This window comes from Gymnogyps californianus, chromosome 5, assembly GCF_018139145.2.
Source record: "Gymnogyps californianus isolate 813 chromosome 5, ASM1813914v2, whole genome shotgun sequence".
Taxonomy (NCBI): Eukaryota; Metazoa; Chordata; class Aves; order Accipitriformes; family Cathartidae; genus Gymnogyps; species Gymnogyps californianus.
Window position 1 is genome coordinate 2801739 of NC_059475.1, and position 526577 is coordinate 3328315.

The 526577-nt window shown below is 38.7% G+C and overlaps 4 protein-coding genes and 2 long non-coding RNA genes across 11 annotated transcripts; 3 read left to right on the forward strand and 3 right to left on the reverse strand.

The window, feature by feature from the left end:
- Positions 1–19188: 19188 nt before the first annotated feature.
- Positions 19189–21273, forward strand: LOC127017189 (uncharacterized). Its single transcript, XR_007766547.1, has 3 exons — positions 19189–19525; positions 20649–20781; positions 20910–21273. It is a non-coding gene; the product is annotated as an uncharacterized LOC127017189 (long non-coding RNA).
- Positions 21274–67162: 45889 nt separating this feature from the next.
- SHANK2 (SH3 and multiple ankyrin repeat domains 2) lies at positions 67163–386187 on the forward strand. Of its 2 annotated transcripts, XM_050897450.1 has the most exons (23): positions 67163–67366; positions 76798–77001; positions 78764–78835; positions 79434–79542; positions 79810–79961; positions 80761–80928; positions 82825–82941; positions 87866–87943; positions 108897–108963; positions 157257–157566; positions 162079–162248; positions 175383–175496; positions 224461–224536; positions 245101–245183; positions 246803–246927; positions 346189–346324; positions 348940–349020; positions 349374–349382; positions 352165–352185; positions 369462–369592; positions 370936–371068; positions 372174–374586; positions 385614–386187. In XM_050897450.1, exons 1-23 carry the CDS (start codon positions 67163–67165, stop codon positions 386185–386187), a joined length of 5547 nt encoding a protein of 1848 aa, XP_050753407.1. The 2 variants fall into 2 exon arrangements, with proteins under 2 accessions (XP_050753407.1, XP_050753408.1); XM_050897451.1 differs by lacking the exons at positions 67163–67366; positions 76798–77001; positions 78764–78835; ... (4 more) ...; positions 87866–87943; positions 108897–108963 and adding an exon at positions 153167–153203.
- Positions 386188–395572: 9385 nt separating this feature from the next.
- On the forward strand, positions 395573–405495 carry LOC127016587 (uncharacterized). Of its 2 annotated transcripts, none has more exons than XR_007766502.1 (3): positions 395573–395624; positions 404125–404232; positions 405261–405495. It is a non-coding gene; the product is annotated as an uncharacterized LOC127016587 (long non-coding RNA). The 2 variants fall into 2 exon arrangements; XR_007766501.1 differs by having other exon boundaries at positions 395579–395624; positions 404138–404232.
- Positions 405496–405497: 2 nt separating this feature from the next.
- On the reverse strand, positions 405498–433510 carry CTTN (cortactin). Of its 4 annotated transcripts, XM_050897183.1 has the most exons (17): positions 433455–433510; positions 430080–430163; positions 429569–429642; positions 428075–428204; positions 424635–424745; positions 423887–423941; positions 423263–423373; positions 422285–422395; positions 421563–421673; positions 420187–420297; positions 418390–418445; positions 417209–417278; positions 416509–416657; positions 409130–409219; positions 408847–409036; positions 407846–407917; positions 405498–407272 (listed from the first exon to the last, which is right to left on the reverse strand). In XM_050897183.1, exons 2-17 carry the CDS (start codon positions 430161–430163, stop codon positions 407136–407138), a joined length of 1662 nt encoding a protein of 553 aa, XP_050753140.1. In that variant the 5' UTR covers positions 433455–433510; the 3' UTR covers positions 405498–407135. The 4 variants fall into 4 exon arrangements, with proteins under 4 accessions (XP_050753140.1, XP_050753142.1, XP_050753141.1 ...); XM_050897185.1 differs by lacking the exon at positions 424635–424745; XM_050897184.1 differs by lacking the exon at positions 420187–420297.
- Positions 433511–436371: 2861 nt separating this feature from the next.
- PPFIA1 (PTPRF interacting protein alpha 1) lies at positions 436372–496166 on the reverse strand. The gene is made up of 32 exons (XM_050896951.1): positions 495466–496166; positions 494084–494347; positions 474573–474674; positions 473158–473322; positions 472193–472267; positions 471641–471742; positions 471166–471387; positions 470224–470370; positions 469121–469255; positions 468471–468545; positions 467957–468040; positions 467232–467363; positions 464790–464852; positions 463409–463503; positions 463042–463174; positions 462161–462384; positions 461528–461762; positions 458552–458581; positions 457588–457739; positions 456643–456815; positions 455751–455844; positions 449299–449380; positions 448971–449171; positions 448077–448139; positions 447515–447541; positions 445563–445738; positions 445369–445466; positions 443377–443552; positions 442729–442797; positions 440601–440766; positions 439276–439346; positions 436372–437874 (listed from the first exon to the last, which is right to left on the reverse strand). Exons 2-31 carry the CDS (start codon positions 494345–494347, stop codon positions 439288–439290), a joined length of 3819 nt encoding a protein of 1272 aa, XP_050752908.1. The 5' UTR covers positions 495466–496166; the 3' UTR covers positions 436372–437874; positions 439276–439287.
- A 19106-nt stretch (positions 496167–515272) lies between these two features.
- FADD (Fas associated via death domain) lies at positions 515273–519048 on the reverse strand. Its single transcript, XM_050898343.1, has 2 exons — positions 518638–519048; positions 515273–518175 (listed from the first exon to the last, which is right to left on the reverse strand). The coding sequence occupies exons 1-2, from the start codon at positions 518936–518938 to the stop codon at positions 517889–517891; spliced, it is 588 nt and encodes a 195-aa protein (XP_050754300.1). The 5' UTR covers positions 518939–519048; the 3' UTR covers positions 515273–517888.
- Positions 519049–526577: the final 7529 nt, after the last annotated feature.

Below are 526577 nucleotides of genomic sequence, written 5' to 3' on the forward strand. Positions count from 1 at the left end.
AATCCCTAACCTTTTCAACTGCAATTTTTTTAACAGAAAAAAGGCACTTTATCGCCATCTTTAACAGTAAATCAGCTCTTTCAGAAAATAAATTGAAAAAAGGTATTCTGAGCCTTCTAGCAATAAAACCATATGATTGCATTTCTCTCACCAGTATAATTTACTGCAAAGACAATGCTGATGAAATTTAGATAAGACTTTAAATTGTATATAGTGATAACAGGAATTGAGTGTCTGTTTTAATGGTAACGCATATCCCAGCTTTCTAACACAAATTTAACTATAGAACTTGAAATCGCTGTTGCTGGATCTAACACATTTGTAAAACTTTATGAACAAATACAATTCAGCTTGACTTGATAAATGACCTGATGTCCTGTGCATCAAATTTTGAATTATAGAAACAAACAATGCTCTCTGGTATTTTTATTCCGCTGCTTTTGGATTTAATCCACTTCTCTGTTGTTAACTTTTACCAAATGTAAAACGTTATAAGCAGCATGCAAACAAAATATTCTGTGCAGACCTAAGTTGTCTTTAAAGTACATTTTAAAAAATAAAACATTGCTTAAAAATGTCCAGAAAACTGGATTCACTGAAAACACGTTAAGATAACAATTGTACTGTAATTACTTCAGAGGCGTGGACCGAGCATCCTCTGCCTGGGAAAGCTCATGAAACAGTGTCCCTAAATTCAGGCTTACACTGGGGTGCAGGTTCAAATGGTGTTTACCTTATTGACATAGAAGTTAGGAGTAAATGGTTGCTTCATGCTGTCTAGTTTATTAAGACAAGTGCCACATGGAAACCAAACCTCTTTTGTTTGTTCCTATGCTGTAGTATGAGTTTGGTGTTCAATTTATTAGACAAACACTCAGTAAATGAGTGGCATGGATGCTGCCTACTGTGAAATGTGGAGTATGCTGTGGTGATGATGAAGGAAAACTCTGAGACAGAGATTATAACAAAGATGAGGGTTTATAACTGAAAGTTAAGTAACCTCGGTGATGAAGGAGGATAGATGCGTGTCCCGTTCTTATCAGGCTAGTAACACTGACTCTAAAAACCACAGCTGGTACGAACCAGACTCTTCTGGACCCTTAAAGGACCTGTCACCTGTACAAAATGCATGCCATAGCAAATAAAAAATAAATTATACTACATTTACCTTTCTTACCATGAACAATTGCACCCTTTTTTCCCTGGGATTTTGTGTAAAGACCTCCGCAGAAAAACTCATCTGCCTTTTGCTATGGGATTAACATAAAAATGACATACTTTACTGCTGCCTTATTATTTGAGACCCAGCGTTGACCATCCCCATAAATTTTCTCAATTAAGAGAGATATCTGCCACTATATCTGCCAGTTGGGATAAAATAAGTTTTCAAGATGTTACCAACCGGATTTATAAAGGAATATGTATAACTAGGGAAAATTTTCAAGAAAGCTAGAGTAACCTGGCTAAAATGAGCCATGGAATATTTTTACATGTCTGAACATTGTCATATTTTACTTGGGCAAGTACAGCAGATAAACATCTGACAAGATACAGAAATACTCATTGTTGGATTTTCAGAATGTTTTTCAGTTTGTTATCTATAGCATGATTTTTAATGTCAACTGCAAGTTGTCTTTAAAATCTGATTTTAGACAGACCCTTAAAAGAGTGCAAGCAAGAAACTTCATTGGCTTTAACAGAGCACTATATGGTTGATTTAGCTCCCTATTGATGCAGAGATATTTGCTTGGTCACAAATTCAAGCAGGGAAATAGTATGGCAGTTGAATAGCGAGAAGGCAATGAATGCAGCACGACATTAAATACCCTGAGCGTGTCACAGTGGGCTCAGCATAGTTTCTTCATAGTGTATGAATGTCTCGGATTTTGCAAATCAAGACAGACTCTCTAACAGTGTGTGCGGGCTTAGCGTTACCTTGTTCTCTACTCCGCAGGTGTGCATCACGCTTTGCAGAAAATTCACAAAGACAATCATCTTAAAATAGCACAGAAAAGCAAAGATGGAAGTGGTGAGAAGGAACTCTTTTTTGTTCTTGTGCTCCTTGGAAATTTATGGGCCCACAGGGGTGAATGCCGTGCACCATCCGGATGAATTTGGTGCCTCTTCTTGACTAAGACTCATGAGTAAAGTTGGGTCCAGATTTCCTTTCTTCACTACCTCCCTTACAGATTTCAACTGGAGATTTCAAGGGTAAGCCAGTCAGTTAAAATCCTTAGACTCAATCTCAAAAGCAACAGTGGATTATTATTATTTTTTTTAAATGGCTAAATTACTTTTATCTTCTATATCCCTGGAATAAGTTAAAGCACATTTTCACATGTTCGCAACAATCTGCAATGGGTAACAATACAAAAAACAATTAAGAAAAGAGTAAAAAACCACAATCAAACCAAAAAAAGAACGTTTCTAGTCTGAAACTCAGAAAATTAAAGTAGGTACCTATTTTTTAGGTTAGTTAAGTGATGAGCAAAATCACGTACTTTCAAAGAACGGTCTTTTCTGAGCCTATTGAAATCAGAGCCTCTAACGCAGAGACACCTGACATCTACGTTTGTCTCTCTAAATGATGCTTGTCAGGAGATTTCATTCTCTCCCCTGTGACCCACTCGCTGTTCAAATAGATGTACTCCCCAAGGACGCCGTCTTACAAAGTATCTTTGATATAGCTCCTAGATCCCTTCTGGTTGTGCTGCGTTGGTTTTGTTAAAATAGGATGTTTCTTTGTAAATGCCCTCCACTCCCAATCTTCTGATTTCATATCCAGTATATGCTTCCTTGGCTCCATGAGGTGATAGACTCTGTTCTAGTTTCAGAGTATATATTGTTTGTATAATTGTCCTTCCTAGAGTAGGTAACTACCCAGTTTTGTCTTTAAATAGAAAGGCAGTATTTTCTCATAGCTCCATCTTAATTTTATTCAATCCCGTATGAAATACTGACAAATTTGTGCTGGTCTACCATAGAGATACAACAGTTGATTCTGAAGGAAGCATACTGGAAAGACTGTCATAAAGGAAAGCCATGAAAATACAGAAGACAGTATTTTTAAATTCTTGTTTATAATTTTGTAATGAAAAATGGAATCCCTGTGAATCAGCACTCAATTTTAGGCAATCCCTAAAGAGTGGAAAGCTTTTAAAAGCTGTGTATAGGGTACTTACAGTATAAGTGTGTACTTTTATATACTTACATATAAGTATCCTTATACTATAAAGATACTGTAAGTTAGTTTTAATTAAGGTAGTGATCCCTAAGGGAGGGGACAGGGAAAGAGGGAAGTTTTACTTGCTTGGAAACCTGAAGTAAAGAAAAGGGCAGTTAGTTGTTAAATTATATTGCAAATACCAAATCAGACTAATGCTACAGTATAGAAAACTGTAACTCTGGAATTTCTGACAGTGTGATAGTTACAGCAGGGCACATAATTTCTCCCCGGTGAATTTTCTTGCTCTTTTAATTTACAGAACTGCTCTGAAGTAGATTCTCTCATTTTTTTCAACATGAGGATTATCCATGTTATGACTAGCCATGAATATTCAAAATTTGAGCTATGATTTGAATGCATTTGGCCAGATACATTGTATGTAATGCCTGCTGCTTGATTGGAGAAAAACGGAGGAATCCTTTGTTCAAATATTTGCATCGAGACATATTCCATTTGGTTTTAAACAGTATTCATACATTTGACTTTTAAATTATTTTTTTCATGAACATTGGTTTATGAAAAGTTGATTGCTCAGATCTTTCCGCAAAACACACTCAATAATGACACGACTGTGGCCAGCCTGTCTTAATTTGAAAACAAGTCAGAATATTTTTCTACACTTTATGCCTAACTTTTATGAAATGTGTTGTTTTATGCACACATGGCTGTGAACCACTCGACTGTAAAAGCTGCTCAGCAAAATGGTTGTGCTGGTATCTCGGTCCTATTGCTTCTGAAGGCAGCTCGTTGCAGTGCTTACTGGTAATGGCATGACTCTTACTATTAAATATTCAGGAAATTCTTACTGAAGCACTGCTTTTCAGCTGTGATCATGACATAGTTTGATACCCAGTTAGAAATAAAATTCCCTTGAAGGATAACTGAGTGTTGAACTTAGCAGATTTGTAAATCACACAAATATGGTTGATAAGTTTGCAGTATCTTATTTGCCTTTAAGCTCATAATACATAGAATCATTTAGGTTGGAAAAGACCCTTAAGATCATCGAGTCCAACCGTAGACCTAACACTGCCAAGTCCACCACTAAACCATGTCCATAAGCACCATGTCTACACGTCTTTTAGATACCTCCAGGGATGGTGACTCAACCGCTTCCCCGGGCAGCCTGTTCCAATGCCTGACAACCCTTTCAGTGAAGAAATTCATAGCGTCATGCAAGAAGGTAGCTGATGCATGCCTAGGTGAAAGGGAAAAACAGAAGTAAGAAGATCAGTGTCCTACAGAGAATCTGGCAGAGAATTTCTGCCCACTTTAGGACTCCCAAGGCAAGGTAAGAAAAACCGTAAGAAATGAAGCTTGGGCTCCGTATGTCTATGTATATGTGTCTAGTGCTGGCTTTGCAGAGGTGGCAGCTACTCTTCTTTTTTTTTTTTTTTTTCCCCTTTAATATTGAGGATTCATGGCAACTTTTTATTTTAGCAGCTGTTTTGGAGCTTCATTTTGGTTTTCCCAGCTACCAAGCTGCTCCTTGTAATACATGCCTTACTACCACTATGTTGGGTTTCATGCCGAAGGAGGGAAAACCCGATGAGGGTGACAGCCTATTTGTTGCTCCCCAGTTAGCGACAAGGCTGAGTTTCAGCTTGGATGAGCCAATAAAGAGAAATGTGTGGACTCAAAAGGTGAAATGGCACTGGAAATCACCTGTCATTTCATTAGTCACACTTGGATTAATTCATACCAGTGCCATCTGAATTTCCCATCCTCTCTTCAGGCAGGTGCTTGTTTTCCTTCCCTTAACGGCCATTGCCTTCAGCAGCAGGGGAGGCCTTTTCTGCTGTTCCCCAAAATCTCTTTGGGAGCTGACTTACCTCTGCGTCTCCTGACACTGACAGAGAAGAATTCGTACCTCAGCACAATTTGCTGGTGACCGCCTCTCTGTCTGCCTCCTGCATTCGTACCAGTGAGTGCTGGGAAAATCAAGTCCCGTTTTCCCTATCCCATCAGCAAATAATAAGGCACCCAAATATTATGCAGACAGAATGACCTCAGAGCACCAGCAATTTAGATGAAGAGTTCACAGCAGAAGGCAATTTATAAAATGCATATGGTTTTAGGTACCGTAGGTTGCTCTGCATTGTACTGATCCACCCGTGTCTCCTCGGTCCCCGGAGAGCAGAGTAGGGGTGGTGTACAGCCACTCTGGCTGGTGTTTCTCCAGTCCTGTGCTCGGCACACACCAGGGAGATCCAGATATGGGGTTCGTGGTCTTCTCTGCACTCAAGGGAAGCTGTCCTTACAGCATTCCCCTTGGCTGTCTTGCTACAACAGGTCTAGCAGGGGGCTGAGGCACCCCAAAATTTAACTGAGCTATTGGAGTTGCAGGGGAAAAAAGACAGAATATTACTACGATCACCGGTGAAATTCAAAGGGCCAAGAGGATAGCAAAGTTGTTACAAGCTGAAGAACACCCAACACTGACATGGCTTATGCAATTTGTGACAAGCCAAGTAAAGACATTGATCTCAAGCAGCACAATGTAAAATGATCCCATGCCCAAGTCAGGACAGTTTTCTTCCTTAGCTGGGGTTTCTTAGGTGACCAAGTGCATTACTAAAGGGAAAGAAACCAGTCTGCTCCATCCATTGTCAGTTCTAGTATAGCAAATATGTATAACGGAATGATTTTTTTTTTTGAGAGCGATAAAAACTGTATGAGATTGCAAGAGGTTTATGTATGTTTTATAGCAGGAGCAACCATTAGAGTAAAACTACATTGTTTTCCTCTTTCATGCTTCCTTTCTGCTTTCAGACCACATTCCCTGTGAAGTCAAGCAGGAGGTTCTTTAGTTTCGGCAAATGTCTCGGTGAAAAAAATTAGCCGTACAATTATGTATTTATGCAACGGCATTAAGCAGATCGTAAATGTTATAAATCAAACAGTATTGCCAAACAGGAGGTTATGTTTCCCATTCATATCCCCTAATCAAGCAGGAAACTCAAGGTACAATATTTTTGATGTAATTCACTGAAGTCAAAGGCTGGAGTTTCCCAGGTCTAACTCCACTGGGTGTGTTCTGCCACTGATTCGCTCCATCTTATTTCCAGGACGATGGGATTTTCAGCAATGTAGAATTATGTTCTGAAAATGCTCAGTGACAAGCCCATAGATGGTATAAAATGATTTAAATGAAGTTCTGCTAGTTACATGTCATTGCCGTTGTGTATGAGTGGTAGAAAAGCAAAAAGTTTAATCCCTGTGAACATGTTGGTTGTGTGTGTGTTTGGTTTTGTTTTTTATTAGAAGCATTGCTAGGGAGAACTGACTTTTTTTTTTTTTTTTTTAAAGGAATAGTAAAATGATTTGCAAAATGTTGGGGCCTGCCTATCCTTTGTGCATGTTTTTTCTGTAAGTAGATGTTGGACCAAAATGGACCTCTCCGATTAGAAAATTCAGTATGTTGCTATTAAGTGTAGACATATTTGGACAGAGGGTAATTTTCCAGTCCCCAATACTTCTGGAAGACTGGTAGGCTTTTGGTGCCTAGAAATCTTCCAACTGACATTGCTCTGTTTCCTGAAGCACAGAGTGACTCCTGTCCTCCCTGAAGTTAGGGTCAATTTAATGCCTTTGAAAGTAATAGGGAAAAGGTAACCGTTTTGAATTAAGGAAGAGTCAGAAGTGGAGGAATGTGTGATCATGTAAAACGTATACAAGTTAAGAGCAAGGCGCCTTCTGACTCAAAAAAAAAAAAAAAGAAAAAAAGGAAAAAAAAGAGATTTTTTGGTAAAAGAGGCAAACAAAAAAACGCAAAGAATTGGCTGCACCATTGACTCAAAGGATTTATGTTATGTAAATCAATTCCCATAGGAGGCTATAAATGTTACATTGCTCTAAATTAGCTGAGGATGACGATGTCCTCTAAATTAGGTAAGGATCAGTTTGTCCTCAGACAGCCTTCTGACTGAAGGAATGTATTTCCTATCATTACAGTAATCTGCCACGGAAAATTAAAAACTAAACTAAACTTGAGGCCTTTCCCTATCCCTGAAACAAACACTGTAATCATTTACCTTGTCTCTAACATCCTAGTAGTTATGATTCAGTTTAAATACTAATTAGCATTTAAGTACTAATTAATATTAGCATTTTCCATCAAAGATTTAAAACGAAAAATCTGGAACTAAAAATATCAGAATGGAAAAATGTTTTTATGAAGGAAGAGCGTTTTGCATCAAATGAAGAATACAATTTCCACCACTTTTAACTAAGGAAAAACCATCTTTTTCCACTCAGAAATACTGTTTTCACCAGAGTCTAGGTAGAAAAATGCACACTGAAAAAAATTCTTGACAAGCTTATTATAATTTTACTTTCAACATCTGAAAATACTTTAAAAGCAAGATCCCAGTCCAGTTGGTTATTTTAGACACAGCTTAGATTTCTCCTCTGTTGAGTAAAGCATTTAAAGACATGTTTATCTTCAAGAATTTGCTTAGATGCAGTTGTTATTAGGTATTTGCATAAATTCTTTGCTGAATAGGGATAGATTACTGCAGCAGGCTCTAAATGAACTAAGACCTTATAGCGGCCTATAGTCCCCCTTCAAGGGGGACTACAAGAAAGCCGGAGAGGGACTCTTTATCAGGGAGTGAAGTGATAGGACGAGGGGTAATGGTTTTAAACTGAAAGAGGGTAGATTTAGAGTGGATATTAGGAAGATGTTCTTCACTGTGAGGGTGGTGAGGCACTGGCACAGGTTGCCCAGAGAAGCTGTGGATGCCCTGTCCCTGGAAGTGTTCAAGGCCAGGTTGGATGGGGCTTTGAGCAACCTGGTCTAGTGGAAGGTGTCCCTGCCCATGGCAGGGGGGTTGGAACTAGATGGTCTTTAAGGTCCCTTCCAACCCACACCGTTCTATGATTCTGTGATTCTAAGAATCAAGCTGATAAAGGGATGCTTTAGGTAAACTGTGCTAAATTTTAGAGAAGCTGAGATCCCCACTACAGTGAGCACCATGCATCCATCTTAATCATGGGAGCTAAAATTATAATCTCAGTTTTTCTTATCTGGAAATTATAATGCGGGAGGAGGCAGCAATTTGCTCATGGCTTATATGGTAAGTGGGATGGGATTTTCAGACCACAGCCAAACACGGATAAGCTGGGCTTTTCAGTAATAATGTCTATTCCATTCTCAGAAGGGGAATATTTTCTTTTTGATTTGAGATTTCCATGTGATATTAATGAGCGCGATGTATGGGCCTCGAGGAAGGAGCATGAGCCAAGATAGTCTGGTTCTGCAAAGTGGTTACTCCATAACAAAACTTCCTATATTTCTGAGTTAATGGGCCAAATGCCCTCCCACTGACTTCAGTGATGAACCTGGCCCATTATTCCTAAGTGTTACTGACTGCACATGTTCTTACTTGACTGTTATATGACCGAAATAGGCTGGTGAGCACGATTATATGGAGCCTGTGCACAGAGGACCATGACAGAGACCAGTGTGGCTCATTATGACTGACTGAGGGTGAAAATGAAAAAGTCTTGCTGTGTAATGGGCTGTTCTAATTGAGATGTTAAAATATATGTCAAAAAGGACAACTTCTTCAAATTAGCTTTCCAAAGCCATGTTTTGGTTTGGTTTTTTTTTTTATTTAACTTCAGCTGAGATGTAGAATGAATCATTTTCTATAATCGACGAGTAATCCTGAGAAGGCAGGGGAATACTCTACAAACGTGTTCCAAAAACATTTATAGCTTTCACATTTCCATAATATTAAACTGAAGAGTTGCAAAGGGAAACTGCTAAAACATAATGTTTTTCTGCAAGTCAGTGCTGAATTCTGTGAAAAACTCAGACTTTGCAGTGGCTGATCGTGATCATCTTCTCCTGTGACAAAACTGCATAAAAAAGCAATCCGTAAAATAATAGCATGCCAATTTTTCTTATACTAATTCCAAGGAGCTGGATGATACTTTGAATATGTGTAGTACTGAATTGGTGTTCTGATGTTTTGGTAATTTCAGGTTCATCTTACACTGGCCAATTCATAGATGGAAAATACTTACAATTTTTTTTTCTCGATAACTTCTCGCTCTTCAAAACATTCTCTCCTTTTATGGGCATTTTCTGGTAGCTCTAATGGAGTCCAGGACTCCAGGAACTACCCCTAATTCATTCTTATCAAGCAATAATGAAGTGTGATACAGAAAATGCGGTCACTGACAGCCTGCCTTGTTATCTTCTATCAGACAGGATCCAAGGAAAAGACCCTGTTCGAAGCACATCGTCTACTAAAATGGGTTGTGAGCCATGATTTTGAAGTTTTTTGCATGTTTTTGTTATTTATTTTTATAAGCTTTATGACCATCAGCAAGGTTGTTAAAACATCCTGGATCATGCTGGAAGAGTATATACCCAAGAAATATCTAAGTATATCCAAACGTGTCCAGTTGTCTGTCATCATTGAAAAAGTTTTGAGAAAGTTAGGACCAAACAGCTGTTTATTGTTTTTTTAATAAAGTTCTGATAGTAGTAAATCACTCTTTAGAACTGTAAAATAAACATTAAGAGGTCAGATGATTTATATTTTGCCCTTCTGTAAATATTTTTATACAGTTCCATTAATTCACTATATTATGGAATGAGAGCTACAGCAGTCCCCATCGTAACCTTAGTTTTAGCATCGTCTGTCCTTCCAGCCTCCTCTATGACTTTTTTTCCCCTGAAAACAAGTACCTAGTGTTGGCATTTTGCATACCATAATTTATCTTAGTAAAATTTCATTTTTGTTTACAACTGTACAAAGGTGAAGTACTTTTCTTAATGAGTTTGGTTTTAATTTTAATTTTTGAAGAGATGAACAATAATATAATTTTATTGAAATCTGGCAAAACTTTCACGGACTTCACAGGAACCGATATACTATCCAATGCATGTGTGTATAGACATATAAGACTGCCTGAATTGATCACCTGCTGGGCTGTGTTTCAGATAACAGCTCGGACTTGGAAATATGGATGGGGAAGAGAAAAGAGCTGTAAGAGGTGAGAAATCTAGCAGAAAATAATCCATTCCCTGTTTTGGAAATGTTACTTTTAACAAGTCCTACGGAAACTATGACTTCTTTCAGGCTTCTGCCTTCTCTTTACCAAAATCCAGCTCTTTCTATAAACAGTGAATAGATTTAGGACCTAGTGTTGCATTCAAAACTGTTGCTGTGAATCATTATACTCAAAAACACTAGAACTTTGTGCTGGCTCCAAGGACTCATTCACATATAACAAGCTGCAGAATAAACTGCAGCCAAAGTTATCCTAGGAAGAGCCTTGGGAGGATGCCTCCGTAAATATTGTGATCAGTTTTTAAAATATATTTGGTTAGAATCCTTGTTATTGCTTTACAGTACATGGACTTTGAAGTGAAAAAGAGAAATATTCTACATAGAGAACTAAACAAAACCATTGGGTCCGTGGAGGAGTCACTGAACTTGATACAAAGCCACACTACAGCCGGTTGTGGCATCAAACTTTTGCCCACTATGACCGATGCCTTCAACTTCTGTTAAACTCCAAGTTGATTTGTCACATTCACAGACGCTGGAGCCTGTGATGTCTGGGTTTCTGTTTCATGGCTCTGAAACCCAGCTGATATTACCAGAAGCAGCAGAAGCAGCACGTTGTACGGGGCCTGAAAATTTCTGCTTGAACTTTGCTTGTTCCAGGTGAAACTCACTTGTAAATAATAAAATAATTCATTCCACTTCGGTATTTCTACTGTCGAATCTATAGAAATCATTGACAAAGTTGGCCTTGCATGTATTTCAGAAGATTTCTCATTGTAATCCATTTGGGATGGTCCTAGGAGTCTAAGTGTCATGAAAAAGAAAGTTATTAGCAGTTTCTTGTTTTGACTTCTTGAATTCCTAAATCTTTTAGTTTCTCACTGTCTACAATTTGGGTTTTGTTTTTCTACTGCATTGTCTCGGGTGGTTTCCTGGAAACATGAACAAAGACGAAATTGTGTAGCTGTTGCACACACTCCCGGAGTTTTTCAATATAGACTTCTGGTTCTCTTCTGACACCTCCATATGATCTGCCAGTATTTATATGACGGTTCATGTTATGTACAAGTAACTGTATTTGCAGGAAATGCATAAAACACCAGTGAAATAGTAATGTTTTTGTTTTCAGTTTTTTCATACACAGAGCTTTTTTTCGACGCCAAGTGTTTTTTCTCTTTCTTTACATTACCTTGGAAAAAAAGTTAGCACACGTTCAGTTGTCTTAAACTGTTGCTCGAGTCAAGCGCTGGAAGAGGTTGTCAGGGTGTCTCCAGGAGATGGTTAGTGACATTTTGAAGCTGGCAGATGCGGGAGCTGAATTTCGGAGAGCAGTGAGCTTTGTGAAAGAGCTGCAGCTTTGCTCTTTTTCACTGCCTTTTACTTGCTTGAATAACTACTTTCTATGAAACTACGTAAAGCAACGGTGAAGGAAATTAGATGTAATGACTATAAAAATAAGTGAAGGAGAAAGAGGACGTACATGACTTTAGTGTAACTTATCTTTGACATGCTGATCTGTTATTTTTCACTGATGTAAAGGTTAAATCCATTAACTGGTGGTCTTCCAGTGAGGACAGAGAGCTGACAAGGCATGAAGGGCTCGGGCCAGCAAAACCACAAAGTACTTGATCTTTGAATGTATGACTTTTATTGTCAGCAGCAAAAATGACTTGACTTTCATATGTTCCCTCTACGTGTGAGGAAATGAACATAAATTAATAGCTACAGTGATTTCCTCTGGGTAAGTCTATCTAAACGATCTTAAATATTAGAATGCTGAAAGGCTAATGGCTTGAATATCTGACATGATGAACATCTACAGCTGTTTGTGAAGCCAAAGGGAGATCTGGGTGCTCACTGTCTTTGAAAATCAGGTCACAACACCAACGATGTCTTTATACAGAGAATCCCCTTGATTTCAGTAGAGTTTACGTAAACTTGCAGCAGGATGACAGCCTGATGTACCAATGCTATATCTGAGTTTCTAAAAATTACAAGGCTTGGAAATGATTGCCTTGTTTGCCTTCCAAGAGATGTTAGACTATGGGCGGAGTGTTTTTATCCCCAGCTGTTGAATGCATCAGTGTTTTGCATTTATTCTTAAGAGTGAAACAGTATGTAGACCTGAAGAGTAAATCGTAGGAAATTAACAGCTGATTTGGGTTTTTCAATTCACGTGTATGAACTCCCCTTGCTAGAATTACCGTTCAGTGATAAAACAAACTAAAATGTTCATGTCAAAGTGACTATAATTTTTCTGTGTCGCAAGGTATTTGTAAATCTGTTACACAGGATGGCTATGGGTTTTTTTTGTATTTATTGTATTTTTTGTCTGCGAGCAAAATGATTTCTTGTCAATATTGTCATGTTATTAAGGGAAATAATTTTTTTTTTTAAAGACAAGATTTGCCTACACTGTATTCGTCCATTAGGACTCTGTGCTCGTGTGTTGTAAGGGTCCAGACCTGACTCAAAATACAGCTCTCGTGTAGTTTCTCAGCTTCTCATAGGTTAACTGTACCAATGATTCACTCAAGATAGAGTCAGATAATTGAAGTGACCAAGTTAGCAAATTTTAGGAAACTGCTGCCCAGTAATGGTTATGTACATGCATCCAGTCTTTCCTAACAACAAATAAAATAGATTAGCCATAAAGATCCAATTCGCTTATTTTAATACATGGCTATTTAAATTTGAGTTTACCTGCCCCCTCAGCTGAGATGTGTAACCATGTGCAAATTCCTCCAGCATTGCAATGAGAAGTAAAACAGGTTCATTTGAACTACTAACTCTTGTACTCAGCAGACAGCACTCTTGCTCAGTGACTTGCTACCATCTACTGTGGTCTGCGTTGTTGATTCAAAGGAAGGAGTGATTGCGCCTAGCCAGCAAAGCAACAAAAAAAACCAAAAGAGAAAAAAAATATGTGTGTTTTCTTTCCTTTGTGTTTGCCCTGGGTGTCTGTAATGTGGCAGCCATCAGACAGTATTCATATATATTTCAGTTTTTAAAATTGATTTACAGTTTGCAAGAGGCTGAGAAGCAATAAAATCTAAGCTTACCTAACACCTGGTAGCATTAACTACAGTTCAGAAACTTCAGACTAATATAAGAGGGAACATAATTTGGATTTAGCAAGAAGCAGGATTCATGAATTCTCCATCCACTGTGACTAACTCATGCCTTTGGGAAAGTTTCTTAATCTCCATTTTTACCTTAACAGATCCACATGGAAAATGAACTTTCACGGGAATGCATTGAAGGTATTTATGAACTTTGAAAATTCTATGTAAATAAAAACAAGTAGTCAATGACTGGTAAAGACATTTAAATGTTAACCCTAAAGAAAATAATTTATCTGCTTTTCTTTATAAAAGGTTGCTTAGTTCTCCCTGAGGTGCTGGTGAGCGAATGCTGAATAAAAGAGAGTAGCGCTTTGCTTTGTTTACAAATTGGAGATTATATAGCCGCATAATAAAGGACTGCTTTACCAGCGAGCATCTCTTCCCCTTGCTGAGCAACCACCTCATTTGGCTGAGATGAGCTGGATAAAGATAGAGCGCACGTTTAGCTTGACAGCGGAAAGCCTTCCTGGTTTTGATGAACTCTGCCTTTTAGCAACAAACTTCAATGCACTCTTATCTTTAAAGACATGGGGTCTATGTAATCCCTAGTTTGAATGATTAAACTCTGTAAAAATCTTCCTGTGTAACTTTCAAGCAAGCACGAACCTTAGTAAATGGATATTTATGGCTCTAAGTGGTTAAATGTGGCTTATTCCTGATCCTGAGGAAGAAGTTTTGAGACAGAAAACGATAACATGAAAAAATGTTAGTAAATATTCCTGTTGGCATGAAAAGGAGAACATCTGCTAAAGTCACGAGTGGTTTGTTGCCTGACTTAGCAGCAGGACAGTCTACAGCTGATTAGCTATGGCTTGATAAGAGAACAGGAGTGCAGTGGATAGAAATGTTTGTCATGTGAAGTTGCCTGAAATCACTCTAAAAAAGTTAAAACCATGGTAGTTCACTTTTCTTTTTAATTCTTTCCTTGATATCTTCAGAAACTGCTGTAATGACTGCTTAACTTAGTACCTATCCAAACTGAAATATACGTACATGAAATGTCCTGATTTGATCTTGTCTTCACTAAAATATTTAAGTAAGCTTTTGTACATTCCTACCCAGAAATGCACATAAGCACATGCAAAACACCGAGCACGTCTTCCAAAATCAAGTTTAAACACATATTTAGGGTTTCCCACATATGCTGAGGCAACACCGAGATTAGCCAGAATATAGAATTTGCATTCTTTTAAGCCTGTGTTGTGGGTCTGGTCTTGAGAGCTGCGATGCCAGTCTGAACTTTGGATCACAGGCTCCAAACAGGTCTTGCCTGCTTTTTCCCTAAACTCACTTTGTGCACGGATATCTGCGATTTAAAATGGATCTAGCAATTCAAACACCTTTGAATCTCAAATATCCTACAGTTAGGTTTGGTGTAAGAGTGAGGTAATTATGGATGCCAACATAACTAACCTTGGATGTCTGTTATATTAATTCTTAAAGATAGATGTGTTAACACATGGAAATAGGAATAACCCCCTGTCCTGGTTTTGGCTGGGACAGAGTTAACTTTCTTTTTAGTAGCTGGTACAGCGCTGTGTTTTGGACTTAGTGTGAGAATGACATTGATAACACGCTGATGTTTTAGTTGTTGCTAAGTAGCGCTTATCTTAAGCCAAGGACTTTTCAGTTTCCCATGCTCTGCCAGCAAGCAGGTGTGCAAAAAGCTGGGAGGGAGCAGAGCCGGGGCAGCTGACCCGAACTAGCCCAAGGGATATTCCATACCATGGAACGTCATGCCCAGTATATAAACTGGGGGGAGTTGGCCGGGAGGCGCGGATCGCGGCTCGGGAACTAACCAGGCATTGGTCAGCGGGTGGTGAGCAATTGCATTGTGCATCACTGGGTTTTTTTTTCTCCCCCCCCCCCCCCCCCCCCCCCCCTTCTTTTTTTTGTTATATTTGTTCTTCTTGATTCCCTGCAGTCTAATCCGGAGGAGGAGTTTCGCCTGTGAGAGCTACTGTGATAAATTGACCATTGACTTAAGGAAGAAATTTTCTACAATGAGGGTGGTGAAACACTGGCACAGGTTGCCCAGAGAGGCGGTAGATGCCCCATCCCTGGAAACATTCAAGGTCAGGTTGGATGGGTCTCTGGGCAACCTGATCTAGTTGAAGATGTCCCTGCTCATTGCAGGGGGGTTGGAGTAGATGAGCTTTAAAGGTCCCTTCCAACCCAAACCATTCTATGATTCTGTGACTTCAGGTGTTGTTCCTGTGAGGTCTGTATGAAAGATTTCTCTCCTCTCTGAAAAGAAATCAAGTTTGGGCAATCCATAATGTCTATATACAGGTATGTTTAGTAAATACTCATACAGCAGTTTAAGCATTTGGCCACTGATACAGCATATTGTTTTAAGGCGACATATGTTATCGTCCCAAATGGCACGTCCCCTGACACTGCCTGTCTGAACATGTCTCGGATGGGGAAAGGAGAGGACCTTCTGTCACGACGGGGTGACGTGACAAGCATCACATCGTGTGGGCTGGGATGATGACTCAGGGCACAACGGGAGGACCCTTCCTGGCTTTGCTGAAATTGCGTGGGGAGAGGATCTACCTGGATCTATCCAGCTGGAGGACGGGAGCCTGAAGCCACTTTCCGTCTCTGCATCCAGGATCCTGGCCTTAACAGGCCATGAAGATTCAATTGCCTGATATTCTACAAATGAGCCTATCAAAGGTAATTCTATACTGGCTAGATAGTAAAAAGAAAGTTTGTTAGCCCTGCCTTGTTCAGTTTTGCAGGTGAATAAGGGCAGGCTTTTTTACTCTGATATCGTAATTTATACTTTGTGTAAGATGCTTCATTTTGGCATAGTTCTTATGAGAGTTAAATACTAAATTCCTCTGAGAGGTATATAATTTTTTTAAAATGATACCTATTTTTATATATAGAGAAAATCTATGCAAACAGCACACGCATTTGAACAAGGTAAGTAACACTTGCTTTTCCATAGTATTTGTGACTGACACACACCTCTGAATCTTCTTAGGTCGTCTGCACTTACCCAGCTTTGTCCTTAGCAAAAAGCGTGGTAACTGATCTACTTCTCTGATTATTTCTGAATGTTTATGGATGACTTCTGATTTTCAGTTTTATTACTACCTAGATACAGTAAAGAACAACGGTAAGTCTTACCTTATCTGTACTACATTTGATAGTGGATAATGGATCTGTTGTCCAAAAAGCCAAACAGGACTGGAAGAGGAGATGCAGAAGAGGATGCCGATCCATCCAGTCTGTAAGAAAAGGACTGTTAACGTACAATCTACTGAACACAATAGTGTGACTTCATTTCTTTATTCTACACTAAGATCTGGTGGCTCCAACTTAAAAAAAAAACCATAAAAGTAGCAAGAATCCAGATATAGATGGCAATTACAGAAAGCATGGAGAGACTTTATACAAGAAAAAACGTTAAGAGACTGGAATTACTTAGTTTAAAAAATAGATGTGTGCACAAAATAACAAATTCTGTAAAACAACGTAGTTGGTCGCAAGAGTTGGGGAATGTTCAGCGAAAGCCAGTGGTACTATATTTAAATTCCAGTTTTTCTTTCTTGTGTTCTATTTTATTATTCTCATTCATTTAAATTAGTTCAGACAGTAAATCTGATTGATTGAAGGCTTTCAGTGAATGAGGGCTCAAGGTGAAGCAGAGGCGCATAAGTACAATGTCTGCTCACACCCAACAATAAAAATGAGGAGATTCATTATTTAAAAATGACATTTGTAGCTGGAAGAAGCTGTGGTGATGTGGAGGGACGGCTGTGCGGTGGTGCAGCCATTTTGACGCGCGCTCAGGAGCGAGCACAGCTCTGGGGAGGAGGAGGAGGAGGGCGACCACCCGTACCTCGGCTCTGGACTAAAACGTAGCCTTCCTTCAGGGCTTCAGAGCAGATTAAGCAAGATGTCTTTGATACTAATCTGCAAAAATTCTTGGGCCGCTTTACACACATCACGAAGCCAATTCTATTTCTGTTGCTTGTTGTGTCTGGTAAATGAGTGCCAGTGGAGCAATATAACCAACCAGTGTGATAACTGTAGAGGTACCAGTGGAAGATGTGATCTGGAAGGTCATGATTATGCATAATACTCATGACAGGCCAAGTACAGCCAAGTTCTTAAAATAAACTATTGCGTAACTGTGTCATTATGCATGTAACCTGAGGAGGAAATTAATTAACCATTGAAATCAGAACATGCATATCACAAATCACAAGTTTATCAGAAGAAAAAAGAAAGACATTCCAACTTCTGATAGAGGAAAATTAGAGTTTATTGTTTAAAGTTTGCGATATAATAATTTTTGCTTGTATACTAATTTATAGAAGAATTCTTTTCTTCAACATGAACAAGGTAAGGAGGGGAAGTTAAGGAAGACTTTTTTTCTCTCTCTTTTTTTTTTTTAATAGCAAGAAACTTGCAACAAATGACTCCATGGTAATTCACCTATAATGGAAAAGGAACAGCTTTATTTCCTTATCAGTCATTAATTTAAAAAAGTATTTTATCTGGGAGTGCAGGGAACCTAATAAAAATTGACACAAAGTATTTATATTTAAATGGCTTATTATTTTAAAGGGCACAATAATCTTACATCAGGAGATATTAATGTATTTTACACCTCTTCCAGATCTGTGTCTGACTGGTGCTTTTAATGACTTTTATTATTCTTGAAGGATGTAAAGAATGGCTGGAGAAATCTATTCACAGTCACAGGAAAAAAATTTCTGCATTAATTTAACTTTGTGTTGGTTTAAGCTTAATAAGCTGGCTTCTTAAGGCCAGCTGATAACCCATTTCTGAATAGAAGGGGGAAAATAGTTACTGAAGTATGGAAGCGAAGTACAAAAATGGGATAAAGATGTTAAAACATCCCCCCCCCAAAAGAGCTTAGGAAGTCAGACTTTGAGAGTATTGAACAGAGCATAGAGAAGGATTGGAAATTCAGTGATGAAGATCTTATGGGCAGGACCATTTAAGAGAGCGAGGTGTTTGAGATCTTATCTGTAAGCAAACACATTCTTCAAGATTATTTAAAAGATTTAATTTGGCCATGAAAGTGCTTTTTATGGGTTTTAGTAAATGTGCAAAAAAATTCTAGATAAGATTCCTAGCTAATTTATACAACTTGATCTTTTTGGAAACTTACAAAAATGCCAAGGAATATGTAGGGTTTTTTTAACAAAATATTTCACTTTTTACCTCTTGTACAAGAAATCTGAGTTTGGAGTCTGCCACATTATCGCTTTAGTCCTACCTTGATTTCTGTAATTCAGCTACATGCAGGTTCTGTTTGATCGCAGTTTTAAAAATCTTGTAATAAGTCTAATAATGAAGTCTAATGCTGAACTTGCATTCAAAATTACCAGAATGCACGGAAACCAGGTCATTAATCTAAAACAATGAGAGGTTAAAAAGTCCTTGAAACTTCCTTTGCTGTGAATAAGAAACATGGGTTTCATGCTACCTACTCCTCTCAGCCTACAAAGGGTTAGTTCTCCAGTCTAATATAATTAATAGTCAAACATACCCATGAAAGAAAGTTCCTCAAAGCTGCAAAGTTGTGTCATTTCTATGAAACACAGAGATTTGCTCTTGCTGTACTTACTTTCATATGCTTTTGGAAGGATAAAATGTTACAGACAATATTTCCTAGTATCACATCCCAACTTACCACGTTTTTCAGGCAACTGGTTATAGTTGGGAGTAGGTTCTTTGTCCCAGTTTTCTTAGCTCTTACTCAGCTGAAGCTCCTGAAGGTCATCGTAATTTTTTTTTAAAGGAAGAAGCCTAAAGATCTAGAAACTGGAAATGTATGTAATTATAGATAAAGCTTTGGTAGGACTTAATTCATCAAGCTGAAGTTTTAGACATCACAGTTAAAAAATTGGGGGACTTAGAAATTCATTTGTGCTTTCCTGTTGCCTCCATCAGTATTTATAAAATACTTGAAGGATGCCAAATTTCTCTTGCATCTTAGGCTTGACAAAGAAATATATATGATTCAATTTGATTGTACTTTGAGACACTTCATTTGAAATTTGATGAAGATAGTATGTGTTAATTAGACGCCAGTAAAAATATGGATGCAGAATTACGCACTTCATGCAGAGCAACTGTGGGCTACTGCCACTGACGTAAGTAATCTTCATTTGCACTTTTTGTACGCTGGTCATTGGATTCAATATTGAGTTTTGAATTACAGCAAAAAAGGAATGAAATACTTTTCACTGTTTTTTTTTGCTGCTGTTGTTCACTCTTTGCAAGTTTTTAATTGTAAAAGATGCTGTAGATGGAGTTTTTCTTCTTAGCACTGCTGTCCTATTTTCCCCATGATATCCCCCGGGGATCTAACATGAGTTTAAGTAAGTCCATTTTTTCTCGACTGACAGAACAAATGTTCAGATGCTTTAAAATTTAAGGAGCAAAATGTAGGGATGGGTAAATCAGTTTAGAAGAGGTAGGAAATTCCCATTCAAATCAAATAGCCTTCTTTTTGTTTGTTTGCTTGCTTGCTTGCTTCTGGGTTGTTTTTGTTTGCTTTTAATTTCCTATAATGATGTTACATTTTGAGAGTTCCCAACACCCTTCATTACATCTAAAAGGAAAGACCTCCATGTATCACCAAGGACTTGCAAGTAGTAGGGAGAATTACGTGTGAACTTTGCCAGTGAATGCACTTATGTGCCTAAGACCTTTTGCATGAAAATTATTTTCATGGCACGCAGTTTAATGTTCATTAATATTTATGAGGTAATAGAGTTGCTTTGTGTATATTAAAGAATATTCTCCTTTCCAAGGACGTTTCTTGTTTAAAAAGAGCCATTTTGAGAGCTACCATAGTAAAAAGTTTTGTAACTATACAAAGCAGTTCAGAAAGTCCAAAAGTGAGTTGCTAAAGACATTTACGTGTATGTTCTGTTCTATTTACTTTGAAATGGCTTATATAGAAAAACATATAGTGAGACTCATTGTTTTTAAAGTTCAGCATGTGCCTAAAGGTCATTTTCAGTCATTGTGCCTAAAGGTTGACTCCTTCAAGTGGTCTAGAATCTGTATTCTTGTGTGGAGTAACTTGAAATTTGCACTGAGTGGCATTATTGATTCAAAATTGGTGGTTGATTCAAAATTTGGGTTTGGGGATAAAAAGGGTCAAAGATATGGCATTTTTAGAATGACATTTTACCGAGTACTGGTCCTAACTTTGTTGCATCCATCAAGGACTCAAACGATGGTTCTCGTGTCTCCCAATCCTTTCAGTGGCTTGGCAGTGATCCTAGTTGGAAATGAGAGTTTACCAAAGCGAGCTGTCGGAGATTCAGCCCGGTGCCATGACAAACTGGGGTGCGTTTGGGATTACCTGTCGAGCCGTCGCTGCCCCCCCCGGATGCAGGTGCGTGATGCCTGAGAAGATGTGGAGAAAGGGCAGCAGCACACGCATGCTTGGAGTGCGTGAGATCAGCAAGTCCCATGCATTGCCTGTGTGCTCCCCACTGCATCTGTGTCCCCATCTCCATCCAGGATTTCCCCTCAGCTTGAGATTTGCGGTCCCTGCGCCCACCCAACGCTTGGATCTCCTCATGGGTCGAGCCTGACACCTTCCGTTCCTCGAGGAGAGCAATGTGTCAGTAGAAGTTTCTGACTTCTGGCGTCGGCCGTGATATTCATCCCTACTAGCTGCGGAGTTGGCTGTTGTGTGGTTCTTGCCAGCCAGAGCCCCTCAGCCGGCAGCTGCCCCGTGCCTGTGCCCCTGCCGGCAAGGCGGGCAGCGCCTCGTTGCTCCGAGGAGGACGGTGTGCCGGAGGCAGCCATCGGGTTGACGGTGTTTGGAGCCGTCAGTGCATCCCCTCAGCGCACGCTGTGCGCTGTCAGGGTCAGATGCGGAGGAGGGTGGGGTGGCCAAGATTAAAAATTAAAAGAAAAACCCAAGAAATTTGAGTATGCCAGGACCGGCGCTGGCTGAGGTGGCTGAGCTGCCGGACAGCCCTCCGCGCCACGGGGACTGACCCAGCCCAGCCGAAAATGCAAGTATCCCGGCGGCTCGCCCCTCACCCTGTTGCTTCCGCGGGGCTGTAGCGGCAACCGGGGGCGGGCAGAGGGCAGCGCCGGTGCCGCGGGGGCCGCCTCGGCCGCGGCACGGCGGGACCCGCCCGGCGGTGGCAGCGGCTCCCTCGGCGGGAGCAGCCGGTAAGCGCGGCGGCGGCGGGCACCGACAGCGCGGGGGGGGGGGGGTGGAGGGAGGGGGCAGCGAGGCGGGCGCTGCCTGTCTGAGCACGGGGGGCGGCTCCCCGGCCCGGCCCCCCCCGGGAAACGCAGCCCTGCCGAGCCCGGGCGGTAGTGGCGGCGGCGGCAGGCAGGCGTGAGGGGAGCGCTGTCCCCGCCGCCCCCTCACAGCTTCCCGCCCCGTCCCGCGACAGGTAGGCACGGCCCGCGGCGGGGGGGGGGGGGGGGGGGGGTCGCTGAGGCGGCGGCCGCCGGTCTCGCCCCGCGGAGTGTGGGGGGGGTATCGCCCTGCCGGCGGCGGTTCGAGGGACCGGCTCTGCCCCGTCCGGGGGGGGTCGGTGGCTGGCCCTTCTTGCACGGAGGCAGGTGAAACGGGGAGTCGGGGTGGGGGCTTCGGCAAGGGAACCCCCTGGAAACCCGTGAAGCTGAGCTGCCTGCGGGCGGGCTCCCCATCAGCCCCTTGACTTGGGCGGCGGAGTTTCGCGAGCTCGGCGGGGCGGGCAGCGTAGTCCGACACCCGGGGACGGCGGCGGGCAGGGGCGAGGAGATGCCGCTTGACGGGAAGGCTTCTTCCTGCCCTCGCTGCCAGCTAGTGAAGCCGCATGTTTGGGGCTGCCGAGGGTGGGGACGAGGCGGGTGTGTGGCTGCGAGGAGGCGGCGAAGGGGAGGGCGCGGTGTGGGCTCGACAGGCCAGGTACAGGCAGGTACCCGGGTGGACCCGGCTTTCAAATAGCGGGGGTGCTGGTAGACGGTGGGGGGTACGAGTGCATCCTGACTTTTTGCACAGAAGGAAGAGGGAAGGAAGGCAGAAGTAAGCAAAGAAGTAGGGAACGCTAAATCCTTGCTCGAAGCAGCGCAACCTTCCCTTGCGCTGTGTGACTCTGCGAGCGGCAGGATGAGGTAGGAGAGGGGAAAAGGGATCAGAGTATGAGTAGCGGGAAAGTGCTTCCTGAGGGCCCCATGGAGTAGTAAAAGCAGTGGGAAATTCAGTTAGCTGCTGGTGAGCTGTTGGCACGCTTCGTCCAAAACACCTGTGTAAGTAGGCCTCGCTCTTTGACGGAGGAGAAGTCACAAAACCTCCCTGCAAGTAACTGAACGCACCAGTGAATTTATTCTTCTCCTGAAAGTTTTTGCATCCTTTGCTTTTTCAGATCTTCCTTTTCTCCTTTCCTGTGGTCTTGGCTCTGTTTAACTCCTCTCAGAATAACCTGCCTTGTTGAAGGGAGTCTCTGTCGGGGCGGGGGGGAAGTTCTCAAAAACAAATGCTATCTTTGTTTAAAGCTATTTGTGGATCAAGGTTGTGACTTAACTGTGAAATAGCATGGCTTTTCTTTGCTTATATTAAAACCACAATAACACATTAAAATAATCAAAGTCTTGGGAGGTAACTAGGCTGAAATGCAATTCAGCGGTGTGAGACTTTAATGTAGGTTTTACAGTACCTCATCTCTCTTGTGAATAAATATATAATTAGTGGTAGGCCTTTTTGCAGCTTTTCTTTTTGTGTTTTATTTGAAGAACTACTTCAGGGTAGAGATCATAATTGATAATACTTTTAATCTTTCCCACTTCCTTCCTGAGGTCTGTAGCTATGTCTTTAGTTGTTTATGTTTGTTATGGTATGCTATGTTATTTTATTGGTACAGAATGTTATTTTAAAACCTGTTGTGTGTTGGTGAGCGGATTAGATTTCCTGTGGACCTGTCTGAATTAGACTTGTGATTGCCTAATTGCCCATGATTGTGAAGAATGAGAATCAATAAACAACATCGTCCTTCTAGTCTCGTGTTCCTCTTGTAATACATTTGTATCACCTAGCACAGCATGGCCTTAATCTGCTTGTCATTGTGGAATAAATAATAGAGAATAGCACATAGCACTGTTACACCTGAGGGAGTATGTAGACGAAGCAGCAGTGGCTACGGCCTGGTCTGCTTAGAGCATGGTCTTCGGGCTCAGTAAGGTGCTGATGAACACCCCACCTCCTGTCTGCAGTGGGAAACTGGGAGCGCTTCCACATCCACCGGCTTAGATGTAATAGGAGACAGCAAGAAAATGGGTTAAAGTATGGATCCACCCTTTCCAGGTTTCAAAGTTGCAGCTACAATTAGTGAACTGGAGTACCTGCTGTTAAATTTTTGGATCCGTTGCTGGTTACCGCCGTAAGAGTTTTCAGGCCTGGGTATGGATGTAAGTGGAAGCTAGCAGGTCCTCAGCATCTCTGAAATGTAGTGAGTTTTAAACAGACACCTATATGCATTTCATAGCTTCAAGACAGTGAAGTCCCAGCTGTCCTCCTGGATGTCGTAGGACATTAACTTTGCCCGTATCTTCTATATTAAAAATCCAAGGACTCCACTTAGGCCAAATATGTTAATCCCCCAGAAATCAAATGAGAGCACAAACCACAAACAGAACATAGGGAAACAGAGATGTCATCAGTGCTCAGTTCCTTGCAGTGGCAGGAGCGGGTGAGCAGGTTAGCCAGATCCCAGTTAGGAGAAGCACTCCTGGTCTTGCAGAAGGAGGCAAAATGGCCTCAAAAGGCCCTTGCTGAATAGAGGCGACACTTTTCCCAGTCCCAGATTTGGTGGCCCATATGATCTTACATATATTAGGTATAAGCACCACCCAGGCATTTACAGTGATTTTCTGCAGCACCTCCAAACTACAGTGCAGCTTTGGTATTTCTTCTCTAGCCACAGTTGGTCTGATGGTTGAGAAGAATTAAGTTGAAAAAAGTAGCAGCTGAATTTAGGTAGCCAGGCTTGAAGACTGGCCAAATGCAGCATTATTCCTGCACACCTTTTCCAGGTGTTTTGCTGTAAACTAGAATTAAAAGCCCACGAAGATACGGCTGAGAGTCAGGGCCATCTGTCAAATTCTTTGCATTGATTCTGACTAGGTCTTTTGACAGCCCTTGTTTTATCTCACAGCACTCATGCTTTCCCCTGCTATTAGGTCCGGAATAAATAATTTTTAATTTCTTCAGGTTGATTATCCCCTGTCTCCGTCCCAGCTTTTCTCTTTTTCCCACACTTGCGCTTCTCCGTCTCTCAGCTGAGGTTATACAAGCTTTCTGTTTTCCTTTAGCTTCAAATTTCTCAGATGCTGTAACCCCTGGGTTACTTCTCAGATCCCCCACTCAGAAACAGCCCTGGCTCTTTCCCACTGCGGGCTGCTTGCAGCTGGTGGCCACAGCACTTTCTGAGTAGTTTGCATCTCAGAAATAGTACTTCTCCTCCTTGCACTGTGTTCCTGGAGTGGGTGGTCCTGCGGCTTTAGCCCTTTAGGATGTGCCTCAGGTAAGGTGTCTGTAGGGTATCTGGGGTGGGAGGAAGGTGGAGGGCTGGGAGGCGTGGTGTTCCTTCTCCAGATCAGCCAAGAGCGGTCCAGAGAAGCGAAAGTGAATTATGCAAGAGACTCCAATGGCTTGATCAGATTTCTTTCTTAAGTTTCATTGGCCACCTTCAATTTCACTGCTTCTGAGGTCAGACTATTATGTTGGGGAGTTTGATGAGCGTTTGCTGTGTAACAGAACTGCGAGTTTCTAGAGAAGCCCCTCAGAGCCCCAGCGTGACGTAGGTCTTCGCATCAAACTAGTTTTCCATTAGTTAAAAAAGCATGTACCCTAGATAGTGTGAACTCTTTGATAAGGATAGCAGAGACAAGTTATTTATCTTCAGCCTTTTAATACTTTTTTTTGACCTTTGCTTATTTCTTCTGTGTTAGTTATTCATGTCTCTTGCATATCTGAAACATCTTTGCTGAAACCTACAGGAGGATCATTGCTCTATTTTCTAACGTCTCAATCTTGTCCTAATCAAAAATGTAAATACATGCATAATGATTTGCATGTCATTAACTTCAGAAAAACACTGTCATGCTAAAATCAATGTTTTTTGGAATCTAATTTTCCTGCCTGCCTGAGAAGTAGCACCTGGAATTCACAAACCAAGAATTCTGAAAATATAAACTACTTTCAGCACTGCTGTTTACTTTCTGCATTTTTCAGTTCAGCCAGGGAAGAACAGTAATTTAAAAATATGGTGATGGTGATTTTTCTAACCAGTTTCTCTCTTCAGTTTCCCTAGCACAGAGCTTTGTGTATGAACTGAAAGATCAGGCTGTGAGTCTCTTCTGTATGGAGCAATCAGTAGACAAGGATATGACACAGGCGCTTTGCCAGCAGTTCACACAAGTGTTTTTGCTTGATGTCAGAGATGCTGAGAATAAAAATTCTTGGGTTCTCACTTGGTTGTGGAGATGATTGTCACTGACATCTCAGAGATGCTGAATATGTGTATTTGACACAGTTGTTCCATCTTTAAGAATAAGCAGATGAGATTTAATTCATGTTAAAAACCTAGGGTCTGAAATGAGCCCTTGATATGCATTATTTGCCCAGAACTCCGGTCTTGTTTGAACAGGCTGCCTTCAAGTCAGTAGTCTGTAAGCCAGCACAGGGTTACTTTGGATCAGATGCCATAGCGTATAAGGGCTATCCCTATCTGAAAGCGCTCACAGTCTTTGAAAACAGGATTATCAGCAGTTCTGCAAATACTGTGAGCTGCTGGAGTGCATTATACTGTTGGTTAGAAAGGCACATTCTGGACCCCTTAGAAGCAAACAGAAAGTGCCACTGTTATTGATGATTCCATATAACAGCTTTAACATGTCTTTTCTTTCAGGAAGGAGGGGAAAACAGGGTACAACATTTCTGTTGATACAAATAAAAACCTACTTCTAAATGGTGAGATAAAACATAAGGCAAACTGTGGATCAGGTTTAAGTTCAAATTATATTTGAAAAAGCATTTTGATTTTCTTTGCTGTGACACATTTAGCGCATGGTTCTGTCTGATGTCTGAGATATGGTAGCTGTATTTCATGCTCAACATTGTTTCTGGTAAATTTCTGTGTTAGAAGTAAACAGTATATGATCTCTCACTTAAAAAAACCCAAACCAACCCTTTTTCTGGAAACCAGCTAAGTTTTTAGAAACCAGCTAGGCTACTGTGTCTTTTTGATGGAAAGAAGCACGGGAGAGAAATGCACCCATGTTCACTCTTGAGCATTTATTCTTCTTGTGTGTAGGGGTCTGTTGTAGCATATGGGGAAATGTGCATTGTGCTCAGCAGTGTGAGCGTGCTGCGAGGATCTTGATAGCTATGCACGGTTGAGCAATAGGATGCTTAATGAGAGGATGCTGAACAATACAATAAATGTTGTGCCAACACCTTCTTAGAGGCACCAGAGACCATGCCTTTACAATTAAATAAAATAGGCCAGTGGCTGTTCTCCGTCCCTGAGGCCAAACGGCAAGGCACAGCTCCCTCCCGCATACCCGAGCTCGCTTCCTTTCCAGAACCGAGTGGCAGTGACCAGACTGTCTGTCGGGGATGGAGCCTGGGGTGTCTGAGCGCCCGAGTTGTGCCCGTTCACTCGCTCTCTGGGATCCTGGGGTGAGCAGGCAAAACACATGCTGGTGAGAGCTCAGGCAATTAAGCTGCGTAAACAATCTCTGGCCTATTTTGTTTACTAGTAAAGCTGTAGCCATAACGTTCAGGACCTATGGCATCATTGTTCTGAAATTGTTATTGCACTTTCATGTAGAAGGTGTTGTCGTATATGTTTGATTTAAACCATTTCATTCCTACGTTTGGATTCTAAATGTCTCTGATTTAGGTTTTGGTAACACCGTTCGTTATACTTAGCCATGTATACCAGTTCATCATTGCAATTTCAGATTCATCGTGCATGCGTGCTTTTTGTTTAATTAAACTTTACTGACAAAATATCAGCAGAGCGAGTACTTGACAAAATTTGAGAATTGTAATGAGGATGCAGTCGTTATGGAAATACAGTTCTGGGACTAACATCCTTTCAATTACAAACAGAGGACATTTACTCTGTCTGAGTAAATTTTGAAAGTGAACCTCAGAAAAACAGTTAGTTAAACGGTATTTTTGTGTTCGACACTGAGACTGTGAAGCTATGAAACCAGCAGTTTAAGCTTTAAATTTAAAGTTTAATCACCAGAGTATAACAGAGAATATGTTCAGCAGTCCTTATGCTGATTATCAAGATACTTCTCCTTTAATTTGTGTTAACACTGCAATATAAATACTTTGAATCATCCAACCATTCCACTGTCATGACTTTTACCTGGGGATGCAAGAAGAGGCTGTGTATCTTGAATAGTTTGTGACTTCTGCAGATCATGCTTTCACATTGTTAGGTTTCAGGCAGGGAGATCTGTTTCTGGGTCATTTACAACAACCACTGATGGGTGTACTGGCTGGAATGAAGCCCAACTGGAGTACTGAGGGGAAAAAGGGTGGGTGAGAAAAAGGAACAAAGACAACGGATATTAAAGGAGGAGAGAAGTAGAGATGGAGAGAAACGATGAAGAGTGAAGCCTATCACAGTTAAGGTGTTGCATTGTGTTAATCATAAGCAGGGAGAAAGTGTTTGCTGACCTTAATGTGGGACATAGGGGTAAAAATAATCAATGGAAAAGGCAACAAGGAAAGTGTTAGAAAAAGTCCTTAAAATGCCACATGTTTAATACTGCTGGTAAAAGAATCTCTGTTGCTGGTGAAAACTAATGTCTCTGTTTCCCACCCCGTAAGAAATGTAAAATTCTTTCCCAAATTTAGCTTTACTTCTTATACACCCTTTGGCTTTCTGCATTTCTGGTTGAACTGGTGTTCAGTTTCTTCATTAAGCTGTAAAAGTCACAGTTAGTCAATTTTGCAGCTGAAAGTCTGTGATGGTGACTTGGGTGTAAAAGACTCAAAGTTACTTGCCCCTTCTTGGGAAACATTTTAAGTGTCTCCTCTCAGAATTTTTTTAATAAGAAATCTGGACCAGTCATCTTGGTAGCTTAAGGTGTCACTGACAGTGCATTATACACTGGCTCCAATCTAATTTTTAACCAAAATGTAGGCTATAATTAAAATAGGCATATAATTAAAGAATTTGAGATAAGACTTTTCTGGGTACAAAAAGATGCTTTTGTAATGAGAAAAGCCTGCGCTCAGATCCCATCAACCTATTTTAAAAGGAGGGCTGATTGCAGAAACTGTGATGTGCCTTAGGCTGTTAGTGAATTACGTTGACATTCCTCATACGTATATTTTCAAAGCAGCTTTTCCAGTGAAAGAGGGTGATGTGAATAGGGTGTGTCACTGGAAACCATGTTGCATTTTGATTAACAGTCACATTTTGGTTAAAATTGTTGTGTATTAACGTTTTCCCATTTCCCCGCTATTTTCAAATGTTTTACTGACCGCTGTAACATATGGAGATTTTTTTCAATTAATCAAAAAGAGTGCACTGGGTTCCTTCACCATATAACGCCCCTTATGAAGTTATGAAACCGGAGGGATTCCCACCGGAGTCATGCCCCACTGCCACGCCGCGGATGGGGAGGAGGAATCGGACGCCTGCCGCTACCGCTCACCTCCTCTCCGGAGAGGGACTTTCAAAAGACCTGATCTGATGAAAAATGGAGTGTAATAAAACTTGTGCCACTTGCCAGCCTTCGGGTTACTCCCAGGACATGTCCTTACAGCTTCAGTGTTAGCGGGAAGAGTAAATTTTAAACTGGCAGGTAACTGACCTGTGGAAATCTTCCACTAGCTCTTTTAGACCAGCTGCTTTCCAATTAGGTTCCCCTTACAGCATGTCATCACTGTAGCAAGCTCAGTAATTTGGCCTATTAATTTAGTGTAGCGTGTATACAGATCTGTAGCCATTGTTTCTGAAAATAGATTTTTAAGTACACTATAAATGATTGTAGCTGTATGAAACATTATGTCTCTCTTAAATGATGTCTATCTAATTAGACGATATTCTCATAGGACATGACTTTGGTGTAGTATACCGTTATTAGTTTTGTTATTATACATTAATAAGACTGCAGAATGATCCTACCATCAGTGCAGTGGACTGTACAATTTCTGTCTTCTCCAGGAAATATTAAGATAGGATTTTCTGAAGCATATTATAGCCTGAAAAACATAAGCAAGAAGATGATACCCTTTCCTGCTACTGATAGTCCCATATCCTTTGTTACTCATTGTCTCTTCCTAGGAATAATAAAAAGAAATGTGACTGCTGGCCAATTTTTTTTTTTAACTTTATCCTTTGTTGTTTTATATATTTTTGAGTAAGAATGTCTTGTATTAACTCCCAGAAGCTGGAATTGCTGTGGGAGCAACAAAAGTTGATGTGTACCCAAAGACCTAGTTCAGCTTAGTCATTGCCCCTCTCCTGTCACGTACTGATACGCTGTTCAGATTAGACCTGAAAAAGTTGAAAAGTTTAGAATGAAATGGCAACATTTTTTGGCAGACAAGGCTTGTCTACCTGTCTACTGCAGGCAATTGCAGTTTATAAGCATGTAATTCATATTAGGATCAGCAAGATGTGTCAGCTGTGGGCTCCTGAGAGGAGGGAGCTAGATGAGGACTCAAGCAGATACACACCTTTTTGGTTTTTTCACTGCCTGCTATCATAATGAAGCAGGGCCGGGAACCAAAGCAAAACTGTGGCCTGCACTGAATGGCTTACAGGGCTTTACTGCTTTAAAATACATTTAATTAAAGGGTGGTTTCATTTCACCTAACTTTAGTGGTTTAAGTGCCTTCAGTGGTGAATAGGAAATCGTCCTTCTGGAGGGCCCTTCTCTCCATGTGGCTCAGCATCTCTGCAAGGGTGAGTTTCTCTCTCCTGCCTGAGCTCGCAGTGGTGGCTGCTTGGCAGGGATGGCAGGCCTGGCTGCTGTATCTCATAAAAGTCTGCGTTTGTGCTCCAATGACTCTCTGGCTTGAGAGGGGAGGATCTGAGGAGCTTCCAGGTGGAAGGCTGGCCGCTCCACTCGCCGTCGTCTTCTCTCTAAAATGGGACTGAAATCTGCTTGGGAAGTCAACAGCCCACAGAAATTTAACACTTTTCCCGTTTCTCACTTTCAGCCCTGTTGCATCTGCTTTGATCCATCCGCTCCCCATTGGAAAGCACAAACCCAGCAGGAGGGAGAAGCGGTCTGCAGGCTTGCCTTCGTGGGTACCAGCCGCCGTACGAACGACTCCGCTCTCGGACGCAAGGTAAGGTCATACAGGGGGGAGAGGCTTCTCACGTGAGGGAAGAGCGATCTCAAGGTCAGTACTAAATATCCCTCCTGGCCTTTCACCCCACAGAAGTTGTCTTGCACCTGTGGACACTGTTTTTTCTCTGTTTTCTTTCCGTTGGCTGTAAGTCTGAGATCCCCCCAGTGCTGTCCTCTGTGTAGTTACAACTGTGTGAGGGATGAGAGCTGGTGATAGAGAGGCAGCCATCCCTTTCCTCCTGCAGTCTGACCTTAGTTTCAAGGTTTCCTATGACTACCACTGCTGCTGATAGTTGCTGCATACTGTCTTTACAGTTTGTCCTCTGATGTCTGCCAGCTTACCAGCCTGTAGTTGAGGTGTTATCTATGCTTTGCAAATACCATAAGCACCACCTGCAAAACTGAACTGAACCTACCATTTTTCTATCAGATGAAAAAGCATTACAGAAGAAAAACATGCTTTTTTTTTTTTACATGCTCCTGCTGTGTGAACCAGAAAAGTGTGCTTCACCTTGCCATCAGCATAGTGTTTACCTGATAGCGAAGATTACCTCTAAACAAATATTTGAAAATGTTATCGTGAAAGAACTTAGCTTTTGACAAATTCTGCTTTTTACTCTGGCCTTTGCACTTTTACAGTCAGGTTTGAAAAGTTATGTTTTTGTATCTCTGTGAGTGCCACTTAGCTTGTCAGTCATCTGTAAAATGAATGTGCAGAATAAAGCAAAGTGAAATTTTTAGACTTCAAAACCTGTGAAAAACATTTGAGGAACAAAAGTGTTTATTTTACGTACTTTGAGATCCTCAGCTGTTGTCAGCAGCTCTGCTGAAGTCAGTTATTTATGCCACCTCAGAGCCGACTTCAAAATCGCAAGCGTTAATGCAAAGAGCAGGCACTGTGAAGCAGCCTTTAAATGCCACATGGAAGAAAATATGTCAAGGTCCCTAAAAGATCCATACTACAAACAATAGTCCAAAGTAGTATTTTGGTTTTTTACACTTCTCCTTTCTCCTGTTCCCTTTCCTATGATATCCCAATAACACCGTATTCTTTGGTTCTTCTCCCGAGGAGAGTGATACCTCCCACACAGCTGTGCGATGGCAGTGCAGTGACTTATATCCCATGGAGCTGGATCATAGTGCGTCACTGTTTCTTTGGTTTCCAGTGGATTATATTTCTAATCCCAAATGTCTACATACAACAGTGTTCTTGTGTCTGATGGCTTTTCTGCCTTCCCTTCTATTGAGGACATGATCTTCATTTTTAATGAGTTCCTGAAATAAAAACATTCCATATGTTTTGAAGGCAGAAAAGAGAAAGAGGATCCTTTTTTAAAGTCCAACTGAAAACTTAAACATTTCCTTGAAATCTTCTCCCCTGTGGTAATCCACCTATTTGGTATAACTTTCTCTTCTGTCAACAAAGCTGGACTAAAACTTTGAGGATTACTATGAAACTTTCCTCACATGAGACTTCAGGTTCACAAAGAAGGTGTATAAACTCCATGAAAGAATATTGTGTAGTGAAAAATGACATGTGTAGTAGTATTATTATATTCATATTTATTGATACCTAAGATTCTATAATTTTTAACCTAAACTGAAAATGATATCATGCTGAGGTCCTCAGATATCAACATTTCCTTAGTGGTCATGTAGAAGTGTAAAATGGTCCCATGAAGTACAGTCTAATTAATGGCCTTTTCGTAATTTATATTGCATATCAGTGTAATCATTCACCCAAGCCTTGCTCCACAATGTTAGTGCAAAATATTTCGTTCTTATTTTTTTCCCCTCTTAGCTCTCTTAGCATTTGGCTACAGCTGAATTGTTTATACCATTCAGTATTTCAGCTTCTCTCTAGTTCTGTCAGCTCTCACTTTGAAAACTACTTTTTAATATCTTTTTTTTTTTTTTAACTGTTTGAACTAGATGGTAGCTTTAGCTTTTCAGTTCGGAAATTTGGGAATTTTTTTCTTTTTTTTTTTTTAAACAGTTTATTCTATTGTAATCTCTCAGTAAGTAACTATAAATTATAATATTTTGAAAAGTTTGTAGAGTGAGAAGCATCATATATACAAACCTTTAAATATGTCATCTCTGAAAGGCATCTATTCAACTGGTGACCAGAAGAGTGAACAAGGTTACTTGTTTTCTAGACCTTTATTTATATGCGAGTTGGTCAAGAGATAAGGACTTCAGATTTCCATATAAATATTACATCTTTCCCTGAGTAATAAAGAAATTCTGTGACTGTAAAATCAGATTCACAGATGCAAAACAACAAGAAAATAAAGCTCAATATGAAAATGAACAACAATGAATTTAATTCCTGCTTTAGACTCACTTTCCACTGAGTCTGTGGAATAATCAGTGGGAGAGCTTGGATCCCTTTGGGCACTTCTGGCTGATGCGCAAGTTCCTGATTTCCTAAACATCTTACATTTCAGCGTGCTCAGTCCCTGTGCTTCACCCACAGATTAATTTTATCAGTTTCTCACAAACTGTATACAAATGTTGCATTGATAGTTGCACATACATACAAAAGTGTTTGCGCTCCAGTAGAACCTAGAGGTGTTAAACAGGTGGCATTTCATCCCGCTACATACTGTAGAGGACATTGGTTTTGCCTTGAAAGCTGTCTGGCTTAAATGTAATGTAACAACGGAATATAAAAAAAATCCCCAGCAATAGAGCTGGAGAAAGTAATCAGTATATACAATCCTGCTGTAACAAAATATGTGCATAATTTTGTTGGTTCAAACCATGCTAATGTTCTTTCAAGGTGAATTAATAAATTCGTATGAAATACTTGAATACTATCACGCATTTAGAAAAGCAGTCATGTAACCATTGAAGCGAGTTTATTAGGTAACCATAAATATTGGCTGCAGGAAAAAAAAAACCATTTTGTACATTTTTGCTTCATGGCTATCTTGTATACTTGATATTTCTGCCATTTGAAAGTCTGAGAGGCTGGTAGAGTGGATGCCACTCCTTGTACTCTACCTGTGTGTGTAAGGGTTATTTGGTTAATGCTTATTTTCTTTTCAGACTTCTTAGGGAGCTTGTAGAGTCTCTGTCACTGAACACTTGTAAGAACAAGTAAGAGATACCTGTTGGCATATACCTAGGTCTATTTTATCTTGCTTAGGGGCAGAGAATGCACTAAAAACCTTCTTGATGTCCGTTTGGCCCCAATTTGCCTGGTATTCGATCTGCCTGAAGTGGTCAGCTAAAAGCTTGCTGGTAAATAGTTTATGAAGCTGAGAAAGTGTAATTGAATTTATTTTTCCTGAAGAAATTTATTCAGTGAATGTTACATACTCGTTTTTTCTACTGATGATAATCAGTTAATCGTTTCTCCAAAATTTCTTCGTTAATTCACCTGTGTGTGAAGAAGACCAAAATCACTTGTTTATTAGTGTAAAGCTTTTTGCAAAAAGAACATGTAGCCCCGTCCAGGGCGCGGTGTAAATTCCTGCTCTAGTTTCTGGATGTGGATCATTTAATTAATGGACTGGCTGATAATGGGGACACGCCTTTAATTCAGGCCTTCTTAAAAAGGACAGTGTGGCAAATTCCTGGCAGCCTCACTGAATTATAATGCTTTCAGAAGAGTCACTAAACTAGTTAAGAAATATTCTAGGTGCACCGATCAGTTGTTTAGTCGGATGAATGCCAACTGAATGTCTGCATTCCCTGGCCGTAGCTGCTCAGAGGTAGATGGAGAGACTGTTGGTATTGTCACTATCTGGCAATAACTCACTGGAATGCTTGAAATTACCTTTCCATGTAATTCTCTTCCATTGCAAAGGTCGTCATGATTTCTTAGGTCACGATGGAATGTGTTGCCCCGAGGACTGTTCAGTGAGGTCTCCTAAACAATGTCATTAAGGTGATCCATCCTTTGTAAAATGCTTAGGGTTTCTGTAAAGAGAAAAGAGTGCAGTGGCCTAAGAACAGTTGTTTTCAATTTCTTGAAAAGGTTGAAAAGAAATGTGTTTCAAAACCAGTGCAAATAAAATTGTGTGTAAGCAGTTGACAGTTATGTGCATTGGGAACCTTTTTTTTTCTTTAACTATTGCATCCCAAGCCACAGTAATAACAACAATCCCAAAATCAGGCATTAGTAAGGTACAAGGTTTTTGTGTAGTACGTTTAAACTCAACATCAGAGAATCATGCAGAAGAGCTTCTGCTGACTTTCAGTTCTACCAAAGTAAATGTTGTTTTATTTCTATTGGCATACTCCTGAAAAGAAGCTGCAAACAAAGTTAGGTTGATTCAATAGGCTTTTAGAAATTTTATTATGGCAAAAGTAATACGTAAGTTAGATTTTAGTTTGTCTTACCCAGAGCATTCACATCCACTTTATCCCTTGCCAGGAAAAAAAATCTTTAACTGCTCTGTGTTTCATTTCTTATTTACTGGATTGCCTTCCAGAGTTGCTGTGGAGATTGCTGTTGTAGATGTCATTGGTGGCCATGTGATAAGGGAGGTGTAACCTACCAGAGCCTTTGGTAAAAGTTTTCTCCCTTTCTCAACAGAAATTTAACAGGCAGTTAAAGGCAGAAACTGTAAAAACCTTCAGGCCAGGCAAGTATGGGAAAGAGAAAGACAGGAAAGCTGTTACTCAGGGCTGGGTGTGGGTGGAAGGAGTAGGACTGGTCTCCTTGCAGAATAGTTTTAGAGCTAGAGGAGCCAAAGAGCGATGAAGCTGAAAGTCAAACATTATCATCCGTTGAACTTTCGGGGCTTATTCTGACTTAAGCCGTGCAAGGAGAAAGGGTAGTTTGTAGCTATAGGACACTTGCATTAGACCTGGTTATAGGGATTGTCACAAATGCTGGCTGTCCTTTAATAGGCAACAATTCAAATATGTTGTAACTGTATCCTTTATTTTAATGTTGAACAGAGGTGATCAGTGTTGTAATAGAGACCTCTTGGTAAAGGAGATTAGGTTATATAGGTTTGAGATGATAAGGAAAATAATATACTTGAGGTTTGAGAGAAGTATGGACAAAACCTTGAAAGTCTCATCTGATTCATCGAATTACATCATTCATGTACAACTGTGTGGTCCTTCAACAGCAAAAGGCCTCACAGGGATGTCGATAACATTGTTTAAAGCAGTTTATATAGTGCAGTCAATATGAGTAAAAGTTGGCTTTTTTTAAAAAAGTCTATGTTGCATGAGTATCTGATGCTTAGGGAAAGACTTTAAGAATAGGGCAAATATACTGCAATATCTCCCATTCTGGCCTCTGAGCGTTTGTGTTTCAGGGGGTTTATTTAAAGCTCAATCATGTAGCCTGCGCACAGAACAGTTACCCGGTGAACTCAAGTTGGTACGTGATTTGTTTTCTCAGAGTCTCAGAGGTCTGCGTGTCAGCTATGCCGTGAAGGGCTGGATTGCACACCGATATCTGCTGTATGATGATATGCAAATTCTAATTTTAAAGAATGCTGTTTTTAATTTTCAGAGATCTACATTGTGTTAGGCAGGAACAAGAAGGTCCTGAGAAGAGGACTGAGAGCATCATTTTTCTGCTATGTAAACACTCAATAATGTGTGACGTAATTCTTTAATACTATATATCTCTGCATCTCATGAAGGATGCAGTGGAGTTGGACGAGATACAAAGGGAGAATAAAGAAGCTGTGCCTTCAGTTTGGAGAGGAGAAGGCTGAGTGTGAAAGAACTGAGGTTTTCAGAATCATGAAGGTGGTGGATTAAGTGTACGCGGAACTGTTGGTCATTGAGTTCTGCAACATGAGAGCTAAAAATTGAAATTTCTAGTTGGTAGATTGGTTTAAAACAGATAAAGTACATTTTTGCACAGTGGATACTATACTGTATGGGCTTTGTAGCACGTGACTTCCAAGACGAAGTTTCTAATAAGGGTAAGAGACTTGGAACAATGCAAAAAGGTTTCCACTAATGCTCTCTGAGTAGGACTGGGTTAAACCCAGACCACGACATCTGAATACTGTTGAACTGGGGAATGTATCGACCTCAGCCTTGCAGTTCTCTGCTCAGTGTAGTAAGGAAACCTGGTCAACGCTGGCAACAAAGCATTGCCAGCGTGACGGTTGTTGCAAGACACTTAGGAATTGCGCTTCATTTGGGGAGAAGAGAATCTGATTTTGTTTTTCTTCTCTCTCTATGAAACAATGTCTCGATGGATAGCAAGTTTTCAAAGCATCTAGGAGCTCCAAGAGTAAACCTTAGTGCATTATGGGGAAACTCAGTAACCTCTTAATTGAAAATGTTACATTTCAGGTGGGACTTTTACTGATAATGTTGTGTTTTAAGCTATTCAAAATATTGTTTGCAAATTGAACGATAGATAATGAGCATAAATATCCACTTTGCTAATTATGATGCTAATAGGTCATTAACAACTGATTCTGTTTGCACTTAGTGATGATACTTAATTTGGGTTGCTTACTATTGTGTTTGCATTTATTGGTACTAACGAGGCACGCAAGATACTCATGTGATTTGTCCTCTGAAGATTTATCTGAAAAATACTGCTATAAACATAGTCTTTACTGTTTTCCCCTCAATACCGTTTATTCACTTTTCTGTTTCCTACTAATAATCAAGTCGTTGTAATTTCCATGCCCATAATTTCCATGCAAGTGTCCTGCGAAATTTATGTTCAGAGAATGTTCTCTGTACTCCTTTTCAGTGCCATATTAATTTCTTCCGACTTGTCTGTGATTGGTAATGTTATAATGTTCATAATACCAATGAGAAAGTATAACGATATCGCTCGTTGGAGTTGAGATGCTGTGTAGACAGCATCCACTCACATCACACTGCTGTCGAGGAAGGTGAAGTGGAGGTGGGAGGTAGATAGGGAGAAACAGAGAAGACTTGCAATGCGAGGTACGGCCAAACTGGACCATGGCAGGTGGGCTTGTTAATATGGTGCCAAAACAGATTTTGACTAGGTGGCATTAGATAGGTTAGATTCATGGTTTTGCCACAACGCTCATGGTATCTCTCCCAGGTGAAGCTGTGGCCCATAATCTCATTGAGGCAGTGATGCGGTATCTTCAGAGCCCTTGATGGGTTTTTCTCCAGGAACGTGTTCAGTTGCGCTTTGAACTTGTGCTGAGCTTCGGTGACCGATGGCATCCTGTGGCAGTGAGTTCCTCAGTTTCACGGTGTGTTTTGAGCTTGTGAGATTCACTTGCTGTTTCTTAATCCTTTTATTAGAGGAGGTAGGAAGTACTCTGCTCCTTTTCTCCAGGCATTCATAATGGTACAGACCTCTCAGTAAACCTTCCCTAGGCTTAAAAAGTTGTAGTACATTTTTTTCTTCTGTGCATGCTAGTTGTTTTATATGTTTATTTTCTTGGCCAACTTTCTGTATCTTTTCTAGTTCCACCCTAGCCCTTTCAAGACTGGGAGGAATCCTCTGCTTCCTCCCAGGAAAGACAGGGAAAGAATAGGGCCAGGACTTGCATTTCACGTATTTATAACGTGACTTAATATCTTTTATTTTGTTCTTTATTTCTTTCCTAATATTCTAGTTATTCTTGTGAATTTCAGCACATAAAACTGACATTTGCAAAATACTGTCTGTCTTGAATGGCAGTGATCAGCTCAATTTCCATCGCTATACGTGTAGAGCTGTTTTTGCCTGTGTCACTTCATATTTATCAACTTCATATTCAATCTGCCATTTTCTTACCCAGTCATCACTTTCTCCTGCTGCTGCCTGCTGCCAGCTTCTTTCCTCCCTTCAGATTTCTCCTAGACCTTGTTGAACGTTAAGCTGGAAACACTCCGAGAGCAATGTAAGTTTTGCTATTTGATGTGGCTCCGCGGACAACTAGTGATTCCTTCCCTGTAGGAAAAAGGACCCAGAGCTGTTCTTTGGAGGAAGAGCTTTCTTGGAAATCCCCCAGGATAGCTCAGAGAGGTCATGCTGCTCAAATCTTTACTCTGTGGATTATTGCCAATAGTGGCTTTTACAGCTATTTTGCGCTCCCTGCTTTTATTTCTTTCTTCCGCGTATCCAGAAAAGCATACTTGGTCACCTAGAGATTAAAGAATTGCATAATGATTGCATACATCTTTCAGCAAATGAGTATTTTTATATCTCACATACACAAATGTGCTCTTCACAGTTCCAGATACTTTTTTTTCTTTCTTTTTAAGTCTGTGGTACACCTTGGAATTGTAGCTTAGGTCAGGGTGATGCCGTGCAGTGTTAGCTTTGCTTAATTCCTGACAAGACATATACCTTGTATTTTCAGGAGGAGGAAGGGAAGGGTTGTTTCTGTCTGAGATTGCATTTGAATCAAAATACTCTGTTTCTCAGGGTAAAGATCACTCAAACAGAGGTTACAACTACCCTGTGTATATGAATATTTGAATTCACTTAACAGACTACATGGCCGTATACTGCTTTGGGGCATATTAACATTTATTTTTTTGGCATGGAAGGTCAGTTCTCTGTATGCCAATCTACACATTTGTAGAGCTGGTATAGTGATCTGTAGTAGCTGAGTGTCTTTTTATAGGTATATATGACTTTTTCAATACCTTATTTTTGAGGGATAAATTTTCTTAGTATTATATTATTTCATAGTATTTATGGGGTTAAACAAACAAATTTCTGCATAACAAAACTAGGTCACATGGACAAGACTAATTAACCTGTATATAGGCAGATAAAACCAGTGAAGGGAACAAGCTGTGAATAGAAGAAACACATGACAAAAGGCAGCGTGACCCGTATTTGAAAGTTAGGGAAAAATGTATGTGCTTTCTTTAATTGTATTTACACTTTATGTACTCTAGACAGATCCAAGTTTGTAAAAACTGAAGACCCTAAATTACATTCATACTATGTGTAGGGATACAGTGCTGAATAAATCCCCTGTGGAAATAATAGCTGACGTTCTGTGCAGTAGATCCTTACTGGAAAATCCAAACAAATAAACAAATCGATGCCTGCTGTAACTCCATTTACTGCAATATGTTACATGAGCAAGGATTTTATATCTGTGGCTCAGATGCTTTGTTTGTATTAATAAATGAAGTTCCACTAATGTGCTAAATATCTCTGTGGTGATTCAGAGAAGGGACAATTTTTTTTACTTCTCCATAGAACCCAAGTCAGCAGACCTTAAAGTCAATACTTCCATAATAAATGGGCCAAGTCATCATATGTGGTATACACAGCCATGTCTATCTAGGCACGTAACTAGCAAAAAGCCAAACAAGGCTCCTTGGGATAGGGATCGCACTATCCACATGAAGGAGGTGCAACTGTGCAGCGGGGAGACGGAGGGGTGCAAAGCTGCCCGACAGAACTCAGCGCCAGTGCAACAGCAACTGCAGAGAGTAAAACCAGTGCCTCACTGATACACCAGTCCAAAGCTCATGTCTTAGGAGCGGTAATGGCATGCAAACACAGGTAACAGTATCACAGAGATGATGTGTTTTGTGAGGGGGAGTCAGCACGGCGCAGCTGTGTCTCACAGGCGCTCGACTGGAGGCAGCTGGGGTCAAGTGTCCTTTACATAAAATGTCCGAGGCTGCCTTCTTAGGGGTTTCTTTTCCTGCTGTAATTCTTTTGTCATGAAAATTTCAGTGTATTTTCAGCAAAAGTAAATAAGCGTTGCATAATTTGGTTGATTGGCATGGGTTTTATTCGTCTAACTTGAGATCTCCACTGAGATTTGTGTACATCTGTCAATTTTATTCTCCTTTCTCCCATCCCTTTATCAGAGAAGATGTGTTTGCCTGGGAACAGTGTTTTTCCTGGGGATGATGGGTTGTTAATGAGACTCAAAATTGATACCTGGTTGTCTTGAACTGTGATTGTGATCTTAATGCGTTGCTTGCATGTGGCTATCCAAAATGTGCAAAGACTTATGAATTTGTAAGTTGTGGAAAGCTTTTGTATTCTTCCATTTGTTGTGCTTCCAGTTTCATTGAACCTTGTTTGTTTGCTATCTGTATTCATAAGGGAAAGAAGAGAATCCTATCCTAGAGTAAAACTACTCATTTAAAAGACGATGTATTGTTGGTACAGATGCCTAAGATCTGCTTCCGCTCTACATATCTGCTGTGTTAAAGCACATAAACATGTGTTACAATATAAATGAGTCTAATCTTGTTGAATACTCTCCAACATATATGGAGATAATCCCGTTTAGGCAGCTAAAAATATTCACGGGAATGTTTTGTTACTTGCTATACCTACTTACTCTGTTAAGTCTCATTCATTGTAAACTGTGCTCAGAGCACATTATGAGGCTCGTGTTTTCTTGTGGTTTTATTTCCTCATCTGGTTCCCTTCCAGCTCATCACATTTCACAAGTAAATCCAAGGCTGGATTAGGAAGCTACGTCCCAGATCCTGTTGAATGGAGCAACTGCATTTGGGGAGGCAAACTCTCTCCAGGAGTCCACCTGAAATCTGCTACAAGGAAAGGCTCACACGCTGCTCATTCAAAGGGCATCTTTCCCTGTACCATCTCGATGGAACGAGAGCAATGTATCCCTGGTGATCTGGGATACGCTGAACAACTTGTATTTTGCGTGGTTTTCACTTTTTCTTGTTTGTTTTGCTTGTGATTTTCTCAACGAAGAGGCTGTGCACCGTCAGATTAATTAGGCCTGATGAATTTTCTTGAGATCATGTGGCAACAGCTCTTAACCTTTGTAGCTTGTTATATGCATGGTGATTTACTTGCTAAACCTTAACAAAATTCTAAATTAGCACAAATGTTTTCTTTATTATTGACGGGGCTATCATAGTATTTTTAGTAAGAACAGTTTAATCTTCCATGACAGGTTGATCAAATTATTTGAAATATATTGCTGCACTTTATCTTGCATTTCTATTTCCTTTAAATACTGCTAGCATGATATAAACTAGTTTATTTCTTCTGATAATGGCAAATGTTTTTCTTAACCAAATTTTTAACCCAACCCCCCAAATACTAACAATCCTGTCCTCTTACACCAACCTAAATGTGTTGCCAGTAAACTGAACCGAATGGGAATGGATTGACCTGTGTGTTCACACCACTGGAGTCGCAGGCAAGACCTGGCAGTTGAATAATATACTTCTGAGCAGGTTGGCTCTCCTTGCACAGGTCAGCCACAACTCCGGTTTCTCTCCCTTTCATTACTCCATCTTTCATCTCTCTTCACTTACCATAGCTCAGCCAGGAAAGCTAATAAATTCCTGTCTTTCACTAAAATCCCTGTCTTTAAGAGAATGATAAAGAAACAGAGGCTGCAGCTGCCCTCAGTGATTTGTGATTTAGAACTGGGGGGAATAATCTCCCTCCTGTTGTCAAAACGGTAACAAGTGTTTCCACAACGCAGCAATGATTGTTTAGATGGTACATGTAAATAAAATGGAGCCATCTGGACCGCTGACAGCATGGCAAATACAGTACTACGCTAGTTTGAGTAGATTAAGGCTGTTTCTTCCTTTTAGGTAATCGTAATCTGTGGATTTCATTCACTTCTTGAAAATATTTTTTTCTTTTTGGTCAACAGCTGGTAACATTCACAACCCTTTGAATGTGCTGAAGTCTAAAAAACAAGCAGCCCGCTTCTGTTTGGTAAATACAATTTATAGGTTTTCCTTTGAGTTTAGGCTCAAAATCCAGTTACAGGTATAGGTAGAAAATGGGTACAAGTCTTTCTGTGAATCTAAGTTTCAAAGTTGTCCACCTTCTCATAGAACAAAAGAGTATAAATTTTGCAGTGCAAAATTTAGGATTGACTTTATTGAGTTGGACAGATTTGATGACTTACATGAAAAATTACATCCAAGGTGAGCAACTTCTGGCTTTTTGAAAAGCTTTTATTATTTATTAGTTATCATGGATTTTGCAGTATTTGGGAAATGAAATAATTATGAGCCATGAGCGGAGGATGACACATTTTTCTTTCATCACTGATTGCTTATAATTTGCAGTAATACTTATTACTTTAATTATATTGCCATTTTATGTTTAGATAAGCATAGGAAGGAGGTATTTTTCTTTCCATAACTGAACATTTTTTTTAACCTACTACGAGCAAGCAACAAAAATGCAGGATCTCATGCTAGTCTGTTTCATTGTCATAAACTCAGAATTTAGGCTATTTGGAATTATAATATTCTTTGTACGTCGTGGCTTTCCTAGTAATATGAGTCTCCATAAGCTTATGTTTTGGAGTGCAAATGTTTCATTTTAGAAATATTGAACATAGGCATTGAATAGGTTGCATGTAAACTATTAACAAGACATGCAGATATTTTTTGGGGATGGAAAAGGATTGTTGGCAGTGTACATTTTATTCTTGAGCTTGACTTTAATGTTTAGCCAGAGTATTGCATATACTGCAGTTGTTTTAGTGGCTAAGGACCATCACTTAATGAAGTGCCAGGCAAACAAATTGGTTCATGTGGTCTCTTCCTATTTGAATTCTCCTTAGTTGATGACATGCTCAGAGGTCTCAAGAATCCTCATCATGTAAGTTAAACCATGCTCTGCTTCAGGTGATTGTCAGTCCAACTGTTTGTAATACAACTGCTATTTAAATATCTTGCAAGCTCTTTTGATCCTGACTCTTCAGTGTTTTCCCTAAGGGGACCTTTTTAATGAAGGTTATACTACACTAAGTAATCTGTTAGAGAAGCCAGCAGCCATGAGGGGTATGCTCTGCATTTGTGGCTGTCCCACTTTATGAGAGGAGGAGGGAAATCTAGAAAGCTGTTGCCTTAAGGGTTCCTACTGTAGCTCCTACACTTGGGAAATCTCTGGGGTAAAGCAGCACAATGACACGTTGGATTAAAAGTTCTGCAAGACTGTTTGGGCAGCAGTACTGCCCAGTAGCATTTTGAGTCTGGGAAGGATTTTTGCCTGTTACTGTGCTTGTCCCATTTAAAGCCCCTGACTGTTTGTTTTCTACTTAAAAGCGGGGAACGTTTGTATGACAGACCTGAATTCTGCATAAATCGCATCAGCTAGTTACAGTCAGCTTATTTTGAGATAGCGAAGTATGGATCTTCTCAGATCCTGATAGATTCGTATTTATATCAACTCATTTACTTATGAGTTTACTTATGGGTTACTATATTCCACATTTATTCAGGCCGATCAAGCTTCATATATCAAATATGTAGATTCCTGGCTCTTGCTGTCACAAGAAGGTTTTGCTTCATATGCTCATGCTATAGCACCATGCACCCCTTTTGGCTTCCAAAGGCAAGCGGTCATAATCTTCTGGCCAGCGGTGCTCAATTTGTGTGGCCGTGGAGCAGAGATACAGTGTGTCTCTGAGCTTCAGCAAGGGAGTTGCATAGACTCTTGACCTCACCCTTGCACTATTCCTGCTGCATCATGCATGGCCAGGGTGTTAAGAGATCTGCAGTTTGCATGCAGGTCAAAACTACTAAGTGAGGTCTAACAACTGTTTAATTTGCTAAGTATTTTGGAAACAGGTTTAATAAGGGCCAGTAAAATCAAGTCAGCTGTAACACAGGTCCAAGTAGGGTCATGAACATTGCACAAAACCAGGAAAAGTGAAAACAGCCCTTGTTTGGTCCTCTGCTGTTACACGGTCCAGGCAGAGTCTGTCATGGAAACAATCTGGGTCTGCTGAACTGGCCAGTGAGGGGACCCTGAGCACAGCTCAGATAGGTGGGATAATGTCCTGCTCACGACTTTGCACCTTGTCTTCCCTTCTCCTCCAAGTCCAGGGAATTGGAAGAAGCCATCTGGTGCCTGGGTGGGAAGGGGTGGCTGAGGGATCTCTTCTGTACGTCTGCTTTGCACTTACATGGAACATCCCTGGTTTTGTGCTAACTTGTCTCATTTTAGCGTATTCTGTTGCCCAAATTCTTGATGCTGCCTTTTTCCTGTGTCTGTTAAATGTCTTTGAAGACGCAATGTGTGGGACTCCGGAGGTTCTCTGTGTCTTTAGTGTATATGAAATTAACAGTACGTATTTCTATTATCTGTATTTGAACAGGAGTTAGATTTTGTTTTTTGCTGCTAGCATGAACTTGCTGCCATAAGTAGTGAATAATCTGAAGCTGCAAAGCATCTGGCCTTTTTGAAGACCATTTCTGCTACCACACAATATACAACCATTTAAGCCGTTATGTTTAGACTGCTGAGGAAAAAAAGATTAGAGTAGTCGAGCATAGCAAAAAACCAAGAGAGTCACAAATATGTGAATTCATTTCAGTAAGTGTTCAAGCAGCTGTAGACTTCATATTTAGTTCTAAAAAGGTCCATGTGGAGTTCTTTCCGTTCTGAATTTTAAATATATACCCAAATATGGTCTCTCCTGGTGAAAAAAATAACTATTTTTCTACTGCCTCAAACTGTTTTCCTGATTCTGTTCACATTTCAACCTTGTGAACAGACTTTCTTTGTTTGCTCTGGCTTTATATAATGGCAGAATTAGATGATAGTAGTCTCTCAAAATCTCAGATAGCTTTTCCCTTGCTAAATTCATTTCTTAGCTCGTTGCTTTGTTCTTTGCTGAGCTGGAATCAACTCAGGTTTGCTTATTAAGTCTCTCAAGCAGCATTTGAATCCATCATGTATATATGTGCTAGAGACGCAAGCCTTGGTCCTAGTACTTACCTCAGTATTTGAGCTCTCACTTTAACATGGGAAAAAAGTGCAGAATTCAGTGTGCGCGTTTGGGGTCTATTAGTATTAAAGATGTCTGGGAGTCTCTGAGTATTACTAAACTAATGGACTGCCTGGAGCCTTACAATGCAAAGTGCCTTCAGCTCTCTATAAATTATATGAGTGTACTGTTAAAGCAGCAGTTAGTACTTTCATGTAGTGTAACTGAACTGCTTGAGCAGTTTTTTACTAAACTGTGTCGTGTAAAGCATTCTATAGTCACGTGAACTTCTTCTGGTATTCACGTTCTGTAGCCATCACATATAAATTATCTTTGATTTCAGAAGCTGCTAGTAATGTAAGCTTATGTGCAAATAAGAGGGTCTTCAAGGTTGATGACATTTTTGTGTACATGAAAACAGAGAAGGAACACTTAGGATGTTATGATAGCATTAAGATTGTAAAGGGCTGTTTGTGTTCAGAAAAGTTAGGGATAAATTAATGAAATGTGTCGTTTTAAATTGTATTAATTAAAACATGCTAATCCTGTAGTTGAATGCTCCCAAATGCTTAATTCTTGAGTATTTCAGTATGTCCATTTTCTGTGCCATCCTCATAAATTTACAGAGATGGGTATTTCTCTATGGCTGTGCAGACATCTGTGCAGATAAGCTGGCTGGTCAGCTGGGAGCTAGTTCAGAAATAGAAACTGGGGCTGCTCTGGCATTGAAATAGTGCTACGAAGTTATGCAGAAATGGTCACTCGAGTTTGCCAGTATGGTTGTATGATTTTTGTTGACTTGTGTTTGTGTGAGGCAGAATACTGGCAGAACAAATGCATGTTTGTCTGCCAAGGAGCTTATAGACATGCCTTATCTACTCAGTAGTTGAATTTACTTGAGCTTTGCTCTTATTAGTTAGTAACTTCTACTTTCCTAGGTGTGCACCTAGGCGTAGTGAAATGCCCACAAACAAGGTTATCTTCCTGTATAGAAGGTTCATTAAACGTACATATTACCATGAAAGAAAGGAATGCGAAAATTTTGACTTTTTCATTCCACTTGTTAAAATTCATACCAATATTGGAACTTTTCTAATTTTGAAACTTGCCAAATCTGGGGGAAGATCTGACCTGTGTCCTTTTGGGAATGTTTATTCTGCAGCACGCTGGTACAGCGAAGGCTTTCCTCCAGCAGTGGAAGCAGCTGCAGCGCACTGTGGTTGGGAGGCAGCGTCCCGGCTAATTCGCCGGGGGGAAAGGAGCAGCAATAAGAAGCTGAGGAGAGAGGACTATAAATACTGCATGGCTGCAGCTATACTGCTCCCCGAACCAAGTTACTGTTGCTACATTGCACACTGCAAAAATGTCAGATCTCTTCACTGTACAGCACTGAATCACGTGGAAATAACTAACTATACCGTTCGTCTCTGTTTTGGCTTGGAGTTATGGTTTGGTGTTTTTTGGATTGATATGATAAGGAAAATGGCTTATGTGACCATGCTGTCAGTCTTTTCTCCCCTCCTTGTTGTTCTTCTACTTTCCAATGGCTTTTGAATTTATTGCTCAACCTCAGCTAAGTTTTTTTAAAGGAACAGAAATCTCTGAAGGTTTTATGTTCCTACAAATGTGTTAAAAATGGGTGATTAGGTGTAGGAGAGACCCACACTAGAGCTCCCATGGAGGGAAAAGCATGAGGTCAGCAGTTGCCTGTCATGTTTGGTGTGTCGCCTGAGGGATGGATGAGCCTTGCACAGCTCTTGCCCAGCCACATATAAAAGCAACGTCTGGAAGAGAAAGCTGATGAGGTAGGAAGTGCTAGGGATGTGTGAGTAACTTGGGATTTCATAGCACAGAGATTTATTTAGGGATGCATCGGAGGCTCTGAGGTGAATAGGGGCTTCTGCTCTACTGATCCTGTGCTTGAGGAGAAGGAAAAACAGGATCAGGGGGCGGGAGGGGGGCTCTGTAATTTTTGTCTGCATATGGGTGTTGACAGAATCCTTTTGCAGAAACAGAAGATGGGACAGTTGCTCATTTTTCCAACGAAGGTGTCTTTCTCCACTGTGTAACCTCACCGAGCCTCATTAAGAAACCAGTATTGGCGCCATTTAGTTTGTTTTCTCTGAATGTGCAATATACAAATACTCTCATTTAAAGAGCTTTTCCTAGCTCCTGGCAAACCACTGTTTTTCACGTTGATTTTCTTATCCTTAGGGTTAGCTCTGGAGGGTACTGTGAAAAATAAGTTAACATCCAAAATACAAAGTGGAGTCATGCCAGTGGGTAATTTTTGTAAATAGAAGAATTTGGCCTCCATGCAGAACAAACTGCTGGCATTCTCCTCTCTTCCACAATGAAGTGCAAAAATTCCCTGCAATGAATTTCTGCAGCCTTTATTTGTGTGGCGTATTTAGTAGCGGAATGCCTAACATTTATGTTGCTTTTGTTATTTGTGTTGTTTACCAAAAAGGTCCCCAAATACTTGCTTAAGATTCAGGCTATTGCTGCAGATATACCTTTAGTAAATCTTAGCAATATCTATCCAAAACTGACCAAGTTATAAATCTTGCCTAAAACCAACAAAGCTTGTTTTTGGAATATGTTGAGCAGATGTGTCAGCATTTGAGAGCAATTTTGGAAAATTTCAGCTGTGATGGATATTTCCAGTCCCAGGTAATTCTTCCTCCTCTGTCTCTGGATCCATTTAGAAACTGAAAGCTGGTGCATGTAAAAGAGATAGTTCAAAAGTGGAAGCAGTTTATCCCGTCTCTTGGAGATTAAGAACCCTGGTAGTTTAGTTAGTTGATTTTGCTTTGCTTTAATCTTCTGACTGCTTTCCTTGTATGGATTCTGGTTTTTGCCTTGTGCGAGACAGCTGATGATCTGTCCTTACCTACCTTTCCTGTGACCTTCGTGCTCGTGGAGATCACATTTATATCTCCCGCTCTAAAAATGCAAAACCTACTAGGTTTAATCTCAAATGCACCTTACTTCTATGTGGTACAAAATGCAGTAGTTCAGTGTGGGAAATGTCCTTCAATAGCTTTTTTTGTTGCTGCTGTAAGATAGTTGTGCAGAATTATGCAGATGCTGGAGACAGATTTGTAAGTATTTTCTTCCTACTCAAAACTTTTTGGATAGGTTTGTTTATTTTTAGTAAAATATGTCAAAGTCTATTTAAAATAAAGAATAGGCTTAAATACACTGAAAGTATATTTAAATGTTTGAGTATATGTGTACATATTGGCATTAACTATTACTTGAATGTGCACAGTAGGAGGGATCTAATAAAGCATAGAATAAGGAGGGGTGAATTTGAGGTGAAGTCAGTTTTTATTTATATTGGAGTAAATGGTGCGGTGCCAATGGTGTTCACAGAATTAGCCTTGAGTAATTTCAGTTTCACTTATGGTCATGTTCTGTATTTTTTCTGGAGCTGCATGACTGCTTTACACTTCTCTTGTATCTAATAGAGAGTGCCTGTTTAGACCTCTTAATGTGTAACTCTTGGAAGTAACAGATGTAACATAATCTAGTGTTATTTTTTGATGGAGTACTGTGCACCACAGTAGACCAAAAAGTAAAAAAGTTTGTCAGACTTGCTTTTGCAGCGGAAATCTCTGGATTTTCCCTTCCATTTGTACCTGTAAAAGGAGGAAATACATGATAGGCAAGACTTTTTTCAGCATGAGCTTCTACCCATCAATGAAGGCGATAAAATTTGAATCTAGTCATGCACACTTCAGAGCTTATCAGTTAGCTAGCTATAGGCTATCGCTTACTGTGCCGAGGGCTGGACTGTGACACTCAGCACGTCTGCTGATTTGGGGAATCTCTTTGCAGGGCTAGAAACAGCAGACCCTAATTTCTGGATCTCAGCTGGACTTGGGGAAAAAACCAAGCATCTTGCTGCTCAAATTTGGGTTGTTCACCAAATGCACGTGCTTGGGATGCTCAGTGCTTTGGCAAGACTTGAATCGAGGAAGATGTCCGTGGGAAACAGCAGAGCAGCATCTTTCACCTTCTGTCAGATCTGGCCTGAAACGATGTCTTTCTTGATAACCAAAAGAGCCTATTTTTACCTTATGACTGACTTCATGCTGCCAGAAGCACTCTGAAGTCAGTGAAGTTACATCAGGCTCTGCCCTTGCAAAGCTATGCATAATATTTATGTTAAAGCATGATGAATATGTTGGAAATTTGCAATGTGATAAAATTCCTCTCTCTCTTGCAGACTAACATATCAAAATCCCCTTTGTGAGTGTTTCTGCTTTATAGATTTTAAATAGGGTGGCCATTAGGTCACTGAATTTCTTTTTCCACGTGTCAATCTTCTTTACATCTTTCTGTATTTTTTACAGGAATCTGAGATGAGAGAGCGCTAGATTCTGATGATCATCTTGACACCGTTGCTCTCATCTGTATATTGACAGGTAAGTGTGCCAAACTAATTTTGTAAACAAATCATTTAAGTTACTTGTGTCAGGCGGGCAAACCTACAGTTACAGCCCAGGACTTCAACCGTGTGTCTTGCTGGATTCTGCTAAGGTGTATTTCGATAAACAGGTGGTCAAAACTTCTTGAAAAACCTTCTTGATCCCCAGCAAGGAAAATGTTCCTCATCCTGCTTTACAGTGTTGGGTGGATTACAAGAATGATCTCAGAGCAGAGGAATTTGCAGCTTAGCTGTAGCCTGTAGTGAAGACGGCTGGCAAATCTTGTTAACTTTTATCCTCACATGTAATAGCTCTCTTCCTCCTACCGAATATACTTTAAATATGAACTAGTAGGTAGATTAACATTATGATACTTCTTGTATTAGACATGTTAAAAACCCTCAGTTTTTTCTAGGAGCAATTTATTAATGAGTTCACTGTAAATTTGCAACTGATGTTAGACTTGGATAAAGAATTTCTGGGGTTTTGTACTGTAATGCCCTTGTCATACAATTAGGTGAGAATTGATGGACTAGTGAGTCAGTGTAGAGCCTCTTGTGATACAGCATAAACGTGTTCCTAATATCTTTCTTTTTTTACCTTATCTGAATGCTGCATTTTCAGTGTTTTCTATTCAAAAAGGCTTCTAGTCTCTACACATTTCTTCTTCTTATTTTTTTTTTTTAATCTTATCTATTCTATGATTCTCTTAAAACACAATTTAAAAAGTTTTGGTAGTACTCTGGCGACAACTTACAACTTTTTATGCAAAACAATTTCTTAAAACTAGAATTATTTTATTGGCTTCCCATTCAATCATTGCAAAATAAATAGAAACTTTAAACTCAGAAATCAGAAAACTAGAACAAAAAGGACAGTGATTTAAAATTAGGTTTCCTTTGGTAAAGCTTGATACTTCTGTATGATCTGAAAACTAAAAAACTCATTTTCTCTGTGATAAGAGAAACTGAAGGTGCCTTTTCTTGCATTGGCTGCTGCAGGTGTCTGTCTTAATGCACATTATGGACACAGATCAAAGATAAGATAGCGAGTCCTAACAGTATCTTTGGATGAGCATTGGAAGGAGAGTGAAAATACAAAAATTATGTAAAATGTGTGAGATGGATTGCTGTAAAGTGTGTGGTGACACGAAGTAGTATAATTTGGAGCAGTAGTCTGTAGAAATGGAAAAAGGCGAGAAAGATTAAAAAAATATGTGTTCCTCAAAGACCAGTACAACAAAAATTTCTAGCTTATCAGGCATTTAATAATTGACTTTGCTTCTGTGGTAGTGCCACTATCAAAGATAAATACTTATGCCAATCAAAAGAGAAAGGTAATGGCACAGAAACAAGTGCACAAATTTGGATTTTAAGTATTGTATTTGACAGTGTGTTGAGTTGATGTGAATAATTACGTTTTATTGGCTGAAACGTTTAAGTGAGTTTGCAGTTGTGGTTAGGAGCTTTTCAAGAGTCAGGTTGGTCTTTAGTCTATGTCATGACCAAAATAATCCATCAGAGCCCACGCTATCACTCCCTGATAAGGGATGTATATATTTGAATTGGATATAGAAGTGAGAAAGTGTGGTTTGTGTAGGAAATATGTGAAATAATTCTAAGAACAGGAAAATAAACTTAAGTTGCTCAATTTTTAAATTTTTTGCTCAGTGCTACTAAACTGTTTGTGGGAAACAGAAAGACCTCATCAGCGTATGGCTGAACTACCTTTCAAATAAGTCTGAAGCATAAGGAACAACAGTTACTCATAACTAGCTTTGATAATGTATGAACACTGAAATATAGTTTAAAATATAGATGTGATTGTGTAAGGCCTTTGCCTACCTTTTCAGTCTTTTTTTTTTTTTCTTTTTAATGTTGTTCTTTCCCATTTACATTCATAGCAGTCACAGTCCCTGCAGATGTGAAAAGCAGACATTCATGACTGAGCATGCTGTGCTGTTTCATAGTGAGCGCCAGCAGTGACAGTGATGTTTGATATAGGCTGTAAACACTCCTCTGCGCTTTACGTGCTTTGAGTAGTTAGTGAAATGGAACTTTCAGCCCAGTTCTGTGGTTTTCTTAAAAATATTATTATAGGTCTTTGTTGCACATATCAGTCTGGTTTTGAGCCTTTAGGTTAGGGTGGGTTTTTTTATATACCTATATATATTTAATAGCCTTTATTACAATATACAAAATATTGTAATTTTATATATATATATTTGGTTCTTTTTAATACAGCAAAACATTATTTTGTATGTAGTCTTTCTGACTTGCTATGATCTAATGAGTCTTCCTCAGGCTAGAAGACAGGGGATCCAGTCCTGCACCCTGGGTACCTGCATGGATCTGGGCAGGCAAGTCAGCAGCCTGGGTGCTACTGCAAGAAGACATGGTCTGAGGGCCGTCCTGCCTTGCCTGGTCCTCCTGCCAAGGCAGTGGTGGTGCAGCTCTGGTGCCTAACGTGCCTCGTGTAGATGCCGGGGGAGACCTGCATGGCAAGAAAAAGCAAGCTGTAATAGTGGGAAATGCAGCTGTCAGGCGTATTGATAGCTGCAGGTTTGCGGTGGGAGAGAGCAGCCCCTGGTGACCTATTCTGTTGGGTGGAAAGTTAGGAGACAACCCGAAATCTTGTACAAAAACCTGGGGAGGAGCTGGTGGCTCCCTGTGACCTAAGGGAGAGACAGGAGAAGTGTCAAAATTATGAAGTAAAAATGAAAGCGTATAAGAAAATTAAACTCTGATACGCTTCCAGTACCATGAAAGGGGCAGAAATGGTCACTCTCCATGTGTGGCTGAAAAACCATGTGGAGAAGAGGAGTTTAGATTTATTAAAGCCTGGGTAAAACTTTTGAGGTGAGGTAGCTAGTGATGGCAAGTGTAAAAAAACCAAAAAAAAACCAAACCAAAAAAAACCCCCAAAACTGTGAGGCAGACTAAATAAAATCTGTGGGAGAACATTAAGCAGACATAAAACCTAATGGCAAATCTCTTTTTAATGCTTCTTTCCTTTAAAAGTGTGAATTGAACAAAATATATTTCTAGTTTTATATTAATGCTGAAAAGGAGGGCTTTTCTTGCTCTGGCTCTGCCTCCTTTGTTCCTGCAAGCAGCAAAGCAGAGAGTGGGTTCAGTAAATCTCATTAATGGGTGTGTCCTGAAGGATTTGGTTCACATGATGGGCTTAATTATTTCCTTCCCTGCACAGCTGCATTACACGGTAAGCAGAGCTGCCTAGACGTTGTTCTTCTCTTATAATGAGGTGCAGGGATAGGTAGCTCTGACAGCATCAACAGCAGCGTTAGGAAATGAGCTTTGCGGAGAAATCTTTCAGATTAGCAATACACGTAGAAGTATTTGAGCAGCAAAATAGAAAGAAGTTCAGCAAAGCGAAGGGTGCGTATCATAGCGTCACCCCAGCCCTCAGTTTTACAGAAAACTAGGAGTCCTTTCAAGCATGGTATTCCTGGACATCACTGCTCTTCATTCCTAGGGAAACGCGGTCCCACGTGGGTGGCCATCACAAAGGCTTCTGACTGTGAAATCCTGTATCAGCAGCTGCTCGATACCTGTGGAGCATTTAGTAAGAACTTTTACTAAATACTTTCTTAACGGAAGAAACTGATAGTAGTATGCCTGGAGTTCAAGAGACGCTGTTTTTTATTAGGAGTATTTTATATCATGATTCAATCAAGATTTTTTTTTTTTAAGTGCTTTTATATTCAGTTTGCATATCTTGATTAGACTGTGATAATTTCCATGGCTGGAATCTCCAAAGTATGCTGTCATAAAATTATAAATGGTAATGAATTCACTTAATCAGAACTTACAGGAGTACAATCAACATGAAATCTAGTCAATTAGAAATAAATCGGTTTAAAGTATTTCTGATTCTCCAACAGCCTCATTTTAGGACTTATATTACCTGTGACTGAATTAGAGACCTACAGAAACAGGTAGAAATTACACTTTGTAAAGAAATCACTGTAAGTGTTATAAACAAATCCAGAACTTTTGGTGATGCTGAAATTTGTCTAAATCTCTGTTGTAAACTATAGATTGGACTGTTCAGTCAATGACAATTTTAAATGTGATGTCCCCTTGAAAAGCACAAGAAAGGAATATATCATCGATGATAGGTTTAACAGCCAGCATGCATTTGTATGGTTGAAAAAGCTTTATACATATGAGTATATTTTGCAGCATGTAAATATGTGAGACCGTATTGATTGCAAAATGTATGTTTGCTTATATGCTAACTTTCAGGAAGCTGTGGGGTTATAGAACTAAGCCGTAGTTGTAGGTTAATCTTTTGGTTTTATCTTAACCCTTACAGCTTTATCTAAAGACAAAATACAGATACAAGTGCTGCATTTTGCTGTTGGCCTCAGTAAGACCTAGCTGTCCATACATTCAGAGTGGTTGCCAGTGTTGTTTCTAAACTTAGTCCTCGCCTTGCCCTTCTTCGTAGGGTCAAGTTTTTGTAAATGGTTTGGTCATGGCTTTGTTACATGCATCAATACGAGGGCAAAATGACCTTATCTCTCTCTCTGACCTGGAGGAGGCGATGGAGTGTGCTTTTGTCAAGCTTGCAGATGGCACCAAACTGGAGGAACAGGGCTGCCATCCCCAGGGACCAAGTCAGGCTGGAGAAATGGGCTGGCAGGAGCTATGGGAAATTCAACGGGGACAAACGTGAAGTCCTGCACCTGTGAAGGCAGAGCCCCTGCAGCAGTGCAAGTGGGGACTGGCGGGCAGGGCAGCACCTCTGAGGAGAGGGACTGGGGTGGCCAGGCGGGCAGCGAGCTGGGCATGGGCCAGCAGTGTGCCTGGCAGCAACAGCAGCTAACAGCAACCTGGGCTGTCCTGGCAAGCTACACAGCCACCAGGTCAAGAAAAGTGATTATACCACTTGACCTGGCACTTGGTAGACCACATCTTGAGTACTGTGACCAGTTTTTGGACCCCCCCAATACAGGAAAGATGTTGACAAACTGGAGCAGGTTCTGTGAAGGGCCACTGAGAGGGTGGACGCTGGAGTACTTGTCCTGTTAGGAGAGGCTGAGGGACAGGGGCTTGCTCAGCCTGGAGAAGAGACGGCTTCAGGGAGCATCAGCTGGCCCAGACCTGCAGGAGGATACTGAGACGACAGAGCCAGCCTCTCTGCAGCAGTGCATGGCAGAAGGATGACAGACAGCAGTCATAAGTTGAAACAAGAGAAGTTCAGACTGGGTATGAGGAAAATCTTTTTCCCCATGAGGACAATCGGGCAGAGGTTGCTCAGAGAGGTTATGTAGTCTCCGCCCTTGGAGGTTTTCAAGACAGACCTGGATAAAGGCATGAGCAGCCCAAGCAGATCTCATCGCCGGACCTGCTCTGAGCAGGAGGTTGAACTAAAGACCTCCGGAGACCCTTCTGACGCAAATGACTTGATTCTCTTACTCTAAGGCACAACAAAGAATCCATGTCATTGTGTTCATGAAAGCTGGTATTTGTCTTGATTCTGGATTGAGAGGGATACTTCAGAAAAACAGTACTGTTGGTACTCTAAACTCCATCTCTAAATTAAAAGTACTGTAAGCAGTTATCCCAGGGTGATTTAGCATGCTATTTATTTTTACTATTAAATTCCAAACTACACCTGGCATTTAAGTAATGAAAGCTCGAAAAGTTTGTTATGAATCTTTCTGTATTTTCAAACATTAGTATTCTTTATATTTTTTTTCCCCTACTTCGCGTAGTAGTCATAAACATGTATCTCATTCTGTTTTCTTCTTGCCTCAGAAGTGATCTTTTATTTCTCGAGCTGTTTACTGAAGGTAATAATTAAGTGTTGGTAGTCAGTGAGGAAAACTGATTATTTTAATCAGTTTTATTGTGTCTTGATTGCCTAAATTTTGGCTAGATATAATTTGGTAAAAATTAGTTTCTTATCTTTACAATGAGTTGAATCAAAATCTCAAAGGTCAAGAGAATAATTTATTTCTCAGTTCTTCTACAGAATCACTGTGCTGCCTGGGTCATCTTGGCAGATCGCTTAACCTTTCTGAGCCTGCAGATATTTTTCCCCAGTCTGCCGTCACCGTCGCCGTTCACGTACACAATCCTAAAGAATGTCCTCAGTTGCGCCATGAGCACAGGCTTGCTTGCACAGGCTGGAGTATAAGTTAAAGCCCAAGGTATGCTTACCTTGGTGTCGTGGTTCGACCCCAGCCAGCAGCTAAGAACCATGGGGTGCTGAGATAAGAACAGTTTAATAACTAAAGTAAAATAAAATATAATACTAACTAATAATAATAAAAATATAATAATTGTAATGAAAAGGAACATAACCAAAAAAAAGAGAAATAAGACCCAAGAAAAGACAAGTGATGCACAATGCAATTGCTCACCACCCGCTGACCGATGCCCGAGCCGCTATCTGCCCCTCCCGGCCAACTCCCCCGTTTATATACTGGGCGTGACGTTCCATGGTATGGAATACCCCTTTGGCTAGTTCAGGTCAGCTGCCCCGGCTCTGCTCCCTCCCAGCTCCTTGCCACTGGCTTGCTGGCAGAGCATGGGAACTGAAAAGTCCTTAACTTAAGATAAGCGCTACTTAGCAACAACTAAAACATCAGCATGTTATCAACATTATTCTCACATTAAATCCAAAAGACAGCGCTGTACCAGCTACTAAGAAGAAGATTAACTCTATCCCAGCCAAAACCAGGACACTTGGGTTGGAAAATAAGCAGGCAAGATGCAGATAAGATCAACAGAGTTCCTTTTTCAAAATTTCCTCTGAAAAAAATCAGGTAAGTTTTTCTGCAGTTAGGATAAGAGAAGTCTGGAGACCATCTGTCACTGGGAAGCAGAGATATTTGCTGCAGACATACACAGATGGGCGCAGAGATAGCGAGGACACGGCATGTGGCTTTGCTTACACTGAAGTTTGGCTAAACCAAGGGCTGGTCACCTGCCCTAGTTCTTCTACAGTGTGCGCATCCTTTCTGGGTCACCATTTGTTTGTTGCTTCCCTCTTGATTAAGAAAAGAAATTAAGTATATGAAGACCAGGTAGTTCTTTCTCCCTTTCTTCCCTCCTCTCTACGTCAGTTGGCTTAGCAGTCCTAACTGAGGGCAGGGCTTGTTCCTGCTCAGCTACTCAGAAATTAAGGCAGCAACTGCACTAGATGTTTATTCGCTTACTATATTGCCTCGTGTATTGCCAATATACTTACAGACGTGAAAAATAATGATTACAACTTGACCTATGTTTGTACAACTGCTCCTGATCTGAGATTTCTGGACCCTCATATCAGTAATTCAAATGAAACCTAACTACAAATGAAGCTGATCAATGAAACTGGTCTCTGCATTTGACAGCTTGCAAACTGCTCTAGTTTCTAGAGAAAAAAAATTCTATTTTGTGGAGGATTTCTGTATTTCAAAACTTGATTTCTTTGGGCTTTGGAACAAAACTCCCGTATTCGGTGTCCTCCCTAGAGCACTGGACTGGAGTGGCGTAACTTGGAAATCTCCAACTACAGGGCACTTTGGCAGGGGACTGCCCCAGATTTGCAGACCTGGAGAGTCTGAGATCTGTGCCCCCAAATCCCACATAGCAGGCTGCTGAAGACATTGGGTACCTGGTGTCCTCTACAAACTTCAAGGGTACTTCCCACTGAGTTGGAATAAAAATGAATTTGTTGAAACTAAGCAAGAAAAAACCCAACACACACAACAAGAAAGGGTAATTGAATTTTTTTCAACCAGCTCTCGGACAAAGATAACTCATCGTATTATAAGAAAAATAGAGCATCTGTTTGAAACTTTGCTTTTTTAACTGGCATATTATTTCTTCGATTAAAATAATGCAAATAATGAGACTGTTTTTGGCAATGCAGCAAATAAATTAAAATAACATAGTAGCCCCCATCAGGATTGCATCTGAAGAAAATTCAGGTTAAACTTTATAGCAAACTCTAAATGTTAACCCATACGTAAGGAGAAGAGGGAATCTGCTTTATCTACTCTCAGGACCTGATCTAATCTACGTAACAAGACAGCAACAGTGCTTCTCTGTTAACATTTAATCAGGTTTGAATTATCACAAAAATATTTTCTTTATGGATAAAGAGGAAAAAGGTTGATAAGCATAAAATGCAAATTAACAAGCAACTAAGCTGCTTTGCCTGCCAGGGAGATGAACCTGAGGTAAATATGTTCAACAAGCTTTGAAATTTTTTCAAATTCCTGTTGTAAGGCTTTCTAAATTCTCTTATGTCCTTTTCCTTCCAACATATTATAATCTTTTTGATATTTACATAGTCAAGTGCAAGCAGAGGCTGGAAACAGAAAGGCTAGAAGATAACATTGCTTGCCCTACGTGCTTCTGGTTTGTAAGGAAGATTTCTGGGGAAACCAAAATGACCATTATATCCATCTTTTATAAATAGATAATGACTTTTAAAAATTGAACTGGTGTAATACTTCCACATTACTTAGAGAACAATTCATAGCTAGTTACTCACATTGTATCATTCTCATTTTAGAGAACTGGAGGGGAATTTTTTTTTTTTGTTTGCATTGCTGAAGTTTGCAACTTTGAAATCTCCAGTTACTATATGCAAGCACGCTTCATGACAGTAAATATTTCTAAGTTGTACTTTGGACTGGGGACAGAGTCAGTGTAACAACAGCTGAATCTGTAGCATGTTTTCCTGGTTTGAGAACTGAAAAGCTGTCATATTATGAAGAAATGCCTTATTGGATCCGGAACTGGATAAACTTTTCAATGTTTCATGTCGGCTTTTCATAGCTTACCCGGGCTGTTGTTTTACACATGAATACAACATGCAGGGGTCAAGTCTTGGAGCTATTCCTAAAGTAATTCTGTTGACTGCAGTGGGATTACATACATGATTGATTCCCCATGCAAGATATGAAATTGCTTAAAAAGGATCTCAGAAGGTTACTCTATATGTTTTTTGCTCCTAGCAAGATCAGCAATATAAAGATTGTATGTCAGATCCAACCCTACTTGCTTAGAAAGGGGCATTTATTTGAATTTATGAGTCCAAGAAGACACATCTCAGATTTGGGATGCTGGTGAACTTTGGTATGTGGGATAATATGCATGGCGCATTATCTTAAAAAGTTTTGTTGCTTTTCATCATATTTCAATTAGTTATTTAGTTGCTACTTATTTAGCTTCTTTTGCTTAACATCTGTTTGAAGTGTTTTAGAATTCTGGATTTAATACATCCTGAACAGATCAATTTTCAAATTGAAAGTTGTTTTTACAAGTAAGTGTATGCAATTGCTTTGGGATGCAGTCTCTTATTTAATAAGAGCCTAGAAGCTACCTGCCCTGGGGCTCGCGGGGCTGGCTGTAATTCCTTGTCTGGAAGAATGACCTTTAAGTAAAGGTCAGACAGAATTGCGCTGGAAACCTTGCAGGTGCTTAAAAGAAGGCACTTAAGATATTATATTGCCAGTGGGAGTTGGCCTTTACTGTAAACTTCACTGTGGTTAACATTTATAAATACTTGCTATGTTTCCCCTAGTAATAGGTTTCAATCTTTTTTTTTTTTTTAAAAGACTTTTTAACCATTTTAACCAACCTGACTGTGCCGCTCTGTGCTAAATCTTTACACCTGGTTCCTCTTTCTTCTAGCAGATTCTGTTTTCTCATGTCGAACTCCTACTTCAAACATTTTTCTGTTTTCTCATGTTGAACTTCTACTTCAAATGTTGTTAAGCTTTTTATACATCTGCTTCTCTGCCTGTCTTCCAGCCTTGCTGATTCAGTACAGTAAGTTGCTTGTCTCCTGTATTCTTTGTATCTGTCCTTCCCCAAAATCTCTCTTTGCATCTGCTTGATTGAACTTCAGCCTTTCTGTGAAGATACCATGACCTGACTGAATAGTTTACAAGGAAAATAAATACTAAGTAGAACAGACAGAGGACAAAGGAGAATTTCAGCATCCAAAGCTACTTGGAAACTGAAGAAACTTTTAGAAAACTACCCTGTATTTGCAGAAATAGGTTGCATGTGTAGATTTTGTATGTGCACAGGAGTGCTAATGGTGAAATACATCTGTTTAAAAAAAATAAAATAAAAAAATTACATTCTTACAGTCTGATCTTAAGACCCACTTTAATCATATGATGTTGGTATTTAAGACTCTAAATACCAGAAGTTAATAGGGCTTAGCCTCTTCTTGGCAAGTCTGTGCTGTGCAAATATACATGAACAAGGGATAACAAGCTGCCTCAGAAATAAGGAGCCAGTTCAACAATTACTTCACTCGATTTTCTTCTTTTTTTTCCTTAAGAAAAAAAAAGGGGGGAGGAAAGTGTCACTCTTGAGCCTTTTGCAAAACGATTTGTCACCTGTGCACATCACCTAGCAAAGAAATCAAGGACTGCGTAAATCTGCCCTTAAACAGGACGGTAAGAAGGATCTTCTGGTGGTGCTGGTGAGAACAAATGGATTTGACCATTGATTTTCAATACTGATTTCAAATCAATATTTAAGCTTTGAAGTAAGAGATGCCACACTGAGAAACAACAGCTTCAGAGAAAAGTAAAGGAGGAATTTTGCTTGGCATTCTGGTATGTTAATACTTACGCCTCAGCACACGTCTTCTAAAATATTTATTTGGGTGTTTCAGTTATTTAACAGAGAGATCAAAAATGCATTACCAGACAGTGTAACCAAAGTGAATTTAAGTGAAGGACTGGTGTATAGGGAATAAACCCGTAATTATGGAGGTTGTGAACAGGAAAATAGTGTATGGTTTAATTTGTTTAGGTAATTACCATGGAGGGGGATTTTTTCAAATAATGTGCAAGTGATTTCGTTTTCTAGCATTTTCTTCCACAGAGTGGGAGTGCTTTAGAGAAGACTCAAGAATCAGTTGCCCCATTTTACAGAGGCAGATTAAGGGAACTGCAGGATAACAGATTAACTTTCTTAGAGCCTTCATACACGTCATCATTCTTTATTTTTCAGTCTCTGAAACTACATCTATACTTCTAAATAAAATCGGACCAGGAGGTGTTCCCTGGCCTTGAGGCCATGTGGCATGAAGTGGACCTTGCTGACCCTTGGATATCTTCTGAGCTCCTGAGCCCCAAGAAAGTATTTTTTGTGATTTAGCCTTTCGAAGTCAGTGTCTGCAATAGCACACGGGCTGCGTTGCAGTGCAGAGGGGAGGCATTTCAGTAGCATGAAAGCCTGCAGAGATCGGAAAATGCTGAGCCTGGTAGCACCTCATCCATGTGTCCCATGTGCGAGGGGCATTGCCTGGCACTGGCCAAGGGAGCAGTGCTTCGTTTTGCTGCCTGGCCGCTGTTTTTCCTAGCAGGATAAAGATAGCATTGGAGACTGCGCTGGCCCTTTTGCAGAAGGCTCCCAGGACTGGGGCCTGAGCAGCACAGCTTCATGTGGTGTTGCATCAACACCAAAGCTGTCTCCTCATCTGGTGGGCCTGGGAGAAGAGGGGAGCTCCAAGTGCCTCGTCTCCCCTGAGATTTTGCTATGGGCTGGTTAGCACTGCTTGTGCATGTTCTGTTTTTCTTCTTGTAGATGTATTCTTTTAGGTTTTGCATTTGCCTGGATTAATTTTGTATCAGTGGGTTTCAGTAAGCTGTTCTGTTCGGAGCTATGGTATTTCGGTACTAATAATCAACAGATTTTCATCAGAGTTAATCAGATGGCCGTATTTATGTAGATTTCTTTCCTGTCACTTAGGCAGTGGTGTCTCAGATTCACTTTACGCTGGCAAGCATTAATACTGCCTTTGGAAAAAGTGGTTCTGCCCTTTTCATGCCCTGGCTGTTTGCTTCTGGCCCTCTGCCATCTTCCTCCTGCTGCTTATGCAAACATTTGCATAGCGATCCAGTTCAGAGACGTGATGGATGCTGAAACTAACCTCCCAAACCAAAAAAAGCTGGTGTTTAACCTGGATCGATGCTTTGTTCTGCTTCACTGTTCATGTTAGTGCAGAGATTAAAGCAGTCCGGGGGCAAGAGTGGAGTGGTCTGGGGTGCGAGGGAGGGTGGGATTGCTTCTTCGGGAGGCAATGCCGGTTATTGCCAGCGTTAAAGTAAGAGTGCAAAGTGGAGATTGAACCCATCAAATTGCAAATTGCCCATCGGACTCGGTCTTCAATTCAGATTTTCTTCTACGTGACCTTTTCTGCAGAACTGTGGAGAGGTGTGAAATGCACGGTGTGTTGGGATTGTACCCCCCATCTTCAGTTCTGTCTGAAATGCATTTTTGTTTTAATATTAATATAATTAGAAAAGGCAATGCTTGGTCTTCTCCAGCATTTTCATTTAGTAACTTGGCAAGCTGGTTCTTGAGCTGATATATATAATCCGGAATAAAGCCACAGAATCCAAGTGTTAGGAGCTCTGGCAGGTTTTGCACAGACGGAAATCCCTTTCCTGAATAGTTTTTCTTCAGAGTTAATTATTAAATACCTCTTTCTAGCAGTTGCTGTTATTCTAACAGCAAACTTTTCTCACAGTCTGGTTAATGGCATTACTCAACCCGTAACAATGCTGACTCTGTATCTGAGACATTCCCACAGGTACATTTTTAACTCGTCTGACAATAGCAGTCTAGAGGACTTCTCCCTGCAGGCAACAGGACTGTTACTGTGCAAATGAATGTTTATATAAAAATAGATTGTTCTTATCGTGACTAGGAGCCAGTGACCCTTGAATTTGAAACCTTGCTCTGAGATCTAGACTTGTTGGCCTTGGACAAGACATTTGATGCATGTGCCTCAGCTGTATTTTAGAGAGAGGAGAACTAATAACTATTGTGATTAGTCTGAAATGGCCACTCGTGTGAGACCCTAGCCTCGGTAACAAAAACACGATAACAAAACCCAAATCTCACAGGTCGGGGAAGGAAGGATTGCATCCTTTGATGTCCTTTCTTGTGATTTCCCTACCAAAAGTTAGTCTTGGTGTAAGGGGTGCATTTCCTTCTGTCTCACCATACGTTAGTCTTGCCCGCTGCAGGAACCCAGGGGGAGCCTTGGCTGGAGCTGCAGCGTCATTCTGCTCCCGCCGGAGAAACTCTTGCAGTGGTGATAGCCAGAGAAGCGCCACAGAGGAGCGGGATCTCTGTGCACGTAGCTGTTCGCTTTTGGTGGTTGTCAGGGATATATTGGCTATTGGTTTTGCTCCAGGCAAACTGGACAAACACACCTGCACTCGCCATATTTGCTGGTGCTGGCATAGGATACAATAGGGAGGGGATTTTATGGGACAGATCTTTGAAAATAGGGTTTTGTGTGTGTATATATCATTATGTTCCATATTTACCAATATGAAACTAGATAGGAGGGTTTGTTACTTTGCAGGATCAACAAAATTACACATAGCAATAATTAAGTTGAAGATTTTAGAAAGTGATTTTTGTAGCGGGCAGGTGCGTTGTGTATCTTATAATACATCTATGTTTAATGAAGATACCCTGTCCAATGTGTGTCCATATCAATGATATTTTAAACCCTTTAGTAAATATCAAGTTTATAATATTTAAGGTAGTTAAAAGTAAATTTAAACATATATATTTAATAAATTCTTTTTATATGATGTTTAACAACCATAAGGCTCTAAAAAATGGATCAGTCTGTCGCTGCTCTTGCTTTTTTCCCCTGCCGTGTCAGTTTGCGCTCACTGGAGCACACCGTTTGGATAGAGAGCGAGCGAGCTCTGGGAGTTGAATTTCTTGCCTTTTGATAACCTGTGCACTGTTTTAATTCCAGTCTTTTATAATGCGCTCTTAGTCTTTCTTTTCCTTTTTTTTTTTTAAAGAAAAAGGCAGTTAGATGGTCACGCTACTTGCCCATGGGTTTTTTTAATTTATTCATAGGCTGTTTTAAACGCTCCTTTATGGTGGGGTGATAACAAATAGCAGGATAAGAAATTCCTGCAGATTGTGAAAATTGCTGGCTGGATAGAGAAAAAAAAAAATATCTAAAAATAGCATCTGTGAGGGGAAGGCAGCAATGTGAGCTCAACTTATTTCATCTGGCCTGTCGGCCTGAGAAACATAACCCAGCAACAGCCACAGAAGCAGAGTAAAAATCCCGGTGCTCCTGCAGAGCTAAAGGGCAAGGTGCTGAGGGAAAAGTACAATAATAAGGGTAAGCATATAGCCATCCTTTTATTGTTTCATCTTCCAGCTGTTTTGCGGCCTTCCTGTGTCAGAAGTGGTGTTTAACCAGCCGGAGCTCGTGCTTGCTTTGTTCCGCCAGTGGTTAGGGGATGCGCAGGGGCCAGGGAAGGAGAGCGCCCGGGGCTGGGACACGCGGGGAGCTCAAGGTACAGGAGTCCAAAATGCAGACAGAGGACGTGAGGTGGAGCAAAGACTGTTGTGGTGGTAGTTTCCATTGTGAGTTTACTTCCAAGATCATTGGAAATCTGTTTTTATTCGTTTGCAGAGAAACTTTTCTTCACTCAGCGCTTCCCTATACCGAAAGCAGCTGCTGGTGTATCACATTGCTATAAAATAGTCAGCTTAACTATAGGAAGTGTACTATCTGTTGCCTTTTTAAGAAAATGAAAGAAGGCATCCCAGACAATCATGTCAGCAAAAACTAATCTATATTTTAGATGTATAACATCCTTTTGAACCAGTGAATTGCCAGCTGGGAATTAGGAACCTGGGGTGCTGTATTTTCTTCTGCTGTACAAGCCTAGGTAAGCCAGGCAACCTGCCTTACTTTTCCTGAGATAATAGTTTTGATTGTGGAAAAGTCTTTGGAATATCACTGGGGCAAAACTGAAACGGTTCCTAAAAGGTAACAACTTCCCTGTGGGAGCTATGATAGCGAGCATCTCTGGTTAACAAATGGTGATATCTTGCATTTCCACACAACTTAAGGGCCAAACAACCAAATTGCCCTAAGATGTCTGTAGATTTAGGGAGACATGCTTGACCTCTGCTCCCTGGCAGGATCTGTCCTACACTGGGACCTGTACTGATTTAGTTTCTCCAGTGGTTAGAGTGTCTTGTTTAAAAAAGGCATTTAAATGATCTGCTTCTCCGTAGCGCTGGTGGAGCATAGGTTCTGTTCTTTTTGCCACTGTAGATACAGTCTTTCATTATCCTTTCCATGGTTACTTGTGCATTTTTTTTTTTTTAAATCTGTATTCCAGAAAATTAGGTGACTTGTGCCTTGTTGATGAGTCTCCAAGGAGTTATTTGTCCCACTATTTATTAAACTTCAGTGCTTGGTACCTGGGAGTTGGTTCTTCAGCTAGTGATTTCCCTTTGTTATTCCATAATGAGATATTTCTGGGTAGTTTTTGCATGAAAATCCACTTGCCAAAACCTTGGGAAGTTTTCTTCCTAATTCAACTCTTTATTTGTATGCTGTATAATTGCAGTTTACTGCTCTCTGTCAGAGGAGTTGAATCCGTTGCCCTGGAATATATTGTGCTCTCAAATGGCTTTAGCGAGAGACAAACCATGTGATGGTCTTAATGTCTTTTTCCTCGCGCTCACTGGCCTATACCTCTTACGCTCTTAAATACTGTGTATCGACCTACTCTATGTTGGCTTCATGTGATTTTGCATTGGTAGATAAATAAGGAAGCCATTGAAATGTTTATGCTTTTTATTGACTTAAGGTGCTTTGGAAAGCAGCATTAATCTACAGTTCAGTGAAGCAGTAAGAAAATTAAATACTCCCTCAAGAGTTTTCTTTTGTAAATAGAGCCTTGCATTAAGCTGCTGTGAACTGGCATGCTTTCAGATTTTTGAGTGCACTGGTTTTGTCTTCATTAGTAATTATAGCTGAGGGTAATAACACTGGAATTGTCCTTCATCAGAAATAACAATAAGACTTGATGATGTGGGTATGTGATGTGCTTTGGAAATGCTTGCCCTTGACCTAAAGCTTTAGGCCTGCCTTGCCACTGCCTGTCCTCTGGTGTAAACGCTGGCTACAACACAGGGTCACCTTAAAATGCTAAATGAGAGCGGTAGCTTTTTATACCTGCTTTGTAATCATTGCGGTATAAATGGCCGGACGGCAAAGAGGAATGAGTAATCTGGTTGTGATATTTAGTTGGCTCAAACTAAATTGTGAAACACAGTGGTAAAAAATGTTCTCTTAGTCCCTGCTATTGTTTGACTGTGTTTACTTCGGAGGATCCGACTGTGAGACCGTCATAGAAAACATGTATTTGGATATCTCAGTACAGGCACCTGGTATATGAGTGACCTTGGTAAAGTCAGTTCACCCTTCTGTGCTTTACTTTTGCTTTAATGTCTTTTTTTTTAATGTGGGCTGTCAGTGGAATCAGTTGGGTTATTTTTTCTTTTAACTGAGGATTTTTTTTATGAAAAAGCAGAGAAGTTGTCTTGGGAGGTTTCTAATGGAAAATATGAAAAATAATGTTTATGTTTTTCTGGCCTCCAAAAACTGAAAAAGTATATGGTTACAAAGCACTGCAAAGTTTATAGTAGCATTTTCATTTTTTCCAGTATAAATTTTTTCCCCATTTTTCCCTAGAATAATAATTTTCATTTCCTGGAGAAGCTTTTAGTTGGTGGGACAAAAAAAAGTCTTTTGCTGCTGTAGTTGGAAAAACCCAGGAGAATGTTCTGCTGTTCTTACTGTGAGACCTCTGAATACAAATGTCTTTACTTTGGAATAAACATTACTTTCGTTTCAGCCTAATCTATACCACAGATTAAAAATGTTTCTAAAATCTGTATTTGAGGATGTACAATAGAAAGATTTTGGTAGTGTTGATATTAAAGGGTGTTGTATGAGCCACAAACCACAAAGCAGCGTCTGCGTCTGTCTGGCTCCCTGTAGTATTTCATTTTTTGGTTGATTCTGCTATTTGAAAATACTGTCTTTTATTGAACCTTTACCTGTACAGTTTCTTGATGTACAGGATGATGTTAGTTTAGCACCTGTATTAATTTCCAGAAATGTCTTTTTGCACTGGGAGAAGTAGGCTTCAAAGCCAGATCTAGTTTTAAGTACAGTTTACAACAGTGCTATTTAGCAGAGAACCTGGTAATTACGCTGGGTTTTTCTGGATCCTTTGGGAGGTTGGGTGTGCCTGGGAAGAAAGGTCGTCTTCCCTTTTATTACTCTTTTTTCCTTCCTCCTGTCCTTCTTCCTCTTCTGTAGTAAATTGGTAGCCAGATTTATTTCCATTACACTCTGCCTACCCACATAAATTACAGAAGGAAATAAAAGGAGAATAAAACATAAAACTTTGTTGTTAAATGCATGTTATTTCCAAGAAAACAAAACTTGTAGCTGATTCATTTTTAAGACTTTAACTATAACTTATCTTTTTCTCTTTCTCCTTTGTCTTAGCAGGATAAAAAACTTGAACATGCCTCGTAGCCCAACATCAAGTGAAGATGAAATGGCACAAAGCTTTTCCGACTATTCTGTTGAATCTGAATCAGACAGCTCCAAAGAAGAAACTATTTATGACACAATTAGAGCAACTGCAGAAAAGCCAAGCAGCAGAATGGAAGACAGTCAGAGCAACACATTAGTGATTCGAATTATGATACCCGATCTGCAGCAAACGGTAAGGCATAGTGTATTACAATTTAAAAAAAAAAAAGTAAAATTAAATTATTAGCTTTGCTGGCTTCAATCTGCAGTAGACCTGTTCTATTTTCTTACATTTTTTTGACATATTACAGGCAAAATTTATGTCGTGTTTTCTTTTAACGTTTACATTTTGTACCCCAATGGTATATCTGACTGATTGCCTAAACTAAAGGCACCATCCCATCGAAGAGAGCATATTTAGTATGTTAACTTGATGAAAGCTGTGATCATAAAGCAAAATACCCATCTGATCTGCATTCAGAGGCATTTGGGTAGAAGAAAGAGAATTAGGAATCTAAAATCTCATCAGAAGATGAGGGTTGAACCCAAAAATCACGTTATCTCTACGAAAGCCTCATACATATATAACCCCACTGTCTTCTCTAGTTTCTCTTTTCACGAGAGTGTGTTAGACACTAGACTGGGATCTAGCAGGAGGTCATAAATTTCTCTCTCTTTTTACCATATTTGTTGCCTTTCTCTGTCATCCTCCCACAAAAAGATATCCTTGTTAGATAGCTGGTGGCTTTTAGAGCATAAAGATGAGGAAAGAGAAGCACAAATAAATCTTTCCTTCCTCCTTTGCTGCTATGCCTTTACTACAAGGTGTTGTTTCTCAGACTTCTACCCAGAGAAATCAACACACTCAGTTTGGAGGAAGAATAAAGAGTGGCATCGAACTGTTCCACAGTTTTTACAATGACATGAAATCGCTGTTTTGTTCTCTCCCACCTCCTCACCGCTTAGACTGGAAACATATCAGAGTGGATAAAATGAACCTTTTCTGATTTTCCTAGAGGAGTCATTTGCAAGCTAACTCGGGGACCTATGGCTGTGTCTTGCATCCCTAAGTCTATGGGATGAAAATAGGGACTTTTCAACAAAAGATTTAGTCTCTGACATCTTACAGAAAGAATTGAACAGACTTTTCATTTGTTAAAAAATGATTAATTGAGTACATGAGAATAAAAGTTATTTTTTTAATTAAAAAAAAATCTTGGATGTTCCTTATGTGTTAGAAGTCTACAGTCCCAATTCCTCAGTCTTCCTCACAAGGAACTATTAAGCTGTTTTCTTTTATGTTTGAATGTGTAAAATTCAATGTCTGGAATGTTAGGAGCATAAAGTTGGAAAAGTTTGCTGTTGTAACTTTGTAAGTAAACGAATCATTGTCCTCCACAACTGCTATGATAGGAATAACAATCTCATCCTGGAGAAGGTCTTGGGAGTTACTTACTGATTCTGGCTAGAACCACAACTTGTCCAAGTTTGTGATTAATTATCTAAATTACCCTGGGCCTCCTTGAATGCTGTTGTTGGGATTTTCAATTGATGGTACGCATCAGACTTTTTTCATTTCAAAGACGATTATAACAACACATTCTTTTTATGGATGTGTGCTACATACATCGCTCTGTGCTGACATTTAAGATCTACATCATACTGTGCTGCCATTGAAGATCTATCTCAGATGAAATTATTCCTTTCTTTTTAATTAAGTTCATTTTTAGAATGATAGAGATTGCCTGTCTGCAGTCTGACAGGGAAGAGCTTTTTGACAGTGTGGCCTCAGGTGTGGTTGTAGAGCTCTTTTCTAAAGTCCAGTCTACACAGTGCTGCAGAAACTCAGAGAAATCTGTGTTGGAGTTAGGAGCATTATCTCTTATATTCTTGTACTTAAAGAAGTCTTTTAGATGAGGATTGCTGCTGAAATTACAGTACCACTCCATTAGTTTATATGGTGTGAGATTAACCTCTATGAAGAGGCAGCGGTGTGGGACCCAAGCTGGACAGGAAGGCTTCAGAGGGCAGAGCAGGACTGAGGCTGCCGTGAGCCACACACGGGATTTTTATTAAATCTTGGCTGAAGCAGTCATCACCTTGGGTCTTTCATTTCAGTGTTGGTTGAAATACTGATAGCCACTGTTGTACATCTGAAACTTAAAAGGATTTTGCCTGTAGTGCAGTCCTCTGTCAAGACAAACTCTGACTGGACATGGTTAGGATTTTATTGATGATCCTACCAGCTTGCTATATCTTTGACTGTGTTCAGTGCTTAATGAATAGACCCAGTAAAATGGAAAGATTAGCTTTACTTCCTAGGTATACTCTGTTGTTAAAAACAGAGAGATGTTAGCCTCCTGAAGCCCTCTTATTTCATTACTTTATTTTTTAGACCAATAATAAGTTATTTATTGACACTATTGAAACAATTATTTTTTTAAAATTCATTTTGTGCAGGAAATGAAATAAACCAAAAAGTATTTTCGGTTTTGTGTTTTGTTTGTTCATTTTTACTGCTTTACTTTTTGTATTTTTTTCCTTTTCAATAAACTCTTAATAAAAAGTAACTCAATTGTTTTAAACAGTTCTATAGCAGATGATCTATTTCTGATTTAACTTATCAGCCCACAAGCTCTTGTACAGAAAAGTGAAATCTGGATTCAGGTTTGCAAACAGGAAGACTGATAGCTTAAACGTAGTGTAGCAAAGTTTGGAGAAGATCATAGTTCACGAGCTCTGTTAGCATAGTTCACGAGCTACAAGCCAAATCCAACATACACCCCATTTGCTGTATAATTGTAGTTAATTTAACATACGAGGTGTTTAAAATTAGTCTGTTTAATCAAAGGAGCATGAAATGACATAATTTAGTTTTATGTTTTTATTCTTTATTGGTTTTTAGAAAGTATGATCAAGAATATATTTGTTTAAAAGAAGGCAATTTTAGGATTTTAGATAAAACTCAACCCACTGGGAAGCTTTAAACCCCTAGCTAAACTCACTAGGAATAAAAGTTTGCTCATCTGCAGTGACTGTGGTGTAAATTGCCTTTATTTCATTGCACATATGAGATAAGCACCAAGCATCATAAGTAGGATGTGCTGCTATAGAAAACTTTATACATTGTCACCCATTGTAGGAAATCTGTCTTGTTGCCTTTTTATTCTCATTTGAAACTTTAAAGATAATGTAAACCTTGACAAGTTCATATGAAGCTCTTATGAAGACTTACTTTTCAGTTCTTATATCAATTATTTTTGTCTCCTTTTCAGTTCAGATGATAATCTGATGTATTGAAACAATACTTTGTAGAAAGGGTAATTTCTTATAGCTTTTGTGCATCGTCTGTATTCAAGTGTCATCCCTAGCAGAGGAGGGTGGAGAATATTTAAATGAGTGACTGAAAGATTTCCTGAACTCAGTAAAATTACTGAGGGAATGGAGAGCATAGAAAGCCCTCTATATTCACAAACATGTGCATAGGAGAGGGGGTAAAAAAGCTATATTTTCTGGCATTTGATTTCCTGATTTAATAAGCCAGGAGGCTCAGCTTCAATAGATCCTTTATGGAGGCAGGACACAGGTGTAATTTCTTTTGACCAGAAGCTTATTTGCAGTGCATCCAGCCCAGAGGGCTCTGGCTTGACGATGACCCCTACTACTTGCTATTGAGATGGAAATGACAGTAACTGACTAGTTCCTCCTCTCTTTGCAATAGTGGTGCAAGGTTTCTTGGCAGCTTGGGCAATATTCAATTGTGTTTGCCTTTAACGTGAGGATGCTTCATCCCCAGGGCAGTGAATTTCAGTGTCACGCTGTCAGCGGCACTGATTGATGACAGATCTACATCTTTCCTCCTTGGTAAGCAAAGTTGGCAGTCAACAGCCCACAGCAGTTTGCTGCCCAAGGCGACTGCCTTCCTTGGGCCTAAAGGCAACTGTGCCTGTGCGTGGCGTCGAATGTCTTTTGGACATGGAAAACTGGGTGAACTAACGTGTCTGCGCTTTCCTCTGTGGTGCCTGGCATATCTGACGTCTCCCTGGACCTTTTTGATCTGAATCCAGGGTAAGTCTTCTTGTATCCATTTCCTTTATCAGCCCATGTAGGAACATATCACAAGTGATTGTGCCTATAACTGGAAGCGGTCTGGTTCTTCCCCAGTAGCTGTCGTCAAGAAAATCTTCTTTGCGTGGTATTCTGACAGTGATATCCAATGTTTTGTGCTCAGAATTGCTCTTTTTTCCCAGACTTCAAGAACAGATCTGTCAGCCAATTGTTTTAAGGAATGTTTTCATCATTTTATTATTATCAACACATGGTGGTTGTTCTGCTCTTTTGTTTTATCCTATACTTACGTGCTCCCTCTGAGTTATGTTTAAAATCAAAATGCTCAGATTCTTATGTTTTATTAAATTCTGATGCTGAGATGGGATTGGGTCTGCTGAAGACTTCTTTGAAATGCTTTCTGCCCATCTGTTTTGCTGCTCCACTTCAGTAACGAGCATTTACTGACTCCCCCCTCCCCTGGCTTTTTTATATTCGACTTTCCATGCAAAATGTTGTTTAGTAAGTGGCAGTTTGGTAAAGCAACAGCTTAAGTTGTAGCTACTTTTTGGTTTTCCGCTTCTGCATTGCCTTTTATACTTTTGAATCCTTTCTTTACTTTTTCCAGTATTCATTGGCCTTTAGGATTAAGAATCTTTTCCTTTAGTGCTTTTCTTTCTTAGATAAAACCCTTGTTTAGTTTGTGCAATTTTTATCTTGTGAAGGTAGGAACCCAGTTGTCACAACTACAGCTTGAGTCACGTTTTTGCTTAAGATGCCTACATTTTTACTTGTTTCCAGTCTGTACTGCCATCCGCTGCCTCAAATCTATTCCGGGTTTTCCTTTGCAACTTTCCACAGGTATTCTTCCGTATCCCGTTTTGTGACTGATTGTTCATTCCTGCTTTCTGTTTGTAGCTGATCTTCCTTCTTTTTATCTTCAGTTTGACAATGGAAACATTGTGGGTGCTGCTGACATCTGTTCTTATGCCCTTGATCTGGACGGGTGATCTGACTTGCCAGCTGATGACAGGGTGGCAAGACTGGTTTTTTTGACCTTTCGTCTCATGAATTCTGTGTTTTCTGAATGCATTTTGATGAAGGAAAGCAGTGCCTCCAAGGATTAAGTTGAACACCAAGCACAAATCAGAATGAGCGACTTGCTCCATTTTTTTCATGATACCCAACTCTCATTTGCATTTTCCACTTTTTGGTTGTCACATCTTTAATATTGATGTCTTCTATTGAAAGGAATAACTCATATTTTGATATTCTGACAATCACATTTTGGAGGCAGCTGTACAAACCGTTTGTCATGGTTCCTCTGTCGAAGCACAGTTCTGTGTGATTGACACCTTCATGAGTCTGAGGAAAAAGATGAGTTGGTTGATAGCTTTTTGAACGGATAAATGTTGTTCCTCGGAGATTCTGTATCATGAACATTATTCCCATTGAGTTAATATCTTCCCTTTAGCTGGAGTGGGTGAGCTATATTTTTCCCTTGCTTCCAGTCCTTCTTTTGCGCTTAGTGACTTACTCTCACCAGTGTGCAGGAATGCAAGATTATAATTGACCGTGTCTGTCATGATCCAAAGAGCTTTAATATCAAAAACACGGGTCTCACATTTCAGTAACCAACGTTGACGTGCTGTCTTGCTACTGGACTTGGATTTTGAGTGGCCTAGTGTGGTTTTTACAGTGTTTTTGAGCCACTCAGGGCTTCTTTTTTGGCTCTCATTTGAAAGAACTGTTGCAATTTTTACAGTGTATGTAGCTAGCCTTCAAGACAAACTATCACCTTTTTTCTGGTCTTGGGATGCAACAAAAAAGGTGGAAAAAATAGATCCCACAACTGTCAATGCAAAATATCTTTATGTTTCATATTGTGTTTCTGTAGTTCTTTGCCGCTAAACTATCCGGATTTTTTGATTTTTTTTTGATAATAAGTCATTGAAGATTAGAAAAAGTAGTCTAGCTTTTTTGACTCAGCTACTGCCCCTTTTCCTTGTGGTCACCATGCCATGTGAATCTAATGAATTCTTACATATGTCATAACTAAAGCAATCCGTGTATAGATTCTGCTGTGATTCAGCTGACGTTTTCTCAGGGCAGAAAGCGTGGCCATAGGTAACAACTTGTCTACATGATGGAGATGATGACTGTGGTGGACTCTGTCCTGGGAGGGCTGCCAGACAGACAGAGAAGCGGCACAGGGGAGGTGTTCCAGGGGCAGGCTGATCTAAAATACACCTTACGCAGCATTTGAGTGGTCCTTCTTATCCTCTTGTTCAGCAGCTGCCTCCGAGAGAGTGGTAACAGCCTTCATCTCTATCCTGCCTGGCTTCATGGGAAGCATAAATAATCACTTTTCTCACTAGTTTCACTCATCCAAGTCTGAGAAATTTTGGTAGGAAACAGTTGTTCGGTTATTGATTTTGCTTTTTACATCATTGATCTTAATTCATTATAAATTACTCATGGAATCAACCTTTATTAAGATAAGCGCATTTTTGTTTCCTGTGAATCACTAGAAAAGCTAGGGCTGTGAATAAATTAGTTTGTGAAATTACTAGTTTCAAAGTGTTTCCATATTTATGCTGCCATTCAGGTCTCTATAAAATATTGTAGCTAGTCTCGTAGAAATACAATAGTGGTATAGTTATCAGATAACTCATTTTAAAACAAGCCTTCGAGCTACCGCACACAAAGAATTCCTCACTGCCATTTCAGTCCAGTGAAGGTGGTCAAACTGTTATGTCCTGTCCTCATGCATTATATGAATGTTCCAATGTCAGACCTGTGGAAAGCAAAGTATTTCAGAAGATAAATATTGTGCATTACTGATGCAATGTGCATAAACACTGTAGAAAGACTTATTTTCCATTGAAATCTATTCTGAAGAAATTTGAAATTATTTATAATTTCGCCAATTTAGCAAATCTTTGAGAATTAAAAATACACACCATTTTCTGCAATATTCGCATGCAGTCAAGAACAGATAGAACACAAGAATAGACTGAACAAATTGAACATGTTGAATCCTCAAGGTGCATTAAAAAAAAGCAGACTTAATTAAACTGCGATCAGAAGTTAGTGTTTTGTATTGTTAAAATCAAAGCAGTGTCGTACAAATCCAAAAATAATTTGTTTCATGTAAGAATTTAATGTAAGAAAGACTTTCCGGGGAAAAAAGAATACATGTAATTTCAAAATTATCTCTGCTTCTTTCCATTTTAATAGCATTTCTCATAGTCTTTCAGGGTGTGTGGATAATGACAAGTCACTGCATAGTGATGCAGCATGTAGAAGTTAAGCTCATCGCATACATTGTGACTGGCAGTTTTTAGAGTTGCTGAAAACTGCTGCTATTTGAAGCTGAACTTTGTCTTGAAGTTTGAATCCATGTAAGAGTCATGGGGCAAGTGAGGTTCAGAGCTGAAGGAACACAGGGATTTAAAATGGATTGCCCTTGCTGCTAAGTCAGTGCCTTAACTACCGGGCTGTTTGGGAATGAAAATATTGTTTATAATGTTCTTTCTGTCTCCCTCTCTCCTTCCCTCCACCATTTAAAATCCCCCAACTTTTCACGAAACACCTTGAAATCTAAAATATGTAAGGGGAATGAAAACCGCTTCCTATCCAACTTTATTTTTGACAAAATCTAATGTCTCATTTGATTACATTTTTATATTTAAGACTGTAAAGGATTAAAGCTATCTGTTATTTCCTAGGCCAAGGCATCACCTGAGCACGTTGCAATGAAAGTTTTATCCCTCTGCCCTTACTTACCCCGAAATGTCTTAACATCAGTACTCGAGCTGTATCTGAAAAAGTGCAGTTTGTGCAGGAACCGATGAAAGACAAACCAAGTGGTAATTTTTAATAATTCATGCCCAGGCACAGTGGAGCTGGACAGAGCCCAACGTTCATGAGCCTGCCTTGCTTCCTCGGACAAACCCCTGTGAGATGCTATCACAGCAGCCTCAGTGGCATGGCTAGCCAGCGACGATGAGTAGAGGACATCTCAGTATCAGTGTCTATTGATAGTCCTCATATCTGAGGATTAATTCACAGAAACAGAGCCAAACTCCTCAACTTCTGTATGTCATGATATTTAAAACCAGCTAGTCATCTCTGCTCTGATAAAGTGAATATATACGGAGGACTGGTTGACTGTAGTGTTTGCTCAGTTAAAAACAGTTGTAAATTGAAAGTTCTTCATGTCCTGGTTGTACTTTTTACTGTTGAAAATTTTTGCAACGTAATATTGAAACAGTCAAGAAGACGCTGTGAACATATAAAATATTGTGACTTCTGCCTTTGAATTTGCACTTCAAAATTCAGAATTGAAATATTGAAATGAATTTGTTATTTGATTGGTGTATATGGGATCAGACATTACTTTCAGATGTGTGCAGAGCTTGCCAGGATAAATATGTTTAGTTCTAAAGGACAAACTCCAACCGTTTTCTTATGGATGGCCTCAGGACTTTAAAAAGATGCCAAGAGATACTGCAGAGGTGAGCACTGCAGAAGCAGCTGTGGGTAAAGTTAAAGGAAACAATTCACTCTCTTCATAAAACATCAGTCTTATTTCTACTTGCTCTTCTGTTCTCTTATCGTTATGTACAATGATAGTATGAAGAGTAGCAGAGGTCTTCAGAAAAGGCCTGAAGAGCGGTTACTGACATTATTACTGTAGCCAGAATTACAGCTACATTCATGGAAATGTACTGATAAAAAAGATATATCAGCTAACATTTTTCTTTGCCCCACGTGCAATCCCTGCATCCTGTGATGAATCATGAGGGGACGGAGCTGTCCTCTGAGTGGGCAAAGCAGGGACGCCTGTGCTGTCGCTCTGCCGTGGCAGCTCGGTGCGAGCCCTTCTCGTGGCCCAGTATGGGGTGAGTTGGCAGCACCGTACGTTCATAATGCACATCAGAGGCAAGAAATTAGTTTCTAGCTATTGCCGTCTGTTGGTAGCTCGTAACCAATGACTGCAATGTAAGCTACGACTGCAAAATTCCGAAATTTCTTAAATTCCTAAATTCCAGCTTGGTGAGAAGCAGAGAACTGGAAAGGATTTTCAAGGTTTTCAAGTTTGCTGCTGCTTCACATCATATAGTTCCTCCCATAAACTTACCCTAAGATAAATGTAGCTTAAAGTGAATTAGAATTCTTGCCTGAATACCGTTTTTTTGTGAAATTGTTGCGGATCAGAGTGATCGTCAGAACAGCCTAGAGTCAAGTGGATGGTTAAACATCTTGTAACATCCCTTTCACTCGGCTTTTCAAACAGGTTTGCCATGAAGGTGTTCTTTCTCTGAAGAAGTATATGATCTCTGATGTTTGTGGAAGGACTTGAGACGTCCTGTGTTTTCACAGTACTTGTGCATTAGTTGTTATAGAGGAATGCACATCTGAAATGTAATTCTGTTGATGTATGTTTTGTCATGGAATTTGTAGGTTTGTTGTGTATGTGTGTATACATTTATGACGTGTAAATTTTAGAATGTAAGATACTATTTAAATGTTTTTTCATTAATTAGATTTTTTAATAATTTCTCTTTGCAGAAATGCATTAGATTTAACCCAGAAGCTTCAGTGTGGGTTGCAAAGCAACGAATCTTGTGCACTTTGAATCAGAGTTTGAAAGATGTCCTGAATTATGGACTGTTCCAGCCTGCAAGCAATGGTAGAGATGGGAAGTTTTTGGATGAGGAAAGACTTCTGAGGGAATACCCGCAGCCAGTGAATAAAGGAGTTCCTTCACTTGAGGTATTTTTAGATCTAATATCCGAAACATTTGTATTCTGATACAAACTATGCAATAAGCTGTATTTGAGGTTTCTGCGTGCACCTGCATTGCATTTGGGAAATAGTGATCAGCAAGTCTGACCTTGAACCCTTGCTCACAGAAATGCTGGCGTTCACTTGCTCGGTGGAGCTGTTCCATGTGTTATCCCCAAAAGGCTGCCAAGAATCAACCCCTCTGGGAAATTTGATTTTGGAGTTTTCCTCTGCTGAGGACACAGGAGATGTATCTTATTCTGTGATTTAATAAAGAAATGTAAGGTTCTAGATTAAGCTTCTGCATCTGATTAGGTTTGCAATAGTCACATAGCAGCTGCTGAATAACCAGCCGTTGCTTTCTCCCAAAGAGAGGGTCTGTCTTTCTTAGGGAAGCCTTTTTTTTTTTCTCCCCATCTAGCTCCCTCTGTGCCCTCCTTCAGAGTGCACAGATTTCCTCTGGCTGTCTCCTGGGAAAGCAGTAAGGGAAGAGAGGGTGTGTATGTGTGAAGCAGTGACACATAGACACTGGAATTTCCCCTCTCTCTGTTGCTCATGCAGAGGCTGTGCAGCTGGGGGATAAACTGGGCAGAACTATTATGGCACTGGGCGAACATGGAGCAGAGCCAGATCACACTGAAACACAGTAGAGCAGGAAACTGGGGCATGAAACTAGTATTTAATTAATTTTGGTATTGCTTGTATGGTGGTACATCAACCGCTAATGATCTGCAGTTAATAGACTTACTCCACTGTAACGCGAATCCAAGAAAAAAGAACCAGGCTCCAGAGAAGCTTTCAAGTTCTAGCTTTTCTAGCAGTTTATTTCAGAGATTCAATCACTGATGTCCACATTATAGCCATAAGCAGATTAAATAACCAGTTTATTTTTTTCTGTCATGTTCCGTTTCATGAGTGTTCACTGTTCGCAGAATTCTTCTCACTGCAGCTAAAGGATTGCAATTCAGGGGTTAAAAGTGGTCCTGTGAAAAGCTGGTATTAAAGCCTCATTCAGTACAGTCTCCTTGTCCAACAGATGTGCTGCATTCTTTGAATTCTGCGTAGTATGATTAGATAATAGTAAATTATAACTATGTAAACCCCATGATTTTTGCCATCGGTCTTGCTACTCTGGCCATAGAGTAGCAAACTGTTCAGGGTAAAGTATGAGTGAGTTTCAGCCAAAAAAAAGAGGCAATCCTCTGAACCTCATTCACAGGACCAGCCCTGTTAAACATCAGGAGAATTATTCCCATGTGTAAGTTCTGCCTCTGTTGATTAAGGGATTTTTCAGGAATCCTTTTTTTGTTTTAAATTTCAGAAATGCTAAGCTGATATAGTGAAATATGTATTTTTTTTATTTAACATGCCTTCCCAGTTCTTCTTTCTGCCTGAGACTATAAATGAAAGTGCACAGATACGCTTAGGGAAAAGCTCTTTCCACTGTAATTCTTGCTTATTTATGTAGATTCTAGAGGCCGATCTCATTTCCCATACACCTCCACTGATTTCAGTATATTTATACAAGATATGAATTTTGCTTACATGAACTGTAAAACTACGATGCCACTATGTTAAGCAGAGTGCTGATTATTGGTGAATATTCCAAATGAAATACTAAGCCTTTTTTTGAATTTTACCTAAATCTACATCATCGTGGATGATACTTTCTGGTAAGGTCAGAAAATTATATGACGAGTTTTTAAGCAAAATAGGACATTTAAAATTTATTCTTTTTTTCCTCCCTCAGTTTCGATACAAGAAAAGAGTGTACAAACAGTTCAATCTTGATGAAAAACAACTGGCCAAGCTCCATACGAAGGTATGCCCAATTTACTGGAGAAGTTAGCAGTTGCCAACTTAGCAAAGCAATGTGTTTGAGAAACTGGAAATAAGTAGGAGTTCATTACCACCTGGGCCAATTGCTGAACCACAAACAGTATGTGCTTCCAGCACCACCAGCAATGTGTGAATTGTGATCTGGGAATTTCTCTCATAGAAAAATTCCCATGATTGGCTCTTCCATATGTATACAAGTAATTTTAAATGAACCTTACTTTGTAAATACAACGCGCTTTCAGCATGCTGCAAAAATGCTGATCCATGTCTTTAGACTCATTTGCAAGTCAGAATAATAATGATCACCATACACCATCCTAATTTCTTACTGAATGAATCTTTCACTCGTTTTTTTCCTTAAAACTATAAAACCCAGAATCTTCTTACTGTGTTTGACTTTTGAACACTATAAACCATAGGGTTTATACTCTCAGTATAAAGTCAGATTTTCCAGGAATGTGACTTAGCTACTGTTCAATGATGTCAATGGATATTGACATCAATTGACAGAATATTTCACTTTTAGTCAAAATTTTCTTTTTAAAATTAGAGGATGATTCATATGTCGCTCTTTGTTTCAGGCTAATTTGAGAAAATTTATGGATCATGTCCACCATCTCTCAGTGGAAAAAATCACAAAGATGTTGGACCGAGGACTGGACCCAAACTATCATGACCTAGAAAGTGGAGGTCAGAACAATAAAACTAGCAGCATAAAGTAGTACCTTCGGTTTGTTCAACCTAAATCGATGAACAGGCTGATTCTCACACATTCTTTCTGTTGCCTTCATAACTCTAGGCTAATGCAGTCTGTATGGTTTTGCTGTCCAAAGGAGAAAATTGATAATTTATGATTTTCTTTGAGCAGCATTTTTAACTTACCATTTTTAAAGCAAATGTTCTTTATTTTATAAATTTGCTTACCTTTTTTCAAGTACATGCTATTCTCTTCTTTAGAAACACCCCTAACTTTGGCAGTTCAGCTTGACAATACAGTAGAAGTGATAAAAGCTCTGAAAAATGGAGGAGCACATTTGGACTTCAGAGCCAAAGATGGAATGACAGCTCTGCACAAAGCAGCCAGAGCCAAGAACCAAGTAACTCTCAAGGTAAATGCTTTCAGTAGCAAATTATACATCATTTTATAGAAAAAAATATATAAAGGAGAAAGTTTTCAGTTAATTACTGTATTGTCTTCAATGGATCCTTCAATATGTGCTTGTTCGAGTGCTTTCTTGTGGCTTTCAAATCTTAAGGTTTGCTTTCAATAAAGGGCCTTTTCATTTCTGCTTTTCTTTGGTAGGAAGAAAAAGTGGTGAAATTTAACCTTAGTCATTGATAGATTGGGAAAGATCTGTCTGAAGAAATAGGAACAGCGTTATTGTTGCTTATCTCTTTGAAAGCAATGCCAGTGGCATGAATTACACATTATATCTTAACACAGTCTCTTCTGTTTTCTTTTGTATTTTAACAGGTATTCTTAAATCACCTTGATATTCTAGATTAAGTCTTATGTTTATGGCTTTTGCTTATTTCCTTTTGACAGATATTCAAATTGCATGACATTTTTGATAAAGCATCTTGTAACTGAAGAGGCGAATATGTTGCAGAGGCGATGCGGCATTTTCAGAACTGAGATTTCTGAACTTAATGAGAGGATGGAAATTGGACTTTGCCACTCATCCTTTCCTTGCTATCCCCATAGATTCCTTTAGATCCTAATTCTTCTGAGGTCATTCCTTGCTTAACTTTGTGCCGCAGCCCATTCTATCAGCTTATAAAGAAGTGAGCAAAAAATAGACGTTATGGCAAATATCAACCTTGTAAATACTTTTTCAGGTAGCAAAGTCCCTTTATAGTTAGAAGTCCCTCCAAAGTATATTTTTCACAGTTTGTGATTGCTTTCAGACCCTTTTAGAGCTTGGAGCATCTCCTAACTACAAAGACAGCTGTGGCCTGACACCACTGTACCACACTGCTATTGTGGGAGGGGACCCTTACTGCTGTGAACTGTTACTTCACGAGCACGCTACAGTCAGTTGCAAAGATGAAAATGGATGGCAAGAAATTCATCAGGTAGGAAAGATTACTTTTTGTTTGGAGTTGAAGTTGCATGAGGAAATGTGCCATGTACGTTCTATGGTTAAACGCTGTTTTGAAGGCCGTTTGGTACGTTTAGTCCATGCACATACAAGTGTGGAATTTCTTCCTTTTTCTGTTTGCGTATTACGTTGCATCCTGCTGTGGTGAATTAGAAGTGGAAACTGTTCCAGTGGAGTTCTGTAACTTTGAAATCCTATGGTTACTGTGGATTTTGCTGCAGAAATTGCACTAGTCATATTTATGTAATGGACTCTTGGAAGTTTAGCATCCTATTAGTGGCACTTCAGTAAAAAAGTGTAACTCGATCTTTTTGTTAGATGCCAATTTTAGTATCCTTGGTAATGCTTCTTGGGTGTTTGTCAGAGGTACTTTCTCCTTTCTCTCTGGTGAACTTTACGGGAAGCTTTGGGTTCAGCATCGTGTTGCTAGGGTCCTTCACTATGTTGCACTGAAGGATGTTAAACTCTTACAAACTCAGAGTTAGAGTCAGTTTTCATTCCCTGCGTGTGTGGAAACTGGGATTCTAATGAGTTTTCTTTTGCTGTTTGTACATGAGTTTTCCTTTCCTCTTACATATTCAGTGTGTGGATTCATACCTAGATGTTGAGTGACTTTTAGAGACTAGGCAGAATTGGTAATTTATAGCTAATTGTGCATTTGCTCTAATCACCCTCACAGTCAGAAACACAGTTACGATTTGGTACTGTTTCTCCCTTTGTTGTTGGATGCTTGCTTTCTGTTGCCTAGCGTTAAAATGTTCCTGTTCTAATAACAGCTAGCATAATGCCTCCATTATTTTGGCAAATAATTTGTAAATGAATAAACTATTTAATAAACACTGTTTTTTCTCCTTTCTGTGTGTTGAAAATGGAAAACGGAGGAAGAAAAGATGTAATGGTTCAGATACTAGACTGGGATTTGGGATGTGTCACAGATTTGTGTATTGAGCAGTACACTTAATTTTTCTGGTCCAAATTGCAAGATGTGTAGGTTTGTAACTCCCACTGAAGTCAGTAGTAATTAGGTACCTAAGACAGAGTGAATGGCTTTGTATACCTGTATCTCTCAGCTTAAATTCCATGTTATTATACAGGAATGATACTGATCTGAGATGATACGAAGTTAAAAACATTACAAATTGGGAGGTGCTCAGTTGGTGTGCTATAGAGAAGAAGGTAGTCAAGTAAGTCAGACTGATGAATGGAAATACTGTGCTTTTTCTCAAACTTATTTGCTAATCAGGAAAGTTTCAAATTTCACTGGGGTCTCATTCATAGAGATTTATTTCCAAGTATTCAGGGTCTAACATTTTATTTGTGTGACTGATGAAGTAACTCTTGAAGATTTTCCCTCTTTTGGATCAGTGCCCTGTGTATACTGTGCGTCTACTTGACATCATAGAATCAAGAAGATTATTACTTGAATTTTGGCCAGATTTCCCCAAACTGTTTTCACACCTTAAAAGCAAGCTTTGGAAATCTGATCATCTTCAGTGCCATCTAGTGGGCAACTTTCCGAAGCTTAGCAGGACAAAAAAACTTAATTTCTGTCAGTCTGCTTGTCACGTTTGACAGCTATGAATATTAGCAGATAAAAAGTGCCAAACTTTGTATTTTCTCGTTCCCTTAAACTGCCATTCTTCAAATAAGCAGATGCTTGAACTTAAGCACAGACTTGCTGTACCTGAAGTGCACACATTGGCATTTACAGACAGGTACGCGCATCTCGGTGTTAGTCCTCCCATTCAGTCCAGGGGTGGTTCTGAAAATTAGACCCTAAGTAAAACAGCATCTTCTCTGCTAAAAATCTTTACCTGGAACGCTTGCCTAGATTGTATAATAACCAAAATATGAACGCATCTCTTTACAGGCTTGCCGATACGGACACGTCCAACATCTGGAGCACCTCCTCTTCTACGGCGCTGATATGTGTGCGCAGAATGCCTCAGGAAACACAGCGCTGCACATCTGTGCCCTGTACAACCAGGTGAGCTGGCTCACGCCTCCTCTGCCAGCAGACCCAGCGCCGCGGAGTCGTATCGTCCTCCTTCAGTGACATAAAGGTCCCCGGCGGGAGCTGAGGGGTGCCTGGGGTCCCCTCTGCGTGGCTAAGTGGAGAGGGATGTCTTGCTTCAAGGGAAAGTGGATCCGGGGAGTCCAGTCCCGTGGAGACTGGAAACCAGTGCTGTAAGAGAATGACATGTAGCCAGGAAAAAAAGGCATAATTGAGGTACATATGCTAAATCTTTTATGCCCATCCACAGAAACAGAGGCTTGTTGAGTATTCTGTTGAAGAAGTTTACTGGTTTGGTGTTAGGTTTTCCTGAGGTGCAGTTTCCTCACTTTTAATAAATACATTTGGGATAAATTTCCCATTATTATTGATCTATAGAGGCAAGTTACACTGAAGAAGAACATAGCTCATTATTTTTCGTTTGATTTATTTAATATGCAATGAAGTGTTACAGGTTTTAAACAGTGGTCTTAGAAACTAGAAAGAACATAATTAAAAACTATTTTATTAGTGTTTAATTCACTGATTACAAATAAGGCTGCTCATTGTAGGTAGCAAGAATATACATATTAATTAGAAAATAAACCAACATCATGTTCAACGAGCTTGTACATTTTTTTTGTATCATATCTAAATATTCGTTTCCTATTCAGAATTTATTGCTGTTTTGGTAGAATTTAAATTGGAATTAATTAAGAAATACTTGGAAAATACTGTGGAAATATCTCTATAGATTATACAGAAGATACCGGATTCTCTGCTGTTTACAGCTTGTGTAGTCATTTACAAATAATAGACTCATTTGATTTGATAGCATTTTATACTCTCTTTGCATGGATGGGATGGGGAGGGAATGAGTTTTACGACTATGTTAAAACACAGTGCATATAATGTTACATTGAATTAGGAAAACACCCGTCATGAGATGTGACTGTAACTAGTGAAACATCTGTTAAAGCATCTGCTTCTTAATTAATTAGTATCTTAGTTTTTTTCAAAAGTCTTGTCAAGACAGGTTCCTCAATTAGGTCTAAAATGCCCTCAACTTTTTAAAAAATAGGATTTTGGGGATAATCTGACATTTTCCAAGACTATTGACTTGATGTGTGTGTCCTAATTAATATCAGTTCATAAAGAGTCTAGCTGTACAAATCTTCCCTGTGAATTCTGATTGTTTGAAGTACACAGCATATCAGTGGGAGCAGTACCTCTATGAACTGATTCTTGCTCGCTGTCTACCAACCACCTTCAACAGGCTGTTAAGTACCTACATCAACTAGTTTAAGGTTAGCAATGGTTTCTTTGCTCAGCTTGGATGACTTCTGCGACTGTAGGCATACAAAGCTTTTGCAAGTTGGCACTTGCTAAAATTCCTAGAAAATTTTGCAGAGAAATGAAACTGGCCTTCATCTCAACAAAAATTTTGCATTTAGGCTTCACGTCAAGAGCTTAACGTGTAAGTATAAGCACTTCTGTTGAAAAAAAAAATTAAAAATACTCACTTCAACCTCGTTTACTTCACTTTTCCTGAGTAAGAATTTTGAAGCCTGGACCGTAATGCACATATAAACTCAAAAACCTGAACTCATCTCTGTTTTTTTCTAACCATTTTATTGCAGTGCTTTCATGGCTATAGTTGTTTACAAGGTCATACACTTTTAGCAAAGATTATACAGTATGATGCTGAAATTAGAATAATCCTGTAGAATGACGGTATTTTTCATGTAGAGGTGTGTATTCCTCCCAACCTGAGTGGAAAAAAATCATTCTGTAGAAGGCTTAGAGACTCTACTTGAAATTACATCTACAAATTTGCAAATATTTTCATAGTCATTAAGCTTGGCTTTGTGAATGGAAGTTTAACATCTTGTGACTACACTGTCATGCTTCTGTTTTCCTTAATCAAGTGTATGTGAAAATAAAAAGTTTTTCTCAGGGTGCTGTGAACCGTAACGTATGCTGATTTTTTTCAGTGTTCCTTTTATTGAAAGTTGTTATTAGCTAATGTGGAAGGAACGGTGTTGGCCTTTTCTGGATGGAGAGGATGGGAAGGACAGCAGTATCCTTTTTACCTCTCGATTCCTGTAGATGGAGTCATTACCCATTTGATTTTCCCTTCCAGTCTTCCCTGGGGAATTTTCTTGGGATACTTTCTGAAGCTGGTAATTCTGTTTTCCCGAGTGTCAGCTAAGTGCTGATCTGAATGAACTCTTGTTTTTAAAAGTTATTTCGTGGCTGTCCAGTAACTCAGTGAAATCTAGACAGATCTTATGCCTCTGTATTTCACAAATAAGAACGCTGGGATGAAGTGTGCCTTCCTTCAGTCAGTGGATTGGATTCTATATGAAAACTGTTGTTTTACTAAATCAGGTAATTAGCTCTCAGACAACAAATTGAATCTAATCTGCTGACAAGCCCACACTTCTCTGTGAAATTCTTTTTAATCTTATGAAGTGTAAAAAGCTACTGCATATTCTGTTTATGTAATATATAATGAGTGAACAATACTTAGCTCTCAATATCAGAAGTTATTAGGTTGTCAGAGCTAAAATATATGCAAACAGGAGTTACGGCATTTGTAGGCAGCACCTTAACAATGGAGAGCTCTAAAATGTGGGATTTCCATTAAATTAACAAAGGAAAAGTAATCCGAACCATTTCTGGTGGTGACTTTTTTTGCTTATTCTCCCTGGTTTGTTCCCCTTAACACTGGAAGGACAGGGAGGAGACAAAAGGGAGAGAGGGTGAAGCCAAGAATGCTTCTCTTTGTTTTAAAAGAATAAACAAACAAACAAATGCAGTACTTCATCCAAAACAAGTTTTCTTGAAAATTCTTATGTTGAACAACTCTAACCACTTTCGTCAAAACTTTTCTTATCAAAACCATTTAATAAATAAATCACTTTGCATGTTTTTTGTTACACTGCAGACAGCTTAGCGGAATTTGTAAATCACGTAGAGAGTTTTTAAATGTGTAATTCTTTTGATTTTGTATTGTTGAATTATTTATTCTGATAACTGAATAATCAGCCAATAAATACAGTATGTTTCTTAATATCATTATTTATATCCTCAAGTTCTCGATCAAAATTGGGCATTTTAATGCTAAAGGGTTCTACTCACATTTCCAGTACATTTACTAAACAGTACCTGGTGGAATAGTTGTTATTATGGGAATATAATATAGTGTGCAAACCTAGAATCATTTAGGAGTCAGTCAAAAAGGAATTCTTGGAAAAATAAACCTGAAAAAAACTTCTTTTTTAACCTGGAGGTCTTAACCTAGATTGCAGCACATTTACTTCTTTTGGATGATTGCTAATACAGAACACAGAAAAAGGAGAAAAACATTTTGACATTTTACACATTGCTCTTCGTCTTCCTATGTTTAGAGATTCAGAGAACACACCTAATGTGCAGATTTCAGTGCAAGCAAATGAGACTATTTCAATTAATTATATATCATTAAAAAATTACCATCTATGAGATGGTTGTTAATATACCATCTTGAGATATGATCCATTCTGTTGTTTCAGTCTGTTATGCAGAATAGCAAGTGTGGGAACAAAAGGATATCTTTTTGGAGTATTGAATCTTGGGGAAAGGGTAGGATAGCCTCCTCCCCAGATATATTTAGGACAACCCTGTGACGGAGGGGACTTAATGGGATCAAGAATCCAGTGTGATGTTAGAAAACACAATGATGAAAATTATTTTCAATAATTTCTGCACGTTTGCTTATGACTCAGAATCTCGTAAATATGCTTCATTTCTAGTCACTAAAATAGCTAAATTATATGATTGTTTTCTCTGGCTGCAAATTTACTGTTAAAAGTGAAAGGTAGCACGTTGAAATACCTCATTAGGTAGAACTCCATAATGCAACATGACAAGAAATCTGGAAAGCATCCCAAAATTAACAGAAATATGTATGATGAAGAAACATAAAAACATTTTGAAATGTGAACTGGTTTGCATAAGGTCCTAAGATGAACATTAAAGATGACAAGTAGGAAATATAGTCTATGGATCATCAATATGGATCATCAAAAAGTCTAGTATTCTGAGAACCATGCCAGAACTGCAGAGGATTTCTAGCAGGTTATGGTCAGTCATATTTTACAACAGTATAGAGTAGCAACTTCAGCAATACACTGTATCGGTCCAAAAAAATTGTTTTTAAGGGATTTTGTTTGCAGATTTCCTCAGTTCAGAGGGCCTGAAGCCATACTTTTCTTTTGTTAGAAGGACTGTATTGGGTTTGTGCTCTAACTGTTAGCATTTTTTGGGTGAAAAGAGAGAAGGTAAGACTGGTCAGTGCAGTATGTGTAGCCAGATCAAATAATTTCAGGTATATTGAAAAAAGAATAATCATACATTAGATGTTTAAAAATGAAGATAGGTTTAAACCCCCCCCCCCCCCCAAATAAGTGCATGCAAGTAGTAAAACTGCTTTGGTTTTATTTTTTAGCAGTAGGGGAGGATATCATTCATCCCAGGTACTGTTTACTGTACTGTGAACATGACTGTTTTCCCTACAAAATAGGCAAAAACCATATAAGAGTCAAATTTCATTTTGAACTAACATGTTTTCTGATTTGTCAAGTATGGCATTTCCACAGTACAGTTTCTTAAAAATTCAATAAGATGTTTACCTCTCGCATTCCTGTACGTGTTTTTACACTTGCATATTGTTTCTACTCTAACACATTGCAAAGCACCTAAAGCCCTGTCATATTTAAAGTACTATTTTAGTAACTTAATTTCTCACATTATTTATTTAGTTTACTTCTTATCTAAGAAAATATATACCAAACAGCAACACATCTCATAGCCACAATATCTATTTAGTAACTAAATACCCTTATTAACAAGCTTGCTCTTCTGCAATTTTCAGGAGAGCTGTGCAAGAGTGCTGCTGTTCCGAGGAGCCAACAAGGAGATTAAGAATTACAACAGCCAGTCTCCATTTCAGGTAAAAAAGAAATACCCGTTCCCCCTGCCCCCAAGAAATATTTGCAAGAAAATCTCACGTGCTTGGTTTTCTGGAGAAGTTACACTGCACAAGGCTGAAAACAGCTGTGGAGTAAGATAACTATCATTTTGGGTAATGCAGTAAGTGAAGATGTCCTGGAATAGTCAGGAATGAGAGTAAAACACACTCGCTCTTAGTTGTTCCGGTGACGCTGTCAATGAGTTTGAGAATTATATGAGCTGTTGATGACAAAACATGAAATCACTGGTGTCCTGTGATCAGATGTGCCTCGCTTTGTGACTATCTCCAGTCCCATGTAAGAGAGATCCAAGGAGTGACTGGGCAGCTAAGCTTGCTTGGCCCCGATTGAATTAGCCAGAAAGAAGCTTTTCCTTCTTTGGATGTGAGGCCAAAGAGCTGGGCTAAGTTTCAGGGGTGCAGTTGATTTAATGCACTCTGAATGGTAAAAGTTGAAGCTGTCATCTATATCTCCAAAAGAAAATGAAGTCTTCCTTGGGATTAGTCAAAATTGACTAGCTGTTTTTTCACCATTTTCTTATATTAAAGTACTTTCAGAAAGCTTAATTAAAAATCCAAATGGAAGGAAATTGTTTGTCCAAAGGGTTGTCAGGTATGGCTGACAACCTTAAGCCCTTATTTCTGAAGCAGTCGTAATTAGCCTGGATTTCAGAGAAACATTCATAATGCAAACTGACATGTGAGAAATAGGGATGAAAGCTGTAATGTTTTAAGTGAACAGAAAGAATTTTTTTCAAGTTACAGAAAATAGTGCTTCTGGCAGAATGATGGCACAGTACCATCAAAAGGAACTGTCCTCTTGTGAAACGTGAGGGGGCTATTTCCCAAAACCAAGTAGTCTTTCAACCAAAAGAAATCCTGATTTACCTTTGCTTGTTGTATCTTTCCCGTTACATCCTCGACCCACTTTGGATAACGCTGGCATGGAATTCAAGAAAGACCGCATTTTCTCTCATGCTTGGACGAGTGAAATACTTGGAATATTAACCATGTCCGTGTGGGTCTCTGAGTTTGCTCCTCTGAGTTTACGTGTAGATAATGCCTCTGAGTTTCAGGCTTTTAAAAAAAAGCTCAGCCAAATATTTCTATATCAGTTTAATTATCTCCATATTTTGAAGGTTTTCTGGACCTAAGTTGTGTATCTCAAGAGCTTAAGCCTGCAAATCCCAGCCAGATCATTGTTTACTTGTGGGACCATTTTCCCAAAATTGGGGAAACAGTGCATTAATAATTTAATTTTAGGCACCATTTTTGGACTGTTAATAGTTTGCCATCTAAATATATGCTAAGCACAAATTCTCTAAGTACTAGATCATACTTATCACTGCACCTTAGAATTACCAAGTGATTAAAAAACGGAATAAGAGAAAACCCTAATTATTGGAGGGATGGGTTCCAGTGTCATCCCTTCACTTTCAGAGATTAGATTATTTTGTTGCTTTATGTCTTTGAGATTAACTTTTCTTTTTGTTTTAGGATTTTATGTGGGGAGGGTAAATGGCAAGTAGAATAGTTTCCATTTGTCTTCCTCTTTGTGCTGACTGCTGCAACATTCTTGTTCTTCCTCTTACAATGGAAAAATACAGGGGAAAAAGGCAGAAAAGAAAATATTTGTAAAAGCTAGTGCTGATGGTTGTCTTCACTTCAAGAAGTGAAGGCTGATTAGCCAAAACTAAATAAAAGCAAGTGAGCACAGGAGACAGAAGAAATAATTTTAAAAGAAGGGTATAGCTATGGAAGTGCACTTACTGACCAGTGAACTATCTCCCGTCCCTATGGAATAAAATCCTATTTGTTATCATTTATTATATGTTACACTTCTGATGCTTGGGCTTTTGACTGGTCACTCTTCCCCCAGCACGGAAAGAAGGACTGACAGTTAGGTTGGCTTTGTTTTATCCTTTCTAGATCCACATGCTTAAAAAAAGGAAATTACTTTCCATCTCTTTACTCTGTGGTGGCTTACTTTTAGGTGTAGGGAATGTAGGAAAAGTTCTAGTTTTTCCAAATGGAGTGAGCAGAGGAAACCCTGACGCCAGCACTGCAATAAAGCAGCATTAGAATGAATTCTTTGCCATCTGTCTGTTGCTGACCCAGTCGATCAAACACCACAAGTGGAGCTGTTACAAAATTATGCAGAATCCCCTTGAGTTAATAGGATTTTGCATACTAAAAATGTTTACTCGTGCAATCAGGAGCAAGGAACATCGAAGCATCTCATATGTACATAACGAGAACGGTTGTAGTTGCAGCATCTATTCCTTTGAGTAACCTCCAGTATGTTCTTTTCTCAGAAATCTAAAAGGATGATTCTTTTGAATTGCTGCTTAGCAAATTGATGATATGGAAACTGTGCTATCCTGTAAAACAAAAGTATCCAGACATCGAGAAATTTGTGTGTAGCTTTCAAGGCCTGCCAAAGTTTTATTTATTTTGATGAAAATGAGCAGCAGAGTTTGTATCTAGCATTAGTGTCCAATGAATGTAGTGTAATTTTACTACCAAAAAAAAAAGATGTGCATGTGTTCACTTCTTACCAAATCACAGTGCTTATTAAAACAAGCATGGGTTTCCTGCATCATATGGAAGGAAAACTCGTCTGGGCTGAACTCTGTGCCACTGAATTCAGGTATCCCACACGCTGTACATATCTCTGCCTGGGATCTGGCTGTCCTTTTTGCCTTTTCAGTGTCTAGCAGAGTCAGTGTTGGAATGGCATTGCCAGGTGTCGAGGCCATGAAAAAGCTTGTCTATATTGCCCAGTTAAGCACCTAAGCTTTTATTAGCTACCTTTGACGGAACGTGTTTCATCCTGACTGATTACTGGGGTCCATTAAGTTAGTAATCAGTGTTGAGTACGGTTGATGTCACCTATAGCCGAAAGTCTGTCTGTGACTGTCAACCGTAATAGATTGTGCTGCTGGTAGGATGTACTCTGCGATAACAGAATATGAGTCAGCAGAAATTTCTCTGTATGGTTTTTGTGGGATCTCCCACCTCTAATAAGTATTAACACTTGTATGGAGGTAGGGTGAATCTCCTCCCTCTGTCCTCCCGGTGTATGTTCCAAGTAGATTAGGGCAATTCCTGCATCACCGTCCTCGGTCTCAGTGTGAGAATTTTTTGTGTACTGTGTATTTCAGTATAAAAACTGACTAGCAATTAGAGGTAAGATGAAACCTGTGCCGCATCATTATACTATATTGCCAGTTCTATTTATTAATCACTTATCCATCGCATCTTGGCTGGGTAATCTAAAGACCTTACATGCTAATTATTCTGTGCTAACAGATGGAAAAAAACCATCGGCATTACAGAGCTGCAAGTGCTAGCTAATAATACACTGTTATATACCTTGTGCTTGGCCATTTTTCTTTCGAAGTAACTCAAATCGGAGCAGGTCTGTGCTTTCATTCGTAGCACTGAACTTGGACGTGCCCTCAGCCATGCCTGCTGTAAGTACTGCTGATGCCTCCACAACCATTCCTACCTTCTGACAGAGCTTGTCGAAACATGATGTTTGCCACCAACATACAGTACCTCGAGTTACAGCTCTCATAAACTGGCTTCTGAAATGCTGAACTGTAACTTCTGTTCCAGCTATAGGTTAGCTTTAAAGTTTCCAGTGGTTTTAGGGTTTTTTTGCTGTTACAGTTTCTATTTTATTAGTAAAACCTCCCAAAATATCCTTTCAGAAAAGCCATGATATGCTATCAATGTCCATAGCTACTTGGTTTTCCACACATTTTATATGCTCCTAGATTAATGTAAAATAATTTCTTACCTGTCTGGCAAATATTAATCCAGTAACTCAGAAATGTCAGAGTTTTGCAGTGTTTACAAGCTGTTAAAATGAACATACACCTTGTTTATCATGTTTTTCCTTTTTCTTTTACTGAGCAGAAGCTCTATATGAATTCAATATAATTCATATGTTTTCATACGGGCTATAAAGCACTTTCAAGCTTAGCGCTAATAGCGCTAATAATTAGTGTTTTTAAAGCATATGTGTTCAAATATACAGAAGAACTATTCTGAGATGGCATTTAGTGACACCTTTTAATGGCAGAGTTGAACTTGAGAATGATTCATCTCTCAGATGTACCTTATTATTGATCATTGCTGTCCCAAATCAGCATGGGTTATTAATGCGCTTATGTTAACATAGATGGCAAGAGGAGCAGCAATCTTCCAGGTCCACTGCAGGTAGAATTGTTCCTTTCAGGGTGTTGGCTGTACGTCTATTTTCAATTGCTCATTTTTTTGCCAGATTTGAATCATTTGAAATGAAATTTTCCATGCCTGGTATCTCAGGCGGCATTGTTCGGAAAAACAAAATGATTCAGCTATTTCGGCGTATGGGTGAGGGAAAACATGTTGTTTTGCTCATACTAAAAAACTCTGTTGACCCACCTCTCCTTGTCCCATCTCCCCTGTTGTGTTCTGTTGTTTTGTTTTGTTTTCTTTCATTTCCCTGCATGCTGTCGATGATCTCCGTGTTAATAATGTGGCAGTGTAAACCAGTTTGCAGTCTGACTCAAATATAGGGGCTCCAAAACCAGACTGCATATTTGGAAGCTAAGCTGGCTGGGGGGAATAGAGACTGGCACAACTGGGCGTGGGTGAGTAAACATTGAGCTTGGAGATGGGTGAGAAAGTACAAGATCGGCTGGGAGCCGGAGCCCAAGCCTGAAAGAGGAGAGTGAATGGAGCAAGACCAAGATTGATAGGGGTCTTGGGGAGATTTTTAATCATCAAGGACAGAAGAGAAAGGAAATTGGATTAGAGGGGAAATTGGGACTGACTGTATAAAAAGGGAGTCGTGCTTGGGTAGTGATGCTGGGGAGGAAGCCTCGAACTGGGGAGACGGAGCTGGGAGGCCAGGGAGGGGAGGGGGCTGTCACAAGGTGGACGTGCATGCAATGCTCCCAGCCCTGCTAGTGGTCTGTAAAAAATTAATCTCATTTATTATCCAGCATATCACTAGAATGGCTCCCCAAAACCCAATTTTGATTTAGGTTATTATAATTTTTAATTTCCATCTTTTTGATTAAATTTACAGGCAAAGGACAAGAAGTTATTCTCAGGTATTTTTTGTCTCTGACTTATTTTTGAAAGGGTGAAACTCTGAGAAAGCTAATTTTAAAACTGAAAATCTCTGTCCGGTGACTCAAAAAGGCATCTTTACAAATATAAAGTAATGTTTTCTCTCTTGATGTTAAAATATGTAACCGTTGTGTTAATGGAGCATCTGAATTACACAAGGACTTTGTTTTTGCCAAGTATTTATTTTCATCCTAATTCCTTTCCTGAAGCACCTGTGTGAAGAATGCATCATTGAATATTGTGTATTATTGGCGAAAAATATAGCTTTCTTCTCATGATGCATTCTGCCTTTAGTCAGACTTCCAGCTTTTTCCAGCTTTTCTCCTGATTTCAGTCAAATAATGGAATTTATTCATACTTGCTTTGGTTGTTTTTTTTTTATGTTAGGTCCCTGCTTGTGTTGATCAGTTACATTGTGTTTTGCAGTACAGAAATAATAGGTAAAGGATGATCTGTCATGGAAGAGCGCACAGTCTAATTTGCACTTACTAGTTATTTGTCATATTTAGATATTGATAGGAAAAGATTTAAGGTTTTAATCGTGTAAAAACCTCAAAAGTACTAGAATAAGTATAATAAAAAATTCTGCAGAATGGCTTTTTAAGACTCAGACATAGAGGTATTAGTAAGAGTTGCATTTAGCATTTTTAAATCTACACAAGTGACCATACCAGAAAAAACTATGGATTTTTCCTTTAAAAATAAAAAAGTGTGTGAGTATGTATATATGTAGGCATACTCAACACAATTTCTTAAAAAGACATGATTAAAATTAAAAAAAAAAAGAAAAAAAGGAGGGGTCTCATGGTGATATATCCAGATGCGAACAATGATTAGTTATAATATGTTTTCTCATCACTTACCCTGAAGTGATTTATACCGAGGAACACATTTTCTCATTTGAGAAAGAGGCTTTAGGGGAATTTTACACATCACCTGGGGCATATTTATGCCTTTGTGGTGCTGATATGGTATCCGTTAGGGTATTAGGGGAAATGTTGGCAAATGAAAATATTCCTGAGAATAGTAGGGATACAAGATATTGTTCCAAGTAACACTTCCAACAGGAAAGTGCTTGATGGCAAGTTAGAGGTGACCTCAAGTGTCAGCAGATTTCCTGCTATTGTCAATTTTGAAGTATTGAGAAACTGTTAGGCAGATGCTTCTCCTTACTGACACACGAAGTACAATTGCCAAAGGTCAATATTTGGTTCTTTATACAGCTGGTGACAAAAAGATAACAAAGCAGAACGTAATACTTGTGCTGAAAACATGAGACAGCAAAGATGCTTCTGCCTCAACTACTTCTGAAGATATTGCAGCTACTTTTGAAAAGGCGGACCTCAACCTAAGGGGCTTTCACTACTACTCTCGCTTAGCTTGGTAAGGGCTGGATATAGTAAGATATACAGGAGCAGAAAAACACATATGGCTACAGAATGGGATTAAAATCCATTCACCTTGACCCAGTGAAGGTTTGCATAGTGCTGGCTGATCACTCCTAACCTTTGTCTTAACCCCCGTCATTTTTCAGAAAAGCAGACAAATGGAAGTAATACAGTAAAACATAAAGAAATGAAATGATATGATTCTCTTTTATTGAGAAAGGCAAAATATTGTCATACTTGGAGATGCTAAAAATACTTACTGCAGAATGTGTCTTTTTTTAAAAAAAGCAGTTGTTGCTGCACAGTTGTTATGTGACTGTAAACTTATGGAGGAGGGTCCATGGCACCATCTTTTGTATTGTGCTCCCTGGAAATGATCCGAGACCCTTTTTTCTTCCCCTTTGTGCTTTCTCTCCCCGCTCAGACAGAGGTGTCCAGCTGGAATGTCTCAGGTGTTCTCACATGCAGCAGAATTTCCCTGGGAAAACAGAGTGTCTCTGAGGTACCTAGGAGCCAGTCTGTTTTTCCACCAAATGGATAAACTTCCAAAAGCTCAAAAGCAACTGAAACTAGGTTGTAAAAGGGAACAAATTAAGCAAACTAAATTGTAAGGATCACTACCAGTTCTTGCCTCAAAGAAAGGCTCGTGTATGATTCAGACGCGATTAGTTGTCATGGGTGAAGTTGCAAGAGGCAATGGAGATTTGTATAATCTTAATTTAATTATAGGATTTCGATAGCAAGATTGAATATTGCTTCTGTGATTTTATTTATACAATATCCTAGAAGAGACGGCAGCAAGGGTAAGTTCTTAAATAGCCTGATCATAACAGCAGTCACACATAGCGTGTCTTATCCTTGTAAAAAGGTCAGCTGTGACAACTGTGCATGTTTTTTTCTGTAGCTATAAAGAGCCCAGTAAATCTTGTCATTGGAAATACTTTATTTTGTTGTTGTGTCTATCAGAAGACATTTTTGTATTTTTATTGGTTTAGAGCAAATTTGGGGTGAATAAATGTTGTGTCTCTAAGACACCAAAAAACCCCATTAGTCCTAAGACGGGAGCTCTTTGAACAAGATTAATATAAAATGTCCATTTATTTGTATTGCATTGTTGCCAGGGTTTTACATGTATTGAAATGGAAATGATAGGCACTGTATAAACATCTAGAGAGTGACAGATATCCAGTATTTTTTTTCTCAGTGTTCTTGCAGAGAAGTATATTATATCAGACTCTGCTCCAGATTTAACTGCGGGAGAGATGAGAGATGTTGTTCTTTTATGAATTCTTGATTCCTGTACCTGTAAGTGTGGTATAAGAAGGTTAAACCTTATGAGAAATTTGTTTCACAAACCATAGATAAGCATACTTGCGGTAGTCTGCTACATTTATATTTTTCTTATTGTTAAACTGTGTTATTTTGAGATATTCATACCATTCAGTTTCGCTGTAAAATGTAATACCTTATTACATTTTGTATGCCGCTATTATGTGTGTGTAATAGCTTTAGTGACACTGATAGAATTAGTCAATACTAATGAACCAGAAATATCAGAGAAACTGAAATCCACCTTTTGTGCTGAGGCTGCTTCTGCCATGATGCCCAGGATGCCAACGGTGTCCTGCTGTTCTCCTGTGTTCCTCTGTCTGCTTGTATCCAAACGGATTGTCGCACCCGCGGACTAGATAGAAGGAAGAAATTTTTTTACAATGAGGGTGGTGAAATACTGGCACAGGTTGCCCGGAGAGGTGGTAGATGCCCCATCCCTGGAAACATCCAAGGCCAGGTTGGACGGGGCTCTGGGCAACCTGATCTGGTTGAAGATGTCCCTCCTCATTGTAGGGAGGTTGGACTAGATGACCTCTAAAGATCCCTTCCAACCCAAACCATTCTATGATTCTATGAACTTACACTTGCATTTCTGGGCAACAATGATATTTTTATTTTGTGTCCATGTGCTGAGCACAACCTGTGAGTGGGACTCATGGGCACTTCAGGCCTGCAAGTACGGATTAATGATCATAGTTATAATGGTCGGGTGATATGGTAGCATGGTCTCTTGCTTTTGCATGACTATGCAGGCTGTTCAGTCTTAATTTCTGGCAATATCCGAGTGAGTTCTTGTTGCCTGTAAAAATGGAGGATCTATGCCTGTAGGACAGACTTAGCATCTTCTTGCATTGCCATTTGGAGAGAACATTCGTGACGAGCAGTTGGCATACGCTGCCGTCCCGTGTCCGTCTTCGTCAGAGTATGTTATTGGCATTGACTTTTACTGGACTGCTGTTTCCAAAGGTTTTATTATAGTTAACCCACAGAATTTGGAATGAATCCACCAAATGTATTAGGTAAAATAATCATGGTATTTTATTAACCCGATGCATTTTATCCTGAGGGCTTTCAAAAAGCATTTTCAGCCATTTGGGATTAGCAGTTTAAGCAACACTGTATTATTAAGTGTTTGCAGAATTGAATCCCATAAACAGTTTTTACTGTGAAATAGTGGGCAGTATCTACTGCCTACTGTGAGTAGGAAGACATTTTTCTGAAAGTGTTTGGGGAAGAAGCTGCTAATATAGCACACTTTGGCTTTTCCATGAGGTAGGACTGCCTTCAGAGGGGAAAGTTTTTACCCTACAGCAGCACAGATCTACACACTTGAGCTGAATTTTCTGTGTAACCTGACATGTACTGTAATTTCAAGGAAAGCAAAATCTAGCAAAGAGCACACTTTCTCAATCTTTTTCTAAAAGAGTTCAGCTGAAGAAGATTGCATTTCATGGCTTTTTGATTTAACATATTATTGGAGGGGAGGAAGAAAATTAAGTCAATTTTATTACTGGCTGTGTCTTATCTGATTCATCTGATGCTGCAACCTGGCTTTATCTGCGTTTAGTAAATACTCCTTTGAAATCGCTGCTCGCCCATGTAGCAGTAATAAGGATTATGTAATAACTGGCTTTTGATGGCTCTTTCCAGCTTGAGCTGGATTTTCCCATGGAATGAGTCTGTAATTGTAACTGTGTGTGTATCACACTGTTTGCTTTTTCTTTTCCATATTAATTATTAAAACATAAGTGTAGAAAAACGCATCTTACTTGAGAATGACTTGCTAGGTGGCATTTTAGCAGAGAAGCAGAAAGATGTAATTTTTTTTTCTCTACTTTTAAAATAGATATAAACATTAAATTTCCCAGTACATGCAGTGACCATGGAGGAGGCTTAATACAATCTAGACAAAGTAGGGTAACCTAAAAATCTTAGTTATTTCTCATCTAAAGAAACGGGAGGAAATAAAAGAATGCCATGAAGCAGCAAAGCTGTGCCTGGGATGAATTTGCCTGCATGTGCCTTTTTTGCTTTCTGACATGTTTCGTGGTAACTTTAATCGAGTTGCCGGTGTATTCAGTTCAACACTTTCTGGCAAGCTGGTTCTTGCATAACAACGGATCCTTTTGTCATAGGAGTTAAGTTTGCATTTCAAAGCCGAGAGAGTGAGATGATTTAGAAGTGATTTGCTCGCATGTTGTGAGGAAAGGACTTAGGTGTCCATGCAGGCTTAGTTTAATCTGAAGGTATTCAGTCATGGCTTATTCATGAATAAGAGTAGTTAAGTTTTAAGAATGCAGTTGTGTATGTTCATGAAAAGACAGTGTAAAATAAAAACCAGGTTCTACTTTTTAAATCATAGTAAGGTTGCTCGAAAATGAACAAGGCTGCCTAAAGGCATTTTAGGTGTCAGTCCAGTGTAGAGTCCTGCTAAGACAGTGCTGCAGGACATAAAGAGACTAAAAGGAGGTCACTCAGTGTGATAGCCTTCTCTTAATTTTGACTTGAATTCACTAAGCTAGTCAGCTCTGGCACTGTTTCATGGCTACTCAGTGTATTTCAGAGGACCCATAGAGGCTGTAAAATCTCTTGCAAGCAAACCCAGTGTTTTAGCAATGAAAGTGTGTTAGCACTGCAAGGCTTGGAGTGTACTTTTTTGATACCCAGCTAAATACATATCGTGTATTTGGATGCACATTGTTGTATATTTGCTTATTTTTAAAATATTAATTGCTCAAAAATATTTAGGGTAAAATCCTAGTTCCTTTGAAGTGGATAAAATTCTGTTTGATTTCACTGGGGTGGAAGTGTGTTCCTCACACCTAAGATTGTTTCAAAGCCATGCTACCGAATCTTTCTCTATAATCTATTCTTCTAAATATAATTATTTTTAATTACCATTTCCTGATTTTAGTACCATGCTATTTTTTTAAGTTATACAAAATTGCACACTGCATCCCAACAAATAACTTGCCTTACGCAAAGTCTTTAGCTACTAGGAGGTAATTCATGCAGTTTGCTGTAGCTGAAAACAAGATGGTTTCTCTTCTGAGCGAAAACTTCGTAAGAGTTTTGGAAGGCAAAAGCAGTGCTTGGGAGGCTATGATTGTAATTTTTTTCCACTCCCTGAACAGAGTGTGGGACATTGTTGCATTCCCTGCAGTAGCCGCTGCTGCAGAAGTCTCTTTGTCATTGCCCAGCTGAGACACTGACCTTGTCCCACCCATTGTAGGGTACTTTCCATGAGGCTTAGGCTCCAAGGGTGTGAAGAATGCTTAGATCTTGGTGCTGCATGTAGCAAGACTTGAAGTTTAAAATCCTAGTCTTCGATTACTATTAAAAAATAGCCGGGGTACCGGCGTGAGGTGGTCCTCACCAGGGAAGCCGTTGAGATTGCTTGGAGGGCTTATGTAAGGGACTGCAGCCAGCACAGCGGAGCTGCCTGCTTGCGCTCTGGAAAGCATGAATACTTTGACCTTAATACTAAGGTGAAGTGATCGTGGCAAGCCTTTGTTTAAACAGTGCTAAAATGATCAAGAGAATGATGAAGAGCCTCAAAGAAATATTGGCCCTTTCCCATAATTTATATTTTCAGATGCTAAAACTAGTTGTTGAGCAAATGTAAGGTATCTATTTTAAGATATTGCATGTCAATATCTGACTACAGATGGCTCCATGAATCATAGTTGGAAGAAGGAAAATGTTAGACACTAAGATATTGTTGCTAAGAGATTTTTGTACACAGTATGCTAACATGTGCTGGCAAATTTGGGAACAGTAGCAGCAGCATGCTTTTGGAGAAAAAAATTTCAGTGGTGAAGAAACTGTCTTCAAAGGACTATTTAAAGGATAGTAACATTATTGTGCTTTGTTGTATCAAGACCTGATGAAGATGAAATTGTCTTTCAAGCAGATAACGTACAGAAAACATCCAAAAGGTAAAGCTAATCCTGCTATCCGATGAAATAGAAAGTGGAACTAGGAAGAAAAAGGAAAAAAAAAATATACTTTGGGGTTTAAATTAAGCAAGTTTCAAGAAGATTAAAGGTGATGGTTGCTGATATTTTGCCATCTACTGGACATCAGATATATTAATAGACAAAGTTAGTTCCTTTCCAAATGCATAATACTAAGCTTGTATTACATTATATAATTAAAATTGTTAAGAGTTATTTTCTGTCCAGGAAAGAAGCATGTATGAAATGCTGAGTACGATTTTTTACTTATATTCTTTCATAACATTACTATGGAGTAATTTAGGAAAATTGCCAGCATTTTATTGTCCTGGTAGAGAACGGGGGTTATTTCTGCACTTAATGTAAATCTTTACTGACTATTATTTAAAGAAAAAAGAAATATTAAATTTTACTGCTTTTCTTTAGTCTATGTATATCTTATTCATCTTATTTCAGTGAGTTTTACTGAAACTTGAAACTGTTACACCTGAAATAAAGCTTCAAATTGATAAAGTTAATTTTATCAATTAATTTTATTTTATCAAATAAAACCTTTCAGTTCCGATATATTTTCAACAAAAACATTATTATCTTATGTACAAAATATTACACAACTATAAACTTCTCAAAATAGTAATTTGCTTCTGACATATTTCTAATTAGACATATTACATCTCAACTTCAAAACTGATTACTTTTTCATAAAGTTTTGGAGTGTAAATGTAAATGTGTGTCTCCATAATGTAAACATATGCATTTTCTTGAGGTCGTGTTTCATGTCATCCATATTATATGTATTCAGGAGCGCTGTTAGAAAAAGAGAATGATATTAATAGTATATTAATCAAGCATTTGCTTTTATTTTATGAGGTGAACTAAGAAGCTTCTGCTAGTTTTATTTTACAATGTTGCAGCCTCAAAGTAAAAAATCAACTGTAATGAATACAACTACAAAATGTGGGATGATTTTGATTTTGGAAAGTAAAATACAGAATTCATGATTATTCAGCATTTCTATTTTAGATTATATAGTTAATGTAACTGTATAGAATTTTCCAAGTGGTTCAGAAAAAAACCCATTTTGTTGTATTTATTGAATGCTTAATGTCTTCTCTAATTGAAAATACCTAAAGTCTATGTTGTGATTTGAGCTCAGAACAATGCTTGCCAAATTGTCACATTTTGTTAAGGTATTAAAAAGAATGTATTTCCAAAGGAAACTGAATTCTACATATGTTCTTGTATTTATTGAATAAACAAACATACTTCGTGCACAAGCTCTCTGAAACTGCTTAAGAAACCAATAGTGTTTGATCAGTACATTTTTCTCCCACACCTATGGAAAAGAAATTTGGAACGCAGATTGCTTCTTGCTTTTCCAAACCGAACTCCATCTGTACCACTGAAGAGAGTTTTAAAATCTACATGCTGCTCATATATGAGAGCAACTAATGCATATCGATTTAAGATTTTTTTTCGGAGTCTGCAGCGCATGCTGCATGATTTTGTGTCACTATTTATCAGGGATGGAACCTCATGGTGCTGTGTGCTTGCACGGGCATGCACAGGCATACCTGAGAGCAGGGTCTTTGCACTTCACCTAAATTTAACTTTCTAATGTCCTTGCGGATGACTGCTGCATACTTGATGGTGCACTGTGACAAACTTCAAAGTGGCTTTAAACTCCAAAAAGCCTTTACCTCTTCGTTTTATTAGGGAGAGCTTTTCTTTCGAGAGGACACAATAGAAATACACTGAAGTTGAACTACATTGCCTTTTCATTGCCCCACGGTAAGCACCATTAGATTTCCATGAGGAGCCTGTCTCCAAAGGTTGTGATTATAACGGAATGGTTTAGAGACTGCCTTGCTGTTGGATTATGACCTCTTGATATCGCAGCTATTGGGTGAATTGTTGATGTGATTTTTGTCTGGCAACTTCTGCTTCTTAAAAATGATAACAATTCTTATATATTTAATATTAAGAAAACACATCCTAGTTATGACATCTGGAAGAGCTTTTCCGATGGTCTTTTCATTAAGGAAGTGATCCCAACCATTCCTTCTAAATTCACTCGTGTTAATTTCTCACGAGTCTCTGCTGATTGTGAATCCTGTTGCATAATGGCTGTGACTGCTTGAATGGTGTTTCTTCATTTGTTAAAATAACGTAGTCCTCAGTGGTGCAATAAATAATTTATGATTTTGTAAGTCTGTGATGTAAGTGGAAGGTAATTTCTGGAGAGTCTTATGGTTACAGTCTCATTCGCAGGGTTGTATCACCTCTTCCTTCCAGTTCCACCTGAAGACGGGAACACGTAGGGTAGATGTACCTCAGAGTATCCTCTATGTCCATTTGCGTTTCCGCTGCTTGGCTGAGACTGAGCAAAGTCGAGACTCAAGTCGCATTTTGTCTTGGGATAGAGCTGTCTCCTTTCATGTACGGTGCGATATCTGAACTCATTGCCATTTCAAGCCTTCTTGAAAGACCATCATTTAGTGAGCGCTGCTGGGTAGCAGAGACAATGGAAGGGTGAAACATCAGCCCTGAAGGAAAGAATAATGAAATGTACTTTCATCAGGAAAGTGAAATTGTCTGGAAGAGAAGAGAAGGGGGAGAAGAAGCAGGCGGGGAGCGCTGACTGTTTTATCATGAACTGCTTATTGTGAGTTGCGGCTACAACTATGCAGCCCAAACAGCTTCCTCCGCTCTCCATTTAGGCAGAGCATTTTAAAGCTTTATGTCTCGCCTGGTCTAAAATTTAAGCATGTGCAGAAGGAAGTGCAGCAGCCTTGACTGAGAGTGAAACATAAATGAACTGAGAGATGCTCTCCTCACTCCCGTGTAGACAGTTTGCCAAAGTTCATTGGCTGGATTTAAGAGGGGACGACTTCAATTTCTGTCTTTTTTTGTATTGTTTCTTATTGGGTGGAGCAGTTTGTTCCAAAGAGCGATAATGTAATTTAGTTTTGGCCTTTCAGGGACTAACCTATAAAGATCTAAAATTGTATTTGCTAACAGGCTACAAAGATCTTGCTCTAACTTAATATAACCTCTACCTGTGATACATTTCAAGAGCGGAAAAAATCAATTGTGAAAGGTTAGTGACAGGTAAAGTGTGTATATAATTTCCAGTTTCCTGAAAGGAACAAAATGCTGCATTAATCACAATCCAAAAAATCTAAATACTTGAATGTAAGTAATTGATACATTGAGAACTGCATTTATGAGGCTGAACAGAGAGACGGTGGTGAGTCAGTGCTGCTACTTATATCTGGTCCAGAGTCTGAAAACATTATGAAACTCTGTCGCACTGAAATCTGTAACTGGACATCTGTCAGGTTTCACTGTTTACACGAAGTAGTCTTATTTGCCATTATTTAAACTCAGTTGCTTTGGGGAACAAGATTCAGGAAAGCAGAACTAACCAGATGCGTCAAATGTTTAATTTCTGAATTGACTTCTAAAAGCCAACTTAAAAACTGCCTGTATCCAGAGTGAACAGTTCTGACTGTAAATATCAGAAAACCAGAGGATGAGAATAATGCTATGCCAGGAGACAGAAATACCCTTCTAAAGGTGCCTCACCAGTTATGAGGGCTTCACTCCTCGTCCAGTGCCCTATGCTGGACTAGCAATCATGGGGTGGCCCCGTCTCCTGCCTGCTCCCCCGCCAGTCTCTGCGTCACAGCTACTTCATTCATTCAAGTTTCTACTTCACTGAGCTGTCACTTAGTAACCATGCATAGCAACTAGCCAAGTGTCAATTAAACTCCTTCCCTTCTTCACTAAATTGGTGGCAGAGCATCTGGCATTGCCTGGCATGGCAAAGAGTGAGGCACTGTAACCAGTGGCACCATTTGAAAGAAACATCTGTCTGTGAGACAGTAAGTGAGATGATGGGGTGACTGTAACAAGCTTTGCTTCTACCGAGGCAGAGCAAATATCCGTACAAACGCACAGCTTCTGGTCACGCTCTGCATTATGTACCCTGACAGTGACACCCAGCTCCCGTCTCCGCTCTGCTGCCTTGCCCAGTGAGTCGTTGACCCCACGGCTTGGTGCTTCACAGCCCTCTGAGCGGGTCTCGGCTGTGACCTGTTTCAGTGACCCCATTAACTTTTTGTTACGATGACATTATGAAGACAGAGTATCGTGGCAATAGGAGGTGATACTGCCAGTCTAGCTGCATGGGTTTACCCTACTTTCTTTTTATTTTGTATGAGTTACTTCCTACTAAGATACGTCTTCCTGCTTAGCTTTACTTTCTGCTCACTTCCCTGTTGTAAGCGTATGTACTTGTTCAGGCCAGTCATGTATGTTATCAAATGTAATTTGAAAATAATTAGGTGCCTGTGTTAACACCCTTAGTGGGGTCAGTTAAACTTGGACGGGAGTGAGCTGATAAATGATTCACTTTGGTTACTATCATTCATATAAAATTGCCTCTAATGATGATAAAAAAACCCACAACCCAAGAGAGTTTCTGTTCCCTGTATTGTGCAGTAGAATATATGGCAGAGATCCCAACCAAATGTCAGTGCAGCAGATAAAGATCCTGGTTTGGGTCTGAAAGCACTGTGCTTGAACTACTTAGTCATGCTTTTCAGCTGGACTTTGTTTGACACCGTGCTGTGACACCGGAGGTGCAGTCTTTCTGATTCTGGAGCTGATGCAAAGTAAATACGCCCTTTAAAAACAGGGCAAAAAAAAATGCAGGTTTTAGTGGAAATTGTAGATGAGTGATTTTTTTTTTTTTAGAAGGTGCATGAGCAGATTTTATCAGGTTTACAGAATGATGTGACTAAGGACATGCAGATTTTTGATGTAAGATAAGTGTCTTGTCTGTGGCAAAAGGACGAAATGAAAGGACATTTGCTGCAGGAATGAAAGAACCTGAATTATAGTAAGACTGCCATATATGCAGGTTTTAAAAAGGTGCAGTTTTTGAAGCTTCAGCATAACGAGTCTGTAGATAGCCTCTAGTTGTAAAGTGCTACCTCCAGCCTTTCATGGTAATATATCATGTCTGTAAATATGCATGTGATGCATTTTGATGACTGGAATCCAGTTCCTACTGGAACTGGAAAAAACTTTCACTGTAGTTTTGCTGGCTGTGCTGCTTTTTCACTGCCACGAAGAGATGTCTTGTGATTGGAAAAAAAAACCCCAAACAAAACCTTCTTTCCTGCCATAACCTCTCAATTAGAAATCTAGCCCTTGACTACAGAACGTCCTGAAAAGCAAAATATGGCTATTCAAAAACATGTAAACTATGAAGTGTGTAGAGAATCAAACTCTAGTATTTTCTGCAAAGATACTACATTAGTATTTTTTTTCTAAAGTACAATGAAATTTAGTATGAATATAGAACTTCAGTTAGGTTCTGATTTAGTTTTCATCTTGATCGAGGTGAGAATGTACTCCACCTTTATTTGGTTCAAGCCCTGCATCTTGTGAAGACCATTCACTTGTCCTAATGTATTCATGCTTATAGTTTTATTTGAACACACGGTAACTTTGGTTCAAGATACATTTTGACGGAAAAGAGGCTGTGGTTGCTGTGCTTTGTAGTTTGCAACTGTAAAAATTGAATGAGTATAATTTTGTATCTTTCCAATTTTTCTCTGACTTCACTTCCTCCCACACTCTTTACCCATCAAATTCAAGTGAGGTACATTGATGTTATGCCAGGAAATATTTGTACTTTTTAACTTTTTCTTGCTTTCTTTAGATCTTAACATATTTTTCCTTCATTTTTGCTGTTAGAATTTTACATACTGTTTTTGGCGAATTGAAGTAAATTAAATTGAGAGAAATGGTACCTTGAGCTTGCTGAATCTAGTGCTTGACTCAGAAGCAAGTACAGGAACAATTCTCTGTCAAGCTGTCTCTTAGCTATCTGGCAATATCTTTTTTTCAAGTAATAAAATGTGTTTATCACTTGAACAGCATGTTTACACTTGAATTTTAAAATCTACTCTGTATTAAAAATTCTTTCATTTGAGTAACATGGCTGCTGTCTAGCAAGCTGCCTGTCACTGGTGAATTCCCTGTTTGAATTTCACGTGCTAATTAGGGGTAGTGTTGAAGAGAGACATTATTGCTTGCTTATAATGTTGAGAAAAGCCCTGATCTACACACAAATTTATGAACCTGAACCAAGCCAGGTTGCAGAATGTGAAGTTAAAGAGCTAGCATTTGTACAGCTCTGGTGTTCCTTTCATAGAGCCGTTTGCCAGGGAGAATCCTGAGTTACACGTTAGAGGCTGTACAGAGGAGGCTGGGGGCCAGATTCTGATACGTTATCCATGCTGAGAAGCAGTTTCTTTCAGGAGTGGTTCCTGGAATAAAGGTTATCTTACTAGTGGTTAAAATAGTAATTTTCAGATAGCTAATTGCCTCTGTTGGTGATGAGGTGGCAGTGCACCAATCTACCTCTGTCTCTGACCTCCCCGATCTTTGCAGATATTATGGCATGCAGAAGTCTTATGACATATCTGAAAAGAAACACTATTTTTTCAAGTGTGGTCTAAAAGCAGAAGTGGTATTAAGTTGAACCAGTGTTATTGCTTTATAGTAATGCATTTTGCTCCCAAGAATCCATCAACGTTTGATGTAACACAACTGAGAAGTGCCCAAAGCAAAGCATTTCCTTACCGTTAATATTGTAATGAGAAAATAATTACATGATTTTCACTCGTAAGTGTGGTGATATTATATGCGGGTTAATTATTTACAGGAAAAGAATGATTATACTGCACATGCCATGCTCATGGCCGCCTGCTGAGGATTATTTTAAAACACAAGTATATACATATTGAGTATAACTGCTAGGTGCTATACAAATGTGGAATAGAATTTCTGCCATGAAATAGATACACTTGAAAGGAAAAGAAAACATAATTACTGTCTTTAGCCTTTACGTTGGATAGAAATTTTTAATGAAACAAGAAACAATTTGCCAAGGAAAAAAAGACAGAACCTGAAAAGCATTAAAAAAAATAATTGGGGGAAAATCTGGATTCAGGGTGTAAACATGATAAATGGTATGCTCAGTTGTTTGTTTTAAACTTTGCTTGGTAATCTAAAAAAGTTATTCTGATACGGTATTATACTTAACGTGGTAATTTCTTTAAAGTCTTCCTTGTACTTTACTAGCCAGTAGACTTTATAACCTAAACTAAATCAGTCTGTCTCTCTTTAGACCAACTATTGGTTGCTTAAGACCAAAAGATAAATTGGAGATTACTTCACTGTGTTTGAAACCATTTGTTTAAATCTGGGTCCTTCCACAAGGATTTCCAGGGCTGCATACAGAAAGGATTCATGAATAATGGCTTGAAGCATAAGGACTAATACAATGGGAGTCTCGGGTCTAAAGAAAGGCCTTAAGTGAAGTCACCAGGAGGACTGTAGAGGGGAGAAGAGAGTGTGATAATCTGACTTTCAACAATCCCATCTAGTTTTATTTAGGAGTATTGCAGTGAGTTCTTTTTTCTAAGACAGCACACCCATGCCTGTAGCAAATAGTCTTCCTAGTACTGCGTTTCAATGAGACTTCTTCCAGTGTTGCGGTAGGATGTATGGTAAATCCACTCGGAGCCCTACGTGAGATGTGCTAATGGCAGAAGGAGGCATCGTGTAAATAAGCGATGCTGAATGAAAAGTGCAGGAAATGTGTAATTATTTTATTTTTAGGTGAAATGGATGTAATGGTCATGACTCATGATTTAAGCCTGCTGTGAGTATTTGGAAACTCTTAAATACATAATAGTCAAGATTTTCTGTCTGTAGCTCGTTGCTTGTGTGTAAAGTCTTCGTTTTTTGAGGATTTCCCTATTAGTTTGTTTTGGTTAATAGGAAATAAAATTGTCCATTCAGTTTCCTGTGGTGAGTGCAGACATAAGGTCTTATGCTTGATATGTTAAAAGATATTACTCACATTAACTGTACTTCATACACATCCTAAGACCATTTCAGCACTTCAGTCTTCCTTTACATTATTCTTCACCCCTGAGATTAGTGGACAAACCAGCAGATAATCTTTCTTGGTCATCAGCGCAGATGTTTCCCTGAATTTTCAATCATTTCTTGTGACAAACTGTAGCCCTATATCCGGGGGAGTCCTAAAATAAGATTTTTTTAATTTTTTTTTTTTTTTTTTGGCCCGCACCCTGTATACGCAGAAGTCTCTGTGAGAAAGGTGAGCCCAGCTTAACCCTTTTACCTGCATCGGGAAAGCCACAGTGCCGTTAGGGAAACAGTATCTGTCATAATATAAAGCTGCAGAATGGAGCCAGAAAAGGCAATTGCTCAATATTCAGGGCAAAAATAGGAGAAGAAGAAAAAGGGAGGAGACAGCAATGGCATAACCAAATCACTTTCCTCATGTCCAGTAGAGATATTTCTCTTTTTAAGTGCATTTAGGTGAGAATTCAGAACAGACAGTTACACATCTGTGTTCGACAACCAGGAAATAAATGAAAAAGATAATTATTATTTTAGAACTATATTTATTAAAACACTTTAAATTCTATACATATGCAGAAACTTTAGCAGTTTCTCTTTTTTAGTCTTTGTTGGTGCCTTAGTGGTACCTGACTACTTGTAGTTCTTGGTACTTCTTCCCTGGTTATCCCATGCACGTTGCGTTGTAGCTCCTGTTTTCATTGTTCAGGTAAGTAGCGAGGCAGGAGCAATTAAAAGGAAATAATATCTTCCATGTGCCTCTCCGAGCCTCCTCCTGTAGCATTCTCCACACATCTGTATAGCTCCCAGAGCTTTGGGGATGGCGTGTTTAATGTTCACTGCTGGTTTTGACTGCCACAACATGAAAAGCCACAGCTCTTCCAGCAGTCTCCTGAGACATCCACGATCACAGCGTTCTTAGTAAATGAGGCACTGGGGGCCTGGCAGTGCTGCTTACAAATAGATTGAGATACCATTTCTCAGCGTTGTTTCAGAAATGTATTGCCTGTAGTAGTTGCAGAATGGAAGTAATAAACAGTTACTCTGCTGTGTGAAATGAAAATATATTTGTATCATGTTTGTCAGTAACGTAACATGCATATGTTCCTACTTAATAAGTGATGACAATATATTAATTGTAACTATTTTACAATCCTTTAGGTGGCTATAATAGCGGGAAATTTTGAGCTTGCTGAATATATCAAGAATCACAGGGAAGCTGATATTGGTAAGCAAAATATTTACAGACACTGCAAATAAGTTATATGTGTTTAAACCAGGATTTTGCAAAGATGTTGAAGCTGATTCTATGTGAGATATGGCTACAGGGCTGATGACAGTATTGTTTCAGGGAGATTTTAGAAGTAACTTTTCTATAAAAAACGAAGATGGGGAAAAAGCTGAAATGTTTTCAAAATATCATCTGAAAATGAATATTTGATAAGTAATGCAAAAGAGTGGTAGGTGCTTTATAAGTATAAATTAGACAGTTTGTAACAGATTAAATACACATCCACGTACCTGGAAGAGCCAAACTGGCTCTTGCAGGCTGTTTTGGCGTCAGCCTAAAGCAGCTCTCAAGTAGGAATAATTGGTCGGAAGAAGACAAAGAAAGATGCTTCTCTGCAATTAAATGAATATATGGCAGAAACTGTCTATCCATACCCATAAAACCATTTCCTCTCACTCAGTTTGGTGTGTGGCACTGGATGAAGGCTAGTGACAGGCGTTAAGGGCCCTTCCCATAAAACCTTAAGGCTCTTTAAAGATCTTTTTACATAGAGTTTTGCCATTAAAATAAAAACCAGTTTGATAAAAGTGATTTCTCATACAGTTTAATTAAAATGAGTTAAAATGCTTTAATTCAAGTTAATTAAAGTTCCACAGAAACATCCTGAAGTTGAATGAAAAAAGGCATTCCTTTTGAAGCAGGAGGGTCTGTATAGTCGTCTGCACTGATTTAACTCAGTGATGCAAATCTATGACTTGATAGTATTTAATTTATGTGGAAAACTAGGCCAGCTCACATGAAACTTAAGACTGTGAAAGAACTGCTCTGGATTAAGGTCTCCTTCCCGTTTCCCTTCCTGGTTGCATATGATCTGCAGGGATATAGTTAAAAATTCTGCGCGGTAATGTGAATTCTCGTAGCACTGTGATACTTCCAACTCTTTGCGGTATGCATTGAGAAAGCTGAGGACACATTGCAGAAAAGTTTTGCATAAAAGTCATAACTTCTACATAAAAGTTCGTAGCAAGTTTGGAAGGTTTTTACCTGAGATAGTGGGATAGTTCCTTTCCGTCTAAGAAGTCTTCATCCTTCTATGTTTATAAACAGTCTGATGTAAATATTGACTAAAAATGATCCAGTTATTCCTAATGGGGTAGGCATCTTATTGTTGTTTATATTTCCGTATGGCTAATGGTTTTATAACTTCATGAAGATGTGGAAATGAAAGGAGGTGGTTGTTTAGATTCAAATGTTCCCTTTTTTTCTGCCATGTTAGTGCTTGATATTTTGGCTTGCGTCTAGAGTTGGTGCGGAACGAGTACTGCACATAGACAATACACAGTATTATGTTTTATGCTTCTCTAAATGGATTTTGTTCTCTTAAAAACAGTTGTGTACAAGAAAAGAAAAAAACTAGTAAAAGAATGACTTGCTAGTATGAATTATGCATACACTTACAGTATGAGTAACTGTAAAGTAAAAGTAACACAGTACACTTACAAACAGTAGCCTCTAAACTGGTTTGCGTGAAGCCACATTGATGTTAATGTCATCATTTTTTGGACTGACCAGTTCTGCACTACTTTTCCTTTCCCCCGACCAGTGCAGGTTCCAAGTTATGTCAATGTGTGGGAGAAATTGGAATGTAGTTATGATGTAGCTGGATGAGACTCAGTCCAGGAGATGAGTGATAACCACGTGGCTGAGGCTTTAGGCAGAATTTATTATTGGTGACCGTAAAAACTTTCTGTAGGATTTGGTGATTTCTAGAAAAATGCTTAGAAAATATCTTCTATGGGAAGATTCTCCAAATTTTCCTGATGCCTTCCCTTTTCCACTGAAAAATAGAAATATTGGTGCTTCCATGATTCATTTGCACTTTTTGCAAGATGGTGGTGGATTGCGCATAACTATTTAAATTAGTAGATTTGCCTTAAAGAGTAAGCATTACGTTATGTTGTTTCCTCCCATCTAATTTAATTTAGCCAGACATTAGTCCCTTAAGATTTATTACTTAAAAAAAAAAAAAAGTGAGGTCATCGAAATGTCTATTTCTGGAATGTCTCCCAGTTTAAAAAAATAAATAAATCAAACAACAATATCCTGAGCAGAAAACCTGAGAGCTAGTATGATGATGAATGAGCAGAATAATGTCAGCATTTAAACTTCAACAAGTTGGCTTTTATTTATCTTACTTGTCTGGTTATCTGCTATATTCATGTAGTTTTGGATGTATTCCAACATATGTCATTTGAGTAATGTACCTTCTCAGAGCCCAGAGGCAACAGAGTGGGAAGGAATAGCAAAGAGCTTGAGAAGTATCCTCATGGAGATAAGAAGGACAGATCATACTATGAAGTCTCTTGAGAAACATTTCATCTTTCATCCCTCAGTGTATTTTTGGTTAGATATTGAATTTTGATATTGAACCGGTTCATTAAACCTTGTTGTTATTATTTTAGGCTCATTTAATAATTGTAATTACTTTGTATTTTGTAATTATTTTAGACTCATTTAATAATTAATAAGTTACAACTGTGGGAAATTCTGTGGAATATGTGCAGCTCCGGGTGGGTCTCTTTTTTTCCATGGAGGTTTAAGCTGGTAGATGATGAGCTGTTCAATCATTTAACAGTAAGCTGGTCAATGATATTCATGATTATTCGCAATAGCATTCATTGGAAGGAGGGGTTGGTGATGCATTGGGAAAAACTCCACATTGCTCTTGATTCACTGGAAAAAACTTCACAGTTCTTGGAAGATTTCTGACCTAATTTTTTAACTTTTAGTGATCTTCATACACAGTATCTTTAGCTATAGATACTTTTTAAATGCAAGCCTAATATACAGCTAAGTAATATAAGTGGCAATAATATTTTTTCAGAAAGAATCTACCTACTTTCCTGGGTACGTCGTCCTAAGGATGGGAAAATTTTAATTGGTGGTAGCGATTGGAGGCTGGACCTAACTTAGTAGCTTCAAGAGCTGGTTTTATCTGGTGACAGAAACAATTTTTTACATTTCTCAAACTGAAGTATGTGAAATATGAAAAATAATATTTGCTTGAAATCTCTAATCTTACATAGTGAGGAACTACACTATCCGTGTCCATCTGTTTTGACACGTGCTAATTAACATTATTCTTAGATAATTTTGTTGTCCCAAACTATTGCAGTAGGAAGTCACTTGTACTTTCAATGCAGAAGGTATTATGTGGGTGTCTTCCAGTTTGTCAGTAGTCACAAAGCTGTTTCAAGTAATATTGCCAAAACTGTAATTATAAGGATCTAACAGCAGTAATGTAATGCTTATGATTCATGGTCCTGTGCCATGCATTGCGGTGAATGAACTGCTTTGTTCGGTGGCAGAGATCATAGCTCAACCTTGCCGCCGAAGGAGGGTATCACTGCCTGTGGAGTAAAGGCATGAGTCCGCAGCGTGCCGACAGCAAAAGCGCTGCATCTCAATGCGCTGGTCCACAAGAGCTCCGCATAAATAAATACATATGCTTAAGCGCTGGGTATATCACTTATTATCTATTCCACCTTTGCCTGCCAATTGTATTTTGTTGGCGTTTAGAGTAGAATACCATTTTAAGCCGTACGCGAAGGCTGGGATTGTTCAGTTAAGAAGAGGCTGAATTGCATGTCTCAAAGGGAGTCTTTTTTTTTTTTCCCCTTGGCCTGGATCTGTGCCAGACTGTAGTGCTAAGACTGTCCCTATTGATGAAGGTGATGGAGAAGCAGCTCAGGTGGAAAATGACCAGGGTATCTTCTAGCAGTAGAAAATTCTAATTTACAGCAGAACCACTAAATCTTTGTTCTACAGATCAAATCCCGCAGAGATTGTTCTTCCTTTTTATTTAATTATAAAGCACTCATATTATACAAATGTGTTGAAATGCTGAAAAGCTAGGCATATATAAAATAAGCTTCTTTGCAATAATCATAAGACTTCACACTTCTGTAAACAGAAAAAAATGTAAAAATATCTATTTTAGAGCCAAAAAAGGCAAAAATAATGACCCATGGAGTAATGTGACATCTGACTGTAAGAGACAAATGTTCCAAGGTGTGTAGTGTCTGGTTATCTCACTCAGATCTTGCCAGATAGAAGTGTCTACTTAGGGCCAACGTGAGCATACATGTTTAGTCAGAGAGATGAAGTCTATCTGCTTCCCTTTTATAGAAGCAAAATGAATTAAAGTTTGTATCCAAAACAGAAGTTGTAGGTGCCATTGGCAACCTGATTAATCCAAGGAGTCCCTACCTAGTCATCTGAAAAAAAGAAAGAGGAGATTTTGCCAGTAGAGTTTCTCAGCTACGTAAAATTGTGCGATAGAGGCCACTCAGTTGGCTAAGCTGAGTGTGTTTCAGGACAGATAAAGTCATTTAGGGTTTCAAAACCATTAGGAGGGGTCAGAGCTGGTAGATGTACTCTGAGACAGCTCTGAGCAGTAGCACTTTGGTTGAAGAGCATGTACCACAACGGTCCTCCCTCCCTCCCTCCACGTTGTTTCTTCAGTCTGGAGAAAGCCTGATTTCTCTCACATCCTCATTCTGGACGAGTGCAGCTCTCTGTCTCTTGGATAATTTCACAGAGGAAGCTCGTGATGAAATGAGGGGCAATCTGTGGAAGGGGGAGACCTGGAATCCAAACCGCTGACTGTTCTCATGACTCTGATCTACAGTGCGTAAGCGTTGAGGCAAGGTTCCGCTAAGCAGTTATATTCCTTCTTGGCTGTAAGCCCTTGTGTCTCCCAGCAAACTGGAGTTTTGTAGAACCTGCTTCCGCTTAGCTGCGATACCAGCATAAAAATCTGTTAGTTATTCTGTCCTATTAAAAAATTTGACCTTTTCCTCTGAAAGTTCAAAACTGTGTGGGTTCTCTCACACATGCTCTCCCTTCATCTATCAGCAAGTCGCTTCTTCCTTACCCTGCTCCTTTTCCCACCATCAATTGCCAATTAATCTTTCCATCTCAGGTAGTACGTTAGGTGACTGGGTGACCAGTTTATTGAAGCTGTGGCATAAAAAGTATTTAGCACAGATAACTATTTTTTTTGACTTGGTGCTGCCATTTTCAGAAACAAACTGAGAAAAAAAAGCCTTGCAAGTGATTCCTGTGGCTTAGTACAATAAAAGACACCTTGCTGTCATTAACAGAGACAGTTCACATTAGTCGTATTTCAGACAGGGATGATGCAGTCTTGTAAGACCAAATCAAACATAAAAGATGAAGGATTCAGAGACCAAAAAAGAGTATCAGTAAAGGCTTAAAAACAAGATCCAGATTTCATTGTATTTATTTCTTTTATGAGGTTCTAAACATCAGGGAATCCCTTTTGTTTTCTTGACAGATGTTTGAAAGGTGAATGAAAATTGCTGTATCATTTAAAAAGTAATCCTATTTGAAACAAATTCAAATAGTATTTTTTCATAAAGCAAGAAAACCTATTACCATAAGGTACTTAGAAACTTGTTTTAAAAGCAATATGAAATACTTTGTGTAGCTTCTCAGATTATTTCAATTCATCATGCCCCCAAATTAGTTTTTTGAGGAATAATAACAACGTTGAACTAGCTTACTTTAATTATCCCTTATTTTGAAAGTCTTTGGAACCCAGTAGTATGTTGGAGCTCAGTGACTATTGTTCCATCTTCTTTTCTGCTTTGAGGAAGACATTACATATACTCCTGATGTACAGCACAGCAGTTACACATCGTTAAAAAACAATAATAATGTCCCTTTTTAAACGTCTTTTTTTTTTAACTAGCTATAGCACATTTATAATTTATTTAACTTTATGCATTTATTTATTGCAAACTAAGAGAAAATAATGGATTAAAAGATGTGATGAACAGAAAAGTTAATCCCTGATTGTTTTCATCCAGCCTGCAGCTGTCTGTGAGTAAATGAGCACAGCAGATTTAGGAAGCATTTGCTATACAGAATTTACTATGGCTTCTATAGGATGGAGGTACAAACCCCAATCATATATGTAAGAATATTGAAGCTTTCATTAGATACAGATATGCAGATATTAAGTATGTTGCAAGCTGATGATCCTTTGACTTGGATAACCTATTTTTAAATCTCTCTTTTGCCTTGGTTTTTTGTGATGAGATGAATTTTCAGATGGATTAAATGACATGGGTTGTTCTTCTTCAAGTGAACAAGGTTTGTTTTATATTGTGCATCTTGTCCTTCAGCAGCTCTGAAGCTAGAAGCAATAGGAGTCTTTTGTTTTATTTTTGTTTGCTTTTTGCTTTAGAAAAATGAAACACATTGAGCTGGTGTGCGAGTTTTTGTTAGTTGATTAGCAGACTAACTAATACTTGGATACTGTTGCTAGGCTTCAAGTCAGAGTTCCTGTATTCCTCTATAATTATGCAGAGATACGTGTATGTGATGGTTTGTCTGTGCTTTCACTTGGATATTTTTTTTTTTAAATATTGAAAATCTGCTAATATGGTAGGCTTATCCTTTAAAATATACATATTCCACACTGGGCAATTGCTTTTAAATGAAACATTTTTCAAGTATCAGTAAAAGTATTTATTTTTAATCGAATTGTGACTGTAAACATCTTAAGAAACATGCATTTTATTGTAGAATAAGCAGAACAGGTCTTTCAAAACACAAGGATATTAGTTGGTTTGTGGTAAAATTGCTTTTCTAACCCATTTGCTTTAATTAGATCAGAGTGATTGAGGTCAGCACTCTTGTTTTTTCAGCTGCAAGTGTTTCTATTAAATGCTAGCTGGCCCAATGAATATTCTGTTTGTTTACTTACTTTGGTTTGGGGAACCATTTAGGAATTTTGATTTGCATAAATCAAATGCCTGCAGAATACTTCTCAAGTTAGGGGAAGTCATATTTAGAAAGATAAAAGCAGAAACAAGAAAAAGACTTAAAAATCTACAAAACTGTCAGCAGCATGCAATGACTTGTTCTATTTTTATCGCATGTTACTTAATAGAAGCAAAAGGGACACAAACATGTATTATAGCCCTGTGTATCTGTCATTTGAATGTGAATAACATTAACCTGTTTCATACGCTAGCAGGCATTTTAGCATGGAAAAAGGATGATATTAGTGTAATCAGGATGGCAAAGACACTGAGATCTTCATTTTAAATGCATCTTGTTTGGTAGATTGTCATAATCCTATGTTCCCTTTTGCAGTTTCTTTCAAATACCTCTGCTAAGTTAATAATTATTTCTCATGTCCATAGAAAAAAACCCTTTACATTAATGACTTTTAAGCTGGGTTACAACCAAATGAATATTGATTGGTATGAAATAAATTTGTTGCTATTATTCATCTGTTTGAAGGGTTGCAAGGAATAGAATGTCGTATGCTCAGTCTTGCTATGAGGTAGCAAACAAATTGGAAAACTGGGAATTGTGATCTGTTAATGGAATTACATACCAAAACGTAGGACAGAGCTTGAAAAACTTACAGTGCTTTTCTTTTTCCCTTTGATCACAAGTAATTTTTTTCTCTGTGTGTATTAGTACAAAATTGTGCAGTAACTAGTTTTATTTCAAAGTTTAAACTTTATTTTCAGAAGTTGATTATTCTTGTTTGCCTTTGAACTTTGGTGTATTCTGTGCATATAACGTGGAACTGCATGCAGAGTAGCGCAAATTATGTAGTGCATGGTCATTGCCTGTGATTTCTTAGGCCTACTCAAAATTTTGAGCAGGAAAGTAAGGAGAGAACTGATGACATACATAACTGTTGGTATAAGTGCAGTAGACTTCAGAATGATTTGGCCTGGTTTTGTAAACCAGTCTGTAGTGTGTCCTTGTCACCCACCGGGTAGGCAACGATTGCCACAGCTACTCCTGTTAGAGTTTGTTTTACAGACTGAACAACAACCTTGTAATTGAGCTGAAAATAAACTATCGGAGGAATCCCAGGCCACCTTCAGTGCCCTTGCGCTAGTTTTGGTCTCGGGCAAGAACTCTGTGGTCTGAGCAGTGGGTGCAGGTCACGCAGGGCTCGCTGGCTTATCCATGTCGTCTTCCTAGAGATGTTTGAGATGTTTGGGAGGGTGGCAGAGGAATGGAGGAAAGGACGGGGGAGAATTGGTAGGTGTTTGGGTATTGCCTGAATCTTTGTGCTTAGACCCAGATGATCGGAAGTGTCTCCAGGGCCCCCAGCTCCCGCTTCCCCCAAACGTGGCTTCTAGCAAGCTCCTAGTCCGCTAGCTCCTCATAAGGAGAAATGCTTCTCACCTCCTCTGCTCCTTCTAGGCTGGGACCATTATATCCAGCGGGTGGGAACTGTGCTTTTTTTTGGTAATGTTCCTATCATCAGTGCGCTATTTCATCAAGGAGTAGGGGCAAGTTACTTTTCCCAAGTCCTTAAAGGATATGCATGCCATAAGGCATGGTCCTTTCACCCGTATTGGCTTTTTTTGCTTTTGTTTTTTTTAATAGCTTACACTGGCTTGACACCACTGAGGTAGTGTACAGGGGAGTAAAATCAGAGGCCATGTACAGAACTAGTGCAAGTCGCTGAATTAAAAAAAGAAAGCAAGCCATAAAGCATAATCAGTAGAAAAAAATGATGTGAGTATACCAGGGATAGTTGCTCTGACTGGGGACAAAAATGGAATGTATTTTTGTGTATCAAACAGGTTATCAAATGAATAAGATTAATTTCTTGCTTTACAAAAAATAAAGTAATTGAGTGGATTGTACGATCCTCAAAAATTCTGGTGAAATACACAAAAGGATAATGCCGTTGAGCTAAATAGGCAGATCAAGGGTCATGTTATGAGCAGACAGCAATGCAAGTACCCCAGAACTCTCTCATGCTGAAATTTTGAACTAGTATTTCAGCCAAACTGGAACTTACAATAATGATTTTCGGTTACTCCCTGCAAGTGAAATTCCCAGTGTTGTTCAACTTGGTGGCCATATCCTTCTAACCCCCGTAGTTCCCCTCGGAGTCACTGGAAATGGTCAACAGATGACCCATCCCTTGGGAATCCGCTTTCCAATTCAGCCTTCCAGGCAAGGTGCCTGATCCTGCACCAAGGTGTCTTCAGGGGGCAAGAGCAGGTACAAGAATATGTTAAGGAGTTGAATTAGGCTGAAGGGATGTAAAAAGAAAGTACTACTTTTGAGTTTATATGGGACCTGAAATTTGTTCAGTCATCTCCGATTCAATTTTATAGGCCATAGATCATAAAACTGGAAGAGGTTTATGTGATCATGCTGTCTGACCTTCTCCATACTGCAGATTACAGAATTTATATTAACTAATTCCAGCTTGAACTGGATTATAACTAGAAAAAACATTTTGTCTTGTTAAAGACCTGCAATAATGTAAATGGGATTTGCAAAATTGTATCCTAATCTTGTGATCTGATGTTTTTGGATTCGTTTGTTTTAGTTGTTCTAGAGTTGATTACCCCTTCATTAAAGAGACGTATCTTGTTTCTGATATCAGTTTGTCTGGCTGTAGCAACTGGACCCTGAGTATAGCTGAGTCTTCTCAGCGGTGCTGCGTCTGTGCCCACATTTCTCTTCTGAAGCCACTCCCTCCTTAGCGACAAGGAGCTCATCTCAACTATTAGACAGGAAAAACCTCTGAGGAGGAGATGTAAAACTTGAATGGAGGTCTAAATTGAATATAAGAAACTACCAGGGACTTTGTGGGTTTTATTTCTATTGCCATTTATCAGTATTATTTTAAGCGCCTTTCTGCTAACTTTTCTCAGGGTCCACTAAAATCTGTATCCCTAGACTTTCTATAACTGTGCTTTTTTTAAGAGAGTATGCCCTTTGGAAGTATGTGATCAGTGCATTTCAATCACGATATATATATAGGTCTCTATGTAACAAAACAGGAGGGTTTGGATGGCAATACCAATATTAGGATATTAGAGGGCCCACACCTAGTAAGATAAGGCAGGGAGCCTTCAATGCAGCTGTAAGAGATGAGGCAGCTCAACAAGGGATACTACAGAAGAAAAATTGTTTGAAGTGTCTCACAGAGAATTCTAGTATTCCTGAAAAGTTAATGTGTTTTCTTTAAATCATTTTTCAACAGGAGCCTCAAGAGATCTCTAAGATTGTGTCAAACGCTATGCGGGAATTCAAACAGTGAAACAGTGAAGCCAGGTTAAAAATAGAGGTAGGACAAACGGAGAAATAGATGTGTGCAGAATCCCATGGCTTTCTATTGCTCCCATTTACAATGGTGAGAACACAGGAAAAAGGGATGAAAGAACATGAAATAAATGCTAGAGTTAAAAAAAAAAAAAGGGCAAAATAGAGATTGATAAGAATAGTCAGGAATGCTTCCTGAAGAAAATTCCTGTGTTTCTCAAAGTAAATACAGAGATGGACTGAAAAAAAAAACGGGGGGGACAAAATGGAGGGGAAGAAAAAAAAAGACACTCTCAGTGTAATGTAGGTCCTTATGCTGAGCGCTTCATCACAAGCCTTTTTATGCACCCAATAATTTCCTTTATATAACGAGGCTACCAGTAGACTACAAAGTTAAGACTAATGGCACAAGAGTGGATTTGTAACTTCTGAATATGTGGACTTTCGTGTGCCAGTGTATATCTTAATTGTTGCATTATTGAAAATAATTAGGTTCGATATAACTCCCATTTAGGGAAAGGACCGTCTTCCATGGACTAATTGGATTTGGATGAGGATAGCCTTCCAAATACAGAAGCAACTTGGTTACATTGCCAATCATATAAAACAAGTATTTGTATAAATAAAAACCTGTGTATGAATATAAACCGAAGCATTTGTATGAGCTTAGTGATTGCAAGGATAATATTTTTCTTTTAGATCGGTTCAAATAACCTTTTTAAGTTGGGCTTTTCAGTAATTGCTAATATCCTCCGGTTTGAACAGACTTATTACACTTCAGTGACTCCCTTACTTGGAACTCCTCTTTCTATTATGCTAAATTTATATTTATGTAATTTTTAACAGCTAAACATTCTGGTTTTCTTCCAACGTAGATTATTTATCCAAATTAAGTTGATGTTATGTTTTCCATTCAATATACAATGGTTTGGCAATTTACTTTAAGAACTGAGACTTCACTGAAGAAATTTGTTTTGAATATCTTATGAATAATCTGATTTTCATAACAAGGTATTAATGTCAGAATTTTAGTGAAAATTGATCTTGTAATATACAGTCTCTTTAAGAGGAAATAGTATCCTCATAGAAGACCATTTGTTGTCAAATTATAGATGGGGCTTGATAAAGGGATAGGCTTTGGAGCATACTGCTTTGTAATGAGTGTAATATTTCACACTGTATTTCACACTGTTCACAATATTTCACGCTGTTGCTGTTACTCCATTTATATCTCAATCTCCTGGGCTATGTCTGAGTTGACAGTCTTTTCCTTGGAGTTCAGGATAAGCTGTATCTTTTTTCAGTCGAGTTTTTGTCACACTGTGGAAGATCTCTTCAGAGTAAACACTTTCCGAGTATTTAAATCAGATCTCCTTAGGATCTTGGACAGAGCTCCCAGGGAGTCCAAGGCCATTGAAACTACCTGAACCTTTTCTGTCATTCCCTCTCTATTTTAATGAGCTGGTGTTTGGAGATTTTTTTTTTTTCTTTTCTCTTTTGTTTCATTGCCATGTGTCCACTTCATTGACAAAAAAATGTTTTAGATGATTTTTCTGTATTTTCCAGTTCTAAGGGCAGGTGAATCAGAAGGATGTCTTCTTTACCGGTTTCCATGGTTCTCTCCAGTTGCAAGTGGCGGTCCTAAAGGATGTACATGTTGTTTGTTACAGTAACTGTTTTTTAAGGATATCGGAGAAATAATTATTTTGGAGTTATCTGGCTTTGTGTGTTTCCAGGAATAGCTGAAAAGGTACATTATTTCTAAACATAGTAATATAAGACAGAATTTATGGAAGGCACATGTTAAGGGATGACAATTTTAATTTCTTCAATTTCCAAGTTAACCAATTAGGCAAAGTTTTGTTTACTAGCCTATCTAAACCTATTTTTGTATTTGGGTGTAACTATAGGTATAAATACAAATACATACAGTGGTTATGGAATGAACTTATTGTTTTGCACCTCTTTCTCTGGAGCATCTCTCTCTGCTCACTCCCTGATACATGGACGGACATCTTCCATCTGGACAGTTGCAAGTACCAGACCGGGCCGTGCACTCCAGCCTCCTCCAGTCTGTCCAGGGCAGTGTAGTTTACGTGCCCTGCGTAGCCCGGGAATCCTACTGGTGTGCAACAAGATTGTTTTCTCAGAGAATCTCTATTCTGTTTTGATTTTTTTTTTTTTTTTCCTTATCCTTTCTGTGTGTGTCTTGATAATTTCACTTGCAGGCTTTGAAGTCGAAAGACTATTTTCTGCTCCATTTTCTATGTAATGTTGCTGAAATAATTGTTCAGAATTTTTCATAAAAGACAGAATTATGATACCATCTTGATTCAGAAGAGGTTGCAGAGTAAATATTATCCAGCAGAGTGGCTATAACTGGGTGAAACCCATGCTGAATGAAAACAACAAAAGATTTATTGAATTGAAGAGGCAGGAAGATTTACAGCATTAAGATTGTATTATTTGTGTGTGGGTAGGAGTATCTTTGGTTTTCTGTTAATTATATATTTCTACTAAATCCAGTTGACTAGGACTTCAGTACCCTAGTAAAGATACCATTTTAAAACTCTCATCCCAGCTGTTTGGCTTTCAGAAATAAGGAAACTATGAAAATAAAATGCCTAGATTTTATTCCTCTTCCTAAAGTAGTCTCTTACCAAAAAAACCATTACTTGATAAATTTCTGTTCTCTATATATAATCTTTTGTATTATAACATTTCCTACTTGGGAAACTGCCTCTTACATCTCTTTGGAACATCTGAGATAGCAAAATTTAACGTAAGTTCTGTGATGTGTTTTCAGTTTTAAATGTGCCTTATCAAATCTATAATTTAACACAAATCATTTATTTATCCTGAAGAAATTATTTGTTGCTCCTGGAAAAAGCCTTCCAAGTGCAGACTGTCAGCTTGCTGGTTTGTCCTTTGAGTCTCTCTTTCCTTTTTTTTTTGGGTCCAACACCCAGCCACTAGTACTTCTAGCATTTCTGGGATTGCAGGCACCAAGGTACATGTGTATTTTAACCTCAGGGATTTTAGCAGACTAAAATTAAAGTTTTCACGTGTGTTACTTGTCCTCTTCCTGCATGTCCCGCCTATGTGAGTGGTCGTGCAGAGACGAGAGTCCCCCTAGCCCCCATCCCACAGAGACGTGCTGTATCTCGTGCTGTACAGCCTGATCATGGCTCGCCGTCTTTGCCTTCAAAAGGAAACCCAACCCCTCCTGCTTGTCCACGTAGCACTTGTCCAGATGTCTGGGGTCACACCTTGCAAGAAATCAAAAGAAGCTGTGAGTCCACAGAAATTTTTGTGTTCAAATTTATCTTTACCCTTCTTTTGAGGGCTAAGCTTTTTATTTTGGGTCAAAACATGGCTTATCTTGCCGGCTTCATTAACACTTTTGCGAATGCCAGGTGCTAAAGAGCTCTATTTTTGCTGCGCAGATCAAGTGTGTCTAGTTTCTTGTGGCCTATTTTTACATATTTCTTCATTCTATGACTAGGAAAAGCTGTGAAGGGAACAAAGAGATTGCGAATAGCCAGAGAAAACTGCTATGATATTATTACAGGAAAATGAAGGGGAGGATATATCTGTGAGATTCCATTTCTGAGAGGGCATGGAATTAAAATTAAAAGCAGGAAATGATGCATATAAAAACAAATAAAATAAAAAGTGGAACACTACATTCTGTTAGCTATATTTCATCAGTCAATTGACTATTTCCAGATAATTCTATGAAAAATGCTGTTAGGTCTTTGAATAAAGGATTCTCAAGTACCAGTGGCTCAGAAATTTTCTCCCTTATCCACAGGTATTCCAGGGCATTCTTATTTAGCATTCAGTGTTAAGCAGTTACGTGCAGAAAGTGAGGAGAAGTTGAGGAACCTGACGGCTCTTTCTCCCCAGAGGAGGCATACGATCTACTGGGGGGGTGTGCTTAAACCCGGTGGTCCCCTGTCTTAAAAGTGGACAATTGACTAGGCTGTAGGGAACTTGGAGGGAGGAAAGGAGATGATGCTCTTTCCTTTGTGCAGAAGCCACCAGCCAACACAGGGACTCTGACGCTGACCTGGCCGCAAAGAGCAAGGACTGGGATCTTGCTCTGCGGTAGTTGATGTACGGTTGATATTCATGGGGTGGAAACCCAGAAAAATAGCAGAGAACCACTTACGATGACTTGCAGTGTAGCAGTAAGGCAAGAAAAAGTTCCTAAGACGAAGCTAACCAAACCGTTTCAATCCTCCCTGTAGATCCTTTGGACTTTTGGACACTCTTCTTGTCCCCTAAACTCTCTCTGATTGATCCATATGCAATACTGTGGTTGAGTACCAGGAACTGAGTGCCTAAGACAGTGCTCTCTATGCATCTTAGCGTTGTGTTTGCTTTTCTTCCACAGCGCCGTGTCTCCAGGTATATCTATATCTTTTGAACGCAATCCCAGAAGTTTTCTGCATGTGCTCAGAGGCAGCAACTGGGAGACCATAAACTGAAAGGCATAGGGCTAAGCTTTGTTTTGAACTGTGTTTAACATCAGCAAGCCTCCAAGCGAGGAGGTTGTTCGTGTAGCTTGGTGCTGTACTAACATGCTGATACAGCGTCAGTCTGGCTTGAGGAATGGTTAGAATGAGCTCATTTGTCTGCCCAGCAATACACGATCAGTTTGTGATCTGCTGTAACATCCAGAGCCTTTTCTTCAGCACCGCTACCAAGTGCTCGTGTCCTGTATTGGATTTGTCTAACTGCTAATTCCACCCCAAATAAGGATTTTATAATTTTTCAGCTGATTGCTTCTTGCCTGTGTCAGGTCACTTTTCTGTTTAATCATGATTGCTTTCCTGTTTCTTTCCTTCATTGTCACCTTTCCTCATTTTTCTTCCGCTTTTGTCAGTGCCAGCTATTCCGTTCTGTGTTGTACCTCTGTGCTCTCCCAGTTCTTTGCCTTGATTTTTCAACTTCTATTCCCTTGTAAGATACAACCCTTTCCTGTGTCTGAGGGAGCTGCGAAGATTTCTGCATGTTGACTTTTCCTTTCCCTCAGCAATTTTGTATGAAACGGTAAGATTATTGGGATAAGGAAAATACTTTCTTTGCCCCTTGTCCTAAAAGAGAGCAAGGCTGAATTTCAGCCCTGTGCAGGGTAATCTCCTGCACCTTTTCAGAGCCTGACTGGCACAAAGCTAAAACTCTCTTTGTTTATCATGCCACTGCATGTGCAGCAGTTGCACTGAATGGCAGTAAATTCTGAAAGTGGTATGTGAGATACTTGAGCTTCGAGTATAGGGAGTACTGTGGTATCTTACGTACTGCTGTGTCACAACTACTGGCAGATCTGGCCTTGGTTTGTGATAGCATTGGGCTGCTAGCAATGGAATAATAGTTCAACCTGCCTCCCAGAAAAGATTACATTAGGACAAATAAGAAATTACAAGCACTTGTAAAATATGTTGTTGGTCTTAGATTGGATCCATGAACTTCCGTGTTTTAGAAGTTCTGTGATATTCGGTTTGGAGTTTAGGAATTAAAGATAGCTAAAAGCGATCCCAAGAGTCTGCTGGCATTCTTCCTTTCTAATCTGTAGTTAGGACAGAGTATTTTTTTTCTTTTGACCCATTAGCATAACAGTGTCTGTTCAGACATCTTTGTAAGCAACAGATGCACGTTCTCATGTGTGAAGTTAACCAAGAGAGACAAAAAATCTAAGAACTAATCTGACATTGTTTATTTCAACTAAGGGAAAGCAAATTTACATTAGCTAGGTTCCTAATATAGAAAATGCTTTGGATTTTTAACACAGGACTGTGCTTTCCTCCTTGTGGTAAATAATGCAGTCATCTTTTGGGTTTTTTTTGTTTGTTTTTATTTTCATTGCTAGCTTGGTTGTGCATAGTGGGAGAACATACGTTTTCTGATGGTGGTTGGATGGAGAAGGGTTTCCTTTTCATCATCTTTATTGACAAAAGCTAAAGCTTAGAGCCAGTCTACCTCCAAAGCTGGTGGAGATTTCTCTCCACATGCCTGCACTGAAGGATTTTTTGTTTTTGTTTTTTTTTTAAGTAAGAGAAGTTCTAGTTGAGTCAAAATCCCTGTGGGTTAACAGTGCTTCTCATCCTTCTGTGGAGTACAGGTTATTATCTTAGAAAGTCCATTTCAAAAGTTATTTACTGGCAGAAATTTTATGCAATTAAGCATAGTTTTTGGCATGTCCAGAGATTTGGAGGGAGTCGTACTTACCAAGAACTTTTTGATTGTATGGTGGACTTAATTATATGACATTCCCAAACAGAATGTGGGATTCGTTTGTTGATTTACTTTCATTTTCTTATTTCTCAAAAAACAATTGTGAAATTATCCAGAAGATAGTTTCGGGTTCCCCCTTTTTGAGGGATCTGCCTCTTTGCGGCAAATAATTGGAAGTTAAAAGAACGGAGCGCCTGTTATTAAGTCTGGGGTGTTGCCAGTGGTTCAGAGAAGAGGGTCCCTGCGCGAGGTGATGCTCTGGTCGCTATGGTGACGGCGCTTTGCTTTGAACACCGTGGCACAGCATCCTGCGGGCTGGAAATGACCACCGCGCCTGCCGTAGGTACCCAGGACTTACTGCGCCCTGCGTACTTTCCTCTTTGCAACACAGTTAGGGTTTCTGGTTTCCACCCATGGCTACGTCTAAATAATCAGTTGCAGTGCATTCTGTGCCAGCTGATGAGGGAAGTAGTTCAATTGATGGGGGAAGTTTTTCTGGTGTCTAACTCTGTTATGCAAGTGACAAATCGTGTTCTGCATTAAAGAAGTGTAAATCTGGATAAAATCCACATAAATTATTACGGATTTAGGCTAGTGCCTTATCTTAGGGTGTGTTTGGGTTTCCTCTTGGAGAAGAAAAAAGACAAAATCTATTAAGTCTTTTTCTGGCAGCTGGTGGACTCTGTGCTATGCAATCTGAAAAAATATCTATGCAGATTAAAAAAAACTGCTTCTCTTGTGATTTGCATCTTCTGTCTGAGGGAAAAAATGGAGTAAGTTGCGAGTAAGGAGTTGTTTAAAACCAAAGATTCTCCATTTAGTTATATTTAGTATTTGGTAACGGCATGTTCTTGACATATGAAGATAAAACTGTAATGTACTTCTGATATCCAAATGTTTGTACTGATCCAGTGCTATATGCAAATTAAAATCTAAAATTATTTGATTAATACTGGGTTCATGTACAATAGCAGTTAAGCTGGTTTCTGAAACAGTAAGTTACAATGACATAAGCTTTGTATCTAGCTCTTATAGATTACACCAGCATATGGCTTAGACACTTTGTTACAGTCCCTAACACAACAGGCTCTAATTTTAGAATGTCCTTTACTGGTTACAGCTGAATTGTTTTTGTCATATACTACTTTTTTTTTTTTTTTTTTTGAGAAAAGTAGAGGATTTTTTTGTTTGCAGTGTTTTAATAATCATGCTCAAGTCCATTAAGCTCTGTGGAGACCAGAAAGAAATAGGAAAACAATGAGTCATTAAAATACATGTTGTGGAGGATTAAATTCTTTATTCTGGTTGAATTGCTTCCAGGCAATAAGAAAGAGTCAGCCAAGTATCATATCATGTTAAAGAAGTCTGAGAATTTTGGCAAGTTTTTTCTGTTTTTTTTTTTTTTTTGGTAAATACTCCTAAAATTTCACTTTGGGAATACAAAATCATCTCTGCTATATGAGAGGTGCCCGTAAGGCTTGGTAAGCAGGGCATGATGATATCGGGTGGCACTGGTGTAGTATCGAGTCCTTTGACCATCGGCGAACACCAGTGGTAAAATAAGGTATGTTTCTTAACTCATCTGTGCGTCCTTGTCACCCAAGATCAGCATTTTACTAAGCTGTTACAGTGAGCGGAGCTGTTTAAAGAGGGGAAATATTCAAGTCCGGAATTTGTTTCATGGGATGTCAGGCTAGTACACAGATAGACTCATTAGAGATCATTACCAAATAAATAGCAGTCTATGATTTAACTTCCTTATACAGATCTGTAGATGTAGAATTACAAGAAATGGGTTTTAGTCATGACAATTAATGTATATACTCTGACCATTTTTGTTTCATGATAGAGCCAGTACATTTATATTAGTTTCCTAAAAGCTACAGGACGTCCTTTTCAAATAACTTTCATAGTTCTGTGTTAAATAACATTTTATAGGTTGCTTACTTCTGATGTGGCAAGATGTGAATAGATGGTTTTAAAATGATAAAATCCACATCAGTAGTTAAACTTCTTTTATCAGCAGATAAAGAATATTTTCTGCAAACCTGAACATCTTTTAGTTGCATAAAACTGAACACACGGTCAAGATTTACACATGTATAAAATAAAGCCATTAGGGACTACCTTTTTTTTTTCTTCCTGCAGACATGTAGAAAAATCAGTGCAATTAGCACTGACCCCAAAGAAGCTTGAAATCAAAATCAGATCTCTATGTTTAATGGTACTCAAGATTTTCTCTTTTAACACATACGGATTTGGGATAAGGTCAGTATAGTTTATATGTGAAGAGAGATGCCAGTTCTGAAGTATATGGCAAAATATTTGGCTGCATATTTCATCTCCTTTTTCTAGAATGCTGCTGCTTTGTATATTGGATCAGCAATAGAAGCATAGGAGATCTCAATTATTCAACCTAAATGAATAATCGGTTTAATTAAGGATCTTGAGTATGTGTGTACAATGTGCTAGTGGTATAAAATAACTTCTTGTAAAGGATTTTTTTAAATTTCAGTTGATCTTAAGTTTAGGGGTTATTTTTGGCAAAGAAATGCCTCCAAACAGTCTGTGGAACATTTAATATAGCTTTATAGTGAAAGCATCGTGTTTAAAGTACCTAGGATCCCGAGAATCAAGGTTAACATTCTTTGAGGATGTGTTTGTGCTTGGTCTTCCTAGGGAAAAGTATAGACAGATCTCTCTGGAAATCTTCAAGAAGGCACCATGAAAGTGGAGGTTTTGTCTGGATTATATGAACACTGAAAATGTCTTGGTAATTTCCACAAAGTGAGAGCCTAACCCTATTCTCTCTGACTTGGGGTCTTGTTTCCCTTGACTAAGCGGTGTGTTGTCACTACACAGTCACTACAATACAGTGTAGTTGTCACACTCCAGATATTACTCCAGCAGATCTAAAAGAGCAAATTTAACTGAAAATCCATGAAGGGAAATACAAATGAACTAGAGGAAAATGAGCTGCTAGTATAGTGTTTTATGTCAGTAGTGTTTCCAAGCACTTAAAAAGTGTCTGAATATCCTGAGATACTAGCCAAATTCTTACTGAAACAATATTTCATCTTGAATTCTAGGTGGAGGTTGTTATTGGCCTGATTTTTCTTCCGTGTCAACAGCATAGTTTTCTCATTGTACCTGGAATATCTGACACTTAGGATTTCTTTTTTGTCTTAGGCTTTCTGACAGTCAAATATGTATCTGAAAGGACTGCAAAATTATATGACCTTAATGGAATTTTTTTGCCACCTAGAGCAAGGCATATTTGATTTTTTTCTTCATTATTTTACACTTTCTAATTTTACTGTTATGACAAGAACGCTTTCTGTTGTAATTTGTCGTTCTGTAATTTCATGAAATCAGGCCTAGGGTTGCCAACAGAATTTTTGGGTTCAACCAGTTGTTGAAATAATTAACTGGTTGATTAAATCTAGCTTTTTTTTCTTGCATGTGTCTTATCTGAAAAATAAACATCAGTTTCCGTTGAATTGAAAACTCTTTTGCTGTGTACAATACGTGGGGAAAAACTGCACTGCCTAAATACAAACAGTATAATCATTGTCCTTAAAACCAGCAGAGTTAAAGCTATTCACTTCTGATAAAGAACATTAATGCATGGAGTTTACAACCGCCTGAGTATGCATCAATGATAATCAATTCAGATGCATAGAAACACGTCATAATATAAGGTTTACGTAGATTTCATGGAAAATTTGTCCAGGGTAATTTGTATAAACTTGCAAAACTTGTGCATGCCTCTACTGTTCACATTAGCTTGTAAGTGATGGTGTATAACTTCTTAATGGCTAACTGGGCTTCTAGTTTCTCACTGTGATTTAAAAATTAATTTATTGTTTCTGATCTTAATGTTTACTGTTGTATACTCCTAAAGATAATAAAATAATTGTTATAAAACTTGGTCTAAGGTAATTCCCTTTGAAACTTACTATTGAAAATGAAGATGGTGACAGCAATAACTTCTTCCCTCATTGGAAAAATTTTTTACATAACTTTAGATCTGTTTTTAAGCTTGACTCTTGTATGTCTGAAGTTTCATAGTCAGCTAAAGAATGAATATAATTGTAGTCAGTGCTACAGTAAACACAGGCTTTTAATAATTAAAAAAAAAGTCAGATTTTCTCAGGTGTGTGCCAAAGAACTCACCTTTATTGGCAGGGAGTGAGAATCTACTTGACTACAGATAAAGCAAGTTCCTTTTCAAAGCATGGGCACAGGTCAGTGCTTTTCCATCGCTACAGAAACGGGCCAATTTGCAGGCTAAGTTGCACCAAACGCCTGCAGCTGCCGGGACTGGGGTTGCAATGCTTTGCGCGGCTCCTGCAGGAGCCTCCAGGCTTGTGGTGTGGAGGAGCGTCAGGAGTTGTGAATGATCCTCGTTCTTAACTGCTTTCCCTTGATCTGCATTTGATTCTGAGCTGCTTAACCAGTGGTAGATTATTTCCATTTTCCTGGTGAATAATGCATGAGGGTATATAAGTGGATGTTCCTTGGCTGAGTGGGCTGCAGATGAAAAGTGTCAGCTCCTTTGCAGCATTAATGTGCATTTTTTTTCTCAGGTTAAAGCTGTAGAGAACCTAGATATGCTTTTTTTGGATAACTCCTACAAATGCCAAAATATTGGCGATGTTTGCTTTTTCTCTTCTTTTCCGTTTGAATACCTGTTATTACAATGAAAAAGTCAGTTGCCAATTTTCCCTTACAAGCTTGTTTTCCTTGGGACTCCCCTTCAAGATTTCAATATTACATTGTTGTACCTGCTGCTTAAGCTTCCTGAAAGCTATCAGGAACAGGGTTTTTTTTTTTGTTTTTCTGCCACTAAGGTTAATTTGTTTTACCGACTCAGCACACTGATTCCTTCTTGCACCTCCTCCTTACTCTTTAGTATGTCCTAAAGGGATAATTGGAGTATCCCTCCCTGCACAAGCAACCTTGAGGCACAGATACATGCAGTTCTTGTGTATAATATGTGCAATGTTTCATATAGGTAGAGCTAAACACATTGAATTCTGTAATAATTGAAGCAATACTTAAAACCACCAATGATCCACTTAGTAGGAAAACCTTCAAATTTTTTCGTTGTTAATTTACTAAGGGGTATTTGGGTATCTTACTGTACGCTTGCTTCAGTCCCTGAGGTAGGTAGATCTTTTCTCCATTTTCAGCTTATTAGAAAATCTCCTTTTATATTCCAGAATGCTGGAAAATTAAAGCACAACCATTGTCCTTATGTGCTTGTGGTTAGGCTTATAATTATCTATTCAAGTTCATAATTTGATCCCTAAAACATCAAAACTCTGAAACTTATGTCATGGGCCATTCTAAACAAAATATTTAATTGGAGTGGTCAAATGTGAAATGTGAAAACTTCCAGGGATGTATCTGACATATCAAATACTTTGGAAAATGGTGTTTGATATGAGAGTCCTGTGGGAGTGTGGTTAGAAAGAACTTCCTAAAATATGGAATCATGCTACTGAACAAAACAGTCTTATAAAATACAACTCTTCCAAACTCCCCAAATATAACACTATCCTTTGAATTTACAGACATTCAGACATGACCTGTAGATAAGTATATTGTAAAATAATGCTTTTAAACTAAACTTAGTCAGACATTTCATAAGATAAAAGGCTGAAAGTGTGTGAAATTGTATAGATTGTATAGTAAACAAGGCATAGAGTTGTGCAAATATTTAAAAACCACATATAGTTTAATAGCTATGATAACAGAATTCCATAAATATTCAAAAATAGTCCTATGAATATTTTGTGGACTTTTTATAGTATTTGATGTAGACACGCTGAAAATTGCAGAGAAAATATTTGGCAGAAATGCACATTCTTAGAAGGGTTAGTTTTTACTAGTATCAGGTTGTACGATATGAATTGTACATAAACATTGTACAAAACATGCTCTGAAAGCCATTTTCCAGAAAGAAGAGTGATCTTTTTGTGATGGTGAATCTGTGATTCCGGTGCTACTGAGGCAGGGAGGGGGGTGTTGTTGGTGCCTTGTCCACCACTACAGAAAGTGGTCCCTGACTTTCACATGTGTCATTCAAAACACTGCAGTTAAAGCAGTCTTTCTCATCGTTCCAGTTGTATCGCTAAGATATTCCAGTCCTCCAAACCCTGTGTCACCTTCCTCTGCCATCCTTAATCACGTTTAACATTCTTCGTTACCTTCCATTACTTTTATCATTACCTCATTTTCATTTCCTCATTTCAGGTGCAAAGTGACAGGGACAGCAGAATAGGAGAAACTAAGAGAAACTAGAGTTTGCTTCCTCATCTCCTCTAAATGTTTCTTTTGTCTACTTTTCCATTTTCAAATCATGCCATCAGAAGAGCTTCGCTTACATAAACTTCTGCTTTCAAATTTTCCCCTTAAAATCAAATTCTGACACCTAACTTCTTTTTGATGTTGCCTTCGTTCCTTGCCCTTCTTAAAGGTTCCTGCTTCCCATATCCAAGTAGAAGTCCCTGGAATCTGTTGCTGGCAGGTAAGGGTTAATCCATGGTAATTTTTCTGTTTGGGGGCAATAGTAGAAAGGTCTGATTTTGGTGCTCTTATTCCCAGTGAAGGAAAATTAATGAAACACAGAGGTATTTTAAAAGCATAGCTTTCCCATACCGAAAGGCTTCACAGACCCATATTCTGTTGTCTTGAGCTTGTTTAAGTTGGCGGTAGACAAAGAGGGTCTCTATGAAAGATTTTGGGCTCTGAATGACTCCGAAATCTGCATTTGGGCCTCAGAACATTGAAAAGATGGATGGAATAGAGAAAGTGTTTTTAGTGTAAGATGCTATCCATTCTGACTAATAGAATAATCTCTTTTTAATATGTTTTATACTATGTCCATATGTATGAAATCATGTGTCTAAACTAGTGATTAAATGCTGTGTTATCCCAGTCAGTATGTCAAACAGAAGGCTAGGGGGCTGTATTTTCTTAAGATGTTTGACTTGCCATGGAAAGGGACTGCACTTAAACTGTGTTCATAGAATCATAGAATGGTTTGAGTTGGAAGGGACCTTAAAGATCATCTAGTTCCAACCCCCCTGCCATGGGCAGGGACACCTTCCACTAGACCAGGTTGCTCAAAGCCCCATCCAACCTGGCCTTGAACACTTCCAGGGATGGGACATCCACAACCTCTCTGGGCAACCTGTTCCAGTGCCTCACCACCCTCGCAGTGAAGAACTTCTTCCTTACATCTGATCTAAATCTACCCTCCTCCAGTTTAAAGCCATTACCCCTTGTCCTATCACTACATGCCCTTCTAAAAGGTCCCCCTCCAGCTTTCTTGTAGGCCCCCTTTAGGTGACTGTCTTGGCACTTCTCAACTCCGTGTCCCAGGGAGACACAGGCACGCACCAGTCCCTTTCTTCCCTTTGCTCCTCTGCTGGGTTTCCCATGGCTGGGAGGCTTGGCTGCACGGGCCAGGAAGGAACTGCAGTGTGCTCAGATGCATCCCAGTCCGAGCATCCCAACCGGAGCCGTTCAGGGAGGCGGGCTGCAGGATGCGCCGTAGAGGACGCCTACCACAAGGGCTAGAGCTGGGCTAAATCTTTCAAGAGTCTGATGTACTCTGATGGCAACAAAGTGATTTAACGGGCCAATGCAGACATCGCCAAGCAGCCCTGCAGGGCTTAATTTCTTCTGCCTTTGTTCGCAGGAGAGCGAGTACCATAATGAACAGAGACAGTGATTAACAGCAAGGCAGACATAGCACAGCCTTTGCGTGGAGATGCTATTGACACTAGTATTTACATCAGTTATATATCTGTGCCACAGAAATGTTGTACTTGGTTAACAAAGCCTAACTCATTCTGGAACTGATGTAAAAGGCTTTACTTAATTTTGGGCGACCTTCTATCTGAAGCCAAGTGAAAACTTGATCAAATTTAGACAATTGTAAATGTGGAAAAATGTTTAGAATAATTAATTTAAGAGTGGTGTTACTCTAAGGAGTACTGGATATTTATATTGTCAAGGAAAAATAATGCAGTTCTGCGCCTCGTCTCGCAGTTTTCTTGCGCATGACATTTCAGCAGGGATTCTCTATACAGGTAGCCTACTCTGCGTGGTCCTACCTACCTTTTTCCTGGGAAAGCCAGTAAATGGGCAGCAGAAAAAGGACAGCTTTGGTTAGAAAACTTCTGCATAAAAAAATACATATTTTATGGTATGGACCAAATTAGGAATTTAAAAATGTAAGCTGTCAGAACAATAGTTCGAAAGAGAGACTAATATGCATTAAGATTTTTTTTTTTTAAACTATGTAACTACAGATTAAGATGTAGGTTGCAATAAACGGGGTAGTCCCGATGAATAGTTCTCAGTGTACCTGTCTTCCATCCACTATAGTGTCATCAATTTAATTTTGATGCACTCTGTTTTTTGTGAAAACCTTAAAACACATTGATTTTAATATTTTTCATGTGGAATAAATGGGCTACTAATTCGGTATAAATATTACTATGAATACAGATAGATTTTTTTTTTTTTACAGGTTATTTTAAGAGAATGGTTATTACTTAATGTATACTGATATGTTACTTTGTGTTAGTATTTTGGTATTTTAACGTGGTTTACAATTCAGTTGCTAATAGGAAGACACCAAATTCCATCAAACAATGTAGGCTGGAATTTTTTTAAGTATTAAAAAAATAGCTGCTTAATTTTTACTCAAAGCCAACAGAATTTGGACATAGAGGTCCTTTTGGACATCCTAACTTTGGAATTTAATTGAGACAATGACCTTGATGCTGCCCTGAGATTTGCAAGGTGTCTGCATGAACCATGCGGAATTCCAGGGACTCTGCAAAGTAGGAGAATGGCTGTAGAATATGCGAGCTCAAATTTACCATATTTATTCATGTAAAATGTTTATCAAGAACAGTTTAGACAAGGAAAGCTTACATGAAGAGTTCTTGTAGTATGCCTACAGCAAGCCCACTTGTCTGTGGACGTGTGTACATACATCTGGGTATATGCATATCCTTTTTTTATGGTGCAGTGAGTGACACCAGCCATTTCAGAGTAATTAAGTTCTCAAAACTTGAAATAAAAAGTTTCAAATACTTTAACAAAAGAACAACAAATCTTAGATTTTTCAGTGTCCTTAATATTATCAGAAGTATAAAGGAAATGTTAAACATACTTTATTGTTGGTTTAGGTGTATTTGCTTGTACTCTTCTGTCACTTTAACTGCAGTTTATCTCTTTGTGGATCTGAGTTCCAGAAATGAGTGTGACTAATAGTTTGATGCTGGATCAAAGGAAGTGTTTTCAGAACTGAAATTCATGTTGGAGCAACAAAAGCCACGTTCACGGTTCACTAAAACCCAAATAAACTTCTTTTAAAATCAGTAGGGGTGAATTAACTAATACTTTTTCCATCATGAGTGTAAGACATAATTCAGATCACTTGTTTTCTTAAATGCTTGCACAGTACGTTTTGGAAGAATAAATCATATGGGATAGCCTTTGTATTATAGTAGAATTTGCCTCTCTGTTGTGGAGAAAGTTTGAAGATAAGTCAGTTAAACTCCTGGCGAGAGACATTCAGTTAGAATAAATTTCATTACTATCAGTTATCACTGTTATGTCTCAAAGGAAAAAAAAAATTACTCAGTGTGTAGTTACACATCACTATAAGAAAATGTCGGGACGTAGATTCTGTTAGATTGGCATTTATGAAGAGCAACAGTGCCTGGTAACTGCAATATTGATAAGGTTGACAGCTTTTAAGTTTGTCTATGCAGTGTTGACCCACTTAGAGCTGTTTAGAAATTTCCAATAACACTTTTTTGATTTTGGAGAAGAGTTCAATATCAGTGAAGTCAATATTTTTATGAAAATGTTCCGATTTGGTGAACCTCTGAAATGTTGTGCAGTGGCTACTCTGCTCTTTGTCCAATGTAGGAAGTTGTTATCTGTGCCTGGAGACCTGACAGTGAATCTCCAATCTCCTGCCCTCATTTACTCATAGTTCCCCTTAGTACTCTCTTCTCCAGGGAGGTATCTTTTCAAGTGCATTTTATGTTAGTTCAGCCAAAGTGGTGGTGTGCTGTGCGGTAATACGAATGTTTGAAGCCTTTCCCCCTTAGCCCTAGCTAAAATATAGGAAGTTTTCAATGCAGTTTCATTAGGTTTTGTTTTTCTTGGTTTAAAGTTATAATGTAGTGGCTTTGGAGATTTTTTAAAGTTTTTATTCAAACTGTGGTATAACTAGGATTACAGGTTGTCAGAATCAAATCGTGCTGCATTTTCTACCATGGTTACAGCCTTTGTAATGAAATGTATAGATGTACCGTGTTCTGTTTTTATTAGAAGTTGGAAATTATCTTGAGGACTGCTTAGTTCTGCTTAGTTTTATGACATTTTCTGTTCTTGTCAGAATCTGCCATGACAATTGCTTAACAAGGAATTAAAATCTCATGGGTTCCTAATTGTGCTCCATCTTTACTCGATAAAATGTTCATAAACACACAGTATGGGGCATCACCTTATATCTATAAAAAAGGCACTGAGAGCTGACCTAATTCTTGAAACTATGAACGTGCAACTGAAGAGGAGTTTATACAAAGTATTTTTGGAATTTATACAAAGTATTGAAAACCAAAATGCCCAAATGGGTTACAAAACCAATAAGCAAAACTACTAGTCCTGCTTCCGCTAATTTATATCTCTTTAGCAGCTTTGAGCTGATCCAGGCTCGACTTAACTGATGGTTTAGCAGTTCCCTAAGCCCAGCAAGCTCTTATGTCAGTCCTCCCTGTTTCAGGAGGCGCAGCAAGAGCAAAAGCGTGACTGAACTGTCCCTGTCACCCAGGCGTCCCTGACTGAAGGAATGAGAAGCCCTGTTGAGGAGCTCTGGGTTAATTAGTGCGGCTTTGAGTCAGCCCTCAAACGAAGGAGCGCAAAACTTGCCTTAAGTCGATTTTGTACAGTTCTTTTCAGAGCTCGTATGACAAAGATCTTAATAAATTAAAGAAGAAAGATGAGCCTTTCAGAAGCTAATGAAGGCATGCTTTCATAACTAAGGATTTGAGCAACTTGGACCAGTAAGGCTAGATAGCCACAAATCCCATTCAGTTATTGAAAGCAAGTGACAACTTCCCAGTAACGGCTTCAAAGCTGTTAGCTGCCTTCTGTATTTTCAGAGGCTCCTCACTATGTGTAAGGGAGGTTACACTGGGACACATCTTCTGATATCATATGACATTATGCAGTGCACCCATCACATTGCATCATCATTGAAATAAACACTGTTCAGATCATGTCTTTTCCTTACATTAAAGCTTAATGACAAAAAATTGAAATTGTACGATGAGAACAAATGGATTCCTACCAGAATCTTTCTGTATTTGGTTTCAAAAGCTAGGGTAAATAGAGACAGAAACATTTCATCTTTGCTGAAATCAGCAGTCCTGATGAACAGTTAAGAAAATTCAAAGCTTCACCCTTTGTAACCTCCTTGATGTTTTATTTTTGAAAATTTAGCTGGAGAAATTGGATTTGCTAAAGATCTGGTGTAGTACAACAGCTAGTTGAATCTTGTTTTTCCAGCTTACTCTCTTCCTGCAGCATTTTGTGTGGATGTTTGCATCCTGTTTAGCCTTCCATATCTCAAGCATTTCCAGTTTCCCCTGGGAGAGTTTTGCACATTCCAGTGTCCCTCATTGTTCAAAATTTAAATCAGTAACGTTCTGATGTCATGAAAAGACACGATAGGATTGCCAAATTAAAAAAAAAAAATAAATAAATTGGAATTCTTCTTTCATGATAGTCCTTTTATGCTTGAATGCAGACATTCAGGTCTGCACCCAAACTCTCACACGATTACAGTAAGTCCCAGTGTAGTACGAGGTCTGCTTCTATGGCTTTTTTTGCCATTATTTTGGTGGCATGCTACTACGCTGTGTACTTCTCTCTTCACGTTAGCTTCTGTTTAATGCCTGTAGGGAATTTCAGCAGTGACTTGCACAGTAAAATAGCATCAGTAAATTATTTAAAATAGATAGAGTCACTTTAGTGTGATTTAATAATTAAAAAACCCTTTTAAGAAAAAGCCAGCTCCACAGAGACCTTTGGTAAAGAACTGAGAACCCTCGTTTGAGAGCTGGTGGCTCTGGCCAGCAGCCCTGAAGTTTTTGGATTACCATGAAGTTGTCAGTTGGGACAGTTTCAGGAAGATCCTCTCAAGCAGCTTATAGTCTCTGATGTCGTATTTACTTTCTTATCACTTAGCAAATTCAGACCTAAATTATCATTGCACATTCAGATCTTTAAAACATTACCTCTCTCTTCTTTCCATTTATCTCTTTTAGATAATTGTTTAATAATGTAAATGCATCTAATAACTTGAATCTGTTACTTTAAATAAGCAATATTTTATTAACAAATCCAGGCTTTTCACATAACATGTGAAATGCTCGCTCTCGCTGTGTACATGCACATGCACACATATATACAGTTAGACAAGCCTATGGCCAGCGTTTTATTTTCCATATATATAGCTATAAACCTCTGTGAAGCCCAGTGTAAATTGTGATGTTAGCTTTAGATTACAAATGGCTTCATTTAGGAAACCACACAGAGAAAGGTATTGCCTAAGGATGTAAAAATATTTTATTTCCCTGAGAAAACAAAGTGGTTGCTATGGGACAGAAAATTATCTAATGATGGCTTTTCATAGATACATGCTACTGGACAAAATTAGAATATTCAAACTACAGTGGGCAAAAATGTTGATTTTTCTAGGATGTATTTTTGAAAGATTTTTCTTAGTAGATCTAGATACTTTCAAGAAAAATAAAGAAGCAGGTATTTTTCCATAGGGTACAATTTAATTGTTTTTTCTTTCCAGTCCTCCTAGAATATTGTGCAAATGAAACATATTTGTTTAGTCAAGCTAGCTTTTAAATACCTATGAAGAAAGGTGCAGTCCTTTTGAATGCTGAATGATGATTTCTTAGGGTATCGGCTAGTACACATAATGATTTTTTGTGTAGCAATATAATTAAAAATCTAAGCAATAAGTGAAAGTTATTCCATCAATTTAATAATAACCCTCTTAAATGGTATTTTTAAATGAGGAAAACATTTAAATACTGATGTTTGAAATGCTGCTGTGCCAGTTCTAAAAGCGCCCTCAGCATCGTCCTTTAACTAACCAAAGAGAATTATTGACTCAAATGTGGTTGGGCTGGCTGGGGGTTGTTTGGCCGTGTGAAACGCATTATGATCCATCGCAAACCTTCTCATTAACTCTCTTACCCCATCCTGCATGTGTAAGAGCTATGGTTCTGTCTTTTCTCTTTCTCTTTTCCCATGAGATTTCCTATGAGACAGCAGTTTTTAACAGCCCTTGATCTTCCCCATATGGAAGGGCTACAGTGCCACTCCAAGTGTACCTGCGTGGAGACTGGTAAAACGAATTACTTTAACTACAATTAAATACCATCTGACTAGGGGCATAAAAACACTTGATCTCTACAGGTAGTTGATGCCTAATGGTGTAGAAAGGTACATTTTAGGATATTTTTTTGAACTGGTTGTATGTCTGTGCCCCATTGAAGAGTATCTTTCAGAATTCAATTAAATGGACCAAGAAAACATGCTTAGTGGTAAATCCACCGTCCCTTAGCAGCATTTGTGGTAACCTTTCACTATCCGGAGCAATGACAACCTGGCATACCCAGAAACTGTGTAGAGACTTCTCAGGTGGATCTGCATGGAGTACTCTGAGTAAAGGTTGGCTTGTTAGCTCTAGCATCATGCTTGCCTTGCCAGACCCTCCTGACTCTTCAAAAATCACGCATGAACCATGTTCCCTTTTGCTCTTTGGTCTGGGAATATGCTGCAGAAATGCCCAAGTCCAACAGTGCTTGCTGGATTTTGCTCTGTGCTTGCTACACTCAAGTGCTTGTTACTTACATGAATTACTTAGCACTTTTACTCTTTTTAAAAAATTATTTTAATGTCCTTCCTGCCTTATTATGAACACTAATTTTAATACCCGCAGATTAGTAATGAGTAAGCTCCTTCCTAATTCTTGAGAAAAATTGGTCTGTTCTTGAATGAAACAAAAATTAAAGTTGTTTTATAATATTTGTTTCCATTCCTTTCATAACTTTATTCCCCTAACAAGCTTGAGGACCTTAGAGGTCTTGGTTCTCCGAAGAAATTTCTGCTGTGATCATGCTTGAAATTCCCGCTAGCTGTGTGTGGCTTGCATGAATGCATGCAAAGATTGCTGCTTCAGATCATCTGGCTTTTGGCATGAATAGCTAAGAATATGATCTTGCAATATGATTAGCATTCTTGTATCCTCCCAAATTCCCTGAGAGTTTCTAGCACGTAGTATCAAGCTAGGTAAGTCTTACTTGTGCTATTTAAAGACTTTTTCTGAATGTGCTGTATTTTGAGAAGTTACTAAAATCAACAGACCATTGAGAGAGACCATTTGCCATTGAGAGCAGTCATGATTTCTGTCCTTAGTGTGTGCTTGTACCTCTCTCTACTCAGAAATATCCATCTGTGATTATTGCCATTAGTATTAAATTTCTGCTTGTTTCGATTTCCTATCTCCTTTTCCATATTTTTTCATACTGTTTGAAACTATTCCCTAAATTTCGTCTCATAGTAATCCTTAGACTCCTGTTTAACAACTTCAGCCATCTTTGACAGTCTCCTTACTCCAGTTTATTCATTGCAGGCATTTCTGGAGCTGCGAAGTTGCTTTCTGTCAGCCAGTTTCCTGAGCCGCCCATTCTTACACCACCTTTATGTGCTGTTATGTGCTTATGGAGTCTGTTCATCACTGCTAATCCAGTCTCTAGGCTTTGGGGTTTTTTCTCTCCTCTTTTTTCTTTATGTGTTTGCAAGTCTTTTCTTTACAGTGCTCCCTGTTAGTGAAGACGTGTTTCTTACCTGGCATTAACAGTTGTGTGTTGGGGGGTTTGTTCTGTCACTGACTCTAGGCACCACCTGCGCTAGGTAGGTATTGAAAATGCAGAATGTTGATAGATGTAAAGTAGTAATGTTGTAAAAGCCAAGAAAATGTTCATTGGCCACAGAACTTTAGTTAGGAGATAGCTGCTTTCCCCCTCCTCACTGCCTTTTTCCTGTAAAGGAGAGTGGCAGAATAGAGTGGCAGAATAGATAAGAAAGATCAATTGAATTTATGGACAAAGGTTTTCCCAGCCATAATAGTGCACAGTAACAATAGCCCTGACAGTTCAGCCCTTTAAGGAACACAGGTTAAGGTTAAAATCGGTCGATAAGGCTTAATTAGTGAGATTCTAAAATAAAATCCACACTGAGACAGAGTAAAGGTGATGATAAGGAGAGAGAATCTGTATTTTGTTTATGATGTTATTTACCACTAGCAATACATACTTTCAGAAAAGGCTATCATTCCTGTTAGTTAATGATCAGAAATTCTCATATAGTCTCTTCTAAAAAACGTAACAAACTTTAAATGCTAAGCTTCTTGATCATGTAAGCTGAAAAAAGCTGAAAGTCAAAGAAAACCCTGCCTATTCTTTTAGATAATGGACCAGTGGAGCACTAGTTAAAAATGAGTTTCCTAGTTAAGATTTGGAACCTCGTCTATTGAAATATTGATGATGTTTGAATAATGAAATGGAAATGGAAGGCTTACTGGGTTGTTCTTCTCTTGGAGTTGTACTCTGGAGAGTACGATTCACAGCGATTTCTGTCTACAGTTGTGAAATTTTTCGCTTTTGCTCCACAGATTATTCCACTCCCTTGATGGATCAAAGCAGCAAATTGGTTTTCTTAATTGATTTTGCTAAGTCTAGGTTGCACTAGAATACAGGGCAACAGTAGCGGTAGGGATAACCTGCACTGTTCTGTACAGCTTTCAGATTGAAATGTGACTTGTGATCATGACGGGCTGGGGAGAGCTACCTACCTTCCAGCTTATCTGACTGTTGCGCACCAGGGCTGCACCCTGTTTGCTCTTCCCAGTTAGGTGCTTGGAAAAATCCATGAACTATGATGTTCAAAGGAATGATAGGGGGAGAGGAGAAATACTTTTGAATGCCTCCTGTGCTTTTATACTGTTCTATTCTTCTAGTTATCCTACATAGGTCCATTTCTATTGTTCTGTAGTAGTCCTCTGTCTTGCATCATTCAAATGTTCCTTTATCTCTTGACTGAAATTCTGGTCCCATAGAGTCCATAGCAGAAGATATACCACCTTTACTGGGACTAGGATTTAAACAGCTGTGTCTTTCCGTTTATTCATTACTTAACAATCTGTAGCATAAGAGGTGTATCTCTTCCAATGTCAAAACTCTGTGACTCTGTGAATGGTATAGGAGCTTGCTCAGAGCGTTTACTTTTTGTAGCCTTTCCTACCTAAATTTAAATCACTAATTAGTCACTCCTGCATCTTCATTATTTACTGTATTGCTTTTGGTTCCTATATGGTTTGATAAATCTTTATGTTAAACTGGTGTCTGGTATTCAGACACTGAATAAGATTTGAGAAGAGGCTGTAGGAATTGCACCTTACTCCTTCGTGCAATGTGCAGCATCCAAACGTACGCTGCTCTCTTGTTTATATACTACACAACATACACCTTCCTGAGTCATTGAGTGCTGCGATTCCTAAGCATCTTAAAGCAGTAATCCGTTTTCATTTGCTCCATTGAAAATCTCTTTCAGATTATATCTCCCATATTCACTGGGACTCACTGGAATTTCACTGTATTTTCTTCCTATCTTCCAGTCCTTCCACTTCCATTTATACTTTATTTCTTGACCTCATATGTGTCCTGTGAGTCCCATTTATTTCTCCTCCTTCTTTTCTGCTGATAATTCCTTTGATGTTCCTTGCAGCTTCCCAACATAAAGGAAAGCATGGTCCTAGCCAGGGGGACTTAGGGTGAGTCATTTCTAAATTTCTTGCCAAATTCTTGACCAGGAAAAATATATTAAGACTTTATGGAAAATTTACTCTTGCAGCGATTCTATAAAAGTTTGCCCTGACTTCATAAATGTACGTTTATTCTTGTTCTGTTTCACCACCCTTCCACCAGTCATCGGCCAGCTGAGGGAGCGGTCTTAGGCTTTCCTGACCTCCACTGGGAACACGGCATGGCGGGTGCGAATAATCTTTGACTGTGTTTCTGTCCCCCATTGCAACAGAGGTGTCCTGGGGACTGTGGTCACCTCTGTGTTGTCTAGAAGCAGTGGTTCCTCAGAAGCCAAAGCTGCTGGGGGCTGCTTGCAGGATTGCTGCACCACAAGTTCCCGGGGAAACGATGGCTGGTGTCCACTGGTGGAGCCGAGGGCTGGATCTTTCCTTCATTTTAGGTCTCTATTACAAATGTTGGTAAACAAAAAAATATCGCAAGTAATTTGAATTTGCTTCTCAACTGAAGCTTCCTTGTGTAATATCTGAAATACCCTGTTTTATCTGTTCTGCCTTACGTACTTTTTTCTTTTGATACATAGTGTATTCTTCCTGCGCTTTTTTTGCTTATAAAGATGTACTGTTTATTACTTAAAATTCTCATACCTGCAATTGTGCCCCTGAATATATGAGTACAATCATCATAACTTAGTTTAGGTGTGCTTCTGTAGATGACGACAGGCTAGATCCTAGGTGGTTAATGCCAAATGATCCTTTCTCTAATGAAAGTGCTGGTGGACACATATAGTAGTTACACGCGTACAGGTAATACCAACATGAGAATGATTTCTCTCCTAAACACACAGTCTGCAGTTATTCTGAAACATCAAGAATCTGCACCTGAAATGCCATGACTTAGTAGAGAACATAGGCAATTTGCTTATTTATACAATTACTCTCCTTTCTCGGATCCCATTCTTTTTTAGGGATGTGCATTGCCATTTTCTACTAGCTTTATTTGCATCATTTCTTGTCCGGAAGAAAACAGAGTTATTTTGAAACTTGGAACACGGAAGTCAAATTTTATTGTAGTACTCATGATGTCCGGGGGTGTGACTGCCAAATAATATCCAGAACACTTCTATTTTCATAGTAATGTCTTGGATGTCAGCCATGCATTTTCCACTGAATTAATGAATATCATGTAGCTATATCTACCACTGCTGCCAGAAACATAAGAATAAATGGCAATATTTCTGAAATAGTATGTACATAAGATTACTTTTTGATAATGGGTTTTAAGCTTGCACCTTCTGTATTCTTTCAGTTGATCTTATTTACCTGCTCTGACTTACTAACCTATATAAACAAGAGAGTCCTTTTTCATATTCTTGTTACATAAAATCTAAACTCAGCTGTCAGTGCACCATCTCAAAATTTAATCTGAAGGCAACATCGAGAAGCAGGCTACACTGGGGGGGAAAAGAAGTCTTCCCTCAACATTTTCAAACATTGTAAAATGCAAGTGATAACGTCTTGAACCAAAAGTAGGCATAGTGTTGCTAATGTTACTTTAATTGTTAATCCACCTCAAAAACTCTTCAGTGAGCAAGCCTTCCTTTCTCAATGGGATTAACCACTGAGAACATTACAAATGCTGCAAACACCTACATGTTTGTACAAAGATAACCCCCTGTTACAGCGGATACATTCTTTTTTTATCCTTTCTTATTTATACCAGCATGATTCATTAACAGTTATTTTTGAGATGAAGAAATGTAGGCTACTAATATAATTTTAAATGCTGTTATTTTAATGAATAAGTCAGCAATGTTTTAGTTTCTTTTTAATACCAAATGTCTAAATGGAACTAAGGATAGTGAGACAATTATCAGCTTAAATTATTGGGTTTTATCTTTTAAAGATCCTGCTGGATAACATGACTTTAGATAAGGCTTGCTCTCCTCTATTTAGAAGAGAAGATATTTTGAGGGTTGAATGGTTGCATTGCATATCTACTATCTGTAGCATAGAAGACAATTGGAAATTTGCAGTGAGACTCTCTACTCAGGTAACCCAAATGTACATCGTCTCAAACGTGTAGGTATAACTTGGTTACTCGCAGCGCATAGGTGCGCTTTGGAATTGAGATGATAAGAATAATAGCAAATCAGGAATTCTTGAAGATCACTTATACTAGATAAGAGGAAAAAAAAAGGGTGCAGAGGATAACGTGGGGTGCCTTAATGATGGTTCTCACTAACTCCACATTTGAGAAGCTACATCTACAATCATGTAAATGCTTTTTGCTTTCTAGATTGTTATGCAAGTCTATGGGATATGGAGGTCTTAGCTGCTTCTACACTCACGACCCCCAACAGTATTCTCTCCTTAAATTCTCCTCTCACTGCTTGCAGATTCGTGGGCTTCAGGGAGGCTGCAGAGCCAACAATATAGTTCTCTTGGCACTTAGTTTATGGTTTTGTTGATAATACCTCTGCCAGAATAAAAATGGGCTCCTTTTGCTGCTCTACTCTAAAATAAGAATGAAAGTGGTAATGCAAGTTTTTGTCATTAAATACATCATAAAGTAGCGTGCACCTGTGGGAAGCCAACCAGTAGAGTGAAAAGCTTTTATGGTTCTGTAGTTCCTTTGCTGACAGTTCAAGCCCAGCTATGTCTCCTCAGTAAAATACTGTATTCTTTTCTCAATGAAAATATTACCCTCAAAGTGTAATAAGGTATTAAAAAGATATAGCAATGTCATATTAACTGCTTGATTGTTCCCTCCTCTCTTCATAATTAAACTTCGGCGTATGAAGATTGGGTGATTTTTTCCACTATTGTTAGGCATTTATGTGTTGCGACCTCCTATAAATCTTCCTCTTCTAGATGAGCTACCTCATATGCTGTTTTCTTGCTCCGCCCCCCCTTCTATCCCTATCCATTTGTCTTCGTTGCTGATTTTATGTAACTTTGCCATGACATGGTATCTTCTAGAAATTATCTCTCCTGACGCACTCTTATGTGCTATTTATTTCCCGTTGGCTCTGGGTAGCAGGAGGATTAGCCTTAGAGAACTGGTGATGGAAGCAGTGAAAGGCAACTGTAGCCAGGAGAAGAAGGGAAAACGAGATTGAAAAATTGCAGTGAAGCACACCAAGATTTAAGAGTTGAAGGAGGAGGAGCTGGAGCTAAAAGAAGATACTGTGGGTTTGTTTCTTTGCTGTTTTCTTATAATTCCTGCCTTGGGCTAACTCACACTCGTTCATGAACTTTAACATCACGGCTTGGTTTCTTCTGTCGTTTGCCCTGCAGTAAATCAGGAGTAGCTGTATGTTTGAGAGACACTTGAGCCGGAGACAGGCTATAAAGCTGGCACTCATAGTAGGTGTACTTCCCCATCCTTACTCACCTTGTGTTATCATTTAGACTTCTGCACAGGTACCGTAAAATGTTGTCAGAGCAGAGTGGCTGCATTTCATATCTGATGTGCTGGGGGAATAGTGCTGAAAGATAAGAAGCCTGGAGAATTGGATCCAACCTAAAATAGTACAAATAAATGTACCCAACGCCCCCCACCCTCCCAGTAATTACAGTTGTCTATATAAATGGTACTAGCATAATGCATGTGCCTCTGGCACACCATTTGACCACTTTGGCTAGTTATATATTTTGTAACTTCTACGAGTCCAATCTTCTTTTTTTTTTTTTCCCCCCATTGAGAGCGATATACACTTTTCAGTTATGAGAATGGTGTTATTCTAAATAAAACTGACATGATCCACCAACACTTTTGGAAGCACAGATGCTTTGTCCCACTATTTACTAAAGAGGTTCACACTTAGATTAAAGCAGTGAAATCAAATCACTGAATAAAGCCTGGAACAACATAATGATTTAAGGAATTCGTTGAGAGCTTTTGGTAGGAGGAAAGTTACACAAAGGCAAAATTAGATTGTTTTCTGTACAACACCAGAACACAGAAACAGCATGCAATCCAATATTGGTACATTTGTTTTTCTAAGCATCTTGTGTAGTTTCATTTGTCTTTGTTCTCCTCTGCAACATCAGACTGCAACCCACAAATTTGAATACTGCATCCAAGGCCCATCAGCATCAGCCATTAAAAGAAGAATCGGGCATCTTTGTTTGCAGGAGCTACCAGCCATGAAATTCTCCTCTCTCTGAATGACACTGCTTTTTTATTATTTTTTTTTCAGCATAAACTATGTGGGTTGGGATACATACGCACAGCCCCCTGATGTTAAATGATATTTTTCCCAACTCAATGTATACATAATGCAAAGAACGAAATTAATTTATTGTGTAATTCAGTGCTTCTGGGTGGTGCTGCATCAGGACTAGATTTCCCAGTGTACTATTAGCGGAGAAAATTGCACCATCCTTTCACCAGCTTGTTTAAAGAGCATAAGAATTTGTAGTGGGATATAAGTATATCTGATTTGTATTTTCTGTCTTATTGTTGGAGGTGAAAGAATGCAGCTTCAGGGGTTCACACTTGAATGCTTTCAGTTCAAGCTGATAGTCTGAGCTAAATAGATCTTTCTGTCCAGATACCATACAAGTTGTTAATCTCTTGCTTCGACAACACCTCTAAGCAGCTGGTTACTAATAGTCCATTGCTGTATAAAGATGAACAATTTTGGTTGAGTTCTACTTGCTGATGAAAACAGACCTTGAAATCAGTCCAGTCCATATTTAAAGAAATCAATTAAAACAAGTAGTTTCATGTTTTATCTACTGCAAATCACCCATTGCCTTTTTTGAAAGGGTTCACGATAACTATTTACTTTTTAAAAGATTTTCTTTTTCCTTGTCTTTACAGCCAGCAGAGAAGACGTTTGTTATCTGGGTGCACAAATGTATAGAAGATAGATACAAATATTTATTGTAGTTATCTGTATTATTCAAAGTAAGATTGGATGTTACTTTCAACCCAAACATGCGTAATAGAAATGAGAGGCTATGGGTGCTCCGGGAATATAAAACCTTGAGAAACCCTTGTCAGAGCTGGCCTCCCCATTCCCCACCTCTGGCTGAGGGAGAATACTCTGCAGAAACAGAGCTACATAAAATACAGCTTTTTATTTGGATAAGTTGCTTTTTCGTTATAGCAGTATACCTGTTAGAATGAAAGTGAGCCATACATATTTTATTCAAATAGGCTGCTTTCTTCGACATTGCTGATAGATTTCAATCATGTTTTAAAATTCTCCTTCAGCTTTTGTAGCTTTCTCTCATTGCATTTGCTTTTCTCTCTCTTCAAGCTGCTACTTGCAAGACATCTCCCTCGTTATTGGCCATTGTTTCCTCCCCACTTCCAGCCTTTCACTCGAAATCAGAGGGTTTCATTTTCCCACCTTTTAACCTTCCATTGTTCCGCTTCTACCTGCACCCCTGACCCAGATTCCTCACGCACTTGCAGGCTACAAAGCGGCCTCTCGTCCTTGGGGACGGAGGTTTATTTCGGTTCTCAGGTAAATTCTAATCGGTGTATCTGTATCACTGCAGTCAGAGCTTCACAGATTTGTGGGTATTGCCACATTGAGCCTGGTAAATTTTTTTTTAAAAAGGGAAACCCCATGATATTCAAGCTCTTTTGGATCGTAATTTCTAACCCTGTCATGTCCTAACCTATCAGAGATTTCAGACGTTTGTTCTGACATGTAACAGGTTTTAAGCAATACTTAGCGATTTGTAAATGTAATCTAAATAGGAGATTCTCTGTATCTTCTTGATGTTGTGTAAGCATCTGAAAGTAAAGCCTTAAGGTGAGCATGTCTCCCTTCTGCAGAAGCATGCAGCTCTCGAATGTTATTCTTGCATTATGGCTGTAATCTTAGTGAAGGCTTGTTTATAATCACGTGAGTATGGCAAGAAAGAGGGATTGATTTTCATTTCCCATGATTTTAAGCTCATTTATGTGTGGCAGCTGTATACTCATCAACTTTTAAATACTTTTGAAATGTACCCACAAGCACATACAGCTCACATGCTTAGTTATTAAAATACTTCCAATAACAGGAATTGAGTAAAGTGTTTTCTGCAGAACTGGAGAGCCCAGCAGTGGCCAGTTCGCCGCACAAAGAAGTGCCTCTAATTAAGCCATCCACAGAGCTGTGGCTTTTGCTGGGTATCCGAGAGCCTTTCCAACTCCTCCTTGTTGTTTTTTAAGCAAGTTCTGGGATCCTGCTAGGTTCCTCGTGAGAGCAGAGTGAGACTGGCCCTTGTCACATCAAGCAAAGTTTGGGGACGGCAATGTAACAGAAATGCCAGGTGATGGAAGGGATGTCTGGCACACGGCTGTGTAACTTGCACTGCTATTTTTTGGTTTTCTTTCTAATTGATAACTCTTGCCATCTGTTCCTGAGCCATCCCTCTGCTGTCCTTTCCTCCACACAGTCTCCTGCTCCCATTCTACCCTTCAAACTTGAACTGACTGCCCGAAGGCTGCTAACAGGAGCTGACTGATACCACTAGTAGCTGGGTGGTGAGAAGATGCTAACAGTGGCGAGAGAGATACTAACGTTAGGTCAGCTAAGGCTGGGCTCTTCGAGCATCATTGGAGTGGGCTCAGATGCTTCTCTCTCAGTGCTGGTTTAACTGCAGGTTCCTGAGCAAACTCCCCAGATTTTTTCAGAAAAATAAAAAAAAACCCAACCTTTGCTTTATAAAATAGGTTTAGTTGTTCCTCTGAGATGGATTCCTTCTGAATCTGTCACCACTGCCTGTGTTCCTGACCACCTTGTGGCTTTCTGGAATAAGTAATCTAGAAGCCCTGTACCAACCTAGGTGTTGTTTTTTTTTTTTTTCAGGAGTCTTTTTGTACTTTACAGTCTATATTTGAATCTCTCTTTTCCTGTCTAACTCTCCATTTGGTGGCTTAGCATACGGGAAGCCTATTTTATAGTGGAGAGAAATGCATTTATACATGCTAAGAACTGTATTTTTAACAAAAACCTAGACGTGTATACAAGTTAAAGGGATTTTTCTGGCAAGAACTCCAAAATGGACAAAATCGAAAAAGAATAAAGCATGGCAATCGTAACTGTGTTCTACCATTATCTGAGAAGCCCTTGCTCTTAGAGGTGTGTTGGCGGGACGATTAAGTAAGAGCGTAGATTTGGTCAGATAATTTTTTGCTTTAGAAAAAGGCATTTAAGTGCCTAAAAATAGATCCTCGAGAGTAAGTCAGTCACTGATTTTCCGTAGATATCTAATGGGAGCTATGGACTGAAACAGCTATAAAATTGGGAGCCTGATGTTGCAAATGTACAAAAAGGTGCTAATCAAAATTAACTTAAGAGCCCATGTTTTGATTTCTGTTGAAGGTGGCCTTTTCTTCTCAGAGACATCCCCATGGAGAGCTCACACGCATTTTCCTGAGCACCTGCAGAAGAATCAGGGAAATTAGGGCTTACCTCACCTCTATTTGTAAGGTTCTTCATGATTTTTAGATTATGGATGCTAATGGCTTGTGGGTTATATTATTGTTGTGTGCTAGCATAGTCAAATTATTGGTTTTTGTCCTGAGCTAATAATCCCAAGACTACCATTGTGAGGCAGAAAATCTTTCAGGAAAAGGTGGAAGCTGCTGGAATATTTTCTTTTTTAACTTCCCAACATCACAGATTTTAGGACGTCAGTTAAAATAAATGAATTCTAATAAGCTATTAGTGAAAATTAGAAAAAATGTAAAACTGCAGCTGCAAGTAGTTCGCTAACTTCCTTGATTGTCATATTTTCCAGTTGTACAATAGTGTTTATTGCAGTAGGCTCTGCCATGTAGGAAGAAATTATATTTATTTCCTGCGTTGGGGAAAAGACAGACAGTTAAACGGAATAAAAAGATCACTCATCAGGTGATGTATCTGATGGTGTAGATCGGAAAGAGTTCCCACAATTTCCATGAAACTCAATGATTTCAAGTGACTTTCATATTTTGTATGTTTTTATAACACTGATTAGAAACCTCTAGATGATGAAATGCTACAGCTCCAGCAAGAATCTAATAAAAATACCCCCTGGGATTGATTTTGATTGACTACAGTTGCCTGTCTGTTTTTATTTTACTGTATATGAACAGACATGAATGAGCACAATTGAGTTAACCGTTTCCTCACCTAACTGCTGTGATCAGGTACTTAGGCTATCATTACTCTGAAACACTGACACCCACATAAAGGAAAAGGCAGTTTCAGGATTCAACTCCCAGGTTCCTACACCAGCGTCACCTTCTCAGTAAAACGCCCGGGATGTTCTGCTTAGAGAAACATGAGCAACGCTGCGATCCCATCCCTTTGGAGATAGTTAATGCTTATAGCCTGTATGTAATTTTCTGTGACTGGTGTTCTGGTTATTAAAGCACAGAACTGAGCATAAGGAGGCAGCGATTTTCTTCTTTTCCTGTGGGCACGACAGGTAATTCTCCTCTTGAAGTATACGGGGATCAATCTGCGCTCTGTATCGTCAATGAAGTGTATTGCCCTACACTGTGTAAAATTAAGATGCACTCCCTAGGAAACCTGTGCCCACGGGCATTACGGCAGTGCTCGGAGCTAAGGAGACGCTGTGCCAGCGGCACAGCCCTTATGTTATCATGCTAAAAGTAAGGATCACGAGCAAGCACTTGCCTAACTTTTACAAAGGACTATCTCAGCCCCATCAGTAAGCAAAAATTAAGATTTCAGTCTCTTTCCTGAGCATTTCAGGAACTACCACCATAAAACTTGCTTCTGTTGGCCTCCACTTGGCTATCGAAGCAGGAGTACTACCAGATAGGAGGTTTTCATGCAGAATTCACAAGCCCTCGCATACTATTGGCTAAGTTTAATTAGAAAGCGCTATGGAAATGTAAAATATTATTCATAATTATAGTTCCTTTGTCATTTGTAGCTCCAAATACAAAATATAATCAGGGGGATTGAATGAAGATATTAGAAAAAGTAACGCACGGAAGCTTATAATTCAAATTAGTGGCACGGTTGTTCTGATGTAGCAGTTCTTGTTCTGGAAACAATACTGATTCTTCTGGGGAGCTAATTAATGCACGTATTTATAAGTTAGCAAATAACAGTTCAAAGTTATTCTTTAGAAAGCTTTGCATCTTTTCAAAGTTAAGAAGAAAATTCTTCCTGTCAAATAAAGACATTTAATGACGTACATATGCTGTGTCCAGCATTTCCTGTGGTAAGATTTCTACCTGCTAAGAACAGTTGCTTTTAAAAATAAATTGAACCAAAGCGTAAAATTATATTAATTTAGAGAAATATTCCTGTCTTTATAAATTAATAACTGTGTAAACACTGGAATGTTAAATTAAGTTTAAACTATTCCATTTATTTATGCTTACTAATTCTTTCCAGTGTTATGTTAAATATGAGATAATTATGCATAGAGATGTTAAATTCATTTAAGTAATTTATTTTCTATCTTTCTTGAAGCAGTTTTCTCAGTAAGAAAAAAGACCTAATTTTCAAAATAGATGCAGTAGCGATCAGCAGAGATGTCTGAAATGGAAGAAATATTTATTAACTGTTATATGGTTTATACTATTTGAAGGCAATTTTTTAATGTAGGTTACCTTTTTTTTTTTAAAACAGTGAATTTCCTGTTCTTCGGAATCTTTATATCTTACATTTAACTAGTTATGCTTAAAATTTTTGTGATGGTTAGCACCTCCCCCCTGCTTCCTATCTGCCCGTTTCAGTTATTTGCTCTTCCTCTAGGAGCATGTTTGCACTGGCTGGCATAGCTACCTATAGAATTTTTTTTTCAGAATGAGTACTTTAAAAACTGCAATGGCTACATCTTTTATTTTCTGGCATCTGCATTGAATTTAGCGAAACGGCTTGGTCAAATTTTCGTATTTTTATCCTGTGCAAAAAGAAATTCTGTCTGATTCCAGTGCAATGGAAGGGGCGTGGAAAATAATTGTGCTTGTATATCTCATGTGTTTCAGACTGGAATATAGGCCATGTTAAGATATTCTGTTTAGTGGCAGTTTTGTCTCCGTTCTTAACGTAGTCATTGTGTGAAGCTTGGTGTGATTTGTACTTTTCCTCAAACTGGCTTTTTGGAGCATTGCAGTAAGCTAGCAAATTAATAGCGAAAAGCAAATTAATAGCGAAAAGCGAATTAATAGCGAAAAGCAAATTAATAGTGAAAAGCGAATTAATAGCAAAAAGCAAATTAATAGCGAAAAGCAAATAAATAGCGAAAAGCAAATAAATAGCGAGAAGCCTCTGCACACTGAGAGTCAGCTGTGCAAGTTTAAAAGCTAAATGCACTTCTACAGCAGCTCTCATCTCTGTGAAGGTTTCCCTTTCCCCAGTTGCAGGCTGCGGAGCGCGGCTGCGGAGTACCTTGTCGCGCCTCGCTCCCCCCTGCCCTTCGCAAATATGAATTTTTGGCCCCCTCGGAGCTCCGGCCGCCTGCACCTCCCTCAGCCCGGCGTTCGCTCCTGCACAAACGCAGCGCTCGCGGAAGCAAGAGTATCGTCTGCAAGGCTGTGGCGGTGGTGTTCACATGACTAATGCTGTGAAAGATAGCAAGATTTTTTTTTTCTTTTTTTTTTTTTTTTTTTTTTTTTTGAGCAGCTCCAGTCTATGCACAGTTGGCTCCCAGCTGACAGACAGAATGTGGGGTGGGCTTTGTCACCAGAACGCTGGGTACTGCATGCCCAGCTATGCTCGCAATTACACAGTGCCCAGAAACCTGCTGCTTATGTCAGGGTGCAGGCAGCCTGAACACATAGAAATTGGGTAGCTTTATTATATTTTTTTTATTTTTTTTTATTTTTTTTTTTTTTTTTGCCTCTTTCTTCCCAGCAAAGGTTATATAATGAGGGGATTGCTGCTAAAGTAAAAAGGGAAAATGAAGTCTTTGTTAAATGCCTTCACAAAGAAAGAAGGTAAGCAATGAAAGCAGAACACTTTGATGTTTCAGACTGGTGTTTTCTTGTGTACATTTAATATGATCGGCTTAGTGACTCTATCATTAATCAATTCCTGCAATTTCTTTTTCAAAATTATTTTGTGTTAGACAGTCCATTTAGGCAAGTGATTATTAAGGCTGGATGTGACTTTATTCATTTTAGGTTTTTCTCTGAAGAGTCAAGTAGTTATAAAAATGTTTTTGTTCCCGAAGAAATGCATTTGAAGACATGTAAGGAATTTCCTAGGTGAATTTTGTCACTGAATGGTGCTGAATTGTCCCTTCAGATGTATGAAATGCCAGGAATAGAATTCCGAGAGCTGGAGGAAGGATTAAATGGTACTTTCAGGTATGCTTTCAGGGATGATAATTTTAAACTTTAGGGGCATGAAATTAGTTCAGACATTTTCATGTCATTTTATATCAAGTGTTTTTCCCAAACAAGTTTTGCAACAGTTATACTTACAGTTCTGAACAGGGTGAAATATTAGGGAAAAACAGTGTCCAGCAGGGGTTAAAGCATGGACATTTGCATTTCATCATTTTGTGTTGTAGTCATTTTTTTATTGTGAAAATAATATAAATAATGCCTATAAGAAGCAGCTAAAAAAATATCCACCCACTTACGGTTTGCAGATTGCTGGGGAAAAGAAACAGTTGGGTGGAATATTAATCACTTTAGGCACGGAAATGCTTATTTTTAACTCTTTCTATAAAAGATTTGTGTTAGACACATGTCAATTGGTGTAATTCGTTGTCCCCTTTCCTGTTTATTTTCTGTAGTAAAGGCGAATTTTGCTTGTAGTTCTCTCCTTAAGAATAGAAGATTAATAGCAAAGCAAAAGCTGACTCCTAAATGGTCATGTAAAATCCTTCCAAGGATTTTAAGGAAAAAGAGTTAATTTAATCTGGTACGTGGAGAATGTGTATATATACAAAACCTACCCTGTTTTTCAGTAGGAATGAATGGACCAGTTTTGTGTTTTCTAAAATCTGTCGGTATAAACGTGCTCAGCAATTCTCCGTCCGTCCTGTCACCGTGCCTGAGCACCGTGCCCCTCGTGCTCCCTCCCACTCCTGCCAGAAGATATCCCACCAACCTCTCAAAAGTTACAGCAAACATCCCCAAAATGTTGGCAATATTTAGCTGTATCGATCTGTGGCTGGAGGGCTCGGCAGTCTCCTTGGAGTGGTACCTGTTTCAGTTCATGAAAAATTAAAATCTAAGGGTCAGATCCAATTTTTACTGAAGTCCAAGACAAACTTTGGTGACCCTAAGGGAACAGCGTTAGACCTTCAGGTAGCGAACCTGTATGTGCAAAACATTCCCTATATTCTGTTTTGTGTGCTTTCTCCTTTACTGAAGTTATTGCAGGAGCTATTCTGCTTTATTGTACCTGGGAAAGATCCCTGTCTTCAATGAAATAATTTCTAGAGCTGTATTCCGAACGTCAAAAATACAGGAATGCACAAATGGCACGTCTATGTCATATACATCAAGCTAGAGGATCTGTATATGTCAATTTTGGAAATAAGTGCTGTGAGTTTTCTTTCAGTTAGTACTAACCGGGGCTTTCACTGTGACATTTGAAGCACCAAGGTGCTTTCAGTGACATACTCTGCTGCTTTGAAACCTTAAAAAAAATATGAAATATGAAAAACTTGGAATATCCTGAAAAATAGACACTTTCTGCCAGTTTCTAGCACAAATATTGGACTTCTAGGCTTTATCCCCTTTAAAAGCATTTGAAGACTACTCCCCTTATTTCAGCCTTGTTTCAAATGAAATGTTATGGAAAAAAATTTAGAGCCCTTTCTCTCTCTGCACACTGTTCTCGTGCTTGGTTGTTCTGATGTTGTTGAGCTGTTTAGCAGAGAAAGTTTCAGCTCATTAGAAATAAGGATGGTATTTTAAAATATTCAGAATCACAGTTAATCGTAAACCAATTCTGGTGAAAATTATATAAACCATTCTTTTACTTGCAGTTCCATCTTTATTTTATGCTATAAATATGCTTTCAGTTTTGCTTTGAAACCTTAAATTTTACTGTGTTCTCTCAATTAAAGGCTGCATTTCAAGGCAGGACAGATTGATTCCTATGTATATTCATATTTATGTGAATTTATTTACTTGCACAGTATGACAGACATTCTTATTCTGGTTTTTGTGTGTTTTTGAAAGGTATTGAATACCTAGACATTTCTGGCACTTTATAAATGGCACTTACTGGCACTTTAGACATGTAGGATGACATTTTGTGGGGCTTCTTTCCCAATTGAAATATAATTTTTTGAAAATTACAACAGCTCAATAAAGTCCTCAGAATAATGCCTGGCTGCCTTTTGTTAGTTATACTACTGCGACTTTTCAGAGGTAAATATGTGCACTTTGGATCAAATCTTGCGACCCCGTAAGTTCCACTAAAATTAATGAGAGTAGTTGCATGAATGGGGGCCGAGGCAAGTGTGAGTTGTCAGGGTCAGATCCTTTATTACCTTATCATATGGGTAGGAAATCCCATCGCATCTAGTGATAGCTGGGTGCCTTTTATTAGAAAATTTGCCTTTTAAGTTGCACTTGGAACTCACTGACCCACTACAGTGAGAAAAGGAGATCTGGAAAACATAGTGTCTGCTTGTACAAATTCTCCTATGACTGCAGCACTGTACCTGTAACACTGATGAAAGGATGTGTCCTCTGGTTTGTATTACATTTTTATTGCCCTTGCTTTTGTTTTCTGTTATGACTATTTCATTAAGTAGTATATTGCAGCCTTTGGATACAGTCATGTTCTCTTTGGGACACAGCACGTGACAAAGTGAGTGTATTACCCTCGGGTAATATGTTCTATATACAATAGTAATAGATGCGGTAGAAATGCCTAGATTAGAAAGAGCGGAATACCTAGGGATTATAGCAATATAATAGAGTTCTGCCAGGAGAAAAATCTATGTCCTCAATTTTTAACCTGGAAGATGGGGATAAGGTGACTGTTAACACTACAGACTTCAGGTTATGCCTGAACTTGCGATGGAACAAAGTTCTCCCAGTTCGGGTGCCAATGGGAGAAGGAAGTTAGAAGATCACACATCAAAAATTCTGCCGATCAGCCTTGTTCCGTGGCTTTCTGATTGAATATGACAACATGGCACAAATATGAACTTGTTGAGACTCAAACTTGGCAATAATGAGGTGTTTCCCATCTCCTAGACCATAGTTCAGACTGTTCAGCAGACTCATGCCACTAGTGTTGCCTAACTATTTATTAAAGGCAGTAAACAGGTTAACGTTGCTCAGTTGTTTTCAGTTTTAATGATGTTTTAAAGATAATGAATTCGATTAGCTATGCAGGCAAGGTTTCTGTCTCTGCAGAAGAAACAATGCCATAGTGTCTACTCCGCTCTCGTGAGACCCTGCCTGGAGTACTGCGTTCAGCTCTGGGGCCCCCAGTGTATGAAAGACATGGACCTGCTCGAGCAGGTCCAGAGGAGGCCACGAAGATGATCAGAGGGCTGGAGAACCTCCCCTATGAAGACAGGCTGAGAGAGTTGAGGTTGTTTAGCCAGGAGAAGAGAAAGGTCTCCGGGGAGACCTTATAGTGGCCTTCCAGTACTTAAAGGGACCTACAGGAAAGATGGGGAGGGACTCTTTATCAGGCAGTGTAGTGATAGGACGAGGGGTAACGGTTTTAAACTGAAAGAGGGTAGATTTAGATTAGATATTAGGAAGAAATTCTTTACTGTGAGGGTGGTGAGGCACTGGAACAGGTTGCACAGAGAAGTTGTTGATGCCGCCTCCCTGGAAGTGTTCAAGGCCAGGCTGGATGGGGCTTTGAGCAACCTGGTCTAGTGGAAGGTGTCCCTGCCCATGGCAGGGGGGTTGGAACTAGATGGTCTTTAAGGTCGCTTCCAACCCAAACCATTCTATGATTCTATGATTCTATATGTTGCTAAATCTTTTTATGGGGTGGTAAACGCATATGCATGGTGAAATCATCTGAGATTACCCTGGGTGTCTTTCTTTACACAGTGCCCTTTAGAGAGGCTCCCACCTATTCAAACAGAAGGCGGAGACCCCCAAGCACCTTAGCAGCACCTCGGATCTTGCTTCGTTCCAACAGCGACAACAATCTGAACATCAACAACCTCCCTGAGTGGTCAGCCGCCTCCTCTGCTTCTTCACACCGCAGCCTTTCACCTCATCTACTTCAACAGATGCAGAATAATCCTAATGGAACTGTAAAAACTGTGGGGAGTTACACTCCGTCCTCCCGGAGCCGGTCGCCATCCCTAAACAGGCTGGGAGAGGATGCCAAACGGCAGCAGCACAGGCACATCAGGTGACTTTTTGACTATTTTGCACAGCATGAGATATCCCTAACAGCATCATGCTGGACTGCCGTGTTCTTTTATGTTATTTATGTGCCCGTTTTGCACTCGATTTAATGTATAGGTAATAAAATCTCAGCACAGTGGAATATGTCCAAGTGTGAATACTTTAATTGGAAGCTCCAGTCAAAGCCAGCTGTTTCCTCACAGAGCTCCAGCAGCCAGGCAGACTTTAAATTCAGCAAAGCTCAGCAGTGACTTAGCACTGAGTTTGCACCTCCAAATCAAGGTGCTAGTTCTCAAGATCTTTTAATAGTTGAAATAATGATTGTGTTTAACAGCAAAGTAAAATGTTTCTGAGACACTTGGTCCCTTCGTGAAACTATTGGTCATGCCTGAAACCTATGTTGGAGCTGCTCATGGGTGATGAAGCAGAGACTGTTTAAGTTCTCCCTTCTGTAGAAGTGTGCTGAACCAAAGAGTAAAATAGAGGGAATAAATGGGGGAAATAAGCGGCGCTGTGTAGGAGGCTAGCCTAGAACAAAGGGGGCTTCTTGAGATGGTGGTGATAGATGTCATGGGCTTCTTTCACGATTATCCTTGCTGCAGGGTTTTGCATTCCCTATGACTTTGCTGCTCCCTCTTTCCCCTTGAATTACAAATGTGATTTAGCAGGGACTCTCTGCAAATATCCTGCAGCTATGTCCCACTGGAGAGTAAATCCTGACTAATTAGAGTGATGTAGGTATTGTAAATAATATAATAAAAGAGGATTGTGTCTAAATTTTGATCACAAATGGGGGCTTCAGCTTTGTGAAGCTACTGCCCTGTGGATAGGCAATTACAGCTTCACTTTGAGGAGGACTCAGGAACTGCATCTGTCAAGTGTGCAAGCGATGGAGCTACGCCAGGACGAGGGGCTAAAGTGCACGGCTGCAAAAATGAAGGGAGGCAGAGCTGAGTACTGATGAAAAGAATTAGAGCTTAAATGTTTTGACCAAACACATTTAATTCAGTGGTCATTTAAAATATCAGGCTTTGTCTGTCCTGTTTCCTAATATCAAAACCCGTCCATTGTTCAGAGTGGAAAAGGACATGAGTATTGTTAAGAAATGCAGCAGTTGGTTTCTCTTTGTCATTTGTAGGTGTAAGGGATCTTTACTTGAGTTTTCGAGTCAGTAAAACAAAACGTCATGTAGTTGAAGCTGTCACCTGTTCCCTTGCACGTTCTTCTTCTCTCCTTGGCTGTAGGCGCCCAAACCGACAAGCGCTATTTGTGACAGTAACAATACTGCTGGAGAGTGGAAATATGGTGCATTGTAAAAAAAGGTTGTCTGAAATGTAAGAATCACTGGAAGGAACAGGACGCAAATTTCTTATGCCAGTGGTTTCGTGCAGTAGAGCAAACTCGTCTTACCTTGTTGTATGTTACAATAACGGCAAAACCTCATTTGGTTATCATTTGGGTGACGCTTCCTCGCAGAGACCCGTATCAGCTTAAAACCAGGTTGTCTGTAATGAGGCTTCGCTTAGGTGAGGAGGTGGCCGCGGGGTGCTTTTCAGAGAATGAGTGCCCTCGTATTCCACTGGATACTGCTGATGCCACCAGAGTGGGAGGTTTTACCTTAGAGTCAATGATGATTTTAGCTGGAAGGGATAAAAAGTGCCTTTTCATCAATATTCCTGGGATAACGCACTTCCAAATTCTTGAAGTATAAACAGTTCTTGGAGGTGGGGGGAACAATTAAAAATTTTTTTTGGAATAAGCAAACATTTATTTGCTTTGACTTTATTCAGCCACTTTCCTCTTCCCTTTCTGAAAGCACGTGATTTTGAAAACTAGCACAAATGACAGTGGAAACCGATTTAATGCCTGAAATCTTGTGCAAATAAAATTTTGGTCTTTCTCTTAGTGCATCAGTATCACAGCTACTTAAACTGTGACCCAGCTGCAGATTTTCATATGTACCATCAAGACTTGTTTCAGAGATGTCCAGAGTACATGCAAGTACTGAGAAGAGAGCTGGAGGCTCTCTAAATTTAAAGACAACTAAAAGGATTTTATATATAGTTTTTCCTGCAAGCAATGCCTTTTTTTGCCACAGGCCCGTTTTGCAGACATGAATGGCGCCTTACGTGATGCTTTCCTCACAGATTTTGTTTAACTGTATGACCACCTACTTACTGTCAGCTAAATGTGGGAATTGTTGCTGTCTCCGCTTATTATTTGCAAATAATGCATTCACCACGAAGCTGTTGCTCCCCTTAGATGAAAAAGTGCTTTTTGACATAGCAGTAGATTGGGTTCTGGAGCAGAAGCAGCCAGAGGGGGTAGGTTAATGGAGAAGGTTAGAGTACGACAAAGGGTTAATGAGGTTTGTGGAGTTTGCATTGTGGAAAGGAGCTGGAAAACGATGCTGGAAGGGGTTCATGTGATCTTTATAGCCTGTGTGGCTCAGGTGTTTATCTTCTCGTGAGGCCGCTGCTTTTCATACCAAACTGGTTTTGAGGGGGGGCTGGGGGAGGCAGGGGAACCGGCACCCTTCCTGGGGAATCTGTCCCACGGTGATTAGCGAAAGGAGGTGCCAGCACAGCCTCAGTCAGGGCTGAGCCATCAAGGATGGCCACCTTCTTCTGGGTGAGAGGGAAACACGTCCACGCGTCTTCTAAAATCTCCACATCCTCCTCCTGCTCCTTCATGGCAGGAGACTTGCTGGGCTGGGAGCCCAAGCTGGGGACAAGGGGGGAGAGGAAAGATCTTTTTTTAGGAAGCCATCTATCCCATGTTGCAGCCCTGATTTCCATTAGTAAGCCTCTCTCATGAGAAACGATGCATTCAATGCAAAGGTTGAATGTGCCATTTCCCCCTCCTCTTTCGGTAAGAGAGAAAATGAATGTATCTTCTGTGACAGGAGTTAAAGAAGATGCTGGGACATAACATTGTGAATAGCTGCTACTTGGCTGCTACCAGACTAGGCAGAAAATATAGCTTGATGCAAGTGGAAATCGGATGTGTAGCAACAGTTTATAGATCTGGATTTTTTTATGGTGATGACTGTTTCTTCACTTACAAGGAAAAAGGAATGGAGCAAAAGAACTGAAACCCGAACATCATCTTTTCCTGTCTTCCTTTAAACAACTGTGAGAGTTGGCTGAGGTTTCTGGTGCAAACTCTATCACAGACATGCAACCAGAGCTCACTTTTAAACTCTTAAGTATGGCTTATCTTTATTAGCACCTGCTCACAGTAATAGAAGAACAGGACAACGAGGTGAAAGGGGGATGCTATTCAAATGGTAAAGAAGTTACTGCAGAAAAATGGAAGCGTGCCTGATATGAAAGATCCACTACGTTTGGTTTTTTACCAGGCAACTTCTTTTTTACCTATATAGAGAGCCTTATTGACTCCTATTTTGGTAGGAGATTGGTTAAAAAAAAAAGGGCGAAGAAACAGCAAACTCCAGCCCTCATATTTCACTTTGCTTATAGCTGTTTGAGATCTTTTCTTTCTCCTTACAAGAAAGTAAGCAGAGTGTTACAGTGCTAGATCACCATTAAATCATTCTTCTTCTTTTGGTAGCCTGTCTTTTTCCTATAAATCTTTATGAATCTTCTTCTTTCTCATGAATGTTTTCTGTTTCTAGACTTTCTGTGTAAGACCTCAAGTTTTTATGTTTGTTTTTTTTTTTTAAGTTGAATAGTAGTGTATTGCAAGTTTATTACGATATCTCCTATAGGTTTCCCATGCTCTTTAATATTTGGCTCTTTCTCACGTTACATTTTTGACAGTTCACTCATTTTTCCACAGGTTAATAATGATCTTATCTATCGTTCACTGGCTTTCAATAATTTCTTCTTTATACACCATAAGTACATTGTGTATTGTTTGATGACCTATGACTTATCTGGGCATACTACTCTGAAGTCATTGGGAGAGCTATTGATTGCCATCAATAAGAAATGATCTTCTGGAGAATATGTTAGCCATAAGAACCATGCTTTGTGCAGATCTAAAATTTAGCTCCAGGCCTTGGAGTGACAAAGTATCTTGATTATTCAGTCCATTCAGTTAATAATTAGGTTGTCTTGATTCAGTTAACATTACAATATTACAAAGATATCCATTCCCAACAATAATTGTAAATACTGACATTTTAAAGTCTTTCTGACAAATTGTGATGCTTGTAATGTATGATTTGCATATAAATTTTAAGCTTCATCAGGGTCTGTGAAGATGAAAGTTTAGTTTGCATAAAAATTAAACACTTTAGTGTTACGTGTTTTCTTTTCTAGGCCATCACGGTCAGATGATTATTGATCATGTTTCATATTGAAAGATTTCAACCATTAAAAGCATGTATTTAGGATGAAAAATGTGTATTTTTTTTTCTGCAGGATTAGATGTCTTTCTGGAAGACAATTATGTTATTCACTGCTTAATTTAATCCTGCTAATGTGATGGTAAATTGTTGACTTTACCCATTTTAAATAACCAGTTACTGTTTTTTAATTTCAATTTCCAGTGCCGTTTACAATCCTAGTGCCAACAAGGATACTCTGTCTGCCTTGGATTATCAGGGTCCAAAACGCAAGCTTTACAGTGCTGTACCTGGAAGACTTTTTATTGTCGTAAAGCCATATCAACCTCAAGGAGAAGGGGAAATTCATCTGCACAAAGGAGACAGAGTCAAAGGTGAGTACATAATTAATTTTGAATAAACATTTTCTTCTGCTAGACGGAAATTTTATTTTAAAATGCTCTTCTATTTTAGGGAAAAAAAATCTGTTCAGTAGAAGTGCTTTTATGCATTTGTTTCTTTACAGAAAGAAGTTGGTTACTATTTTGTAACCAATGCGTAGTTAGCTACCATTTTAACTGTAAGTGACTTCAAAGTACTACTCAAATTCAGAAATATGTGCAGTGATAGTAGCATTGTCTTTTACACAGCGCACGTAATTTGCTTCTGTAGTCATTACAGAAAGACAACTCCAGGGCTTTAAAAGGTTGTAAACACGTCAGCTATCTAAGCAGCTCAGGAAGGAAACAGGGACAAGGTCAAGTCTGTTTCAAGCGCTTTCCTCAAGGATCAATTTATTGCTTAAGTAGAAAAAGTCCCCTCGTGAGACTTAGGATAAGTAGGTAGGTAGAACCTACTGTAAACATTTTGGGGAGGAAGTGTGACGGTGCATGTATAATTTCTGTCCACTGATGCACTTCCCAACTAAGAATATATTAAAATCAAGGCCAAACTTTGTGTTATTATTTTGAAGAGAGTAAGTACATCCAGGTACGGCTGAGAAAGTGGGCAGTGTGATTTACAGGATCGACCTTCCTAAGGGTGCCTTGTTACGCAGTTTCAGCTGTGGTTTTGCTCATCCAGGTAAAACTGGTCATGCAATAAAAAGACTTTCTGCTCAATCCGTACAAACCAAATACCAGTTATGGAAATCCAATAAAAGGGAACGAATTCAGTGTCCTAAATAAAAGTGTTAAGCAGCTGAAAATTTCCTTGCAACTGAAACTACTTATCTTACAAAAGAAAACTTCAAATATCTCCTCCCTTGAGCCTGCAAACAGTAGTTTGAAAAAAATAGGGAGCCATTAGAAGGTATTTTTGTATTTTTATTTTTGGATGTGGCTGATTCTGAAGCATTTGTGGGTTTAATAATTTTTGTTAAGCCTTCAGAAGGTGTAGGACAGAAATCTGAAGAATGCTGCACTTAAAGATAAAACATATGCAAGATTCATTTTAAATGCAAGGATGAAGGGGGAAGGTTAAACTTAGGAGAGCTGGTGATGTCTGTAGGGCTGAAAAGATAGTTTTGCAGTTCTGGGAGATTATGCCCTGATCAGGTAGGAAGCAATGATTATGATCTAAAGAAAACAGTGCACAAGACCTTTTGGAAGATCCCGTATGAACACTTCATAAAACATTATAAAAGTTCCAAATTAATGGAAGTTTTCTAGGATAGAGTAAAATTAATAGAAAGCAAGCAAAGCTCTGCAGTTATAGAATTTCTTGGGAATGCCAAATATCAAATAAAACCCAAGTCATAAACCCAGAAGTCATCTTCAAATTCAAACAAAATTGACAGAGCTTTGCATGGTTTGGGAACCGGCTTTGCGAGCATCCGGTATATGAGAATAAATGCAAGAGAAGTAATGCGTAATAGCATTCATAACAGCCTTCAAGAAGACTTGAATGGGTACAATCTAGAGAGAGGTAAAGCTACATTATGAGTAACTGTCATGCAAAAATGTAAAGCAAATTAAAAACAAATGTGATCTTTTCATACCTTTACAAAAGAATACTGGCTCTTGGGTTAAAATGTGAAGGTCTGGGGTCTTCTGTATGGAGTATGGAGTTCTCACTGGATGGGTGGAGGAACAAAACAGTTGATGAAAGATGCTTGTTGGTCAATTACAAGAAAATGAAAAAATTGTTGCATATAGCGGGAAAAAAAAAGATTTAAAAAAGTGAGACTTAAGCACACCCCAGAACTCTTTGCTTATTCATAATCTCAGAAAATTTAACACCAGCAGGAAGAATTGCCGGTACCTATAAAGGATGAAATTTTGGGGGTCATGAATGGTACTAAATAACTTTCTACACTGAGTGTGTTTACAGAGATCTAGGAGGTGCCAACAGATAAAGAATGAGTATGGATGAGCACCATCATCTGTTCTTTGGGGGACGTTGTACACAGTTGTGTTCAATTGACTTGTTGGATTTAAAGCTGTAGCAATATTTTTGTTTATGTAGAGGATGTAAGAACAACATAGATTCTTATTACCAGAATAAAACAATAGAGACTCCAGGCAGTTCTGCAGAAAGACAAGACAGAAAATGTGTTCCCTGGCAAAAGAGGAAACAGTGCAACAGGTTGTTTCGGATGCTGAATTTTGTAGAGGCATTCATTATCTAGCTGCTTGTTTACATTAGAATTTGATACTATTATATGCAAAAATATCCCAAGAATAAGGGATTTAAATTTCAATGAAGAGTTTAAAAAAAATGAGTTCAGGAGCCCTTGGTTCTAAGTTATGATGACAGTAACTGGAAAACAATGCAAGAAGAAATTAGTCCACTTTTTAAATCTTCTTACAATAGTATGATCTAAACTTGAGACCAGTGATTTTTTGTGGGGGACACTAACCAATGTATGTCAAAATGCTGAAATAGAAAATGAGATCATGTCTGGTCTGTGAGTTTTGAATCTATATTTATGGGGAAAATGTATATTTACTGAAACTGACTGTAAATTAATTACTACTGTTAGAAAAAGGGGGACATGCCCATCCAACATCAAATCATCCCTGCAGGGATTATTTTTTCAGCTTCAAGTATATGATTTGCACATCGAATTAAAATCTGGCAGAAGTCTAGCATTTACAGGTACACTTGTTTTAGAGTATTTTATATAACTTTGATGCAGTAAAGTCTAGTGACATCTCTAGACGTGTCAATCTGCTTTTAGCAAAAGTTTGGAAAAAGAGAGTGTACATAGGGATTGTCAGTGTGTTACAATTTAGGATGAAATCTTGTGAAGCATAATTTAAGGCTTTTTGCATGGTAAGGCTGGAACACCGTATGACAGACTCCCATTGCTAATCAAAGGAAAAACTTGCAGAACAAGATCAAATCCTATTTCGTGTTACTATGTCAATGGTTCCTCAGTTGTCACAAAAAATATGTCAGAATGAACACAACAATGTCATGTAGAGAACGAAGAGTCCAGGTAAAAAGACAGTGATGCTTTAAAAAGGTCTCAGTTGAGGAAGCCATTCAAACTTAGCATATGCGACAAAAATCCAGGTTCAATTAAATCTGGATTCATGTCCCTGTTCCAGTCAAAATGTAATTATTTATAGAGAATTTAAAAAATTACTCCAATGTGAGAGATTGATAGGCTCCCTCTCCATCATCCAAAAGCCCAGGCAGTAGAGCTCTTACAGTCCTCAGTACTTCTTGCGTGCTGTGCGAGTGCCAGAACCACTGGCTCTAAGGAGGTCCTGCTTTTTTTCTCTTTCTGAGCAGGAATTCCACTTGGTACGGGATATATTTTCTGTCTTTTAAAGGCTTGCTTAGCAAGACCATGATCCACTCAGCGCTGAGGTTTTGATTTTCTGGGAGTACACATGCCTGTTTGGGGTTTAGCGACTCACTGTGTGCAGTGCTTGGAGGAAATGAAACAACATTAAACCCCATGGAATTTAATTTTTCCTCACTGGGGAAACACCTTAGCCTCACATTTAAGAAATAAAAAAGCTTTGTCTTAGCTCCTCTCCTCTGCCAACTTGGTAGCTGCACTGTTCTGTATAAAACATTGATGCTAAAGTACTGGCTTCTTGGATTGTTTTGGGGGATTCAAACGTGTATTGGCATTTGCTACGGGATTCTGACCCGTGTTCAGTCTGACCCTGGGGAGATGCTCATCACATGTACATCCCATGAGACTAATCACAGTAAAGATGTAGCAAGGCATTTATTACAGGGATAAAAACCCAGAACAACATATTAGAGACAGGGATTAGTTGGGAAATGTTTTTATGGATTTTCTTTTTTAACTTGGTAGAATTAGAAGGGTCACGGAGAGGGATGAATTCCTAAACTCTTGATGAAAAGTGCTTTCATCAGATGAAGATGAGGCAGATTTTTTTTTCTTTCTAAAACCGCTAGAACTGCATGAGTGACAATAGTTCACAGTGTACGATACAAGGAAACCACTCAGAGAAAGCTGTGAATGGGCAAGGTCCAAAGAAAATGTAAACTAAACAAAATGGTCTTGTATTAATAGGATATTACATAGCCCGTACAAAAATATCTGCTTTATTTTTGGTTGTTAGTCATACATACTGACATCATTTGTGTGTCTGCCACTCATGAGGAAGGGCCATGGCTGTTGTAAAAATAAATCTGATATCTTTATTTGTACAAGAGCAACCCTAATCTTATGTTTTCACATAAATGAAGAAGAGCTAGCTTCATTCCTCACTGAAACACTTTTAACATATTTTGTTTCTTTCTTCATTTTATGTCTGCCACAATCCAAACACAGACATATATATATATAAAGTATCTGTAAATTGTATTTTAATCAACTTTTGCATTGCTAAACTTAATTCTTACAGTGGAAATCAAATGGCCTCTTTTATAACAAAACTCAGATGTATGAAGAGAATGCAATGCTCCAAAGTTCTTTGTGAGCGAAGAAGTAGCAGTTTTCTGTGTCATGAAGATAGAGCAATACAGAAGTATCTGTGCGTCCTCGAGAAGGACGTGTGATTCAAATCTGTACTAGCATACCTTGTTGGAAAGGTAACAGATACAAGTTCCAGGTACCAATCGACGTGGTGCAGACAATCTCCGGTCTCTTAGAAACAAAACAATCAAAATTGTGTTCAGAATCTATGTTGAATTAAAACATACCTGAAATGCATATGAATTATCCCTCACTGACCTAGACAGAAAAAACCCACATGGTTGCCAGATTCAAATACTTTGAGAACTTATGAAGTCTCACCCTGCTCACAGTTTTGTTTTTCTTGTCTTTCCATGTGTTTTTATTACAGCGTTTCCACTTGCCATGCGATTTCTAGTTACTTCTTCCAATTTTCAGGTCCCAGATCATAGTATAGTTTGTCCATGGGTGGCTTCTAACTGTAAATTTTTACTTTCCTTTCTTATCTTTGTTGCCTGCCCTGATATTACTATCTCCTCTCTTTCACCTGGAAGGCAAACAGAATGCAGGGCTAGTTCTGGAAAATGCTCAGTTTCTTTAACTCTTACTGTGATCAAACAAATTTTCTAGTGCTTAGTATCTAGAAAAATGGGGAGTTATTTCAGTATCTCAAATATGCTCCAACAGACTTTTTCCTGAACCTTCTGAGATGCCTCCTGTGCAGGCACAGTCTGCACATCTGAAAAGAGTTTACCACAACCGAAGTCTGTTCTCAGCTACATTCTCCAGGGTCAGAGAAACAGCAGTAATTCAGCAGTAGTGATTCAAGTATCTGTTCTAGGCGGAAAGTCAGTAGTTCTCAGCATTAGAAATGTTGACCCTTGCAACGCAACTTTTATTTCAGTGTGATCTCAGCCAGTAGGGCAATCCAAATATATCGCTAACATTTTCATTTCTTGTGAAATCTACTTGTAAGTCATTTTGAAAAAGAAAGATTATTAAACCCCTGCTGTGCTTGAAGATATTGTCAACAGACAGTGCTTGTGGGCGGAAGGAAAGTTGGTCTCCCGGGCTTTTGCACTTGTTAGATTAGTAAATAAAATACTGGAAAGGGAAGAGCCTCAGAAATGCTATTTTGTTTCTTCAAGAGCATTTTGTACCTTGTGTGAATAAGTATGACAGCAAAAATTAACCTAAGAGGTTTGCATAGGCATTGTTTTGCTACTCTTTTATATGAAGGATGAAATTAATGTGAAATGGAATATTAATCTTACCCAGATTCATTGGTCTCTTGCTTCCTTACTGTCTCCTGACTTGATCGGTTTGATTTAAGTTCCTAACATAAATAGTTATGACTCATCACAGATAATAACCTAACTCATTTCTTCAAGTTGCTTGTCTCTGAAGAGCAGGAGAGAGTTGTGCTTCAAACTGATATATCAAAGTGTTGTAACAAAGACACGGCCTTGCTCCCTCTCCAGCAAGAGGGCTCGCTTTGCTGTCAAGGCTGCGAGGAAGTGATTAGGACATAAGAGCATCCGCAAATCCCCGTCATCTTCGCTCTTGACTACTTAAAGGCAGCCTTCCTTCAGTAGTCAGTAACTAGCCGGAAATATTCAGGAGACAGGGAGTACCAGAAGACTGAGAGGAGCTATGAGTGGCATAGGAGCACACTGGCATAGTCCGACACAATAGTACAGGCTCCACATCTAAGTTGGTTTGGGACCTCTTCTCAGATTAATGCTCCCGGCTCTGCATTCCCCTGACCTGTAGTTTGGGCATCACTGTGGAGAAGAGCAAACTTGACTCTGTCTGCACCTTCCTCAGCAGAGATGGTGATCAACGTTACAAACGGATGGATTTTTCCAATGCTTGATTTGAATTTCTGTCCAAAATTCAAACCGGTGCAGAAGATTTGTTTCTTATGCTGTTTTTCTCTCTCCTTCACTTTCCCCAAACTATTTAAGAGACACCAAAATAACAGGAAAAAGACGATCTTCACAGAAAGTTGTTGGCAAAGATAAAAAAGGGAGACAAAAAATGTACAGGGCCAAATCTTGAACAGCACAGCTCATTCAGTTCTATTTCAATTGAGCCATATTTCCTCAGATTTAGAGGATTATGTGCAGATTATTGTCTTTGTAGATTTTGACAGAGCGAGCAGTTGCTCTGTTAATAGGCACTGTCATCTCATCCCAAGGTCCTTTTCCTGAACATTGCTTGTTTGCACTGTTTCTTTCTTGAGAAAGTAGAGGTGATAAAAGATGAAAACCTGTTTTAAGTCAGGATCTAGCGTGACATTGATTGTGGCCACGGTGGTTTGGGCTGGTGACATGCACCCAAAACCTGAAGCTAAGGCTCCTTAGTCTTACCATCTGCTCACAGTGTGGGTGGCCATAGAGACTGATGGGACACAACCAGGAGGTGTGCAGTAAGCTCAGGGTATGGCAGTTAGGCTGGTAGGACAAGTCAGACAATTAAATACTGAATTACAGGTAGGTAAGGTAGCTTTTCAGCTAAACCAGCAGAGTCACTTGGATTACAGAAAGGTAGACTCCTTGAAGCCACAGTTGGATCACACTTTAGTTTTGGAGGCAAAACTGGAAGTTAAATGTAAGTTCAAAAAGTGAGGAATATTTTCTGTCCATGTTATTTCCCTAATTTGGTTTCTTTGTGAGGTCCCATAGCCCACGATGGGAAAGAACTACTGAATTTGCTTCTCCACTAAAAGAAATGTCTGTGGAGCTGCAGTCAAATCCGACTGTTCAGGTCAATTATACAAAGTCATTAATTGCAGATGCACAAGGCTTTCCTTCCAGATTGTACGTGGACTGCACAAGACATTTTCTACGTGGCAGCTGGGGCACAGTCACTTGTTCGCATGTTGGAGGCCTTAATGTGGTTGTCATCAGGATGATAGACAATGACTTCCTTTCCAGTCCTATTGCACTGATCTCAAGTTATGTCAGTCCCTCCTGATTAAGTATTTGAAAGCCAGAAACGGTCTGCCCGTAAGGCAGAACAGACAGATCCTGTTCATCATTTATCACAGGGAGGGAGGGATATCTATCAGGAGCAAGTAGATAAAGATATAGAGTAAAATTTAAACTAAAACCAGATTTTAAGAAAAATATCTCTCTTTAAGAGAGAGCAAGATTAAGTTGTAACTTGTGCTGACCTTCATTTATGTTGTGTGTAAAGTCTGAGTCAAGTTGCGGTTCAGATGCAGAGAACTGTCACTCTGCACAGTACTTGCGTCTCAGTATCGTTTTGGATTTACCTGGTTGTGTGCAAAAATAGATCAAACATTGAATTTTTGTTTACATTGACATGTATACTTAGGAAATAAGTTGCCATTACAACTCAAGGTTAGGAACATACATTTTTCAGTTGTAACCTTTTTAGGGGCTGTTTTAAGCAAAACTGTTTTTATCATTGAAATAGGTATTCTTGCATAGATTATCTGTCATTTGGAAGCTCTCCTTCCAAAAGGCAAGTAATTCTGAAAATTTACATCAGACAAGAGATATTTCTACAAGAGAAAAGCCTGAATTACAATATTAAGTATTTCTGAGAGAAAGAAGTTACGTTTCTACCCATTGGAAATTAAAAATCTACTTTATTTTTAAAAAGCAAATCCAGAAGATTGTTACATCAAGACACAAAACCAGAGTTCAGATTTGCACTGAACCTTGCTTAGCTAAAATGCAGATGAAAACCCTTTGTATTTCATTAGGTAAATGGCATTTGTGATCAATAACAGAACAATGGAGTCAAGGTAAATCACATATTCATGCTGCGGTTTGAATGGAAGGGACACCGTCACCATCCCTTTCAGGTTAAGAATGAAATGCTGAAATTTTCTGCTTTCTACTGTGTGGTCTAGAGGGCTTTCAGCTTACATAATTCCACATCTCCCTAAAAGTTTTGAGATCTTCCGCTGCTCTTGATTAGCAGATACAACTTTTACTTTTAGCTCTGATAGTTCTTACATCAGCATAGGCTAGTTCAGCCGCTAGATTTTTCAATGGATTTTCAACTTTATTGCCATTCTGTTAATTTTTCTTTTTTCTCCTGGTTGTAGAAAGGTTCTCCTTTTTCCAGAAGATGATCTGTCATTCCTAATCCATATAAATGTTTCTTTTCCCAGGAAAGAAGAATGCAGTTTATACAAGCACCAAAAATTGATTGTAGATATTACAAAGATATTTCAGATATATGCTGTAGCAGCTATAAAGACAATGGCCTGGATTTGGCTGTAAATTTAATTGACATTTTTGCAGATAAGGATACCTAGAATCATTCACTCATTGAAATTTCAATATCCCAAGGAATTTAGAAACCATATGCACCATCATTTGATGGAAGAATATACTCTATTTCTTGATTGTGGCATAATGAAGGGAGCTGTAATCTGGAAGAATAAAACTTTTTGGTTGTTTTGATTAAAGTGATTTTTTGATAGTATATTGAGTAATTAAGCTGTTTGAGATGAGTATGCTATATTAATATTAATTACAATTTATATGTTGTCAATAAACTTACAGAAGTTGCAAGAGACAAAACATCCTATGCTTCAGCAGCACTATTATCATTTTCTTGTGTTTTTCTCTGGACTTTGGCAGAGCAGAATCTGGCTGATATTAAGTGTAATACTTTAAAGACATTAAAATATACGATTGTGATTGGCACCTGCCTACACATGTTTGCCTGTTATTCGGGTGTTTGGTATTTGTCCAATTTTGACTTGCAGTTTTGTTCATATAATGGAACATAATTTTTGTTTTAAACCAGACTTTTATTGTGAAAAGACATACCAGGATTCATGATGTTACTAGAACCTTTATTTTACTCTTATAACATCAGATTCTTTTTGTAATTCATGTTGTGTGTGAAGAGACTCTGGCCTGCTCTTGCCATAGCAACCACATCTTTTGTTTACACTAAAAGCAAAAGGAAAAAATATTTGAAATGATAAAGCTTAATTATTAATTTTGGGAAAGTTATCCTTTGATTTGCCATTGTTATGTCCTTCAGAAGGGAAAATGTTGATTAGAAAATCTCTTACTGGTACCAAATTATCTATTACAATGTGTCTCTTAAGCACTATTGTGAGAGGGAAAAGACAGAAATTAGGGCCTCATTCTAAAAAAGCATTCATGGGTACAGAAGATAAATTATATTTTTTGATTTATCCTTTAAGTTCCCAGTTACCCGCATTGGAATACATGAAGTGTTGCCAGTTTTTATAGATATGTAGATTATTATGGCTTTGGCTCCTGCTCCGGCAGGATTTCTTATTAATGGCACCACCTGAGATACATTAAAAAGATTATTTCAACTTTTTTGGTAGTGCAGAACCATCTAGATCTCAACTTCTACATTTTGAGTATTAGGCCATATGTGCTTATCCTCCATCTCACCAACAGTTTGTCTCTGCCTCTGCACGTCAGCTGTATCCCTGGCTACCCACGTTTGCCTCTTGTGTCATCTTTGTGCCTCTTGCAGTTCCATCAGGCTTTCCCTTCCTTTCTTGGCACCCATAATGATGTTTTTCCTCGCTAATAAGTCCAAAGGTGCTGTCATTTTGTTTGTAGGTGGAATCTCTAGACAGGCTTGAACCAGAACTGTGAAGGCTGTCTGCATTCTGGCAACGCCTCATTTCCCCTTCTACCTCTTTTCCGTAGACGTTATGTCTTCAGGCAGGACTATGTGTATTTTTGCTTTGCTCTTGCTATTAGTAATCGCTAATATTTAATAATTCCTGTAATAATGATCTAAAGTGGGACTGGTTTTGCTCTGTAGTAATCACTTTTCGCCTTGCACTCACGGATAGACTTACAAAGCAAGTTTCTTTTCCCATCTTGATTTGGATATCTTATCAGCTGCTATTACCGTAAACACATGAAATTACTCTATGGCTGTGAAATACCCAACTTCCTTCTTACAGTGCAAATGCTTTTTGGAGATGGAAATATCCATGTAATTTGGAATGTCAGAATAGCAGACGTGACAGATTAATAAAATACTGAATTAGGGAAGCCTTTCTCAATCTCTAAGTAGTTTTTGTTCTCCCTATCTTGCCAGTTTGGGGAGTAGAATCAGGACTGATATTCAGTGCTGAAAACTCTCCTCAAAAAAACCTAATTACTTGCAATAGGAATCTTTCACTGTCTCACATTTTGAAATTTCTTTCGGCTGGAGTCCTACACTCACTTTTATGATTGGAAGTTAAATCAATGTACAGTAGGTTCCTACAATAATTATAATATCTCTATATGTTATTAATTACGTTTTCCTACTTCCTTATCTCATATATAAGAAATGCACTCTATTCTTATGTGAACAGAGGTTACATTGTTAAAAATATATTGGAAGCTGATGAATACCCAATATATATTGGATGAATGAATAGGCTACTATTTTACGTAACATTGAATTATCAGATTGACTTTGTGTGGTAATGTGCACAGGTTTTAAACATTTTCAAGAACAACTGGAATTTATTAAGGTATTTTTCATTAATTATGCCCTGAAATTCTATTTATTAATATTTTATTTATGTACTATTTATTTTATTAATACAATTAAAGCACAGATCTGGTTTCTTCATTTTTCTTGCATTTAAATGTAGAGATGAAATATTTTCTGCTTATGTTAACAATATCAATAGGTGTTAGGTAACTAAAAGAAAAGGCATGCAAAAAAATTTTTGTTCAGCTTAAGTGTCACTGTAGAGTTGTTGGTGTCTTCCAAGGTCAGTGCCCTCCCCCGTTATCCCATAACTACCTGGGAAGGTATAGGTTTCCTCATATAGGTCAGAAAGGTACTTGATAAATTGTGCATTTGGAACACATCCAGGTGTAGGATTTTGCTTTAATGGATCTATTTCCTGGGGCTTAATATGTACTCCTTATTGACAGTGACGTGTAAATATACAGTTCATGAAATCTGTATCTCTGAATTTACTACATTAAAAGACTTAAAATTGACACATATAAAAACATTTTTCTGTCAAATATCTATGTTAATAGATGTCCGTGCTCTGTAAGTAATACCACAAATAGCTTAGGATTGCATTAATGAAAATCTAGGTAAACATTTAATTTCAACTGTGGTTTTACAGATCCTGGTGTGTCAAACTGGACTTCTTACCACCTCTTTAGTATTACCAAGATTTTTTTTCTTTTTTTTTTTGGCCTATCATTGATTTGATTTTCATCTTACTCTGTAGTAGTGCAAATCAAGTTCAAATCTGATGCCATTGAGTCATAGCATTTCCTCTGATACAGACTTCAATTGCAGTCAGGGTAAGGGACTATGATTTTAAAGCCTGATACGGTATGTTTTAACAGCGCAAAAAGTGCTTGTGTTGGAGATCATCAAAGTAGCTCTGAGCAAGTTAATATCCCTACCATGCTGAAATACCCTGCAGAGATATTATCCGAGGTCTTGAAAACCATATGCATACGTTAGCAAAGAGATGTGCTTGGGCTAATTAGCCTTGATTTTCAGCAGGGCCAGTTAGCTTGGCTGGCTTAGCTAGCACACAGCTAATGGAGCTGTGCTGCTTCGACTTCCACGGGCTTATTTTTGGTAGCTCAGGGACCTCTCCACTGAACATTGTGTTTTGTACGGATGTACTCCGAGGACCTGTGTTGTATGACTGAGCTACATTCCCAGTCAACCTATTTAGAAGAGCTAACTGTGTTTTTGTTAATAATATCACCTTTGTGCCGATAATACTGTATGGTGTCTTTTTAATAGTATATTTATGTTCTTTTAATAGATATTAAACATACAGTGATTTGTAAGAACTTCTATAAAATTAATTTAAACATAATACTTAGCAAGTATTTAGGATCCTTTCATTACTGTAATTCATCTCCAATTGCTTACTAGTAAAAACATACATTGTTGTTCTGCAGTCTTTTGTCACAATCCTTGTTGAGTCCCAAGATTATTATCACGATAATTAGAACTACAGGATAAAGCTTTTTGTCCTATTGGTAAGTCATTCTCCTCCCTATTGTCATTATCTTCTACCAAGAAAAATCATTGAAATGTTTCAAAAGGCATCTACGTTATGTATCGCACCTATGGGATATTCAAGTATTTGCGATGTACTCGAACCTTTAAATCATATTACTTGACCTACATTACAAATCTCTGGAACCAGCCACTAAATAAAATAGCATGTTTCCTTAGGAAGTAGAAAACATATGAGATATCAAAATATGTATTATTAAAACCCAATTTCAATGTGGGTTCAGTTTTACAATGGGTTCAGCACTTCAGCTTAATTTGAACCGGCAAGACGATTTTTTTGGTCTTAGTATGACCATGCATTTATCCTTGACAAAAGCAGCAATGGAAAAACTGAAAATGGAAGGAATTATGTGAGGGCCAAAGAAACTTGTGACAAAAGTAAATTTGAGAAGAGGTTCCAAAGGCTGATCAGGGAGGGTCGCATTTAAAGGTCACTCTGTGCCCATTTTTGGGGTACCAGCATTTGAGTCATTGTACAACGTTTGCTTTTACCAACGTGATATTCAGTTATTACTGAACGTTTTATGTAACTAATCTTGGTATTTACATGAGAAGAGAAAAAAGTCTAATGCTTCCTCTGTCTCTCTCTATGTAGTTTTAAGCGTTGGTGAAGGTGGATTCTGGGAAGGCAGCACCCGGGGACATATTGGATGGTTTCCTGCCGAATGCGTTGAAGAAGTTCAGTGTAAACCAAATGAAAGCAAACCAGGTAATCAGATGAAGTTCCTGTTGAATCCTAACAACGACAAAAGCGATGTGTCTGTCCAAGCAGAGAGGCAGCCTAGACGGTAATGTGTTATGCAGCAGTGCGTTTGTGCAATACTAGGAATTGGAGAATTAAATAAAGCTGAGCTGCTGAATTAAAAAATAAAGATGGGTTTATTGATCAGATTTTACTGGATGCTATCCAAGCTAAACGGTCTTTCGCATGAGGGACTATGCTGTGATGTACTGCAAAAGCTTTTACACGGAACTGCATGCAAACGTTTTGTAAAGCATTACGCTGCGTTTTATTTTCTTACAGTATGGGAAAATGGCTAATTAGACAATTAAATAATGGAAGAAAAACTGGTCAGTCATCTCCCAATCTGAGGTAGTCATACAATGTATTTAGCTCTTGTTCATAGCAATAAAGTTCCCTCTGTGGACCTTTTACTAAATTTTAGAGGAGGCATCCATTAGTGGGATGTCCCGTATATCATACACTTATGCCATAAGTAAGTAAAACACAAATGACTTTAAGCAAGGAGTCTTTACAGTTCTGGTATAATAAAAGAAAAAGAAATGTACACTGAAGCATGTTATTTTAAGAATTACCCACCATCTCATAGTTTCTCTGCTTTTAAGAATTAAGATATGAGGACATCCTCTCTAATTAAAAGCTCATTATAAATGAGCTCTGAGAATATAATTAATGTTCGCCAGGAGTGTATGCAGTTTTAAATTAACTATTGATGTGTTTTGGATCTCTGCTGTATTGATTAAGAACTTTTGGCATTGCACAGACAATACACTAAAATTTATGCATCGTATCATTCGTTCACGAACATTATTCTTTCATGTATGTCATTATAAACTGCACAGGTATACTTTTCATTTTTTTATATATACCCACTGTATAAACATGATAAAATGGAATAGAATGCACTGGACAAGATAATAGTTCCAGAGTAGTAAGGATTTGGAAATATTTATAATATTTGATAAGTATTTTAATTTCGTCGGTTGTAATGGAAGCTGTGGTAAGATGAAATAGAGTTTAAGGGATGAGCAGAAAAGGAGGCAGAAAGTTAGCTTTTGTAATATGAAAACTTTAAAAGAATGAGGGAATGAGGCATCAGGGACACTGCTCTAGATAACTAAACACTGCGTGAGAAGGTTATACTTCTTTTTCTATTTCTCTTTTGAGCGAGAAAGACAGAAGGAGGCAAAACCAGATCTAATATTTGGAGAGAATGGATTTAGGCTCTGAGAATAGAGGGAGAATAGTTGTGTAGCTCTTCAAAGGGCTTAAGAACAAATCAGAATTTAAAGATGGAGGAGTATTAAACAAGAGGAAGATTGAGGTTGGAATTGGCAAATCCAGGAGCAGTGCAGTTCTCAAATACTAGATGCAAAAAGAGGATAACAAGTTGCAATTCTAGTGTGATTTCGTATGTTGGAAACATGGAAGACGAATAAATTCAGTCAGTGTGCTACATGAGCTGGTGAAGAGCCACATGTGAACTGTTCTGAAGATCCTTCAATAAAACCTTTCAATCAAACCGATTGAAAGACTTCAGAAAGATGTAGTCTATATAACTAAGTCATCACAAACACCTTTCTTGAGTCTATCATGGCAGCTCTGCATTAAATTTGAGCTGTGTATTTGTCTCCAAATCTGAAGAAAATTCTGGGGAGGGGCATTAAGTGAAGTTCTAAAATATGAAATGAGTTTTGCCTCTTCTTTAGTGGTTTTGAAGAGAAGGTAACCAAACCTGTTTGTCACAAATCCTTAAAGATCTATTCAAGAAATACTGTAGGAAGTAAATTCAGTATATGACATGATTGCTTTAATATATCACAAGATTGTTTTTGAGCAAAAATTTCTTTGATCATTCAAAGGAAAATGAAAATTAAGAAAAAGATTGTCACAAGAATAGCAAAAGGATTACCAAAGCTGGAAGTTTTAAAAGAATATAAACAGAAACATCTTTCAAGTTTTCTGACATGAAATTATGAAAACTTGTGCCATGTGTCTGGCAAAACACCAGAGTATTTACTGTAAGTTATGCCTAGTGCATACTATTGTCTTTCCGATTGTTTTCCTATTTGCTTATAGTATTTACTGTAAGTTATACCTATTGCATACCATTATCTTTCTGATTGTTTTCCTATTTGCTTATAGTATAGTGTGAATGATACTGTTAACATAGCTAAAGACTTTAAATATACCATTCTTCTACTCTAAAAAAGACAAAAATATAATTAAATAAGCACAGAATGGGCACATTTTCTATACCTTTGAACTTGTGCACTTACATATTTCACTGGGCTGTCTTGAAAAATGTCCTGCACCCAGAAGGCAGAAATGAGGTACAGTGCTTATTTGTGTAATGCGATAGAGGTTGGAGCTGTGAGTATGAAATATATGAAATCCACAGTGTGTGCCATATTATTATTGAAATATGGTATGGACTGAAAGCAGCTGATCCCTGAATTGCTGTATGCAGTTAGCTTCATTCCCTTTGCATAGGAAAGAGTGGAAATGAAAGAGGAGAGCTTTATAAGCAAAAATCAGCCAGTACTCCCTCTGAGTACAAATGCAAAAGTAATTTAGAAGAATGTGTTAAGCATGGTGAAATGATTAGAAATTAAATTAGGTCTGCTGGGATCGCTGAAAGAACATCAGCTGAGAAACATCACAAACTTGTGCGAGTTACAAGAATTTGCATCATGGACTTTGCAAAGCAGCAGAACTTCTTCTGATGATGATTTAGAAAGTAGATCGTCTTAATGTGTAGGAAATGAATCTCAAACTCAGCCTTTTTCAGACCAGCACCACAGTAACAGTTCTTTCCTAGAAATGATATTTAGGAACATTTCTTCAAACAGCTTCCCTTTGCTATTAAGTTTGAATAATTGTGTTTAATAGTAGCTTGTCATTTGCACACCATGAATGAAAGAAACAGGAATAGTTCTTGGAAAAAACAAACCACAATTAAACACTACATGCCCAGTAAAACTGGCGGGCAGGTGTTTCATGTCGTGCTGATGTATAATCTCTCTTCTAAGACAAGTTCAGTTTTCAGGGAACTTCATTGCCATCCCGACTGTTCTCTGGAAGTAGGCAGTACAGAACAGCACCTGGTTCCTGTGATCTCTTCAAAGATATCACGCTAGTTTGGCAAGTTCCGTTTTCCAAAAAAAAATCATGTTGACTGGCATTAATTCTATATCCCTTCTTTAATCCTTTATTAATTGAGACTTGTAGGAATTATTCCGTTATTTTGCTAGGATTGATGCCAGGCTTATAGGCTTTTAATTATCCAGGTTGTCTCATTTGCCCTTTAATAGCACTGGCACAGGACCCGCTGCCTTTCAGTCTTAAGAAGTTTCCTTGACATTTCGAGATCTAATGAAAAAAGAACAACGACAAAGAAAATCATTAGTGGTGGTCTGCTAAGTTCTTTTGCCTGCTTTTAAAAAATTCTTAGACACAAAACCTTCGTAACATCTCGTTTTAAAAAGTGTCGCCTTGGTAGCCAGTTTTTAACATTCTCCAGAATTATTGTGAAAGTATTCCTTCAGCTGAGATTGATATATCTTGCTTTTTCCCTGTACAAACACAGAATACAAATGTTACGTATTTCTTCTTTCTATGTTGACAGTTTTCCTATGTTATTCAGTAATGAACCAATTCCATTCTTAAATTTCTTTGTATTCCTAAATATGTGAAAATATACTATATTTTTTTGCTAAAATGTTCTGGGTAGATTGAAGAAAGTTCTGTGCAGGAGAAGCTTGATTTGTATAAAATCCAAGTTAACTGAAATCTATGCAAATGTGAGGCACTACCTTGGGTCAATAGACAACAGGATTTATTAGCGAAGTGCTGCTGGTGATGCAGAGAATCACAGGTCATCTTGGATCTCTGGCAGCAGTAGTTTGCATCCACTGAGAATACACTATGTGACATAGCTTTGTTTAATTTTCCTACCTATAAAAAAACCCAAGGCTTTTCATTTTACCAGTTTATTCTCCCTTTAAAATTCATTATCCATCTTAAAACAGTAAGAATTCCTACCTAATACCTTCAAATGGGAAATGAAGTACAGAAGAATCTGTTGTCCATAAAATCAGCTGCCCCACCAATGGAAGATACAGTTTTCTTTCTCCTGCTTAAGTTAAGATATTTCCATTTGCTTTTCTTCCATCATAGGTTATTACTCTGACTTGAGAGATTTAGTACAAAAATGCTTTCTATTAGACTTGTGATTTTATACTCCATGTCCTTCAGAATTCAGAGATATAGATTATCTGATTGCTCATAACTGAGGTGAAGTATTTGTTTTCAAGCTAGAAGTTATCTTTAACTACATTCTGTCTTTACCGTTTATTATTTCTTCCTCCCTAATGTGCCTGAAGAACTCTCAGATTTTACAAATGATACTGAAATGAAGGTAGACTCAGCATGTCTTTTAGTAATTCTTGCTGTCTTTCACCTCTTGGCCTCCTCAGTGCACCTTTCCTTGAGTTCCACGCTCATCTTCAATATCGTCTTTGGGGTGATTTTTCATTTGGTAGCATCCTCCATGCATTTTTCTATCCTGTGGCCTTGAGGTACACCTTATTAGTAGTTGTAGTTGCCATACGAGTCCTGGGAGTTTATTTCAGCCTAGATCTAATCCGGGCATGTGGCTTGAACAATCATTAGCAGTTGTTCAGGAGCTCTTTTTTCCATGAAAGAATTCAATTTGCAAACTCTGAGGTCTGCTCAGACCTGTGGGCTTCAGCAGAGTAGGCAGCACTTACACAGCACATTCCTGGCCCAGTCTAAAATGCTAATGTAGATGCGCCCATGCTGACCTCTAGTGTCACTGGTGCTCTGAGCAGACACTACCTAGCATCTACACTGGGATTTCTCTTTCCAAATGTCTGTACTTAAATGTTCGGTATAGCTTACTCCTGAGTTTCCAGCAACTTGAAAATATAGTGACAGATTATCCAGTAATAGTATAGTTCCCTTGCCCATTTCTTTGATGTTATAAGAGATGTTATAAGAGATGTGAGAGATGTTATAAGCAGAAATTGCAGCATTCCTTATCCAACGTTCCCTCTAGATTTCAGAAGTTACCACAAAAGTCAGTTATGTTAATACAATGCATACAGACTGTTATTTCTGAAGTATAAAATTTTCTTTATTCCGCATTCTTAGTTTTTCACACCTTGTGCATTCAATAAAAACAGATTTGTTCTTCATTTCCACCATCCCTTTTTATAATTAGCACAACACCTTCCCAGACAATCTAGTCAGCCAGGCTGCTAGAAAATTGATTTGCCTTCTTGCAAAAAAGAAAGTTGCCTTACTGTGAATTGAGGAGCTAAAATCTATACTAGTAGCTGGTAGCTGTTCTGTCCTCTGCGGACAAGTGGCTTGGCACATAGTGTTTCTGAGAGTTTTCTTCCCCTTCCCTGCCACATCAAGGTTGCTTTCTCCGTGCTGCCTTTCAGAACAGTCACCAACATTTTTTGTCACCACTGAAATATGTCTGGGCACTGTCTGGAAGAATAATAGTTGGCATAAGTGGAAGTTGTGCCAGGGACCCACTAACAGTGAAACAGGATGGATGGTTACACACCAGAGCACAAGTTGCAGCCTTGACTGTGTCCTGTATGGACATATGTAGGCTGCCTGGAAGTTCTAAAAAACTGAATTTCCCCAGCTTATGCTCTTACATAGCTTATAGTTAATTTCAAACATGTCCTGTTTAACCTTTCATGAGAAGGATGGCTGCTAGAAAATGAAATAAACCAAAATATAATACAATATATTACTAAAAAGTCTGATAGCTTGGAAGCGTGTTCTGTCTCAACAGTGCAGGCAATGGCTGGACTTAATATGGCAAAGAGAATATAAACCAAATTTAAAACAAAAAATTGAAAGTGCAAGATTGCCTCACGTGTAAGCGGGCTTATCATTGTAGGAAGTGGTATGATGTGGATACAAATTCAACCATTTGAAAATGGATCAAAAGCTCAAGAGATTAATATTATACCTTTGTAATCCCAGACAGGGTCCTAAATGTAGAATGTGCAGTCAAACAGATGTGTTTATTGAAGTTTATCCATGCCTGTTTGAGAAACATTGTCCAGCTATCAAACCCTGGTACCCAGAGCTCAAACTGACAGGTCAAACAATATTCAGTAAGTCCCCCTGCCTCGAAGGATACTGTCCAAAGCTCTGACCTCTGAAACACTCTTTTCTGCCTTGCTTCTGTATTTCGCACAACAAACCACATGGCTCACATGATTCTGAAAAGTTTCATCTTTTGATAAGTGATTTTCTGCCACAAAATATGTTTCCCATGCACAAATTTGTAATTAAAAACAATGTGAATAGATGACAAAACTCAGCACAGTGATCATCCACAAAGATACTATGTTCTGTTTTATGGCTTAGAAAGATCAGGAATATGCTACATACCATATTTTTGCATAAACTGCATTCCCTTCCATCAAGCAGTGGGAAAAATACTTTATACTGGAACAAAAAAGTCAATGCAAAGAATTAGATCAGAGGTGCTGGCAAACCAGTCCACAAAACCCAGCTGTGGTGCAGTAATATTCAACTAATTCTGACAACTCTCTGTAGCTGAGGATGTAAATCAACTCCACTTTTTGCCTCAAGTAATGGAAATTTAAAGAATGAACCTCAGCAAGTTTCTGCACTTCAGTTTTGCCGAGCAAAGCATTTGTGTTCTCAGTAATGATAAACAGCAGTTTGGGAAAAGACTTCTAAATGCATCATCACTCAGTAATAATGCTCATTTGGAAGCAGAGGTAACTTGAGAGCTGTTTTTGTCTGCAAGCTGGCTGTAGGATGGAGTCATATGCTTCCCATACAGCCCGGTAATGTGTGTTCTCTCTGACCAAGGGTGCCTTGAAAGACCTTGCATTCTTTCAGTCTTGGTCTTCTGACCAAGATGCAATAGAGGTTTCTTAGTATAATAGTAGTAGTTGTAAGAAATGCTTTGGAAGACTGAGTCTACCAACTCATTTTGCTCGTCAGCTTCTCTCTCTCAAATTACAGTGGTTTTCCTTTGCTAATATGATATGAGTTTGGTTTCAAGAAAGAGTAAAATAAAGTATTCCATGATAATAATTTCATAATTTATCAAGTTTTTGAGAACAGCATAAAGCAAAAGCATTTAAAAATTATTCAAAAGGAAGAAAATACAAGCCTAGGTCTAGAGCTTGTAAAGAATGTGAGTCTGTCTGCATCTTTATTTCTGAATAAGTAATTTTTAATTCATAATATTTTACTCTCTCAGCTCCTCAGCTGACATGCACTTCATCCCTTTCACTCTGATTTTCATGCTTGCTAAGAGCCGCTTAGGAATAACTCTAATCAGCTGAAAAGGAGCAACACAATTCTCTAAAGCATTGAAATAGGCTAAAAATAAATTGCACAGCAATATAAAATTAAACTTACATGTTAGGAAACTCAACGTTTCAAATGCATCTGGGATTGCTGATGTGTGAAATCAGACATGCAAGTATAGAGTTTTTCCTTTTCTGATTCTTTCTGCATTTTTTCCTCAAAAAAAAGTCTATCAAACCATACAGGATAAAAAAGTGCAGACTCTGAGGAGTGTCTCAAAAAGAATGGAGTTGCCATTATAGTGTCTTCCTTTTACTTCCAGCGATGCGTTCGCATTTTCTGTTCAAAATCACAGTCCATCTAACATGAAGAAGCAACTTTTAAAGCCTGAGAGCATATACAGATACCAAAAATGCCTAATGTTGCAAATTACTTTAGAAGTATGAAACAGATGAAGGTATAAAGTGAATGATTTATAAAGTGATCCAGCCTCCTGAGGAATTTAAGCCCAGTTATTGGTTTAAGACAGAATACTTCAGCCTGTGGCAGAATTTGAGCAGCCCTGTTATGCAATGTTCTAACAATCTAGAAATAACACTTAATTTTTTGATTCCTAGTTGTTCTTGTGGAAACTACACGTCTAACACACCATCAAAGTCTAGGGTCAAGTTATCTGAGTTTTAACCAATTTGGCATATCTCAATGATTGCTAGTAGGCAAAAATCCTTAGCTTTCACCTTCTGGAGTTTTGGAGCATTTCAAATTTCATAAAGAATATATATTTTGATAGTAACATCTCTTCCCTGTACTAATGATTCTTTTTTTTTAATTAGAGATACTTCTTAATATCTTATGATCCTATGATCAAATATACTTGATCTTTGATCTTTCCATAAATATTTTAAATTATAGTAGCAATATGTTTTAGCTTTTATTTTTATTTTACATCCATTTTTTTCTGAAATTCTGTTTAGTCAGGATTCTCTGATGCACGTGTGCAAATATTATTTGTATCAGAATACAACTTCTGTTAAAATCATTCTGGGTATCTATCAGGATTAAATAAGGTGCCATATTTCATTTAACTCATTTCATTTAGCATAACCTAACACTTTTTAAAACCATTTACTTAAAATGGCTGACATAAAACAAGGCAAATCTTAGATCTATGCATGTGCTGAAAGTGTTGATAAATCATCTTTTTGTTCTATATTCTCCAGTACTAAATGACACGTTTGGGTTTTTTCCCCTCTTATTTTTAATGATTCGGATAAAAGGCTCGACAACAGAGGCTGAAAACTCTTTGAAACACTCCCCAGTTATGTGAGATCAAATTCCTATTAATTTAAGGAAGATGATAGAGCATCTACTTATAGTAATGGCAATGCTGGAGGTGATCAGGAAAATGATACCTAAATAGCAGTAGCTGTTAGATAATCCATATTCTGTTCTTAAATTATGCCACTGCTTTTTGCTTCCGTACCTGCCTGCAACAAAAGAGAATGGAAGGGGCTTTTTCCAGCTTGCTAAAAGATCGGCCAGTGCCTGATGGTGAGAAAATGACTTGATAACATGCTACTTGATGACAGTAACTGATCATAGTAGAAGCAGCATGAAAACAAGCATGTTATTTTGATTCATTAAAAAAACCCGATCAGTTATTACATTACATACCACTGGCCAATTTTATTCTGTAGTGCGAACCGTATAAGTGAAATACCTCCCTTGCTAGAAAGCTCTGCTAATTTTGTTACTGGATCGGTATGAAAGGGAAACTCCGGGGTCTCACCTTGCCTTGTGAACTGTTAACCCAGCCTAGTGAGGTAAGGGTTTTAAAGTGTAATTTCTTCAAATGAAGATCATTTTCTCTCTGACGTTTCATCTTGGGCTCAATCAGCTCTAGGGAGGAAGCCCCAGACGTGACCAGTATCTCAGGTGGCCTTCAATATGGTCACAGAGCTTGCAGAGAGAAGTTTTTCTGTTAGGGGCCTCACACCCTTTCCTTCCCCCCCATTTCTGTTGCTTTCTGTCTCCAAATGTCTTGTTCTTAGGTATCTGCCACTGTCCGTTCCGTGCCTAAAGGGCAGAGTCAGAAGGGGCCGATTAGCATCGTTGCAGCAGATTTTCTGTGGCAGTGGTTTTAAAGGTTATGCCTCCAGTGTTGGGCTTTGAAACTCGCTGTGCCAGGGCTGTGCTGACTCAGACTATCAATATCCCAGAGTGCGTTTATTTAGCTAAGTGAAAGAACATCACATCAATATTGATAGTCTTATTTTTCAAGTCAGGAATAGGTTATTTGTCTTCAGGTAAAATAGACAAACCCGAGTAAATGTTTCTAATTCTGAACTCACAAAATGTATTGAATTTTAAATGGTAACGGAGCTTGGCTACTTTATTTATGTATGTTTGTATGTTTGTATGTTATGCATGTTTGTATTTGGAACTGAGTTTGGAAATTTGGTTCTGCTTTCTGATCTGAAGTGAAAGATGCCCAGCGACTTTCTTAACCCTCAATTCAGGCTACAGTTCCCAAGCATAAAACATGGCTGCCAAAGTCAAGATAATTTTTGTGGATGATTTACAAGCAAAAAGGACTTCAGTGTATTGTTTTGGGGCTTTTTTGTAGTCAAAAGTTCAACTAGAATTATACAAAAATCACAGGAAGCTATAGAGTCTTTACTTCATGCTTCTAGTTTAGGGAAATTAAATATAATGTATCCTTGTCTCATTTATCTAAAAATTCCTCACATGTAAAAAATTACAGTTTGTGGAGTAAAGGTTAACAAGAAACCTCTAGAAGCTATAACATTACCTTTTGACTGAATAGTTAAAATGTTGGATCATATGAGTTAAGAAAAGTACTTCTACTCTGTTGGACACATTTGTGTGCAGTAGTACACTGCAGGAGATGGAAAACTGAAATTAGGTAACAAGAGTAGAAGTCTGCAACCACGTTATAATGAAAGATTGAGAGTATTGGTGTTTCAGTATGTGCTGGAAATGTTCATACATGCTATGAAAGCTATGCACAGTCAAAACAAAAATGGATTGGCAAAACCAATCCAGTCAGATACCAGCAACACTGCTAACAGACAGGGCTTGGAAAAAATCTTGGCAGTGGAAAGGAGGAAGATACGTTGAAAAATGATCCGTGCCATGAGTCTGTCTTTGCCAAAGTCTATCTGCAGGAGGGAAGGGAAAGGAAGGGGTTTCATGCTTTTAGCACATCTGCACTTTGGAAGTTGTCAGTTAGAAAGCACCTAAGACAAGAATAACCCAATATTTCTGTAAAGTTTTAAATTAAGTTAAAGTTAGTGCAGACATGCTTACAGATGCATTTACATGGCTATGTAAGAGACATCACTTCATCAGTTGCTAAGTGAACTAAAAAGTTTATAGTAGTATCTCTGTCTTGTACAATGATGTCTGCATAATCACATCCTTTTTGGGTGCAAATTTTGTTCAACAGTATTTTCTTTGTCAATTAAAATTTTTTTCCCCACTCCCTATTTCTGCTCCGCAGTTGTGCTGGCCAAAGCTTTGTGTGGCTGCATTCTGGACTGAAAGGGAAAAACATAGTGCTTTTAAAAAAAAAAGAAGTTATTTCTTAGTTTCTAAGGCTGTCCTGTAAGCAGACTCACTTGGAAAAGTGATCAATGATTAATGGAAAGGACAGGAGTCCCATCAGTTGATACTGCATAGAAGTACAGCCTGAGTCAGCTGTCCGATAACACAGCAATTAGCAAAAAGCAGGAGCTAGCAAGCACTCTCTACTTTGCAGTAGTAAGGTGGTGGCAATTATAAGGCACTTACTTAAAAACAATTAATCCTTTCCATGATGCTTCTGTAGTACGAGTGCAGTTTACCTGATTGAACACAGACAGCAAAGCTGCAGTGGGGAAAGATTCATATCACCTAACTATATCAATTTCTATGGTATTAACATTTCCACCTGAGCTCGTCACCTTCAGATACCTTTCTACCCTTTTAGTATGTCTGTGTGCTTCAAACATTTAGCTCACCCCATAAATTTAGGGATGCAAGCCGATCCTTTGCTATTTAAATTTAACAAATTGAAATGAGGAAGCAGGAGGAGGGACGGGAATCTTCCTGACGTTATTTATTTGCCATCAGAATTAAACTCCACGATAAAAGATTTCTAAAGAAAAAATTAAGAAAAAACACTTTTTTAATTGCAGCTACTATCTCCATTCTAAATGTTTTGTCAGATAAGTTATAAAACTATTTTTTTATGTTATATTAGCGTTTGTTAGTCAACACTTAAAAAAGAAATGAAACAGTTATATTCCTGACTGTAAATCCCTATATTATACTTTTCCTTTCATTTGCCAGGATAAAACCTATGCTTTGGTTTGGTCTCATATAAGACTTTGAAGACTCTGAGGCCTTAGTAGGCCACTGGTTGAGGGGAAATGCATATATATACAGGAATTGTCCCAGGCACTTTCACAAAAATCACAAATCTATCTTGCTAAGATTTTATCATCCAAAGACAGGATACGGTTACATGCAGTGAACAAAAGACTACAAGAAAAAGCAATGCCAGGGTTTATTTATTTGTAAGAACCAGAGGATGTTTAAAATGTAATAGAAAGAATGGTGATTTTTGCTAAGTGCTTGCCCAAGAAAACAGAAGGGCAAAGCGCAGGTAAGTGCACTCATTAGTGCTGCAGGAAGAAAAGCTTAGATAAAATCAGAGGAGAGGTACAGGGCAAAATTGGAATAGAAATATAATCCTTCAAATTTTTCTGTTTGCTGGTAAGTAGTGTTATGATCCTCAATGTAGGCTGTTCGCTGCTGATAAAATAATGCTCACAGACAGAAGGAAAATCTGGCTAAAAAGTGAAACAGTGAGTCTTGAGATAAGGAGCTTCTTTGGCTGGAAAAGGGACTTGCAGCGTTGCTCTAGTTCTTTGGTGATAACATCTCAATATCTAGTCTGATGTTAAACACTTAAAATCTGTATCTTCAGACATTTCTGTTCAACAGTATAGGGCTGTGAAGTAAAGATTAATTTTTATTTTTTTTTAAATGATCAAGGCTTCTGTAGCTCTGGGGCAGTTCTGGGCCCTCCTCCCTCCATTCCTGTGATCACCACACAGCTCAGCTTTCCTCAGTTTCTTCTCCTGAGCTTTTCGCTTTTCTTGTGACGACAGCAGAGAACTGAGACCCCTTCTTTGCTCCCATCCTCTTAACTAGCTCACGAGTGGCGCTTAACCTCTGACACGACACACCTAAGCTTTATCATTATTCGCCCATTTTGAACTAGTTACCAAACATCCAGACCTGATTATTACAGGTAAGAGGACTCAAAATCACATATTCTTTCTATTTTCTTTTTTTCTGTTTTTATTTGCTTACTCAAATAAAAAAATGAAGTGAAAAATCTTCTAGAAATGTAGCAGTACCCAAAGCTAAGTTACTGGGAGGAGTTTTGACAGGGCATGCTGTATTTGAAGGGTGCACTGCAAGGCAGTCGAAGGAAATTGAAATTCCTAATTGCTAATTAGTTAGGAAAACAGGTAAATCAGGTGAACTTTTGTTTGTTCTCCTCTCATTCCTGCTTCATTTTTAGAAAACAAGTTTTAAGGGTGTAGTTTGTTTTTGAATGGACCTTTGAAATCTTTATATTATTCTTACTCATTTGGTTTAATTCTTTCATCATAAATGAATGTAATTTTCATAGTGTATGCTGCTGACACGGTGAGGTATTACCTGTTTTTTGGGCAGCAGATGGGCAGATGAAAGAGGAAGATTTTTATTTTCTTGCAAATATCTTATTTAATGGGGACAATGGTGGAGTCCATAGAGAAACAGGAAGGCAGAAGTGATTTGCAGAAGGATCATGCATTCTTGCTCTGCAATTAAAAGTAGGTAATCCCCAGTTTTTGCTTTTCTAATTTATGCCTATGAGGTAGTCTAACAGAGTGGGAAAATGCTATTCCTGCTGAGCAGCCTAGTGCTTATTTTCTCTCTGCATCATATCTCATCTCCTGAGGATGCCTTCTATGCTGCAGTACAGAAGATGCTATTCTTAGGAATGGATGTCCTCAGGTCCCCACTCCCCCAAAACATATTGCAATATTGTTAAAAAGTACAGACGCTTAGTAGTACACGTAGACACAGTCCCAGACCTTGACACAAGGGCTTAATGACTCCAAGTAGCTTGGGGTGGGAAGTGTTTATAAGACTGATAAGTAGGGAAAAACGTACACCTGGGAAGCAAAATTGCTGACATGGTTGCAAACGCTGTTAGTTCTATGTATTTCGGTGCACCACTACCTCCAGCTTCCCATCTGTTTTGTGTGTGTGTTTAACCGTACCTTTAGTAGTGGCACTAACCAGTGAAATGCATATATATATATATATATATACAGGTTTTATATTAGTTTGTGTGTAAAACTCTATGTTAATTTTTCCTGGAATAATGACTGATGTGTCTAAAGTCTAAGTAATCTTGAAACTGAGTTTGTACTTAATCATGCTTTGTATGGGAAGAGAACTATCTAATATTACTGAATTTCTTTTCCTCGTTAAACAGGAGTTGAGTTTATTAGCATGTATCTTATTAGCTATCTAATAAATGCAGGTAATACTGCTTATTTAATTAGAAGCTTCACCTCTAACAAGATGTTTTTAAGTATTAGTTTTGATAGATGTTTTAGGGTTCAGTTCTGAAAATATAAAATACTTAAACCTAAAGGTGAACTATAATGACTTATATGAGCGACACCGTAGTTGCTGGACTTCGGGATTCAGTGAGGTTTTACCGTGTAGATAGAGTTGGAAGACTGAAATGTATTATAAATATTCTTCTTCAAAAGTAAGTCTTTAGAATTTCTTGAAGTCCTAACCTTACTTTGTAGGATGTTGCAACTTGTACGTCACATTTGGAAGTTAATTGGAAGTACTTAAGTTAATGGGTTTTAAAGCATTAGCCAAACATTTAAGTTCTTGCAAAGCTGTTTTGATCAATTAGGTAAGAAATTTATCATATATGGGATTTTTTTTTTATGACATCTAAGTAGCTTCTTTTTGGGTATTGCTTGAAAATTGATAGACTTACCAAAAAAAATCTAAAAAAAATTATTTTAAAAAGCCACTTATTAACCAGTGACTCCAGTGTGAGAATATTCCTGCTGCTTTGGTCTGATTTATTACTGGATCTTTTAAAAGTAAAGAATCAGTAGTTGATTATCCTTCTTCTAGACTGATCAGAATAGCAAATAAGGCAGACTGTAAAAGCTACCATCAGATCCACTTAGAATCAAAAGATATTAAGAATTTTCCTTTAAAAACAGAGTTCAGTTGCTTAGGTTGTACTACATGAAAACAATATTGAAGTACTAGTTAGAGTGTCATTAAGCACAAATACTTTTGGGATTCTTCCAGTGTTTTTGAGTACAACTATAAACATGGATACGTTTCAAGTTGTCACGTTATTTAAGAGAGACAAACCTGAAAAAGCATCCGGTAGGTATTCTGACAAATACTATGTAATTGTAAAGGTACGTGAAAACATATTTCCTTATATTTTTACTCTTTGATTCGTGGTACACTTTTTATTCTAAAAAGTGATGTTTGTGTTCTGGCTTTTCTAGTTGTTTTGTTGAAGCGTTGTGAGCACACAAAAGCTGAATAGGGAAAGGTATAGTTTCTCTTCATCTGCTGCCACGTTTTACTCTTTTTTTTTTTTAATGTATATAGGAAATATTTACGTCTCCTGAATATATGATGTGTGGATGTTTTATTTTTTTAAAAATGATGATCTGCTAATTGCCTTTGGGCTCACAACTGATGTTTCAAAAGAAAAAGAAGTGCCAGTCACACCGGAGATTGTAGACCTTCGCTCTTCTTTTAGTGGTAATCTACCTATAGATTGTACCAATGTGAAAAAGCCCAAGTGTTTTTCCTGAGGAAGCATCATACCATATTTTCTCATTTGGGAATGGACTCTAGTACTTGATAAATAAACTGGAAAGCTGAAGGGTGATAAAAGGATTGATGGATCCCTTGGCGTGGCGTGAGGGCCTGTGCTGATGGTGTCCTGGGGAGCAGGGGAAGACGTGTGAGGGAGGAGGCTGGTTTGTCGGTGGCCGCCTGGCAGGAATCCGGGCTGCTGCTCCGGCCTCCCTCTTCCCAGGCAGGGTGTCTGGAGGAATGGTTGGAGGGAAATGGCTTGAGGAACATGTGGGCTGAGGATTGCTTCTGCCCCAGGAAGAGGGGAGTGAGGGTGATGGGGGAAGTGGAGGTGCAGCCGGGCGCCCAGAGGCCGGAGCAGCGGCGCAGCGTAGGCGGGATGCGTGAGGGGTTGGTGGTCGTGGGCCTCGACTGGCAGCGAGGCACCTCTCCAAAGCCCACGTCTGAAAGAAAGGAAGCTTTCAAAGACTACATGAGGAGGAAGTGGGGAAATAAGGGAAGAAATGTGCCCTTGTCCTGGTTTTGACAGCAGCTGAGGCTGTTTGTATGGAACTAAAAGCGCGAGTGAAGCTTGGATGAGGACGTGAGGAGGAAGGGACTCCAGTCCCTGACGCTTGCAGTAACCAGGCACTTTGTTGTTAATTCTGGGGAGAAGGATGTTTATCAACAGGCCAAATGCTGCATCCGTGGCTCCACACCAAGATGTTGCATCCAAAAATAACAACTGTAGAAGTGATCTACTGAAGCAATAACGTGGACGAGCAAGCGCAGAATATTCTCCTGAACCAAACAAGGAAGCAGAATATTTTAAAGAAGTAATTAAATAATAAAACACGCAAAGAGTCAAGTGATGTCAGCTTGAGAGTGTGCATGCTGTAAGCTCAGGTGAATGATGAGCTAACGTGACTGTTGAGTGATAGTCCTGATAGATGTTCCTCAAGCCAGCATAAATGCAGTTAAGAACAGGTTCTTATCTTGTGATGGCACCATCCTAGTCTGAAAACAGGATGTGAGGAAATACAGAGTTTTTGCTCTAGAAGTATCTGGAAGGCATTTTCCTGATTCAGTGGTCAGATCAATTTGCGTTATATTGAATCCACTGCCGTTGTTGTCCAATGCACGCAGTAAATGGCTGGGACTAACACCTTTCTAGGCTAAGCTAGGCTGAGTACTCTCCTCTCCTGCCAGTGGCTCTGTGTCCAGGTCTCCTCCTTTCTGTGCCACCGTCACCTGGCTTTGGACCAGGTGACAGAGGAAACTTGCGTTCACTGAAATTCCGGTCAGTTCTGCGTATTTGAGGTAAGAATATATGAGGGGAATGGGGGAGCCACATGCAAAAAGCTGATTTCTGGTAGAGTAATCCGAGTCTTTCATGATGCGTTACACAGTTCTAGGGGACAGCTCCGAGGGACTCTGCCAGCAGTGCTCATTTGGTTCACACATTTACTCCAGCCTTGCACAATGCACAAGATATATTAAAAGTGGTGCAAGATTAACCACCAGCTCAGCAAACTGAGTTTTTCATACAGTCACAGCAACTGTGCCGATAAGTAATTTTTATGGAAAGCTGCATATGGATATTTTTTTTACCTTTTTTGTGCTACCACTGTTTGCTTTGAGTTAATTCAGTGAAATATATTTCCCTTACATAAGGCAGACTATTTGAACTCCAGTTTAAAACTCACTGATGAGTTAGTGTCTCAGACTCCTATGTGCAATAGGCTACTACCATCCATTCTTTGGCCAAGATGATGGTAGAATAGAAAGAAAATAGTTGCTAGCAGTATCACAGGTAGTCCTTTGCACACAGGGAAGAGGATCTGGGCTTTCTCATAAGATTCACCCCTGACAAGGATTTTCCCTTAATCCTCAATGTATCAGATAGCTCAAACAGATTACTTGGATACTGAAATGGGTAGGCTTAAAATACCATTTATCTCTGATTGCTGGAATCTCATTCTGGGAAGCATTTGGGGGGACAGTGGTTGTTTTGTTTTTTAAACCAGAACTTTCAGATTAACCCTGGAAAAACCTTTTATGTTGCAGGCTCTGGATGATGCAACCTGTCACTAAGTGGCAGATTTGTGGTTTGACTTTCAGCTACCATTTCAAAGCACAGAGAAAGCATACTAACCACAATAGCCTGTTAAACAACTAATAGTTTTTAATGAAAATAAATAAGCTTGAAATGGTTATTGTCTGAATATTACTTAATTTGCAGTCTGGCATGTCCACATCCACAGCATGTGACGGCAGCCCTGTCATCAACCCAGATTTGGGCTCATCTTGGGAGGCACAGACGAGGATAACAAAGAATATTTGAGTCACAAAAAGGTTGTGGGTATCATGAAAAGTAGTCTGAACTGCAGGTGTGAATTTAAATTGCCATAAATCCCTGTCATTCTGATGTAAAATTGTTTTAATCCATTCTAACTTTATGCCTTTAAATTAATTTTGCCCAAGTAGTCTCTTATAGTCAAGCTTTGAGGTAAAGGTTGTAAATATGTCTCTTAAAGGAGCACATAAATAAGAAACCCAGTTCACCCCATGCCCCGAAACATGAAAGAGTAGCTTTAATGTTTTCACAAACATGTATGCATAGTTATGAGTTAACGTTAATGCTATTCATAAATGTAAGAGACCAATGATTTCCTAGGAACCATATTTTCCAGAGCTAAACAGCATTTTGTTTGAAATATGACTGATACTAAGCATTAAGACACTTAAAAATTATATCATTGCTAATAAAAGATATTTTTAAAGCTTTAATTTTGGAAGTATACTATTGCTAAAGTCTTTTTTTTTTTTTTTTTCCTAAGGAAAGGCTTTAGCTTACAAAGATGCATTTTAAATGTTTTTCTCTAAAGCTTGCACAATATAACATTGTTATTTCCCCTGTGCATGCCATATATATTTCAACCACTTGTTTTTGATCCCCTAAGTCAGGTTTTACCGGTGACTTTGCAATACTCATTTTGCTTACATGGTCAAACATACTTTTATGTGTGTATGAATGCACCACTGATTTGTATTGATTTTCTCTTCCTTGTTATTAATCAAGACTGAATGTGGAGAAATTTTTGGAGGCTTTCCTCCTAATTTTTTTGGTGAGCTATTCTAGAGTACAAAAAGGAAAAAATACTCTCCACACCATCCTACAAACGTGCATAATATATGACCTAGTGTTCTTTAACGTACCTCCTTCATGGGTTTTTCAACATCTCAGAAAGAGGAACGTATTTTGAATTGTTATTATATGCATTTGATGAGCATTTAAGTCAAGGCTTCTTGAAGTTCAAATCTTGTATTACACAAATCAGCTAACTTTATTAGTGTATTAAAATCTCAAGCATCTGTTTAGGAACTTATTTCTCAATAAATCTGACTGTTTTGGTATCTTTATCTGGAATATCAATATTCAAAAGCCTTGCTACAGTCTTAACTTGCTGATTGCATCTTTTCCTTACAGAAAATCGATTACTTTTACCTCCAGTGGCAGAATTTTAAAAAGATACAATCAAAGCTTGAATTTCATTTTCCAGTTTAACTTCTGGATGCTGTGTGTGTACATCCCTTCTGTGCCCCTTGTTTAAATTCCCTTTGGGCTTCAGATAAGGTCACCGGTGTGCTGCCTTATTCTAAAATGGTGGGCACGAGAAGATGCTTCTTTCTCTGAGACCTCTCATATCAACCCTTACAACTGTTATCCAGAGAGTACTGCAGCTCTTGTTTGTGTTCGTTTGCTATATTGATTAGCTTACATAGCAGTAAACCCACAATATTGTGAAATTCTATGAATGGAGAGGTATTAGCAAAATAAATGAATGCGGGAGTGTTCGGTACATTTTGTTCTGGTGGTTTGCAACGTATCTGGGCGGAGGAAGGTAAATCCCTCTGTAGATAGTCGTATTTTGTGTGAGGGGTTTATCTTAATCCACTACCTGGTAATGAGAAAGGATGATAACAACACTATTCCTTAAATCTATCTGGTATTGTAGTTTTGTCTGTACGTGTTCTGGTGGATCTATCTAACTTTAATGCAGAGCTTTTAATGGTAATCATGGATTATAAATTGGCATAGCTTGCAGTTTTCCACCTGATATTGTGCAAAAGCCTTTTCTTATATTTCCTAATAGGCAATTTCATCAAGAGTGTTAGGGCTTTTAAAGAGTTTGTCTTTGCTATCGAACTAGATATAGAACACGACCTTACTCAAGTTTTCTAATGAGACTTCCCTAGTGAGGTTAGGTTTTCCTGTCATCAACTGAATGTGACTTGATTCTACATTTATTGCTTACAAAGTCTGTGATTAGCATCATACTAGCCCAGCCTGTGTTCTGAGTGCTACTGAAGGTGATGGCAGCAGTTGCTCATCTCCGCTCGTGTTACCTGCCATCCAAAGATTCCTTTTTTTCAAGTAAAGGCAAATTTAATCTGAAAAAAAGTATTGTAAGAATTAGCCTGTTAATCAAAAGCCAAATCTGTTATCCGATATCAGTAGAAAAGCAATGGCAAAAAACAGGAATACTTTTGAAATAGGCAACATCTAGTAATATTATTCAGATGAAGCTGTTCTGTTTTTCTGAACCTCTTATTTTGTTTATCTGCATGCTGCATAATTTTGTATATTACACTTTATGATATTATTCTGAGCATTAGCCACGCAGCAGGACATACTCCCAGTCTTCTAAAGGAGGGAAGTAAAGATTAGCAAGGGAAGTGTCAGACCGCTGAAATATTACAGTCTTCAGCAACATGTCACAAAATATGCCCTTTTCAGACAATAAGTGACTAGGATGCTAATATGTTTCTTTCAGCTTAGTGTGTGAGACTAAGTCTTGTTTTGGGAGAGCAAAACATTTTATAATATTTATTACATGGTGTGAGGGCTTGTTGAAAAGTCTTACCTTTAGGATTTTCATAAAATATGGTTTGTGTTCAACTGTGTTGCAAGTTTCAGTGCAGGCAAGACGTCGTATCATCGGTCTTTTATAATAAAATGTGCTATGTAGCTCAGATAAAGTGCTGTATGTTTGGGGTTTTTTTAACTGATATGGAAGTTATCTCGATATTTCTTCTTAAGGAAAAAAAAGAGAAGCTGGGTAGCAAGAGAAAATGGGATCTTTCCTGTCCAGAAAATACTGGGAAACCATAAATGCCTCAATGTTTAGCTGTTTGTAGACGCATACGGAGACAATTATCCTAAAAATGTTCTGTAAGACAGAAGCCACCTTCTGGGTGGAGTAGTTGAAGCATGGAGGAAGTGACAAATTTGCCAAGGGATGTCAGATGTCCTTGAATAAAAATACTCTGGTTAAGAACTTATCCTTTCTGTTTCTCATCCACACACACGCGCACACACACACACAAGAGTAACAAAATGATCATGCACATCATAGTTAATGTGTAATATGTTATCTTAACAGTTGAAGTGAGATGCATTATTCATACCAATTCTTGTGTTCAGTAGATGGTCACTAGATGGCATTCTTTGGGTACAGAATTTAAGGGGAAAATAATCTGTAATGTTTAATTTGTATTCAGCCACATTTCAGTCCACTGTTATTTCTGCCTGAATATAAAAACTTAAGAAAGGATGTGTTAGGGCAACAGGGGAGAGGGGGAAAGGAAGCGTTTTATTGTATTTTGTTATTTCAGAGTCTGCACTTTCTAAGCAGTGTAGTTTATCTTGAACTCTAATAATATTGTGTAAACATTTTTTAATACTTTTCTAGTTAGTATATATGGAAATATGTTTTTAGATTCTAGATTAATGCAGATCTATGCATCTGTTATGTGTTTTGCTCACACTCCTTAGAGACGATAATCAATCACTATGAAATGTTCCAGATAAGATCACATCTTCAAAGCACTTAAAACTGAAACCAACTAATCAACAACGCCAGCTCTCTTTGTGGAGTAGAACTGCAGGAAAACTCTGGTAATCAGAGGATGAGTACAGATACTTACTCATATTGTCTCTTTTAGGGTTGGGACAAGGCGTGCATGTAATGCTATGATAACCTGCCTCTCAGAAGCTGATCAGCAATTCCATTTAGACCTGAGGACCATTTCTTGATAAAACCTGTGGCAAAACTATCACAGTACTGCAGGAAGTACGGAGTAATTAAAAGTATATTGTTGTAGTAAAAGCTGTACGTACTAACTGGCTACATGGCAGTTGCCTTACCTCAGTCAGTGCCATATTTTAGGATGAATAAAAGCAATCATCATTGATGTCTTAGCTGTGTTTCAGATCTGACTCATCTATTTTGTTCTAATTCAAAATGAGAGCTGAAGTATCTCAAGTGGCTACAAACACTGTTCTGTGAGTGCCGTTGAGTAACAGGAGTTTATTGCAGACAGCGTTCTCTGGGCTTGTTTGCTGCTTGTTTTTATTGCCTCAGGGGCACAGAGGAAAGGGCTCGCTAAGGTAGAACACTCTGGTTTTCGTGCTGTCCCCGCTACCTGAGTTTTGCAGTATAACTGGTGAGATTTTGGGTATCCAGCTTGTTTCAGACGTAATATTATTAGTTTGCTGGCTTTCTCTGTGCTAATCTCTAACATGCCCTCATCACAACTGAGGAACCTTATAGTTTTGAACCAGTTACTAGCAAGAATTTCCAGTTTAATACCAAAACAACTTCTGCAGCAAAGAAAAATGATGTTCAGCACTCTAATCCTTGCAAATTTATATACCTTTTTGTGTCTTTATGTATAAATAAGAAAAAGTAAAAGCTGTTATCAAAATTCTCATTATTTGAAGGTAATGTTAATCTCTTTCCTAATAACATATAAAGGTGAGGGTAACTCAGTAGGTGGTCGTCCTCTTAAGCCAAAGAAGAAACAGTGTGAGCATAAGGGACTGGGATTTGAATGGAGTAAACTGTTTCTTAAATATTTCTGTGTCATCTAAAGTCAGTATAGCTTGCATCTTTTATTTAGAATCCTCTTAGTTATTGATGGTTTCTTTTTTCTATCTTGAGCTGTTCTGTAAAATCGTGATCATAACCCTCTAAATGTATTTGAGGAACTATGCTGTACAAAATGGATAAAAAAAATCAGGTGAATTTCCCTATTTTTCTTCCTAATTTGTCAATATTTGAGCTTAATTCCTGAGTACTATTTTATACCCTTCTCTGAAGACAAATTCTTCCTAGACATAATTGTAATAGTTCTAATACATCAGTGCTTGGCAGTCTTCTGACCAAGCAGTATATTTCCTGTAGCTCTTCCCATATCTGTGGTTTATCGCTTCATCTGGCCCAAAGGCACTTACGCCTTACTGGTTTCCAGTAGCAGCTGCCTTTCCCGGGTCCTACTGTCTGTCTCTTGCTCCTGCTTACTCTCCTCTCCCATCTAGTCTGTTCAGATCTTTAGGCTCTTCTCACAGACTTATTCTCCAAAAAGCATGTCTGTAGCTATAGCTTGTATTTTTTTTTTTTCTTTTCTTGCTTCACACACAAAAAGGAAGCTCTGTCACTCACACATTACCCGGTGTTTTCATCTAAATTTTTTACAGGATAATCCTTAGAACAGGAATCAGTGTTCTTCTCTCTCAAGTAAATGGCCTGTGCTGCTAAACAGCATCTCCTCTTGCACACTTCCCAGTGGCTAACTCCTTTGTATATGGTCTCAGCTCAATAGCAGAAATGGATACTTCTACCTGTTTTGCTTTCAGCCTGTGGCAAAGGTGGTCTGTCATGGGTTTGTATTGATGATGCTGTTGTATCTATCAAACAAATTGTTTCCTTCAGGCTAGTCCTTGTCATCAACAGCGTGAGGGACCTCTCTTTGATTCAGTCCTCTTGGTTACTAAGGGAGAGACTAGATACTTTTTTTTTTATCTTACCTACATGATAGATTTGTGTCCCCAGCAGTATGCAAACTGTTTGAAAACTAATAACACAAAAATACACTCATTTAAAAAAAAAAAGCCAAAGCTTTACTGGTATAAAACAGTGTTGTGTTCTAAACGTGTTAAATATAATTCATATTGCCTTCATCCCACTGTGTGCTTGCTTCACTCCCAGTCCCTTTCAAGTAGGCTACAATCACTCCTCCTCTGCATGAAAGGAGTGCACTCATAAAATAGATATCTTAAAATAAAGCCAAAGGAGTTGCTTGTTTTCATGTAACACAGAAGATGTGGGTGTTAGAGGCAAAAAGCTCTGATAACTTGCTTAAGCTGCTTAAACAGTGTTAGTGGAGACATGGGAAGATCAGGTATGAGCAGTTCGAAGGGAAGTTTCGATAATGTTTGGGAAAGATTGGCAGTGAACCTGTCTTGTCCTTCTCCTACGTGTTTGGCCAGATGTAGGGTGTGGGAAAAAATGTGGCAAAAATACAAATATTGCCTGGAGGTCACAGAAAATGAGACCAAAGGGTCATTGGATGATGTCTGAGGAAGATGAATAAATGTTAAAGGGAGACCGTGTGGATGGTATAAAAGTGAAAATTCACATCAGCTTTTGGTTCTTGATCCGCTGTCTGCCCGCATGTTGCTGCAGTCGTTTTCAATAGTTTGTGCGTGGGGGTGTGTGAGGGGGATTGTCTGTTTGTTGTTACCCAGGTATAGATGGTACATGGGTGATAAATCATGGAAGAGATAAGCAGAGAAACCTGTTGTGTTCTGCGAAGCACTCAGTAGGAGTAAATGAACAAGGAGTTATTAAGTAGGATCCTTCCTAATCCTCCATAGATTGCTATACTGTTTATTTGTGGGTTTTTTTTAAATATGGACAATATGGCATAATTGTGATCCTTTCTGTTGGAAAAAACTGAACTATAAACCAGAAATGTTTCCTTGCCAAGATTTGGATAGATCTTGGAGTGACTGTTGCCTGATCATCAGGCTACAGCTCTTGTGTTGTTGGTTCTGCATCAGTGGGCTCTGAATTCCTGCAGGCATCATCTGGAATTAAATTTTTTTTTTCATTAATTTAAGTTCTGATTTTTCTAACTCTGTGAGTAGAATCTACTGTTTCCTATTTTCTTCAGCTGCAAGGAGGCGCCTAGGAAAGGAATAGATGGTTTCTCATTTGAAAAATTCTGCAACTGTTGTGATATTACAACTTAAAAATGATTAAGGTATACAGGAAATAGTTAGGGAAAGGAAAATGTGTATATTAGGGGAATATTTAGTTGTGTTCCTTAAACTTGTTATAGATACCTGTGTTTATTCATTTTACCTGAGAAAATTCCCTTTAAAAAAAACTATCATGTCATACACATAGCCCTCTTCAGGGTGGGTCTCGTGTGCCTTTTAATCCATCATACAGGATCAGAGGTTGGTTTTGTGTGGCAAAGATACTGTCTTTGGTAGTATGGTAGTCGTCTAACATAAATAGTTACATGTTATTTTTGATAGTCTTGTCCACTAGTAATAAACATGCTTTTTATAAAGAATAACATTTCATCACTTTGCAGAATTTACTGGAAATATAGTTAGTGAATTAGAAATAATTAAATGAAAAGAGAGTGGTTGATGGTTCTTTAGTCTTTTTATATGCAATAAATGTGAAAGTAAAATATGCAATACTAATAGCTACTTAATGATCATGCAAGATATTATGCAGTGGGAAAATAACTCTGCAAATGAATAACTGGTACAGAAAACTTTAAAAAAACATTTAAGAAACCGACATAAGTTTTTACTGTGTGAAACTATAAAACAGATTGAGGTGTGATATAATCTTATCACTACTGTGCTCAACTAAGCAGAAATAACACAAAGTCACCTACTATTATCTTGATGAATGTCTTTGAAATCTTTGGTGATGAAAGGCATAATTTTGGGCTTCCCAGTGTCCACAGCTTTGCTCTTGATAAGTGAAGAAATCAGATTCTAGGATTCTTTGTCCCTAGCTGCAGCTACAAATTGCATAGCTGAATAAATCTTTAGAGAAATTCTGTTTCCAAATAGTTGCATGCATACAACAGTAAATGAAGATTTGAGCATGTACTTAGACTATGCAAGAAAACTATGCCTGTTATCTTAATAATAGTCACACCTCAAAGGTATGAAGAGTGTAAATAGGAAACTTCTTTTCTTTTATACAAGGGTAGATCCTCAGAGGGAAATAAAGGCAATTTTTTCCATCTATGACATTGAAGTTTAGGTATTAGCAATGTAAGGAGGAATTTGAATTGCCTCCTGGATTCCTGGTCAGAAATTATTCTCATTTCTGAGTTGATTTACTGCTACATGTCTACAGCAAAACAACAAAATAAACCCCAAACCCTGAAAACTACTATGCACAGTAAAATGAAAAAATGTTATCTAGTTGTCCTTGTTCCTCTTACAATACTTGCAGCACTGAGACTTATATGGAGCCTAGTGAGTAGGTTTCAAAAGGTGTTTTATGTCTTATTAGTATACCCAGGGCTAGCACTTGCAAGAAACCTCTGAATCCCGAGCAGGAGTAATGGCCTCAGAGCACTCTGCAGGATGATGTGTCAAAAGACTCTCTCTTACCTGGCAGCTCTTTGCTTTTCACCCTTTTTGTGAGCGAGAGAAAATACTGCATGATACTTCTGAGTAGCCTCAACAAGCCTCGAAAACAACAGGAGACTATTGGTCTGGGAAAATCCTGAATCCTGGCTTTCCTAACTGTCGGTTGAAAAAGCAGCCCAGATGTAAAGAAAATCCTTCTCTCACACCATATAAGCTATGGCTTTGGGAAGGGGAAGACTTTTTTTTTTCCCACCAGAGGTTCAGATTTAATAATATGCATTCCAGAATTCTTGCAAGTAATTAGAATCTGTCCTGATATTCAATGTCCTGATAAATCAACGTATTTTAACTGCTAATGTGCAAATTGACTAAGAAAATCTCCCCCTTCGTTTTTCTTAAAATTCTTTATCTTTTTAACATAAATTCCTATTCAACCAGGAAATGAAGTACAGTCTAGTTTTGCTGTGATACCAGAACTGCCCACAGTACTCGAGATGTGGGCATGTTTTATGTGGAGATGAAATTACATCCTTTGTCTTGTTTTCTGTAGGGTGTAGTTGAGCTAACCAGTTTGTGGAGATGATTTTATAAAGCTCAAAGTCAAATGGGCTGTGGCTCGTGCCTCTGAAATAGCATGTGCATAGTTCTACCTGCTTGGTTTATTGATCTTTTCATTTTTAGGAGCTCTTCAGGGCTCAAGAAGGTTTTTTTGTTTTGTTTTGGGAGGGTTTTTTGCTATCTTTTTTCACTAAGACAGTGTTAATATTTTAACACTAAAGTCACTAATGTCACTCTTAGGTTTGTTCCTACGAAGACATATAAAAAATTCGCTTTAGCAACATTGTGTGACTATTTGAAGTATTTCTTCGTAAAGCAAGAGAGTCTTGAGTGGAAATGCTTTTCTTAAAATCAACCCCCTAAGTTTCCTTTATTGTTGACTGTTACAATATTATTACCACCGTTATGTACTGTGACTTCTAGAAAGTCCCTGCCTGTGCCTGAGCACTGTGTAGGCCCCAATGTGGCAATCCATTTCATGCTGACAGACTTTGTTCAGAGCTGAAAAGCAAGGGCATGTCTTGCACTTTGTGCAGTGTTAGGCTTATCCGGAGAAGTATGGCCACTGCGCGCAGGAGTTATTTTCTTTGATTTCGGTCAGTTGTCAAAGGTATGTGTTGGATACTACTCCTGGAATAAAGTAGTAGAGGGGAAGTTGTGTAGCTGTACCTCAGTAATGCTAGCTACGAGCACAATATGAGCTTTGAAATGTGTTGATATTTGTAAGAAAAATGTTGTCTGTGTTAATATGGTCTGCATTGAATACCTACATACAGTCTACTTTGTGGCTATAGTACAATATTCTGCATCTGTGAAGTCAGTTCCTCAAACTGTCAGTTGTGTAAGTAATCTGAAATGGCCAACGCTGGAGGTAAGAAGTGACTGTCTCCTGGTTGCACTACTCTTGGTATTTGGCACGTGTATCAAAAGTATATGGCCAGTCAGTTTGCAGCTCTGGCAAGGAAAAACTAGCAAGCCCTTAAGTAACGTACCTGCAGTTAAGATAACTTCTAATTGTACTTTTCCATACAAAGATGCCTCATCTTCTTTAACTGCTGTTGTTTATTCCAAGTGATTCTTATTGCTTCTGGATGTTGAAAATGCCAAAAGTTACGTCTACTCATTACTTTTCTAAAATGTCTTTAACATCTGCCTCGTCCAGAAGAGGACAGCTTAAACTGTTGATTCTATTCGTGCAGTGGAGTACTTCCTCCTTTTACAAACTAGAAATAATAACATACTGTTAAAATTCCAGTAAGCAAAATTTCAATGAAAATTTAGTTTGGAAATTTATTCATTAGCTGTGATAACAGAAAGAAAGATAATAAATTCGTAAGTATGGTTTTTAAAAGAGAACCAAAGTAAAACAAGAAAAACTTTGTCCTACTAAGTCACCTCCAGATTCCCAGATATTACAAATACCCATAGTAAATACACATTTAAATTGTGCTTGATTTATAAAATCTAGAGGATCTTTCTCCTCTCTATAATTTGTACTTTCCACAAAGCCGATGAGACCTTTTCTTTCCTCCCGCTAATGTCTACTCTTCTGACTTTTTCGGTAAAGAAGTCCATTTCAGGTTAGGCGATGAGTGGATTGAGAGCAGCCCTGCGGAGAAGGACTTGGGGGTGTTGGTTGATGAGAAGCTCAACATGACCTGGCAATGTGTGCTTGCAGCCCAGAAAGCCAACCGTATCCTGGGCTGCATCAAAAGAAGCGTGACCAGCAGGTCGAGGGAGGTGATTCTTCCCCTCTACTCCACTTTCATGAGACCCCGCCTGGAGTACTGCGTTCACCTCTGGGGCCCCCAGCGTAAGAAGGACATGGACCCGTTGGAGCGAGCCCAGAGGAGGGCCACAAAGATGATCCGAGGGCTGGAGCACCTCTCCTATGAAGACAGGCTGAGAGAGTTGGGGTTGTTCAGCCTGGAGAAGAGAAGGCTCCAGGGAGACCTTATGGCAGCCTTCCAGTACTTAAAGGGGGCCTACAAGAAAGCCGGAGAGGGACTTTTTACAAGGGCATGTAGTGATAGGACAAGGGGTAATGGCTTTAAACTGTAGGAGGGTAGATTTAGATTAGGTGTAAGGAAGAAGTTTTTCACTGTGAGGGTGGTGAGGCACTGGAACGGGTTGCCCAGAGAGGTTGTGGATGCCCCCTCCCTGGAAGTGTTCAAGGCCAGGTTGGATGGGGCTTTGAGCACCCTGGTGTAGTGGAAGGTGTCCCTGCCCATGGCAGGGGGGTTGGAACTAGATGGTCTTTAAGGTCCCTTCCAACCCAAACCATTCTATGATTCATTAGATCTCTAATTATGTATTCAGGAAACTACTGATTCCTTTTTTGGCTAAGTAATGTCCATTCTGCTTCACTTTATCTCAGACCAAAATGTATGATGGTTTCTATGGCTTCAGGAATAAAACAGATGCCTTCAACACAACATCTGGAGGAAAAAATCAGATCTCTGAAGCTTATTTAGTAAAGTAAACACTGCTAACATGAAACAATAGATTACTGGCTTTACTAAGAATATCCCTGGATTGAAGGCAGATTGTTTCAGTTGCTACCTATTTTGAGTGTTTTATATCTACAGACAGGATTAGAAATAGTTACGTATAACTAGCATTTCAGTTTATGACATTTTGTTGATAAAAAGCTTTGAAAAATAAGTGTTATTACTACTTTAGTTCTGGGAGGAACACGCTGCTGATCAGTCCTGAAAACACCTCAATGGAGCTGGGCTAGTGCTGTCAACATTTAACATCTCTCAATTGACTTTTGTGATTGCAAGTCAAAATGAATAAGGAATTCAGGTTTAAAAAAAAAAAAAAAATCACTATGAATCTGTGGTAGTTTCCACAAGATTCCCACAGAGGTCTGAGCATTTGTGGAAATATATGGGGTCTTATTAATAATCTGAATTATTGATCAGAGCATTTTCTGATAACAAACACTTAAAGCTGACAGAACTACGTTTAACTATAAATACTATACCGTAAACAGCAAGTCTACCCTTAGCCACTTTATTCCTGTTACCCATTTCTAGATGTGACTTTTTCTTTCAAACAATATTATCTTAAAATTTTGACATCATAATGTTATTGAGGTGACAAGTTGTCAACTGCAGGTTATGTGATGGGGAAGAAGATTATTTAAAAGCAGTTATATGTCCTTTCTCTCCTAAAATGGTTGTGATGTTATATGTATGCCAGTAACTTGTAGTGCCCTAGCAGTCCTGTAAAGAGTAATTAGACAGTGATGTATTAAAGCATAATTGTTTAACCAGTTAGATCATTTTGAGTGTCAAAAGAACGTCTTCAAGCTGTGCAAATCATTATCACTGTTAGGTGATTATTTCTTGTACTGTCTGTGTGCAGGATTATGGTAAATAGAATGAAAAAGGATTTTTTTTATGATATATTTGGAGGATTAGATTTGCATGGTCTCTTTGAGGATTAAGTTTGAGTATGCCGAGATGCAATTTATATGTGAGAAAGAGATAAGGAGAGAGGGAGCACAGTGAGAAGGAGGGAGTGTGATTATGAAGTACAGAGAGATGGCTAATCCAGGTTGGCTTAATACACTCAATTACACTTTTAGAAAGGAATAAACCTACTAAGTATATATCTCAGTTAAGTGCATCCCATGTTTGAGACACCACTACAAAACAAAAATTCACTAATTCAAAATCTCTTCCGCTTCTCTTCCCCCCCCCCCCAGTCAAATTTTAGATGTCACAAAGTCCACAATATAAACGTTTCTGTTAGGTCAAGGCTACATTTTCAGTAAGTGTTGCAAGTTTTAAAGTGGTTTGGGGAGGCTTACTACATCACGCCTTTTATATTATTTTTCTTTAAGATGGGGAAAGAAAAATGCATTCTGATTCTAGAGAACCCCATCAGTCATGATAGGTTAGTAGGCTGCAGAATCACCTCTCCATTATTTTCCTGCTCCTTTTGTTGGGGAGAAACTCTTCTAGTCTTAAATGCTTTGCAGAACAGAGTAGTAAATCTGGCACTTCCAGCTGCCAGCCCAGTACATTGATTTGTCGCTTTGGTTTTGGGCCCCAGTGAAGGAGAGCTGAGGGGCTGGCAATTCTTTCCCTATCATCCAGGGCCAATTCTAGTTACATCTTTTCCCTTTTTGGGGTGAAGCCGACTAGCACTTCTCTTTCACTGGCACTCGGGACCAGACCACCAAACTATAACACTTTTGAGCAGATAGTATTCTGAAACCTACAGTTGGTCGGACTTTTTTTTTTTCCCTTTATATCTGAAATGATAAGGACGTGTGTGTAAAAGCTGAAACTTCACTGAGATTGTTAGTCCTCTTCTGGTTACTGTTAATCAGGGATTAGTTTAGCAGGGATTATAGCTAGCAATTTTGTAAAACAAGGATTGTGCCTAAAGATGAGCTGTCGCTGGACAAAGTTAATGGTGCTCTCTACTTAAGTATGATTGATACATAAAAGAGTCGTTAGTAACTGTTGTTATGTGTAATGCATCTGAATTCCTGTTTTCTTCTGTCTCTACCCCTTCTTGTCAGTCAGCCTCCTGGGTTTTTTTTTCACATGAATAATATACCCAGAGTATTTGATTTCTTTGGTTATAACATTTTACAAATCTCATAACTAAAATTCTCATAAGTACAAAGATGCAACATAATTAGTTTTTTCTTATTAGTTTATAGGCATTAAGCATGATGCCTAATGGAGTTTCAGGAATATATCAGTCTTAAGAGAATTCATTTGCTTCCAAGAATTAGTCATTTAGACTTACAGAAAACATCTGGAAATGATAACAATTTTCTGTGCCATTCCTGCTTTTTTAGCCTTTGGATATCTTAGAAAATATGTTTTGATATTTCTGTAACAATTAGCCAAAGTACATTTTTGTTGTTAGATTTACAAACCTAAAGCTCAAATGCCTTTTCAGCTGAACTACTTTAAAACAGGTTTATTGCCTTCCCTTTGTCTTTTGCTGTAGTCTTTTGCGTGCTGTTTACGCTCCCTGTGCCTCAGTTACCTAATTCTCTAAATTGCAATGCTATTCTGAGGAGAAATACCCTGAAGATTTAGATAGTTGTAGTGACTTTATGAATGTTTATCTACGGTAATAAGCTTGTCTTTTGCTGTTCACAGTGATCATTTCAGTGATGATTTTCGCTTAAATTTAGACAATTTCATCCAAATGGCATTATTTGAGCTGTAAGATTTTTAATTTTTGTAATACTTACATATTCCTACAATTACACATTCAAATATGATTCCAAATTCCTAATTTGTGTATCATCATACACTCTTTGCTTTAATCTTCACTGAAGTGAGACTGGATTTTGGTAATAACTGGACAAGTCACTATTCAATTTAATCAGTGTACAATTTAAAGCAATGTTACTTTCTAGTGATCTGTTCATGGCATTGTATTTCCTAAGGGTTTCAAAGTGTGCTATAAATAAAACTTTTTAAGTTTCTGTCATAGTAGAGGTCTAAAATCTTAACTTTAAAAAGCATTTTACTGTCACTTTTAAAATAAATTCTTAGTCTAGATTTGACTAAATGTTAGAAAATGAAACTTGAAAGGGTCTGGCTTGAGATGTAGATTGTCAGATTTGAGAATGAAGACCTACTTTCCACTGCTTCTTTGAAGACTTCAGGAGATGAAGAAAAGGCATTTAAGTGCAAGCGTTAGAACTAACAAACTGCAAGCTAACATAAAGGATAATATACATTCAAGCTGATTTGTAGTATGATCTTTTAGTGTTCTTAATGTATACATATGCCCCCTCCTTATTTTTCCTTTTTTTCCCCCCCCCCCCCTCCAAAATTTGAAATTGGACAATGAAAACTTTACTTCTTTCTTTGATAGTCTGTTAGGCTAATATACCAAGTACATAGGTTAATCACGTTCTGTTCTCCTTGGACTAGAAATGCCACATACAGATATTTTCATCATGTAATTTTAAGTGGGTTTGCATATAAAGGAATCTGAAGGTTGGCATTTCAGTTCAGAAAACAAAGGTCAACTTTTCTGCAGAAAACTTTGTATTATGAATATAATACAATATATGGGATTAATAGTGAAATTTTCATAAGATTTACTTTCAGAGTCAAGATTAAATTCTTTGTTTCCATTTTTTGCAGGAAAAATATGGACCTGGTACTTTTGGACATTTTATAAGATGTCTAAAGCTTTCTATACTTTGCTGGGATTTCCCCAGCTGCCTCTCCCTGGTTGGGTAGATACCGCCTTGTTAGGTTTTGCATGTTAATTTTTATTGCAAAATGAAATTTCCTAATCCTGCCAGTCATGTTAAAAAAAGAAAAAAAATGATAAATTGTGGGTGTTTGTCTTAATGATGTAAAAGCAAACAATTATTTCTTCTTACATGACATTTTCCATCATATTCATGTCACAATACTTTTGTGGGTCCTGTAGCATTCTGAGTGGTTCAGCTTGTTCTGGCCTTAGGCTTTCTTTTTCCCCTGATTTTTTGATGTGACAGCACAATGAATTACTGTTCTCAAAGAATTACTGTAGGAGAAAAACCAGACTTTTGGAAGTCTCTTCTATGCAATGAAAGACTACACTAGCTTTTTTTTTTATTTCATAATAAAAATATGTTTCTTGCTAATTCAGTCAGCAATGAAATAGTAAATACTGTATGATTAGTGCTTTTTATTGGTGGATTAAAAAGAGACAAGACTTTTAGGCAATGGAGTCAACAAGGGAAAATCATCAATAATAAATACATTAGGAGAAAAATGATTGTATGCATTTCCCAGGGAAAATATTTCAGGATAACTCAGTTTTATTCTGTATATGGTTGTACATTTATTTTCCGCTTCACTAGTGTGTGTGCAGACATGGCCCATCAGCATTAGAACTATCTTTTGCTATACATCCAAACAATGCATTCAACTTTTTTTTTTAATCTAATGCCTGAACAACTTCCATGTAATTTTTCCATGTACCCTTTTTACCCTCCTCTTCATAAAAATCACAGTCACTGAAATGGTGAAGCCAGAAGCAGCAAAGACAAATATTTGCCACTTCTCTAATTCCTTGTTTTAATGTCTAATTTGCAGCTTTTTTAAAGGTCTGTCCTGCATGAAGAATAACTAATTCTGGAAATATTGCTAGAGAAGCAACAAGAAAACCAAGGTGTACTTTCCCCACGTTTTACCTCTCCCATTGCCCATTTTGGCATTTGAGGAACTTTTAGCTAGTTCAGGACTGACCTTTTAACTTACGAACCATTTTTACGCTGGCTTTGCAAATATAACAAATGTAACTTCAATAGCAACCTGAGTCGAAGTCAAGCACTCCCTTTATGTATATTTGACTAATTTCTTAGCCAGTAGGAAAGTGCTGCAGTGCATCTTGTAGTTTATCTTTTTTTTTTTCTTTTTAATCTGGTGAATTACTTTATCTGTATATTACCTGCAAACTCAAGCTCCTACCACTGGCAGTTCAGTTTATTATTTACTTGCTGTATTTGGACATTTTCTGGTTTGCACATCTATAGCCTACAGTAATGCAGGTGTCTTGTCTGTCATAGCACTGTGATGGACTACAAACCTACTCTTCATTAGCCGAATATTAATATCCATGTTTAGTAATCATGCTTTCAAGCAGCACATCTTTTGAATACACAGCTAGAACTGTTACTGTCTGTTCTTCCAGGTTTGCGTATATAGCTCTTGCATAGCACGAGTGGTTGTATTATGTGGGTAACAAAATGGCAGGGACATGCAGGATACATGTATAAAATGACATGAACTTATTGTTTAGATTCATTAGACTTGACTATTCTGCAGTCGTAAATCTTGCCATTGATGCAAAATCTATGGGTCTTATGTTTTCAGATTTCCAGACTTCCCATACCTGCTGAAATGACATAGTGAAGCTGTGGGGGGAAAAAATAGGAGTGGCAGTTAAAATCTAAATGCCTAAGAGATAGCGTGTAGGAGAGCCAGAGACAGTCTCTGAACTGCTGACTGAGTTTCAAACCTAAGATATTTTGTTTCTGTGGTTTGATTAGCAGCAGATTAGGAACAGAACGGTGTCATCCTCTGTATGAATAAGCTGTACAAGAGAATGCTTGTAAGGTTCCTGGCACATGTGTAGCATAGATGCTAGATCTCAAATCTGTGCTCCAGACTTTGGAACTTCACTCTCATATATAATTGCAACCATTTGGGAGACATTTTCTGTAAAACCTGATATAGACAATCAGAACTTGACAAAATTGTCATTAGAATCTTAAAACTGTATCTTTTCAAGGCTGCCCAGTGTTTTCTCTTATCAGTTGTACTACAATAGTTCATTCTTCAAGAGTGAGGGAAGGGGAAAAATAACTGGGTAGTAATACTAAGTTTAAATAGTCTGAAATAACTCTCTGCCTTTATGGCAAAACATTTGCTCTTATGCAACAGCACAGTCCCTGTTCCACATCATTTGAAATTTTCCTGTGTGACGAGAGGTGGGAACAGGTTGAGTGCAAAGCAGCAGGAGGACAAGAAAGCTAGGCGAGATACATCCCAAACTGCTCGTCTGCCTGCTACGGGAACCAGATGAGAAGTATACACTATGTGACAGAAGTGAAACTTCAGCATGGGGTCTCTGGAGATATGTATGTGCCATGTAATAGAGCTATAAGCACTTGCGCACAAATAGAAAAGAATGGGTGCCCATACTGCTATATACTATATATATATATACAGCCAATCGCATCCTGGGCTCCATCAGAAGTGTGGCTAGCAGGTTGAGGGAGGTGATTCTTCCCCTCTACTCCACTTTCATGAGACCCCGCCTGGAGTACTGCGTTCAGCTCTGGGGCCCCCAGTGTACGAAAGACATGGACCTGTTGGAGCAGGTCCAGAGGAGGGCCATGAAGATGATCCAAGGGCTGGAGCACCTCTCCTATGAAGACAGGCTGAACAAGTTGGCGTTGTTCAGCCTGGCAAAGGGAAGGCTCCAGGGAGACCTTATAGTGGCCTTCCAGTACTTAAAGGGGGCCTACAGGAAAGATGGGGAGGGACTCTTTATCAGGGAGTGTAGTGATAGCACAAGGGGTAATGGCTTTAAACTGAAAGAGGGTAGAGTTAGATTAGCTGTAAAGAAGAAATTTGTTACTGTGAGGGTGGTGAGATGCTGGAACGGGTTGCCCAGAGAGGTTGTGGATGCCCCCTCCCTGGAAGTGTTCAAGGCCGGGTTGGATGGGGCTTTGAGCAACCTGGTGTAGTGGAAGGTGTCCCTGCCCATGGCAGGGGGGTTGGAACTAGATGGTCTTTAAGGTCCCTTCCAACCCAAACCGTTCTATGATTCTATATATGCTATATACACAAAGTTAGCGTGGGTGCTGAAATGCAATTATCTTTGTAAGCAGAGATCCACCTATGCCTGACATGTATGCTGTGGTTACAAATAAATGTTTAGTAATGCATTAATCGGACATTATATTTACTTCAAATTTTTTTAAGGATCGTTAGCCCTTTAATGCAGATCAAAGTATTCACCTTTCTGTTGCTCATCAAAATGACTAAAGTCAAGTATCTTTGACCAGTAACGGAAAGACAAGTTTTCATGCACAATGGCTTTTCATGGCAAAACAAACGTGTGTTATTAACTACATTTGTGTTTTGCAACTGATATAGTCTGACTTCATTGCGTGCTTGTTACGTGAGAGGTATTTTTAATGCTGCTTCTTTTTTTTTTTCCCTCTTATAGGCAGTAAAAGAGTAGGTTTAAAAAAATAAAGCAGTTTTGTTTTTAGAACACTACAACAATATATAGAAGTGATAGCTGTGCCACATTTCTAATAGCTGGGTTGAATCATATTCTTTCCCTCTAATGGCATGCGTAATTGCTCTAGGTTTTCAGGCGTCCTTCACCCGTGCTTATTTAGATTAGTGACTGATGCATTTCCATGGAAACCTGCAGCAGGGAAAAAAAACCTCTTGGTACAGTGTGGAACTGAAAGGATGTGGGCTTTGAGTCTCAGCCTATAACTTGTGTAAAATAAGACTTCTTGTTTGTGGTCATCTTGATTTGGGATTTTTGTTGTTGCTGTTCTCTAAAAAGTAAGAATTGTTTCCGGTAGCATTTTGTATAAAAATTTAGAACACTTGTCGAATCCTACATTTCTTGAGAAGCTTCAACTTTTTTTGTGTTGTTAAAATAGTACATTTTGAAATTAAATGTATGGGATGTTTTTCTTCGTGAGGATGCAGAAACACACAAAACTCAAGTGAAATGTTTAGAAACTATGGCTGAAAAGTCAAGATCCAAGAAGAGAGTTCATTTTGGAGGTATTGTGTACAGCTTTAATGAAGAATGACTGGTTTTCAAAGTGGTGGTGGGGGAAACAGGTTTTATACGAAGAGAGTAGTGACCTCAGTCAGTAAAATGCTTGGAAAATATGGGTACTTTTAAAAACTTTGCACAGTACTATATTGCTTTTCTCAATATCTGGTACATTCTTAATATGCACCGCCTAACATATAATATGTCTTTAATAATCTTATTTTTAGTGCTTTCTTAGGAAAACTTTATTCTCGGCATTCTCAGCAATTTAATTTCCAGGAGTGTTTAAGGTTGCAATAGATCATAGATTTTCAAATGTGTTCTTTTAAAGTAATTGTTCTTATCTGTCTTCACAATGCTGAAAGGACAAGTACCTTCTATACTTTTTAAAAAATAGAAATATTTTCAGATTTTGCACTTTCAAACTGCAATCATCCTAACTATTTTGAATACCGGTGTAGGTTCTCTAGCCGTAGGCTTTCAAACCAATGGTCAAATTACAATTTTAGATGTGGTAGTTGTTCACTTTTTGAAAATTAATTAGCCTGTGGCCTGACTCTGAAACTTGTGTTACTTAAAGGCCATCAATACAAAGTATCTCTACCCATATCTATATATTATTTTTATTTTTTATGTATTATATAATGTATATTATTTGTATTATTATAATCTCTACGTATAGCTGTATCTATAGATTCTGATAAAGCATCACAAGTTCAGTCGATAAAGTTTTGTACTCCAGTTTCCTTAAAAGTGATGTGGTGTTCCTAAGAACTTTTGCTGTTGTGATAGCTTTGTATTTTAGACACACTCAGTAGTGTGGCAAGGAAGGAGTTCCTCCTGTTGAGCAGGGAACCATACACATCTGCATCTCCTTGTTCCACCCTTGTCTTCCTCTCCCCAGTCCTGTGTAAACTCCGGTACAACATTGCTTAGCAACATTCTGCTCTGCTAATCTGAGCTATTTGTTTGCTCTGACTGAAGTAATAATATTAAATTATAAGTTATTCTGAGGCCCTTACAGTAGAAGTCGCAGAGTATTCCTCTGTCTGTCTATTGGGTTTTGGTAATGGTATATTTTATCCACAGTGAAATTCAGACTGTAAAGCCCATATGCACAATCAAAGCAGAGGAAGAAAAAGAGAGAGTGAAGACTTAAACTTTTGGCATTTGCTTGATTTGTATTTAGTGTTATCTTGTTCTTAGAAATGTTCTTCATTTTATAATCTTTTAAATACCTGTCACACTATCCTTACATGATGTTAGGGTGACTAACTTTGGCAAGATTTGGGAAGAGGGTTAAGAAAAAGTGCAATCTATATTTGCAGGACAGAGCGAGAAAGTTATTTTTTGCGACATTTTTACTAATGCCTGAAATATTCCAAGAGAACTGAGCGCTCCAGCTCAGTGACTTCAGTGCCCCTTGGTAAAGGAAAGGGAAATCAATATGTTCTGCACAGGGCAAATGAGTTCTCCATTACGGCTGATCTAGCAGAAAGTACTAAAAATGCTCTCCTGGCATCCCCGTTGGGCTCTCAGGGCAGTTGGAGGCCTGTTTGATGGCAGGAAGAGGAGAACTACGTGTAGTTTGACTTGATAGCTAACTGTGAACCTGGCAAAAAGACGTTTGAAACCACTGTGTATGTCAGGGAGTGTTATGGTGAAAAAGATTGGGAGGTTCCTTGAACTTCTCGTGTATCTCCTGTGCGCAGCAGATGACGGCTTCTTATGTATTCAAAATTTTATCTATTATTGAAGTGAGAGAATTTGACAGATCATTGACCCTGAATAGAGCTGGCAAAGATTTAGACTTGAATGAGGCTTCTGTAAGGGAGGAAATTGAGAGGAAGCATTTGTATCACCATTGATGATAAAAGTCCATAATAACTCTTGTTGAAACTTGCTGTACATGAAAATTAATGATTTTTGAAATTGAATAAAAGAATGGCTTTTCAGGGCCTGTTTTTCCTAACCCAGTCCAAAATAGTTCTCCATCTGTTCTTTTCACCTTAGGGTGCAGAATGATCTTCTTCAAAGCAGGTGGTTATCTTTGTGTGATTGTAAATAGGTCTCAGGTAGGAATAATCTGTGTTATGCAGACTAGACCACAGCCCCTGCCACACAGGCAAATGCAGAGTTCCTTCACAAACTTCTAATGGAGTTCCCCTAAATTTAAGGCAAAGTCACTGAAAATTGTTATCTGCTACTCTGTAATAATACTGAAATTAATATTTCTATTAGGTTGCAATTCAGGTTCTTGTGGCAGATTTATAACCATGTGAAAATGATTGATTAAAATGGTTTCTGTTGCATCATTTCTCATCAGAAAATAAATGCCAAAGCTGGCACTCTAATAACTAGAACTGATTGAAATTAGAATCCTATTCTGATGTTTTGGTTTTGTTCTTTGTTGTTCTGTGACATCTGAGGATACCTGCAACAGGGAAAGTGGCACTTACTGTCACTTCTTGAATGTTCGCAGGAAACTTTCCATGGAGATGCATCTGGCACCTTCCCGACGGTTGGCTGTACTGATCCAGTTTCATGTGGCTTTGTGTTGGCTTAAAGCTGCAGAACTTCATCTCTTTAGCAGAAGTAAACAAATTCTGCTAGCACTTTAGAGAGTAGTGGTAACTCTAAGAAAAACAGTGTTTAATTAATGAATGAGACAGATGTCAAGTTTTAAAATATTACTTGGATTTCCTTTTTTTTTTTTTAGTTCTTTTCTTTTAAAGTATTTTTTTCCTCGGGTTTTTAGGCTAGGTATGGAGCTAAAGCAGGCTTCTTCCCTGCGGGGGGTGGTGGGTTGATTTTTGTTTGCCTTTTTTTTTTTTTTTTCCCTGTAGGGCCATAAGTAGAAATACAGATAAACTGAACACTGTGTTAGCATACCAACAATGAATCCTGCAAAGTCTCAACTTCGCTCCCACCTGTAAGCATGTTGTCGTGTCGTCTCTGTTTGCAGCATGGTGGTTCGGGACTTCAAACGGTCCTTGCTGCTCACAGACATGTATTCTTGACTTAAAATGAATGACATCTACTGAAATACGGGAAGTTAGTGTTTGCGTAAAGTTAAGCGTGTGCAGAAGCGTTGCAAGTTGAGGCCTGCAAAATTAGTGTCTACTGAGTGTGAAAAATAAAATCCCGCTATTAAGCAAACTATTAAGCCAAATTTCACCTGACTCCTGCCCTTTGTTACCGGCCATCATTTTGGGTTATGCTGCTGTTATCAGTGAGAACACTACAGTCATTCACTAGAATATTTGCAGGAAAGATGGAAAATATGAAATAAGGTGTTATGATTACAAACGTTTGTACCACAAATCAGTTCCAAAGAACTGGAACATCAAACCACCTGAGCTTTGTAGTTGAACAAACCATCCTGACCTTCAGGACAAGTAATATTTGCAACAGATGATATTGCCAGCAGGCAACAAATCAAGATTTCTTTGTTCTGCCTAAAATGGAAAAACAATATGCCTTTATTTATGTGTTCAGGAGCAATTTGGGATCGACAATGAGAACTGTTTTTTATAAAGTATACACTACATATTGCCAGTCCGCAATAAAGGGTTAAGCAAAGTGCATTGAAGTTGCTTTATTTTGGACCTGGTTTTGTAAAAACCGCATGTTTCAGCAAAGATCGAACTATGTGCAAACAGACCAACTCCATGCTTGGTTGCTGGAATCTCTGAAGTCTGTTACTAGCCCGGGTCAACATCCATCTCTTTACAAGCAACAAAGTCTGTAAAGCCTAATAAATCTTGGGGCAAAGAGGGAAAAAAATACTTCCTCTCCCAACTGGTTTCCTTTGATGACATCACCCAGACCTATGTCTGTATCTGTTCCAGACACTGAGTAATTTAATCCTCCGTTTCAACTGAGACCATGGACACAAAGCTGCCTTGCAGCATCTGCAGTAGGCCGATTAACTATTCTGCTGCAGATGGGTTGTAAATGAGGGGCAGAGGGAATGACGGCCTGCAGAAGCCCAACAGGAGAGCTTCTTAGGGAAAAATCAAGTGATCACTACCGTGTTTTGAAAATATTCTGCAAACGAGGGAAGAGCCACGCAAGAATAAACTCTGTCTGCTGTGCCTGCTCTGCAAACAGATTAGCAACAGTTTGCCTAACACAGGGAAGACCTAGCGCTGAAATAAAATCTACCTCAGAGATTTGCCTCGATTTTCATGCACATGCAACTTTGCTTCTTCATAAGACACAAATACAAGCAGATGAAGTTATGTTTCCAGTCAGATTTAAACTTTAGCAGCGGGATTATATACATAGCTGGCAAAGTTGTTAAAAGAATACTGATTTCCCCCTATTCAGCTCTGTAAGCTTTATTCGGTGTTAGAGAATAAGCAGCAAATGTTTCGACAACTGCTTGCTGTTTTTTCAGGTATAAGTGAGCTTTTTGATTAATTCAAGGGAAAACTAATGACACGGGAAACCAATGTTCTTCCATAACTGCCTCTTCAGTAGATCTAACTTGCATATTCCAGTTATTAAGGTTTCTCTTGCAAACAAACTTGCTGAGTTGCTACATTGATCAGCCATTTCAGCATCCTTTGTGAGTAAGTTAATTCACTGTATTCCAGCTAATGTTTCTCTAAGGGTGCAGGAGGGAATCAACATCAGTCTTCCTTTTCTTTTTTAAAAATAGGAGTTAGCAGGGGAAAAAAAAAGAAAGGCAGGGGGACATCCAAGGATTTGCTATTCCAGTGAAGGAGGTGTCCTTGAGACATTTTTATGCTTATTCTCAAATCTGAAAAACTTCAAAAACCACGTAAGATTTGCTATTTCTCAGCGTCAACTGACAGAAAAATTGGCTGAAAGCACCACATCAACCGAACACTGGGATTTTAAAAAAAAAAATCTACAAGCTTAAAAAGAAGAAAAGTGAATTATGAATTAAAGGTTTTTGTTAGTTTACAATTTATAATGCCTTCATCATATATTTCTTTTTTCTTGATCCTCATAGTTTATCCCTTCTAATGAAGTGACAATGTTATTACGTCGGATTTGCAAAGATATGAAAAAGATAATTGTGGTTTCTTCTGAATTCTTGGGTGGTAAATACTTGCAGATTTCAGTTTTATGAGTTTTAATACCCTTTAACAGAAGCAGGCTGAACTTGCATGTATTGCCTACAAATCTTACGAATTCCTTATTCCTTCCAGCTTCAAAACAATACTGATGTTCAGGAGGGAGGGAAATCCTGGTCCAGATTTTAAAGACAGCACATAGGAGGAACTAATGCTCTGATCCCTTCAATGCAACAACTTCTGTTCTTAAAAAACCAGGATCCTATGATCAAATAATTAGAGACAAATTCCATTTATATTTCTTGATCACATTTTTACATTTTTGGTACAGATGTTTAGAATCCAAGATCCTACTCTGCTTGATTTGGAGGAAGGTCCCTGAACTTAATCTTTTCTATGGCTCAAATGACTGCTCAAAGAAAGAAATAAGAAATATTATGTTAAATAATTGTATATCACAGGCCTGAAAAACCTTCTCACTTATCAAAATTTTAATGTACCATATTTCATGGAAAATCCCAGTTTTGATGAATCTCAATTTTCTAAGGAGGAAAGGGAATGAGTAAAATAGCTTATTGAGACTTCACAGTATGTAGTATGAAGAAGATTTTTTTTTTTTTCTTTTAATTTGATTTTTTTCTGGAGCAAGGGTCATAGTGTATCTGTCATCAAGAAAATCGCTTGTTACTCGAAAGCAAAATGCATACTGAACTAGTAATGAGTTAAATCAGTAAAAATCTGAAAGTTATGCTTACAACACACAGAAAGGAAGGAATAGGGTGACTCTTCAGTGACAAAATGCTTCTGGCTTCCTAAATGTGACATATATTTCCTTAATACAGTGTTTCACACATACTGTGTATTACGTTGTCATCTAAATCAAAGCTCTACAAAGCTTTAGTTATGCTGTGATTTGATAGTAACACTGTGGGGTCAATTTGTAGTCTATGACCTTTGTGTGAAGCAAGCGGGTGCTTAAGTTATGTCTGTCTTTCATTAATCTGGTCACATAAAATAGCACTTTTTTGACAAGCACATAATATAGTATTGGTTATCCCACAGCAGCATGGACCTGTGATGCAATGATGTGCTTAGTTTATTTAATAGATGGGGAAAAACAACTGCTAAACAAGTTTTAGGATAAGAACATCCACTTTAAGTTAGTTTTTTTGAGACATGGTTTTGCTAACAAACCTGCTGCCTCTTTTTGCTTGTTGCTTCCTCTACAACAGAGATAATTTGGCATCATTTAGTATGGCAAATAATTTGAATGCACACGTACTTGGGATAGAAAAATAAATGTTCTTCTTAGTGATGTTTTCAATCCCATATGCTTTTTCTCCACTTTTTTTTTTTTTTTTTTTGCTAGGGTCAAAATTTTTTGTGATACTATTGGGTCAATTTTAGGAAAGGCTCGTAAGATAGGTGCACTGTCTTGTTGCAAAATAAGTAGATAGATAATGGCTAGCACAAGCGCACTTGAATTGTGAACTTCTATTAACTTTCTGTATTATCTGTGTACCTGATAATAACAGAGAATTTTAGACTGCTTTCCTCAGCTTTGAATAACTTTTGGTCTAACCCTCAACATAAATAGTTGTGAGAGCATTTTTTCCACAGGAAGGAGAAGGTGCACAGTGAAAGCCTCAGCCTCTGACAACTGTTGGGTATTGCTTTCCGTCAGACACATGCAGAGTGCTGTACCTGAACCTCTTTTAGCGAAGAATGTCTGTAACTATCTATTGCATTAGTGAAACATCTCTCAGAGATGTCTGTGGGGAAGAGGGAAGAAAGAAAAGCTTCATGTTTTGGGATGGCGCTAAATTGTTGAATGTACTGTGCCCAGCTGAAAAGCAAAGGGAAGGACTCTGGCTCTGACTTTTGGATTTTTTTTTATTTTTTTTTTTTTAATGTTTGGGTTGAAAAAGCATTTCCTAGTGTGCAGACTTATTTCTTCATGCTGGAAATTGGCTTAGAACAGACTGAAACCATTTCTTCAATTCTGCTAGCATAACAAGCGCGATAACTAGGTTGGAGTAGCAGTATAACCTGACTTTACCTTTATCAGTGATATTTGGAGGGTATCTGCTGCTCTGTGTTGTCTCTCCAATCTCACACATAAATTAGGCTGTTACACTTTTATTTCTTTTGTTCATCCTATGGACGTGTCGATCACTCTAAACCATTCCCAGAGTGCTGGCAAGCAGTCTGACAACATACCCACTGGCAGAGCAACCCCTCGCAGTTTCCTAGGAAACACGACCGCCGAAATGCCCTGCGAAGAGCAGCAGGAAGAATAAAAGGAATGAAGACAGTTGCTTTGGGATTTCCCCCCCCCCCCCAGTTCTTTACTCTTCCAAACAATATCAAATATGTAAGCAATCTACTACAAATAATAGTGTCAGTGTGGTAATCGGGTTGTCTGTTCTAACATGCCTACAATAGTTACGTGCTAATCACTGAAGAAACAGAGCAAGAATGGCGTTATCTGTCTTTGTGGATTAGAGTCCAAATTTTATTTCTTGCTTTTCATGTCAGTGATTTTTCAGCTTTTGGTAATGCCTGCAGGCGCTGTTGGAGTCCTGTGGTCAGTTATCAGACTAACACAGCGAAGCTACAGGGAAGTCATATACATATTTCTTGGCTGAGGAAAGCCATCACTGCTGCTAAGGTGGAAGAAGAAAAGGAGAAAATGTTTTTCACCTGCATCTTCTCAATGTTCACCTTTCTTCGAACCCTATAAATGACATTCTGGAATGGCAGGGTTTGAGTCTGTTGCTTACTGAAATGCCTGCAACAATAAATGATTCTAATAAAGAAACAGCTAGGGCTTTTTTATTTGTATTACCACTATTGCACAGTGCAAATAGCTTATTTCTCCTGCAACTCCATTGGCTTCAGTGGAGAACGGACCAGGAAAAAGCTTGCCGCATTATTTTGTTCCTTGCAGACTCTTCTATGGCTCTCATCATACTAGGACTCACATTGCTCATAGATGGCAAATTAAATGATGTGAATAAAACGCCTTAGATGGTTTGGGGTTTTTTTTTCTGTTTTCTTTTTTAGCAGAAAGTGGGGAGCTTTATGGTGATGTTGTGTTCCTATGGAAAATAGTTTCAGTAGCTGTAGAGGGAGCCTTCCTTTTCACATAAATGGTGTTTACTCTGTGAACAGCAGTGCAGTACTGTGAGAACCGAGTTGTTAGCTGTGACCTTTATCCTGGTGCTTCATGGCCAGGTATGTCCTATTGCTGTAACCTAGAGACGGTCAGAGAAAGTCTTCTAACCAACTATAGATATTAGGAAAAAATACAATGGAGTAACTCTAGTAAAATATGGGCTTCTCAAGAAATCTAGACATTTCAAATGATATACCAATGTTCCGTTTTTCTGTCAATGTAAAGGAAACTATACCATTTTTGCAAACACTGGTGTTTTGTTCTGCCTCCTAGAATAACTTTTGAACTGATCTGATTTGATGCACTGACTTTTCATCTGTGGTGACAGATGTTCTTCTCAGTAACAATGTGGTAATATATACACTGTTAAATAATGTTTTTCTAGACCTTCTTGTCCGTATCTTCTTGCTAGTCTTTCTAATCTGTCTGCAGCCAAGTTTAAAAAGAAAGCCTCAAAGGATTCCACAGGTAAAAACTCCATAAATGATGATAGGTTATTAGTCTTAGGTGGTCTTAACTTACTCCAAAGCGCTCTGATTAAAAGTGCTGGTCTTCAGAAAACCTGGGGATATAAGAATGGGTAAAAATCCAGTGAAACCTGGAACTAACCCTTTGGTGCTACTATACCTATAATAGTGCTATTATCCTGTATGTGGCTTGAATTCAGAAAAGCATTTGTTAAACAATTGCCTATAGGTTCTTTGTATTCTTTAGTCAACTTAGAGAATGGAACCTTTTTTTTTTTTTTTTCCCCCCCAGTATCCAGTTCCTTATGATGGCAGATTCCTGATCCTCCCTCCCCCGCTTTTGGATATCTGTACTTATGCTGCATAACAGGACAGACTGGCATCTGAGTCAGAGGTTAGGGAAAGAGAGTAATTAAAGAACTTCCACAGCAACCTGGGAAACATAGCACTTAGCCTTGAGTTCAGGGATTTGTAAGGCTAATGGTTTCCCAAATAATCCCTGTGAATACGATTGCACACAAAGAAGTGGGGGAAAGTAGAGGGGTGGGAGAGACAGGGAGCAGATACAAGCTGCAGCTGAAGAATGCTGGCTTTGCAATACTAAGTAGCTGAACAAAGCTATCTGTCTTACTGCGCCTTTCCGTTCCTCCCACCCACTTTGTATTCGTTAATAGCGCTGAAATATCATGCTATAGAAAACAGTTTCTGCAGAAGAAACATCTGGCTCCTTAAGTCTCAAGCAGTGGCTTTAAGATTTCCAAAATATTCTTCATCATACTTTGTTCTTTTAATTATTTATAAGTGAACTTCTGAAAACAGGCCAGTGGTAAACTCTAAGTGGAATCCAGGTTTATGTTTTCCTGTGTTTCTTCTGATTATGTCTCTTGATATTAATCTGATTTTTAGGATAGTGTGAAAAAGAATGTTGCTCGATGGGGAATAAACTGCAATTCATGCAGGCCACTTTATTCCACGTCACAGCAGGGCGTTGGATTTTGAAGCTAAACTTGTAAACTTAGCAACAAAGGCATGACCCATAAAATTCACGGAACCCCTTACAGCATGTTAAGAGGTACGGTCATACAGTGAGCTACTTCAAAGCCAAATCTCTTTGAGCAGCTGTCATGTAGCCTTGGGTACCATTGCTGCTCCCTACACTTACAGCTCTTATGCTGTGAAAGGCAGCACGTTGTCCTCCAGCCCTGCAGCTAACGTGCTGGCTGGCTGAGCTTTGGTTGTGTCTAGGTAGGTGCTAGGTGAGTCCTGGAGCAAGTTGTGTCCTTTTTGGGTGTTCCAGAAAGGCAGGGGGGTAAGGGCAGTGGGAGCTGGAACCTAGGGTAAAGGTAAGGCCTCTTTGGCAGAAAATCCAGGTTGTAGGTGAGTGACAAAGGGGCAAAATAAGCCTATACAAAACTATCAAGTAGGATTCATATGATAATAGAGATTTTCTCCCTTTTTGGCCATCCTGTAGGAAGGAGGCTGACTAGTCTCCACAAAATTTATATAAAAGTATGTATTTCTGTTTTTTCTTAGTACTGCTTTTCTTGTATGTTGCAAATTGGTGCACCGCTATGAAGAAATAACTTGCTTACTCTCAGCCAGCTGCAACCCTCCCGTATATTTTCAGCCATAATTCCTCTGTATTGTGCATGTATTTGTATTTGTGTCTCCAGCTGGGGGCACGATCCAGTTATGTGTCAGCTGTACTGGTTAAAGCAAGGAAAGATGCGTTTTGTCAACCCTTCTTCCCAAAGTCTGCCTCCCAGTACTTTCTTCTGCACTGTGCTCCTTGGCCATGTTGAAAGCCTGTCATCCTGCACTGATGTATTTTTTCTCTCTGCAGACTAGCACTTGGTCATCTGACAGCACTACCTCTCACAGTAATTTTTAACATCCTTAAAAGTTGTGACATAGAGATGGTGTACCTTGAGGGCTATGTCTAGCTTGGAGAACTAATCAAATCTGTTTGGACGGAGTCAGGCTGTCCTTCAATGAAAAATTCCTCAGCCATGCAGATGAGAATTTCATGGTCACAAGCTAAACCAGAAACTTTTCAATTTGATTTTTGATGTCTGTTAGCCTAACTTAATGTGATTGCATTTGAGGACCAAGCTGTATTTAGGCAAGACTTTTTCCTGTCTCAAAAACTGCAGTTTCTGCATGAGTATCTTCCCTTGAATGAAGAAGCCATATAAAAAGGGGCTGCGCTAAAGATACTCATCTGAGGAAAAATGAATACACTAAAATATTATTGTGGTAAAGGCTGAGTAAGACTCAGAAAATTGATACATTCGAACAACTATTATTGTAATACATAAAGCTACCAAAGAAGGTTCCTTACTCTCTTTTTTGTTAAAGTTTTACTTTATTTGAATGCCTCTTTGAAAGTACGCTTCTGTGTGTTTTTCTGTCAGTCTGAAGAAGAATGTGACAATGAAGGAGGAAGAGAGAGATGTTTAGCTCTGTTGTCTGTTGTTCTATAGATACGGTTGTAAACTAAGTACTTTAACTGTCATACCCATACTAAACCAGTGCTAATGTTGGTGAATTGTAGAAATACTTGTGAACATAATGTTCATAGCCCTAGAGGTTGATTTAATGCTGCAACCACTAGACGTGGGAACTGCTTCAGTGGGATGGATGTTTTTTTCTTCAGAAAAGGCATAAATATAAAATTTTAATGTATTTGAGATTTTAAATGCCTTTTTTAGTAGATATATTGTTGTATCTTATTCCTTTGTTCTTCATGTTTCCCAAATATGGGGTTTCTTTGGTTTTTTGCATCACCCCATATCCCTCAGTTGTCTGGATTGTTTGCTTTTGCTATATAATGGTACTACAAGTTTCATAGCACTGTTTCCTGTGAGATTTGATTGATGGCGATGAATGTGGGCAGCTACTTTTCCCGCTACCCCATTCTCCATATGCCTAATAAAATATAGAAATAGCTTTATTTTTGTGTGCACGTGTGTGTGTGTATGTGTTTAAACAAAAAAATACTGGTTTGCATTCTTTTGGCTATTTTTCCAACCTTTCTGAAATGTGTTGCTGGTTTGAATTCTTTCTTTCTTCTTGTATTTTGCCTCTTAGTCCAACCTATAAAAGAACCAAAGATTGGACTTGAAAGGTTTTGCCACTGAGAATGTGGGTGGAACTTTAAAACTTGTGAATGTATCATATGATACATGATCTGCAAGAAGTTCTCCTTATTCACTTGGTGTGTATGATATGATAAAAGAATGTCTCAACTCCAAAGTCAAAATTTTTTTCAGAACACCTTGAAACCATGCTAATTCACTGTAAGGGAACATAAGGAAATACTTTTTTACTGTGAGGGTGACTGAGCACTGGAATAGGGTGCTCAGAGAGGTTGTGGAGTCTCCCTCCTCAGGGATATTCAAAAGCTGTTTGGACATGGTCCTGGGCAACCAGCTGTAGGTGGCCCTGCTTGAACAGGGGGGTTGGACAACATGACCTCCAGAGGTCCCTTCCGACCTCAACCGTTCTATGATTCTATGAAGTACTGTAAGTTTTCTGTTATTGATGTATAGCAGAAAATCCGCCTTGAAGTTGCAAATTAAAACAGCACTTGAATAAGAAATACAGGAGTATTATTAAAAGTTCTCTTTCCTTTGTGCAGAAACACGAACAGATAGAACAAAGAAACTGTTTAGACACTACACAGTTGGATCCTATGACAGCTTTGATGCTTCAAGGTAAGAATTTTTCTTTTTGGTCGCAATCTCTTTACAAAACCTTTCTGGGTTTTATTTAATTGTTACTTTTGGTTTAGACTTTTAAGGGGAAGAGGGAAGCAGATTACTAAACAGAGCTTCTCGGTATCATTCTACATCTAAACTGTTTTTTATCACAGCTTACTTTTTTCATATGGGATGGGTCTACAAAAATAGTGAGTAATGAAGTAGTGAGTATCAGTATTTTGTTTTCATGAGTGGTGAAAGAGATCAGCATTTCACAGAAGCAGTATGTTCCAGCTGCTTCTACAGTCAAGGACCACTTAAGTTGGATACTTCACAAGATCAGGCCTTCTATATCCGTTCACAGAACCATACTTGCTGACAAGAAAACCAAAATAAAATTTTTGTGATTTGTTGTTTTGAACGGTATCTTAGATCCTAAGTAGAAATTAGGCTGTTAGAAATGAGGAATTTAGAAATTAGAAATTATATTATTTATTTGCAGTTTCTGCTGAGTATTCATGATTTTTAAGCAGGTTCTTCTCCCACCTGCGTATACATTGGACATACAGCCAACTTCTGGTAGAAAGGATGATTTTTAAAGCACAGAACCTCTGTTAGCTGTTGGTGTCTTCTTGAGAAAATTGTGGTGGCATACTGGAGTCATTACGCTTTTCTCCTGTCTAATTACAGCTTGGGGTTTTTTATGTTTTCAAGAAAACCACCTTTTTTGTAGGAGAAGAATTCTGAAATGTGTAAAGCAATGATGGCAGAGTTTCATGTAGCACACTAAAAAAAAAAAGAAAGAAAACGTGGTAACTGTTGGTTTTATTATGTGATCTTAATCGTTGTTCTGAGGGTCACGCATAGTTTCTATGTCAGTTAAATAATTTGGGGAGGGAGGATGGAGTTCTAGTCAGCTGAAGTAGTTTGGATACCCAAGATGTCCTGATGTATTCCTGACAGTCGGTGTGTGGAGCTCTGAAAGGAAAGGGGCCTGCTGGTTGTCTACTGCATACAGCCTATAAATATTTGAAAAATATGTAAAACTGCAGTCCCTTGAGTTGTGGTTTGAAAGAGTGTTGCGATGTTGGATGAAGAGGGAAGGTTTGGTGACACGGTGGGAGGAAGCACGGGCTTGTGGGTTGGCTACAGTCATCCCATCTTGGAGGCTCTGATCTTCCTGTTACTGTATACGGTGTGCTATAGGGCATCAGCTCTTGCTGCTGTGACTTAGGAACAGAGAAATCCCATTTCAACATCTTGCGTATTCCCCTGCCGTGATCAGCCAAGTTACCAAAGCTCTGCACTGTTGGACAACGATGTGATTGACTGGGTAGTCTAATAATGATAAAGTTGTCAAGAGAAGCTGTTAGCCTGTACTATGAAACACATAACTGTTCTGCAGAGCAAGCTCACGGGTTGCTGGTTACATTTCCAGTGAGCAGAGTTGGCTTTTTGCAAGATTCTTTGAGTGATCATTATTCTATAAAATTCATAGCCTTGACGCTATATTTCAGTGTTAATGGATAGGGTTGTTTCTCTAAAGCTAGAAGCTGTGGCTGCAGCATGTTGCCTCAGAGATACCGAATAATCCCCCTTGGAAACCTACTGCTGCTTTGTAACAAAAGATTTTTTCATTAGAAAATGTCAGTTCCATCAAAACCTTTCTTTTTTTTTTTCTTTTTGGAGGGGGGCAGCTATTGATTCTAAAGCATTTGGATTTTTTGTTGTCCTTTTCCAAGAAAATTCAGGTCCATTCCTGGGAGAGAACAATGCCATCTGCCTTTCTGAACTAGGCAGTACTCTATTGATTAGAGAGGCTATTTTGAAAGCAAAAGCCCAAAAGCCCAGACCAAGGGCTTGAACCTCATCTCAGTGGTGCTCAAGTATGTCTTTTAACCAGTGAGCTGTTGGGGATGAATGGATTATACTCTCTGCTTTTGGGAAGTCACGGAAAGTGTGTGAGATGTTTGGGGGTTTTAGGGGGAAGGGGAGGAGGTTGTTGGTTTATTTTTTGATTGTTTGGGGTTTTTTTTTTTTTCCTGTTAAGGTATTGGGCTTGTGCAGTGCAACAGCAAAGCTCTCAAAAAATTTACATTACCTGATTCAGGACTACAGCTAAGCAGGAGAGTTTATCAGATAAAATGATAGGTTTTGTACAGCCTTATTATTGAGAAATTAGGTATGAAGTATGTCTGCAACTGTTCCTGATTCTGGCATCGATATCTATATTGTCTGAGCCGTAAGAGGGAAAGCAATGGAGTTCTCCTGGCAGCTTCTGAGTAAAGCAAAGTTTTGAAGAAAACTCAAGGATGGTTTCCACAGAGAATCTGAAACCCAGTGGACCCATTTTGAAAAGTAATAGTGGAAATCGAGAGGGAAAGGTAGAGAGGGTAGAATTAACAGGAAATTCCAAGAAATACAGTGGAAAGACAGACTTGCTTAACACACTTTTAAGTAGAGAAAAGTACAGTAATTTTAGAGTTTTTGTAAAATAACATGAGGAAAACTAAAAAAATGTTTTTGGTGTCCAAGTTTCCAAACCTAGTTAGTTTCTGGAAAAGAAAATACTTGTTTCTCTGAGGTGCATATAATAACTTACTGTAATGATGTATTTACAGAGAACATACACCATGATGAAAGGTAAACTTCCTTTTTCATCCTTTACAAACATGACATGCAGTGAAATGCTGTTCTGATACTTTTTTCCTAAACAAAATAGAATTCAAGGACTTGCTGTCCTAAAACTGCAATAGCACACAAAGTTGCATTTCAGATACTTGACTGAGGCTGCAAATCAGCTTTTTGTACATCTAAATGGTAATTTTACTGGTGCTCATGTATTGCTGCTAAAGAAAAAGAATTTGCATTTAAGAATCTGACTGGAGATTAGTTTGTCTTGTTAGTATCTACAGATTTAATTCCTAGCATGGGCTTCTTCAGGGAGGGGAATTGTAAATAGAGGCAAACAAGATGCCAAACCAACAGCAATTCTCGATATTTCCCAATTTGAACTGCTTTGATTACTTTCTCTGTTACCATTTCCTATCAAAGTAGGGGAAGAGTATAGTAAAACAGATTTAACTGCTTGCAGCTAAGTTTTAATAAACGTTTGTCAGAAGGCAATTGAGCCTATGTACTAAGAACAGCTTTGAAACCAAAGTATTAACAAAGCCGATCCAGTTCCTTTCTGGAGATGATGTGGGGGAGTGAGGGGAAGTGTCTGCTCCCTTCTCTTTTTCCTTCCCCCTCCCAAAGGGCAAAAATTGCTGAGTAGAAACACTTTGTTCAGAAATCTGTATTAATGGGCTTATTCACATGCAGGAAAATACATTGTACATGGCATTTTTCATCTTTAGGAAAATGTGCAGCTTGAGTAATGGAAGTTCATTAAATCCTATTTCAGCTTTGCATAAGAGATCAGTTATCCATACATTAATACTTCAGAAAAATGGGTAGTATACTTACTAATATGTAGAAAGGCAGTGAGACTTGCTTGCCAGTACAAATAGTCATTAAATATCATACAAATATAATATTTGAAACTACCAGGTCTAATGTATTATCTGCTTTAAATGCTGATGGGATACATTAATTCTGTTACACAAAAATGATGTTGTCTCTTGCAGCTGTCACGCGCTGCTACTGCTGATATTCCTTTCCATGGATTCCTTTACTATTTTATTAAAACCTTTCAAGAACTAATTACTTTCAGTCATTTTCCTTTAATCTGATGCGGATGGACAAATGTCGAAGGGAAGGATAGGCTTTGTTGCAATGACATACGTGTGAGAGAGGGTAAAGTTTCTTATGCTAGCAGGAGCTCTTATTGGACAAACAGGAGTAAATACATGTCCCTGGACATTTGTCCCAGGCTGCAGCTCTGGAGGCTGAGGTGGCAAGTGGGATGGGCAAAGTTTCCTTTGGCCTCGCCAGATGGAGCAAGCAGGCAGCACTCATGGTGTCAGGCCCCACGAAATGCCATGGTCCAAGGCTGTACTTGCTTGACATGCCTTAGAGCCTTTATGCTCCTTGGAGGATGGAAAAATCATAAAAATCATAGAATAGAATCATCGAATAGTTTGGATTGGAAGGGACCTTTAAAGGTCACCTAGTCCAACCCCTCTGCAATGAGCACGGACATCTTCAACTAGATCAGGTTGCTCAGAGCCCCGTCCAACCTGACCTTGAACGTTTCCAGGGATGGGACATCTACCGCCTCTCTGGGCAACCTGTGCCAGTGCTTCACCACCCTCATCGTAAAACATTTCTTCCTTAGATCTAGTCTGCATCTACCCTCTTTTAGTTTAAAACCATTACCCCTTGTCCTAAAGAGCAGATATACCAACAAAGTTGCAAGGAGATAATGTAAGAGTGCTTTGACATGTCTCTGGAGTTTTGTGTCTTCCCTGTATTTGTGGTTGGCAGTGGTCAAGATAACCATTGGACATTGTTTTTGAGAGCTGGGGCGGGGGCGGATCGCAGTGAGCTTGTTAGGAAAAATATTTTTTTGGGTCAGTCTGGTCTAGGCTGGATGGGCAATATTGTGACCAGCAAAGCAAAAGCTCCCAAAGTATTGTAAATATTCTTCAGAAGTCTAGTTAAAGTTCAGGGCTACCTTTAATTCAAAGAAAATTATTTGTAGGCCTTAAATCAGTTATTTCATCAAGGTTGAATTCCAGTTTAATAACAGAAATTATTGCTAAGGCATAGAATGGATGTTGGAATTTAAAAAAATTCTTTATTTTTTTAAAAATTAAAAATAAGGTAAACCTTTAGAAATGATAAATTTTTGTCTGTTTTTTAACTGAAGTGAGGGAATTGATTAATTCTCTCAAGATAGGACAGTGAATAGTTGAGTCAGGAAAATCAGAGAGAAGACAAAATTAAGTTATCAAATTAAAATATGTGAAATTAATTAGTTGTTTAATTTCAAATGTAAAATGTTAGCACCTTTTTAAATGTGATGTGACTGATGATAAAGTGGTAACTTAGTTTTCATACTCTGGAGACGTAAACAATATGAGCAATTTTTGTACTATGTAAAGATTATAAACTTGATTTGGTGGAAAACATGATCCAGTTGCCTTCATGGATTTGGAAACTTTAGAACACAATAGTGGAAACTTTTACTACTGCATTAATTGCATCACCTCCCTCCCACCCCCAACAGAACAGTGAAATAGCAAAAGTCAATAGCATAATTGAATGCCAACTTCAATGCAATTATGAAGTATGTGATATAAATGTAAGATTTCCTGCCTATTCTGTGTCTTCACTTTCTTCACAGTACAATCGACTTTCACATCTTTTGGGTTTTTTTCTAATCACTTTAACTGGTACTAATCACTGCATGGAAGAAGTTTTCTTGGTGCCATTTCTCAACATCCTATGGCTACAGCAGTATTTAGAAGCTCACAGGAACGGATGTAATAATAAATAACCTTTTTCAAAGGCTTGTTGCCACAAAATTAATGATGGGACCAAATTGATTTGCCTTCTGGTTTTAGTGCTATTTTTCTGGATGAAGAAAAAGAGGAAAATTGCATTGTGTAGTCTGGGAGGTATGTGTAAGAAAGCTTAATTAAAAGCTTAATTCATTAACCCTAATGTCCCTACTTGGAGTCAGGTGGCAGCATCCAAGTCTCATGAGCATAGAAGCTGACAGAAGCAACTGCTCAAAAGCCAATTTACATACAAACACCTAACAAAAATGAGAGATTCTTCTCAGCTGTGTTTCCCAGCAATTCTCTGTTGATGTTGTCATCTGCACTGTCAGATAGAGCAGTATAAACTTTAATCCCAGACAGCTTGGAGAGACTCTTTGGCACAGCTGAAGTTGTCCACCCCTGTAATTCAGCATGCTGTGTAGTGCTTTTTATTTTTTAATCTGCAGAGTCTGCCTGTTGAATACCTCAGTCTTTGTCCCAAAATTGTGTTACGCAGTAACTACCCTTCTTTTAGTGGAAGCTCTCAATCTGATGCCGAAATACTTTCATCTAGTTTGATATCTGGTTTCATGTGGATATTTTACATAAATAGATTGTCTTCCTTCTGGAAAAATGCAGTTCTTCATCTCTTTAAATATATATTTAAAATGGATGGAATCCTTTTGTAAAGTTCTGGTCATTGCAAGTCATGAGGTACGTAACGCTAGGCGGGGAGCTAAGGGACCTTTTCCTGGTTGTGGCTTAGCAGTGGTCCCGTTTCCGTGTTGCGGTGAATCTAGCGTACGTACTTGCTGAGTGCTGCTTGCTTGTGTGCAGCCATCGGCAGCAATCTGTTAAATCCTGGCAAATGGATTACAAAAATGGAAGGAATGTATAAGAGCTGTTGTTATTTTTTTATATCCTGCCTGCCACGTTTTCATGTTGGTTCTCCCTAGGCTTGCAGAACAGCGAGGGAGGCTCTGAGAGAAGTATCGTTGCACAGAGAATAGGTCTTTCTGCATTGACATAACTGTCTTTCTGTTGGATGGCACCAGTTCCACTGTACTGATGTTTTCTGTGAAGTTTGTACTGTTCAGTTGATCTCTTGCAGGAACTGGAGTAAGGATATTAGAATGGATGCTGTTCATTCTTAACAATAAATTCACGATTTCTGTTACTTTATTCTGGGATTGATACAATGATAATAAGTTGAAAGTGATTTTACAGCTCTTCTTAGCTGCAGGCATAGATTTTAAAAATAATTCTTGGTTTCCTCTGGTGGAAAGAAGTAAAACCAGTAGTATTTTAACTTTTTTACATATATACATAGCTCAATTTTTGTCCGGGAGACGGTAGCAAAAATATCTGAGTATGCTCATAGTTGTAATGAAATAGATATACAGCTATAACCACGTGATATAGTGATGTGGTTACAGCTGAATCCTTGTTGAGATTTTAAAGATTTAAGATCTCTGCATATGTGATACTCTTGGCTCTTTTAGGCATAGAGAACAGTCAGCACCAACCAAGTTATAGAAAACAAAATGTGTAAAATGTTTTGTGTGCGTGTATTGTTACTTTATTTCTGAAGATATTTTGCTGGGCTTGCCTGATGCCTGCTCTGAATTAATTCATTTACTGTGAGTATAATAGTCTGATAGCACTGAACTGCTCTTCATGTGTGAGGCAGAAAGATGAGGGTAGCTCATTTTTAATACCTTGTGCCTCATTAACTTGAAGAATATAATTTAATACAATTTGGAAAATTACATACATGTTTAAGCAATAATTAAGGCATTGTAGATTTTGTGGAACAGGTGGAGACGTAAAATGTGAAGTTTTTCATTTACAGTTATTTAATTTCTAATGAAAATGATCTTACTTGCTAATAAACAACTTTGCACTTTGCCTCCCCTGCTGTTGTGTGCTGCCACAACTGAGATTTTTTTGTTGGTGACTACAGAAAATATTTGAAGCAATTGCTAAAATAGGAGGTAAAAAGGGTGTATGTGTGTGTATGTATCTGAACTGTAGTATCTCTTCGTTGAAATCTGTAGTATAATTGCATGAAGATGGAATATTAAAGTCTAATACAATTACAGTAAGGTGCAAAACTATACCGTGAGTGATAAGAGTTTCCATGAACTTGTCAGTGCATTTTTAAGTTGTTTGCTGCCTTAATAGTGAAGTTTGTTTGAAGCACTTCAGTAAGATCCTGCTTTTAGCAACTAGTGGCTTTGTAACTAGTGGTTTTATAACTAATGATTAAAATTTGTCAGACATTTTCTGGGCTAGATGGTTGCCTAAATTTTTAGCGGTAAAGCGTTAGCAAAGACAGACCAACAGTTTCCAAGACCAGAGTTGAAAAAAAAATATATAGCCTTTCCCAAATTTAAAATTAAAATGCTCTTTCTGAAAAACTTTAAGGATCTACCTCTAGTGCTAGTGAAAACCTAACTGTGTAACTACGGGTACAGAAGACCCTGATTGCAAGGGCCATGATTTGGTGGATGTGCCGTTTCCTGCTCAGCAGCTGATACTCTCAAGCTCAAAAGTATTTTCTCTGTAACTCCTCTGACTGGATGCTGGAGGACAGGATGGATTTAAATGTCAGAACTGAAAGCAGCAGCCTGTATCCTGTGCATGGGGAGAAATAAAGTTTTCTAAATTAGAATAGAGAAAATTTAAAAAAATATAGGAAAAAGGAATGGAAAAGACAGAAGGTGAGGACAGCAAGGAAAGATTGTGAGGGTGCATTACCAGGTTAGTTAGAAACAGGAGCCACGTAATTAGATGCAAGGATAGAGCAGAGGAAAACCAGAGATTAAAATGTTTGTTTTTTGGGGAAAAGGAGAACGATTAAGTTTCTGGCAATTAGTGTTTTACATTCCTGTCTCCTAGCCTCCACTGCGATGACTTAGCTTCCTCTGTGTGACCTTTAATTCCCTGCCCCACTACACCTTTGGCTGCCTTCCTCTCACCTAATCACTAGATGAGCAAAAGCCGACATATGGTGCCTCTGATTGTAAGTGATGCATTTTTAAGTTTTGGCAGGCCAAAGGGAACAAATAACTGTTGAGCTCACACTGTGGGCTTTCCTCCAGTGGGAGCAATGATTTAAACCACTTCTTTTTTTTCCTCTTTCCAGCCAGACTTCCACAATTATTTGTTGCATTTGCAGAATTTGATCTACAAGGCAAATTCTAAGGGTGACTGGCAGGCAACATATGTCTTTTTTTCCTCTTAAGAAACTATTGAGAAGTCAGAACGGGGTTGACTTTCATGCTCTAGGTAAAGCTGGTCACTTCCATTGTGCAAAACATAAGGTTGATGGGAGGAGGATGTCTTGTTTTGTCTTGGGGCAAAATAGATGTGCTGGAGTTGTATTTCTTTATAAATTGAGTGGAGTCAAACCCTACAAAGAGGGACCTGCTGAAGAGCAAATAATAGCTGGTGTCAGGGTGTTCACCTGGAATAAAGAAGATCTGGGCTTGAGTCCCACGTATGTTAGACTGCTTCAACTTAAACCCATACCTTGTATTGCTGATGAATGCCAAGAACCTGGCGGATAGAGCGATTCTTTATCCAAGTCTTTTGAAACTATTATTCTTTCACTGAGCCAAGAGACAGATGCTAGCTCTGTCCTCAGAGGTTGTGGCGTGCAGGTGGGGATGCTAGATTTGAATGATTGGCAGATCTACCGATTGAATAGCTGGTGATATTGCTGGGGGTGCCTGCTCTCTCTGACATAAAATTTCATCCCATATTCTGGAGAAATAATGTCTAACGAAGGCTTAATTTAGACTAAAATATATCAATGAAAGATTTGCTTTAATGGATAAGCATTTCACTAAAACTGATTTCATGGCAAAATTCTGAACAGAAGAACAATGAATGTTAAGTTAAATACGTGCACTAGGAAATAGAGGTAACTGCATATTTAAAAAAAAGACTGCTACCCATGTGTCTCCCAATTTCTCTATTTTTTTAAACAAAAAACCCCACGTTGGGCACAGATAACAGGTCTCAGAATTAAGATTTTAATGCTACAGTTGAAAACTAGGGCTGATATTGAGTAGATTGTGTGATCCTTTAAACTAGCATTTCCAAAGACTGACAGTATAGCACTCTCAGATTTGTAGAATGGTTGTAACTATAGCAGAGGTGGTTTATACTTCTACTGTAAACACTTGAAATAGCATAAATTCTTAAGTTAATTACTGAATTGAGTTTAAATGATAAACCAAAATTTTTACCCTGTCTCCAGTACTGAGAAAATAAAAGCTTCATATTTCCAGAAATTACGCGTCAATGCAACGAGTGAGCTATAGCTGAACGTCAAAGGAAAGGGGGCAATACGGAGAGATTCCAGTTCAACATTCACTTACGAAAAGTAATGGCCAATTTAAATAAAGCAGAGCTCTCTCTCTTCAGCAGCTGGTAAGGTCAATGATTTTTCATTGCTACCAAAGTTGTGGGCTAAACTGGCCATGCTTTGACAAAATTGCTGAAAATTATGATACTGTTAGACAGGAAAGCTGTTAAGATGGACATTTCTCAAGCTGTTTTGCACATAAGTAAACAAAACTTGGAGTAGGCTTAAAATAACTCAAGGACTTAGTGTAATTAGAGCAATGGAGAGAGGGGAGAATATATTGCAGAAAAAAGGTAGAGTTGCCACCTCGTTTTTGTTGTTAATGGGATTGTAAAATGATATGGCGATTAGTCAGGATTTTTAAAGGGATGCGTGAAAATTAAACTCTAACTGAAATCACCTCTTAATGTCTTTTCAGTAAAATCCTAGAAAATCAAAGTTTCTCACTCTACTGTATTTTTAAAGCTCTTGGAGAAGAAAAAAGTGGGAAAATGTTTTCAGAAAAACTTTCCTCTATGCTTTGGTTAATACCTCATTTGTTTTGAGACAGAACTTGAAACTTATTCGTGACATGCCTTATACTAAAGTGTCATAAAATTTTACAGGAATTTTAACGCTGATGATTAAAGCACTATACACTTCTGTACAATGTAGAATTTTAAGTGAAATACTTACATCTGTAAAGCTGAAATGAACAGTCAGGGTTACTCAGACTTCTTCTGGTTAGAGCTGTATTTAATTTCCAAGGAATGCAGGACAGGAGGACAATAATTCCTCCTGCTCATCATAGCAAACAGGGTGTGATGGAAGCCCTGAGGGATCCCTCAAAACTAATTTGAAACTCACGGTTATCACCAGTCCTGAAATCACCAGTCTCTTTCCCCTATTTCATAATTTATTTATGTTTAACCTTTAGTATGTTTAGACTCTCTGAATGGCTGAGTGAGCAAATCAAGTTACGATACTGAAACGTGTAGTGAGTTTAATAATTGTTATAAAGACCTGCAATATCAAACCTTAAAGGGCTTGTAACACATTTTAAAAGTGTTAATAAAACACTTGGGTTTGGTTTTTTTTTACTGAAAGTGTGACTAAAGTGTATTATAGAAACACAAATCAAGAGATCTTGAGGAAGGCAGATATAATCCCCTATATTGCCATGGAACGTGCACGTGCCAAAGCGTGATGACAAAACTGTACAAGAAGAAGGGAATGCAGCATACCATGTTTTTCAGTGAGCGAAGGAGCAAGTAGCGCAGCTTGGCTGGGAGCTGGTGGAGTACTTTGGGGAAGCACCGAATGTGCTTGGCCGTCTCTTACACCCTTCTCTGCTTTTGGCCTTTGGCAGAGACAGGGTGTTGGGCTCCAAGGACCGACACATGTCCAACCCAGCACGGTTGTGCATATGTTCCAGTGGCTCCCTCTAAAAAGGGAAGGAAAAAATTCAAAGTCCTGTCTGATGCATGCCAACTCTGAGATAAGCATAGAGATTGATTAGCAAGCTTTATGAACTAGTTCAGATGCTGCATCAGCTGAAGAAAATCTTCATTGTTATATATAGTTATATTTTTGTACACTCATACCATTATCTTAGATCTGGATTTACTTCCCTGGTTCTACCTTTGTTACTTGTCCTATTTGCTAGCGTTGAACACGTTCTTCTCCTTGTTACTGTGGTTGTCTGTGATAATATTGACCACCTTTAACAAAAACATTTGGAAAATTATTGATTAAAAAGACCTATATAGAAAAACAGTGTTGTTATTAATAGCTGCTATTATTATTATACCTTTTGTGTAAATACTTTGTATGTTAAGATGCTTAGGGAGAGAATTCCTAGTTCTGTGTGGCTTGGTGGCAGTAGCAGGGGCTGGAACTGCAGCTGCTTTGGGGTAGAAAAATACAAACCTAAGAAGTGAGGTGGATAAATATTCTAGTTACCTAAACATGTATGCGTTCGTACAGTCTATTTGTTCAAGGCTGATAGTATGAGCAATGAATATTAATATTTTCATAGTGCAGACTTAGATTGCGCAGATGCTTGATAATTACAACTGAAAATTGCTCCTAAGTATCAGGTATAAGTGGAGTGTGCTGTAGCCCAAAATACTAATGTGATTGATGGAACATCTGTATGAAATGGTTTGAAGGACTCTGCATTATAAAACTCTCATGTTCTATACTAGAAGGACACCTGCCTGAATGTTTCATGTTTAATTTTTACTTTGTCATGTGTGGTACTTGAATTGACTATTTATTTTTAAAACACAAATGAAATTAATTAAGATAGAGGAATGGAGCTTTTCTTTTTCTAAGCTCACTTTGCCACTCTCCTCACCTCACCATGCTTTTTTGTTTTCTCCCTACCAGTGCAGATGCAAGAGACTAATAACATTTCTCTTAAAAAAGACTATATATACTCATTTTATTGTGTGTATATATCTTCATATATGGATATCCATATATCCATACATATGGGTACATATGTATCCTATATATATATTGTGTGTGCATATATATATATGTAGGGTCATGACCTTACCATTTACTTTTTTTTTCTTTCATATCCTATCCTGAGATTTCTGTATAATATAAAACCAGGAGATGATTTCTATTTCCAGGAAGTCGTCGGACTTCCTGGTTTGCTATAGCACTGTGTGACTTTGGTGGTTACAATTTCAGCAACTTAAGGTGAAATCAGGGAAAGAAACAAAAGTAGTACTAGCCAAATCAATTGACTTCTTGGGTATTACTTTAGATTACCTACTCCCTTCTCCTGCACACCAAAGAATATGATATTAAGGATCATTAAAGGCTGGCTAAAAGAATGTGGACTGATATACATACATGGAGAGAGGAAGTTTCTCCTTGGTTCTACGTAAAGAAATTGTGTAACTTCTTTGCACTTGTGTCATAAAATTTAATGTTTCTCTTTTAAAACCTGTTTTTCTTTGTAATGTTTTATAGCATAAATTCATTGTCGTATATCGCACTGTTACTTTCTTTAACATAAGTTGCTTCTTTGTAATTACGGTTAATTTTTTTGGCAACTCTGTCAGTCACAGGGCTGGAAAAAGTAGCACAATCTTTCTGACTTCCTAATTCTTATCAAATCACTTAATGACTGATACTGGTGGTTTTGGTAACTTAGTGAAGAGCTGTTCATTTTTTACCAAGGGTATCAAGTATTCAAAATCCAATCAAGACTGCTTGATTACTTGTTTAAAAGTGTGAATGAAACACTTTTTTAAGTGGAAGAAGCTATAGGCCCTCTCAGGTTTTACTGTAGTCTGTAATTTCCTCACAATGCAATATAAACCTGTGCAATAGAGGAATTAGGGAATACGTAAATGTCTTTCATGGCATGCTACAGTTTGGCATATACCTCTTTCATCAACAAATGAATTTCAATGGAAAATATGCAGCCTTGCTTTTCTCATGATCAAAGATCTCTACGTGATGTTTACTGAACTCTGTAGAAACAGCACTGATACAGGAGATCGGAAAGACAAATACATGAATATAAGAAGTATATAGGAGTATTGCTGAAGTATCCTCTCTTCTTTTCCCATTCCTTTACTTGGCCTGAACATAGCCAGCTGAGGAAGACATGGCTATGCTGAGTTAGCCATTCAGCCGTGGAGGAAATGTAAAGTTGACTGAGGAGAAATTAGAATATGTCCTTTCTATTGCAATTTGAAGTTATTTGCCACAAATTATAAAGCCAGAGAGAACAATAGTGCAAGGGGGGTGGTGGTGGCCTTTTTTTCCTTCTCTGGTTTTTTTCCTTGAGTGCCAGCTGTGCCAATAAGGCATTGACACACAACCAACTGTTGGAAATGCTAGTAAAGATACTGTCGTTGGATGCTGCAATTTCTTTGAGAGCACCTGTAAAGCTGGAATCCGTAGGTAGTACTAAGCATTTTATTCTGTGCTGCGTGTCCATATGCAGCCCTGATTTTGTAATTGTTTTTTTGGTGAAATAGCAAACTGGCTTGGAGTCCTTGTCATTGTGAATGCCTGATGAAATAATGCTTATTCTCCAGTGTAACTATTTTGAAGACACTAAAGGGTATTTTGAGAACTGTATTAGCTTTTATGTATGGGCAGCTTTGTTACCTCCAAATATGACCTCTAAATAATCTAATTCAGTTGTAACAGTAAATGTTGTACTGATATGAGAATTCTGGATCACAATAATGAAATCATTGTTTTGGGAAACAGTTCAGCTTCAGCCTAACTCCACTTTATGTACAGTAGCTCCATGGAAGAAAATGTAGGCCTGTGCCCCAATACCCTATCTGAAGAAACGAGAAACAATTACATCTGTGAGTTCCTACAAACAATGCTGATGTTTTTTGGGGTAAGGAGAAGAAAGGGGAAAGTCAAACACTGCAAAGGAAGGAAACAATATTTTTACTTAGATACCCTTTTATGAGAATCTCTTGGCCTCAGATACGGAAGAGCAGAAAGGAAGACCCTGCGTTTTTAGTTCTTCTGCGTGATTCTGTTCATCCCTTCTCCATCATATTTTAATTATTGTACCATCACTATACACCTTGGACTTCTATCTTCATCTACCTAATAAGGAGTTTATCAACTTAAAGTTTACTGTTCTCCAGTATTTCTGTTCTAATGACAGGTTGTGTCTTCCTTGAGTATAATGGTGAGGTACTTAATCAACCAGCTATTTGAAAATATTTTCTTACTGCCTTCCTCCCAAACACATCTTGCTGTAAACTTCCAGATAAACATATGTTCTAAAGGAAATTTAGACTTGTCTTATATGGCTGAAATTATATTGGCAGGATTGATCAGTTGTACAGAGTAAGTGCTATGCATGTGTTTTTGACACAAGGCAGGACAAAATATGTAACTGTATTTTTACTGAATATCTCCTGTAAGAGCATATTGTGCTTACAGAAAGCATTGCTAGAAGGTGGGAATAAGCAGTTGAAAAAAGCAAAATATAGAAAGTAAACACACATTCTGAAAAATGGTAAAACATGTTTGACCAAAATAGCTGGAAATTATTATTGGTTATTTAAGAAGTTATCGTGAGAAACTACGAAAAGATTCTATCAAAGGCAGTAGCACTGGGTTGTGAATTATTCTTTAGCATAACAGCCTGTTATTGTTCAAAGCTGTATCACATATTTACCAAACAACACATTATTAAGACAAATTGCATTGCAATGCAATGAAAGACATCATCACGTGAGAGAATCTCTGCATGTGACAGCAACATATTACAGAGAGGTTACTATGAGTTTGAATATATGGTTGACTACATCTTGCTGTTTCTGTTTGGGTTGTAAGTGGGTTAGGTAGGGACCATCTGTGTATTTTCCTATTTGCTGTGCAAAGAACGACACTTACTGGTGTAGCTAATACCTCTTGAACAAGTGATTGCTCTGCCGCATGTTACGCAAAGAGCTGTGAAAGCTCTTCTGTAAGACCTACAGCTGGATGATCAATGCCTGGGAAACTTGAGCAATCACATACAGAGCCTTTATTAATCTTGAAGGCCTTAATTACTAGGATTAGCCAATTTTCCTGGAGTCATTACAGTAGATGACTACAAATAATAAGGTTGACCCCTTCCAGCAATGACAGCAAAAGTTTTTCCACTGGAAGTCTGTTATATCTTACAATAAGGTTTGCTGTAGACATCATTTCCATTTTATATGGTGTCAGGACGGTAGCTTCCCAAAAAAGGGAAATATTCGGAGAGAACATTCTTTATATGCTTTTAACGGGGAATGACTGTTGGAACATGCAGTAAAGAGCTCCTCTCGAATAGATTTCCCAAATGCCCTTCTATGGGCTTGAATATAACCACCATAAATTGACTGTCTTAGCCTGAAAGGAATTAGTGCGACTGCTTTCAGACATTGTATATAAATTTATGGAATGGTTTACATATTGTTTTATTGCATCTGGCAAAGAATAAAAAAGGCATTTCCTTTATTGTTGGGCTGTGATTTGATCCTTCTAACATGTAGCTAGCTATGAGTTCAGTAGATCTTTCAAAAAGATTGAAATTGCAAGAGTACTGAGGAGAGGACATAAAAAAAGATCTAATGAAGAGATTTGGATTTATTTGGCCAACTGAAAGAAGTGAACTTGTAGAGAATAACCTCTCACTCAAGGATAGAGCAAGCCATCTGACTGAAGGGTTTGTGGGCTGAGAAGGCTACTCATTTGGTTGTAACTCTGGTTGTTTGAATCTCCTGTGTGATCTGTTAGATAACTTTTCTGCCTTGGAAGGCTGTAGTCCAGTTTGTTAAAGCTGAAAAGGTTAGACTTAGATTATGTTTCTAGGGGATGCACGATTGGAGAGAATCAGGAAAATAATTCCTATTTAAATTCATTTTTTCTCTGCCTTAGGGAGAGATTGACAATATACCAAATAGCCATTTTTGTTTCCAGATAATGCTGATCATTTCCAGTTGAGTGTGCTCTACATGCTGTTTTTCAGATTGAAATCAGCAATAATACACGTGATACAAACTTGCCTAAACATATTCTGTAGTTCTGATAGTTTCCATCTCTGTAATTTAGTATTTTAACTTTTGGAATAAGTCATGCTTTAAGATAGGGGTAGTTATTCTACTTGTGAAATGGAAGCTAAGTTTCATGGGTTTGCCTCCATCAGGAACCTGTGCTTCAACCTTTATTTTCTTCATACAGATCTTTATGAAGGACTTGACATTTCTACTTCCTTCCTCAAGTATTGTCTTAACGGGCTGTTAGCAAAGTAGAAATTCTTGCCGTCTTGAAAAGTCTACACAAATGATGGTTGTTATGTTGAATGTAACAGTGCTGGGTTCAAATCTCAGGTGTCTTGTCTGACCATGGGTACATCTCTTTATTTCCCTTTTGCCATTGGTAAGTCTGTAAAATTATGGCAATTCTAACAGCTCTGCACAATTCTTGAGCCTTAAAGTGTTAGGGAAGCTACATGAAGCAATGAACAAGTATGTTTTCTAAAATTTAGTGTTTGGATAAAGCAAAAGTGTTTTTAGATTGACTGGGTTTTTTTAGCCTGAAGTTTATATATTTAAGATTGTACTTCATGCAGAATTATTCTGCACTTGATAGGATGTATTTTGCATTTAACTTTGTATGCAATGAATCTTGGACTTACACAGCCCAAAGTCGAAGTAATGTGTGCCCTATTTAAGTAATGAGCTATTGATTTTAAAATTACTCATTTTATTACCATAATATGGAAATAGAAATATTCTGAAAACCCATCTCTGAAATGGATGCTGTTTAATTTCAGTTTGAGATGGGACAGAAATGGACTTTAAGGATTTTACCTATTGAAATTTGGCATATCACAGATAGCAAGGACTGTTCAGCATCATGTAGAGCCGTACACTGTACTCAAAGCATCTGTGAAGAAATGCTTCTTCCTCTTGCTTGAGCTCAGACCTCTGAACAGCCTTGTAACGTCATGTCGCCTTTATTTGTCACTGGTAGCTATACCCTATATGCACTCTGTTGCTAAGTATTTACAACACCTTCAGGATCAAAGAAATGCTGCCAAGAAGGCTCATTGTGAGAAATTTTGACCTACTTTTACATTTGGCACTGCTTTGCCTGCCAAGACCAGGTAGACTGTGAACAGACCGTCGCACGTCTTCAGTGAAGAGGTCCAGTCTGACATTGAGATAAGAGAACTCTGTCACGGCAAGGCAAACAAAAAGCAATACTGCAAACAGTCAGAGGTTAAACTTCATTTTCCCTCTTCTACCCCCTTCTCTCGGGGATGGAAAGTGAGTTTGCTGGGAGAAGGGGCGTGGAGGTTGCAAGTTCAGTTCATTTGTGTGTGCATGTTTGTTTTCCACCCTTTTCCTGCTGCTAGTTCTTAGCTCTGCAGCACTGGGGCGTGTGTAGAGAACCAATTTGCTTTCTGTGATTGCTTTAAACAAGTTTAAACGGCTCATGCCATAAAATTAGTGCAGGTCCCCTTCTCCTAGCATGTAAATGAGAAGAAATGGCTACACATCTGATTTTTTTTAAACCTACATTTTTGCTTTACAGGCTGTGATGGAGTTTTCCTTATGTAGTACATGACTGAAACAGTATATTAGTAAGCTGTATTTGTCAAGTAATAGAGATCAGTTTGTGTATTTTGTTACCCAAAATTCATGTTGCGCTTCTTCCGTTCCCTTTCCTCTCGCCCTTGCATGGAAAACACAAAACTTTGTAAAATTTTGGCGATTTAGTATTCCCACTTTCAATATCTAAATTGAAGTATAAAACGGGGTAGTTTATGCAATAAATGTGCTGTACACGAAAAGAAAATCATAGGTGGTTTTCATACTTTTAATCAGAGCAGTCATAGACCTCTACAGTAGGATGAAGTGAGCATAGCTTGAAAATGCCTGTTCATTTCATTAGCTGACTCTGAAAGGACCCTAGATGCTTTTTTTTTTAGGTGTAGATGCCTCACGTTGATCAGGTGAATTGATCCGGAGTTTTCTGAGCACTGCTTTTGGAACTTCAGCCTTCAGCTTTTTAAGGAATGATATTATGAATTTGTTTGGTTTTGTCAACAAAAATGAAAGAATCAGAGCAAGGTTTGATGAGGTACCTAGCTAATAGGCTTCTGAATTCTTTGTATTAATGGAGATGAGAGTGGGATTTGGGTAGGGAAGAGGAGGGGTGTTCTTTGAAGCAAACACTTTCTATGATTAGGTTCTCAAAAGTAGCCTTCTAACTTCTATTAAGCTATTGATTGTTTACAAGGAAACGAAGGAAATGGTTATTATTTGGGTGTATTAAGAAAAAGGCTGGAGACAGCTTTACTGTTGACTCTTCAGTGGATAAGTATGGAACCCCACCTTGAAAATGTGAGTGGTGAAATGAAGAAAATAAGCCAGTACACTTGTAGGTTCAGTCAGTTTCTATAACATTAGGACACTGACGGAGGGCTTCAGTGCTACGGTATGGGCTCTGAGGGTTGCATATTCCATCCCACCCTGAAATCCCTGAACAGGAGTATGTTTGGCTTTCTCGAGAAACAGACATTTTCTTATTATATCCTTTTCATAGCAGGGGTATTAATTGTAAGAAAAGGTCATGTCTGAATTATACAGTAAATAATAGTAAGTTGAGAGACAGTATTCAAAAGCTGTTGATGCTTATGGAGATGATCTGTTGCTCAGAAAGTCACCATTGTGGTAGTTTCAATTCATGTGTGGTGCTTAAATACTTTGTAGTTTGGAAGACGTAATTACATCATCTCTTTAACAGTAACATGAAGTTGCATCCCTCAGGAGAGCTGGAAAGTCACCAAAAGGATAGTCTGTGATACACAAAAGATCTGGAGTTTGGAGGCTGTCCATTGGTGTCCTGATATCATCATCCTTGCCTTTGTTCAGAGCTTTAAATAAAAAGGTCACACCAGTTTTTCTTTAATTAGTTTCCTCCTCCCCTTCTGGATTATTAATGGCACTGAAGCAGATGCAGGCTCTTATTGTATTGAATGCTTTAGTGACTAGATTCTGTACAAGACCAGTGGTAACAATAGTTGGCTAGTAAAAAATTAAGAAGAGAAAAGAAAAGTTGCTCCTATTTCTTTCTATCCTAAATAGTTTTGTAGGTATTTTAAAGCCAACCTAGCACCGTGTTTTGCAGTGCTTGCGATTCATGAATACTTAACCCTTGACACTGTCTTTATTCAGAAGAATGTCTTGCAACTTGTGCTGTGTAATGGTTTTATACTTAAAAGAGCGTTCAAAATCTTTTTTTTTTCTGTTTTTTCTTTGAGCTAATTTTTAGTAACCTAATGTTTAATGAAAAGCACTAAACAACTTAAGGCTTTTACAGTCATTCCCTGTATGTGAAAGATCCCATTTTAATGTGGATTTTATGCATTTTCTTCATCTGCCGTCTACTTTTTTCTTAGCCAATGACAGTAAGATTCTTAAGGCTACTTTCTCTTTAAGGACATACTGCTTACATAAATAGTCCTTTACACCATCTCCTTGTTTTATAATATTAACTGTTTATCAGAAGATGGGAAATATTCCTTAGAAATGTGTTTTCCTGATTGTGCATGCCTTGTTACTATTTCAATTATGCAGATTCTTGATGCTGTGGAAATTTGTGCTTGATGACGCCAAGGCAGCTGCACGTTGTTAGCATTGTAGGCTGTCAGATGATCATGTGGGATTCTTGCAGCATGCAACATTCAATAGGATTGAAAAAGGGCTTTTGATGCAAGGCATAGCTTTCAGAATATATTTGTGCCTTTTAGTTAGCTAATATAAAATCATAATTTATTATCTTTAAATTTAAAATGCTGCCTCATTTTTCTTCTGGTTGGTTTCATTTTGGCTTCACTAGAAGATGCATCTGGTACATCCACGATTGAGGAGTTTATTAATGATACTGTCATTCAGTTCACTTACTTTTTTTCCTTTTAGAGTCCTAGCTAGCCCACAGATTACATGATCACATGTTCATTCAGTCATTCATATAGAACACAAACCACCATGCATGATTTCTTCTTCTTTCTTTTTCCTCTCTGCCTTTTTTATTCCCTTTAAGTTGCTTTGTCATGTTCTCTTTTATCATTAAGCTTAGTCTTTGTCTTCCCCTCGCTACTATTTGTTCTATATTTTCCCATGCTTGGTTACTGCAATATTATTTGATTAACGGGCTGTGATGATGATGAACCTGCACACTGGAGGAGCAGCTACTACAGTGGTGATGAAGGGATGTAATAATGGTCGCTATCCTCGGAATTCTCTCTACAGTGACTGCATAATAGAAGAAAAGGCAGTGGTCCTGCAGAAAAAAGACAATGAAGGATTTGGATTTGTGCTCAGAGGGGCAAAAGGTATGTGCTTGTGTGTGTGTGTGTGTGTGTGTGTGATGTGCACTGGCATGAAGAAATTTATACATCTCTGAATATAAGCAGGAATTATTCTTGGTGCACTTGGTTGCTAGACAACAGGATTCTCTGTATGCTATACTACTCCGACGGATTTTAGTGGCTTCTGTCTGAAGCAGTTTGCATTTTTACAAAGGAGAAGCACTGTATAATCGTTTTGGGGGGAGAAAGTTTTGTCTGTATTTTTATTGTGTTGGTGTATGTAATATTTTGTCATTAATCTGTTTTGTTATGCAGTTTACCTAACTATGGGAAACCTGCTTTCCTTATAAAAGCTGCTTCTTTATTTCAAATGTCAGTCTATTTAAATAGGTCTGTGAATAGAAATAGACAAGAGAGTGATATTTTGTTTAAAATAGGTGTGGATCTTCTGCAAGGTGACATTGGTGCAGTTTTAGTATGAAAATATGATCTTTTTTTATATCTTCAGAAGCTGCACGTATGTTGCATGGCCTGTAGTGTGCTCATTTTAAAAGCTGTTCGTATGTTAAACTGCATGTTACTTTTCTGTAGACTAAAATCTATACTAATGGCATTCTTAAGAGTTAAAAAAAGCATTCTATTTAATGCTTTGCTTTTTAACTTTCAGTCTAGTTTGCTCCTTTTGTATTTTAAAAAAAAATATATGATGGTATGTCCCATCTCTTGCTCCCCCTCATTTTACATGGGTTCTCCCTTGCCTTGCTTGAGCATGAAAATTATTCCATATCTTCATTCTTGGGACATCATTTTTGCTCTCCCTGTTCCCCCACCCTAAACCAGTCCACCATAGATTTTCAGTGTTGTAAAAGCTTTTCGAATTTTAGCTAAATAAAAATTTTTGGAGTTGTACTAGGAAAGCCAATAGCGCTAGCTTTTAGCTAACCCACTGGCATGAGTTGTCTGTGCATAGAGCAGAGGTTACTCCTTCTGTGTAAGCCCAACAATTTTCCCCAGATTTTCTCTGTGACAGTGAGGGCACCTCAGGTGAAAGACCCAAGGACTTTTCTGCTTGTATGTGTACGTGACAGAGAGAGCGAGAGGGCTGTTACAAGGCCTGCTGTGCCTCCTTTCCTAAAAAGTGATTTCTTCCGTTATCTTCTGTGTAATATACATCTAAATCTAGAAGAAAAATTCAGTTTGATCTTTTTTGTCCTTTCCCACCCACTCCATCCCCCCAATTTGGCCAGGTGCTCTCCTCTGGCTACAGTACATAATTCATTTTTAGTTGGATGTTGCCAGAGTTACAAGCATTTTGCTAGGCATACAAAAGGGTTACTTGAACTAATACTGAATATCCTGGAATACTCAGAATCCAGCTGTTGCCTCATACAGCTTGATTTGGTTTGTCTCAGTAAAGCAGCATGCATTTTTCTCTCTGAATTGAAGACCTGTGGATTGCTATTGCAGAGAGATTGCACTCTGTTCCCAGCATCTTGATATCCTCTGAGGCAGAGTCCTCTTACTTTTAGCACCCACCATTTTTTAACCATAAATTTGAATGGCCAAGAGTAGGCCTTTAGTCAAGTGGTATTTGCAAGCACTCCATAACTTTCTTTTTTTTAATGTGGTATTTATTTTTAAAGCTGACACACCAATTGAAGAATTCACCCCAACTCCAGCCTTTCCTGCTTTGCAGTACTTGGAATCTGTGGATGAAGGGGGAGTAGCATGGCAAGCTGGCCTGAGAACTGGAGACTTTTTGATCGAGGTAGGAGATCCTGAAATTTGATTCTCAGTGCTCTTTTGGGGAAATAGTGATGTTCCCTTTGTAGAATTTACTTTGGGAAAAGTGTGTGATGCTTCTGAGCAGCAAGTTCAGTGGACTAACACCAATAATGTACTTGACTTGATCTATTTTAAAATCTCATGCAGCATTTAGGAAAGCAGTTAAAAAGAACAATGTTCGGGTTGGCTGGGAATTTTCTATTTCTTCTTTTTGTTTTTTGGGAATACACTATCAGAGAAATTTGGGAGTTTTTATTCTTCTTTGCGTTATTGAATTGAAATTTAGATTAATTTCAATATTTATTGTAGGCTATCAATTCTGTGGTCTTCTAAATATTTTTACAGAGTCACCAAAATTAATGACTTTTTATGCAACTGTTTCTGCAATCAGAAATGTCAGTGGTCTAGTGCTGTTTAGAAACCATGGAGAATAAAGCAAATTACTTTGGCTTGAAATTAAATATTTGCAACAGTGCACTGTAAATACAATCATACAAAAAATAAGGAGCAAACGTTATTGCAATATAAATTACTTTATAAAAAGCGTATATTTAAATACTCTCTTCACTCATACCAAAAATGTCTTCACGTTTTGTATTTCGGAGGATTTTTGGTTGGTATTTTAGGTTTTGTTGAAATAGTTGGTACTCCTTTTTAGTGTTACTGGGCAGTTTGCAACAAAATCATGATTTGGGATTTTCTTGCTCTTCCCCCCACAAGCTTTTCATGACCAACAAAGCGATGCTGTGATTCTGTGAAACTAGGTATTTGAAAATAGGTCTTTCAGGATGGATCGACCAAGTCTTGTCTGTAAGATCTATCGATTTGATTTGATTTTATTTTTTCTTCTTCAGGTGCATATGTGTTTTGTTAAAGTATTTACTAGTGCTACAACATTTATTTCTGCAGAGCTGGCCTTTACATTCGGGAGAGGATATAATATGCAGCTTTTATTTGTTGTGTGCATTGAACTCCCATGGTGACTGAATTTAAATAGTTGCACCGCTTCTTCACATTGTAACAATGAAAGAACAGGCTTTGCAGACTTCTGAAGTAAATAGATGTGCATTTTTATCTGTGTCTTCAAAGTACATTTTTCTTACTGTTTGTTTACTTAAGAATAAGCATTTAGCAAGCTGTTAAACAATAGCTTACAAATTGTACTGATACGTACTCTGTGCAAAGACGCTTTCAAAACTATGATTATTGATGCTAGGTGGGTTTTTTTGAACAATGCTTTATTTTTAGAAGTTGATTTCTTGTTAGGCTTTTAATCTATAGGAAATAGGAATAGTACTGTACTGGCTGATTTCACAGATAGATTTGATGGTGAATAACGTGTAAGTTAATGGAGAGGATTAGAGAATGATAACTGTGCATATGGATTCTTTTAAGATCTCTGAAGGGATGCAAGAAGTCCGGGTAACTGATTCTGCACAAAGCTTTACTGGTTTTCTGGCAAATGAAAGAAGAATTATAATTAATTGTCGAGACAATTTACTCCTAGCCTTATCTTAGAAGAGCAGTTAAACATGCACATGCATTGCTGAATCAGGACATTAATCCATACTCTACACAGTCCAGCATATTTGTAATTAATTCTGAAAGAAGCAGTTGTTACATGCAAATCAAATCCATTTCAGTGTAATTTATGTTCATCAGGGTTATTCTGTTCTGAATTTTGCGACTTAATTAAGAGGATATGGTAATCCTGAGAAATCACAACTTTGCTGTTGTTGAAGACTTTTAGGTTGGAGAAAGGCTGGGGTTTTTTTCTATTTTATGAACTACATGTGCAGTGCACAATACTGTCTAGCTATAGAAAGCCATCTTTGAAGCTATTTACACTGATGCGAAAGATACTGCTGTTGAAATACAAATGACTGGGCCACCTGCGCCTCTAGGAATGCCAAGCTACTTTATTTCTTGTGTTGAACCGAGAAGAGTTAAATGTACTGTATGTTGCAGTGAGCGGTTATCATAACGGGTGTAGTTAGGCTGTCTAAATGATTTCTCCCATAACTCTGAAGTTTATGCTGCTGTGTGTAAGTGCCACCTCAACCATTTGTAAGTAATATAATGCATTTATCATAAATGTCACATGAATAATAAAAGAGTTAATGGGCAACTAAGATCCTAATTAGTCCCATTTATAACACTTGCGGCAAACATCAGGCTTTAGGGGAGTGAGAGTCCAGTTTGGCAGAGGGCAAAATGCAAGGAGAGCAGATGTTTCGCTCTTGCTCGAGGAGGTTCGGTGGCTTGGGGTCATGGAGATAAGGGGAACCTTTTCCCTTACTCCTCACTATGGAAAGACAGGTTTGACAGGAAGATAGATCCTTTCTTTGGAAGCAGGAGAGATCATGAGGGTAGGTGAAGAGAAGGCATCATTTCTTCATGTGTAATCATGGTCTCTGGATCTTCTGAATGGGGTAAAACTTCAATATCAGCTACTGAGCATACTAAAGTAGTTCAACGTTGAAGATGACGCGTGTTGAGCAGAACAAATAAAAGATCTATACAGAAAAGGAAGAAAAGGTGTTGTCTTGCTTCAGCAGGTAAACAGAGTAGATATTAGCTGGAGCAGGGTTGGCACAGTATCATTGGACTGAGTTTTTAATCAAGTTTGCAGTTTTTCCGAAAAGCCACGTGATACTGATTCGTCCAACATGTACCATTAACTTTAACGTGAGGCTTCAGAGATTCATGTTAAACTTGCCTTTGGAAATAGTGTTCACAGACTCTTCATTGAGATTTCTGACAATGTATGTTTTTTCTCCTTGCTTCAAACCCAGTCATATTTTTTCTGATAAAAATTGTAAAAAGTGGCTTTTCTGGATAGAGCACAAATAAAATGTATTGGAAAAGCGCATGAGTAGTTTTAGAGCTGAAACAGTTAGCTAGAGACAGCTGTCATTATATGTGGATTTTCATAAGCAATTCAACAGTTACTGATTCATGTGATTTTTCTTAGCTTTGATAAACAATCAGAAATGGAGTATGGTTATGATTTGGTTGTTATAACTGAGAGAGATTGTATAGCTTGCCCTATTTGCTATTTTTCACTATTTTAGTTGATGTTTTCTTGAATCTTGGTATCTGCCCAATTAAAAAGACAGATAAAAGTGAAGTAACATAGTGGGGCAAGTGCTATCCAACCTAAAAATTACGGTTTCCATTAGAAGGGATTGAAAAAACTACAACCATCGTTAATGTATACACCAATTCTAAAGCCATTGTAGGTCATTGTTAATTCATCAGAGTGGCTGGATTTCTATAGTACACCTGTTCAAGTTTGTAAATGCTGGATCAGAAAAAATCGAAACATAAGCTGATTTGATTTGTTACGTGAAATATTTGCAAGGAAGAAATGTATTAGCTCTGGCTCTAAATCTCTTATTTATGACTAATCTTTATGTTCCTAACCCTTCGTTACCTTTGTTTAGTGTAGTAGTCAAACTAAGCATAAATAGAGGAACGGTTGAATACTACTGTTCAGAGAGTGCTGCCTTAAAACATGACTTAAAGAATTCTTTAAACTGGGGTTGTGTTTTCTTTTGAGATTTGCTTTGATGACGTATACAAGTATAACCATCTTTGCATAAAGAGATCCATTAAAGTGCAAGAGGGTTTTTAACTCAGAGTAGGTTTTGGTTTTTTTAGTATAGTAGAATATAGGCTATCTTACTAAATTAAAACCCAGTGGATTATTAACTATTTGTTATTGTTGTACCCATGAGTGTGCAGCTGTTTTGCAGATGTTGCATGATGCGATGTGTGGGGATTTTTCATCTGCCACAGAGCATATGTCATACCAAACAATAATGTTATAACATCAATACTTAGAAAGTGAAACTAATTCTGCAATATTTTGCCAGAATAATGCATTTGCTCTTCAAATGAGGCGTTGCAGTTTGCATTATTGTGCCATAAAATCACTTATTTTTCCAGATAAATTGAAATGTTATTGTCTTCAGAATAGGATGGCTGCTTATTTACACTCCAGTTCAAACGTAAACTAGATAAAACCAGTGTATTATCCATTAAAAAAAAAAAAAGAAAAAAAAAGGCAAAATTCAAGGTTTGATTTGAGGATCAAAACCAGAGGTGGTAACAGAAGAAATCTCATCATTTTGCTGCAGAACAGTTCAGTTGGTACTTGTACTAAAACATGCAAACCAGTCTGTAGTATAACTGCCTGTATTTCTTTATCCTCAAGAGCTTATAGAATTTACTAGTACAAACTTTTCTTTAAGTAGTGATAGGTGGAAAAAAGACATCATTTTATTACAGACAGCATTATTTTATCATTGTATTAGATAAAGATATCTGTCCTCTATATGTAGGAAGTTGCAATAAGCATTTAGGGAGACATTTAAAATATCTAGAATTTTTTTTTAAAAAAATACACACATACACAAACAAGTAACTTTAGATTCATATTTAGCATAGGTTAGATTTTTGTTTTATTCCAGTAAACACTTTATACAAACTTCAAAACTGATCTGGAAAGCAAGCTTTTAACTTTATTGTTGTAACTTAGACTATAGTCATTATGAATATTTTTGGCAAGCAGAGCAATGTTATGTCTTATATTTGTATTCAATGGCTGGATGAATTAGTGGTTTTACAAAGCCATCTGTTACTGATTTAAATCCTTTTAGCAACAGAGAAACCTTCCCATCCTTAGGTAATCTTCATTAATTACCCTGTGGCTGAGTTTTCTCTTATTTCTAGTGTGAACTTTGCTAGCTTCTGCCACCAGATATAAATCTAATTTTTTTTTTTTTCAGGCAGCTACATGGGGACCACGATATTTTTTCTCTCTTGGAAATAAACTGAGGCTTTGTTAGTGTCTTTGTAATAACATGGATTATCACATGGCAATTTTTTCCGGTTGTTTTCTGAAAGTTTGTTCATATCCTCCCAAAAGTGTGGTTGCCAGCTCGGTGCAGTACTTAGTAAGAGCCTCCCTAATATTGTGTGTAGGCGAAAGAAAGAAAAGACAACAATAGTCTTGCATTTTTGTATGCTATCTTTAGCGCTCACACTTAGGCCTTTTGGTGGACCAAAAGAGTAAGGTCCACCTTAGTCCGCTATCTTGCATTAGGGTTTTTTTCTTGCCAATTATGCTGCTCCTCCTGCCCATGCAGTGAGCCTCCCCTTTTGCACGTTCAGCAGGAGAACGGCCAGGCTCGTTGCGGCGCGCTCTGAGCTGTTCTGTTCCTAGACAGCATCTGGTTTGGGGTTTGGTTCAACTGTACAAACAATATGCTTGCATCTTTTTAATGATGAGAGATTTACCAAAACTGCAATAGTACTGCAATGTTTCAGCACATATATATGTAATATATACTGAAAGTTTGTGTGTGTGTGTGTGTACATGGTTATTGTAAGAGTAGGAGGGCTCTCACTAATGTGCAAGTCTGAGGTACAGCAGATCTTGCCCACCTAAACTGGGCACCAGTATTTTTAAATCTGTGTATTTAATTGATACATAGTTTGATTCAACCAACCGTTAGAGGAAAAAGGTAATTTCTGTTTACCAATCAGTCGTCATCATCTTGGTGACGTCTGTAAACGATGTCCATTAAGCACAAGCATACCCCTGACACTTCTTAAAGTGAACGTTGTCAGAGTCCAAAGGAAACTTTCTTCCTGTTTTGGTTATGAAATTCTTCTGCTTAAGCGTAACTACAGATGTATTGGAGAAGTGGGACAATGGGGTCTTGGAAAAAGAGCAGCTGTGGTACGAGTGTTGAACAGTCTGGTGTATCTGCACAGTCTCTGACCAAGGGGATCGATTTTTCACTTGATGGAAAAGTATTTTGCTTTCTTTGCACTTAAATTCAGTGAGTGAGGGTTGGGGTTCGGTTTTTTTTTTTTTTTAATTTATGGTTTTAGTGGGTGATGGCAGCTGAATGAAATTATTATGCCTTCAAAGTGCTTTGGATCTGCACAAAAGCACTGTAGAAAAATGACAACTATTTTGGATTGTTCTTGTTTTCTGTTGAAATGCAGCCTCTAACCCGTAGGAAGTGATGGTATACCAAACGTGCTCAGTGTGATCGTAAAAACAATGGACCACTCTTGTTTAATTCTAAAAATACATTAATAAGACTGTTACCTTTTTGGCATAGATGGAAATGGGCAGACAAAAAAGAATTTGGTTCTTGCAAGAGCTCAGTTATTCATGCCTAAGCAAATAATATGCTTTAAAATAAGACTGAAAAGCAGACAAAAATGAAATCAGTTTGCTGTTGTCAGACATACAAAACCAGGCTGTGAGCAAAACTGGAAAGCGTTTTCCTTTAGCCTTGATTCTACGTGAGGTGTATACTGGGCTTGTAATCCCAAGGTGCAAGAGAAAATGGTGGTATTTATCCAGTTTCCCAGAAACGTGACAGATACCTATTTGATACTGAGAACTGATTTTTGTGCTTCTTTGAGAGGAGGATTTGGAAGGAATTTTGGTGATAATGGCAGCAACCGTCAGAATTAGCTCTGTGTCCATTCAGTTCTCCATTATCAGTTTTAAGGCATTTTGACCTGCATGCCACAGTATTTTTAAGAGAAGTTTGCTAACATTTCTATTGTGAGGGATTCTGCCAAAGCTCGTGGGACTGTGTGTGGAGTGTGGAGCTATCCATAGGGAGCTTTTTGACTTCTTGTGAATATGAAAACCAATATTTCCCTGACTTCCTACTACAAAATCCTCTAAAAATAGCAAATTTGTTTAAAGATAAGCTGCTTATTATAAATAGCCAGTTCTTGGCCGCCTAGAAGCTATCCAGTGGCATCTAGCCATCTTGGCCATCCAGTGTTTCACATAAAGCACAGCTATGGACAGTGTTCACTCTTGCAGACATCTGTCTATCCTCTGTTCAAATAATACAAGAGTAATACAACTCTTCCATTTCTAGCTCTTAGGTGTTGAGGTTAGGTAATAAGACTAATAACACCATATAAATAAATGCCGTTTTTAAGGTATAGTTTGGAGATTTCCAAAAGACATTATATTAAAATTAATTTCTCTGAAGCCCGTTGGCTTTTTTTAGTCTCTTGATACTATGGAAACCTGGTTGCCGGAATGGAGCTATATGAAAAACAGTACTTGTGCCTGGTATTTTAGGGGAGAAAATACAATTTCTTTTAATTGTGGGATGCGGCTACAAACCGGCAAAATTACAGGTGAAGGAAAACAGATGAATTGTTTTAAATAGTGGAGAATTAACTGACAAATTCCTATTGTTGAGTGCTGCAGTAGAACTAATACCTGGGATTTTTCTTTTTCTTTTTTTTTTTTCTTTTTCCTTTTTATGGGAGGTGTAGGCATCTTACAAGCAGGAGAAGTACTCTAACGTGGAGTTGCATGTGTTTTATTTATTTATTGCCAGTTCTCCTCTTCTTATTCTGAGGCTAGCAATCAATTTGTGTGATGCTGAAAAGCTAAGCTCACCTGCTAGTTGTGTTTCATGAACTATAAGTCTGTCCAGAGGTTAAAAGGAAGTTGCTTGACATCTGATAATCACATACTTCATGAGCAGTAACCTTACCCTCTCTTCCTACCCATTCCTCCTCCCCACCCAAAATTTCTAGTTTTCTGAATAGCTTCATTCGCAGTCTCAAACTGTGCAAATACATCTTTACTATCATCTCCGAATCTGAAGAAGCAAATGAAAACTCTGGAACTTGACATGTATTCTATTCATTTAGTTTTCTTGGTAGATTTTCCTGAAAATCATAATCTTTTAACCTATACTGTGGCATGGAGTTCCTAAACTTTTAGATGTTTCAGAGGGGTTAGATAAATCGCTTCATGTTGGTACACAGAACAGGCTCCCCACTGCTAGGAACTGCAGAAACACTCTTGATTTAGGGAAATCTTGACCTTTTGAATCTGATCTAGGAGAAGCTCTGCATTCCTTTAATTATTATTTCTTTTGCAGTCAATTTCTAGTATGTGTCCTCCATAGAAGAGTGGCCATGGGTTCAGATTTAATCCATTAGTTACTTAAAAAAGCGGGAGAAGGCTTCCTTCCCTATTCCTTTTCTCATCCTGCTACGGCTGTAGATATCAGAAAAAATCACAAACTTCTAACCTACCTCTCAGTCTAATTCGGGTCCTTACGCAACATTAGGGTATGTACGAACAGTATAGGGGTCTATCTTCTATAATAGAAAATAGAAGTGATCAAAAACAGGACACACAAGGCAACATAGTATGACAAATGATCTAGTGAAAAGCTTGCTGATTTTAATAGATGGGAATGTTCAGTGTTGGAGGTATGCTAAGCTTGATCACAGTAAACGGGTGGTCATCCCTCTCAGAGGGCTGCTGTGCTCCTCTGAAGTTATTGCACAACTATGCAGGAGACCAGTGAGAGAGAAGGTAATGACAGAAGATGGCTTTCCAAGGAATCCCTGCCTGGTTGTGTTCTGCTACATTCAAAGTATTTCCTACGGCTTGCAACTGTGGGACTCAGCAAATTTATCAAATTAGGAAATTGAAATATACTTTAAATCAATCAGATTAGAAGTAACATTTTATATCCTATTGTAACACTGATATGAATCTTTTCAGAGACTCTTGTATATAACAATAGAGAATAATAATCCTTTATGTCTACTACTTCATTTTTGCTTCATATATTCCGGCAGTAATTTGGGGAGCTGGATTTCTAGTTCTCCTCGTCTTGTGGTGCAAAGTTTTCACTTGTTACAAAAACATTATTTCTCCATGGTGAGAGTTTTGCCTGTCAGTTTTCAAAACAGGAACTCCTGCGTAGTCTTCATGGCAAGTGCCAACTTTTCTGTTATGGGGTGATGGATGTGGTTGGACTTGAAGGTCTCTGAAGGCTTTGGTTGGACTTGAAGGTCTCTGAAGGCTTTGCTGATCAGAGCACTGAAAATTGTCCTAGCAAATACATCAAAGGTTTAATGGAGTTTTTCAAGAATGGGTAAATAGGGTGATAGAAGTAGGTAGCTAAATGTATCTTTCTTTGCTGATGAAGAGAAAATTTAAGAGCATGTATATACAAAAAAAAAAGTCGTGGAAGAGTTTATTTACAACCTGGAACAAAAAGGGTTGATTCTGGACAAATATTGTGGTTGTTTAGATACTCACTGGAATAAAGAAGAGAGTTAAGAGAGAATCATGACAATCCTGGGCAGAGTAAGTCATTGCAGAGATAAACTTCACCATGAAATACCCCTGATTTACTAGTTTAACAGTTGCTAAAGAATTGGCCTTAAAGATGGCAGAAAAGCCTTTTTATAAAGACTCGGCTTGGAATTGCACTGATGTCATATAACAAAATGTTGTAACCTTGCATATATTTGATGCCAGCCTACATGCTAAAATAGGTGAAGAAATGTGTGAAGCTCATGCTTTGTACTCCCAAAAGCAGGTCTACAAGGCAGATACCAAATTCCTGCATTAACTAAGTTGTGTTTTCTTTTAAAGAAATATAAGCTGCAAAATCAAAGAATCTTATTTCTTTTTTAATTCACAATATAAATCTCTCTAGTATTTTTATTGCAATTCTTTCTTTTAGAATTGTTCTTCTAACAGGCTTCAAACAACTGCTATTGCTTTTAATGGAATCAACCTGTGGCTTGGCTTTTCAGCACTAGAAGGATTTGTGTGAGGCAATAGTCATTGTTAACAGACTTGTAAGTTGTTAACAGTGCATTTGGTATATTTATTCATTTACACTGAGGGTTATCATGACTCATTTTAACTGCTAAATTAAAGAGAGAACTCTTTTTAAATGACCAGCAAAACTTTTATTGTAAGCATTTTCTTAAAGTTTCTTGTTAGTTTTTTTATATCTAAATATGCTTTAATGACTGTGCCTATTATGGGGCTGGCTTTTACAAAAACCGTACACATTGGGAATTGAATTTAAGATGTGTTTTGTCTGTGAGTAGGTATTTGGTTCCCATAATTCCCTGTGCATTTTTAGAATCTGTTTGAGATATTTTAATAGAAATCAAATACGCACCTAACAAATTGGTTGTTCTTCAGAGTTGGAAATGACGTAGGCACCTATTGTCCAAGAATCAAAGACTGGGATTATTATTCATCCCCAAGTCTCATTTTTCTGCAACTTTTTTCCATTTCTTCTCCCTATCCGATGCAAACCTCTTCAGAAGTGCTGTTCAGTTCTTCAGTCCTTTTGCTTCTTTCTTACGGTGTGGGCCCAGCTCTGGGTGGGGCTTGAACTGGTCCCGTTGGGTCTCCCAAAGATGTACTGCTGTGTTCTGTTGTGCCTACATAGCATATTGATCGAGTTAGTTTTGTTTAGATAAGTCTTGATCCACCTGTAAAGGTATTAGAACCTCAGTATTGAGACAAGATGCTTCTCTTTGGCAGCCCTGAAGTTAAGGAGACTGCCCGTATCTTGCCTGGTAGCCAATAATGCAAAATGGGCTACTGCTGCCATTTTAAGACCTGCAGCACGATATCCTTGCAAAGTAGTTGGGATAACTTGCAGCATTTTAGAGTTCTGTGAGGCAGAGTTCCAGCTTTCTGTGTGAATTGTAATGGCCTTATCCAATTGTGCATGTTTCAGCTGGTTTACTGGAAGTGGAAACATGGGATTCAAAACTTTCCCATGATGGGTGAATACTCTGATGGCTACATGCGGTGGCTGGATCCTCTATGAACTATTCAAATGCACCTAATCTAGCTACGTTAAATCTTGTAATTTAGGCACTGACTTTTTTTTTTTTTACCTTCTTCAAGGGAGTTTGAAATGAAAGCTAGATTCCTTTCATATAGATTAGGATGTATTAATGTTAATGTTGACTGTCACTGGAGTAGAAAGGCTGTTTAGATAGGTTTTTCCATCTCTGAAGGGGTTACGTAGTTGACAAATTCTTGTGTTTAGCAGTAGAAAACAGGAAGGGTTTGGAACATAAAGAATGTGAATGGATACAATACATTACACTGCTGTAAAACTCATCAAGAATACCTTTTGCAAACAGGAATATTGTCAGCTTTCTAACATTACAGAGGAATTTTTAATAAGTGAAATTCCTGCTTCATTTGCATGCTAACCCATATCTCATTGCTAAATTACTATTTAAACATCAGCTTGCCTCTCTGTTTATTAAAAAATATTTGATATTTTAAGTAGTTTTATATACTCTGTTTTGCTGCTTTTATTGTACAAATGAATATCACTAATCGAATTTAAATTTTTTAAATATTTTTTTCTAAAGACCTTTTGATGTAGTGAGGTGTAAAAGTTGTTTAATTTTTATTTTTTTTAGTGATAATCTTATATGCAAAAATGCTGCTGCTAGGCAATTATCCTCCCAGAGAGTTTTCAACACAGTTACTCATAATAAACACCAGATCAGTGACATGACGACAGTTTTTGGTAGACGCGTGATCCCTTTCTAAGTATTGACTTTCAAATTGGCATGATTGTGCAAATCCACGTTTTAGAAAATTCTGTTTCTTTACGGGAGAGAAGTATATAAAACTAGATGAAGGAAGATACTAGAATTAAGGTGAACCCACTTGCAGGGTTACCACTTCTGTGGTTCAATCATCAGAACAGAATTGGAGGGTGGTTTTTGCTCATTTGCTCACAGTAAAAGGTTATATATTTGAGTTTAAACTGTTGTAGAAGGCAGCCTGAGTTTAAACAGCTGATGTATAAGCAGGTGAAGGAAATTTGTGCTGTCATTCAGCCAGCATGATGCGTATTCACACATGGCTCTGCTTTGGAAAATCGTGATTGGAAAAGAGAGGTAGTAAACTTTTATCCCTAGCAGTCACTTCCTAAGTTAATATAGTCTTACTTAGGAAAGGTGTGTAACTGCAGTTGAACCACCCAGGGTAACTGAGATTTAGGTTGTTTAAACATTTGCTAATACAGGGTAGGGTTTGGGGGTTGATTTTTTTATTATTAGTTTTCACTAAAATACAGAGCAGATGCATCTCACAGTCAGTTTGTTCCATTGCTGTATTGTTTAGATTACGGTTTCAGGTACATAGATTAAGTCAACGTGCAGGAGCAGCTTTCTCTAAAATGTCTGGCCTATAGCTCAAGGGAAAAGAATGCAGCCAGAATATTCTTTCCAAAATGATGAATACAGTTTGGATCTTACGCACTTCTCCAATACCCTAGGTGGGACTATTTTTCACACTTTTGGAAAGTACTGGGTTTTTAAACAGGCATGTTTGGTTGCCGTGAATCACTTTCTGGTCCTTTCCAGTGCTACCAGCTTTTAAACTTCTAATTTTTGCATTTTTGTACTTCCAGTGTTCATGATTTTGTCATTATTTTTAAATCCCCAGATTTTTTCTGTCATTATCTTACAAAACTAATACTCATTTAAAAATAAAACTTCTAATTTTCATCTTTAAATATTTTTGTTATAAATCTGTAAAGTAAGGAAAAAATACATAGATATTTGGTTTTCAGCATTCTATTGAAATGTCATGATTGTCTTTTGTTAAATCTTGTTTTTCTTGGGCTCTGACAATAGGGAGCAATACATATAGTACTTAACCTAATGCTGAACTGTGTTCATATTTTGAGTTGACACTGAGCAATGGCTCAGTAGTATGCTTTTTTTTTTCCGGACATACTTGTTGAGTCAGTTAGTATTATTGGCTAATTTCTCATATTGGCTGGTTTGACAGTTATCTGGCATTTCTGTCCTCAAAAGGTCTTCGTGGAAAAATACCAATGGTTTGTGGTTTATTTGCTTTGTTTTTTTTTTTTTTCCTTCTAATATTTAAATTTCATCATTTTCTGTAGATCGGAAACAGTTTTTTGCCCCCTTCTGATTTTTATTTCCAGTCCATAGGGTTCTGAATAGAGAAACACTGCCTTCAATAAAATATGCCATGTTTGCACAGCAACTTCTTTTATTGTTCTGTAATAATATCTTGGAAGAAGTGTCTCTTTTGAATTATTATTTTAATTAGTTTTGATTCACTTTGGTTATTGTTCTCTCCTGTGCATACAGAGAACTGTCTCGCAACAAAGTTGACTCCGAAAACTGCCCCGTTACAATTATAGACATTAAAAAATTACAAATCAGGTCCTCCTGACACTCGTTGCAAACCGAGTAAGATGCTTTGAAGGTTTATCTTGTCTCAGACACAGCGTCGCCCCACCGGGCTCTCCTGCAGTGCATGCTGCAGACTGGATCTTGGAGGAACTGAGTTCAAACCCCAACTTTCTCTGTAGTTACGGGAGGGTTCCTGCCTGTCTGGTTTTTTGTATCCTAATTATAAAATGGGATATTTAGTCCGCACAACCTGCAGATTTGAGTGTTTGCTTTATGAGGATTTTGCATATATCAGCAGGGGTGACTAAAACTTAAGGTAGGCTCAATAAACCTGTTACTAAAGGATCCTCCTGCTCTCTGCAAGCCCCATCTGTTTCTAGCACAAGAAGAGTTTGATTTTATTTGATGCTTCCAATATATATAATCTGTATTTATGAGGTTTTGTAAGATCCAGCAAAGTCTTACTGCCCTCTACTCATCTTCGATAAGTTAAACTTTGAGTGTTGTACTCTGAGTAAGATCCACCAAATAGTGGATGAACTGCTATCAGAAAGGCAGAGAGACCAAAAATAGATAAAATGTAATCTCATAACATGAAATAAGAATAACACGAAAGAAAGGCTGCTTGGAACTTCCCTTTAAGAAGTTTTCAGTAGGTGAAGTTTTTTGAATCAGCCTACATTGCTAGGAGCTATCCAAGTCAAAATAAAATAGTAAATTTTTCTTCAAAAGACAAAACTGTCACTTCATAGACAAGATTCCTTTCTTAAGGGCTCCAAACCACAGCTGGGCTTCAAGCAAGGGCCGGGTTGTCCCAGGTTAGGGACAAAAATGCTCAGAAGACACGTCAGGCAAGCACGTAAGTTGGGCTGGATAAATCCAGTCCATGTGTTCCTGCATAAATACTAGTAGGAAGCCAATGGCAGTACGTGTTTGGAAAAACTAAACATTTGAAAATTGTCAGATTTATGGCTGTATATCAAGGCACTGAAGCACTCAAGGATTATCAACAGTAAAATATGTAAGTAAGGCTTGTAACATATTGTTTATATGTGGAAAACAGCATAAATTCAGCACTTCCTAACATCTGGGAATTCTGACCAATCTTTAAAAAAATAATTTTTATTGTCTAAATTCCTCATTTTTGAAGGATTTCTTAAAAAGGTAAAGCCATTGATTGTATTTGTAGAATCCATAGTCTCCTTTCATCCTCCCATGTCTTGTCATCTTAATGTTAATGCCAACTGTACCATCTGATTCTGCTATCAGTTACTATAGATAACCCTGTAGTTCAAGCAGAGATATCCAAATTGGTGCACCTTAGCTGATCATCAAAATCAGGCTTCAGAACCCAACAGGATTCAGAAAGCTGGTATTGAAAAATGAGAGTCCAACTACCTGTGAGAAGTGCTGTCACGTTTCTCAGGTGTTCGGGGTTCCCGGAGACATGCAGTCCAGATAGATCCCTTTTCTCTCAGCATTACTAATACCAGTGGTAGCATGAGCTGGATGTAGCTGCTTCAGCTACCATATGTATCCATCTCTTCAGGCTGTTCATGTTTTATGGCAGTTTTGGCAGTCTGCCGGGATTTTTCTGAGTAATGCGAGTGGTGGGGAACAATAATATTAACCCCTTTGTATCTTAGCCAACCATGAGTAGGATTTTGTGGAGCAGAACACGCTTTCTAGCCTCCCCTGCTTACCCTTTCTCCTCCCTGTGCCCCTCAAAATATACAGATGAGTATGTGTTAGGAAGCCTAAATAGAGAGGTGGATATGGATAAACTTTCTAAGGAGGTGATAGTGTAAAAAAGGAAGATGATATGATTCTCCTTCTACATTTTTTCCAGCTATTTGAAAAGATAATGTGTGATTCTTTGTTTTCCCATGTTCTACTTCACTTCCAAGCTCAAATATGAATGGCAACCACAGTGGTTAATGCTGACAACCTTTCTCCACCCTTGTCTCTTTTCTAGAAGTGAAAGAGTTGCAGTAGCAATATAATACAGCACTGCAGGCTTTTTCTTAGGTGAACCAAAAGCTAATGCTTCCTAACTTCTCCATGGAGTCATTCTGAGATCATCAGAGGATGCTAATCCTATACTGAGAGCTGGTGGCTGGGGATGCTTGCGTTATGGTAACGTTATTAAAATACTGACAGCACGTCACTGCCTTAAGGGTTAGACAACTGTATTTTGATAAAGGCAGGACAGAGAAAGCACGAATAAACTGTTGTTTTCTAATACAGGGAAATGAACACAGAAAAAAATGCTTATAGGCTTGCATTTCCAGGGAAAAACACAGAAGACTGCAAACACATTTATTTTACTAACACTGCTGATATGCTACTCCACTCTATCACATTATGAAAGTCTTCATCGGAGGTTATTTGAGGTCTCTACATAGGCCCAGACAACTTTGCCAGATATCTGCTGCTTTTCTCCGCTTAGGTTAGTGCCACTTTATTACATCCAACAGCCTTCCTCCTCTTATGCCTTCCTTCCTCACCCTTTTACTGGAAGATGTAAATTTTATGCTTAACTGCTGTTAACTGTATTCAGTGTGGGAAAGGAAGGTACATATTGTTGACGTGCTGCAACCTCACATCGCATGTTGCGTATCAGCCCAGTAGACCTGCACGTCCTCAGACTTGTTTATGAGCTTCCCCGGGCTTCCTGCCTAGGAGCAAACAATACCACTTAACTAGCTCTCGAGTCGCCACTAATTGAAGCAGCATAATTATCAAATACTTGGACTCATTCCACATCTGAAATAAAACAGCTGTGTTATGATGTTATGATCAAATTCTTTCACTGTTATATGACCTAATAAATTAACGGTTGGGAATCATGCATTTGTGACTCACAGTCTGTCACTAAAATATACTAATTCCATCAATGGTCTTTTGGATAAATTTCTCTGAATGGGTACTGGTTTACTTAGTCTGAAAAGAAGTGTGGCTGTTTCATGCCACCAGTTCTAAGAGGACTGAGTTAGTGGTCTCTGATCTACAGAAGAGTAATGAAGAAACTAGAAAATAATGAAATATTTTTGTAAAGATTTGGCTTCACAGGGGACCGACTGCCTCATCAATTTAGTGAGAGACGTAGGCCAGCTCCTGAGAGCTCTCAAAATTGTCCTGGGTTGCTGCCCAAGGAGCTGTGTGGATATACTTTATGTAGATTGATCGCTCTGGAGAAAGAGTAATACAGCTTATTGCAGACTAACCCTTGCTACAACAAGCTCAAGGGTGAAAAATCAAACAATTCCATTCTTGCTAAGCAAAAGAGTAATATCTTGTTTGCAAAATTATAAGTAGTTTAAACAGCAAGCAATAAACCATTCTTCTGAATTCAACTAAACATGACTTCTCTTCAGCTGTTCAAGTATTTTCATTTACTTGGGAGCTGGAAGTTTAGCAGCCTTCTATACATGTTGGCCTGCCTTAGACACCTTTCAAAACAAAAGGTATCTGCCTACTTTTTCCTTTCTTGTTTTTTATCTATTAGGAATGCAGCCACCAAAAAAGGCAGCATAGTTAAATGGCTTCTAAACAATCTAATTTAGAATTAGGAAGCCTTATTTCAAAATGGGAAATGTGAACAAAGACAAGAGAAAAGAATTTAAATCCTGCAGAGTTAAAACTGTAGTACGGCTCACCAAAATAGATCTCGAGGAAGAACTAACTAAAGGCATAAAATCTCATGATAGATTTTTTTTCTTTCAAATGTACCAGAGGTCGGCAGACCTGAAGATGATGGACCTATAAAAGGGAGCACTTTTGAAAGAGAATGCCATAGGTGAAAACCTCAGTGAATTCTTAGCGGTAATGTTAACTATGGCGGAACTTGGGATACAACTGCTTCCTCAGGACACTGAAAATAAAGACCAATGGCACAATTTTGCATTTTGCTTAGGTCAGTTGTGGTCTGGCTTGTTGGTCCTTTACTGTACCTGTGTCCTGAGGTGCAGGCTCCTGCCTTCCCCCTCAGGTTAGTGCTGCCATCCACAAGCGATAATTTGCGGGTCTAGCTGAAAAGTGAAAGAAATAAAAACTGTAGGGTCAGCGATCAGCTTAACCATCAAGAACCACCTAGAAAGCCTCTTGACTGCAGGCACTACCACAGGAATAGCAGTTTACTGTTAGATCAATTTAAGCATAAGCCTACCCTGAGGAGCAATGTCTGGTTTCATAGACACCATAGAAAGGTTTCATAACTGACTAACAAAATGAACAGTAACAAATCATCAGGACAAGGTGATATTCCAAGGGTAACTCGGATATGAAATTTCTGAACAGAATTAGTATCTGTTGCTCTGCCTTGATAAAAGAGGAATGGGACATAACAAATGCATCGCTGGTCTTAGAGTTGTGGAAATAACCCTGAGAACTGAACTAGGAAGCTTGTTTCCACTGCTGGAGAGCTGGTGCTAATGTCACAAAGATTAGAATCACTGGAAATGTGGTTAAAAAAAAGATGAACCTTCAGAGTCAAAGTGGCATTTATAAGGGGAAATCATGTGCTTTGAAGGAGTTGGTGGTTATATGGATAACTACGTTGATTTTTTTAGCTTTGATTTGGATATTCAGAAAGACATGCTTAAAAACCAGGCTATTATGTCGTAAGAGAAAATGACCTCTAAAGTAAAGGATAAGAAACACTGGGTAGAAATAAATGCACAGTTTTCAAAATACAGGGAAAAGCAATGAAGTTTTAGAGGGCTCTGTGCTGTGTACTGTCCTGTTAAATCTGTACATAAATTATCAGGTTTAATCTTAGTCATAATTCAAAGACAGTAAAGCATTCAGAGATTACCTAAGGATCTAACAGGATTTTCAAGCATTGTTAAAATACTTCAGAGAATATTAAATCATAGAAAAATTTGCTTTTTAGGCATCTTACCAAACATGCAGTGCCTTGTCTAGCTCTTCGTAGAGGCCACTCACAAATGAGTTTAAGGATGCACAACGAATTGTGACTGCTGCTTTGCCTGACGCGCTGCTGCCCGGCACCTCCTTTTGCTCCTTGGGACCCAGAGGTTTGCACTCTGTCAGTGGCATTCCATCCCACGCCAACCTCACGCATGCCAGAAACACAAAGGACAGGGTGGATTAGTCTCTATCCAAAATAACAGTTTCCAAGAAGCCTGTCTTACTCTCCTTCCCTACTTCTTTTTCAGACCACATAATAAATCTAGATGAACTGGTGATTTCATCTCCACCTGCTGTTTTTACTGATCGTCAACAAAAACAGCATGCTGGGCGGCTGTGGCTTCAGCTTTAGATGGTAGAGAAATTCCTGGGCCCAACTGCAAATCTCCCTAACTTAGCTGGGATGATCATGTTTAACTGCAGCTCCTACTGGAAGAGATTTATAAACTCTGTATGGTTTGGTCTCGTTGTGTCTCGGTATTATTTCTCAAGCCTTTTTCTAAGATGAGGGAAACGAAGCGGCTCATATTAATTATCTCACCGAATGCATCTTGTCTTTGCAGAGAAAGGATGCTTTCTGAAAAAAACTTTCTGTGTTTCAACAAAATCTCCTAGGAAGTTGCGTGGGTACCTTACAGTGTTTATCAGTAGGTCAGGTACCAATCAGTAAGCACTCAGAAGGTACCTAAATCCGTGTCTGATTGCATGAAGATGTGTCAGGTTTAGTCAGGAAAGAATACCTTCTCACTTGTGTCAGCATTCAGTTGCATAGTTATACCTACAGTCTGCTTTCCTGCTTTACGTCTTCCAAACAGGCAATGTAAAGTCCAGTCCTCACGTGTAGGTGGAAGCTCCAGTCTCACTTCATACTGGGTGTGAAGACAGTAATTTTAGTAGGGCTGGTTTACAGATGGACTTCAACAGGTACTACTCAGTTGACTCAATGCAGGTGTCTAGCACCGTTTTAGATGCCCTAGGGTATCCTGGTTAGCTTCTGTCTTTTACTCCAGAAGGCTTTAGGTATCCTGGCGGTCCTATGTCTTATCTGCCACTCATGGTCTGATCTCTGTGATAACCATGGGTAACTAAAATAGCATTAGATACCTATGTTGAGTATGTCCAAGGGAAGCGTACCTGGGAAGGAATAACCCCAGGCACCAGTACCTGCTGGGGGCTGGCCAGCTGAAAAGCAGCTTTGCAGAAAAGGGCTTGAGGGTCCTGGTGGACACCAAGTTGAACATGAACCAGCAATGTGCCCTTGCAGCGAAGGCGGCGAGTGGTATCCTGGGCTGCATTAGGCAAAGTATTGCCAGCAGGTCAAGGGAGTCTCCATCCTTGGGGATATTCAAAAGCTGGCTTTAGATGGCCTTGCTTGAGCAGGGGGTTGGACCAGATACCTCCAGAGGTCCCTTCCAGCCTCAGCCTTTCTGTGATTCTAAGGCAACTGAACTGTAAACTGTGGGTGTGAAATTTGAATGGCCAGCCACCTAAGATCCAGCTATTTTCAAACTTTTTGTACAAAAATGAAGGCTGTTCACTTTTGATTTTATTTCTGTTTTCTGTTCTTTAAATGTATTTGTGGCTATATTTCATGGTTGACTTAAAATACATGCATGCAAATTGCAAAAATGTCAGAAATATGACCAAGGATACCAGCTATTGGGGACAGAAAGAGTGGCAGTGAATTAAATTCTTCATGTTTTGCATCAGGTAGCTCTGACACATGCTATAGATTCATATTCATAAGAGACAGAAAAATAATTTTTATATCCTAATATTGAGCAAGAACAAAATAGAACTGCTAATTTGTAAAATATGTCTTTTATTTATTGAGCAAGGGTATTAAATATTTCTCTTGTCCTGTATAATGGCAACTTCCACATTTTTTTGTATAGCCACTAGAAAAATACTGTGGACAAAATTCAACACTGAGAAATAATCAGTGCAGTTTCAAAAGGGGTGTGAAAACATTTTACTGTCATATTAAAAATGGATCAAAAAGTGTATCGGTAAGGACAGAAAACTTTCTAAATCATTCCCTCCTAAATACCTAAATCTCTTAATCTACAAGAGTGAGGAGAGAAAGCCCTGAGCAGTCAATAAGTACAAGATCTCATCTTGACAGAGTATAACAAATCTGTGCCTGTAGTGCTATTTTACAGTGCTAGTTGACTTGTAACGCAGCAACTGTCTCCAAGCAACTGTGCGACCGACCGGGAGGTACAACCGGGGTGTACAAACCCCGCGCAGAGGCAGGGGGAAAGCGAGGCAGCTCTGCCGGCGTGCACCCCTTGCCGCCGAGCCTTCGGGTCATGCCTCATGCTGGCAAAAGACAGGCTCCAACTGGGTTCGAGATGGCCCTTTTCAGCAAGATGCAGCTATTCCTGCAGGTGGAAAATCGGATTGGGTCATCAGTTGCCCACGTCAGTCTTTTTGCCGAAATAACTCTAACGTATTAATCAATTCAGCTCTCTCGTCTGTACCAGTAGCGCTTGTCAAAAACGTTATTTTTGCAGCTAACTGAATCTAAACAAGCTCTCAAAACCAAAACAATGCCTTTGCAGGCCCAGCTCAAAATAGCTATTTGTGTAGATTTAATCTAATTAACTACAACCAATATACATCGTAGAAAGAAAATCTGTATGTTTAATATAATTTCTCCCCAGCTGCTTTATCTAAATGCAAAACTAGCAATATATGTATGAAACTTCTTTTGAAAGGTAATAATGTACATTTGTTGTCCTTGTCCTTCTGATAAAACTCATCATTTTGTTATTTGTTGTATTATGTTTCTTTTAGGACCCACTCCAACTGTTGTATAAGCTGCAGGAATGCAGCAGTCCACTTCTACCAGAGTTTAGTCCCAGCGTAGCATTTTGAATCCTTTATGGAAGGGAACTGTAATCTATGAAATAATTTGCTATAAAAGCTAGTAACTAAAGATGATTTTTCCTTTTTATGGTATAACTTGTATAATCATTCGTATGATTGTTGATTTGGGGGCTTATAATTTTGCAAAAGCGTTTTGAGACAAAACACTGGTGGCAGTTCAGAAGATTAAAAGCTTTATCCTTTACTTAGGGGGATGAAGAGATGGAGAGAGGGAAAAGGAAATGAAAGAACTATTCCCAGAATGGGAGCAAACACAAGGTTGCGTGGCTACTACAATTTTGTTATCAGCGCTGAGGTTAATTTAAGCGTTTTGCCAAAACTGTTCCGGCCGTAGCACTTGCAGTTCAAGCTGCAGCAGCATATTCCTGGTGGTATGGCCTAGTCCTGAATCATGGAATGGGATCAGAAACCTGTCCACATTGTGCTCCCTACCAGTGTACCTGTTACCGAACTACAGGAGGCAACAGTTCAGTTTCTTCTCAGTTCTCTTGTGCAATAGGTTAACAAAATGTCAGGCTAGATTGGCTTTTTGTTTGTTAGTTTGCTGGCTGTTTCTTTTCCCCTAGCCAAAATTGGCATGGTTGTGGATGATGCTGGGAAATATACTGTAAGGTTTTCCCTATTTATTCCCCGTTGTCTCTTCTTCGAAATTCTAAAAAGTCCACAGTGAATGAGTTCTGTTAATGACCGTACATTAATAGCAGATAACTACACACTCAGTACTTTCTGTATTGTTTTGACATTCATTAATGCTATTCAGTCCAGAGGTACTGTTTTACTGATCTTAATAGCTCAACCCAAAAAACCCTCTGAAACATTTTTATATCACAAATTAAATGCCTTCTCCAGCTGTAATTATTTAAAAGAAAGTAAAAGCTTCTAGGTAAGAGAATGTGGTATATCATGCTGCAGAAACACATCAATGTGCTGACAGTCCTTCATGAGTACTAGCTTCTCTGATTAGTCTCTTTCAGACCATAATAATTATTCAGTAAAAATTAAGTGATAGCTGAATTTGAAGTTTAGACAATGGATTTACACTTCTTAAGCAGGAATGGACTTAAGCGCAGTGGCCTGACACTGCAGTCCTCGGAAGGGTAAGGAATTTGGGATTAGGTGTGGGTGCCACAGGACAGGCTGGTTGGCAAGTAAATGAGCTGTGAATGTGCACGTCGTGTTCATGCTGTTCTGCCTCAGCTGGAGCAGAAACTTTGGTGCAGGGGTAGCAAATGACTGCACACAGGATGGGATGCTGTGGGATCATCTGAACCTACTTGGACTAGGCTTTGTCCCAAACTCTTTCTAGTTTGCAATATCCATAGGTTTCATTGCTAAACACTGTTAACATTTTTTATTATTATTTGCATATGGTTCATTTTTATTGGTAACATAAATGGCACACGGTCAGCATTTGGTGCACACTCAGTATGTTACAACTATCCATGTTCTCAAGGTGGTACCATCAAATTTATTTCTTCCCCTTTGCAACAGTCATGAAGTAGCTGAATAGAGCCAGTTACAAGTCAGATATCTTTTGCAGGCTGCACTATGGTTGCAGTCCTTGGAAAGGTTTTATCTGAGTCGGAAACGTTTACATGAACTTGATAATATGGGTGACATATTTCTGCCAATAGGACTTCAGGATGTTGTCACCCTATATTAACCTTTGAAGGATGGATTGATAGCGAGATATATAGAGATATATATAGATAGATATATATATGTTGCTTTCTGCTTGACAAAGAGATTAGAGCTGCATCCCACCCATTCCATGATTAGATTTCCATCCTGGGAGTATGAGAGAGATATATATTCTCTTTCTGTGAATATAGATTAAGCTGCTGGTTTTCTCCTTTTCTTCATGTAGAATATTTTTCTGTGTTTTCAGGGAAAAAGAGGCAGTTCATTCTCATTAGCTCAACGTAGCAGCAGGAGAGAGAAAGCTGCCGGCTCCTGAGCAAGTCTGAGGCCTGAGGTGCCCCAAACCTTTCCGTGAGGTTGCTAAGGGATCAGGAGAGCTTTGTGGGGCATGCCAGGCTTGGGGCTGGCGCTGCAGGCAGCAGCAAGGCAGCTCAAGCATGCACCTCTCCTGCCCTTCTGCTTCCCGCAGAGAAATGTAGAATATGCTCGCAATCTGTAACTCCCTGGCCCACTCCTTTCCTTCTTCTCCGCCTCCCGCTGCACCCCCATGTTGGGACTTTTAATAAATCTGTCGACAAATCAATGAATATCCTAGAAGTGAAAGGCTGAGAGAGTTGGAGTTGTTCACCCTATAGAAGAAAAGGTTCCAGGGAGACTTTATTGTGGCCTCTCAGTACTTAAAGGGGGCTTATAAGAAAGATGGGGACAGACTTTTTATGGGGCCTGTGGCAACAGGACAAGGGGTAATGGTTTTAAACTAAAAGAGGGTAGATTCAGACAAGATATAAGGAAGAAATTTTTTACAATGAGGGTGGTGAAGCACTGGCACAGGTTGCCCAGAGAGGCGGTAGATGCCCCATCCCTGGAAGCTCAGGTTGGACGGGGCTCTGAGCAACCTGATCTAGTTGAAGATGTCCCTGCTCGTTGCAGGGGGGTTGGACTAGATGACTTCTAAAGGTCCCTTCCAACCCAAACCATTCTATGATTCTATGATTCTATTTTGGACTAGACCTCTGAAACTGAAGGGGAGCGAGTGGAAACACCACCTATGTGTCACTCGTGGACCTAAGGAGAACGAAAGAAGCACTGAAGCGGACTGCAAGGAGTTGTGTTCTCCTTTCTGGGAGATCCATAGGGAATAGCAAAAAAAAAAAACCAGCTGCAATCCAACTCTTAAACCTTTCCAGTGATCCTGGGTTTGTCCTTCATTCTTCCTTTGTGTGTTTTGCATAGTTTTGATTATCTCCTGTATTGAAAGTATTTATTATATTCCCTCAATTAATATGCAAGTGTAGGTTCTCAGCATTCAGTACCAATTTCATAGAAAACATTAATTTTTCCATACAGACATCTTATTTTAGTGGTATTTGACGTAGTCAAATTCTGATTATTTTACTGTTCCATTAACTGATTTTCTATTTATTGACATAAATTTCTCTGCTCTTCAGAGATAGGATTTTTGCTTTCAAGGTATTTCTAGAATGTCTCCTTTTATCATTTATGAAATTAAATTTCACCCTTCAAAACCCCCTCCCAAAACTAGTGCCTTAAAAAGTAGGCTTATCTGATAGCATCAGACACCTTTAATTATTTCCATGTATTTTTTCACCAAACAGATCTAGTTTAATGCCAAGTCCAGTTTCCTGCTATAATCTAGATTTTCCTGGTGTGTCTTATAAAGACCATAATAGATAGACATCTTTTATTGGAAGAGTACCAGTTTTGCGATTAGTTAAAAACATGAAATGCAGAGAGAACTGTTATTACTGAGGTCATGTTAACTATGAAGATATTATTTCTCATTGGAGGCATTTAAAATAATTTTTTTTGAGAAATACTGCTTTGTCTGGATAAAAAAGGTGTGTATAAAAGTAAGTAAACTTACTGTATAAGCAATATCCTAACTCATTAATGGTAACTGCAATACACCTCTTGACTTCTCTGGATGACAAGGATACTATATCAGAAGTATAAATAACTGCTAAAATCATGTTTTATTCAGATTTTTAAAGCTCAATAATGTATTTTCTTCCGTTAATAAAAGCCCACCCAGTGGTAACTCTTTCAATGTTAAATTTCGTGCCGTTCCTTAGGAGTATATTGCGTAGAAGAGCTTTGAGGAAAAGTAGCCTTACTTTATACCCTAGTCCAGGCTGAATGGGCTCTGACCCCAAGGAAAATAATTTTCAGGAGGCATCTCTACTTGTTTGTTTGTGGGGAAAAGATGGGTTGAATTGCATAAATCATAAACCACTGTGGCATTCCATCCTTAGTTTCAAGTCCACGCTGAATGGATAAAAGTGTAATTATTACAGAAATAATAGATCAGAAGAATCATCCCACAGTTTTCTACTCTGTGCACGTGATCAGTATGGACCACAATAAAACTGAAATTGCTGGTTTTGTTACTACAGTATATATTTCAATAAGTCAGGATAACCTACTGAATAGTCCTCAAAACATGTGAATATTTCCAGGCCTAGAAACCCTGCATTTACCTGTTATTCCATTTTGACTTAAGACTTTATTTGTTCTATTTGTCAAGTGGTTTTTTTTGTCAGAGAGCATTTGTTTTCTAGTTTTAGTACAATTCATTGGTGGTGCTGTATGCATAGTGTTTGTCTCATTTTTTTTCTCATAGATATTGGTGACTAGAAATAATCTGGAAATGTTTGTACTGTGGCATTTGGTTTGACTGCTCTGATTACCATCTCTTTCCCAGCTTTCTACACTAAGCTTTTAAGATACAAGTTCTGTTTCAACATTAAAAATTCAAAAATCAAAGTTTTCCCATTAATTCAATTAAGCTCCTCACTGTACAAAGTTTAATGACCTATGTAACTCATTTTGAAGTTTACTTGCATGTGCGCGCTTAGTCTGCTTATGTTTTTTGAGGGGAAAAAAAGAAGATTAAAATTAGATACACCTTGAGTTTATTATGAGGCTTTTCTTGTATGGTTTTCCATGTAAAAGAAATTGGGGAAGGAAAAAAGGTGATGCCATTCACTGCATATTTGCCTTGGTAAAGTTGCCAATATGATTATTACGGAGCTCTGAGGTTTGTTTGTTGGTTGCTTTTGACCTGTGACAATAATAGGATCTGGCATAAAAGGATACATATTTCTATTTGTATATGTGGTCATCAGCATGACTTGGTAGTTGAATAACCATTTTTTAGATGAACCATACAAACAGGTAGTACTAACGGCATGCATTGTAGTAATGACTTTCTGTATCTACCCTGTGTTTTACCTTGTGTACAACTTCTTGTGAGATATAATAGAAGTTACTTAATAGAAGCTACATTTTTGTATATGCATGTTTGAGGAGGCAAAGTTCACAGAAGTTTAATATTGTTTATATATTTTGAAAGTTTTACTTTATCAAAATACATTTAGATATTTTTAATCTCTCGGTGAACAGCAATTGAAGTGGAAACTGCTAAAAATAAGGTCACAGGAGGCCCGTAGCAATCAAAGAGTTGAGAAGAGGGTTACGGTGTACTGAGTGAGGTATCTTTGACCAAAATGTAATTGTAGCCTGAAGTGAAAGACAAACTACTCTAAGGCATGTGAGAAATGTTGATAGCCAAACACAGCTAAAGAAATCAATCTGAGGTCCTTTATAAGCTCTTATATATATGTATGAGTTATACGTAAGTCCCTTATAAGCTCTAAAGTAAGTTGGTACTTAATGAACAGCTGGGATTTATTCATAGTTTTATATGTGCAGTGTGTTACTTAGTATCTAGTATCTTAGTTTTAAGAAAATTTACCTCCCACACTTGTAACATCTCTGTGAATGTTGCACCTTTTGCTTTGTGTTTCAGCTTGGCATTACATAAATGTGACAAGAACAATGTTGTTTGTCTTCTCCCTTCCGCTTCCCCACCACCACCCCAAAAGACTGTCAACTGACTTGGTGCCCAAGACCTTGCCATGTATCTTTTCTGGCAGTCCCTCATAAACACAGTGCTTGGTCATATTGACTGTTAAGAGATTGAAGATGCCATATTTTGTAAGACACTTGTTCCAAGATTTGACTGTCTTGTATTGCAAAGCAGTTGTGAGGTATTATTGTGTATCAAATGCTCTGTAAATTTGTGTTTATATTAGCTGTGCGTTGTAGATGAGATTTGCTTTTTCCATGCTGATAAGCATTTTTATTTTCATTTCCTTCCCTCAAACTGAATGCAGTCCAGCAACTGATTGATATAGGCTTTATTCCTAAGCCTTGTCCATACTCCTTTGCCTCTACTTCTCTTGCTTATTCAGTCAACATCCATCATAGTAGTATGAAGTAAACTCAGATAAATATTATTTGGATGAGCTTTGACTTTTTTGGTTCTGCTAATCTGATCAAATGACTGTATTTTTAAATATCCAGAGGTTTAATTTCATTCTCCTGATCGGTAATGCTAATAATCATTTTAGTTGTATCATATTACTATTTTAGTCAAAAGGATTCCATGTGATTATCACATTATGTATAGTTATTAGTGAGATGAAGAAAAATAGCTCAGTTGAAAGTCTGATTCTATGACTGAATTTTTTCCTGATAGGTATCAAATAATTTTTGTTAGTTTTGAAAATGCATGAGAAAAAAAACCTTTAAAGAGGGATAGATTTTGGGAAGATCAGGTGAAGCAGCTAGAAGTCTCAAACAATGAACTTCTGCCTCTTATGTAAAACGTAACTGTTGGGAATAGTGTAAGACTATATTTTTAATCTGTGATCAATACATACAGCTGCCATAGACTGCAATTATTTCAAATTCTACATGACTTGGGTTTTTTTCCAAATAAATATATTGCTGAGATTTACACACCTGTAATTTTCAGTTTCTGATGGTGCTGGGTTAAATTTCCCTGTTTAAAGACACAATGCAAGTTCCAGCCTCCTTGTTATACTAACTGATTTTTTGAAACAGCGAAAAAATATTTTGTACAGCTTACCTCTGTTTGATTTAACCTGTAACTCCTGTATTAAGCTTTTTTTTATACAGCAGATGTGCCCTTTTAAAAGGCACATCAAAACTCTTCTACCAAGGGATCTCAGGTTTTGGATTAACTGTTTCTTTTCTTTCTTAATGCCAGTAAGGTGGGCAAATAATCTACTTCCAGCGTTCCCAGTACCAAGTCGAAACTGCTACATCCAGGTGACACAAAGCATTGATCCAGCACAAAGTTAAATCTGTGGCTCAAGTTTTTCAGAACATTTTTCGATGACCTAACTGGTACTGGCAGTGTGTGTGCTGGATCAGCTGGCACGAAGTTCAGAGAGAGGCATAAAGCTGACAAAACCTCAAATCGTGTGCTGGGTGAGTAGGCACGAGTGCAGCCATGTGTCCTCAGTGACCATGATCATTGTCCTGCTGTACGACGGCCAGTGCACGCACCAGTGGTAGGGACCTTTGAACCACAGCCTTTGCTGTCAACAGCTATGGCTATAAATAACTTGGGTGCATAAATCATACCTGATGCTCACATTAGCTGGTTATGTTTGCTATTACGTGCTTCAAATGCCATTCAACTGCCACCTAATCTGTGGATATTTGGAGTTTCCCAGGTATCACATTCAACCTCCAAACAGCCATATACTTCTGGGAATGTATATGATTGCCAAGCCTTGCAGTCTGAGAATTCAAGGACATAACCCATTCCTGCCCCTCCTCTGGGTCAACAAACCAGTACTCTGCTTGGGTTGCCTCAGGAATTTGATTTTCTATGAGAACCTAGAGTGCAGAAGCATGCCATTATATTTTCTTTCCAAAACGGACCACCATCTTACCCAGTAGGTTTTTTATTTGGTTGCAAGGATGCCTGTGATCCCGTGCCTGCTCTGTTTTAATGCATTTTGTGTTAAGGTTCCCTGAGACGGAGGCAGAGAGCAAAAGGGGCTCTCTTCAGAATGTGACTCAAGTCATATTCTAAGTCACATTAAAGTGAAAATCTTGCTTTTCTTGAAGAATCCTCTCTAGCTTGTTTCTGTGCCAAGAGCTAATGCTCACACACCCACGGCCTCAAGCCTAACCCCCCCCCCATAAGTGGAAGTACCTCTGCTTGGCGAAGTGCGGAGTGTTAGACACACTCTCCTCTTGAGCCTTTCCTGTTATCCAGGGTAACTCCTCGTTTGGTGTGCTGGAGCATGGATATCATTTTGAGGTGTCTAATTTTTCCTGGGTGTGTATGCTTACAATACGTATGTGGTGGGTTTTCCTGGGAGTGCGAAGAGGAAAAACCTAAATTGTTAGGTGTTCAGTGAGGCTTAACGTTGCTGTGCCTAATCTGTTTATGGATATTGGCTGGAAATTGTGAAGCATGGCAGGCCATTGTTTCTTGTTCATACATGGAGCTACTACTCTGCTCTGTTAAAGCAAGGAGGGAAAGAAGAGTAAACAGTGCAGTGATGTCTCTGTCAGGTCTTTCTCACACTAGAGGTCTGAGTATCAGGAGAGATCTGGGGTCCCTGTTCTTGCCCTTGGAGGTGTATAGAGGGGTTGGAGCGCTTCCCTCGTGGCTGTTCCCCAGCCCCATCCCTCCCCAGCCCCCAAGCCTGAGCTCTCTTTGCTTTGCTCAGTGATGTTTGCCAGTAGGTTGTCCAGTGTTTGCTGTCCTTCACAGATGTAATGAGTTTTTGGTGATTCTTTTGCATTTTTTTTTTTTGTAATTTTTGCCTAACTGTAGTGACAACCCAGATGCTCTGGCTGTTTTCCAGATTAGCTTACTGATAAAACTTGAAATGCAATAATGCAAAAATTCTTTCTCGTTCTCTCTGTCATCATTCAACAAAACAGTTCTTTTTAGTCATTAAATCTGCTGAATTGATGGTTATCTATTTAAATCTGTTGCCAAAGTAATTAACCCGGGAATGTAATTCCCCTGCCAAATCAAATCAGTTTTTTCCTGGATTATTTTTGAAAGACAGTCATTCCTGCCAGTATAGACCAGGGTCTTTAAGAGAACTCCAAAAGAAAGTTTAGAGGTGTGCCAGTTTCCTTCTTTCAGGCTCAGTGGAAGAAGCCATTCAGTCTCTTGACTCAGTAAAGATGTCTCCAGGCAATCATGGTAATAGACTGTGTAACAACAAAGGTGTAGTGTGGGAACATAGCTCTTGTTTGATAGAAATTTGAGGTGGTCCCACCCCGCAGCTCAGCAAGGCACTGAGCTGGTATTTCTCAAAAGAAAAAATAAATATGGAGTAATAAATACAGATGAGTTTATTTTTTTTCCCCAGAAGGCTCGTAGCTCAGCTCTGAAGTCAAAACAGCGTAGGGCTGGCACACTGCAACAGGAAACGAAGGGGGCAAGACGGAGAGGCAGGAGGTCGGTGGGGCCAGAATGTCTTGAGACAGCTATTGTTGGGTTCTGTTTAGGTTTTTCTCTGGTTATGTAGATTAAAATATCATTTTGCAGAATTGTGGCACAGTCGGGGATTTCTGAGTAAGGAAACTACCTGCTGTTTGTTTCTGCTGTGTTCCCAGGAAATACAGCTTAACTCATTGTTTTTGTAAATAAGCAAGATCGTAGCAAATAATTATTCCAAATAGCATAGCTGATGAATCACTGATATTTTAACATAAATATCCTTCAAAGGCCCTACATACTGGCTAACCACTTCAGCTGAAGGACAGTGCTTCGGCAGTCCATGGCACTAATGGGGAGATGAGACTTCAAGACAGTGTTGATGGCCTCAGCAGGCACAAGTTTTCCTGTAGTCCTAAAGTGTAGGCAGTTCACACCGGGCCCAGGAACGTTATAAAAATTTTAACACTAGGGCTGTGTTTTTTCATGCTTAAAAAAACCCAAACCACAAACCCTTCTGTTTCCTTAGAATACAAATGCGGAGTGCTGCTGACTAATTGGAAGAATTCTCTCTAAACTCATTATTTTGTCTCTTTCTAATTAATATTTTTTAAATCATAGCAGTGGAATAATGCGTTACAATCCACAATAGTTTTCAGACCTTTCCATTTTTATGGAACTTAGAAACAAAATGTTGGTCTTCCTAGTTTTCTTTTTTCCCACTTCTCAGAAGATAATACTTTTGCACAGGAGCAAGATGGCATTCCAAACTGAATTTTGTGCTTATATTGCAACATGCAGCAAAACTGCTAAAGGTGTAATGTTTTTAATCGTGTGCCTTTGGAAGGACACCAACACTGTATCATTGTCCTCCAAAAGAGGAAAAAAAGGAGAAATAGCATACAATTGCTCAGTTACCTTTTTGCTGCTCTTTTTGCTCTTGCTTGGCAAAAGAATTTTTAGTCTCTCTGACTGTGTGTGGCTTGAGACCACTTAAGAATAAGTAGCTGAAATGTCAGCTCATGCTGACATTTGCACTTACAAGAAGTCTCATGCATCTGTCCAATGTTGATCTTACTCATAGCAACTAAGGACAGTAAAATCTTCAGGTTCAGTTCAGGTTCTCAAACTAGTCCTGAATTCTCTTTCTGGATTTAATATTGCAAAGGGTTTGATCCTTGTTGAACTTTAATTATGTATGTTCTCAAATGGCTTAAGTACAAGATTTGGAATCAAGAGACTTGTTTCTTTTTTCTGGACATTCTTTGTCCAAGGATGCAAAGAATAAAAGTCTCATTGTAGAGGTAGCACAGGTTGGGACCTTCTTAGAAGTAACACAGGTTTAAGTGAACAGGGCGGAGGACAGCACTGAGAAGATGTACTGGCTCTGGAATCTGGAACCAATATGGTTGTCAAGGCTAATGCTCCGCAGGCTACAGTTTTGTTGTTGTTTTTTTAAATCCACTTATCCACATCATACAAGGCCTCCGATCACTATAGAGGCCAGAATTACAAACAAACTTGGAAGAAGTGAAAGGGGACAGGCCCACTGGTAAGTCTTAAGACCTGGTTTAAATGCAACTTCTGGATCACTAAGCGCTCCAGACTCAGAGCACTGAGCGAGTGCACGAGGGGAAGACCTGCGTACGTGTGCTGATTCTTGGATTCTTTTACGTAAGATACTGTGTGAGTGAGTTACTGGTTACTGTTCGAAAGAGAAGGCTAGGTGAGGTGGTTTGGCTCCTTATGGTGATTCCTGTAAATCTTGCTAACTCATTTTTAGCTCAAATAGATAGACCACAGTCTACAGAGAGACGTTGACTTACCTTCAGGTTTTCGAACACTTTCATTTTTCTAATCCCAAATTGGAGTACTTGGTTATTTTTGCAGATGTTTTTACTTATTTGCTAATTTATGTAGCATGACAGCTGGTTAGATCTGTTTTTGTTAAATTAAGCTTTTAGGTCAATTTCAGAGGGATGGCAATGGCTCTGCAGAATACCAAATCCATCAGTATGACATTGACTCAAACCTAAACAGAGGATTTCAGCATTTTATGTGGCTGCAATTGCTATTCCATACCAAAATGTACAAAACTAACACTTTATTCTTTCCTACGCTTCTTGTTCTGCTAATTTATCAACCCTGACTGTAACATCTTTATGCTTATGAATCTACAGTGCATAAGCATATAAAAATAAAGTTGTTAAAAGAATACAAAGGCTACCCTTTGCTGCATACAAATATTAAGAACATAATTAAGTAGCTGGTTAAGGAAATCTCATTTGTAACTTGTTCCTATAAATACTACTGTGAGCTGCCATCTATGCCTTGAATGAGATTTATTCTTAAAGATCTTGACTTCTATCAAATGACTTATGCTGGCCTAAAAACACATTATTTAACTTTGGGATTTAATGTGACTTTCTTTATCCACATCCAATACATAACATAAAGAATAACTTCCCACATTTAGTGTGAACCAAGTTCTTTTACTGGGTATTGACATTGACCTTACGCTAACCTAGTGAGAAAATGAAAGAAGTAGAAATGAAAGGTGTCACCCTTAGAAAATTACCAATGTAAAAGCAGTTTTAACTTGTGATTTTCGTAGTTGTTAGCCCCTGATTTTGACATTATTTCAGATTGTCTTTATTTAAGGAATAACAGCCCTTCAAAATATGTCACATTTAAAACCCGGGTGACAAAAGAGCTGCTATTTCCAGAAAAAAAGTGGTATGTTTTTTAGGTTTCTCTGCACCAAAAAATAATCGTATAATGTTAAATCTTGTATGTCACATGCTGTGATATGGGAGTAGCTCATTTGTTTTCACTGGCTTGTTTGGCAGGAGAAGGGAAAGTCTTCTGAATTCTATTTTTAACATTAGAATGGTATTGTAATTCTTGCATTTAATTCACTACCTGGTGGGAAGAACATTGAATTTTTTCCCCGTCATTGTAGTATACCAAGCTTTTAAATGCATTTCTTCTGTGCTTTCCTGCCCAGAGATGTTTTATAAAATGTGGATGGGTAGATAAATAGATAGATAGATAGATAGACAGACCGACCGATTGACTGATTTGGGTGTATACACACATTTATACAGATGTATAGATACACTCATATGTACATATATGCATACATATATATCAGACAAAGCAACAAATTTTATAGACAATGGAAGTTGCAGGGTTTATATTCTTCTAGCATTGTAGGAGGCGTTTTTGCTTTTTGATTACGGTATGACAGCATTCCTATCTTCAGGATGTCAAGTTATCAAGAGAGAAAGTACATGTTTTTCGAGACAGCTGGTAGAATCTAATAATGTTTGAGGACTAAAAATCTGAGTCTATTTAACTGTCTTCTCAGTTTATTTCCGTTACCATTTACAGGATGTAAATGGCTTTTAAGCATTCTGATACGGGTGATAATTTGTGCTCATGTTACTATTTTACAGTTAAAAAGGTGATTATTATGTTTTTCTGCTCTCTAGTTTTACCTGTGACTGGGACTATTCTAAACAGAAATGTCATTGAATGCTTTATTTTTTCAGTGGTTTATAGAGATCATGGTGTTTAAAAGTATGGCCTCAGTTGCATTTCTAAACTAACCATATGTCCATTGAAGAGTTGCATATGTTTCACAAGTTTAGTTGACTTGACTCTTAAGCAAGTCTTAACAGCAATTTATAGTAGAGTTTTAAATGTATTAAATGTGAGGAGATACAGATATCAACTGAAATTGTTGATGGTAACTAGCTAGGGGTGAAAAGAACTGAGCCTATGAACCTGCCTATTAAATTTTGCTGGAGATTCTAACGTGCAGCTCAACAAAGTGGGAAGACACTTAGAATACTACCAGTTTGGAGGAGTAGGAAGGTACCTAGTGGAGGTGGTTATAGACTGCACATATTTTAGCTATAGCAACAGAGATTTTTCTTCCTTTACTCCTACTTCTAGTATTTTCTAAATACTCTCTAAATAAATGTCCATGCAGCAACAGTGAACCTGTATTAAATAACTGAACATAAATGAAGAAATTAATAGTAGCTTACTATACAAATACCTAACCTAAAGCTGAAGTTAACAGTAAATAAAAAAAAACAAGTGGTTTCTGTAAAGTCAGTAAAAATCATTATGTAATCATAAATATGATAGTATATTTGTGTATTACAGTCATGTCCTATCTATGTTAGGAACGGGGTACATTGAAAAAATGGCTTCTCTAGCTGAGAAATGAAACCTTTGCAATCGTGTTTCAACAGTGTGGTTTTCATTTTAAGTCTGGTATGCAGTAGAGATAGTGGATGTGGACATATATAGGGGACAACTTCTATTTGCCACATATCTTTATCAAACTTGCTGAAAGGAAAAGTTGTCTTTAAAGCTAGTAGGCTTTATTGCTGCAAAATATTCATGGTATGTATGTCTCTGAGTGTTTAGGTATTATAAACATAATGTAATGCATACAAAATGTAATTTAGTATAATTTTTGGTATAAAGGTGCTACCCAGTTGGCATCTTTAGATTTCATGCATCACCTTACACAGCAGCAACAGGGAATGTCAGGATATTGGTCTCTAGTTGGTGTTTGGGGCATTGTTCATTTAATTGCTATATTAAAGTTGTGGAGGTTTGTTTCATTACGGCTTTTGAGTCTCATATTTTTCCGTAGTTAAAGGAAAGAGAAGATTCTGTATTAGAATCTGAATTTGGCAGCCTTTGCTTTCAGAAGCCAGAGGCAGGTTTGAATTTTACTGTCGGATTTTTTTTGTTTGGTTTAAACGTTCCCTGAGGCATGTGTGGTTTGTGTCCAGTGGTCTTGTCTTTTCTAACATTTTGCCAAGTATGTGGAGAAAACACATGCCTGAGTCCTGGAGGGAGATACCTGATTCTGCAAAAAGGGAAGGATGGAAGAAATTGAGGCATCTGTGACAAGTTTCTTTTACCACTATGTGAAAGAAATCAGGCTTTCTCTTTCTTTGGAGGACAACTATTGCGCTGAAGGTGGGTTTTGTATGACTTTATTGGTAGAAAACAGATAGGCATGGAGCCAACAGAGGTACAAACCATTTCTAAAGCAGGTTCTAATCTAGGAAAAAGAATCAAATGTTCCCTCATGTGTCAAGTACTTCAAACTTCCCAAAGCTAAAGTTGACAATAAAAAGCTTACTTCTAATGTGCATTTCTTGGAACCTGACCGTTAGTGTGTCAGTAGTTGTGCTCAGCTGCCTAATTTCATGTGACTTCTCTGTACTATTACATCCTTGATTTTGAAGTTGAGAGTTCTGTTTCTCCTTTTACCAAGCAGGCTGACAAATCATCTCATAGGAACAGAAAGGTTTTTCTCTGGAACTGAATCCATAAGTCCAAATACATTAGCACCCTGATACAAAAGTGAAAAAAAAATTAAACTGGTATTTCCAGAATAATTTTTTGTAGAAAAATACCTTACAGACATTCACTTAAATCCTGTGGATGACATTTAATATTGGTCTACGTTTTAACCTTTTTTCCTGAGCTTTTCATGAGGAATTTAATGTTATTTTGCATTTCTTGCAATTATATTGTGCTAGATTTGCCATTTTATGGGAAATGGAGAGGTAGGAAAAATGGATGGAATGCACTTTTATTAATGGATTATGCCATTTCTGGATGGCAGGGGAAAAGGCTGTATTGGATTGCATTTTTTGCTTTAGTACAGCGACTACTGTAGTAGTTTAAAAAAAAAAAAAGTTAAGAACTTGGTTTTGGAAAAAATAGCATCCACAAGTGGTTGAGGTTTGGACTGGTCATGTGGTCATGTTAGAACCCCAGATTCTGCTTCCATGCATTCAAGACATTTGTAAAATCTTTGCTGTTTCATTAGATTGAGGTCAAAGCCTTGTTTGTTAGTGAGCATAGAAATGCTGGCACTAACACTTGGATGAGCATGAAATTTGAATGGAAAACTCCTGATGCTAGTGGGGAAGTTGTCTCTGTTGTCGTATGAAAGGTGTTTGTCACAAAATAAATTCAGTAATTTTCTCATCTGTACTACAGCATTCTCATGATGTGGCCACATCAGCTTGATGTGAAAAATTCTGCCCCTTGGTTGACATTGGTACGGTGGCAAAATTGGTGACATTGCTGCAGCTTTGCTGACGTGAAAGAGCTTTTGTTTGCTTAGCTGGTTTATGCTGTTTGCTCAAAGAGATGGTGCTCTGATGCCAGCAGAAAAGCTCCTCTTGTCAGCATTTACTATCTATCGACCAAGAGGACTCTGCTGACACAGCACTGGTGCTATAAACCCTATAATATAATACACGCAAAATTAAACTGGAAATTAGAGAATAATGAAAGAAGTTTTAGGGAAAGTACAGCTCAACAGTAAATAAGTTGTAGATTCAAGTCTGCTTCGTGCTGCTGTTCTGGTAGGTTTTAACAGAGGCTCATGTTTCTACCTCTGCAAAAGAAGTAATAGAGCATGAGCTAGAACATACAGGCAGGAAAGCCTTCTCTGAACTTGTAATGCTTTTGTATGGAAAGGAGGAGGAAGGAAAAGCTTAAAAGGGTAAGAATCAAATGGGAAAACTGAAAATGTCATATGAAGCAGTCTGTATTTTCATACCATTAAGGTTATAAATAAATGAATAAAAGAATTATCTCAAACTTTGCTCATGTCTGGACAATGTTCATAGACCTGTTTAAGACAAGGAAATAGCTTATATCTGAATTACTGATATCTGAGAACGTGTTAAGTTCTCGGGTGATTATTGGTCATCTGGTACTTCTTGGTATATTTTCAGAAGGAAAAGTGGCAGTAGAGATTACTTACTTCAAGATTTAAGATGAAAGGAAAACAGGGATTTCACTGTAAAAGCTAAATTTCAAGTCCCAGCGGATGGCAAAAACCATGATTTATACTGAATTGAACTCAGCACGTATGCTGGTTCTTTTCTGCTTATGTGACATAATCAAGGGTATTTTGAATACACTTCAGATGTGATCTGACTTACTAGAGTATGTCCCAGATCATGCTACTTTTTACAAAGTGTATTTGCTTTGTGTGAAATATTTATGCATCGTTCTACACAAAGATTTGTTAGTAATATAGAATGCAAAGTGTTGAGTCTTTGGCTGTATTAACATCTTCCATTTTAGCTAGCAGTAGGCTTGCTAATTTAGATATTTTAATGAATGATTCATAACTTTTGTATAATAGCACCAAAATTATAATTGTCATTTTATTATATCCACTGATGTATTTTTAGTAAAAAACCCTGAGTTTAGGGCGGGGAGAAGTGCACACTTACGTACAAAACAGCAAAAAAATAATCTAAACTCTTAGTAGGTTTTGTTAAATACTCGGTATAGTGTTAAACATGAACAATTTTATGGGATTTGGAGACCAACTATGTAGATTTTTATATTACCTTTTCATCAGAGATTTTATAGCTCTTCTTTCAGTTATCAGTTTTAGGTATTCAATATAGTTTCATGTAATAGCCAGTTTGTAAACTAGTGGAATTCACTTTAATAAATGTGTAGGCCAGATGTATTATACCCTACTACTGTATTTTCTTCAAATATATTTAATGGTCTACTTACCATTTGAACTTTGGATGGATTTGCAAATTGCTGATTGGTGAGGTTTAAAATACTTCGGATGTAGATCCCAGACTGAGAGTGGCTTTTTATTCAGAGAACATTTCTCCCTGTCACACACAGGAGTCAAGGAAAATGTTTTGTTATTTCCAAACCCAACAATCATTCTTTTCAGTCTTGTGAGTCTTAAAGGTTCCACCAGAAAAATTGCTGTGCTTGTAGATAGGTACAGTGAAGCCTTCACTATGACTAGCATATATTCAGCTGAAAGGTATTTTTACAATTCTCTTTTATTCAGGACTAATAGTGTAAGAAAAAATATTTTACAACTGAACACCAGCAAAACAAATAAGTAGCACCTAGAAGTTAGCAAATATTTTAGAAAGGGAGTTCTATTTTGAACAGTCAGGTTTTGCTACCTTGAGCTGCATTATATGCTATGGCATCTCAAAGATTTTTCCAAGGAACTGTTTGTCTAATTTGTGTTGTACAAATATGGAAAAAGCTTGATTGTCTGGAAACATCAGGTTTTTTTTCTGAAGGATGCTTGCTGCTTAATTGGTTTCTTTATATTCTGATGCATAATTATTCCCTCATACCCCAATAGGTTTTGACGTCTCACTGACTTTAATTGTGAAGTTCCACAGGCACTGTATAAATAAAAATAAATATCCAAAGGCAATCGATAAATACATCTCTACCCTTAGACATCTGCACAAGATCTAGGTCTCTTGGAATTCTCAAGCAAAACACTGTTAGAAATCCTAGTCTCAGCAAAACAGCCAGTCTGTTTTATGATATAATGATTCTGTGAATCAAAAAATATTACGTTGTTGCAACAAAACCCTATGCAATATTGAGAAATACAACTAAGATTTTTTTCTGTCTTTTTTTTTTTAATGGGCAGGCAAGTATAGCAATCGCTCTGTTTAGAGCAATAAGCATGATAATGCCTCCTTTGGAGACGCATGTCTAGTAGGGACATCGGACTTCAAGAAAAATGTGGATCATGTAAAGAAAGCCCAGAGGAGACCAAGAACGATATTAACCTCATGTTGCTGTTGTTTCTTTTTTTTAAGGAGGAAGTTACGGTTTGCTGATGGCATTGTCTAGAGGTTCCCCCTATCAAAGCCACATGACAGTCTGGCTACAAGCCTGAAACACCTATGTTTCCAGTCAGACTAGAGCAGCCAGTCTTTCAGGGACTGACTTCTTGGAGAATGGCTGGGAGGAAGTCAAACAGACTTGGGAAATATTTTTTTATCTACATTCCGGCCCTCAGACTACTCTGTTTTAACGCAGAAGCTTTTTTTATATACTAATGTCTGTTGAGAAAGGCAAATACTGAAGTGCCAACTTTTTGAAAAGTTTTCACATTTTTTATTTTATGAAGAAAATTTTTTGTTGATTGAAAGATACTTAAGGTATTAGAGCATTCTGCTAGCATAAATACTAGAAACTTCATTACTAGAGATTGGTGAGAGAAACCTCTGCCGTATATGATTTAGGTAGAATTGATCCTATTGCAACAGGAGGAAGATTGGAAGACCTCTCTAGGTTTCTTCCAGGCATTTTTCTGCTTCTCTTATCAAAAATTCTCTGCAACTCATCACATCATACACTTTCCTTTGCTCAGAAGATTGCTAGAAATTTATTTATTTATTTTTCAAGTTGTTTTTACAATGCAGTAGCAGGCTTGATGATTATAGGGCATATATGTTCTGGAAGGCAAGTTTAATTAGTTTCTGAAATGATGTCCCCTTCGTAGCTACTTTCTTTATTTCTGATGCTAGGTGAAGAAAGATTCTGTCCTTGTTGCCCACCAAAGAACACCAGCAGTCCATAGGACATTGCTTTAATAGCACAATATGTAAATTGAAGCAGAAATAAGATTTTTATTAGCAAGTGTTTTTTCTGGAAAAGAACTTGCTCAGACTCCTGACATCTGCTAGAGAGAAAAAGTGAAGAGGGGTTCATGTACTGTGACTAGTTCCCTCATTTCTGGAAGAAAAGTTTGCAAATCCTCATGAATTTTGTATTTTAGTAGGTTACCGTGTTAGAATTTTATGGGAGGAAAAATGACTGCTTGTGTTTGATGAGTAGGAAAGGACCCTGCAGAGGAAGATGACTGGATGGTAGCCTTCATGTACTTAACTGGTTCCTTCTCTGGTTCCCTGCCTAACCTGTTTTGGTTTGGGAGGTGGGAAGTTGGTTGGTTGGTTTGTTTAATGTGGGGCTTATTTCTGCAGGAACCTGAAAAGACTCGGTGTTGAAAAACTGCCCAAAGTAGTCTAAGGGTGTGTGCACGGGATCTTGCTTGCAATTAAATGTACCCAGTAGTGAGATTGAGACACTGTACCTGTCTCTGAATCCTTTATGATCCTTGTCTGTTACTTAATATGAAATCTAAGTTAAGGTCCCATTTGTCCCTATCACTCCTTTAAAGAATTGCTTAGTCACATCTGAGGGCTTAACCATTTCTAATAACCAAACTCACTAAATTTTTATGTTCATGAAGTAATTTTTTATTACAGGACATATTATTATAGGAAATACACTGCGCTTGGGTCTCATCATAGATATTCATAAATTGAATCTTAAGGTTGAAGATTTTGTGAGAGTGACGGTTAATAAATGAGAGAATTATTATTAGCCTAGCAGGTTAATTTAGCTATATGAAGTATCCAACCAGAGGATTCATGGAGTTTCCTCCTACGCAGGTCTGAGTGTTGTACATCTCATTTTAAAGATGAGTTTTCTACCATCTATATTTACATCCATTTGTCAGTAAGAGATAATGAGGTAAGAATTTCACTGGACAGGAACAGTTTGTGACATGGTACCAAACATATGTGTGTGAGGTACGTGCGAGTGTGGCATTCCTCCTCCTGTTCACTTTTGCAGCCCAGAATTTGTAATATAGGAGAGGAAATTGCTGTCCAGTGTGATTTTTGCTTCGTATACTTACATGAGTAAAATCAAAGGATGAGAAAGAAGGGGCTAAAAATTTGAACTACATCCCATTTGCTTGGAGACGGAGTTAGAATGAGAGGGATGAAGAGGGAAGAAGTAAACCATTAAGTTCATATTTTAAGTTATGTCTTCTTGCCACTCCTACATGGGTTTCTATGGAAACCAAAGCAGAAACTGGGCCATCGGCAGCCAAGAATCCATTTACACTTTAAATTTACTGCTTGAGCAGCCATGCAGTTTTCTTGTCCAAATTAAATCATGATGGAGTAACACATGCTAAGTAAATTGGGGATAAGATTAAAACACCAAATATTAAATATCCTTCCATGGATACACCAAAAAAACCCCCCACCTTTTTTCTGAAAGACCTTAAAATGACAAGTTAGATTATATTTTTTAAAAAAGGTACTTACATATGGCTTTACAAATACGCATTGAAAGTATATTAACTAATGCTGTTATATTCTTCAGGTAATTATGTTATCTACTTTAATTAGGAACATAGCAAACTCTCTTAGGCAGCTTAGCTGTTTCTGTGCTTTGGATGCAGAAAAGAAACAAGTTGCACTTTCCTTAGTGCTCATCTTCTAATAAATTTCATGGTGAAATTCTCATGCACTAACACAGCTCGTGGATGTTGTACAATCACTACTGACATTTATTTATGTCTTATTAGAAGATAAGATTGCTTATACTGCTTATGATAAAATATTGTCAGATACTTGCCACTATTAGAAACTTTACTAAAGTTATTAAGCATTTGCTGAAACTGTAATTGTTTGAGTTGATGTTTTCTGTTTTAGTTGGTTGTCCCCTTTTTGTTGAATTTTTTTTTTTTTCTGGTGAGCTTAGATTAGAAAAACGATCGTGCTCTTATGCTTTTGAGTAAGAAGTCTTCCTTTGAAAATATACCCAAATTAGATGCTCTATTTGGTTCTGTTTGTCAGTTCTTTAATTGCACTTGTTTCCTCAGCTGACCTTTTAAAATCTGGTGGAAATCTCAGGCTTTTTTTCTCCAGTGCTAGTAAAGCTGAACTGTGGGTACACCTGGTTAGAAGACTGTGAGCGAGGGAGCAGTCTTGCCTGAACGATGAGGTTGTAAACAGCTACGGAAGAGAGACGGGAACTAGAGAGAAGCAGTGATAACCTAGGAACCATATGTGTGTGGAGGGAAGAAGTTATGGGGAGGAGAGAAGATGAACCAGGGAAAGAAAAAAAGAAGAATGGCTAAAGACAAAATGGGATGGATCGTGAGGGGTAGAGGAGGTGAAATGCCTAAACTATGAAGAAAAAGGAAGTGGGGATGAGTGTAGAAGGCAAGTGGGACTGAGGATAGACTGGGAAGACTGGGACTGGCAGAAGATGGAGGCTAAGCCTGTGCTAAGAAGTTTGAGGAATGGAGAATTGGCAAGGAATATGGTGCTAGGATAAGAAACTGTCCTGGGATAAAGATAGGTACAAGGCCTCTTCAGAGCCTGAAATGGCAGCTAAGACAAATGCTGGAGAAGTATTTAGTGTGTATTGGGGAACTCTCTTAGCCTATTGCCTTTTTTTCCCTGAGTGCTTGACCAAGCAAGAGCTGGAGTCCCGGCATGGCTGTTCGCTCAGCCCTGTGGCAGGTGTCTGCACAGGGGCTCTAAAAGGGAGACCAGCGCCATGGATTACCTGCGTGGGCCTCAACGTTATGGCACAATACAAGCATTTGTTTTGTCTTTGTGAACCTCGTTTTCATTCATACTGAAATGATTTTTTTCAAGCAGTTGATGGCTTTGGGTATTGCTGACACCAGCTGAATATGCCAGTCATGAAGGTAGTGAGTGCTGGCAGTCAGAGCAACTGTTTTGACAGACCAGTGAGATGCGCAAAGAAAGTGTTCCTCCATTTTCTCCTTCCTCCTGGTCAGGGATAAACCCTTGTGTGAAGACTCTATGGCACAGAGAAATTCCTCTGTGTAGGAATTCAAGAGCTGCTGCTGCATGTGTTTGGTAGTGGTACATGGATTGTATTTTTTCCCAAGAGATGACACTAGTCGACAGCAATTGGTAGTTTGTGTTGTTTTGTGGGATGTTTCATGAGTAAGGCCTCACAGTCTTCTTACAACTATGAAGATTAGGGTCTGGTCCCTGCACCTAATTAAGAAACAGATATGACTGATGCAGTAGGTCTTAAAAAGCTAAGCTGCAAGTAAGTCAGTGAATAGGGTAGCAGACAGGGGAGTTTGCATGAAATTTGTAAAGGAACTGGTAGGGTTTGTTTTTTGTTATCCATTTCCCGTAGAAGGAAAATGTGAAAAGTAATGCAGGAAGTGCCAAAATATGCAAGCAATAGAGAAACGTAGTGCAAGCAGTGGAGCGTTCAGCATTCTTGAGTCATTTCCAGGGCAAGTTTACATGTGACATGGTGGCTAATGTAGCTATTGGATGAGAAGACCCATGGAGCAGAAGTGTAACTGAAGATAAGGTTGTACTGGGTTTATGTGGCAAGGTTTGCGGCGGTGGGGGTGGCAGGGGCTGCAGGGGTGGCCTCTGTGAGAAGAGATCAGGGGCTGCCCCCATGTCAGAGCCAGTTCCAGCCAGCTCCAATATGGACCCACTGCTGACCAAAGCTGAGCCCATCAGCGAGGCTGGCGGTGCCTCTGTCAAAAGGGTAAAAGATACTGCACAGCAGTGGTGTGCGTGAGGAGTGAGAAAAAATGTGAGAGAAACCGTCCTGCAGACACCCAGGTCACAGGAGAAGGAGGGGGAGGAGGCAGTTCACGCGCCACAGCAGGGATTCCCTTGCAGCCTGTGGAGAAGACCATGGAGAAGCAGGTTGTCCCTCTGCAGCACATGAAGAACCACACCGGAGCAGATATCCACACTGCAGCCCATGGAGGACCCTATGCTGGAGCAGGTGGATATGCCCTGAAGGAAGCTGCAGCCCATGGAGACCACAGAGGCTCCTGGCAGGAGCTGCTGCCTGTGGAGAGAAGCCCATGCAGGAGCAGGTTTTCTGGCAGTAACTGCAGCCTGTGGCAGACCCAGGCTGGAGCAGTTTTTCCTGAAGTACTGTAGGCCATGGAGAAGACCCACACTGGAGCAGTTCTTGAAGGACTGTATCCTGTGGGAGGGGCCCATGCTGGAGCAGGGGAAAAATGTGAGGAGGAAGGAGCGGCAGAGGTGAACAGCTCCAAGGAGACCTTATAGCAGCCTTCCAGTAGCTAAAGGGGGCTACAAGAAAGCCGGAGAGGGACTTTTTACAAGGGCATGTAGTGATAGGACAAGGGGTAATGGCTTTAAACTGAAAGAGGGTAGATTTAAATTAGATGTAAGGAAGAAGTTCTTCACTGTGAGGGTGGTGAGGAACTGGAGCAGGTTGCCCAGAGAGGTTGTGGATGCTGCATCCCTGGAAGTGTTCAAGGCCAGGTTGGATGGGGCTTTGAGCACCCTGGTGTAGTGGAAGGTGTCCCTGCCCATGGCAGGGGGGTTGGAACTAGATGGTCTTTAAGGTCCCTTCCAACCCAAACCATTCTATGATTCTATGATTCTATGAACTGCTATGAAATGACCACAGCCCCCATTTCCTTTCCCCCATGTGCCACTCAGGAGGGGAGGTAGAGGAGTCAGGAGTGAAGGAGTAAAGCTGAGCCTGGGAAGAAAGGAGGCGTGGGGAGAAGGAGTGTTTGGTTTTGTCTTTGTTTCTCACCATCCTACTCTATTTTTGATTGGCAATAAATTAAATTAATTTCCCCAAGTCAAGTATGTTTTTCTTGTGACAGTAATTGATGTGTGATCTCTCTGTCCTTCTCTTGACCCACAAGCTTTTCCGTCTTATTTTCTCTCCCTGTCCTGTATGACCACTGAAAACAAGGCAAAGGAAGAGAAGTGGAGCTGTGGAATAGTTATGTTCTTATAGAAAATGAGAGGGAAAAGCCAGGAGCAACTGCTGTGTGGAAGGAAAGAAAGACCAATCCACAGAGATCCGAAAAAAGAAATCATTAAATGTGTCCAGCATCAGAGTCACAATAAGTTAGAAAAGTTTTGAGACATGAAATGTGAGGATGACTTTACAGACTGTTATAGCCATCTGGAATACACCACCTATAAGAGATCTTTGTCAGTGGGGGCTCATGAAAAAAATAGATAGATCTGTTAGGAGAAAATCTAGATAACAATGTTGACAGCAAAAGGAAGCAATACAAACTTGTGTTTGAGGAATAGAGAAGAGGCAATTTATTGTTATTACTGCTGGAACAAATAGTACAGCCAGATTCTTGCTGAAGCAGATATGCCAGAGTGTGAAAAATGCTCTAAGTCATTGCAGCTTAGGTGAACTTTAGTGGGATTCCTCTAGAGAAATAATTCAGAATCATGAAATGTTTTTGAAAATAGTCTTAAGGGAATGATAGTACCAGGAGAGACTTGGCATGTTTGATTTTCTTGAGATATAGATGGCAGCTTTTTTGGGGGGGACTGAATATCACCTAGATAGCTGCAGAACTATTAGGCATCAAGACTAAACACGCAAAGCACAATTAGAAATTTAGCAAAGAAGGCTGGAAGAAGCTTACAAATGTACAGAGACACTGAAATCAGGTGCGTGAGAATGCAGCAAAACAAGACTTCTGTGAGTGTCATGAAAAGGGTGTAGCAGTAAATATCTATTTTGATAGATAGCCAATACATTTAGATAGAGGAAAGTGCAATGTTTTTATACATTCTGTATTGTAATGGAGGAATTGAGACACCTGATATGGGACACCAAACTGAGCATTGTAGAAATAAAGCTGAACGGTCACGATGGGCAGGAAAACAGTTGTGGTGGGCTGACCTTGGCTGGCTGCCAGGTGCCCACCCAGCTGCTCTCTCACTCGCCCTCATCAGCAGGACAAGGAGGGAAAATAAGATAAAAAAGGTTGTGGGTAAAGGTAAAGACAGGGAGATCACTTACCAATTATCATCACAGGCAAAACAGATTCAACTTGGGGAAAATGAATTTAATTTATTGCCCATTAAAATAGACTTGGATGGTAAGAAACAAAGACAAAGATTAAAGCACCTTCTCTCTCACTCCCCTTTTTTTTTCCAAGGCTCAACTTCATTCCTTCATTTCCAACTCCTCTAAGCTTCTCCCCTTCCCAAGTGGCACAGAGGGATTGGGAAAGTAGGGTTGGGGTCAGTCCATGACAGTTCATCTCTGCCGCCCCTTCCTCCTCACACCTACTCCAGCATGGGTCCTCCATGGGCTACAGTTCCTTCAGGATCAACCTGCTCCAGTGTGGACTGTCCACGGGCTGCAGTTCCTTCAGGAAATATCCACCTGCTCTGGCGTGAGGTCCTCTGTGGGCTGCAGTGTGGAAATCTGCTCCAACGTGGTCCTCTCCACAGGTCCCTGCTCTGCCTGGAGCACCTCCTCCCCTCCTCCTTCTCTGACCTTGCTGTTCGTGGGGCTGTTTCCGTCACATTTTTTCCTCTCTCCTCATGTGCCTGTGCAGCATTTTGCCCTTTCTTAAATACATTTTCACAGAAGAACCACCAGTTTCACAGATGGGCTCGGCTGTGTCCTGCGGTGGGTCCATTTGGGAACCGGCTGGAACCAGCTGGAACCGGCCATGTCCGGGCATGACGCAGCCTTGACCTCCTCTCACAGAGACCCCCCTGCAGCCCCCGCTGCCAGCGCCTGGCCAGGGACGGCCCGTACAGCAGCCGTAAGTGGAGAACCGAGAACTGAAAGGTAGACTCTGTTTAAGAAAGAGGGAAATAAGGCCTGAGTGAGGCTACAGTTTAAATTAGCCAAATTTTTCCTCTAAAACAAGAAATGGGGATGATATTGATCGTTGGAATGATTTACACTGCTTTCATGAAGAGCGAAAGAACTGAAGTAAAATAGCATTGATGTCACTGTTACTGACCTCTGCATATGTCAAAATACATACAGGTGTCAAATATATGTGGATTTCTATAAGATTAGGGAGGAAATAAAAATCCATGGGAAATGAGCGATTATAGGAGACTTCTAAACCCCAGAATTATGGAGTTTGTGTGCTGAGAGAGAGTCTCAGGGAAAGGCTGGTCGAATAGAGCAGGTTTGAATTTGAGCGAGCTTGCGAGCTGCACCAGTTTACGTCAGATTGCAAAGCCAATACAACCAAGTTTTAAAAAAAAAAACGAAACAATTCTAATATGGTTAAACACTGGGATTTTAGAAAGACAAGCTTTGAAAAATTAAGGAAATGAAATAGTACGGTTAACTGGTCTGGAGAGCTTTGAACACAGAGGAGACAGGCTTGCGTCAAAAGCTTGTAGAAAAGACAGCAGCTTTACTTGCATGAATAAGCTCTTTAAGGGGGATACAAGAGGAAGCAGAGAATCTACAAAAATTTGAAAGGGCATTGAAAAGTAAGGAAAAGTAAAAATAAAAAGAATGCAAAAGAGTCAGAAACCGCTATGATTTGCATTTTGTAAGGCATATTTAAACAAATAACAAACAAAATTTATTCATTCTTATTAATGTTTGGGACACATATAGCATGTTCACACTTCTCTCAACATGTAGTATTACCTCTTATTTAGGTCTGGAAACGAAAAAAGAGTGCTTTGTGTCAGCTTTCAGTAAGGTTCACGTTGTGCATGTGGGTGATTAGGTACCTACTGAAAATGAGCCTGACAAGCAACTACAGAGCTGGTAAACAGTATTTATGTTGCTTGGATTTCTCAGGAGTCCAAGTATAGTCCAGCATGAAACATGAATAGCGAACATAACATCTGTATTCAAAAAGATAAAATGTGAGACAACTGTAGGCCAACAGATTTTCTGATGGTCAATTCTGTATGAAGTTTTAAACCAGAATTTTAAAAAGAATAGGTAGGTAACTGAAAGTAAATGGGAAGTGGTATAAATGGCAGTGTGTTTTTTTCAAGCTAGTCTGTGAAGACTAATGAGAGAGAGATTAGCTGATTTCTTAAACAAGATTAATGCAGGAGAGTCAACCTGTTTAGATTTAAACAAAACACTACTTTAGCATTCCACAGGAAATTATTATTGAAGGTGGAAAAAGTTGGATAGGAAGATGGCTAAGGGATTGACTACAAGAAGCTGTGAGCAAAATACAATTTTCAGGATGGGTAGAGATTATTAATGATTTTGTACCATAATTAGAAGATATTCTTAGATGTTTGCTCATTAAATTTTGGCTAATGTGGAATTGAGAGGGCTTGCTCAGACAGAGGAAAACTCATCATGCAGGGCAGATACAAAGAAGTTGTCAACTGAGTCTGTGGATATGAAAAAGTAACAGGGCAAGAGTCCAAGTTGTGCACCAGTACTAAGAACTGTAACCTGGCGGTGATGAGGAGGCATGAGAGCCAGAGATATTGGTCTGCAAAGGATGACTGCAGCTGCAGAAATTGTGTAGCACAGAAAGGTAAATGCAGTTCTGAGCAGCGCTGTGTGAGAGACGTTCAGTCGAAACTGGGAAGCAGCAATTTCATATAGTAACAGCTCAGCATCTGCCCTACCTAATGCCCTCTTTTTCTCAGTCTGAATTGTGTGAAAAGGCATATGAGTTGCCTTGGTCTGTCCTATAAAAGAACTCTTTTAATTTTTTTTTCCTAACGTATACTTTCAATTTAAGCAACACCAGTGCCACAAGTTCTCAGAGCACTGCTGCACTCTCGAAAGAGGTTTTAGGTCCATCCTGATGATAGCAGGGGCCTCCACGCAGTCCAGAACTCAGACATTTTTCACTTTTGTTATCATCTATTTACCTATCAGCAATAAATGTGGGGACTTTTGAGTATGTTTCCTTTTCATTTAGGAGTATGCTGGTTTAGGCTGGGGAAGAGTTAATTTTCTTCAAAGTAGCTAGTATGGGGCTGTGTTTTGGATTTGTGCTGAAAACAGTGTTGATAATCCAGGGCTGTTTTCGTTACTGCTGAGCGGTGCTTACACAGAGCCAAGGCCTTTTCTGCTTCTCACCCCACCCCACCAGCGAGGAGGCTGGGGGTGCACAAGGAGTTGGGAGGGGACACAGCCGGGACAGCTGACCCCGACTGCCCCAAGGGATATTCCAGACCGTAGGACGTCATGCTCAGCATATAAAGCTGGGGGAAGAAGGAGGAAAGGGGGGACGTTGGGAGTGATGGTGTTTGTCTGCCCAAGTAACCATTACGCGTGATGGAGCCCTGCTTTCCTGGAGATGGCTGAACACCTGCCTGCCGATGGGAAGTAGTGAATGAATTCCTTCTTTTGCTCTGCTTGCACACGCGGCTTTTGCTTTGCCTATTAGACTGTCTTTATCTCAACCCACAAGTTTTCTCACTTTTCCGATTCTCTCCCCCATCCCACCGAGGGGGAGTGAGCGAGCGGCTGTGTGGTGCTTAGTTGCTGGCTGGGGTTAAACCACAACAAGGAGGAAGTTCAGTCGTCATGTAATGTGAAATGTGAATAGAAATACCTGTGCAGTAAAGCACAGGTCTCTTGTTGTCAGTGCTGGAAGTCCACTGTTCCCATAGATTAAATTTTCTCTGGTATTAGACTTCCCATTTACTTTCTGCTGCTAGGTTCATTTTGAAATTTCAGTAAGCTCAAACTCCGACTAAGAATGGTTGTCTACTATGGTGGTTTGCCTTTTTGCTACTCAACGTATTTTTCATTTCCATTGTGAAAGTGGGGGACATTACACTTTCTTTCAAGGCACTAAAAGGCATGACTCATTCCTTCTCCTTTGTCTATTTCTTAACCAGGTTCTACTTCATGGCTTTACCTCGTGCTTTAATAGTCTTTTGCACGGAGCTTGTCAAAAGGGCTTTGGAAATCTGAGTAAACTGTCAGGCAGTTTCAGCTGTCTACATTTCATTCTCCTCGCATGCTCCAGAATTAGAGTAGACACATGCCGGGATTTTTCTTTGCAGCTTTCCTTTCCTAGTATGTGGTGGTTTTATAAGTTTATCCTTCATTATTTTAATCAGTTTTCCTGTCACAGGTGAACTGAAGTGGACTGTATGCTTAGGGTTGCCACAGATATTTCAAGTTAGAAACAACATTGGCTTCCTGTTTCTGGAGTGGTGCTGGATTTTAATACGTGCATATCTTTATTAGTCGTTCTTGCACACTTCAAAAGATATGTAAATACTGTCACAGTACAGTTAAGTTGTTGCTCTCCTAGCTAGAAATGTTCTATACTGTATATACTATAATGAGAAAATACAGATCGTACAAATTTGTTCCTTGAGTTCAGGACAACTTTTGATACTCATCTTTGCATCTCAACAGGAAAAAAAAAAAAATTATATCTGTTTTTAGATTTGTAGCTGGTTTAGTTTTTTTTGTAAGCAAAAATAAAATAAACACAATTATATGAACATGAGACACAGGAACACATTAATTTTATTCCATCTGCTAAATAATTTTTGTGAATTTAATTGCACCCTGGTTCTTCTAAACACATTAAGACATATGTTCATAAACTAATTGAATGTAGCTTCTAGTCTTGGCAGTAGTCCAATACACTGTTAAATCAACAACAGTATTCTTAAGAATTATTCCAGTTGTAGTATGTTAAATGTTCTCTTCACCATTTTCAATTTTGAAAATCTTGTGATGAAATATAGGCTTATAAAAAGCTAGCTAAATATCCCAAATTAAGTACTAGTTACCAGTAAGCTTTCTGATTGGAATGTTATTGTTTTGCCATTTGTGTGTTTTGGCTGTAAATTTAATATTGTAGCTCCTTTCAGATATTTTTGTTGGGTTACTCTACGTGGCTGCTGTAGCCTCAAAGAAATTCTTCCTTGCATTTCTAATTTAAAAATATTTAAACATCGTAAGATTTCTTATTTGTGAAATTACACAGCTGGTTGTCAAGGCATGTTGAAAATCTGCTTCTAAACCCTGTTGTTTGTTATTGTTATGAATGTAGATAAATTTTACTGGATCAATGAATCAGGATATCTCTATAAAAAATAGCAGACTTTTTTTTTTTTTTTTACCGTTCACCTCCTTACTACTTCAACAGATCTGCTGAATTTTGTGAGAGTTGACTCTTCCAGGACCTGTGCAGTCTGTTAAGATTGACAGCTGTCTGAATAGCCTGTAGTAAAACAGAAAGATGGCATATATTTGCATGTAGAGTGGGAATTCTAAAGATTTCTGATATTTCCCAGCAAGTTAATTACAGAACCTTTTCTTCCTCTGTAATTAGTAAGCATGTAGGATCAAGAGGAGACACTGAGCCTAAACTAGCTTGTATGCCTACTAACACTGTGTCAAAAAATTTAAATAATCTCTCATATAACTGTATTATGCAGATGCAAGTGTATTATTGAAAGAGAAGAAATAGAAGTAATTGCTTCCTGTTTTCGAGAGGGGATGCACATTTGAATGTCAAGGCACGTGTTCCGGCTTGTGCGGTGAAGTTGCAGTAATCTTTATACAGTCAATGGCATTGCCTTCTCTAAGTTGTACGTTGTAGAAGTGCAACTGGGTACTTTGCATATCATGAAATCAAAAATCATGTAAAATGCCTTTGAATTTTTTACTGTGTACTGAGTAGGTCTCAGCCCAGTATCAAATTCGCTTGAATAAGCATATAAACAAGTGTTATTAAATCTTGTTGGTATTTAAAGGCCAGGAGTTGCTTATAGTGCTTGGTCACTTAAACGAGTTGGTAAAGATACAAAAATGTCATATGTTATATTTATCTGCTTAAATACTTATGGAGTTGGTTATTTTCAGAATAGTTTTAAATAATTCATCAGGTATATCTTTTGACCAAAGTATTGCTTATGAGTTACATTTTGCATTAATAATCCTTTCTTGCACAGAATCACAATACCTGTTAAGAAACTTCCTTCTGAATGTAGGAAAAATGCCTTAAAGGATGCAAGACCTGTGATAGGGCACACTGTAACTCATCTCTCTATCTTTTTTACTTGTAGTTAATAGATACAGAATTAAACCTACTTCTGCTAGTAACTGATTTAATCACCTTAGTTGAAGAGTAGAGCAAATATTACTAATTCCATGATGACAGTTTCTAACCCAAAAGGTAAGAAAGAATTACAGAATAATTTCAAACTTTTTTGCTGGAGTGTGTATGTCAAGGAGGTATCCAGTCGTACTCTCTTGCCCCAAGGAAGGATGAAACTATACCTAATGATATATGAAACACTAGGCATGAAATTGTACTGAAAGCCTTGAAGAAGGATTTGAAGATCAGGCTCTGAAGTATGTTGATGTGTTAACATACTAGAAGTAATAGAGCAGAACTTCAAAGTGGCATTTCTGAGGGAAGAGGGAGGAAGGAAGAGTGTAATATACTAATAATTCTCCTTATTTGAAAGTTAAAAGGATGCTGAAACAGCAATTGCACTGTTCATTGCACGCTGTTAAATGACAAATAATCTCTTTTATGTCCCAATTTTTCCTTAATAACTAACCTTTCCTTTCTCTTCCTATTAGAAGTGTGTATGTAATTTACATATTATGTGAGTAGAAGCAAAAGTATATGCGGTTTGCTACAGGTGAAATATTGAATCCAGAGTCCCCTTTTTAACATAGTTTCAGGTTTATGGAAGTTTGCACTAATTTTTATTTTTCCTGAAGTCTGAGCAAGAGGAAGATACAGAAGGAGGAGACATAAGCACGCTGTTATCCTCAGCACTTTAGAATATGCCTTAAAGGTACATGTATATATCCTCTCTTTTACATTATTGTGCCTCTGTGATATATTGGCAAAGCCCCCATCAGCTGAGATTACCAGACTGGACTGCAGTAAGGGACTGCTAACAAAGCGTTTCTGTGTAATCATCAAATCTCATAAAAAATAAGACTTCAAGGTGTATAACTGCCGTATCTGTGATAAGGTTGCAGAGGAAAGGCTGAGAACGGAGCCTTTCATTTGTTTTTGCTGTGGGTTTAAGCCTAGCAATTGTAGTAAAACTTATTGCTGCAGTTTTTGCCTCAAAAGAGATAGTTTTTAAACCAGATCATTTCAGGGATGCATTTTAAAAATCCATTTTGCAGACAGTTGTATCAACAGCACAGCCAAGCGGTTGTGTTAACAGGATGAAGTTAGCATGAGCATTGTCTGTATACAGATGCAGTTCCTGAGTGCTTTGAGCCAAGATCATTTCCAAATTAAAAGAAAATTTTAGAATTTTAGCTAAAGCACACCTGCATGCTGTTTCTTGAATCAGCAGCAGCTGCGATCTTTTTATGCTATGTTTCACTGCATCTGTCCTGTCCTAGTACTGCTTTACATGTTGATTCATTTACTCGCTTATAATAACAGAAAAGAATGTACATTTGGAGAGGTATATGCATATTCTTCATTCGTATCTGAAGAAATGTGACCTTTCTCTACGACATTGATACCACTTATTTCTCTTGTCACATTCTATGTTAGCTCTCTACTGTTATGATTTAGAAATGCTTTAAACTAATTCTTCAGAGGCTGAAAAACCATGCAGGTTGTGTAACAGGAGCGTTAAACCCAGAGATGATTGTATGTATTTTTATTAAATATGAAAACCTATCTGACCCCAAAAGGTAGATGACAGCGAGCTTGTAGAGATCACTCTGATATTTTTCTCTATTTGTGAATTTTTAAACTTTAACATGTTTTCTCAACATGTTTTCTCAATGCAGTCTAATTGTTCTGAACAAAAGAACATTGAGAATATAACAGCTCTCCTTTGAAAGTCATGATACTGCCAAGCTAGAATGGAAATTCCAGGCTCAGATTCTGCGTGTTTGCTTTCAAAGCAGTGTCTGTTACCTGATAATCCATGGAGCAAAGTTTGCTGACAGTATTTATTTTGACTTATCTAGTGCCTTGAGCTTGGTGATTTTAAATCATTGTACTTGTAATAGATTTCTAGATTAATTATGTATCTTTAATGCACAAAGAAGCATAGTCATGTGATTTTTTTCCTAGGTTGACTAGATATATGAGAATTAGATAAACAGAAAAAGAGGCCATTATTACTATGCCATGGCTACTATACTACATACAACCTATTTATTTTTGCTTTGTATTTAAAGAAAAGTGGTATTTAAAATCTTGTTCCGATGTAGAATGTTTATTAAGCATCTAAAGATTTCTGCATTGAATATGCATTAATAAATCATAAGAATTAATAATTTACAACAGAATATAGATAAAACATGATTTGGCTTCTACTCAGCTGCATATTTCAGCACTTTTGTGTTGTATAACATCCATCTTTACCCAAAAAATTTAATTCATCATCACAGGCAAAACAGAAATGAAAGAAGCTGCAAGACAAATCTGAGAACTATACACAGATTGGCTTCATCAATCTTTGCTCTTCATACTTCGTGGTTCCTAATGAATAGCAAAGAGTTAAATGGGAAAGGCCACCAGGAAAAAATATGAAACTTGCTTGATTTTTGCGAAACAAAGACATGACTTTTCTAGAAAACATTTTTTAATAAGTAATACTGTTATTTACAAGTGTACAGAGTGCATAATTGCCTGGGTAAATCTTCTGTGCCAGGAAGTCAATGCAATTAAATACATAACTAGATTTTGAACCGAACTAGATTTAATTTGTGACCATTAATATTAGAAAATTTAACTGTGCTAAAATGGCAACATGAAAATCTAGTTCTTTGAAGTATAAATTCAATTTTGAAGAAACCAATTAATGGAAGGTCTACATGGATAGGGCCAAGTACTTAATACCATCTACAAATGTGCTATTTTTGGCCACTGTCCTGTACGTATCTTTTGAATTTCCAGCCTCAAAACACTACTTAAATCACTTTTCCTTGCTAAGAATAGACCATCTTACAATTTTCTTTCTCAGTCACAGGTGATCAGGAAGTCTTACAATGTATGTTTTGCTTTAGAGTCACTGAGCCAAGCTTTCCATCCAAGAGTTATATCCTGAAGTCTTCAGAGGTCCGGAGCAAGAGTGCCTCCAAACACTTCCTCTCTCTCTCCCTTACTCCCAGGTATTTTCCATTTTCCAGCATGGACCTGCCTTCTCCAATGTGGGTGCCTCTCAGTTAGGGGCACACTTCACATGTGGCTGTAGCTGGCCAAAATAGTACGTAACTTGCAGATAGTTGTGTTGAGCCCTGCAGGTGTGGGAGTGGGGCTCCTCCAGGTCCTGGGTGCTCCTGAAGGTCACTGCCTCCTCCTGCTGCTGCACGGTCTCCCCTTGGTACTCCCATCTGACCCACTGCCACAGCCTCTCCGGGTTTGCAGGCTGGGAAGGATAGTGTACACCTGGAAGCGTATTAGGTACGTAGCTGTATTTGAGGGAAACCCCTTCTGTAAACTCACTGCCTGGGCGTGACTGTTGATTTCTTCAGTTATTTGTGGTAAAGACTCTTCATACTTCGAGTATGTTTTATAATTGCACATCCACATTTTAACCACACGTCTGACCATGTATTAGAACAGCAACAAAAAAAGTCTCCCTCACAGGATCACTTGTTTTCTCCCCACCTAAAATTACTCCAGGCCTTGACTTAAATTGAAGATTCAGTTTTGATGAGCATTTCTTTAGTATTTTGATTGAGAAAGTTAACATCATTTAGTTATTCACTGTGCAACAGACCGTGGTCTACTTAAGTTTGAACAGAAAAGTTCAGTAGCAATTCCCCCCTTCCTTCCTTCACCCAACCAATCTGAATGAATGTGGATTTTATCACCTAGTTTTGGGGAGAAGTTTCTTTAATTTGGTGACTCCCCTTTTAAATTGTGGGTCAAATAGCGGACTAAGCATTCTTTGGTGTTTAGAATTCCCAGCTCAGAAATGTTTACTTTTTGAGAAGGAAAGGGTGGGTTTTAAAAGTAATAATAATAAAAAAGTAATTAACACTTCAGCTATGTAATCCAAAAACAATTTTCAAACTCATTTCAAATATGTACTGATTAGGTCCCAGTTGTTTGTTTTACCAGCCACATCACATCTTAGCCTATGGGAGAGATTCAGCTGAAAAGTTGTGTTTCTGGGTGATGGCAAAACCTGGCAGATTACAGAATATTGTGTATTTATATCATGGCATTTTGTTCAAAAATGCGATTTAGACAAATTGCGTCTCAGAGATTCAGAAAAGTCTAACCAAATCTTCATCTAGTTACTACTTCCAGCAAGTAACGATTTTACTGCCTTATCTCCTATGGGGGAAATGCTCATTAAAACTCCATTTAATTTGGTGTTAACGATGTCATTAGCTCCTCCACATGTTTCATGTGAGTCCTCCCCCACATCTACATTCTTTTTCCCAGTTTTCCTCCATTCACTTGCTTCCCCAGTTTGTCTGTCCCTCAGGTCTCTCCTGTTGTGTTAATAAATGCCAGGCAAGACTACATAGCCTATTTTGCAGATTCAGAAGAAGCGGTAAAACGTGTGCATTGAAAAGTGTTTTCTTTGTGAATGTTTTGTGGCATTTGTCACGTACCTGTCTTTAGAGGTTTAGGAAAACAACCTTACATTACAGGAGTGCATTTGGTTAGCAAATCAGCTGTCAGCTAGGAGAAATAGTTAGATGCCAACTTTGAGGTCTCTCTGCAGAAAGTGTCTTGCTGTGCCTCCCGTCTAAGTTTTGGCTGGTCTCTAATGCCTTCATGCAAAAAGAGAATCTGCTTTTTATTGTCTCTAGCTAAAGGTGCCTATTGAGTATTTTTTTTAATCTATTCGCTTTTGCTACTGTGTTTTGCTTTTATTTAAGCATCTAGGTTGGAATTGACTTAGTTTAGATCAAATTTTAGTTGAAACTTACATGGTAGAGACTCAGAGAAACTGAATAAATAAAATGCAATATGAGGGGTAAAATATGTAATTATTCTACTTATGCTTGTTTAAGAAAATGTATAGCCCGAGTTTGCTGGTAAGTGGAAAATATTTTATCATAATCTTACCATGAAGTTGATGTTCTATTTTTTTTGTTTTCACGTAAATTTAAAAGCACAGCTAACCTGTTCTAGCTGTTTGTAAACACTGAGGTGATTTTACTAGCTAACTGCATTGCATGTTTTTGTGTTGATGGGGAGGGGATGTTGACTGGGTTAACAACCACTTTTCTTGTTGTAGAAGATCTTATTTTTCACACCTAGTACTATAATATGGTGGCTGCCATTACTAGGAAGAGTTTTAGAAAAGGGTGATTGGTGCCTTCCTCTGGCAGTTCTGTGCTGGGTGCCCAGGCCTGATCTGCTTTGATAGCTGCTAATTGTAGAGGCTTCGGCAACCAGTGTCAGGAAGCTGGGAGTTAGTCCCGCACCACCAGCCTGTGTACTTACACAGTCTTTTCTTCCAAGTCCTGTGACCTGCATCCCAAATGCTTTTTTCCACTGAAGAACCCCTCTCCTTCAAACCTCAGACGATCTTCACCTGCTCTCCAAAGTACAATTTAGCTGTAACATTTTCTTCCACAAGATATGAATTTTCTATTTCCGTCTGTGTCCTACTTCACTGGAGAAAAGATTTAGAATACACAGTATGATATACTCCCTACAACGAGGAAGGGTGGAAAGATTCATAAATACTAGGTTGGCTTAATTCCTGCTGATATGAAACTGCTTTAAATTGAACCTTGTTTGCTAGCACACTTCAATTGTGGAGTTGATGCCTCTTCTGAAGAGAAACAGTTGTCAAAGAAATTTAAAATAAATTGATTGTTCACCTAGATTTTTTTTTATTATTATTTTTAGACTGGCTCCCTAAGGGACAAATTTTGCAGTCTCCGTGTCTGCCTGTTCAGCCATTTATCACTACCCAACCTCCTCCCCATTTTTCAACACATTGGTTAATTTCATGCAAATCTGACAGAGCCAGAAGTCATTAGATCTAATCATTAGTCATAAGATCTAGTCATTATATTTAAATCATTAGTCATAAGATCATCATTCCTACAAATTTAATAAAAACTGGTGGTTGATTTGATGATAGAGATCCAAAGTAGTCCTTTCACTTTGGGGGAAAGACAGGCAGAGCCTCAGCTTGGCAGCAACTGCTTGGCATCCCTGTGGGCATCCTTGTTGGGGCTGACGCATAGTAAGTGCAAAGGAGAGAGCAGTTACTCCTCCGGCCACAGAATATTTTGCTTCTTGCACAGCAGTCTTGTTAAAACAAATATGCATTATAAAGCAAGTACTACAGTGGTAGAAGAGCTTTAGTGGACAGATAGATGAAAACGTTGAGATTCAGTTTTTTAAAAAAAATGAATTCATATTTTATTGAACGTTGTTTCCTGGGACAGCCAAGATCCTTATTTTTCTTAATCTCTTATTGGTAAGAAGAATACTCTGTCAGGTTTTCCAACTCCCTTTTGATAGTCATCTTCAGTGTTTCATAATTACTGTTCCTAATAGGTTCCTCAGAGAATAAATTAAGCCAAACTAACCAAGAAGTCCTTACAAGATTTCAGCAGCAGCAAGTGGTCTTTGACTAAAATTTTCTTTCCAAGTGAGTCTGGTTTTCGTTATTTGGTTGGCTTTTATTTCTTCCCCCGGCAAAAAATGATATTCAAGTGGTTATAGTTATGAAAAGAAAGCAAAATAAGACAGTATTGTCAAATAAAAACTTGACAAATTGGGTCAAATTTTGGTTTTCCCAATACAGTATAACCAGGTGTTTCTAGTCAGATCTAACAGTGAGGCTCGTCACTGGCCTGATTATCTTGTCATCGGTCCCCTTCCATCTCCAACAGCTTTTGCTGGATCTGACTATAGATACTGCAAGGTAATCTATGCAGTTTATTTTTGCACTTCTGTGCCATGATAGTCTGTCATGAACCACGATGAGCGTATAAATTTAGCTAGCTGAAGTACCAGCCTAGCAAAAGAGAGAAAAGGTGTTTCTGATGGTTTGAACTTTTTTATTGTGTGTTGGCATACACACAAAAAGTGTTTTGGATCATTAAATGTTAACTTGCTTATTTAGCTTCATTAAAAGTATTTTTATAGATTATTTAGAAACTCGTAGAAGAAAGTTCAGGGAAAAAAAAAATTTTTTTCAGGCCAAATCCTTAAATCTGTATAACTCCTCTTAGTATATATGGTGCTTTACTTCAAAAAATGCCTAGTGGCTACACCCGAAGTAATCAGATGTGGCTTCTTTGTAAACTGCTTTCTGTCCAAATGATTTTTTCCTGACTTTCTTTGTCTCTCTTCTGCTTGTTACGGCACAGTGGATAAGTCTGTGGGCTGGTTTTCACTGCTTCACAAGCACCGTGTGCTCATGTATGTAAATACTAGCCCTTTTTTGTTGTGCAGCTTTCTTTAAAGCCGCTGGTTTTGTCCCAGAAGGACAGATAATACAATCAGTGATGCCTTTAATGAAGTTGTCATCCAAATTCCTTTTTGCTTCTTCCTTCATTCTTTTAGTGAATGTATGCTAATTGCGTAGTTGATTACAAGCATAGAGGAAATTTTTGCTAAAAATCAGTTACTTATTTAAAATTTTGCATTCCTGTCAGTGAGTATATGTTAATAAATGACAAGACAAACTGTCTTTCTCCTTACCAGCTGAGCTTAGTTCATCACTTTTAATGGTTCTCTACCTAATTAAATCCATGTATCCTTGGTTAATACCTGTCACTGAAAATGTAAAGGTAGAATCCTGACTTCATTGAAGTCCGTATGTGATAGACGAAGTGAATTCACATGTTCATTAATTTTTCCATTTAATACATTAGATTTTGTTCTCAGGTATTTATATGGTCATATTTAGATAATCAAATGGAGTAAATTAAAAGCTTGTTTATAATACACTGACCCCTTTATGCTCTTAGTTTGTCACAAATCCATAGAGTTATTAGCAGAAAATCAAAACATTAGATTACATTGAAGGAACTCAGATTGCTCTGTGCATAGATTGGCCATGTCTTTCAGAGGCTTCAGGGAGCCTGGTTTGTCATTCGTTTTATGTAAATAATGCTGATATGCTCCTCCAAATTCCTAAAACAAATGTGATGAAACGTTCACACGTGAAAAGTTTAAATATGCTCCAGTTATTTCTGTTGAAAGGAGGAAAATGAACCTTTTATTTCTGTCTTCTGCTGGTTCAGCTTTTAGAAGCACATTTTTTTGCGCAAGCCATACAGCTAGCTGGGGCACCTAGCTAGCTGGCCACGGTATGCATAGGAAAAGAGGAATATTCCACTGGCTCTTCATTAATGTCATTTCCAGGAAGTTTATGGAGTAATTGTGTGCTATTACTCTCTGATCAAGACGTACGCTTACAATAACAGAGGATTTTTTTCTTTTGTTAATAATTCTTTAATTTTTTCTGTCTGTTTAACCTATACATGAAAGAAAGGATCATCTTAGCACCCTGAAAATGGTACTATTGAACTGACTCTCTTATAGTGGATTTAGTCTGTTACAAATACAGCTTTGAGGGGGAAGAAATACCACCATCAATAAGCGAACTACGTATGGAGAAATTAAGGACCAAATTCCGTGAAGCAGCACTTTGTCCATAAAGCTGCAGGGATGCTCTCTGGGGCACCCTGCTGTGGGCACGGCACAGATCCTGCCCCATCCTTCAGTTGCTGGAAGTGCCACAGGGAGGGCGAGTCCTGCCGCTGCCAGCTCTGCTGTGCATCGGCTGTGCCCAAACCATTAAATCAACCTCCTTCTCTGGAGGTTGTTCTGTTACAAGACTCTTTCGGGAATATGAGCTGGAAAAGATTTGTTTAGACTGCCAGCTGTGTTAAACAATGAAATAAATGTAACTGATTTAATTAGCTGTTGATGCGTACTATATAGCAACAATGTCAGACATATGTCCTGTTCTTAGCGCAAAAATAAGCGCAAAATAAGGTTTTTTAAAAATGTAAATTGCGTTCTGGAAGACAATAATTTGTTATAGAATACAAACAAAGTTTATAAATCATATAAAATACATGCTTTGGGACCAAAGTTATACCATTTTCAGTGTTGATCTTACACAGCTGTTAAAGAAAGCTATATCCACTTAACCTAGGGTTAAGCTTTGACAATAAGATGTGAGAAAGAATAATATTTGCCATTTCTGTGAGCTTGGAAGGCATAATGGAATAGAAAACTGCAATTCTCTTATTTTGAATCTTTTAGAGATCTTTAAGGATGCATCATGGTTTATATCAGTTAAAGCTGATAAATGATCTAATAGAATGTTTTGGCTTTTTCTGTAAATAACAAAAAGACAGCTCATACATTGATTCTTTCTTTCTGAGACAAAAGTAACCCTTTTGAAGTTGTTGTGAGTTTCAGTGGATTCCAGTGAATTTTCAGCTTAAATATTAATTTCATGAGAGGAGTCTGAATTAATCAGACTGTGCTATTTATTGCACGATATGTTTTCCACGTAGGCATGGTCAAATAATGAGACAATCAAAGGTGGTTTGTTTATACTGAAATTCAGTTTTAAGCTCACATTATTTCTTAAATGAACAGTGATAATACAAATGCTGGTTTTCATTTGTGCTCCTGTTTGGAGATCTTGACTAAGCTAGCCACAGGGTGTTTTATCTTTTTGTGAAGGTGAGCCATTTGATACATCGTGTGGTCCTGAGCTTAAAAGAAATCCTAGTGCTAGCGTGAAAGCCAGACAACATATTTAGTGACAGATGACATGTTGGTATTTGAGAGGAATCTGACTAACAACTTAAATCTTTTCATTGAAAGGGAAAATAGGAAAAAAGCTGAATTCGAGCAAAAGCTAGATTGATTTTTCTGATGGTTGAAGTTTTCCATCTACTGCATGGGATTTTTCTAATGGGGAAAGAGAGATTTCACTACTATAAGAGCAATACAGACTGAACAACAAGAACAGCAGGGGGTTTTTAATAGGGCTAACTGTACAGCTAATCGTCAGGTGTATAGTCAGCTTGGTTGTAGATTCAACAGATGCAAGTGAAGTAGCTGACACGTATCTGAAATTTCATAAATGCAGTGTACTGTGTGGAAGATTATGACATGATTCACTGCTAACTTACATTTTTATGGGGAGATCAAGGGTATTAAGACTGTTCCTTTGATCGCATTCAAAGATTTGAGGCTTAATAGGCGCAGAAATGACGATCCCAACCTGTTTGTCCAAGTAATTAAAGGGACAGTGGAAACTAGTGTTGAGACTCAAGGGATAAAATTAATTATTCATATTCACTTATCAGAATCTCAAAGCAAGAATGATTGCCGTTTTCATAAGTGGATATGATTGAGACAACAGGGATAAATTGTTAACTGCCTGTGTGGGCTGCAGAATGATGTAGTTTGTATAATGATTGTCATAGAGATGTAAGGCTGAGGTGGAGAAATAGAAAGCAGCAAAAGAGATGAAACAGAACATAAAATATTTTCTTGCTCTTGATCAACATTCAATTGTTCATCTTTGCTATAGCTGTAAATGAACAAGTTTATTATTGTAATCTGGTTTTGTGTCCGATTTTGGAGAACAAAATTGTGAAACGATCTTAAGTGAAATTACAGTGCTACACAAAGTTGTTAGAATCATGAAAAGTTGTTAGAATCATGAAATTGTCACATACGTAATTCGTTTTCCCAGTGGTGAGTACTTAGGTTTGAGGACTCACAGTTCACATTCGGAGAAGGGTAGTTGAGATCTACAATAGGGAGAAGAAAAAGAAACCAGTATTCAAACCAGTATGCTGTAGTGAGCATTTAGCTCTTCCTTTGAATAACTGCATTATTCAATAGCTTTTACAAGGGACTAATAATTTGCCCACATTGGTTTAGGCCATTTCAGAAACCTCGCTATTAGCATACCCCATGCTCTTTATACAGCTGGATGTAAAAGATTAACTTTAACTTGAAATTCCAACCTTGGTTTGCAATGCTGACTTTATATACTTATTAAAAAATTCAAACATATTTCAATGAAGTCATCTCCATGGTGTTTAAGATACTATGCCTTAACTGCACTTTTTAGGCATTAAAACATTAACAGTAGCACACAAAAATAGAAACTTAATTGATGCTAGTTTTTCTTTGAGTCTTGATCTATTTATAAAAGTCTAATGCCAGTGTCTTAGTACGGGTGCTAGCAGGTTAGATTTAATGTACCTGAAATATATTTTAAGCCTGCAAACAGGAGGTGCAGTTTAATCGCAATCATTAGCTGCCTCTCCAAACTTATTACTAATTGAGCCATTGATAATGGTAGATGCTTGATTGGCTCCTCTGACTTTGTTCATACAAAAGTCCTGCAACGGATGAGTAATCCCTGGATATGCCTATTCCGCAGGCAGAGCAGTAATTGAAGTATGATATAGCAATACTTGTCCTGGAAAAAATGAGCGCGGCTGTGTACTGGATGCAGTCTCGCCATGGCATCCTGGGTAAATTCTCTTCCTGGAGGTCCGTGCTGTTGCAGGTGTCGCTGTCACTTCTAGATCTAGACATCCTAATTAAGATATTAGCAATCAAGCTTGTTTGGAAATCATAAAATGATATCAAATATGTGTAACAGCATCAAGATTTAGAAATTACAGCCGTGGAGAGCATCGTACAATAGAAGCAGATCACGCAGTGATTAGTGTCCTCCTAGACGCGTTGTTGAGGGAATCGTTTCAGGAGCTCTAGAGCACTTCTCTGCTCTGTCAGACACAAACCACGTGGGGAAAACTACTGCTCCCGGACTGGCTTGCTGCTCTCATCAGATTCTTAAGCAAAGACCCCCAAGAGCTGCACATTAACAAGTGACCTCGGGGTTTATTTTAAGTGGATTACACATTTTCATAAAAGTAATGTCTATAAAAATCTTTGTGTATAAATAAATAGACTACAACATTAATTCTAATCAGTAAATAATGGAGGTGGAGGAGTATTTTGATTGAATACTTCTAGAAAAGAAAGTTTATTTGCTGGTAATGATAGGAATCGTGAGGCTGTGTTCCCCATTGTTAAGAAAATCTCTCTGGCTGGGACAAATCCATTTCTATAGCAGACTAATTCACAGCTTCATTTTTATAGGTTTTTTTATGGCTTGTATCTCTGATTTTTTTTTAAGCAATGTAAAAATTATTTTACTACAAATAATTAAGCAAATCTGTTAATATTCTGAAATTTACATTGTGCTTAAGAATTTGCCTTTTCTGAGGTTAAAATTAATTCTTAAAAAGACCACATGCAGTTGTCATCTTTTGCCATGAGAAAGCGATTGCTATCACTTACTTTCTTAAATTATATTTAAAGTGCTCTTCAGACGGTTTAGTGATTTCAGGAGTAAGAAAGATAATGAAATTTATTTGAACTGTTTCATAATTACAGCAGATGATTTTAAATGCTTACTGATGCTCCAACGTGCTGCCTGTGGCATTTTTATCGCTAATATTAAAGAAGTCACCATGATTTGCTCCTAACGACCAAACAATTCTGAATGAGAGCAAGCTATGGAGATAAGCAGCTTTGAGAACAAGAGGGAAATGTTTAACCTGTCGATGCTGTTGCTAGAGAGCAGCACAGTGTGGTGCGAGGATCTGTTGCCATCTCTAAAGTTCATTGCTTTGCAGGAAATGAGACCAGGATATTTTTCATTTGTTCCAAACATCAGATGGTTTTTTAAGCATTTGACATAGTCTGGGAGATTACAGAATCTTCAGTTATCAGACATAGAAATGTCAACATGAAATAAAATACTTCAGTTCCTGTTTTACGTAGATCATGATACCAGCAACAGGAATATTGGTTACTTTTTCTGTAGAGGTAATTTGGAAAGGAAAATAGGACCCCAAGTACATTATCTTTGGTTTGGTGCTTTCCAGCTCAAGTGGGCAAGAGGACCATAAAAATGTACTTACATTCTTTTGTGTTTTCTTCAAACACAGATTAAGCAGAATTTAAATGTATTGAAGTCTTCATAGGTATAGATAGCGATAGGAATGATTAAAACTCCTCATATCTAGGTGGAAACATTACTGATGAAAACTGGTTTTGTGCCTCAGGCCTGTTGTTAATAAACTGATCTCTGTGTAAATGAATCTGAGCTAACAGGCTCTAGTGATCAGATACAATAATGTTATACGCAGCAGCTGTGGGAAATAAAAGATACAGTGATCTGTAGCACTTTGCGTGGAATATTAAATTCAGACGATTGAGAGGGCTGATCTGAAAGGAGAAACTCACCTTCAGATCCTGTGTATTTACATATAAGCAAATTTTAAATATAAATTCTCCTAAAACTATACTGATAAGATTATGAATAGCAGAATCATTAAATTTAGGAGACAAAGTTACAGTTCTTAAAATGGATTGCCTGTCTCAAAAAAATAAAATGGCTTTGATCATTCTATCTGGATTTGCCTTTTTGGAGAGGAAGAAGGGAAAAGGTTGTTGTTTAAACCAACCCGAGGTAGTTGTACTGAGGGAAAAGATGTACATAGGTGATGCAGGGATTAGCAGCGCAGGCTGATGTCATAACCCCTGTTTCCCAAATTTACCTCTAGTGTTACCAGTAGAAATTTATGGCATGCTATTTTGTGTCCAAGATGTTTTTCTTTAAAAGATAGACACATGGTTAATTGTAAGGTCCAGCATCCACAGCAGAGAGCAGGTTAATTCTGAAGACAAAATGCCACGTTGCTTACTTTTTATAGTAGCACCATCCTTCTGTTCTGTTCAACGTCATAATCTTAAGAGTTGTTGTCTACAAATATGTTCCTAACCATAATAGTATACAGAATAAGGATGCAGGCTAGCAGTAGGCCAGAACTGCTCATCCTTACATGTATGTGAATTGGATAGAACCTAAATTCTGCTGCTGCTATGAGTGACTTAATGCCTTCTGGAGTGGATTCTATAGGGTAGTGCTGAGTTCCTGCAAAAATATTACTAAATCATTACTTTGCAGCTCAGTGGTATTTTAACTCAACCTATATCTTGGCAAAAATGTAATTTATTCCATTTAATAAATGAATACGGTTTGAAATGTGTTCCATACACCAGAGTTTGAGAAACTAATACTGTACTTCTCTTTATTTCACACGGACTGTTTTCACTTTTTTTGCTTGGATTCTAAGGATCAATTTCTTATGATAAACAGCATTAATTTGATAATATTCAGGAAAACAATCAATATAAACAAAGAAAGAGTTATTCTTACTGCTTGAATCCCCTCCATTTCAGTGTATCTTTATTATGCCAGTGTTCTCAGCTGGTGTTTATTCTTTCGTTTATTACCCTCTCTAAAATCATGCACATTCTGCAGTTACAGAGTAGTATTTAGTTTTGTCTTTGTCATTAGGATCGAATCCTCACTTGGGAAGATGTAATAAGCTTCCTACTGCAAATTGATATGTCTTTTGCCCAGTTTAAGTAATTCTGTGTGTCCTCAATATTTTTGTCCTGATAACTCTGCTCTTTCACATGTGTTTCACATCCCACCAAAACCCTTCTTTTTCACCTCCAAATGTTCTGAAGTCTTTTTTCCTTGACTTTCACAAGCTTAAAAAGCTATTTCACTTTCTTCTTTTCTAGCCCTTGACTGGTATCCAAACTTAATAGTTCTTGCTTCACGGTATTTTCAGAAGTTATCTATTTCTTTGTCTTCCATCTCCATAATAAATTTCTGTGGCCAAAATCATGTTTGACGCTTCTGTAGCAGTACAGCAGTGTTCTGCTATTCAGGATCTGTGTACAGCTGAAGTGCTGTGTCACTTTAAAGGTTTGCTAGATCTGTCTGTACACTTTCTGCTTTGTTCTGTAAGCAACTTTCAGTTTTTATCGGTCCTTTTTGTATTTTTCTCTAGTGACCATCTGTATTTTTGCATGCTGTCTCTTATGCTGACCTTTCTCTTGTTCTGAACGACCTCTGTTTTCTCTCTCAAATCTGCTACTTTCAGCATTTGTGTCTTGACAGCATAACTGCAACAATGTCAGATGGGACTCCTCCTTGGACTTGTTTTGTTATCTCAGAAGTCTTTTTATAATACTTGGATAATGGCCATTTTTTAAAGCGTGTGTTATCAAACAAACATACTAGCATACGTGAGAAGTAATTTCAAAACCTATGCATAGGTGTACAGAGGTTTATGCCATTAACTACTTACGCATTTGAAAGGAAGCTTAGATGTCTTTATCTTTGTGGGTGTGGGTCATAGCTATGCTAGAGATGGGGGGAATCATTGTGGTTTAGGGAATGAGCTGCTGGATATGGCTGCTTTGGCCTGTCTAGCATTAAAGGTCTTCCTGGAAAACGATAAATGGTGAGGAGTTTCAGTGTCGTTCCCTTCTGACTCAGATTCTGACCATTACCGAAGGAAACCGTAGCATGCTGTAACAAAAATAAGCCCTTCTATTTTCCTGTCTGTTTTGCTACTTGATATGTTTGCTCTAACTTAAAATCAGAAAGGATTCTTCAGAGGATTATTTTGCTGATAGCAGTAACTAATAAGTAGTTGCTTAAGGCTTCATTCATCCAGTTAGCATTAGTTTTCAGTATTAGTTTTAACTTCTTCCTAACTACTAACAGGATTGACAAAAGAATAATTAATAAATATTGCTGCCATCATCTTGGAATGCTAATATGTATTATATATACATATAAATTCCATATATTTACATCATATAAGAATTGGTAAAGTTTTTTTTTTTAATGGAGATATAGGTACATAGATATTGAAGAAATTTTGAGCAAGCAAAGCATATGTTTTCTGACTAAGGACGAGAGGGTGTAGAATTAAAATGCATAATCAAGTACACCAGCTGGATTATTTCCTCTGCTGGAGTACAATCAGTCTGCAAGACACTGTGGTGAAAGTGAAGGCAGTGCTATTTGTAGTGGACAAATTATGACCGTACTGTTTTAGCTACTGACTCACAAAAATTCTTGCTTTATTCATTGTTTTTCCATATGCCTACATCAACATAAAGATAAATAAGTCATTGTTTGACTAAGTTTTTATTGTTAGATTATTTTTAGCTATTATTGACTATTTCTTACCTTCATTCATTAATTTTAGATTAGTTAAAGAAAGACAATTACCAAATTTTAGCTCACAAGAGATTGATCAGCTTCTAATGACAACCTAACATATTGTTGACTTAGTAGCCAAATGCTGTCCATTTTTGCCATGGTAATTGAGGGCCAGGATATTAAATGTCTTACTCTGATTTTAAAGTCTGTAGTCAGCTAACCATTAAAACACACTAGAAATAATAAAGACATAAACACCACTATTTTAAGATTACTTTCCTTCTGCCACATTTTTGCATTTTCAATTTCTGCTGTACTGTGCAGTTTTCATTTCAAAAGGGCCAATATAAGGGTCATGAAGGAAAGTACTATTCCAGCCCTCTAAATAGAGCTTGGCAAATTATTTCAATTCTTTGAAATAAAATCGATGTCTGTGTGAGTTTTCTTATTTAAAAAGGAATCATAATTCAGGTGTGTATGCTGAAATTATTGTGTAGTCAGTAAGCTTAAAATTCATATTTTGGTACTTGTACAGGAGGGCTCCTTTAGTGCAAATCCTGCTGTTACTTGCATTTCTGTCAGTTTATTCAACAGAATATCTCTATCTTTATTTATTATCATGGGAAACTTCCAATTTTTGATTCCTTCCCCAGAGGAGTTTAAGAAATGCAACATTACTGTTAGAAATGCAACGTTACTTTAAGCCAAGTAAATCTAGCTAGACTAGATTATTTTGTTGCTTTTATTTTTAAGAATTCGTTATCTGCAAAAAACCCTTTTGATTATCATTTCCTTATAATTTTTATTTTTAAGTTAGTAATAATTTCAATATAATTGAATTCTTTTTTCCAGATTAATTAAAAGAATTAATACAATTAATTATTTTTTCCTGATTTTTTTTCTGACCCTGCTCCTTCCATTATATACGTACCAACTGTACACCTTGCATTTTTTAATTGTTTGCACCCTGATTTAGCTTCTGAAGCACTCTTCAGAGTCCTCTGAAGCAAAAACTCTGCTGCCCTAAGTGTCAGTTCAGGGTAGAATTCTCTGACATCCACAGCTTAATCATAAGCAAAGATTTTTCAGAAGTAAAATAAACTAGTACTGATGATCTGGTTTTAGATTTTACATTGTACAAATGTATTTTTGCAGATCTTCTTGATCTTCTTGCTTTCCAACAGTAGATGCCAGAACACTTCAAGAGGGGAATAAGTACTTTCTCACTTTACAGATGAGTAACTGAGAAGATGGGGTTTTGCCATGCAGTGCTGCCTGAAGGAGGAGGGCAGTGCCTGGATTTGTGCTGTTTGGTTTCTTGTCCGTCAGCCTGATGCTGCTGCTGCTCACCATGCCACTCGGCGCAAAAGATATATTTCCTGTTGGTTGTCTTAACACATAGATTGGTGGTTTCTAAACCTGTAATGCAAAAAAATGGTCTTATGTTCACATTTACTGAAAAGATCACTTCCCAGAAACTCTCATCTGGGAAGAGAGGAAATATTTATTCTCTCTCTTAAAATAAATTATATAAAATAATCCTCTTGGATCTGCTAAAAGGGGTTTCCTTCCCTCCCTCCCTCCCTCCTTCCCTTCCTCCTTCCTATTTTGGAGAAAGCAAATCTTCAGAGTTTGGTAATTTTGAGATATTTCTTTAGGGAAGAGACTTACACACACACATATACGTGTATATTGTCATTTCCAGTACTTAAAAGTATCAACATCTATCTTTGAAACAGATGCTTCTTTTATTTAAATGCTAAAAATAGTAATCAACTTACTAGTTTTGAATATTGAACTTACTACTAAACTGAATTAGCTAGCAGATTTTTGAGCTCACATTTGCAAATGCACATGCCTATAATTAGCCATTTAGATAGATTAACTTTCCTCCCATCAAAAAAGTTCTCACCTGCACATTTTATGAATTTCCATGAAAGTCTGGACTTGCTCATGCCTTTTGAAAAACCAAAGCTATTGTGGGCCAAGGCACATTTTTTATAATGTTGGTCTTCAGTATCCATCTCAAGATTCTTGTGCTTGGTAAATGGAGAATGATCTGTGAAGCAGATTAAGTAATATTCTGAAAGAAGGTGAAACAAAGCCGGAAATTATTTCAGTCACTTCCTAAGTAATACCACAGGGACTTCAGTCAGTCTTCTTTTAATCTATTGTAAACAACACCTTCACTTCTTGTGGTGAAAGTTTAGATAGCCGAATGGATGTTACGCGCTTTGCTGTAGCTGTTGTTACTCATTTCTTATAGAAGTATGGTTTAATAGAAACAAACATGCTATCTAGTGGGAAACAAATACTGATCCGTTATACTATTTGAGAAATAGGATAAAAGATAAAGAAATGTTATTTTATAATTTGTGGACTTGCTTCAACAGTGTTAGTTCTATATGTTATAGTGCAGCAGTTGATCCCAAAGAGATTCCAGCATCTCCACCCACACACTTTTCCTTACAGCAATAGCATTCGCTCACAGACACACTTAAACAGTGACATATTTTCTTATTCGTATTTCCTCTTAACATGGTAGCAGTCAAAATCAGATGAGTCTCTTACGCTTTTAGAGAATCTGTATTTCTATACAATTGTTTATGTTAATGCAGAGAAACTGCTGTACTTTCACTCATTACTTTAATTGGATTAACAGATTTTAGTTTTGATTAAGGCATAATGATGTGAATATGCTCGGCAGGCTCTGTCCTTAAAAACTGTTGATTACTCCTGTAGGTAGAGATTGCTGTACTTCTGCTCTCCTGATTCCTTTTCTCTACTGAGAAAATAACTTGGTTTTTATCCCCACAATGTACAGGAAGGCCGGATGATATGTATCTTAAGGGCCAGATTTTCAAAAATACAGATTCTTGAAATTCAAAATCAATAATACTTTTGATATCCCCTCTAGCCACTTCCACCTCAAAGTCTGGGGATCTGAAAACCCTCTAAGAAATAACTTTAAAGACATTTCAACATTGTGCAGAAAATTACTAGGTTTTTTTCAAACAAAAGTGGGGGCCACATTTGGAAGAAAAGTCAGATCACAAGGGTCTAAAACCATAAGTCAGATGACATAGGCAGAGGGAATATAGGGATGACATTATCGCCTAGTTATTTGTTAAGTTATCTCGATGCTTCAGATGAAAGGAGTATCATCATTTACATTATTAGGGCAGAGAGGATCACAAAATTAGGTCAGAAATAGCTAAAGGTTGTGATAAGATGATTACATGTGACGCAGAATAAGAAGTACAAGCAAAGTCTGTAGATATGAAATGCTAATACACCCTTCTGGAGCCACAGCTATCTCAGCAGTATCATACATCAGTAGTGGCCCCATGTCCCTTGCCAGCTGCAGCTGCGTTAGAAGCTGTTGCCATCCTCCTTAATTTGGACCGTGCAATCTGTCCTTTTGTCATTAGACCAGGATAATCAATCCTGCAGTTATCTTTGAATTCTCTTCAGACTCATAGAAAGCAAATCTGTACAAACATAGTAGTTATCTACTCACCCCAGTGGTTTCGTCATCCTTTCTGGTAGTATTTAAAGTGTGCGTGGTTTTCCGAAGTGTGGATGATCAGGACTCATTGGTACTGCAAGGAGTATCATGCTCTACTTTGTCACGTATCGAGTAAGTCAAGGGGGTGTATTCATAGCCCCTTGGCATGTCTCTTGAATCAGCAGCTGAACTATACCTGCTGCAGCTGATTGTGCTGCTGGCAGCTGGTGTACTTACACATATATATGCATTTGTATACGTATGTATGTATATACATACAAACACACAGGTAAGGTTCCATTAAGATTATGTTATAGGTAGTTGAGGCACCAGAGCAACGAGGGTACAGCAGCTCAGGCTTACACATGAGATAGTTACCCAAGAACGTACTAAGACTGCACCTGGTCCAAGCTGCATCCTTCATTATCATGGCTTCTCTGAAGCCGGCTCCAATATTAGCACCCAGATAATAATATACATGCGACAGTACATTGAAAGCTGAGAGATGCCACTTCTGGAATGAGCGCTCTCTCACATATTTTTCATCTTTCAGAGCCACAGACTAACAAAATTCCAAACAGATACTTCAACAGGTAGGGTTTTTAATTATTTTTTCATAGATGGCATATATTCTGTTAGTTCTTCAGCTACAAAGGCTTCTAGTATGGATAGTAATTGTCTAGATGCTGCAGAGATGGATGTTAAAAATTGATTGTAGATGATCTATGCCTTCCTCAAAGGCCACTGTAAAATGTCAGAGCCTTTTATTATTGGGTCAGTGATAAGGAAAAAAACAACTTAAAGAAATTTAGGAATGTTTTAGTGATGGAAGCTGCCTTCGGTTTATCAGTTATAGAGGCTGTGGAGAAAAAGGGGTGTATTTGAGGAAACTTCTAGTAAAAAGTCATTGCTAAGAAGAGAAAATATATCTATTTCTACAGCTTGTTTGTTTGTTCTCAGAGAGGCACAGGACTTTACTATTCCTTTCCATGTTGTTCACTTGATTTCCATCTGTTCTTACAAAGAGCTGGAAAAGAGGTCAAATAGCACCAGTGAAATCTTAAACGACAACAGGAGACATAAATTTACATTACAAATTTTACTCTCTTTTTCTGCTATCTACCAAACAAATTTGTATGTATGTTCCAAAGAATTTGTATTTTAGCATGTTTTTTCTGAAGTGCAACACTCAATTAATTTGCATGAGAAAGACTGTAGGTTCTTCTGTGGTTCATGTGATGATGTATATCAGTGGAAGCTCTTAGCTTTATGGGCACTGCTTTTATGGCAAGTAGAGATATATTTTTACCTGTTGTTACTGGGTGATGCTGTATTAAAGAATGACAGAGATTCCCAGAGGAGATGTTAACACAATTGCAAAACAATTTTGTATCTCTGGCAACTTTTTTCTTTTAGCCTGTGCGACAGTTGTCTTTAGTTAATGTTTTGTTCTGAAGCAGGACTGTGAGGGGATATCATGAAGAAAAGCATTTATTGTTTTGGGGTACTATGCGGCCTCAATAGTCATGCTGCCTCCTACAGATTTTCCTTTTCTCCTTATGAATCTGTCTCTCCTTCACACCTTTCTGTTCTCTAACTCTTCTATTTTCCTCCTGCCATTCTTGTCTCAGCATTTCCCCTGTCTTTTCTTTTCACCATTTCCGGATCTTCTCCATACTAGTGTCTCTATGTCTTCCCTCAACTTTCTACTCCAGAAACGGTGCTTATTCCTTGTAGATTTTTCAGATCTTGCTAGGCTACTCAGTTGGATGACTTGCACCATGATCTTCTCAAGCTCCATCTTGAAATGCAGTAGGATTTGAGCACACTTCCTGAAGCAGGTGTTTCAGGATCCCATTCATCTCTCATTTCAAAATGTTCTAATTTTTAACCCGAAAAAAATCTGGTTTTTTTTGTCACTATATTGTGACATTTGCATACTACTCCTTTTTCCCATTTTGCTGTGAATCGAGTGAACTGCATACTACATCAGCTGAAATTCATAAGATTGTATATGCAGCCTTAATCTGACCCAATACATAGGGAGTGAATGAATATTATTCATTACAGTAACCTGAAATATAGAACCTGTATATTTCCATTTGCTAGTCTAGCATAAACACAATAAATTATGCTTCCGTTCCTGTCCATCTAGATACTAGGGCAATATCGTGGATGTTTGTGCATGTTACTGAGGAAAAGTAGAAATTCAGAGATCACATCAGAGCTAGCGCTGTCCTTCACCAGCCAAACCGTTTCTGCATGTGTGTTTCTAATACTTAGAAAGTGGACTGCATGTTTCTCACATATTTCATCTATTTATAGTCTGTTTGTGGGAGAAGGACTAGCACAGTCTGCTGGCAGTTTACGTAGTAAGCTGCTGGTAGAGGTAGAGTTTGGACTGGTGTTGAGTCACACCCTATAACTCACCTAACTTTCTGGAGGGAGAAAGTTTGTTGCCTTACAAAGAAACAGTTTTCTGTGATAGAAATGAAACAATTAGGAACCTTCCCAAGTGACCCGTTATGTTTTGTTAGCTGAACTGTGCTCTGTCTAGCAAAGATGGGGAAGGGATTGTATACACACTAAATAGCTGAGAATTTTGTTAATATTAGCTATTTTTCTTTGTTACTGCAGTTGGGAAGGGCCATATTTTATTATTGCACTTTCTTCTGGAGCTTTGTGATTTGTTTTTTGTTAATTTAAAACAAAACCACCTGAGTTAACATTCTAAAATGTATCGTTACCATCCTGTGATTGATGCTCCTGTGATTACTTGTGTCTTGGCAGTAGAAGAGTGCTCTGGATGGCAAAGCGGACAGTGGTAGAGCAAAAGAATACAGCAAAGAAAGTAAAGAGGAGAGGCACTGATGGATTGTTCTGGCTGTTAGAGTGTTATGAAGGTTTTCCTCTGAAAATGTTAGTGGGCCACATATTTACTCCTTTAAAGGTTAAGGATCATTGTAACTAATGTTATGAATAAGACAATCTGCAGCTCTTAGCAAAACTGAAACTACAAAGTTGTGCCTCATGTCACAAAAGAGAAGCTGTATTTAAAATGTAATTTGTGTACTGATAATTATTTAAATTGAATCAGACAGTTCTTGAGCGTTTGATCCAAAGGAAGTAATTCAGAGCTGTTGCTGACTCCTAATGCTTATTAGCATCCCTGCACACAAATCTTAAATTAACTCCCTTTCCCCCAACTTTTTCTGCCTCTTACTTCTCCCTTCCTATTTTACAAAGGTCTGAGTTGCACAGATCCTCAGAAATCTAGGTTTGGGGAATTAATGAACCCTTTAAGCATCCATCTGGGATATTCTGTTTGAAACATATGGTGTGCAGGGAGAGACATTTGGGAAGGCAGAAACAGGAAGACAATCTCTACTCCTTTCTGCCATGCAGGTGCCTTCCTGCCAGTAAACCTGTAGACCTCCCTAACAGTAGACCTGTTAGTGGTCTACTGGAATATAGCCATTCTAATCTTCATCTTTCATTCTGCTTCAAGTTTAAATTGTGAGAAAGTATCTAGCAGCCTATTAACTTAGTTCATTGACTTAGTTCATTAACTTAGGAGAATATTTCCAATTATTATCTAATATGAATACTCAGGGCAGCTGTCTTCCTTCTCGGATGCTGATGGGGAGGAGATTCTGGAGGTTTGTATTAGACACTGTTGCTGGGTCCTTTTATTTAGTAAGGAAATTCTCCTTTCAGTCGTCTTGTAATCTACTGAAATATTTTGCTTTTGCTTTGTGAGGGAAAAATATGCCAAGTCATCTTTTCTAATTCACTGAGCGGATGACTGTTTTGGAAGAAACTTCTATGAAACAGTATGTTGAAACCAACGAAAAAGAATTTGACAACCATGCTTAATCTTAAAGTTTCTGTGAAACAAAAGAAAGTTAGATGTAAAGATACAAATCAAGCTTTGCAGATATGTGGGATGCACAATTCTTCCACTGCTAAAAGGTGTGTACTGTCTCCCTTCTTTCACTACATGATCCGAAATCTGAGATTTACTATATCTGTATGGACAAGACACGCTGCATGAAAATAATATGCCTGATACTTCCTAGGTTGTGGTTGTTGCTTGTGTAACGCAGTGAGTGGGGGTGGAAAGTGTTCCAAGTTTTCATATATATATATATATATATGGGGTTTTTTTGTTTTTTTAAAGGCTAGGAAGAAACTGCTCTTGCTGCCAGGACAATTCATTTTCTAGTCTCAATACCTCTCTTTGTCAGAAATAATTCAGAATTGCACAAAGAAACAAGATTAAATTATTTTGGTGTCTCTGATAAAACACAAATGGCATATGCTCATAATATGATAGGACTATGAGAGCCATAAAAGAATCTGTTGTTACTTCGCTTTTCCAAGTTTGGCTACATAATTAAAAGATCTTCACAAAGGAAATTAAAAGCTAAATGGGGTTTTTAAATCTTAGAGAAAACCATTGACAATGTTTTTCTAATAACAGCCAGTCTTGGTTGTCAGTTTTGAAGGACGAAATTCAGTGACCTGACAGCAATCCTGTTTGAGGCTTGTAATGAAAGATCAGTCATGTTGAACCTGCAGGGCAAATTCTTGTTTTTCTACAAAATGGTTTTCCCCTTGAACAATTATAAAATGTGTTTTAAAAATATTATCATTCTGACTATGTTTAAATAAAACAACTCTGATGTAGAGGTAGGTTCTAACTAGGATAAGTCTTCACTGTACAGAAGGCTGATCAAACCCAGAAAAAGTGATTGATTCTTGATCGGATAATGGAAAGGCTGTCTTGAGGATGAGCACCGATATATCAAGTCCATTGTTTAGCTGTGTGTTAACTGCTAAGACAAAGGAACAGGACGTGATTGTTGTTATGGAGAGGATGGAGAGCTTGACAGCATCTGAAAACTATCTGTTTAAATCCAGAGAAACATAAATCCAATACAGTTGTCTGATGCACATTCAAGCAGGAAGAGCTTCTCTGTTGGGATAAGCATGAATAGTTTTTCATGGTCCGGTTGTAACTCAGGGAAGTTTTCCTTTCATTTTGTTTATTGAGCTTTGCTGTGCTATGAAAGGTTTTATCCTTAGATAACATCACCTGTGTAGTGTTCTGCATTCTACATATATCTAATATTTGAATTTGCTGTATGAAAAACATTGGAGATGGTTATACTCATTCTTACCCAATGACACATGAAAGACATTTCGTGGTTTAATAGTTTTCTCAAAGTGCCAAAATATAATTCAAGTGTTTATTATGGGATGCATACATTGAAAATAACCTCTCTTTGTATAGAACAGTTCACAGACATGATTTATGTTTAAGGAATAGGTACTATTCCTGTTTTCTAGGTTAGTATTGCAGTCAGAAATCTAGCTTCCTTTTAGTGTCACTGTCATGCAGGATTAATGGATGTATAAATGTTTCTGTGATAGCACATTTCTATAATTGCTGTGCCCCACTGTTGTGGTGGGTTGACCCTGGGTTGGATGCCAGGTGCCCACCAAAGCCGCTCTATCACTCCCGTCCTCAGCTGGACAGGGGAGAGAAAATATAACAAAAGACTCGTGGGTCGAGGTAAGGACAGGGAGATCACTCACCAATTACTGTCACAGGCAAAACAGACTCGACTCAGAGAAATTAGTTTAATTTATTGCCAGTCGAATCAGAGTAGGGTAATGAGAAAATAAAAACAAATCTTGAAACACCTTCCCCTCCCCACCCCTCCCTTCTTCCTGGGCTCGACTTCACTCTCAATTTTCTCTACCTCCTCCCCTCTCCGAGCGGCACAAGAGGATGGGGAAAGGGGGTTTGGGTCAGTTCATCACATGTTGTTTCTGCCGCTCCTTCCTCCTCAGGGGGAGGACTCCTCACACTCTTCCCCTGCTCCAGCGTGGGGTCCCTCCCACGGGAGACAGTCCTCCACGAACTTGAGTCCTTCCCACGGGCTACAGTTCTTCACGAACTGCACCAGCATGCATCCCATCCACGAGGTGCAGTCCTTCAGGAACAGACTGCTCCAGCGTGGGTCCCCCGTGGGGTCACAAGCCCTGCCAGCAAACCTGCTCCAGCCTGGGCTCCTCTCTCCACGGGGCCACAGCTCCTGCCAGGAGCCTGCTCCAACATGGGCTTCCCACAGGGTCACATCCTCCTTTGGGCATCCCCCTGCTCCGGCGTGGGGTCCTCCCTGGGCTGCAGGTGGAGATCTGCTCCCCCGTGGACCTCCATGGGCTGCAGGGGGACAGCCTGCCTCACCAGGGTCTTCCCCACGGGCTGCAGGGGAATCTCTGCTGGGGCGCCTGGAGCACCTCCTCCCCCTCCTTCTTCACTGACCTTGGTGTCTGCAGAGTTGTTCCTCTCACATCTTCTCACTCCTCTCTCTGGCTGCAGTTGTGCAGGTTTTTTTTTCCCTTTCTTAAATCTGTTATCCCAGAGGCGCTACCACCATCGCTGATGGACTCGGCCTTGGCTAGCGGCAGGTCCATCTTGGAGCCGGCTGGCATTGGCTTTATCAGATATAGGGGAGGCTTCTAGCAGCTTCTCATAGCAGCCACCCCTGTAGCCCCCCCCATTACCAAAACCTTGCCACGCAAACCCAATACAACCGTCTAGTGTGAATTATCAGTTTTGATATCATCATGAAAACAAATCACTAAGGTAAAATCAGCTGAGGTAAGATTCAGCTATGAGTGTACTGTGGTCCATACTACTGTTTTAGTAACAGAATAGTTCCAAGTGGGGAAGACTATAAAGATGTAGCAGCTATTATTAGCAAGACTGCCTCTAAAAAGGTGTTTATTTTAGTCTTGCATGACTCATCCTTATTCTTACATAAAAGACAAGACAAAGTGCAGTTCACTGACTTTGGCCACTAATCAAAATACTGGCAAAACCTCAAAGTGCGTGCTTTTTCTTTGTCTGGCTTTTTAATCTGTGTCTTGCTACATGACAATGGGAAAGAAAATAAGTAACCACAGTTTATTGTTTCTGTGACTAAGTATTATCTAGGAAGCTTTTAACTGATACAGCATCTACAGTGAAAACAGTTCTGAAACTATATAATGCTCAGTGAGGTTTTTGTCGTTTGCTTCTTTTTACTAGCCGTCATGGTACTGTATTAAATCATAGCTTTCGGCCATGTTAGATCTCCTACAACCTTCCAGATGGGCTGCTGTTATGTCAAACAAAATTCTTCATGTCTTCTTGATAAATTATGTGATAACCCTGGGGTGAGACAAAAAAAGAAATAAATCCAGTTATACGTAGTTAAGTGAGGGTGTTCTTTATTAACCTGAGGGCCAACGGTGGGAATGCTGGATAGGGAGGCAGCTCAGAGATGCTTCAGTACCAAGCAGCCTAGTACTCTTAAGTGAGAGATTGCCCGAGTAGCTTTGTAAACAGGCGGCACTCATTTTAAAAAGCATGAAGAGGACAAAAGTAAAAGTAACACAATTGCTTCAAGTCAAAATGATTGTAACTCTTCCAGTGAAAACAAAAAGCAAAAACAGAAACAAAGAAGATAATTGATAAGCCCTCAAGTCCCCGTTGGTAATTATGATTTCCCAATGGAAAGATTTAATAGGACTTTGCTAATGTTTCAGTTGGAGCTGTGATGAATGCAGTATTCAAGACTTTAAACAAAATTAAACATTATACAACTACATTGCCTGCTTAGAAGGCAAAGCAAGAAGTAAAAACATAAAATATATGACTTTCCCCATACTGGTTTGAAAAGTGAAAGATTGCTTTGTCTTTTCCAGATGGAGGAAACTAACCTTCATTTTTTATCACAACCTGCAATCCATCCTTCCTTTCTATTTTTGGCTTTTAAAAATTTTCCATTTCACCCTCTTGTTTGGGAATATATCTTTCTGGCTGAAGACAACAGACTCTGTCCTACTTATCAGTTATGCTGTGTTAGCTAGTGGCTTAACTCTTCAATGTTATGAGAAACTTTTGTCTGTGATTAGAGGACAAAGTTTGATCCTAATTCTTACTTCACCCATTTCCCTGATTATTTAGTTGATGTTACTGAAGTGACTGGGATAAAGATGGTGGAAAACATTTTATATTTGCAATATTCCTGCCTGGTAAGAAGGATCTAGAATTTGTAAGGTCCCTCACTGCAGTGCAGAGAACTGAGCCATCCTCAATGGTAATAGACTTTAATGGCACCAGAATAAGGCTTTAATGAAATACTCTTAGAGGTCAGAATTCAGGCAGACTCATTAGGGTTTGTTGTCAAACAAGAATGTATTTCCCATGCATAGCAGGAGTCATATTATCAAAATAGCGTAAAGTTTTTGATTTGTAACTAATAACATTGCAATTATACTGTCATGATGGAAAACTTTAAGTTATAAATAATCAGAAAAAGTTACCCTACTCTTAGGCCTCTTTCAGGTTCTGAAAGAGAGAAGTTTCAGTTGCTAAGGAGCTAACCCCAAGATCCTCCCTATTTCAGAGCTATTATCAGTTTAATCTTGGTGCAGATAAGTAATGATACAGTTCTAATCTTGGCTTGGTTTCTAAAGTTTCAACATATTTGCTTTATTTTATATGCAACAAGGACATATATTTGTCTCTCTCCTAAGGTAAGTGGTCTGGGTTTATGGGACGGAAGCCAACCTAGTGAAAGATGTCCATGCGCATGGCAGAGGGTTGGACTAGGTGATCTCTAAAGGTCCCTTCCAACCCAAACCATTCTAGGATGCTGTGATTCTATGATAAGAATTATTTATTTTGGAGCAATGTTGGAAACATATTAGAAGGTAAATTGAGAATCTGATGCTTTGAGGAGGCTGCATCATGTTTTCTAGGTCTTTGATCTATGACAGAATGTCTGTTCTTAGAGTTCTAGCATCCACACAACTTCCTACGTATGGAAGTTCTGTCTATTCCATAGACACAGGACAACTTTCCAGACAGTTTTTGCTATTGTCTCACATATCCTCAATTTCTGAGTAATACTCTGTGATGTGCTCTCTTCTTTTCTCTTTGAAAATAAAGCTAGCCAAGAAAGTGTTTATTCAAGGTCTTTCTCTTATGAACACAGTACCTCGGCTCGTTAAGACATCTCAGCAGTCTCTTTCTCCTTACAGTGACCTCTTAACCTGAAAGTCATCTTTAAGAATGATTGGAAGTCCCTGGCCTTTAGAGTGGGTTTTTTTGTTGTTGTTGCAGTAAAGAATTACTTCATAATCCAAGTGTGACTTCTTAAAAATTATTTGGTAACGCTGGTATGGGAAATTGACTGTATGTGCTATAGGCCTGATACAGTCATACCACTTAACAAAAAAAAAAAAAAAAAAAAGTGAGCACTCTAAATAATGAGCAATGTAAGAAGCAAATAAATTCAAATTCTTAGTCTTTCACGCAGAAATTTATCACTTTGCAAGGACATATGTCTAAAACATTGTCACAGTCTAAAGAACACTGAGAAAACAGAAAAGTGCTAAGCCAAGATGAAGTAGATACCATGTAGGTAAAATGACATTATAATGGCCCATCTGTATTACAGTTTATTGTAGCAAAAAAAAAAAAAAAAAAAATATTCACTGCTTATATACCAGAAAACAGCTAAGTATGCTTTTGCTAGCTAAAGCCTGGTCTGGGATGTCTCTTTCCAGATTTACAATCTTACTTAAAGTCTCTTTGCACTCTAAAATGCAGATTGCACGGGGGAAAAAAGTAATTTTACCCCATTAATGACTAGTAACTGCATGTCTAATGATATCTTTGACTTCATTTCTGAAAATGTAAGTGTACTGGGAAAGAGCGAGAGCTGATTTTGGTAGCTTTCTCTCTTTCTGAGCAGTTTGAGATGCAAGGAGTAGTGAGAAGTCAGTGTCTAGACTCTTTAGAGTATCAGTAGTATAAATATTTTTCTCAAAAGTCAAGGAAAAATCTGGTCACAAAATGATAGGGTTAACCCTTCTTCCTCTTGCTGCAAAATCAGAATTCTGAGCAAGTAAGAGATGAAATCTTTACAGTCACGTAATCACATTTATCTGTATCTTTCAGCTGCTGAGGGATAACTACTAAATGCCTTAGCTAATTAATCCCTTATGTTCTGAGAATACTGTAGTCATTAGTGTACAAAATCATAGTGATTTTGATTAAATTTTGGAAACTACACTTAGCACCTTCAACAGGAATCTCCATATGTCATCCCTGACCGTTGTCCCTGGATATTTGATGTTACCAGTGTGGGTGCACACATTAACACTGTGCATGGCCTGTGGTAGAAAGAGCCTTGAGGTGGCATTGAATGTACTAGCTCCGAAAACAGAAGTGACAAAAACGTGTTGATGTGGTGCTAATTAGCCTGAGGGCAGCACCATACTGGTATGACTGCATTTCTTCCAGGATTCAAGCTCATGTCTCTGCACCGTGTCACGCTCTGTCATTGAGGTATCCGGGATTGCTCCGTGCCAGCTCTGGCGCTTCTAATGCAGTATTCTCTCACACACCTTGGGAATCATTCTCTCTCTGTGTCCTAGACATGTCCTCAGAATAAATTGTGATGAGGTAAAGGATGAAGTGCCCTTCAGTGTCTTAAGATCAAAAGGAGAGGAATGGGGACATTCAGTGTGGATGGAATGGTACACGGGAAGGATGCACAGGAGCATTACCACGTTAAATAGATATTGCAGGGGTTCCCAAAGAGACAGCTGTCAAGCCCATAGGGATAGCACAGGAATTCAGGAAACCCTAAATATTTTCCCTGACCTTCACATGCAAAACCAATGAATTTTACAACTTAGTTTTGCCAGATTTGGATAAAGTCAATTTTTGAATTAAATAATGAGATTCAGTCTCTCCAGGAGCATAAAATTTCCAAGTCCTTCCTTCTGAGCAAGAACACTGAGAAAGAACTGCCATGTAAACGTGAGCAAAATTGCTTTAAAGCTTTCTGTTAAGACGATGCTAAAATAGGAGTCAATATGTTGTTGAGAAGACTGAATTATTTTCCCAGTCCGTTGTCCTTTTGTGTTATTTTCATGTAGCCCTTGCCTGTTGTACCAAGATTGGCCATTTGATGGAGTAAGTAAAGGCTATATCAGATTATAGCTGCTCTTCCCCACTTAGAAAACATTAAGGACTAATTAATGGCATATTTTGTCTGCTTTATTTATTTATTTTTAAATTGCTGCCTCTGAACACCACAGTTTTTACTGTTCCCATGCCTATTAGCAGAGTTATTTCTAGTAGATCTGTACATTGTCAAATGCACACCTACATTTTTCTCCATTCCTCTGGACAAAATTGTGCTTCTTTGGTAAGACATGTATTCTTACTGGTAAGCATATATTATACATGTGTATGAAAGAAACTATGTATTATTAACAATTGATCACTTAACTATTTCAGACAGCATATATTTAGAATGTCTGAAAATATTTTTAATTTCAGAAGCTCTCAGGAGCTTTGGTTTTAGATCAGGAATTCCTTGCATTCTGCAGGAAGATGCTATGAAGACTGACAAACATGCAATAATGAAACGCAATGGCAGAAGACATTCTGCCTCAGACTGGGGCAATTCCGTCAGTGCTGCCTGTGCAGGATTTGGGGTACACATTAGAATGAGTGAGTGGCGCACATTAAGGTTACTTTTTATAGCAAGTTTCCTAGAACTGAAACTTTCATATTACCATAGTCAGACTTCGGGATCTAAATCGTATCTTTCATGGCTGTAGTCTAAAAAAAACCACCTGGAAATCAATTAAAAGAATATTAAGATACACTGAAATTGTCCCCCTACCATTGCCAAACTGACTTGTCAATGTCAGTAACTGGGACAAAACTGATTTAGGTCAAGGTATTTGGAGAGAAATCCGTTGTGATGCTACTGCAATTTGGGCAATTAAGCAAAGAGCTAAGAGGCTGGGATAAAAAAGATGGCACTCAAAGAGAAAAAATTGCTACCTTAAAGTCATCTAAAATTTAGACATTAGACTTGTGAGTGTACCTCTTTCTCACAGTTCTGTCTCCACATGAGTGTATCACGCGGCAAAGCCATGTAAGCATCATGTCACTAAAGAAATTGTTATTGCTAGCTATGCAATGAAATCAGTAACTACTAGTGGAATTACTTGATGCACGTTTGGCAAAATGCAAAGTTCTTTTTCCCAGATATCTCTCTAGCATGCAAAATTCACATACGCTAGTAAATTAAAGTATTAGAAGTTTTCTGGCATGGGTGGCCACTGGCACGGAACAATGCACTGTCATACAATTAGAATCAGCCTCCAAAACAAGGCAGCTGCATCCGTTGTGTCTCCTGGAAATGGTCCTCGGCCCATGCTGATTCCCAAATCCTTCAGTGGGTCTGGCAGGAGTGCCCTTGCAGGTGCTGGCCAAACAGGATTTAGTAGCCCAGCAGGGAGTTCAGCGCTCAGGAAGGCGGCCGGGTTGCAGTGCGTAACTTGCCATCTGTACTACTGTCAGGAGCGAGCATTTGACTGGCCCTTTACTGATGATGATGATTTAGGATTAAGCTTTGGCACATCAAGTGTTCACAGCAGTCATCCCAACATCTTGGGTAGCTGTATCTCCTCTGCAGTGGGATGCAGGTTGCTAAGTACTTCAGGAATTTGAGCTCCTAAGTCTCACTGAAGCTGTCCATCTCACTTTCGAGGGTAGTATACAAGTCACCTAGGCACAGCTTTTGACAATTATAACTTTGTGGGAAATACTGGCTCTTTCCACAGTGCATCTAAGTTTTAAACCTTTGCATAAGAACTTGGTTAACATTTAAATTCCATTCTACAACACTTAGTTACAAAGCAATTTAATTTAAATGATATGAGATTTGCATAATATTTGATGTTTAAATCCAAGCTTCTCTTCCTTACTTTTGGAAGCACCTACCATTTCTGCCCTTCGGTGTATGGCAGCATCATCCCTTTCTGTTCTTCCTTCGTTGTACATACTAAATAAGTTCCTTTTCTGATCTTTCCTTGCTTGCTTTAGACTTAATTCACATTCCAAAAGATTTAACATAGAATCAAGTTTACTGGGGTTTTGCTGTCTGTGAATGTTTTGGGTTTGGGGTTTTTTTTAATTTACTGCACAGAAAATAAAAGCGGCAGGATAACAAGTCTGCAAAATTACTGTTGTTACAAATGAGGCTGGCGTTTTCTAATTGAAAAATCTGTTATCTTCACTTGTGCTTCATTTGTCTCCCTCTCCTCAGTGTCTGTGTTCAGTTTTGTGGCATGTTTATTTCAATATGCTTCTGATGAGTTGCTACATTTTTACATGGTCGTATAGCTATTCAGTGTGTTCCTAAAATGTTAGTGCGTAACAGCACTGATTCATCCAATACATTGCACAGCTGACTTCTGTTTGCGAAGCAGGCAATTTGGTTGCTAACTTTAAGTGTTGAAAGAAAGAGAAGGGCAGGTTTGACTTCCTTTTGGCCACTAGAAGGAAAGAAGTTTTGCCAAGAAATGTTGGACCAGATGATCCTTGAGGTCCCTTCCAACCTGGTATTCTATGATTCTATGAAGTGTTTCCAAAGAAGTGTTTCCAGCTTGTTTTGATACAGAATTTGACTGTGGAGCAAATGTTTCCAAAGGACAGGCTGCATCATCTCATTGCCATTGCAGGCACCCGCAGACTTGGAGCAATGCATAAGGCAAAACATTGCTCAACTGGTTTTGCCTTTTGCTGCAAGGATATTGCCTCAGGACTAGCGTTCTGTGTAGGCTAGGTGAAGCCGCTTTAAAGGCCAGAAAATTTCCTCGTGCTCCGTGAGTCATCAGATCATACAAAAATAGATTTTTACTTCTAACTATTTACAAATAAAATCAAACTTAATGAAAGGTTTGTTGGTGATTCTTATTCACTATGACAAAATGCTCTGAGGAGTCTGCTGTTATACTTCTATGATGCTTGTTCACTAACCAAAATAAATCATTCCTTCTTAACAGAGAAGCTTTTTGCATTTATACTCTTGCTTGAGATGATAAGAAGTCATTCTGTGTGGATAGTAAGTAAATTAGAACGTTGCTTCTTTGAAGTGGTAACAAAAAGACTCATTATGAATTAATGAAGTTGCTCTTATAAACAAGTTTGTTTTCTTTAAAGAGAACTGCAAAAGTTATCTTTTGTTGCTTTTGAGTTGATGTTGTGTAACACGGTATTTGTGGCTAGTGTCTATTTTACATTATCATTACGGATGTACGTTCTGATATTCTTTTACAAAGTTGGATGAGTAGGATTTTTGTTGTTGTCCTTATGGATGCATCTGGTGAATTCTGACACTCCTCAGCAAAAGTAGATACTAGAGGATTGTCCATTATTGGTTTTTATAATGTGTTGTGCTTCCTAATGAAATCTATTAGAGCTTTTCACCTCCATTGATTGGCCCTTAGTGGTTGATGGTTGGTTAGGTATGTTACAGTGGATTAGTTATTTTCCCCTTTTCAAGGCTGTTGAACTGAAGCACGGGCTTAAAGGTCACAAGGTGAGTCTCAGGCTGAATTGGGATTGTACTGCAATTCTGATGCAGTAATAAAGGAAGAATGACTTCGAAACAAAATAATGGAATTCTATCTACTCTTCTTAAACAAAGAGCCAAAATTATCAAGACTAGATGGAATATAAATAGTTGGGAAGCAGTTAGAACAAACTGCATCTGCCATGCAAGTAATACATTCTAAGCAAGCAAATTTGGGTAGTTGAGTTTTACGCTGCATGGTTAGAGTTCTAGGAGTCCTTAATCTGAGATGGAGGACCATCTCTTTCTGCAAACAAGCTGCTACAAGTGGAGTGGATTTTTTTTTTTGCCTTAGTAATTCCAATTTATTCTTTGCTTATAGGTAGTTTATAATTTATTTGTAATTTAATTTGGTTTATTTTAAACTAAACATTTCCATGTTTGTAACTATGGTGTGCTATGACTCTATGATTGATAACTCTTTTGGTTTTTATTTTCAATTTCAGAAGTCTTGCATAAAACATGCACATTCTTTTGGCAATTAATAGAAAACTGCAGTATCGTTAGTGCAATTAGTAATTTTCTAAATTAGGGTGGGACACTCCTAACATCACCAAGTTCATGACTCAACTCACTGATGCATATTTCTTACCTCTAATCTGATATGGAGAACATTTTTCATGTGAGTTTGACTATTCTGTATGTGCTTAAGCATTTCTTAGGCCCAGACTTCAGTCTTCATTTACTCTCGTTCTCAGGCATAGCTGTGGCAAAATGGTCCGCAGGCATAAACTGTTTACCAGTTCTTTAGTCAGTAGTGCTATTGAAGTCAATGAGCTGTCCTGGTTTTGGCTGGGATAGAGTTAATTTTCTTCTTAGTAGCTGGTACAGCGCTGTGTTTTGGATTTAGTGTGAGAACACTGTTGACAACACGCTGATGTTTTAGTTGTTGCTAAGTAGCGCTTATCTTAAATTAAGGATTTTTCAGTCTCCCATTCTCTGCCAGCAAGCAGGTGTGCAAGAAGCTGGGAGGGAGCATGGCCAGGACAGCTGACCTGAACTAGCCAAAGGGATATTCCATACCATGGAACGTCATGCCCAGTATATAAACGGGGGGGAGTTGGCCGGGAGGGGCGGATCGCTGCTCGGGCATCGGTCAGCGGGTGGTGAGCAATTGCATTGTGCATCACTTGTCTTTTCTTGGGTCTTATTTCTTTTTTTTTTTTTTGTTATATTCCTCTTCATTACTATTATTATTATTATTATATTATTAATCTTAGTTAGTAGTGTATTTTATTTTACTTTAGTTATTAAACTGTTATCTCAACCCACAAGTTTTACTTCTTTTCCTTGTCCCCACCCCACTGAGAGAGGGGAGGGGGAAGCGGCTGCGTGGTGCTTAGTTGCTGGCTGGGGTTAAACCACGATATGAGCATAAAGTTAATCAAATCAGGACTTTGTTGAATCAAAGGATGCCTTTCTGTAGTACAGGTCAGCTGCATGGCTCCACTGGGCAAACAACAGCCAAATGACCCAATGATCTTAGAACAGCAGACGGTGCAAAACTTGGGCCTGCGCGCAGGTTTGATGGGTCTGGTGGGTGACAAATTAAAATGCCTGCCCATATAGATAGTAATGTATTAATACATATTAAAACACAAAACCACACTCCTTCCCAACATTAATCACTAAAGACAGACGTCAAGTAAAACATGCTTTACATTGAGGCACAGTCTATATGTGGCTGAAAAATCAAGCTGGAGCTGTTCCTGTTCAGGTTTCTGTTTCTGGAAGCAGTCCTGTTTGTGCTCTTCCATAAAGACAGTGAAGGTATTGCATGCCTGAATAAGGAATATTGGCTTACATTTGTTTTACCTATTTAAGGTTCTCTTATGTAGCTCTTACTTCCTTGCAGCATGTATCTCTGAAGAACAAAATAATTGCCTACAAGTCTCACTCTAAAGACGTAAAGGTTTTACTACATTTTCTTCTAGGTTTGTACAGCAAATGCCGTCACATACATCCTAGCCTAACTATTCTCTGAGTTTTAGCAACATGATACATGGCCTCCAAAAAAAACTTATAAGTGATTCCAAGTTTAAGGCAGCGTAGTTAAAACTAACATGACGTTAAGAAAGAATTATCTCTATATACTGTAAGATTAGGCTTTCCTACATAAAGAGAAATACATGAGCAATACATTTTTTTATTGTTCCTCCTGCAGATGCATTTTCTGGAAAGTGACTTTGTGTGGGAGGAGGAAATATAGATTATCTGTACTTGATGACAACACATTCTGTCAATATATCTGTATAATCTCTGTAAAGATTTTAACTGAAAATCATTGCAATGTACAGAACCAGTCAGTTTATATTACATGTGTAATGTTTAATTTTAAATTGTGTTGCCTGACTAATGTATGCTTACCTAGTGAAAAAGAATATTGGGCTGCATTATTAATACTCATAAAAAGATCTATATTTTGATACATATTTTAGAATTCTCTGCCTAATGGCCTTTAATGTAGGTATGCACAGTTTTAAAAATAGAAGAGCTCAGCCTGCTATCTTCTACCTATTGTAAATACTTATCAAGTGGTTCATTCAGAATTCAAATAAAGATCTATTGTCTTCTCAGTGCTTGCATAATACTGCTGTACTCCTGATTTAAAAAAGGATGTATTTTTAGGGTTGAACATAGCCTCATGTTTTTATAAAGTGTTAAGTTGGGAATTGTTTAATTGGGGTCTGAAGCATTTAATCACTTCAAAGGTCAGAGTGTGGCAGGTGAGTACTGTTCCCAGGGTGTAATCGCACGAGCACTTGTAGCAGTAATGCTGGCTTCAGCTTCCTCTGCTCTTCGTTCCTGTCCCCACGCACCCGCTCAGCTCCACAGGTGAAGCTCTTTGTGAAGCTGCAGTGAGCTAGCTCCAGGAATAGGCCTGGCTTGGAAATGCAGTCTGTCCAAAATGGAGCCTGTTCTTCATGCTGCCCTGCAAAGAGTTGTCCCAGAAGAGCTGGGGGATGCAACAGGGATATATGGTAGGATGCAACAGGGGTATATGGTGTACAGCACTGCCAAAAGGATGCTTGTCCGCAGCTTATCAACCGAACGGACCACCGTTCCGCCCACTGTGCTGCCCGTCGCTGGGCCAGCAGTCAGACCACAATGATAATTTGTGAAACCATGCAGTGTTAACCATCTCACTTAAATGATCCAGATTAAAATTATCCTCCTTTTTTTTTTTTTTCTTTTTTTTCCTCTGGAGTCAGCTGATCAGAAGGGCCTCACAAAGCATTAGTGACTCTGCTGAGAGAATGGCAAACTAATATGGGAGTGAGTGGTCAGCAGAGGAGAGTAGAGGGATGAGACTCTGTTAAACTTGCTTTTCCACTGCAGAACCACTGCTTGAATGTGCAGCTTGGGTTGCATTTATTTTCTTTATGTGAAAAAAACAGTTTGCTCAGACCTCAGAACAAACCCCAGCAGAGGTGGATGACTACGGATACGTCAGAGAAATGAGGTGAAAGCAGCTCTGGTTGCAATGGTTAAGCAGTTTTAGATTTTCATGAATGCTTTCATCTGTGAAGGGCAGATATGCTAGAGATGTTTCATTAGTATATGGGTGACCTCTAGTTTGCTATTTTTGGTGCCCTATTTTTGGTGCTGGCTGTGTACCATAATTTATAGGCTATAACAGCATCTGAGAACAAATTAAATGTAAGAGGCATGTTCATGAAATGAATGTTAAGATACTCGCTGTTGCACTTCAAACTTCATTTTAATTTTACTGAATTTTAAATTAGAACATATTTTTTAAAAGCGTTGGAATTTGGAAAAAAAAAAATCATTATCAGCTTATCTTCACTGAGTTTATTTTAAGGAAAAAAGAAGCAAACATACCAGAAAGTGGATGAACTACCAGGTACTAATGGAACTCAGATATACAAAATAAGTACATGCTGAAAAGACAAAAGAAATAACAAATAAATACAATGCCGACAAAACTAGGGCAAGGGGCGAGGTGAATGCCAAATCCAACCTCTGTGATTAAATTAGGCCACCCTCCTCCTAAGGATCATTGTGAACCAGCCAGATGACATATTTGGCTCTGGCATGCTCCGGAGTTATCAGGACAGGGGGAGGGAAGAGGAAGCAGATTCGGTAGAGAAAGGAGATAAAATCTTAAACTGTGCCCAGACTCTCTTCCTAGCTATGGACCAAACCGTGCCCAAATTCTTTCTCTGAACCTCTAAAGCTTGTTCCCAGGTGCAAACCTCCTGTCTGATAACTGCTCTGAGCATGCAGAAACTGCGTCAGAACTGGTCAGAGACCACCCAGACAACCGCTGCACATCTTTTGTTCATCTTTGACATTCCCAGACCATTAAATATTCAGTGAATGTAAGTCACATTCTTTAAAACAAGTTAAAATAGCAAGTGCAGGTCACAACCTCATACTGCCTTGTATCAATATATACCAGTTAGGTGTAATACTATTCTGAAGATGCCTCAGAAATGGAAGCCTTTTGAGGTGTATGTATGAGAAAGCAAAACAGATGTGCACAATTCACTTGATTTTTTCCTAAGAGAAGTTATGACATGAAAAATTGCCACCTCTTGCACCTGAAAGCCGTTGGACAAATTCATCCTAAGTGTAATTTAATTGATTGTGGTACACTGCAGTTCAATCAACTGCAATAAAGTTAATTGAACCTCTCCTAAGAAATGTGACTTAAACCAAATGATTCAAAATAGTAACAGGTACTGATTAATGGAGACAATTATTTTTAATAGGAATGGGTCCAAGTAATTGAGTGATGTTTAAATGTTCTGTATAAGGTAGTCTTATGAGGACAGTGGTTACTTTCAACAGCTTTCAGATTAGATACAGGTATGCAAAATGCAAAATTTTAGATTAAAATACTAGTTTAACTTGGTTCCACCTTTTAAACCATGGCATGGGTAAGAGATAAACAGCAACCTTCAGCTCTGCTGCTTTTCTATAGTGTGTGCTTTCAACTTCGACCCCAAACTTAACCATTGAGTTCTGTACAGAAACAATGCTGCTGTTTGTGTTACTTGGCAATGTTTTTAGTGGGACAAAATAAGATGTTATTGAGAAACCATTTTGATACATTATTCCATTGCTTATTTGTTCTAGTAAGGCTGGGTTATTATTGAACTCCCTTAATTAAAGTAAGCTGGGGATAAGGGAAGTTCCATTAAAATAGCCAGTTGTGTTTTCTTGTTATGCTGTGTTTGTGTGCATATACATGTACATGGTCACTTGAGCAAAATTCCCAGCTTGAATCTTGTGGAAAAAGGTCAGGGCTTTTACAGTTTTTAATCAACATTAGGATCAAATATTTTGTTGCTGAACTTAAAGTCCCAAACATTTTCCACTGGCTGTAAGTAACTCTCTCAGATACTCAAAAATGTCTATGCTCCAGGTCAACGACTGTGAGGAAGGGGCTAGTGCATACACACCCCACTTGCATCTAGTAGGTTATGAGAAGAAAATAAGTTGTGCGTTTCCCTTGAGAGAGGTCAGACACTGACATGGGTGCAGTGTAGGCTAGGTGAAATACAGGTGAACATATGACCATCTTCATAAGCTAGCTTGACTGAAGTTAGACACATTAAAAAAAAAACCAACCAACTGGCTTTGAAGTGCTGGACAGCTGTTGTGCTCCATTCGGGTTTTAGACTTTTTGTCGTAATAGGTTATTAAATGCTTGTTTAGCCGAGACAGGACATTACTCCCACCTGATATATTTGTAGAATGCATGGAGAGCAGTGGGGAAAATAGCTATTTAGGCTATTGGCAGTTTAGCATGGGAAAAAAGGATTAATATAAACTAGTCACACCTAGGATGGAAATTAGAAAAAAAAGGTTCTTTTCAGAGATTCTGGGCCTAACAGGAATAACAGGGACAAGAAATCTAAGAAGTTCCAAGATGGAGCTTGGCTAAATGTTAAGAAACAAATTATGTGATGCAGTTGCCATGACAACAAAGGAGTCTGGAGTTTATGATCTGAGATGCCTCTTCATTCCAATGCTTCTATCAGAAATAGATGTTCCTAAGCGCAGCTGAAGATTTGCAGTACTGGTGCTACTCAAGGGGATGAAGAGATGCAGGCTAAAGCCTTCCTCAACAGCGTGGCTCAGCTATCTCTAGGCAGAGACCAGATTCATGCTGCCGTTCAGAAGATGACAGTTTTGCCACTGCTACATCTATTGAAGGAAAAGTCTGCCGCCTGGCTGGAGCAGCCCTGCAGATCCTGGGTTTCCCCAGAGAGACTGCGCTTCAGCCTGTCCTACTGCCCTTGCTGGGAGCAAGCACCAGGCAGTACGCCTTCCCTTGCCATGGGAGCTGCAAGAGAAAAGGCACAATATTCCCCCCTATGCAAATAGGGGGGAGTGTGGTGACAGGATGAAATATAAAACCTCAAGACATAGTGTCTCCACAGGGTGTTTTCCTTTAGATATCTTATATCTTGTTTGTTTACCCTAATATATGAGCTTATGCAAAGAAATTTGTACTGTGGCAATGCTACTAATGATTTTGATACTTTTCCTGTAATTCATATGTATCTCTTTTTCTGAAAAGCTGTAGGTACTTCCTTATGATATTTCTTCTTTTGAAGAAACCCTGTAGAATCACAGAATTGTTGAGGTGGGAGGTCACTTCTGGTGATCACCTAGTCCAATTCTCTGCTCACTGGCTTCATCTTCTTTACAGCCTCCCATGCATTAAGGCCACCAATCCAGGCAAATCTATGAGCAAGTGGATTACTATTAAAAATTTACTAATGCAGGATTTCAGCTGGAGTTTCCGCATGCTTGTATCCCTGGTTCGGTGAAGCTTTTTTTTTTTTTTTTTTTTTTCCAACAGTGCCTTTCATGTCAATAGAGTACCTGAAGTCTCTGAAGCATCTTTTACACTACATTAGATTAAATGGGGTATGGTCAAATACTAATAACAATCAGAGATGATTGTGTTGGAGATCAGAATGTAAACTAACTTCCTATTTGTATTAGTAAGTTTTCAGGAATTTTCCAGAGACTGTTCAAAGCCTGTTTCAGGACCTGTTCAAATAAATGAATAGTTGAGGCCCAGTGGACTGAAGCCATCTGCTTTTGTCTGTTTAAGCTTGTGTGGTACGTTGTGAATAGTTGGGTTTACAGGTACAAATTCATAAATTAATTTCCATTATGGGACTCATTTATATGTTATATTATTGCTTTCTAGTTTAATCTAAGACACAGATTAAACTCATCTGCCAGCTTTTTGAGATAACGAATCTTGACATTGTTAGTGGTTAAATGCATTTTATGAGTACATAAAATATCATATTAATCTAAAACATCTTTTGGATTTGGACCTTTTTGACTTGCTTCCTCATTTCGATCTCCAAACTCTTTCAGCAACCTTTCTAGGTGGACTGTCTACTTCGTGCTGTTCTCGAGCCTGTTGATAATGCTGGATTACAACAGAAGGCAAGCACTGGTGAAAGCATTCAGTATTTAGAATGAATTTAGGGGTTTTAACATAAAGCAAATAATAGGATTTTTGACACTAAATATACTTGTAGAGTGCAAATTTTGGATGTGGTCTAAGTTTGTGCTAAATACTGCTCCAGCCCATGACAAAGAGTTTAAGGCCAGCACAACCACAGACACCATGACCAGTTGCTGGGTTTCAGTGAATGAACCAGTCTTGCAGCTGACCCCTGGGTTAGCACTGCGGATATAACGAGGGAATGAATAACTTTCCAGAGATTGTCTAGGTCACTGTGTCTTTCACATTTTAATCTACCGAATAAGAATACTTCACAGATGGGAAATTCATACTGGTTTGTGACAAGCTTAGGCAGTGTTATGTGCACAACCGTGTAGTTACTTGAAATGCAAAAGTATGATTTGAGCCTACAAAATTACTTGTGTGCTATTTATTGTGCTGGTACAAACTGTGATTGGGTTAGTGTGTGTTAAGTATTTGCAAAAAATGGTGGATTTTTAAAAAGTGTGTAGGCAGGGGTTTGTAAGTGTGTGTAACAGGTTTGGGTTTTTGTTGTTTTTTCAAGTAGTTCAATGGATAGGAAGAGCTTCTGAGAAGCTTATTTTGACAGAACGTGTGTTCTTAACTGCAAGGTGAATTCATCCGCCATGGCACCAATGGCCATTCTAAGCAGAATGATTGAGTTTTGTCTGCTTAATTACTGTTGAAAATGATTGACTACATTTTCCACTGAGAGAATGTTTAGATAATGGAAGGATTAGGATGATGCATTGAAGAAATGAAGATTTTTTTTTTTATTAATAGAACAAACTCTGCAAAGGTCTCTTTCTCTGGTAGTGTTTTTTCTTTTGCACCTTCCTACGGGAAGGCTGCTCTGGTGAATATGTTCCAGCTCATGCATCTGCTATCCTACAATGTGCAGGTTATTTTATTTTATTTTATTTTATTTTATTTTTCAACCCCTTGCATAGTTATACATTTCAGAAAAAAATGCTTTTATGCAGCCTGTCCCAATATCCATAAAATCTACCCCAGAATCTCTAGGACACTCATTAACACACTTTTTTCAAAAAAATCCATGTTTTTAAATAATAGCATTTGTTCTTTCCTGTCCTAAATCTGCCCATGTAAGTAAACTAAATGCATGTATTTACACAGTGAAGAGTCTGTTTGCAATCAAATATTGGCTGGTGGTGGGGTGTGGCAAAAGAAGGGGGACCCACCCAACTGTATCTTCAGTGGGGAATATGTACTATAAAGAATAATACACTCTTTCATTTTCTTTAAGATATGGAAGTACACATTTATTTTGGGGGGTGGAGGGGTAAGTTTAATCTTCAGGAAACAAATTTCAAGGTAATTCTATCTCTAACTTTGCTTCTAAAGCAAATACCAGCTGCCCTGTAGGCAGTATAGTGATCATTTAGTAGTGCGCAAATGTAATTATACATGAAACAACCAATTTACAATTTTCTATGCCTCTCAGCAGCATCTGTGTGGCTACACTGACTTGCATCTCGCTGTAGTCCTCTCTCTTACTGCATCATATTTAAGCTCTTTACTGCCTTTGAGATTACCTAAAATGTCTTTGTAAAGATAGGCCAGGAGAGAAGATACCTGTTTCCTCTCCTTTGTGCTCTTAGCAATCATCTCATGTTAAACATTGCTTCTGCCTTCCTCATTTGCTCCTGGCTTCATGCCTTCCGTTACGGTACCCTTTCCAGCTAGAGTACATCTCTTGAAATCACCCATCAGATGACTTTACTGTCTTCCATTCATATTCACTGTAAACCAATTTCTACTGTATCCTATCCTTTTCTAAACTTCTTTTATTTCATAAGCTGTTGTCATTCTCAATCCTTTGCGCTTGTCTCTGATGTTATCAGGATTATAAGGTTGCCTGAACAGGAGCATCTTTTTCTTTGTAAAGTTCAGGAGAAATTTATTGATGTCATGGGTGTTCATATATCATCTTTTGTATGGAGGGCTCTTTCATGTAGGCAATATTTCACACAGAAAAAAAATCGATTACCTGATTGATATGTTGCTCTTGGAAACCACATCATTACTTATTCTTGAATAAAGTTTCATGATTTTTACTGAGTTTTGTGCGGTTTAGATGTTGCTGTGTATAAATGTGCAGTAAGATAAAGTCGGAGTGGTGGACCTGGATATTAAAGATAGTGAGATTTATGACAGTCAGTTGTCTTTGTCACTGGTTTACTCCATATTTTTGAATCATCTCTTGAGAGAATGGCCACGTTGGAGAGAGGACTCTTCATCGTTGGTGTTCAACGCTCTTTGTGCAAGAGGAATGTCGTTGTTGATCACAGTCTCTGGTTTGGAGCTTTAAGCAGGTGTGAGTCCCGCTCTGAAGCACATTGAATTCAAGTCCCAAAGCACTTTCAATTCACCAAGAGGGTGCTGGAGGGAGCAGCAACGTGTCTGCTGTGGTCGCAGTGGTGGGGGTGGAGAGGAGACACAGCACACTGCTTTTTGTCTTGGAGAACTGAATGTTTCATGCTCAAGTATATTGCATTGCTGTAGAAAGCCATGAAATGACAACTACGTGAATAACTGATTCCACTAGCTAAGAGAAAGTAATGAAACCTCTTAACTATGCAGAGGTGATGGCAAGTATTGTTTGCTTCATATATGAATATTTAGCATCTTAAATGCATCCAGAAGTGTCTGGATTAACCAGCTGTGTGTACCTCCAATTATAGCTGCAAACCGGTCCATCTGTATCTCCTCTAAATACTGACCAACGCACGAGCGTTGCTTTGCTTGTATTTCTTTTGTGTTAGCTGCATTTAGCCGTAAACTAACTAGTAATGGTGCAATCGCTTGGGGCAAAGGCTAGGTAGCTCTGTCTCTCACCTGCTGTCCTTGACTCTGTTCAGTGTCGTTTGATCCTTTTCACCGAGTGGTTCACACAGGGTTATGTTACATGAGGTACATGAAAAACGATGGTATAAGCCATGTGGCTGATAATACTTCAAGACATTGAAATACAATGCCTTGCACACTACTAGCAAATTATTTTATCTGGAAAAATTGTCTACTATGAATTTTTCTCATTTCTGTCTCCAGCTTGCTCTTAAGTTGTAATTTTCCTGCCTTGTAACATTGTACTGCTCTAAAAAAACCTGTATACATTGATTATACAAGGTGGAAAAAGTACTGAGACATATAGTTGAAAAATCTTGATATTCACAAAAGTCTTCTTCCTTTTAAACACTTCAAGAACATTTCATACAGACCCAAAAAGTAAGTTCAGCTTGAGATGGCTCAAGCGTCCAGTTTAGGCTATTTTTTAAAATCATTGGGTCTATAAGATTGTATTATTTTCTAAATTATTTCTCAAATTCTCTCAAAGTGCTCGAGGTAACTTCCATCCCACTGCCCAGTTTTAACCATAATAAAGTATGAATTTCTAGAAGATAAAGTTCTGAGGCTTTTCCTGAGAGTCGGACATGGATAGAGGAGAGTTACTGGAATTGTTGGCTGTCCCAAGGGACAGTTTTCCGTGCGTTTGGCTTGTTGGATGACTGGTTGCCATTGATGTAGCATGGAACCAGCCACAGCACATATCTATTTCTATTATCTGTTTTCACCTATTTATGAAGGACATGGGAAAGCAAGTTCTGTGCAGGAAAGTTTTGGGGAAGAGTCAAAGGAAAAGAAGAACGGAAGGTTTTGCAGTGAAAGATTACAGAAAATATACTGAAAGGTTGGGTTGAAGAAGAGGGAGAGACACAAATTTGTGCCTGCAAACCAGCTTTGCTAGTTTGACTGTTTATAGAACATCCTTCTAAACACTTTGCCACTAAAAGCAAAAATATTTTTTAATGTCTCAAAGAAAGCGATCACATTTAATACCAAGTACACATGCGATTATTAAATTAATTGGTGCAGCTGAAATATGTATCTATTTTACTGATTATAATAATTTACCTTCTTTAACTTGTTTACAAAGCCTAGATGAGACGCAGTAGCCATCTCCCCACTGCCAAAGCTTGAAGTGGAAACAGAGAGACAGTCTCATCAAATTATTCACACCTGAAAAAGTTTTGCTGAATAGTATCAAACGAAAACTGTCAAACAAACCTGCTAGAACTCTGGTGTCTTACTGTTTAATGACCAATTCTAGTCATTTGGCTTGTATGTAAAATATTGAAGAAGGTTAAAAGAAATAGAGAATCTGTCACTGAAATCCTCGTTCCTTGTAAGCTATTGACAATTCCGATGTTATTGCTTTGTAATCATGCTACAGTTTTACCCACTGAGGTGCTAAAGATAGTGAAGATGAGGTACTGCTCTGCTGATTTCATGATTCTTTTGTTATCAAGTATTTCTGTAAACTCTTTGAGTTAAATAATCTTCAGATCTCCTATCAATATTTTTATTTTTTCAATATAAATCTTTTTGGTACCAGCTTTTGTAACTGTGCCTTTTAAACAAAGCTGCTATAAACAGTCATTTACAGGTTCTGTTTCTGAGGCAGCTTTAAAAAATGTGTCGTATATATTTGCTCTTGCTCTAAATGTTAAATATCATTGCACATAACGATGCGAACAGATGGTATGCTGCATAAGCTGTTTATCATTTTACACATTTATCACTTTACACTAGTGAAGTGTACATGTGTTTGATTAATATTAACTTTTGGTTTATTTGGAGGTCTCTATTTTTTGACAGCATTAGGGGTTATATTGTAATCCATACTGGCTTCCAACCTTAAAATTTAATTCCGGTAAAGATAGAGTAGATGCATTTTGTAGTTCTTAATTACATGAACTTTTTCACTGTGGAAAAGAATCACCTGGTTGAGGTTTTAATACGAGAAGGAATTCGGAAGTAAATGGATAACTCGGTTTGCTAAAATGTTTTAGACAGATTAAATTTAGATGCCATTGGTCTGGCTAAATAAATGCCATATCTTGGAATTAAATACCAGATGCTAAGAAGGTGTAAAATAAAAACAGCAACAGTCCTATTCACATCAATATTCTTTTATATCCTCCACCTACAGAATGAGAGAACTTCATATTTGCCTGCTCAACAGGTCTGGATGTTCAGCATGTGTTTCACCTATGTCACTGTATATGAAACTAAAAAAGTGTCTCAAAAAGCACCTCAAGCTTATAGACATAGCACATGGACCATAGTTTGAGACTTCTGACTGCAGCATTGTATTATAAATATGGTTTACCAAGATGTTATTTCATCATAATGCATTTTGTCTCAGTAAAGCCTGAAGGCAAGATTTTCCTTTGATACAATGGATGGAAAAACGATTTCAAGTTGGAGTGGGTCTGCTTGTGCTTGTTGTTCTGCTAAATGGCAATAATATTTAATGAGTGATTTTGCTCTAAACTGTAAATTCTTTAGAGTGTGAGATGCTCAGCCTGTCAGAATAAATAGAAGAGGCTAAAAACACTTACTTTGAAAATGACTGTTCATTTTGGAAGGCACTGAGTGATCTCAGTGAAATATAACTGAGTCAGTTGAATTTTGGATAGAGATCAACTTCCCAGCATGTATTCTGGCAGCATCTCTTCTTCACTGATTCCATTCCCCAATATCTTTTATGTTCAAATAACACATGCAGCACTTCAGTTTTATATGCTGCTATCATTCAGATTTCAGATAACTTTCCATGACTTCTTACAGATTGAATGAATAAATAAATAACTTTTATCCATGCTTATTTACGGTTTTTATGCCTATGCTTTCTTCTCTGTCTATTAATTAATATTATGGAAAGACATATACAGCAAAAATGATGGTGTAGCACTAGGGATTACCCAGAGAGTATACATTTTAAAGTTTAATGTTGCAGTGCAGTTTAAAGTTTAATTGGCATGACCACAATAGCTGGTCAGGACTTCATATAGTTAACTCATCTTTTTCCATGAAGACTCTTTTGAACTGCTATGGCCCTGTTGCCTTTGCTTCCAGGACATTAGATCCTTCCAGAAACTTGCAGAAGGAAAATGCTGGGAAATGAGGAGAGTGCATATAATAGAAGAATGTCTCTTGAACATGAGAGTTTACTTCAGGAGTGAGAATCTTTGCTCCTGGATGATCTGAAAAGAAAAGCTTCTTAATATCTCATTCATTGTGTTGGAAAGCACAAAATGCACATAAATGTTTGTGAATAACGGTCATGAAAAATGACTATCATTTCAGAAAATATTTTTAGTGTATGAAATGCAGAGTTGTAGCACACTAATTGTTGGAAATAAAATTTGTAAAGGGAAAGATTTGGTTGAACTCATTGCCTTTTTTTTTTTAAACTGGTGATTATGAGGAAATCAGTTGCATATTTCATTAAGAGCTAGCTTTGTTTTCCTGTTATCATGTCAGCTATACACTGTTTCTCAAATATGTATTTTTATTAAAAGACAGTAATTAGAAATTCTGTATCTTACTGTTCTTTCCACCTTCTGTTTTTAAAACCGAAAGAAGAGAAGTTTTCTGCATTTTGATCTGAAAGACTATTTTCTTTCTTTGCAGGTTAATAATGAGAATGTAGTGAAAGTTGGCCACAGGCAAGTGGTGAACATGATTCGACAAGGGGGCAATCACCTAGTTCTTAAGGTTGTCACAGTAACCAGGAATCTTGATCCAGATGACACAGCTAGAAAGAAAGGTACATTTTTCTCTTTTCCTAATGGAGTCCTTTTGGTCTTGCTCCACAGAAAACAGAGTATGGACGCAAAATTACTGTTTTATAAATTCTGATTTATAGACTTCACTTTTAAAATTTGAAATACCCTTCTGTTATTTAATTTAGAGTAATATAATTCTGTTGACTTATGCATTAATATGTGACAAAAAGGGTAATATTCTCTTGTCATGCTTGCCATGAAATTTCATCTTTATGGATCTTTATACATTTATATGTTTGAAGATCTTGTAGTAAAATTTCTTGCAGTAGTGGGAGAGAAAAAGCACAAAGAACGCATTATCTTTTATTAATTCCAAACGTGCTTGAGGTGAGGTTAGTTTGACTCCTCTTGAAATCATTGAGAACTTACAATTTTGCAAAACATGTATTTTAGAAAGGACCTCTGTGAGAATAAGAAAAGTACGCAATATGTTTAGACTGAAGTTCTGATAGAAAGAAAGTACATTTTAATGGGAAAATTCCTCTAGATGAATTCAAAGTAGAGGGGTTTGTTCCAGCCAGGGAAAATCCCTCCTCTTCCCATAAGTAGAAAAACGCACAGCTGCTTTTTCTGCCACTTGGCTGCTAGCAAGAAAGCTACTCCGAGAGAGGTTAGTATAGCATCATGTGCCACAAAGACTTTGGGAAAGAATTGTCTGGGTACAAACAGGACAAGTTTTTTTCCAGCCGGTGCGGGGGGAAAGGCGTTATATTAATTTTAATGGAGATTATGGGTTAACCTGTAACATAAGATTGGGCTACTCCCTTAAGAATTTCAATGTGTTTCCCACCCACCCAAAAAACCACCACCAAAACTTCGCCAAAAAAAAAAGGATTTTGCACTATTATTTCCTTCACCTTAGATACCCCTGCATTTGCTCAGGTGACAGCTACTCTGGGAAGTCATTAGGCCCTCATAATTATCATTAAGCAGAAAAGATTGCTGCTGCTAACTAGGGTTGAATACAGCAGCATCACATTTTTTAAAATTCCTGTTCCTCCCACCAGTTTCTTGAATTGTCACTCACAGCCGCCTGGCTCTTCAACACAAGAGCAGGCTAGAAGCTGGCACCCGAGGGCTCCCTCTTGTCCATGAGTAAAACTTTCTGCTTATTAAAAAAAAAAAAAAAAAAAGCACCTTGTGGGGGAAAAAAAGGCTATATTAAAGTAAATCATGTCCAAACATGGTCCTGCATTATTTTTAGCTTGATAGAATTACTATTCACACATTTTAAACAAACTTTCACCTCTGCCTTTTGGGATGTGTCATATTGGCCTTAAATAAAAGTGCTGTTGTATACAACCCAAAGGGAAGTTGCTTCTATACAAACAAACCCAGCTCTTTGTCATCTTTCCAAAGCCTTCTATTGATAATGTGTCATTTGCCAAAAACTTTCACTTTTGAATCTTGTCCCTTTTTGATGCAAGTTGGTAGCCTTTCTTGTTACCTGGCAATTGCTATTGTACCTTGGGAATTGTGTGGAAGGATTTTCTTGCCGTCAGTCTCCTTTATGGTGAGGCCAGTGTCGGATACCCAGCCTCATTTAACAATCCAGTATTTTGTGCAGTTTCCCTCACAGATTTGTTGTCACTTCTCTGGTTGGGCAAGGGCAGACCTCAGCCTGGAGTTGATACGTGCAGTACTTAAGCAGCCTCATGTCTGGCACTGAACCTGAGCTGTATTTTTGCTTTCTCGTGACATACTGTCATTCAACCCTCTGTAAGAAGATGATGGAGCTTAACAGGGAAAGGATGATGCTGACATAGTGGATATAGGTGATACAGGAAGAACGTTGTCTACTTCTTTCCTCCATCACTCTTTCTCGCCCTCAAACTGCTTTGCCACCTCTTGTCAAAACGATGTAGCCTGATGTATAGTATTGACCAAAACACTTAAGAATCCTTAATTTTTCCTGGTGTCCCAGATCCATTTCTGTTTACTGGAAATCTCAACCTTTCCTACCAACATTGGCATACTCTTTTCTGACGTTACGCTCCTTTCTGACCACCAGAAACATTTGTTATCAGGATATTAAAACACATACTGGATTTTAGTTTCTGTGCCAGATGATTGCCTTGATATTTTAAGATCTTATTTATTCTGAGGATCACCTGTTTTCCCTAGTCTCACGGTAACTATGAAGATAAATTTGAATCTTCTTTCTTGTATTTCTCAGATTTAACAGTTTCTTCAAAGATGAAATTAATCTGGCAGAGATTGGCTGGTCTCCACGAGATTTTTAGCTATGTACATTTCTTAGAAGGAGGGGCACAACTGCTGTGAGGCACTTTCTCTAGAAAGTCTTTTTCCTATTGAAAAATGGAAGTGCACAGTTATTTAGCTTTAAATGTTTCTATGTATCCTGTTACATAAAAGCTTGCTGATGTGTCAAACAACCTACACTAAAAGTAGAAACGGTATAGAAATTCAGTACATCAAAAGCATCTCAGGGTTTTTTCCTCCGCATGTATGTATTTATTATTACCTTATTTACTATAGCATATTCTTTTAAATAAATATGAAATTGTGTATGTGAATATAGTTTTTTAGAGACGTGTATTTACTTACACTGTATATCCTTCTGTTTAATGCAAAGCCCCACCACCTCCTAAGAGAGCTCCAACCACTGCACTGACCTTGCGGTCTAAGTCAATGACCTCAGAGCTTGAAGAGCTTGGTAAGAAAGTGTTTTTTGACAAGCATGCTGGCATAATAGAAAAGTAAAAAAAAAATAGTATATATGTTAAATTGAGTAAAAGGAATTGCACTGTGTACAGTATATAGAACAGAAAAGGTTTTAAGAATGCTGCATCTTTGGAGAGTTCAAATATGCATGATTCGCATGAATAATTTTTGTTTAAACTTGTGCCTTTACTGCTACGCAAGAGAATGTTGATACATTTTATGCATCATCAAAGTTTGGCACATCTACTAAAAAGTAATGCCGTATCATATTTTGTTAGCTTTGCTTTCTAAATTTTCAGTTCATCTAATATTGTTTTATTTTAAATTTCTGTGGCCTCTCATTAGTGGATAAAGGTAAGCTGCCAGAAGCTGTTGTTAAAAAGCTGACAGTGTTAAAGCAGCTTCAACTTCAACTTGTTTTCATTAGACTCTGATCTGAAAAAGTGCATATTATGATATCACTTTGACTTCTGTGCATGATATAAACTTAATTCTTCTCACTATTGGTAATAAAAATTATTGAGCATTCAGTCTTTTATTTGATAATCTTAAGAAATGTGATTGTAGATTCCTTTGCTTGATCATCCACATTCTAGATATGCATAATTCTTCGGGAATTTTGATTTATTTTCTAGAAGTGAGGAAGGTAATAGTTCTTTTCTTCCTGGTTTTAATCTGTTAGGTCATTAAAAAGTAGAATTTCTGCAGCTAGAATAATAAATATATTATGAATGGACCATATATACAAAGAGAAAAGCCCAGTGCATATTTATATCTAGCTATTACACTGAACCAGTGTGTTTAGCAAGTGATAATTGGGTATAAAAACAAACCACGTCCCTCATTGCAGAGTAATAGAGTCTATCGTACAGTAAAACCATTTTTCCATGTAACCCTACATTGATTTAAATACTTACATTTTGTAATCATTTTTATTTCTGGCATGGACTCATATGAAGGCCAACTGGAAGGAATCAAAGCCTTGTGGCCACTTTTTTTTCCCTGGAAGTCAATGTTTTCTGGGGCAGATGGACCCCATCCATCCTCTAGTGAGTCAAGTCCCATAGCTTCACTGGGAGTTCTTACCAACAAAGGGGTGCTGAAGTGGTTACTGTCTTCTCTATGGTATAACAACCAAATGAAGACCAACACGAAACAGTCTGATTATTTAGCTCTAACAGATCTCAGAAAATTTGATTGTTCTGTGCCAGGAAGTTTAGGAGCTTGACTAAAGATTTCAACAGTTTGTGAATGCTCCATAATTTTTCTTCCAGGATTAAAATGTAAAATATTATTTCTGGAGCCAATTTTTGGGTCTGGGTGTTTTGATTTGTTTTCCTTTCACGGAGCGCTAAGAGGCTGTAAAACTTCGCTGGCTTATCAACAAACTTTCCCAAGGGGACAGAAATACTTAGGCACCATTTTCCCCCTTCATTATCCCCTTCTGCAAATCACTTTCAAACTGAGGATATTCTTCTATTTCTCTTACTTTTCAATCTTACATAGTAGATACTGTTCTTAAAGCAGAGAGAAGCAGCACTCTTTTCTAGGGGAAAATAGCTTATTAATAGTAACATCACCTCTGCAGTGAAGACCATCATATTTTAGCTTTCTCACCCCCCTGTTCAGGGTATAGTACTTACTTGATCAACTATTTGTTCTCATCGGCTGGCAGAAACCACTGCAACTCTTGTGACTAGCAGCCATGGGACGTACTTGAATCTTTGAGCACGTTACCCATCCATATCTTTATCCAGATGGGGCAAATATTACAGTGGCAAGACTTCACTATTCTCAAGAATAGTCCTGAACTATGTTCCAGAAGTGTATGTCCCCTAATAAAGCTGTAGTAATACTAGAGCATGGCAGAAATTTGTCTTCTTCCTAAACAAGACTGTAAATACCAGTTCTGTGATACTCTGAACATTTGCCACCCTAGCAAACAATATGACTACTGTTACGAGTAACATTTGTGGTCTACCTATTTTAATATTTGTCCTGTAAAAGGGCTGTTATCAGAATGAACAACAATTCTTAAATTGCACAACAACCGAACGAGCTTCCAAGGAGAAAATGTTCTCACTATCATCAGTTAAAAGTTGTCTTCTGACATAAAACACAGATTGTATGTGTGTATTTATATATAATTTATATATCTTTATATGTATATGTGTATATATTGGACATCTGTATGAACTATGAGAACACCCACATTTTTATATCCATTAAACTATCTAATGAATAAGCATTTGTTTCATAACATATATGTGCAAACTAAATGGGAAGTATGTATTGATGAACACTGTGGATGTTCTCATGAATATATATGTGTAATCTTTTTTCTGAACTGAAGAAGCTCATGGTCTCAATAATGTCTCGTGGCAAAGAATTCCACAGGCTAATTATGTGCTGTGTACAAATGTATTTCCTTTTTATTGGTTTTAAATGTGATGCCTTTAATTTTATTGAATGTCCCTTGTTATGTAATAGAAGAAAAAGATAAATAGAAATTCCCCATTTGTTTTCTCTTAGAGTATATATTTTTGTAATTTCTCCTAGCTAAGCTAAACAACATCATTTTTTAAAAAAATTTACACATCTTGCAGTCTTTACAGTCACTTCCTTTGCCTGGCTCTGAACTCTACTTATGGTTTTATTGACATGTTTTTAGCTACTCTGTTCTCCATAATACTGAGCAGACTATCTCAGTTGTTCTCTTTCAAATGAGTTAATCCAAAATATGGCAGATGATAGCGTGTGCTAATGATTCCTTTCCACTTCAATCTGCAAAGATTTGAAAGTGCCCTATTATCATAGTTTGAAAGCCCTGCTATCAATAAGTTGCCCCAATTACTGTTTTTAAAAAAGAATTTAGAAAAAAACAATGTACATGTATCCCTAATATCTGCAGGGGAGCAATTTCTTATAGTTAAGGTATAAACCCTGATAAACCGTGCTTTTGCCAAGCTGTTTATCTGCTGTGGTTTGATAGATACATGCATAGTAGAGGCTAGCAGGAGAGACTAACTTCTTAGATGGAAGAAAAATGTTTATGCTCAAAATGACAGACAAGGATTTAGCATATAAAAATTACCTTCAGAATTGATTCACAGTTCATTCCCTTTCTATTTCCAAGCTTCAGTACGGAAGAAGAAGGGTAAGGGGAAGCATTTTGTCTCTTGTTTAACCTGTTTCTCACCTTTCCATAGTGAAGGATAATAACATAATGTAAATGTTGGCATATGGTCCAGTTTATTTTATGGTGTCAAATGTACATTAATTATTGTATATGTTTTTTAGTTATTTAGTTAATAAATTGCAAACACACTAAGAACTCAAACAGAAGACTACATTTGAAAATATTCCCCACATTTCTTCCTTTTGTCTCCTTTCCTTCATCTTGCCTTTTTTTCCTTCTTTGTATCCAACTCTTTTCCAAACCCTTCCATATCATCTCCTCACAGTTACTGTGCTAACTGGCAGCCACAGAGAATATGTGGCCAGTAACATATCCTCAGTGTAGTCCTACGTTAGTGATTTTTCTTGTCTTTTTAATGGCCAAATGTTACTCCCATAACCACACTGTCTCTGTCTCAGGAAATAGGGATCTTGCACACAACACTTGAACTTTTGACCTGGAGAAATGCTGCTCTGCACAATTTTAAGTTTTCAATATAACATCTTCCACGCTGTCCCGTATGCATGGAGTGCCCTCCCTGACCTGATTCATAAGGCCACTACCTTCCCCTTGAAATCTCTCCTAAAGACCCATTTCCCCTATGATCCCTATTAAGCAATCATCTAAGTAATGACGGCTAGGCAGAGGGGCAGGTAGAAATAGTGGTGCTGTTTTAGTAGTTTCTATAAATGTAAATGTATATATATATGTATACAAAGTTTGTTTGTGTTTAGCTGTATTTTTCCATACTCCTGTATGTCATTTTGCTTTCTTAGATTGTAAGCTCTCCTGAGCAGGGACTGTGTCATTTACACGTTTTCATGGCGTCTAGCCCAAGGAAGAGTCTCAAACCTCCCTGAGCCCCTGGGTGATAGCTGGTAAAACAGTCTGCGTCCTGCTCTTCGACCAAGTTCAGTGTCACGGAAAGGAAAGCTAGGCTGTAGGCAGTGTCTCCTCTCAACAGGGAAGCTTTTGCTTTTTAACATTAAACAGGACAAAATTGGGTTGTTTTCCACTCTATTTTTCTGGTCTTTCCTGACCTCCGTTCAGGTCGCTAACAGAGGTTCCAGCTAGTGATATTGTCCATTCTCCATGCTGAGAATATGACAGAATAAACCCCAATGCTACTGGTATTTTTCGGAAAAATATGTTTTGGCAGCATATAAAAAATCTTTACATTGTTATTGTAGAGTCTTCTGTCAACCAAAAATTCAGTTTTCTGGGTCATAGGTGAGGAGGGCATTAAGATGAAAATAATGGCTTTTGTGGTTCTGTTTGACTGGTTTTGTTGGTTGTCTTTTGGGAGGGGTTCTGGTTCATTGGGAGGATAGGAGAAGGGAAGGACATAGGCTGTATATTTTTATATTCAGGATAGAAGATATGATGCTTGTGTCTAAAGGGATAGGTAATAAAATCTTTAGGTTCACAGCAGTATGGCATGGGCAGTATTATCATTTTACTGCAGTTACATAGCACGAGTTACTAAAATGTGAACTGTACTTCATCTGTGCCACTGACTTTCTGCTTACAGTAGTTGCCTGACTCAGAGAGATAGCATCCAACTTCCAAATGTATGTTTGGAGGGAATGTGTTTTCAATAGTGAAACTACTTTCTGGATTTTTTGGGATATCGGGGAGGGGGAAGAGGCGTTCTTTTTTCTTTTGTGGCTTGTAGGTTTCCAAGAATTGTTGAATGAGTAAGTTATGGCAACATATAAACTAACAGTTAGTTGTAGCAGCAATTTTTTGGAGGCAGTACTTAAAATAGAATTCCAGGTAACGTGTAGTTAGCCCATTAATACTGAAGAATATTCATGCAGCAAATTAAAATGAAGATTTGAAAATCTTCTAAAAATAAAACATTAAAAGAAAAATTTTTGGTCATAATTTTTATCATCACTACAGAAAATAGATGTGATTAAAGTTTCAAAATTAATATTTTAAAACAATAAATTTAACTCTGTTCTTAAAAAGTTTATGTGGCTCATGAAAAGCTTGTTTTTAAAGGGTTTTTCCTTCAGTTTTTGTTTCAACTTGTTTATCGATAACTTCTTGTGGATGGAGAATTTTAAAATGATATGATACTTAAGAAACACATCCATAAACTAAGATCTGTAAATGTCTAGATACATGATTTAAAAGTTTCTTGCTCCTAAGCTTTTTTTACTGCCAGGAAATGGGTTTGATTTAGTGAGTAATTTGGGATTTTCAGTGAAAGCTAAAGTGGACAGTGTTTAATTTTAAAAACCGAATATAAAAATCCTCTAAGACAAAGTACAAAATTAAGAATAGAGCAGGCTAAATTTTGGTGTTGAAATGGGAATGACAAGATAAATAATTCTTCTGCATTAATAAATATTACTTTGACAGCGTCACACAAGTGTCAGTTGTGAGCTAGGGGTGGTGGTTTGTTTGTTCTTAGATTTGATACGGTAATCAATATCAAATAATCCCTCTATATGTTGTGATACTGATCTTTGGATTTTGATGTGGGCTACAGTACCAAATACAAATGTAGGATTTTCCTCCTTTGAACAGTTTAGATGCTAGTACCACCTCTCAGATACAGAATAACTGTGATATCATCAACACAGAATATTGTTACCTGGCATCAAGTCTTAGCGGCATTTGAATAGAAAAATATCAGTTGATGGCATTCAAAAGAAATATTATTAGCTCTGTCTGCAATAAGCATTCACACTTCATCCCATTCCTGTTGTCCATTGTTTCAAAGGTGGCACATTCTAATGGCATCTGAAACAATGAAATTGCAGAGCAAATATATATAAATGAATGCCAAACAGCGGATTAGCTTACAGTGTTATGTTATGTTTGAAGAAACCACTCGCAAAGACGTCTGGGTTCAAAAATCATTTTTTTATTTCACTGTGGTGGAGTTGATGATGGAGATTTGTCTGCAGGAAACAATGGAAAAACCATCAAAGCAACTTTTACAGCACTCACAGCGTCGACTCCTTTGATAGTTTCCAGCATCTGCAGTGCTTCTATGTAGGAAGAAGGTTTTCTGATCTTCACCAGACACTGTATTTTAGAAGATGAGAGCAAAAGGCATCAGGCCTAATGAAGAATTCTTGAAGGGTGTCCTTGTAAGTAATTGGTTTGCATTACATATTTGACATTCTAATGAGATAGCAATATGATAATAAGATAAAGGTTGTCATCAGGTTGTCACTTTTCACAAGCATAAAGCAGTGACTCTGGGTGGAATTTGTGAAGTATATGTGTGAAAAAATATGGGCCCCGTTTTTTGTTGATGTAGCAAGGTTACAGGTTTTATGACTTGTAGTCTAACTCGTGGGGAGTCCACAGCAGTGTGAGAAGGGATAGGATTAGGACTATGCCTGTGACGTATGTGCTTTTAAAATACTTTGTAAGAGAAAAATATTGAAAATTGGCGTGTTTCAAGGAGAACAATGTTAACGCTATGTTTTCCACTGAAAAAAAAATTGGCACCTAGCTGGCAATGTGCTGATTAGCAACTTTTGGCACAGAATCTTAAATTAACAGGTAACTCTCAGTACTGAACACTTCTTCAAACCAGGGTTTATGTTGCATGAGGTGGGCAGCTTTAACTAATGTTTGGAAAACACTGGGGATCCTGAGCAGAGGTCAGCTGAGTCTCTGTGTGGGTGTTCTCCTCATTTACACTAGTATTATTTTGAATTTATCAGCTTATTCTTGAGTATGTAGCGCCCTTTCGTGACACTTGTTTTTCTTTACTACAGGACAGTAATTGAAAAGGTTTTCAAAACCTTTCTGCACCAGCCAAACAAGAGAATGGTATAAAAGAAGTTGGAAAAGGAATTGTAAGTGTTAAAGAACATGTGGGTTTTGTAGCATTTGGAAACAGACGAATTAAATACATTGGCATATGTGAGTGTCGTTTGCTATAGTCAGATATTATTAACTGAATACCTAACCACATATTCAAAGTCATGAGTGCTTGAGGAACAGTAAAAATTGCATGTGTTTCCCAACATGGTACAGTTAGGGCAGTGGAAAACTTTTTCAGCACTTTTAATGTGTTCTCTCTCTTTTTCAGGAGCCAGGGAGATGAAGGACTTGTCTCCCTCATCTCAAAACTCCCTTTGCTGCTATTTCTTTTTTTTTCTTCAAATGTTCATATACCCATGTTACTCAATTTCTAATATAATTAAAAATAAATGTTTTTAGATAATTCATCATAGTTTGTTTGGTTTTTCCCCTCGGTGTGGAAGCATGAGAGTAAGTGTAAGAACAGAGAAGGCTGCAAGTGTCTTAGGTCCTCCACCTTTCTTTTTTGCTTCTTTCGGTTGATTGTCTTTCTTTTGTGACTAGGCCAAATTTTCAAATGCTGTCTCTTAAACAGAACATCAAATTGCCACTTAAATTCCACCTGGCTTGCAGGGTAGGAGTGGGTATTGACTATATTCTCTGCTTTGTTTTTGTTCTTAAACAGAAACCACTGTTAGACAATGACCATTCCTCTTTCAAGGTAGGCTGAATTGTAAGGCTTCAGGATTGCAGGTGCATTTTAAATGCCTGTATAATTATTTCATTAATTGAACATACTGTTAAAGAGCTGGTACTTGAAAATTGTATCTATAGAAAGAACTTGAACGTAGCAGTTTTCTGCCTTCCTTAAAATTAATTTTGACGGTGTGATTATAATATGTAAATGTGACTTATATGTACTAACGTGAAGATATTTTCAGCCCTAGAAACACAAATAAGACTTTCTTTCAAGAAAGTTCTGATAGTTCTTTATTGTGAATACATACAAATCATTTTCATAAATCATGTAATGGTATTTATAGATACTCAATGTTAAATGATTAATTTTAGTCACTAAACAGTTTTTATGTTTTACTGATTTATTTTACATAATTTTCCCTTTTTTGGATTTTAGTGTACTTTGTAGAGTTTTCAGTATCCCAGAGAACATACAAGTATTTTTACTCAATTTTCATAGAAGGAAAGTGTTTCAAATGGCTTATGTTTTTGACTGTATTGCAAAGCATTTTTGTTATTTCCTCATTATGCTAACTGCTAAAGTAATGTTCTCTGCCTATTGTTTGCAGTATGGTAAATATGTGATTTTGGCATTGTGATTTAAGCACAATCCTGCAAATTGTTCATTTGGGGTGGGGCTGGAAGAAGTTAATTCCAGATTAAAATGTGCTCGTGGTGGCAGATTTATGAGGATTAGCCTAATTGTCTAAATGAAAACTCAAATTATTCCATTTCTGTATATTTTTTAACTATACATTTACATGACATAACTGTAGGCTGAAGTTGTTTCTTTCCTCTAAATATGATCATAAACAACAAATTTGGATTTAAATGTTAACCTTTAATATTCTTACTCTGAAACAATGCTTTAGCTAAGGTTAGTCTTTAAATTCTTAGCAGTATGTTGAAGGCCTGGTTATACTTTACCTACTTGTGGTCTTTGACGGATTTTTATCCATCTATTCCTATTTGAATAGCTAAAAAGAAAGACATTAGTTTTCAGCGGGCATAGCTAATGTAACAGAGATCCATTTTTAACCATCTGCAAAGAGGAGTCACCTGTTTTTCCCCAGAGGCACTAGAGGTCTATTCGTCAAGTACAATTGCTTCCATGACAAGCAACATTCTCATATGAACTTCTATAGTCTGATCAAGCTTTCTTTTGCAATCAGTAGGTTCTCCTCTTTCTGCTACCACCCCATTAGTACTGGAAAGCTGTTTTAGAATTTTGTTCATCTGCTTCTCTGAAAGCGTTGTCTAGATTCCCATACATACTGTTCGCCCAAATTGTCCTTTACGTAGTTCCCCCCACCCACAGACATTCACCCTGATGTATTTATCAAGTTCCTTCCCAGCTATTCTTTTACAAACTAAGCAGGGCAAGGTCTTTTGCATGTATATGGGAAGTGACAAAAATCTAAAAGGAATACAATGTAAATAAGTGCACCTACTTGTTTTAGATGCTTATTTTTTTTTCAGACATGCAAACTTATAATTATACGCATAATCGTTCCTGGTCTTTATGCTAAAAACAAGCTACTTACAGTTAAAAATGAAAGAAATTTAAAAAATTAATCCATAAGATAAAAGCAACACCACAGCCATATTTTTATGTAGTTTAAACGAATCTCTATGCATTTTTAATAAGCACACGCAAAGACTACCCCTTTAGTTTTAGTACTGCTTATGTAACTGATTTTTGCAGATTATTGACAAGGAAACAAATTTTATCGGCTAATGAAAGAAATTAAACTAAACTTGCAAACTCATATTTAGGGAAGGCGATGGAACAAAATATGTGCATATGCAGTACCTGACATTAAGGGCTATGTGCCTAGCCCTGTTGACACCAAGGAAGAATGAATGTCCTGTGTTCCCATCACTTTTCAAAAGGAAAAATACATGTGCCAAATATTTGACTGTGGTTGACTGCAGATGCTAGAAAAGGTGGGTGATACTACAGCATATAGGTGCAATTGGCATTGTATGAAGTTTTGCATAACTGATTGCGCCTGGTACAGTTTCTGTCTGTATCTATCTTAGGTATTTACAAGGCATCTATCACCTTGGTACCTAAGCAGTTTGAAAAATGCACCCACCCCAGGAGGCATGATGCAGATACAGGCAGAGGCCCAGGTCCAGAGCAGCAGAGGCAGGTCCCAGGAAGCTCCCCAACTGTGTTACCGCTGTTGTTGAGCTCCTGGCCCACTTGTTGTGGCCAAGGAACATCTCCACCTACCTGTCAGCAGGAAGACGGTACCCCACCCCTCACGTCCAGCTCCACTGGTGGGGAATCTGAAAAGGAAAGATAATGGAAAAGGCAACGATCCAGTAGCAGAGGTGAAACAGAAATGGTGGGATTTCAAAAGGAGGGATTCTTAAAGAGCAGCACATCTCAGGGGAGGGATCAACTGCCAGTCCAAGTGGCAGGTAAGGCACAACACAGGCATAAATCTCAAATGTTCTTCAGTGAACAAAAGTTAAAGAAATACCTCTGATGTCTCTAAAGTTTGTCTATATCCAAAGCCCTGCTCTGTTCTTGGCCTCTGTCTCAGTCCTCTATCCCTACAGCTGAATCGACTGTTCAGTTCTCTGTGTATCTCAACCCAGTAATTGCTACAATCCTAAAGATGTCTAATAACAAACTTAAAGGACTCTCACTGGTAATGAATGTTGTGGTGCAAAGAGACAGCACGGTATAGCAGTGCTCCAAAATCATGGACATATTCATGAACCTAAAGGCTGGAATATTCCTGGCTTCTAATCACCATGTTCAGAACAGGATCGGGCAAACCACAGATCACCCCTGCAGGCACAAAAGATGGAGCAGTTCTCCTGTGGCCACCAGGAGCAATTGCTGATCTAACACATCAGACCAAGCTCTGTATCAGCCCCGTGCAAAGACCCGTACAGGCAGCCTGCTACGGTCTTCGCTGCAGAAACAGAGGACCTGTCTAACAGGAAAGAAAGGAAGATAGCCAGGACTTTGATGAAGGTTCATTAGTTACTATTACATGGACCACTTTAATAACAGATCTCCTTTTTTCTTTAAACACAACAGAATCAGCGAGGTAAAACAAAAAACAGCCTTCAGAAACCTGTGAGTCCCATGTGACTTTTGGAAATAGCTGCATAGTAGTCACAGTGATCAAACACTGAAGTTAAAGTGCAGTGGGTCACTGACTTTCAGATGTTTATATTTCCTTTAGCCCATATGCATGCTCCTTTCTGATTCCCTTACTTGGTCATTTAAGGATCAAAATGGGAGTCGTGTCCTGTCAGAGCAAGGGACATGAGGTTAGGAACATGAAACAAGTCACAACTTTGGAGACTGCCAGTTTGTTGGCTGGTATCACTAGGTATAAATACAAAGATACCTATAAAAGACATAAGTGACCTATTTTGCCTGTAAGTCGTATATATCACTGTGAGCAAAATGCTGCATGTAGGAATGGTGCGTAAGGTGGAAACAACTAGAAAGATCAGGGAATCTGACCTCTTCCCTTTGCTTCACACCTAAGGAAGCTAGCTGTGCTTCTTTGTACCCACTGTAAAGCTTGGTTTTAAAAGAAAGAGATTTTTTGAAAGCCGATTAACAACCAAGTAAGATCAACCATGTTGATATATAGTTTGGTCCATAGCCGATTCTGACTTGACAGTCTTAGTGCCCTCTCTTTTTTTTTTTCTTTTTTTTTTGGAAGTCACCCCTTTGCCAAGGAAATGAGGTAAAGGCAGTTACTTGAGGTAATTCTTTCAGCCAGCTTTAATCCTACTGTCGGCAGGTGTTCAAAGCAGTCAGCCTCTTCTCTGGCCGATAAGGACAGTTTCTGGCCAAATCAAGTTTTCCGGTGCCCCTACTCTAACCGGCACACCTTTTCCACAGCACCAACCTAGCCACTGGTGCAATCATCTTACCAAGACCCGGTCTGAATTTAGGGCGACCTTTGGTCATCAAGGAATGGATTTATTGGGCAGAGACTGACACAGTCATCAAGGTGGTGTCAGCCATTGACCTTCAGGCAGTTTTCCCATGATTGCTCTGTAGTGAACGAAAGCTTGTGTAAGGCCATGCCTGTAACGCACCCTCGGTTTCCCCATGCCCCATGTCAATGCTTCACAAAGCTTCCAGAAACTGGAGTTACTAGAGTTGTTGAACACTTTGTTACGAATAATAACAGTTATGAATATTCCTCCTTTTCATTACTAGTCAAGTTAACAAACCTATCCTAAAACCTGTGAATGTATTCATTATTCATAAGTATTCGCCAATAGTTTCCACAATTAACTTTCTGCCCATGGGTTTTCACAGACTGTTTGCTTGTACTCTTTGTCATTTGTGTTATTGGTCACCTATGCCAGATGCTGTTCTTTCAGCTCTGAAAGGCTGAAAGTACTGATTAGGAGGATAGCAGGTGGTAAATTTTCATAGAGAATTAGGAACTTTGCAAAAATTTATTATGCTTTTTCAGAGAACCTTTTCTTCACAAGCCTCTGGCAAATGTGTAAACATGCACAAATAACAAAAGTGTTATGATCCCCCTGAATCTGAACAAACTAAACTCAGTGATACTTTTTACAGAAATATTCATAAATTAATGGGGGGTTTGGAGTTTTTTTATTTTGTTTTGCTTCATTTTTTGCCTTTTAATTTAGTTTGGTTCTATTACTTACCAATTGCTAGGTGGGCTCTGTTTAGAACACTTGTCAGGAAAATGGAGTTTTCAAATACGAGGAATTTTCTGATGACATGTCAAAAGAAATACAAAGACATTTTGTATGACCAGTGGCTCTACCAGAATGAATATATATGATCCCATATCTTTCTCTGATTCCATAGAATTTAACTGAAATGTGTGTTTGCTATGTGTGGTAAAAATAGGTCCCCTGGTTTTTTGTTCTTTTTTTCATGTGTACTCAAATAGGAAAATGCTGAGAAATAATTTCATGGTCCTACACTATAGTTGTTAAGAGAGATTTGTTAATGAAGGATTGCAGCTACAGCTGTATGAGGCAAAGGGGGAGAAGAATTGCAAAGGAAGAAGCAGTTACAGTCCCTTTCAAATTTCCAGGGAGTGGAAGAGCCAATGATTGCATGACAGTTTGTCCCTAAAATTCATTTTCATAAGGAGCTCATGCCTTTTTACAAGTACAATCTCATCCTCACTTTCCATAAAACATGCAACTGGACAGTCCAGCCAGACACAGAGAGAATGTGAATACTTTGAATGTGAATACTTTGAAGTAGTGAATATGCTAAATGCACAAATAATATCCATTATTTTAGCATTTAAAAAATCATAATTATATTAAGCCACACAGAATCCCTTTTAGAGCAGTATAATATTGGAGGCACTTGGGTGTAGAAATAATGAGTGCCACATTAGGGTAGATAGGGACTGATATATAGGAGGAGGGATCCATGGGTCTGTCAGAAGGAGCTTTCATTTAAAACCATATTTAAAAAAAAAATAATAATCAAACAAAAAAACCCTGATTCATAAACAGAACCAGAAGTATCATTTAACATGACCTCAGCAACACCTTCCGGATGTAAGCTTACAGCTTCAAACTGAGGTCTGAAGAGCAGCATATAAAGTATTTCAAAGAGCAGAAATTAATCCTTAAAGAACACCATTTTCAAGACTGGGATGCCAGAGAGTAGGCGTGACACTGATCTGGCATTCAGGCCACTGTAGCGTGAGCAGCACAGCCAGCCAGCTAGCAACAGTCAGCCACTGCAGTCCAGGTCACACTCTTACCCACAACAGCGCTTCTCTCACGTATCCCTTGCCTGAGCGTGAGGACGCAGGCTCTTTGGGCTACCATACTGCAACATTTTAGCCAGACCGCCCCAGATTAATTTCTGATGACCAAATTGTCCCTCCCCCCCCCCAAAAAAATGAAGTGGAATCATTTTTTTATCTGAAGCATGGAAAGGGTGAGAGTTACGGCCACTGACTCACGTAATCAAGAATGGTGCTGGGCAGATCGTGTTCTATTATGCGCCAGTGATCGCTGTGGGTGCAAAAAGCTTAGCCATTTCTAGCCTTTGGGAGTGCATTTTCCGTAGGGGAGGAGTTAGAGTAAGCACATACCTAATATCCTCCTCATTAACATCTGTAACAATGCCTCTTTGCACACTAAGCTGCCACAGGGAAGCACTTGCACCCAGATTTCCACTGTGTGCCCTCAGGCAAGGGAAGAGGTAGCCAGGGGAGGGCAAAACTAAGTTTATTTTCAGAAGACGATGAGATCCTGGCGAGCAATGCCCTCAGATAGCATTACCTGCTGTTTGGAGAAAAGAACAAGAAAAATCCAGCAAATGTTGGGGAGGGCATTGCTCGCAGGATAAATGCTGTGGACGGCCACCGTCACGCTGCAGCAGTGATTTGGGAGAGAGCGCACTGGGGGTGGGGGTGACGTGAGACGTCGGACAAAAGCGAAGATAGCCAGCAGTGCTTCAGAACAACAAAGGGCTGCCCTCAGCCAGTGGTGGAGCACATCTGGCACCCCAGGAAGCTCAATTGGACACTTGGCCCTGAGCTCGTCCCAGGGATTTCTGACTGACACCACTGCAGTGCATAGGTGAGCTTTTTGATAGGTTCACTGACATTTCCTGTCACAGTCATGATGAGGTGAATTGGTAGTTCCTGCCTTGGGTTGCAGCATGGCTGTGTGTGTTATGGGTACAGGACAGTGTGCATTTATACCAAAAGCGGTTGATAACGTCAACTGCAACGTGCCCAATGCAGTCACTAAACTTTAGTCCGCCCTTCCGTTTGCCCAAACACATACACTCTGGCTTCCCAACTGGCTTCTTTCTATGTGTTGTCCAATGCATGTAGATACCTCCATCTGCCTGGCCTCAGATACAGTGGTTGTTGCTCCTCTATTTGATTGCCAGATGTCACTGGGGAACAAGATGGGGAGGTTCCTGGATCCTCGGGGCAAGCCGGCCGTCACCGAGGGAGCTCGCCGTCCACGCCGGCTGAAGAACAGGAATCCTCGGTGCCTGCCTCTGACGAAGACTCGCCGGCCAGGACCACAGAGAGCTGGCAGTGGCCGTTGTCCTCGTCTGAAACGCACAGCAACGTTGGGGAGGATTTTGAGGGATTTCAAACGCCAGCGCGGACTCCCGAGTGTGCCATGGACATACAGTCTCCTGGGGATCAGTCACTCAGTAGGACTCCTCAGTTTGAAAGTGACTCTCCTGAGGAGGAGGAGGGAAATGATGAAATGAATGAAGAGCACTGCGGTGTTGAGCCTGTCCCTAGGGATCGGGGTTGGAGAGGGCAGCCCCAGCTAACAGAGGGAGAGAAGCTGTTGATGGAAACCAACAGTAGGATTGTGCAGCTGCTGGAAAATATCAAGAGGGAGCATGCACAGTCCATGGGTCTCATGTCACAGTCCATGGGCCGTATGGAGCTGCAGCTGGGCATTGTGGCTACCTCCACAAGAGCCATCCATAACTACCTGTCAGAGATTTTAGCTTTCCTCAAGCAGCCAAGGACGCAGGTCCTTGAAACACGCATCTCCCAAAGAGCCACACCCCATGTTGAGTTAACTTGTGCCTCGACATGGACTGGTGAGGACGCAGTGGCATCCTCCACTGTGTGCTTACCAGGGGCCGAAGGGACGAGCGACTCTCGAGAACCACCGCAGGCCACGCTGCCTTGTCGCAGTGGCCGGCTGCAGAGAGCCATAACCGAGAGGGCCTCGTTGCCCATGCCTACACGCCAGGCAAAAGGGGGAGGGAAGAAAAAATAACCACACCATAGGATTTTTAGGGGTTTTTTTAATGTGCCTGTCCTTTTAATTCTTAGCCATAAGGCCATCAGTGGCAGAATTCAACCATTTCCTACATTGGCTAACATTGTATTCTGGCTGACTAGATTAGTCTAACATTTTGTAGTTTATATTTGCACTGTTAACGATGTGTGCTGCTGGTATTTGAAGAACATTTGCCTCTGTTCTTTCACTTTAACTTCATACGAGCATTTTTTTACTCTGTGCCAGGCATTCATTGCTTTTCTTACAAATACAAGTCATTTCTTGAGGCAGCTGTTTTTTGAGTTTTCTTTCTCCATTATCCCATCCCCTCTGAGCAAGCATTCTGGACTTGGTGGTAAGTATACAGGTCTTGGCAATACTCACCTCCAAAACTGTGTTCGATCAGTCTTTGCCTGGTGTTTCTGGCATGCCAGCCTGAGGTGTTGGGGTTAGCCTGTACCGGATCATGATCATTCTTATCCTCTGTGGGTCTGACAAGCTCACTTTCTAAGACCCTCGGTGGAGCTAATCCACATGTCTTGGCTATGTCGTACAATAAGTAATGTTGCCAGGATCATACCTCATATTTATCTTTTGGGGCCTGTATAGTGATGTGCCACCAGATCTATCTAGGCACCTGACTCTCATTTCCAAAGTTCCTTTTATGATGGATCTGGTGGTTTGATGGGCAGCATTATAATTTTTCCTCTGAGAGAGTCTGGGGATTTGAAACAGGAGTCACTAAGCAATGTGTTCTACGGGGATAAGAGCCATCTCCTGCAACAAATCTATTAGGAGGAGACTGTCCCCTGTAATTATGACAGATATTAATTATTTAAGAAAAAGAAAAAAAAGCAACTTGCCTAGCAGCCAGACCTCTTGAGAATGTAAAAGTCATGACATGCTGTTGGGTACTGTGCTACTATGTCTGTGATTAAGAGCTTTTCATCAGAGACGACCTACATGTTGATAAAATGCAACTACTTTCTGTGCCTTTAGGCCATCTAATTTCCTGAGGGCTGGCACCCTGAGCAGAGCATGGGTGCAATTGGTAACCCACAGGGCAGATGGAAATGCACTTTGCAATAAATTATTTTGTATCTGGTGGTGCTGCCTCTCTCGGGGGAATTTAATATAGTGGCACTCAAATTGCTATATGCATGCCGAGGCATCAGACTGGCTTATACATGTGGTAGCCCTGACAGTTCTCCGAAAGGATGCTGTTGCCAGGAGCCCCTTGAGCGGTGGTAACTAATTATCACAGGTGTAGCATGGCTCCTGTGTTTGACTCTCAACATGCCGTTGTAACTTCTCGTCAAGGTTCAGAAGAGTTTATATGGCAAAGCAGTGATGAATTCCTCCTCTGGCAAATACTAGAGAATAATTGTAGGCCTAAAAATCCTCTTCTATGATTACAACTGAGCTGCGCTCTCTGTCCAGTGAGCCATAGACTCTTCTTCCCTGTCTTTCTGCAAGACTGAAGTTATTCAAAATAAAGCAGATATAATATTTTGTTATTCTACCAGTCAGCCACAAATTGCTTCCTTATAAGTGTGTGTGCGTGCGTGCCTGTGGCTGTACTTTGCTAAGTGACCGGTTTAATGATGAAATGCAGCTGGCATGGCCAACCTCCAATGTAGGCTTTTTCCACTGCAGAATATTTCTTCCCTTCCAACTACATCCAGCTGCGTTCCTTTTAAGAATACCATTGGAGGCGTGCTTCTTTGGCCACACTGTCGACACACCTCACACCAGGTGCAAATTTTTGCACCCGTTCTGTGGCTTTTTTATATCTCTTTTGTTAAAACTGTTTGTAAAGGTATCCTCAGAGAAATTCCAACACAAGCTTGTAAGATTCCCCTCTCATTGGTACGAGAAATGCATGCTGCAGCGTATTTAAGATCACAAGAAGGTGGGAGAGAAGCCGATTAGTAAGCCTGACAAATTATTCCAGTATGTGCGGCCTTTTGAACATGTGTTTCTGGTGCATACATGGTTTGCACACTGGTACTGTGGATATGAACAGCCTAGTTAAAGGCAAACCCAAGTGAAAGTTTGTCCCAATATGCTTACGTCTTATTTCTTTGGGATGAGTTTGAATGAAGCTAAATACAATTCAGCCAGTTAATTTTCTTGGCCTAATTAGCACGTTTGATAATACAGTGAGAATGTTTTTATTTTACATAGTGCTTTCACTTCAAAAGTGTGGTGCAGTTGCGGCCAGATGCTAAGATTTTGACGTATTCTGCAGGACCCGCCATGTAGCTGCTGCCATTTAGAATAAATCTTGTTCCACACGCTGGCTGCTTCTGTAGCTTCAAATTTTTTTGTTGTAGTTTTAAAATGACAACCTCCACTCTACCTTTGCTTTCTGATCAAAGGCAGTAGAGCAAAAGAAGAAGCTGCGCAGACGTAGCAGGGCTGCCGTTGGAAATACTACGCGAGGAACCCCTAAAGAGTTCCTTGCAAAGCAGCTTAAGCTTTAACGTGCTCTCCTCCCATTTCTAAGTGCTTGAGCTAGACTTGGCAAGGCACAAAGCACCACTTGAATGGGAGCAGCTATAGGGTGAGAAGGACTGAGAACCTGTCTACAGACAAGAAACCTGCAATAAACCTACACAAGACAAAGCTTTTTCCAACTGGAAGTAGTAGATGGCATTAAGAATTGGTACCAACTGATATTTTGGTCAGATCCAAAATTAGGATCTGACTTCTAGTATTGTCTAGCAAAATCAGTGCAGTTGGAGGGTATGTATGTTTCATCCCCAAACAAATATTTTCATGCTTTTCAAGTGTCTGTCATAGCCTCATCACTCTTTCCCTGTAGCTTTTTGTTGTCTGAATGGGTATATGGTTACATGTGTCTGTTAAAAATAAAGGGGATCGGTTCTTACATGACATATTTATATTTCTTATTTACAGATTTTGAGTACCTAGTGCTTCAGTTTCCAAAACTTCCTTCTTTCTGTATCCCAAAGACCAATTGTTTGGCTTCTGGGATGATAAAAAGGGTGGGAGAGACTTAACAGGAAATCTCTGCCCAGTTGAAGCTCTTGGTGATAGATCCCCTGAGTACGATTCTACAGTCTAGCCATATTTTTGCTGTATAGGTCAAATGTTCATGGTTACACCATTGCTTTCTAATGCCTTTTGCTGAGCAGAAGTGCAGATATTTTTCTTTCAGAAGTTCACAGTTTGTATTACAAAGGCTTATGAAATGTGACTTGAAGTTTGTTTTATTTTTGAATACATGTGATGATTTTAAGAATTTTTTTCCTTTTCTCCTTCCACTGGATGATTTAAAACCCACAAAAATAAAGCAGACCAATGAAAAGAATTGAATGCTAACTTCAATTGAAAAGAAACAGCAACACTACTCTTGTGAGACAGTTTTCAACAGTGTTCAGCTTACTGATTCTGCTCAACCTTTCCTTTCCTGCCTGCTCCCTGACCCTCTGTGACACTGAAATATCCACTTCTAGGACAACCTTCTTCCTAACCAGAAGGCTAAAAGTTCTTCCCTCTCTTCTTCTCCCATTTAAAATATCATCCTTGCATCAGCCAGATCTACTGTTTAGAGGGATCAAAAGCTCTTTTCCTCCAGCCTTATTCCCATCCATATCCATATCCAGGGCCCTGAGTGCGCTGCTCTCCAGTGAGAGGTAAAACTTAAATCCCTAAATCTGATACTCGGCATAGTAACACCATCTCTAGACCACCAAAACCCTGGTTTTTTAAGTCTATAATATCCTAATGAAGTAGCTATCCTTGTTTGCTGAAGCAAATAATCAATCATTTGGGAGACGGATCTAATTGCTGAAAAGTAACACTGCTCTGACTCGCATTGTGAAAGCCTAGGACCAGGCTAAGGTATTTCACTCACATAAATACCACAGGCTATATAACTAATCCTTGCTTTGGTGAAACTTCAAAGGAGAGGACACTAAATTACCATGATACAGGAAAGCAAATGCAATGGAAGGCGTAGTAAGGAAACCTGTTGGTATGATTCAAGTTTGGATTCTAGTATAGATTCAAAAATTGAACCATTCTGCTGGCTTAGGCTAGTCATTTCGTTTCTCCATGCCTTAGTTTCATAGTAGTAGAAGTGGCAATAAAGGAGCTGTCAGGCTACAGTTAGTTGATTATATGGTACTTTGAGGTCTTCAGTCTGAGGGAGTAACGTTATGTATGAAATGCTGATGAACCTTGTTTGGGACCAAAGTTGGAGACGGGGCTAAAACTAACGCTCTAAGCTTCAGAAGATCTTGATTAAAGTTTTCGCTATATTTTGTCATCACGTCATATGGTAGATCAGAATCCCAAATCCAAATGTTGAAGTTCTCGTTCAGATTTGGACTCTGCCTATTTGGTCTGTTTCTGACCACAACTAAATACATTCCCAGACTGTCCAGTTATTAAAATATAAAATACATATAAAAGTTTAATTTAAACAAATGATGCAGTTACTAATGCTAATCTAATAATCCAAGAGTGTGAATAAATTAGGATGTGATTACTTAAGGAGAATAGGCATCAAAGAGCACTTCTGGAGTACTTGTTATTGTCCAAAATATCACTGAAATTCTGATGACTAAGTACAGTCTGCTTATCTCTATTTGAAACAGTGCTGTACAGATTCATTATTTCTAAAGGTCTTCTTTCCATTTCTATATAGATATTCTCCCTTCACATTTTGAAGGTTTGAAGAAGAGGATTGTTTTTCGAGTCACACTAAGTAAACATTAAATGCATGCAGGCTTAAAACTAAAGCATGCATGTTATGTAGCAGCAATAAAAAGTGCTCGGCTTGCACGACTTATGATGCTCAAGCGTTGCCTTGTTAAAATGCCAAAAAAACTTTTTCTTTGCATTTTTTTGAAAAGTAAATCTCTTCCTTTGACCTTGCAATACTTAAATTTTCAATTTTTGGACAAATGATATTTATTTTACTGAATAATTTTATATTACAGATAAGGTGGATGAAATAGTACCAGTTTCCAAGCCATCAAGAATTGCAGACAATGCAACTGTGGACTCAAGAGTGGCAACTATTAAACAGCGGCCTTCTAGTAGATGTTTTCCCTCAGCTACAGATATGAATGTGAGTGGTAGCTATGAAGTACTGCTTTCACTTCTGAAACTGATTGGAGGGGGTCTTTCAGCAGCGTGCAGGGCAAACAACAGAAACAAATTTACAAACATTGCATTATATACTCATTTTACTTTTACTATCTTGTAACTTTAAGGCATGGTCTACTCTGTATTCCTAATAATAATAGTTTTTTAACAGAAGAGTCTGCGTACCCCTGTAAAACTTTTCTCATTATACCCTTGTTCTGAGACCGTCACATCAACAACATTGCTACCTCAGTGTTATTCAAACAGATGTGAACTTGTTCTGCCTGTAATCTGAGTTGGTGAGACGCCAGTAGGTTCTGAACTTGAAGGTGTCAGTGCAACACTAAACCCAAGCTAAAAAACTTTGCTGAAAGTCAAGGTATGCTGTTTCAGTTTCAGCACCAGAGTTAGTGCAGCCATACAATTTCCACTAACGTGAAGGTTTCTCCTACTGCAGGTTTTTTATTATTCCTAATGGCATATATAATATCTTGATTAAATAATACATGACGATTTGTAAGGGAAGAATTGACTATTAATTAATACTATAGCACGTATTAAAAATTTAAACTCCAGAGCTCTAAAATTGGATTACTCAATTGCAGAATTTGCTCTTACAGAATTTTGCCTGTGAAAACAATAATTGTTTTTATTGCAGTTTAGATGTATTTTTTCCATTACCCACCCCTCCAAAAGAGCATCAGTCCTGATACAACAAGCACTTTGCTGTTCTCAGGAGCTTGGGATGGAAGGAAATTAAGGCTATTCTAAGAGGCAGAAAACAAATAATTTTGTGATGACCTACAAGGAGGGACAGTTGAGTGCATTGGGATTCAGGTGGCGTTCCTCAGTTCCTAGCTGAGACGCTGACTGCCAGTGTCACCTTGTGCAAGACACCTTGAGTCTGTGCAAGAGCAGGTCTGTTCTTCAGAAGTGAAGAGGGCATACAGCTTGGTGCAGAGTGAACGTTAATACCTATGCAGTGTGTGGCTAGGTTTTTGGAAGTGAACGAAACAAAATGCCATTGCTCATGCTTCGTTTTTCTTACAGCGCGCAAAATGTGCTGGGAACTTAACGTATTGCCTTGTAAATAATTTCAACTAACTCCACTTACAGCTGTTGTCCTTTTAATAACATGTAAATAAAGCCCAGCCTTCCCTTTCTCTTCACCTCCTCCCCAAAATAATACCAAATTTGCTATTTTCCATAAGAATTCTAAGTAAAAGGGATAGTGGATTAGCAGATATGACAGAAGAGTTATTTACGTGTGAGAGAAAGACTTGCATGCTTTAATGCTTGTGGGGTTTTTTGTTTGCTTTTTTGTAGTCCATGTATGAGAGACAGGGTATTGCTGTGATGACGCCCACTGTACCAGGGAGTCCTCAAGGTCCTTTTCTGGGTATACCTCGGGGTACAATGAGAAGACAAAAATCTATAGGTAAAATGCTTCTCATGTATAGTTTGCTTGTGCATTAATCACATACTTTCAGTAACTTTGCTTCTTTCTTAAAGCATATTTCTCCAACATCTTTACCTCAGTGAATGACTGTTTAATTTTTATACAAAGTTCATGAGAAAAGAAGTTTGTGTGTAAGATGATATAATTTCCAAATTCAGCTTTGATGGCAGTAGGAAAGTATTATGGAATTGTAATTTAATTCCTTTCTTTAGAATGTTCCCCCTAACAAGGAAAGGCAGTGAGAAGGAAAAAAAGAAAGATCAATACAAGCCCTTTGCAATGCATTACCTAGGGCAAAATGTTGTTCCTTTTTTCTTTGTTATTGAGGCAAAAGTGTTGTAATGCTGTGTAGTTTACGAAGGAATCCCTATTGATCAAATGGAATAAAATTCACCTCTTTTTCATTCCAAATGATGACAATAGATGATTTTACAAAAGCGAAAAAAAGAGCAGACCAAATCTGGGCTTGCTTTGTTCTTGGTAGTAATCTTAGTAGTGATATTTATCAATTTAGAAACACATTATGCTGATGTAAAATTAGCATCTAAATTATCCCAATGTTATCCAGTTTATTTATGTTAAAAGTTGTATTTTTAATAATATAATGTCATCTTTTGCAAGGAAAGATTATGATTTTTTTCCCCAATAGAATCTTCGCAGTCCCTTTGCTAAGTTTCAAATGCATCTTAAAAATTCGTTAGGTTTCTAAGTTGCATTATTATATGCATTTATAGAGTGCTAGAGCAAGGCATAAGCTACTCTTCTGCACAGAAGGTCTTCCCTGTTCAATAATTTTCAAAGAAAATTTGCTTCTCTACAGCTACCTTGATGATACATAAAACCAAAACATTTGCCTACACATCAAGGATCAGTTTAGTTAAAATTCTGTAGCATCCATTTTAATTCTGGCATCTGGGTCTCTGGAAGTTCAACAAGAAAGAATGCTTATGGTAGGAATCAACCAAAAGACCTCTTTCATAATTTTGCATATGCCTCATGTCATGTGAAATGCACCCTGGCATTTTAAGTTGGATGCAGAAATAATACAATGATGTGAGGGATCCCAGTGGAAGACAGTGTTTTAAATATACTTTCTGATTTTTAGGAATAACAGAGGAAGAACGGCAGTTTTTGGCTCCTCCTATGCTGAAGTTTACCAGAAGTCTTTCAATGCCTGACACCTCTGAAGATATCCCACCACCACCACAGTCCTTACCTCCTTCACCACCACCGCCCTCTCCCTCTCTGTACAACTCTCCCAAATCCCCGACATCAAGGAGCTATGGAACTATTAAACCTCCGTTTAATCAGAATTCAGGTGCAAAAATTTCTTTGGTTAGGCCTGAGAATGTGGGAACAATGATAAGGGACAAGGGGATCTATTACAGACGAGAACTGGACCGATACTCTCTGGACTCTGAAGACCTGTACAGTCGGAGTGCCGCATCTCAGGCAAATTTCAGGAACAAGAGGGGTCAGATGCCAGAAAACCCATATTCTGAGGTTGGGAAGATTGCAAGCAAAGCAGTTTACGTGCCAGCCAAACCAGCGAGGAGGAAGGGGATGCTGGTGAAACAATCCAATGTTGAAGACAGTCCAGAAAAGACCTGCTCTATTCCAATCCCGACAATTATTGTGAAGGAGCCATCCACCAGCAGCAGTGGGAAAAGCAGCCAAGGGAGCAGCATGGAAATCGATCCTCAGTCTTCAGAGCAGCCTGGGCAACTCCGACCCGACGATAGCTTAGGTGTCAGCAGCCCGTTTGCAGCAGCCATTGCGGGAGCAGTGAGAGACAGGGAAAAGAGGCTGGAAGCAAGGCGTAATTCTCCAGCCTTCCTTTCCACGGACCTAGGAGATGAGGATGTTGGACTAACACCACCAACACCACGCATGAGGCAATCTAAATTTACCGATGAAGCAATGTTTAGTAGTGAAGATGGTTTTAGACAGCTTATGTCACCATCTCCGATTCCCGCACCTAGAGAGCCTGAAAATCTTTTTAATAGCAGTGAACCCAGCAATCAAAGTGATTCAAGGACATTAAATGCTTCGGCCAAAACGAAAGGTACTGAAAACAGTACAGTGGCAGCTAAGTCCACGAATGCATCCAGCTCAGATAATTACGTTCACCCGGTCACAGGCAAGCTATTAGATCCAAACTCACCACTAGCCCTCGCTCTCTCTGCCAGGGACAGAGCCATGAAAGAACAAACACAGCAGATTCCAGGCAAAGGAGACGCTGTTAAAGCTGACCTTAATAAACCGCTTTACATCGATACAAAGCTGAGACCCAATATTGAAACGACTTTTCCTGTTACTGCTACTGTCACTAGGCAAAATACTCGTGGCCCATTGAGACGGCAGGAGACTGAGAACAAGTATGAAACAGATGCAGGGAAAGAAAAGAAAGCTGAGGAGAAGAAAAACATGTTGATAAACATAGTGGATACTTCGCAGCAAAAGTCAGCTGGCTTGTTAATGGTTCATACCGTGGACACAGCAAAGTCAGATGATACGCCCGAAGATGAAGAGGAAAAGACAGCTGAAATGGAACCGAACCCTGAAAACTCACCGCCAGAGAGGCCAGAGGGGAGTGAGGAAGCAGAAAGTGAGCTGAACGTGCCCGCTGCGCCTGAGCCACCGGCATCTCCCTGCAAAACCATCGTAGCAGCGAGCTCTGTCGACGACCCTGTCATCTTGCCGTTCCGCATCCCTCCGCCGCCCTTAGCATCAGTTGATATCGATGAGGAGTTTATTTTTACTGAGCCACTACCACCCCCCTTAGAGTTCGCCAACAGCTTTGATATCCCCGACGACCGCGCAGCTCCCGGCTCGGCTCTAACAGACTTGATTAAGCAAAGAAAAAATGGCACGCCTTCACCAGCGCCATTTGCCCCCAGCCAGTCAACAAATTCCTTAGACAGTAAAAAGCAAGTGGGTCTTTCAAACTGTTTGCCTGCCTCCTTTCTGCCACCCCCTGACAGCTTTGATAACGTCACTGACTCTGGGATTGAGGAGGTAGACAGCCGAAGTAGTAGTGACCATCACTTAGAGACAACCAGCACTATCTCAACGGTGTCCAGCATCTCTACCTTATCCTCGGAAGGGGGTGAGAACGTGGATACTTGTACAGTCTATGCAGATGGGCAAACATTTCTGGTGGACAAACCCCCAGTACCTCCTAAGCCAAAAATGAAGCCCATAATCAACAAAAGCAATGCACTTTACAAGGACGCGCTAATTGAAGAAACTGTAGACAGCTTTGTTATTCCTCCTCCCGCTCCGCCCCCACCTCCGATCAGCGCACAGCCCAATATGGCTAAAGTTGTTCCCCAAAGGACATCTAAGCTATGGGGTGACGTGACGGAGGTGAAAAGCCCAATTCTCTCAGGCCCAAAGGCTAATGTTATTAGTGAATTGAACTCAATACTCCAACAAATGAACAGAGAGAAATCCTCAAAGCCAGGGGAAGGATTGGAGTCACCTACTGGAACAAAAACTGCAAGTCTCAGTACAAGGTAAATGTAATTAACCAAATAATTTTCTAATAAAGGCTTGGTTTTTTCCCATCCCTTCACTAACTTCCCCTGTAAATCACATAGATTAAAGAAGAATGTACTCTCTATTGTACATGTTTGCTTAATGAATAGTCTATATGACAAACGATTTTGCAGAGGGGAAGAATTTCCTACATTGTCAGCATTTGTGTAGACTGCACCATAGGACAGGAGCTTTCTCAGTCTTCTCCAACTTCAAAGACAGTTTCCACGAACCTTTCAGTTGTTTTGATGTGAGTTACTTAGATTTACTTTTAAGTAGTATTTTTCTCTTTAAAAAATTTTTCTTTTAAAATGTGGTGATAATTTAATTTTTCTTCAGTCCCGTAACTTATTTTGGCTTCAAACAGGTAAAAAAAAGTGGGTTTGCCTAGGCTTACTTCACATTCACTGTGTGATGTCATTTGATTCATGCTGATACCTCTCATGATCCACTTTATCATGAAGTATAAAGCTATCTTAGAAAATCACTCATTGAAATCACTTTGCATTTTTCCTGTTATTACTAAAAAGTTAATTTAGCATCTCTGCCACTTAGTATTGTGGGGTTTAAGTTCTTACTTTCTATTGCACACGCTTGTTAGTGAATAGTCTCTGATGTTTACAGGTTCAAGGAGGTGGCTTATTTCTCCCAACAGCAGCATCCCTGGTAGCGCAGTGCAATACGTTTGCATATAAGTGGTTTCTGACAGGTACTTAAGTGATAAGTAACTCACAGTAGTCAGACACCATTGGGTAAATGTACAAGTAATTGTGTAGTCGCATTTGTGTGGAATATGGATATAATATCATGAAATCCACAATTATGAGAAGAAAAAAGGTAATTTTGTTAGCTTTATTGAGAGCCTGAGGTATTTCTTTTTGTGGTGTGGAATAGTTTGGCCTTACATACAGCAGTTAAATGTACCTTTTACTGAAGTATTGCACGTTGTTTGGCCCGGACTGCTCCATAGAAATGCATTTTTTGCAGAAATGCAGTGCTGACTTTGTTTTTAATAAAAGATACCATCTAAGGAAATTTTATTAGAATTAATCTACTGGATAATGAATAACTCAGCCTTTGAAAAGCTGCCGTTCTTTGCGTGCATGAAGATAATTTGGTTTTAGGGGAAGAGTGACTCTGTTAATTGCAAATGATTGCTCATTCAGAAAACAGTGTGATCAAAAGCCTCAGCGTCAGGTAGTTATATTATTTCCTGCAAGATGGAAGTCATCAAACTGGTGGCAGGGAGGTATGGAGGTGATACAATTTTTAGAATGAAGAGATGGAAGAAAACCACTGAAATTCTGGAATTCCTGTCAGTGGCCCTTGACTAAACGGAGCAGAAATTGAGTTGTCTGTACAGGAAAAACCTTAATATATGAAAAAAAATACAATGAAAAACTGTACAAGAAAAACAATATATACTGGCTGCCTGATGAGGACAGTCTTTAAACAAAGTTAGCACAGCAACTGAACGCCATACGTTTGAGAATACCTCAGGCAAGCGTAAAATCAATACTTGTGCACTAAGCTTGAATTTACATAAATCTTGTCTTGCAGATGACTGACAGTTTCATTTCATATTATTTTTCTTATGTCTTCAAGAAAACTGTTTTTGCTAGACCTTGATCGTCTTTCTTGTTAAGCCATGTGAACATGTTGCCTCTAGCTCCATATGTATATTATTATCATCTTTTGTATTAGAACTGATAGTTATTTCCACGTTACAGTAGAGATCTTTAGTGTCCCTATTTTATTAGAAAATAACTGAGGCTGGCAACTACAATGTACTGTAAATATGTCAAAGTATTATCATTACTGAGAGGAAAATGAAAAATAGAAGCAAATAGAGATACATTTTTTGGTGAAAAGACATTTGAACAGGTATAAAGGCTGGAAAAAAAATTGAAAAACTACTATATCACTTCATTGGAGAAAAGGAAACTATCATGTAAGCAAGAGTAGTCCCATATATGTTACATTTTAGAGAAAGATCTGACTTGGACAGTGTTAGAAAGTTATGTTGCTTTTCTGTCCTTTAGCTTTTTTAATTCTTGTAACTCAGCTTTGGCAAATTACATAGTCTCCATTATGGAATATAGAGACTCAATTTGGAAACAAAACCACACAAAGCATTATTTCAGTGTGGCTGAAATCTTGCTTCTTTCCTGAAAAGTAAACCCAAACAGGCATCTTTGCAAACTAGAGAGAGGCTCTTGGGATACAACAATACCGAAAGACCTATGAGGTAATAAATAAGAAAAGTTGACAGTGGCATAGAGCAGCAAAACTCTTGGCTGCCGTTTGACTGTGGAAGAAAATGACACCTCCACAGAATTCCTGGTGGGAATGGAAGGTAAGGGGGCTGTATTTTGTTTCCTTTTGTTTTCAAAACTGATGTGATTACATTATTTTTTAATTGAGGTGAATTGAAGATACTAAAATGATCAGAAAAGATTACTCAGGATTTCTTTTTTAAGCTAAAAGTAATAAATCAGAGACAGCAGAAGAGAATCAACTATCTACAGATATTAAAAGTATGTTTTAAAAGGTGCTGCAGGCAATTCCTTTTCATCTTAACAAGAGTGAGGCAGAGAGATGTAAATGGAGAAGTTCACCTGTAGATTCAGAAGTCCTACTTGTAAGCCAGCGGTGGTTTGTTAGGTGATGTCTGCCTGGCTGCGCCTGTGCCCGGTTCCCGACTGCCCCTGGAGCAAGGCTGGCACCTTCCCCTCTCTCTGAGCATAACCAGCTCCACGTTCCGGGGGCGGATGAGAGAGGATTGATTTCTGAGCTTGATAAAGAGTGTGAAAGAGGGAGCAAAAGGCTAATAGCAAAATTTGTCACAGTGGAGAAAATGCTCCGATTTCTTTTTGTGGTGCTATGTATGTTTATGCCCTGAACTGTCTGCATTAAATTTCAGTTCTGTTCTCAAAGGTGCCTGCATAAAAGCGATGGATGCATGGTAGATGCTTCCCAGACAAAGGCTTTTTTTTTTACTGCTTTTACTCCTGCCTTATCTTTTAAAAACTGAAATAAATTACAGCCTTTCTAGCCCAATTGCACGACTGACACAATTTTTTACAAAGCTGACAAATATTATGACCAAGGAATACCATCTTGCCAAAATTCCAAGTATTAAAGCTAATATTTAAATTTTAAAGCTAAAATTCTTAGAGTTTCTTGATTTTTTTCTAATACTGTGAAGCCTAAGACAACCAATTGTAGAGCTCGTAGCCCTTTTCTGTGAGGTAGAGTTAGAAAGGGAGCAAGGAATTTTAGCTCACAGAAAGCAGGGATTCTGCTAAATTAAAGAACAACTCGTTAGCTCTGCTAAAGGAAAAGTGATAAAAAATGAGTATGCCTGTTCATATCCTTCAGCCAAAGAGAAGTATTGGGAAGTGTTATAAATAGGAACATTGTTCACAGGCTCGCTTGGGTTATGTTCACAGCACTAGCAGCCTGATGAAATTAAAAATATAGATTTGCTCATTGGGACATACATAAAGTTATAGCCCAGATAGCAATCCTAAATATCACTAGGAGTTACTTTTGCACAGCCAGTAAACATACAATTGTAGTTCACTCATGGCAATTGCCCCGTTAGGGTTGCATAGAGGTGAATTAAATCGTAGATAGTTGGGTAATGGCTTGCTACAGAAACCCATAAAAATATCTTCTTTATATGTTTTTGATAAATGAAGATTAGGAAGAGATTGTTCTACAGTACTGAGCAGCACTTCTCTCTCAATTATTACATTAGAAAATGACCCTAGACTGGCTTTTTTTCTCTGCACATTGGTTTAGCAATAATTTTACATGGTGTATTTATAGTTCTCCGTGGTTCTTACGGAGACACCGAGTTTCAAGATTTTTAAATAGAGCATGGAAACGTTTGGCTGGAAACCGTCTGCTTCTCAGCGGCAGTGACCAGCCCTGGGATAGGAAAAAGGAGACTGGTAGGGGAAGGAAAAAGAGGAAGAAGTGAAAGGATGGGCTTGCTTACTTTGTACTAATAAAGGCATAATTAAAGGGTTTGATCAGAAGGTTCTGGAACAGAGCTCCAGATCCTACTCCCAATTTTGGCCATCATTTACTTGAAGAAATTTTGGCGATCAATCCTGGTGATGGAAATTTTTATCTGGTCTGTCCATGTAGTCAGGCCACAACATCTGACCATCACTTCCTCCATTTTTGCCCATCCTTCCTTACAGAAAAGGCTGAGAGTGGTTGGATACGGGGCTCCATTCGACCCAAATACCCAGAACTAAAGTCCCAATGATGAGCTCTGGTCGTGATTCCCATTTCCGAATTTGGATATGCACCGGTACAGAGATGGGAAAACCCAGCCCGGGGGAGCCCCGCGGCTTGGCAGGTGATGCTCTGCTGTCAGCGAGCGGGGCGAGGAGGACGGGACGTGTAACGGTAGTATCGACCGTGATGCTATAAATATAGCAGTGCTATAAATTCACTTGAGAGGCTACTGACTTTTATATGGAGCTGATAACAGAAATGGGGAGAAGGCTAATGCAGGGGTTTTTATCAGGTTAAGGGAGGAGTGCTCGCTCTGTCTGTGAACCCAGCAGTCGCTTAGCAACATAATGATCAAGTGCAAGCCTGCGAGATCGACTGAATAATGTCAGCGTGATTAACGCAGAATAGACTCAGTGGCTGCGGAGGAGAAAAAACACAGCCCCCAGTGAAAACAGCATCCTTCCACCACGACTCCAGTGTACTAATAAGGAATAATGAACAGCAACTGCTGCTGCTCTCTACCATCGCCATACCAAAATGATCAATAGCTTTGCCATAGGGAGAAACAATTTCTATTTCAAACGGTGCTTATGTTTCCCCGGCTGTGTTTGCACAATGTCCCTGTGGCCTCTGGGGCAGGTTGGGCGTCACTCCTGGTAGTGGGAAACGCTCATTATAAATGTGGGAGTTATGGAGGATGCTTAACCACGCAGGATCGAGTCCTCTAGGAAAAATAACCTGTACTGTGTCGGCATAACAAGTTTTAAAAGTGAAACTGCCTATGGCCAGGGGTTTTGTCCATCTCTGAATTTTTTTTTTATGACTAGCTGGAAAATTTCCTATTTTTTCACAAACAGGTAAGGCAGAACTGAACTTAGCAGCGAGTCCTGCATAGGAACTGATCCTACGTAAAGGATGTCTGGATTTCGCAGATGATGAAATATGTATCTTGTGGGATAATTCTCAAGCCTTGATTTTTCAGTTTACTGCTGTCCCATTAGATTCATTTCATTTCGTTAACCGTTTGTCAGCCAATTTCACAGGATTGCTTGCTTTGTCAGTAATTTTTGCAGTGTTTCAGTCATTCCATTTTGTCATTTTTATTTGCTGTCATGACTGCTGTTGTCAGAAGAGGGTCATGCTGAAGTGCCATGAAGTAAGTGACAACCATAAAGCACAGAGTATTCTATGTTGTACATTCTGCTTCTTTTTAATGCTCACTCATTGTTATTGCATTTTAGTGATTTTGGTGTTGACTTTGTTACAAAGTGCAATGTGGATTAGATCATTCTAATCCAGAAATGGTAGCCATTCTAAAACCAGAAATAGGATGTCGTCTCAAGCTGAAATAAAAGCCACTTTCATCGGAGAAGTATTCAGCAAATGTTTTGGTAACATGAGCACGTAAGACCAGATTCCTGAACTTATGTCTGAGCACCTAAATAAGGGGCATGGTTTTTCAAATATGCCCAAATTCTGCGGGATTTTTGGAGGTGGAGGGGTGGGGAGGGATGATTAGTGCAGTTTTACATACCTATGTGAGGTTAAAAGTAAAGACAAACTAGCCCTCGAAATAATCAAGAGCTGCTGCGGTCATCACTGTCAAGTCTTTCGTCCTTGGAAGCTGTGGGATTTCCCCCTTTCTCCTTCCAGCTTCCCTTGACCTTTTTCCCTGCAGCTCTCCAAGGAGAGAGGGCTGAGGCCGTCTCCTGGTCCTCTGCCCCTCATCAGCACCATTCCCTTACCGCCGGTTTCCAGACATTTGTGCCATTCGCCTGGAAACTGTTGCTCTTGAACAGACTCCCACAGACCTGAATGATTATTCCTCGCTCCAACTGAAGTGTTACTTGCAACAGACACTAACCATTTCTCAATTCTTCTCACTGAGATAACACTATTATAAGCAGCTCTGTATCCTGCCAGTCATCACGTCAGCCCTTGTTCTTAATCTTCCCCCAAAACAGACAATTATTGTCTTACTTTCCTACCATACAATTTTCCTTTGACAATCCAAAAATAAAGTAAAAATATTATAAGAGATGAAAGCAAAGTTTTGGGGTTTTGTGTTCTCAAAAATCTGTACAAAGTTAATTTCTCGTGGTACCTCTGTATAGGGACTCATTTCACTCTTTGGTTCTCTTGGTTGTTAAGATTTTTTTCTCTGATACAATGGAAGAGCTTTGTCAGAAACAGCAAGTCTTTTGGCAAGTTACAGGATAAAACAGCTCCCATGAGAGCATAATGGTTTGGGGTTTTTTTTTACATGGGAGGCTCCTAGGAGCTGTTGCAGCGTGCCATCTTTCACTGATTTGCTTCTGATATTAAGTTAACAGTAAATTTGAATCCTGCAAATCTAATTTAAAAGAATTTCTTGCCTACAAGTTGTGTTGATGGCTTTTATACTTGGAGGCCGCATCATTGTGACGTAGGAATTATATTGCCTCATATTTTAATATGAGACAACATAATGGGCATTGCAATCAGTGCAGTCTTAGAGCAGCAAATGTTTATAAATTACTACCATGTGCTGATTCTAATAGAGCAAATTTTATTTAAAATAATTGTCAGACTTTTCACCTTTTTAAAATGAAATTTGGGGTTAGGCAGGTTTAGTAGGGATTGAATATGTCTAGTATAACAGATGATCAAAGAAGGCATAAGAAATTGCTCTTATTAAAAATCTGGAAAACCCACAACACAACAAAAACGTGCCTGCTCTCCGGCTGGAATGCGCTTGCTCCTTATTGACCAGAATACCAATCAACCGTAAAATGCAAGACAGCTGATGGTTTCAAGGCTGTATCTGCATCACAGATTGTAGTGGAGATGTCATAAATTATAATTTAGGATGCACAGGAGTTACACAAATATGCGTGTTTTTTTCCTTGGATTACAATTACAGTACAGCAATCTCTATAACGTGCTGGAGTTGATATGGCAGGTGAAAGAAGGGAAAAGGAAAGGGAAAAAATGAATCTTGGAATTAAAGACTTCGAACTGAAAGCCTGGAAATGCAACTGTGGGCTTCAGCAGCCTTGCATGACCTTCACGAGGGCTGTGCCTGTGCCGTGAAGGCTGCGGAGCTGATAGCAGAGCCGGCTGAAGCACAGCAGCTAGGAACCGAGCCCAAACTCAGTCTTGCAGGTTGCTGAATAATTTTGGAGGCAGCAGTGACCTCAAGTTGCTGTGGTTAAAACTCATCCTAAACAGGACCGCTGTTGCAGCAGTGGGGACATGTACTGACTCACAGACTTGTCTGTGTTCCCAAGTGTGTAGCAGAACTAATAACTTTCTTGAAGAAGGTGGGTTGCTGTAGGATTAAGTCTGTTAATGTTAACGAAGTGCTCTGAGCTTTCTGATAAAAGGGTAAATACTTATAATAGCTTAAGTACTGATGTGGCTACAAACTGAGCTGGTATTGAAACCTTATTAATCAGCTAAAATAAAAAATTTTCTTATCATTGTTCCAGAGATGTATTTTAATAGTCAGTAGTCCTGAACCTATGGCTTGAAAAAAGCAAGATGCCCACAGATCTTTTAGTATTGCTTGTAGCCATGCGAAGCCATTACTTTGATCCAGGCTGACAGAAAGCAAAGTCGCCTGTGTTGCTTTGCTCACCCAGTATTACTGCCCGTGGGTCTAAGAAGGTTAGGTAACCCTAGTCTAAGGCATACTTAAAATAAGAGCACACAGTTTACTTGTTGGGGTTTTGTTTTAGTGGCTTAATGTGCTTTCTTTAAAGGTACAGTGACAATGATTTCCTGAACAAGGATGGACAGGGGGTCTATGAAAAGAACAATACAGAGAAGCAGCAGCAAAAGTGAGTTACAAAGCAGAAGGTGTACACCGAGCCTGGTGTTGTCAGTCAAGTAACAAAAATGATCTTTCGGCATCTAGCATAACAGAAGATAGATTTTCATTATCCATTTGATAGTGCCACAATAGGTGTGAATACAAAACCATAATTTCTAGTATTTGCAAGACAGGAAAGTTAAGTAAAAGGGTAATTGCAGGTAAAGAGATAGGGAGACATTTCCACATTTACACAAAACTCATCCTGCTCTTCTTGCAATCACTAGGACTTATCCAAACTTATCCAAACTTATCCAAACCTTTTCCAAAGCAGGTTTTTTGTTGATTTAAAATTATATCATACCTTACTAAAGTGTGTGAGACTCCTAATGCTAAGTTAAAGTGGGTAGCAATAACTTGCTCCCCTTGGTTAGTAGAATTTAATAGTTTCTTGCCATAGACATTTTATTTGTAAGAATGCTTAGCTCCAGTCCTGGAAGACAATAAGAGCCATTAAGCTCAAAAAAAATCACAAGAAACACCCAAACCCTTGCCAAGTGTTTCCTTTCTTTGTTAAATTACAAAGACATAAGTGCTAAGACATAAGTATTGTTCGTACTGTGTTTTAAGTGAAGTACCAATCTTTCAACTCTCAAAAAGATCCCCCTGTTCCCATTGAAATATATGGAACAATTTGTGGGAAAACAGTGGGATTGCTCATGTGAATAACACGTACGTTCTCCACAAAGTTATTCTTAGTGCTTTTCTAATAGCACGGTACTGGAGCTTTATTTGAATGAGACTCGCTGTGATACGAGCGTGCTCTGAATGTCGGTGTAGCAGTGCTGTAGGTTACCTGATGTCTAGGTTTGTTAATTATGTGCCAAAGCCCCAGACGTGATGCGGGGAGTATGTAGCTAACAGGGCTCGCAACAGCCAGCAGCAAACCAAGGAAACACTGAAGAAGGTCTCCAGTTCAGTACTACCAGGACTGCAGTGAGGCTCATACGAGAGAAAGGGATTAATAGCCCGTTATCGTTGCCCCAGGTTAGCTGCCCGCATTTCTTCATTGTGGTAATGGATGAGTACTTCACAGGGGGAGCGGGTTAGGGTAGATGCTGAGGAAGTGCTGGTACCACCATCTTTTTATGTAAAATTTTAACCGCTCTTCTATTCAGGATGTGGGTGACCACAGTCAAGTCACTCCCCTTCCGTGGGCGTTCACAATTACACTGCGCTGGGGAGCAGACCCAGTGAGACAGGACAACCCTGCACGCTACACCCTCCTTCCCAGCAGTCGCAGTACTCCGCAGGCAGGAGCGAAGCCGTCGTGATTATCTAGGGCAGAGGAGCACGAGAGGGCCTCTCCTTTATAAAGCGGATCTACTGGTGAGGGACATACCTCAGAGAGAACAGATGTGGGTTTTGACCCCTGCTGTGTCGACCATTTTTCGTACTTCATTTGGTGGCAATTAACACAAAAGCTTTAAGCAGTTACTTAGGAAGGGACCGCTGTTTCTGCCATAACAGCACTTTAAATATGGGGGCTCCAGAACCATGCTCTTTCTTTGGCTCCATAAGATCTTTTCTGCACAGTGGTGAATCTGCATTATTAATGAAAGCATTCGTACCTGACATCATGCACCCAAGTCATCTTCAGTTCTGCCCAGGCATGACAGGTCAGGCCTGGGGGTGATCTGGCACTCAGATACAGAGGGCTTCACTCAGGGTCTGGGTTAGAAATCTAACTGCGGCATCCTCCAGATCATCCTCCGGAGTCCATGGCATCGCTTCAAGGATAAATAAATCCTTCCTTTGGTCTGGAAGTGCCTGAAATTAGTTGTCTGAAGGTTCTCCTAGTTGGCAGGGTATTTTAAAACTGAAAAACTCTGGCGCTTAAGGCACCCAAGGGTTCAGTGGAAGATCTTGAAGTGGGCACGCTGACTGGCAGGGTTTTCTCCTGAGCAGTAAGGGCTGTGGGGTTAAGCATTTTATGATATGAACACACCTGAACCTGGATCTTCTCCTTCTAAATTTGTTCTATAGCCACTAGACAAAAGCAGACTCATCTGCTCCTTCACCCTCCCTGTCAGCCTCGGCATCAGAGCTAGCCTCTCGGCAAGTTTCATGCCTGCTTAGTTTGTAATCTGAAATTTCCTTTAGGCAAGAGATAGGTGCCAGTGACTTGATCGCAACGACATCACCTCTGGGCGTGCACAGTAACAAGAATTTTGTCTCCTTAGGTTTTGTAGTGAAACTGCCAAAGTATAATTTCTGTGTAGAAGGAAATGGACACAGAAGTCCTTCTACGAACCTTAGAAGGACTGTTTCATTTTTAAAGCACAAAAAGGCCAGCTGAACAGAAAGGGAAATAAGAGGAGCTTGCGGAGCATGTTCTGGGAACAAATGGGAATACAAACATACCCTAAAATACAAACATACCATGAAATTCACTGAGTAGATGCCCAAGGATCCAAAATCCAATGCTTCCGATACTTTCCATAACTACTATTATTAGCTATGTTATCTAACAGTGTGGAAAACTGGTAGGTTAAAACTGAAATGAAGGATCCCACCCCTCCATACAACGGAGGGAAGATCAACTCCTGCTTGCACTTCATGGGGAGCACAAAGTGCTTGTGTGCTTATGCCACTTGATGTTTCTCATTTAACCATGAGTTAATTTGGTGTAGCCTTAAAAAGGAAGAATGTGCTCAGGAAGGTGTTCTTGTGAACTGCTCATAAGCAAAGGTTTTGTTTTTAACTATGGCTTACCATTGACGATTATTTTATGGGAAAGATTTAATGATACTGTCTTAGTACTTTTAACCTGATATTGCTCATCAAAAAATGAAAATATTCGAGCATTCCAAAACCGTATTTTCCACGTGTTGATCTGGACAACCTTTCAGCTGACGGCTGATATATCTAACTTTCCATGTCTGTTTACAATTTCAGGAGCACGGAAGTCATGAGTACTGTCTCAGGTACACGAAGTACAACAATCACTTTTACTGTCCGACCTGGAACCAGCCAGCCGATCACGCTGCAGAGCAGGTCCCCAGACTATGACAGTAGGACCTCAGGAGCAAGGCATGCTCCAAGCCCTGTGGTTTCACCAACAGAGATTAATAAAGACATCATGCCTGCTCCTCTGACTGCTTCTGCTTCAGCTTCATCTCCTTCTCCAACTTTGTCCGATGTATTTAGCCTACCCAGCCAGCCCCCTTCTGGGGACTTATTTGGCTTGACCACAGGGCGCAGCAGGTCTCCTTCTCCCTCAATATTACAACAGCCAATCTCAAATAAGCCTTTTACAACTAAGCCTGTCCACCTGTGGACTAAACCAGATGTGGCAGATTGGTTGGAAAGTCTAAACTTAGGTGAACATAAAGAAACATTTATGGACAATGAAATAGATGGCACTCATTTACCAAATCTACAAAAGGAAGATCTGATAGACCTTGGAGTGACTAGAGTTGGGCACAGAATGAACATAGAAAGAGCTTTGAAACAGCTGCTGGACAGATAAGAATAGCTATTTTGCCTCACAAACTTCTGTTGATAACTAGAGATGGGCTGGTACTGAAATACCCCAAATGCCTTGTCTGTCTGCGAGTGCCAGCAAAATTGGGGGGGGGGAGGGGGAAAACAGTTTAATTCCTGGTACTCCGGTAACGCAGACTGTATGCTACATGCCCAAACGTAAATCTAATTATGTTACACGAGTGGGGCCATTTTATTTCAAAGTTGTGGGGAGCTATGAGAGAGAGAGAGAAAATTGTTAACTTCAAAAATACTATCTCTTGACAATGCCCTTCTGCTGGAACCAACACTTTTCTTTCAATTTAAAATTGCAAGCATTTCGGTTTTTTATTGAAAAGCACTCTATTCTCTTCTTGACATTCAGTCTCCGAGCAGGCTTCCTTCCCCAACCCTTAGTTCATTTTAAAAGGACAGATTGCTTCATTACCATTCAAACCCATTTTTATTAGTAGCAGAGGCACAATATTAAGACAGGTACAGGAGTTCATATTACTGTTTTTTACTAGTTTAGCTCTCTGATTTGTTGGCAGTGAAGCTGGTTGTTCTGCTGGAATTAGTTCAAAGGTAACCTTGCTCTGTTTTACCTGGTATTTCTTTATTTCTGCAGTTATACTTAGCACTCTTCCAAGGTGGCAGAACAAGTTCAATACATGCTCCATTGACTTGACCTGTAAGACGATGCAGACGTTGCATAAAAACTGAGGAGGAATGCACACTTAGAGGTACAACAAAATGAAGCTAGTTTGAACCTGAGACCCCCAGTTTTCAACCAGCTAAACTACTGCTAAGTCGCAATATGAACTCCACAAGCCAGTAAAAATTTGGGGTTACGTACAGACGCATCTTTTGGACTTCACAGTCAGATACTCAAATATGCTGAACCCTGAGAGGTGCTGTTTTAATTCAGTGAGTGGTAAGTGCTTAGCTATTTTGAACATCAGGCCAAGAAAGAAGAAAAAGATAGATGAATGTTCCCATTGAAGTCAGCGGGAAGGTTGCCAGTATTTTAAGTGAGAGAGGGATTTCAGCCTGTTAGCAGAAATGGAAAAGTTTCAGCTTCTTAAAAACCGAAAAAGGTAAAAAGGTGATGCCAAGATGTGAAGAGGTAGGTAGTCTCTCAGAATGCGTGTGTTCCAAGGGCCAGGAGAATTGGGTAGGTATCCAGTTTCTCATTTTTATCACTATTAACGGGTATTGGCTTCTTGACAGGGACAGCAGACTGAGCACGTCAGGGGGAGCTGGACGCTGCCCGTCGGCCTCCAGCGATTTCTTTGCACGGCTGTTAGCGAGGTCGCAGGAGAGGCGCGTGCACCCTGCCAGAAACCGGGCGGCAGTGGCCGAGCACGGACTGGGCGGTGGGGTAAAAGAGGGCGAGAGCTTTCCAGGAGACTTCAGTCAGCAGGGGAGAAACACACAGATTTGGTTAATCTGACTTTCTTTTTTTCTTTTTTTTTTTTTTTTAAAGTTAACAAGTCTCTCTCTGCATGTTTGAACTCCCCTTGTAATTAACACCTCTTAATATCTGTGAGTTTTGTAGGTCTTTATTAACATAATATTCAAGATGTTCAAGGTGGGTAGATTGTGTGTGGATGGCTAGCCTGCCTACCTACCATACCTTCAGGTTCCCTTACATTTTGCAAGGTACCTGAACTTTCTTTCCTTGATATGGTCCTTGATATGGTCCAGCCTATCTCTAATTTTTTTATTGTGATTATTTTTGCTCACAAACAAGTGTCTAATTAGGTCTGCAACAGCCCTAGTATGAGTACATAAAGTTTAGCATTTTAAATATCTTTCTTTACTGCAAGTTTAAATAGTTGTACAGATAGTTTATAAGCACAATATTTTAAGAAAATAAGTGGCTGGTCTACTGGGCAGCCTTTGTGCCACTTCAGTGCTAGAAAGTTAAAAACAAAAAAAAACAAAAAAAAAAAACAACTTTTGTGGTTTACTACTATTTCTGTGGAATAATTATAAAGTCTTGACCTTTTTAAAATCAACCTCATTTGGATGCATCTGAACCAGCAGAGCTGTGTTATATTTTCTATCTTTGCTAGAACTTCTACAAAGGAGGATGAATCTTTCTTCAAAAGTGGTTATAGTTACCAACGCATTGGATACTCATAAAAAGCAACTTATTTAGCCTCCTGCCCCCTTTACGGAACAACAAATCTTTTGACTTAACATCTGTTACTACGCTATATTTGTATTTGAAAGTTCCAAGTAACCTTGTAATAAAAATCAAGTACTAAGGCATTTTACTTTCAAGAGTACTGAATTTTTCCATAGGTGGTGTAGAAAATGGCAGTTTCATTCAGATAGTCGCTACAGGCAACTTGAGGCCATCAAATACTTTAAGAAGTGTACAAATGGTAATTTAGCCATCATTGTCTTCCATTTGGTGATATGACAGAATTCAGTAAATAAACCACTAATGCCATGCTCTTTTTTTTGTTTCTTTGGGTACAGTTGATATTACCTCTATAACATGTGCCAGAAAATACATTAGAAAATACGGTAGTAAAAGAAAATGTAGAAGTTGACTTTTAAGCTGCTTTTTAATCACAACCTTCTTGTTGAATTTACGTTGAACAAGTGCTGACATACACGGTAAATTACAGTCGACAGTAATCCCTTTCCTACACAGGTGTGTTTCTTGCTCGTGTATCTTTCCAGGTACCGAAAGAGTAGGTACAATACAATTAGTAGAGAAGAGGTTTAACACATTAAAGAGCTAACGAAATAATAGTTTATTTTTTACATTGTGTCTTACAAAGTAAAGGTAAGGAGACCTGGGAGGACCTACTTTCACCAATAAAATACACCTCTGCCAAGATGAATTGGTCTCTAGCTCTGTGATGGTTTTGCTACAGAAAGCAATAGTAACAGATACAACGTCGCCTCCGAGTATTTTCGTCAGTCTGGAAATGTTGGGGGGGAGGAGAGAAGACCCATTTATTTCATGCTACTATGATAGTGAAAAACAAGTTGTTAGAGATCTATGAAATACGTTATGATATTCTGGGTTTTAGGATCAACTTTTGTTTATATACTGTAATTTAAATAAATTGCATTTACATGCCTAGTTTCTGTAATATTTGTGTATACAATACCAAAATCTTACAAGATGTAAATTGTGTATAACTGCACAGACTCCTTTCCCTAGGTGTCTGAGAACATTTTAAGTTTAATTCATATATTATAAAATGACTAGATGTGACTGTTGATTTACAGAATTTACATATCACAAAAGTTAATTATTTGTGGTACTTAAGTTAATAAAAATAGTGATTTTTTTTTTCTCAGTTCTTAAAAAGCATTACCCAGTTGATCTGGCGATGATTATGTGTATGAGCCACAAATATTGATAATTTTTCCATTACATTTTTTCTTTTCTTTTCTAGATATTAATATGTTTCTCGCTATAGTTTGTGTAACAACTTGTGTTCACGTTATCTATGTTGCTGTAATTTTTGTGCTTTAATTCCTCTTATTTCGACTGATTAAAAAATCAAGCTCCTGTAACTTGCACTTTTCCCCAATCCTTAATACTCTTGTATGGCAACCAAAATTACTGTAAGAAATAAATATAATATTGCACTAAGGTTGTGGTTCTGATTGCAAACAGAGAACACTGTCTGAATTTTTATTAAAAAAAAAAAAAAAGTTGCCAAAAACCTTGCAATCTGATGTTATTGAAAGCGCATAAAATGCTTTAACAAAATGTAGATAGAATTAAGGAAAATAATTGGTTTATTGTTGGGAAAAACATTTCCTTTTTATTTCTCCTTTTTAGTTAAAGCATTCTTTATGCCGAACATTAGTTCATTTACTGAATTTCAGCTTCATGTTTGAAATTTGAAAAGTACAAATTTTCAGCAAGAGGTAGAAAAATACGTCTCTATTTGCCTTAAGGTGGATTTCAAATAAGCATTGAATATTTTTTTCTTGGCTGAGCGTGTGTGTGGGAATGCATGCTCTGAACTTAGTACTACCGGTCATATAAGGCTCTCGATTCTGGATCTGTTCTGCGATTTAATAAGGCACTGAAAAGTTGGGGGGGCGGGCTGGAGTTTCTGTCGAGCAGAGCAGCTTTACGGAGGAGAAAAGGGAACAGTGCTCCTTATCAGACTTTGTGCATCTTGTGACTAAAAAAAATGTACCAGCAGGGTATATTTGTACTGTGAATAAACACGGCTTAAAATGGAAAAAATAAGGAAACAATTCACATCTTCTTTTGGCTTAATCTAAAAATTTGTTTTTCTATCTTTAAATGGTGATGCAATGAAGAATATTTTTTATTTTTTATTTTCTAAGATATTGGAATAAATGCCTAGAACTGTTGCCATTTGGTTTCATATGTTCCTTAACTATTATTCTCTTCTCAGACGTTGTTCTAGTTCATCGTTTTTGTAGTTACCTATTATTTCTCTCATATTTTTCCAACAACAATTACTTGGCAGCTTTGTTTTGTTAAAAAAGATAGAAGAAAAAACAGCCTTTTTTTTTATTTCAGGTATTGTGGCAATCCAGTGATAAACATCTGTGTATCTAAATAAAGCCAGGTATTTACAGTGCAAAACAAAGAGTGCTTTGCAATTGTCAATGCTTTGTTGGTCAAAGGCATGAGAAGATTCGATCATTGCTGTTGTAGTGTCCATCGTATCAATGTGTCGTGGTTTGTTTCGTTCTTCGTTTTCTGTGGGTTTCTGTATTTTTCTGCATCTCGTGGTCTTTCATTCCTTTTGTCCAAAACCATGAAAAAACCCCAGTAGCTATGAGGGGCCATCCAGAATAGCACGATCGTAACAATACTTCAGAACATGCGGTTTTAAAAAAAAATGTACGTGCCTTATAATTTTCAACCTGGATCAACTACACTGTATTTAACATAAAGAGCTTTATCTTCAAGGTATTACAGTACCTGGCAAAAAGAGCTTGTAGTGCTGTTTTTTGGCGTGAGAAGTCCATGTCGCTGCATTAGGAAAAATGGTTAGAAAGACTGAAATGATTTACATCTTCTTTATTTCGAAACATTTTCGGCATTAGAGACTGATTTGAAGTCCACTATTCAAATCAAGTAAATGAGAGGGGGGAAAATGAAATGAGACTGTTATTTTGGGTTCAGTTTACTACCACAGATACTTGCTTGGTTATTCGCGTAGTTGACATGTACTGTATTTCACAGACAAGGTAACAATAATAAATAAACCAAGTGGACTTAATGCTTTGAAGTCTGAAACAAACTGGTTCTATAACGCTGACCTCTAGTGGAATTGGACGGACATGGTCTCAGAGCAATATAAGATCTTTTAAAATATGTATTTATTTTAAACAATTGTCATTCTTTCTACAAGAAGTCATTTTAGCGAATTTTTTATTATTGTAAGTTGGCCTGAATATTTAAGTCAGAAAAAAAGGCTGACTGTATAATTACGCAAATTATACACTGAATGAGAGATCTTTAAAGAACTGTAATGTGTTTTCTAGTTTATATGTGGTTATGTTTTATCAGTTCTGTGTTTTGAATGTTAGCATCTCCATATGATCCTTCATCTGCATCGAGCATGTTTTTTAATGAGAATATAGCTTTTGTCTCCAGTGCTGTAAATCTCGGACTGTTTTGAACAATTTCAAACATTGCGATCTGATGAACAGCAGATATTTCGGATCCAAACTGCAGAAGAGCGCAAGGTATTTAGGTTAGGAATTAGTTCAGACTAGCTGGCGGGTTATTTGCCAGATGTACTTGCAGAACTGAGGTTTGGATTCTCAAGTAAAATTTAAGTTTTTCCTCAGGACTAATGCTAGAAGGAATACGTGCACGTGTGTGTGAGTTCTTGTATGCTTTTAATGTAAAGGTTCTTGGACAGCATTAGAAATTAATGTACAAATAGGACACCAGTGTTGCATGTGCTTAAAAATGTATTGGAATAAATGTTGCAGTGTACCTTTTTGCTTTGAAAATCTGAAGAGAATACAATATACAGAAATCTCAAAATATAATTCATGTTTTAATGGGTTATTTTCCACTGATATTTTTGCATTATCTAACTGTCTCTCATCTCCTAGCTTCCTTATAGACTTAAAAGCAATTTAAAGCAATTTCTTGTAACTTCTGAAAAAAAGCCTTGGAATAGCTGAAACCGAGGTTTGGGGGAGAGGAGATAACCTCTCTGCTGCACAGCCTTCTGAAACCTTTGATTCCTTTTCCTTCAGGATGTTCTTCTTCAAAACAAATCCTGAGGGAAGCGTTGCCTCATTACCATGGTGTGGAGAATTCCCAGCTCCCTAAGGGGGCTCGGTTGTCCGTAATGAATTCTGAGAACTGCCAAGTGTGGCACTCCCTACCGAACCTGCCCCCCTAGAAAATATTTAAGGGAGGAACTACTGTGACCGTGTCAGTCATTTGTCATTTTGTTCTGACCTCGTTGGTGCATCTTGAGGTCTCCTTTGAAGCTGCTATCAGACCTTTTGAGACGTGCAGTGGTGAAGTCGAGCTGAGAGCTCTTAAGTCTCTCATTAGAGGAGAACAGATAGAAAGGTGGCTGAGACAGAACTTGAAGGGGCGTTTACTTACTAGTCCACACGCAGCGTTGAAGAAATGAACAAAAATAACTTCTTTTATATCTGGACATAGTCAAATCTGAGCTCTGTGTCTAATTGTGCAAAAAAATACTATTGTGATCAGAATTTTATTTTTTACTTCAAGCCATGCTGTATCCCCTATTCTCCATTTGCTCTCTCAGCAATTTTCTTTCTTTACAAAGCAGTGGATGTTAGTTTTAACGTGTGCGACGCTCTGTAGGTCTATTTAATTCACCTGTAAGACCTTACAGTGACCCAGTAAGAGATTACATGCTGTACATTTCACCTGAGGTGTTTGAAATCTCTAATAATGCTGATTTTCTGCATTACAGAGAAGACCTGAAACAAGGGTAGGTGACTTCCAGAAGATACTTTGCGATTTTTAGAAAGGAAGTTTTCTTTCAGAGACAAACTTTTCACAGGCTATGTGTCGTCAAAGCAGATCATTTACACACCTTGCCTTCTAGTCTATCATTTCTGCACATGTCCTCACTCAAACGGGTGTTCTCATACCGCCTTGGTCCTGTTAGGCAATCTTCAACCCTTTAAGGAAAAGTCACTAATACTGGACCTAATACTGTGTGTATTAACTCTTTGTGCTGATGACAAGGCTGGTTTATTCTCAGGGAAGATCAATATAGCATGTTATACACTTGAAAGATCAGTGCAATGGAAACGGGGAAAATTTCCTTGTACAAAACGCACCAAGCGGAAAATCTCGCCGTGAATCCATGGGACTAATCTGTTGGAGGCGACAGAAAGGAAGAGAAAACTTTGTCTTGATAAAGATATGCACAATACATAGCCAGGAAAAAGGCGAGGCTTTTTCAACATGAAATTAGAGCCTATTAATGTGAGTGGGCTGAAGGGCGTTCACTTCACAGGCGCTCATCTGCAACGGGTACAATCGGGATAGGTGTGGGAAACGGCTGCTAGCGAGATACTGTGAGTGGGGGCTTACAGCAGGTTTTAAAATGACTCGGTCTATTTAACCAAGCAAATAGAAGGCTGAAATGAGATGTCTGCTTTTCCCACTCACATGAGTGGGTGAACAGCCAGGAGAGGGATTTTAACTAAAAGGAACATCGGCGCTAGAAGAACATGTTACCAATTGGCGATGAATAAATTCAGATTGGAAACTGGGAGAAAGTCCTAACTGTGAGAAGAGCGGGGCTGCAGTGTATTCTCCTACAAGGAGTAGCGTGGGAGTTCACGACTCCAGCACTGAAAGTTCATAAATTGCGGAGAAGTCCTGTGTTTATTTCTCACGGCATGCAGTTCACCCTGGGGCACCTTCTGTGCAAGCTCTTCTGCCAAAGCCACGGGCTGGGCTGGGAAAAAGAGGGTGGTGGGACCCCAGCCTGTCCCGGGGGCAAGCCCCCTTAGTTGGGAAGATGGATGGAGGCTCTGAACCGGCGCTTCCCCGCTGGACTGAGGCGTTTGTGCTGTGCGACGAGGGGTGGCACCTTCCACGCGAAGCCCTTATTTTGTAGGAGCTCAAATCGTTTGGCCCAGCACGGCACAGGAGAGGCTGCGGAGGCGCACGGGACAAGGCTCGTCCGTCGGAGAGCAGGGTGGGACACGAGGGATTGGCAGCTGGGAAGCCCAGCTATCGTAGATGGCTACACCTGCTACAGAAGGTGATTATATATTCTACATTAAAAAATAATTAGATTAATACCAAAGGACTAGATGAAGCACCGGAGCAGAGAAAGAAAGCCTAGGATACACATCTAAGAGATGCAAAACCTAACGCTGGGCTGCAGCGTTAATAAATTTTGGGGGAGAGGGGCCGGGTACTGGCAACGGCTTGTTCAGGAAAGATAAAATCCTGCCACCTCTGCACAGCAGCGCATCCTCTTGTTAGCATAAAAGTAGGTGTTTGAGCTGCAACTCATTAGGGATTCAGTTCAAAATTATGCAACTCGGGGACTCAGCATCTTGCCCTGATGCTGCTGTTGGCAAGTGCCGTACCGGTTATTCCCACCTTCAGGTTTTGTTTGTTTTCATGAGTTCTGTTGTTCTTTTTTAAAAATAAATAAATTAAACAAAACAGCTAAAGACCATTGGATTGACGCTGGCATCCCTCACACCCTGTCCACCGTAGCTGGGAGTGTTTATGTGTATTACATCACAGCTGACATCATATCCTAGATCTCTGTAAAAAAATAAAAGCCAGGAAAGCAAACACCAGGTTTTGTATTACCTGAATTAAAGAGAAACAAAGTTAAATTATTCTTGACAGATTTTGTTAGATGGCTCTGTGGATATGACTCCGTTCTCACACGTCCCTCTGTAACAGGGTGCCCTCGCATTATCAGGACAGACTAAGGGTGCTCTGACCCCCTCACCCAGGGAAGCGAAGGGAAGGGGACCCCCGGGAGGCTGCGCCTGCGCCCGAGCATCGGGGTGCGTCGGCATAGTCGCGCCCAGGGAGACGTGGCCCCGTGACGCACCGCGCGTCCTTCTCTATTCTGCTAAAGCACCTGAGCAAGGCAGTCTCTCTGCGAGATGTATTTCACCTGAGGTGGAAGTCACTGAAATGCAAAGTGATGGTCTGGCATCTGGTGAGGCCTGATCCACCACAAATTCCTTCACCAGCATCCCGCTAACGAGGACCTAAATTATGACAAACAAAGGCACCTGAGCACCATCAGAGGCACTTCCACCTGCCCCCTGTTTATTGGCCGTTTATTGCCTGCTCATGTGGTTTAGCCATGGGGCTATAAAAGAGAAGGACCAGGAGGTGGGATGGTTCTCACCTCCCTGTTGGGGAGAGCTGGGGTCAGAGCTCTGGGCCTGGAAGTCTCCTTCCCTTCCTTGCACTATTTAAAGGTAAGGATTTTTAATTTCAGCCTATTTTGCTTGAATACTTTTGTTTGTTTGTTTGTTTTCTTCTCCTCGTCCTCCAAGCTGTCTGGTGCTAGGTCATGTCATCCCCCTTCCTCCTTCACTATAGAATAGAAGTTATCAGGGCAAACACTAGCGTTGGGTTTTCAGTTCCGCTTGTGAGGATAGCACAGCATGCAAGGACAGCAGAAAATTTGTAGCAATTTCTATAAAGCCTGAAAGCTTAATTTTTAGCCAAACACATTAATTGTCTTGGTTTTTTTCAACCATTAAATAACAGATGAAGGAAGCTTTCTAACCAGAGCATGCTCTATCAGATGGGAAAAATCCTGTCTAGTTAACCACAGTAACAAATCCTATGAAAAATGGCTTTCAGAGATTTGAAAGGCAAAACCAATATTCAGAAACAAACACAAACCAAGGTGTGATTGTGGATGACTCACTGTCCCCTAAAGGGTGACAGAGTAAACTATTAATAGGGACATCAGTGTTGCCATCCAGTTGGATTGTGACAATATTTCATTATATTTGCTCACTTAGAGTACTGAAAGCACAAGTTTTATCTAATTATTTGAGACTCCTGGGTTTATTATAAGAGGAAGTTTTATCCCTGAACTGTAAATGGAGGCTGAAAGAAAACCTCCCACAAAAATAAAACCAACTCGTTCTGGTTTGTTTGGGTTTTAAGCCTAAGAACTGTTGAACGTCTGGGGTTGTTACACTGCCTTATGCAGGGCAAAGAGGAAAACCAGCCCCGTCAGTAGTCTCAGTGCTTCTCAGAGAAGCTGTGCTGATTAATTTGAGTTGGGAAGACTGGCAGGACATTGCATGACCCAGATGAGACAAGTGCTGGCTTGTTCGGCGACATTTTTCTACAGTGCATTAAGAGCGATGGTGCATCAAGACTATCCAGAGATCTGAGTAACATTTTCAGAAGCACTTGAATGCGTCTGTCATCTAGGGCAGCATTTACAGGGGAATTCAGGCAAGCAAAGATGTAGGCGGGTGCCTGACAGTTGCTTACATTAATGAAAAGTGGAAACACTCAAAAAGGAAAGCCATCCTGTCACTACCTGGTCAGCTATCACTATTTTTTTTTTACTCAAGACAGTTTATTTTCCCTGACTAATCTCTTGTTCTTCCTGGATATATGATATTCCTTATTTTTCTTCTAGTGCTTTCTACTTCACATTACATATTTTTCCATGATTGTTTTCAACAAAACTTTAAAAAAAAAGAATTATCTGCCTAAGTGAATTCTTCTGGGCACAGATCAAAACCGTTTTATATTCAGGAAAAGTACATGCATTCTAGGTGGTAAGACACAGTGGAATAGTATTACTAGCAGATGATCTGATTTATTAAATTAAAAAAAACCAAAAACAAAATCTATACAGCTCCATGTATTAGCTAATTTTAATGATGCGTATAAGTGACTAGAGGGGTCTCCTGAGCCGAGTTAACCTGGCTGCAGGCCTGCTGGGCGAGTCCTACCATGGCTACAGAGCTAGCGCCTGAGCACACAGTCCCTGCTCCTGCTCCTCTGCTCAACGCTTCCAGGGGAAACAGGAGAACTGCTCTAAGGAGCAGGAGAAAAAGATGGCGAGTGTGTGGAGCTAGATGCTACGCACATAGTAAGTGTTGCGTAGAGTGATGGCTAAAGGAGGTGTCTAGACCAGGAGTGTTGGAGCTGTAGCCAAGCTCTGTCAGGTGTAAACCCCTGCTGCTGCTTTTTTTCGTGAGTGCACGTACATTGCTGAAATCCTGACTTCAATTATGCTTTGTCTTTTTGAATTACTACCTAGGCTAGTAGGTACAGCTCCAACCTGTATTTTGGTGATCTTAATTTGGTAAGGGTTGGCTATTTGTACTGTCACATACACCTATTAAATTCAGAGACAAATGTTAGAACAACAATGTCTATGCAATAGGGCTAATAAAGGGCAGGATTTAATCAACCATTTCTAATACGTTTAGAGCCCTTCAATATAAATAGCATTTTCTTTATAATATGGATACTTACAACTTCAACGTAAGAACATTTGAATTTGGATCTGTTTATAGTTTGCAGCTAGAAAAGCCAAAGGCCAAAACTAACATCTAAGTTTTACAGAAGGAAAAGGTTATTCAAGTGCAAATTAGCAGCAATGCAATTTTAAAAGCAGTAGACTCGGGTAGAATGAGCTCACTGGAGAATTTGTTTCCAGATTGCAATGGAAGTAACACCCAATATTTAGTAGAGAAATGTTATTCTAAACTTGGAATACTACCAGACTGTATTTGAATTCTTGTATTGCTACATTAAGAAAGATTTTGATTGCCTTTATTTTTATCAGTGCTTTGTTGACCATGTTAAGGTTTCTTGCACTGTTGTGCAAACACAAGGGAGCCAGAGCCCTAAAAGGCTTAGTTAATTAGGATTTTCTAGCTGGCATAAACAGATGAATTCATGGTAAGATGATACATGAGGTAGTTTATATTTTACCAGAAATGGTAATAGTCTTCTGTGTGCCTGGGAATAACAATTGATCTTGAACTCGAGCATAAAGCTACTAATGCTTATTAGGCTGGGATGTGTGTAGGCCAATGTCCAGGGCTGTTTGACACAGATGAACCTGTACGTTTGCCTAACAGCAACGTTAATAATAATGTTAGAAGTAGTACAAATGTAAATGAGCACGTCATTACCTAGTACCATGTGGGTTAAATGAACGTACATTGCTGAAGAAAATTAGTAAGCAGGTGAGCTAGGGCATGGAACGGCACACTGGCGTGGTTTAACGCCAGCCAGCAACGAAGCACCACGCTTAAGGAGAAGATGGCCAACAGACTTGAGAAACATCGCCTGGAGACAGAACTACTCTTTCCTGCTGTTTCTCAGTATGGCAGGCAAGGGAACATCAGCTGATCTTGCATATAAAAGTGCTTACCTTTTTAGTAAGAGAGGGTAACTTGGCTCTTCTCGGTTTCTACCATGAAATATGAGAGCTCCGGTAATGGTTGCTGAAAAGATGAACCTACCCATGAAAAAAAAGAGCTGCTCCTTGGCTCTGGCTCTGCTCTAGATCTGGCAGTTAGCAGCTCCCTTTCTTCCAAAGTTTCAGCAAATGTCGATTCCTGTCCAAGATTCAACAAAACACCTAACACAATTTTAAGAATGTCTTTGTACTTCTGCTGGCCTACCTGAAGTTTAGTTTGTCGTATGTTTTGCTTTCAAAGAAAGGCCAATAATTACTGGTGCTAGGCACGTGCACTGTAGGCTTTATTCCAGAAAACCCAGACTTTTAATTTAAGATCTTTTACATTAAATACTAGACTGAGGACATTCCTTAAAAAAAAAAAAATCAACGTGATATCACTTTCACTTACAGCAACTACTTGTCATAGATCACTGTAGATCTAAATATGATCCTAAATATTCTCTAACAGATATCAACTACAAGGTTGGCCAAAAGTGCTTATGAAAAGTCAAACCTATTTGAACGGCTGCAGGTAGAATTGGCTCACCTGACTTTTCTCTCACAGTGATATTATCCAGCAATGGCCTATCCATCCTAAAACAGGGACATCTCTGGCTGTCACAGTGCTACCCAGGGATTTTGTATTAGCCTCCTGCTAGCTGCCAGCACTGTCCGTCTAAATCATACTTGCATTGTGGTCTTACCTTGCTGAGGAAGGACACGACAGCACAGCCACAGCCAGGAGGTCACAGAAAGGATGGCAACGATTCAGCACAGTATGTGCTGGGCAGACAAAGCTCAAGTGTTAAACCACTCTCACCATCACTCTCCTTTATTTTACCAAAAGTAGGAGATGTGAAATCAGAAACTATAGATACTGCAAGAGGAAACTGGCATGCGGAGGGATGCACAGAGGGCTGTGTTTATCCCCTGGTTTTCTTCAGATCACAGTGTGAAAACTGGGAGGGCAACTGGCAAAAGAAATGCGGTTTAAAGCAGTCACCCAAACTGCTGTAACAGCATCTGCATTTACCAGGAGCATTTTCAACACAAAAATGCCCCATGTGAGCAGATATAACTGAGCATCTGGAGAAGCCCAACTATTTGAAGAAGGAAACAGATCAAAGAAGTTAGTAGATGCTGTACTTTGAGCAAAGTGCCTAGCCGCACCAGCGATGCCAGGAGCTGTGATGGTAACTCACAAAGCAGGGCCTGAGCTAACCGTCCGGACACGGCTCGCAGGTATGGCACGCACTTACGCAGGGGCACGCGTGGCACCCGCAGCAGCGGCCGGACGAGGTGATCTCACGCTGGGGAAAGGGAGGAGGCACCAAATAGCAGGGTGGTGTCATGCCCAACCTCACCGGCAAAAATGTCACATCAAAGGCCATCAGGCGCATGGGACCAGGCAGCACCTATAATGAAAAGATAAGCCTCAGCGTGACAAGTTTGCTCCAAGGCAAACGAAATTGCTTTTGATGCAATTTAGGTTCTATCTTACGCTGTTGCACCCAAGCAAAGTTTTATGCCCAGTTGAAGAGCTATATTGTTTCCCAAGCTGGACCATCTGAAGGCTGTTAACAGGAGAAACCGTTCTGTGACTGTGGCAAATACTACTGCCTGTGCTCCCGTAAGGTACGGGAGCATTGCCACAGGTTCTGAAACACAGTCTACGCGGAGGACGGCACAGTCCCACTCTGCATAGCACGGTAGCTCTGATGCCACTGAATAAGCCAGCAGCTGTGGAGTAATTTGTTCCTGCAGTAATTCATGCTGAACTTGAACGCTGATCAATTACTCCATAGGGCTATAAAATTACCACGGACTCCTTTTAGGCTAGTGTCATCTTGTGAGCTTAGGATTTTGAGCATTAATTCACTAAAGAATGTAACTTTTACAATTTTTCCGCACAGAGGAATGATGCAGGCGCAGGGTGGATGCTGGCATCGTACTTGCTCCTGCCTCAGCACCTCCAGTGTGAGCTCCTATGTTTGACTGCTTCCTGGCCTGGTCTCTCATCACTGATGCTATTGAAGCAAAATATTTCTTTATCCAGTTAAAAAGTTGTAATTCTTCAATGACAACTTTACCAGGCTCGAAACAGTGAGGAAAATTGCTATTAATAAAAACTATAAAGCTTTTTACGTGACATTTTCACAACTAGTCTGAGCAAAGGTAATGTTATTTAGCCTCATTGCCAAAACAGGCAAGAAAGCAAATTGCATAATTTCTCTAAACCTTTTGTAGACATAGGCCTTACAAACCTTTTAAAAGAAAATCAATTAAATAAGATTCTCAGCGATGCCCCGGCTCCTGACTTGGTGTTAGCTTGATATTTATTCTTCACTTAGGACTCCTTCTCTTGCAGCGGAGCTTGCTGTCTAGATAATTACTGAATCTTGTTTAGCTTTTGATTTTCAGTCTCTCTGACATCTTGTATTTTTGCCGTACGCTGCACTGCCTAAAACATCTAGAACCCCAAATCTGGAATTTGACATGAAAAACGCTGACCTGGGAAGTCACGTGAGCCCAACTCTCTGAGGATCATCATCTTTTTTTATGGTGGGAATTCTGCTAGAAGTTTATGGTCAGCCAAAACGGGTGTAGCCATCCCCTGGGCTTTGAGCTGAGCAGTAAGCACAGCTTGGAGGAGGACAAGGACACCACAAGCCACCCTTCGGCTCTTCGGTTGTGGTTTGGCTGTCCTCCTTTGCCTGCAGAAAGAGAAGAGGTGAAGGCTTCCAACTGCACAGCTGCGGGATTTTCTGCTTTTCGGAGCCTTTATGGAGCAGATTTGCACCATGCCTCATCCGAAGGCTAACAAGCCGGTATTTTTAACTCTGAAGCGCCGCTGTCTCTTTCTTTTTAGGTAAGCATACAGATAGATGGCTGCTGTGCAAACAGCCAGCTCAAATGCAAGAGGTAACTGTCAGCTCCTGTTCCCTGTGAGCAGAGCCCCCACTTCTCATTTTTAGTGGGCTCAGATAATGGAAACACCTGCAAACGGCTACATTTTTTTTTTGGCTACTTAAATAACAGTAATTGTTAAATTAATTTTGCCTGACTCCAAATGGCCATTAAACTCTGGTTTTGTGGCAAGCTGTACTAGACCACCATGCACCTCTTTTTAAGGTTTCCTTGCTGTGTGCGAGGCACTTTCCAGGCAGTTGAAGATGTATCGCCCCTTTTCTGTCTGAGCTTCCCAGATTCTGGGACAAATATGTCAAGTAAAGCTATTTTGATCAATTCAAATTCCCTTTTTGGAAGCCATCCAAGGCAGTACTCTGTACACTTAGCGTTGCACAGTTGAGATCGATTTTTGTTCTTTTCCTCTTTCCATGGACTAATATATCAATTTCCCTTTCGCCAACTAACTTTATAGCAGGGTCTCTAAATCATGGTAGAAGCGGTGTGCTCAACGTGAGGAGAATTTGAGGAAGCTTCTTCAAATTCAGTAAAAGTCATTGGCATCCTGTTGATACTTAGATATGGAGAAGCATGCAATAACATGCCTACTTTATTGTAGCCTGAATCTTGAAGGCTCCACGTCCCTGTATAATGTAGAAAGCCTGCAGCAAGGTGAATACTAACTACACAAAATGGCAGCAGTTCTTGAACTTCATACCACAAGGAATCGACTTGCCGGTTGGGTATTAAACATCTGTGGGTTGCACTTTGAAAGCTCCTATTATAGGCTGAAGTCTCTCAGAAAATCATAGGTGGCTTTAAGTCTGCATTTGCAAAAGCACTCATCTAAAAGTAGATGAGTTCAGATAAATATCCTTGGTGACTAGCATTTACTCTACTTGATAGAAAAGGGACTTAAAAACTAGAATATGCTGAGATGATTGTGACTGTTGAACTTGCAGCTTCAGAAAAAACTGCACAGAATGTGCAGGCCACATGCAATATGAAATTTTTACTGGTATGCATTTTATCTAAGCCAAACCACCTCTTCAGAGGAACTTCCCTGGGCTTCACTTTGTAATTTCCCCTGCCTCCTCCTCCCCTTCCTTGGTTAAAAGTCAAAAACCAGTTAGGTTGATTCTTGCTATTGAAAATCTAGTCAAAACTAACAAGTTGGTAATGGCCCATTGTGCATAAAAACCTAGCAAAATACTCCACAGCTTCAAGGCTTTATATAAAATAAATTGGATGCAGGCGCATTCTTCACCATCCTCTTAAGCCTGCCATCTGTGCAGACTAAAAATAAAGCAGCAGTTTAAGGAGAGGTTTGATGAAATGCATCTGAGAAATGCATTGGTAAAGCTCTGCCAGGCTCTTAAAACGACTTTGAGATGCTAACCCTGCGCGCTGCAGAGGGGCTCTTCATCGCTCTCGTTATTCAGCCAGCCTCTACGCGACCTGCTTGATGGGCAGGGTAACTCCATCAGCGTAAGCGAGATGCTGGCTGGTGATGTCCCATTAGCCAAGAGCTCTTTCTCCGTGAGAGCAAAGTTGCTGCCAGCCTGGCAGGAAAGGCAGATCTAATTCAGCCAATTTATTCAGGGAGTAAAAAGGCGGCAATTAGCTGCCTACATTTAACATGAGAAGATCCTCAGGCACAAAGTGGGACTGAGGTACACATGTAGGGAAGTATCGTCAGTTTGTATGACGTGAAACTTTCCATCCACTCTGTCAACAGCCGCTAGTGCCCTGTGGTCGGGGATTTCAGCCGGGGGATTTAATGCAGCTGCAGTTTCTGCCACACCAACGTGACAACGCGGGACAGTCAAGGGTATCTCATGCTCTGAGAATTTCTCCACCTCCCACGTAACCGCTTTTCAAACTATGTCCTTCTCTTATTATTGTTGCTACAATTATTACAGAAATAGGCAAATGAAATAGTATAAAATTGTATAAAATATTTATATAAAAAATACTTTGAGTGTTCTATGTGCTTAATTATAATTAATTTAGAAGAATGACACTCAGAAGTGTAAAATCATCAATTGATTAGACAGTGAATAAAATCGGTGCTGCCGCTGCTGCCTTCTGTCAGCTGAAGCCCCAGCGTGCTTCAGAGTGACAACGGGATTGCATTAAGAAGCAACATGATGAATTCAAGGTGTCAGGAAAGTAAGTGGCTCACCCAAAGTCAGGCAGTGCATCAGTAAGACATCCATTAACAGAAATTAACGGGCTTGCTCGCTGCTCACATCCGTTACCCAGGAGGAGGGCTGAGCCAGCCCTTCTGATGGTAAACGCAGATCGTTTGGGGTGGTTTTTTCCCAGCAGCAAGTGTTTCGGATAACTTGAGCAATTACTGCTGATGAATAAGAGTGATCTTAAAACTTCAAGACTTGACTACGTCTAACCTCATAGTAGCAATAGTACAATCATAACACTGCTACCTAAATACACTTGACAAGATATTGAATCAATCTAGTATAGAACATCTTGCCATGCTGTGATAGTGAGATTAGTAGTTTAGAGATGAAACTTTCTCCATGAGGTGAGGCAATCCATGAATAAGCTCCCAAGACTTAATATCCATAATATTGCTGATTGATAATGTCACCTAGTTTGTTCTTCCAGTAACTCAATTCCTCCCCATCTTACTCTCTGACACAGGAGACGGACGCAGGACTACCGTATTTTCCCCGCGATGCTGTTTATGAAGACTACCCACAGTGAGTTCACGCACGGTGCCATTTCTTCTTTCCCTTCGCGCTTTTCCCTCCCTGCTAGCAGCTCATTTCTGGCCAGGCAGGGAGTCGCGGCAACCTCCTCGGGGCCCGTTTGCCTTGCAGGAGCTCTGGCAGCACCAGCCCCCGTCCTCAGACCTTGCAGCCATACCCCAACACGCCTTCACCCAAAAAACCATCGGAAGGCCTTAGCGTGGCAGCCCCCCTTTGCAGGGCACCGGCCCAGGCCGCCCCTCCAGCCCTGCCGCCATGTCAAGCCCAGGGAGGGCTCGGGGGCTGCTGCCTCCCGCCGACGGGCTTGTCGCCCACGCCGGCCCCCTCAAATCTGCCTTTAGCAGCATAAAGCTTGAATAACCCCACCCTCCACCCCCTCTAGTGCAGAAAGCCTACCTGCACGTGCACGTTTTCTTCTCAAGTCGCATGGTTTTTAAGTTATCATCTGCTAAAGCAACGTCTCGCGCTCACTGTATTTTAGGACTCGTGGTAGCGAGCTCTGAAGCTTTGGATTTCCTGTTAATATAGTAGCGTTAAAGAATGATTAGAAAAAGGGCGTTAGGATTTTCTTTCTTAGCATTTCCAGGAGCGCATCATCAAGTATCAGATTCTCAGAAAAGTTCAGGATTAGAAATTGTAAAATACGGGCTTGCTTACACAGCAAAGCAGGGCGCCTTTCTGCAGCCGAGGTTTACAGGAGCAAAGCACCTGACCTAAGGATCCCTGTCATGAACAAGAGCAGAACAGCTTTAAAGTGATGGAAAAGTTTATTTGCCCGTAACGGATGGCTGTGTTTCCAAGAGCACTCGATGTCCTGCAGCCATTAGTATTCCCAAAAACCAGGAGCAAATCTTCTCGCCAAAACCACAGCTCACCGGTATTTTTAGCAGAAGTACCAGGCACATAAAACAAAAGACAAAACAGACCCTGATGCTAAGATGTTTTTAAAAAAAAAAAAAAAAAAGCATCTCTCCTTTAAGTTCACCCAAAGTCTAATTTTGATCTAAATATTTCCACAGGAAAGTAGGAGTAAAAGACAAAGCAAGTGGGTTTCTGAGGAAGGGAAGTACGTGGAAGGCGGCAGCAACCTAGAAGAATGTAGGTGCCCTTCACGACAGCACCAAGCATCATGCAGCAGCTCTCCGTAGGAAGTACGATTTGTTGTATGCAAGCTGGTCCCAGATAAGCTTGAGACAAGACGAACTATCCGTAACAGACCGACAAAGCAATTTAAAAATACAAAAATATTCCATGCAAATGGTTCAAAAAGTTTATTGAATATTTAATTTACAAAAATCATATCCCTATGAGGTGTTCTATGCAAAATCGGATAAAATAAACTGCATATAAAACCCAACCCTAGTAATGCAAATACAACACAGAAATGAGACCATGGAAAGGAGAAGAAAAAAAAAGATATTGTGACACACATATGACATTCATTAAGGATTGTCCCAACCATCCAAGAATCGGTTCAACATGATGCCTTCTTCCTAGATACATTTTACCATTTTAAACAGCTCTTCTAGATTCTGTTGGTCCAAATTTACAGTTTATAAAAATTCTTTGCATTCTTTCTTAGCTACTACACCAGTTCTGCCATTCCCATTTTGATCAGAAGGTGGAAACAGACAGTACATACATTGAACATTAGATGCAACTTGCTATCTTTGGTAGGGACCCTAGATCTGCAGTGAAGTCAGCTTTCTAGAACTACAAGAATTTCAGTTTCAGTTTTGGCAAAGAACAGGTTTAATTTTGTTGTTTAGCAGAACGTTACTGGCAGTTTCTGTTGAACATACAAAAAGTATAGTTGTCTCTTGTACGGTTTCAAAATGGAGATCATTTCTATGGGTTTTAAATCTAATTACTTGTATTACCATTCCTTGACTCAAATATGGTTACCTAAAATGTCATTACTGCACAGCAGGCCATTCCTTGTGTGAACAAAGGATGTATTGCACACAGAACCCAACTGCAATTCCATCCTGCCTTTCTGTCTCCCGTTCAAAGCAACGAGACTACTCCTGCAGTAGTCACACAGACGTGGATGCCAGTTTCCCTTTGAACAAGGAGGAACCTCGCTGAGTGACTCAACCCTTGTGTAGCAACTTTTTCAAGTTTTCCTGGGAAAGAGGAGGGTGAAACGAAAACAAAAAGTAAAGAAATTCAGGACAATCAGTGCTAGAGTGTTTGCAGCCCTCCTCTGGGATAACATGGACAGGAGGAGCAGGATCAGGAAAAAAAATAATAATTAAAAAAAAAAAATCAATGCAAGAGCCAAGGAACTTCACTTTAAAAGAGAAGGAAAAAGTAACCAGACTGTTTCCTTCATAACATTACTATTCCATAAATATTGGACAGTATTTGATTAACTGCCATTAGCTGCAAGTTTCAAGCATTCTCTTTGCTTTTTCAAGCACTATCTGGAAAAGAAAAGAAAAAATTATGCACCTCCCAAGTCCTCCCCACTCCCGCTTAGTGGAAATGCAAATAACCTGCATAGCCATGATCTTCTTAGCTGAAAACATTTAGTGGAAGACTATCTAGACTTAAACACTAAGTAAATCTGCTCACTTATGAGTAAAACATGCAATATTACAACAGACAGCTAATTGTCCTCGAAAAGGCTTTCTATGACAATTGCTAATTTGGCAGAGAAGAAATGTTTCCAAATGCATGAAAATCTTTTAAGAGCCTTAGTGAAGAACATAGTAGTTACAATATATTAGCGATTTCTGTGGCATAAACATTTTAAAAAGCATCAGCAAAGTATTAAATATAAAAGCAATATGTATATACCCCTCCATCCTCAGAAAAGCATCATGATTTGTAGTGTATTAAGTCAGATTTATTGACTGGGGAATTAAGGCATAACCAGTAGACAATAGTCTTTATTGTCTCAGCTCCACATAATTCGCAGGGAACAACCCGTATCGGCCTTTGCAGACACCCCTCCACCAGCCGTCATCAATCATTTCTATGTTTGTGATGATGTCATCTGGGTCAAAGGAAATCTCGTCATCACCCGCTGGAGAGAGAGTTGAAGAGGCTCAGTATTCGCACGGGAGCGGTCCACGCTACAGTCTCACCTATCAACCCACCATCGCTAAAAATAACACAGACACCCGTCACCTTCCTCTCTCCCGTCAGGGCGTTTGAAACAGGGCACCGGGCAATGACACTCTGTAAAGACAGACGCTTTGTCATCCTCTGGAGTGACGAGGTAGTGGGTTACCTACTGCATTTTGGGTGCATTTCTAAATTAGAGCAACAATTGCTACCTAACACACTGAGAACCGCTTTACTTTCTTGATCTCTCCTCAGAATTAACCAGTCGAGATTTTAAACAGCTACGTATGCCAAGGGTTAACAAGAGTGTTAACACTTGGTTAAAAAAGATTTTGAAAACTTCCACCATTTCCAGTGGCTAGTAGTTTTCAAAAGTGTCTCAATGCTATTGCTAAATCACTAAATTTCTAATTCTTCATATCTTCATTTCATCTATAAGAGACTACAAGATGAAAGGCAAAGGAAAAATCCAGACTTACCTGGGCAGAACAGAGTTTTCAAAGACAAGGTTGAAAACAAGAGCTTTGCTTACCAGCTTGATAATCATAAAGGGCTATGGCTGTAATTCCAAGTTCATTTTCGTATTCATCATAAGCGTTTTCTTCTAGAGAGAGAGGAGAAAAATTAAAAGCATGAAGCACACTACCTGTCACCCGAGCTCTCTTCTACGGTGCTCCTCCTTTAATTCTACTGCTAACCCACATAGGAAGCAGGGAATAAACTATGCAAGTTTTCAGCAGTGCTGACTTTCTTTCTGAAATGGATTCTGTCCCTACATCACACACAATTAAAGCCTGAAAGGAAGCGTTCACTAGTAGGCATTTAATACAGTATAAAATAAAAATGATCAGCCCTAGAATACTTTTGTAAAATGTGACAGAACAACAACTGAGCCCAAGATCGCTCTGTAAGAGACTCTTTAATGCAAGTTAAGTGTGCGTGTCGGGGGAGAGGAAGGGGCCTGTTTAAAATTCCCAGGTTTTCATACCAGAGCAAGCAGGTTCATTCTTCACACCTCATTTAGTAACCAGAAGAGGTGAGAAAAACAGGAATTCAAAAGAACCTTATTCTTTTTGTTTCATTGGTTTCAGACATCCTTACTCCACTCCCTCATAGGCACAGAACATATCACATCCATTTCAAAGTCCAAGAATTGCTGACAGAATTTTATGTTTGGAAGGCCAGCACTAGCTCAACACACATTTAATCTCCATCTCTGTGCTTTTTTCTCAAGTTGAGCTGCATTACACAGGGTGGAAATGGTTACCTCGACATTTCTTTTTAAACTGATACCCTAGAGAGCACTGTAATTACTCCAATATCATCTCACAAAAGTTAAGTAACTTCAACCTTGCTCTAGCCATATCTGAATTTCCTAATTAAAGTTTGTTGGTGGAGAATCTAAAAAGTCTCATCAGACTAAGACTTTAGAAAACTAGGACAGTGCGCTATCAGCACAACTATTCATTAAGCTGTTGCCCAAGGAAATAATCTTTCTCTTAAAGTGTTTCATATCAGAAACAAACACTCTACCTGCTTGGTAATGGTCTCCTGCCCCTGCCACTTCATAGACAGTCTCTGGTTCATATTCTGCCTCTCGCTGACTCACTGCTTCTTGGTAGTCCGACTCTGCAGCTTTGTAGCCGGACTCTGGCTCACGCGCAGCTGAACACGTTGCGCTGGAATTCTTGTAGGCAGACTCTGCTTCATAGGAAACTGCATCCTGCAGAAATACAGGTGAGATTCGTCAGGGTTTTGTAAAAAGGTTCCTACATTTAGGATCAAAAACCAGGTACTGAAAGTGATTCTAACAAACCTCATAGACTGGGCTTGAGGGTGCCTTCTGCTCAGCTGGCTGCGTGGTAGGAGATGGCGGTGGAGTTTGTTTTTTGGCTTTAGCTTGTTCCTAAATTGAAGAGAAAGAAAAACTTCAGTGCAGTTTAACCACTGACGTCATGACACCGAACAAGAAACAACCCTCCAATAAGGCAGACAGACAGCATATTCTGTAATAAACTGATGCGAGCAGGGAGCAGAAGAGGGCTGGACTGACTGGATCGTTAGACCTGCCTGAAGGTTTAGACTGGCTGTACAGCAAAGCCTCAGAAATATGGCAAAGCAGAAGAGAAAAAAGTGAAGAAACAAAAACCGCACAGTATGTATGCATGCGTTTAAAAACAGAGTACCCAATGTTCTTTGGCACGTTTCCATAGGAGCTGCAGGGTTTCTGTGTTCAGTATATTCATTCTGTTCATTAGCTGGCTGGGCCTCATGTCCCATTTTAGCATAAGTTTAGAGAACCTGAAGCCCGCATGTTCTAATTATACAACCAACGTATTATCTTTGATGAGAAATGATCCTGCAAGCTCTTGCAGGTCTGCAAAACACCTGCCAAGGAAGAAGACTGAATAGGTCAGACAAAGCTAGGTCCTATATACTGACAATGAGGGATTCAAATGTTCAGAAGAGTTATATGTGGCAGAAATAAAAGCAGTATTGCTGTTGTATTCTGCAACACAAAGAACGTGGATCTGAATCAAGTGTTCTGGCACTCAAGCACTTCACGCTGTGCCATCCCACCTGTGAATCAGAGGGCAAATCCACAATCATCATTAGAAAGCCATTCATTAGGAAGCCAAGATACAATAGCGCAAGAAATGCTACGTTGCTTGCATGACTTACAGTCTTTTTTTTTTTTTTTAAGCTAGCCATTTCATTTTGCCTCTCTTTACCATAAGGAAAAAGAAAACTGTGGATCTAGGGCCAAACTTTCTTCTTTATTGTAAAAAAAGAAGAGAGAATACATGTTATGGGAGACTGTGCAACTCCAGTTGTTTAGGTCCATCAAGTCATAACTCCCCAAAGGATCCTCAGGAGAAACTGTAGTCCAGAGATGAAGTGATAGGACTCCGTTACAAAAAAATTCTTCCTTTCCTTTGTTTGTCACAGCTCAGAAAAAATACATCTAACAAAGAAAGCAAAGCGTGTCTTGAGAACAGCCAGCTTTGAAGACAATTCAAAGCTTAGTGCTGTGCTTTCTGGAAAAAATCTGTCCTGATGCGAACAGTCCTCCCCAACTTTTAACTCATGTGCTACAGATAAAAAAGCACCAGCAAAGTGTTTATTAGAAGTCATATCTAAGTTTGGGGACAAATTAAGTAGTATCAATCCATTAACAATGTCAAACATGGCATACGAAATGGGTCTCTGCAATCCAGACTACAGTTTAGGATAGCCACAGCATAATTGCCATAAAAATTTAAATTGCACAGTCCCCCCTCAGGCTGGGTTTCTTCCACACTGACACGCTCCATGTGAAAGAGCACCCTGCCTTGTTCTCTAAGGTAGCAGAGGCTAACTAAACCATGAGGCACCCATTGATTCAAACCAGCAGTTAAAGAAGAGCTCCCTGAACGCCATTTGACTATGTGATATACGTGAAAAGCAAAACAGAAAAAGGATTACCAGTAAACAGGGTTCTTGAAGGAACGCAGTCCATATGTACGTTCCCATTGTGGGAGTACATATGCCCACATACTTTCTTAAAGTGAGAGAACTTTCTGCCTGTGCAAGGAAGTTCACTTAAAGAAATAAAGTTCACTTAAGTCAAAATCTGTCCCCACCCTTTACAGTATCTGTGGATGGTGTGCTTATATCCCTCCCCTTTTCATGCTCAGCTTGTGAGTGAGGGGCAGTGCAGCCAGCGCCATTTCAGTTTCCCCTTAACCTCGTCGTCCCTCCCTCAGTGTCTGCAGAAGCACACAATTAACCATGGAGGTGTTCAGTCTGGAAGAACATTAATCATCTGGTTACGGTGAAATTTAAATACCAGCTTTGGAAAAAAACTTCAAATGTGTCCAGGCAACAGAATCTTTGATGAAGCACAAGGAAAATCAAACATAACGGCTTGAATTTAACCCACACTTACAGCAAAAATAACAGTAAAGAAAGTCAGTCATTTTTGAGAGAGAAAGGGGGGGAAAAAAAAAAAAAGACATAACAGTTCAATGACTCATGAGAACCTGTGTTACTACATTCAAACCCTTCGGAAAACTGTTTCTTCAGCAGGAGGAAACCTCAATGAAAAGCTGAAATGGGTAACAAAAGCCCAAATTCACCACCCTCCATCTACAGATCTTACTTATGAGCATATGATCGCCCAAAATGACTGGCAAGAGAGCTAATGGAGAAGCTGAACTTCTTCCTCCACTCAGCCCAGACTACAAATCCATGCAACGGAAGGGAATACTAAGCAGAAAGTCTGACTACTTTGGCAAGATACATATGACCAGTCATCATCTCCTTACTGGTAAAAAAAAAAAAAATGGCTCCAACTGGGTTGGAATAGGAATAGTCTAATGGAGAGCCATTCAGCATCCGTAGCATGAAGTGGATTGTTTCAAGATTGAGATGAGCGAGACAGACAAACTGTTATCCAGGTCAGACTGAGAGAACTGAAGAAGTCACTGGAAGGCAAAGAAGGCCCAGTACCAAAATGCACAGGGACAATGAAAGCCAACAGGATGATGTCCTGCCTTACCCTAGCCACAGTGCTGGGCAGCAGAGGTACCTGGAGAAATGCACGCACCAGTCCACTTGGCCAATCTCAGGGCTGTACCCAAGACAAGCCTGGACACAAACCTTCTCTCAAAAAGAAGCATCAATACTTTCTGTGTCAGCTGTGGAACCTTTCAAAAAATTCACAGAGCAGACTTCCCACTTCTCGCTGAGAACTGTGAGACAGGTCATCTATCAGAGCTGAAGGACTGACACGTGTGAACTTCAGAGAGTCCTGTTCTCCCCACACCTATCGCTTAGGGCAACTGCTGCCTCAAGGGAACAGAGGATCTCTCCTAAACCATATTATACTGTCGTCACTCATAAGCAAAGCAGGAAAGCTCTGTCCTCCAAACGGACCAGAACTCCAGAGCACTGGCACATAGCTGCTGCTCCTTGTGAAAATGCAACTGTGGTGCAATGAAATCACACAGTATTTGAGAATATACTGATATCCCTGCTTGTCAAGACAGAGCGAACATAAAGGGTATGCCCCCTGGAGACACTGCTGCCGCCACATGAAGTACCTCCTTGCATCTTGAGGAACATCGACCTGCTTGTAGCAGAAGTGCAGAGCAAATAACGTACATAAAGTACAGAAAAGATCAGTATAAGGTATCAGAGTTGCTACATGCCCTAGCAGAGAGACACTTTAATGAAGTAGTTGCCTAAGAGGTGAAGCACTGAGTTAAGGATAAACTATCGTGAGATCCTGCAAGAAGAGAACTCTTAGCACCTGAGAGTTGGTAACTGCTCTGTAATAATGAGTCAAGTTTTTTACTTCAGAACATTCACTTTAAGACTCATGTGTTCAAGGATGGACTGCAATGTTTACAGGGACTGGTCTTTTGTAGAACCCCCTAGAAACAACCAAATCAAAGTAAGAAAGTAACACTCCTCGGTTGAGACGTGTTGTCTATCAAGAACCATCAGCATCCTGAGGATGACCTAAGAAGCTTTAGACAGGCTGAGAAATCCTTAAACCACCAGACACCTTGTCTGAGAATGAAGCAGAAGTAGTGATGACGGACTAGCGTTACTGCCAGGTGAAAATACGCACCCCAGAGAAAGAAATGCAAGAGCAGGATGAATGCTGAGAAAGTCCATTTTCCTTTGGGACTGATACTTCTTAGCCATTCTCAGCAGTAACGGGAAGCAAGGGCTGTCCAAAGTGATCTCATGGGTGCAGAACGGCCCTATTAACAACGCAGCACTTGTGATACCCATCAACATATATCATGGTTCTTCCTTATTTGGAGAACTGTAAAAGTATCTACTAAATTAAATCCTGCAAAGATAACAATACTGCTTGCTATAAGTCACAAGGCCTAACGCAATCCAGATCCAATGTGCTGACAGAGGAAAACAAGTGCCAAGAAAAGGGAGATCTCTTGAAGGAGGAGCGAAGCTGCACTTTCAAGAGCAATGTGCACCTCAAGGCTGTCCCCGGGTTGTGTCCAAAAAGAGTATTCATTCCCATTCTTCGTCACCCCATCACGGAATAGACCCCAGAGCTGAGGGACTACAGCTCTTTGACTAGAGTTGCAGTGTTGGTGGCAAGGACAAGGACAGGGGAGGATGAGGAGCAAAAAATCACTTTGTTAGGGAAACAACCAGGTGCTAGACCTAGATATTGGTGACGCATAAGCTTAAACACACTGAAACATGCTAGAAACAGTGGACAGTAGCTTAGGAGCAGAGGACAGCCTGGCAATAGCTACAGGAGCTACGGGGCTACCAGCTGAACAGCTACACCAGAAGAAGGTGGTGACACATGCCGATAGCATTTTGCTGTGGCTCTGAGTGAGCACGTGCTGAGGCATTCAACTTTTCTCATCTGAATTGCTCCCAGAGCAACTGTTCGGACTAGATGCATTTCAGCTTTACCGCTCTGAGAGGGGAACCATGTGACTCTCCTCAAGGCAAACATTCAACTTTTCTCTGTGTGGCTCACTGCTGGAGGCTGGTGCCAATGCTGAGAATGACACAAAGCAGTCCAAGCTGAGTAACAGAGTGGCACCTTGGAGCAGGCTTGCTGGCCTTATCAAATAGAAAAGACTGAATTCTCAACTTCAGCTCTTTATCTCTTCCTCTCCCAGCTTTAAGAGAGTGGCAGATGCTGTGTTAAAGGTGTAACATGTTTTTCTCCAGGACAGTAAAGAAACCCAAATAGTGGCTGGGGAAAGTATGAAAAGTCCACAAAGTCCACAGGGATGAAAGGCAGCATTAGAAGAAATCACTGATACACAAAGATGAACTCCTATTCATCTTGTGATACATGTATGCAGTGAACATATGCTCACACTGTACATCTTGAAGCCATAAGGCAAAAGAGGTGATAAGCTGAAAGAAAAAAGAAAAAAAAAAAGCAGCAATCACTTTAGACGGAGAGACTCGATTTATACTATATAGCTAGAATTTCCCAAATTTCAAACAGAACTCAAAGGGAAGTTAGTGGTTTTCAGAAATCAAACTATACACAAGATACATGAGTCATGCAGTTTCAGCACAGCAAAACTACAGAGCTATTTCAGAAGCAGCACTGGCCTGCACACCTGTGAACAGCAGAGTTGAGAAGCCAACCAATGAACCAGGCAGGGGAACTGATTCAGGTTACCTAGCTGTTTTATCTGTTAGGGTTAATTTTCCACTTTTGTATGACTATACAGATGCTTTGCTGGCATAAGGAATAAGGTGGCTTGAGAGTGCTGCCGTTACCAGCCATGCTGGTTTAGGCTAGCTTAGTTAATGTGAAGTAACGTGCTGTTTCACTGCAGTGTATTTTTCTTAGTGTAGGAAGATCAGAGCTAGGTTACCATAAGCCTACCACGCATTTAGTTTTTCATACTTGTAAAACAAATTATTTACACCAAGTCTAAATTTGTGATGAATTAGACCATGCCGATGGAATGGGATGACCACCACACCCTGACATCCTGTAGCAGCATCCTGCTAAGGGGAAGTATCTACCACATCTGAGAAACCAGTCAGCGGGTCTGCCTCATTTGTTGTTAGGCAAAGGACTGAACAGATCTGAGAAACCATCGGACAGTCTTTCCTGGATTCCAGATGTCTCACAGAGGATGTTGAGACAAGTTCATATGCAAGAAGATTTATTAGTGGGGTCTGCAGCCGGTGGCATACATTGGCTCTAACAATGAAAGATACTTTTGGCAGAACATAAAAACAAAAGAGGAGAAAGAGAGAGAGAAGAAAGAAGGAAATAGGGAAACTCCCCCATAGCCAGCCAGGCAGAGCAGTGATGATGGTCCCAGACAAGCATTCTCCTCTGGGAGGGTCTCTTCAGCATAGCAAGTGGAAATGATGAAGACGATGAGGATGACTGTTTTTCCTGTGCACCTCCTTGAGTACTATATACTTTTCATCAGGACCTGCTCAATCTCCCTACTGGTTATTCCTACTTGGGACACTACTAGCACTAGTTGGAGCATGCTATTTCGGCATCAGTGTTTCATACTGGTTGGCTGTTAAGTCTCAGTGCACATGTATGGCTAGGTAGCATTTATTCAGAATTTAAAAGACTACTATCTTTTTGTGTCCTATATTCAGTCTTCTCTAGTATAAACAAGTATCTGTAAAACAAGAAGTGAAGGAGAAGGGGAAAAGAGGGACTATTACGCCAGCATCAATTGCTTCCCACTCCCTGCCATAATATCAGAGTTCACAAGTGCGAGGCCATGAAATCAGAATAACAGCACGGGACCACAAGGGGAACTGCCACAGAGGCTCTGGACAAACACTGCTACAGCAGCTTGCATGAAAGGTTACACAGCTGCGGACAGCAGGCCCTCAGCATTACTGATGATAAGGCATCTCAGGCATTGTGTAACGAAGCAAATGAACAAGACATGAAGGACAAGTTACTATTAACGTGCTATTCCTTCCATCTCAGTAGCAGAGTTTCACCAAATATGCAAATTCTGTAAAGCAGATAAGATGTAGTTTCTGACTAAACATTTCCTGGAATTATTTTGCTTATGAATAACACAGAAATCACGAAGTTTTTAACCATGCCAATGCTAAACTAATTTTCTTAATTTCCAAACTAAGATTCAGTTAACACTTGGAAGATTATTTCCCCTCATCTCATGGGCGTGTGCTATATCAATGGGTGATACAACCTCCATCTTCCACAATACTGATTCCAAAAAAACAGCATCAGCAACTATCACCATGGTATTAAACTTCTTGGACGAGCATCCATATAGGGCCTTTTGGGGACCACATGTCTCTCCCCTTATGAGCTCCCCCATGCCCAAGGGAACGTGGTATTACCAAAAGGCAGAAGTACAGCAGGAAAAGGTCAGACTGCAGGGATTAGTGCTCAAGACTAGCATATGTATTTTGGGATAGGCTAAACAAAAAAAAAAAAAAATTACTACTAAGTGTTACCCTATCACCCCATCTGATGTCTGATATACATATGGTGCATGGTGATAGATGGTTGGAGTCGCAAACAGGTAAAGCACAGGTACAAATACAGGCAAACGCACAAAAAGCTTTAAAGCCTAGCTGGAAAGAAGGAAAGCATCTTTTCTTAAAAGAGTCTCTTTTCTCCCAACATTGCATTAAAACAGACTAGACATGCTGCTCAAATGAGATTTGAATCTTACTGACCTCCAGTTTCCTTCGAGCCTCCTCCTGTTCTTGTTTCTCCCTGGCCATTCTTTGTGCTCTCTCAGCTTCTGCCTTCCTTCGGTCTTCCTGCTCTTTTTCCTTGGCTAGGTTTTCAAAGTTAGCTCGGATGCTGCTTGTTTTATTAGCAACTGTAACATTTAAAAAAATTAAAGTCAAATGTTGCTGTTTAAGGTTCTGTATAAAGGTAGCCTGGAATGAGTTTTTGGTACAAATTTCTGCTAGGATTGAACATGTTTCTGCTTTTCTGCTCTCTGAGCTCACAGCCCATTCAGGAAAGTCCTTCTACCTCTCTCTCCCCCTCTCCCCTTCCAAGCCCAAATCTCTTGTGCACCACATTTCTCTTGCATAAAAACCTCTGCAACACTTCTCCCTCCTCTCCTTCATGGTACAGTCTCCACCACTCTGCTCCCCTACTCAGTCTATTCTCTACTCTGATGCTTTTTATTCTCCCTTCCTCAACTATGACGACCCTCAAGGAAAAAAAAAACCAACCCAAAACCCAACAAACCAAAACAACCTCTAAAGGGAGGAGGGAGAGAGTAATTGAGGTTGCTAGAGACCTGCAAATACAGCATTTCCCCCTAGATGATTCTTACTCATCACTACTACATTAACAGTAATATCCTGGGCTTTTGAACATTATCACCTCCAAAGAAAGGATTTGGGGCCAATGCCTTACCAGCTTCTATTGGCTTGGTCTTCTGATAAGTTGATGCTGGTTTCTCAATATCTTCAAAAGTTGCTGCATTCTATCAATAAGGAGAAAAAGAGTACATTTAAAAAACACAAATTCATGAAGACATTCAGACAGCTTTAATCTGTGACATTTTATTGTGATATTGCCCCTGTGGCTTTTTTTTCAGAACACCAAAACAAAATCAGGAAGAATCAAAACTTGACAAATGGAATAATTCTTTCTGTAAGTCAAACTATGTAATAATTAATCTTCAGGGACAGGTTTAAACACATTAAAATCCAATTAATTAAAAAAAAAAATGTGGTTTATGAACAGATGACTCATCAGAACTAAAAATGAGGCAATGTTCAAAACATTTATTGTGTAGCTGTTGCTGTTCTAATCCACATTATGCAGGATTTCTACCAAGGTAAAAGCATCCAGTTCCCTTAAAGAAGCAGATATTGTTAAAACAGAGGGAGTATTTTGAGAACAGTATTCAAAATATGAGGGTTTTTTTAAATGAATGGTCTTGAGTCCCGAAGCCAGAAGTAAAAAAATCCTACAGACTTTCAAACTCTGCTACTTTCTCACTTTTAAATGTCCTACATAAAGCTGAGAGTAAATTTATTCAGTAGATAAATCTCAGTGAGGACTTTTTCATCTTCTAGTTTTTTAAATTTAAAAATGGACAGGTAGAAAGGGGGTATCAGCTGCCCTATCCTTCACTGTTATAGAATACTAAAACAAATGCTCCTAAAGAGAAGGTCCCTGATAATCAAAGTGGGCAAAGTTGGTAGATATCAGACACCTATTTTAAGCAGTCCACTAAAAGGATATCGTCAAGATATAAGGCATTAGCTAGTTGTTAGACATGACAGAAATTGCAGAATTAATGGATTTTCTCATTCTTTCGTATAAATTTTGCTATTCTTTCATTTCCATGCTTCAGTTTTCCCTACTTAAATATATATACACTACACATATGTACACACATACATGTGTTTAAACTGGCATCAGCTCTGTGTGTATAAACTTGCTTTTTAAAGATTTAGAAAAATCACAGAACTCTACTGTTAGACTGGAGAAGTATCCAGAAATAAAGAGCTGAACACTACAGATCTAACCAGACTATTTTGTATCCCTACAGACTATTTAAGTCATGGCTCTTTTAAGCAACTTACCTTATCCATCCGGTCTTTCTGCACACCATACTTCCCACCAAATCCTTTCGAATAATCTAAAAGCAGGATAAAAAGGTTAGAGTAGAGAGTTTGTTGTCCCTCCCATCTTTCTGCCAAATGCAAATAGCCATTTCCAATGCAAATAGCCATTTCAGCTGCATGCAGAGATACAGTGACAGCCGCCAAAGAAAATGCAACTTGTTTTTTGATGCAGAAAGGATACATAACTGCAAGAGCCTTCAGGTACACCAGCAGATGACAGATTGTGGGCCACATGCATTCTTTGAGTAAACATTAAGCTGAGGATTGATAAGGTATCAAGCAAGGAATAAGGGATGAGCCCTTCTAATGCATCACTTCTGTAACACAGCCTTTCACAGCACCAATTCTTAGCCCTCTGCAGTAATCATATAACCTAAGCCATTTTGCTTTGCTCAAAGGAGCGATATCCAGTCTTCGGTGACCACAGAGGTGTTTTTTTCTCTTTAACTTGGTAAATTCTATGAATGGCAGGAAAATATAACAAATTTCTCATTCCAGTAGATTTGGTCATGATACCCAACTGATGAACATTAAAGTCATTGGTACTAACTCCTGCTCTACACATGGAAAGGGGCAATTCCACAAGACAGCACGAGCCTGCAACAACTCACCACCACAGAAATGGGGTGGCCATGCTATTCTGTACCACCCCTGAGCTGCACACTCTTTCTCTCACCTGATGCTGACTCTAGCGCTTGTTATACTCCAAAATCAGTTTAACTCGCTAGTAGCATTAACAAGAAAAACAACAAACCAACCCTAACAAGAGTAACTTTCTGCTCTTTCTAGTGAGTTGTACTCAGAGAAATGTCTGACGAGCACCAGAGCCAGTGCAACAGAAGCAGCAAGAGTGTGTGGCTGGAAAAACACCTCTTTCTGGTGGCAGTGAGCTGTAGGAATGTGCCCTTAGACTCTGTAGATGGACAGGCTTTCCTATACGTCCCTGGAATACAATTACAATTACTTCTTCTCCTCTCAGCCCCAAAACCACTTGGGTCCCCTAGCCAGCTATTTCAGTGTTTGTACTTGGGCTCTGCTAAGGCACATCTGACACTCTAAAAGTTCAAATTTGTGTCACTGTAGCACAGAAAAATATTGACTATCAGAATGAACAACCTCATTTTCTTCAGCTTTGTATGTATTTTCAGCCAGAATAAATATACTACACTTACATTTTCCTGATCCAGACTTCTCACTTTAAGATAACGGAAAACCAGGAATTCATGGTTTGTACCCCAACTATTTCACAATGAATAAAGAGAGCATTATAACAGTATTTGCTCACCCAAGAACCATAAACATTCCCTACTTCTTGTTTTAAAGACTACAGTCATTTTAAAATGATCTTGCCATAACCCATTGCTTGTTAATGGTTACATGCATGGTCCTTATCTGAATATTTTTCCACCAATTTATCCAGGCAAAACTTCACATTTAGACTCTAAAACTGGTAAGCACGACGTCATTAACATCATACTAATAATAATGTTGTTATTATCACACTGTATGTATAGCTATTAACTAAATGCATAATGTTGTAGAGCTGTTAACTAAACATTGGATATCTGTTTCCTGAATACAGGCTTGCTTTATGTAACATTTTAAGAATAAAATGGAAGAACATTGCTAGATCATGTAGGAATAGAAGCGCAAGAAAGTGTCTGCACATCACTAGCATCAATCTACTCAGACAACTATTTAAGACTGTGTGAGAAGTGGCTGCACTGTTAAGAAAGTAACAAGTGAAAACGGTGCCTTGTTGAGATTCATGCTTGGCTAGTTTCTCCTTGTAATCAAACCCCACAGCAGATGGGTCCTGCCTTTCTGTCTGTACACCAAATTTCCCTCCGAAACCACTCTTATAGTCTGAAAAAGCCACATGTAATAAATTAAAATGAAGGGAGGGAAAAAAAAGAAGTTTAGTCAGAGACATTCAAAATAATTTTTGCAATGTTTTCAATTACCAATAATTTTGGATGGTGAAAAAAAAATCTCAATACACTTTTGTAAGAGCAAATTCAAAAGAAGTTTCCACTTGAGATTAGGAAGAGGTCAACATGATTTATCAGACATAAGAACACCATTCTGAAGTCACAGAAAAAAAGCACTTCTCAACGTTTTTCATACATACTGCATAATGCACTTGCATTTGATCAACATTATGAACACACACACATAATATGTTCACCAAAACAACATACAAAAGGATACAAGAGAATAAAACGAGCTTCCTTCATCAGCATGGTTAACATTTGTACACTAGAGATCTGACTTTTAAAGACGTGTTAAGACAGGGTCCACAGAGACTATCCTCCAGATATTCCTACACCGCATTGTTTAAAGGAAGAAGGAATATACCTGCTGCCACACAGCTTGAGGAAAAAAAACCTCTCAGACAAAAGCTATGACCATGCCCTACTGCTGCCTCAGAATAGTCATTTTAATATATGGTATAAAATGAGGGCACAAAAAAAAAGGGGGGCTTCCAGTAATCCTCTCACAACAAATCTGCTGGAGCTTCCAACAGAACAATATTCTGAGGATCACTGTTAATTTCTTTAATTTAAAAAAAAAATTAAGAGTGGTGACACCCATTAAGAGTGGTGACAGGCAGAGGGCTGGGGAGCAATCGTTATTTTGCAACTTTTCTTCTGGGTACCAGAAGCACGGGTACCAGTATTTCATAGGAATAGGTACCTCACAGGCAATGAGAAAGGACAGCATTAGATATTAGATTTCCCCTGCAGGAAAACAGAGGTATACATAACAGAAACCAGAAAAGGAGATTATTTGTAGAAAGTACAAAGAAATTGCTCATTTGTGGTTTGCACAACTCAACTGAAAAAGGAAAAAAATAATCCAGGCTACCTGCAGACTCATAAAGCTTCTCCAGTGAGAACTTATCACTAACTCTGAACTTTCAGGGACTCAGTATCAGGTGTGTTAAACCTGCTTTGCAGACACCAGTACAACCAATACACAGCAACGGTTCAAACACAGGAAAAGGAGACTCATGTCAGCTACTGTAAGGCTGTGGCCAAAGATACTGGGGAGGAGAGTTCACACAGGGAAGAGAAAAGTCAAAATGAGGGAAGTCAGAAAGAATGGCAAAGAATTGTGAACTGATATACCTTTCTGGGATTCATGCAGCTGCACTTTCTCCTGGTGATCCCAGCCAAGCGCACATTTGTCTTGTCTGTCTGTCTGCACACCAAACTTGCCTCCAAACCCCTTTACATAATCTGTATGCATGAAGTTTCAGAAAACATTATTGCAGTTTATGACTGTAAACAGTATTGAATAAAAAAACAAGTAACATGTTATGGGATAAGCTGCCCTGTCATCAATGATACTATCTTTCACTCTTTTTTCCCCCCCTGCTACACTACCTCAACAGAGGGAAAGGATATCTGTTCAGTAACTCTAGGATCACGATGCAAGGAAGCACCACAAATTCAGTGAAGGTTACAGCATACAGACTCAGTAATATTCAAAGATTTGAAGAATCTGATGCACTTTCCACCTAAAGCCATATAACACACACATATATATGCGCAACGTAGATATATAAATAATAAAGGACTTGATACTGCCTCTGAATACCACAGATCTGTGCAATTACACATTTATTTCAATAACATCCAATCGGACATAAGGTCCCTTGGAAATCAGATTGTGAAACTCAGGGACAGTTTACAATGCCTTCCTTTTCATTTAAGGGAAACAAAAATCTGCATACACAAAGGGCAAACACACATTTACCACAAAAAAAAAACCCCAAACAAAATATTTTTTCCCAGGTTTAAAGGGCTGATTGATTTGAACTAGTATTTTTAAATAAGATAATAAAAACCTTTCTGTGATTCATGTTTTTCCGTTTTGCCTTGATATTCAAAGCCAACAGCACTTTTGTCCACTTTGTCCTTGTCAACACCATATTTACCACCAAAGCCCTTGGAATAATCTAGAGATAAGAGTGAAGAATTTTGTTTGTAAGCGTTCAGTAACAAAATATTACCTTGAAAAATTGTGATAATCAGACCTGTTAACATTACATTATGTATTAAAAGAAGCACTGACATCCCCTGTTAATCTTGATTCCAGACATTGAAGTCATAAATTCTTCAGAATACATTCTCTCAGGATGGAAAATAAAACGGCATCATATGTAGTTCAACTGCTGGGCGATATCAGCAACTGTGGTACTTGACTCCTTGATAAAATTCTTAAGACACTTATAGCAAAGTGAACTTCAAAAACCATGTCAGCAACAGCCTGGGTGCTTTTAAAGAAACACCCCCTTCTTCTCTTTAGCATTTCTAGAGTGCAAACATTTCTTTGAGATAAACAGAAAACAGATGGCAAAAATGTAAAAATTTTTCAATAAAATGGTTGATTTTTGATCGGATATGCTTGGAAACCCAATTAGCAACACAATATTAACTCTAAACACTACCAACTCTGATAAATGATTTAATCTACAAACAGCTGATTCTTTTAGAAATGCTTCTCTGTTGTGGTTAAACTGCCTACAGTCTCAGTACTTTAATCTACAGCTTTTCAAAAGAAGTTGCAAAAAACCTCGAGACAAACCTATGTGCCCTGCTTCCAAAGTAACGGCAGTTGGATCATCGCTTAAAACCAGTCAGAACCGATGTTTTAGGTTTCTTTTTCAGAAGTCAAAGTTTTCAGCAACATAAATTTTGTTCAGTGTTAACTTTCAGCAGGTTAGGAGTGCAACAGATGTGAAAAACCAGTATTTTACAACACTGCCTATCATGAATGCCTACTACATCAGAGTACAAACCCACGCACACGTATGTCTACTCACCCTTCTGTGACTCGTGTTTCTCAGTTTTACCCTGATAATCAAACCCCACGGCACTCTTGTCCACTCTGTCAGCCTGTACTCCGTATTTTCCACCAAAACCACTTGAGTAGTCTGCATTGAGAGTAAAGCACAATAAAAATGAAATGAAGAAGCTTTTAATGGAAACATCATATCCGAGCAATTGAGGGGAAAAAAAAGTTATTTCAGAACTATTACTCTCTAGCACACAAAATTAAGTTTAATTTTAAACACAGAAAGTAAGATGGGCAACAGTCTTACGATGGTTCCTCTTACATCTACTCCCTATTTCCAACAGGGCGCAATACAGCAAAGAACAACTCCTAGTCTTTCTAAAATGTCCTTGAAACTCACTTCTAAAAGAAAAGTAAGACTCATGATGACACGCTATTTCCTTGTCTTAAAATCTCATTAACTCATGAAATTGCTTTGAAATTCATTTTTTCATCTTCTCTTCCACCCAAACCCCTCAACATTTGATTCATTGAGAACATCATGTGGAGGCCTCACTAAACAAGGTCTTTTACAAACAGTAAAAGAATAGAGATCTATTCTATTATTTATAAAAAACGTGTGTCTACAGAGGTGACCACTTCACCATTTTACCTTTTTGGGAGGCATGCTTCTCAGTTTTCCCCTGATATTCAAACCCAACAGCTGACTGGAAGAGAAATAAAATTGCATGTGTGACAAAGAGTTAGACATTAGTAGAAAAACTGCATGCACTTCAGTGGACAAACAGCACGGAAAGTTCCTGTATCTTTCCCTACTGCTCTGACCTTCTTGATCAGGAGCATAAATACCTACTTAACTTATAGGCCATATTCATTTACATGATAATTTAGTACATGTATTCATGGCAAGGGTTTTTGTCACCCCTTGCCAAAGCAAACTGTACTAGCAACATACTCTAGTCTTGCCAATTCAGTACAACAGGAATTCAGCATTTCCATGCAGGGGTTGTTACACAGTCTTGGAACAGGACACCAATTATCCTGCCCAGTAGCTTATGTTGCGATACAGGACAAACCATCCCTAAATCCCTCCTTCTGTAGCATTCACGCTGATTTTATCCTCATCAAAGAACACAGCCTGGCTAAAAGGCATATTTTAACATCTCTTTTCAGTTTTCTTTTCAACTCATCTCAATTTCCCCATAAGGGCTTTTTTCTATCTTGCTTTAAACAGTAATTTATCTCCGTAACAGTCAGTGCTAGTTTACTGCTAAACTTCAAATACAGCAGGAAGAGCAGACCACACCAGCATTTTAAGGTATTGGAATTTTTCAGTTGTACGTACAAACTGAGAAACTCAACTACTGTGAGTAGCTGCAGCATGAGATGAAATTGCTTACCTGGTCAACTCTATCGGTTTGTACTCCAAACTTGCCACCAAACCCTTTCACTGAATCCACTTGGGAGCAATGCTTAGAAAGTTTGGATTGATATTCATGTCCAACAGCTGACTAAAAGAAATTGGAAAGTTCAGAAACAGCCAGCAGTTCTATACAGGTCTGTATGTAAGACAAAATACTGCACCAAGTAACTTGAGGATAAGCTTTGTTACAAACAGACATCACTGCCACTCTTCCTGTTGAAATTAGCTTCCCTGGAAGTTGCTACTCACTTGGGAAGTCTTTACAAGACTGTCAGCGTGCTACCAATACAGCCTAAGCAAGGGAAGTGCCAAGAAAGAGTCTGACCGCAATGACTGTATTTTATGAAGACTGTTTTATGCTCTGGATTTTTACTTCAAAAGCACAGGAATGAAAACAAGATAGATACAGACAGAGTCTTGATGGTGTCCATGCAGAATTTAAAATAAGGATTAGTTCCAGATAAAATACACAGCTTTGTATTTAGACACATAGCTACAGACCTGTTTTAGCTGATACTAGATTGCAACCAAATACAACTACAGCTAGGTTTTCCACTGATATTCTTTTAGAGAGGCACCCTGATCTTCTGCATAAATCAAAATTAGGCATCTTCTCTCTATACTTTCTCCTCACTTGCAAAATGGCATCGCAACATGAAAGCAGTGCATCCACATCAAGACAGAGCTCCCCATGCCAAAGGCATCCCAGCCCCACAGTCTCCAATTTGAGCCTGTCCCTGGAACTCGAGCTGAACACAGCAAGCCAAGGCGCAGTTACCTCACACTGTGACTGGCTTCAGGTAAGACACAAGGACATGTAATTACACACCCGAAAGTACATCCAGATAGCGTTTGCTAGTGTTATGCTAATCTAGTGCCAGGACACCCTTCTAAATCCTCGAATCAATGCTAGAGTCTAGCACCTTGAGGGGTGCTACATAACATAGCAAAAATGTTTTTTTCTCGTCCAGTTGGCCAGAGCAACTTGCAACTTGCCACTTTAATCTAACATTTGAGTCTGTTGCTCCAATGCATACAATTCCTGTCAGAGGCAGAAAGAGAAGACCCTATAAACCTGCTGCACACAGCCGTGTCCAGATCGAGAGGCTGCAACCCTGTGACAAGCACCTCTCCTGACTCAACACCACCACCTGCAGCACCGGTCCCCGTGCACGGGGCAGCCGGCGTCTGCGGCTGCAGCAGAGCGCCCTCCAAGCAGCTGCCCCAAGCTCTGACCTTTGAGGAATGAGAAACTGCTTATCTGATACCAGTATCAGACAGCTGGACCAAGATGAATTAATTTGAGGACACAAGGTGTCTAAAAACCGTAAGTAACTTGGCTTTTACAGTATTTGCCTTTTTTTTTTTTTTTAACCACAGTTGCTGGCGGAGGGGACATTCCCAGCACTTAGGAAAGCAAAACATCACTGCACATAATGGCTGAAGTAATTGTCAGGTAACAGAACAAGGATATCAATAATAGGACACTACCTTAACTTATAAGCAATATAAAAGCTCCTTTCTTTTCCTGACTGCAACAGTCATATTCTTGTTCATTTTGCAGGTGTTCTGTAGTAGAATAACTGTTAAATGTGACAGAAAAGGCTCTCAGCTCCCTTTCTTCTTCCCGTTACCCATTACGTTTATGGAAGATATGACGCTCTGAAAATTCTAGTTTTTATGTGGTTTTACATGATCTCTCTTTTGTCATACCAATTGAGGTAGGTAAGGTTTAAGCATGTTGTTTTCTTTATGTGGTACCAGAACTTTCTGCATTTCATCCAATACCAAGCATTACAACATACCCCTTTTTAGAAAAGACTTAGAAAAAGATTTTTCTTGGAAATCTGTATTTCAGAGTAAATTGTCCTCATAATTCCTCAGCACAACACTCCGCTACATTTTAAATCCGTTTTGGAGGTCTGGCATATAGAATGATGTAACTGTTCATTCTAAGTCAGCATCACAGTTTTGTCCTAAATGCAGCAAAAATCTGTACCATGACAACACTGCAGTAACACTCATTTACTTCAGGTGAGTCAAGCCTTAATACTAGCACACCTGCACAGAGCCACAGATACCTGTGAAGGATAGATCTCAGTGAGAAGGTTTTAGAACTATAAAGAAGAAAGCTTTATTAAAAAAATAAATTACGAACGTCTCCTGCCACCAGTATCACTCAGATGGGCATGACCATCATGTTTTTCCTGATGATTTATTCTGGCCTACGGGAAACGGTACTCACTTTTGTTTCTTTCTTTTTTCCCATGGACACAGGTGAGGGATAAACTGCTGACACTAGAGAGCTACGCAGCTGCAGAACAGGCCTAATGGTTGAATCTGCTCAGCAATTCCTTTCCCAGATTCAAAGGTTAGGTTAGCCTATTTCACAGGCCCATTGAGAATTATACAGCAATTTACTCTGGAATATGGGAATCCAGCAAAAATTTAAGGCTGCCAAATTACTAGAAACCCAGAAAGTAAATGAAGTAAGAAAATAAAATCATTCTTGTTCAGGAAACAGTTTGGCTCTTATTTTAACAGAGTACATGAAAGAAACTAGCCAGAAGTTGATATGCCTGTCTAATGATCACATGGCTAATGGAATTACCTTAAGAATTATCATTTCTTTTGTTAATAGAGTGTAACTTAAATAGCCATCAAGTCCTTATGTAAAACAAGTCCTTATGTAAAACATTACCATCTGACTGAAGTACAATGATTTTTTAAATACTTGGATTACTTGTCACTGTTCACAGTTTACCACTGTTTAAGAGAGCTGCCCTCTAATTTAAAAGCAGCAGCACACACTTTTCTTCATTCTTTGGCAACTGCTATATGCATAGAAGAGTTGGCACAGCATCGAAATAAAAAAAATACTGGATTTATTTATGCATGAAGTACTTTGTTAATTTAGAAATATACATTTAGAAGCTTGAAGCTTGACTCCAGGGGAATCCACTCAGGACATAAGCATGCAGACTTGCTCTAAAGACAGAGCAAGCATCAAACAAAAACACATGGGGCCATTGCACATCCCAGAACTTCTCATCATTCACAGATTCCTAATTTGCCACCTGAAATACTTGTTCCTGATGCTTCAAGTGCTTTAGTTCAGTTCTTTCTGTAAGAGCACCTTGATTTAATTGGGCAACAGAGCATGATGGTCTGACAGATTTGGGTAGTAGTAGTTACAACTGTCCTTGTTAGAGCACTGGAAGAGTGATGCATCTGCCATCAAAATGAGCCACCGCTATATGTAGCTTATGCCATGATCTGAGCTTCTACGTCTCCGAACCTAGCAAAGTTGGAACAACTTTGCACCTTTAACAAGGTTAACTCATATATAGTCGTGCTAGCCACAGGCAAGGCAAGGCACGGCTTATAATATCATCCCAGGGAAGCATTCATACTTACTTTATCCATGCGATCTTGTTCAACGCCAAATTTCCCTCCATAGCCATGGGAAGCTTTTGGTCCTGTTTCAAGCTCCTTCTCTTTGAGGTTCTGGTGTTCTTGGAATACATTCTCTCTCAGCTGATGAATACTTTAAAGACAGATAATTAAGCAGCAAGTTTTACTAAGAAAGTTTCAGAAGATAACTTCAAAAAGATGCAAAATAAAAAGATGATAAAAGTATCATCTTAATTAAAAGCTGGACAACTTGTATTTTTCAAGCCCTTCCCATTTTTTCAGTGCACAAAGCACTTCACCGTATTCTGAGAAACAGAATTTATTCCACTGCAAAACTTTGTCTAAAAAAAAAAAAAAAAAAAGCGTTGGTTTTAAGACTAACATGGAAGGGTGTTTTGCTATTTGAACAATCAATTAGCTAGAATTTATACATGCCTGAAACATATCTTCTTCTCATATCCTAATTTAAGTTCTTTCCAATGCTTTCTATTTAGATGGCAACTTTTCAGAATAGGGGTCATCTCTTATCACACAGTCCCTATGGTAACGGGCTCTAATTCTAACTGAGCATTCCGGACACAAGTGTAAGACAAAATAAAGATGCAAGGAGACACGCACCTCCTCTTCCCCAAGCGTTCCCTTGCAATATGCAGGAATTGAAGTTACAGTAGTGCAGGCTACATACAAGAAGGATACACCAAGACGGTAATCTGTACCTTAGAACACTTCCCACCTGAGTTGAAAGCTTCCTCAGGCGTAATTCAGCCAGTAGGCGTCCCCACTGCACTCCAAATAGGGCACAATAAAATTGATCCCTGAGGTAAGCCACATAGTTCAGTCTCTCTCCGTTTGCAACACTGATGACAGTTATTCTTAGCTTTATACCACGAGGGTTGATGCCCCAGAAATACACAAGCAAAACCAAAAGGAACATCACAATCACAGATCTCCTAAATCTGCTTTGAAGTTAAGTCTTAGACACTTTTCGTAACAACTACAAGACTCAGAAGATGGATCATTTCTGTCTCACATAGCCCTTCCTGATGCATTCATTTGCTTTTCTGCCAGAGGGCTCAATTTGTTACTTTGCCAGAATTTTTATGAGTTTGGTAGAAGTTTTCTAAACAAAGCCTAAGAATTAAGGGACCAAATGTATCCTTAAAGTACCAAACTGGAGCTGCTCAGATCACCCAACCCAAACTTCTCCCCTGGCAGCATTGGCTTTTGCACCAAAACAGAACAAAGAAACTTTCCAGACACAAAGAGGCAGGAAAAGTAACATTTCCAGTTACAAAGAAAGATTTAAGAGTCCCTACACCATAGTTCTCATCTTAAATTCAGATCTGAAGATGCTGACATATTTGAAAGACCAGCAATCTGGCAAATAATCTTCTACAGAGATTCTTGTTTTAATTATGAAGATACAAGTAAGCGAGAACATGAGTTAAGTCGCCTGGGATTGTGACTATTAATAAATCTAAAAGAGAGCTGCTTTACTTGATGTGCTCTTGATGGCCGGATCCTTTCACAGTTTTAGCTCCCCAGCGCTGTTCTTTCTCACTCACATCGTTCTGTGAAGGACACACACAAAAAGAGTTAAAAATCCAAAGACATTACTAGTTATCTGCACTTCACAGTTCACAGCAAAAGCCTTCAGCAGTTGGCACGATCAAAAGAGTTAGAAAAGTAGTTAATACCACCTTCACTTCTCCTCTGCTGTGAGCCCTGTGCTTTGTCCCCTGCTGAAATGCACAGAGCACATGTTCAGCCCCAAGAGGCTGCTGCTTCTTGACGCAAATCTCTTCCATACAGGCTTCCCTGCAGTACCCAGCCAAGACAAGGTAGTTTTGTTAATCACTCACAGGCACAAAACACTAATTCTCCCTCCTTCCAGGAATATGCTCCTATCGCTTTATTTTGCTGAGACACAGCCCCCATCCTGAAGAATTACTCTTTAACGTGTTATGGAACGCACTTCTGCTGAATCAGTAAAATTCGAAAGCCATACCACAAAATCAGGATCTGTCTCCCAGTCATCGGCTCCGTCATCCTGATGGACAGAAATGGTGTGGCCTGCAGTAGCCTTCCACATCTGCAACACCATCAGAAGAAGCACTGTCAAACTCCATTTACATGTCAACTCATTTTATGTTACATATAAGCTGATGGAGACGCAATCCAAAATTCCCAATAAAGTATGTTATTTAGCCACATAAACAGAAGCTATATTTGCAGTGAAAGCAGATTTGACCATTGGCGCTCAGGCTGTCTTCTCAAGCTGGTTTGAAAACTCCTTTTTGTTTTCCTGTTGGCACTGCAAAAAGGTTAGGAGCAATCGCTGATGTGAATTCAAAGAAAACAAGGAAGTCTTTCCTTGCCCAAATTAATATGTGTCTTTTCTTCATTCACTGCACTGAAAGACTTCTCTTCAAACAGGTCTCCAAATCAACATCCACTTTCAAAGACTGTCGCTAATTCTAGATCCAATGCGTATATTTAAGGCATAGGAATAGTTGGTTTTTTCCCAGCCATTACTAATGATGAGCATAATATTGTTTATTAGGCAGTATAACCTACACGTTTCCTCTGTTGTGTAATGAGTTTCAGCATTATGTAAGAAATCCAAACAACTGTAAGAATTTGCATGCAAACAACTGTAAGAATTTGCATGCAATCTAGACATTAGTCCACCTGCCTGCAACAACAGAGTACAAGAGTTGCTGCATTTCTCAGATAATCCCTTGTGAAATACGTACCCAAACTTAAGTGTCTTGTCTGACTTTCAGGAGAAACAGAGGGCGAGTGCCAGAGTACTGACAGCAGGAAGCAAAAGTCATAAAAAGGCAAGCAATAACATCTAGAAACAACATTCAACACTTTTAAGCAGCTAACGATTTTGGGCATCTCACTTTCTGGAAACTTCATACCCTGTGGAGTATCAAGTTGGACGCTTTTAATTAACACTGTGGAACGTGACTAGTGAGCAGAATCCCTGACCTGCCTGGTGCTAGTGGCTGTATTTTATTTTATAGCCTTTATTCTAGGTAAATCAAAACAAGTAAATTCTAAAAAGCAAAACAAAAACAACAAAAAAAGCCTTCTGTTCTCCCAGCTTTTTCAGGTACATGAGTCAGAGGAAGGATTTCTTTTCTTCGTTGCTATTCCACTAGAGTTCAGTTCTTTAACATACCATCATTCTGTCCAATTACCTTTATCTTTCTAATTAAGAAGAGATTATAAGGATGATTATCATAGACTATTTCACTTACACAAGCATAATCCAGTAGGTGGAATGAAAACTCCCTTTTAAATGAGTAACTAATAATCCATGGGTAAAGTGCACAGCAAAAAAACCCACTGCTTACTCTGCAGCCTGACAGAATAAGCTGACGAGCCAGTTTTATGAAGCATTTCAGAAATTTCAGGACTGGTAACAAGAATGAGAGCATCTGAAAAATTGATTGTCAAACACCAAGGTAGCAAATGACAGAGTGGCCTCGAAGGAGGGTGTAAGAGCACAGCAGATGACATCCTGACAAAGTAGTAGCACGCTCCCCCTTCTGCTTCTTCAGGTGTCCCATCTCCAAATTCCTATGGCAATTAAGGAACTAGCATTTATTAAATTACTTAATATCCAGAAAACTTATGAGACTACATATTTATAATAGAAATCGCTGGAAAGCGGAACTGAACCAGCTCAATAATGAAACTCAACGTGGGGTCCAAGTTCTAACCGTGTAACCAAACACAAACCTGTGGTCACTCCTAAGCGGGACAGCTTGTATCCCACCCTCCGTGCTCCACCACACTGTATGCTCCGCAAGTGGTTTAGAAATGGAATTCAAATGACAAGAGCTAAAGTGCAGGTACATATGCGCATGGTTACTCTATGTATTTCGTGCAAAACACAACTTTTTTCCCTCAAGTACTTGGTTCGTGCATTCACTTGATTGTTTTGTTTTGCTTTGTGCATTCAGCTATGCTTGGGCATTTAAAAGAACAAAAGCTAGATCCTTAAGTCTGGATTTCTTTGCTTCCTCCTCAAACTCTCACAAACAATAACGAAGGAAAGAAGGATTTCACGTGCACACCCTTACAAAATCCAGAATCCACCTGGTTTCTTCCTAAATTATGCACATAAACACCAACGTTTTTCCACACCTCAAGCCTGCATTCTATGAAGTGAACTACAAAAGGGACCAAAGCAGCCTAGTAACAAGGGATCTCAGTCAAGACCTCCGATTGCCAGTGGGGAGCTAACAGGAATAAGCCTGGTTTCCGCAGCGGCTTGCTATTCTAGCATCTCTTCCAAAGCAGAACGTGGAGAAATATGATCTATTTATGAGTCACTGACTCACATGGTCAAATTTCTGAAGGAAAAAGAAAATGCTACAGTTCAAACGCAAACTGAGGCTAAATATATGCTTTGAATTTATCTGGCCAGCGCTGCTCTTCACCGCTGTTATGACTAATCAGCAGTCACAGCATCCTACCCGGCACCTTTAGCGGCACCCTGGGGAACTCCCCTCTTCCCCAGGGCCTACGGACAAACTCCTGGAAGGAACAAAGGGGGATGCCAACGCTTTAAGCCCAGACAGAGCACTGCAGGCAAAGGGAACCAAGCAGCAGCTCTAGGCCTACGCCAAGGCTCGACAGGGGCACCATGCGCTCATCCTGGCCTGGCTACCTGCTGGGGACCCGTGGTCTGCCCCAGCAGCTTGCCGTCCCCCCTGGCAGCACCATCAGGGCACCAGAGAAAAAGGACGTTCAGGGAGACTCCTCTCTTCTCTGAGGGCGCGATGATAATCTCAGGCCCGACCTTCACAGGCCATGGCACAGCTCACCTCATTTTCCCCTCATCGCCACTGCCTTCTCCGAGCACCTCCCGAGAGTCCTACAGCAGATGCTTTTTTATCTTTCAAGTTACCAGCTCTGGGGCCCTTGAGCTACGGGCAGCTTTACAGAGTTTAAAAAAAAAAGACAGGCATATAACCCTGGCTCGGCCTTTCCCTAGCAGAATGACCGGCTGCCCAGGGGGGCAGCGCCCTCCGACCCCCTCACGGAGCTCTGCGGTCAGAGGGCCGGGGAGAAGCCCTTCACCGCCCCGCACGGCAGCCGGGCCTGCGGCTAGAGGCCGCGCACCCCGCCTCCGGCCCGGCAAGACCCCGGGGACGGCCGCAGGCCCGGCGGGGCCGCCACAGCCCTCCCCGGCGGGGCGCGCCCGCCGCCGCCCCGGCCCAACAAAGCCGCCCCGCCTGGGCTCCCCCGTCGCTCCGCGCCGCCGGCAAGGGGGGATGGGGGGGGGCGCCCGGGGCCGACCCCCTCCACCTGCGGGCAAAGCGGGACGGGGAACCCCCCCGCGCCCCCTCCCCGCCGCGCTTACACTGGCGCCCGCCGGCTGCCTCCTCCTGCGGCCGGCGCTGCCCTGGCTCCCCGCCGGTGCTTCCCGGGCTGGCGGCGGCGGCGGCTGCTGCTGCAATTTCCGCTTCTCCCGAGCTCCCACTTCCTCTTCCCGCCCGGCGGGGCGGCTCCAGGTGGGAGAGGGACCCGCCGCGCCCCGCCTCGCCGGGCGGTGCTGCCCCGGCCACCCGCGGCCCCCCCCCCGCCAGAGACGGCAGTGAGACACTCAATATACAGCGTTACTGCAAGTCATTTAAAAAAAAAAAAGGGGGGGGAGGCGGGAGAAGAATATATATATATTTTTAAATCTATACTGTAGCTGCTCCTTTCCCCGTTTCTTAAAATCGCTAGGGAGAATTACATGACCAAGCACTACTACTTAAAAAAATGCACTGTCAGGAGTTTAAAAAGGGCTACAAGCACATTTGGTATAGTTTTGAACATACCTTTTTTTTTTTTTTTTTTCTTTTTTTTTTACACATCTTAATACTCACTTTTGCAGCATCATGTTTTGGAAGTTGCAACTACGTCATCTTGAGGGGTTTCCGTCTCTTTGTCAGTGGGCAAAAGGTTCACATTTGACTGTTCACAGGGTATCTAAATTAAACGGATACCAAAAGGAGAACAATTGGGTTTTAAAACTCAGCCTTAACGCTTCAGGAGTTGTTTGCCCATCATTTGTTTATATCTTTTGGAGGAGGGGAAACAGACTCCAAGGAATGACATTGCTCGTGAAAACCATTACAAGTAAGTACACAAATTCAAACCGTAATAAAGGGTAAGATAAAAAAAACCAGGTGAACAGTTGCACAAGTTTTGGAGGGAGGAACACCCTTTACTAATTCCCAGTCTTAGTGGGACAGCTACCTCCAGTCACCTAAAGCCAAATGTAGTCAGTTCACAGTATAAACAGGCTCAATTATTTTTTTCTGTATTAAACCTAGGGTAGTTTACCCTATAAACTGAATATAGCATATTTTAACAATTGGGCTAAACTTACTCTTAAAAAGATGTCTGCTAGAGAAGAAAGCAGGCTCAGCGAACCTTGATCCTTTTGGCATTACTTCGGGCTCTGTTGCTGTGCCCTTCTGGAGAGTCTTCACCTCTCCCTCCATTTACAGGTAAGAATACCAACCACGTTTATATATCACTTTTCATCCATCCCTTCCTACATGCCATATAAAACCACAAGGTGCTGCTACCTAAATTAGACTACAATTGCCTTTTTTTCCCAAAAAATTACTATTAACAAAAAATGAAATTAATAAAATTTAGAATAACTTAAGTTTAAGCAGTGCACCAAAACCACGACCCTGAAAATAGAATTACCAAGTGCACTTTCCTTTTAAAGGCAAAGTAACTCTTCAGTTTCAACAAAAATATCACCCCTCAAACATAACATTGTGTTAATATTTACCTGAAAATTAATTTTGCTGCCCCTCCCTCCCAATCTTCAGTCTACCCAGTTCCAAGCATAAATTCTGCTTTCAACTACTTCACATGTTCTCTCCTCTGAGTTTTGGCATGATAAATCACTACCGTCCATAAGACACTGCAAAAGCGACTTCTCGTCTTCTAATTCTACATCAGTTTGAAAGGAGAAAGATGAAGTAAGTTATAACATCTGTTTTGAGATTCCCTGAGCTCTAAACACGCAAAAATCGCAAGTTTAGGTATCTCAGATAATTCTACCATCTCCTTGTTGCAGATAAAATGCATACTTTAATTTTTACGGCTCTCTTTCCAACTAAAGCCTTTGAAGACATTTTGCAATTTACAAAAAGTTGTATTTAACCAAGCTTTATTTAAAGATTGCTCTAACATATCCATACACCTTCTACACATGCCCTTGCATGTTTTTCTTCCCGGGGGGGTTTATTAAAATTGAGTGAGAAGTGTTTTTCTCGATTTCTCTGAGATAGCTTTGCTGTGTAATTCAGAAGGAAGTCAACACACAGTTTTGCCAGTTTGTGAAAGCTTTTTCTATTTCACTCATTTATTCTAGCTCTCATGTCAATTCCATTGTTCCATAACAGTTAAGGTTTTACAGCCTTAAAATAATAAACATATTTTCTTTTCACATTTTACAAGTCTATTCCGCGTTGTTTTCACTTTTGAGAAGCAACAATACACGACTTTGAACACCTACTATCACACCAGTGACCAGAAACGTCTATGCAATTTTTTTCTAAACAGTGAAGTTTAGCTGAACAGTGAGTCAGGATCTCCTTCTGCAGTTTCATTTTAGATTTTTCTAGAAAGATAGATTCTCTGAAAATATAAGAGACTGCAAATGATCAGATAGCAACTCATATAGACAAACTAGACAAACAGAGATGCATTATTGAACAATGTTTAAAGCATCAATCACAGTATTTCTCCATTCCATGCATTCCACATCCTGCTGTTGATATAGAGGACATCATGAAATATGCTTCACTACTGCTTCGATTATTCTGTAACTTTATCCTTCTGGCTTCTCTTCTACACAAGAAATGGTTTACAACTATATTAAAATTGACATAAACAGCCCTATTGTGACCCAATTTTGTATTGGTTCCCTCGACTCCTATGTTTCTCCCCAAATATCACTATGGTCATAATCTCATTTTATTAACAAAGCAACTGTCACTGCTATATAGAACAGCACTTCAATCTTCATCACGTGGACCAGAATACACTGAAGTTGTGTGATAGTTTTTGTTACTATTTTTAAAAGTAAATCATAGCTCTAACTACGAGTAGAAGCAAGCAATAAAGCAGTTCTCTTTGGAAAACTGGATTTCAAAAACTGATTAGTGCATGTGAACTTGAACAACTCTAAAGAAAATGTCACATCTAACGGAACATTTTTCTACTGGAGAAAAGTCATCATTTGAAACAAGATCTACAGGGCAGCAAACAATCATTAAGATGCTTTATTGACAATATCCACTCACCGCAAAAGTGTCTGCCTGCATACAATTAGATCTTAGCTTTTCAATAGTGTTTTATTGGCAGTGGAAAATGCATCAGTACTTTATTGAAAGAAAGCAATAAATAATACTGTGATAAAAATAGTTCAAAAGTAGACTGTACATATTGTTACATAATCTGAAAATACACAAAAGATTAATAGAAAAACAGAACAGTAACAATGAATTTCAGTTTTACAAGCAAGTTAAAAGTGGAAAACAAAGTAAGAAAAAAGACATGCTATATATATTGTTGCATAATAAATAATGCACCATCTGAACAGATTCTTGCTGGCTTTTTAATATGCCATTTACAAGTGTTGGATACATTTTCTACTCATACAGTCCAAAATGGCTACAACCATCAAAATTAAAGTCCAGACAACTCTTTAGAACAAGTTTACAAAACACAAAAGATGACTTACATAAGAAAAGTAAGGCCTTTATTAGAAGTTGCACGCACTGCTTTAGTTTTCAGCCCATTGTACCTTCATCTTTCACTACTCATTTGAGATGAGACTGCAGTGCTTCACGATTGGTCCATTAAAACTAGTTTCACCAGCATCTTTCCACAAGTGTTTTCAATCAAAAAGATCTAGGACAAAAACTCTCTGTGGCCTGTGGGTTACGACCAGGAATTACTATGAAGTCTATCTTCCTCAGTTAAGGAGAAAAAAAAAAAAACACACACAAACAAAACAGTTCTTGGTTTATGGCTTGTTTTCAGTCACTGTGAAGATACGCTATACAAATACAGCAGAGAGTGTTATGACCGAGTCAATCACTTCTAAAATGTGTTCCGTAGTGTTATAGTTCCTCCCAGCTTTTAAAACAAGTTATATTTTAAATAAAGACAAATTCCCACTACTTGACAAATCCTCTTTGTGGAAAGGTACAATTCTGGAAAGAAGAACAATCATGTACCATATCTTCTACAACAACATATGCTTACCTGAAAAAAAGCTGGACTTGTTTTCAGATCTAAGCTAACATTTCCAAAAGACAAAATATATACTGCTTGGTGTCATGATACTTTTACAAAGGTATTAAAATCCTTTTCACCTTCAGTTTCATTATTAAAAAACAATGATAATTACAGTAACTGCATAATTTACAAAAACCCTATATTACTTATAGGGACATATACATACAAGCATTACAGTACATTCAGTTGGAAAGACTAAAATTAGAATAAAAAAATCAGCAATGATTTGATTTGTAGACTGAATAGAAACAGAAAAAGTAAGTAACTATATAAATGAGAAGTCACATAAATATAAGAAACATTTAGATTCTAAAATATTTTCTCTATAGTACTCATGAATTTATTTGCTAATTAAAAACTCTGTAATAAAATATCTCAAAGTGTCCATTTAACAAGTATTAACAGGTTAAGGATTCCAAATGTTCAAAATGCTGCATATCACCGGTAGAAATAGTGTGGGTAAACTGTAAAAACAACAAAACAAACAAAAAACACACAAAAAGAAAACACAAAAAAATTCTATTAGCCGTTTTTTTAAAAAACATTTCATTCAAGTTTCTCACAAACAGCTCAGTAGTGTAGCAGTCATGCATCAAATTATTGCCATGCCACGATGTATATGATTTTATTGCCTTCTGTAATCTTCAGTTGCAATACAAAGTAAAGCACATGAGGTCAAATATTTCTGCTTTCTAGATTTTTATCCTAGCTCATCTGACTATAGAGAATCCTGAAACAGTGGGGAGAATCTGGGGGAGGGGAAGACTTAAACCTTCAATGTCTTGAAACTAAAAAAATTTAGGATAGCCCCTGAGATTATAAACTGACAGATCCACATGATCTGAGTTGCTTTGTGCAAGAGTTTCCCTTCTCAACATTTCATACATAAAAAGTCTTCAGAACTAAACTTGTATATGCAAAAAGGTTCAGAATTTGAAGAAAAGGCAGCCAATACATGAGTTGGTAGGGATGTTACTGGTGAGAAGAAAAGAAAGAAGCTGTAAGCAGGAGAGACAGGCAATTTATAGCCCATGGAAGATAACAGGTAGTGAGAGAAAGATTCACTGGATTTTTTTTTTTTTTTTAAATCCAATATGGAAAAAAATTTAGTTTCCAGACTTGTTTGTAAAACGAGAGAAACACTGTTCCATGAGAAAATACAGCAGAGGCTGCTGAAGAAAAATCATTCCAAATCCTGGAGTAAAACAGGACTACAAATCTTTCATAAGCCAGAATACATGTATTTTGTGTTAAACACCCTTGTGTTATCAAGCTGCCTTTTATTGTCAGCACTGCTCACAGCTACCTAAATTTAGGCTGCAGGTAGCTAAATCCAACCGGACAGCCTAAGCAATCTCAGTGGCATGAAGTATCCAAGAATCAGAAAACTATGCAATTACCCCTATAACAATTCAATATTGAAGTATATTGTAGTGGGATAACTTTGACCAAAGCAAAGACTCTGAAAGATCAATAATCTGAACTGCAGTGTCACACACTAAATTATTTTCTTTCCTTTATATGCCTAATTTAGTTCCCTTCCCTCCTCCTCACTTTCACTAGCTGTTTCATCCAGCCTTTGATTTCAACACTTTCTACATAGCTATTTAGCACAGGTCCTTTCTGAGGCTGTTTTAAAAAAAAAACAAACACACACACCCTCAAAAGAATACAATCTTTACAAAAGTAAATATTTAAACACTCATAGTCTTCATTGTAGGAAATAATCTCTGGATTTTCAATACAACAATCTACCCGGAAAACTTGAAACAGTTTTGTAAGTGTGTTAATTCACTGTATTAAAATACCTGACGTTTTATTTTATAAATAGCTGCTTTACTATTATACCTATCAACTTTACTCACCAGGAGAAGGCTTTAACAGGAGTAGGTCCTTACTGTAGCAGAATCCAATCTTTGTGTTCCTGATACACTGCCTATTTCAAGAAGCATGGGAAGACATGCAGAACACAGCATGCATGTTAGTTTTCAAAAAAACATCACAGCAATGTGATTACAGCTACCGTACTCACCCAACTCTAAGGTTACAAGTTAGAAAAGCAGAATTTATTTTACAGTTTATATATTAACCACTTCTAGTTTCAGTGACTAGCAAAAAGAAGTCTAAAAAAATCTGCATGCCAACTAGCACACAGAAATTGGCAAAGGCAATTTTATAAGTAATTTATTTTCTATTTATATAGTTTATATATTTTTCTGGGGTTTTTTATATCATAAAAAGAAAGGGGTTTTACATGGTAAAGACTTCACCTATTTCAATTTAAAGAATTTTCCACAAGAATTCTGGAAAATATTTTGTGCTAGTGACAATATTTAAAATTTAAAACAGCTCACATTTTAGAGAGTAACATCAGATGCAAAGGTTGTTTCTTTGAGCTTTACTGACACATACAATTCTCAGAACCTGAGACAACTCTGACAGATTATGCTGAAGTTCTCATCCTGTCTGTTCCAATTAAATACATTTGCCATTTATTTTTACCTGTGTTTTGTAAAACAAATTCAAGTAAAAGTTTATTCTCACAGTACTAAAGAGACTTTGTAAACAGACAAGACACCTCATGTGACAGGTGATCAACTTCTACTTCCAGGTGGGGTTTTTGGGTTTGTTTGGGGGTTTTTTTAATACATATCTCTGTGTGTGTGCGCACATGCACACATACACACATAGATCATTAAGTACACAGCAGTGACTGAAGTAGTGATTTCAAGTATGATCAATACTTAAGTGCCACTGCAGGGGGGATAATGCATCTTTTACTAAAGTTTTAATAATCTCAAAATTATCCGAGGGAGTTTACTCATCAGTTTTTAATGCATTTTACTGCATTTCAAAAGTGAGACTTAATTGGTCTAATTGCTGCTAATTAGAAATTATGCATCACGTGATTAAAAGACTTCTACTAAAATGTAATTTTATTTTCCTAGTTTAACATAAATTTATTTCTACCTATAATTCTCATTTTGTTATTCCAATGAAGTAAAAAGAAACTCCACATCTATTACAGCTTCCTGAAATTATAAAGCACTCTATGGTTAAACACAGTGTTATATATACAACCATGCGCAAGGCAGATGCTTTTATGCAGCAAAAAGGTAATTTGAACTTAATTCCCCTGTAATCTCAAGCAAAAAAATGCATCATGCTTAAAATAATACAGAATCAGTACCATCAATCTGCATCTTCTTTGGCTGCATAGAGGGTGAAGACATTGAGGTTGTAACTCTGAAATTTGCAGGAAGAGTCTCTGCTGAGCCAGCAGCTAAACCTCTTATGTCCTTTGGTCTAAACTTCTTTCTCCATGAAGGTGCTCTCCTAAAGCTCTTATCATCATCCTGTTACATTGATAAACATCATTAGCAATTCAAAAAATGCAGGATTGTTACTGATATTAAAAGGATTACTGACAATCTTAAATAAATGTATCACTACTGAATGAGTTAATTTTCAGAACGGTTCAGGTGCAACAGCAGCAGAGGTCTTCATTTGCAACAATCTGCGTTCATTTGCTAGAGTGTGGGCTCTTCAGCTCAGTAACTATGGAAATTCACGTGGCAGGCACATTTAAGAAAATGTTTTGTACTTCAAATGTTTGTACTTCATGATTCACGCTAATTCATTAAGTGTCACATCACTCACTCTTAGGGGATATGAGGAGTGGAGCAGATCATAAAAGCTGCTTTGGGAACACTGACATATAGAGGCTTAATTTGAACAATTGCTTTTAACCTTCAATTCTGTCTTATAGGAACGATGATACAGCTATTGTGCTTTCTCATGCTACAAATTGCAGGAAGTGACAGTGAGGAAAAAAAGTGTAGTAAATACTATATTGCCGTGCAGCGTTTTGCTTAAGCACTTGGGTAAACTTAACTTGTAATTACCCAAGCGCATTTTCTCCCCGTTAACACATCTGCATCTTTGAAGTAATATTCCACTTCAGAAATATAATATTGCACTTACTAAATACAACAGTTTAAGTCCCACTTCCAAAAATGTCTTTTGCAGTGAAAGTGTTGTGTCAATGCAAGTGCACCCATTGGGCATCTCCATTTGCCAACTTCACCTTTAGAAACGGTTCAATCCTTTGAATGCCATTTTACCTAAAATTTATCCCCTTTCAGAATTAGGAGACATTATTTGAAGTGATCTTCATGATCAAACTGCCCTGTGCCGCTAGAACAGAGCAAACATCTGTTCCCTCAAAGCTCCTTCTCTTGCAGTTTGAAATCACTAAGGAGAAATACCTTTCAAAACTATCAAGCTGCTTTCTGATGATGTTACTAAAACCTCAGTAGAGATGCATACTGAGAACAGAGCTGTCGGGATGTGCCACAGAAGGGCTGCAACAAATCCATCAGGCAAAAGATGAACACAAAACCAATCAAGGTCTGTCATAGCAGCCTCCTTCCTCAACATACTGATGTATGCTTCACCTCACTGATCCAAAAGCAGTTTAAGTCAGCACTTTCACGCTTCCCCTGTCCTCTTCCTCATACCAGCACAAACGTTTCTGAGATCGTGGACTGGTTCACCACATTAGGGTTTTGCCGCTTTAGTCTTCATCTGAACCACTTTCGCCTACACGTGCTACCACAAACTCCCAGTCTCTTGAGGAAGTAACAACAGTTTGAAACTGTTCGCTGAGTTACAGCATAGAGCAACTTAAAAGGTTAAAGATGTAACACACTCTCCTTTATGCTATGGGTTCACAGGGTCTACAAAAACAGTCTCACACCTAGTTTGTTAGAGTTTTATATTCATTACATTTGAATTAAGTTTATAAACTGTAAGATCACAGGCTGCCCGATAGAAATTACTTTGATGTGCAAACATGCCTGCTGGTCATCTATATCAGTATTAACAGATACTAACACCACAAGCTTTCTTGAAAAACACTCGAAATTATTTGAAATGCTGCCCATTAGGAAAAAGGTTTGAAATGTGCTATACAGTGCCTTTCTCTATTATAGCTTGTTCATCTGCAACACTGGTCACTAATTTTCCCACATTTTAGATAGAAGATTCAGCCCAAAGTGCTGCTATTAGACATTAACCATGCAAGCTACAAAAAACAAACTTGCAAATCATCTCAATACTTTCATATTCAAAGTTATCTTGCCTAAATACACAAAACCTGCCATATTCAGAAACTCTCAAAGACAAAGAATTTCAAGTTAAGATTTCTGTCACTATTCTGTCAATAGCTTAAAGAGGTTCAAGCTACATTCTTTCACTTAACAGTTCTGACAAAGTTCCCAGGACCATAAAATGGGTCAACAGCTCAAGCAACTTACTTCATCAAGTCTTCTGTCAGTGCCCATAGCAAGAAGGTTATTAAATTCCCTCTCCAGAACAGCACGAGCCTGAAGTTTATAGTATGAAAGAAATGGAAATTAATTCCAAAAGATTAGTAATTAGTAACCAACAGTCATTTTTAAAATTTAATATAACCCAAATTGTTTAATATCTTCTTATCAGATTAATAAACATGCTTAGTACTTGAAAAGTTACAATTTAAGTTGTAACTTACTAAAAATTTAAGGAAGACTTAACAGCCTTTCCCTTTGTTGTGATATGAAAGTTCATGATTTCTGGCTCAAACTTAATTATTTCAGAATAAAAACTAACAAACAACAAAAATGATGAGTTTTACACTAATGTTGTGAAGATGGGCTATGAGGAAAAATATTCAAACAATATTTTTTGTTCAAGCAAATTTATCAACCAGAATTGTTATTAACCATTAGAAAACAGTAAGAAAAGCATAATTCTATGTTTTTCTCTTACAGGCTAATGGACAACTTTCCATTTCTAAAGTCTTTCCATTCCCAGCTCTAGAAACATGCACTCACCTAAGAAAAAAAACCCAGTCAGTTCCATTTTTAACCCTCCTAGAGGGGAGAAAAATCCTATCAGCCATAAAGTAACTACTTCTTGCTTACCTGTGTGTTTTGAGTGGGTATTTGTAATAAGAGAGCTAATGCATTGTAATCAAATGATTCATCTAAGGCCACAAGCGCACCATGAACTCCGCTCTCTATAAGGTTATTCGCATATTCTTTAAGACCAATGGACACTACCCAATGGATCATTCTTTCGTTGCTCCAGACAAGGACATCTATGGAGAAAAAAAAAAAGTCATCAGATTTATACAACACAACTTTTCTGAATAAAAAAACCACAGTCCTTTCTCGATCAGTATGCTGATGTCGGGATTGTTTTTCACATATACACAATTCATCATAAATTCCTTTAAGTAGTAGCCCTCAAGGAATTTTTTTATTTAACATTTAGGTTGCGATCTAATCTGCCCCTGCCTTTTTGGTGTGCATGAAATGCTCTGAACTGACAACAAAACTTCATGCTTAAGACTCCACCGCTTAGCGTTCAATCCTTTCCATACAGTAGTTTTCCTTCCACCCAGAAGGAATAGTCCTCGCTCAATCTCCTTTCTCTGCCTTAGAGGGAGGCTACCGTCACAGTTCTGAGACAAGTTCAGCTGGGCATAGCGTTCATGCAGGTGGGAAAGACAGAATCTTCTATTTTACACAGCCACTTAGGGGCTTGAATCTCACCCAAGACAGATTAAATATTTTGGGAAAAAAAATTTTACTACTCAAAAGAAAAATTTTATAGCAGTTTCTCATGCACTTCCTACTGAATTTGAACAGAAAGCTTTATTTATTATTGTTTAAAGCTTTATTATTTATTAGTTTTATAATCTTATCTACCTTTAAGTTCTGAAGGTGTTCAGTTTAGTAATGTAGACTTACCTTCAGCTTGTGTATGCATACTACTACACTTTTCCACAATCATAAATTTAAAGTGGAAAGTAAACATATTAGAAGTTTGCTGGAAGACCTTTCACTCTGTAACAGTTCAACAATCAATATACTCTCATCTTTGAACTTTTTCAAGGAAAAATATTATAAAGCAGCATTTACAGGTTCAGTCCTATGTTCTTACAAGTAGGTTTTTTTACACTACTCCGGAATGTCTATACCACTCGAACTGTTATAATGATCCACAGCATGTTTCTGGATTGTGTCAACTAGCATTCTTCCCAAACAATTCCCAGGAGGAACTGAAGAATTATATGTTCCACGGAGCAACGCCCTATAGGCAATAGATGCAGCCATACCATTTAGGAGGCTAAAAAGAGCCTACCAGCCACAACGCAGGCATGTTTCATGCCAGTTAGTTGTGATTCCTGGGAACGTTCTCAGGCACAATTAGTAGAATAACCACCAAAGGGTATCAACACTTTAAAAGGAAAGAGGAAGGGCAAGCACAGAGCCTTCTAAACAAATTGTGTACAAGGTAACCCTAAAATTTTAGTCTAAGATGTCAGAAAAGACTTCTGATACTAGGCAGGGGACAAAATTTCTATGGGAATTCTTGGAGAATACTGTGAATTCCCACCCTGCTTTTTCTTCTTCCTCCTCTCTTGTTCAATAATCACCATGAATCTGGAAGATATAAACACCTAAGTCACCTGGATATTTTTTCATAAAGTGCTGGGTAATAAAAATTACCAGCTGCAAGCAACAATAAAATCATATAGATGCAAAGTTATTATGTCAGAACAGGAACACACACTGCATATCCCCCCCCCCCCCCCAAAAAAAACCAAAAACTTTTTCAAAACCCTCATCCTCCTAAAACATTTAGTTTTGTTTCAAACTTCAGAGCAGTAAGAGTTTCAAAAATGTCTGCATTTGTAGCACATCTCTGCGCAAGTGCCTGATTTAATGATGTGTTTCATGATTCACTGTTCAGGGTCTGCATCCAGACACATCTCCTGTATTTAACACTTGAAATTTTATAAATAATTCCTCCCTCTAATGCCCTTTTGGTTTTTTTAAATAAATTTTTTGAAAGCAGATCAGTGAAAACACGTTAGAATCAGACTGAGGCCAAGACAATGCACCTACCCTTAATTTCAGTCTGGCTTTCTTCTCTTTTTCTTTCAAGTTCTTTTCGATCATAATTCAGTCTTCGTAGGCACATAATTCCACACTGAAAACTGTTTCTGTTCAGAAAAGAAAAAAAAATTTTAGAATAAAAAACATTTAGAGATAATGGAAACATTTACTGTAAGTTAGCTCTCCACCTTAAATCTATTTACCTGTGAAAGCTGTCCACCATTTTAAGTTGCCCACGCAGATCTTTTTTAGTTAAATGATCCAGCATTCGAGCATCAACAAGACATTCCATGAAATAGCTGCGATACTGAGGGAGCCCCAGACTAGGGAGCCATTCATTGCCAATCCACTCATGGTTCATATCACCATATGCTAACGTCTGTTTTTAAAAGATTAAGGAATAAGCTTATTAAAATGAGAAATAAAAGAGAAAAGCTTTTTTAGACAACATTTTAAAGAAAAAAATAGAACAATGCTTATTTAATTCTTAATCTGTAGAGATAAGCAAATAAAAATATTGACTACTACACATATGTTTTCTGAAGTCAACCTCATGAAGAAAAGCAAGTTTAGATATTCAGATCAGCAAGTAAAACTGCCTTAATTTATTTCATGTTGAAGAGTATAAAAAACTGCAAAAACTAATAAAAATAAAGAAGACTAATCTATACAGTTTTGATAGCACAGTCATAGAATTTCATTTTGTTAAGATGCTGAAAATACTGTATCTCTTGAAAATTGGGGGGGGGAACCTCATTTTTCACATGACCATATAAATACAAGATACCAAAAGAATAACTGCAGGGGTTTTTTAATACTCTTAACTTTTTTTCAGAAACTGATCCTAATCAAGTAAGCAAAAAATGATAAAAACCCACTACTGAAGAACAAGCAATTATAAATGCTAATTCTTATCCTAAAAAAAAAAAAAACCAAAACAAAAACCAAACCACCAAAAAACCCCACCTTCCCTCACTGCATTTTTGACCTGCAAATCACCAGGCACTTTTTGGAGAAAAATTCTAAAAATAAGAGAGTTTATAACTATGCAGCTAATCATTCCTTGAGCAACAAAACCCAGCAACTCCTTTTTTTCAGAAGTCAAGGGTAATAATTCATTTTTTACTGTGCAATTAAAAGTCAAAAGCTTTATGTCTCTTCTAGAGGAAGCATGTTCTAGAAAGGAGCAAGGCCACGTAGAAATGCATTTCTTCAAGCCATAGCTAGGTAGCAGACTGAAAGAGCATGTTACTCTTGTAACAGGGAGGCAAGCTATGATTATCACTGACAATCTGCAAATGAGTATCTGAGACGTAGTTAATGGGACTTAAACAGGCTTAAGCTGGAGGGCAGCCAAGCAAGAAGGGACTATACTGTCCAAAGATACGGGTCACAGGCAAATCCTGAGTTTTGTTTATATCCCCCGTATAAAATACTCAACTACCTCAGTGCCTGAAAATACAATTAGGAGTTGTCACCGCTTTAAGGCAAAACAATTAATCAAGGAGGATTACAGAATTAGTGCACAGAAATCTACTTAACTATCGAGGCTCACTATGCCTTGTAGCACACCTGTGATAGTGGCCAGGTTGAGCAGGGACTTTCTGCACACAGCAGATATTCTTGTTGGACTTCTGGCTTCCCAGAGAGCCATCCCCCCCCCCAAAACATGCCATGCTTTATCTCATGAAATTATTTTAAAATTTGATCTAGTATGTTCAATGCGTAGAATACAACAATACTTATTAAGAAAGAGTAACTACATTTTGGCGACTCATAAGCTAGAGGATAAATATTTCTGAAAGCTAATGACAACAAAGACTTCTGAATATTCTTCCCCCTAACAGCCCTACTATTAAAAATCCTTATGCGTAGCTTTTTTTATGATGTACTAGGTAACAAAGTAATCTAAAAATTTTCAGTGATGAACCACCAAATCTTGGAAGTTCTAGAAAACTTTAAAATACTTACATCACCTAAATATAAGTGTATTTTCCAAGTACGCATTATACAGAGATAAGCCTGTAGTTTCCCCCTCTCCCAATCCACACCAATAGTCACTAAAAGAAACTGCTATAAAGGAAAAACAGATTCTTTCATGCTCTAATTATTGTGACAGTTTACATAGTCTGTAGTATTACATAAAGTTTCCAACCTGAGCCCAGCTTCCCTCCTCATCTTCCTGTTACGTGGTTAGAAAAGCAAAAGAACACATACATATTAGTATTTAAGTTTAGTAAGGAGATCAAAACTAAAGATGCACTGCAAGACTCTGACTACTGCATACCAAAAAAATCTAGATAAAGCAAGCATCATGCATTGTAAAAAAATATACAAGGCACTCATTTTCATATGAGAGGTTGCAAAATCCATCTACTGATTAAGTTTTCTGGAGAGAAGAAACTTCTGCACAAATAATTCAATTTGTCTATTAGTTAATCAAATCAGAGCTCCATTTTACAGATTAGAAAGAGTTTTGTTTACAATCTTATCAACGTTGATTTTTTTTCCCCTTCCGGAAAAAAACTATCAATATGCAGGCTACAAGGTTAATTAATTAGAAGAAGCAATGATCCAGAATTTTAATGCATTAATTTGAAGGGAAGGAAAAAAAAAAAGAAAGGGAAAAAAAAAAAGACCGAAAGGCACTTGATTCAAATGCTCAAAAAGTGGGAAAAGCACTCTAAGGAACAGAAGTGGCAACACTGTAAACTAACCGTTTGTTGTGTGGCTGTAAGATTTTCCATTTCTTCATGTGTTACCCAGACATTTCCCGTGGTCTAATATGACCCCACAGGGAACCAATCCCATCCAGTGAAAGGAAAGCAGTAACAAAGAGGAGAGGTTGCAGAACATATAAGCAATCGGTACATGTAAGGAGCAGGCATGGGCAAAAGCAATGGTTTCTAAAGTATAGGTGTATCTATTGAAAGTAATGGCATGGAATAAAAGCCTATTAACATGGATCACGTTTCTTCAAAGATATTAACAAAATTGAATGTGATAAATAGCTTACACTGATGTAATTAGCGGGCAAACGCTTGACTCTTGCTCTGATTCGAAAAATGCATTTGTAGTCTAGTACATAACCCCAGGAATCTCAGAAATAACTTTAGATTGCAGGGCAGACAGACTCATGAGAGGGAATTCACACTAACTTTAAGTGTCTAAATTTACTATAGTATAGACAGGTGGACTCCTAGTTTATGTAGTCTGAATCATTATTTGGAGTTAATGGCCTTATACATGGATTAAAAGAGCCTCCAACTATGTTACAAATTTCTGTACGCAGACGTATACTGCATCTGTATTATAAATTCTTCTGAGGCCAAAAGATGAGGCAAATAACATGTACTCTAAATATTTTGGATTATATACTTACACTGATATATACTTCTCTTTCCCTTAAGAAAGAAAATGTAGTTATTCCTTCATTTAATTTCCATGAAAGGAAGAAACATCCTATATTTAAATAATGTGTTCCACTACAATGTAACGTTTCCAGAAATTCTTATCTGAAGCTCAAATCCTTTCAGTTACATGTTTACAGTAGAATTTTTGGAAATTCTAATGGTTCTAAAAGATGTTTAATGCTGGATCACTTTCCTTACCGTCCTTGAGGTGGGAGGGGCAGATGGACTTGTTAGTGACATGATTTCTTGAATGGCCAGCCTCAGCTTCAGTCTGTGCAGAGGATTACTAATTCCAATTTCACGCTGTATTTCTGTATCAGACAAGGCTGACATAATAGCACCGCTTTTCACATTTGCTCGGCAAGCAGCCACATACCAGGCTGGCATCCCAACCCACAGCTGAAACACAAAAAAAGGAAGTAAGCAGGATCTGGAAAAACATTCCTGGCTCCAAAACCTTAAATTCTTTACAAGTCTGTACACTGAGGGGGGCGGTTTATTTATTTATTTTGGAGGGACCACTTACCTCCAACCACACAACCACAGTAGGCCCATCCCACTGTGCAAAAGGCAAACCTTGTCTTCTGGCTTCCTCTAGCAACTCATGCCTACAATTACAGAAATAGTTATTAATAACAAGGAGAAACTAGGTACAGCTAGATGTTACAATTTAAACACTGCATTCAATTTACTATCTTCTTTCCAATAGTTAGCCTTCTCCCTTTCTCAGCCTTATATGATATACCCACTTAGGCAGCCACAGCACACGTACAAGGACTACATAGTGATGTAAGCTGAACTGGATAGGAAATTTCAGAGTGGCAGAGACGCTGGATCTTGCCTTTCGGAAATTTGTGTCTGAAACTGCTACTGACACTAACCAACACTGCCAACACAAAGTGGAGACGTCAGACTTATTTGTCAGTCACATTCTCAACTGCTGCAATTTTCTCTTCAGTAAATTAGTCCGAACCAAAGTAGTCATTTTTCCTCAACATGCAGATTTGAAACCTGTGGAAATATATGAGTACATCAGATACCCATGCCATCGAAACGGTACCGTCCATCAGGCTGTCAAGGCTGGAAACTGGGACAGTAACCATTTAATTGGTGAATTTCAGTCTGCAACAGTGAGCCTGTCAGAATTTCAGGCACAGCTTCAGACAACCATTATATTCAGAGACCCATGCTTTGGCAATTACATTCTGAAAGGCTGTGTACTGAAACTCAGCTTTCATCTCCTATGATGACACCATTTCCTCTGTTATTCTGAAACAGAAGAGACTGAAGTTTAATACTGACAATTCAGCTTACAGAAACAATGGAAGCTCACAAGATCCCTATAAATAGCTGCCAAAAATGTTTGATAAACCAAGAGACAAAAAGTAGTATTGCGGGTATAAGCATGCAATGTTGCTTGGATATGTCTGTCTGAAAAAATGGATAAAGTCTGAAAAAAAGCATATTTAAGCTGCCTTTGAAAGCTAGTTGTATATGTTTAAGTCTCCATTCACTCTCCTCAGTTTAGAAAAAAACAACTTCACCTAAATGGACAGTTTTTACTGTTTTATGCTTTTTATTCATGCCTGCAAATGTAGAATTACAAAGATAAGCAGCAATACTACAGATTGAAGATCCTACATTAATGTATTTATCATTTTCTCACAATTTAAAAAAAACAAAATCTCCCTGCCTCCAGAACTATATCCTAAGATGATAAAATATGTCAGTTACAGATATTAAAAAACTACCACCAAGAGATCTTGAAAAGGGGTTACTGACAGACTAGTAGCTTTCTTTGCTACTAGTGCAAGACAGATATGCAGTATTCAGCTCTTTTAGACATGCTACCATACCTAGGATCCTCATGTTATATTGGTAGATAACTAAATATAAAAAATAATCAATGAAGTAATAAATATACTAGCAACTGTCTTATCAATAGATAGTACTTCTCCACCTGCATGTCAATAAATTCCTATTGCTCTAGAAGAACCTCCCAACACTTTATCCTAATTAAATGTGCTGCCCAGGAATGAAAAAAGGGGAGGAAGGAAGGAACTGCCAGATAACTGGTTACAAATAATTGCTCTAAAGTACCCATTTTAAGACCCAACAATTAAGGTGGAAATAGCGTTCAGCAGTTAGCAGCTCAATAGCTAGATTTCACTAACAAAAAGACGACCATAAAAGCTAACACATATTTGTACACACTTCAGAAACATACATATATTTCTAAACTAGGAATAAAGGATCAGCTATTTTCCTGCTACCGCAGAACACATGACATTAATCCCATAAATCACTAGCCCTGAACACATTCAGTTTTGCTTCACTTTGTTGTTTAAAGATTAAAAAATGAGAAAAATAAATTAATAAGATATTTTAAAAATACTACTTGGTAAGAACAGAATAAAATGCTTAATACTGTATTTGACAGAAAGGAATACAATGTTTTTTCCAAGTAGTTTAACTTCAAAATGGGTGTCTTTATCTTCCTTTTCGGTGGTTGTGGTAACATGACCATGACGTGAGGGAGGCCCACTAGTGATGAAAGAGCGCAGACATGCCCACAATAGCCTCCGGTTTGACTAGGATGACCCCACGAGAGCATGTGATGACTGCCTCCCCCCCAGCTTATAAAGCTGCTTGGGGTATTGTATCTAATTCAGAGAACTGCAGTGTAATTTCTGATAGTTTTAAGTCTCCCTGCATACTTCAGGTTAACCATGAAACAGCAAATCATTTGGAGATGAGCAGTACAGGGAACGTATCAAAAGCGTAAGGAGAGGTTACGATGCAAACTTTAAACTCATGGTGGTATTGTATGCAGAAAACAATTGTGTGGCTGGAAGGAAGTGTTATGTGATGGAGGCAAACATGTAGAAATAGAAACAAACAAAACAAAAATGTTTATGAGATAACTTTATGCAGAAATTATTCAATGGATCCAAAGAGGAACGCATCCATGAAGTAGAAAATTAATTGCGGAATTTGTTCACGTGCAAGAAGAGAGTGAAACTTGCTTGCATGGGAAATCATTAAACTGAAAGCTCAAGACAGCATAGGCACAAAACATCTCATGGGAAGAATTCAAAGGCAGCTGCTGTTTTATCTGCAAATGATGCATCAATGGTTTTTTCCTATAGTAGGGAATTTCACTTTTCCAACAATTCCTTCCAACTTCACCAAGAAACTCGCTGCATTCCAGCAATACATGATCAGATTATGTAAAGATCACAACTGACACGCCAGTTTAGTTTTACAGGCCATCCAATTATACCATTTAAGAAGTGGGTGCAAAATTCAGCCTCATATCTTTGTGAGGAAAAAACATATTGCAGTAGTGTTGGCAGTGTTAACAGATGGTATAAAGCTGGCACCATGAAAGATAAAAGAATGGCAAAGGAGCAGCTGGCTACTGGAATAACTCTTAGGTGACAAAACCAAGGGATTGATGTCTACAGACTTAATAAAAAGTTGGCCAAACATCATTTGGAATGGGAGACCAAACGGGCTGCTGCAAGAGGGGAACACTTGTTGTTAGACACGTTCAAAAGGCATCCAACACCAGCTATGGAGAACAAAGAAATTGTGGTCATATGGGATGAGAAATGATGTCAAAACTGCAGGTGCTTGATGTAGCAGTGAACACACAAGGCCCTTTAAAGAACATTTGAAGTATTTGTATTTAGAATGGCTCTTGGCAGGCAAGCATATGCTAACCCCACAAGGAAAATAAAGCAGCCCAGAACAACACCACTTTGTCACTGGATTAAGACAGCATGGGAATGAATGGATAAATCCAGAATTTGTAGCCAAAGGGGAATGCTGTATTCCAGATTTCTTGGATAGAACTGAAGATAACTGATTTGGAAGAAGCTGAGAGTACAGAAAACACTAAGGAAGGTGGTGAAGAGAATGACAGTGATGGAAACGACAGAGTTGCAAGGTGTAAAAACTGAAAGGCAACAGTAGTAAAACATGAGATGAAAATAGACTAATTTCAGGCAGAGCATCAGTGGAAAGTTAATATCCCTATATATTGATTTCAGGTATGTAATAAACTTTTTGTGTATACCTTTTTTTAAGGAGAGTTATCTTAAATTTAGGGTTGCCTTCCTTTTTGATTAATACAGTATTAAGTTTGTTGTGTTGTACACAGAAAAGCACAAATACAGTTGTGACAAACGCTGTCAATAGTACAGCTCACAAAGAAGATGAACAGCATGAACAAAACACTAAAACCGACTTAGATTTAGGAAACAAAGAGCAACAGTTTTACAGAAATACATCTACCTTGGAAATGAATTGCCATAAATATCTACTATTGCTAAACAACTTTCAAAACCCAAATTACAAAACTAATTCCATCTAAGTAGGGTTTAATACTTCCATTATAAAAATTCACACCATGCAAATTAAGACAAGACATTGAACTAGCATTCACACTGAACTAGATGACACTGGATTTATTTCAGCAACACATTTTCACAATAAGTTCTTTTGAATCTAGTATCTCCTCTCATAATTAAGACTTTTTTGAAAAAAGTTAGAGCTTTTAATATATTGCTAAAAAATCCAAATGAGATTTATCATACTTTCACAACATTCCTAATAAAATAAATATAAACTTACCCTGATTTTGCACTACCACATCAAATGGTAAACAAAAGGAAAATAAAACAATGAAGGAAAAATATAAAACTAGGATTAAACTGAACTCAAAGGCATACAAAAACAGACAAATAATGTATACTGTAATTTAATTCTGTAACCATAAATGGGCTTTTGTTAGTAAAGACATTGAATACTGCCCTCAGCCTGTTTGCGTGCATGCATGCAGAAATCAGAAAGATAAGCAAGCAAATAGGGATTAGAGACAACTATAAATAGAACTAGCTGTCATTGTTCCAAGCATTCAGGTAACTGGAATTCTTTTTGCCGAATACAAGATTTTATAAGTGAACAGCCAGCCTTAAGAACTTGTTTTAACCCCACCCTCCTCCAATATCAAAGTGAAAAGCAATTCAGAGCAGCTTTACCACTTTTTCTTTTTGATACTGAGCATCTCAAGAAGGCAGCAAGGGATCTTTGACACTTTGTGATAATATTGCTTCCTATGTTCAGAATACCTGTCAGGATTCTGAAACAGCTGGATTAAAGTATCTTGCTGGGATTTTTAAAATGGTCGATTTGCTTCTCATGGAAGTTCAAAGGGCCTTGCTGTTGCTCTCAGCAGTAAGAGTAATAAAACTAAACATTAGGATACATATCTTCATCAACACAGTCTTGTTTCATACCTACTTTCACTGAAATATCCGAACCATAGATACCTTCCTGTGAATAAGCACGTACCCACATTTAATAGCTAGGCAAGGCAATTTCAAACTAAGTTTTCATTCGTCTAATATCGACGCTTGCCTTTTAAGCAACCAACAACATGCAGCCATGAGGTATACATTAAGTAATACCAGTAAATTTTTAAAAGGCAGAATGTTTACAAAAAAAGTCATGATTTATCTGCAACTGCATTTTTTGCATTTATTAAAGCAAGACAGTATAGATTGTTTCACTCTAGAATGAAATTTGTTGCCAGTATTGAGAAAGCTCTATATTGTTCAAAGAACAGGCCTACCACTATTTAGATACAACCAGACTAAAACTATTTATTCAACCAAGATGTGGTATGACTTTAAAGCTCTGTAGAAAAGGGAAAATACCAGATCATAATAATGTATGATTGCCTTCAGTGTAACAGTCTGAAGAAAAACAGCTGAGCATTCTGTTACACAAACAAAACCACATTCCATTCTGACTTTTCAAACCAACACACTGCTGGTTTTCATTAGCAGTCACCAGGCATTATTCTTATTTGTTAATAGAACTTAGGTACTGCAAGAAATCCTCACTAAGAGAAAATTAGCACACTTTCTTTTCAACATTCACTATTCCGTCTTCAGAAGGCAAGTAAAAAAGCAAGACATGTCTGATCTTGGTCAGCTTTTTTGACACAGAGTGAAGACAGCTGAACAGAACAGAAGCAACAAAAGTTCAAGGTATATGGCTCAGCTTTGGGTGGAAAAATGCAAAGAATGCCTGATCCTACTTACATAAATTTGAGTGTTTCCTGTATTACCATATAAGCATCAAGTCAAGATTTCTACTAGCAGCAGTATCTATTTTTTACCTACGATTATAGTCTTTACTTCATCTCTTCCAAGTCTGGGAACAACAAAGCATGCAACAGATACTCAAAAGCTGAACAGTAAACTAAAGATTTTCTTGGACACACACTGAAAAAATTCTCATGACTAGGAAAAGGTAACTGCACATCTAAAAGCTGCCATAAAAAAGGAAATAGTCACAATTTATTAAAAAAAAGAGGAAATCAGGGTTATATGGTGCAAGGAAAAAAGATTTCAGCTGTTCAAATGTGTGAGACAAAATGCCAAGACAACCTTAAACAGAAGTGAAAAAATTAGTGAACACAGCAGCAGTTAGCAGCTGCCACACAAAAGGAAAGACTTTCAGAGTCACCTGCTAGAAAGGAACCAGCAAATGCATACAGAAGGATGTCTGTACAGAACATCTCATGCTTTCACTCTGCCAACTCTTTCACACTCTGGAGCAACTAACAGCCAAAGGCAACTTTGGGAAATCTTCCAAATGAATTAAAGCCAAAGCAGGTATTAAATATAACAAATTTGAGGGAGGGTTTGATAAGAGTCCACTTTTATCTCCAAGTTTATTACAGCATTTCAACAGTAAGTTTTCAGCACTGAAATTCATTTCAAACTTACCACGACCTATGCAACTATTAATGTTCTGGGAAAAAATAGTAAAAAAAAATTCTACAGAAGCTTATTAGCCATAGCACCATACTAGGCAAAAATACCTGAAGACAAAACAAAAAACCTAAACATTTTTAAACAAAGCAGTACCTTAACAGAGGATTAAAAATATTTGATAACTTACTTTTTCTGCATTTTCCTGTTTTTTTCTGCTTGACCTCCAAGCTTGCTGAGACCTAATGCATCCTGAGAGGAGCTATCTGCTTCTGCCATGCCAACTACAAAAAAACCAAACCAAAAACCAGTCTTGTTATCTTCTCAATTTTGGCCAGTTGTAACCCAAAAATCACTACTGCTTTCCTGAACAAAAGTATTTAAAATCCTTTGTAATATTACTGATCAGAAACGTACAAAGCCAAACCTCCAAAGCCTACCTATCCATTTTCTAGCTGAATACATACTCATCAAAATGGTGTATAAAAATAGGAAAATCAGATTGGTATGGACTCAAATAGGTGCTGTCTAAAACCAGCTGGAGTCACACAGAGAACCTTGTGTTTCAACCACCTGTAAGATGAATTATCAGTGTTCCCATATCACTTATGGTTGGTGTCAACATCAAGGATACTGCTTTATGCAAAGAATTACACAAGAGAGAAAGGTAACCGTAGCATTTACTAAGCCAGCTGGGTTCATTTCAAGGGAGTTCCTTTGCGTAGAAAGTGAAGACATGACTGTTGGTGTCAATACTAACAAAAGCCTCTTTCACTTCCGAGATACAGTTGAAATTTTTGCTTCACAAAACAAGCCATAACAGTTCATTAAGGTTCAATAACCCAGCTACATGAGACTAAAAGACAGCAAACCTGACTAGCTGAACTTGCATCCTACACTCATAAAAGGACTTACCAGAAGATTCAGTGTCACTAGTTCCAAAAAATGCTGTACATCAAAGTAATCAGTCATAAATATGCACATATGGAGGCATACATCATAAAATTCAGTCTTTCACTCTCCCTCTCTCTGTGCAAAAAAAAAACAAACCCACCCCACAAAAAAACCAACAACAAACCAACCTTGTCCTAATGTTTCCTTGCTTGTTTGTCCAGGTCGTCCCTTTTCTTTCTTGCCAAACAAGCGGCCAATAGAGGATTTGATCCCCTTCTTTTTGGGGGCTTTATGAAGGGAATCTTGGCTACTATTACTGCTACTAGGATTACTTGCTTGCCCATCTTGTGAGCCTGTTGAACTTTACAAAAAAAGGAGTCATAAAGGAGCACACATACAACAAATTCACTGGCATAACATAGAGAGAGACAAGTTCAGGTTTCTCTGCAAGTTAACAAAAGCATAGTAACTCATTAATGACATCTAATTTCAGCTTTTCATGAGTCATGAAAAGAAACTTATCTACTAAAATACAGGTCATTAAACAGAAAAAACAGTGGAAACAACTAAATCATGTAAGAGAGGAAGGGATATAATATTTATATACTATAGCATGTAACAAGTCAATTCTTACTTTTTTAAGAAACAAGAATGAAAGTGTTTAAAGTGCAATTCAGAGAGGCCAAAGTTGACAACACAAGTTCCTGACAAATTGAGTCAGACAATGGAAGTTTGAAATACTTGAGTGGAATCCATCCCAGATACTTAGGCACTTTGAAAAGAACATCTGTCAAAGTGATGGTAATTTTGCAACTTATTTCTGAATTTATAGCTAAATTCCAGTCTATGAAAGATTGGAATTGTACATCTTGCATTTCCGAAGCAAACTTAATGCAGACCTTGAGTACCAGAAGAATTCTTCACATAAAGCCATTTCTGATCATTAACAAAATCTGTATTCTTACTGCTTATGTAACATAATCACCCATTTATCTGTTCATACACTTCTGAGAAACACTTCAATATCTAGACTAAAACCCTATAGGCTGAACAGCTTTGCATTTTTAGGATTTTATTCTGATAACCTGAAATACTAAGTTCCTGGTAGGTCTGACTTATTCACAGCTACTTACTTTCTTATGTCCCCGATATCTTCATGGCTCACTGTATGCAATGCTCCTTTTTGGACTCTGTCCAAACGCAAAGAGCGAGGTGAAGAAGGTGGTGATGTCTCACATTTTATTGTGGTTTTATCATCTCGTACCTCTTCTCTAGAAGCTGGAGACTAATGGAAAATGAATGGAAACTTGAGAGGTTCGTTGGAAATGCCAAAACATGAATGCAATATCAATGTTACACAAAATACTGAAAGGAAAAATCAATTATTTCAGTGTTAAAGGATTACTCTTGCCCTTAGGATCCTGCAGTTCCCTACTGTTTGACTTCTTTCTGGATTTTCTGTTACCTTCAGTGACAAACTACTAAATTTCAGTCTTAGCTAGTGAAATGAGCAAGTAGCACTCATCTTTTATTCATTCATAGAGCTAAGAACTAAAGTAATGTCTTCAGCACCATAAAAGCAATATACCTGACTTCAGTTTAAGCAAGTGCAGAGACAGAAAACCAGAGTCCTGTGAAAACAAGGCATCTCGATTCTCACAGTTATGTCTTTAGACAATCATTAGCAAGATTACCAATTCTATGAAGTCAGTTTCTACATACCTGTCGCTAAGGCTTATCTCAAAGTTTGAATAACTGAATAAGACTTATTTGTGTGTGCACTAACAGATCTTTAAAATAAAATATTGTTTCATCAAGACTGCAAAATAGTGGTTGCAAACAGAAAGCAACACAACAGTCCCCCACACCAGCAAAAAAAGCCAAACAAAAAAAAACCAAAACAAAACACAAAAGAAACCCACACTTCTGTTAAGATGATAAACCATTTTACGTTTAATATCAGAGAGCATATAATCTTGTTTTATTATACAGTTACCCTGCCAATACTTCTTTTTATGTTCCTGTTATCCATCAATGAGTTTGGGGACAGGGAAGGAGACGAAGGGGCACACCGGTAAATAAACTAAAGATTTTTACCTTTCTACGGTGTTTCCTTAAATCACTAGGCTGACAGATGCATGCAAAGAAAAGAAATTTGGAAAAGCTGTATTTATTGTAAACTGTAGCACAGATTGAAACAACTAGTACAGACAAAACATATTAGGGAGAATATAAATAACAATTACAGCAATGGCACAGAGAAAGATACAGAGTACGAAGTACTCTTCAAATCACAGATTACGTAAATGTATCCCTGAAGAGGGGAAAAGGAAGAAAAAAAATAATCAAGACTTATAGTTGGTTATCTACAAAAGTACCGTCGATACTTGAATATATTGGTACCATAGGCAAATTAGCACACAAAACGTGCATTATTTTCAGCATGAAAAACAGTAAAGTACATGGGGGCATAAGGTGTTGCTTTTAAAAGGTGAGAAGATTTCCAGTCACATGTCAAGGACTTGCCTTGAACTATATAACCTACATGAGTAGCCATAGCAGGCTTAATATGTTGTCTGCACTAGTTCCTTCTCACACCTTGGGCATTTCTGCAGTTGCTTCCTACATAGCATAAAAAGCAGCCATACTTTAATAACTGTGAAAGACAGAGTGCCAACAATAGCTGATTTCTATACAGTAACAGTATCCTGTTCTTTTTACTAAGTTTAAAGTGCTGGAACGTTTGAGCAAGAGTCTACCACCGGTTTTATTTTATCCTCCATCCACTCCAGAAGCCACTGTATCTCACCTCCTAGGTACTTCACACCTCTGCCAGTGCACAGAGCAAGGCAGTAACCTTGAGCTACATAAACAAGCTAAGTTATTCAGACCAATGCTGACAAAAGTTTAATTTAGATAATTTGTTTAATAGTTATCATTGCATTTGGCGACAAATTATTTCAAAAGGCTGTAACCAAAAATAAAGTCAGTCCCCTTGAAGTTAGGGAATTGTCTGTCGTTTCCTTCCCACAAATGACAACTTTTAATCATTTTTACTTAGAATACATGCAAACTATGCAGCATTAATATGTTAAGTTTTGTTCAATCTGACTGTAGAGTACTATGTTAATACATCGTAAATTCATAGAATCAAAGAAGGGTTTGGGTTGGATGGGACCTTTAAAGATCATCTAGTCCCTCCCCAAGTTCTTTGACAAAGCACAGCAGGCTCATTTTACCCTTGCTGGATCTTTCCTCTATTAAATCTGATAACCCATAAAAATGAAAATGTTTACCATGTGGAATGAAAACTGTCCACAAGAACTGTTCAAGAGAGCTGTAGGTTTCACAATTTATCATGTTGATGCTTTTTAATTAATTTTAATCATGAGGGGTTTTCAGCTAACTGAACTGCTAACACCACTACTGCAGTTAGCATTAAGCTAATGTTGCCATCATGCTCATAAACTAATGCAACTTTCTATTAACACATTGAAAAAAAATCCACAAGAACTCATTCAGTATGATAATTCATAATAGCCATTCCAAAAGTTTCTAGAAAGCTTTTGTTCTGTTACTCTAGAAGCATAGCTTCTTGTTTTCGTACTTTCACAAAAGCTTTCACAAATCAGTTGCCAGGTACAAAAACGTCAGACAAATGCAACTGCAAACAATGGATCAAGTGCCTTTAATTCACAATTCTTATGATCTAAAGTCAACTTACAGTTTACTTTTGTTCAATTACATTAGATTTTAACACAAGACACACTCTTCTGGTCTAGGTTTTGTGAAAATAGCTACTTAAATTTGTATATAGTTTTCTGTAAGAGCAGTACTTAGCTTAACTACTTATTACTGTGAAACGTTAGAATATAAAGCACTCCACATTTTGAAATCTGTTAGTTTCTGTAAAAGAAGTGTGCTTGACCCTGGATATATGGCTAGAACTAGTATAATGATTTTTAAAAAAAAAAAATTTCAAGCAAGGCAAAATGATTCCTTTTTATGAAAAAAATGGACTTTTTGGTACACTTACACATTCATTTTAAAAAGCCAGCAAAAGTAGTTAGCTGAAATACTTGTTTTTAAACATTCCTATAAGAGACCTAAATGAGCCAAATCAGTCATTTCCAGTCCACCTGCTCTGACAGTGATGGATGGCATTCCTTGTCTACTGATTGGTATGGTATAGGCATGATACAAGTACAGTAATCCAAAACAATAAGGTACAGTAAGTATGGTGTTGCATGTACAACTAGTAAGCACAATTTCCAAATGCATATGCAAATCTGGAGACAAGGTAATGTATATAGAACTAAATTAGAGAAGGAGCTTTTCCTGAAGAGTGCTTGCAAATAAATACCTGTATCCAAGATGCTCCTTAGTGAAAGGTATCCCAAATATGAGAAACTGTTAGGTTTGCTTAACATTTATGTAAAAACAAGAAAGTGGAAAACTTGTATCTTGTTTTTACAGATAGGCTTACATGCATAAAGCAGCTCCTAGAAGGATTAATTTTTCTAAGCAGTCATATGAATGTCAAAAGAATGGATCCATCTTTCTCTACTCGCTGAACTGCTAAGTCCAAACTACTACTGCATCAGCTACTAAGTCTAACTGTTACTTCTTTTACCTGCCGGTCTTTATAGGCTAAAACAAGACACTAGCACTCATTAATATTAAAACAGCTGTGATACCTTCACAATCTTCAAGATTAATGCAATATATGCAAATCATTTTTTAGTTGAATGTTTAGTGGAATAGTGGACTGCTAGGGGTTGAAAAGAAAACATTATTTCTTCTAGGAAGAGGAGTCAGGAGAAAGACCATAACAACAGAAGGAATACTTAGGCATGAGATGTTGACCAAATAATAGACTTGAGTTCTGAACATTTTTCCTAATCATTAAGACTGTATCTTACACTTTTTATAGAAGCTGAAAGGAAGCAGTAGAAAAACCTAGAGAAAGGAAAAATACAGCTCAGTAAGAAGGAGAGGAAGGGAAAATCAAACAACCCATTTCCTAGAGAAAAGGAACACTCTTCCGAAAAATTAAAGTTAATGGATACTTACCAGCGTCATGATACCTAGTCTGTCCACTTCCCGAGCTGGACTATGTGGAATCCGCCTTGGGGTGGAGCGGCCACTGCCAGGCGGGGAGGAACCAGCAAGTGAACCACTTGCATAGGGAGGAGGAAGGGAGCTCATGGACCGGAATCGGCCATGGGCATCCAAACTTCCACTACCCACTCTGCTTTCAATCTCCTCTGCACGCTGCTCTGTGTTTTCCTTTTCTTCTTGTATAAGTCTAAAAGAAAAGAAGTTTCAAAGGAACATGACATTCAAACAAGTACCATATAAACAGAATGGCTGACTCGGGCATTAGAAAGAAGCAGTACTTATCAGACAAAGCAGCCACACTGAAAAAATCTTCTAATCCAGTCTGAAAAAAGCAGTAAATGTTACTGCTATTACCACCATGCAGGGGTTTCTGTCAAACTAGTAATACACAATCCCTTCCATAAATGGGACTGAAGGCAGAGAACCTGGAAAGAGTACTTAGGCATAAGCAAACTAGTTACTTCTGTCAACCCCCCCCAGGAAACTGAATGTGCAACCATCTTTTTCCAAGTAACCACACAAAAAGGATTTCTAGCATCACAGAAATTCATTTTTATCAAGACCTTAGCAGCAGATAGACCATACCTAATCTCTTTGTTGATTGCATCCAACTGTTCTTGAAGCATCATGGCCAAAGTCTGAGCATCAGCCTGACCACTTGGGGACAGCAGATCAACTGAACTGAATATAGTCTCCCTGTCATCCTCAACATCCGACACATCAACATCACTTTCAAATGCTTGTGCCACATTTGCCAATACACTTGCTTGCTGGGCTCGCTCCCAGTCCTGCTCGTTCAGAGTTTGAACCTAAGAGAATTAATTAAAAAAAAAAAATCCAAACTCAAATGGGAAAAACATGACATTTCTACTGTTTTTCAAGTTGTTTAAAATAATTTTTAAAAAGCCCACTTACATGCTGAATGCATCCATCAAGACAGCAATGTTTAGAGAAATGTAAAAAAAACTATAATGTAGAAAACTTCGCATCTTACAGTTAAGTCAAATTTAAAAATGGACAGCCCCACTGAATAAATGAGAATGTCACATATCTTGGCTATATATGCTATAAATTACAGTAGAATTTTGCTATCAAATCCAATGAGAATTTTGGAATCAGCTTTATATAATGAGAACTTATGTGTCCTGAAAGGGACTTGAAATTGCTTGCAGAACAGTAACATGTTAGATTAGTGTATAGACACAAAAGTAGGACTGTTTCAAATTATATTTTACAGGCTTATCATACTTAAAACAAATTGGTCTTCAAAACCATAATTTTGCAATTATTTGCTAACAATTAAAAAGACTAGTTGCTGTGCATTAGTTAGCAAAACAGGATATATAAAATCTAGCCGTTTATTGCTATGTACTCCTATTCTAAAAACTCCTTGCAATAGACTAGCCTCATCTAAACTATTTTGTTGCCAAAGTTTTATTTTTATTTTTATTTCAGAGTTCTATTACCTTTGAAGGTTCGTCTCTGAGAGCTGCCAAACGTCCTTTCTGGGGACGCCTTAACACTGACGAGGTGCCATAGGAGTCTGTATGACTGTCAGCCACAGATGAAGATGTCATAGGGTATCTGAAATCTGGTCGGCTAGAACATGAAGAAACATTTTATCCGTATGAAGCTAGGGGGAAGGGGGAAGCAAACCAAAAAACCCACCCAAATGATTCCTCTTGTCCCACCAGTGCCTATTTTTTAAGCAGTATAAAAACTGCTTTATATGCTCTATAAAGAATACGTTTTACAGCTATGACTAAAGTATTTTCAGTTATAATAGACAAAGTTACATTTAGCAAAGTGACTTTAAAGAAATTAGCAAAAAACTGTAAGTGCTGGTACCTATGATGAAGTGATGTTGCTCTGAGTCTCACTTGGTCATTTTCAGCCCTTAATGCTTCAACGTTTAATACAAGCTGATCCTGTAAAAATAAATAGATAAAATACATAACAATATGCATTAAAAAAATAAATCAGTGTCAAATACTGATTTATAAACTAACATTTAGTTTTTTGATCTCATTTCTATGAAACTCAGAAATAACAGATTTTAAAACCTATCCTTCAATGATGTAAAACATAAAAATAGTTTTTGCTACACACAATACAGCACCATCACAAAAGGGCATCCAAGATTAATTCTGTTGCCTCTCTACACTGTGACTCTAGGTAATGACAATATATATTTTTAAAACAGCTACTAAATAAAATTCACATATTACTAACTTTACTATAATTAAGTGATAATATTTAATACGAAACAAGAAGATTTTTCAAGCTCTGTGCACAAAAGGTTCTAAATGCATTCGCTTTTAACTTGGACATTTTTACATGCTCTAGAAACTCAGAATTTAACAACGGAGAAATCCAATGAATGAGAAAACAACGAAAGACTAATAAAAAGTGGCTGGTGATGAACATCTGTGCCTTGTGTGGAAACTGCTGGCCTACACATAAAAAAATTCAAAGCACATTCTGCAAAATATTCAGAATGCATTCTTCATTTTATTAGAGAAGCACAGCCTCCACAGTTTGGCCTAGCTACTTACTAGAATGATTTGGGGAGATGCAGTACACCTGTGATTTAATAAGCAATAACAAATATTATTTCAGAACAGATAGTGTGACCACAAAATCAATTGCCACTGCTGAAGGATGCAAAGAAATGAAGGGCCCCATCACTATTATTCAAGAAAGGAGCTTGTCCGTTCCAGGACAAGCAATACACAAGACAGCTGCTATTGCAAAGGAGCAGCCAAGTCTAATAAACATTTCTCTCCCTGCCCCCCAATTCTTAAAACTTCAAAAAATTTTTAACAAGCATTTCATGATACTCAATGTTTTAAGAAAAAACTTATGGGAAAATACCCAACATTAGAAGTATTTCTCTTTTCTTTTTACTGTTCAGGGTTATATGTACAACAGTATAAAAATCCTACACGATCTGCAAACTTTGGCAAATTGCCAATATATCCAGCCACTTTACGTATTCAGAAGTGTTTTAAGTCTTTGAGTAAAAAGCTATGTATTACCTACAAAATCATCATAAAACTGAGGCACACAGTACCATAAAATGAGCAATAACAGCTCCCTACTTTTAAATAGACCAGGTTATGTTAAGTTTTATGGGGGAATTCAAATCTGGTCCTGCTATGTAGCAATGCAGCAATTATCTTCCAGTATAACATTTCAGAAATGTGTATTGTACCTTTTCATGCTGAAGTTCCTCTATTTGTTTTTTTGCATTTTCAATTTCTCGAAGTAGTGAATTCTAAAACAAAATGTATCACAACTTATGTTACTTATAAAGGCTTTCAACTCTTAAACCATAACCAATATGAGTATCAAAAAAATTCAGTCAACACTATACAGATGCATCTTAAGTTACAGATACTTTATCGCTTACATCATTTCACTTTGATTACAGTTGAAGGTTTATCCTTTCAGGTGTACAGCCCTCTAAATAATGGATTTAGTAAAAGTTCCACAAAAATTTAATACCAATACCAGCCTTTTAAAGCTCTGTTTGACAAAACTAGTGAAAAAAAAAAGGAATAATTAAGCAAGTAAAATAATCCAAAGTAATTCACTGAGTGGTTATTAAGGAATTACTGGCTGTTATCATTAGGTTTTCATTTTATTTTCACTTGCCTGACCTACAAAATTACTATACAGTAATTTCTTGGACGTACTGTACCTCCAGAACTGCAACACTCACTGACTTAAGAGCCTTCATTAACATCAGAGCTGTCGTCTTTACAGTTATACCATGACTTCTAAACAACTCCAGTAAATATAAATACTTATGACTATTACAATCTCTACTCAAAGCAGTTTCCAAATTCAGACTAAGAATCATCTGAGAATTAAGAAACATTTGAGGGCTACAACAATCAAAAAGTCTTTCAACTGTTGTATTTGACTGTAGGATGTGATACCAAGGGGGTGCGGGGGGGGGAAATCAAAGATTCCCCCTGCTAATAGGAAACTTACAACTGGGTCACTTTCTTTTCCTTTTCCACCATTGCCAAAAAGTTCTGCTAAACACAGTTCCTTAAGGTAAGTAATACCATTATTACACATTTAAGACGCAAATAAAGTTTCATACGTGAACAAACAAATCATTCCGGGGAAAAAAGCCCAGGTGATCAGAAGAAAGTCTTAAAATTTTACCTGCATGTTTCTTCCCAACTTATCATAAAAGAATGAGCTGGAAGCCACAGCAAGAATACTTTTCTAGAAGCTGTCACTCACAGTGAAGGACAACTAGATTTTCCTCAGTATTCATGAACGTAGTTAGGGTTTGGAAGGTAAAGGGGAGTTAGGGTCAACCCTAAGACACTCCCACAATATGCAAGCATTTAAAAAAAAAAAAATGCAGTCAGCTGTTTCTCAGAAATTAAATTTATAAAGACTGTTAGAGCAGCCTTGTTGATGTCGTAACGAGGCCCATAATAAGAATTTCTGAAGTATTAGGAGCAGTTGGTGATCTTGAAAATAGTGATGTTAACTAAAAAACACAAGACAAAGTTTGCAGCCTTAGATGCCAGATGATAAGCACCTTTATCATTAACTCAAAGGATGGGAATCAGTAGGAGCTACATTTGTTCTGCACTACTCGATTCCTCCCAGCTCCGAGAGCGCAAAAGCAGGGAAAAGAACAAATTAAATCTTTGTAATGATCTGAGGGGAGCACAGTCCTGGAATTCTGGAAGGACATGTCAGATACCTGACTGATGGTTTAGGGATGAGAACTGAGTTGACATGAATGCAAGAGAAAGCAAACATTTATTAAAAGTCTAAATACGTCATTATATATTGCAACTGAAGCATTTTATTGCCATGACTTTAAAACAAAAGCCACTCAGCTTTTATTGAAACATTTCCCCAGATGGTCATTTCACCCTCCAGTAAAAGAAATCAAATATTTTCTTCATCCAAGACAAAGCAATTCAAAGTCAGCATCAAGCAAAGTGCTACTTCAGAAGACACTGCTTTGTTCAATGCAGAATAAGGGAATCTAACTTAAAGGCACACATGGAAGAAAAATCTGTCAGGACCTAGATCCAAAAGCAGAAGGGAAAGAAACACAGTAAAGTAGGTCACAAGTTAGAAGATGAATTGAATACAGAGGAAAGCTCCAAGATGTGCATTGACAACACAGGGAACAGCCCACTTACATTCATTTAACTTGTCTCAAAATGATCTACCTGGGAAGTAAACGCAAGATCGTTTCAACTTGCAAGAATCCCACAATGACTCAGGGTAACTGGTACAGACAAAAGCAGTGGGAAATAAAAGAAACTGAACTGAAAAGGTCAAAGTTCTGGTCCTAATTCTTTAAACTTCCTGTATTACACTGGATGAGCCTATTTATGCAGTCCACACCAGTCAACTAGGAAAGGATAAAGCTTCTTAAAAGATGCCTTCTCAACACTGTAGTACCATGCCCAGGGACAACCTCAAAAAAAAAATGAATTTTAAGAACATATTTTCAAAATCCACATGAGAAAACAGCCTTAACAGAAACTACTTATTAATAAGGATTTAGTATTTATTTACTGGAGTTACACACACATTGCAAAATACACAAATCACTACAGAATGTTGAACATCTAATTAATGTATATGCTGGAATGCGACTTGTTACCTTATCTTCCAAGGCAGCCATTCTTTCCTTGAGATGAAGCTGGAGCCTTTCATTAGATTCAGACAGAAGCTTATCAACAGTTTCTGACAAACGTTTATTATGCTCTTCATTCATCTTCTCTCTCTGTCTAGCCTAAGATACATAAAAGCTACTGAAATAACTTAAAATTTACAATGTCTATAACAATTTCCAGGTTGCAAAAACAGTAAGCTTTCTTTAATCCAAATGCATTTTCTTTAATAGAAATATTTTTCCAAAGGAATAAGGAATACTGCATGTACCTCCGTGACTCTGTAAGGGAGTATAAGGGACACTTAAGACTTCAATAACTGCTCCAAGATCAGAAGCTTGAAAATCTGATCTTATACTTCAAGAAAAAGCAGATTTCAGAACTAATTCCATTATTTATAACCTATGAACCAATTCTTCTGTAGTCATTTAATTTGGCAAGTTTTTGATCTGTCTTCCTCATCAGAAAGTATGACTAGCAATTAGTTATTTCCAAACATACTTTCAACCTTTCATTGGAGACTTTCAGCTTTTTCTTAAGGTTTAAGGTTAGCCATAGTTCAGTGGCTCAAATCTCCCAACTATCAGCCAGCCTAAACTCCGGCTTTATTTTAGAGATGAGAAATAAAAACAGCTTTGCTGAATGGTAGGCAGCCATGAAGGGGATTAGATTCTTTCTTTCAGCTTTGTATCTTTGCCAACAATATGTACGGTACCCTTTGCAGTTCTTGATTCTTTTCTTCTAGCTGTGCTTCCATCTGTCTCAGTCGTTCCTCTATATTGCCATGTCTCTCCTCAGCCTGTCAATTTGAAAGCAAAATTAGAATTTGTTTTTTTTTTTTTTTAAAAAAAGGTTTCAAAAGCATAGAAACATTGAAGCACAATAATATATCTAACATGCTTTGCGCAACTGCCATTTATGGTAATACACAATGCAGAACAGATGCCTTTCTGTCACTAAAAGAACCTAGTAAGAGTTCGTATGGTAAGTAACAAAACGATGAAGCCTCTCACCCCTAAGTACCATGAATCAACTACTACTTGCAAATGAGCTTGCAACAGCAAAAGTTCATTCATATCCCCAAGGATTTAAAAAAAAAAAAAAAAAAACCCCAAACTAAATGCATTTTCAGCTTTTCCTCACTAGCCTAGACAATATGACCATTTGTTAGTAATCATGACAAAGCAGAAAGCAGCAAGCAGAAACAAGGACTAATATACAAATTCTACCTTCCTAAGCTTGGTGGTAAGTTCCAATACTTTAGCATCTTTAGCAGCAGAGCTCCCAGGAGACAAAAGGTCAGACTACAGAGCCAGTTAGGGACAGGAAAGATAACAGGGAAAGAAATGAAACTAAGACTTTAAAAGAAAACACACACACACTCGAAAAGGCTCATTTGTAGTTACTATATATAATTCTTCAGACTTCATTATTCAATTTGCAGCCTTCTAAAAATCTTAATATTAATAAGTACCATTACTTCTCTCTCTCCCCACATTCTTCACTTGGTTAACAGTGGAAGAAATTTGGGTTTCCCCTTCAGAAACAGTTGTTGTTTTAGAAGACTTTATGCCTATTATTGAACAATTTTTAATAAAAAGCAACAAAATAATAGTTCAGAGACACATTTTTATAATGTAACAGAGTTGAGCAGGTTTTCTGTTAAGTTCCAAAGAGCAGAAATTTACTTAAAAAAAAAAAAGAGTAAATCAGAGTGTGTTCAGAGAGATGAACAGAAAATGCAGAAAAGGAGAAACATTTTCTGAACTAGTTGGGGGAAAAACAGAAACACAATGTAACAAAACCAACACTAAGAACAATCTGTGTAGCAGGACACAACAGAGAAGAGAGTCTTGAGGACACTGTCCAATTGACCCACCTTTGAAAGTGCTGCAACTCTCTGTGCCAGCTCAGCTTCCACCTCTGGCAAAGTTTCAGCTTTTCTCAAAGTCTGCTGCAGCTTTTGTTCAGCTAGTTCCAGTCGTTCTTGCAATTGCCTATTCTTATCTTCACTCTACACAGGATTATGATCGGTAAATGTTTAGTGTTAAAATGGTAACTAATTTTCAGAGAGGAAGGTAAGAATACAGATTACTGCCTTTACTAGGCCTATGGAGAACAAACTGCCCAAAACTGGTTTCATAATCAAAGATGTGGCATCCTCCCCTTCATTAAATGAGTAAATTTTTTTCTCCACAAATTTTTTTTCTGCAGACAATTTTGTGTATTCTGAAAGCAACTATATCACCAAATAAACATAGTTACGGTATGGGAAGCAGCATAGAACAAGTTGTGAATTTTCTATGTCAAGGCTGTGCTACGACTGAGTTACATCAAGAAAAAAATTCCTTCGTATTTTAAATAACAGTATGCATATTATCACAAAATGTATTTTTATTTAAAGTGTGTACAACTTCTTTTAAGAATTATACTAAAAGAGACTTCTCCTGTTGACTAAGAGTTGCCTGCCTCTAGTTAGAAAGTGATTGGCTAAACAACCATTTCTGGTTTATAAAGTTGGACTACTTCATGTCAGGCATATGTTACATTTCCTCCCACAGTAAGGGAACATTTACTTCTATTATAGGCTATAAAAATCACTACACACTACACAAATTTTAGAACTGTTTTAGCTTAGAACGAGTAATTCTCACACATGAAACTAAAGATGCTTGGATACACGTATAATAACTTAAAAATCCACAATTAATAGGGACAACAGCCCTGCTGCACCATGATCAAGTGCACTAAAATGCTCAAAACCATTTCCCCTCCCCAGTAAACTGTCTCATCTTCATTTCCAGGGTAAAACTCTGTACAATGCACTCCTCCAGTTACTGAAAAACAAATCACTAACAATAGCACATTACAGATGATATTTATCTTCCTAAAAGCAAAGTGCTTCAGTACAGTATGAACATTAATTATTTCCATTAGTTTTATGCTGAGCAAAATGTACTTTATCTTATTTCAAATTACAACCTGTCGATGCATGGAGTCTTTAGTGGCAATTTCATTTTCAAGTTTATCATTGAGGTCATGCACAGATGTAGCTTCACGTTGTGCAGCGAGGTAGCGTTTCTCAAGAGTTGTAATTCTCTCTTCCATGTCTTCCTTTTGGGCCATAGTCTATGCAAGACACAAGACAGAATTTAGACTATAAGGGATAATTATTTAGTGAACAAACTGGGGGGGGGGGGCCACAAACAAAAAATAATAATAATTTTAGGAAAAAAAATCAGATCTACTGTTATTTCTCTCAGTAAAAAATGAACAAAGAATAGTTTCACTTAGGCTTATAAGTTCAATGGCTTTTTTTTTTTTTAAAGGTGAATGCTTAAGACGACTAGTCTATTATATTACACCACAGACCTGCTACGTACCTTTTCAGTGGCACAAACACAGCAAATCTTTACTTCCTGGGGACAGTCAGAGAGTGTTCTTGGATTTAACTAAGCTCCCTTTCTATTTAATAAGGACACAGTACACTGCAATACATCGGACCTTGGAGATTAGTGACTGATCAGTAACAGGAACTGTCAATCACACCACTGAAATTAAAGTGATTCCTCAACCACGTGCATCTTTAAAACTAAAAAATTTTAACTTCATGAATAAGCTTAGCATTTATGACAAGATCAAGCATCTTTTCAAGAACATGTTGAAGTTCACAATGCTAAATCTCTAATTTAATATATTGATGAAGTATCTAGTCAGTCATAGATTTATTCTGAAGACAAATTTTCTTAAGCAACTGGTCTTTTAAACAAAAGATAGCACCATCACACCCTAAACAATTTTCTTCTCACCTATCAAACCAAAGACATTCAAAAGCATAAAGGTGTAACTGAGCACCAATAACACCGGAATTTTATAAAGCAGTTGCATTTGTGACTACCCAAATTTTGAAAGTTTATTCCTCACCTCTCGTACATCTCTCTGTAACTTTGTATTCATTTCTTCAGATTTTATTAAGTCTTTTCTAGCTGTGTCAAGATCTTCTTCCAGCTCTGTTACTCTGCTAGACAAAGCAGTAAGACGTTCTTTCATTTGTGTCTGCTCTTTGTTTTGCTTATCTATGATGTCTTGGAGTTCAATCACTTTAGCAAGGTTTTCATCATGGCATAAAGAACCATCAGAGGATCGCTATCAAACAAGAAAAAAAACCACAGTATTTGCATGTTACACAGAAATTTGAAAAACAAACTGTTACTTACCCGTAAACATCCCTCCCCCAAGATATTTTTATTAATGGATAGATTGCAAAAATTGAAATTATGGTAACTGAGACTTTTTAATTAAGTCATCACTCAAAAATCTTTAATTATAGTTTAAAATTAAAATATTACAGTTAATGATTAAAAATCAGACATCGGGTAAAAAAAGTAAACAGCTGTACCTTCCCATTTGTAGTTGGTGTATTTTCTTGTTCATGATTTATATCCAGCATCCCATCTGGAATTGTTTTCTTCTGATTATTTTGCTCTTTCAGAATCATTAACTAAAAGAAAACAGAAGTTTATATACATGTTTCAAGTCAATTCCTTTCTCACTAATAATATAAGGAACAGCTGCAAAAGCAAAGGAGCAAAACAACAATTACTGATTCTACTGCAAGGTATGTATTAATAAAATATGGCACAGGCACTCAAAAACTTACGCCACTGCAACCTAAAAATTCTTACTTTAAAGCCACAAGAACTCTTTGTTGTTTTGTTGGGTTTGGGGGAGTTGGAGGGGATGGGCGGGGGGTTGGGGTTTGGGTTTTTTTTTTCCCTTTCCTGCCCTTTCAAAGTGACTAAGTTAAAAATGATAGTTATCCTATTTGGCAAAAAGTCAAAAACAAGAAGTGAAAGAGAACCTTAATAACTGAATAAACTACTGTGTACAAATATTGACTAAAACACCCACAATGCACACATGAAGACTTCTTTTAAAAAAAGAAACCTACCTCTTTATGCGTAGTACCTAGTTCTTCTTCCAATAAGCTACATCTTTCAAGTGCTACTCGTAACCTCTCCCTTACCTGAAAGAGTAATTTCAAGTAATTTGAAATCATTCAAATTAAAAAGAAATCAATTTCACTTATTGCCATGCTGCCATGCTCTTTCAGATAATAAATGACACTATTTCCATTACACTTAGAGACCTGCTTAATCTTGAGTCAGTACTAGTTACAACATATGCTACAAAAACCTTCTAGAGAAACAATGCATACCTTAAAATCTAGCTTTTCCTTTTTTGTCATAAGCAAATCATATCTCAACATGACCTGTACATTTAGGCAAGAATTAAACATATCCAGAATTTGCTTATCCTTTTGTAAGGCACAGAGTGTGTAAATAAGCAAAAGCATACAACACTGAAGAAGAGACAGAATTCTACTTAAAATAATTTACCAGACTTTATATACAAGGGTCAGAAAAGTTAGGCAAACTGTGAGTTGGCAGCAAAATTCACAGTAAACTTTACCACTTGCATATCCTGCTGCCAACATCAGGAACAACTAAAGCACGGAGTTCCTTTAGTTCAGCTTTATTTTATATCACAGTTTAAGCAGATTCCTCTCCTCCTGTTCTCTCTAGTCCATTTCTTGTATTACATAATCAAAAGGCTAAATCCTGATATTATACAGGTAAGCAAATGTACACATTCCTACAACAGATATATTGCCCCTGAACCATGCTTAGTTTACATTAGCACAGTTAACGAAGTACTAGAGTAAAGTACAGCACCTTGCTTTAGTGCAACATATTAATTTAGGAGAGCAGTTACTGATGCAGTTACAGCAAAGCCACTATCTTAATACAGAGAAAGTTCAGAGACTTCTACAACTTTAGTACAAACAACTGCATGGTCCACACAAAAGAAATAGGGGACAGGATGAGAAGATGTTAGCTACCATATTCTCATTACCTTTTCATCAAGGGCTTTATGGTGTTCAAATAAAGATTTTAGTGCTTTGAGAACTTCTACTTCACTAGAAACTCCTGCTGGAGACTGAGCTTGTCTCTTTACAACAGTCATTCTGAGAGATCGCTCATGCCTGGAGACAAGACACTCCAAATGTTCCAGTAATAGCTAAAACAAAAAAAAGGAACAACATTTATTCCTCTTCTGTACAGCTGCAGAAAACTTTGCCTCCTAAAACATCAAAGTTTGAGTTCTAAACTTCAAATCTGAGAGCCAAAGAGTACTGCATCAAGCATAAGGACCTGTTTTTAACATTCCACCCGTGTTAGAAGTTAGATCAGAGCTAACGTATTTCCTACCTCTCTCTTTCAGTCCAGTTTTTAAATGAGGTTTCTACTTAACCAGGTCTTTTCAGTATTGCCACCAATCTGAGGAACTGCATGCTTGTCAGAAGGATACACACAGGAAATGCTCTAAATTGGAGAGCCACTGTTCTGCTGGCAGCAGTGTACGCCGCTGGAACAGATCACTACGCCTTGTCCACTCTATTCCTCTGATCTCGGGTGTTGTATGATGACAAAACTTTAACAAGAAAGCTGAATGACAGATAGCAGTGCAGCCTTACAAGTGTCCTGGTTTCAGCTGGGATAGAGTTAATTTTCTTCCTAGTAGCTGGGATAGTGCTGTGTTTTGGATTTAGTAGGAAAATAATGTTGATAACACACTGATGTTTTTAGTTGTTGCTAAGTAGTGTTTCTACTAAGTCAAGGATTTTTCAGCTTCTCATGCCCAGCCAGCAAGAAGGCTGGAGGGGCACAAGAAGCTGGGAGGGGACACCATCAGGACAGCTGACCCAAACTGGCCAAAGGGATATTCCATACCATATGACATCATGCCCAGTATATAAACTGGGGGAGCTGGCTGGGAGGGGCGGATCGCGGCTCGGGAACTAACTGGGCATCGGTCGGCAAGTGGTGAGCAATTGCCTTGTGCATCATTTGTTTTGTATATTCTAATTCTTTTAGTATTATTGTCATATTATTATTATTATCATTATTTTTCCTTCCTTTCTGTCCTACTAAACTGTCTTTATCTCAACCCATGAGGTTTTTTTCCCCCCCCTATTCTCTCCCCCATCCCACTGGGTGGGGGGAGTGAGCGAGCGGCTGTGTGGTGCTTCATGGCCAGCTGGGGTTAAACCACGACACAAGCTTTTCCTGATTCTGCACAGCAGCATTTGGAGCTGTGCATAAGCTTCCAAACTTTCTTAATCAACACACATTCACACTTCCAGGGGGATTCACGTGCAAATATCAGGGAAAAAATACTTTCAGCTTTTCAAATTCAACATTCAATATTTTTCTCCATGTAGTTGGATGCTTTAACAATGGTGATCTTGGAGAAGACAAGGAACTAACCCTTGTATTATTTCTTTCCGCTTTCAGTTCAGCGATTTCTTCTTCCCTTTCAAGCAGCTGCTCCCTGCATACATTTAGCTCTTTTGTAAGCGCTGCGAATTCCTGAAATAAACCAGACAGAAATATAAGCACATCAAATATCAGGATATAGTGAAGTGGATTCATATGAACACTTGGCATGATTTCTTGAAGTATTGATTTCAGATATCTAAAGACAATACAATTGTACAGTCATGCTAAGCAGGCTTAAGTTCAAACACTTAAAACTGTTACACTGTCAACTGTAAAGAGAAAAGATGTTTGACCAGTACTTTTGAGAATTCGTTTGTGTCTCAAGGCAATTATCTGAGTTGGGGTATCCCTGGTAAGCAAAGGCAAAAAACTATTTCTAATGCACTTTGTTATTGTTTCAAAAAGTTGTGTTTTTTTAAATGACTGCTGAGGGAGACATGAAAAAACAGAGCACTAAGCACAGGAAAAAACAGAAGCCAGGAAAACATGTCAAATTTCAAGTCAGTATTTAATTGTGAGAGACAATGCATAACCTAGCATCTACCAGAATAGACAGGTTCATAGTAATAGAGCATTTCTGAAGCTTCACCACTGGAGGACTTAGACCTTGACTGGTATTTGTCTACTTAAGCTACATACAGGGATTTCATTTACACCTACTTCAAAAATCTCACAAAATGGAACTGAAACAGTCCTTTCCCTATAGTCCTGCTAGAAATCTCAGAGGATTTGAATCAGAATTTTCTAAAAGCCAAGCCCTTGGGCTCAAAGCCCTCAAAAGGCCTTCCCTTCAAATTCAATAAAGTTTTCACTAAACAAAACTCAACCAAAGTGAAATAGCACAGAGAGTAAAAAGTCATCAGGGAACAGGATTAAGCTAACTCACAGCAGTTACTGCATGTTTATTACTACTGTGAACATTGAGACTAGTCAATATTAAAGAATGTATTTCTACATTTTTGTGTTTCTGTCAGGAAGATAACGATTGTACTGAATATCTGAAAGCACCAGTGCCTCTTAAACCATTTCCACTCTCCATCAACAGCCTCACTAAAAATACCCAACATAAAAGGCATTTAAACATTGTATCAACTCACTGAGCATACTCTGTATAGAATAAAAGATACAACTATACACCACATTTATAAGCAAATACCGACATAACCTTACCTACCTGCTTACTCTGGCAAAATTTAAGTTGTAATCTGAACCACATTAGAAATTATTATTAACAGTAAGCACAAATGTGAACAAGTCCATGCTTTAGAAGGAGGCTTTGTAGGAAACGGGGGAAAAAACCCTCATGTCATCAGCGCAACTTAGGATGTGAAAATAAATACACATCGGTCACTCCAATGGCCAGTGAACACTTCAGAAGCACTTGTATAAGAAAACATTGAAACGCTAGTAAATAAATTAGTCTATTGTCCAAAATAAGGGACACACTCTAATAAACAAGAGTCTTGTCTAATAAACAGTAGATTAGTACAGCTGAACTGGCGATGATCAAGACAAGATGAACAAGACCAATGGCTAACTAAGAACAACATATTGTGGAAACACACTGTGTGCACAAACGCTGCTTGTCTAAATTTTCTGAACTCTGCAAGATATACTGCTTAATAGACAGTAGCTGCATATCAAGTAAAAGCTTAAGATGGAGCTGTTTTGCAGTAAAATTCAGTGTGACAGAAAACACATGCTTAAAAACAAAAGGACACATCAACTAACTATACTAGCACATCTGCAAATTCTAACATGCAGCTAAAATAATGAGACATAGTCAAAAGACACTGTCTGCAAATTCCAAGATCAATTTGGTAAACTTTATTCTAAAACATACACGTGACTGAAAAGACAAAAAATACTGTTGTGCAACACACACCTACAGTGAACTCCTTTGGAATTACTAATGTATTAGGCTTTTCAAAGTTGCTATGAAAAAGATAGTAATACCACCATCACAGCTGCAGAATCCATCTCCATAATCCCTCTTCCTAAATAAAAATCTGCTCATTGGAAAAAAGATTCAGTATAGTTCCCTTAGCTAATCAGCAAATGACTGCAAAAAAGCCTTAATTTCTTTTTCTTTTTCAATTGCCAAAAAAAAAATTTATTTCTTTAACATACTTAATAATTATGCCCACATAAATATTTCACTGCAGTATTTCATTTGCACCCTTAAAAAAAAAAAAAACTGGCCTGTTATTTTCAAGTAAAAGTCCCTGGAAATACACTTACTAAAACAACCTGGTCTGTGTATAGCTACTGGAACTTTTAAACACACAAAACAAACTACAAAAGCTTCCCGAGTGCAAGGTAAACCAAGAAAGGAAAAAACCTACTTCAAGCTTCACAGAAGCTGACAAAAAAAATTGACTCTACTATGAGCTTTCCCTGCAGAACGCTCCTTTGTGTCCGAACTTCTCCTGTACCTTCAACATCCCACCCGTGGGAGCTTCCAAGACTCCCAGGCAATTGACAGCACACATCCCTTCTGCTCCGATACAAGCTTAGGTAAACCAGAACGTGGTTCCAAAGTTGCAGTTTTTCACAGGCCCTCCCTACTTATCTTTATGCATTTGATAATTAAGTACTACTGAAACTCCTAGAAGTACTAATAGACTCAAAGTATTCGCAAAAGAGCTTGATATGAACTTATTTGCTTGGTGGGGTTTTTGCCCTTTTCAAAATAATTTCAAAAACCCTCAAAATGCCAACATCAAAATTTACAAGCATCGACGTTACACAATTCTCCAAAGGACATTGGACTGACATGGAACATTCTATATTTTTCCAGTCTTTACCTCAAGTCTTGAGAATAGGATAAAGAAAGCAGTAAAGACTACCAGACACTTTCGTCATCCTTTCTTAACTTAAAATCACTGGATAGCATTAATATGCATTTTCTTATCTAAGACATGTATAAGCTTCATCTTGTGTATTTGAAAGGAAGGCTATTCACTCTTCAAATGATTATAGTATACACAGTTCTATTCCATTGCAAATTTCTGTGCAAATATAAATTGTAGCACAAATATATCACAATTATGACATGAACCATCACACTGTCAGATGACCCAAAAAAGAACAACACACACAGGAATTTATATTGCTGCTGCATAAACAGACTGACACGTATTTCTGGCATTGCATAATACCTCCATTGCTGTTTGTTTTGACAAAATATAGTTGCTTTGAGTTCCATAAGCTGCCTAATAAAGAACACTTGAATGTCCTTAGTTTCAGTTGACACTGCCAAAAGACATGTCCTTTCTAGTTTTAACACTTACCTTCAACAGTAGACAATTCGTGATTTCCTCAAGCAGTTTAAAGGAGAGAAACTATTCGCAACTTTATCATCTCAAAAAAGTTTCAGTTGTCTCAATTTCTTCCTTGGCATTAGATAAATGTACAGAAAGAATTAGAGGAAAAAGAAAAATCCTGAGAAACTTTTCTACTTATCCACAAAGCTGTATTACTTTTCTGTGATTAAGGAGAAGATTGAGAACATCAGAACGAAGTTCTGCTCTGCTTCTGGTTGCCATCAAAATAATAAATACCCAACTCTGAGGACTGACAAGAATGGGACACAGAATAACCACTTTAGAGCACTTCGAATAATCAGTCAGACAGTGCCGAATATACTAGGTAAATATCCCCTGTTGATTAGAACATACGGACAAACACTCATACTCTATACTAAACTGAAACTTTTACTGAAGAAAAGTAACTTTCTGAACCAACTGAATCATTCCAAATATGACACTCTCACTGCCAGAAACAAACACTCTCAATAAAAAGCTAAATTGAGCAAGTAAGTTTGTTGTTGTTGTTCAGCAATACATTTTCTGGGGTTTTTTTGTCCACAAGCTCCATGATTTTTTAAAGCAATAGCATTTCTTCTACATAAACCTTCAGAACTGACCTTCAACCTTTAGTATTTTAGAGGCTAGAACATAAACAACCTTCCAAAAGTTGGATCAGCTAGTGTCTAGCTGTCAAGCCCATACATTTCTGATGTCTGAGCCGACAGCCATTTGGTTACTTGCGAGATCTCGGTCCAGGAACATTACAGCTTTCAGGGAACAGGTTCTCTTCATGTTTATTACAAGCATAATTTATAGGTTCCACAGATAATAGTGCATCACAAACCAATAAGTGCTACATGACAGGAAATACAGAGGTAATCCCTGAAAGTCTATTAACATAAGCTGTGTATTAGGGATGCTCTAAAGACAAAGCAAATTTATTCCACATTAAAACACAACACCACTCTTGAGTGCATAAAGAATCATGGATTACAGGCAACAACATAACCAGAAAACTTATTTAAAGGATGAAAAGATATAAAAAGAGAAACATATTTTAAATTCAAAGAAAATACTATTAAATACTCTTAAAGTAGTATCTTCTGGCAACACAAGGATGAAGATGCAACTGCTGCATCTTTAGGAACATCTCTGCCAGAAATATCAGAGTGGAATTTATCTGTTTAATCTCCAAGTAATATTTTGTTTTACTGTTACCATTCTGTTCTGTAGCCTGCATATCAAACAACCCACTCAAAAACCTGAGAAGCTGAAGAGAGCATGAGAAGAACAACTGGGGAAAGTGCAGGCCATCACGGATGAGAAACCAGTGGACTCTGAGATAAGTTTCCATCATGTTATTTATACTACGTATAAACCACAATTATTCCAAATGACGCATGCATGAAAATGACAAATATACAGTCTTAAACAAAACAATCAAAGAAAACTTAAGTATCTAAGCTTAACAGGGTATTTCATAGCCACTTCATTTTAAACCTACGAGTTTTAGGTAGCACAGTTACCAATATCCCCAATATATTTGGAAGTTCCTAGCAAGCAAATTTTTGTACCTAATAAGTCACACCAGTTTAGTTTGTGGGTTTAAGCTAACACTCAGAATTATGAAATAGTTCAAGGGTATTTAGAGTTAAAACTGAAAAGAATTGACATGTTTTAATCATTAAATCCAGCCTTCCAAGAAAACAGTTACACACACTTTAAAAACAACAAATCCAGAAGAAACAACCACCAACACAAATTGTGCTTTGCCTGTTCCATGTAATAAATCAGATTGCTTTCAACCCTTCCATATCTCTGGCATGTGCTAATGGGAAAGAAAAATCAGCCTAGAGTGCGTAAAGAAAAATATTTTGCTTTTCACCTAGTGAAATTAATTTCCAGTAAGTATCAAGCAGCCTGGATTTTCTAACCTGGAAACATAAAACTTGTTTCAAGCATTAAGAGAATCAGCTCTATGAAATAAGTTTATCTTTTGTTCTCAAAAACCCCAACAACTTAAAAGGAAATGTAAGAAAATACTTAAAGTAATATTAAAATATGGTTATGTCAAACTCTTGCGTTTCAGAGCATTGAAAGCTTTTTCATGCTCCAAGTAGCTGTTTTTCCAACTAGAGCTAACTACCTGTCAGAGTGAAAATGCACAGTAGCTTATAATATAATTAATGTATCAACTTCCTTTCCTATTTCTGTTTATGCATAAGATGTTTTATAACTCAAAAGACCACTACCAAAACACAGGTGCAGATTTCTTTACTATTCAAAAAATTCTCACATTCCAACTAGTGGCATTGAGATATTTTAAAACATTTAATAGCACCTTTGGTCAACTCTCAAAAGTTTATATTTGCCTTGACTCAAAAAACGTATCTTTTTTTTCTCTAGCAAAAACTGTAACACTGCATGAAAACACTCAAGTGAATATTGCTGCTAGCTGACAGTCAGTGACTAATACTAAACCTGAGTAACTTTTTATCATTCCAGCCCTCTTTTTTAGTACGTTATTCGTCAAGCTTACTTCTTGGATTGACCTATCTAGGCTTTGTCATTAACACTGCTCAATCCTAAACAGGCAATTAAGTTTTAAAGTGTTTACAGTTGCATAATGTTATTGCTCTGGAATGAAACTCGCTGTTTCCAGTCCACTTTGGAACTGAAAGCAGAATCAACTGCCTAGCGTGTGACAAGCAATGAGCAAAAGAACTCTTAACTCACAGCCAATAGGTACCAAACATATGCCCAAGAGCAAAATGGAAAAGCTTATAGTAAGACCAAGTCTCCATGGTAATAAGTAGGTTTCCAGTTACCATCCTGAGTGAGTTGCCTGAATTTATGTGCAGCATTCAACTGAGCCTGAACTACAAAGCACTAAATCTGGACTTCATTGCTAGGAGCTTTCAGGAAGTGCTGCGTGTTGAAGTGCAAGAAAACATAAATGAAGAAGGGTGGTATGTGGCAGCTTTGCAAGAGGAATGCAGAAGTAACAGGAAAAGGTAGGTAGAGACACATCAGTTCCATGTTCTCCCTCCTGTAGCTCCCCTTCCCTGATCTAACACATTTCTGATAGACATGTCCTGTTTGAGGTGTGGGCGGTAAAAGTACCGGAACCCAAACATGGCTGCATCCAGCTTCTCACTCCTTGAAGGATCAGAGGTTTTCCTTTCACCACATTAATCAACGCTCAAACTTTATACACACTACAGAACAGTTTGGAAAGTGAGCCTGTAAACCCTAGTATACAGAGCAAAGCATAGCTCAAAGACAGGCAAACAGGAGCCACCTACACTCCAATCATTAACTACAGCCTGTATAAACCTCCCAGACTAGACCTATACTCTTGCATTTAATTTTCTCTAAACCCAGCACAAGAGCGCTGTTACGTATACAAGACTATGGGCAAAGCCTCACGCAAAAATGTATCTTTGTGCATCACTGGAGAGCCAACAGTCACTGATTACATACTGTACTTCGCACTGCAAGGTACACGTGCCAATCTCTGAGCATCTTCCAAGCTCCACCATTCATTAGACCTACATACAACACAGTGAATACAACAGTCATACATGCAACAAATGATATCTACAAGACTGTTTGCTGGTAATGGGCTGGAAGTCAAAACTAAGCCACAGCTGCATCCTACAATGTCTTTGTAGGTCTGTGAAATTAAGAAAAGAGAACATGAAGTTGTTAGAATAAGTCAGAAAATTTCATCCAGTTACTCCTCTTCCGGTCTAACAACTTGCAGTTTGCTAAGCATCTTCCTGTAGGGCAACTAGCCTTGCTCATCTTTGAAAGATTAAGAATCCATAATTTCTCCAGGTAGCTTGTTAATCTTTTCATCAACCTTAACAAATCATTGCCAGCATCTGAGGCTTGTTCAAAGTATGGTAGATCACATAGCGTGTATTTTCAGTTAACCAGAGTGGACACAACTCATTTTTACCACAGCCTTTTTAACATAGCCTTTTAAACTACTTTTAAAGCTACAGATGTGTGTCAAAGATTACATATCGAACCAGTGAACAACTATACCAAAGTACTTATTTTTTTCCCCCAGAGGCTTTCTCCAAATACTCAATTGGGGCGGGGGGGGGGGTACCCTGCAACTTAACAGAACGCACAGAGGATTAACAAGAAATGAACAAACTGAACATTATCCAGAAACACTAGTTTCTAGTTTTAACCTATTTTCTTCTCTTGTCTTTGCAAAATACTTTTACAATGTTGTTCCTACTCAGGTAACATTGTGAATCTTCTGAGTAAGAAGTCCAAAAGTAGAACCATTACAACAGCTGTAGACTAACAGCTGCCTAGCAGCAAGCATAGGAAATACAGAAGCACTCTTCAGACTTGCATGAAACTTAGGATCTATTCATATTCAATGGTGGCAGAAAATCTTCTTCCATCACACGGCTAGAATCTTTTCATTGTGGTGGTTATGCAAAGAGTTCCATCTTAGCTGCTCTTGGATGTACATGAATACGTCCCCTGAAAGGGCAGATATGGCACAAAAGTATTCAAAACCATACCAAGCTTGTTCAACTTCGAAAAAAATGTACAAGATCAGCTAAAATATGTATCAGGAAAACTTTAGTCATCATTGAAAAAACAGGCTTTTCAACTTGGGATGTGTCTGGCTACTTCATGCAGAACTGTGACTGTTGAGACTGGTCAACAACAGAGTAATCCTTTCCAATACTGTACCAGTCCAAGTACCAATATTCCAGAAGAATAGTTTACCTTAACACAGAAAAAAGTTTACAATACTTGGGGGGCGTTAGAAAAACAAATGCCTCTCAGTTACACTCTGAATCAGTGAATTCTAAAGGTTTCACAATATGAATTACCACATTCCTGCACCCCTAGCCTAGTCTATTTTGATTAGTAACTAATACAGTAAGTAGTAGCACAACTTCTTAGTTGTAGCTTTAGGCATCTCCATTTTTGGAGTCCATGTCAGTGAAGAAACCTACCCACACCCATACCCACTATGGCAAAAGGAGAATACAGTTGTACTTAATTAAAGAGGAAGAATCTTGCATTACCAGTTTGACAAGATATGGGACAAAACCAGTCTCCATCTTTAATATGACACTATAGAGATTTCATTGAAGTTTTTCCTCTCCACATGAAGCTGGTCAAGATTTCCTGGGATCCCATACAGGATTTCACAGCATACAATGCTCCTCAAAAATGCCAAACTGTAAAGCAACTGCACAATATGCTGAGAAAATTTAACAAGTTCAGTATTTTTCCTGGGACCCCCCATTATGGAGGCTAAGCAGCTACTACAAAAGCTATAGCAAGATCTTTTCAGTTGTAAACAACATTGAACTGTCAGTTTCCTTGGGCAAGGAAAAAAAAAAATGTATTTTCTTGTATATCAACTCTAAACATACTGCACTCATGAGAAATAGCACAACTCTGGCTCAGCTGACAGTTAATATTAAATTCCTATGACTTTTATGAATTAAAAATTATTTAATCCTAAATACTGCATTCTAGCATGTTTAAAAAATTAATCCTCACATGACTAATACTTCACTATTTTTTAGAAAGAGACCCAGGACAAGATCCATCACGCATGATTATTTCAGCGACAAGATACTTCTGCTTGCAAAAACTGTGAGCAGCAGCTGAGGCACTGCCCTGCCCTATTCTAATCATTCATCTTGGCCTCTAGTTGTCAGGTTTAGTTCTGTGGCTAGTAGTTGTAAAGTAGGTTTTTCACACTATGTTAAAAGGGAATGCTTGGGAATATCTGAATAAGGCTGGCCAAGCCACCCTCATTAAACAAGCATCAACATGTACTTCCCCCTCAGTGCTCTCCGATTTTATATATATATATTTATTTTTTTTGCCAAGTGATGAACACTTCAGTCTTACAATTTCAAACTTGTTTAAGCAAGTAATACTCAATGAGGACAGACACATGCCTTCAGCAGGAAATTCAACTTACAGGCTCTTTACATTTTATTTTTCTATTTCTTTGTACTCTGTCACCCCAGTTCACACGCTAAGTGAATTTACTGAGCTAACTGAAGCTAAATATATCTAAATCTGCAATATTCAGAATAAATGCAACTGGACCATTCCATGGAAAAGTTGTTCAATTTTTACAAATAAAGGCAACCCTAAAGCCCGTGCAAAAAGAGTATAGTCTCAGGTCTTACAACAGACAAGTCTGATATTTAAACACAGAAAAACTTAACTCAGCAACACAGATTAAGTGTCAAAGAGTTTTTTTATGGTTTTTTTTTAAGCTTTTTTTAATGTTCAAACTAATTTTTTGTCTGCCACAAAGGATATCCATAATCAACCGTTCCAAACTTCACAACTACCTGAACCCAAAAAGCACGTTACATCACAGAACAAAATCAGGGATATGAATAACAGAAAAAGGTAGGGAAGGGGTGGGGGGGGGGAAGAAGAGACGAAGACAGTCTGTTAATATGCTGTAACCAGTAACAAATTGGTGAGGAACCTGGTCTGAGGAGAGGAAGAAGCTCCTGTTCCACACTGGGCTACAAAGAGGGGAAAGATGATGCAACTGGGAAGCCCTGCAGCCTCCTACTCAGTTGAGAGAAAAGGCATGCTTGGCCCATTTCTCCTCTACTACCTCCCAGGACTTAATCTTTTATAACCATTGCACAAAATACAGAAGAGTGCTACACAGTCTCTAAAGCCTACAGTTCCAACAGGGGATCAGAGTTACACCAAGGTAAGTATCAGCACAAGTAAGATTACAGGAGGGGAAACGGACAGCTTCTTTCCTGCACGGACAAGCAGTGAAAGCTAAAGTCCTAAAAAGCTTTTTCATTTCCACTTTACATGAAATAAAGTAATTCCAGATTTCTTAAAACAAAGGCTCAGCTTTTGGAAGATAATGTTGTTGAACCACACCCTCAAAAGACATTCTGAAAACTCAAGCTGCATGTGCTAAAAGAAATAAACTACTAGATGCACCTGCCTCATGCTCTTCAACACAAAGCTAAAAGAATGTTATGACCTTCCAAGCCTTTTCTCCATGAACTACAAAAAGGTGATAATACTGCATTAAAAATATATTACTCAGGAATAAAAAAAAAAAAATTAAATATTCACAGTGGTATCCCAAGGCATCCCTGAAATTATCTAAACCAAACTTTTAGTCATTCACCCAAATACAATACGGCAAATAGAGAGATCTTTGAAGAGATATTCTGAAGTTAGCAGTTTACCTAAGACAGGCATAAACACGTACAAATCCCAACCAGATTCACCCATACATCCAAGACCACTCTCCATACATGCTCTGCTGTTCCAACCTTGGTCTCTCACGTGTAGAGTCACCCTTTATACCTATAATTAGATTATCTGAAGAACTTCTAGTACTACAGGTAACTCTCTGAACAACAGAATCCCATTTAAATTTTTAAATGGCCTTTGATTTGGGTCAAAAGTTTCTTTTAGTTTTGGGTTTCCAAATGAAAACACAAAAGGTAGCCCATGTCTTAAATCCTAGTAGAAGCAAGAGATTCAAGTGTGAGATGTCAGTCGGGACTTTAAATACGATACACAACAGAACCTTAAAGAATATAAAATTACACAGAGTAAATTCACAAGTCTTACTTAAGCACAAACTACAGTGAAAAGCACAGCTAGTAACAGAATTTAGGTCCAGTATTACTCATTCAGCAAGGTTAACGGAGACCCATGAACCCCACCATGTTACAGAGCACCATTTCAGCTAGCACATTTCTGTTTATGGATAGGAGTGCAAAGAAAAGGAGAGTTTTGACCATGACATTCTATTGGCAAAAGTACATATTGCTAAATTATTTTTGTGACAGGCTTACATAAGACATTTGAGAATCCACAACTCAAACCCTGCCATTGATCAAGACAGAAGTCCTTTCAGATGTGTACAGCAGAATTCCCTTTTCCCCCCTTTTCTTTTTTAAAGCAATTTTGATTTACACACTGAGAAAACCTTCATATCAAGCATTCTGTGAATCACACAATAAAACAAATAAGCAATTCCACTTTCAGATCTCTCTCCCTTTCAGTGGCTTGTTTCATGAATGCGCTTGAAAAATTCAGAAATAGTACTAAAGCAACTTAATAAAATTGGTTACTATCGACTGAGATAACCATGGATCCAGCAGCATTAAAATAACAGGAATTTATGATCCTCTTTATTGAATGAGCCCTCTCCACGTTAAAGTAAGGTTTAGCTTTTACACCAAGGATGTGGGCAGCCAAAATTCCTTTTCAAGTAATTCAAAATAAACACCATTTCTCATTACAGGAAATTGTCTATGTTGAGAAGACAATGATTAATAAACTTCACCAACTGCGAGGTAGTTTCTTTACATGAACATTCATAGTTAGATCTTTCAATTATACATCAAGCCAGTCTAAACTTTGTATAGGTCAACACAAAAATTCTTTGTTTAAACTGCACATCTTAAGGTGGCTTTGTTTTTTTTTAACTATGTAAACTATTCAGCTACCTAGGCTTATATAATTATATCCTCATACTGTGTGCTGTTCTGTAAATTTGAGATGGGAAAAAAAAAAATCTCACTTCTTTCGACAGTAAAGAGTTTATTCACCCGTGGTCTACATTCTTTACTCATTTTTATCAGATATTCTACCCTGCAATTCTTCATAAAAGGTGAATATGCATTTAAAAACAATGTTTCCCTACACATAATTTAAACTGAATGGAACCAAATTCGATATGTATTTATATGGGAGGTAGGATAAAAAAAAACAAGCACTGTGCTTCAGAATATTTCTAGACAATTAGATGTGAAACAGAATTAGATACCAAACTCTACCATGTACTAGCAATAGGAGTAAGGCACAACACAGCATGGCTCAGAGGATACCCAAATAAGAGACTACTGTTCTACAGAGGGGGAAAAAGTAAAAAAAAATTTAAAAAGTAATCAAAGGCTGCGCATTTTCCTATCGCAACAAACAGAAAACACCTGCTTATTTTCCAGGCAGAAGTTCTTTTTTCTCCTCAACAAAGCCAGGAGAACGTGCGTATCAAATTTTGCAAGCTTTTTTCCACATGGCCCTTTAAACAAGTGATGGTCCTTGTTTAAGATCTGTCCTGAAGATATCTCATTATGCCTAATACTGGTACTGTAAGGATCTTTTCATTAAGGAAACTTCATAGAAGTTCTAAAACAAAATACTATTTTTAAACATTTATATTTCCAAACACATAAGCATAAAACAGATTAACTACACCAAAAGATATGTTGACTGTTCTTATTCGTATGTACCCATCAAAAGTCATAGTATATATATTTCAGATGCAACCAATATTATATTCCCATCAAGATTTTCACTATCATCCTCAAAAACCATATCCTGAGTAGACACGAACATAAACACATGAGCAAAGTTCCAGGCTGGCCACTGTGGAATAGCAGAAGAGAAGCAACAAAGCTGTTCTTAAAAATGTTACAGCTCTAGCCACTGTAGGAACAGGCCACAGAGCCTTGTCGTGCCGATGAGAAGAAAAGGAGCTGATTTTCAGTAGAGCTGATATGAAACCCAAGGTAAAGTCTGAAATAGATAAAGGTCACAGGCAAAAAACAAGTTAACCAACTATTCACATCAATTTATAAAGAATCTAAGGAAAACACCACATCAGAATGAAACTATTAACTTTAACAAGTACTGTAATCACAGTACTCCAATTCTGAATATATGAACTGGGAGAGTAATCTCCTCAGGTGACCTACAGGTATGTACTCAGCTCACTACACAATTATCTGGAGCTTACAAAATGCAGGAACAGTATTTCCATGCACTCCTGGGAAAAAGTCAACTTGAATAAAAAACTCACTCCACTCAACAGCAAAATAATAATTCTTCTTTGAGCCTGGAGAATGTGAAAACATTTTTCCTGGCAAGAATTGCCACACACTTCCCCATTTACACTTGGAGAATCCACAGGCAGGCTTCCAAAAAAATACACATTGAAAGTTATGAACACCCAGATTACCTGACACACACAATGCAAATTTTTCCCTTCTCACTATTTGTGGCTTGAGATCCATATGCGCAAAAGATTATGCTAAGTATTTTTTAATATATGTCAACAGATACCAGTCAGCCTTACAGACTTAAAGTGACTTAAGCTGCCTAAATTGCTAAAAGCAGCTTACATGAAGACCTCTATCATATTCCTTTAAAGCAGGAAAACTAAAAAAAGCAAAATTAAGTTGAAGTGTGAAGTATATTAATTGAGTTCTGGGATGCAGTGCTAACTTAGGAAGAGCAAAAAACTAAATTACTAATAGACAGCTAAAATGTTCTCTCCAAAGATTGAAGTTCTCTAACAACATTGTTAACTATGAGATCTACATATATCAAAACACAAACAAATGTGTGCTCTTAATTCAAAGATCAAATCCTACAGTGAGTAAAACCAATATCCATCTCTCCTAAATAAATACCAGAAAAGAGGAACTAAAGTCACAGGCCAGTGGATGTTAAAATAATAAGAACTCGTAAGGGGGTGGATTGTATTTTTAATTCATATTTATCTTAAAAAAAAAATCCAAGAGTTTTTTTCTTTTTTTTTTTTAAACACCTAGATGGAAATTGCAACTATGTAGCCACACTGAATCTTTAAGTCTTGCTAATAAACATCTTTAAAGTAGTTTTTATTTATACCCTGAAAAACAACAGAGAAAAAATAGAAGGGCTTGCAGATGAAGAATTCTCAGAATACCAAAATAAACACTACTTGTTGTACAAGAGGCTACAGGCAAGTTAGCCTAGATGAGTGTATATGTGAATTTCACCTGGTTCTAAATATACCATGTATTTTTAAAACAGCTTGTTTTGATTATAGCTCTTTTCACCCAAGCTTATATACAGCCTGTTTGTTAGACTGCAAGTTAGACTACAGCACACCAAACATTAACAAACCCATTATCAGACATTTGTACACAGTAACAGAAGAGTAGGAAAAAATAATCACTAGCTCATCTTTCAGGGCTACATCCACTACTAAAAACAAACAAAAAGCATTTCACCAAAACATTCTTCCTATAAATAAACTAAGGAAAAATGAAAACAATAGTTTTAGACTTCATAAAATCTTTTTATTGAAGGGATTGATGGGACATCATAACAGCACTAAAGTTCACCCCCAAATACAAGAAAAGATAAAACTAATTCTAAATTTAATCTAGTTAAAACATCTATTTATGAACAAGATAACCTAAGTTAAAAGCACAGTATAAACAGCAAGTTGCTAACAACAGGCAAGCAGATGTCTGCCGGGTAGGGGTGCCATGTTAGGTCCTCAATATACTCCACTATATTATTTAAGTGTAGCTACCCATCTTTTTGCCCAAACATAGAGCATACTTTCAGATAACTTCACATTCTGAAGGTTTTGGATGAAAGTTGTCTGTTTCTACGCCTTGCAAAGAAAGAAATGTTAGGGAAGTTGAGGTTTATTGATATAGTCAGTGAAGAATTCTCAACATTAACTCCTATCTCCATCTGACTTAAACTAGCGTAGATGAAGACAAATCTATCCAGAAATTTTCTAACAGTAAGAGCCAAGTAAGATTTAGCAACTGAAACTCAACATAGACAAGACTAAAATTATAGTTGTCTGAAAATGCAATGGAAAGAGTCATGTTCATCTTTGCTGTCAGAATGGGATGAGAGAAATGGAGGACACGTCTGCTCTGACATACATTTGCACATCTGAAATCCTTTTGGATTGCTATCATTTCTGGACACATGGCTCTCTACTGAGATTAATGTCTTTTATTTAGAAGTCAGTACCACATCTTGCTAGAGTAAGAAGTATAAGCCATGTCACCTCAAGGCTGAACAGTTGTGAATACTGTAAATGGAGTTGCACTTAAAATGCCAAGGAAATCTCAGCTGCTGCAATGTTTGGCAAGCCCTTTACTTAATGTACTTTCTGCAACTGTATTCTTCATATTATGTACAATTCAAAACTTCATTTCTACATCTATGACATCCTGTATTATTTAAAACTTCTCTGGAGGAAATCCAAATAACACTGTTATTAAAATGGCAACTAAATCCTTAAGTTCATCGTTATAAAACAATACCAGGGCAGTCTTCAGACCAAGTGTTTAGATATTTCTTACATGCAAGACATCAAACAGTATTTCTGAGATTGTCTAAGGAAGATCATTCTATAGAGACACACCTGAATTTAACGGAATACAAATGTAAACAGACACACACTATTTTTAACTGAAGCATGCAGTAGTGACAAAATATTTACTATAGATAGAATGCAACTAAAGATGGCCTGCTGGGGACTCACTTTAAGACACAACTGGCAACCTAGTAAAGCCGAAGCCAAACCACAATTATAGGCAGGGTTTTTTTCCACATTACAGTAAAGTGCTCTTATTTACACACAGCCTCTGACAGAAAGTTCTCATCTGCCCCTATATATACATTGCTGAACACAGAAATTCTGAACAGGACCATCACAAATAAAATAAAATAAAAGTTAGAAGGTTTTTTTGTACTTGCCTTGCACAGGAATGAAAATAAAGTATGATAAATTTAAGACCAAAAGATTAGAAGTGCAAGATTAAGATGGATCTTAATAAGAGTGTTGCTGTATTACAGAAGCATAATATTTGTCCATCAGCTTATAAAATTCTTAACATACATACTAAAATTGTAATCCTGATAAAAGTTGCTGTGAATTCATCAACTGTGCTTTTATTTGCGCTAGGTACCAGAGTCTCTGTCAAGTAAACTCTAGTCTTCTTCATCCAAAACGAGCATCTTGTTGTCATTTACAGAAAGATCTACATGAAATTCTACCAGCAAAATGAACCCTAGCCTGCAACACCTTAATGGCAAGAACTGGTAGTCACTTGGACCTCATCTACCTTAAGTTCAAAATTTAACTTTTAAATGCAGCAGCATCCTGTATGTTTCGCAGATTAATTTACAAATTTTAAGCACACAAACCCTGAATTTTGTAGAATACACTCTAGAAGGCACAGAAAGGGCATCATTAAATCCACTAAGACCATAATTAAATCATAACTGAATGTGTTTACATTAAAAATGAAAGTTCTCTAATTTCTCAAAGTAAAAAGTTAATTTTCATTTTTTCTGTGAAAAATTCTAGGAAGAATAAAATTAATTTTAAGTTCTTGCACAGCGATTTGATTTCATCAAGTTCATCTTCCAAGGTCAGAGTACAGTTTGACTAGGGTAATCTCTAATAGAAGGTAACTCCCAGAAAACAAAAAGCATTGCCAAGAATCCAGTTATTTTATCAAGACAATGTTGATGTATTTCATTTCCAGCTGTCCATACAAGAAAAACTTGTCAGTTTTACTCTGTGTAAATGTAACAGATAAAGCACATCTACATAAGATTAGAACGCTCTTCTCTCTGTGAATTAGACATCCACAACAAGTTGTCTTACTCTAAACAGCTGTTTCAGGTTTATGTGAGCTAGAACTGATGCCTTTAAATTACTAGCTGACCACCACACTACAAGTATACTAGAAAAGTCTACTTCTCTGACACTTTAGAAAATGTGCATCACTGCTGCAGAATAAATTGCATTTACTTTTATAATCTACAAGATGTGCAAATACACAAGTACCAATTTGCCATTTTTTAACGAGATACACACCAGTATGAGCCTCTTCCTTACACACATGAACTCAGTGAATGTAAGGAATTAAGTACAGGGATGCCATTAGAAATTGAGTGTTTTCATACTAAAAACAGAGTAGTAGTTTTGGTATAGAAGCAATCAATCTGGCATTCCTTCTTTTACAAAAGGAGTTTCCATCTGCCATCAGAATGGTCTAACTGGCTGATTCAGCTAAATATATAAAACAGGAAAAGTGTACATACAAACAATTCAATCCAATACTCCTGAAGATAAAGTACTCTAAAATCAACTACAAAGACATGTTACAAGCTACATGCCAAGCCTGAGGGAGAAATAATACATTGGTTACATAGTGATTTAGTAATTCATGCAATTATACTAGTATTTGTACAACTAGTTAAATTGATCTTCACATCTCTTTCTACTAAATTGAAAACAACTACCATGATAAAAAAAGTGCACTACTAAATCCCTTCTTTCCTGAAAAAAATACAACACAGCTGTCAGCAAATTTAAAGTTATACTGCTTCTACCCCTCCTTGAAATCCACAGCTAAACAACTGGTCATTTGAGACAACAGTTCAAAAGAATGCTCAGCTTGAAATAATTAACAAAAAAGTTTGAATAGTTTCAAATATTATAGTCACCACAAAGTTTTCCTAGTGAACACTTATTAGAATTTAAAAAAAAAAAACTTGTTTCACTTCATCAGAAATTTACACCTATGAAGTAACTGACTCTACCATAACAACAACAAAAACCTGTCAAATACAGAAGTTATTTCTGATTGTAGCAAGAATAATGAAATATTTTTGACTTTTGAAAGCACCATCAATTGTCACCTTCCACAATCATTTGAGCTTAAGCACCACTGAGGACAAAGTGGCATAGTTTCACACCATGACAACAGTATTTTTCAACAGCAATCTACAAAAATCCATAAACTGCTGTATGTTTATATAAAATTGCAGTAAAATTTCTCTCTCAACTGAACTACAAGACTTGCTTTCCTACAGATTTCACATGAAACCACACAATTATGTCATTCTTGAAAATGGGAAATTTTTTTTTTAACTGCATTAATCTTTTAGAAATGTTTAGAAAGAAATGTTTACATGTAAGTAGCTTACTAGATTTAGGAAGGAAAGCTGAGAACTGAAAAAGGAAAAGAGGAACAGTACAGTTTAGAGCTTGGGTGATTCTATTCAGCCACAAATTCAAGTATAACAGTTTACAGATCATACAATTGGTTAATGGCATCCATTAATGTAGCAGACCTGAAATAGCGGCTAAAGAGAAGCCACAATTACTACAACAAAAAAAACAAAGAACAATTTTTGCCTGCAGCACATGATTTAACACAGGGAGCAGCAAAGGTTGGAAACTTCTTTCTGATTTCCATCATACCATTGTAACACAACTAGATTAACACGTATTACTTTTTAGTTTCTATCCCTGAGTAATTGCCAGTACCAATTACCATACCACGAGTCATACAGTGATTACATTATAATGAGAGCAGTGGAAACAGAAGGGTTTAAAACAACTGTTTTAAAGGGTATAAACAGTAACTACAATATTTAAGGATATGCAAACATTTGTAAAAATAAAAAGTACTCTTGGAATAATGTATGCAAGTATAACATCATCATGACATACTTGGGACAACAACCAACCATGCTAGAAAGTGCAAGGCTATCAACAGTTAACTGACGCCTGAAAGCGGCCTCTGCTTTGCCTACAACCAAATGCTTTTCAAAGTGTTCAAAGTTCACTTGTATTCTTTTTAACTAGAATGGATAAAAACGAGAAGTTCTGTAGACACCAATCACCTTTCCTAACTACACACTACTGCCCTATGTAACACATTTAGCACTACAGGCTGTATGTTGGTACACTGCATCCACCAGAAGTCAATAATTAGTAACTCCAAGCAAGACCAAAAAAAAACCCCCAAATTCAAACTCTCCAAAAGGAACTAAATGAGTTAAACAACACATTCGGACTTCTACACTGCCGTGACAACTCTGCATGTATTCACAAGGTAGCAGCCTTAAACTTTTCAAGTTTTTAAATCAAAGTCCATAACAGTATCAGAATGGCCTGCTTTCTCTCCCAGAATGGCCTGTATGTAATTCTTAAGCATGTGAATGAATCAGGCAGTTAGAAACAACATTAAAAAAATACTAGTGACAGAAGAAAGTCCATCAAGTTCTGTTAAACAAAAGGATGTAGATACGACTTCACACTCAGGCTAAGCCAAAGAAATGCCAGACACTGGGAAAGCACACTGGATGGAAAGGGCTGATGCTCCCCGCTTGCCCTGCTTTTATATCTTTCTCAAAGAGAGCAAGCACCAACAGATACTTCAGGAAAGTACTAAGCTAGATTCATCTTCCCCTAACATAACCTGACTCTTCAGTAAATTAAACATACAAAAAGCCAACAAAATTCCACAAAGAATACAAAAATTATCAAAAGATACCTTCCTTTCAAAATGTCCATACCTGTGGAAGTGCAGTATTGAGCTGTCTCTGCAAGGAATCTCTCTCATGACCAACTTCATGTAGCTTGCCCTGGGTCAATGCTAGCGTCTCCTGAGTTTCTCTTAGTGTTTCCAGAAGGCGATCCCTTTCTTCCAACATGGATACCATTAATTGCTCAAAATGGGAATCAGCATCTGACTGTAACGGGGAACCTGAACCATGGCCTCCATTTCCCCCAGAGGGAATCTCTGCCTCACTGATGGTTGGCATCACCTCACACATCATCTTGAAACAAAATAAGACAAAACAAAGACCATAAATTTAAGTCAAACAAATCCAAACAGGATAAGCAAAGGAACTTTGGATACTATCCGTAATACCAACTTAGCTTTCCCAATGATAGCATCAGCAAAGGTTGCCAACACCTTAGTGTTTGCCACTATTTCATTAAGACTGCGGGAGAAAAGGTATACAATCAATTTAATCAAGGCATCACTTCATAATGAGAATCTTGTGACTTCTTGCAAAACCAGATTTTTACAGCTACGTTTCAAACTGTGATCTCATTTTAATGGATTTATAGTTTTGTTAGGAGTAAACTTCTGCTGAGATGTTTAAAAAAACAAAGATAAGGCATGCAGCATGCTACCAAAAATTATGCACTTAAACCAGTAACTGATTACACTGCATATTTTGAGAATCATTATCTGCTTCTTCCAACGCTTGAAACATACAAAGATAGTATCTAAAACAGTAGTTTGAGTTTACGCTGGCTGTAGAAAGTCTATGGTAAAAGCGATGCATATAAATTAGTGGTAAATCCAAATAGTCCAATTCAGGACATACACATGTAAAGCAAGATAAAAAGCAGAAAATTCATTACAAAGTGGTAGCAGCTGTCACTGTGAATAACAAAAGTAAAGGTAAGCAAAAATAATTAAAGGCAGAGTATGAATAGTTAACAATGCAAATGTAAGTACTGTACTACTGTTAAACTCGAAGGACTTTTAAAAGACCCTAACAGATCCTTACAAGAGGCTCAGGCACCAAGTTTTTAAAAAGCATGGAAAAAAAACACTAATATAATTACTGCACACTCTCACTGAACCACTAAGGCTTCTGAAGTTCTTCAGACCGCCTCTCTCAACATCACAAACCTACAAGAACCTAAGGCAAATCAGAAAAAATAGTTCTCTTAACCTCTCAGGTACCACAAAGTTTGTTCTCAGCCTTAAATTTCACACTCTTATCTTAACATTTTAAAGAACAATTGAACTTATTCTGAGCCTTACTGTGGGACCTCTCAATCCCTTGAAAGACTCAGAACAGCCTGAAGTGCTTTGTAACATTTTCATGCATGATTACCATAAGCTCTGTATTTTCAACACCACTACATTATTTACCTTGCTTAATAAAATAAAAAGGCTTGGAAAACAGGCCCCAGGTTTCCTGCAGTACCAGTTCTTCTCTGTTTTTAGTAGTTTTTTGTTGTCCCCAAAAACCTTTCAGATTGCAAAGCATCCATTCAGCTCTAGTCCAATGTCTATTTAATTGAAACACCCCGTGCACGTGAAAACAAATAAACCTGCCGAGAAACGAGCAGATCCAGTAAAAAGCAGCAGCAGCCTCAGCTAACTAGCCAAGTCCCCAGAACAGAAGAATGTGAAAATAAACTGTCTCAGCTTCCCATCCCTCTATTACTGGCCCACAGGTCCTGCAACAGCTGGGATGGAGGAATCATGTGCTGAGGAAAAAAAAAAAAATGTAGTCTGATGGCAGTGGTGCAACAAGCTTCAATAGTTCATCGCTCATAAATTCCACTCAGGTCACAATCGCATTATTAAAGAGAGTACGGACAGCATGGGAAAACAGTACGAGCTTTCTCGTACAGGATTTAGAAAAGCCTCCCTTCCTTTCTCTTCTATTAATTCCAACGGGAGGCTCTCCTTCCAGTTTCCTGGGTCTTCGTTCAAACATTTATAATCCCAAGAGCAAGGCGCTGGTATCGCTCTGGAAGGCGAGGAGAAGGCAGACCTGTTGTTTCCTCTGCGTTAGTCCTCCACCCGTGCTCGGCCCGGCCGGTCCCACCGACGATGCTCCGGAACCGAGATATTCAGCCGAGAGGGGTGAAAGAAACCCGTCGAGAATGGAGGCAGCGCCCGGGAAGCACAGGCGGTGGAGAAAGGCCCCGAAGAGAGACCGGGGCACCGGTAGCTCGCCGCCCGGGTCTCGCCGCTCCTCTTCCCCACGGTAGGGCCCGACAAACAAAGATGCTGGCGGAGAAGATGGGGCTTTTCTGCTCACCCCCGCCCCTCACGGGGAGCGCCGGGCCGGGCCTCCCTCCCTCCCCGCCGGAGGCCCCAGCGGCGCCGGGAGCGCGGCCCCGCAGCCGCGGCAGCCCGCGCACAGCCGGCTCGGGCTCAGCGCAGCCCCTGAGGAGCGAGCCCGGCCGCGGAGGCCCCGGCGCCGCGAGGGGCCGAGCGAGCCCTCCCTCCGGTCCCTACTGAGCGGCGGGGCCGGCGCGCCCGCGGCGGGAGCACTCGCGTCCCTCCGGGCCGGGCCCGGCTCCGCCCGCCGCCGCCTCCACGTCCGTGGTGGCCGGCGAGGGGCCGGCTGAGGCCGGGTAGGTGCCGCTGCGTCCCGCGGCGGCGGCGACCTGGGCCCGGCGGTGCCGCCGCGGCCTCAGGGGGCGGCAAAGGCCCTGCGCGCTCGGAAAGCCCCGATCGCCGCCGCCGCCACCGCCGGCCCCCGACCTGCCGCCCGCCGCGCCAGCACCGAGCGCCGCCGCCTCCCGCTTCTCCCGGCGCCCTCTGCGGCTCCTGCATAAATCAGTGCGGGGCCCACAATGCACCGCGCGGGGAGGCTCGGGCGCTCCTGCCCTCCTTCCCCACCGTCCGAGGCCGCGGGTTCGAGACCCGGTCCCCCGTAGAGGCCGTGCTGCAGCCCCGGTGAGCACCTTTTCCCTCCCCCTACAAGCGATACTCCCGCCGCCCACGGGTGTCCGCCCGAAAGCAGGGCTGCCACGTCTCTGGAGCAGAGCCCCAGGGTAGGACGCGTGCTTGCTGAGGGCTGAGCAACAGGGCAGGACTGGAGTCATCACCGCTGCGTGTGCCAGAGTCGCCCCGCAATCACAGTCCTTCCCGGGGCCTGCGTGTCGCGGCATGGCCCTTGCCAGGCAGGTCTGCCCGCTCCTGCCAACATTGCGCTGCCTGCTCCAGGCATCGCCCACTGAGCAGGAGCTGGGCCCTGCCCCGATCCCTCGGCCCGCTCCCATCGCCTCAGCCCGCTCCCATCGCCTCAGCTTGCCCTCTCGTCCTTGACCTGCTCCCCAGGCCTCAGCCCGCTGCCTGTGCCCTCCACCTGCACCCTTGCAGCATACATTCAAAAATATTTGGGGGGGGGGTGGGAAGCCGTGTGTCCAAGCCTTGCGGCTCGCAGAGCTGTGAGGTGATGCTTTTAACCAATTACACGGTGTAACTAACGGCTCTGTGGTGAGTAAAGCGGCTGGAGGAGTCAACGCCTGCCTGGGTCTCCGGGCCGCAGAGAACAACAGTTGAAGCGGTGTAAGAAGCCGTCTGCTGCCATAATTCATACAACGTGTGTGTGTGCGCTGTCCAAAGGCTTGGCATGGGCGACAAAGGCTTTTCCCGCCTCGCCCCGTGAGGAAGCTGTGCCACCATGTCCTCAGCACAGCTCCAGCAAGGGGTGACTTCGCCGGCGTAGCTTATTCTCCACAGCAAACAGGGTTTGGCTACACTGACAAAAGTACTCTTTTTTTTTTTTTTTTCCCCCGTGTAAGCTGTTTCCAAAACAGCATATAACGTTTTCCACTTGCGTTTATATAGCTTTTACTCTGTTCCTGGAGGATTGTGTTTCTAAAGCTTTTACCATGCACGTGAATAAGGTTGGAGTTTGTAGGCAAAGCTTAGAAAAATCTTTTTTCCCTCTTCCATTTGTGTTACCACTACGAATAAAGCATTTGCATTTTGGAACCTATTCTTGCTTTTATAGTGGAAAGCTCTGAAAAGCATCAAGGGCCAGTTAGACAGAGGCACGTCATGCCAAAAAGTAGCAGTCTCTGCACTGAAGGTTGTGCAGATTTGTGACCGGATTACGTGACACTTAATTTGTAAACACAACATATCGACGCCTAGCACTGGATAGAAATTATCATTAATGAGTCACTCTTTTTTCCCCCAAATACGAAAATGTTTACAATTACAATTTTACTGCATTGTGCTCTTTCCCTTTGGTATTTGAGCCTTTAGGGTGAATTCAGGTCACATTTTTAAGCTTTTCCTCTACAGCCATGAGGTCTAGATGTTTTTTTCCCCTCTTGAAGTTTCTGATGTAATCACATGACTCTGGGAGGTGGAGCTTTACGGAAAAAGCCAAATATTATGAAGCGCGTTCAAATCACGAGTTCTGCCAAATACTGGTTAGCACAGATTTAATGCTGAGTAATACACTATTGAAGTGTAATTGTATAAATACTGAGATCTGACTTTTCAATATAGAAAGAGTAGCACAAAAATTCCAAAATCAATTGTGCTCTTCCTGAGGAAACTTCCCAATGTTATGAATTAACCTGTGTTGTCAAATAGTCTCAGTATAGCTCAATGCTATTATTTATAAGCTTTGATATATTTATATTGATATATTTAGAAACTTATAAGCTTAGATTTTAACATAAACTACTTAAAATGATCATGGGAGGGGAGGAAGGAAGGCATCATTCACCTGGCCCTCTCCTTCAACCTGCTACCAAGGGTTTAACCCAGACTCAGGGTTTCTTTCACATAATTCGCATTAATGTAGAACTATCAGCAAAATCTGGGCCATGCTTATGAAGCACAGCAACGTATTTCTGGAGTCAAAGGCAGTTACTTAATGCTTAAAACTCGGTCCTGAAGATTACCTTGAATGTAATCAGCTCATTATTTCTAAGCACATTTCTACAGATAAATGCTTCTATTTCATTGCCCCAAACTCTGTCTTTACCTGCATCAACAAAATTGTCTCCCATAACTCGCATGCAATTCATCAGTGACTGTATTCCTTATATACCACAGGTGCTGATTTTGTCTGATTCTTTAAAGAAAACAAAATCTTTAAAGAAAACAAAAATACCCTGCCAGCTTGACCTGCTTGTTGAAAAGTTAAGCAAACCACTAGTAAAGATACTCAAACTTTTCATATGCAAGTGAAAAACAAACCCAGTTTTCTAAGAATGGTCACAAATACATAGGATGAAAATGTATCGGCAGAAGAGGAGAGATGGTATTTCCTTACCTCTCAGACTAGGATTTCAGATAGTTCTTTCCTTCCTCTACAATGCAATATTCAGGAGGGTAATATAAAAATATAAATAAGTCAAATTGATACCAGTCTAGTAAAGTGAGACTTTAAAAACTGAAAAGCATTTTAAAAAGCAAAGAAATTCCTCTTGCTCATTATTTAAAAAAAAAAAAAATTATAGTAACTTTTCGGAAGATTAAAGTTTTTTTCCCTGCTATCTTTATTTTGTTGTCACTTATACTGCAAGTCTAATATCAAAGTGACAGCCTGCTTAATTTTTAGCAGAAAGTCCTCAATATTGAAAATTACTGATTTCATTGTGAAATCATTTATGAATAATAGTCTAGGCACCAGCTCTTCAAATAATGCTCTGCAGGCAAAATAGTCTTTACACCTGTAGTGGCAGAACAGCCATTTCGGACATTACATCCACTGATCTACTCTAGGTCCAGTTTATACAGTTTCTAGATTCATGCTTAAACTTGCACAAAAAATATTTTTGAAGCAAAGAAGAGTATCACATGTTAATTCTGAGAGGTGGAAAACCATATTTTACAGACAAACTGGTAAAGGTATATGAAGAAATGCTAATTTTTCTATCATTCTCCAAATGGAGACCTGCAGCTGAACTATCGTACCTGAACTATTGCATGATGAAATTTTAAATAAAATTTGCAGGCATAACAATTCAAGTATGCTAAAATAAGCTACCATCAACTGATTACAATCAGGTATTTCTTAGGCTGCTTTATCACCAGAAAAGCAAAATTTTTCCACTGACAAAAAGGAGCATGGAATTTCATCCCAGCCAAAGTTTCCACACTGCAGTTGCTTCAGTGAATTCAGAAATTTATTTCAGAATTCAGAATTTTATTCAGAAGGGAACAATTTGTAGGATTGGGACCACAACTAGTTTTGGAAAAGAAATTGAAAAATTACAAAAACTACACATTTCAAAATATTTTCAAGAATTTAAGGGAATTATCTTGTTGCCACTAATTGACCAGCAACAAACAGTTCCAGCATAGTGGCAGAGATCTGAATATGAAAGCCAGCCTAGGCAACTGGTTCCCGATGCTGAGGTTTTTCCCTGTGGCAGGGTCACTGCCAAGCGCTAACTCTTCACCGCAGACCTTATAGGTTGTGCCTTGCCCCTTCCGAAGCTGAGGTCTGACTTTTTGTTCCCTGCAAATACGTTTCTCAGGTGCGTCAGTTGTGGTGGTGAGGGCGATGCAGTCACGAGATACCTTTACTGATAGGACAGTGCTCATTATTTTGTCCTCATCCTTTGGGAGTCAGAGTTCAAATGTGCTGAAATTGTTTGACCTGGCTCTGCCTAACCAACATTGCAAGTCGAGGAAGTCCTTCCAGGTCAGAATCCAGGTGGACAGTGCATGCCAGGAAAGGCAAAATCCACACCTTTCATCTTGATTACTTTTGCTGTACCACTTCTGTGGATGAAGAGGACTTCAGTCTAAGGAGCTGTCTAGGCAGCATCTTCAAAATAATGCGTTCAAGCAAAACCAAAACAAGGCTGAAAAATAAAGTGGCATTTACGGCTGCATGAACAAACAGAATTTCACTTCAACTCATCACACATAAAAAATGAAAACTAATAATGTTAGTAGAAAGAATCTGGCCTGACTGGATTTGCGTTTAACGTATGAGTCAGATGGAGATTTTGTGAATATAGGGGCAAAAGGTTAACCACCGTAATAGGCCCAGAGTTGATAATCTCTATCAAATTGGACACTGCAATACATCCAGTCAGATTAACTGATCTCAGAGCTGGGTTATGTAGAATAAATTAATATGTGAATCTCGATATTCACCTAGATTCTAAAAGATGTCATTACATTTTCTCTCAGTTTGGGATGACTCAGAATGTGGTTGTTTTTTCTTTTGAAACTAAGTTTTGTTTTGTCCTTAAATCGTTAAAACCAAAAATAAACAGTCATACCAACTATAATCACGCTTCATTATGAAAGCAAAGAACCTACCACACAATTCTGAAATGGAGAATAAATATGAATGAACTCTATAATAATTAATCTTCACTTCAACCAGTTTGTTAGCAAGGCACAGACATGCTCACATTCAGCTTTCTCAGCTCCTCACATCTGTGGTTGGACTTCCCATCTAAGAGGCAGGAGTTTTTAGCTGTAGACCCTCCTCAGCCTCAAGGAGTTGTCACCTTTATCTTTGTCACCTTCAAATCACGTATCACTCTCGACACAAGTTTCAGAGAAGAGATGGAAATGTCAGTGGTTAGGGACTTTCTTGAGAAAAGGGTTTCAGCCTCAGGTGGGAACAGAGTTCCCGTGGCATATAAATGTCTGCTATATAAAACAGAGGCACTGTCTCCTCATACCTAGCTCTATAAAGAGCTAGGTATTTATTCATGCCCAAAAGGATGGCTTAGTCCAGGACGGAACTTGAATCCAGAATATCCTAGTTAAGGAACATGCCTCCCACATGACATACTGCAAATACCTTCGTTAGGCATCTCGTTTTGTGAATGCTACGCTCAAAACCCAGACTGTGGATACAGCAGGATTTCTGAGGTGCCTCAAAAATATCTGAAAGGCCTGATTTTGAAGCCATATTGCTATGCCCGTGTGCAGTCCACCGTAGCCCAGAGAAGATCAGCGTAGGGTCAGGGCTTCAAATGCTACAAACATGACGGAATAATCAGATCTTTGTGTAATGCTCTGTGTTGCACATAATACACATGAAATAATAAAGTCAGGAGAACTCCCAGGTTCTGCAAATACCAAAATATTTCTCAGCATTCCTATTTACTTTGTAGTACAAGGAAAACTGTTTCCTTTTTTCTTCCTCCTGGGCACATAACCCAAGATATACCATACGACATGAAGAGCACTACCAGCTCAGATCTTTTTAACTCAATGAGTATGTCTCTTTTGTCAGTTCAGCAAGAGGTCTGGCTCCCTGTCCATGTCATTTAGTGAGATGTAACACTTGTAGACATGTCCAGAAAGAGCCACACTCTACATCAGCTGACAGCAAAGTAATCAGTTCAGAGACGCAGGTTAAATATCTCTCCACTCTTTGCACCTCAAAACCACATGATGAAATTCAAACAAAAGCTGTTAAAAACAGGGAGGAGGGGGGGGAAAGCTTTCCTTTCCTGTCACATGATAAATTAGATCCTAATGTTTATCCAAGCTCAGCAAAACAGCAACCTCTTCCTGCCAGCGAGTTTTGCACGGCAAAGTGTCGGGGTCCGGCCGTGCCGAGCTGCCTTCCCTGCTGGCAGCGCGGCTCTGAGGACAAACACCTGCTGCCACCCGCTCGCTGCGAGGAAGAGCTTCTCGCAGCAGCAGGCGAAGGAGCAAAGCGCTCCTCCGTTCGCTTCACAGCAGCCCAGGGTTGCATCCGCTGCTTTCTCTGCCCACAGAGTGCTTTATGGTTCATTTGTACTGAAATTTCCTTTGTGAGCCTCAAAGCCACCCTACGCTAGCACAAAACCTCCGCTGAAAATAGTCCAAGATCGCCTACGCATTTTTTTTTTTCCTTCTGAGTCAAGCCGACGGTACCTTATTTACTCCTTGTCCTTTACAGATGACTTAATGACTTATCAGCAAAATGCACTTTGAACACATTTCAGGCATTTCATACCAAAATGAATAGATGAAAGAGCAGGATTTTTGCCAACAGCACTGATTATTCTTTTGTCAGTAGCTAGATGTGACCTGGACTATTCTGTTACCGCAACAAATGTCTCCAGAGGTTGCTAGACAGAAGAGACGCTTTGCCTGAGGGAGAAGGAATGAGAGGGGAAGAGGCTGGAAGGTGGCCTATAGAGAAGAGGACGGAGGTAATTAATGGTTATGCCCGTGTATAAAGATAAGTGCACTAGTAAATGTGTCAGCCCTTCGGCAACAGAAGCCGTGACTTCTACAAACCATGCCTTGACACAGTTCTTCTTTACATCGACGTTTTATTTATATTATATGGGTCTACATGGATCTATGTTGGATTTAGGCAGGTGTAAATCAAATCAGAATTGGCTGCTCTGAAATTTTAGAGTGTTTTGAGTTGGACTTACTGCATCTGTCAGGAAGAAAAGTCTCCACAAAACACACAAGAAACTGGAGACACGCAGAAAACTCTTAAGAGACCAGGTGAACTTACACGATTTATTTTAATGGGAATCATACTATGTCAAGACCATAAATATTTTCCAAATTTAGCTGCTGTTCCTGCAACCAAAAACACATATGCCCACTGAACTCAAAAAGGTTTTTAGCTTAGTTTCAGCTTCAGTTGTGCAATTTGCAGTTCAGAATTATCGCAGCTGTTGTCTTTTTTTGTATGGATTTACAGTGGCAGAAATCCCCTTGAGCTAGAAAGAATTTCTAAAGCAAAATACCATTTATTTCAATCTGGAGTGAAATATACCCCTAGTATCTAATGCAAATGTCGTCTACACTAAGTGCATCTACTGATTTCAGCACATCTTCAAATAGTTTTTTTGGAACTATAGTGAAAGATACCCACCTAAAAGTGCATTCAGTTATAAGTTCAGGGCAATAGGGTTGCGCATTATTTAGCTACACATTTTTTTAAAAAGAATATTTTTAGGAAAGGCCAGATTCATGTGACATAGTTGTGAATAATATTGGAAGAAGAAACTGGAGTCAAGAATTCAGAACCAGCTGTGATAATGCAGCTCCTGACTAACTAGAACAGGTTTGGATACATTCCACCTGGCTGACCACCTACATCATGAACCCATTTACCCTCGGTTGCCTCTGTAATCAGCGGAGCGAGAGAGCCACTCCATGGGAGTGATTCAGATCTTTGGTGTGGTCCATGAATCACCCGCTCAAGATGCTTGTCTCTTCTCATTGACTAGAGAGGGAGCCTAGGGCAGCTGCACTTCTGCCGTGGGAGCCGCAGTCTAAACCAGTGTGAGATGAAGCTGGACTGGGATGCTGGATACGTGCGAGAAACAGCACAGCTTGTTTGTAGGAAAGCAAGTAAAATGAATGTGAATGTCCATAGAAATAAGCAGTGCTGTTATCAGCTTCATTGCTTTGGATTTAGCAGCCCAAGGTTTGTCTGTCTTGTTAATTTTAACTGGTGTGGACTTAAATTACTGTATTTGCAAGACTGGAGCCTAGAGCTTCAGAGCCCTGGCAATCTCTCAGGATATGTTAAAAAATCAATTACCAAGAAAAAAAGAATTATGTTCTTTTTGTTCCAAAACACCTTGTATACGCATGCACTGATCCAAGAGTGAGCTCTATAGACATTGAGCCTTTCACCTGTTTACTTCGCAAGACCCCAAGAGAGAACGGCAGTTGGTTTCTATGTGGATCATTTCAAAATTGAGGCTTCAGCTTTTAAAATGTTTTGAGACCTGTTAAGAGAAAAAATAAAATTAAAAGATTGCATTATTTTAATAATATATGCAATGAGCTTTATAGTCTGACTGGAATAAAAAGGATTTGCATGCGAAGTAACACTTCTGTTCCTGTAAATCAGAGTTTGAAGGAAAAAAATAGGGTTTTTTCACTTTGCCTGCTATGCAAAGGCTCCTACTGTTTCAAGTGGCTTTGAAGTAGGCACTAAGCAAAGTGGACCATGATTTCTATGTACTCAGGATCCTCTATTATTAGTCCTTCATACTGTAGTAGATAAAAGCATTTAAAAAATAAAGAGATCTCAAATAGCACTTAAGCCTATTTTTAATCCTTAACTGACTAACTTTCAAGTGATAACATACCTTTCATTACATGCACATTGCCTGCACGAAATTGTATGCAGCAATCGCTATCTTTGTTAGTCAGATGCATGCCGAATTGAAATATTAACCTGTGTATGTGAAGATAACAATGTTGGTAAGGTATTAGTCCTAAATCGTATGTGTGTAAACAAGGCAAAATGATTTTTCTGTGCAACCAGCTTCAGCTTATAGGCAAATGAGAATGTAAATAACGCTTTCAGGGAATCACTAGTTTATGTACACGAGTTAAATGTTTATTTTCACCATTTTAGAACTCCCCACTGTCTTAACAGTATTTACTAAAAATATTAATTTGCTAAAATGAATTGGCTGAGATGGTGACTAAAAAACAACATGGCATCAAAATGAAGTCATAAAGAAAACTGCAACATAAAAATTCCAAAAACTATGAAAACTTGCAATGGCAGCAATGTGTTTTGCCAAAAAAAATCCCCAGTTTCAAGGTGATCCTAAGGCTCAGATGAAATAGTCTGCCAGTAGATACAGTGTATTAAACTGCTATCAAAGAAAGTTCATTTCCCAATATTATTTTCCTGTTCTGATTAATAGCAATTCTACCTAGGCAACCAAGTCATTTAGAACTAAATTTCACCTTCGGCATTTTGAGAAGAAGAAGGTTACTAGGTTAGGCTCTGACATGGAAAATAAGTATAGGTATAAGCCATATAATAGTAAACATTCAGCTCAGACCACCTACTAGTAGCCTTAAGCAGCAGAGTGACATTTAAAAGCAATCAGAGTCAGAAGAGAACCTTCAGGGAAAACAGCCAATACTTTAGAAAAAGCAGCTCTACTTTTGCCAGAGGAAAAAACCAAGACCTTTGGGATCAGTGCTCAAGTCAACTTGAAACAAATATTAAGAAAAATAATGGAAATGTAGTAAGTGGTGCTTCTCTTTTGCAAAATTATCATAGCATCTTTTTAAGTAAATTCCTTCCCTGCTTGCTTCTGTATTGGTCTGTCCTTACCTTTCAGCGGTATACCTGCGCCATAAAGCGTACACTACTCTGATGTTTAACTAACAAATACGTGAAAGGTAGTGCATGCCTGTCAACGTATAAGCCAAGAGAGCTGCAAGTGGTCTCATCCTTAGCTTTTGAAGAAACGCCATGACTTTGAGCAAAAATCCCTGCAAATCCATAAACCCAGAGCGTGCAGCACCCAGAGCGCCCAGACCTGGGCGAGACGTGCAGCGGGGAGGAGAACCCGCAGTGCCTCACGGAGAAGGCAGGACGCCAGCAGCATCCTCTCTAATGTCAACAGGAGCGGTAGCTGCCTCTGCACCGCCCTGCTTGCACAGGTTACACCCCTACCGCTGGATTCACGTTTCCCTTAAAGAAAGGCAGTTTCAAGGTTCCTGTCTGAAATTATAATTTTAGTGCTGCTAAGATATCCTGGCATTGAGATGTATGTGTTAAGGATGCCTAAGTCCTTGTCGAAGCATCTTTTTTAACAATGAATAAAAACACAATGAGGCCTCGCATCCTTTCTTGGCTTGCCATCGGCAGCGTGTCCGTTACTCGCCTGGCCAAACTTAGCTTCCCCCTACACAGGAATCTCCTCTGGAAAACTTACGGTCAGGGAGCATGCGAAGGATTTAAAAAACTGAGGAATGCCTTCTGCAGCCCTTGGAATCAGAAGTTTAGGGGATCCAGTGCAATCAGTACGCATAGTCAGAGAGTCTAAATAGCAGTAATTCTCCTGTGAACTATAAAGGCAGTGTACTTCAGTAAAATCTTCTCCATCAACATTACTAATCGTCATGTACAATACTTATGGCTTCCAGAGAGAATACCTAATTCTCCTGACTTCGATAGCAATTTCTCAATTATACAACTGAAGCTCAACTGAAGTGGCCAATTTCTGCCTCTCCTTCTAGAAAAGAAAAATCTGTTGTTAAGAACAGAGCAAGACATATGCAGCTTTCTGCATATAGCTACTGATAGCTACTACTGAGCAGTACTTACATTGGAAACTGAAGCTAATGCTACCATAATTAATTATATTAACCTCCTGCTTGATATTGGCATAACATGGCTTTCTGTCTGTCCCAAAGACACAAGTGCCAAGTCCCAGGTGAGGCTTGGCTTTGTGCGTACAGCGGTACCCACACTACAGCGGTGCGTACGGAAACTCACGGCAGAGCGGCATCCTGCGGAGACAGCAGCGGTGATAGCAGGGATAACAGCGAAAACGGACTCCCGCCACGCACCCCCTCACACGGACGTTTCTGAGCACAAACACCACGGTTCATATTGCCTGACTCTCTGGAGTCAGACTTTATGTGAGCGGGTTGTGCTTCTTGACCGATCCCTGTGGGTCATTCCTCTGAGTTCAAGCACCTTGAAGGAGTGTCTTTATCTTCACCTGAGGTTTGATCCAGCATGTCCTCAGCTGCCATTAAGGTCTTCACATGCAGTCTTTTGACTCATCTTAGCTACCAACAAAAGATTCGTCCCTGTGTTGTGCCAGATAATACTCTTAGTCACTCAAGTTTTCTTTTTGCCTTTTTCTGTTTGCCTGAATGCCTTGTTCCTTTGTATGGAGGTATTTACGTAGCTTTTGTCAAATTACAATTAATTAATGCTGGCAGTTATTAAATAAGAAGCCATTTACAATCTAGCTGCTGAAAGTAAGATTACACGGCATGTAGCTTGGAAGAGAAAAAAACAAGAGAAAAAGGTATGAAAGGTAGTCCTCTCCCTGCTCTTGGTTAAGAAATCATTATTTCTAGGAAGGTGGACAACAGCTGAAAAAGCCTTGTTGTTAAGTTAATCCTTAAACGAGGTGAGAATAACAAAAAAACATTTAGGAAATGGCTGAAAGCCATGTGTAAGATATAAAGGGGAATAACTCATAATAGAAAAAACAGCAGACCTGACATTGTTCATCTGTGCCATAACAAGCAGGGCAAATGATTTATTTCAGAGCTAAATTCCTTGTTCTCCTGAACACAGTTCATATTAAAGACCCTTTGACCATACCATCTGTTTGCATTGTAATTCACATTTAAAAGAGTCAACATAAATATTGACTCACGAACAGGTTCTAGCTTAGGCCTGTAAATGAAGCTGCCACAATACACTGAAGCTTTTGCGCAAAGAGCCAGAGGAATATTGGTCACTTTTTCCTTTCGTGTTACATACAATCAATCAGTCAGGACTCCAAATACAGGTCAGATCCTCTCGCAAATCCAAATAAACTTATAACTTCCCTTTGTCCCTTAAACAATTTTCAATAATGATGCCTAAAACTTCCAGGAATCATTAACATTTCTTCATACACGAATGTGAAATATTAAGTCTAGCCAAGGTGAGATTAATTTGGCAGTTTCAGTCTAGTCAACTGTTGCCCTTGCCACAAAAGCCTTCGAGGAACTTGGCACTAACTCATTCTTTGTACTTTTTACCTGTGAAGCCAAAGACTGAAATGGCAGGGACTCACCCATCTTCTGCCGTAATCATTTAGGGGCACCACGAAAGTGCACGCAGAATGAGAAGGAAGGATTCTTCCATTCACTTTGGTCGCGTATATCGTTTCTAAACTGCACTGTGCCTGTTAAATCATTTCTTTGGTGTCTACAGCTGCTGCCTGCAAGAGCAGAAGTAACAGGGAAGAGAACAGAGGGTTAACGTCAGCATCACAGATTTTGTATTGACCCAAAATATTAGATCGAAGGAAAACACTGAAAATTATAGCAATCAGTGACTGCTCTAACATATACTAGGAATTAAGCCAACTCTTGCATTTAAATCTGCGAGATTAAAACAATGGCTTAAAATCACTTTTGCTCTGCCTCTTGAAGATGCAGCAGCTGGCCCTGAATTTGTACTTCAATATTTAGTGTTGGCCCAGAAGTACAACACAGTTGTTTCCAGCAAAACTAGGGCTGGTCCTGGAGATTGTCATAAGGATATATTTCTTTACAGAGCTAGTATACAGCTTATAAGTGACAGACATACGTTTGAGAAGCAGTATTGAGAAATAGCCCTGTCAGGAAAGTCTTGTATTCCAGATTACATCATATAACTTTACTTAAGGGGGTGTGTGTATATGTATGCATATGTATACACACGCTATATACACACACATAGAGAGAGAGATGTGTATATACACATATACAAGCATATCAGGATTTGGGAGGCACATCATTTTCGTGTCCAGCACTTTCTTTGTCTCTCAAACTGTACAGTTTCCTTTCACCAAAATAACACGGCACAAGTTTGATTCCAAAATATCTTTAAGCTGTGTACAAACAGTAATGTTCCTTGCATAAGTGTTCAGCGTTTACCTGCTACGTGTCCATGGACATTCAGCTAATAAGGGGAATATTCAGTGTAAGTGACAAAATGAAAATAAGTTCTGCAGTACCAGATTTTTGCTGTAACCAGAATCATCACATTTGATGCCAGCCAAAATCTACAGTGACAATTTGAAGCTTTAGGTACCAAATCCAGTGATGTTTTGCTGGATTGGGTTGTTTTATCACACATTTTGCAGAAAGGTCGGGATGGCCAGCAGTCACAACGGGGAAGGTTCCTGACTCCCAATTTTAAGTGCTCATAGAGATAGCATCTCTTATCAGTCTCAGTTTACAGCCAAAACGCTGCAGAAAAGCCTGCGTACATGGACACCAGTTAGTTCTTAGCAAGGTTTATGAGTGCACAAAGGAAGGGTTTTTCAGCTCCTAGGGCTCAGTTTGGTTGCATGATTAGAGGCTTTTTTGTCTGCCTTTAATAATGCCACCTTCGTAGTACCAAAATACGTGACCGAAAGAAGGTGGCAGCGTTCTTCAGCCCGCAGCTCCCCATTACTTCTCTTTGGATGGAAAAAACAGGAAGCCGCCGCTGCTGCTGCTGTAACATTTGATATGATAACGTTTCAAAAACAGGATATTCCCTGACCTGCTTACAGGTACCCTGGCAATTCCATCCGTGCCCATTTTTCCCTCGCTGAGGTTGTCATATCCTATTTGAATACATTAAAAGCCACTGGAACAGGCTGTCTGAATAACTAGGGATGGTTCAAGAAATGTCAAAGTCCTCTTCAAACCACCGAGAAAACCAGTGTTTGTCCTCCCTCAGGCTTGTGTGTTACAGTTATTCAACATTTAATGATGTGCGGGGGGATGAGTTTGTGGAAGGGAGATAAAGGATGAAAGTAGCCTTTTAAAGGAGAAAATGGGACAAGCTTATGGGGCACTTCAGGTACCGTTTAAATAAAAGAAACCGTGATCTAATTTCTCCATAATTCTTTCTCTAATTCCTCTGAATTAGCCTGTGGGAACTTCTCAGACCTCACAAAACAAATTGAGCTCCCCACAACTCAGACCTGAGCAACAGACATCAGAATTTGCTGGTGAGGCCTCTTCTGGCAGAAGACGTGGCACAACCCTATTTGAATCACCTATTATTAAAACAGTCAACCTTAAAAAATTCAGTTCAACCTAAATGCAAGTATCCCTGATAATACTACTCTACGAAACAGTAAGAATACTAACCTAGGAAATGCACAAATAATGGCATTACATTATGTGCAAAAGCAAACTCAGGATTTTCAAGGGTGTTAATTGAAATTAAAATTGGTTCAGTATTCCAGCTGTTTTTGCGATGGTATCTACTTCGAGACTGTTGGTCTAGACACTTCTGCAAACCTTGATTCACAGAAGTAAAGACAGGTGAAATCTGTTTTTGGCTTTCAAGCTGCAAAATGATCTGGTCCTTTCACACTACTCAGTAGCTTATCCACTGGAAATGATTACTGGAGAATCAGGAATTTCTAGGGCTGAGGATTTCTCACTCTGATGAGGATTCCCGCATCCATTCCCACTTTAAGCAAAATGAGGAGAAAGGAGGAGATATTCCTAGGGAGAAAATCATGATCGGAGTATCTTATGCCATGCTCCAGCTGCTTTTAGTTACCCACAGAGGCTGTAGGGAGCACAAGCATCAGTAACAGATGCCGAGGAGCTCAAGGACTGTTTGGGATCTTGGCTAAGCACCGAAGCAGCTTGGACACCTTCCTTCCCCAGCATTTTATTCGTGTCCTGAGTACAGGGTGGAAAATGAGGGTCCCATCCACAGAATTACTCTTACAATCAAAGTCCACGGTTTGTAGGTGCCTCTTGCTCACATTAAGGTACTTAGTCATGTTACTGTTTTATTATGTTCGTCTAACATGAAACTAAGATGTTTAAATTCTTAGTCACTCATTTGGTCACAAGAATAAAGGTTCAAAGTGAGTCAGGGCTGGAGTGCTGGTAAGTGTGGAGTTCCAGGAAATGAAAGGAAAAAATACTGTATGGAGTGAAGGGCCTTATAAATACAGTCATCTAAGATACACTGTAACATTTAAAATCCCTTAAAATTCACAGGCCAGATGTGGAATTTGACATTTTGATTTAAAGAATCACACGTACCGTATGGAGACATGAAGTTCTTTAGCATCAAAGTGCTATTTTTTTGTAAAAACTAGAATACATTTTACAGAAAATTGTATGAGCAGGTCCACAGTGAATAACTTATTTAGGTGGTATATAACAGAGCTGCAAGTGGCCGTTAGCTAGAAACGTACACTTTGTTGTTTTTAGCTCTAATTAGTTTTAATTCATCTGCATATGTATTAGCTACTTCATGCACAAACATGCAGTTAGACACACAAGTTTGAATTTAATTTTACCGTTCAAGCTGGATACAGAAATGGAAGCGCCATGTGCTAAACTGGTGGTTAGAAAAATGATGAAAGTAAATTTCTTAATTTCTAGCCCTGTGTTCTCTCGTGTGCCCTGTCCCAGTGGGGCAGCGGAACCGAAAGGAGAGAATTCAGTCAAGAAATTTCATTTTACATGCCTGTACTCGGAGCGTGGATTTTTGACATGGTCGCCGACCGGAGACTGCAGCCAATCTCACAATTAGTACCAGCTTCCAAACATTATTCAGCTGGCTGGGATAGCCAGAAGGTAGCGTGCTGCAGCCGCATGCCCCATGTACTGCCGTGCACGGCGGTTGCCATGGGAATAATGGCTTTGGGGGTAATTCAGGCTATCCAGGGTTTCCCACATTAGGGACTTTACAGCCGGGAAGCTGTGACTAAATTCTGCTCGCACTGAGCATAACATAAAGAAAAAAAAAAAATAGGATGTGGATCCCAGAAACCATGGGCCCAGACCTGCCAGGTGCTGCGCCTTTTTAATTCACATTTTCTCTGCAACTTTTTTTTCAAAATTTGGCAATATGCTGAGAAGCGACAGGAAGCACCTCTCGGGGAGACCACTGCTGGGGAAAGAAAGATAAGCATTTAGCTCAATTGTTCACATATTGACATGAATGACAAGAAAAGTGTTGTAGCTTAATTTTTACACCAAACCCTTCTCACGGTTTGTATGCTCACTGTATACAAAAACTGGTACCAGGTTTGCATACCAAAATCACTTACCAACTTTTGTACAGAAATGCAGTCCTCATACGTCCCTTTGGACAAATCTTTGCCACAGCTAGTGGGTACACTTGCAGAATAGCTGTTAAAACCCTTTTAAAAGCTAGACAACAATAAGAAGTGCTCACTGATTAAATTCTGCAAATTATTTTCTGAAGTTAATACTCCTGCTGGGATCAATAGGAATAACGGAATTAAGCGATGGAAAAGAAAACATTATAAAAATTGTGAGCATTTTTAATTGCAAGATTACTGCTTTATGTAAGAGTTCTATAAAATCAGGCTCACCTGTAAATAAAATGCCTGCCACAGAAAATCCCAGTTGGATGTTTGTTACATCTCTGATGACAATGGTCCAATTTTATCTCTGTGCAACTTCACACAGCACAAGAGCCTGATCTGGAGGCTTGAACACTATGAAGTAAATAAAAATGCCAGTTTGCTAACTTTTTGAAACGTTAGCCATACAAAGTTGACACTAAGCTGCTTTCCTTAGCAAAGGTACTTACCACATTGTACTGGAGATGTAATCCTCAAAACCTCTTTCAGAGATGTTATTTTTTATATACCAATCTCTTCAGAGTCTTAGAGAATACATACAAAAACCTTAACTTTGCTACAATAGCTGGTTACTTTGAAAGCTGTCTTAAGTACAGTGTCCTGCCGGAAACACAGCATTACCCTTTTCTTTGACAAACTAAACTCCAAGCTGCAAGAAAGGAAAGCTACATTACCATTCACACAAGAACTGTACACACAGCATATTTGGAAAATGATGAAAAAGTTTTCAACTTCCAACACTAATCAAATCACAGGAATTGCTGAATTTAAACTCAACCAGTATTACCAACTTAACGTATTTTAATAATGTATATTACATGAAACTTTATAAGAACAAACCTGTGTTATTTTTAGTCTGTTTTAAGAAATGAATGTGTAATGCTCTCAAGAATGAAACAGTAGCAGAAATAGCTCTGGGGATGAAACTTATGCCTATTTAATCATTAAGAGTGCCTGCAAGTTTATTCCACGCAGATTCCCACGCAGAAGCCTGCATAAATCTGCGCTTTCCCGGCAGCTGTGTAAAGCTGTGCTTCCTTATCTCCAAACATAGAATTCCCAGGACCCATTGCAACACACCCTCTTAATGTTAAGTAATCCTCAGCTATGAAAATTTTTACGAAGACAAAGACAGATTCTTCAAAAGTTCTTGAACCTTTACTTGAAACTCCTTCCCCTACCCCTCATCTCACCCCCACAATTCCTATTTTTATGGTACACGGTTGAAATAGTGAACTAGTTTCTATAATTCTACCAGTGCATCCTTGCAATAAAAACACTGGCAGAGAAAAAGTAATAAATCAAAGAGGGAAAACAACTTAGAAAAATATTTGCCATGCTGGAACACATTTTAAGGACGTAGGTGATCCATGCAGGGAATGGGAAGAATAGCAGAAACCACCTTTTGATAATTGTGAGAGAAACAAAGACAGTGATTAGAAATAAATTTAAATTGAAAAATATTCAACTAGAAAGCCTGAATTAAGAACACGCTGAGTGCCAGAGAGAGCTCGGAGATACAGCATGTGTTACTCAGCTTTTTGCGTTAGACAGTTAAATGAAGCAATTAGATTTCAGAAAGTAGTCAATTATTTTAGGAGTGAAACAAAGGCTGGAGAAAATACAGCTGCCTGTGTGTGGGGAATGGAGAAAAAGGAAAACAAAGCATTGCATTTGAAACGTTCATGACAACCAATTTGTATAAGAGGATTTTTTAATTAAAAGTCTAGAAAACTTCTTTTAACTCAATAATGAAAATAATGCAATTTAAAAAAACCCAACCTTAATATGTGATACGTAATTGATTATCTTCAAAAATCATAGGAAATGGCAAGCAAGTACTGAAAGGGACTGTGAAGCAACATGGAAAAACAATCCTCCAAAATGAGAATTCTGCTGTGATGACACTTTTTACTCTCAGCACGTTTTGATGTGTTGTTTTCTCAAGGCTGTAAGGAAACAAGACTCTCAAGAGACCAAAAGAAAAAGGTTTTAGTAATTCCTCACAGGCAGATACTCTTGCAGAGTATCATAGAGGATTTGATAAAATGGGTAATTAAGTTACTTGTCTTACGCATTCGAAGCTTTAAGTGTGCACTAACACTTCAGTGCCAGTATATACTTCATAGAACACCGAAGCCTCTATCAATTTAACTTCTGAACACATCCTCTAAAAGCCTGAATAGCTTTAGAATAAGCTATAAGCTGTGGTTTTAATTAATTATAAAACAAATACAACATCCTTACCACAGCATGACTAGCAGAGAAAACAATTGTAAGGCACTTACTCACAGGCGGCCTATCTCCCATGCATACGCTGCACTGCGACTCAATTTTAGGCTCCTGAGGGCTGGCAGAGAATTTTTTTTTCTTACGCTTCCCTGAGTGACAGCATTCAAATGCTACTCCTGCTAGGAAAACTGTAGGCTTTTTAGCATTTCTGAGAAATTCAATGACAAAGCTTTTTGCCTGGTTTTTTGGGGTTTTTTTAATGTTCCGAGAAGGACATTGGTAACATAACGCCTGTTTAGCACCAATCCTTGCTTTAAGAGTGTCCTTAACGTTTATCTTCTCCCAATTAGAGATCTCATCATACAGCAATCCCATAATATAAAAAACCAGTTCCATTTTTTTTGTTTTTAAGAAAGTATTTTTTAATGAAATGTGCACAAAATTATACAATATAAAACATGAATTCAAGTTACAAAAATACGTATATTTGAGTCCAAAATACTTCATTTGAAAATAAGACTGCTAACTAGATCACAACACAGTTCCTTATAAATTGCATCCTTTTCCCTTACCCGTCCTCCCAATAAAAAGTTTTTGTTCCCTTTGTTCCATTTTGTTCCATTTGATTTTGTTCTCACATAATCAACTTCTAAATCTGTAATAAAAACAGTTTTAATTGGCCCTGAGGTACTGCACAGATTGATGCAGTCTAGGTCATTGCTTTCATACGTAGTAAAACATCCACTATGTACAAATCCTTAAAGAAACAAGAGTTTTACATCTTCTGAGGCAGAATATTTCTTGTAGCTGATGAGTGCTTGGCTACAACTAACAAGTTATTCCTACTGATTCTTAAAATATCCTGGTTATATGCAGTAGGCAGTATACTGCTTTTAATATTCCAGATAAATCTATCTTCTGTGAACCAGAAGACTTACTACAAGTGGATAAGAAAAACATGTAATTGGACAGATTGAACTTGGAACAGCCGAGCTGCTTCACCACAAACATAACTCATCTTGCTAACTTCACTTCTACTCCACTCTGCTCACAAAGATTGCTTAGAGGCACGAAGGAAAAAAGTCTGAAGCAATCCTTTTCTTCAAATACTGTAGAATGAAGACCATATCTATTAAACCTCCAAAACATTTGAGCTAGCCATTTAGCTGAAGTGCAGCACTGTATCTCCTACTCGAAGTCTGGAATTGACAATCGATACTGACAAGTATTGGAGCACGTACTTAGAGAACTGTACCTGCCCAAAAGGCAGACAAGTGGGAACATCTGTATTACCCATTGCTCCTTTGCTTGGATATCAATCACTGATATTTAATATACCACCATTAGAAAAATACTTGTGAGAATCATTTAAGGAAAAACCTTAATGAAAAGGTAAGTTCACATTACAGCAGTTTCCATTAACTACAATCAAGTATTGAAGTGTCATTGTCCAAACTAGAGGCATCAACTGCAACAAACTTGAAAATTATCAATGTCATGCCATTGATGCAGAGTAGTGGTATATTATATGCTGACACCCGGCCTCCACAGTAATGGCACCATGTAAAAAGAACTGGAAAGGAGCTAAAAGTCACACAGGTACACAAAAAAGAAGCCTCTCCTCTTCAAGTATCTATTTATGTAGTTAGAAGGATGTTTACAGTAACAAACAATCTTACTCATTCAAGCAATAATGATTTCAGAGGACTCTTCCCCCTCGCATAGGGGATAGTCCCCAGAGGCCTCTACATCCCTGCATGTCTTGAAGCTTGTGCAATTTTTCCAGCCTGAGGTTAGGCGTGAAGGCCGTTTTTTGAAGTCTGTTCCAAATTAAAGCTGAAAACTGAATCTGGTCTCGTTCATAAATCCTCTTTCTGCCGCGAGTTGCTTACAACCACTTTCAAAAAATGTCAAGGAACAGGAATGAATTAAAAAATGGCAGAGGACTTGGAAGAGCTATTGGATCTGGAGCGACCTTTGAAGAGAACAAACTGTAGTGAAAAATAGCTGATCTTCCCAGGGTATCACTAGAGAAAAGTCTGTACTATATATTTGCTCTCAGTAGGCTTTCACACCCCTCCACTAAAAAGAAACCAGTGTTTTCTAGGTTTTTGTTACAGTACGCACTTTTGTTACCAAGAGCACAGATAACTGCAGCTTACTTAACGAGGTGAGCTGCAACTTCCAGCAGACATGACCAGACTCTGATACAGGTTATGAAAGGATTCATAGTAAAGAATCTTAAAACATTCACGGCAGTAAAAAGAGGGTAATGTAAACATCTGTGAGACACACACAATTTCTGTGATAGTTTCAGGAGAATACTTTCTTCAGGATGACGAAGGCACTTGATACACACATTTGATTTTAACAGTTCATTTTCAACCCAGGCACATTTTCTGCCAAGAAAAAGCCACTACAATAGTTACCAGCCCTCTTGCACTGCAATCTTGGGGCCTGAGATTACAGTCATCTTAGTATCCTTTTACAGAGAGCAAATGTATTCGACAAATTATGGAAGATATTACCTTATGCTACTCAAAAAGAAAACCCAGTACACAGCTAAGAGGTCTACTCCTTCCCCCTTTCACACTACAGTTATAATAGGCCACAAAAAAAAAAAAAAATCTCCAACTTCCCCATGAAATTTTAAATTACAGTTGCCTCAGAAGTGTCCCATGGATCTATTTCCTGAGAAGATCTATCTGAAAAGTACCTGCAGTAAAGCAAATCTTGTTTTCAGGTGGGTGGTAGAACAGAAGTGTGAGAATTTCTACAAAATGGAGTTTAGGTCTTCTAAAAGTTAAAAACTGTTAAAGGAAGCATCAAACTACAAAGCATTACCTGAAAGGAATTTGCTTTTGTGTTAATCTTCATCTGACCACAAATCAACCTACTAACGCACATAAATTAATGGCAGAATAAGTAACAGAACCAGTTATATTGATTTTGGTTCAGAAGCGTAGAAGGCACTTTTACTTTTTTCATCCAAATCTGTGGGACATGGAAGTGTTTTTATATTGATTTCACCTGGTTCCAGCGTTCAGAGGCAAGAGCTTCTGTTCAACTCTGTCTGCCACCAAATTCATATTACAGGCCCGAAGAGCTTTTATTAAGTCAGTCACCTTTGCATCTTTTCCCTTCCATTTCTGCCACTCTCGAAGTGACTGAAACAACTGTTCGTGCAAGTTAAATGGATTGGCTGCCACTATTCTGTCCATTTTCACCTCAGAAATGCCAAGTTTTCGCATCAGCATTTTCCAGTCTCTCCCGACATTTTCACATATGACTTCAATAGCTGCCTTCTGAAGACCTGAAATAGCAGAAATATATGAAGTTAGTGATGGATTTCCTAAGAAATACGAGAAAATTTTTAAAAGTTGGTTGTTTGTGGTTTTTTTTTTTTTTAGCAAAACTCTACAACTCTTGCTGCATCGCACATATTGAAAGTCACACCATGTTCTGAAAAGCCGTTGGATATACTCAGAATCCCAAGTACACAGCACGATTTCCGAGTGACCATTCGATAAACAAAAGGGAAGAAATTTCCACCCCAGAAAGCTGTTTGCAGCATATGCCGCCCTCATGGTATGTTTCCAACGTACAACACAGTCCTGTGCAGCAATTAGTGGCAGAAGCACCCTTAGCAGTGGGCTCAGCTACAGCAGGCAACTGAGGGCAGCCGTGCTCTGTGTTTGCTCTAAGCATACCCACAGCTAGAGCATGCAAAGAGATTTACTGGGGTTGCGGGGGATTAAAAAAATAATCCACCTACCTTTTTCATGCATATCTGGCTGATCATCAGGAGCACTAACTTCTCCTTCCTCTACGAACTGCTTTAGCTGTGAGACCAAATCTTCTCTTTTAATGCTCTCAAGCAAGCGTTCCAGAAACGCTACCTTGTCGCTTGCAATCAGCTGCTGCTCGAGAAGGATGCTGAAGAGATCCCCGCCACTTTGGACAGACTCAAGCTTCCTTTTCCCAATTGTCGCCCGGCAGAGAAACTTCAGGGAAGAAAGCTCACTGTCCGACAACCTCGAGGAGAAAGAGTGCAGCAGACTCAAAAACGGATCCATGGTGCCGAGGCCTACACCGCAACCACCACCAGGCACGGGGCGAGAGACAGGCCGAGCGGAAAAGCTGCCGGAGTCCCGTCTCCGCCCTCCGGGGGCGGACTGCGTTCCTGTTTTCACAGAGCGACTGCCCGGGAGGTCAGAGAGCGCGGTGAGACCGAGACCCGGCCGCGGCCGCGGCCCCGGCCCCAGCCCCGCCGCGATGGCGGAGCGCTGGCCCCCGACCCCCCGCCCGCGCCCTGGCGGCGGCCTTGCCCGGAAGTCACGTGACGACGGCAGCGGCTTTCCTTCAGCGCGCCGTAAGATGGCGGCGGCGCAGAGAGCTCTGTGAGGGGCTATTCCCGCCCTCGCCGCCGGTTAGCCTGGTTTTCGGAACTGCGCGGTGCTCAAAAGCCCTCGGAGGCGAACGGGCTTGCTTTGTGATGCCGAATACAAAACGTGTGTTGGAGCCGAGCGCGGCATGGCCAGTCTCCTGCTGCAGGAGGAGCAGCACTGGGTCCCGGCGCCTCAGCCTTGGCCAAGCCCTAAGTTGGGGGAACTGTAGGTTCCCTGTTTAATACAGAATTATTGGACTTCTTGTGAGCACCTATACCTACAAGGGTTACTTTTTGGGTTTTTTTACAAAAGGGGAAAAGGAGAGCAGTACAAGGATGAAAGGACTCGCTCGACGAAGAGCAAGAAAGGCCACCTCAGAGCCGCACTCCCAAAGAGACACAACTCCCATGGTGTCCCTCCCTGGCAGCTGCCCAGGAAAACAGCCTCTGCCCTCCCTGCACGGCCTCGGCCGCCCCCGGAGACCCCCCACCATTCCCTGGAAACACAGGTTTGCAGCTCCTCACAAAGATTAACTGTGACATAAAATAACTCCTGACCTTTAAAAGGGGAGAAACAGGGCAAATGTTAAGTCCCTGTATTTTAAAGGCAATTTTTATACAAGGTGAAAGGTGGTGAACTTCTCTTAAATGGGAAAGTTCAAGTTCATCCCATTGTTTTGTAGATCCCCGAAGTTCAGAAAAACCGTGATGGTTTTTCTTCACAGCACATGTAGGTAGTTCAGAGACTTCCTTGTTCCTTCTGCAAACGCTGGCATGTTGATTCCTCATGCTGCCCCATTACCAAGTTGTTTCCAGTACAGCCTTTAATTTATTACTGTTGCAACACACAAATAGACCTATGGTCCTTATCATAAGAAGATTGCCATCTCAGATACACGAACTTAAGCGTTATCATCTTCCACATCTCCTTCTCCAGTCTCACATTCCAACGTGAGGAACAGCTCCTACTCCCCAAAACATTTCTAAAACTCCCACAGGCACAAGCCCTCGTTAGATAAAACCTCTAGATTTTCAGCATCCTGTTTCAGTCTGTTACACAGAGCTAGTCTTACACATGATTAAGAAACCCAATGTATGGAGCTGGCTGCACGCACGAAGCCCATCTGTGCATCCACAGCAGTGGGCACAATGATATAAGAAAATACGTATTTTATACTGAATGCAAGATTTGTTTCCCATATAATCCTTCCAGGTTACATGAACATTGGGCAGCCTCGTCTCCTCCAAGTAAGCATTCCCTTAAAATCATTTCTTTTGCTATAGCATTAGCAATATTTTCTTGGATTTTTAACCAGATAATCCCAAAATTCACAATAAATTTGGGACTTCCATCAGCCTCCTTCTCTCCCCCCTGTCCCACCATGTTCCTCATCCAGGAAAGATGACAGGGCATCTAATCATGCCAACCTTAAAAAGTAGCCAACATGCATATTACTCCCAGTCTCTCAGGTAAAATATTAAACCTGTTTAAAGGAGAGATTTTTGTTTAGTCCCTGAATGCTGCAGGAGGGAATTAACCCTCCTGTTGCAGGGTCTCATGGTAAAGTAAACAGTGAGAGGAACTGGCACTAATAATTTGAGCTGGGATGAGATGTGCTTGAGTCGAGAGATGTATTTTCTTTCTGCAGCCCTGAATATACTTTAAACCGAAGGAAACAACATTAATAAAAAAGGTAGCGTGATGCCGAGGAGAAATATATTTGCAGCGTGTGGATTAATTTAGAAAGCAGATGTAAGCCCTAGTTACAATATAAGAAGTATAAAATCCAGTTAAATAAAATCTCATTTTGATTTTGCCAAGGAAGATGACTCTACAAAACAGGAGGAACCAAATCACGTGGTGCATAGCTTGTGCCTGGTGATGGCAGCTGGCCGAATTCAGAGACAAGTCTACGTGAAGAAAGTCTAAATCAGCGTAATTTATACCTTTATTCTCTATCCCTTGACGTGCAGTTGAAAGCAACATCAACTGAGATTTCAGTAGGTTCATAGGCATTTAGCAGCCAGATTCAGCACTGATGTACAAGGAGGTGTGAAAGCGATTCCATACATCAGTGTAATTCTAAGGGAGTCTAAATTAGTAACAAACATGGAACAAAAAGATCCAAATCATCATTTAATTAAGATATAAATCATCGGCTAAATGCTTTTAAACTCACTCCTAATGTCTGGCATAGTGATTTAGTAGTCCCTTTTATTATGTCTGTATCTGACCCATCAACTCTACTTTGACACATTCACAGATGAAAATACCCAAGCAACTTGCTTTCCTCCAGTTATTTCCTTTGAAAGCAATTCATGGGGCTTTAGCAGAGAAAGTATTTGCCAAGGTCAACAGATCGTAACCGCTCCACATCAGAATAAAACTTAATAGCAATGATTTATTAGACCAGCTCAGATGTCAGTGGAAGTTTCCCAGAAATTTAAGCGCTATGAATGATCCAGTTCTTAACCAAATAATTTAGAGGTTTCTTGAGGCAAGACGATGCCTTGCAAAATACTGCAGAGGGAGCTCGAAGCCTGGGAGTGTTTCAAGCTGAGCCTTTTGACTTCATGGTCTTCGCTGGAGGAGCAGGGCAAAGAAAGCAAAAAAAGATTCATTTCTGCCAAGCCTTCAGTGAGGTGTCTGTCACCAGGACATTCAGGCAACAAACACCCGTTTTGAGACTGTGGACACGAAACGGCGAGGCACGTGGCTGCCCTTCGCGGGGCCTGTGCACCGTCACGTTGCGTGAATAAACGTGGGGTGGCTGAAAGGTTACTTGGGAGGGTTCATGACTTATTAAACAGCTGCTTTAAAAAGCGGCGTATTAATCCATGTGCCCTGAATAGTCAACGTTTTGGTAAAATGTACGCGGCTGTACTGAACCACAGGTGACTGAGATGAGTTTGCATGGAAACTTCGGAAGATGCTTTGTGTTTTCGAGCTAAGGCAACCTACATTTCTGGCCGGCCCTTCTTCTTTGCTCTAGCATCATCCTCTGATCTGCTATGGGGCTGTGGAAATGTCTGACAGTTTCTGCAGGCCCTGCAATCCCTCTGATGTAATCTGATTTGCTATTAGTGCTCATTAACAAGCATATGAGTTGCTGAGTCCACCTTTGATGACTGTTTATTACTGTCAAGCAACTCACTCTTGATATGACAAATAGCTTTCTGTAAATATGAATAGCTTGCCTTCTCTTTTCAGCCAGCCCCTCTTCTCTAACAAGGGATGTGCTTGCAGCCTGCTGTTGACACACCAGAACTAGTTTTAATCTAGCGATTGCAGATGCTGGTTGCAACATAGCTACTTCGGCACAGGACATGGCATGCTCAAATCAGAGATGGTAATGCAGATATTCGAAGAAATCTCTCTTCTGAGGCCCACAGCGAGGGCTGCATACACCAGTAGAGTTTCCAGGGTTAATACATTTATTTTTCTTCTTTGCTTTTGTTCTGAGCTACATACCTACTCCTTCATTTGTACTTTGCTTACCTTTGATATGTTTAAAGGTTAAATCACTGCTATTAGTTCAGTCCTGTCGCATGAGGGTAAAGCTCTGGTCCCGGGTTTGTAAGGTGCAAAGGATGTGCTTCTGTAGGACCTCCTGTCTGGTTTTACAGAGCAGAGAGACGTGAAAGACTCAATGGATCAGGACTATATCTTGACAGAATTGATGGTGTAGTTGTTTTAAATAATTTGTGGGATGAAGAGATAGTCAATACCTGTCTTCAGAGGCAGAAACTGGAATCAAGTCAAGGAGAGCTTGCTGGTCTACTGCTGTTTCTTTAGAAGCTGTTTAAGGGTGCTTCTTAGATTGGCTGGGCTGATTGTCAAGGGGGAGGTAGAATTGTCAAAGGGGTATTTGTTTCTTTTTTTAGGAAGCGGAAGGAAAAAGGGGAATATCCATACAGTGGAGGTGGCATCAAAATTCAAGGCATTCCATTGTGATAAGAGAAATCTATATGCTGATGCACACCCTGCGTGTGGACTGCATGGTGCTTTCAAAAGCCCTGCAGCTAGAGAGGCGGGTACTCTTGCCTTTTTGACTGAGTAATGAGGAACACGATGGGATGCAGTTGCTAGTTGCCTCGGTCCATAGAAACTGGAGTATTTAGGAGCTACGGTGTTTTTAAATGGAGCAGTTTTGATTGATAACTTTTCTAACTTATCAGACAATTCAATAGCAAATAGCTCAGGGTGAATTTAAAATTCTCATCCCTGACAGTTTTGAGACACAGGTTGGACAAACTTCTTGGCATAGACTAGATATATTTAATCCTGTCTCAGTGCTGAGAAATTGTTTCTCTTTTGAGGTCCAGTCAATTGTACACTTCTTTTATTATACTTGCCATTCTCTTTCAAGGGAATTAGGAGCATCTCAGTTTTTCTTTATCGTCTTCAAAATAAAAGCAGTATTAAAAAAATGCAAACCCCTCCCTACTAGTTGAATTGGGCAGTAACAGGTTTTTGGTTTCCTTGCTTGCTTGCTTGCTTTTTTACTCCCACGGTGAATAAAGTGATTTCCATAAAATTTGTTAATATACTTATTCAATGCCTCTCACTCATTGTTTGCAAAATCCTAAAATGCACATTTTCATCAAAGAAAAGACAGTTTCTGCATTTTCTTTTGTGAATGAATTGATCCATCCATGTTTCTTTTGTCAGATATTACCTCTCTGTTGCTATAACATCTAGCGTAGAAAGAAGTACTCTAGTAAAGAAACTATTTGTGAAGAGACTTAGGATCCTAGGAGAAAACTGTCCGTGACAAAAGGGCCTATAAGAAATGTCAAATTATTGTGGGTTGAAAGAGAGAAAATTAGAAGCAGAGTGTGGGAAAAGTAAATAAGTATTGAAAAGAAAGTGAACTCCGGCATGAATAGGTTGTATACAGATAAAAGATCTGGCCAAGTAACAAAAACAACAAGCAATAAGTTGTTAACAGATGCTTGAACTTAATATTGAAACAGAAGAAGTGTTGATATAATTCTGTTGATATAGTTCTGTTGTGTTATTGTTGGCAGAAGAAGTTAGTTTAACTTTAGGGGAAGGGTAAATTGTAGACTTTTGTTTATTTTCTCCAGCTAAAAACCTCAGACTTGACTTTTTACCTATTTTTGTAGTGAATTTTCATCATACCATGTAAGTATGAAATCATTCAGACAAACATTTCACATGTCAATAAAGCTATGTGTATATATTAGACCAGCACATTTCATTCCTCTCAACCGTATTTATTACTTAAGCTCTGCGACATCAATTTTGCACTTGGAAAAACAGAAGAACAGAGAAAACAGAAAACGAGGGTTGTCTGCACAGGAACGTCATTGTGAAATAAGCCAGGGAAGAAATAAAAAACCTCCCCAAATAGTAGCGAATTATCATTAGATATCTTTTTGGGCCCTTTCTATTTCTGTTCTATACAGTCCCTGCTGGAACTAGACTAAGCTGACCTGTAGAGCGTTGGAAATGTCTGCTCTGTGAGGGTTACCTTAGAATCACCATGTGAGGCAGCTGTTCTGAGCAATTTCCTTCTGAAGATAAACCTATGGCAGAATATGATACGGAGATGCCAAATCCCGTGTTAACTTACGCCGAGGCCTCTCCACACGCCTGTCTTCCGCAGTGCCGCACAGAGATGCCGGTGTGGGTCTGAAGGCAAAATATCTCCCTTAGGGTAGTGAAGAGCCACTGGACTTCAGTCATTTGTGAGTCCAACACTCGCTCTGACCCAGTGACTCTCAAACCCATACTGGGGACCGTGCCCCATTGTGCAGTGGTGAGCTCTGTGACTGGCTGAGAACGAAGAAAAGTTAAGATATGAACTGGAAGTTGCTATTCGTCCAGGGAAATAATCCAGTGGTTCTGATTGCCAGGCTTGAAAGCTAATACTAATTAATTTCTGAAGAGTATATCAATTTGTTCTTTATTTTCTCAAGCTGCTGTATTGCCAGTTCCCAAGCCCAATAAAAACGTGAAAAGGTAAATACTTACCACATTCAGATTTATTTTCTTGGATAGAAAATAAATGGAGGTGTTTTTCTTTGGTCTCCTCCTTTGCATTGGAAAATACAATATTCTGAGCAGCTATAAAAAAGGTTAGTATAACTTAATTTTAAGTATTTTGCAGAAAATGGATCAATTTTACACTAGTTTGCACCACTTGGAAGTATTTCTTACAAGCATGCAAATAGTCCTATACCACAGGACTTCATCCTCCCACCTAAGGAAAGGTGTTTTTTCCCCTTTCCTTACTGAGTACAGCAGCACTCAATTGCCTGCTACACAGCATTGCAGTTGAAAAAGTAGCGGCAGGGATTTTTTTTCGTCTGTGAATATTCCAGCTCTAATCTAACAGACTCTGCTTTGGACCTGGTCATTGTCACGAAAAGTGGTGTGACAAATGTAACCTTTTTCCCAGCCATGTCTCTGCATCCAGCTTGCAGAATGGCCTTCACGGACCAGAAAATATCTTGGCCTCTAAATGTCTCCCAGAGTTACTAAAATTTCGCTTTACTAAACATAAATGAATGAGCCTGGCCACACTGGCTTGATTTTTGAGTTAAACTCAGGTGTTGTGAGCTCACTACAGTGACTGGAGGTAATGACAAACCAAGAAGGTGGGATACATTTCCTAAAAACAAGTATTACCTTCGATATCTGTGATTGGCAGTAGAACTACCCATTAGAGGAAAGATCAGTGGGGTTTTGTTCTTCCCTTCAAGAATGTGCCAATACAGTATTTTCCGTCTGAGTCATTATCTCACCGTCCTTGAAGTTGGAAAGTGTAAGTTGTTTTTCAAATCCGATTAGCGAGGGAGTGCCTTGTCTGCTTGAACACAGAACGGTTATTATCCGGAGCGCTCATTTCCTTTTAAAACGTGAATAGTTTTATGCAACCATTAAGTGACACAGGATATGACTAGGTTAGTTACTCATAGAGATTGAGATATAATGAATAAGAAAGCAAATCTGGTTTCGTCATCCCCCTCCCTTGATTCTTGGGGGGGAGGGGAAAGTATTATTTTCTGCTCTCTAAAGAAACACTTTAATTTGAGCTAGTCCGCAGTGTTGTAGTCAGAACCAGATACAAGTTAGCCTTAAGCCACAATTTGGAGTTCATTTTCATACACAAACACAATGGAAACTTGTTGCATTTGTTCCCAGAGATGAAAAGTCTATGAAGGAGCGTGACTTAGTGAGAGAAGAATGGATTAATATCATACAATATATAGCATTTATATATTTTCCTTACAGCCTGTATACTTTAGAAGAAGTAAGGAAGATACACACACCACAGCTTTGTCTGCCTACCCTCAAA

Coding starts and splice junctions, on each gene's coding strand:
- SHANK2 (XM_050897450.1), top strand. CDS start 67,163: ATGCCTCGTAGCCCAACATCAAGTGAAGATGAAATGGCACAAAGCTTT. Junction 175,497..224,460: donor ACCAAATGAAAGCAAACCAG/GTAATCAGATGA, acceptor TCCTTTGTGCAG/AAACACGAACAGATAGAACA. Junction 245,184..246,802: donor TGTGCTCAGAGGGGCAAAAG/GTATGTGCTTGT, acceptor TTATTTTTAAAG/CTGACACACCAATTGAAGAA.
- CTTN (XM_050897186.1), bottom strand. CDS start 430,175: ATGGTGTTGCAGATGTGGAAGGCTACTGCAGGCCACACCATTTCTGTC. Junction 422,396..423,262: donor GAAACACGAGTCACAGAAGG/GTGAGTAGACAT, acceptor TCTTATCTCTAG/ATTATTCCAAGGGCTTTGGT. Junction 418,446..420,186: donor CAAGCATGAATCTCAACAAG/GCACCGTTTTCA, acceptor TCCTGCTTTTAG/ATTATTCGAAAGGATTTGGT.
- PPFIA1 (XM_050896951.1), bottom strand. CDS start 494,347: ATGATGTGTGAGGTGATGCCAACCATCAGTGAGGCAGAGATTCCCTCT. Junction 445,467..445,562: donor ATGGTGGACAGCTTTCACAG/GTAAATAGATTT, acceptor TTTTCTGAACAG/AAACAGTTTTCAGTGTGGAA. Junction 442,798..443,376: donor TACCCACTCAAAACACACAG/GTAAGCAAGAAG, acceptor TATAAACTTCAG/GCTCGTGCTGTTCTGGAGAG.
- FADD (XM_050898343.1), bottom strand. CDS start 518,938: ATGGATCCGTTTTTGAGTCTGCTGCACTCTTTCTCCTCGAGGTTGTCG. Junction 518,176..518,637: donor GCCAGATATGCATGAAAAAG/GTAGGTGGATTA, acceptor CTGCTATTTCAG/GTCTTCAGAAGGCAGCTATT.